The 551,048-nt window shown below is 36.7% G+C and overlaps 2 protein-coding genes, 4 long non-coding RNA genes and 1 pseudogene across 15 annotated transcripts; 5 read left to right on the top strand and 2 right to left on the bottom strand.

Moving 5' to 3' along the window:
- Window positions 1-82,567: 82,567 nt before the first annotated feature.
- LOC140626774 (uncharacterized) lies at window positions 82,568-102,931 on the top strand. Its single transcript, XR_012025787.1, has 6 exons — window positions 82,568-82,653; window positions 83,300-83,486; window positions 90,567-90,756; window positions 100,129-100,204; window positions 101,582-101,665; window positions 102,668-102,931. It is a non-coding gene; the product is annotated as an uncharacterized lncRNA (long non-coding RNA).
- A 1,930-nt stretch (window positions 102,932-104,861) lies between these two features.
- LOC140626861 (uncharacterized) lies at window positions 104,862-119,311 on the top strand. Its single transcript, XR_012025857.1, has 3 exons — window positions 104,862-105,099; window positions 105,563-105,615; window positions 117,575-119,311. It is a non-coding gene; the product is annotated as an uncharacterized lncRNA (long non-coding RNA).
- A 34,351-nt stretch (window positions 119,312-153,662) lies between these two features.
- Window positions 153,663-323,869, bottom strand: GPATCH2 (G-patch domain containing 2). Of its 6 annotated transcripts, XR_012025850.1 has the most exons (11): window positions 323,674-323,869; window positions 312,788-313,504; window positions 307,272-307,333; window positions 304,253-304,435; window positions 303,743-303,822; window positions 220,323-220,390; window positions 204,568-204,607; window positions 197,732-197,802; window positions 178,397-178,488; window positions 170,543-170,631; window positions 160,008-160,145 (listed from the first exon to the last, which is right to left on the bottom strand). XR_012025850.1 is itself a non-coding variant. In XM_072814585.1 (10 exons), the coding sequence occupies exons 1-10, from the start codon at window positions 323,727-323,729 to the stop codon at window positions 153,678-153,680; spliced, it is 1,395 nt and encodes a 464-aa protein (XP_072670686.1). In that variant the 5' UTR covers window positions 323,730-323,869; the 3' UTR covers window positions 153,663-153,677. The 6 variants fall into 6 exon arrangements, 5 of the variants coding, with proteins under 5 accessions (XP_072670686.1, XP_072670685.1, XP_072670687.1 ...); XM_072814585.1 differs by lacking the exons at window positions 160,008-160,145; window positions 178,397-178,488 and adding an exon at window positions 153,663-153,706; XM_072814584.1 differs by lacking the exon at window positions 178,397-178,488 and having other exon boundaries at window positions 156,276-160,145.
- Window positions 213,693-216,029, top strand: LOC140626734 (high mobility group protein B1-like; annotated as a pseudogene).
- LOC140626851 (uncharacterized) lies at window positions 242,736-279,996 on the bottom strand. The gene is made up of 2 exons (XR_012025854.1): window positions 279,417-279,996; window positions 242,736-244,742 (listed from the first exon to the last, which is right to left on the bottom strand). It is a non-coding gene; the product is annotated as an uncharacterized lncRNA (long non-coding RNA).
- LOC140626850 (uncharacterized) lies at window positions 297,503-315,669 on the top strand. Of its 3 annotated transcripts, none has more exons than XR_012025853.1 (5): window positions 297,503-297,566; window positions 306,712-306,785; window positions 313,381-313,489; window positions 313,854-314,008; window positions 315,459-315,669. It is a non-coding gene; the product is annotated as an uncharacterized lncRNA (long non-coding RNA). The 3 variants fall into 3 exon arrangements; XR_012025852.1 differs by lacking the exon at window positions 313,381-313,489 and adding an exon at window positions 304,206-304,318 and having other exon boundaries at window positions 297,523-297,566; XR_012025851.1 differs by lacking the exon at window positions 313,381-313,489.
- A 101-nt stretch (window positions 323,870-323,970) lies between the features above and the next one.
- On the top strand, window positions 323,971-529,265 carry SPATA17 (spermatogenesis associated 17). 3 transcript variants are annotated; one of them, XM_072814590.1, is made up of 11 exons: window positions 323,971-324,209; window positions 337,365-337,454; window positions 338,583-338,664; window positions 351,955-352,005; window positions 363,289-363,392; window positions 397,104-397,227; window positions 420,834-421,037; window positions 427,621-427,769; window positions 450,351-450,486; window positions 493,866-493,948; window positions 529,192-529,265. In XM_072814590.1, the coding sequence occupies exons 1-10, from the start codon at window positions 324,142-324,144 to the stop codon at window positions 493,944-493,946; spliced, it is 1,089 nt and encodes a 362-aa protein (XP_072670691.1). In that variant the 5' UTR covers window positions 323,971-324,141; the 3' UTR covers window positions 493,947-493,948; window positions 529,192-529,265. The 3 variants fall into 3 exon arrangements, with proteins under 3 accessions (XP_072670691.1, XP_072670690.1, XP_072670692.1); XM_072814589.1 differs by lacking the exon at window positions 529,192-529,265 and adding an exon at window positions 510,552-510,898; XM_072814591.1 differs by lacking the exon at window positions 529,192-529,265 and adding an exon at window positions 494,718-495,617.
- Window positions 529,266-551,048: the final 21,783 nt, after the last annotated feature.

Here is a 551,048-nt window from a genome sequence, read left to right as displayed (position 1 = left end):
TTTTCACCATGCCTACAGGGTGAAATACGGGAGAAGGGGAAGGACTGGGAGATCAGAACCAAAACTCACCAGAGTTACTCAGGAGAGCAAAAAGCTTATTTAACAAACAGGGAAGGGATAAGTAACTTATTGGAAAATAAAGTTTGGTGAGTATTTCTCCAAAACATATCAAAACATATGGATATGCAAATCCATACATATTAGCCCACCATTTTCTTTTATACCTCTTCCGCTCTAGCCACTGGATCTTCTTGCTGTTTCTTAGATAAGCCAATCTCATTCTGCCTCAAGAGCCTCATAGATTCTATGCCCAGTCATTCATAGGGCTTTTTATCTCAATTATATCAAGTTGCAGCTCAAAGATGATAATCTTCTCAGAAAGATGGTCTGAAATTGTCCTATCTAGAATATTCCAATTGTCTCTCTTCCCTTACCCAGCTTTATTCCTCTTTATGACCCTTATCACAATTTAACATTATTTTATTTACTTCTTTTTTTTTTTTTTTAAAGATTTTATTTATTTATTTATTCATGAAAGACTGAGAGACAGAGAGAGCCAGAAACAAAGGCAGAGGGAGAAGCAGGCTCCATGCACCGGGAGCCCGATGTGGGATTCGATCCCGGGTCTCCAGGATCGCGCCCTGGGCCAAAGGCAGGCGCCAAACCGCTGCGCCACCCAGGGATCCCTATTTTATTTACTTCTTTTGCTGTTTGTTTTTTTTTGCCTATCTTGCTGACTGGAATATACATCCTATGAGGGCAGAAATGGTATTAGTTTTTAATCTCCAGACTTTTATTAGTGCCAATACATGGTAGATCCTTTGTGAATGTTTGTAGAATAAATGAATATTTGTAGAATAAATGAATATTTGTAGAATAAATGAATAATTGATTCATTAAATTAAATTGTTTGTCATTAAGTAATCATTTTTTTAAGTAGGCTCCACATTCACTGTGGAGCCCAAAGTGGGGCTTGAACTCACAACCCCAAGATCAAGACCTGAACTGATATCAAAATTTGGACACTTAACCAACTGAGCCACCCAGGTGCCCCCAAATAATCAAATTTTAAAAATTAAAAATGATTAATTAATTAATCAAGAACCCTGTGCATGTCTAGTTCTCTGCCAGGTAGGGACACTAATGTTTAAGACTTAACTACAACTTTTGAGCAGCTTGCAGTTTCTTTGAAGTGAGAAGACATGGGCACACACAACACCTAAACAAACATACTATAATTTGGTGATTTATGTCAAGTTGATGATGAGCTTTATATTTGACAAGTGTTATGAGAGGTCAAGGGAGAGAGAACACAGTGCACTGGAACAGCTAGAGATTTTTGGAAAAGGTAGGGTTTAATTACAACCACGAGCACTGGTTTGATATAGGGGTAAAGGATAGAAAGACTATTGTTTTGCTTCCCCTTTCATGACCTTACCAATGCTCAATTTACTGGTATTCAAGCAGTCAACCCATTAAAAACCCCAAATAGCCATTTGTCTGATTACTTTGCCTACATGACACATGCACATACAAAAAAATCATCTAGGAAATGATATAAATTTAAGTTAATACTTACACAGCTCTCTGTTAAATTTTTAACTCTGTTGCATTGAGATGAATAAGTATTGATTGGTTTAAGTGAAATAAGGAACACTCGATTCAAGTGCTGAATAGTAACTGTATACCACTTTAGGAAGGGAAAAACAAGATGGATTCCATTTGTCAGAGACTGACTGATGTCCAGTCCAATGTCCTCAGTTGGTGTCAGCCTCTGATAAAAATGAAGCCAGTTGATTTATTTGAGTATTTTTTCACTGTGACTATTTGACAAAAAACCCATTTAAATTGCCCTCATCAATTGTACTCTTTTATCCTGGTTTCAGCTCTTATTTGTGCTGTCTTATCTTCCGAACGCTAGTATAAATTTTCTTTGCTTTAACTTTAAATTTTTGAATCCCCAAAATTTCAGGCACTCTAAGATTATTTATTTACCCTGGTTTTGAAATATAATAATTCAAAAAAATAAATCTAACTCTCCTCTCCAAAACATCAGCTACCAGCTCCTGAGGGTTCAAGCAGTTATAGATGGAGGTTCATAGATGAGATTCCCACACGCAATCCTTTTTTCCCTTGAGCTCATTCACTGATGCGTCTAAGACCAGGAGCATCCTCTTCCTTGCAGATTCAGTCCTCATCAGAAGCTCCTGAAGGAACACTGTTGTTCTTAGTGACATTAGAATGGAAGCTAGAAAGGTCCTTTATTTCAAAAACTATTTTTTGGGGATCCCTGGATGGCTCAGTGGTTTGGGGCCTGCCTTTGTCCCAGGGTGCGATCCTGGAATCCTGGGATCGAGTCCCACGTCGGGCTTCCTGCATGGAGCTTGCTTCTCCCTCTGCCTGTGTCTCTGTTTCTCTCTCTCTCTCTCTCTCTCTATGTCTATCATGAATAAATAAATCTTAAAAAAAAAACCCTATTTTTTCTTATCCCTTAAACTTCTGATATATTAGTAACTATGTGCAGGACAGTAGGGCAACATCAATTCAGACGTTAAGGGGCCTGTGTTTCTTCTCCCATAGAAAAGGAAGGAGAGTTCAGCTCTTAGTAATAATTTATCAAGGCTGCTGTGGAAATTCTTCAGAAGTGAGACATTCTGAGAGGAATGTTTTCTCTTTTTGGGTTAAGAAAATGCCATAAAGGTATTCAGTGAATGTTCTCCCAAAATTTGATGATGGGAAGAGTCATTCTAAGATCAATAAAGAGCCAACCAAGTAAGACTAAGAAGCCAAATCCTGGTAAACTCAAGTTTCTCGTGAGAGAGAAGCCAATCAGGACATTACTATTAAATATTTCAAGAAACTTGAACTTAGAACTAAAGAAAAAGAGACACTCAGAAGAATAGATAAGTGCTGAGTGTTGATTTAAAAAAAAAAGAACATCAGAAGGAAGGAAGAAAGAAAAGGAAGGAAGGAAACAGTAAACCTTAGAAACACTTTTATTCATTGCTTAAAGTATAAAAATCGGTGCAAACCTAGATTTACAGCAGCAAGGTGTGTAAATCTATATCCCTGAATGATGTAATCCCACTGCTATACTCACTGAAAAAGTATTCCTACTTGAGGCCATAAGGATTAATGTTGCTCTCTTGGTAATACACCAAGAAACAGTTCAATGTCTTTTAAGACAAAGCAATATAACACTCTAAATGTACAAGCAACATTGCTCCAGGAAACACATTTGTCTGCCAGAGCCAAATAGTAATCCTAATTTAATGAACATCCCCCGTTTGTTGAGCCCATCGGGGAATGAAAGAGTCTTTTGGGAAAGCCTGAAAATGAACTGCGCCAATTGATTAGGCAGCTTTTTATTTAGGGGGAAGTGTAAGTGCCTGGAATACTTGACCGAAGGATTTGAGAGTTCTTTCAAAGTGGAGGCTATTATCCAAGATTATCCCCTCAATGTTGAGGGAAGGGGAAATAGTCATCTATATATTAGATACTTGCTTCCAGAAGAGTCACTTGTGTCTTTGTATCTTAAAATCACTGCTAAACACAAGGAACAAAACTCCCAGGCACAATCAAAAAGGGAACAATATTAGATTCATTCATTCTTCATTCATTCATTCATTCATTCATGCCTAGGGTGTTGGAAATGCTTACCAGTCTTTTCAAAGGGCCCTTTTGTAGTGAATTGAATTCCACATGGCAGGACCAAGAGAATTTAAAACAACTGGTACTTCCTGAAATATCTTGATTTTCACGGTAATGGTGGCTGCGGGGCTCACTGAGCAGGCTTCAGTCAGGAGCTATGGCAGGCCGCATATCATTATTCAGACAGTCCTCACCACCTCTGACACCAGCAGGCCACTTTCCTCCTCCTGAAGCCCTTTCTCTGGCAGTTGCTGTTGGTTTTATTTTTTTATTTTTATTTTTTTTTAAATTTTTATTTATTTATGATAGTCACACAGAGAGAGGGAGAGAGAGGCAGAGACATAGGCAGAGGGAGAAGCAGGCTCCATGCACCGGGAGCCCGACGTGGGATTCGATCCCGGGTCTCCAGGATCGCGCCCTGGGCCAAAGGCAGGCGCCAAACCGCTGGGCCACCCAGGGATCCCTGCTGTTGGTTTTAATGAGGGAGACAACATACTCTTCCAGAAAGGTTAAGCTGTCCCGGTCCAGGCTAAGGAGACACATTTTGTAGTCAGACTGCTTTGGACTCTTCTGCACCCTGCTCCCCTTGGATGCTCCCCTCACTCTTCTCTAAGACTTGGTATCTCATTTTCTACAGGACTATCCAGTGGTGGCCGGCATTCCCTTTTGCCTTAGAACTTCTGTGATAAAAGTAGCGCCCTTCCTTTCCCCCTTACGATCTCTGTGTTTATATATTTGTATTATCTGTGGATGAGGCTGGACACTGGGGAGGACACAGAGGTCTCTATGTGCCAGGATGTTGAGAGTGCCCAGATCTATGTGGCAACTTTGTCAGTATTTAGGAGCTAGTACATTTTTCACATGATGCCAAATGCTCACGAGCAATCGTGACAAATGAGATCTCGATTCAGACCCTTCTCTGAATTGGAAGCTAAGATCACAATTGCATGTTTATATCTCCCAAATCTCCTGAGAAATCATCAGTAGCATAGTATGGGATGTGGATTATTACAGTAATTGGGGGTGGGGTGGATTGTTCATATAATACAAACAGGGGCAGAAAGGATATAAATTGTTATGAAAATTTCTTCCTGGAAACTGGACTTGTGATATTTTATTGCCTGCTCCCAAGATGCCAGTAAGCGTCATGAGATCAATAAAATTCCCTAAGATTCAATGAGCCAGACGGGTCTCCATCTTCACTACATTACCCTGGATCCCAGGGAGGCTTTGGTGCCGAGTGGGGGTCCTGGTAGCTCTAACTGCCATTTACTTAAAATAACAAGTGATCTGTGAGCCTCCTGATGCCAAGGGAAGAAGCGGACAACAGAAATAAGGAATAGAAGTCACTTCTTTAATAGCTACTGTAGAAAATTACCATACAGATGGTGGATTAAAGCAATAGGAATTTATTCCCACGTGGATCTGGAGGCCAGAAGTCTGAAATCAAGGTGTCAGCAGGGTCAGCCTCCTTCTGGGGGAATCTAGGAGAGGATTTCTTCCAGCTTCTGGTGCCTACTGACATTTTGTGTGGCTGTACCACTCCGATCTCTCCCTCTGGCCATGCTGCTCTCTACCTCTGCTACCCTGTCTTCTCTGCTTCTGTCTCTTGTAAGGATACTTGTTACCTGTTTCGGGCCCACCCAAGTAGTCCAGGGTGATCTCATCTCCAGATCCTGAGCTTAATTACATCTGCAAAGACCCTTTGTCCAAATGGTAACATTTCCAGGTTTTGAGGATGTGGACATGGACCTATCTTTTGGGTTCCCCATTAAGCTCGCTATGGATCCCATAGGTCAGGGTCTCTTCTAAGGATTTTATATATATTACCTTTGAATTTCAGAAAACAAACTCTATGATAACTCTGCCGGCAGCCGGCTGTGTTGCTGTGAACAAGTCATTCACCTGTCCTGTAGCTTCCTCATTTGTAAAATGAAGAACTTGGATTAGATACTCTCTGTTTCTTCCAGGCCTTACTTAATGATTCCAGAGAGAGGGTAGACCCTTTCTAGAAGGGGGTGCAGAGGAGGCTTTATTGAAAAGTCTACAATGTGGAAGGTGCCTCCTGGAGATAAGCTTCTGACTTGGTGGTCAATGTTAGCAAGAAAGCCTCCTAGCCACTACTCTCCCCAAGTCCCATGTGTACACATGGACATCAAACATCACCTCCCACCACCCAAATACGACCTGACCCACTTCAAACATCCCCCCACCACCTAAATATGACCTGACCCCACTTCAAACATCCCCCCCCACCTAAATATGACCTGGCCCCACTTTAAACATCCCCACCACCACCTAAATATGACCTGACCATAGGCATTTTGATTTAATGCTTTTGTTCTCTTATGTTTCTGGCAACATAGACCCCCCCAGAGCAACACTACCCATCTTGAATTGTATTTCTATTTTTTATTCTATATTGTATTTCTATAACAGCAAAACCACATCTATGAAATTTTCTTCCTATAATGACCAACACAACACCTGAGAAAATGATATCATGATAATAATAATTGGTATCTAACATCCCGTTAAAGGAATCAAAATAATAATAAGTAAGGAATAGAAGTCACTTCTTTAATAGCTACTGTAGAAAATGACCATACACATGGTGGATTAAAGCAATAGGAATTTATTCTCACGTGGATCTGGAGTCCAGAAGTCTTACCAGAATATACAAAGCCTTAATTTGAGAAGACTTAAAATAAATAATAAAATGATTTTGTTCAGTTCTACATAGGTACTGATCACCCACAATCTTCCAGCTGTTATACTAGGACTATAGATGAATATAAGTCCCTGCCCTTCTTCTTACACACTCACCTTCTAAAGGAAGCCAAAACATAATACTTGTGCCCAAGCATTGGACCTCAAGTACGTGAAGCTGAAGGAACTTCTCATGGAAAACAAAATAGCAAACTGAATCAGGGATAAGACTGGGGAAAAGGAGCAAGAGGCAGAGCCAAAGCTTGTTGGCTTCATTGCTAAATCATGAGAAAGTGAATGCCAATCGCACTGCCCCTGAAACCCCAGAGGATACAACTACTCGTGACCATCAAGGGATTAATGGTGCATTCAAATTGTTCTCTCCAGAGGTTATATATGCACTGAGGCAGAGTGGAGGTCAGAGCTGCATGGCACCTAATGGCAAACCTCAAAATGCCCCTGCATTTTTCTGAAAGGAGGATTGATAATATCCAAAGAAGTTGGGGCAAATAGTCAGATGAGACATCTAAACTCCAAGGACTCAGGTTCCATGAGACCAACCACTGGGTTCTAGAAATGTTTCCAGTCCCCTGGCCAGATGTAGGTTCAATGAATATGCACTTTGGTTCAATGAACTCTACCCTGCAAGGAAGGAATTAGTCATCATACAAACAACAAGGGGTTGGGATTCCATGCTACGTGTGCCGAATGTCTCCACTAAATGTCAGGGTGAGCTGTGAACTTGGCAAACTCATCTTCATCCTCAGTTAACAGTTTTCTAAAATTCCCCAACAGACAGTGTGGCCTGGTTGGCAATTTGCTCGTAAGAGACCCGGAAATACATAATCGGTTCAGCTAAGCAAGCCCTTAGCTGAGAAAGGATTCACAAGAGAAACAAGGCTGACCAGGTTCAGCCTTAAGGAGACTGACAACAACTTCCCTTCTGGAAATGCAGGGAAGATCTAGAAGCAGCTTATGTGGAGGAAAGCCAATAAGGCTTGAGTGTGGTTGCACCGGGCCACAATTTTTCTGGTCATCATGAGAAATAGACTGTCTAAGGGAAAGCTCAGCATGGACAGAAGTGCTCACAGCAGCCCCAAAAACATGGCAAATCAAAGAACCACAGGTAAGTAATAAAAGAAATCTATAGTCATGCTGGTTGCCAACCTCAAAAAGTGCCACAGAATGTCAACACATTGAAAAGCCTAAAAATTTGGAAGAACTTTCATGTGACACACAGGAGACGTTTAGGGTCTGGGCCTAGCTCAAAATTCACAGTGCTTTGCTCCTAATGACATTTTTTTTTTTTTTCTCCATGTAAGTGTCAAGGACTGGGAGATAGAAATAATAGTAGTAGTAATAATATTAATTTTAGTCAACTGAGGCTGTGCTAACAAAATACCATAGTCTGAGTGGCTTAAACAACAGACATTTATTTCTTACAGTTCTGGAGACTATAAAGTCCAAGATTAAGGTACAGGTAGATGCAAGACCTGATGAGGACTCTTCTCTGCCTGTAGTCGGGCACCTTCTTGCATCTTCACATGAGGGAGAGAGAGAGAGGGATCAGGTCTCTTCCTCTTCCTATAGGGCCACTAATCCCATCTTCTCTCTGACTTCGTGTTATGTCCACCTCTGCTCCTCCCTACTTCCTGCTCTTTCCCAAACTCCTCATCCACCCCCTTTCTATAGTGCTCGGTGTGCAGATCCCTGAAAACTGATTTTCCATTCTGTGGTGGAGTCTGTGATTGTGTCTCAGTCCTTATTATCTGAATTATACATATCTTAGGACTTTTCTATTTAAATATTTATATTTAAATATTTCTATTTAAAAATTTTCTATTTAAACTGTAATAATCACAGAGATATTATTATAAATTGAACAAATGTTCCATCAGAAGACAAATTACCTCCTTGGAAAAAGAAATTGTTAGTAGATGACATTAATACGTTGGCCATTTTTTGTATTTTACTTTGTGAGAACAGCTTAGAAAGGGCCATAGCTCAATATTCCTGTGGCCAAAATAAGCAATTAGTTCTGTGAAGCATACATACATACTTTAACAAAAGGCTTCTTAAATTGAAGGCAAGGGGTCTTACCAATTGAACTTCTAAAAAAAATTCCATTAGGTAGTTTGTCATATATACACAACCTTATAAAGGATTTTCTGAATGGACACCAGCATGCGAGACACTGAGTGAGATAAAAAAAGTCAAAAAAAGCATAAGACAGAACTTGAGGGCATGCGGTCTAGGCAGAGAAGAAAAATCAAGACTCATTGATTCATAAATATTCTTGAGCACCTATTAAGTGTCAGCAGTGAACTAGAAATATATCATCCCCGCATTTGCAGAGAGGAGAGTCTGGCCAAAGCAACACACTCAGAAAAAGAAAGACAAAAGCTTCCAAACATGACTCCTAGCCAACTTCAACCTTTTTTGTTAACAAAGGAACAAAAAGAGTAGTATCATGACTTTGTCATTCCATAGACAAACTTGCTACATAGATTAAATTTATTTAAAATCAAACTCCTCACAATGTCCTGAAGTCAAACATTTATAGATCGATGCAGACCCAGAATATAACGGTCAGAACATCCAACACAAATGACTCAACAAGTATATATCAATGTTTAGAAAATTCATGAGCTCTACTACGAGGCATCTCCCCATCAACTAATCTGCCTCTTCCTTATGATAATTACATATGAAGACACTGACTGATGAAAGAGAAACATTATTAAAGACCGTGTTCTTCCAAAATTGATATGTTGAAGTTCTTACACTCACTGTGACTATATTTGGAGGTAGGACCTTTACGGAGGAAATTCACCTTAAAATGGGCTCTAAGGTAGAGGCCCTAATCCATAGGACTGGGGTCTTTTAGGAAGAGGAAGAGATGCCAGGCCAGTGCTCTGTGTGTGTGCCAAGCAAAGGCTGTGTGAAGACACAGTGAGAAGGTGGCCATCTGCAAGCCAGGAAGAAAGCTCTCACTGGGAACTGTATTGGCTGACACCTTGATCTCAGACTTTTTGTCCTAAGAACTGTGAGAAAACAAATGGCTGATGCTTAAATCACCAAGCCTGTTGTATTCTATGATGGTAGCCCAAGCATACTCATACCAAAATAAACTAATATTTATTGAGTACCTGTTATGTACCAGAATCTGTGCATCATAATAACAGTCAGTATTTATTGAATACTAACAAGTAAACATATTCTTAGGGCATTACCTTCTTTTGCATAGTTTAGGATAGCTTGCCACCACGTCCACGTTGCAACTACGAGATGAGGAAAGTAAAAGGAACAATCTCTTCCTTTAAGGCTCCACCCAGAAATTGCACATTATATTTGTTTGCATCCTATTAGGAGAACATAATCACATGGCTACCCACAGCTACAAGGGGAGTTGAGAAATGTAGTCTTCATTTTTTTTTCCAAATCAGAAGTTCTGCTACTATCAAAGAAGAAAAGAAGGCATATTGAATGACACCAGTCAATCTTTCCTATACCCACACCTTCAAATAGACATTCCTGAGTAAAATATTTAATGTTTACAACCCTGCTACTATGCTTCACCCTAGATCCTCTGATTAAACCATTGGAGAGTGTTACCACTTAGTTGGGGTTAATATTTTCTATACATCTTAGTTACTGATTCTTACTGCAAAGAAGCCAGCACATCCTTTTGTTGATTAACCCCAGTTGTTTATTGCCCTTATAATGGACGAAACACAATTTTTTTCCATAGTCATAAAAGCAAAGTGATTTGCTTAAGGCTTCACATAGGTAGTAAATAGAATAACTGGGATATGAATCAAGATTTTGGCATTCCAAGTACAGTTTTTCTCCCACTTAACTACCAGATGATTTAGAAGTGCCTCCTAAAACACTGTAAGATTTACAAATGAACTAGTCTCCACATAATACAAGATATCACGTAGGCAAGTTGAATGGGGAAGACCAACCTGAACAAATGGGAAGAAGTTTTTGTGTTTCATCTGTTTCTGTTTTCTTAAATCATTTGATCTTCAATCACTAATATTCCATGATGTGAATGTATCATGTCTTGCTAAATCTCCTGTTACTGTCTATTTAGATTGTTTTCATTCTTTTTCACTGCTGTAATAAACCACACTGCATTAAACCTAACTGTGTATAAATATTTATATGGGGTGGATAGTTCAAAAGTTATACAATTTTTAAAGCCTGTGGACTGGCTTTGGCAATATTGCCAAGCTGCTGTCCAAAAAGACTTACTAATATTTACTTCCATCAACAACCTATGACCATCAGGATTGAGGTCTTAGACTGGCTCCTCTGGAAGCAAACCTGATGTGAAGATCCTTATGCAAGTTATTTATTCAGGAACTACTTCCAGGGGAGGTCATCAGAAAATGATAAACAGGACAGGGAAAGAAAGGAAGCCAGGCAGAGGTATGTTGTCAAGCAAAGTGCTACAGAGCTCAGGCTTCTGAGGTCCCTTGGGAGAACTCTCAAGAATAAAGTAAACCTCAGAATTGTCCCAAATGGAGGCAAGGAAGCTGGGCTTTCACATTCCAATGCCTGATGGTTTTTTGTCAAAGGCCAGCTTGTGGGAGACCTAAATCCCAAACATGTATGTTTTGCAGTAGAGAAGTTCCAGTAGCCTGAGGGCAGTCTTCCAAGTAAAAGCTCCAAGTCCCAGACATTAAAAGCACATGGAAGGGGTGCCTGGGTGACTCAGTTGATTAAGCATCTGCCTTTGGCTCGGGCCATGACCCAGGAATCCTGAGGTCATGATCCAGGGGGCTTGGGATCGAGCCCCAAGTCTGGACTTCCTGCTGGGGGGGGGTTCCACTTCTCCATCTTGTAAAAAATTCTTGAGGCTGCTAATGACTCAAAATTTCTGAGGGAAGATCATAAGTGTGGGAGTTAGTCAACCAAGCTACAATCTCTATGGCTACAGTCAGTTCCAAAGTGGTGACATTTTGTCATCTCCCTCTTCTACCTCCCTTTCTAGATTTTTCTCAGCCACTATTGAAATAAACTATGATGTGACTCACTGATGCCCAGTACATCAGTGAAGGAACTTCCCCCTTGGCTTTATGTGGAATGGTCATGCTTATAGCTGGTCTTTTGATCCTTGTCTCAATACTGTGCCAGGATATTATTTGTTCCAAGCTTCTAGGAGCTATTCCAGTGGCATATTAGGACCTGCTCCAGGTGTCCTTGCCAGAGTGCTAAATACTGAGTCACAGGAAAGAGGCCCTGTATTAATAAACTCTCCCTTATCCACCATCTTGGTTTGGCATCCTCAATATTGACTTCTAGGCATCCTCCTCCTAGAAACCCAAGAATACATATTACTTATGCCTTACAGATCTTTTAGCAAATAATTTCTTCTTCCTTTAATCAGGCCCAAATTTCCCTAGTTTGGTCATATTGAGGCTGGACCCTAGTTATCTATCTACCGGTCAGGAAGAAAGGTCAGGAAGAAAGGTAGGGGGAGATCATGAGGACAGCCGGTATTACTTTTCAATGCATCTGCCTCAGTTGAGCCTTTGGAATCATCTCCAGGCATGAAGGGGAAGATTACCCTCTAGGCAACAAGAGTTGACAATTTTGCAGGCCCAGAGGGTTTGGTAGACTTCCTAGTTTCTCCACTCAGATGTACCTGACTTTCACTGTTCCCCTCTTCCCTTATTAGGGCCCTGATTTTGGTGTAGAGTATTTGCTAGGGTCCTTAAGTTCAGTCTTTTCTGAAGTTTCCTTACTCCAACAATGGAGCCCAGTGCCTGGTCTTTAGCATACTCTTTACTCTGCCTAAAGGATGTGAGGGTCTCTTTAAACATTCTTAAAGTCCAGCTGGCTTTCCTACTGTGTCTTATGTGGTAATTGACTGCCCTCAGCCTGTATTTGTGTCTCTTTGATGTATTGATAGCATTCGACAACCAATTTCACAGTCCTTATAATCATAATTTTTCTCGTTATCTTTTAAATGCAAGTCATGTTGTATGAGTCAAGGCCTCCTTGCCATTTGTATGCCAGCCCAACCTAACACAAGTGAAAATCATAGTAACTTCACCCTAATTCCAGGAAGATATTACTCCACTTAACACTAATAAAAGGGCCTTTGTTTTCAAGTGATCATTGAATAGCTAATTCCAGAATCTGGTCCCCAGAGTCCACCACCTAGGACTACTGTGGGTACTAGCCATCTTAGGGGAGTTTTGCAGAAGCAGTCCCTGAGATGGGGGTTCATATGCAAATAATTTTAAAAAATTCTCCCAGGAAGCCTAGTAAAAGAGCACACAAAACAAGACAAGAAGGGGAGGAAGTCCAGCGTTGGTGTGATCTCAGGAAACAATCCCGCAGAATGTAGATCTCTGAGGGGAACTCTGGTGCATAAGATACCCAGAACTGTCCCAGTCTGAAGCAAAGGGGATAGACTTTGGGACCTCTCTATTCATGAGTCTTTGGACAAGGGCCACCCAACGGTAATGTAAACTCCTAGGTACTTCCAGTTCTCTGCATAGTGTGGGCAACATGTACCCCAAGGGCAGTCCTCCAGGGCAGAGCTGTGAGTGCTGGTCCAGAGAAGAGCAAGCATGGAGAGATGGGTGTGGTGGAGGGAGGAAGGCATATAAAGGATAAACAGGGATCCTCAGGATCTGGACAGGCCACTAACCATGTCTGCTTAGAGCTATATTTGTCTTTTTGTTTGTTTGCTTTCTTTTTGTTTCTTTGTTTGCATGACTTCTTTTTTTTTCCTTTTTGAGACTCAAGGAAATTTACTTGTAGAATGGATAATATTTGGCATAAGCACAAATTTTGACACTTCAAAAAGGTATACAGGGTCAATCTCCTTACTTTGAATCCTTTCAGGGATATCCTATGAGAACAGATTTTGTGTGGTACAAAAATCTCGAAACTTCTTTTGTTTCATCACTTTGTTTCATGTTTTGTTTTATGTAATTCACTTAAAGGGATCATTTCTTTTCTGCAGGGAGCCTAGAAAAAGGATGACATCTCCATAAGCAAAAGGGAAGTAAACTAAGAGTTATTGAGTGCCAAATAATATGCAGAAGAAGAGGACTAACAATGAGGCCTAATTCCCCATATGTGAAATGGCAAATTGCCACTGTTCCAGGAGGCAATAAGGACAATTATAGGTTTATTTTTTAAATTTTGTTAAATATTTATTTATTTAGATGAGAGAGAGAGAGAGAGAGAAACAGCAGACGGAGAGGGAGAAGGAGAGAGAAACCCAAAGCAGACTCTGGACTGAGCGTGGAGCCTGATGTGGGACTAGATTTCATGACCATGAGATCATGACCTGAGCTGAAACCAAGAGTCAGCTGTCCACCTCACGGTGCCACCCAGGCACCCCAGGACAATTATAAGTTTTTTATAATACTTTTTAGCAAAAGTATTTGTCCCAAAATTTTATTCATTTGTTATACAGTGAATTAGAAAGAAATCATCGCATGTGGGCTGGCAAAACACTGGATTACAATAAAAGGCAACGGATGGGTTTTAGAGCCACTAATCTGGCTGAAACCTTTAAAGGACAACAAAGCTTTTACTTATTTGGGAAAAAAGCAGTGTCGAAGTGAAGAGAATGATGAATAAGAATAAGGAAACCAATGTGCTAGCTCGTTTTGCCAGGAACTTGTGTTACTTTGGTCAATTCACTTAAGTTCTCTATGTTTCTATAATCATTTGTAACCTTTGTCCAGGAGTATTGTGAGGATGAAATGAAATGAGTATCCCTAAAGTAAAGCATTTGGATAATTTGATATGCAATAATCTATTTAATAATAATGCTAATGTGGACTAACTAGGCTGGTAGGCAAGTGTTTTTTTTCCCCTTTTGATTTACTTTTAGACTGTCACTGTTCAGCTATCTGAACAAGGTATCTCCTGGGTTAGCTTATTCTCCAAGGCCAAGTCAGCTCACCCTATAGACAGAAATGTACAGTTTCACTGTTAATGTGTTGTTGAGGAAATGCAGCTTATCAAGCAAAAGTACACGAGGCATTCAGCTCCTAGACTTTACTTGTTTGGACTAACAGAACTCATCTTCATGACTCAGTTGGTATGGTGGTAAATAGGGGATGAGGGACTGTTAAAAGTTACACTGTGAATTTAAATTTTGCACACAGACCGAGAAGGCCAAGCCTACAGCTGATGTTTGAATTTGTCAAGTGAATGGAAGAAAGTGTCAGTTGCTTTTATTGATATTGATTATTGAGAGCACAGAGATACTTCCAAATGCCTGATCTTCAAGTCTGTTCATACTTACCAGCTGTTTTCAGTTGTCACCTGTCTGTCAAGGGTGTAGACCCCAGCCTGGGCTACACAGATCTTGAGGACAACAACTATAGACCACCCAGTTCCAAAGTGGATTTTGTTTTTGCCTGAATTATCCCAGTAATTGTTTTCTAGTGTTGCTATAACAAATGGCCACACACATAAGTGGCTTAACACAGCACTAATTTATGATCTCAATTAAGTAGAAGTCCAGGGACAACGGGCTTGGCCCTCTGCTTGGAATAGAGTAATGCAAGTGAGGCCAGGACTGTGTTTCTTTCTGGAGGCTCTAAGCGACTATGTCCAGGCTCCTGGTTTTTGGCAGATTTCAATTCCGTTTGCATGAACAACTGAGGTCCTGTCTTCTTTCTGTCCTCTGGGGGGTCACCCCTAGCTCTTGGGGGCCTCACTTCAATCCTTGCATCCCAGAGCCAGCAACCACACATGGAGCCCTTATCATGCTGCTGCATGTTTTCTGTGTTTCAGCCTTTTTTTTTTTTGATTGTTCTTTTTTTCTTTGTTTCTTAAATTCCACATCTGAGTGAAATCATATGGTAGTTGTCTTTCCCTGACTGGCTTATTTCACTTAGCATAATACACTCTAGTTCCATCTATGTTGTTGCAAAAGAGTAAGATTTCATTCTTTTTTATGGTGAGTAATATTCCATTTTATTTATGAAGACCACATTCTCTCCATTCATATATCAATGAACACTTGGGTTGCTTCCATATCTGGCTATTGTAAATAATGCTGCAAAAACATTGGAATGTATACATCTTTTAAAATTAGTGTTTTCATAGTTTTTCAAATACCCACTAGGGGATTTACTGGATCATATGATAATTCTATTTTTAATTTTTTGAGGAACTGTCATGCTGTTTTTCACAGTGGCTGCATCAATTTGCATTCTCACCAATGGTACATGAGAGTTGCTTTTTCCCACATCCTCTCCAACACCTGTTATTTCTTGTCTTTTTGATTCTAGCCATGATGATGGTGTAAGGATATCCCACTGTGGTTTTGATTTGCCTTTCTCTGATGATTCATGATGATGAACATCTTTTCATGTGCCTGTTGGCCATTTGTGTGTCCTCTTTGGAAAAAAAAAAAACAATTCAGTTTCTTTGCCCACTTTTACACTGGATTATTTGTCTTCTTGGTGTGGAGTTGTGTAAGTTCTTTATGCATGTTGGGTATTAACCCCTTATCGGATATATCACTTACAAATATCTTCTCTTATTCAGTAGGTTGCCATGTAATTTTGGTGATTGCTTCTTTTGCTGTGCAAAAGCTTTTTATTTTGGTGTAGCCCCAATAGTTTATTTCAGCTTTTGTTTACCCAGCCTGAGCACACATCCTGAGAAAAACGTTTCTATGGCAAATGTCAAATAAATTATAACCTATGCTATGATCTGTAACTTTAATCACAACTGCAAAGACCCTTTTGCCATAACACTCTCACCAATTCTGGGGATTAAGGCATGGCATGGAAATCTTCAGGGGCCATTATTCTGACTATCATAAACCCAAATACTAAAAAAGTGAGTAATTGTGAGTTAAAAATGTCCTCATGTAATTACCTTCCCTCTAAAGTTATTTATTGTGATTTGTTATTAGTTACTGCCTGGTTTACCTAATAAGTATTACAGGTACTATATGAAGACAGTGAGGGTGCTTGAGAGGCTCAGTCAGTTAAACACCTGCCTTCGGTTCAGTTAAACACCTTCCTGGGATCAAATCCCACATCAGGCTCCTTGCTCAGTGGGGAGCCTCCCTCTCCCTCTCCCTCTGCCTGCCACTTCCCTGCTTGTGCTCTCTCTCTCTCTCTCTCTGTATCAAATAAAGAAATAAAATCTTTAAAGTATATATATACCTGAAAAAGGTGAGATACTATGATAGGATAGTGATTGGGGAAGGGGGTGGAGACACATCCACTTTTCCTGATGTTTCCTTCTATGTGTAGAGAGATTCGTTAACATAAAACTCCTAATCCCTCTTACACAGTTCCTCATCCCTTCCCATTATGACTAATGACTTTGGGAAGACAGTCCTGTTTGGGGGTCACATTTAAGATTTGCCCAACTGCAGGGAGCAGGAGCACTGTTCTACTCTTGGTTACATGATAAGCTCATGGGTAAATGCTCTGCCTTTGTAGAGGAAGGTCTCTGTAAGAGTATATATACTCAGAGGGATGAAATCACTCTTCCAGACCAGTTCTACCATGGACAGGTCAAGCTCAATATTTTATATATATTGATGTAATTACAACATGCAGAATAATGTTCCTGGTACTAAAGAGTAGACAAAGATAAATTGGGCCTTCCAATTATTTTTTTAAAAATTTTTTAACGATTTATTTTTGTTTATTTATGATAGACATAGAGAGAGAGAGAGAGAGAGAGAGAGAGAGGCAGAGACACAGGCAGAGAGAGAAGCAGGCCCCATGCAAGAAGCCCGAGCGGGACTCGATCCCGGGACTCTAAGATCACGCCCTGGGCCAAAGGCAGGCGTGAAACCGCTGAGCCACCCAGGGATCCCCAGGGCCTTCCGATTATAATATAGTAGAGTAAAGGTGTTTTTTTCTCTCTTCTTGACTCTGCAATCACTCTAGTAAGAACAACATAATATAATAAATAATGGTGAGGTAGGTGGGAAAGTGAGGAGAAGTAGGAAGACAAATACGTGGCTTAATTACCTCATCTTTTATAGTGGGGGAATGGAAAAGGTGGGTGTCAAAAGATATCAATCTAAAAAATATGTATACATTTAAATATATTTACAGAAACAGGAAAATTCTAGAAAACCTAAAGACAGCAATATGATTAGTAAAATCAAGTGAAGAAAGATGAGAGGTAGGAAGAAGTATAAATATATAAATTTTGCCATTGCTTGAGGTAGGGAGACAGTAAATACTACCTAAAGATGTAGGATTTATTTTATTTTATATATTTTAGTTGTAAATTATATCATTAGAAGATTAAAAATGGAATATAGACATGCAGGGGGAAATGTATTTAAAGGGGGCAAAGAAAACATAGAAATAAAATGAAAGATTGGAAAAGGCATAAAAATAACAGGTAACATAAAACCAAAAAGTATATTTCATATCAATAAATATAAATGGTATATGCTTTCCTATCAAAAGATAAAGGCTCTCAAATTGTATCAAATGCAAAATACAACCATAGGACTTATGTATTAAGCCCTCACTTAAAGCACACTGACAAAGAAACACTGAAAATTAAATAATTTAGGGGTGCCTGGATGGCTCAGTCAGCTAAGTGACTGACTCTTGATTTAGGCTCGGGTCATGATCTCAGGGTCCTGGAAAAGAGCTCGGTGTTGGGCTCCATGCTCAGCAAGGATTCTGCTGGAAGAGTCTCTCTCTCCTTCTGCTCCTCCCCCTGCTCATGTGCCTTCTGTCTCTGTCTCTTAAAAAAATAATTTTTTTAAAAGAAAAAGGAAACTAAAAAATTTACAGAGATCTAGCATACAAATAAAAAGTTCACTGGAAAGGACAAAAATCAGTTTTCAGTCATATGAAAAAATCCTACTCTCATAAATAAGAACAATTCAAAATAAAACAATTTTAGAGGGAGCTGTTCACCTATCACATCAGTAGAAATCAAAAGTCAGATGACACACTGGTTGTTGAAGGTGAGAGCAAACAGGCACTCCCATACGTGGCTGGAGCAACTGTAAATCAACCCAGCATTTATGGAGTTGTAACTTAATAGTACCCATTGAAATTACAAATGTATTTGCTCAATGGTACAGCAATCCCAGTTTGACAAATTTATCCTAAAGCAATCATCACGCATATGTATAAAGATCTTCAATGTGGTATTATCTGTAAGAGCAAATATTTGAAAGTAATCCAACATGTCCATTAACCAAATCTATGAAGCCATTAAAAATAAAAATGTAGCCCTCTGTGTATGTGTATGAAAGGAGTTCCAAGAGTAAGGGGTGAGGAAAGTGCCCCCCTCCAAGGTCTATGCTAGCCTACATGTTACTTTTGTGCAAATCAGAAAAATATGCCACATTCTTCTGTAAGCGCACTGCCTTACATTGGCCATTGGCATGGGCCAATGGTCTTTAAGTGGAGAAGAGGATTTTGGCTACACTTGCCCCTCAACCACATACCCTTATGAAGGATAGAGTCATATGTGGCCATATTGTCTCCAAAGCAAAAACCTGCATTACTTTTTGATATGGCATTTAAGAAAAAGGAGCATGACACTGTTATTCATATCCTTTAGTACACTGGCATATATCAAACAATTATCTGAGGAGAAATAATGGATTGAAGATATCTTATGTAACCCACAAGGAAAATAATAACAAGTGGATCATTAAGGTTTAATCATCTCATGGAAGGAGTAGCATTTTATTTACCAGACGATCTTAATTTGTTTTCTGAATTGAACTAATTGATTAGTTAATTTAGTGCTTAACACGACTTGTTACTTTTGAACAACATCACTAAAACTTTAAATTAGTAAAGTTTGTAAACAATGAATTGGAAGACAGACCACAATGTCACAGATTTGCAATGAATAAATGTCATAACATATATTTCTGTTAAGCTAATATAACCATATATGTAAAACATTAAAAAAAGTCAAGTCAATTATCTACAAGTTTGGTACATATCCTGTTCAAATATGGCTAGTATTAAAGCTCTTAAAACAGGGACACCGGTGGCTCAGTCAGTTAAGTGTCTGTCTTCAGCTCAGGTCATGGTCCCAGGGGCCGAGGATGGAGTCCTGAGTCAGGCTCCCTGCTCAGTGGGGAGCCTGTTTCTCCCTCTCCTACTCCCTCTGCTTGTGCACTCTCTCTTTCTCTCTCTTTCTGTCTCTGTCAAATAAATATATAAGATTAAAAAAAATAAAGCTCTTAAAACAGATACCAAAATTACAGTAACATAATATCCAATGCAGTTGTTTCTGGTTGGCTGGTGGCTTTCCCTTTAAGATCTAGATGCACAGACTCTTCATCCTGTGCTCAACAGTGACCTTGGGCTTTGGAATTCTCCACATATACCTGATAGGAAAGGAAAGATAGAGTGGAGAGTCTTGCCTCTTAAAAGCCTCAGACAGGAAGTGACAAATATCACTTCCCTTCCTATTTCATTGGTGAGATCTAGTCTTATGGCCATGCTTAAATACAAGGCCTCTGGAAATGTCTATAGCCCCACATCTGTCAATCAGAAACAAGCCTACGTCATGAAAGGGGGAGCATGAATTTTGAGAAGTTAAATATCTCTGCCATAGATTTGGCCTTTGTAGGACAGTTTCTGACTGAATTAATTACCCTGAATATAAGTGCTTGCCATCACATGAAACCAAGAGTGGCATATACATGGAATGAAAGACCTGAACTGAATAAAATACCTGATGATTCTTAAAAACAAAAACAAAAACAAAAACAAAACAAAACAAAAAAACAAAACTGCTGCCATGTGTAGTCTACTTCTCATTTATTTCAACCCACTTCCTACCTGAAGTTTATTCTCAAAATTTCACCTGACAATAATAGTCAAAAATATATTGAGCACTTCCATAAACTCAACTAGTATTTTTGGTCTTTACAGTGATGGAACTTTACTGTACTAACACTAGGGACTGCTTCCCCTTCACGTATTCTCATTTTTGTCTCTACTTGCCTCTTCTGCTCCTACTTCTTCTGGACATTCACCTCAAACCTCCTCCCATCTCTCCTCTTCTAATGTTCCTTAACTCTTAATGTTCCTGAAAGGTTAATCCTGACTCAACACTTTCTTTTCTAAACCTTCCTTGAATGATCTTATCCTTCCTGTGGTTAGAACCACCACCTGCATGCAGTTAGTGCTCAAATTTGTATCTCTAGACATTATCTGTAACCTGAGCTTTAGACTGTGCTTCCATGCTGTACACTTTTTCTGGACATCACATAAAGACTTTTAATTCATTAAGTCCAAATATACCTTTTTCTTTTTTTTTTAAGATTTATTTATTATTTATTTATTTTTTATTTATTTATTTATTTATTTATTTATTTATTTATTTATTTATGATAGAGAGAGAGAGAGAGAGAGAGGCAGAGACACAGGAGGAGGGAGAATCAGGCTCCATGCTGGGAGCCCGACGTGGGACTCGATCCCGGGACTCCAGGATCACGGCCTGGGCCAAAGGCAGGTGCCAAGCCGCCAAGCCACCCAGGGATCCCCCAAATATACCTTTTTCTAAATTTGCTTTTCCCCCGTTATTTCTGCCTCAACAATGAGACACTATGTACTCAATTATATAAGCTAATAACCTAGAGTTCATGCTTGACCATATTTATTTCAGCGCCATTAAGTTAATCATAAGCATGGCTGGCTTATTTTACTGCCTGCATGTATTTCAAGTCTATTCCTTCCTATTCATCTCTTATTATTATTTTTTTCATCTCCTATTATTATTGTCTTAATTTGGAACTTCAGAATTTCTCCTCTGAGTTACTGAAATCATCTCATTTTGGGTCCTCTACTATAGCTCCCCCCTTTAAGATTTTAAACATTGACTAATAATGATTCCATCCCAGACCTAGTGACTCCAAACATTGGGTCATGATGCCTAATTTGAGATTGTAGAAAAGATCTTAGGTAATTTTGATTGCCAGACCATTTTGAAAATTACTAGCCTAGAACAAGTTCTGTGGGCAAATCTCAAGGAGCTGGTTATATAGCAACCAATCCTTCTATGTTTTTTTGGGTCTTTCTATATCATCAGTTAGTTTTCTAAGCCCTTAAAACAACAAATGAGTGGCATTGAGGTTCTGACATGATCAGTCTTCTTCAAAAGCTTCAGGTTCAATTCAATTATCTTCACTCCAGAGTGAGTGATTGTGAATTGGAGAAACCCTTGGGTCATACCATGTATTTTATATACCCCTATGTTCAGATTATTAGTCAGGTCACAGGCATTTTTTATCAGGTCATGTCAGGCAAACATTAGGGGATGAATCAATGTATTGGCAAACTAGCAAGGGGCTATTGTAAAATCTCAGTTGCTGAGCTATGAAGGCCGTCACTTAATCGAGAGCAGAATAGGAACAAAATGAATGTTGGATCACAGTTTCTTAGATTCTTAGATTGGCTGCATTCTGATAAAGTGCATTTGTTGGAAGGATATTGGGGAACTCATTAAGGTGGCTGGAGGTGGAAAAAAGGGCTGATCAATGAGCAGAAACCAGGGAAGCCAAGGAATCTAGAAAGCATGAAACTGAGTGATCATCTCATTAGCAGGAGCAGGCTGGGCAGGACAGTGCCACCACCACTGCTGGATGGAAGACCTCCAGGAGCTCATTTTGGCCTCATCTACCTTGTTTCACATGCAAAGATCTCAGAAGGATTATCTAATGGTCAGATGTAGGTCATTGCCAGCACCCTGGATGTTCCCAGTGCTAGACAGAGGGTAGATACAGGTCCCCAGACTAGGACTGGTCCCATTAAAGAAGAGCTCACTTTCCCAAGGAAGTCCCAAGTGCTGTTAAGAAGAGAGAAAAAAAAAAAAAAAGCTAATGAATATCCCTCTCCGTGCACATAAGGAGAAACGAAGGCGAGAAAGAAAAAGGACCAGGAAAGAAAAGATTGAGGAAGTGAGGAAAGTATTAGGTCCCAGCTCACACAAATAGCCACATTGGAATTTTATTTTTGCTTTGCTTTGTTTTTATTACTTTTTAAATTAATTGAAAGAAAATCTCTTATGGACCTGATAACAATACATCTGGTCCTAATAATCCTAGAAATCTCTATTTATAGACATTGAATGTGTTGTTGAAATTAAACATAATGCATGAACAAAAATTTCAAGATAGGTTTAGGGTTTGCTTTTTCAATAAAGTATACCACAAAGGGAATAAAGAAATTCTTTCCTCAAATTAATGGTGAATTCTTTTGTCATGAGAATAAGAGTTTATATTCATTTCAGTGAAAGCACATAAATTGTTCTAGACAAGAAAAACAAAACTAGCCCAAGGCAGTATTTTCATTATAGAAAAAGGCACATGTCCATGAATATCTAGTTTAATATTAACAAAAGTCATTCAATTAGCTATGCATGTGCCATTGTTATGAATATTTATTCATGTCTCAGCTAAGTAACACTGATATCTTTTATTCACTGGTTCAGAGATTCAGATGTTATAAACATTACCCTTCTTGCCCTGGTGTGACATAAGGGGATTTGAGTCCAAAAAAGACCTGACACTTCCCAGCACTGGAAATGCAAATTTCTTTGGAACTTTCAACTTTATGTTAAGAAAATTGCCTTTGTTGTGTGCTGATTTTATTTCTTCTCTAAAATCATTAAAAGGGAAAAAATACTGATACACGAATATTGCTTCTGTAATAGTAATTTTTAAAGAACTGAAAAAAAAAATGGTTTCCTTTTCCTTGTCTCTTGCAACAGCTCCAGGAGGCCAAAGGTGAATGTGAGCAAGGATATTTTAGAGGGGGGACAGCAAATGCATGACACACAAGCTATCACACCACTATTCCCTTGTCTGCGATAGGCTTTGTTAATCAGTTAGGGTACTCTTTCCTGCTAAGCCCAGATACGTGGTTTCTGTATCCTAAACTCAACTCTGAAGCACATGTTTTTGACCCCTAGGACTTGTCATGTAAAAATAAAACATACTTGCCATACGTAATTTAGGTCAATTCAACTCATTGAGAGAAAAAAAAAAAGACAAAAAACAAGTCTTTGTGTGCTACCCTATTTAGGAGATGTCCAGCAGCACCAATGACTTGATGGTCTCAAGTGTCCGCCATTGGAAAGTCTCACATTGTCCAATCATTAGTGACTTAGAATCTCGTATTTTTCCTTCTCCCCTCAACCTTGACTTTTTCACCTACCACCATGAGGAAAGCATTATCTCTTGCATCCTTTCTTCTCTGGGTTTTTATCTTCCCTCCTGATGGCCAGTCATTTCTTATTTTAGCAGCTTCTGTACTACAAGTGGAACACAAACACACACACACAAGCACGCACACACAAATTATTTGCATGTGCTCCAAAAAATTCTGGTTTTAGGAAAGAAAGTAAAGTGCTTTCTAAAATAAATATATGTATTACCTGCAGATTTCAATCGTCTAACATTTATCTATTCTCTACGCCCTTAAATAAATTCTATTCACTACCTACCACTAAATTATTAAGTTTTATAAAGTTACAAAGTCTTATTTCATGAACACACCAGAAATAATCTATCAAAGATATTTTTATGTTCCAGCAGATGCACCAGATGCTATCAAACAAAAGAGCGGTCTTTGAGACGGCTGCCATCTACTTGAGTTAGGCTCAAGCACGGCCTTCCTTCTTTACCTCATCAATTCCTATTTCAGATCGAGTTCCAGGGTCACTTCCTGGAAGAAACTTCCCTTCCTTGACCTCCTAGCTTAAAGTCCTTTTGTTATTTGTGACTAGAACATAAAGGGACAGTCTTGCCTTTACCTCAGCTAATGCGCACGCATTTATTGTTGCTATTTTTTTCTGTTTATCTCCATTTCTCTGAGACCGTAAACTCTCCATGAGATTAGGAGCCATCTGTTCTTTCGCTTCCCATTATCTTCCCAGTGCCCAGCACAGGGTGTGACCTATACCTGTGGCTCAGTAAATAATGGTTTATGGAATTAATAAATCTTCAACTTCAAGCTATGGTTGATTAATGATAGTTTGATAGGTCGTATGTATGAAGTGCATTTGCGGAGGAGAAAACATCTTAACCCAAAGGAATCTCCAATGGCAAATTTCAACCATCCGCAACAGAAGGGAGAGAAAGCTTCTCCTGGGTAGGAGATGAGATTCTCTCCTGTCACTCTTCACTGAGGTTGGGGCTCCTTGGTTGTCCCCGCAGAGTATCTAGGATACTCTGGGTATCCAAAGTATCAGAGGATAACTGTTTGCTTTCCCAGAGTGCTTCAAATTCCAGCTCCATTTCTGTGACTGTGAATGCCTGTCTTCCTCCAAATGTCCCCTCAAGGACCTCAGCAGGTTGGTGGGTTCACATCAAGCAGCTGGGTTTGAGTTAGGATGTAACAGAAGCGATGGGACGGTAATGTTCTCCTGGCCTAGGGCTCAGAGTGACCTGGATAGCACGAGAGCCATAGTACTGTCAGCCTCCCTTGCAACCTTTTTTTTGTCCTTTTACATTTGGGTCAACATTATAAAAGTGACTGAAATTGCTGTCCTCGGTTGGTATGGAATTAAGCAGAGACTTTGGTCCTTATAACCATTAAAGTCTTAATTAAGTCAAAAGTGGGAACTCATTACCTCCTGTGTAGCTTGAGATCTAGCTTTCAAATTGTATCACTGCCATAGGCGTGGCCCTGCAGAGTCTCTACTTGTCACCAAAAGGCACTTTGCCTTCCAGAGAGGTCAACAGACAGCCAAAAGTAGTAGTAGTCAAATCCTCACCGGACACTGCTTCCCTTCTGATTGTCTGATGGGACAGGAGGGCTACAATATTTGAGCTTCAGGAAAATGGTGGAACTTAAAATATCTTGAAGCACTGTGAGAGGCAAGTTATCAATTCCTTGGAAAAAAGGATCGTATTACCCATTTCTTATGACCTGCTCAGTGCCTAGCAGCTGTTGGTACTAAGTAAAAATTGTTCTCAGTTAACTGGCTGTTTTGTGGATAAATTGAATTGACATCATTAGTCCAGGGATAAATTAGACTTGAGACTAGTGGTTCTTTGAGATGTGGTCCTAGGATTACATCAGAGTCACCCTGCTCGTAGAGAGGGGTTAATAAGAGCAGATTACCAAGCTGTACCACCCAAATATTATGGCTCCAGTGTATTTAGGGTAGGGCTATGAAAGCTGTATTTTATAAAGTTTCTCTACATGAATTGCCACATTTCATCAAATCTAAAAATATCATGTTATGGTGGGAGCATTATTTTACCTATCTTTAAGAAAGAAAAAAAATCAATTAAACTGTGCCAAACTACTTATGATGTCATTGATTGTAAGTGGCATCCCGACTTTTGAGCTGTGAACATGTACAAATGTGAAAACACCACCTTAGAGCATTTGAAGCGAACCTGAGGGAGCAGTGACACTGGAGTTAATCATGAAGGAACAACATGAAGGCCAGAGAAGGAGAAGGATGGCAAACAGCACGTGCATACTATTAATCTGAAGAAAAGCTTGAAGATGGTTCCTATCTATCAATAAATAAGGTTGCAGATTGCTAGTGTGAATCTATTTTTTTCAAAACTCATAACACCAAGTCAAATGGCAAATCTCAACCATCTGCAACAGAAGGGAGAGAAAGCTTCTCCTGGGTAGGAGGTGAGGTTCCCTCCTGTCACTCTTGATTTGACTTAGAAATGTATTTTGTAACAAACATAATGAAAATAAAATAGCTAACTGTATGTCGTTATTTATTCAGATGTCTTTTTTTGTACAAAAAAAATGTACAAAAAGGTGGCAGTCTTATAGCCCATATAAACAGGAAGTGATTTTGATATAAATAGTTAGGTGGATCTAATGACTTGGTTCTGACAACCCATGTTAAGTTGGACAGTTGCTCCTTTATCAGCTCTGTCCCATAGAAATATAATGTGAGCCATAAGTGAGACTTTAAATGTTCTAGCAGCCGTGTTTGAAGAAATTAAAAGAAGCAGGTGAAATTGATTTTAATAACATATTTTATTTAATTCAACAAATCCAAAATATTGTCATTTCAACATCTAGTCAATACAATAATAATGAATGAGGTATTTCACATTTTCCATAGTGTCTTCAAACTTGGGTGTGTATTTTACACTTGAATTGTGTCTCAGTTTTGACTATCCATATTTTGAGTTCTCTGCAGCCACATGTGGCTACCACATTGGACAGTGTAACTTTACATTCTCTCTGGCAGTTTCTATATCTCCAGGGGAAAAGAGTATTCATCCCTTTATAAGTACTTCATGGCAGGGCAGTGGGAAATTTCGTTGGCATGGATATTGAATTCCCTTAGAGGAAAGACTTCTATACCATTTCTTATTATCATAGTTAGTATAAACATAAGTAGAAAATAAGTGTGATAATGTGCTAAAGAAAATGAAGCTTGTATATAAACCTTTGATTCAAAAACATCTTACTTTAACATAGCTTTATGTATTCATATACATATTTACCTGTAAACATAGTGGGTAAATTTGTATGTATATGTTAGTCTCAAATTCAGATTCAGATTTTTTTTTTTTTCAGATGGAGAGAAGGAGGGAGGGGCAGAGGCAGAGGGAGAGAGAGAATCTCTCATAGGATCCACCCCCAGCATGGAGCCCATTACAAGGCTTGATCTTACAACCCTGAGATGTGACCTGAGCCAAAATCAAGAGTTGGGTGGTTAACCCTGATTTAGCTACCCAGATTTGGTTTTTGCTCGTAGAAGACTGAACTGATAGCTGAAATTTAAGGGGCTACAAAAAAGAATAAGACACAGTCTCTACTCTCTGGGGATTTACACTATACTTAGGGAAAAATTTATGAGGCCCAATCAACTCCAAGATACTGTTCAAGTTACTTTTGCACAGTGGAATTCTGTAATGTTAACTATAACATGAGAAAAGCAGGATATTAACTGGGTTTTATATATCCTTTTGGCAGGTAGGAATTTTCATTGTAATGAGTTCATGTAATGGGATACCCCGAATCTTACTGAGTGTCAATTCTGATGCCAGAGAGTTTTGATTCCTTGGAGGATTTCAGAGCAACTCATGGCACAACTAAAACAGCTCTTGCTGGTTATCATATTCATTTTATATTAATTCTTTAAAAAATTTTAAAAAATGTAATTCCATTGTAATCAGACACTGTTTTATTCATTTCTGGTGTACAATATAGTGATTCAACAATTCTATATATTGCTCAGTGCTCATCTTAAGTGTGCTTCCCCCCCCCCTTTTTTTTTCTTGAGTAAGGGAAGGGCAGAGGGAGACAGAGAGAGGGAATCTTAAGCAGCATCCTCCACCCAGCATGGAGCCCAAGTCGGGGCTCGATCTCATAACCCTGAAATCATGACCAGAGCTGAAATTAAGAGTTGGATGCCCAACATACTGAACCACCCAGGCACCCCCATAAATGTACTCTTAATCCTCTTCAAGTTTTTTTTATCCACCCCCTACCCACCTCCCTTTTAGTAACCAGTTTGTTCTCTATATTTGAGTTTTTTGTTTGCCTCTTCTTTTCGCTATGCCTTTGATTTGTTTCTTAAATCCCACATATTAGTGAAATCATATGATATTTGTGTTTCTCTGACTTATTTCACGTAGCATTACGCCCTCTAGATACATCCATGTTGTCACAAATGCTAAGATTTCATTCTTTTTTATGGTTAAGTAATAGTCCATGAGTCTAGTAGTCTTTAGTAATAATAATGTGTGTGTGTGTTTATACACCGTATCTTCTTTATCCATCCATCCATTGATGGACACTCAGGTTGCATGCATAATTTGGCTATTGTAAATAATGATGCAATAAATGTAGGGGTACACATATCTTTTTGAATTAGCATTTTCATATTCTTTGGGTAAATACCCACTAGTGGAATTACTGGATTATATAGTAATTCTATTTTTATTTTACTTTTTTGAGGAACCTCCATGCTGTTTTCCACAGCAGTGCACTATCTTGATTCTTAAGGCATATATGTTTGCCCTCAGAATGACAGACCACAAAAATATGGACTGATTGATTGCCAAACAAAAACAAAATCAAATTTACTGCTATGAACCACAGAAACCACGAAGGTCAAGCTGTAGTCTACATAAACATGTCTTAAATTTAATTTTTCCTTTAGAAGAATTTCCAAGTCAAAGGAGCAGACAGCAGGCCTCAGGGAACCATGTTCTCAGACCCAGCCAGTGGGTAGCCCCGGGGCTGTTGTTCAGCTTCTCTGTCCCTTTGACCACCCAGCCTGGTTACTGCTAGACTTGTAGGTTCACAGTCTTTTGTGAGTTCTACAAAATGGCCTGAACAGGAAAAGGAAAAGAAAATCCCCTGTTTATTTACTTGTTTCGATTTAATGCCAGGTTAAGAAATCCTGCTGGAGAGTGAAACTCTTGTTTTCTGAGCTGATCTTTCAAACAAATGGGAAGATGAGAAGCCACACGCAGAAATGCGCTGATAAAATATCACAGATTAAAAGCCCATTTTATTTTAGTTCTTTTGAATCCACTTGCACTCATTAGTCTTTTAGTTTATATCCTTCTCCAAAATTGCCTGATGTCTGATGGTTCTGAGGAGAAAACAGAAAAGGTTCTTGGCGTCTTATCAGAAGCCAAATTATTGAGTGGATTTACATCCTACCGTAATGTTGGCTCAGAGATATGTATGTCTCCCATCAAGCTCATATAACCTTCCCTCTGACTTAAACTACAGGTAATCAATCCCATGGCAAGAGAGAGAGAGAGACTTACCTATTTCTCGGGAAGGAATAGAACAAACAAATGTTTGGACAACCGCAGCTGTATTAATATACATGAGAAAGCAACAGCTAGTGTTATTCTACAGAAATGAATGAATGAATAAATAAATAGACTCTAAGCACTTTATTCTTCTCACATAATTTCTTCTCAGTGACATTATTGAACAGGCTGTTGAAAACAAACATCGTTAAATGAGAAAAGGAGAGCAGCAGCCTTTCTGATTCCCAGCTGCAACGTTTTCCAATGACGAATGCTCCCTAAATGGGATTGAGCTTTTTGAAAAGAAGTCAGAGAGAAATTTGCTGTGGCCCCCTGACCCCTGGTAAGCACATGTATCTTCACCTGTCACATAACACACTGGCACTTGCTTACTTTTCAGCAAAGACTATTGATTTTGCTTATTGGCTGCAGGCGAGTCCATAAAGAACAAATTACAAAGTCAGAGGTCCACAGTTAGCGATTGCTTGCATGATAACAGGGCCCTCACTCCACCCCCACCGACCCTCACCATTAACATCCTCACAACCCCAGCCAAAGGAGAAAGCTGGATAAGAAACCCAGGATGTGTTTTCAACTGCCATAAAGTCAGTGATATATAAAGGTTTCTGTAAAGTAGGTACAGGAAATGGCCACCAACTGTAGAGTGTGGTGCATGCAGGTGTGTGAGTCCGTGCACACACACACACACACACACACACATTTTAGGTAGTGAATGTGAAACAGAAGTCTTAGAGTAGAGAAGGCATTCTCTTCTGGATGTAGAAAAGGGACCATGGAATAGGCATTGGGTGCAGCTGTGAAATTATCCTTTCTCGGGGCTTAAAATAAAAACACGTAGATTGATATAGATAGGTTTCTGCTTGAAGGCTGTTTCTCAAGGTAACTACCAGGCCAAAGAATCTATGATTTTCTTATAGAGATTTAAGAATGGAAGAAACGAAAAAAAAAAAAAATTAAAAAACTAAAAAAAAAAAAAGAATGGAAGAAACGTGTTCTCCCCTATACCTGAACAAATCCTGTGGGCTGGACTTTTAAATAAATAAACCAAAATAAGATGGAAAGCAATGTGATTCAAATCAACTTGAAGCCACTAACATGGCTATTCTCTCATCAAGCCACTCATTTCCATCCACACCCAAAATAGCTTAATCCACTTGCTAGAGCATGCCGGGAGCTGAAATTGTTTAAATTTCTCAAAACTGCTTCCTCATGTGACAGCTTTCATCAGGGTTAGTATCCAAGATTTGATGGTCACTATAGTCAATAACCTTAAAGAAACTGGGGGAAATTAGTGGGTGCTACTTAAAATAATTAGATAATCTGACATATTTTGGACTCAAATTATAATCTAATTCCAAAGCCTAAGCACCAAGACACTAGTAATGAAAATAAAGAAACATAGGATTTATAAAAAATACATGTCCTCAAATTCACACATCATTCTCCTAAATGAATCCCCTGGCATTTCTAATTCTCCAGAGGGCAGATGTTAGAGAGACAAGTCATGTACTGGAGGTATGAAATTATTGATGGATGTGGAGATGGAAAATGGCTTCACTTGGTATTTTCACAGAGCTTGATCAGGCAATTAAATATTTGAGAAATATATCTGAAAGTTATCACTAGGTCATGTTGACCACGCAGATAACCAAGAATAAAAACCAAGGGAGAGCCCTGAGGTTGAGGTGTGGACTCCATTCCCATCTCGTTGCATAAAAACGAAGATTTGGTTTGACTTTGCCACATATTTGCTGACAGTCACTTACTATATTTGAGGGGCTGCCATGCTAAGGAGACTGATCCATGTGCTTTAAATAGCTACACGGAAAGGAAAACTTCTAAATATACCCTCCCACAAGGCAGGGGCTCTTATGAATATTATTGTGCATTAACATCACTTTGATGGAACTGCTGAGCTAGATCGCAGTTTTAAATGAAAACTAAAATCCTGGTCACTTTATTTCAGATGACACCATAGAGATTCTCAGGTAAACTCACCCCAGAGAGAGTTTGCGAGAAATGTTTGGCTATGCAAATTACCTGCTAAAATGGATCTGGATGCAAAAGCTTGCGGGGAGATTATGTGACTTTGGAATGAAAATGACAAGTCCAGCTTGGGACTCTGGGTCGGAAACATGGTGGAGGGTTATTGGCTGCCCTCTGAGGCCTTATAAAACCTACAGAATGTTGAGCAAGGAAAAGTCTCAGACTTCAAAGCCAAACTTCTTGCACTCCCAGGATGCTCCCCTTAACCACCCTCCTATCCCCCTTAGCCCCCCACAGCCCTCAAGCACATGGCCTTTTTGCACTGTCAGGTGGATGGAGTAAGTTTGTCATCATCTTCAGCTAGGAGTAGCTGTGAGCTGGTTTGGGGATTGAGAGAGGAGTTGGGACATTTATGATCTTCCACAATGATTGCTGTTGCTAATTCTGCTGTGAAATATGTAGAGCATCTGGAGAGGGAATTCAATAAAGTGTGGCCAAAATAGCACTCACTTTATGCCCTAGCTTCTGGCACCGTTTAAGACAGCACTGAGACAGATCATATGACCCCAGCCCTTGCAAGACCTCATCACTTTTCATGGGAGAACTGAAAAGTGCTGATCCTGGAGCGTTTATGCTGATGGAACACAGATAAAAATCTGCAGGTGTAACTTTTTAAAAATTTAGTACATGAAGCATAAAAAATATATCAGTACCACTATACATCATCCAGACTCAACTTCAACACCATGTTGTAGATATAAAAACACTCATCAGACTCTTTCAATGTGCAAGAATTCATATAACAAATAAAAGGTTAAAAATGCACCTCTTGTAATTTTAAAGGATATCAAGTGTGGTATTTGCTCATGATAGCCCCAAGAGAACACATCTTTTCAATATATAGATGTCAAATATTATTGACATGTATTGTCATCATCTAACTTTTCACTGGGTGAGAACTTGTTATCTGGAGTGCTTAAAAGAAGTATCGAGGGAAGAAAAAAGAAAAGAATGAAGTAGATAGATAATTCTCTAAGAACTGGAAAATAGCTAAGCTATAGGTAGGTGAAGAAAGGGGAAATTATGAACCCCAGGCTGGAGGATGATCTGCCGGAGGGGCACTGAGATTCCTCACTTATAAAGTCAACTAAACCAGATTTTGAATCCAATTCAAAACTCTTCCCTAAGAACTCAAGCAAGAGAATAAAGGCTGGACACACAAAGGTAATGTGTATGCTTGGAAGGCACACAAATTCATTTTTTTCCTAACTTAGAAGGGTTTACAGTGAATCACAGATATATAATGAAATTGTTTTGGAAAATAATGGACATATTTACCTGATTCCTGTGTCCTGGACAAATTCAAAGCCCTTTATTAAATGTATGCCTTTCTCTGCTGGATGAAACATGATGGTAATTTCTTCTCTAGAAAAAGAGATAGAAACAATATTGAATCAGAGTGAGAGAGAATATATAGGTAAAAATCCCACGTAGGTGTTCAGCATTATCTGTTACCAAATTTAGATTCTCAAACGGAAATCTTCAGCTCCTTCCACCTCCTCAACTTCAAATGTTCCAAATTCATATCATCTTCAACTCCACCCCGCCATGCCAATATCATTCTCTTCCCTCAGTTCCACTGCTCCATTAATGGGACAACTGCTATTTGAGATAGAAACATGGGAGTCAGCCCATTGGGAGTCAGCCCATAAACCTCCTGTTCCTTCTTTATCCTACATCCTCAGTCAAGGGGTCCCATAAATTTTATTCCTAAATAATCTGTCCTGAATTTTTCCTCCCCACTTCCATTGTCTTAATTTAAGCCTCTTTCTGCCTCTCAGGATTATTGCACCTCCTGACTTCCCAATACCAGAACTCAACAGCCCAGCTTTCAAAAAATTATCCTCACTCCTGCCAGAGAGATCCTGCTAAAAGAAAACCTGCTATATTACTCAGCATTAAATCTCTCAGTGGACCCCTATTATCCTTTGGACTCAAGTCTGAATTCCTTAGGACGGCATGAAGGAGACTTTATCATTTGTTCCCTGCCTCCTTACTTAGCCTCATCTTTTTCTAGAGTCCTTCATTCACCCATATTCCAGTCACTACTTTGAGCTATAGGAAATCACAGACTATTCATCTCCCTCCCTTCCTTCAGCCCATTCACCAAATTTCAACAATGAGTACAGAAGGAACATTGAACTAATAGACCAAAGAGTCTTAGCCTCAACTTTAAAATAACACCCCAGCAAACCATGTTTTTAGATTCCCCTAAAACATGTCTTTCTCATAAATGTGACTCTTACAAACCAGATGTCCTTTGAGTTTTCAGATCACTATCTCTGTGATGGGCACTGAAAAACTCATTCTGAAGTTCAGAACTTGGCTTCCTTGTGAAAGCCTGGCTGTGACTCGTCTTTGGAGCCATGAATGATATTAATTCAGTAAGTGGAAAGTTGTGTGTAGGTCAACTAAGAAACTCCAGGAGCTATCAGAAATTAAAAAGACATTAGGTGGTATTTTAGGATTAGGTTTTCTTCTATAGAATCTTATCAGGAAAACAGTTGGCTCTGGTCTAGGGTATCTGACTCCTTAGGAAACCACTGGACTGTTTCAAAACAGTGAAAAACTATCCCTAAAATTCTCAGTGATTTGGTGTCTGTGAAGGAACTCCTCTAGTAAATACCACCTATACACCCCAAATACATAATGCTTATGATAGATTTAGAATTTTGTGAAAGATAATGCCCAAACTAACACAAAATCAGTAGCATCCACCCATCCACCCCATCTGTTGACACTTAAAAGGATTTAAAAAGTGTAGCACTCAACGTGGCACTTGGTGGAGACTGTTTGGGCCATCTCTGAAGGGAAATACTGCTGAGTACACAGAGGAGAGAACTTCCTCAAGAGCAGTGATGAGGATATGTGCTTCTGTGACTCCAGAAGAAGCTTAATTTTGTTCAGAGGAGCCAGAAAGGGAGAATGAGGGCAGTGGTATTGAAGCAGTCAAAAACAAATAAGACAAAGCAATGTAATGTTTGTGGGTGCCTTTATTAATCTCTTGCAAGACGCCTACTTCAATCTTGAAGAAAAATGAGAAAAACAGAATTTTACAAGTAACAAAATTAGCACCTAAGGGAACCAAGCAATTTGTATTTTAAAAAAAAGTCACTTCAAGAAATAACTCTCTTATCTTCAAATTCAGTTCGAGTTGATTCAAATTCAGTTATTTCTTCACTCATTACCATATATGTATACTCTACTGAGATTTTATTCATGCTTTTCTGTTATTTGATCCCTGATTCAAATTGTGAATAATAGTTTTATCTCTATTATTACAAAATGACATGAAATTCCTAAAGTAGTTGTTTAAGAAGCGAACATTCCATAAACATGTTTTTCTAACTCTCAAGACAGATGTAAAAACAACTTTTTTATTCTGAAGCTTGAAAATTTCCTAATGGATTATTAGTTTTACCTGAGCTTTCAGAAGCAAATCCTATGTGGTAAGTTAATGGTTCAGAAAGTATATGTAAGAAAAAAATGCTTTCTGCCAGAGTCAGTGATGCTGCTTTAACAGGAGAGGACATCCCTTTTCTTTACTTGTGTTGGCTCCTTGGTTGAATCAAAGAAGCAAGCAAAGGATAGCCCTTTCTTTAGGTAATTCCTTTGTTATGGTTCAGCTCATCCCTGGGTCCTAAATTTAAGAAGTCAAATCAGAAGAGCAGAGGACTGCCCTTTACTGCATTTTAATTCATACCGTGCATCCTAAAGAATCTCTGCATGTAATTTATTGCACCAACAGTTCTGAGTACCACAATCTGCCCTTATTCCACCCCTTGCTAATCTATGAATTCTCTCTTTTTTTTTTTTTTTTTTAAATTTTTTTCTTTTTAAATTTATTTATTCATGATAGTCACACAGAGAGAGAGAGAGAGAGAGAGAGAGGCAGAGACACAGGCAGAGGGAGAAGCAGGCTCCATACACCGGGAGCCCGACGTGGGATTCGATCCCAGGTCTCCAGGATCGCGCCCTGGGCCAAAGGCAGGCGCCAAACCACTGCGCCACCCAGGGATCCCTAATCTATGAATTCTCAAAAAAAAAAAAAGAACTGTAGGAACTTATATTCATTAAAAATATTCTTAATTCTAGAGTATACAAAGAATCTTCTCAAGAGACATAATTGCTTTGTATCCTTAGTTTAATATATATCAAAGGAAAAAAAAACCCTACTAAGGTTGAATGTTTACATATATCTTATGTAGATTCCTAGATGTGAGATCATTGGGGAAATTTGACTTCTACAAAGTTCTCAAGTACTCCTCTGTAGCATATTATCATTACTACTAATAATAGCTTACACTGATTACTCATTATGTGCAAAGCTGTATCGTATTTAATCCTTGTAGCAACTTTATAATGTTGATATGCTTATTATCCCTTATTTTGCAGATAAAAGTAGGCTTCCAGAATGCTGCTAATGTATTATCACCAAGACTGTAAGTACCCAATAGCAAGTCACCACATTTCCAATGGTGAAACTGAAGGAGGTCCTCTGGAGCTTCAGGGTTCTATCGTCCACACAACTTTTCAATAGTACCCATCTCCCCTCACAGTTCCTAATCCCATGCAGATCTAATGCTTCAGAAAACACGATCCCTCTCAAAGACAGAGTCTTCTTCCAGAGTCTTCATATCCCTTGGATTCCACTTTCTCTCTGGAATAAGTGCTTTACCTTAAAGAATAAACACTGTCTTTGGTGGACATGCCAGTCATAACACATGTTCAATATTGAATAGTGTTGATGCTTACCAAATAATTATGATTATGGTTGATAGTAATGCTAAAAGAATAGAGCCGACAATCAATAAGAGTCTTGATTTTTAGTATTTCATGTCATTTATATAAAGCCTTTGTGGTAAATATCAATTAGCCATCGTTATAGATAAGTTTAGTTTGTCTATAGAAGAACTTGTCTTCTGTTTACTTTTTTTCTTGAAGATTTATTTATTTTAGAGAGAGACAGAGACAGACACAGGGAGCATGCAAGTGCGGGGAGGGGCAGAAGGAGAGAATCCCAAGCAGAATCTCCAACGTGGGACTCAATCTTACGATCCATAGATCATTACCTCAACCAACATCATGACCTCAGCCCAACTGACTGAGCCACCCAGACATTCCATTTGTCTTCCTTTTCAACGTGCCCATAAGATTCTCTATACTGACAGGAGTCACAATCAGATACGGAACAGTTTTCCTTCTCTTTGACCACTCATTTATACCCTTACTGTGTGCCCAGCCTGTGTGTCCATCTGATAAGTCTTCTTTCTGATTACAGAGACTTTTATCCTATAGGCTTGTTTCACAAACTGGATATCAACCTGCTTATCTTAGTATTTAATGGAGTAACCAGGGACCCAACATCTCCTTGATCTGGTTTTACCTCTCTTGAAAGTTTGAGCCATAAGATTATATGCAAGTTGGAACTGGAAGGAACCTTTGGGATGATTTCCAGTTCTCGCATATTATGGAAAAATGGGAATCCAGACAGATCAGATGACTCATTCATGGACATACATGATTAGTAGTTCTGACTCATACTTTATATCCCGTGCCACTTTTTCACACCATTTCATGATTGATACTCTTAAAAAAGAAAGGAAATGTTGGTTGAATTGAGTAAATATGATGCATAGAGAGAGACATCTTGCTTATATATCTCTGAAAGGCAGGTTAACAAGACACCAGTGGAAAAGTAGCTCCCACTTATTCACGGACTCCACAGATAATGTGCAAGGCATCTCATATCTGTTATCTCTTTTAAAACACACAATCACTCTGCAAAGTTTTACATTAGAATACAGAAGCTGGGAGAACACAGCCAACTTGGCTGAAGTCAGGCGTGGTAAATGGCCGGCCTGGATTTTGAACTCAAATTTTCTTGACTCTGAGTTGGGTTCTTTTATAACATATTGTTTGGCATTCAGGAAAAAAGAAGTGACTTATTGTTTTAGTGTAGAGTGATGTGTTGGGAAAGTGTATTGGAAACGAAAAAGTTGGTGCTCCTTTCCATTCCTGAAAGAGACTGCAAAGTGAAAAGTATGCTGGATGAGGGCTGTTTGCTCACTTACGGTGTGAGCATTCTGTACTTTTTATTATAGCTCTTTGATATTTTAGGCCTATTGATCAGGTGATTTTTCTGACTAGGTACTTTATTTTATGCTTTGTTTCAGTGTCCGGCTGTAACTCATTTCAGCAAAATGACATGCCTCTTCCCTGCCAAAGAATACGTAATGTAACATGACTCATCAGCAAAGTAACATGACACATCAAAAATAAATGCTCATGACTAGTGATTTAGGTAGCTAATAAAGGCAAGAACACTGTATTATTCATGTCTTGGTAATATTCATGGATAATTCAGTATGCCCAAACCCCTAAGGAGGAGGCTTCTAAGGCAAATACACTCTTTCTGTGGACTTTGCTAAATCAAACCAGATGTGCTGCAAGATTCATTTTTATCAAAAGCTTTACTTTATAAATAGGCTCACTAGCCAGACCCATTTTCATCCTGTACACTGTCTTGGGTATTATAAGAAACAATCTATTTCAGAGAACTGAAGTTTCCCATCAGATTTCTCCCTCTGAAGCAGCAAAGTTTTGAAGACCTCACCCTCACTGTTTGCCTCAAAACAAGTGGGAGGGAAGACATGGTTAAAGAATAGACAGGACCCACTGGTCTGACTCTTGCTTCATCGGGCTGGAGAATAAAGGATATTTCAATAGAACAACAAAACGGTTCCCACGAAGATGCACATTAATGGAGGCCCCTGACTTGTGTGTCTTTTACAGTTCTCTACCCTTTAAATCACTTTCAGTGTGCCAGATTACCAACAGAACCTTGTATTTATTTCACTCCCTTTATTGGACTTTTTCCACTCATCCCTCAGGAATGCAGAAAAGATGATGGAAACATCTGTGCAAAATAGGAGACCATCAATCTTGAGATGAAAAGTAAGGTTGGGAACTAAGGAAGGCCTTGGTTCAAATACTTGCTTTGCCATTGACTAGTTGTGAAATCTTGCACAAGTTGCTCAGCTGTTTCAAGCCTTGGGCACCTCATCTGAAAAATCCCACATTTTAGGGTTGCTATGAGACCTAAATAAGATAATACCAACATAGTAGAGGCTTTCGCATAATCATTGCTAAGTACAGGTAAGCTACTTGTGGTAATAGAAAGCCCAAAGATCTCATATACAGGGGCATAAACAAGGTATTTATAAATTGTCAACCATTTTAGGAATCTTTGGGGAGCACAGAACCAAAGAGAAACAGTCCTCCCATTGAGAAGACCCTGTAATACTTGAGAATTAACAGTTTGCAACAATTATGTTTTCTTGACTAGTTTTTTGATTTGTCGTTTTGGTGACTTTTAAAAAATATATTTATTTTTTAAAAAATTCTGGTATAATTAACATACAGTGTTATATTAGTTTCAGGTGTACAGTATGGCAATTCATCATTTCTATACAGTAGTCAGTGCTCATCACAATAAGGGTACTTTTAACCCCCTTTATTGATTTCATCCATTCTCCCACCCACCTCCCACCTCTGGCAACCATCAACATTTCTGGTGATTTTTAAGGCAAAACATACAATGCATTAAATTTACACTGCCACAAGTAACCATATTTATAACACAAATTATGTAAAACTGTTTTTGTGAATTTAGATGTCTGTCTTTCCAAACAGACTGTTAGCCCCCAAGGCAAGAAACCCAATTTTACTTTCTATTTGCGGCACTTTTCATGCAATCTGGCATATAGTAAGTATCACATAAGTGTTGAGGAAAAAAAATGAATGGAGAGATTATTTCCTCCTTTTCTAGAAAAGAGTTCAAAAGTGACAGTGCTTGTTAGATGATGAGTAGTATAGTTTGTTCTTACCAGGTAATTGTACTGTGTTTGAACACAAGCATTTGTGAAAGCTTATATGGTATTTAGAGTCATAAAGGGCCTTTTAATTTTTTTTGTGCAATTATTTTTGAGAGTTGGGCAAAGCAGAGGAGGGAGAAATAGAATCTCCAGCAGGGTCCACACCCCGGCATGGAGCCCTATATATGGGGCCCAGTCTCACAACTTTAAGATTGTGACCTGAGCCCAAACCAAGAGTCGGATGCTTAACTGAATGAGCCACCCAGGTGTCCCCATAAAGGGCCTTTTTAAAAGTGATATTGATAGACCCTTTACCTTGTATTAATAGTTCTTTGTTTCTTACTTTTATTATAATTTATTTTCTTCATAGTTATTCTGTAGTGTGTGTGTGTGTGTGTGTGTGTGTGTAACCAAAAGTGGAAGGATTTGAATTTGCCTGCTGCCTGGTTTCTAAGGTTCATTGTCCAGCTGCATTAGGTCTTTAACTGAGATCTGAAGGTATGTGCACGTTTCTTGTGGGCTTTCATGTAACTCTACTTCACAGAATACAAATCCGATGGGAAATGAAGCACAATCAGTGAAATCTAGATTCTAAGTCATGCTAGCTCCTGCTCGGAATTTAAAAAGCACGGATTTGTAAAAAAAATTTTGTCACTTACTAAAACTTTTAATCCCCAAATGGCTGATCCATGATGTTCCTTGTCATCAGCTGTCTGCCCAGTATGTAATTAGAAATTCTTCAAACAATCAAGCAATATGACAGTTCACTGGAATTTGTATGGCACAGAAGAGAAAAACCCTAAACAGATACAAAGATTTTTATGATCCTAAAAAATCAAATTGATTTGGAAGTAACTGTTTACTGGGTTGATGCCAAAGGGAATGTATATTCGTTTCTTGCCTACCAGGCTATATGACACATAAGAAGCCTTCAATGAATACTGAACTGAATGGTTGAACTAACTGCATATAGCCAAGGTGAGTCAGTTTGGGCATTGGCAATATGGTGGCTGCAGTCATGTGACCCTGCAGAATGGGGTCAATTGTACAATAATCTCATTCAGAACTTGATTTTTACAAATCAACTAGTTGAATCAGTATCTTGTATAAACCATCCATTAGAATCCATGTGTAAAAAAAAAAAATCCATGTATGGTGTTGGCAAATTGCATTAAAATTTTTTAAAAATAATCAATTTATGATAAATAATCAATTTAAGCAACTAACAAACCAAAGGAAGTTGCTTTGCTCTACTCAAATACCGTAACTGCATTAGAGCAGTCCAGGGAAAGAGGTGGAGAGCAAACAAAGCTGAAGGTGGTATCAACTTTCGTATAGAAATAGATTCACAATAATGACGTGATGAGCATCAACACTGGCATTCAGAATAAATTCACAATTTTTAGCCAAAAGAAAAAAATATTTCAATCATTGCCAAGTAGTTCTTTGCTGCCATGAAATGGGACAAGCTATCCTGAGCAGTGAACTAAATGTTCTTGTGGTCTGGTTATGTATAGATCTTTTCCTACATTCATTACTATAAAATCTAATTTTTTCCTCTTCTTTTCTCTAAACCCTGTCTTAAGAGAAAAATAAATTCTGCAAACTATCTCAAATTATGATAACAAAAATGATAAATGCAGCCTTTCTCTAAACATTCTCTCTGGCAATCACTAGAACTGGAAATGCAACAAGAAGAGCTCTTGCTGCAGAGTGAATTTGGAAGACAAACTTAAAGTCTGTCCTGGAGCGAGATAATGCATCAAATATGACACACTAAAGCAACAATGTGGATAATTTGGAGAAATACATAGAAGATGAGCTAAATTAAGAAGTATGTGTTTACTATCCTGCGCAAAGTGTCATCTATGGGAATAGGGCTCTGCCGATGTTGCAAAACTTGAGGACATTTCGTATATAGCACATGACTTCAAGTATTTTACAAATGGCCTTTTGGTTTCTGTTGTCATAAAAGAAGGACAACAAACAAAACTAAACAAAAAGAATGGCAAAGAGACTCATACTGATGAAAGAAAAGGACAATAGTATTCTTGTCCCTATGAATTCTGAGCCAGTTGAGGGATAAGACAAGAGTCAGCAAAGAAAATCAAAGTATCACTTTTATTAGTGACAAAAGGGTAAGTTGGGCAATATAGCATATATAGTATTTTGACCCAAATAGACCCACTAACTCAACAAGAGAATCAGGCAGATTTATCCACCCCATCTTGGGCAGGGGCTGGGTGATGACAGGCCCATCCCCTCCCTACCTGCCTTCCCTGATGAGAAAACCCTCCAGCACTGCTGGGGTTGAGGAGAATGTCTGCTTCCTGTGAGCCTCTTGCTCCCAAGATGGTGGAGGAGGGAGTTGAGATGGGTATCCCAGTTTATTCTTTCCAATTATAGCAGTAGTTACGCCACCTCCCAACATGAGAAAGGTTATGGGGAAGCTAGCAGTTATACTGGTGTATGTCATGGAGTGGGAAGGAGCATTCCCTTCTCGATAGTGTGAACTGGTACAAAATTATTATGTTTCTACCTCTTTAGGGGACAAAACTACTTTGAGGGATACACAAAAAATGATTTCTGTGGAGAGGAATTCTGAGTGATGCCTGTAAAATAATAGTTGGGCTACATTAATTTATGAGGAAAGGGAAACCTATATAATGATTTTACAGTTCATTTGAAAGAATATATTTTTCAAATGATGAGATGGAAGAAATATAAAGATTGTAAAAAAATGCATTGCAGTGCTAATTAATTAACATAGAGACATGACTTGCATAAAGACAAACAGAAATGATACAGAAGAGAAAGTCCAGAAACATTCTCAAATATTGGTGGTTTTTCATTTCAATGGGGAATATATCTGGATTATTCTTTGAAAGATTCTGGGACAATTGATTAATTTCTTGAACAAAAAGAGAGAGAGAGAGAGAAGAATATCCTTACCTCATACTACAAAGCAAAATAAAATAACGATAGGCTGAATAACTAAATATAAAAAAATGAAATAATCTGCTTTGGAGGGCATTTCTAACATAAAAATAAAAAAAGAAACAATAAGGCAAAAACTGATAAACTATACCGTGCCAAATCTTGGAACATATTAAAGGATCCATGAAAATTGAGGGAAACTTTTACAACGTATTCAACAGAATTTATATTATTGATATAAAAAAAGAATTCTTATAAAGTAATGAGAAAAATAGAAAATATCTCAATAAAAATATTCAATAGTTCTTTTTAAAGGCAATTTATAAAAGGAGAAATATAAATGGTCAATAAACATACAATGTCGGCCTGATTTCAATGAAATTAATGAAATGACATTTTTGCACAAGAAATTGACAAGTGTATAGAGACCCTTATAAATTTAAAGATAGGACACGTAGTATGTGAAGGCATGGATTGGGAGTTGGTGTGGAGAAGTGGCATTCTCAAAGACAGTTGGAGTTTAAAGTGATATAATTTTTCTAGAATGTAATTTTCAAATATGAATGAAGAGCTTTAAAAAATAGTTCATTTTCTCTAACCCAGCAATTACATATCTAGGGATTTTTCCTAAGGAAGCATTTAAGGATGTCCAAAATTATTTCAATACAAAGATATTTATCTCAGGATTCTCACAGCAAAAATTACAAACGGCCTAATAAATATTTAACAATAAGAGACTGGCTAAATAAATCACAGTGACTCTTACAAAGGAATTCTAGATAGCCAATAAAAAAGATGTTTGAGAAAAACAGGAAAAAAATTATAATCATATATTCTTGACTTCAAGAGTACGTCTAAAATGTGATCTTCAGGATGGCCCTAATTTTATTTTAAAAACTTGATATGCAATCATCTTAAATCAGATGTTGGCAAACTTTTTCTGCACAAGGCCCAATAGTAAATATTTTAAGCTTTCCATCACAGATATGATTTCCGTTGCACATTCTGTTCGGTTTACTAACAACTCTTCAAAAATGTAAAGACCTTCCTTCTGTCAAGGGTCATACGAAAACAGACCACTGGTGGTAGTTTGCCAAGTCCTGGTCTTCGATAAATGGTCGTAGTAGCCAAAAATTAATAGTGGTTGTCTGTGAGTAATAGAATTTCAGAAAATTTTCATTTTCCGTATGCTTTTCTATATTTTCTAAACTGAATAATAAATCAGGTATCATTTCAAAGATAAATGCAAATAAGTTTTGAAAGTCCTGTAAAAAAACCCTAAAAAATTAAACCTAGCTATTTTCATTTCCACAGTTAACCTCTGAGATTAGATGGTGAGAATTAGGCTGACAATGTTACTGTTGACTCTTAGAGCCAAAAGGAATTCTATTTCCTCATGCCAGAATTTGTGCAAATTTTCACTCCAAGGAAACAAAAGGGTTTTTTTTTTGACATGTCCTCAAATGGTTGTGTGCACACATGTGAGTGTGTGTGTGTGTGTTTTCAATCTCTTGAAACCTCTTTGTTTCAACCTCTTGGGGAGTTTTCAACCTCTTTTCTAGCTACTTCTTCCTGTTGATCTACAGCTGGCATACGAAATAATAATATGATTGTAGTAGACTAGTCATTAAATTGAAGAAGAGCATCATTGTGGAGAGAAAAAAAAGTACAATTGTATTAAAGAATAAAGTGCTGCTTAAGAGAATCACACAGTTTTCAATCATCTAGTTAGCTAGGTATAGAAATCCCTGGGATCCAGGTCTTCTTTCTCTCCTAATAGTAAACATCCCTTTTCTTCCTGTAGAATGGTGCATCATCACAGTAGATCATAATTCTCTGGAGACCGGTGAAAAGCTACTTTTTTAAGAACCTTCTATTCCCACAGGATTGGGAAGGTTCACATTCCATACACATGACTTCATGCCCCCATTCCTATTGTGCCTTCCTACCTAAGATGTTCTTCCCTCCAAAAGAAACAATGCCTTTGTCGTCAATCATCGATTTGAAATCTGGTTTTACCACTGTGATACTGTGATTTATAAGAAATATCTCTTTGGTCATTCCGAGTACCAAAATCTATTTCTCATGTAGATTTGGTCTTTTTACACAGTTTCTGGCTTACAGCTCCCTAAATCCTTGGACTTACCTAAGGGTTGAGAGTGAATGAAGACATCTTATGTTTTATTAGCGAGGGTGATTTTTGGACCCCACCCAAGGGTGAGGGGCTGGTTGCCAGGAGTATCAACCATGTAATTAGAGAGCTGAAACTTTCAGCCCCTCACCCCTACTTCCCCACCCCTCACTCACCACTGGTGAAGGGAGAGAGGCTGGATGTTGAATCAACCAACAGCTGACGACTTAGTCAATCCTTTACTATATAATGAAGTCTCCATAACATCCCAAGAGAACTGGATTCAAAGAGCTTCCGGGTTGGTGAACACAGAGACTGGGGAAAGTGGCATGCCTGGAGAGGGTATGGAAGCTCCACATCCCTTCCCCATACCTCATCCTGTTATTTCTTTATGTCCTTTAATAAACTAGTAAACATAAGTAAGCATTTTCCTGAATTCTGTGAGCCACTCTGGCAAATTAAAAGAACCTAAGGAGGAGGTTGTTGGAAAGTGTAATCTGTAGCCCATAGGTCAGAAGCACAGGTTAATAGCCTAGGGCTTGTGACTGGTATCTGAAGTGAGGGATGGAGGGGTAGGTTTGTAGGACTGAGCTCTTAACCTGTGGAATCCAATGCAATCTCAGGTAGATTGTGTCAGAATTGGGTTGAATTCTCAAACACATTACTGGTGTCTGAGAATTACCTGGTGTTGGGTAGATGGGAAGGAACCCCATTGGAATTTGGTCCAGGAAGCCAAGAATCACTTTCAAATTGTGTGACCTTGAATTTGTCCATTAACTCCTCTGAGCCCTAATCTCTTCCTATGTAAACTGTGGGTAATAGTTCCTCTTTTACATGATTACTAAGACATTTAAATAAGGTAATATATTCTACTGTATGTAAATTGCTTATAATGTATTTAGCATATAGTAGGGACACAGGGATACGTATTAGATGAAATTTAATCCAATACATATTGAATGAGATTTCCTCTACCTTTCCAAATTGTACCCATTCTGCAATGTCTGGCTCAAGTCTCAGTATCTATGATTTACTCTCCTCAAAATTTGAGAACACATTAATCTCACCTCTCTCAATTTCTAGAGTGTTTGTTTCCTGCTCATTAATTTGACACTTAATTGTATAAAATTTGATTTGTTATACAATTTGCTTTACCTGGATTCATATTTACATATATTATCTCCCGTGAGTACATTGTTACCTCCTAGAGGGCAAGGGTGTCTTTTATTTTTTTATTTTTTTAAAGATTTTTAATTTATTTATTCATGAGAGACACAGAGAGAGAGAGAGAGAGAGAGAGAGAGTCAGAGACACAGGCAGAGGGAGACGCAGGGAGCCCGACTTGGGACTCGATCCCAGGACTCCAGGACCATGCCCTGGGCCAAAGGCAGGCACCAAACTGCTGAGCCACCCAGGGATCCCCAAGGGTGTCTTTTATATCTCTTTATCTCTTTCTCATTTAAATGCATTTATTTAGATTAAAAAGAAAAGACATGTTGGTTTTAAAGGAACTCTTAGCAGTAAAGCTGTTAGATTTTTAAAAAATAAAAGCCAAACATCGAAGACTATTCAATACTTATAAGTACAGATGTTACATGATAAGGCAAACATTGATGTTACCAATGAGTGATTAAAATTTGGGGAATGTGACTCATTCCATGCTATCCCCTTCCTTTTGGATTCCCCACTACAACATTTGGTAAGTTGATTCACCACTCTTCCTCTCTTCCTCTGCCCTTCCCCTCCTGCTCTCCCTGTCTCTTTTCTAGCAGCTTGTTTAAAGTATAATCTACATACCATGAAATCCACCCATTATGAGTGTACCATGCAGTAACTGGGTAAATCTACAAAGTTTCTTATAACTCTTTTGACTCCCCTCTAGTTTCAGACACAATGCTGGGCATTAGTAGGCTGCCAAATAAACTCTTAGAACAAATAAATTAATCCTAGGGTTTTTAAAAATTTATTTATTTATTCATGAGAGACCCAGAGAAAGAGGCAGAGACACAGGCAGAGGGAGAAGCAGGCTCCATGCAGGAAGCCTGATGTGAGACTTGATTCCAGGACTCCAGGATCACACCCTGCGTCAAAGGCAGACACTTAATCACTGAGCCACCCAGGTGTCTCTAATCCTAGGTTTTTACTAGGCTTCTCACTGTGGTTGATTCGTTTGACCTATTATTCAAAAATCAAGTGCATCAAGGCATGAGACTCTCCTTGGTGGCCTGGGCATTAGGGTCACCCATCTCTGGCCCTATAAGAGGGTGGAGCATACAGGTATTTTTGCATGGAGAATTCAGAGCCTGCATATTCATTCTGAGAATGAAGAATGGAGAGTTTGAAAGTTGAACCCAAATGAAATTCTGTTCTTGAAAAACCAAATGCTCTTAATTTCCCAGGCAAGAACTTAATTTCTTTAATAAAGCAACTCACTCATGTGGCAATACCTGTGCATCAGACACACGCTTTAATAATGTATGCTAAAGTCCTGTACAAATCCCAAAGCAGTATACACATGAAAGGAATTGAACATTGTGATTTATACTCACTTATTTCTTCTCCACAGATATGTTTTAGTTAGTTACTTAGAGGACAAAGATCATTCATTGATATCAACAACAAGAGACAATATTTGAATATATTTTACTGGATGAAATGTAATTACAATTGAGAGTTTTCTTTGAAAAGTGAATTTTATGTTTTTTTTTAAATGTTGCTAACAAATGACGTTCGTCAACATTAGTTATTTTAATTTTTATTAAACATTTTATGTTCACTATGATATTTGTCATCTGAATAATTTCATGTGAAATTCAATAGGAAATCAAAGGAATTAGATATAAGAGTAACTTCATTGTTTATGAGTGTTGTACCCCATTTTATTCATATTAAAGCATGCTTAAGAATACATAATTTTTCCCATGTGGCTACAAAGTCTTTTATTATGCTTTAAATAGGACATAATATTGCCTTAATTTGATGTGCAAGAATATAATAAGCTCTCTTTTTGTTATTGAACTATAATTTTGTTAGTATGAATAAAAGTGTTTTTACCTTTTAGGGTTATTTCAGGAATGAGATTAATGGGTTAAATGTGACAATATTTCCCCCCAACACCATTACAACACACACACACACACACACACACACACACACACCTTAAATATCTTCAATAAATTCTCACTGGTCTAAGTCCACCGTCCTTAGCATAATGTACAAGACTTTGGTATCTCACCTTGTCTACCTCTAGAGACAATCCTCTGGTCACCAAACTCACTTTATGTCCCTGTAGTGTCAAATAATTCATATCCCAAGACAATCCCTGTTATCCTTGTCTCCTGCTTTTTTGCACATTGAATTCACTTTCCCAGCATCGCTGCTTTTTTCCTCTCTCCACCCTTCCCGAGACTGCCTGTCTGGAAAATTTCCCATTCACCCTGTAAAGTCTGTTAAGATACTTCCTCTGGGAAACTTTCTCTGCTTTTGCATACAAATAAATTCAACATATTCCCTTTTTGTTGCTGCTGTTTTGTTTTATTTTGTTTTTGGTGCTATTTCTGAACCAAGAATAGAGTTCTCCTATTTACATTTCCTACTGTGTCATAATTAGTTACTTACATGTCTGTTTCCCCTGCAAAACTTGGGCTCCTTAATATCAAGAACCTATTTCTTACTTGCCTCTGCCTACCCTCTGCCTGGCACACGCTTAGTAAATGTTTGTAAATCCCTTACATTTGGAAGGCATAAGCAATTAATTTCATATTAAAAAATATATCCTGAAATCACTTTTTACATTATTCGTATTCATTATTATTGCCACCAGATCATCAGAGTGGAAGATCTTCACTATTTGCTTGCCAGCATTGGGCAGTAGCTTCCTGAGACAGTCACATGTGACCATCAGTGGTGGAATTCTGGTGAGGCCAGTGTGGGGGTGGGATTGGGGGCTATATGAGGCATGGAATCTACTGAAAAATATAACACATTAGAAACATAAAAATGACTGTATTTCTCAGGTAGTAAGTTGGGGACAGAGAGTTGGGGTTATTTAATGAATCTGGCACCCTGAGTGCTTCTTGTTAGGTATCTTTAGGAATGGGAAAATCCATGTCATAAAATGTTCATCCCCAGACACATCTGCAAAGTGAAACATTAGCTGTGTTCATGCTTGTTTTGGGCCAAATGAGAGTTTTTTGCTCCTTCATTATTCACAGCTGATTACATGACTGTGGATTTCCAAAATCATACACTTCCTTTTTCACATTCACACATATAAACTGAAGTCAATATTATGTTTAGGTTCACTTCTTGTTTGGAAACAAGGCACATAAAATAAGGATACCATGTGACATTTTTATGCTCAGCCTTTTGGAAAGCTAAATAATTGTCTTTCTTCTCCAGAGTATGTCTATTTTCTAAAGATATTCCCTGCTTCACCAATAGGAATAATCACAGGGGACTTTTCCCCCCTAAGGTGTTATTTTGATTTCAGGAATTAAGCTCTAATTGAGCAGCTGAAAGAGATTCTGCTATAAATGTTAACGATGGAGCAGCTTTTCTAATGAATGCCAGCTGATGAGGGGCAGGAGAAAGGAAAGGGGAAAGCAAGCAGTACTAGGGCATGGGATGGACCACAGGGCAAATAGTGATCTCTCAAATTCATGTCCATCTGGAACTTCAGAATATGACCTTATTTGGAAATAGGGTCTTTTAAAGATGTAGTTAATTAATGATCCGGGTTTCATGTGGGCCTTAAACCCAATAACTGATGCCTCATAAGAAGAGGAGACACAAGAACACAACCATGTGACCACAGAGGCAGAGAGATTGCAGTTATGCAGCCACAAGCCAAGGAATGCCTGGAGTCTCCAGAACGGGGAAGAGGCAAGGAAGTTCTCTTCCTCAGAGAACTTCCATCATGAGAAACAAGTTCCTGCTGCTACCTAGATTTCGGGCTTCAGCCTCTAGAATTGTGAGACAATAAATTTCTATTGTTTTAAGCCACCAAGTTTCTGGCAATTTACTATGGCACCCACAAGAAACTAATACAGGTTGTTTGTTTGTGTGTCTGGCAATTGTTTAGTAGGAGTACCTACTATTTTCCAGGCACTGTGCTAGGCACCAGGTATGCAGTAATAACTGAGAGAGGCATTAAATATACTGCCATGAGAGCATAAAACAGTTGTAGTTTGAGAAATTGGGGAGACTTTTGCCCCAAATAAGGCGAATAGGATTGTTTAGGTAAACAGGGAAGATGATAGAGACCATTGCACTGGAGGAAAGCTAAAAACTCTAACGAAAGTGCCAACGCTCTGAGATAATGTAGGAGCTTGTCAGGAAAGTGTGTCTGGATCACAATGATTGGGAGATCAGGGGTGACATCATTCAGGTCCTTTAGGTTACGTTAAGTGTTAGAGACATTATTCTAAGGGCAATCACCAGTCTTCTGAAGAATTTTTGGAGGAGTGTAATGTAATTAGGGTTGCTTTTAAGAGATCATCCTGGTTTCTTTGTAGAGAAGGAATTGGTGAAAGACAGGAATGGATGTGGGTCACCAGGTAGGAAGCCATTGGTCCCGGAAGGACTCAATGATGGCCTGGACTCAGGTCACAGTAGTGGAAATTGGGACAGATTTAAGATATATTTGGGAGAAAGAGTTCATAAGACCTGATGTATAGAAGAAGGAATGAAATGGACGGATGTCAAGAATATACTATGTGTTAGGTGGAAAAACTAGAAAAGTCCCAATAGTTCATTTTTGCTTTTGTTTCATTTGCCTTCGTGGATGTATCTTGCAAGAAGTTACTGTGGCCGAGTTCAAAAAGGGTGTTGCCTGTGTTCTCCTCTAGGATTTTGATGGAAATGAACTATTGGGACTTCATCAAGATAAGAAGCTTTTGCACAGCAAAGGATACAGTCAACAAAACTAAAAGACAACCTACAGAATGGGAGAAGATATTTGCAAATGACGTATCAGTTAAAGGGCTAGTTTCCAAGATCTATAAAGAACTTATTAAACTCAACACCAAAGAAACAAACAATCCAATCATGAAATGGGCAAAAGACATGAAGAGAAATCTCACAGAGGAAGACATAGACATGGCCAGCATGCACATGAGAAAATGCTCTGCATCACTTGCCATCAGGGAAATACAAATCAAAACCACAATGAGATCCCACCTCACACCAGTGAGAATGGGGAAAATTAACAAGGCAGGAAACCACAAATGTTGGAGAGGATGTGGAGAAAGGGGAACCCTCTTGCACTGTTGGTGGGAATGTGAACTGGTACAGCCACTCTGGAAAACTGTGTGGAGGTTCCTCAAAGAGTTAAAAATAGACCTGCCCTACAACCCAGCAATTGCACTGCTGGGGATTTACCCCAAAGATACAGATGCAGTGAAATGCTGGGACACCTGCACCCCGATGTTTCTAGCAGCAATGTCCACAATAGCCAAACTGTGGAAGGAGCCTCGGTGTCCATCGAAAGATGAATGGATAAAGAAGATGTGGTTTACGTATACAATGGAATATTCCTCAGCCATTAGAAACGACAAATACCCACCATTTGCTTCAACATGGATGGAACTGGAGGATATTATGCTGAGTGAAGTAAGTCAATCGGAGAAGGACAAACATTATATGGTCTCATTCATTTGGGGAATATAAATAATAGTGAAAGGGAATATAAGGGAAGGGAGAAGAAATGTGTGGGAAATATCAGAAAGGGAGACAGAACATGAAGACTCCTAACTCTGGGAAGCGAACTAGGGGTGGTGGAAGGGGAGGAGGGCGGGGGGTGAGGGTGAATGGGTGACGGGCACTCAGGGGGGCACTTGACAGGATGAACACTGGGTGTTATTCTGTATGTTGGTAAATTGAACACCAATAAAAAATAAATTTATTATTAAAAAAAAAGAAAAACTAGAAAAGAAACATGTTTTGTGGAGGCAATGACCATGAGTTTACTTTTGGATTTGTTCTCAGAAGTATCTTTGAGGCATTGGAGTAGAGATGTAATATTGGTCATTGAGTGTACAAGTGTAAAGTTGAAATTTTCTCTCTGGCCCAAAGATAGAAATTCTACGTCATTAGAATAAGGTTGTAATGGAACAATAGGAATAAAAGTCATTATCTCAGGAGAGAATGGAGAGAGAGAAATATGGAGATAGGCTTAAAAAGAAACTGGCAGGAAAGGCAGGAGGAAAAATGGGTGGGGATCAAATATGGAAGCCTAGGGAAAGAAGGGGTTTAAGGAGAAAAGGTCAAAAAAGGTCAAAAGCTGATGGATGTCTTAGTAATATGACAATGAAAAGTATCTTGGGGTTCCTGGGTGGCTCAGTCAGTTAAGCATCCAACCCTTGATTTCAGCTCTGGTCATGATCTCAGGGTGGTAAGGTCCAGCCTCGCACTGGGCTTGCGCTGAGCATGGAGCCTGCTTCAGATTCTCTCTCACTGTTTCCCTCTGCCTCTCCCCACGAACTCATACTCTCTTAAGAAACAAAAAAAGAAAAAGAAAAAGAAAAAGAAGAAAAATATCTTTTGAATTTAGCAATATGGGATGCATTGGTGGCCTTAACCAAAACCAGAGAAGTGGACCATTGTGGGTGGAGGTGAGGGGTCCTATAGACCTCAGGAATGAAGAATGCCAGCAGGATAGATTAACAAGTCAGGATAGCACGCTCATCCTCACTCTGATGTCTTGGTGTCTCAAAAGGCTCCTGAAGTATTCCTGAGTTGCCTGAGATTGGGTCTCCATGCCTTGGTGGAATGGAAGCTTGAAATAGAGATTAAGTTCAATAAAAAAAAAAAAAAAAAGAAAAAAGAAAAGAAAAGAAAAAAGAAAGAAAAAGAAAACAACAACAAAAAGAAAACACAACAAAAACCTGCCTGTCTTCGCAATGTCTGAGCGCTGAGATTCATCTTGCTAACAATGAAATTACAAACTTTTTAGCAGTATTGTAGATTTGGGCTCTCCTATGAATATTTGAATACATATTTTCAAACTACTTGAGGTAGCTGACAGTACAGGGAATAACCAGGAAGGTGTTTTTCTCAAACAGTTTTGGTATTTAAGATGATAAGTTCTTTTTTTTTTTTTTTTAGATTTTTATTTTATTCATGAGAGACACACAGAGAGAGGCAGAGACACAGGCAGAGGGAGAAGCAGGCTCCCTGCAGTGAGCCCGATGTGGGATTCGATCACAGTCCTCGATCACGCCCTGAGCTGAAGGTAGATGCTCAACCACTGAGCCACCCAGGTGCCCCTAAGATGATAAACTCTTAATAGAACCTCTCTTTCTTTACAGGTATGCTTAATCACATAGTTTAGAAATATTCACCAAAGTCACTCTAACAAAATCATTTTTAAAGACCTGTCACATAATGCAACATTATATGTTAAAGAAATCGAGTTGTGGATTAGTTTTCTTTTATTTATTAATAGTGGTTAGGGGTACCCTCCTATCCCCAAGGCTCACATTTCCAAGTGGAGGGACTTTAATATTGTGGGAAATCCATTTGAGCCCCTCTGGCATCTCTCAGCCACCTCACTCATGCCTCCAAGATAGCAGATTGGTGAGCTTGGGAGGACAAGGGGTTGAGTAGCCTAACTTGGTCCTACTACCTGTTTTCTTTCATCTCCGCTCCTCATGCTGCTGTTGTTACCTCAGGAGGCTCTGTCCCTGTGAAGCGACCTGCAGTCTTCTGCTGTGCCAGGGGCTGGGCAAGGATGTCAGGAAGCCCACTGTGGCTGTACAACTGGACCACATTCTCCAGAGCTTCTGGAGACTCTCCAGTGTCTATCTCTCAACTGGTCCTGAATCAAACAGCAATGAAGGGGAGCTGTTTGGGATTCCCCTAAATTTCCAGCAAATATGTCCTCCCCTCTTAATGTTTTGAGGGACAAACAGCACACAAACTAGTTACTGATCGTGTCACCTCACTATCCTGGACCTGTACAGACAAATCAACACATACAAAGATAGGCTTTTTATATATTTTGTGTATATGAATTTATATAGTTTGCTAGTTTTTATATTTTTGCCAGTTTACATATTTTGACAGTTTTGTGGATGCCTAATCAAATGTCAGTACCTCATGAAATGAACAGATATAGGTGCATTATGTGTTTTGCTTTAACGCAGACAAGCCCTAAGATGTATTATATAATTTAATTTACAGCAACTGAGCAGTTTTTCCTTTTAGCCATCCAGTTGCCTGACTGTATAAAATGCATGTGTTAGTAATTAAATTATGTCATGCATGTAAAAGCGTTTTATATATTTCAAAATATTGTGCACATGTGAATGGTAAACTATTATTTTGGTCATAATTATTCCAAACTTAGCACCCTTTCTCTATTCCCACCTGAGCATTGAATACATCAGACACAGGCTTGTTACCTAAGGTATGAGAACAGCCACCTCCTTTCCCAATTCTAGAATAATTATTATCAAGTAAATTTTGTCAAGTAGAAGTTAACATATTATTCTTGCATTCCAACTAGCAGTCTTTAACCGACAGGAAAATCAATACCATTTCCTCAACAGCAAATTATATTCCACTTCTGTACATTATAGCACTTTTGTTGGAGTTGATAAATAAGGGAAAAATACTGATGGTCATTTAACTTAGTAGGATTTACTTAAATGAACTGCCAGAAAGAACTTAACTCTTAAAATAATTGATTTTCTCTACATCAGATGAAAAATGTACAATAGAGTAAATGAAAGTCTTTTAAATAAAAGTAATTTTCTGTTCATTAAAGGAAACATAAAATACACTGTAAGATTGAATTATCCAAATCTTTGAAAAAAATTACTTGCAGGTTATTAACCTATTTTTAAAGCACGAAGCTTTAAAGAGTATTCAGAGCATTTCCCAACCTGGTCTGCCCCAAGATGAAGAAATTTTAAAACAAGTCATTATTATTACCCTGGTGTTACTTTTTTTTTTTTTTTTTTTGCCGCATATAGATGCAGTGAAATAGCTGGAGGTGCATAAGTGATTTGAAAATGACAACTCTCATCACAGGCAATGGCATCAGGGAGACCCAGGGAAAAAATCCATACTGACCTCACTACTGTTCAACTCCTATCGACAGTTGTCACTCAAATGGCGATATCACATAAAAGCTTTCCGATCTGTGGCTTATGTTTCCATAGTAGGGCAAAATCCTATTACCTTCTGACCCACCTCTCAGACACCTATTCTCTTCATGTTTGCAAACCACAGACAGTTTCTCCAGCAAAATGTTTTCTCCTCAGGTTGGTTCTTGTTATCATTCCATCCTCAAACCTTCTTCTGAGAAATAATCAATTGTACAGAATGATATGCAGGTTAATTATGTTTTTCCTAAAGTTAAGTTATGTAGCGCCCAGCTCCATTTCATTGCCGTCCCCTATCTGTACTGGTTTAACTAAATTTTTCCATAGCTGAAGCCTTACTGGAATTCAAATTGTGGGTTTTTGTACATAATTTTAATATACTTTGAACATTTAGCTTGTTTAAATATTCTTAAAATCCAGAAATAGAAGAGATTAGTTGTGGATTCCATAAACATTACTTATCATTTAGGAAATGTGTAGAATTTATAGACAAGAGTCTACAGTTCTCTATTCCAAAGAAAACCAGTTTAAAATACATGTTTTTAAACTTTTTAAAAGTTTAAAAAGAAAAAATTCAATGCAATTTTGCTTATTTATATGATGTGAGATGATTAGCATATCCTTGATATTTCACCAAAATTTATGTCTGTATTTGTAGACACAGAATAGGATGAAAGGAATAACAATAGTGTCTTCCGAAAGCTCATCTGAGGCCAATCCAGTGAGAGAGGTAGAGAGAGAGATATTTATAGGTGTTTTATAACAGAGAGAACTAATAAGATCATATTTTGTGCAGTCTGCCGAAGGACAGTGGTTCCTCATCCAATTTGGTCACATGGTTTGGCATGTCCACAGCTATCTTGGCACATGGCGAAAAGGCTGTTATGACATTTTCAAGTCATTAATTCGTTGAAAAATATTTATTATCTATTAGGTTCTTGAATCATTTCTTTCACCTAGTTGTCCTTTTCTGTTCCTTTCATCAACTTTGCTTTGACTCATCCTCCATTATTTAAGGCAGATATTAGTGCTCCCCCTTCTTTTACCCTGTTTTATTGGTAGAATGAATCCTATTGTCCTGGAACTTCTTTTAAATAACATCTTTATTGGGATGTAATTTATGTATCACAAAGTTCATTATTTTAAAGGCTACAATTCAATAGTATTTCATATATTCACTGGGTTGTACATTGATCCCCACTATCTAATTCCAGGGCATTTTTATCACCTCCAAAATAAACCCCATACCATTATTACTAATTTCTCACTCTCTCCTCCCCCTAGCTCTTGGAAAACATAAATTTACTTGCTATCTCTGTGGATTTGCATATACTGTACATTTCGTATAATGGAGTCACAATATATGACCTTTTTGCCTGGCTCCTTTCACTGAATACAATGTTTTTAAGAGTCATCCATGTCATAGCATGGCATTCCTTTTAACTGCCAAATAATATTCCATTGTATGGATATACCGCGTTTCTTTGCTTATAATCAGTTGGTGGCAATTTGGTGTTGTTTCTGCCTTCTGGCTATTATGAATAATGCTTCTGTGAACACTTCAGTACAAATCTTGTAGGTACATATGCATTCAGTTCTCTCTGGTATAAACCCAGGAGTGGAATTGCTGGGTCATGTGGTAACTCTATGTTTAATATTTTGAGGAACTGAAATTTCTATTGTTCAAAATGGTTGCACCACTTTACAGTCCCACAGCAACTCATGAAGGTTCTAATTTCTGTACATTCTTGGCAACACTTGTTATTGTTTGTCTTTTTTATTATAATCATCCTAGTGAATATAAATGCTGCCTCATTGTGGTTTCGACTTGATTACATTGACTACCGATAGTCATGTTCCTCAACATGACTAATGATGTTGAGCATTTTTTCACCTATAGGGAGATGCTTAAGTATGGGATCAAAATATTTATTTTACTATTTCTAGTACGAAATATGAACTGGCACATAGTAGAAACTCAATAATGTTTACAAAAGGAATGAATATATATTTAATTTTTAATGGTACTGTGCTTTGAATTACTCATAAGAAAGATCTTAAGTACATAATGTCTATTATCAATATTCTTTCCAAATAGCACAAACACATTGATATCATTCTATTGATTGATGGATAGATATGGATATAAATTCACATGCATACACACACATATGGATTCTTTAAACCTATTTCTAAAAACCAGTTTAAAATACATGTTTTTAAATGATGGCTTACTTGTAGTTTTCTTCTTAGAAATCAATTTTAAACAAACAGTATTGTCAGGGTTTTTTATGGGAACAAAGTTTAACTAAGATTGGGTTGTAGCTATGTTTCAGCCAAGTTGATTACAGGGCCAGAAAACTAGGGCTTGGTGTTTGTGGAAGGCAGAGGCAGATATGGATCTTGCATGAGAGCCTGTCCCCTGAAATTAGAGATGGAAGAGAGATACGGATTTATTTTTCAGGATATGTTCCTTCCTGGATGTCAGATGCCATTTGTCACACCACAGATTTTGCTGTCTATCAGGATCTAGGTAAAAAGGTATTTCAGAGCTTAAGGAGTTTCTCTCCATATGGCATTTTATCCAAAGGAGCAGTCTCAATTTCTCTGAGAAGTTTAGAAAGTTTGAGAAAAAGCCAAACTGTGGATGCACTGTGGAATTTGCTGGGTTAGTTGTGCATCTCAGCTATTACCAACTTAAGAATTTACATTAACTTAATTATTTTTCAGAATAATTTCAATGAATCCTGTGCTCATGACCTAGCATGACTCGAATAACTGTAAAAATTTTTTCAAAGCTGGCATATCCACTATCAGTGAGTAGCAATTCAAAAACTAGGAGAATGCACTCATTAAGAGTTGCCTGTGACATAGTTTGACAAAATGCTTCAAAAAACTAAAAAAATGGGTATACCTAGTGATGCTTATTTTTAGGGTTGTAACTCTAGGAAATAATTAGAAAATTATGCAAAGATTAATGAACATAGTTGTTCATGAGAACATCTTGTAAGGTAGAGAAAAACCTATAAATAATCTAGCAATAGGGGGTTGATTTACTAAATTATAGTACATACACATTAGCATCTTGAAGAAGACTATTTAATGACATAGACATTTTCAAGATATACAAAGTTAAAAAATAGAGTATAAAACATACACATGTTGTAATCAATCCTTCTTAAAAATCTATATGTACATGTATATATATATGCGTATTTGCATAATGGAAAATACTGAACTCTGAGCAGTGACATAATAGCAGTCTATACATTCTTATTTATGCTTTTTTTTGGTTCACATATTAGAATTAAGAATTTATTATTAAAAGGCACATTATTTAAAGAAAAGGCAAAATTCCTGGTGACGTACCATATATATAAGAGCCCAGATCTTAGGAGACAGTATTTTATATAGGACTAATTTTGTGAAAGCCTGATATACATGATATGAGAGATGTACAAATACACACACACACACACACACACACACACAAGCAAACAAAAACACACAGGAAATTACTTTTTGAGGCCACGTTCAGCTTTGACTCTCTGTCTCGATATTATTTATTTATTTATTTATTTATTTATTAAGATTTTATTTATTTATTCATGAGAGATACAGAGAGAAAGAGAGGCAGAGACACAGGCAGAGGGAGAAGCAGGCTCCATACAGGGAGTCCGATGCGGGACTCTATCCCCAGTCTCCAGGATCATGCCCTGGGCCAAAGGCAGGCACTAAACTATTGAGCCACCCAGGGATCCCCTATTTATTTATTTTAAAGATTTTATTTACTTATTCCAGAGAGAGAGAGCATGGTGAGAGGAGCCGAGGGAGAGGGACAAGCAGACTCCCTGATGAGCACGGGCCTAATGTGGGGTTTGATCCCAGGACCCTGAGATCATGACCTGAGCTGAAACCAAGAGTCGGATGCTTAATTATCTGAGCCACCCAGGTGCCCCTGTGTCTTGATTTTTATTTTTATTTTAAATTTTTTTGTGTGTCTTGATTTTTAAACTGGAGAGGTTAGTAAGAAATTTTGGAGGGCAGTTCTATGCCAAAGTCTCATATTTCCCTGACCTCCTCAGCACCTGACCTCACTCCTGCCCCTGAGAGGTAGAGTGACTTATTTCATCTTAAGGCTAGCTCTATCGCTCTGGGCTTCTCTCTCTCTTTGTAAAGGGCCCTGTCTTCAGGATTCATTCTCAGCTCCTCTCTTTGGTGATCTCCCTGGGGCAGTCTTTCATATGTCTGTGTCTCTCCAGCTGTGTCTGAGTGGGTAGGTAAGGTGGTCTAATCTCTATACAATGTTGCAGAGCCAGAATTATATTCAAATCCAGCTTCACACAGTAATAAATATGATATTTAAAATATATATTTGATGTACACACATAATTGTTTTCTTATGCCACCAATGAGCAATTTGAACTTGAAATAAAACACTACCTTTTGTATTAGTACCAAAAACAAAAAGAAATACTTATGTGTAAATCTAATAAAATACATTCAAAATCTATGTGGAGAAAACTGTGAAATTCTGATCAAAAGAAATCAAAGAAGATCTAAATAAATGTAGATATTCCATATGTGTGGATAAGAAGACTTGACACCGTCAAAATGTCAGTTCTTCCCAACCTGATCTATAGATTCACTGCAATCCCAATCAAAATCTTAGCCAGTTATTTTGTGGATATTGATAAACTGATTTTAAGGTTTATATGGAAAGGCAAAGGACCCAGAATAGCCAACACAATATTGAAGGAGAAGAACAAAGTCAGAGAACTGACAGTACCTGGCTTCAAGACTTACTATAAAGCTACAGTAATCAAGACAATGTGGTATTGGAGAAAGAATAGACAAATAGATCAATGGAATAGAATAGAGAGCCCAGAAATAGACTACATAAATATACTCAACTGATCTTTGACAAAGGACCAAAGGCAATACAATGGAACAATGATAGTCTTTTCAACAAATGGTGCTGAAACGAGTGGATATTCACGTGCAAAAATGAATCAGATCCAGACCTAACATCTTTCACAAAGAATTAACTCAAAATGGATTATAGGCCTAAATATAAAATGCAAAACTATAAAACTCCTAGAAATAACATAGGAGAAAATCTAAGTGACCTTGGGTTTGGCAACGACATTTTAAATACAACATCAAAAGCATGATTCATGAAAGAAAAAAAAAGATAAATTGGACTTCATTAAAATTAGAAACTTACACCCTGCAAAAGACGCTGTGAAGAAAATCAGAAGACAAGCCACAGGCTGGGAGAAATTATTTGTAAAACACTTGTGCGCTAAATGACTAGTATCCAAAATCAGAGAGCACGCTTAAAACTCAACAATAAAGAGCAAACAATCTGGGGCACCTGAATGGCTCAGTGGGTTGAGTGTCTGCCTTCAGCTCAGGTCATGATCCCAGAGTCCTGTGATTGAGCCCCACATCAGGCTCCCTGCTCAGTGGGGAGTGTGCTTCTCCCTCTCCCTTTGCTCCTCACCCTGTTCATGCTCTCTCTTTCTCTCATAAATAAATAAATAAATAAATAAATAAATAAATAAATAAATAAACAAACAATATTTAAAAAGAACATGAGCAACCCCATAAGATCTACTTGTCTGTCTCCTGTATCCATATGACAATTGGTTTATTAACTTGGAAAAGTAAAAAGCATGTGCTGTTTATACACCTTCCCCTTCAAACAAAGAACCTCAATGGAATAATTTATGAAGATGTTTGGAGAAGGCAGGGTTCTCGGGCAGTTCATAAATAACTGTTAATGAGTTGAACCTACCTGAGATGCTGATTGGAGAGAGATGGGACAGATTGGCACGAATGTACTAATTCATTCCCACGGAGTACCCTGAAGAAGTAGAGATGGAATCTCAAGTGAGAAAATAAAACAAAAAGGTTGAAGTGAGTTTTTTAGGTTCAAGAAGGAGACAAGGTGGACCAAAGTTTACAAACTCAAGCTCAAGAGGCATGGGCCCTGTGTGAGTCTTGGCTCTGTCCCTCATAAGCCGTGGGAGCTTAAACAAGTCACTCAACCTTTGAGACTTCAATTTTTTCATCTATACGATGGGAATAATCATATGAGTAAGCACTTAATAAATATCAGTCATTAAAGCAAAGAGAATATCCAGGAAAGTAGATTGTTCTCTTGTGCTATTTAGCTTATTGTTCAAACTCCAGCCTAGCGCTCTCTGGCTAATTCTTGAGATTAGGGCAATTTATCCTAAATGTTTAAAAAGAGGCCAAAAGGCAACATCCAATTCAACCAGATCAAAGAGTACTAAGTAAATAAAAAGGAGGACCTGGGCAGCCCCGATGGCTCAGCGGTTTAGCACCACCTTCGGCCCAGGGTGGGATCTTGGAGACCCGGGATCAAGTCCAATGTCGGGCTCCCTGCATGGAGCCTGCTTCTCCCTCTGCCAGTGTCTCTGCCAATCTCTCTCTCTTTCTCTGTCTCTCATGAATAAATAAATTTAAAAATCTTAAAAAAAAAATAAAAAGAAAGACCTCACAGAGATACTCTTGACTCACAGGCTGAATATTTGGAAGTGAAACATCCTTCCTGTTTAGGATCATCTGCAAATACATAAGATGCTTCTAGAAAAACAATGATAATGACATCCCTATAAAGAGTAACAAAATGCTTAACTTGGACCACCAGGGACACTCTGATCTTTTATTAAATTCACCAACTTCTGCATGTAATCTCCATAAGGAGAGAGAAATTACTCTAACACTGCGACATAATGTGGCTTTGTGTAGAGGTCATGGGTGTAGCCAGGGTCACTGGACTGGCTTTATGGGTGAACTTTCTCATGCATCAGAAATGGCTGGCAGATGCCCCAACTTTCAGTGGGGCATCTTGAGTAACTTTCAGTTACTCAAACATAGTTGTAGCTCAATAAATACAGTTGACTTTTTTGTATTAGGCTAATTAATAGTTTTGAAGAGATTCAATGTCTGTTCTACAGGTCACACAGTAAGGAAAAGATGAAGTCAGTGTTGGAATGAGGTCTGACATATGAACCTCGATACTTTGAACTGGGATAAACTATAGAGCAAATTCAAATTCTTATTTCTTATTGTAGGGTTGGAGCCAAAAACACTAGTTATGTGGATGACTAATTTGGAATATAGGAATCAGCCCTAGAGAATATTTTTTAAAGAATAAATCAGGTGTATGTCTTTGGAGTTCATGTTACTCAAAGTAAGTCTACCAAGTATTTCCAAGTGAGATCTGCGGACTGCATTTTTGATTAGATAAAAATCATTTTAATTAGCACACTAACAGTTGCTATGTAGAGAGGTCCTGCTAAAATATTAAAAATAATTTTTCCCATTGATAAGTAAATCAGTTCCATGATATTGAGGTTCCTAATACTTGCTTGCTGAGCAAACTTTGCTTGTAAGACAGTGCAAAGTTAAATGTCTGGCCTTTCTAAGTTTTTAATTTAATTAAAGTCTATATTTTAAGGCACTTCAAAAGAAACATAAATATAGGACATGAGTTGAATAATTCCAAAAGTTCCTGTGAAAAACTTCTGATCCCTGGTGGATAAAATATAAATAACCTCATTGTCTACTGCCCACTCCTTCTGCCCAAGCATTGGAACTTCAGCCGGGCAGAGAATGCTTTAATTTGGAGATGAAGAAAGTTTTTTTTTTCTTTTTCCTAAGTAGAAAGCGCACCACTGAGAATATGAATCACTAAGGGTGGCATTAAATCTTGCAAAGAGATAATATATGTCTCTGTGGTGGCTCAAGAGACTAACAATAAATGTTAAATATTAATAAGATTGTGGAAATCCTCATGGATACTGTGATAAAGTAGCGCCAGAAGAGGGGAAAAGAAAGAGAAAAAAAGGCAGGGATCTATGTAGTGGTCTTTACTGCAGTGCAGTGTATGTTTTATATTTGGGGAAAAAGTAAATAAAGAGAAATCAAATATTTTTTCCACTAGGGAGAAGATAGGTTTAGAAGCGTATAAAATTAGAAAATAGATAATATTCTTCAGGGACAAATAGGCAGCAGACCTTCCTCTTATGCTCCAAGACATAGAGGAAAATTAGCAATATTTTGAGGAAGAATCCACTCACGGAACCTTGAGAGTGAATCCATTTGCTTTTGAGTTCATGGTTTTCTTAGCTTTTGCACTTGCTTTGGTCTCTAGAGATGACAGAAACAATAATGCTGACAGAGGACCGTAGTGTCAACCCATCACTCAGAGAGCAACAGCTGGCTAGGCTGAGGCATAGCTTTACCTCATGGCTCCTCTTCAAAGCCGAAGGCCTTCCAAGTCTCTGAGTATATCTGCAGACCAATTATGAGCGAGAGACTTTCTGTCGATAACACTGGCTCACCCTGCACTTAATTCTGAAATGAGCCCTACTTTTAGACTCCCTTTCTTCTATCCTGACTACGTGGAGCCTGATGGATGGGGCCACTTGGACCACTGGTCTCCGACAGAGGAGCAAATGCATTTTCTGACATAGAGAAAGGGGGATGGAGAACAATAAAATAAAAACAAGAAAAGGCAGGAAATCACTAGGCTTACACTTTTGAGGGCTCAGCCCCATGTCTAGGTTGAATTGCTATCTTAAAATCATCATCATCATCATCATCATCATCATCATCATCATCTGGATATCTTGGAGATGATGAGCAGAACAGCAAAGGGAAACAGTGAAACTCAGAGGGCAGCCCTTGGGGAATATTTTGAGAGTCTCAGAGAGGCATATTCCCTCTCCATCGAGATGCAGAGGGAGCTGGGGGATGCCAAGGGTCACAGAAGTGTGTCTGTGTGTCATTGAGGGGCTGCAGGATGAGAGCTGCAGAGCAGAAGAGGAGGGTAGGGAAAAGGAGCTGGAGTGTGAGCAGAAGATGGTTGCGGGGCCTACACATCCCTGAACTTACAATATTCTGTGAGCCTGACTCTGAATGATGAAAATGGAAAAATTCTAATACATCGTTCATTTAGACTTGTTCCATCTTGGACAAGGAGGAAAGATAGGCAAATTAGTAATTATTTGCAATCTCTGGAATATTATTTTGGGAATAAGTAATATTCTTTTTCTTTCTTTCTTTCTTTCTTTCTTTCTTTCTTTCTTTCTTTCTTTCTTTCTTTCTTTCTTTCTTTCTACATTTAATTAAAGACAGGAGGCTCAATGAAGCCAAACGAAGACACACTTGACATAGCCTTGATCAAATTCTGCCAGATATCCCTGTGATTTCTGTCTCCTCAAGGAATTTTTTTAAAGGTAGTCTGATTTTCGTTTTGATTGATTTGAATCAGAGACTGAACCAAATGACTCCCAAGGCTGTTCCCAAATCCACAATTTATAATTTAAAGAAAGAAGTTGTTCTTTTAAGAGAATTCCAGGGGTTGAAAAAAGTTTTTCTTTTCTTTTCTTTTCTTTTTTTTTTTCTTGTGTGAAGTCCCTGCCCTCAGCAGGAGAACTGGAGAAAGGATGGTTGGATTCCCTGGTCTTCCACCAAGTTCATGAACATAGCACAGATTGATGAAGTTGAAGCCGAATGGAAGTCCTCACTGCTCCTCATGCACAGCAAGCAGCAGACCAGGAGAGCTCCACACTCAGATGTTTCTGAATGTCATCCAATTTCTTCTTCCTCCAAAAACTTGACTTTACTTGGTTACACATTGTATCTGGGATTAAGGAGAGAAGGAGATTATAATGATAAAGTGAATGCAAGGTGCGCTCTGATGTTTCACAGAAAGAAAACCTGAGTTTCCTGTACATACACAGTTTCTTTATGGAGCTAGATTTGGTGACAAAATGACAAGACCTTCATCCCCTCACTGTCTGTGAGGTGTAGTATTTTAATAACCAGTAATTCCTCTTTATATTGGGTGTCAAAAGGGGGCATATGTGATCACAGTTCACAGGAACCATGAAGAGAGATCTCAGGATTGAAACAGAGCTTAATATGTGAAAAATCTGCTTGGCTGCAAGTAAAGAAACCCTGAAATTTGAATTGATGGTGGCATATTTTTCCCTTTTTTAAGATTTTATGTATTTATTCATGAGACACACACACACACAGAGGGGGAGAGAGAGAGATAGAGATAGAGATGATAGAGATAGAGATAGAGAGAGAGAGAGAGGCAGAGACACAGGCAGAGGCAGAGACACAGGCACAGGCAGAGGGAGACACAAGCAGGTTCCATGCAGGGAGCCTGACGTGGGACTTGATCCCAGGTCTCCAGGATCAGGCCCTGGGCTGAAGGTGGTGCTAAACCACTGAGCCACCCGGGCTGCCCATATTTTTCCGTTATAAAAAGTAAGTGAGGGGTGCCTGTTGGCTCTGTGAGTTATGCGTCTGACTCTTGATTTTTGTCTCAAGTCATGATCTCAAGATTGTGAGACAGAGCCCCGCATTGGGCTTTGCTCTCAGCATGGAGTCTGCTTGAGATTTGCTCTCTCCTTCTGCCCCTCCCCACCCTATGTGTTCTCTCTCTCTCTCTCTCTCTCAAATAAAAAAGTAAATCAAGGACAAGTACTGTGTGGTATCACTTATGTGTGGCACCTAAAAGAAAGGTGGACTTGTTAAAAAAAAAAAAAAAAAGAGTAGAATAGTAGGGCTGGGGAGATTGGGGAGATGAGGTTTAAGAGCACTAACTTGCAACCAATAGTCATGGAGATCTAACGCACAGCATATGCACATAGACAAAGGTACCGTGTTATAAACTTCAAAGTTGCTATGAGATAAGACCTCAATTGTTCCCACCACAAAAAAAAAAAAAAAAGAAATGACAATCATGTGAGGTGATAGAGGTGTCAGCTACGGAGGTAATTCTATTGGATTATATAAGTGTATCAAGTCAACAAGTTGCACACCTTAAACTTACCCAATGGTACATGTCAATGATACCTCAATAAAAATAAATTTAAAAGAAAAAAGGAAGTCAGGAAATAAGTGGTTTCTGGTGTTGGTTCAGCAGGTCAACCATGTTGGAGGTCAATCTCCTCCAATTCCTTTGGATTTTCCCTCTTTGTTCCAAGCTGGCTTCTTTGGCCCCAGCCATATGTCAGGAACCATTAGGTAAGATAAAGAGGACTAGGGAAAGGTATCCATGCCTGTCATGTTTGTCTCCCTTTTATGGAGGAAACAAAACCTCTTTCACAAATCTTCCACAGTAGACTTCTGGCTATATCACATGAACACCTCTTGCTGCAAGGGAGCCTGGGAAATCCAGGATCCTTTTTATTTTTTTCTGGCTTGGACTCCTTCTGAGCTCTTATAAAGCGGGTCCTAGAGGAGACATCCATATGCCTGTTGTCACTAAAGTAAGTGCATTTTAGTGAGTTTTTTCTCCTTGCTCTTCCAAAAAGACAGAGAGGATCATGCAACTCCTTTGCTTAGAGACTTTTCAGTGGCATCTCTTTGTCAAATCTCGTTCCATCCTGTGCAAGTGTCTGCATGCCATCCTACCTCCCCACACCTGCCTCATCTGCCACTCCTGTGTCCTGTGCTCTAATACCACAATTCTCAAACTTTAGTTACCCCAGAAACACTCAGAACGCTTGTAAGGATTCAGATTTCTGGGCCCTGCAAATAGAGTTTCTGATTCAAGTAGGCAAGACCCAAGAATGTGCACTTGTAACTGATCCATTCAAATTGGCTGCCTTTTACTTTTCTTAAGAAATCATGACTTTAAAAGTAATCTATAATTCATACTTTCCACTAACACAGAATAGTCTTCCCATCCGCCCCCCCACCCCCACCCCGCAACTAGACCACATGCTGCTTGAAGCCTAGAATCTGGCAGATTCATCTTTGTCCACCTAGGGCCTGGCCCATTATCCAGGACATAGTTTCTCGATCATGTCTGGTATTCAAATGATGGAGACTTGGCTGTTCGTAACTCCTGTGTATGTGTTCTGTCCCTTGTGTACATGAATGATCAGCAACAACTTTGCTCAGTTGTGGTGGTGGTCTGCTCACGTTTGACCCTTGACACTTCCTCTGGGATCCTCTGGTGATCAAACTGTCTAAAGTTAGATATGTTGAAGAGAGGCCCAAACAGGAGCTTTTCCTCTCTGAAAGGTAGTACCCTACCCCCACTCTGGGGATACATGTGCAGCCTTGGTCCGCAGACATGTAAGGTGTCAACGTAACATCCCATTCTCTTACATAAGCTCTTTTCTTAAGCATGCATGGAATGCCCATTGATTTCACTTTAATATGATAAATAAAGTTTTTCTTTCATTTTGGCTGACGAGTGTAAAAGGAACAGTGATCACACAGCTGAGAACACAACAGCCTTAATGGACATCTCTGCTACGGAGAACTGCGTCTAACAGCCGAGCCTGAGAGCATACTTGAGCGTACAGAGCATATTGAAATCTCTACTTGAGATGTGGTCTCACTTTTTGATCACTGTTTTTTTTTTTTTTTTATCATATTTAGTTCACGGCTTTACACCAAAAAAAGAATGCATTTTTTTCTCAGATAATGAAAATTTCTGATGGACTTTAAGAGAACCGTGAAATATCAGAAGGCCTCGTCTAACTTGGGTGCAACCAAAATACTTGCATAACAACTGGCACAATTCTCAGCACAGGTAAACAACATTCAGTAAACGACAACTACTTTATATTACTGTTATTAGGGCAGCCCCGGTGGCCCAGCGGTTTGGCGCCGCCTTCAGCCCGGGGTGTGATCCTGGAGACCCGGGATCGAGTCCCACGTCAGGCTCCCTGCATGGAGCCTGCTTCTCCCTCTGCCTGTGTCTCTGCCTCTCTCTCTCTCTCTCTGTGTCTGTCATGAATAAATAAATAAAATCTAAATATATATATATAAATATATATATAACTATCATTAGGGTGAAGATGATGATGATGGTGATGATGAGGTATGGTTGTTATGATGCTAACATCTCTAGATCTAAGAGAAATGGTCAAACAGCATTTGTCTCTATCACCTTCCTTCAAGCATCATTCCATTTTCCTCCTGCCCACATGGCTCTGTTTCTCTTTTATTCTTTTGCTTCCATCATGCTTGCACTGGCACCTGCATGTGGTCGCAGAACTGTTCATTGCCATCTTCTGGTGACATTGTCCTGGTTCCCCCAAGAACACTGAAATGTCTGTTGCATATGTCTTATCCCTGTAGGTTTGCTTTTTATATTCCATACTGTTCCACGTTCATGGGCCACTGCTGGTGGGCAAAAACTGGGCTGCTACGCTCTCTATATATCTACACCTAGGCCTCATGATATTAATATCAGCACCTTCATCGATTTCACTGAAATGAAGTTTTTGCCTTCATTTCTAACTGACACAAGTGCCTGAGTAAAAATAAAGTCCAACACAAACCTCAATCATATACTACTTTCTGAAAAGAGCAACAGAAGGTTAGTGAGTCTGTTCCCCACAGACACAGCAGGTGTATTAAGAATGTATTGTAAGGACAACCGTCACCAATTAACGCAGCTTTGCAAATGAGCCCGATCTGCCCTCATTGCTACCCAGCCCAGCCTTCGCTAAGGATGCCCTGAAATCAGAAACCCTGAAATCAGAGAAAGTGAGTGGAAAAGTGTGAGGAGAGAGTTTCATAAAATACTGTTAACAGCTAAAATGAGAGGCTGACATTTTTAAGAGAAGGGGCTGGGGGGGTGGGGTGCAGGGAGAGGTTACCCCTCCAGAAGGACAGCCACACAGTGGAGCCTATGATTTCAACTTAGATACACAACTTAGTTGCCAAGATAGCTATGTCTGAGTTATCTTGGAAAGAAACGACATCCTGGCTTGATGGATAGACGTGGGGGAGTATGTGGATTTAAAAGCAGCCCATCCATCCAGCCTGTCTGCCCCAGACCTCAGTAAAAGTCTGTCTTGAACTGGGCCACTCAGACAGGAGTTAAAAGAGGCCCACGCTAGAGCAGAAAAGTTCTACTTTGGAAGCTCGAGGCCACCTGAATTCTTACTGAGCGCTTCTGCCCCTTGCCATACCTAACTTTGTATCCAGTTTTGATTTCTTTTTATACCTTTTGTTATTTATAAATTGCTTTGACGACAAAATCATGACTTGCACATTATGAAATCCCTCACCGTGGCTACTAGCGCAGAACTCCGAACATAGCACCACTCCCACTCCATGTTTCTCCAATGCGGCCATAAAATCAGCAATGCTGAGGGACTTAAGAAACCAGGACTCATGACTTGGAGAAGGATAGAACTATTCCATATCATATATAGAGAAGCCATCCAGGTGGTGGCCAAGGCCACGACCTCTGAGTCAGGCTGACCTGGGTCTGAGTCCCGGCCCACCATGTGACCTTGCTGGGATGCTTTTGCCACTTGTGCTCATCTCTGGGCTCATCCCTGAGCTACTTGTCTCCAAGCTTCAGCTTCCTCCCATTTGAGAGGATACTATACTCCCGATAATAGTATCTACTGCATGAAATAATAATACCTACTTCAAAGAATCTACCTCAAAATAAGACTAAGCCCTTTGTAGTCCTGAGGATTAAATAAGTATCAGTTTTCTACTGCTCTTAGCCTGGTTTCCACACGTGTTAGGCAGTCATTAAATGAGTGCTATTAATAATAATATCAGTACCATTGTCATTTTCAATTTCCACTTCTACTTGGGATTTATTTTGACTGACAATTTTCACTGCCATATTGAAAAAAAAAAAAAAAACAAAAAAAACAATGACAACAAGTAAAAGAAATATCCAGAGCATTCCTTGAATACTGGTATGGTTGCTCCTGCCACATCAAGGTGAAATTGTGTTCTGACCACTTGGTTAATTTTTTCTTAAAATATTAAGATAATCCATTTAACATCTATGAAAGAATCTCTGTGACTATACAAAATATTATTACAAAGTAGCTGGTGGAATAATAATATTATTATTAATTTAAAAAAATAGCTCCCTCATCACCTGCCACGTACCTTGCTCTTTGAGGGGCACTCTACATTCATTACCTACTCTAATTCTCACAACCTGATGGGCAAAGATTTTAGTTCCATTTTCCTGAGGAATGAAGCTGAGTGGTTAGCAACTTGCTGAGGTTACTAGTCAGAAAAAGAGCAGGGACATCATTTTAGGTGGGCTCCACCTTCAAAGTGTGTGCTCTCTCCTCGCCAGGACTCCTGACATCTAGAATATTCCAGCTGGCACCTGGACCAGGTGCTTTTCCCAGGGGTTTCGTGGTGCTTATGCACACACTAACCTCATGTTGGTGGCCTGTGCATGATTCTTCAGCTTGTTTCCCAGAATCCCACTGCTGCATTTTAACCCTGTGCCGATAGTCCACTGTAAATTATTCATCCTGAAAGTAGGATAATGCCCACGATGCATCCAATAGTCACAGGGAACAGCAACAACATTTGGAGCATAGGTGCTCCTCGCCAGCAGATAGCCTCGTGTGCCTCCATCCTTCACGCACACATGGCTTTGTTCCTTCCACCTGGCTCCACTCTGTCCCTTGGCACATTGCACATACACGTTGCATGTGCCAAGGGGTTATGGGACGAGTGCTCTTGCAAACATTCCCCATGATTTCAGTTATCCTTAACTACTGTCTGGTGCCCACTGGGTTTGGAAGACCAGGATGTGAAAACACTGTTACTGGCACATGTCTGGAGGAATGCGTACTGTGGACATTCATGGCTGGCAACTGTGCTTCTCCAACCACACGGTGGAGCTCCCCTTATGTGTGGGCACTGTGCTGGGCTGAGAGGGAGGCAGAGGAACATGAGGCCTTTCCTCAAGGAACTTCCTCAAGGAGGAGTGTAGCAGGCAGAAGGAGTCTTATGCCATATGGTAAGTGCTAGAGTAGAAGCATGGACTTTGGGTGACACTGAAGAAAGGTCATATGAAAGCCTGGCAGGGGTGAAGGCAAAGCAAGTCTCAAATGTTGTTTTGGCTACATGTATGATGTCCCAGTAAGTACGAGAAGTTTAGTGTTAATAGACCAGTGGATCTTGAACTGTGATTTCTGGAACCCTTGACACTTGACACTTACCAGGTACCAGGAACTATCTGAGCCTTGGGGACACATAGGGAACAAAACGGAATTGATATGAATGAACTTCCAGGAGCATATACCTCTGCTGCTAATATAACCTTAGGTACCCTTCACCCTCTTAGACTCAATTTCTGGATCTGTAGAAGAGGGAAGTTAAAAAAGATATTCACCCAAGTTCTTTGGTCAGCTTTAACCCCTCGAGATTCTATGTAATAAGGATTTCTGAAGGATTTGGTGTTTTTCACCAAATATTATTCCTGTGAGTCCAACCACGAGCTGTAGACCTTCCTCGGTTCTGGAGCTCAAGGAGGACAAAATATGCCTGGTCTTTACCCTCGTGCAGTCCACCAGCTATGTGGGAGATCATTGTAAACTAACAAAATGCACATATTACCCATGATAAGTGTTTTTGAAGACACATTTTTGGACAGCCATTTCCTTTTCCTAAGTAGTCTGAATGTGTCTGTGGCTCTGTTGATCATCAACGTATGTGGTTAACAAAACTGAGTCTCTTCAGTGGAGCCCACTGAAGGATGTGGATGACATTTGTCTGGGAACCACCAAGGGCCACACGCAGGCACAGGCCCCCCAGAGAATGGGAGGCGTCACTGAGTCACTGAGCACTGTTCGTCCTGCTGCTCCCTAGACCCTCCTCAGAGTCACCTGAGAGCTCAAGACAACTTACTGATAAGGAAGGAGCAGCAAAAAAATAAATAAATAAATAAAGCGTTCACACCAGGCTGGAAAGGAGCAAGAAGCCTGACTCTGTGGCAGTGTCAGATCTGATTTGGACCATGACACCAATAAATAATTGTGAACCAACAGTGTTTGCTGCTCAGGCTACAAGCAGACAGCAGTGAGAAGACTCCTCTGAGCAGCAGACAGCTGTTCCCGAAGAACTTCATCCTGGCCAGTGGGCTTTGGCAATATATGGCTCACCAGGGAGAAATGGGGTTTGCTGTGAACAATTGTTTAAATTCAGGCTTAGGGACACCTGGGTGGCTCAATGGTTGAGGGTCTGCCTTCAGCTCAGGTCGTGATCCTGGGGTCCTGGGATCGAGTCCTGCATTGGGCTCCCCGCAGGGAGCCTGCTTCTCCCTCTGCCTGTGTCTCTGCCTCTCTCTCTGTGTGTCTCTCATGAATAAATAAATAAAATATTAAAAAAAAAAAAGAAAAAAAAACAGGCTTAAAGAAGTTAAGTGCTTGGTTTTCGATCACCTGGCACTTTGATGAGACTGCCATGGTCTGAAAGGGAGGAGGGGGGAGAGAGCATTCATGACTTCAGGGCCCCCGTCTCTATGGTTGTGGATTCCCAAAGTTATTAGCTACTGATCGGATTTAGAAAGGAGAAGAACGCCAGCCAGGCTTTAAAGTGTAAATTTTCCTCAAAAGTTTTCTAGAAAAATTGTCACATGTTTCTCATCACGATCCGAAAACTATCCAATAGGTTATCTGGTTTTTTTTAAAGACACCACCGGCAGAGGTGAACTATTCAAGGTCACCTGGCAAGTGCCTACTGGGGCCAGGAAAAGAACTGAGGGTCCAACTCCTTACTCTTGGTTATGAACCAGGCTATTTCTTCTTTGATTTTTGCATTCTCAGAAACTACAAATTAGCCCGCAGGAACCTTCTATCTTGGGGGGGAAAATATAACTGGTCAACTCGTAACCTGGACAGTTCACAGCAGAAAAAGAAAGTCCCCACGAAGAACAGGAAGAAAAGGTCCTGAATTTAATCCCCAGGGCACATTCCTGACTTCGGCAGGCATTTGCCCTTGCACGCCTGGCTCAGTGCCAAGCACCACCAGTAAGAGATGTCTCTCTCTGGGTTGTCTTCAGGACAAAGAACTTGGAAATGAAACGAGGCAAGAGTGGCTTGTTCTTGGCGTAAGGAGGGAGTCCAGGCAACACAATGCACTGCAGGTAGCTCTCTCTATCATCAGGGAACCCCCAAATCCTCCTGAACCTGGCTTTGCTGTGCTTTTCCAAAAGTCCTTAATGCAAGAGCTCTGTGACCAGAGGTCTCTGATGCACGGTTCTACTGGGCAGTGAGAGTGACATCAAGTGGATGTAGGCGTGAATGAACCAGCCACGTTAACTCAGTGCCATGCTGGAGGATTTTCATTCCGGAAAGCACGCCTCGGGTGTGGAGTCACATGCTGGGCTTGGGTGCTGGGATCTGTGCCATGCATGTGTTCTCTCACCTGCATATTCCTCCTTCCACAGGAATTAGAGTTCTCCCGACACAGGATGTGTCATCTTCTAAGTTTAGTCATCCTGGTGCCTGTGGGGGTTGGGGAATGGAGTGCGTGAAGGGGCTTCATATTATGTGAAATTGGGGTGCCTGGGTGGCTCAGCCAGTTAAGCACTGACTCTTGATTTCCGTTCAGGTCAAGACCTCATGGTCATGAGATCAAGCCCCGAGTCAGGCTCTGTGCTGAGCATGGAATGTCTTCGAGATTCTCTCTTTCCCTCTCCCTCTGTCCGTCCCCTCTCTGTTTCCATGCATATTCTCTCTCAATAAACAAATGAGTCAATATTATGGGAAGCTGAGTTTCACAAATATCATGGAGTATCTACATACCATGTGGCATATGTGCCACATATGGCCTTTAGTATTGAGGATTTAAAGACAGTTCTTATGCTCTGGAAGTTCACTCTTTAGTTTAGGGAGAAAGACAATAAACAGGTGGGCACAGAGAAGAAGTATCTACTCCATCCCCCCAGGAAAAGCATGACACCTGAGTCGAGTCTTGAGGGGATAAGGGAGTCACACAAAGCACTAAGTGGGGAGGGTCTGGGTAACATGTGGAGATGGACAAAGCATCATGAGTGCAGAGTTCAGGGTTACCGGCCAGTGTGCCAAGATCTAGTTGAGGCCTACAGGACAGTGGACCAAGATCTGGATGGATTGCACATGGGTCCCAGATTCCTCCTCTGCAAGATGAGAGGGGAGACTCCACCCTTGGCTTTCTCTGAGCACATTTTCTGTGAAAAGGATGAATTTGAAGAGTAATTTGTTGGAGACATCCATCCAGACCTATATTCCTTCAATGCCATTTGTTGACTTTAAAGAGTGGTATCATGTTTTATATTAGAGGTACCAATAGTGAAATACACTAGAAATTTAAAATTTTGAAACTATCCAAATACATGATGAAATATTTTTTTTAAATCATGGTAAAATAGACCTTACATAAAATTATATCTTAAACATTTTTAAGTGTGCAAATAGTGCCATTAAGGAAATTTACATTGCTGTGCAACCATTACCACTATCCACCTCCAGAACCTTTCAACAGCCCACACTGGATCTCTGAACCCATAACACCCATAAAATGAAAAGAATTCTCACACCCTTTTATCCCTGGTAGCCAGCCCTTTATCTTTTCTTTCTTCCTTTTCTTTTCTTTCTTTCTTTCTTTCTTTCTTTCTTTCTTTCTTTCTTTCTTTCTTTCTTTCTTTCTTTCTTTCTTTCTTTCTTTCTCTTTCTTTCTTTCTTTCTTTCTTTCTCTTTCTTTCTCTTTCTTTCTTTCTTCTTTCTTTCTTTCTTTCTTTCTTTCTTTCTTTCTTTGTCTTTCTTTCTTTCTTTCTTTCTTTCTTTCTTTCTTTCTTTCTTTCTTTCTTCTTTTTTTTTTTAGAGAGCGAGTGAGCAAGCATGTCAGAGAGCATGCACACTGACAGACATGCTAGCATGGGGAGATGGGGAAGGAGGGAGGGGGAAGGGGCAGAGGAAGAGGGGCAGAGAGAATCTTAAGCAGCTTCCACACCCCCATCGATGGATGCAGGGCTGATCTCAGGATTCTGAGATCATGACCAGAGCAGAAACCAAGAATCACATGCTTAACCTGCTGAGCCACCCGGGCACCCCCTGCCCTTTGTTTTTAATCATTGAACTGGTTAGCTTTTCTTTCTTTTTTTTTTTAAATTTCTTTTTTCTTTTTTGTTTTTCTTTTTTGGTTAGCTTTTCTTGTAAGAAGTTCCAGGCTCCTTTGACACAGCTCGCAATAGAGGGAACCATCCAAGAGACTGGACAACTTCTGATGGAAGGACTTCTGACAGAGGGACAGCCATCAGCTTCTTGGTTCTTGTCACAAGGCTCATTAACTGTGCATTTTGAAGCAGGATGAAGAGTTTTCTCCAAGCCTACAGCACAGCACCCACCAAGGGGGCTTGAGCGCCCCCTAGAGTTTTGTGTCTCCATTGCAACAAGCTCTGCAAAAATCCCAGGCATGAATTTGAACTGCTGGTGGATGTGGGAAGGATGGGGAGAGACAAGATTTGAAAGCCACTAAGGAGTTTCTAAGTGCTACCTGTCCGTGCTTCTGAAATACACTTGCTCCCTTCCTCTCTCCTACTCACACACTGGACTGTGTTTCATAATCCTGCCAACACTTAAATCCCTTTGCTTCCTAGACTATACTGAGTAATTGATAATGCTGATGCTTTAGTTAGCAATGCTGTTCTTCAAGTCGGTTGGAAAGGAGGGTTTCAGCGAGGGGCCACTGTGTTCCCGGGGGTGGCAGAAATCAAGTAAAACATAAAACGCAGGCCCTGCCCACCGCAGGCCCCCACAGCTTGCTTGGACCTTCTCACAGGATGGAAGCCTTCCTATTTCTTCCTGTTTGCTGGCCAGGTTCCAACTCAGGTAATTATAGTCTCCCATACCCAAATCCCTGCTGGCAGATTTAGTCTTTTCCTGTGTCTTCTTGCAATTTTTCCTTTTTGTGGTGTTTTGCTCTTGACACAGCATTTTTCCGAAGAGATTTTGCCTTACGGTGAGAGGGCAGAGACGGATGGGCCCGTTGACACTATGTATTATCTACAGAAAAATTGTAGGATGAAGTAAAAGTGGGGCAACGCTGACCAGAGCAGAAACCTAGAGAACCAGAGACATCGGGAGGTAGGTACATAATTAAACTCCTAATGTCATTTACTGACTTTTTGATGTAAAGCCTCCATAACCTTCTAGAGTTAGGGAGCTAGTTTTAGGGCTCTTTCAGCATATGAGTCTAACTTATCCTCAAGTTAAACTCTTATTGCTGGGGTGTTACTAATCTACCCTACGTTTTGTGTGTGTGTGTGTGTTTGACTGGCATATGGCTTATTATTCCATGGCCCAGGGTTATGATTTATCTTTTACTTTGGGATCAGGGGTTGTACACACCTTTGGTTATCTGGATTCAGGAGACACCAAAACTCCCAGCAATTTCTCAATGATTTTATCTTGAATACCAACTGGCCCTCAAGAAGTGATTAATTCTGTGATATATTTCAATTAAGAAAGCATGTATTGAGGGGGTCTCAGTGGCTCTGTGGGTTAAGCATCTGCCCCTCAGCTCAGGTCACAATCTCAGGGTCCTGGGATTGAGCCCCATGTTGGGCTCTCTAACCAGTGAGGAGTCTACTTCTCCCTCTCCCTCTATCCCTCTCCCCCACATGCTTGCTCACTCTCTCTAATAAATAAATAAATAAAATCTAAAAAAAAAAAAAAACCCAAACCAAAACAAAACAACCCAAAGCATGTGTTGAATATTTATGCCACCTTCCACTTATATGACCTTGAGGAAGTTAGCTAGCAATTTCATGCTTTGGTTTTCTTCATTTGTAAATTGAGGAAGATAAGAACAACTACTTCATAAGATTGTTGTGATGATTAAATAAGAATACATGGGGGATGGGCGCCTGGGTGGCTCAGTCAGTTAAGTGCCTTTGGCTCAGGTCATGATCTCAGGATCCTGGGATCGAAAGCCCCTTATCCAGCAACTCAATCAGCGGGGAGTTTATTCGCCTCTCTGCCCCTCTCCCTGCTCATGCTCTCTCTCTGTCTTTCTCGTCTCTCTTTCTCTCTCAAATAAATGAGTGAAATCTTTGAAAAAAAATTTTTAATTAAAAAAAAGAGTACATGGGAAGCCATCACCACCATCCTCATCATCATTACTATCATTAATTGAGCAAATGTATTATGGAGTTAATCTAGAAGATAATGAAACATTCAAAAAAAGTCTTTTAAATAGGCTAAGGATACCAAGATGACTAAGCAGTGGTTCCCGTCCTTGATATAGGTATGGTCCAGGGAAAGATTCATATATTCTCTTTCACTGATGTAATCCTAACACCTAGATCTATTTGTAGAGGGCCTGGCATTTGGAGATAAATACTTGTTGATGGAATGAGCATAGCAAGGACTTAAACACGAACATACAAAAGATAAATTACCAATGGAGGGAATTGAGGATAGTTTCATAGAGAAGTTTGCATTTGTTCTAGGTCTTGAGAAATCGATACGAAGAATAAATGTGTGAAGAAGGGAAAGGCATTCAAATCATCTACTGGGGACACCTGGGTGGCTCACTGGTTGAGTGTCTGCCTTAAGCTCAGGTTGTGATCCTGGTGTCCTGGGATTGAGTCCCACATCAGGCTTCCCACAGGGAGCCTGTTTCTCCCTCTGACTCTGTCTCTGCCTCTTGCTCTGTGTCTCTCATGATAAATAAGTAAAATATTAAAAAAAAAAAAGTATCATTTGCTAGAACAGCATTCCCAGTCTTTTTTGGATTATAGCACATAAATAAAATGGTAATCTTGTACAGGACATTGACCAAAGGCTCTACATTAGAATGTTATCCCTAGAAAACAGAGACATTGTCCATCTTGCTCAACTCTGTCTCCCCAACACTTAGGAGAGTACTTGGCATATATTGGCTGAAATCGAACAGAGTGGAAAGCATGAGCAAACACTTGAAGTTGGCCTGTAAAACCCATGGTAAGGGTCACTAAGGTACTGGATTCATAAGGAAATGTAGAAAGAGTTGAGAGAGACATATTGGAGACAGATTTAAGAAGATGTTGAATTTTGAACTGAATTTGCTTTTATTCAGCAGGGCATGGGATCCATTAAAGGTTTTGGAGCAGGGAGCTCTTAACACAGAAGATAATTCTGAGTAGGAGCTGGATAAAGTATAGAGTGAAAAAACACTGAAAGAAGAAAACCCAAAAGGTGGCTACTTGTGTTGTCTAGATTCAGACAGAGAGAGACTGAGGTAGGCAGAGGGAATAGGAAGAAGGGAGATGAATTCAATACTTGAGTTCAGAATATTCAGTAGGATGTCACTGGGTCAAATAGAAAAAAAAAAAATCAAGACAATCATATTACCACGAATTTGCTGTTTCACCTTAAGCAGTGTGCTCAACTTCCCCATGCCTGTTTCCTCATCTACAAAATGACAAACCTGAACTATTCTTTTAGTCCCATTTATTTTTTGTATTTTATTGTTTTTTAAGATTTTGTTTATTTATATGAGAAAGAGAGAGGGAGATAGAAGAGAGAGAGAGCACAAGCAGGGTGAGCAGAAGGCAGAGGGAGAGGGAGAAGCTGACTCCCCGCTGAGTGAGGAGCCCAGTGCGGGGCTCTATCCCAGGACCCCTGGATTGTGACCTGAGCCGAAGGCAGACTCTTCACCAACTGAACCACCCAGGCACCCCAATTTTTGAAAGTCTCTAATCTTACCCCAAGTGTTGCTTCTCCCCCTCCTATACCTGAATTTGTTGTGGCATATCAGCTTCTTACTTTGGACTCCCTTAGTCCTTTGAAAAATGTCTGGTTAACGTATTTCATTAATGTAAGGTATAAAAATTCTTAGGGTGGAAGGTAGAGTAGTCTTCCCTACTGTATCTGAAAAATATTCTACTGGAAATTTCTTCCCTCCATACAGCTCTTATCCATTTGGTCTTCCATGGAGACTCATGATAGAACACTTTTTCTTATGAGTAAGAATTGTATCTTACTTCCTTTTGTCAGTCCCAACCTGGTGAGTAATAATTGCTGAAAAATATGAAGAATGAATGAATGAATAGGTTGAATGAAAAAATGAGTGAGTGATGTGATGATGGGAAGACATCCCTTGGATTATGTCTCACTGGCCCCTGGGAAGTTATAGTCAGATGCATTATAATAGAGAACTGGTAACATCATCATCTTTGGCTTTTGCTTTCCTCAAGAACCCTTAAGAATATAAATGATTTTCTGAACCTCTGTTCTCCTCCAGCTATTGCTCTTACTTGCTGCTCAGCCTTCTTCATCCACAAGTGGTTACCTGCTGGGGTAGCAAGACTGGGGAATCAACAGTGCCACCCTTCTCAAGACTAGAACACAACAGTTAGGGGCACAGTGGTATCAATCCAGATTTTCTAGGATAGAGACTGAGAATGAGTTAACAAGCACCAACACATTTGCTAAGCTTAAAAGAATACTCTATTATTGTGTGGCAATTGGTAAAGAACTTATTAATTAAGGATATAAGATAGAGAGAAATCTCCCAGGAGGCAAAAAGCCATTACAAAGACATTGTGGAACCAATCTAGCAGTTAATGGAATACTCAGAGGTTCTTTAAAAAAAAAAAAAAAAAAAAAAAGAGGGGTCACTTTTCAAAAGAATAGGTATTACCAAATTAGTGATGTTGCAGAATGGGGACCAGAGTGGGGGCAGGGGAGGGGATTTACCAAAAGAGAGGTAAAATCTAAAAACAAAGCCAAACCTCATAAGCATTTGTTTTAATAGAACCTAATCTTTCTATTGTAATATCCCTAGATCCTAAACACATACCCACACCACCACAAAGCATAAAAGTAAATTGAGATGAAAATCGAAATCAAACTAGTGTTGCAAATGAGAATTAATAGTACATTTGCTTTTGTTCTGAGACAGGAGCATCAGAGGCAAAATAAATAACTCATTTCAAATGCCTGTGAGTTGTTTGTTTAAGAATAACTATCAAATTAACAAGAAATAGCAGGCTCTCTTTTATTTCCCTTCCTAAATTGTAAGTTTTCCCCATACAGATGATCTCATCGTGTGAGAACGGTGTTGTTTCAGAGAAGGATTTGGTTAGATGAGTCAAACACTGAGGATTAGCCAGGAATTGGCTCCTCTGGAGTGATAACGGGGATCTTACTTACCTGTTATATTAAGATATTTATCTCCAGAAGGTCCTGAGAGCTCTGGCCCTGTGAGCAGACACTCATGAGGACTGGCCAAAGCAATCCTCCCAACCATACAGTATCACAAAGCACATGGTCACAGGACCCTAATAACTCAGTGTATTGGACCCATTGAACCTTTCATCTTTGAGGCAAAACCAGACCTGAGATATCTCTTCATCAGAGGAACAGTGTATATGTTAAGAGCATGAGAATGAGGAAAAATCAAAGACAGCTTGGTTACACTGGAATTTAAATGTAACTTAGGCAAATCCTCCATATGTAAATGTACATTCATAAGTTAAGCATGTGAACTATTTATTCCATATTTTTGGGAAGGAGGAGGAAGATACATTTATTTATTTATTTATTTATTTATTTAAGATACATTTAAATTAACGAACATAAGATGTTTAAGTATAGAGAACATGGGACATGGGATGCAAAGATTTGATTTTGACCATATACCAGCAACTTCCTTGCTCTGTTATCATGACATATTGCTCACACTATCTGCGCCTCCTCTTTCCTATCTGTAAAACGGGGTGAGATCAGACTTGCTTTGCCAGCCTCACAGAGAAGATATAAAAATCATATAAGATAAAGCGTGCCAGAGCCCTATACTATCTGCAAAGGTGTTGTCGAAGATGATGATGATAATGAGGATGAAGAATTCATTAGCTCAAGGCAATTACCTTAGTCCGTCGTGCAAGAAAATGACTAAGCTTTGTGATAAATGAGGGTGGAAACTAAAAGACAGTTTTCTGAGAAAGAAGTTCCACGAGGATGTAAATACTTCTAACAGCGACAATTCCATAGTGCCATTGAATACTCTGCTAATCATAAAGTATTTATTTGCCCTCGATTTAGGCAAAACCCAAATTAGAATGATACAAGATGGGGCGTGTGGGTGGCTCAGTTGGTTAAGTGACCAACTCTTAATTTCAGCTCAGGTCATGATCTCAGGGTCATGAGATCAAACCCTGTGTTGGGCTCTCTGATGAAATGAGGAGTCTACTTGAACTTCTCTCCCTCTGCCCTTTCCCCACTTGCACACTCACGTGCTCTCTCTCTCACCCAAATAAATAAATCTTTTGAAGAAATGATTCAAGCCTATAATACAAACCAGAATATAATACTAACAAATAACTGTCCATTTTGATGTCAAACCTTCCTACTGTGGTGTGCACATTTCCACACCTCAGCTTATTCTTTTTTTTTTTATGCCTGCTTTATCTGCACCATTGTCTCCAGCACAGTGGCCTACACTGGTGTTCCATATCTTTTTCAACATTTTTATTCTACTGTTTAACTTATGAGTATCATTTTGCTTGATTAAAAAAGGCCAAATAAGAGTCAAATAACTTGGATTTCTTTTTTGTAACCTGTCTGCTAAATAATACATCAAACATTCCAAAATATGTGTCTCTTAAGTCTTCACCTTCTTGTGTTCAAATAGATTTTTCTTTTATTGTTTTTTCCAGTGTCACAAGCTTTGCCCGCTGTTGGCCTCAATCTTCCCAAGCCTGTCTTTTTGCAGTTTTATATTTGTGTTCATCAGAGAGTTATTTAACCAGTTACAGTGGTTTCTGCAGACTTATCTCCCAACCATTTTTTTTTTTCTTTTTTCCAACCATTTTTTTTTGTGTGTGTGTATACAATTGGCATGGTTGGTGATGAAGGTAGAATTTAATTTCTCAGCATCTTGCAACTACCTGCCTTTTAGAATTCCTTGTTGTCTTTGTTCACAGGACTATTTGGCACCTAAGAGCTTGGCTTATGGAGAATCTCTGTCTATATTTGATGTTCTCCTCTTTGATATTGTGAAATTTCATAGTAGTGCCCTGCATCCCACTCCCACCCCTCATAATTCTCTATTTTCATTATCTGCTCATGACTTTAGGACTTTTAAACTTTCTGTTCCCTCTGCCTGGCACATTCTTTCATATCTGTTCTTTATATGTCAGGCTCCCTCTCATTTTGAGGTTTTAGTTTAAATGTCATCTCCTTAGAGAGGATCTCCATGATTATAATTAAAGTACCCTTGATATATGTGATATACATACACCTACACCCCCCCCCACACACACACACACTTACTCTATCTCATCACTCAATTTATTGTTCTCCTGGTGTTTAACATGATCGGTTACTATTATGTCAACTGATTTGCTTCCTTGTGTGTTATCTCTCCCTCACCCCTACCCCAGCCACCAGTGAGGACTTGGATCTCGTCCATCTTGTTCATTGTTGTTTCCCAATTCCTAGCATTGGACTGTCACCCAATAAATAGGTGTTGGAGGAATGAATGGTCTAGTGCTACATTAGTCTGTAAGCTCTAAGCAGAGAAGGTCAAAATGCATTAACTGAGTGAAAATTCATTAAAGGAAAAATCAATTCTTAGAATGCAAATAGAATTAAAAGATTATTTATTTCATAATTTCCATTTTATAGGTAAGCATTTAAGGAAATGAAATAATTTGTACAAGGTTTTATTTTTCAGTGAGTGGTAGAAGGAGGAAAGCCAGGAGTAGAATCTATGTCTTCAGATTTCCAGAAAAATAAGTATTAATCAAAGGTCCTCTTCCTACTGACACTTATTGACTTGATTTTCAAATTTCCCCATAAATGCCCAACCTGAACTCTCACTCCAGCCAACCAAATCAACAACACATAGCTTATTAACAATAGCAAATCCTGGCTATTTCTTCTGTACGAAGCCGAATCTCTCCAATCCTTCCGTCCTCACAGAAATTCAGCTCAAAAGACCTTCTGTCAGCTCTAGTCTTATCAGGTGCTCTGTAACTTGTATAGCTCTTTACACCTCTGCCTTTCTGCCTAGATAGTAGATCTGGAACTCTCTATTTCATTTACATTTCTTCACTACTGTATATTTAAAAAACTACCCGTGATATTTTGCAGCTCCTCTCATAAAGATATGGAGTCTATTCCTCTGCCGGATTCTGTTTTTTGAATCTAGGCTTAACCATGTGGCTTGCTTTGGCTGATGGAACATTAACAAATACATTGCAAACAGAGGCTCAAAAGATGCTTCTAGTATGAGGGGTTTGCTCTCTCTTGCTGCAGTCGGAATCCTGATCCATCCTATGAAAAAGCACAAGCTAGCTTTCTGGAGAGGTCACAGAAAGGAAAACCTAGCTGCCTTCACTGTCTGCCTGCCAACTGCTAGACATGTGTGTGGGTCCATCCTAGAGCACCCAGCCGCTGGTCTATCTGACAGTTGACAGAAGACATATGAATGAGAACATCAAAAGAATTGCACAAATGAACTCAGCCCAAATTGCCAACCCATAGAACTGTGAGCTAACAATGACTGTGGTTTTAAGTCACTAAGTTCTGGGATAGTTTGTTACATGGCAAAAGCTAACTGATACACATACTATACTTCCTACATGGCTTTCTAGTCATCTTTATTTGCTACTTCTCAGAGGTACCTCGCTAGTTATGATCCATGTATCCCCATTTCACAGAGAGGAAAAATCAATGCCAAGAGGCTTTGCTAGTATTGATACCCTGACATGCTTAATTCTTTAGATCCCGTATATTAGAGATAAATCCTCCGTAGAGACTTTTTAAGGGAGCAGCCACTGAAAATGTTTACAAAGGAATTAGGTAATTGAGGACGTGCAGACAGTTCCTGAAAGCCAGGCTCCAAAACAATAAGCATGAGCTTAAGTTGGGTTTATAAAATTAATAAAGCCAGAATTCAATTTTGTCTGCTTACCTCTTATTTTCTTACTAGCAGCTGTCAAGGGTATAAAACATCTAGGCAGTTCCAAGGTTGGAGTCACTAGAACCCTCATAATAATCATAATAATTATCAATAATATTTATTGATCATATTCTGTTAGGTACTTTCCACATTCATTATCTCTGAAAACAAGCCACAATAACCCTATTAGTTAATAGGCATTACTTCCCTCTTACAGAAGAGGAATTTAAGGGCTGGAGAAGTTTAAGAAACTAGCCCCAAACCACAGAGCTGGCAAGGCAGAGAACTGAAATTCAAACCAGCGTTAGTCTATACAGCTTTTCTCCTTTGGATTCACTGCAGTACGATTTCTGTTTCTTTTCAGATATTAGGATGCAGGTCATGAGCCCCACATCTAAGGGATACCTGCAGGGACCATTCCTCAGCAAGAAAGCGGAGTTTCTGTCATGTATCAAAATCTAAGTGATTTCCCTTTCAAACAGCTTAAGTCTGTTATCCTTGGTATACTTCGAGAAAAGCTTCCTATTTGTCTACAGCATTTACTTCTCACTGTAAGTTTTGAAGAGGCAGAGGGAATACGTTAGTTAAGTCATGAACTAGACACATGTCTTTCTAACTTAGAGCCAAAGAGAATAAGTACTACCTTCCCAAACTTTTGATTTCAATTCCTAAACCCCCCCCCAAGGAGAGACCTCAATATTTAAAAGCTTTGCAGTGACAAACAGTCTTTACAAATATGTTTATGTTCCCGATGATAAAACAATGCACAGCACACTCATGTCCTCCTTTAATGACCTTTTACACCTCTTAAGTAGTAAAAAAAAAATGGATACTGGGCTTTTAATTTAACCTAACTGATCATCTCTTACCTGCTAGTTACATTTTAATGTCTCCTTTTCCCTCAGTTATAGGATCAAAAAACTCATTTTTTTCAAAGTTTTTATTTATTTATTCATGAAAAACACACACACACACAGAAAGAGAGAGAGAGAGGCAGAGACACAGGCAGAGGGAGAAGCAGGCTCCCTGCAGGGAGCCCGATGTGGGACTCGATCCCAGGTCTCTAGGATCACATCCTGGGCTGAAGGGAGCCGCTAAACCGCTAAGCCACCTGGGCTGCCCCAAAAAACTCATTTTATTTTGTGACCTCTAATGGGTGTTTGTCTGTTGTGTGCTCTACACCCAGGTGAGACTTCAGAGTCTCACTTCCAGGATCCCCTCCCCCTTCAAGTCCTTGTGATGACACTTGTATTTAGAGACGTCTGTGTCCCCCCATTGACAGCTGGCCCCCAGCCTTCATCCTCATTGTATCCCAAAGCTTAGGACAGCTCCTGACACACATCAGAGCTTACTAAGTGTACACTGAATTATACCTTTGGGATCCCTACCTCGCACATAGAAGCGATTTTCTGAGTGTTTATGAATTACTCAGGTAATGGAGGAATGATGGCAATCATCAAACTAGGGGAAGTTAATCATGATTGTAGGCAGATCTTAGGGGCAGGAGATTGATGATAATTTCTTTCCTCTATTTTCACTTATCTGAGAGCAAGAGGGTTCCTTTCCTTTATAAGTTCCTTTCCCCATACTCCAAACTAGACATCTAACCCTGCCAACATGAGCCAGCCTCTCTTTCTTGCAAGGCCAGTTTCATAAATATAATTCCACTAACTTCTATACCAGTCGCTTTAGGAATCATAGCAACCCATCTCAAACCTGGAGAGAATTAAGTGACCAACATCGCTTTAAAAAAGCACAGCTTAGCAGTCTTTCAGTTCCCTTAAAAACAGCCGAGTTCTAAAGAAGCCAAATTGCAGAATTGAGTTCAGGAAGTAAATTACCACAAACACACGGAAATAGCAGCAGGAAGTCTCCCTTGGCAGGTTATACCTACCAAGCTAAAATGCATGCATCTGGAAAATAATATAGCATTTTTTTTTAAACGCTGATTTCTCTTGAAATCAGGACCACCTCTGATTTGGTTCCTCCTGCATCTGCTTTGACCACACTCTTGTCAAAATGAAGTTATCTAAACGTCGGTGCTGGGTGAGTGGGCAGCACCAGGACAGCACAAAAGAGATGAGAAAAGAGCAAGGGGAAGGGAAGATGTCACATCCTGACTACAGGGAAACAGTGCAAAACATCTAATCACAGCAGTGCCAGGGAACTTGAACCTGTCCAAAAAGATCCCAAGCTCTCCATGTTTAATTGCCGTTGATGGCTGCTGGCCAGTCATGCATGACAATGCGTGCGTGTCTCATTGCTCCCTGCCTGTGCTCATTGCTGTCAGCTTTCACTCCAGGTGATGAACACAGTCCTCCGACCATGTGAGAGGGGTTGGAGCCAAGGATGGGGGTGGGGTGGGCTGGAGAAGCCCCTCATGGACACAAAGCAGCTTATGCTCAAATAACGCCTAGCTAAGCAGAGTTCTTCAGAAACAGACACGTTAAGGCCAGCTTCAATCCCTCACTTCCCTTCCACAAGTCTGCAGCATATTTGTTTTCCTTGAGAGGAAAACAAAACTAGGACACACCATGCAGATGGGTAGGACATCTGTGACCTGAGGTATGTCAATTGGCAGCAGGCAAATCTCCTGTTTGGTCGATTATATTTGAGCACATGCTTGAGGCGGGCTAGAGAAATTTGAATTACACTTGAACAGCAAGGAACATTTTATTTTGTGGTGACTCGATACTTTTAAACCTCTTCTTTTCTGTCTGGACAAGAGGCAAAATCATGTTTCTGTTGATTCCAGTGACAAGCAAAACTCCCCGGAGCTCGTGGGGGAAAAGATGGTTTATGAAGTCTAGCGTGGTGGTGGGATGATTTGGAAGGAATCCATCAATCCTCTTGCAGCCTAATTGCTCATTTTTAGTGTGGGATCAGTCTAGAACTTCTCTGGAGTTTCAGATGCAAGATAGGCTGCTTCAAGGCACAGATCAGTGAGAAACCTCAATGCACAGCACAGAATAGTGCTGTTGAGTTTCGAAACCACTTTCTGCACAGGGCCTGCCACTTGTCTACACTCTGTGAAGTGTTGAGAAGAGCTTAACTTCTCTCTGAGCTTTAATTGCCTTATCTCTAAAAATAGGCATTTCTACCTCATGAGGATGCTATGAGGATTAAATAGGCTGATGTCTACATATGAGCTTCCTCTGCAGATAAACAAACAAACTGCAGGCACGTAAGGACAGGGACGTGTGGTCTATTTGTTTTCGTAAACTTAGTGATAGAGCACGGTGGCAAGTGGTACAAGCTCTGAAGTTCGTCAGGACTAGATCTGAATCCCGACTCTTACCAACTAGCTGTTGAGTCATGTTAATTTTCTCATTTTAAAAATAGAAAGGGTTATTCTTACCTGAGAAACAGCTGAGCTGATGCACTTAAGAGATCTGACATACAGTAAATGTCCCCAAAAGGGTAAGAAGCTCCTAGCATATAGATGCAGGACAAAAACCCAGAAGTAAGTTTATGATTTTGAAAATTAAATCATCTGTGATGGGAACACAGTTGTTGCTGATTAGCAATTTGAGATAAACGGTATCAGTGTCTTACTATTTTTCTGAGCAAGAACCAAAAAGAAAAAATGAGGACACCAAGTTTCTTTTCATTATACCAACCTTTATCTCCACAACAGAACTGGTTTAACTTTTTTTCTGATTAGGTAAACAACACCTGCTTATTGTGAAAATTAAAAGAAAAAAACCAACCAGTCAATAAAGGTAAAGAGAAGAAAATAAAAATTACATGAAATTTCACTGTCCTGTGATAAGCACCAATATTTAGTAACCATCAGAGTAAAGTAAGCAAGAAGCCCCAGGAGAATGTTCCTTGATCATTTCTCACCCTCAAGAAGAGCATTTAGCATCAGTCCATGGACCAAAGGGCCTCTTTGGGAGCTGTGGGATCCAGGACCATACCCAAGAGACTCAGGAGGAGTCTTGCCAACCTGCATGTTGGGTAATCAGCATACAGATCTCATTATAAGCTGTGGGTCCTGATGTGGACTCTGAACCAGTCTCAGTCCCTCTAGCTGAGGAGTCCTTAGATAACAGTCTTAGACATTTGCCCGTGACAACAGAGCCTTTGGAAAGATCCAGATTTCCAGAGAAGAGAATCTAACACACACCATTAAGGCAACGCCCCCTCAAAAACAAACAAACAAACAAACAAAAAACCCCAAACAATCAGGTTAGATGCATTGGACAGGATAAGAGGAACAGTTTGACTTTTCCTTTTATCTCTTCCAAGGCAGCACAGCTCAGTTCCAAGAGGGACCTTCCTGGCCTGTGATTTCTCCTGCAAGGTAAAGTGAGAGCACGTGAGTGAGCACCTGACTGCCCCAGCTATGCAGGATGCTGCCAGAGAGGCCCATCTCTCTCTCTGTCAGCCCATCCAGAATTCTGAGCCTTGAGCTACACTAGTAGGGGGTAGGAAGCTGTTGGAAGAATGGCAGATAGGACTCTTGGGGGGCATTAAAGGGACATAAATCTTACTAATTAGGTTGTGGGCTCCAACAATAAGCCTTTCTGCAAGCTGCTGGGGATGCCTCACCCATGAATTCCCCAACTGGCCCATGAACATCCCACATGCCACACAGGACCCACACCCCCATGCTGTGGTCAGCCTTGTGTGTGGTCCCAATGGTGATAAGAGTATACAGACAGCTAGTGAGCACTTGCAGAAGAAACCAGAAACTTGAGCTTTAGCAATGCCATTGGGAAAGCAAAAGAGACACTGCCAGCACCTGGACTGATGCATTGCTAGGTCGAGAGAGCATACAAACTTAAGAATCCTGCCACAAGAAGGAGAAAAAAGCATGAAGCAGATGTATCCATAGATGCAAGAAAGCCTACGAGGCCCCGGCAGGGCAGATTGAAGGCATTTCTCCTCTAAAATCCGTCAATAGAACTAGAGGAGATTTGCTATTTCACATATGGAGACAGCAACATGAGACTTTAAGGACACGAAAAATCAAGAAAACCGTGACACCAGCAAAGGTTGAGAATAATTTCCAGCAACCAATCTGAAGATGTGGAGATGCGTGACTTACCAGATAAAGAATTCAAAAGAGCTGTTTTAAGGAAGCTCAGCAAGTTATAAGAAAACTCAGAAGGACCATCCAAAGAAATCGAAGCAACACACAGACAAAATGAAAAGTTTAACAAAGAGAAATAAGAAAAAAGAACAAAACAAATTCAGGAGCTGAAAAATAATGAAATGGAAATGGGAAAAAAAAAAAAAGCAAGACAGAGCATCAATAGCAGAATGAAACAATTACAGTAAAGAATCTGTGAAGTAGAAAACAGGATCTTTGCAATTATCCAGTTGGAGGAAAACAAAGGAAAAAAAGAGGAAAGCCTACTTGATCTATGAGATGCCATCCCAAGAAACAATATGCAAATTATTGGAATCCCAGAAGAAGAGAAGGAGAAGGAAGCAGAAAGCGTATTGAAAGAAATAATGGAGGAACACCTGGGTGGCTCAGTGGCTGATTGTCTGCCTTGGGCTCAGGGCGTGATCCTGGGGTCCCAGGATCAAGTCCCACATCAGGCTCCCAGTGAGGAGCCTACTTCTCCCTTGGCCTATGTCTCTGCCTCTCTCTCGGTATCTCTCACGAATAAACAAAAAAAATCTTAAAAAAAGAAATAATGTATAAGAACCTGTATACCTTAAGCTTATATAATATTACATGTCAATTATATCTCAACAAAGCTGGAAAATAAATTTCAAAATTTGTTACAAATTAAAAGTATTTGGTAATTATCCTTTTATGTATATGATCGTGTGTGTGTGTGTGTGTGTGTGTGTGTGTGTGTGTGTTTTACTTTACAACCCAACACGGTGTTCTTCATTAGAGAATGTAGTCCATTCATCTTCAGTATTACCAACTACCTCTGGTTTTTCTCTTTGATATTTAATTACTTCCTGTTCTTTTTCCCTTTATCTTTCTTTTTTGCTGGTTTGATCAAATTGCTATTCATTAATTTTTTTTAGATTTTTTTTTTAATTTGAGAAAGAGAGCAGAGAGAGAGAGAGTATGAGTGGTGGGGAGGGGCAGAGGGAGATGGAGATGTGGGGCTCCATCCCAGGACCCTGAGATCATGACCTGAGCCGAAGGCAGATGTTTAACCCACTGAGCCACCCAGGTGCCCTGCTATTCATTACTCTTTCCACCATTTTTAATTTAGAAGTTTTCTTATTTTCTTTTTTTACAATTCTACTAGTGGGTACTTTTCCATCCCTAAGAGTCATAATGATACATATTTCTGAACTGCTTTATGGAAATAAGATGCCTATTATTGTATCCTCTATTTTTTCTTCCACTGCTCCTGCCCATCCCAATAAGATGACACTTTCAGAGGAATTTTTCTTCCCTGGCCCACAGCACACATACACATATATAGTACCCCCCCAATGACTACAATATTTGGGATGCTATTATTCTCCAGTCCTACACCCACAGCTCCTATTTTGCTTCAATAGTTCATTTTTTTGTTTGTTTTAGATAATTTTTGGGTTTTCTTCTATAGAATGTCACTTTTATTTTAGAAATCATAATTTAGCATTTATATCACACATTGCTAGTTACTTTATCATTATTTAGTTATCATTGCAAGTATTGCAGTGTTAACTGCTCATCACTTGCTTTTTTTTTTTTTTTTTTAATCTTCTACCTTAAAATCTCTGCTCTGATTCATTTACTGTTTGACTATAGCCATCTTTTGAGTACTCTCTTCAAAAAGACCTTATGGAGGAAAAATTCTTTAAGCCCTTGCATATCTACAAATTTCTTTCCTTCATGCTGATAGGTAAATATTATCTCAGCTGGAAATAATTTTATTGGGTCACAGTTTTTACACCCAGTAGTCCAGAGCTGTAATTCTGAAAATCTAGTTTCCAATGCTACAGCTAAAAAGTCTTTTGCTTCTCTGATTCTTCCTCTTTTCATTCTCTTCCTCCTTCTTTGTAAGTAATTTGTTTTATTCACTCTAAAACATTTAGAAGTTTCTCTTGGAGTTTCAGAAATTTTACCATACACTAAATTAGATGCTTTATCATAAAGCCTGCCTAGAATTTCATGAACACTTTTGATATGCAGACTGAAGCCTCTTTTCCCTTCTACTTTGTGCTTCTTTTTACCTCTTATCCATCTATTCCTTATTTCCTCTCCTGGAACTCCTCTTATTTGTATGTTAGGGCTACTGAACTACTGAAGTTTAAAAATTTGATGGGCATTTTTTTTTCCAGAAAGCATTTTATGCTATAGTTAAATCTTTTTATCTGATTTGTATACACGTACATATATGTATGTATATATTTCTTTTGTATATATTTCCCCAAAATGCTAGTTTATGTTCTGGGTGTTCTGCTTATTTCTCCTCCATCAGGTTATCAAATCCCATAAATGAGTTATATTTCTCTTTGCCTGGTGATGGTTGAATTTATCCTTGAGGTTCAGCTCTTGCTGCTGGGGTAGCTTAAGCATTAGCAATTCTGTATAGATTAAAGAAACAGCAGTTACTGCCCTTTGAGTCAATGATATACCAGCTGGCAAATGGCCAATTCCTTATTGAGAAATGGTTTCCTATTCTTCCAACTTCAAAAGCTTGTTCTCTCCTCTCATTTAGAATGCAGGACTCGGCGTACTTGTTTGGAAACCCTTCTGTGTCTCTTGCAAGAACACAAATACAGCCCAGCTTTTCCTTTCCCACTGGCCCATTGATGTCTACAAGCCAAGTGTGACCCAGGAAAGAAAAGTCTTGCACCAACTTCCAGCACTTTCCAGGCTCTGCCCGTCTATGAGACCCGGAGTACTAGGTCAGAAGTGATATTTGATCAAAGAGGGCTGAGGAGGGTGGACACATTGAGGATATTCTTTATTCCCATAATTAGTCACATAAAATCTTACTGAAATCGAATGAGATTCTCCAGCCATTGTTCATTCTGTAGCCATTGATAATAAACACTGCTTTAAATAATGTTTTATATAGTGTTTTAAAAGTTAGAAGCCTTGGAGCACTTGGGTGGCTCAGTCATTTAGTGTGTTAGACTCTTGAAATTGGTTCAGATCATGACCTCAGGGTCATGGGATTGAGCCCCATGTTGGGCTCCATGCTCAGCAGGGAGTCTGGTTGAGGATTCTCTCTCCCTCTGCCACGCCTCCTGCTCATGCTCTCTATCTAAAATTAAAAAATAAAATATTTTATTAAAAAAAGTTAGAAGCCTTGATCTGAACCCGTGTCTACTTGGGGATTCATTTTCCCTCACTTTTTTACCACTCATTTTTGTGTATCTTTACTACCTATAATTTTCAACTCATATTGTCTTATTTTGAATATATATTACTTTATAAATTGCTGAATTTATTTAATGATATATTTTTTTCTTATTTTTCTTTCACAGGGTTAATCTTTATAAGTCTTTGAAGGTATTTCTTTAGAATATTCACTAATGTAACATTTTTGTTCATTGTAAAAATACAGACTTAGCTGATTGCTTGTCATTTATTAAGGCACCAAGCATTCATATGATTAGACCTCGAGCGTACTTTTACCATCTCCATTGGCCATTTCTGGGGAAGGACATTTAATTGTATTTTAAAATGTGACAACATCATTGTTAAAAGTCTGATAAAACTATGGATGAAGAGTTACCCTCCTTGGGCTTTTGCTGGTACAGTTCCACTTACGTGAACTATTTCTGAGGGTTGATTTAAAGCACTGCCCTCCAGTCTGGAGAGAGGAAAATCAGTTTGTGTGCTCATTTGGTTTGGGGACAAAAATCTGACAGCTCTGTCAAAGGTGCGAATATTTTTCAAGCAAGTAACAAATCCTGACAAGTTGGACTTCATCATCCTCTGCAGCCCTGGGTGAGAGTGAAGCCTGTGGTGAGAATGGAGATGAGTCAGAATTAGACATGGAACTTTCTGGAAGACAGGGGAGTCTGGGCATAACTACAGCATTTATATAAATACATACACATGCATGTGCACACACACACACACACACACAGCTCTCTGGGGCTATGTATAATTCTGAAAGCTGGATTTTTGGTTCTTTTCATGTAGAAATTATCAAAGAAATTCCAATGTCAGATGCTTTTTCAACATAACCAGACTGATGCACTTAATCTTACATGAAATCTACAAGCATGCATTTTCTGAGGAAATATGCTATGTGCAATCCAGGTCAAAACACTGGAAAATACCAAGAAATGTAATACATCCTGTGTTCAGAAGCTGATACTGTTGGGCAACATTTCAAAAGCAGAAACTGGTTAAGCCACAAATGGTGGGAATAGAATATGAATATTACAAGGGTCCAGAATAGGGAGAGATTAGCAATTTCTGGAGTTAACACAGAAAGACTCCATGAGAAGGGTGTAACTGGAGCCAAATCTTAATAATGGATGGGATTTGGATTTAAGGAAAGGAGAAAGAGCATTTACAGAAGCACAGAAACAGAAATAAACATGGTGGCTATAGTGGATGGTGAGGAAATTTTCCTCGTTCTGAGCTGACAGATATGTGCACTAAAGAGTTGTGATATCTTCCAGCTGGAGTCAAATAATCTTGAAATTAAAAAAAATGTATAAGCCCTATGTGGTCATTTTTTGAAGAGAACAGATACTGGGAATCCTGGTGACTCAGAAGAGTGGGCAAATGGAGACACTAAAGCTGGAGGTTGGCTTAAAGCAGATGCTTGGGAGCAGGGTGAGGGTGGGGATGAGGATGGCTGTGAGGCCTGGGATACAGAGAAGTAACAGACATTTGTGTTTTATTGTCCATCTTGAAAAGCCACATTCATGTTAGATGTTTCCCTCAAATGATGTCTTAGCTAATTTTGACACTCTGTGACATTGGATAGGAGTTGAAACTTTTTGTTGCACCAACCTGGAGGAGAAGGAAAGACCATTTTGTAGAGAAAGAATACACTTTTGGCTGGAAGTAGCATGGGTTTAGAGATGAATGCTAAGAAAGCAGATTCCAGCCACTGTGTCCCTGCTATCTGCTACCTGAAGGGTACTTACATCCATTCATTCAATACTGAGCAGTGATTTGAGCACTTGCAATGTCCCAAATGCTGAGGGGAAATGCAACCAGACACTCTGGCATCATAGGTCCTTACAGGTCCTCACAGTGCCTGGTGGCCTCTGGAGTCAGTGAACACAACCCTCTCTTAAAGGGTAAATCTTCCCTCAATATTTAGCCACTGCTTGGACATTTCCAATAATGAGGGACTTACTCCACCCCCCACCTGACCTCCCAGGCACACTGACCTTCAGTTTATGCTTCAGAATAGTAGAAGTTGTTGGAAAATTAGTTCTTATGTCAGAGTGAAATTTGCCTCTTTAGAGTTGTTCTCAAACCAAGGTGAACATCATTCCCCATAAAATATTTTCAAAACCACAGATTACCAAACCACACCTAGAAGCCACTGAATCAGAACCAATAGGAATGCTAGGAATCTTAATCATAAAAGCCCTACAGATGAGGGGTGCCTGGGTGGCTCAGTAGGTTAGGTGTCTGCCTTTGGCTCAGGTCATGATCTCAGGGTCCTAGGATTGGGCACTAAGTCAGGCTCCCTGCTCAGTGGAGAGTCTGCCTCTTCTTCAGCCCTTTCTCCTACTCTCTCTCTCTCTCTCAAATAAATAAATAAAATCTAAAACAAACAAACAAACAAACAAGCAAACAAACAAACAAAAACCTCTACAGATGATCCTGAGGGGCAGCCAATCTTCGAAGGGCTGCTGTTATGTATCTCCTTAGTATTGTTCTTGTTCTGTTCACTAGAATTACATTAAACCTTGAAACAGAAGCTAAGCCATCCTTTACTCATAGTCTTTCAAATACTTGAAGACAAACATCTTCTCTAACTTCCTCAAACCCCTGCCACTTCTGTAATTACTTCTCCACAGGCTGAAGACATCCACTTGCTGCATCTGTTTCTTATATAATGTGACTATCTGCTACTCTTCACTACCTCCTTTATATTTCATGAAATGGATTCTGTTTTGTCAATATTTTGTGGTGTTAATATGCATCTAAAATCCAGATGTGGTCTGGCCAAATGAACACTTACTCTTGTTGGTCCAGACACTGTGCTTCCATTAATGAAGCTTATTTCTTGGCATCATCCAGTTGCTTCCCAATGCTATTAGCTCATTTAAAGCTTGGGCCAATGAATCTGCCCCACCAAATATTTTTTCAGTAAGCAATTATTAAGCCAAGATCCAGTTGTTGCTGCATTTTATGCCTTTGATATTTGAATCTCAATATGAGACTTTATCTTTATACCTATAAGTTTTAATTTCAGTTAGGATTACTTTTAATCTTTCATCTGTCATCAACATATTTGCTTCATATCGATATTTAGGTCAAATATGAAAATACTCCAGAAGCAAATTGGAATTATGGATAGTTGTCAGTTTCTTTTTCTTGAGCTCCCTTTTTAGCAGTAAAACCTAGACTCATTTAAACAATGAAATGGAAAAATGAAGTTCCAGACTAGAATGCTAAGTTGATTACTTGTTTATCACTAATGCTGTTTTACAAACTGTGATGAAGATTTTTAGCACAGAACTCTGGTATGTATTTTTAAGGGTGAATTACAGCGGTTAAACAGTATGAACCCTACAATGCAGTTCACATCTCATAGAAAAGCTAGGTGTTTTGGGTTAAAAAATAAATAAATCCTTTCCACTCAGAAACAACTGTTACAAAAATGTAAATTTAAGATAATAAAACAGTGTTCCTTGAAAAATGAACAAACATAGATGAGTTTAATATTCCTAATGCAGAGAGAGAGAGAGAGAGAGAGAGAGAGAAATATGAAGGAGAGGAAGCCAAAGTAATGAAGCAGAGCTGGTCCTTGAACATTTTAAGAAGCAGGTAAATTTCCACCTGCAGGCCTTACATTATACAAGTGAATGCCAAATCTCTATTTTTCATCAGGCTATTCACACATATGTGCTCAAATGTAGAAGATGTAAGAGAGCAAATCTAATGAGAGTTTCATGGGCAGGCAGTTACATGAATGATAAAAAACTTCTTAAAGTATCTCGACCCAAATTAGAGTGGTGCCCGCTTTATAATAAGGGCAATGATAATCAGGATGATTTAGAGCCACTTTAATCAAAGGCTATATTAGAACGTGGATCCCAGAGGTGAGAAGGCAGTTATTAGTTCACCGAACCACCCCAATCCCTAGGCATTCATAGCTCAACTCACACTGAAGGATTTCAGTGTCTTTGTAAAAGAAAATCCCCTTCTGAAATTATTTGGCTTGTGAGGAGGAGGGATGGTCTAGTAAAAATAAGGGGAGGTAAGGAAAAGAATTTGATGTTTAAATAGAAAAAGTGGGTTGGAAGTTGAATGGGAAATAAATATCTTTACTTCAAAGTTGGGATGGGACAAGGAGAATCCAGGTGCCTGCAAATGATTCATGTTTTTGGTCACCTTTCAGTTCGATTAAGGCACCTAGAATTATACATTAGCAAAACAGTTCAGCAGTAAATATATTTTTAAAAATATGATTTAGGAAGCTTATAAAACATTAAAAAATCACTTATTTGTATGCTGATGAATTCCAGATTTATATTTCCATGCTTGACTTCTTTCATGAGCTCCAGACTTGATTAGTAAGCTCTCTACTTTGCTGTCTAAAAGAAAAATCAGACTTACTATGTCTTAAACTCAATTTTTGATGCCAATTTTGTAGATTTCCCACCTCACAATTGTTCTACTCTCTAGTCTTCTTTTTTAAACCTCGTAAATATTAGTATTTCATTTTCCAGGCAAAAACCTGAGTCATCCTTGACCTCCTCATTTCCCTCTTACCCCCTATCCAGTCTATCAACAAGTCCTGTGTTTCTTCTCCATTCTCCACCACCATCCCATAACCCAAGACAACAGTCTCTACAAAACTACACATGACACCATGTAATTGAGAATTCATTATATTCTGTTAAATCAAATCCTCGTGCTAGGGCAACTTACACATTTAATTAGATGCATTTGTCTTTGGGAAGTTTGCAACTAGTCAAGGTGGATGACTACATACCCCTCCCAACCAGTCCCAATCTTCTAAAGTTGCTCCTTTCAGTTCATTTTCCACATAACGGCCAAGAGCGATCCTTTTAAAATATAAATAAGATCATGCCATTCTTCTGCTCAACAAACTCCAAGTGTGTTTATATACACTCAGAAATAAAATCCAGGCTGCTCACCATGACCTGTAAGGCCTCATGCCATCTGGTGCCGGGGCACCTCTTCAAGCTCATCTGCTACCAGTCTCCCTGAGCTTCTTGCTGTTCTTCATGGTAAGAATGCATCATCTCCTCTCAGGGCCTTTGTATTTGAGGTGCCTCCTGCCCAAACACTCTCCTGGATGCCAGCAAGTTTGCTTCTTCATTTCAATCAAGGTTCTGCCCAAGTACCTCCTCAGAAGTAACACTCTCTCCAATTAATACCGTCTCCAGCAACACCTATTCTCATTCCCGTCTTTAGTTTTCTTCATAGCATTATCATTGCCTGATACGATGTCACCTGGGGGAGAGAGGAAGCGTGGGCTCAGCATCAGGATTCTTTAAAACTGGGCAGCCCCGGTGGCTCAGCGGTTTAGCGCCGCCTTCAGCCCAGGGCATGATCCTGGAGACCTGGGATCGAGTCCCATGTCAGGCTCCCTGCATGGAGCCTGCTTCTCCCTCTGCCTGTATCTCTGCCTCTCTCTCTCTCTCTCTCTCTCTCTCTCTCTCTCTCTTTCCCTCTCTCTGTCTCTCATGAATAAGTAAATAAAATAAAAAGGATTCTTTAAAACTCCCCAGGTGATTGCAGTGTGCAGCCCAGGTTGACAATCTCAGGACTGAAGGGCAAGAGGTAAATACACAGGGCCTCCAGCAGCTAGAATGAGATTGGAATGCTTCTGCAGACCAATTTGGTTTTGTGATACTGAAGGAATGTCTCAGAACTCTCTTCTTCTCCTCTGGATAAATGCTCAAAAACAAAGAAGGTTGAGCTCAGAAGTTGTTTTCTCTCTCATGAAGTCTCTTTCCTATGGGAGAAGAGCCTAGTTAGTAAAACAAGATCCCTGTCGTCAGACAACCTAGCTTTGCATCATGGTGCCACCACCTGGGCAGGTGACTCTTCTCTGTGCCTCAGTTTTCTGTAAAAACAGAATAACAACATTATTTCACTAATGGAGTTGCTGAGGGATTAAATGAAGTCTACATAAAGGGCTAGAGCAGTACCTGACACAAAGTAAGTGCTCTGAAAGCGTTTGCTGTTATCTTTGAGGGAATGGCTCTCCAGCAGAAAATGTATGTGGAAAATTCATTTGGCCAATGATTTTGAAAGTAGCCAGAGGGATTGAGACAGACCATTTCCTTTGACACTCTAACTCCACACAAGAACAGAGTTGGTTAATGATTAGACCCTATAAAATTTTCCATGTCATGTGCTTTTCCCCACCAGGCAATAGAAAGTAATTAAGAATTATGGGAAGCGGATTCAGTGAGAGGGAAGGCATGCCTTTCTAGGGACAAGCTCCAAACCCTAACGAGGTTATTGGCACAGGTGTCTCCTGCAAATAAATTAATGGGGAGGCAGATCCAATCATTAATCTGTCATCCAAACTTGGTGTTTAGAGGCATTTGGGGAGATGGGGTTTCCTTTGCCCAACCTTGGTGGTGTCTGGAGCAAAGAGGAGGAAGCAGAGTGATTTCATTAGGATAACAAGGCTGTTAAAGAACAATCTGGCTCTTTAGATGGTATTTATAAAGCATTTCAAAGAAACTGTGTTCTGACAGCTGCTGTCAGTCTCTTACATCGGAACCGTGGTGATTTATTGATACAGCAGGGGAGCTGTTATTATCCTTATTTGTAAAAGTTTTACACATACTAAGAATCTATCTTGACTGGTTGCAAACTTCCCAAAGACAAATGCATCTAATTGAAAGTGTAAGTTGCCCTAGCAAGAGGATTTGATTGAACAGGATATGATGAATTCTCAATTACATGGTGTCATGTGTAGTTTTGTAAACTGCTTCAAGTCCTTTCGGATAAAAGATAGTAGATAAAATTACATTCTCAATTATCTATATGTGGATTACCTGCCACCATTTCTTGGCTTGTTTCCCCTAGTTGATTTCTTTCCTAGACGCAATGTGAATCATTAGAATATAAAAAATGCATATTTTTTTCAAAAGATGAACATACAATTATGTAGAAATCAGCTCTCCACAAAATGTGCAATAGTGCCAAAACTAAATGAATGAATTTTAATTAATTGTAATCTGTATTTATCCATGCCTTTTTACCCCCAGTGTAACTAATTGAGATTTGACTAGATGTACATCAACTCCTGGAGTTCTTTCTTTTCACTCTGGAGTAGTGTAAGACTGTAGAACCTATAGGACAGCAAGGTGACTAGACAACTGAGTTGCCATTAACAGCAGAGGGCAGGTGGAGCCTTTGTGTCATTGTTAGGAACAGACTTACCTATTCACTACTGTGTGGTTAGAAGAATGGGATTTCCTAAAACATTTTCATCAGCTCTGATGCTGGTAGAATCCCAGGACCATTGACTTTTCCTGGGCTGGAAGGGATCTTAGAAACCATCCAGCCTAGGCTCACTCATTTTACAATTGAGTTAACTGAAGCCCAGGGAGATGAAATGTCACATAGTTACTATTGAGCCAAGACAAGAAAATTAGTAAATGTTAACAACTCTTAAATGTGTGCACTCAATTGATTATGCTGTTACCCCTATTTTTGTAGTAAGGTAGTCAGGGGATTGTCAGGAAAAAATGTCAAAGGCAGGAAAGAAACATTGATGAAAAAGTAGGCAAGATTGATGTTGTCATCAGGGGCATTTAAAAAAAATAGGAAAAAAAATAGGGACTTAACTCTCTCCTTTTGGAACGAGAATGCCAGGATCACTAGGAATAGGTAGGTTATTGGGGGGGGGGCAGAGCCACTACATGGCTTCTTCCTCACAAATTAGCTAGAATGAGCCAAATTTTATTCACCTCAGCTTAGAACACGAGGTAGATCAAAGGAGAGGCTCTTGAAACTTGACGGAGATAAATTTTAGACAACTACAGCAAGTGCTAATTTATATAGTGAGTAATAAATTTTCATAACACCAAGAGATAGTTTGAAGATTGAGTAGCTTCAAAACCTAGCTTCAATAAATTAATGTATACGCAGACCATATAGGTTAGTACTGAAAGCTAAGATGTTTCTGGATAGACTTTTAAGTTTTTCATCAGGGAAATGATCCCTGTCTTAGGAAAACATCTCTTGCCACAGTCAAAGTCTAGTGGATCATAAATCTGGCCATACGTTACCGTTATTCTGTGTAAAACATTGTCTCCACAATTTCCAATATGAAAGGTATTAAATATGGAGAGTTTACGTTCCACTTTTGGTCACCTAGGAAGTGATACACACATTGGCTCTGTGTCTTCTTCTGATTGTCACTTTTTGATTACTTCATCAGACATTATTTTTGTTATGCACCCCTAAAAATTGATAGTAGCTCAATTTTTGAAGTAGATATACCTTGTTGTCACCAACAATATATCCTCAACTTCTCTCTCAAATTAATAGAACCTTGATTTTCAGTCAGACATATTGGCATCTTCACTTAAAACTACATTTCCCAGCTTCTCATGAGATTAATGCTATTCACCTTGACATAAGGGGCAGTGCCATGTGAGACTTCTGGGAAGTTTCTTTAAAATGGCAGTAAAGTTCTGTCTTCCATCCTGCTGCATGAGGGGTGTCTGTGATGGCTGTTGCCCGTAGCCATCTCTGATGGGAGCACAATGGCCACTCCCTATGGATATTGCAATACTGCTTCTAAAAGAAGACAGGGTCCTGATGACTGCAAGTGCCATGTCACTCCTGGACTGGCCATCTCCAGATTGCATATGTCAGAAAAAGTAACAATTTCACTCATAATTTGGGGAGTATACTTTACCATAGCTGAACTTAATTCTAACATAATATTTAATTTTGCTTTTCCTGAGTGTAACTCAGTAAAAATTAAAAGTGATTTTTTGAGAAAAAAAATTTGAAACTACTCATTAAAATTAAAAACTAAGAATTCATTACAGGCCTCGGTTAGGTACACAATTCCTGTCCCCTATTATCTTAGTCAAGAGTTGACTATGTTTTCTTTTTCCTAGCCATGACTGGTTTCAACCCTAAAGAACACCTCATCCTTGAATGCTAATCTTGTGGTTCTAATGGCAGGCAATTTGGGTAAGGAAATTGGCAGAGGATTTGAAATTTAAAATAGAAGTTCCTATTGCTCTCCTGCAAAACAATAAGGCCCTTGAAAGTACTTTCTTGGAATATGAATGAAGAACCAATGTCATCAGAAACATATTTATACTATCTAATTAATAACAAACTTAAAAAAAAAATGTGGCCAAACTTTCTATCCATGTTTGACATAGACCCGAAAAATCTTTTTACTGGAGTCAAAAGATATAAGTTCTAATCTTGACTCTGTGAAATACTATCTATATAACCTTGGGAAAATCGTTTAATCTTCTTAAGCTTATCCTCTGAATTTAAAAAATGATAATAATAATTCATATGGTTGATATGAGTATTCAATAGTAGAAAGGAGAATATTTAGCTCAGTACTTTTCACGTAGTAGTTGTTTTATAAGTGTCAGTTAATCTGATTTAATTTGCATGTGCTCATGCCAGTTTGAAGAAGACATGAGTTAGTACTCAAGTTCCACTTAAAAATGCACAAGGTGTCTTTTGTCCATACCTTTGTGGGGGGCAATAGGGCTGATCACCATTGCTCTTGAAAAATCAATTTAAGGGGCAGCCCAGGTGGCTTAGCAGGTTAGTGTTGCCTTCATCCCAGGGCATGGTCCTGGAGACCCAGGATCGAGTCCCACGTTGGGCTCCCTGCATGGGGCCTGCTTCTCCCTCTGCCTGTGTCTCTGCCTCTTTCTCTCTGTGCGTCTCCCATGAATAAATAAATAAAATATCTTTAAAAAAAAGAAAAGAAAAAGAAAATGAACTTAAGAAAAAAATCAATGATCATAAGGTGTCCAAGGATACATTGCAGCTAATCTCTTAACCCTTTGGGGGTGTAAAAATATCCAATACCAACAATATTCTCATTTTTAGATAAGCTGCAGAACAAAATACATTTTATCAAAAGTTTGGTTGAGATTTTTCTGTTAACAAAATAGCTTCAAGAAATGTTTGTGCATTTGTCTTATAAAAAGTAAATACAAAGAGGAGACATAAATTGCCCTGTATATCAATTCACTTTCATACCTTTTGGTATTTTGTGAGTCTGGCCTTTCAAATGATTTATGACACTGGGGATAGCAAAACTATACCACAAAGAACAGGATTTTATGGATTCAGTCAGGATCAGAAGAACTGAATTCAGGATAAGAGTAGCCTGGGGTAGATATGGGAAAAGTATTATGGGGTATATGGGGTAGATATGGGAAAAGGGAGGGTAGGACATGTGTTTTTCTCTTAACTGCAGTCATATTCAATCCATGGTATTCAACATAGAAATATACAAGGGAGAGAGGGAGACAAAAACAAAACTAAAATTAAGGTTACTTTCCCATCTAAAGCACCTTTCTCCTCTTATAGGCACCAACTTTTTTATATGACCCAGCTGATCTGAGCAGTCTCCAACTCTCTCCTGGCCTGGCATCAGAGCATATGTCTCTCACTGTGAGTATAGGCTTTGGTTAAAGAAAGTTTAAAGTTCTCACCAATGAAGAGTGTAATATATTTAAATATTCAATCATAAGCATAGGCAAGCTATCTAAGTGATTTTGAGAGCTTAAGAAAAGCTCCTTTGCTTAAAGAAAATACTCATATTTCTGTCTGCTGAATTTCCACAATTGGGTGGGGTATGAGGAGAAAAGAAACTAATTGAGCATGAATTATAAATTTGTGAGTGTGTGTGTGTGTGTGTGTGTGTGTGTGTGTGTAGAGAGAGAGAAAGAGAGAGAGAATAGGTTAGGAATCTTTACACATATCTTTTTTGATCCTAAATGAATTCTATGAAATAAGTGATTTTATTCCAGTTTGAGAGTAAGAAAATAAAATGAAGATCACAAATATTAAGACTTGAAATCACAAAGCTAATTAGTAATGATGCCACTAGTTGAACAAAGCCAGTTATGTCAGACCCTGAAGGTTTTTTCAAAACAGAACAAAACAAAATCAACTTTGGTGCTTTGCTTTTGGGAGTAAGTCTTAATTGCCTGAATGTGTTTATTTTACCTTTTCCTGAGACAGTAGAACTTATTTTCTGGCACACCTGAGGGTGAATAATGTGCCCCTAATCTGGAGAGGCAGTACTATGTAGTGATTAAAGTGTGGAAAACAGTAGAATGATCTGAATCAAATCTGTTCTAAAATATTAACTATGTTAATATTTTATGTTAATAGTTACTATGTGTAACTCTGTAAATCTTCGCTGCCTTGTCTCTGAAACACATAAGGCATGTGATACCTATTAGTTTACCCTAATGTAGTAGGCACCATCCATCAAGATGGTCCTGATCTTTACCTCAACAAAAGTTGAATACCCCTTGAGTGTGGGCTGGATCTAGTGACTCACTTTTAATAAAAGTTACTGGATGCCACTTCTGAGACTAAGTTACAAAGACTACGACATCCATCTCAAGCACTGACTCATCCTTTTGCTAACTCACTCATTCTCAGAGAAGCCAGCTGTCGTGTTGTGAGCTGCCCTATGGAGAGGCCCATGTGGAGAACTGAGGTCTCTACCAAAGCCAGGAAGGATCTGAGGTCTGCCAACAGCCATGTGAGTGGACTTGGAAGCCGAGCTGCCCCCAGTTGTCACCTTGAGTACAGCCATGTGAGAGACTCTCTGCCAACATCTTGATTGCAAACTTTTAAGAAATCCTGAGCTAAGGTATGGGGTAAACTTCATCAGGATTACTGACCACAGAAAGTGGTTAAGAATACACGTTTGCTTAAATCTGGTAAACGGGGGATGATTTGTTACACAGCAATAGATAACGAAGTGGGTTTTTTTTGGCTCTGACACCAAAAGCAAAGGCAACAAAAGCAGAAATAAACAAATGGGACTACACCAAACTAAAAACCTCTGCACAGAAAAGAAAATCATCAACAAAATAAAAAGGCAAACCTATGAAATGGGAAAAATATCTGTGAATCATATATCTGATAAGGGGTTCATAATCAAAGTATGTAAGAATTCACAAAACTCGGCAGCATAAAGCCAACTGGATAAAATAAATTGAGCAGAGGATCTGAATAAACATGTTTTCGAAGAAGACATGCAGATGGACAATAGGTACATAAAAAGATGCTCAACATCACTAATGATCAAGGAAATGCAAGTCAAAACCACAACGAGGTAGTACTTCATACCCAGAATACCTATCATCAAAAAGACAAGAGATAACAAGTGTCGGCCAAGATGTGGAGGAGAGGGAGCGCTTGTGCATTGTTGGTGTGAATGTGAGTTGGTGCAGCCACTCTGGAAAGCAGTATAGAGCTTCCTCGAAAAGTTATAAATAGAACTACCATATAATCTAGCAATTCCACGTCTGGGAATTTATCCAAAGAAAATGAAAACACTAATTTGAAAAAATATATTCACCCCCATCCATGTTCATTGCACCAGTATTTACAATAGCCAAGACATGGAAACAACTAAAATGTCCATTGATGAATGAATGGAAAAGAAAATGTAACACACACACACACACACACACACACACACACACACACAGAGGAATATTATTTAGCCATAAAAAAGAATGAAATCTTGCCATTTGCAGCAACATAGACAGACCTACAGGATGTTATGCTAGGTGAAATGTCAGACAGAAAAAGATAAATATTCCGTTTTTTCACTTACATGTGGAAAGTAAAAAAAAAAAAAAAAAAAGAGGGTAGCCTGGGTGGATCAGTTAGTTAAGTGTCCGACTCTTCATTTCAGCTCAGGTCATGATCTCAGATCCTGGAATCGAGCCACACCTTGGGCTCCACACTGGGCATGGAACCTGCTTAAAATTCTCTCTCTTTCCCTATTACCCATCTGTATGTCTTCTTTGAAAAATGTTTATTCAGGGAGTGAAGGTGGGAAAAACGGGTAAAGGGAGATAAAAGGTACAAATTTCCAGCTGTAAAATGAATAAATCCTGAGGCTATAATCCATAGCATTGTGACTATAGTTAATTATACTACATTGCATATTTGAAAGTGGCTAAGAGAGGGAATCTTGAAGTTTCTCATTAAAAGAAAAAAATGTGTAACTATATATAGTGATGGATGTTAACTGGACTAGTGTGAAGATGATTTTGCAATATATACAAATATTGAATCATTATGTTGTACACCTGAATCTAATATAATGTTACATGTCAATTATACCTCAATAAAAAAATAGGTAATGAATACACTCGAGGAAAAAAGAAATGAACCGTATAAAGCATCTGGTACAATGTGAATCCCCTAGGAAAAAGATCATAGTTTTAATCATTTAAAAAAGTTATTCATGGAGGAAATAGTGGAGAAAGCAGCAGATATGGGTGCTGAAAGACAACCTTTTTATTCACCAAAGTATTTCCTACAGCCTGCTATGACATTAGGAAGCCATATCTTTACTTTTGACAGCTCACTACCCTACGCCCCCATAATTGGGGAGAGAAAATTGACTCAACAATAATTATAATAATAAATGGCAAAATTCACTTGAGCTTTTGCCTATCAGTCATATGTCACATTTGTCACTGGGCTTCTAGACATTGATGTGACCAGTGTCTTAGATCAATGGACAGATGACGAGAATATGAATGATCATAACCACAAATGTCAACTTTATCCCTTTAAATGCACTCAGTGTCCTGTAGATAACCTGAAAGGTCACATCGATAGTTGCCACCTGCTATGTCTCTCGTTGCAAACACTATCAAACGACATGGCGTTTCTGGAGCAGGGAAAGCCGTTGAACGCAACAGCAGCCTGACATTTGATAATGGATCAGGGCACATCATTGTCCTGTTAAGCAATGGCATTTCTTCTCTGTCTTTGAAAGACAGACGCGGGCGGTCTTCCAGCTTCTCTCAACTCGGAGGGACAGTCGTGCTCCTCCCAGTCAGGTGAGTCTCTCCATTACAGGTATGAGCTGACCAAGTACATTCCCTCCACCCCCGCCCCCCACTGCCCTGAAGTCAAAGAACTTGTGATACTTGGTATTAGTAGTTCTGAGCAATGCAATCCTCCCCACCCCCAGCTACCAAAGACAAAAGTCTAAGCTCTTTATTTCACACTAGATTGTGATGGGGAAAAGTGTGGATTAGTGAAAAGTCTAAATTTATAGTATGCTTTAAAAGAAATGCAGTTTAGTGCTTTTTAATACATATAGTAACTTCAACTAATTGCCAAAATAAAGTTTGCTCCCTCTGGCTTTAATGAACAGATTAGCAGGACTAGCATTAGCAACACCATTTGCATAAAATTAATTTGCTAAAGCCCTTAAAAATAGTGTTCAAAGTGGCTTAAACATGCTCATTGCCTATTTACACTATTAATTTCCTAAGTAAACCTTTCTTTTTTAAGTAGGGCAAAAGTGAATCATCAGTCCAGCTAAAGTTGAATTGCCACAAAATCCTAAAGTAAGTGAAGTCTAGATTAATATATTTTTCTCATACAAAGGTGGTAAAAAAGTAAGTTTATGAGGTTAACATTCAGTGAACTGATATTGCAAGTATTTCATTCAGCATGGGGACAAGAAAAAGTAGATAGTTTTGAAGCTGATTTGGCCTTCCCTTAGCTAAAAATGCCTATTTTCCTAGACTGATTTCTAATTGAAAACAAAGTTTCATTATGATTGAATCCTACATAGCGGATATTATGGGTAAGAAGCTGTGTAACTGAGTTGGAAAGTTTATTGAAAGGTGGAGCACAAAATGAAAGAATACAAATATAAACCTACTAACACATTTTCTTTAACTAGTATGGAAGTTCTTCACCCATACTCTTAAAAATTATGATTACATGGAATAATTTATTCATTATATCCTGATAGTACTCTCCAAATGATTCCTTAAGTTTAAGGCTATTTCAATTAATATATCAATAGTTTGTAAAATATTTGGTAAGTCAACTCTATAACCCATATGAAAAAATGAAAACGCAAAAGGAAAACAAAGAATAGTTTTTTGAAGCAAAATACTTCAGAAGTAAGGGTAGGAGCCTCTTCTACTGGATCTCAGAATATTTTTTTGTATAAATTTATTTTTTATTGGTGTTCAATTTACCAACATACAGAATAACACCCAGTGCTCATCCTGTCAAGTGCCCACCTCAGTGCCTGCCACCCAGTCACCCCCATCAGAATATATTTTAAAAACTTAGTAATGAAAACACCATGGTATTGGTAGAGTAAAAAACAGATCAATCAAATAGCAGAGCAAACTTAGAAGCAGACTCATGTATGCATGGGAATTTCTTACATGATTATGGTAGATTTTTAGGTCAATGTTGAAAGAATGTCTCAGCAAATTGTGTTGGAAGATTGATTGCCTATTTAAAAAATAAAGAGATCATTATCTCACACGATTCACAAAAATAAATTACATATGGATTAAGGAGCTAAAGGTTAAAAATAAAAATTAGAAGTAAGAAGTAACTATAGGAGGGGAATCTACAGGAGATTTTTTTTTTTTTTTTTTTACAGAAGATATTCTTAAACCAAACAAAAAATAGGAGCATTAAAGGAGGAAAAAAGGGGGTAAACTTGACTAAATCAAGATTTAAAACTTCTGCGTCACAAAAAGCCTGAAGCTGGACAAGCATATTTATAATGTATATAGAATAAAGAGTAATAATATCCAAGATATGTAAATAATTTGCATGAAGCAATAAAAAACAAATAACTCAATAAAACTGAGTCCAACGCTAACCCTAAAAGATAACATACAGAAAAGGAAATTACAAACAACACAACCACAGGAACATATATGTTCAACCTCACCATGAGGCAGGGAAATTAAAATGAAACTAATCATTAAATACCATTTTGTTCACTCATCAAATTGTCTAAAAGTTTACACAGTGGTAAATGTATGGGTAGATCTTTTCACTTTCATTTGGTGGGAGCAATAGAGCTTTCTTGGAGGACAAATTAAAAATATATTTTAAAATTAAATTTTAATACACTTTCGACAATTCCAACTCTATTTTTTTCTAGAGCAATGCTCATACATTTATGCTAAGAACTATGTGGAAAGATGCCTTTTGGAGCACTTATAATAATAATAATAATATCTGGTATCTTATGACAATAAGATACCAGAATTTACTAAATGTCAGTAAAAGCATGGATGCATAAATTGTGGCCCCTCTAGGGGTTTTTATTTATATATGCAACATTGTAATTTCAAGAAGATCCATTGAAATGTTACTTATTATAGGAGACCAGAAACACTATGTATGTCCATTCACTTCCCAGAGTAGAATAAAATTTTATATCCATATGAAACTATAATGTAGTTATATAAAAGAATGAGCTGTATCCCTGTGTGCTAACAAGGAAGCATTTTTCATTAATGAAAGAAACAAAATTCAGGGGGTGTAGTGTTCACTTCCAGTTTTCAAAAATATTTATAATTTTTATACAATAATCTATATTGTATGTTATATTTGATATACCTACATACTACACACCCATATACACATATCTTTAACACAAAAGGAAGTATACCACAAATATAAAACTATATAAAAAGCATATCACATCCATTTATGTGTATATAGGTGTTTATGTGTATGCATATACATTTTTTATTATATATTCATAAAATGCCTTTGAAAGTCTACACAGAGAACTGATATGAAAGCCTATAAAGCAATCAGGAGTTTGCAGCCAGAGGAAGACTTCGTTTCCATCAGACATTTTAGTTCTATCTGAATTTTCATATCATATCTTGTATCATATTCATATACTAGTTTTTCAAATAAAACTAGCCACACAAACTAGAATACTTTCTGCACTATAATAAACTACATACAGTTAAAAAGAATGAGAGAAATCTGTGTAGTGACAGAAATGTGTACACAGTACATTGTTAACAGTAAAAGCGTGTTGAGTAACAATGCACCAGTTCAATACTATTGATGTTAAAAGAAATAAACAGGCTTATGTGTGTGTTTGTACAAATGTATATATTTATGTAAAAAGAAGTTTATTTTTTAAAGATTTTATTTACTTATTCGAGAGAGAGGGAGCATGCAAACAGTGGGAGGGAGAGAGAATCTCAAGCCGGCTCCATCTCCAGCATGGAGCCCAAAGTGGGGCACGATCTTACAACCCTGAGATCGTGACCCAAGCTGAAACCAAGAGTTGGAGCTTGACTGACAGAGCCACTCAGGTGTCCTGTAACAAAGTTTCAAAGTGCAAAAGTGCGTGTATTCTAAATAATAATGCACACATACAAACATTCAAAAATGCATTGGGTAATCTAGAATGATACAGCCTGCAAAAGGGTTTGTGTTGCTAGGGTGAATGCAAGAGAAATAAACTCTATCTCTAGATTTTTTCACAGGGAGAATATGTTCAATATGTCCAGTATTTACATTTTCAAATCAAAAAACAGTTAAAATACTAGTATTATTTATTTGCCTAGGATTAAGATGTATACCTAAAGCTCCTCTGGGCAAAACTAGATTTCTTAATAATTATGGAGTTTTCAACCAGTCTATTAGCAACTCTGTTACTTGTTGCCTTTATGTACTAAGTATTTAACTTATATTCGATATTTAACTGGCTTGAATACCCAACTTTCCAAAGAGCTCAGAAATTCAAAATCTTCTGAGTTATTGACTCCCTGAAAAGATAAGTCTATTAATTTCTTCCTTAAGAAAGAGACCAACACTATATCATGCAGCTTCCTAGATGAAAAGATGCTCATTAGTTACTGGGGAAATGGGGATTAAAACCCCATAAGGCCTACTAAGATGATTACAATTGTTAAAAGACCTGACAATATCAAGTGCTGGTGATCCTGTATACCTACTGGAATTCTCATCCATTGTGGATGGGAATGCAAATGGTAGGGCTGCATCAGAAAATAGTTTGGCAGTTTTATATAAAATTAAACATAAGCTTGTTATAAGATTCAGCAAGTTCACTACTTGATATTTTATCAAAAGAAATAGAAACATAAGTCTACGTGAAAACATGTATGTGAATGTTTGTAGTGGTTCTATATATAGCAGCCAAAAATCAACACAACTGTTCATCTTCTGGTCAGTGGATAAACAAACTGTGGTATATCTATACAATAGAATACTACCCTGTTATAAAAAGGAAAGAATTGCTTTACAAGAATTTCAAATGAATTTCTTTTCATGTGTTTCCAATTTTATTCTTAAATTTAAAAATATTCTCGTACGAGTCTCGAGTCTATGTTTCCCAATCATAGGAATGAGTGAACTAAGCTGCTTCAGTGTGGTCCCAGATGTCAACCCATAATGCTAACTAAATAATATAAGTCTTATCCATCCTTCTACCCCTAGCATCTAGCACTGGGGCTAACCATTCGACAAGCCCACCGCTTCAGTGACCAAATTAATTTGTGTTCCCTATTTCCCTGTCAATATGCTGATTGTTGCCTGCGATAGATACACAGTCATCTAGAAGGTGTGAACTACTCTCTGATATGCTTGAGCATCTGTGACCCTCCCAGCTGAGCAGAATGTTTATAGAGTCAGCTGTGTCTGTTCCTAAAGCTGTGTTATACAAGTTGTACTTGATATTGTATATATAAATTAGTTAAATATTATGAAAGTTGAGTATTAGTGAGAAAAAGCGTTCTTCCTGAGAAAAAGAAATTAATTCTTTGGAAAACTCAGTAAAGAAAAATCACTAAAAAATGCGGTAGAATAAAGAAGAAAGAGAACATTGGATTTTCTGCACTCAGACTGCATCACAAGTGTCTTTAGTTTTTGTAGCAATTTTAATGAAACCCAAGTCTGAGGAATGCATTATGGGTGTTACTTATGCAGGAAAGCCAATGCCAAACAGTGAACTAATACTCTAAGAAAGGTCTTTTTTTTTTTTAATTTTATTTATTTATTCATGAGAGACGCAGAGAGAGGCAGAGACATCGGCAGAGGCAGAAGCAGGCTCCCTGCGAGGAGTGTGATGCAGGACTCGATCCCAGGACCCTGGGATCCTGACCTGAGCTAAAGGCAGATGCTTAACCACTGAGCCACCCAGGTGCCCCAGAAAGGTCTTAAAATGATAATATAAAGTTTACTTATTAGTATCCACTTATAAATGTTAAATATATTTGCAATTGAGTATTTGGAAAATAAATTAATAAGAGTAAATGTACACTAATAGTCTTATCCAAACAGTAAACATTATCACCCAAACATCCAAATGTTAAACCAGAGTTAGCATTTGTTATTATAGTTATGCATATTTATATCATATATACAATATTATTCAGTAATTGTTTACTTAACATTAACATGTGTTGTTCATAATGTTAAAAGTTCACAAAATTATAATTTTAATGTCTTCCTAATATTTTATGATTTAACTCTATTGTAATTTTCTCACTTAACCTAGTGTCAGACCCAGGAAATTTCTATTTTTTGGCATTAGTAATCATTGTAAATACTGATTTTTAGAAATATTTTGGAGTCTATCTTTAAGATAGATTTTCTGAAGTGGAATTAAGAGATCCATGGCAAAGAACTTAAATGAGTTTTTCTGATTATAGAAATAAAGCAGATCCTTATAGAAAACTTGGAAAAATATAGAAAAATATGAATGAAGAACACAGGGATAATACTGTAATTGATATATTTTTAAATAATTTTTCGTCATTTTTTAAGTTTAATTTTATTTAAATTCAATTAACTACCATATAGCATATTATTAGTTTCAGGGATAGGGTTCAGTGATGCATTAGTTGCTTATGACACCTACTGCCCATTATATCACATGCCCTCTTTAACGCTCATCACTGTTACCCTAATTTTTCATCATTTTAAAACAAAATTATAATTATATTGTGTCTTGTAGCCTGTTTTTAATCCAATTTCAACTCATAAGCAGTTTTTCATATTATTAAATTTATTTGACAGTATCTTTTTACTATATGCATTTTAATATTTTTATGAATATATCATTGTTAATTTAAACACTCTCCTATCAATGGACATTTAAGAGGGTATTTCTATTTTTAAAATCATAAATAACAACAAAACGAACATCTTTATCACATGACTTTTATACCTTATCTTCCTAGAGGTAAAATTAACCAGTGAAAGACTATTAGTAATTTTACATATGTTGCCACATTACATTGCAGAAAGAAAGAATTAATATACTCCCACCAATATCCAAGGCATGACTGCACTTCTGTAAAATGCAAATGGTAACCAGACTAATTATGTAGAAAACTACTCACACCTAAAACTACTTATGCAAATGACCTAATTCCTTGGCAATGCACCCCAGGTGTATGGATTTACAACTGGAGCCTCTTAGGAAACCGTTCTTTAATATTTAAAAAGTCAGTTTATATTGCCATTGCATAAAGGGTGCTGTGGAGAATAATGCAAACAATACAAGGTTCCTCCACAGAAGTATTTATCATTTCAGTCAATCTATCATTACAGACTATCTTGGCTAAACCTCCTGGCTGAGGTTTGAAGACCCCAGTGGGTCATTGTCATATACCTGTAGGATTCTCTGACTGCTTCAATATTGATTTATCCATTTTGGAATTCCTTTCCATTGATTTATTAGGCCTATACATCTTCGTGGTGGCTAGTTTCTGTCTATAAAAGGTGACTGAAAGAACTATTTCACTATCATGTATTTTATAGCTCACTGACATTCATTTACCGACTCTCTTATTTATCCAATGTTAATATTAATGCTAATGGGTGTTATAAGACTGGCCTTGGACTTGATGCATTTCTGGCTGTGCTAAGTACAATATATAAACGATAATAAAATATAATTCCTAGATTTGCACCAGAAGTGAGAACATTGTAAGCCAATACAAGTTCTGTGTCACTTAAAGTAAGGGAAGGAAAAAAAAGAAAAAAAGAAGGGAAGAATAGGAATGGAGATAGATTCATACAAGAGAGAAATGGAATATATTTCTCAAAACCACTTACAATACAAAACATTCCAAATTGTCTTTGCTAAGATAACGGGAAATTTGGAGTAAGGAATGGGGGCTAGAGAGGAGGTTATGACAGAGTATCCAAAGATTGTATCACATTTTTATTGCATCCAGATAAATGCTTGGTCCTATCATACATTGTATGAGGCATGAAGAGACAGTACCACTCTTAGATTTAGGTAAAAGGCTCTTGCTCTGTCCACACCCCACACTAGATGAGGAGTCTGTGGGACAAACATGAATTCATGCTCTTCTCTCTAGAACATGCTCCAGGTTTTGAGGACCCTAGAATTGGCCACCCAAATTGTATGGAATCAACCTGCACAGGCTTCTTCCCAGAGTCCAATCTCCTGAGTGTAAATTGTACCACTGATGTACTCACCTCTACCCCTAAGAGATGCTGTTTGTGGAGGAGTTGTGCATGGAGCTCGGGTATAGGGGTGTGCTTTCATGTTCTCCTGAGGTCATTCACTGCAAAATTCTGAGCCATATGGGAGAGAAGGTGGTTAGACCACAGGCTGGGGTCAAGGGCTAAGGCCAGCTTTTTCCATATTTCCAAGATTTGGCTCGAATTTTAAGAAACCTGAGAACGCTACATTTAAAATTTTCCTTCCACGTTGTTATGAAGAGATACTTGTGAAAGAGAATAGAATGTATTATTTTTAATAATTTTAGGCTGATTTATATCTTTTTTACTACTTGATTTTCAAATTTTTAGGCATGCTATGTGAGCTTCTATATTCTTGCTTCTGGCCCAACAAATGTAAGAGAGGGTTACTACAAATCAACAAGTCAAAGCAGTGGTTCTCAGAATTTACTGTGCTTTAAGGTCACCTGAGATACCTGCTAAAAATCTAATTCTAGACCCCAAGCCCCCAGACATTCAGGTTCAACTGGCCTGAGTTGAGACTCAGGAACATGCATTTTTATGAATTTCCCAAATGTTTTTTTTGTAGAGATGGTCCAATGACCACTGCAGAGAGTCAGAGCTCCCTGAGGGAATTAATTATTTCACTGACAAAACCCACCCAAGAGAAACTGCCAAAGAGCAACTTTGAAGCATTATCTGAGAAAAGTAAAAGATCAACTTTTATACAAAACCAGAATTAAAATATCTAAAGTACTGTTGTCCCCTACAAAGTAGTCCCCTTGGAAGTTAGTCACTTATCCTAAGCAGACAGCTATTGCTCAAAACATTTTGACACTGACTTTTTAAAATTGCCTTTGGAGGTGGATTATGAGCCACATCAGAAAGCTAATCTCATTATTTCACATCACAGTTTGCATTTGACAAAAAACAGCATTACCCAGAAGGATGATGCATATTACTTAGCAGATTTAGTTCCTATGTTTTCCAAGTCAAATATGTAATAAAAGAAGATCTATTATATAAGCACACCTGTTTATTTCAGCCTCCTTCTAAAACTATGCTAAAGTGACAATGAAGAAAGAAAAAGGGCATAAATCTCCAAAGACAAAGAAAGCAAGAGAGAAGTTTCAGGAGGAAACAGGAGTTGATACCATTTGGATAGAGCTAATGGATAGAGAAGTGGCCATTTACTTAGTCAGACCCAGGAAGCTGAAACTTGAGTCCATCCCTATGATGGTGGCTAAGAGACAGGCTGATTTTACCTGAGAATCTTGTCTCAGGAATGAGAGGCAAAAAGTATCTCACAGTCAGGAAGGCCAGGTGGGCGTGATGAAAAGAATTTGTCAAAAATTTCCTTTAGGAACAATTAGAACCCCCAATCTCTTTCCCCATCCAGGCAGCAACTCTTCCTCAACTCCAGAAAAGGACATAAGGGCCATTCTCTGGAATACCTACCCAAGAGACTGCATTCTGTGGAACATCAGTCTGCAAGGCAAGGATGGGAGTCCTTACTAAAATTAGACCATTAGGGACCCCTGGGTGGCTCAGCAGTTGAGCGTTGGCCTCTGGCTCAGGGTGTGATCCCAGAGTTCTGGGATTGAGTCCCACTCTAGACTCCTTGCATGGAGCCTGCTTCTCCCTCTGCCTATGTCTTTGCCTCTCTCTCTGTGTCTCTCATGAATAAATAAATAAAATATTTTAAAAAATAAATAAAATAAAATTATACCATTAAATTAAAATGTGCTAAACACATAGGCCCCAGCTCCCTTCTTAATAACCAAAATGCAGACTTAGACCCACCAGGTGGAAGACTGAGGAATATAAATAATTCAAGAGAAAGACAAAAATAAAAGAAAAAAATGATTCTGTAATTGAGGATCCCCCAGTGAAATGGCCTAGTCTCCACTCGGTCACTGTATTGTAAGACCTACCAGTCAACAAGCCCCATGAGGCTTGCAATGAGCTTCCTAATGATTTATTCAGAAATATAAACAGACAGCTAAGGGATCACCAGACATATGGGGAAAGTCTCTACTGGGAAAGGCAGAGACTAATAACAAGGAAAGTGGAGAGAAAAGAGGTAATGCAAAGAATAGAAACTATAAAACAGATGAAAACACTTTAAATTCTGTAGTTCATATCCTCAGAAAGAGAAGATATTGAAACCACACACACACACACACACACACACACGAGTAGGATGTTATCAAAAGAAAAGAAAAACAACTCCTGTAAATATCAGAGAAATTTAAAAATTTGATAGAATAGATATAAGACAAAGTAAAGCAGATCCTTCAGATAGCTTATGTTGGTAGTATGTCCTAAGACAGGAGCATACTTGTTACTTAAGGTCTTTCTGAGCCAAGCAGGCAGAGATATCAAGGAAGCTGTTCAAAGTGTTGATCTGAAGATTATAGGTGGCACACAAACATAGGTGGCATGTAGATAGTCACCAACAGAGTTAATGAAGACAGAAAAGAGCTCTAAAGACTGAGTTCTGGAATATACCAATTTTAGCAGGTCTAGGAAATGGAGAACAAGTAAATGAGTTTTCAAGAAGTAACCAATGAGGTCAGAGGAAGAAACCTGGAAGTGAAGTAAAGAAAGGATAGTGACCAACTATATCACATGCAGCTAATAGGTCAAGTCAGCTGCATTTAGGATCTGAGTATTGAACTTAATTTGAGCTCTGATGGTCCTGCTGATTCATAGTACAATTAGTTTTTGAAATGATATACACCAAGGCATGCCATCATATATTTCAGTACTCTTGGGTAAAGAGATCTTAAAATCTTCCAGAAAAACAAACAAGCTAAAGCATAATACAGATGAAGTACAGAGGATTGAGATTCAGGATGTCACAAGTCTTCTCAATAGCAAATTGGAAACTAGAAAACAGAGAAGGAATGTCTTCAAAATTCTAAGAGGTAATGATTTCCAGACTGGAATTTTGTTCCTAGCTAAACTATCAACCAAGTGTGAGGGCAAATAAAGATACATTAAACATGCAGGGCCTGAAAAAAATGTTTACCTCCCAGGTACCATTTTCTCAAGAAACTATTAAAATATGTGCTCTGTAAAAACTAAACCAAGGAAAAGGAATGCATGGAATCCAGAAGGCAAGGGATCCAAGCCAGCAGAAAAACAAGAGAGACTTTTAGGATGATGGTAAAGGACCATTTGCAGTACCATCTGAGCAGTAGCCTGGAGAGCTAATAGCACAGAGATTGTGGGGGAAAATATATATATAACATAGACCCAATAATGTAAATGCTATAAAATGCCTCAGCCAAAAACAATAGTATAATTATTTTGGTAAGATACAAGGAGAGCTAGTATGTTGATGTGTTAGGTTGGCAAAGAGGTAGAGTTTTTTTTTTTTTAATTTTTTATTTATTTATTCATGAGAGACACACAGAGAGAGGCAGAGACATAGGCAGAGGGAGAAGCAGGCTCCCTGTGGGGAACCCAGTGTGGGACTTGATCCTGGAACTCTGGGATCATGTCCTGAGCCAAAGGCAGATGCTCAACCCCTGAACTACCCAGGAGTCCTGGCAGAGAAGTAGAGTTAAGAGGCAAATGAGGTTTAAGAGAAGTCAGTTTATTCTTTCCATGGCAGGACATAAATACATAAAACTGAAAAACCAAGAAAACCATATTATTTAGAAATATTGAAAAAGAAGAGGTGGGGGGAGAAGAAACACTTAGGAGAATTGAAAATGGTTGCCTCAGAGAGGCAGGCATGGGGAGTGGAGATAAATGTGATAGCAAACATTTATTGAATGTTTTCTGTCTGCCAGATCCTGTCGTTTACTTAACCTTCAACAGGAAGTAGGACATAATTCCTGCCCCCTCAGTTTCCTGTCTAATTAATGTTGCTTTGCTCACTAATCTACTTCATATATAAATACTAAGGTATATTGGATATGAGGAGGACACAAAGATGGTGGAATTTGGTAGGACACAATCTTGGAAGCAGTTATGGGTGGATGGATTGATTGGTTGGTTGGTTGGTTGGTTGTATGGTTGGTTAACTAAGTAATACTTTTGCATGGGCTTAAGAGAAAAAGGAAGTACAAGAACAGGAGAAGACATAAGCAAAATAAGTTGAGATTAAATAATATAGACATGGAAGCAATAAAGAAATGTGGGGAAATGCTGTAGGGTCATGTTGCAGATAAAATAAGAAAGGGGACTTGAGAAATGGTGATGAGCTGTTTGTGTTTAGAAAGAGAGGTCCTTGAGTAGGAAAATCTCCAAACTGAGGCCATATTTGAGGCCAGTAAGTCTAGAGGAGCTGAAGTTGGTTAACATGGGTGTGGAGAGTGGACAGTTCTATTAGGCAGAAAGACCAAATATGTGGCTGACTCCACAATAAGGACCGCATATGTGGCAGGGATCTGGATTAAAGCTGTGTTGGGTAAATTGGGGGAAAGTTAAATTTTATGTTAGTGGACATTAGGTTACTGTCTATTGAGCAACCAACCTTATATGTTCACTCCTTTCTATGAGTATTTTGATCTCCCTTTTGAGTGAATCTTCTATTGTATATAGTTTTGTTGGGTGAGTGTCCATCACTTTATCTCCCACAATGAGCTCTAAAGGGGCCAGGTTCTCTTTCTGGATCCCACTGGATAGTAGGAGTGGGAGGAGGGGGTGTGGCATGCAACTTCAGACTGACAAATGGGACATTGAACTTTGAATAGGTAGTAAAAAAATGTACAATGAGTTGAAGGTGGCCATGGAGTGAAGGTGAACAGACCTAACTCTTCCTTGGCTTATGTCCCAGCCCCCTTGCCTCTTGCTTGCTCTGTAAGGCATCCATCTGTTCTTGATTCCTACATTGAAAGATATTGCCAGATTCCTTTTATGGTGACACGTATGAGGAGGGACCGTGAAGGAAAAATTGGTCAGATTCACTAACTGGGTGGGAGAGAGTAAGGACAACTTGCAGGGGGAATATGAAATGGATGAGCATTATCCTCAGCAGAGATGGAAAAAATAAAGAAGTAGAATTTGTTTGGAGAAAGATAATACTTTGGTATCTTTCAGGCCTAAATTAAACACCCTTCGAGCAGCTGGGGAAGGAGAACTGCAGTGGCAAGATTCAGAGTTGAACAGGTACACTTGGAAGCAATCTCATATGTGACAACATTCAAGAACAGATGTGATCCTGCGGAAGGGATTACGGAGGAAAAGAAGAATCCTAAGATACAAGCCTTCCCAGAGAAATGCAACACATAGAAGGATATATTTATTTTAAGGAGGAAGAAGTAAGGACTCACAGAGAACTGAGTATATAGATGCTTATCTTATTTTAATGCTCTGTTTTTATAAATGCTGAACTTCTTCTGAGGGCCTAGTGTCCTAGGCAATACCATATATCTTGAGGTAAAGAAAGATGACTTAAGATGCAAGTACCAGAAAACGATGGCTCTGATTAGCTTCAACAATAAAGGACTTATTACCCTAGGACAAGAAATCCATAGTTAGGGCAAAATCCCTGAGTGGTATGTCAGGGTTTCAGCTCTGCTTGTCTGGGATTCCACTGGATCAGTCCTCCTCCTGTATGTGTTGGATCAGACCTCCAGTTGGCTCTCTTCAGAGTGACAAGAAGGCCACTTAGCTCTAAATGTGACAAGGAGCTAAGAAGTGCCATTCTTTATCATGTCTGTTAAAAGTAAGGAAGCACTCCCTATGCTACTTTCCCTCATGTCACATTGGCCAGAAATGTGTCACATTCTCATGCCTTCACCATGATTGACTTGGACCATTTAAAAAGCTCCCCTATGGGGCTGGGGCCAGCCTGCCTGCACCACATGGCTAGGCAAAGGAATAATAGTGTAGACCCTTGAACAAAACAGGGGTGAACACAATGAGGCTAATAGAATAAGAGCTGCTATCAGAGGGCAGCAATGAAGAATGAAGTCATGGAATCAACATTGTCTGCTCGGCGGTGTTAGGCTAACGTCGTACATGTAAATTCAACAATTAATTTAGCTTAATGTTTCATTCACAGGCAATTTTTAGGATATATTGTGCATTTTCATGGGATTTAAAAAGATCCATCATGACACAATTCCAGTTTGAACAAGTCCTATGCCATTGCTTTCTTTCAGCCCCTGCTGGTTTCTAAGTTTCTCTTTCTTCTATTTCTCTCCTCACCTACAAACGCGTTTCAAAATTCACGCATAGCGCAGAAGCTAAACCCTGCTGAACTCCTGTTTTGTCCACCACCATCCCACCGCAGCCAGTGATTTGTAGGCGTAGGGACGGAACTGACAATGGCTGCTGGGTCAGGAGTAATTAAAAAATGTCAATGGTCAAGGAGGTGGATGGAAATCAGTTCAAACCCAACTGAAGCATTTAGCTATTTTACTGCTGCATCCTTTTAGGCCTTTTCGGCTTATAAATATTAATTTAAAGACTACCAACAAGGACAGTAAACGGATTTAGGCATAAAACTTCCTGTCAGGGGTGATTTATATCCAATAAAAGGAAAGCAGGATAGAGAAAGCCTGCTTCGCTAAGTTTATGATAGACAGTGAACGAGTACCATCAAAATAAAAAGGCTTTCAGTTTGTCGTGGGTTGTGTGGGTGTCTCCCTTCTTAATAAGCAGCGTGCTAGAATTGTGTTGTTGGCTTTTATCAGTGCCTTGCACTGTTGAGGAAAAGTTCTACTGCGTCGCTAATTGAACTTGTACAGATTTATAGGCTCAAGGCCTGTGCCTGAGAGAGATTATTAGGACTTAAAAGATAATAGCACCAGCAAGAAAATTAAAACTGCTTTCACCACTTATATTTCAATAGTGCATAACTTCTACCCTTTAGACATCTGGCGATGGACTAAGGATTTGTTTGAAAGGAGATCTGTCTTAAGAGCCCATGTAGGAGTGATTCAGTGGCGGAGAGCTCTGTCGCCACCTTACCTTGCATGCAACCCAGCACGTGATGCTTCAGTTAAACTGCTCTCCCTGTAAAAGGTCAACAACTTGACCCTTCTAGATGATCACCGTGAGGAGACATTTCCCACGAGCCTTTCATATGTCTGTCCATCTGCAAGCAGAGGCGCTCGCTGCTTTTGCCCCAGATTGTCTTTTCCTGGTGTGTCTGCACAGCAGACAGCCTTGGGTTAGAGAAATAAGGTCTCTGTCAGGAGCAAAGAGCAGCTTTGAAGGTCAGAATTCTTCTAGAATTCTTCTCCCATGACATAACCCACTATATGCACAGGTACCACTTGTCCCTCTTCATACTGCCTTGTAGGAATTGGGTCTTGGGGAAGGGACACGTGCTGATACTCTCGCTGCTTTTGTCGTAAGTAATAGATCCCTTGTCTCTGACCCCCAAGTCTTTTGTCTTCTGCTAGCAGACATGAGCAGGTTAGCTTCTTAGGTTACAAATAGATAAAATCTCAGACCCTTCGCAGTTTGCAAAAGGCACCAGTAATGTGGATTTAGAAAAGCAATTTGTCTAATTTTTCAAAGAAAAAAGGAACCTAACACTTAACCTTAAACCATAAAGTCACACGTTCCCCAAGTTTCCTCATCTAACATGGTGCTATTTTCCATTGGCCATAAGCAATGTGAGGCTAGGATAATGATGGTTGTTGGGGAGGGGTATTGAGGAAGTCTTCTTTTCTTGAATCTCTGGGAGAAAGTTCTCAGCCTTCTGACAAAAGACAGGATAAACTAAATGATCGCGTGACCGATTAATGTCCCTTCCAGCTCTTAAATTCCCAAGTTTACTTAAATATTAAGAAATATTTATGCTAAATAGAAATGTCAATAGACTACTGTGTATAAAAATTTAGAAAAGCATGTTTATACAGTAGCATATAACTGGAGATTACTCTTAACTTAATTTCCTGATATTTGTTTCTAGCTAGCTAGGGCTAAGATCTTTGGCAATGTCTTCTTCCTCTCTCTTTCTATTATTTCTTTTTAATTTTTCTATTATTGCTTACGATTACAAAGCACTGTTAAAGCACTAGTAGATGGAACAACAAGAAATAAAGTAATCCATGTTCTCAATCTAGCTATCTAGTAACAAGAAAGATGTGCACATATGAGCCAAATGAATGCAGGAGCAAGACGAGGGTAGAAGAGCCATGTGAGGGCTCCCTCTAGGCGTGGCTGGCCTCAGGATGTAAAGCGAGGAGATCCACATTTTAAGATATGGGACATATTACCCCAAAATTTTACTCCAGTGTCTGGTCGATGTGGTGGAGGAAGGTCCAACATCTCTGAAGTTATTTCTTTGTGTCCAGATGACTAGAAAAAAATGGATTTGTATATGGCTAATTTTTTCTCTGGTAGAAGTCACCAAACACTATTAGTTTAACTCATAATTTTCAACATCAGTACAGTTTAAATTTTTAAAAACTATTGTTGACTTGGTTTTTTTTTTTTTTACTTGGTTTGATATAAAAGTCTAACTTTAGTCTTGCTTCTTGCAATCTCACAATCTAACTTTTGCTTTGTTCTGAAATCCACTGGGGCTATTAGTATCTAAAATGTTCAGCCCATCAAGAACTTTTTATTGCCTAATGGCTGATTACCTGGCGTCATTTTAAAAAGCTGGAGGTCACACCAAGGAATATATGAACCATCATGCCCATTCTCCGCTTCTCTCCAGGTAAAAAGAGCGAACCTTTCCCCTCTGATTTACCGACCTTACCCCCGGATTATGCTTAAGGAAAGATAATGCCTTTAGCCAAGTTTTCTCCCATTCACATCTTCAGAGATCACAGGATTGTTCCTTTTAGAGCATTAAGGGAAGAAATAAGCTGAACATTGTCTCTTTTAAATGGACAAGGATGGGATTTATATAAGGAGTGGGAGACGGAGCGAGCCCATGATAAAAAATGTTGAGGTTGCCGAAAGTTCCATATGGAGATCACTCCAAGATTTAAAAATAATGGGGATATATGTATGGAAGCAAATCCTGAATGAAGATATACATTTCCTAAAGAGAACAGTATGGTTGAACAAAGCTTTGATGATGGAATTAACATGAAACAAAGGCCCTCTGAGGAAGATCAGTCTGAAAAGAAATGAAGAATACATAAAACTTTGTTTAATTTATGGAATTTATATGCTGCTGACCAGTAAGTATAAAGTTCCATTCCCTTGGTCCTCACTATCACTCATGTATTACTTGTCAGTAAATGCGATGCACTCAGAACATAACAGCTCCGGTAATATTTCTGTTCCCACTGCAGCTTTACTACACCCATGAAACTCTGTAATCTTTAAATTCCCTCACTGTTAACATCTGCTGAAACATTATTGGTCCCAGCATAGCCAAGCTGCTCTGAAATTACATTTAGCAGAGTAGTTAATGCTAACAGTATAATTCTCGACGCATCCGTGTTTGAAAAGAGCTTTATAACTGGCACGAAGATTGTGCTTCCTTTAGGTTCCATTTCTTTCATCTCTGCTTTGTATCACAATCTCATTGGCTTGGAGCGTGCTGTTTGAAAAAGAGTATATTTCATATGTAGAGTTCAGGAAACCCCATACTGCCTTCTTATTTTTTAAATTCGATCGTCTAAATTCACTTTTCTAGTGCTCTTTTTGCACAAAATGAAATTCTATTGTGAGATATGGTTATAAGCAGTTTCAGGTAGGAAACTAATCAATTTTCTGTAAAATGAAGATATTTTATCACTTCTGTAAGGTGCTTTGAGTGTTTAAAATCCAAATGTCCTACACATAAACAAAATAAGCAAGCTGCTTATGGCTTTTGTTAATGAAGATACTTTCATTATATAATCATAAAGTAGTTACATATTTTTCAAAAAAACCTTTTCCCCGACAGACTCTTCGTTAAAGACCCAATAATATCAACATTTCATGGACATAACTTTAAAATTGATAGTAAAATTTAAAGTAATACTTATTACTTTAAAGTTAATAAGTATTAATATCAATATATTTCATATCAACATATTTTAGTAATATAATTATTTATATTTAGTAGTATAGAACATGATGTTTAAATGTTCTTAAATGTGGGCATTTATCTGCTCTAGCAAATGCTATCCTAAATATTAGATTACAGTAAACATTAAGGGCTTGGTAAATATTACAGATTTCTCTTTGTCAAAGAATATTCTTCCCCAAGATTAAGGTACTAAATTTTCATTGAATTTCAAAGTGTTGAGAGCAGTATTTTTAACAAGTTAGTCAAACATTGAATATATAAAGGAAGAGAGGCTGTGCTCTAGAATGTTCACTTTAATGTTAACTTTAATAAGATTTTACAGTACTTTTCTCAGATGAACAAGATATTTGTTAAGTCAATGCCATAAATATATTACAGCCAAAGATTACGATTATATAAAATGTATTACTAATGTATGTTGCTTCTTGAATATTTCTAGATTTGTGTCATATGTAATAATCTGTTGAGATCAGAAGGCAGATTATGATTTTACCTATCTCTGCAAGACCTATGCCAGGATACAAGTGATATTAAGTTTTTCCTAATAAAACGGTGTTGGATTTATCTCTTCTTCCCTCCCCCACCCCCAAGAATCCTCATCCTCTCTGGATTTCTTTATTCCCCATGCCAAGAGCAGTTACAGCCATTATTCAGAAACCCTCTGGTCAGAAATTCTTTGCTTTGCACTAGTGCCCTCTACTTGCTGGTCAGACTCTTTGCTTGGGTCCCCTAATCCCACTTTATTCAGTCTGTTTGGCCAGATTTCTGGGTGTCTGCTACATAGCTGCCTGTAGTCCAGACCTATAGCTTGTGTGAGATCTGAGAAGGTATTCCATCTTCAAGCAGCAAATGTCTGCCAAGCTCCTGCTTGCCAAGCACTGACCCTTAGACTTGCTACTTGGCCAACTGTGCTCTGTGTCCAGATTCTAGATCCAGATTCCGATTCTGCTCTGATCATTGGCTTTCCACTCTGGGCCTAAAACACTCCCATGACAGCTTTGATTTTGTCATTCTATTTCTTATTTTTAGCTTTCCAAATTCAAACCTCTTTCCTTGCATCAACTTTCCATGATATCAAAATATTATTTCTTTTTTTGGTTGCCTTTCAATGGTATACACAAAAAATTATAATAAAACTCCATCCAGAAAGAAGCAAAACAAAAAATTCTTAAGTTTTAAAACATATTCACAAAGTAATTTACCAGACAATGCAAGGCGTTATATCATCATTGAATGTTTACCTTTATTATACTCATCTCCTAACCTTGTACAAGAATATGCATGTAGGAAATCTTATATTTGAGATCTAAGCGGTACCTGATTAATGAACAGCAGTAAATTCTAACTTGCCAGCTGCTTTTCCAACATTCAACTGTAATAATAATCTGACTTCATATCTCCTTTTTCTCCTTCCCTTTTCTCATTATTACCATAAAACTAGAAGCATATGGAATGATATTTATTAAGGCAAGGTGAAATCTGTGGAAAATAGTTAGAAAAAGGAGACAGAAGGTTATTTTAAAACCATTATCTTGGGGCGGGTGTGTGTGTCTGTGTGTGTGAGAGAGAGAAAGAGAAGGAGAGAGAAATTTCTCCCTGTTGCCTTTTCATCTTCTTCAAGACTTGTCACCCATAATGCATGAAGAAGGAGGTCTACCAAGTGACCTAAAGAGACATAGCAAAAACGATTATCGCTGCCTTCAGCGGCTGCTTCCTACTTTCAAATTCTTTCCTGGCCTCTAGACCCCTTGGCTGGGCTTAGGCAGCCCTGTTTATGTATCCCTCTGGTTTCAGCTGATAGGACTGGAGGGAAATACAGGACTCTGAGATGAACTAATAGCTTAGCTTAGCTTGGCTAGAACCAAGAGGATTTTGTTGTTTTCTTTTTCACTCCCTCCTCCTTCCCTTTCTCCAATTAAGATACACAGAAACTGACAGCAAAATGTCATTTTGAGTTGAGGTTACCACTAGAACAAGCCAGAATATGGTAGGTTAAATAAACAGAAACCAGAGCCCCGTAGGAGAAATTAGTCAGCAGAGAAAATAACAGTACAGATAAATAGAAAGAAGCAGAGATAATGAATCATGTAACTATATCCATGTAAAGATGGATATAGTAGCTCTGGAGCAATTTTTCCAGTCCCATGAAGTGTGGCTATGTCCTCTCCTCGGTTAAATATGCTTCTGTAGGGTTCTCTTCTATCTCCGGAATTACCTCCTCCTATGCTGTGCCCTTGAGCTTCTTTAGGTGAATTTCTGTTCCTTACAGCTAAATGAGCATTGACCAGGAGGATGGAGCATTACATTCTCCCTTCAAGGAGCACACACCCCAAGACAAATACCTACGACCTGAAAAGGCACATCAGCTGTATGAGGTCTGCACAAACCTGATGATCAGTGATTCTGTGAATTGTAGGCTTTTTACTGCTATCATCAGCGCTGTACCCTTCTGACAACTTATTACTTTTTTGTAGTTTCTTTAGAGTTACAGAAAAAATCCATTTGAAAAAGATTATCAGTTGCCTATACACAAATAGAACAATAAATGATTAATACTTAATACTTCATATACATTACTGTTCATAGTATTATGCTAAATAAGGTTAAAAATCAATGGCCAACATCAAATGTTGACATGGAGTAGACACCTGTATGAAGATAGGTAGTCCCAAGCAACAAAATTAAATCTGAAATCTCATTTCACATACTCTTGAAAGCAATTTTCTTGTTATATTCAGTAGACTTCAGAGAGAAGACTTGATTATTTTTGAGGCCACTGTTTTCTGATAAATCATATTTTAATATTATTTCCAAGTGTATTTTTCATGTTTTTTTCTCTGCATTTACTGGGGGTAAAAGTGCTTAGCTAATCCCCTGGGACACCTAACTTAAGTTTTAATTTACATACTTAAAAAATAATATGAAATTATAAAGTAACAAAACATTTTAGTGATATTAACATAATATATAAATTTGTAACACTGAGGAATCAGCATTGAACTAGAAATCATGAGGCCTCGGTTTTAGTCCCTATTCTATCCACTTAATTACTTATGTCATCCTGGGCATATCTCTCTTTCGGAGCTTTTTTCCTCAGGCATATTAAAGTACAAGAATACCTACTCTGAAGGAATCCTATATAAATCAGAAATTTGAATGCTAAAGGGATTTATAAATCACAAGCCTTAGATTATTATAATGTTAGTGGTGACAACAAATAGATATGTAGTGGATCTTTTGGCCAGATTTGAAGTTTCCTTCATGTTAAATATTTTTTGCCCACTAGTGAGTCCCCATTGCCATTCTCCTCAACGATTAGCATTAGCCAAAGCATCTGTTGAATAGAAGGGAGTATTTATAAGTGGGGATGGTGAGAAAAGGCTAGATTCTCAATATAAGGTAGAGTTAATAGGATTTATAAAAGAACAATAAGGTATATGAAAAAAGAAAGGAATCGAGACTTCTCAAAAATAGCTGACAGTCATTTCTTCAATGACCAACTCAACTCAATCTCTAATAAATAAAATGCTGCCACAAATTCTATTTGCTTTATGGAACACCAATTTTGTATTCAGCACTCTGCTAACCCTTGGGTATATATCAGAAAATAAGCCAGAGTCCCAGTAGTCAAATATGTAAGTCTTACTAGATAAGACAATCTTGTACAGTACAGTAAAAGATAACTATATTATTTTTTTTAAAGATTTATGTATTTATTTTAGAGAAAGAGAGATAGATAGCATGAATGGCAGGGACAGAGGGAGAAGAAGGGATATTCCCAAGCAGATTCCATGCTGAGTGCGGAGTCCCACAGGGGCTGATCCCATGACCCTGAGAACATGACCCGGTGACCACGAGCCCAGGGAAAACCAAGAGTTGGATGTTCAACCATCTGCACCACCCAGGCACTCCAAGATAACTGTATTGCACACGGGAGAGGCATCTAGCACAACTGTTTCCCATGGAGAAATGACAGCCAAAGGAGAGAGATGTGGTAGGCAGAGAAAGTGACATGGAAGAGGATTTCAGGGGAAAGGAATCATGTATTCCTTAGGACATGCAATTTGTTCTACATTTTAAAACAATTACAAAAAAAAAAAGATTTTATGTGTCCGTTTATTTGAGAAAGAAAGAGTACACAGGAGGGGGTGGGGAGGCGCAGAGGGAGAGGGGGAAGCAGACTCACTGAGCAGGTAGCCGGATGTGGGCCTCAATCCCAGGACCCCAGGATCATGACCTGAACTGCCCTTAACCAACTGAACCACTCAGGTGCCCCTGTTCTGTTTTTTAATGAAATTTATATGTAACACATAGAAAATAATATAAGTAGCGAAAATGTAGTACGGTGTTGACCTTCTCTAAGTGTTTAAGGAATTCCAAAATAGAGATTATTGTGGGGGTTTTGATAAAATCTTCAGACTTCAGTGTTGAGAAGAATGTTGAAAGATGGGCAGGAATGAATTGGTGGAGAGGAAGGACAGAGGGGCAAACATGTTGCTCCATAATCTTTCCTCCATAGGCTCTCTCTTTCTCTCTTTCTATATATATAAAGAGAGAATATATATATATATATAAATTTATATATATATAATATATATAAATATATAAGATTATAGATATATATAAATATATATATATTTATAAATATATATATAATATATATAAATATATATAATTTATATATATTATATATATATTCCCCCTCTCTTTTCCAGTATACTGTAGGATTTTTGTAGGCAAAAGTCAAATGCTTTTCTTATACATTCTTCATAATTTCTAATCCTTTGCTGTGCACAGAATATTATAAAATATTTCTCCTCAGTGTTTGATTTTTTGTGCATTTTGAGTCTGAGAGTTAGGAATTAGAAATGCTTCACTTCATTGTCTATTCAGCAGAAATCTAAAAATTGAGAAAACTCCAAAAGTACATCTGACTCTTACTCACTTGCCCCCAAAGCAGGTAGCTGTGATAACTTTAAGCAGTGTGTTGGTTGAGTAAATGTATTTGAATATTTTAACTTACTCACTACATTCATTGATAAATTTTTTGGATGTATGTCCTTATCAGACTCTATGAGTGAGTCCTCTTATTCACGATACAGTTTGGAAGTCAAATATTGAATTGCACTCTATCTCAAAGTATTTTTACTTGTAATCCATTCATAATTTATCATACCTTAGAGCAGGTAGTAATGATGGAATTAGTGACCAAAGTATGAAACAAAGTCTGTGATCTTGATAACACATCAAAATTTAGAAATAATAGAATGATTAAAATAAGGCAAAGGAAAAATGAATTCATCCAAGAATTTGATATAGGGTTATCATCATATACATGAATATCTGAATACTGGGCAGCCCTGGTGGCTCAGTGGTTTAGCGCTGCCTTCAGCCCAGGGCGTGATCCTGGAGACCCAGGATCGAGTCCCACGTCAGGCTCCCTGCATAGAGCCTGCTTCTCCCTCTGCCTGTGTCTCTGCCTCTTTCTGTCTGTCTCTCTCTCTCAATCTGTCTCTCTGTGTATCTCATGAATAAATAAATAAAATCTTAAAAAAAAGAATATCTGAATACTATGAATATATTTTATCAAAAAAATTTCAGACGAAGCTACAAATGCGGTAGTTTTATTCATTTGTTTCTATCAATACAATATCATAACTTAGAATGTACCTGACAAAATGTCTACAAAGAATTACTTCACTTATAAATTAATATGCATATGAAGGTAAGCACATTATGAAATCTTGAACTAATACCAACATTTTACCAATAGTTGCTGGTTTATAAAGATACTGCATAGAACTTAATCTATTATGAATACTCTGAATATATAGGCTTCTTAAATTAAAGCAAGATACATAAAATATTCTAGAGTAGCTAGTACAATATATCAAATGATTTTGTAATTCAAAATCCAAACCATTTTTAATTCAACAATTTTAATACATTAAAAGTATCTGGAAGGTATAAGAATTTAAATTCTGAACCTTATTTTGTCATCTATAAAATGAGAACAATAATCCCTACATTGTAGATCTGTGATTAGGATTAAACAAAATAATTTATACAAGATACAATGTTTAAATAATTTATGGGACCCCTGGGTGGCGCAGAGGTTTGGCGCCTGCCTTTGGCCCAGGGCGCGATCCTGGAGACCCGGGATCGAATCCCACATCGGGCTCCCGGTGCATGGAGCCTGCTTCTCCCTCTGCCTGTGTCTCTGCCTGTCTCTCTCTCTCTCTCTATCATAAATAAATAAAAATTAAAAAAAATAATTTATATAAAGTGCCTGCTTCCTATGAGGGTGTAGTAATGATTTATTATTTTTAATGAAAGGGAAATGTTGGGAAAACTGTAGAAATGGTAAAAAGATCAGTGGGTGCCAGAGGTTTGGGCAAGGGAGGGATGAATAGGTGGGGAATAGGAGATTTTTAGGGCAGGGAAACTATTCTGTATGATACTATAGAGGTGAATACATTTGTCAAAACCCATAGAATGTACAACACTAAGAGTGAACCCTGATGTAGGTTATTGATTCTGGTTGATAATGATAATGTTGGTCCATCCATTGTTATAGATGTGCCACCCTGATAGGAACGAGATGTTCATGGTAGGAAAGGCTTGGAGGCAGGGTGTGTATGTGGAAACTCCTTGTATTTTCCACTCAGTTTTGCTGTGAACCTAAACCTGCCCTAAAAAAATAAAGTCCATTAATTTTTTAAAAAGGATCACGTCCTCTAAAGCTAATGTGAGCAGAACATTTACTATTTAACGACTGTATTCAAAGTCTTTTGTAGATATGATTTATTTAATCCTCATATCAACCTTATGAGGAAACTAAAGCCCAGAGTGGATGAATAACTTCACACAGCTCAAACCACTACACGATACTGCTTATGAACTGAAACCACTTTCAGTAAATAATGCATAAAAACATTAAATCACAAAAGCAATGGTGATTAAGAATAACTGTCATGTCCATAGGATAATATCCAAAGGTTCCCACATTTGAAAATTTTCCATAGTCCAGTCTAAATCAAAATCAATTATTTGGGTGGGGCCCAGATGGCTCAGTGGTTGAGTGTCTGCCTTTGGCTCCTGTCATGGTCCTCAGGTCCTGGGATCGAGTCCTATGTTGGGCTCCCCCCAGAGAGCCTACTTCTCCCCCTGCCTGTGTCTCTGCCTCTCTCTCTGTGTGTCTCTTGTGTATGAATAAATCTTAAAAACAAAAACAAAAATCAATTATTGGAATTCTTATGAATAATATATCCTAAATTCATGGATTCATATAGGAAGGGCTATCCTGCCTTCCATTTGAGGGAATCAATGAGAAAACGGTAAGGAAGTTTGAAAATCACTTTTAAAAACAACACTTTTGTCAGGAATTGTTCTTGGGATTTTACCAATGAGGAAATTGGGGCTATCACAGATTCTGTAATTCATCTTGGCTAGAATCTTCTATGGATCTAGACAGAGAATAAGTAAGATAGGTAAATAATCCCTGGAAGGTTACCTAGTTAGTAACTGCAGGGCCTGTGCTTCTGACCAGAGTTCTCCTGGAAAGTTCTCTTTGTTAGACTGATCAGCACGGGCTCTAACCACAGTTTTGTGAATTGAATTGTCCTCCATGGACTGTCCCTCTCCCAGGTATCATCAACTCCAATATGAAATTAAAGGACTGGAAGAAATCATTCTCAGTTCAACATAGTAGTCACACAAGGCATTCATGCACATATCAGACTTGAACAAAATGTGAAGGTATGGAGGGATTTCTGTCATAGTGAAGCAAACAACTAGAACTTGGCTAGAACAAACCCTTCCCATTGACAGCCCCACAGTCACATTGCATGCATGGCTTCACCTGTGCTCCTATTTTCTCATTGTCTCCATCCCTTCTCAGACTCTTCTGCTATTTTTTTATTCACCATATTTACCACTTCTTATGCAAAGTGATTTAGCTCTTTTCAGCCCCCACCTCTGTTCTTCTCAGTGTCTCATGGATAAAGCCTTGGCCAACACTCTGAAATATGTTTTAAGTCATCTCCTCTAACTCAGGTTGAGGCAAAAGTTTCCTCTGGTTTCTTTCCAGTGGTGATTGTTATTTCTCCAGTTACATATTCATTGAGATGTTTTACAAACAATATAGAAAAATGGTCTAATAAATTTGTTCTAATTGTCTTTTATACTCCAGTTGTAAAGTTTTTAAAGAGTGTGTCTTAGGCTGAGAAAAGCACTTTCTAGAAAATATTTGGGGAAAAACGATTTAAAATTAAGTGGAAAGTTAAAGAACCATTCTGTGTGTGTACTAAAACATGTCACTCTGGGGCATGTTTTAGGGGTCCATTAATATATGCAGCAGGTGGTTGAACGCATCAAGTTTTAATTCCAAGGCAAATGTTAATGGAGCACCAAAATATGCCCTGTTGGCTCCTAATACTGAATTTCAGTGTGATGATACCTATAATGACACCTAAATTAAGTGAGAAGCTGAAGTTTACAAAACAATGCAATTTGTTGATTACACATGTTGAATTCCATGATCAAAATCTATTTTTTCACGTGCAGTAATAAAAATGGGCTCAGCTTAAAATAATCTAATGGCACACATCATATACTGCCTTCCTAATAAATACTAACAAAATTGAACATGAAGCCTATGAAGGGAAACTCCCTCTCTCAGTTTTGAAGAAATTATTTTAAAATATTTGACTCTATCTTACCCAAGTGAGCAAAATACAAGACAGAAAAGAACCACATTGAACCGACCATGAAAAGGAAAACTTTAAAAGATGATATCTGATTGGTTTCATTAAAAATCAGCATACTTATTTTTAAAAATAAATTCTTATAACTCATTAAATGGTTATCTTTGCCTTAATAATAAACTAAAATGTGAATATAAAATGTAAATGTAAAATAAGAAAATACCTAAGACACTTTTTACACTTGAAGCTGCATCCATAAGACTGTAGCAGTACATGGTAGGCACTCAAATATTTGTTAAATTCACAAATGATCAGATAAAAGAATATAGAGATTAAATGTCTTATTAATGATAAGTACCTACAGAGTCATTTTTAAATGATCAATAGACATTTATTTTGCATTCCCTATATATAGGCCCTCTGTCTAGTTGAAAACAGAAAGAATTATGGGACCTGGTTTCTCCCCTCAAGGAACTTTCAATCTTATTTGTAAGAAAAAATGTGAAGATTTGATATTTTTAGAATTTCTATGAGTATAGTATGTAATTTGCAGAAAATGATACCTGAAGGAGCATGAATAATGAGTACCCTCTGGATGTGTTCACTTTCATCAATCTGGAAAAATCATGACCATAGACATTTGGCTTTCAACCAGTAGCAAGTTCCACATGTGTGTCAAAGGCAGATGACTTTTGTACTGTGGAAAGACACAGAATGATATCAACCACACTGCTATTGGTCTGCTCAAATCTTGAATGTTAGCACTCTTCAAGGTCCATTTTGGAGATCGTCTCTCCTGCTTCTGAGAAATCTCCTTCACTCCCATGATTTCTACTAGCACCTGTTGATCAAGGACTCCTAGATTTTCATTTTTAATATGAACATCTCTCCAAGCTCCAGATCTAAACATTCTTCTCTTTCTATGTTGTCTCCTCTTCCATGTCTTACTCTAATCTTTCCCTTAGAGAAGGAATTGTATCATGAGGGAAAAGATCAGATGAGACGGTTTCCCCAGTCTAATTGTATTGTTGGAGTATGGAAAGGCAGTTATTTTATTTTATTTTGTTTTGTTTTGTTTTATTTTATTTTATTTTAATTATTTTATTTTATTATTTAATTATTTTATTTTATTATTTTATTTATTTTTATTTATTATTTTATTATTTTATTTATTTTATTATTTTATTTATTTTTAAAAAATATTTTATTTTATTTTAATTATTTTATTTTATTTTATTATTTTATTTATTTTATGCAGGTGGGGGGTGGATGGGCAGTGGCAGAGAGGGGGGACAAGAAGACTCTGCCCTGAGCACGAGCCTGAAAGAAAACTGAATCTCAGGACCCTGAGATCATGACTTGAACCAAAACCAGTAGTTGGCAGCTTAACCAACAGAGCCATCCACGTGTCCTGAAAGACAGTTATTTTAAATTGACAAGTATTTGGGGGTCACTTGTGGATTTGGGTTATTCATGTTATCTCCAAGTGTAAATTATTTTTATCTGAAGTGTACCACACTTTTTATCTCTTCATTTGACGCTTTAAAAATCATTTAATGAAGTTGCCTTGGGACAAAATACAGAATCCAAACATCAATTAATAATCAAATACAAATACAGTCAAGACAAAAATAGCATAGGGATAAAATACTGTGCTTAACTATATGTTCTGTCAGTGAAGATGATATTTGATAAAGAGAGAGAGTTCCTGATATTCAGAGTTATGACAAAAGTAGTCAGAAGTTGGTAGAGCTTCTGTGTGCACCATACAATCCCATTCAATGAGCACTTGACATGAGTTTCTCAGTGTATTTTCCAAATGGGATTTTGAATGGGATGAACAAGAGCATTCAATTTTAAGGCTGTTGTTTCTTTCCTAATTCACTGATTAAATAAAGGTTCTCCAACAGAAGAAAAATGATCAATTATCACTCTCATTTTTCTATTTCATTTTTCCATTATCATACCATTCCAATTATTGACAGAATCCTCAATTGTAGATTCTTTCATTCAAAAGATATTTATTTTGAGTACCTACTAGAAAGAAAGAGAAAAAGAAAGAGGGATGGAGGAATGAAGACATAGAGAGCTGAATAGAATATTTTCCTTGTGTTTAAGAATCCCAATCTAGTTGCTAAATGATCTCTGGTCTTCCTTCAGTGGTTGAGATCATCTTGATCCCTTGTTCCAAAATTGCTATAACCTTCAGAGCAAGGGAAAGTAACTGTTCCTCTTGAGATTTTTGGAAAAATTCTGCCTGTAGTCAGAGATTTAAAAAGACCTATCACTTTGTTCACGGGTAGCATACCCAGTTGGGATGGCTGCTGGTCTTGCCCAGACCTCATACCTCATCGGACCCAAGAATGGAATCTTTGTCTTATTCCCACACAAAGATTTCTGCTTTAACTTTATGTTCGGCAATTCCCACTTCACCCAGAGGTATGGTTCTGACCTGTTCTGCAATCCCTTCAAATGTTGGAGCGTTGCCCAACCCCAGCCCTGACTGCAGGATCACCAGCTCCCATGGCCTGCCCTTCCACGGGCTTTCTGCCTCTGTTGATGGCCTGCTCTTTTTCCTGGTCTTGGCATCAGCAAAGCCAGGCCACCCTCCTAACAAACCTCCTTTGCCCTACTTTCCTGTCCCTGGAACTTACCAGACTGGCACCCTCTCCTGGATCTTTCTAGTCTGAGGGTATGCAGAGCCAGGGAGAAGGCAAACAGTCCTCCAAAGCACTTAAGGGAAACATCAAATCAGAGTAGTTGCTGGGACGCTGTACATCATATGCTGTAGAGAGATGACTGGTTCCCTCCAAGAGCAGGCATCTGATAATACCCAATTTGGTTCATTTTCCAGCACTCTTTGCCTGCCTCGAATTGCAAAGTTCTGATCCTGGTTTCTTGCGGCCACTGCAAGTGTGTGGAAGGGGACTCAAGAGAAAAATGGGTGACAAACAGAAAGAAACCATGTGACAAAACTGAAGACCACTTGCTCCTCCAAAGCAGCTTGAATCTCCCTGCCTGGGCTGCCAAGTGAGGGATGTGATTAATGAAGAGATGTCAGGGAGATAATTCTTCTAGCTGGGAAGAGTGGGGAAGGATTTTTTTTTTTTTAAGAATTATTAGACATGAGTGGAAGGAAAGCAAGAAAAAGGAGCTTGTCATGGTTGTAAAGGTGCCAAAAAGAAATAGTTGTGCCACCACCAACCCAAGCAGCAGCCCCACCCTACCTGCATCTCCCAGCACCTACCCCTTGCTGCTCTTCCGGTGTGGCTGCGAGCTACCTCCCCTGTTATAAATAGCAGCACAGATGTTGACAGAAAAATGCTCCCTTAATTACCATACAAACTGCTTTACTTGAGTGAACCGTTTAAAGCAGCCTCCAAAGGAAGTTCACTCAAGCAATTCCGCAGATTACAGCTAATGAACAATATTTCCTCGCACCTATTTAGTGCTCATTAAAATGTAAAAGCCTTTCATTTTAAACAGACGCACAATAAATAATTCCTCTCTCCCTCTCTGTCTCTGAGCTGCCAGGATAAAAGCAGAGAGGAGAGGGAGCTGAAGGGGCAGGGCTGGCCTGGGAGTGGGGGGCAGGAAGGGAGGCCGGAGGCAGAGAAGGAGTGGGGTGGGGGTGTGGAGAGGAGATGGAAAGGAGAGATCCAGGAAATAGCTGGGGGCTCATTAGTATCCCGGGAAGCCACAGCTTGTCTGGTCGGAGGGATGTCTGTGTTTGGAGTTCAACAGACAGATCCCAGGACCCACTCATCCAGCACAGGCAGCCAGCCATGAACGAGAACAGCAGACAAAAGCTACTGCAGGCAACCCTGGGAGACAGAGGGGCCAACTCAGGCTAGAGCTGGGGGTGGGTACAGCCCTTCCAAAGTGATAAATTAGGAGGGCTGTGCTTCTTTGGACTGTCCCCTGTTGATTTTTTGTCCTTATTTATTTTTAGGCCTGAGGTGAGAAGATGAATATCAGATACACCAGAAGAGGCTACTTGTTGCAAGTGGAAACAGAGAGAGAGGATCAGAATGTGTTCTTGTTCCTGCAGGGTCTCAGGACCACCGTCTTAGTACTTTGATCACATGAGGTATACAGCACAAAAGATGGAGGCATTCTTTGTGTGTCTGAGTCAGTTGGAAGTGGAGATGGTGGCAAATAAGGTAGATTTCTGGAGGACGGTGTCTGTTCCTTTTGAGATAAACAGCAAAGGAAAGTGGACCAGGGACTGGGGGAGATATATATGCCTTGAATGGATTGAAGAAACCTCTGCTTTATACTAAAAAATCTTTTCCCCTTTAACAGAGCTGTTAATCCCAGAGATTGGTGGGGCCAGAGTAATGGAAATGTTAGTGGTGATGCATATATAGTGGGTGGAAAGCCCAAGAGGATCCTCTATCACCAAATCAGCCGACACAAATGAAAGTGACAAAACAAGCATGTCTCAATCTTCCAGGATCAGATGTGTAACATTAAGTTGGCTTAGTGGTCAGGACTGATCGAGATATTTCTTTATTTTTCTTTTTCTCTCCTTTAAAACAAACCGAAAACAATGAACAAGGGATCTTGATTCTGATTGTCTTTCTAGCCAAAATAGATAATAGACTTTTTGACTTTTTTGAGTGGGCATGAAAATGCAGAGAAATCGTCGTCTCATAGGAAAACTAACTGAAAACCACCATCTTTTGTTCTCGACAGCATGCATTTATTACACCAGTATTGAGTGTCAGATATTATGTCATGTGCAGAGGATACAGAAATGAATAAAAGATGTTTCTGTAAGGAGCCCAGACGTATAAAAAGTCATTACGCCGTTATAGTAATATGGACAGAGTGCTGTAGAAGCTGAGACAGGCCAAATATTCTGGACCTCTTCCCTACCCCTGGCGGGAAGAGGTCCAGAATATTACATGAAAACTTGACATTTTATAACTGTAACTGGCAGCACTATTGTACTTTTATCCCAGAGCTCAGCAAATACTTGTTGATTCTTGGTACGGTTTCATTCAAGGAAACTAAATGTTTTTTGGGAGGCAGTTATAGGGAGGCAAGCATAAGGAGAAAGGGATGAAAGGGTACATTTGAACCGGTTCCCATGAGCATGAAGAAGAGAGTAGGAAAGAAAAATTAAATCCGTACTCAGTTTTTCACTAAGGTCATTCGAAAATGGTCTTCAACACCCATCTCATTTGCTTTTTTTATGCCTGCCAATTTAGTGTTGTATTCAAAGTGATTAATTAGTTTGTAGTGAAGGTTTATTAGGTAATCTTTCTGTCAATCAAAAATCACTAGAGTCTCAGGCCAGAATAAAGAGCACCCAGAAATCTTCTAAGGAGGAGGAATACATCATTATTGTATTAAAAAATAGGCACAATCCTAAAACTTGAGAATGTATAGAGGAGTTAATGTGGATATTATTAAAGTTGACATGAGTTATTTGGCCCTCTTGAATATTTATGGTTTATTTTCTATTAGGATAAATTCATTTCCAAAGTATGAACCAATCCTTCACATTTTTCTGCACTACTGATTCAAACAGCATATTTTCACTTTTCTTCTCATTCAGGACCATAAAAATGTGGGAAACATATTGTGACAAAGTAAAATACTTGCTTAAAGCTATGTTATACTTTAAACCAAGGTAAGTCGAGGGAATAATAATATTTCTAGGAATCAAAGATATTTCCCCAGTTAAGAGGACGTTCACATTATGCTACTCTCTAAACAGAAGTTGCATTTCCTAAATAGTAGACCATTACTTGATATATATTTTTCCTCACATGTATATATAATTAATTTTAATTTATTACCTTTAAATAAAAGTTTTACCACAATAATTTGCTCCCTTTGCCATCCTTGAAAGTTCATGTCTTTTAAAGAATTTTAGTGGCAACCCAGGTGGCTCAGCGGTTTAGCGCCGTCTTCAGCCCAGGGTGTGATCCTGGAGACCCGGGATCGAGTCCCACGTCGGGCTCCCTGCATGGAGCCTGCTTCTCCTTCTGCCTGTGTCTCTGCCCCTCTCTCTGCATCTCTCATGAATAAATAAATAAAATCTTAAAAAAAAGAATTTTAGGAAAATCAGTAGTGAATATCATTCCTTAATTTCTGTGTTTATGTGGGAATAATTATGTAGTTGTAATAGGCACTGTAGATAGTGAACAAAAGAAAACTATTCTTTGGGGCTTTTTCATTTGCATTGCTAGATGTTTTCCTTTACTCCTCTACCAATTACAAAATTAATAGATCTCTTTCTCCTAACAAATATTAACACAGCAAAGGAAAATTCTAATAAAGAGTGAGAATTCAGTAACTAGTAAACATGATTATTCTTAACTACTTCTTACTGATAAGACAAAAGTGTACTTAACCTAAATAACTTTTAACATTGAATTGCAAACTGCAGTGGAGTATTGCTGTTAACATTAGGAATATACAATTCTTAAATGCTAGAATGTTAATATGGCATTTCAGTATCATTTGTGCCTTTCACTTGACATGTTGTTCTACCTCTTGGAGTTACTGTACATTTCTGTGGATGTTATGGATCAGATTATCTGAAATATTGCACAAAATACTTTCTCAGAAGAAAGGTCTTAGGCTGACCATGGGAACTAAAAAAACCTGATAAATGAGAAATGTATCTATCTATCTACCCATACATACACACACATTGTTTAACTGATATAGATCAATAATCCATAGCCAGAATTTTGTCTTTAAATTTTCTAGTTAAGGACCAACAAACGGTAAATGGCATCATATCAGAAACTCTGGAATATGGCTTCAATCACTTTTAAATTCCCCCAAATGCCTACATTTTAAAAAGAAAATATATTTCATTGATTTACAAAGCCCATATAAATATAGATATGGTTTGGCCAGGGAATTGTAAATTTAGTCTTAGGTGGGTTTCACATTCAGCCTGAAATGAATCTGCAGAGAGAGTGAGAGTCTAAGTGTTACAAATTCCGTGGCTCTAGGGGAAATATGTTAGAGATCATTCTGAAAGTCAGCACTGCCTAAAAAATAAAAGACAAAAAAAAAAAAAAGAAAAGAAAAGAAAAGAAAAAAGAAAGAAAGAAAAAGAAACACAAAAACAAAAGAACTCATCCCACATTGTGTTCAAATGACTGTTGTCCCCTCAAACAGCAACACTTTAATTTAATATTTGTTATATTTGCCCTTCCTTCTGCCTCGTGGATTTTCACAAAAGCAGTGTGGAGCCATTTAGAATTATGATTTTATGTATGTGACGTGAAGTGGCAATCCAGGCTGTCTTGGTGAGTTGAACGAAGAACGAGAAACAAAAATTGAGCAGGCTATCTTACTTGTCTCATTTGCCAGGCCCCGTCATAAAAAAGCAAATGAGTTGTTTAGTTGAGATCCTTCAGAAAGATGTAATAACAGCGTTTGGTCCATAGGCATGTGGGGGAGAGGCTAGCCCGCATGGCCCGCGCTAGATGGATGATGCTGATGGCCAGCAAACACACACATCCTGCCTGAATATGAACAACAGATTTGTCAGTGTGTGACAGGCTGACAGCCCAGCTCCCAGCTGCTTGTCCACTGTTGTTATATCAGTACCTTGTCTAAGTATTCAGCAAAGAGGCAATCTGCTTCCTCCATTCGTGGGAGGCAGGTTGCCAGTTAAAAAACAAGTATTGGCTTCGGGCTGCAGTGCCAGAACGCATTGAAAAGATGCAATTTAAACCCTTGTGTGCTCCTCCGGCAACATATCACAGGCCTTGGAAGTTCAGTCCTCCAGATTAGAAATGTAAAACAAAGAAGATAACTCAAAATGAGATCCGTACTGGCAAAACATTGTAATTTGGCCACCATAAGTGTCTCAGCGGAACTTGGTTATGAAAGAAATACGTGCTTGACTGGAGCACTCTGTGGGGCCCAAGCGAAAGTTTGCTCCACGGTTCACCATTGCAGTGTTATCTGGGGAGAAGTTGAAAATGTGTCAGTGACGATATAGTCTAGCTCACAAAGCCTCCAGCACTGAAGATGAGCGTTAAAAGTTTTGATTTTTCTGCTAGTTGGGCTGTGTTGATACGGTTGACAACCAATAATGAAATCTTTAACAAGGTAAAAATGGTAGAAATACATTTTTCAAACTTCATTCCAGTCATTGTCAAGACTAAAACTTTTCACTATAGTTCTAAAATCTATAGAAACAGATTAGGAAAATTAGAGGTAAAGTCCCTAAGGAAGTGTCCACGCTATTTTTAAAAGTCTAAGAGAATGAATTAAATATCTTATGTTAAAAGGAGAAAAGTGGAAGAAGCAATGAATTTCGGGGGAAATCACCAATTTGTTCTGGATACTGTGGATGTACCAGAAGTTAGAGCATCACTTGCTACTCCGAGCAGCCTGATTCACGGCACGTGGGGCCATCTCCCCAGGTTGAGTCTAAGGAGTAAGAACTCAAAAGGATTTACACCATGGTCTTTAATGGCTCCTTCAGAGCTGTTAGGCCTGTCAAGCCATTAATAAGCAGTATTTAAGAGTCCCTAAGTACACATTTGCACAACTGTCCCCAAGGACTTGGGGAAAGCTATTATAGTTTGTTGGATCAATAATTATCATCGTCTCATTCAAGTCCACTGCAAAATGAAGAACTAGCTATGGGGTCTTGTGGCATCTTTGGTCCAGGTCACAGTGTAGTGGTGTAGGTCTTGGTATGGTTCAGATCGCTTTGCCCTCTGCTGTCCCTGGAGACCCAGGCCCCACATACCATCTGTATCCATTTGTTTTGCCTGGTGGAGGACTCAGGAGTTGCCAACAGCCTTTTAAGTTCAGGGGGGGACCCTTACCAAATCCAATCTTGAATCTACTAAGAAAATTTACGTCTACCTTAAAAAAATGAAAAAGTAATCACAAGACTATGTTAGGAAGTAGCCATGAAAATTTGGATAGAAGTGTTGTGCATATTTGTTTCTGCTAAAACTTACCAGCCCAAATATCTAGTCCTAGAAAACTCGTTGAATAAGTTATTATACACGTACTCAAAGGGACACTCTGTGGCCAGTAAAAACAGTATTGTAGGAGACACAAGAAAACATTCCTGATATTCTCGAGGGAAGTAAAAAAGCGTCTTACAAAACCATATGTGAGTTTTTTTATTTAAAAAATTAGGTACAATGGATTAAATGATGGGTAGATGGATGGATGACTGGCTGGGTATAGACTACACTGTCAAAAAAATGGATGTAAAAAAGCAGGATACAGGAAATGTTTGTGTTCTTTATGCTTTTCTGTATTTCTGAGCTTTTTCTCCACACTGATGTGGTGCCTTTTCTATTAAGAGAACATACTATTAAAATAAAAAGCTGTCAACAGTAGAGGTGAATATTTAAATGATGAAATTATCCCATTTAGTTAATTGCTGCTCTTTTAAAAAAATTTTTGTGAGATATTTGTGATAGGCACAATGTAAACAATATAATACGGAACAGCACAAATTAGAAGCCTCAGATTGCCTTTTACTTTTTGTTTTTTTATTGTAAAATACGCAAATGTTTTCATGAGGATTCCAGATATATATACCAAAGGTCATTTTTGCTAATTATGTTAGGACGGGTTCTTTGAGCCCATTTCAATCCTCCAAGTTTTTTTCTTTGAGCCATCAATGAATTGTTATTTAAAAACTATGATGGCTTTTCTCTTATCTCTTTTTTAAAAATGTGTTTTAGCTTACAAAAGCTAGGAAGTCATTTATGAAAAAAGCAAACACGTCAATAGTGTCTCATCCTTTTTCTAGTTGCCCACCTGAGACAGTGGAAGAACCAGCCTCCTTTCAAATTTTCCCCTACATTCATTCAAAAATATATATATACAAAGTCTTTCTTCAGAGAACCAAAATAAGCTTCTAATAGGAATACTATTCTGCGTAACGGCCCCATCACTCAATATATCATGCACGCCTTTCGAAACCCAACCACATACACCCTTACATTATGTTCAAGAGATACTTAATATTAAATGACATATGATTTAATTTAATAGTTTGTTGGTGGATACCAACAATGACTACCCAATGGACGGGTATTCAAGTTGAAACCAGTTTATGCTATTACAAACAATTTTGCAATACATCTTTGTACTTATATTAATAGGTACCATTGCTTTTGTATCCCAGATGAGAAATTTGCCCATTTTGAATTTTAGAAGATACTGCCATATTATTTTCAAAAATGTTATAGCTCTTCACCTACAGTGTGGGAGAAAGCTCGTTTCCCCTGATATTTGCCAGCACTGAGCATTACTAGTTCTTCATTTATCTGATGGATAAATAATGGTACCTCCTTGTTTTGATTTGCATTTCCACAACTACCAGTGAGGCTATCTTGATCTCAGGACTCTGTTTATCTTAGGAAGCTCCTATCTTATACGCAATTTAGGATGCACGTGCTTAGTCTTAAGCTGAAAGCCAGCGACAAGGTCTATTCTGCTCACCACAGGTGCTCCAGTGACTGGCCCTGTTCTTGACTTTAATAAACACTCAATAGGCATGTGTTCAGTTATTTAACTGAGTGCTAATGTGTACATGATAGTCTTAGAACTTCTTATATTGGCAGGAGAAGGTATAAAATGGTATGAAAACATTTTTAATTATTTACCCAAAAATATTTGTAAAGGCTTCCTAGATCTATATTCCCATTTGGATGTTCCAAAGTTACCTTCATTTCAACATGTCTGAAATTCTCTGTCTTCTCAAACGAATCTTGCATTGCTACCCAACCAATGGCCCAACTTGGAAAACTCAGATTCCTTCTTGTATTTCCAACAGAGTCTCTGCTTACTTTTCATATGTCACCAAGGCTTGTCTACTCATGGTCCTAAATACCTCTCGATTTGGTTTCCTATTCTTGATCTAACATTATCTCTAACTTAATTTAGACACTTTCCATTTTTAGACTATTCTATAATAGCTCCAGAAAAAGGACATTATTTTGTCTACTGCTGTTATCCCCAGCATTTAAATTCAAGACCCACAGACTGTATGTACTTTATATATTTACTCAATGAATGCATAGTCTCTTAAATGTGCTCATTCTCTTTTGCACTCACTCAATCCTCCAGACTACTGCCGGGTTTATTTTACATATTCATTATTTATTTTTTAAAATATATTACTTATTTATTCATGAGAGACAGAGAGAGGCAGAGACATAGGCAGAAGGAGAAGTAGCTCCCGGCAGGGAGCCCAGTGTGGGACTTGATCCCAGGACCCCAGGATCATGATCTGAGCCAAAGGCTGACACTTAACCACTGAGCCACCCAGGCGGCCTTGCTAGGTTTGTTTTAAAACAGGAGTGTGATGATGCATTATGGTCTAGTGCTGAGGAATGAGGGCAGTAGTCTGTTGGTTTTAAACCCTAGCTCTATGATTTATAGTGACCGTTGGCAATTTATTTCAATTTCCTATGCCTCAGTTTTCCTATCTTTAAACTAGAAATACTGCAGTACTAACCATAGAACATTGTTGTGGGAGTCATCATAAGGATGAATCATATTATAACGCATGGAGCATGGAGCATAAAGCCTTGAATAGAATATATGTTTTCTAAGAGTTACTCATTCTCATAGTCCTGATCATCATCATGATTAGCCTTCACCCTCTGCTTGAGAAACCTTACTGACTCTCACTTCCCTCTATTTACAGAAAAGAGGATAAAATCTAGTCTTCTTAGAATGGAAGCCATAGTTTTTCTCTGCCTGCTGTCCCTTGCTTGACCTCCATCACCATCTTATGCCACTGCTCTCCAAATCTCTCCATTCCACTCTTACCAGACAATTTGTCCTTCCTAAAAATAGAACGTGCTCTGACAATGCTCCGCTATTGAGATAGGGAAACTTGAAGGACCCCATAAAAATCCTTTTACTCACTTTCCTGCTTCTATTCTTGCTAGGACCTGCACCCCACCCCAATGCCACCCCCGCCACTTTACACATGCCTCATAATGCAAATAGTGTATATCCTCCTTATAAGGGACAAGGAGTTAATTTCTTTAGGATAGATAACAACTAAGGAAGGACCAACCTGAGGAAGCTGTTATATGCATATTCCAGAGCACCAGTACTGCCTCAAGTAACGACTATTCTGTCCTCTAGTTAACAACTGTCAATAAAAGATGGAAACCAACCCCCAAGGAACACAGCTCACCTGCAAGGCATGCAGCTCAAGCCCTCTCTCTCCCTCTCCCTCTCCCTCTCTCTCTCTCTCTCTCTCTCTCTCTCTCTCGCCTGCTGTCATCTCTTGAAAGTGTACCTCTTGCTTTAATACACTTTGCTGCTTCTGTTACTTATCTACTGGGCTGCATGTCTATCCTTGAATTCTTTCTCATGACAAGACCAGAACCTCTGGCAACTCCTTCAAGTCTGGCTGAGTCAAGGCCCGAGGGCTTAGGGTCTCCCCAGTTCATCCAACAACAGTGTCAGCATCAAATAAAATAGCAGATACTATCACGAAGGTGACAAAAAGAAACACTGAACATGACATTTTGACTTGTTTGCTGGCCACGGTAATGTCTCTTCTAAAGACAAAATAAGATAGTATTTTGTGTATACTACATTTTCTCTTGAGATGTCATTTTTAATTTAGAATTATCCTATTTGCCATAGCCTCAATGTTAGGAAGCTCCAGCCAACTGTTAGGAATTAACTCTACAATATACACATTAAAAATACAGTTGGAGCTGTCATATAGTATTTCTAACATAAGTATTTCCATTTGGATGAGGGCTTAAAGAACTTGAAAATTCATTCTATTTATTTATTTTTTTAAAAGAGATTTATTTATTTTAGGGAGGGGTGGGGGAGTGCGGAGGGAGAGGAAGAAAGTCTCAAGCCGACTCCCGCTGAACATGGAGTCCAACAACGACCATGTAGGGCTCAATCTCATGACCTTGAAATCATGACCTGAGCCAAAATGAAGTTGGATGTTCAATGGATTGTGACACCCGGGGCACACCGAAAGTTCATTTTAAAAGAGCAACTTCACACTCTCCTGCTTTTATTTTCATGATTCAATTGTCAAGAAAAAAATAAATATTCTCTAGAATTAAGAACAGTGGAAAAATCACAAAGCTTTGTATAAATATAAAAAAAATAATATGAAATGGAAGAGAATTATTTTAATTGCATGGTATTAACTAGGATTTTAGGGAATATTGTGTGTATCACATTTCAAGGCTACCCTGGTACACATGAGCACATTTTATGTTAACCAAGAAAACTAAGCATTAGAAATGATACTGTTTTTAACATCCTAGATTTTAGGGCGATGTTCTGTAAGCAGATATGAAGCCTATTGAAGTATATTTAAGATCTCTCGTTTAGAGTTAAGTGGAAGAAGAAAAAGCAAAATTGTCTTTGCAGATGTTGAGAAGGAATTCATTGCCGGCAATCATCATTTAATATCCAGTGCTGACTTTTTGAACAAGTGCTTTCTCTAAATGATAAATCAAATGAGTTGGCACTAACAATAATCTCTTAGAATATGAATGAGAAAAGCGAGAATATTAAAACAATAGAAACATTAACATAAAAAATCAGCCATTATAGCAAAGAACAGCAAAGGAAATTGGGAAACTATTTTGAATTTTTTATGGTTGATGTTAACAGTTCTACTATGGGAAGTATTGTGTAAAAAAAGCCGAAATACAGATTGAGCTGTAAATATTTACCCATTTAGATGTGACATGTGGTATATGAGTTGTTAGTATCGCTGTAACTAACATTTGAAATGAAAGGATGGAGAATTTTGCCATTTAAAACATAGACACCCAAAACAATAATTTTCTTAATACTATCTGTCCCATGTTCTCCACTGATGAGAGAACCTTCTAAATTTTAATAAGCATGTATCTATTTTCCCACTTCCATTTACACTCTGCGCCCTCCATCTCCAATGTCTACTCCTAGCTCTGCGTACAGAAGGCTTCATTTTCTTTAAAGTTCAGTGGAAGAACTTGATCTGCTCGAATCATCTCTACATTTTGGAACATTGATAGCTTTACATAAAACCTTTGGACATGCGTCATAAACGCTTCTGTGCGGAGTTACACATATCAATTTTCAAATTGTCTTTACGTGATGTTACTACATTTGATGTTTGCTACAACCGTTTTAGGAAGTGCAGGGTGACCCCAGAGGGTGGAGGCCTAGGGGTCAGGAGGTGAAAAAATTCTTGGGGGCAGAGCAAAGGAGATGGACGTTGACTGCACCTGCCAGGGAGCACTGGGCCCCACAGCACTGGGGAGACTGGCTGCCCCAGGCAGTGGTGGGGGTGTAGCGAAGTGGGGGGATGTGAGGAGGCCTGGAAACGTCTGGAATTGGTCTTTTTGGGGGTACCTGTGCCTGGGGGTAAGTAGCCCACTGGTCAGCTAGGGCTTATGGATGTTTTGGGGTGGGTCCCCTGATGGGCCTGTTTATAGTCATCCTGGTGGCTACTATGGGCCCTTCTATCTTACTGGGGTTTCCTCGAGTTGGTTGCCTAAAAGGGGCCTCTACAGAAAGCAAGAGCAGGAAAAGGGGTACATAGGGGCTTCCAAAGATTCATACCGCCCAGGCCCACATAGCGTGCCGAGGCCAGGACTCTGACCGTGAACGGACACTTTTTCTGGAATACCACGTTGCATCTCAAAATCTTACCCTCATCTTTCATGGTTGGGTTGAACATCACACGAGGGCAAAAAGAACACAAAGTTAGCTGACTTCTCTCAAAATTTCCAAATCCTGGCAGGTTTTACACTGCTGGATAACCCTCGATGTTGCCCACACGGTTTTAGAAATATGCCAAATTTTCCCAGTCATTGTTTACATTGCACATGTATTCAGATCTTGTCATGGGTAATCAACGTTTCTCCATAAAAGTGGCCCTAGCTAGCCTCACTAAATAGACGGATTGCTAAATTACCAAGGATTCAGGAACGCGGTTAATAGCAGAGCATTTTCATGAACAAAATTCAGTGAAGACTCAGCTGCCAGGCAGGACTGGCACGGGTGTGCCAACAAGAAGAATGGGGTTTCATCATCATTTTTGTTATATGGTGATTCCTCAAACCAAAGGAGGAAATGGAAATAATCCTAAACATATCCTGGCAGAGTATGTTAACATAGGGATTAAAAAAAAAAATACATTGCTTTCCATTATTCGGGGGAGCATCCGAATGGTTTCTGATGTTGAAGTTTCTTTCTCCTCCTCGACAGGGCTGCGTGATAGAGAAGTGGCTTTGATCCCTTTCTTTACGTTAATTCTTTTTTTTTTTTTTTTTTTTTTCCCAGACAGAAGCCTTTTTTGTTCCCAGCTTTGGTTTTGTTTTTATTCCTATTATTAAAGTGCTGTTTTGCTACCAGCTGCTTCTTTTCAGCATTTATGAGGATTTGGCTGTTATTTATTTATTTTTATTTCAGTGGCGGGGAGGCCAAAGTTCAGTAGCAAGGGGTCCATCAGACTGTATTCTGTGGGTTGATTATGCATAAGGCAGACCCACACCTTGGCTCTGATTCCGGCTTTATGGGCCTCCTCTTGTCTCGGAGCCTGTGGAAAGTTGCATTCTCAGTACCTCCCAGAGTGGGTGTATATAGCAGGAGAGATGAAGGCTTTAGGCTAAATTGCCAAATCCTATATTTGTACACCAGCAGGCAATAAGTGAAGAAGCTTAAGCATTGCATTCCTACCGTCTGAAGCCTGCAGACCCTGCAATCAAACACGGAGACCATATTCCAAAACAATTGTATCCGATGACAGCTTATTATGGAAAGAGTCAGTTCCACTAAGGATGCTTGCCAATAAAACAAAGTGAAAAACAGGATCTCTTCATAATTTCTACTTGATGAGCCACAATTTTGGAGATGATAGCTGAGCTCTTATTCAGATTTCAAAAACCACTTTGTGGACTTATGGACCACTCATTCACACGGGGCCCGAGATGGGGGTGTCCTCGGCAGGCAGCTAGCTGCATCAAGCAGAGAGCAAGCGCAGCCCTGTGTTTGCTAAGCCCATCCCGGAGCCTGCCCAGTGACCTCCACCCCAACCACACTGACATCCTGAAGATTGAGTTAAGCACGAGGTCCAAGCAGCAGCCGGAGCTAATGGTTTACCTCTCATTTTGGTGTTAAAGTTGGGATTTATCATCCTGCAGAATGATTTTATAGACACCTCTGAGTCAATCCTTTATTTCTAAATCAGAACAACACCGTTACCAGCAGGTTTGACACCAGGTAAACTTGTGTAAAATGCCAGCTGGCCTCACTAAAAGATTACACTCACTGGAGGGGATGGGAGTTAATGTTTTCTTGTCACCTCTGGCAGACGTTTTGTTTACAGATTTCTCTGAACTTTCCCTCTTAGTTAAGACACTCGGCCGGAGGCAGCCCTGTGTGGAATATTTACAGTCTTTCCCACCGCATTTGCTTGAAAAGGTATTTTACCTTAAATAAAATTGTGCAAACATCTATTCTGCTTTTGGCATTCTCAAAAATTTGAGGCAATTTAAAGCATCCTTAGCTTTTGCATATGGCCTTTGGGCCTATAGAATTTTTTTCTCATTCATTTATTTATTTGGTCAGTTAAATTTTAATTATGGGTCAATTATCATTGTGTACAGTGTCATGAAAAGTGAATACTTACTTTCTGGGCCTAAAATAAAAATAAGGCAAAAAAATAAAAATAAAAATAAGGCTAGAAGACAGATACAAAGTAAATGATGAGAGAGCTATTAAAAACTAATCCTAATCCCTGCCTCAAAGAAAGTTAAAAATATTATTCTGTGTTAATCAGTGCTTTAAAAAGGTGCATAAAGCTTATAAGGGTAAGACTGGTAGCAAGAGATGAGGTTTAATCTGATTCTAAATGTACAGAGATTCCTGGGAAATCTTTTTAGCCAGACAAGAGGAAGGGCGTAGGAGAGGAAAGGGGATGGGAAAAACCAGTATGTGTACATCTGTAAGAAGGGACAGTCACTTGATGAAGGGTAAACAAGAAATTCCAGAAAAGTATCAAGAAAACTTCACTAAAGGTTTGTATGCTTAAGTGTCTTGACATTACTCTCCTTCTGTGACCAACACTTTTGATGTCAGTAAGGGATTTTGTCACTCGAGTTAACTTCTTTGATTGCCTTTGACTGTCAAGGACTGCACCTGGGTTCATTGTAAGGAGCACATTTACCAATTGGTATTGTCTACTATGGATGGGGAAGGGCAGCATATACACAGTTGATCGTTTTTTCCCCTCCAGCTTAAAAAAAAAATCAGATTTAAGTAGGACTGGTCTTCACCAACACACACACACACACACACACACACACACACACACACACACTTACACCATATCGATTATTTATAGCAGGCATCCATTCAGATGAGATGGGTATCCACTCTCATTGGCCAGTGTCTGTGCCAGTCTCATTATAAAAGATTTAAATATCGTCCCTGAATATATGTGGGATGACTCTAAAAAGATTCTAAGTCTCTTGTGGGCAGTGAGTACACTGTGAAATTCTTATAAATCCTCGCAGTGACCAGCTCAGTGATAAGCATATGGTAGATGCTCCATAAATACTTAGCAAGTGTCATTTAATTAGATGGTAGGAGGTAGACACAGTCTGCGTTGGCCAGAATACGACTATCATTGGTCTCATTTCACTCTGTAATGAGCAGTTTACCTAGCCTAATGACCTGTGAGGTACTTTGGTTATTTTCACAGCTGCAAAAGTCAGATTAAAGAATAGACCCAGAAAGGGTCACAGCAAAACTCTGTGCTACTCATCAGCAAGAGAATGGACACGATGCCTGTGCCCAGTGAGAAGATGCACCAAAAACTTTTCCTGGCTTAACAACCTAACTGCCAAGGTGGTTTGGTAGTGGAGGCAGGAGATTAGATTCTCAGGTATGTTAGAACATTTCCACCTGGCATCCCCGAGCTGGGCTGAATCATTGCATTCCACGGATTCACAAAGGGCTTCAATTAATTCAGAGTGAGATTTCATAATAGTTCTTCCTTTGATTACCTTAATATTTTTCATTAAAATAGACATGTTTCTGTTTCCTTTTACTCAAACATCATTTTTTTTTAAAAAAAAAATTAAGCCAACCAATCACTTTTCTCGTTTTAGAACTAAAGGGTAATTCCTGAAATAATTCTATTCCTTCTGGATGTTTGTGTCTTTAAAATATTCTTGGGATTATTAAACCCTCTCTGTGGCCATTATTTAGCAAACTCTACATTATTCATTGACTATATTTTTCTTAAAGTCAGTCCCTTTAGCCTTTAGTCATTTGTCTTGATTTTTTTCTGAACCTGTTCCAATGCTTCAAACTCTATATGGAGTTAAGGTCATTACCCTGGACCCTAGTTCTTTAAAAGAAAAAAAAAAAAACAAAACTCCATCACTTTCTTCTTCATTGTTCTGGGAAATCATGGGCTATCCTGACCAAGGTCATATTGTCAAGTTAGTGTTATCCTGTATGATCAGAAACCTGGCACATCATGAGATATATATCAAAGGATATTTTCAAATCTTAGTTATATGGACCCCACAAATTTTGAATTTGTGGTCACTGAGACTTGGGTTGGGCTAGTGGATGCCTGTTCACCATAATGATAATTTTATCCATTCAATTAACATCCAAAACACACTACAGGGAAATAAAGTACTTAGGGAAAATACAATTTTCAAAACTTGCCACCATACAAATGCTATTTGCACACAAACACCGATTTGAATATTAACTAAAATTTTATTCGATGTGAATTTCTTAGTAATATACCTATAAACAGTAACATTGTATGTCTTTAAATATTAAGCATTTGGACTTTCTGCCAGCTTAAGAACATTTTTTCCCCCAGTTAGTTTGCATTATGGAAGTTAAGTGTTGTCTAATCTTTATAACTGAGAAGGACCAATGAGAAGTAGCAATATCTTTTTGTGAGGTTCATAGGGAAATTATGTATGAAACCCCCAGTACAGAGTAGGTACTCAGAAATATCAATTCCCTTCACTATCCAATCTATTTATTTTATAAATTTGGATACAGAATCAGAACAGTTTCAGTGAGTGTCTGAACAGGTAAGAGATGTACCTAATTTTAATACAGCTTTGGCAACTTCTGGTCCAGTGGTCCTTCTGCTGTAGCATTGCCCCGGGGTCCCAGACATGAAAGGAAAACAAATCATGGGAGCTGGAGGGTTGCTTTCTATTTTCTGCCCATCTTTCTTTTCTTTCTTTGTCTCTCTTCTCTTTTCTTCTCCTCTCCTCTCCTCTCCTCTCCTCTCCTCTCCTCTCCTCTCCTCTCCTCTCCTCTCCTCTCCTCTCCTCTCCTCTCCTCTCCTCTTCTTTCTCTTTTCTTTTCTTCTTTCTCCCTATAGAGTGGGTCCTGGACCTCCTGTCTGATAGGCTGGAGACAGGTGATGAGCTGGATGGGGAAACAGGGCAGTTGCTGATTTCAAGGGAAACCATCTCAGCAGTGACAGCCATTTCCCCTCACGAACCAGCTGAACTCAGTAGTCTGGGAGTGTGATTACCAGGTAGCTGTAAGATGGGATGGAAAGGCCGCAGAAGTGGCTTCTAATCATATTTTACAGATTCAACATGCTCTCCTTACTCTGTGACACATAAAAATTGTAGAACAGCTCAGAGAAAAATGTTATATGTTCAATATCTATTAACATATTTAAAAAATAAAGTCACTAATATTCAGAATTCTTCTTCAATCTTCTGAAAATCCTTTGCAGTAATGGGTCTCTTCCACAGACAGGAAGGTCCTCTTCCACTCACTGGCTTAGAATTTGATAGAGTTGGACTCAGTTTAAAAAAGAAAAGGAAAATGAGGCCAAGTCATTTAAAATACTCCATTGCTACAAGGTGGAACTTTATTAAAGCATTATAAAGTGTAATAGTTCCTTTAAAACTATAAATTCTTAGATGATTGCACAATCAGAGAAAATTCAGTTGGTCAAGTTATGGTAGTACTTTCTGGTGTTTTATAATACATTTATATATTAGCCAACATCCAGCAGAAAATGAGTACTCTATGGAAATAACAGAAAGCTTAACTTGTACAAAAAAAGGACATTTATTGTAAGATAAAGGGGTGTCTTATGGGACCGAGGCTAAGCCCTCAGAAAAGAATTATAACCACGGAAGAATGCTCAGGAGTCCTGTATTAACCTGGACAGGCTGTTATTTTAGCCTCCTGTCTGCTAACATAAAAATCCCCAAACTGGACAATTAACTGTCATTATGATTTTAGATTTGCTTTATCTGAATCTATGATGGATATTTAATAAATACTGGCTTAAGCACTTTAGCTTTTACTTTTTCCCTCTGTTAAGTATTTAATGATCTGTAAATAAGCACTTGAGAAAATGCTACCTAAAGGGACCCTGTGCTCTTTCACAACATGAAAAATCTTTGTGTAATGTGAACGATTCACCCTCTGACTTATCTGTTTGCTAATAAGATGTCTAGGCCCAGAAAGTAAGTATATTGCCCAAGAATGTAAGAGGCCAGTCCTGTGGAAAGCATGTCATATTCTCCTGTAGAAAAGTGTTGTTTTCCCCACCCTCCCTGTAACGGACTTCCAGTCTTTTCTGAAGAGGACATCTAACAGGCTCAAGGGCTGTGGGAGAGACCTGGTGCTTTTGTTTTCATCTTCATTCATCCTCTGCTCCTCTGTTCCTTGCTTTACCTCATGAACACATTGCCTCCCTCTGCTTCCCTGTTCATTGCTTCTCCATTCAAGAGATCTTTCACACCAAGGGCGGAATTAAATCTCCAAATTTTCAATTCCTTGGCATTGCCTTTGGGAAAGGATGGGAGGGTGGTGGTGTTGAGGAGAGTTCTCAGAAAGTGAGAGGTGGGGCAGATGACCCAGTAGGGTCCATTGTGGGAGACGGGCTTTGATGTAGCAAAGGTTTGGGGATGACCTACTCTGGTTCTTCCAGGACAGTCTTTCTCAACTGCACACCCAGACTCAGATGCCTTTTGGAGAGTGCCATTGGCCAACCTCAATGTTTGAAGTGCTCCCTGGTGATTCTCAGGGACGGCCTAGTGTAGTAGGCCCTGTTCTAGAATGCATTCCCAAAAAGATTCTGTGAAAAGACAGAATTTCAACTAAATATCTTAAGCAAGCAACCTATCTGAGGAACTTGTCAAAGCATTAGCTCTTCTTAGAGTCCTGAGCATGGGTTCTGTGCCTCCCAGGTCTGTAGGACGAGTACCATAAATGAGAGCCATGGTAGATTCCAGAGGCCTTGGTAGGCATGGTCAGCAGTCCCTGAATGATTTTCAGTCAGCTAGTAAGAAATGATTGAGTGCAGGTGATTGAATTCTGTATTTTTATCATTTATAGGTTTTAGTCTAATGGATTTTTATTTTATTTTATTTTATTTTATTTTATTTTATTTTATTTTATTTTATTATTTTTTGAGAGAGAGGGAGAAAGCAGGGTGGGGGAAGGGCAGGGAGGGAATCTCAAACAGACTCCACACCCAGCAAGGAGCCCTATGCGGGGCTCGATCTCATGACCCTCAGATCATGACTGGAGCCCAAATCAAGAGTCTGTTATTTAATTGAGTGAGACACCCAAGTACCCTGAATGGATTTTTAAAAACCTAATACTTGGAGTCATGGCAAACGTTTATTATTAAGGGCATGTTCATCAATGGCTATGAAATTAGGAGGACTGTTGGGTATCATCGTCTTTATTGAGGAATTGCTGTGAAGTCAAAATGTGTTAACACTTCTCTCCAACCTTCCCTCCCCAGCCAGAAGAGTACATAAAAAAAAAAAAAAAAGTCAATTTATCCCTTCATCAGAAACAGAAAAATATACCAAATTTAAAGCACCTTCTGCGTGCCAGACGTGGTACTAGGGTATTTTATGTTCCCCTCAGGCCAAGGTGGTTCAGAGCTGGTGTGCCTCTTCTTTCCCTGTCACAGCATACTTGGAGCCAATGGGTATTAGATACTCATTTAACAGGTTTATTGTAGTATCTACTCATCTGACAAGTGGACCATGAACTCTATTTCTGCTGGGTTCCCACTAAGCAAAGACTCACAATTTTACCCACTACTTAAAGGTGCTGGTCCCCTTGTTCCTTGACATTTCCTTGCTTTGCATTATCTACATGTTCAGCTGGACTTCCACCAGCAACGCTTATTTACAACAGTGGGTCCTGGGAATGGGGGGAGAAATACTCTTAGAAAAGGGACATAAGGAAAGCATTTGATTTCTAGCTTCCAAATGTTTGGCAAGATTGCAGAAGTGAGCAGGAACCGGAGCTTCAAAATGCAAGGCCATTCCTCTGAGCTAGAAATATTTCAGCGGAGGCCCAACTTGCATCTCTGAGTAGCCTTCAGGACTGACTGCCTGATGATCCTCGCGATGAGAGAACTCCCTGGTTTCGCTGAAAGTTCTCTTTCTTTCCAGAATGCAATCCTGAATTCATTTTTTTTGTATTGTCTCCGGAAAATCGTGTTTGCGGGAATGCTTTACGGTCCCTCCTTGAAATTTCCTGGATCTGAAGAAGTAAAGGGAAAGACTATTTGCTTTTATGTAATAAGATTCTCTGGGATTTAATCCTATATCCCATTTATGGCTGAGCCAGCCCTTCAAAATTAAAATGAACCTTTCATCCGTGTGTATCATAAATGGGCATTTATCAGGATTATATGATTTTGCAATCCATCTGAATACGTAACCAGAATTTGTTTTCTTTCCGTTTCACTATGTAATTACCATGCAACAATAACAAAAGTGACATGTTTGAAGAACAGATAAAATGCTGCAAATTGGCCAGTAATGGTGATATTTCCTCATCTTCTGAAAAACCCATTTATTCTCTCTCTCAACAAATCAAGGCATTGTCAGCCCATACTCATCTTGTGGCCAGAGGGGCTCCACCAATTTCTGGATGTGAGCGAGTCTTGGAATGCAGATGAGGGAGACTGGCGAAGGCTTTCAGCACAGGCAGCTGGTCTTTGCTTGCCTCAATTTCTAAATCATCCATAATGGGGCCAAGACCTCCCAAGCACTAAAAAGAGCGAGCTGACATGCTGGACAAACTGTTAATTTTTTCCTGAAGAAGCTGCTATATTGCACATCTGTCACTGCAGCGCAGACAATTACTCACTGAGTGGGGGGAAAAATCTGCTGCTTGTTTCTAGCTGAGTTGTTAAGGGACCTGATGGAGAAATACAATGGCATGGGAGTCAAAGCACGCTGGTTTCCTGTGTGCATGGCGATTGTTCCCTCATTTTGGAAGGCTGTCCTGCAAGATTAAAACACGTGCAGTAGCCTCAGATGCGTGGGAAGGAATCTGAAGTGGTGCCATAACAGGAGAGGCATGGAAAGTTGTGCGAGGATCAAGAACCAAGCCTTACAAATTATGGACCCTGTTATACTGACTGCGGAGAGCCTGGACACTATAGCTGTTGTACTCGAAATACTGTGGTTTTGCAGCACTTCAGATCTCACACCCTGAATGTGTGCTTCCAAGTGCATCACAGCCACGTAAAAAATTATTTGTGAGTTTCATACTTGGTGCATGCACCGTAGATGACCTATTGTTTCCATAATGAATTACAGCCATCCACAGAGAACTTGAGAATGACAGATTCGCCACACAGCCATCTGACAGACCCAATTCCCATCCTCACCCCAAACTCATTTGCTTACCATAATTATGAAATTCTAGCATTTGAAGAAGCCACTTCAATAAGGGATGTAAGAAATCGCTATTGTAGGAGGCATATTTTAAGTACATGTTGAGTTAGCAGACTGATTCTCACCTTCTCTGCCTCTACTAAAGAATGCTGCCTCCAGGAAGAATAAACATTTCTTAGAAATTTAATAAAAAAGATGAAAAATAGGGAGAAAATAGTTGTTGGGGGGCTGTCTTTTTATTTGGGATAAGACTATCATAATGGTCTTATCTCTACCATCTTATACCTGAAAAATCAAGTATCACACACACATTCAAAATTCTAGTGATTTATTTTGAAAACACAAACCACAAAAAACAAAACAAAACAAAACAAAACAAACAAACCAACCCAAGAAACTTAACAAGCACAAAAATTGCTTTCAACTTTTTCCCAACTTCTTCCTTGAAAGATTAAGGGGTAAACACAGGACGTTCTGATAACGAAAAAGGAGTGAGGTCTGTGAATCCGGGAATGATTTAAACTGTCTGACAATTCAAAGACAGAAGACAACTCTAATGTACAGATAAAACTAAAAGTGGCAATAGTAGATCATACTCCTGGCAGTTAATGGCACTGGCTCACTAGAGACAAATCTGGATCTACTTAAAATGTCAGGTGTGTAAAGTAATGAGTCTTTGCTTAGTAGGAACCCAGCAGAAGGAGCCTTCATGGTCCACTTGTCAGTTGAGTATATATTACTGCAAGCCTGTTAAATAAATGAGTATTTAATACCTACTGGATAAAAAAAAAAAAAAAAAAAAAGCTACTCACTCTAACAACTCTAGTCTTTCAGGAGAGAAGATAAAATTTTATCAACATAGTGAGATGCTTCTTATAAGCAAACAAAACTCAACACTTTAGTATCACAGAGTATTTAAAATATCCAAGCACGTTTGTGGAAGGTACAATGTTCCAGGGGGAAATGGAGTGACTGGAATGTATAGGATTCTCAGTGACATTTCGAGTGGCCAGAGAGAGGAATGTGTACTTGATTCTCTTTGAGAAGGAAGAATTCCTGAGAATCAGACAACGTTTGAGTAGGAGGGCCTTGAATCAGTCAGTTTTGCCCAACTTCGGAGATAATAAACACATGACGAAAATGTAGTAGAACAGGTCACAGTCAGCTGGGAATAAATATGTTTTTCATCAGTCCAATATAAATATGTTTTTCATCAAATATGTTTGCCAATTTTTTTCTCTAAATTTTTTTGTAAATACGGAAATTTTCCAGGGCTTAGAAATTAAACAATGAATTTAATTGTTAGATCTTAATTGTCAAAGGGTAGTAATTAAATTTTTTAAAAGTACTTTCAACTCTATCTTTTATTACCTTAAGGTCGAGAGGTAAACATTTAACGCACAAAGACAATGACTGCTTATAAATAACATTTTTAAACATTGTTTTATTTTCTCATTCTTCATTGTACTATTAATATAGCTTTCTACCAAAAGGAAAAAAAAAACACCTAAAAAAAAATCCAAAATACTCTTTGCTAACCAACTTCATTTTACAATACTAATTTAATTTAGATCACTTTTTGTTTTTAGAAAGACAAAATACAGGAAGAAATGGTTTTCTCTTTCATGAAATATTAGCGCAAAATGAAATGTGAAGAGAAGCAACTGTCAGTTCAATTAATTACAAGAATATCAATTCACAATGTTAAAATAAACATTAATAAAATGCAATATTTTGCAATCATGTCTGTTTATTGCATACATATGTGCCCTCTAAACACACCTCTAAGTATACATTATGCATATCTTTAACCCGACTGTCTTAACCTCTGTTTGATAACCACAGAATGAGTTATAAATCTATGTATTTAAATATTGAGACTAATTAATTGGTAAATTTTAGTTAGTTATGCTGTTTTTAAAGGGGTACCTTGTAACTGAAAAATGAAAGCAAACAAATTTGAGGGGAAACTAGCCTTAAAAATTATATTTGGGGGAAGGATGGAGAGAAGGAGGGAAGGCGGGAAGGAAATGACCCGATCACACGGTCTCATCAGTATCAAGTATAATATGTATACAAAGAAAAAAAAAGTGGAACTGCTAAGGTAGTCATGTTCAGCCTCTCTGGGGTACAGCTAAGGTTGGATAATTTATAAAGGAAGAGACCTATGTATTCTCTAAAGCTTTTGGCATGACTGATTCATTTGACTTTGGGCTTTAGATACTGTAGCATAGACAAGTGGCGTCACATATGAGCAGAGAAAAATCTTACCACCTTCTAAGGAGACCTGAATGTGCATTCTAAATCATGAATTCCTTTGGATGCTTTGGGTTCTGTGTGCATAGTAACAGGTAAAAATTAACTATATGTGAAACACATATTAGTGGGCTTAATATCTTAAAAAGAGATTTGATTTACATTAAAAATGGAATATTTTAATTATTTCTCCAGTTACGTTTGGGTACAAACAGAACATCAGGTCTGCACTGATTTTTCTTGAGGACTGAATGGGGAAGGGATGTACATGCTTCTGACGTATGTTTGTGTGTGTGGGATGGGTGGGGGGGGAAGATGTTGTCACTTCTCTACTTTGAGAATTGATTCATATATTTGGTATAGTTAAATACTTCTGTAACATAGAAAATATCTTAAGTCCTCTGAGAGCTGCATAGAGGGACTCTAGACATCAAGAATTAGACCTTTCTTCTGCTTGCTGAAAATGAACTAATTTGGAGGGAGTGTTCGAGAACAACACCCAAGCTAAGTGAGCATCTCAGAGGGGCTGCTTCAGGTGACTACCGCCTTTCCAAAGGGGAAACGATACACCATGCTCATAAAGACTGTGATATTTAATGAAGGAGTTTCCCCATGCCAGTGGGTATATGTTCTGCTCTTCCTATGAGGGTTAGAACATCGCAAAATGAAAAAGAACAGCCAAGTCTTCAGGAGTTTGGGACTAGTCTCATAATAATGTAACTGTGTGTTATCAGTGGCTCCAAATTCTGCTTTTCAAAATTCTAGGGTTTTAGAAGATTTTCGGGCAATGAATTAAAAAAAAATACTTTGAATAGACCCTAGAGCACTATACACTATCATAAATAATTTTTTTACCTGGTATATAGATGATCTCCTCCAGGTTTTACCCATTACATAGTTAGAATGAGTATTTAACAACAAAATTAAAAAAAAATTTTTTAAACAGCTGATTTCAAAGAGACAAACATAAAAGATACAACAGGGTTATTCTATTTAATAAGAATGCCTCAAAAGAGCTATTCACTTGGTAGTCTATAATCCCTTAACTAACCTGTCCTCTTACCACAATATCCCTAGGAAAGAAGGTAATTCTTAAAAGGAACATGTACAATTCGCAAACATAGAGGCTCTCAAATGGCAGGATGACCCTTTCTCCCCAGCTGGCTGCTAGGGGACCACCTAGGAAAGGTCTATACTATCTGCACAAACTTCCTCTCCCCACTTTAAAAAACTCTTGGGGATGTGCAAAATTTTCTAAAACCTACTAGAATGGAGCATCGAGGATTTTCAGGGCAGTGCAACTGCTCTGTGTGATAATATAATGGCAGATCCATGTCATCTTACATTTATCCAAACCTATAGAATGTACAAGACCAGAGTGAATTATAGTGTAAGCTGTGTACTTTGGATGATTAGGATGTGTCAATGTAGTCTTGTCAATTGTAACCAATGTCCCACTCTGGTGGGGGATGCTGATAATACATGTGTGGGGGCAGAGGGTATGTGAGAAATCTCTATACCTTCTTAATTTTTCTGAGAACCTAAAAATGCTCTTATAAAATAAGTTAAAAAACTCCATTAGAAAGGTGATTCTCATGCGTTATTTTGACCTTTACTCAACCAATAAAAGCCATTATAAATATATTATCAGTCCTTAATAATGAAGATCAACATCTTCCAAGCTAAGAGCAATTTAGAATCTCTGGCATTATGAAGCAGATGATTCAAAAATAACAATAGGAGGCACATAATAAAAATGACTTGTTTTGCTTGATTTTAAAGTAACTACTTAGATGTTAGAAAGGGCAAATCATTACCATTCATTCTCTTGTTCACCTTGTAAATGGGCTGGATCATTGCCAGAATTCTGAATTCTTGGGAGAGCCATTTAAATTTTCAAATTAATTGATCTGGTAATCCTAATAGGCTACCCCAATGGTTAAAATTGAAAATTAGCTTACCACCTTTGCACTGATCTTAAAAAAAAATATCAACCTTTGGGAAGAGAGAGGTAGAAGTCAGTCTAGATCAACAGAATTTACAGTTCAGTCATGGTGAATTTAAAAAATACATTTTTCTTTCAATCATTATTTTATGTTCTAGATGAGGTAAAATTTGTAAAATCTGCATTGAAGTCATGTTGTGGGCACTCTGGTGATAACATTGATGAGGTTTATTTTGGTCAAAACGTCAGAGGGAAACATTAATTGCTATTTTTCCACTGTGAACTTTATACTACATTGTCCAAGGATAGATTCATTGGTACCACCCCATTATAGAATCCTCACAAAAAGGCCAAATTTGAGGAATGTGAAATTGGCAAGCCTTTCAAACAAAGACTTGATTAGGACTTCACTGATGTGATGACAAGTCTCTCAAGTTCTTGGGATGATTGGAAACACCATCCTTTCTGGCCTATCCCATTTGAGAAACCTGTGGGTGTGCTCACATTTGCTTGGGCATTGCACACGTGCACACACACACACACACACACACACACACGAATGAATCGAGCTAGAAATGATTGACCTATGAGATCAAAATAAATAGGAGAAATGAGCTCTTCTTTATACCTAGAAATAGCTGAAAATTGCTGCAAAATTTAAAAGGTAAAGGTTTTCACTTTAGCACCAGGAATTGCAAAGGAACCCCATTTCTATCACTGTGGCAGGACTGTATGCAGTTATGACGCTAGAGTGATAAGTTGGAGGCAATGTAGATTTTTGCTTCAAAAACAGAAGCTATGTTGAAATTTTAAAACAATGGAATATATATCGTGAATAAAAATGATGAACCGTTTCTTCTTTGCTTTTCTTCTTAGGTGGATTTTCCTGAATTGGGAGTGGCAGTCGCAGGGGTGCTTTTTGGAAGAGGGAATCCGAGACCTAATCCTTTTGGCCTCTGCAGAGCTTGAATTGGCTCAGCGATCCCCTTGCCACCTCGTCCAAGGCCTGACCCAGGTGTCCAGCCCATATTCTGGAGCATTCGGTTTCCAATGTTGTTTTCTAGGATTGGCTGAGCGTTTTCCCCTACAAATCCTGAAATTAAAAAAATGACAAAAAAACACAACAAGCCCCCAAACCATATTAGTACAGACATAGATGAAGATTCTCTCAAGTTAAGAAAATCATATTCTCCTAAGTTTTTCTTCCAACAAGTTTATTTTATGTGGTGCTTTGTATCTGGCATTCTGGGGGAGAGCAAGTAGACTGCTTCCCATGATTCTGACTTGTAGAAGAAAGAAAGTGCAAAGTGCTAGAAATAAGTTTTAATAATGGACATTCGTTTGCTATCATCAGCTGATTTTCAAAGCCGTGTATTGGACATTGTGAGAGCCTCAGTCTTCAGTACATTGTAGGACTGAGAATGAAATGCACCATTGCCATTTGCTGAATTAGTAACTGGGAATAGATGAGAACCAGGTGACCACATAATGAGGCAGTCTGGGACTTGTCAAATGGGGTCTTAGCTCACTGAAACAAGTATCTTAATGTGTACTGGAAAAAACTTTCAGTTGTAAAAGGCTTGAATGGCAATGATAGGTATAAAAAAATTCATAACTAACATTATTTACTGCTAGACCAGGGCAAAAGATGCATTTCCAAAACAGACCTCCAGGATATCTAGTGTTTTCTGAACAGCCACTGGTCAGGTATGTCAGGTTGAACAGTGCACTAGCAATTCTATCCCATATCCCTGATTTTTAAGTAATTGCCACAAATTAGTTTAATTCCATCTGTAAGGTCAAATCACATCAGAGGTCTAATGGTGCTCTGGGCTACACATCTCTTTAATCATATTTTATCATATTTTGGATTTAAGAGCTTGCTAAAGTTCAGGTGTAAGATTTGTTTAATATTTAAGAAAAAAACATGAGGCCACCTGAATACACCCCTTCAAAAATTGCTAAATTGTGGTCACTTCTCAGTCCTAAAGTGAACAGCAAATGGTGAATGAGTATCACCATGTAAAAATGTTGATAATTTCCAGCACGGGGGTCCCAAGATTGGCCACTGTAATCCTCCCATCCTTGTTGTTCTTAATCTGGGTAGAAAAGAACCCACTCTCTTTTTTAGGTGCTGCTTTCATCTCTCTTCTTAATGAAAATAAAATGAGATAAAGCATTATCTTGTACTTTGAAGTAAAACAATAAAAATGGGAGAACATCTAACTTCTCACATGTTAAATCTTTCCACATGTAACCATGGATTCCTGAAAGAATAATAATAATGATAAAAAAAGCTTTTCTATGCAACCTTAAAGACAAGCTAACAGTTCATTTTTCATGGACAGTGATTCCGGAGTGAGATCTACTGTTGGTCTCTCATCCTTTTTATGAGATTAAGACTTAGGAGGGGAACAACTCAGTCTCCACACAGCCTCCTACAACCATAATTTCCTTTCCTTTTGCTCCTGGCAGTGCTAAATCTTTTCAGTCCTTTCCTGGAAGGCTCTCCTCCTGCTCCGGCAATTTTAGCAATACCTAGCCTGCTCGCCCGCCCGCATGCTCCCCATGCCCAGCCCCCTTGATGTGGGATCTCTCCTTTCTGTGACAGGTGACTCAGTCCTTTCCCCTAAAATCTTCCAGGGAGTATTGTGGATGGTAATTCACTGGCGTAATTGGCTCAAGAGATGAAAATCTTGTATCGGCCTCTCTTAGCTGCTAATCTGTCCAGCTGACTGCAAGCCTAATTGGCAGCTTGTTTAGTAATTTGGCTCCTAAAGTGTTGTATTGATGTTGGATAAACAGCCAATGGAAGGGGAGGTGACACATGCTGCTTCCTACATAACAGCTAGTGCACCCCGCTTCAGTCCCTCCCCTGTATTCAGAACGCGTTTGTGGTATGCGCTCGCTCTTTCTTCCATCCTCTTTTCCCTCTTTACCAGCTAGCTGGGGGGCAGGGCTATTAATAATAATAATAATAATATTATTATTAGTGGTTATTAAAACTACGAGTTATAATATGGCTCTCTGTTCTTATTTTTTTTTCTCTGTTCTTAATAACTAATTTAAGGACATGATTTTTTTGATTACTGTTAAGGAAAGAAACAGCATTTAGCACAGTTTGAGAGGTGAGAAAATGGTAGGTGTTACTACACTTTGTCAGATGTTTTGTTTTATTCTTAATATAGAAAAGCCTGATTCAGGCCATTCTGCATCTTTTCTGCAATACTGTAGACGTTTCTCAAGTGAGTTTTGCTAACTCAAATCAGTTCAAACCCTTACTGGCTTAGAATACAAGGCACATACTTTTTAAATAATAAAAATTTAATGTGGAACTAATTTCCTGTTTTGTTTTGTTTTTGTTTTTTTCAAGGTGAGAAAAACTTTGTTTTTTTTTTTTTTTAAAGATTTTATTTATTTATTCATGATAGTTACACAGAGAGAGACAGAGAGGCAGAGACACAGGCAGAGGGAGAAGCAGGCTCCATGCACCGGGAGCCCGACGTGGGATTCGATCCCAGGCCTCCAGGATCGCGCCCTGGGCCAAAGGCAGGCGCCAAACCGCTGCGCCACCCAGGGATCCCTGAGAAAAACTTTGTAACGAATGAAAGATGTGATCTATATTGACATGTTTGGATATGGAAATATTTTTTTCTAAAGATTTTATTTATTTATTTGAGAGTGAAAGAAAGAGAGTGAGGGAGTGTATGAGCAGGGGGAGGGGTAGGAGGAGAGGGAGAAGCAGACTTCTGGCTGAGCAGGGACCTCAGTGTGGGGCTCAATTCCAGAACCCTGGGGTCATGATCTCAGCTGAAGGCAGACGCTCAACTGACTGAGCCACCAGGTGCCCCAAGAGTGTTTTTATTAATAGATATTTTGATTATACAGAAATATATTTCTTATGGAATCATTACGAATCAAAGAAGAGTGTTTAAAAAAAGCTAAAAAAATCTTAAAATTGTATTGGTTCTGAAGGCACACAGTTATGTCTATTTACAATAATATAATCAGGATCATTTATGGTCTGCCTACTACGTACCACACACATTGTTTACTTGTTAGACATATGGCATTCATTAGATCCATTCCTCATAACAACTGTGCTAGGAAGGAATTCTAGTCGGGCTTGGAGACATGATGTCATTTGACCATGACTACATAGTGAGTAAGCTAAGATTCTAATTTGGTTAAGTTTACTCCAAAAACCTACACACTTTCCATGAGAATTAATGGCAAATAAACAATTCTAGTGATGATGATGCTTCAAACAACTAAAATAAAAATTAACTGGGTTATAAGTGAATTGTAATAATTTCTCTCAATTTGCATATACAGCAAACATACACTGACATAGGTGGATAACAAAATATGATGATAGCTACAGCTCTTCAGGTTACAGATGCTTCCATATTCACCATTTCTTTTGCTCTTCCTTATCAATCTAAAAGATAGGTATTATTGGTTCCATTTTATAGATGACACTGAGGTTTGAAGAGGTAATACAACCTGCCCCAAGTCAACTAGCTAGAAAGTGTCTCAATTAGAATGTGGACTTACATTTGAGTCCAAATCTTATTCATTCACTGACTGAACATCTGACTTAAAATATTATATCACCAATATTTTCTCTTATGTCATTTCTTCTGCCACATTCTCCCAAATGACTTGGATTTTACTGTTCATAAATTTTAAACCCCAGAAATTACTAGTCTAACCTAGCACATAGCAAGTCTGTCTGAAGAGAGAGGTTCAACTCTCTTGTGATACCTAAAGATTCATTTTGCTTGCTATAAATCCAGCTGATCTGGTGGGTATTTAAATTACAATTTAAGTTTTAGTTGTACTTGTAAACACAATTCACGGGGGTTTGTTTTGCTTTTTTTTATCTATTATAATAATCCTTGAATTTAACTGAGGCATCTACTCCATTTACATTTATTGTGATCCTCGGTATATTTGGATCTATTTTTCCTGTATTATTTAATGCTATTTGCCTTGCATTCCTCTACATTTTTGTCTCTTCCTTTCTGGCACTTATTGTTTGCTTACATCAGCTTGAAAATTATATGTTGCATTTTTATTGTTTTAGTGATTACCTTTAAATATCAACATGCATAACTGACTTATTATTTCATCACATGTCCGTATTGTTGTCCAGAGTTTTACTTCCAGCTTATTAAAAAAAAATATTTTATTTATTTATTTATTTATTTATTTATTTATTTATTTATTTATTTATTTATGAGAGAGAGCATGGGGAGGGGGGAGTAGGGGGAGGGAAGGGAGTGAGGGAGAGGGAGAAGCAGACTCTCCACTGAGCAGAGAACCTGACACAGGGCTCCATCCCAGGACCCTGAGATCATGACCTGAGCTGAAGGCAGATGCTTAACAGATGAGACATCCAGGTGCCCCTCCATTTTGATTTTGATTCTCTCTTTATGAATTCCGTTTTCTTCTACATGACATATTAAGTTTAGTAATAATTGGTATTTACCTGAAATTGTCTTTATTTCATCCTCACTCTTAGGAAGTGGTTTAACTGGATATAAAACTCTATGTTGATTATTATTTTATCTCCACACTTTGAAAATATTACTCTTATCTTCTGGACTGTACTGATGTTTTTAAGTCTGCTACCATTGTAATTTCATTCTGATGTAGGTTCCATCTTTTTTCCCTGGCTGCTAAGTCCTTTTCTTTCTCTTTGGTGTTCTTAAGTTTTATTACAATGAGTCTAGATACAACTAAATTTATATTTACTGTTTCTTGATAAGGACTTGTACTTTTTTGAATATGAAGATTCACATTTTCCTTCAGTTGTATAAATTCCATCATTTTCACTGAATTCAGTCAATATGATCCTCAAATAATGGACCTCCCTATTCTTTTTACTCCTCGTGGAAGCCCTATTGGATGTATGTTGAACTTCATCCCCCTCATAATCCTGTAGCCATTCTATCTTCTATATTTTTATCTCAGTGCTTCTTTTAGGCAATCTTTTCAGATTGCTCTTAGAATTCATTAGTTTTGTTGTTGTTGTATGGCTAGCTGTATTGAATGTGTCATCCATCCAGTGAATTTATAATTTTCAAGATTTTTTCATAATAAATAAGAATATCAAATTCTCTTTGGTTCTTTACCATGCTTGTCTTACTTTTTTTCTATAGTTATTTCCTTCTGTTTTTAAATCTGTTTATAATTTCCATTTTTTTTTAAGTTTTGGTTTATGACATCACCTTCAGTAGGTTTTCATTTGTGAAATTAAGATAGTCATTGGGGTTTAAGGCATGTACCACTAAAGTAGCTTTAGAAAAAAGAAACTTTAGAAGCTTTGCTTCAAAGTCCGGTTTTTATGTTAATTTGTTGACTTGGTATAATTTTAAAGTAGAAACTCATGTGAGGATAAGCTCTGGTTATACATCTTCAGAGTCTTCTACTTGGAGCTCAGGTAGAAATGAGATTCTTATTTTCCCATGCCTGTGGGTAAGTTTTGTTTCTAACCTGCCTTCTTCTTAGGATAGAGCTTTCCAGATGTTCTGACTTGATACGATCCTTACATCCAACTTCTCAGCTTAGCTCCCTTCCTACGGGGCACTAACAAACCCACCTCAGGGTTTCCTAGATTGGCAAAACTGGGCATGGGCATGGGGGCTCCATAGGACCATTTCTGGTCTGGAACAATTTCCTTTAGTCTCAGCTATGCATCTAAAAAGATTGCTTTACACTTTGTTAGGTATGTCCAGGTATTCTGTAGTTTGAGAATTTTCTCATTATTTAGTCTTTCATATTGTCAGGAACATGATTATTTTCTATCTAATGTGGATGTTTACCCTCTCCTTAAGTATACCTTGTACCAAATGGTAGTGGAGAGTTAAGACTCTCCTAAAACACCAAACTGAAAGTCAGTTTGGTGATGCATGTATCAAGAGGATGAGGGTGATATGTTTGGTTTCAGTATCAAGAGGATGAGGGTGATATGTTTGGTTTCAAAATTAAAAACAACAACATCTCCAAAAGTCTGCCCATTTTAAAGTCCTGGAAGAGATTAGATAATCTACATTGATCATATAGATCCAGTGGTAAAAGAAAATAAAAATACAATTATTGATAAAATAAATTTTGGACAACTGAAGAGATACAGCAGGAAGGGAGCTTGGTTACACTAACCATTTCCTGATTATGATCAGTAAGACTTTTAATTAAAAGTACATCTTTAAAAAATCTTTACCCATTATTATGGTTTGCAACTTGCCTTTATTGTCTTAAATATTCCAAGATTATTTTATTATTGAAATACCAGTAGAATGCTGAGGAAGAAGTCAAAAAGTCACAGAAGGCTGTAAAGCAACCCCTTGCAAAGATCTTGCATGTCCATGAAAACATAGCCTGGAGCAATATCTATACCAAGATATTAAACTTCACTAGGCATGTCTACGTAATATAAAATGTATAGGAAAAAGGTTGACTCTTTTCGATGAATATTTTCCCTATGCTATCAGTTCAATACAAAGCAAAATAGTAACAGCAAATACTAATTGTGGATAACAATGAATTTAGTAATGCGTAGTGGACTAAACCTTTAAATGAATGTGGTAGCCATAATATTTCCAAAAGCACGCTTATATCTTTTCACTATGAGATCCTTACTAAGCTATGACTTCTACCAAAAACGCAGACCATAACCAACATTGCTGACTGCCTTTTAAAAATGTGTTAATAATATTCTTTCTATTTTGCTCACTGCTTTTCTTCACCTTTACAGGTGACATTTTTCAAACTATAAAATGCATTCTGCTGGCAAACCTTCTTGCTTCAACAGTTCTCAATTTTATAATAGTAAATCTACATCCTTTGCTACTGAGACATCCACTATCTTTTGGTATGTGACTTTGAATGAGGCAGAGAACAAGCCATACATTTAAAAATCAATATCTAACCTTATCAATATTCATTTTACTTTGTCGATACAAAATACAAAGGTGAAAGAGCAGTAAATAAGCTAAAGCACTGAAATAAATTTGGTGTTCCTGTCACAATTAATAAATGTTCAACCGATAACACTGCTGGCTAGACTATAGCTCTATAGCTGTACAAAGTGAATGAAATTATGCTTCAATGCTATTGCTAAAACAGGGTGAGTAAAATTTTCAACACACTAGCAGGTAAAGATCAGATTTTGGGTTATTAATTTCATCGGTGACTTACAAGTATTTATTACATGTATAATACATAACTGTTTATTCTTGGAGTTTTCAATTGTTGTATAAACCCTGTTCAGGATTATAAAGTTAGAGTGCCAAATTATAGTCTTCTGACAATGCTTTGGTAAATATTTTCTAAAAGTGCTGTTTAACTGTACAATATTTCACATATAAATCAGAGGGGATCATTAAATAATATTCAAGCTGTCTGCCTTTTAACTCTTATCCCCTACTTCACATGAGAGACTGTTATCTTTACCTGCATTTTTCCACCTTAGATTGAATGTTGACTAGAGGCAACAGAAAGTGTGAAAATGTATCTCAATTTGATGTGTTTTGGGGGGAGGTCTGAAAGGGCCTATAAAATGGGAAGAATATTCATTTTGAAATAGTTCTACATGCTAACTCAACTCTGGAAGCTGACAAATATAATTGACTATTATGAGACTGAATATACTTCAGAATTTGAAAATTATAATTTTCAGAGACAAGATGATCGAGGATTCATAACCTCATTATCAAAGTGTATTTATGCAAAAGCATTTCTTACTTGAATTTGGATAATAATCTTCACCTTAGAGTTGATTCATTAGTATTAGAAGATATTCTTTTTAAAACTGAGGACTTTTAAATAACCTCATTCTCTTCCTCTTTGAGAGGAACAGTTATGCATGGATTTAAAAGACGCATTTGAAATGAGTAACATAATTCTCTTACTCCACTACTGTGAGTAATTACAAAAATGCATTAAATTTCTATGAATTTTATTCTTTAAGGAAAAAAAAATCTAGTAATATAATCAAAATCCTGAATCTTAAGAGAATCACAACAGTTTTGAAATATAATGTCTGAAATATGCTGGTATAGGCTTATGAATGTTTTAGGCTAAAGTTTAATGTTTAGACCCATACTCCGTATAAATGATTTCCTCTGATGCTACTGAGTTGTAACGTCAAAATCACCTTGTAGAAATAATTATATTATCCTCTCCTCAACCATTATGCATTTTCCTTCTCACTTCACATATGTTCAGAGTGTTAGAACCTGACCCTGATATTCTCTCTTCCTTATTGCTGGCACTAAGGTGCTTTAGTCACATCCCTAAGATTGTTCTTGTACTATTTCTGCCACTAATGTTTGAATCATTGAAAGATAAGAGAATTCAGGGGACCATTCAACTGGAATGGGGATATTAAAGAATTCTACACCTGCCTTATGAAAGATTTGAATTGAGGAACTTATGACATGTATTCGATCTAAAAGTGGCTATCTGTCCCTGCGTAAAGAGATATATTAGAGGTATTCTCACGAATGTTCTGTATCTCTACATAGCAATATTTAGGTAACTCTTCTATGAAACTTAACACATAATAGCAAGTTCAAATAAACATATACAACAGAACAGTCTTTACAAATACATTCTTACAAAAAGGCCATATGTTGTCATGAAAGAATAGGGATTTAGGGGTCATGTGGGTAGACGCAGGCCTGAAACCTCCCTTTGCCATTCAATAATTATGGCTTCTTAGGGAATGAAGAAAAATCTAACACTTCTCTGCATCTTAATGTTATGGTATAAAGTGATGCTCATACCACCTAGCTCACAAAGTTGTTACAAAGATAAAATGAAATAATAAAGTTCCTGTTACAGAGTAGGCACCCAATAAGTGGTAAATATTATTCTACATAAATACACATTCCATACACAGGTGTTTCTTATTTCCAAATTCTGAAAATTCAATACAGCTACAAGATGAAGATCAATATTATATTTACTCATAACTACATACATAATTTCCTAACATAACCCTTTATATAGGGTTCCAATTTTAAGTTATTCAATTTTTAGGTCCCCTAAATGGAGAATTAAAGCTTCACATCTTTTATTTCTTTGAAAATCACCATGTCAAGATTTTTTTCCTCCTTTCTCACAGTTTATTCTCCTGGTTGACATGAATCTTATTTTCACATTCTATAATTCATCATGGAAAAAATAACTTTTCCTATAAAAGGTTTCCCAAGAGAGTTAAGAGAAAGTTTATAAATCTGAATTGGTAAGGATCTCAGGCAATAGGCCAAGGCTAGTATTTCTTGTAACTGACCAAGTATCTAAACTGGAAACATTTCAGCTGCACCACAAATCCATGATGGTTAATAGTACTTCATTTCTAGGTGGATGTCTACCTTATAAGGCCCAGCTGGCTTCCTCCTTTCACTGGTTTTCATCTCTGCCTTTCCTTACCATTGCTCTTGCATGAGATTTTGTTATACATACTAAAATTATTCACATCCTTCACTTCCAAGTTTGAGGCTTTGCCCTGGGAAGGCTTCCTGTCCCCTCTGGTCTAGTGACTTCTCTCTGCTCAGCACTTGTGGTTTCCTCTAATCCACACTCATTAGAATGGCCTGCTATTAGAACGATGTGATTTGTTAGGTGGAAATAATGAGACTTTTTATTCTAATGCAAATTTTCTTTCTTTCTTTCTTTTTTTTTTTTTTTAATAGGCTCCACACCCAACATGGGGCTTGAACTCAGGACCCTCAGATCAAGAGTTGCAAGCTCTACTAACAGAGCCAGCCAGGCAACCCTGTTTAAATAAGGAAAGACAAATCTAGAACTGCTGCAGAGCTGGGACTAGAAACCAGACTGATGCATTCATGGCTAGCCTTGAATCTTCTATAATATGGGACCCTGAGTTTTGAGACTGTTCCTTATACTTTTGAATTTCTTGCTATTAATCTCTTCTGGGGTTATTTTCCTTTTCATCTACTTATGCCTTGTTTTCCCAACCAGTCTATAAATTTCTGGAGGCCAAAGATACAGCCTTTGAAGTTCTGTACCCTTTAATACCTCACACAAAGTCTTGCATTTGGGCAGGTGTGAAGTATTTTATTGATTGGCTGCCTGAAAGATCTACACAAGGAACATGCAACACAACCTGTCACCAAATGCAAATGATTTAATAGTTGCTTGTATCTGTGCCTCTTCTTACATGCAAATGATTTAGAATTATCTGTATTTTCTTCTTGAGGATTTATGAACTTTATTTATTTTCTTATTTTTTAAAGATTTTATTTATTCATTCATGAGAGACAGAGAGAGAGAGAGAGGCAGAGACACAGGCAAAAGGAGAAGCAGGCCCTGTGCAGGGAGCTCGACGTGGGACTTGATTCTCGGTCTCCAGGATCAGGCCCTGGGCTGAAGGCGGCGCTAAACCGCTGAGCCACCCGGGCTGCCCGATTTATGAACTTTATATTTGTGATCTGCCCCAACCCATTTTTGCTTTACCTGTAGTAGTAGGTCCAGGCAAGGGTGCTGCTTTTCTTCTTCGTTTGATATCTCCTGTGCATAAGGATCCTAAATGCATGCTTGTTTGCCTACAAGTAATTATCAGAAAAAACTATTAACAAAGGAGGAAAAAAATGACACATAAATACACAGCTTGTATAATCTGAACCTAAATCAAAACATTCTCAACAAAGATGGAGCAGCATAGTAAAACCACCAATCTTGTTTATATCGAAACATAATTACGTTTGTTGACAAGCGTTCAGCAGCTAAATGCGCCATCATAAATTGTTACTGGAATGAATAATATAAAAGGAATGCTTTTTAATTTTCAAAACTGGCAATCTTTCTAGCTCAACATAAAATCAAGCACTGTTGCTTCTGACAGGAAAATAGCTAAGATTAATTATCTAAAGAGATCACAATATTGTTGCTAGGTTATCAATTGGTTACTAATGCTTTACTGTCAGAGCAACATTTATTACAGGAAAAGTATGATCAATTTCTTTTAGGATATTATGTGGCAGTGAATTCTTTTAAAACATTTTAAACAGATAGAAGGAAATAGTGATGTTCTTTCTTATAATTCATATGATTAGAATTCTCTAGTTAATTGTTTATTAGCTAGGTGAGGAGACATAATTTGAATATGTTAATGCTGTCTACTGCTACCAAATAGGCTAACCTGATATTGGATTATATTTGTAAAGACATAATATATAAGAACTGAGAAGTAGACCTTCTGATAGTCTTGAAACTAGTTAGAATTGGATCCTTTTGCCTAATCATGGATCCTAAATTAAAAAGTTTTGGAGGAATTAGGGATGGCCCATTTGGAAATCAAGAAAAAATACAAAAACGGAAAGGATTTAAAAGTCTTCAAACATTTCAGGCTATAGAAGGTCTCTGTTCATTTCCTGGATCATAATCCCAGATGGAGGGTTAGGATAGTGTCTGGGGATCATGAAGCAGAAATAAATGATGCATGTTTATTATAGCACATGTTCTTTTAGTAATTCATAGAGATATCTGGTAGTATCCTGAAGTTTTATATTTAACCTAGCAAAGCCTGTTGGATCAGGGTCCTCTCTCCATCCCATTGTTTCTGAATGGCCCAACAAACATTGGTTCACCAAACATTTTGACTTGTTTCATCTTATGAACTGTATTCCTCCATTTTAAGTCGCAGACTCCTATTCCCCTTCTCCTTCATTCAGGATGACATAAACACCTCCTTTGCCTCATTGTCTTTGGAATCTCCTGTTTGTGTGGGTTCCCTGTATGTACAAAGTTTAATTTGATTACTCCCTGTTAATCTGTCCCATGTCAGTTTGATTCTTAGCCCAGCTAGAAGAATCTTGAAAGACACAGAAATTTTATTTTCTCCCCGACATACCCAGATTATTAGAGAAAAATTTTAAAGGGAAAAATTAATTCAGGTAAAAGACCAAGATATATATTTATACACATATTCTCAGGTGTTTAAATATAATGGAAAATAGGAACTGGGGAGTAAAATTACTTTACACATAGGTTCTACCTATACAGGACAAAGTACAATAGTTATCTGGGTGATCCACAATCAAATAAATACATCATGAAAATCTATCAACATAGGTAATAGCAAATAGGCATTTGTGTCGTTCTCTTCCTTTTGTATTGAGTGTATAATGTTTCCCTGTTGTAGAATACTTACAACTATTAAAATAATTTTAAAAATTAGTTCATTCAGGGATGCTTGGGTGGCTCAGAGGTTGAGCGTCTGCCTTCGCCTCAGGGCATGATCTGGAATCAACCCCTCATCAGTCTCCCTGCAGGGAGGGAGCCTGCTTCTCCCTCTGCCTGTGTCTCTGCCTCTCTCTCTGTGTCTCTCATGAATGAATAAATAAATCTTAAAAAAAAAAGTTCATTCAGGTAGTGACTAACTGCAGAAATACATGCACACATACCATATGTCAGAATGTTAAGAGACATGCAAAACTAGCATTTTTATTGGCTTCTGAGGTGTGGTCTTGGCTCCAAGGCCAAGAAAAATGAATGGTTATGATCACATTTATTTTTTAAAACTCTTAGAAATTTTAAAAAACGACAGTAATATCAGAGAGGACACATCCTTTTTATACAAAATTAATGAATTCATTTATTCAGCAAGTACTTATTAGTATCTACTACTGATTTAGCATAAGAGCTCACTGAGGTGGTGACAATGTGGAGAGCAGGGAAGAAGAAATGGAAGACACGAAGGACACGGAATGTTCACTTCCTATTATTGGAGGAGTTTACGGCCTGAATGGGGAGATTAAGTCATGAGTACATGAAATAATTAGGGACAGTGGTGGCAGTGGCAGGCAACACCAACTTTATTAGCTGTTAGTAGAGACTACATTATTTAGGTCCTTATAACAATTCTAAACATGTTGTGTTGAATATTTTTTTTTCTTTCATAGGGAAATATTTTTGCATTAGTGGAAAACTATACTTTGAGAGCACACTCTTCTTGTCATCAGACTGATTCTATGGGAGCTAATTTACAACTCTAAGTTATAGATATCTGAAAGCAATGGGAAATAATTCCTGCGTACAGAAATGCAAATGAATTGTCCTGAGGAAGGGCAATCCTCCCTCCTGTGGAAAAGTCTTGCATGCATTTGCGCATTCATGTCTACATTCCTTATTCCTTATAAATTTGTGTTTGACTTCTCCTTTGAACTCCTTTTATGTTGCTACAAATAACATCTGCCTGGTTCCCTCATTAACTCATGAGTTAAATATCTCAAACACATCCTCATTTTTTATTCGTGAAAGAGTCACGATTTTACTTTTTTGTACAAAATTATCCTTTACCATCTGTGAGCCCCCTTGAAATCTCCCCCTAGCTAAAGACTGCAGTAACACTGACCTTTGGCGGAGCATACACCAGACAGGCTCAGGCTCGGATATCAGGAATAGTGGAGGAGGAGGGAAAGGTAACATTCTAAAAATGGGAATAAGGTGGGAATCTGAATTCTGAGGCATAGCTCTTTTGTTATTGAGCTGTAAAAGTCAACCCATGGACTATCTACTTCTGATCCTCTTGTTAAAACATTATAAATATCCTTAATTTAAGCCATGATTCCTTAGGTTTTCTATACTTGTTACTGAAAGTATTTTTTAAAAGATTTTATTTTTAAGTAATCTCTACATCCAACGTGGGCATCAAACTCATGTTCGAGATCAAGAGTCACATGCTCTGACTGAGCTAATCAGGTGTCCTTGTTGCTGAAAGTATCTTCAACAAAAGAGTTTTTGCTCTGGCCAGAGATTTAAGAGTAATTCAAGATGTCTGGGGAGCACTGTTTTGAGAAGAGACTATATAATTTGAAGGAAGAACAACAGTGGGGCTGGATCATGGGCCATAAATGCCACATATGCCCATGAAGGTGTCTGGATCTTATATCTGATGTGGAGTCATTAAACATTATTTGGCAGAAAAGAAGGTTGGACAGATTAGAATCCTCGGATGCTGGTAGAGAGAGGGGTTGTTTTGGTGGAGAATAGCATGAAGCTGCTGCGCTATGGAACTTCTTAGTGCTAGTCTATCTGAGAGAGAAGGTGGGCAGGGGTGGGTAGGCAGTCCATGGAAAGTCCTGATTCTGGATTATTAAGCAAAAAAACAAACAAACAAAACTATGCCAGGTTTTATTACTTCAGATATACTTGAAGCTCAAAATAAGGTAAAAAAAAAAATAGTAGCCAGGAGCATCCTTCTTAAGAAATATATTTCTAATATATATTATATATATCTAATATATATTATATATAAATATATATATATTTCTAGAAATAATTAGAAGAAATACTTAAGGGTCTGACACATGGTGGGTACTCATTGTGACTATTAACACTGCCAGCTTCCACCTCCACTGTTCCTGCACTAATGGCCCATAATCAGAGTCTTCTCATTGCTTGAAAATCATTCTCCAAGTCAATATTGCTGTTAAAACTTTTATCATTTTTTTAACGCTATTCAAACTTATTAGGAAAGGCCTCTTGGCAAACATGGTGAAACAAACCCCAGGAACAACTAACTCCCTCTTTTAAACATCTTTGCTCATCTACTGGACCGAAAATTCTCTTTTGGGTGTCTTTATGGAAGAAATGGAATATAACATTTTCATTCAACTCCCCTCCCCCGCCCCCAGCAGAGCTACATAAAGGAAAAGAGACAAACATTCAACGAGAATAAAGTTCAAGTTAATAAAGTCAGTACATTGAACCCCAAGACCTAAGCCATAAGAAAAACAGCTGGCTGTATTTCAGTAATTCTATCAGGAATTGACTATCTGCTGCAGCACATCCCGCGATCTGGATTATTGACCAGTAAGATTACCCCCTTCAGGCTGGTCCACCCCCCTGTTCCTTCAAATAGGTGCAATGAAGTTGCCACAAATAACACAAGTAAGGTCTACTCTGTTATTTGTTGTCACTCCTAATGTAAAACATAGCAGTTATTTTTTAATTTAAAATCAATGAGTGTCTCAAAGGCAGCCTTGTTGCTTCAGTCTCAATGAGTCATTTGTTTTTGCAAAGCAGAGTACTTGCATTACTATTCAAGGTGATAGGTGGCTTTTTTTTTTTTTTTTTTGCAGTGATGTTTTCAAGAAGGATAATGCAATGTCCTATCAACAGTGTATTTGTTTCCATCAACAGTATTTGCTTGCAGTGGAGAGGAGGGGAGACGAATCAAGACCTGATCACTGTATAACTACTCACACCTTTACTATTGAAGGTAAACATATCTTTAAGTGGAGAGGATCCAGAAACAATGCCGTTTGGTTCTGGATTAGTAAGAGTTGTCACTTAGTTATGATTTGAAACATGGCTTCCCATGTACCAATTCTGAAGATTTTCCTATTCAGCATTAGAAAAGCAGAGCTCAGAAAGAAATCTTTTGCTGTTATTGTTGTTGTTGGTTTTGCTTTTGAAACAGACTTCACTTGGTTTTTATGCCCTCATCCTTTTCAACGGTGTGGTGGTAGGAAACTGGACATTTTATCTGGAGGAAAAAAAACAGGAAAAAAAAAAAAAAAAGCAAAAACAAAACAAAACAAAACATCCTAGCGAAAACCACCTTGCCTGAAAACTTGGTTTTCGACAGGGGCTGACAGGGACAGAAGCAGGCAGTGTCAAACACAATAATATTAAAGGGAAAAGAGTAAGAACTTGTCTCTTCATTGTACGCATTTACAGACAGAGGCTTTTCAGAGAATTAGGCCTAGTTAAAGCTGCCCCTGGATAAAATGTGTTCCCAAGCAGCCGCAGACAAGCTGCGGAGGAGAGACAAACAGATGTGACTATGGGCCCTGGCATTTGGCAAGAACACTCACTGTCAGTTAGAAAAATATAAGCCTGGACAGGGCATCAGCTGCACAGAAATGAAGCAGGTCTGCGGTGTCACTGGAGGAGTTATCTGGTGGCAAAGAGAAGTACCGGGGCTGGAAAATCCAGCTCCCCAACTTCCTCTTCTAGATTCAAATTACCCTCTCCTCCCTTTATTTGATGTCGCTATGTCTCAAGATATTAAACTGAAGGAGTTAACATCAGTATCTCTTTTGCTTTTGTACTAAAACGCACATTAAGTAACAACTACCATTTAGCATAAGGATTTTTTAACTACTAAGATTGCATTGAGTCCATTTTTTTTTCTTTTTTTTTTTAAATGTTTATTTATTTATGATAGTCACAGAGAGAGAAAGAGAGAGAGGCAGAGACGCAGGCAGAGGGAGAAGCAGGCTCCATGCACCGGAAGCCCGATGTGGGATTCGATCCCGGGTCTCCAGGATCGCGCCCTGGGCCAAAGGCAGGCGCCAAACCCCTGTGCCACCCAGGGATCCCGAGTCCATTTTTTTTTAATGGTGTTTTTTTCTAAGCCTCTTTTTGTGCATGAAGCACGCTTTGCATTTAGTGCTGTGGACCGCACCCTCCTCCTTGATTCTGGTGCCTTCTCTCTCTGTGGCTTTGGTCATTTGACTTCCCGTTCTGCCTTGACTTCATTTCCCCTCTTTCACCTGGACTCATCCTGATTTTAGCAGGGAGCACTTGGAAGTTTTAAAGCAGTGCACTGAGTCCCAGGACCTTGAGTACTTAAGTTCTCCCTTGGTACTTGAGTCCCAGGAACTGGGCCCTTGCTTTATTCTGGACTTACCTACTAGTCCTAAACCTCCCAGAATCTTAGTTCTTTTGGATTTGGGTCATGCCTGGATCTTCCCAGATGCTAAAGTCTGGACCCAATGAGCAACCTAGTGACCAAGGTCGTCTCTAGGGCTGTGGGCAGACCCCAGTCCAAGCATCAGTGCTCCTGGCCCCCAACTCTGCTCACTGCCCACTTGCAGGGACCATTCTTGACTCTGTGTCCATTAACCTCCAACCCCTTGTGTCCTGGTGCTTCCCCCCTGACAGTGATCTCGCTTCTGCCAGCCTGTGGTTCCTCTCCATAGCCCATGGATCTGCCCTGTCAATGCCTTTTCCACCCAACAAGAGTTCGGGTCCAGACCTACTTCTTCCTAATCTGCTTTACCCTGCTACAGGACCGGGTGACTGCTGTGGGAGTTGCGGGGAGGCTGTGCTGATAAAGGGATGACTTCCCTTCTGGTAGCGCCCAGTGTTGGTGGCAAGTGGGGAGCTCGGGGACCAGCTGCACTGCCCAGCCAGTCAAGGGCTGTTCTGGCTCCTCAGAGCAGAGTCCTAGGGGATCGGCTATCCTGAAGGAGGCGGAGAGATGGGTGAGGTTGGGGGGGGGGGAACCTGCAGGTGGTTCAGGAACCACCATATTTGTCAATGTTGGAAGAGGATTTTACCAATCTTTGGCATGTTACTTAAAGTCTTTTTGCTTCCATTTTTTTTTTTACCTTCAAGAACTGTGATTAGACTAAGACTTACCTCAGAGATTTATTTGAGGATTTTATTTAGAAATCATTTGTATAGAACATCTGGCACAGTGCCTACATAGAGTAAGCCATCAGTAACTGCTAGCTACTACTGTTTCTGTCATGCCCACTTCACAGATAAGCACAGCCCAGGGCACAGAAAGTTCAATAATTTACCCGGGATCACACAGTTAAGGGGAACTGATGGTAGGCCTTTGTGGTGTAATACAGCCAGAGGAATGCTAGTGTAGTGTCACTAAACAGATACCAGATAAAGACTCATTATATCTAAACACTCTCAATATGCTACAATAGGGATATAATAAGGATCATTTCTAAATAACAAGTAGGTATTTTTGGGTAGTTAATAGAAAAGTTATATTTTTCTCTACTGTTTGGTTGTTTGCTTTAAGTGTGTCACAGCCTGTAGGAATAAGTCCTCATTTATCAAATGGTCTGGCCTCAAGTTGTTTTCAGATTAGAAAGGATTGTCAGCTAAGAACACTGGAACAACTTGAGGCCAAGAACCACGTGTAATTTTGCAGAACCTAGTTTTGCTTCTGTCACGTAATAGAAGCACAATAACAAGTTACTGAACTAAAACAAATCAAGCTACTTTAAAACTGTTGCCTCAACATTTCATTTGGCAACTAATCATGCATTTTTTGGTGATAACACTTCTACTTTCTTGAAGTGTTACTTAAATTTACTCAAAAACATTCATTTAACAATTAACAAAACTTGACTATGAATCAGGTATTCTACTAGATGCTAAAAAAAACAAAACAAAAAAACCAACCCACACAGAGTAAGATGGCTCTTACCATCAAGGGGCTCAGAGCCTAATGCAGGAAACATAGGAACGAGAAATTACTATACAATGTAATAAGTCCATAGGGTTATGGTAGCAGACCACCTCTTTGGGGAAACTGAGGAAAATTCGTTTCACCTGAGTTCAAATTTGGATATTTTGTCTCCAAGCAGAATCTAAGATAATTTGAGGCATCTTGGAGTATCCTTTTATTCTTCTCACCATAGTACCTAGGAAATAGTAGGCACTTAGTAAACTGATATTGATTTAATTTATTCAATTCCTAGCTACAACTACACATTCCTGGAATCTGTTTATCATTGATATTTAGTTCAGAGTTTCAGCAACAAACTTATTCTAATTTCCTTTAAAAATGATATAACAAAACTAGTGTTGACTCTTAGGAGGGATTAAAAATTACTCAAAATAAACATGATCCTTTTGAATATCTCCATTAAATGCAAGAAGATATGTGTCTACATTTAAAAAATTGGAGGTTGATCCTGATGACATCTTGCACCTTATAAAGAGGAACTATCAATTCAGATTAGAGATTCAGATCATGTCATGTCTCTGATCATGACACTATACAGTATTTCTTAAGATATTATGGTTGGCATTTATAATATCCATTAATAAAACTGTGGGGTATTCCTAATAATATTTCTTACTTTTTTGAGTGAAGTCCATGTATTACTCATTTTCATATCCACTTCATCCAGTGTAGCATATAATACTTGAATATCTTTGTTGAATTGACTTCCTACTTTATTCTCCTATTTGCTATTTCTGACCCTAAATCAAGCTTTAACAAGTTAATTTTTTAGGGAATATTTTGGAACAGAAGTGTTGAGTTTCTTTCTTTCATTACCTCCAGGGAATGAAGCAGTTAAAGGGGCAGCGCAGAAAACATGTCACATTTTTTTTTAAATGATTTTGAATACGTATTGGTTTCTTAAGTCTTACAATTTATTACTGAATTACTAGGAACATCCAAACTTATTCAGTGTCAACTACATATGGGGTATTATGCTAAATATTTTAACATACTTAATTCTCACAGAAACCCATTGCTCTGAGGAACCTGAGGTCCAGAGAAACTGTTACTTGTCAAAGATCATATAAACAGAAAATGAGGTTATTGGATTTGAACCAGGGAATGCATGCCTCAAAAGAATCATTTTCCCCCCTATACCATACTACTTCATTCAACTTAGTTTATTATACTCCATTTAATAAATGTCTACTGAAAATGTAATGCGTGCCATGCCCTATGCCATAAAACAGGATTGAGAAATAAAAAAGATATGGCTTTCATTTTCTAGGGGTTAAAGTCTACCGATCATGTAGGAAAATGATTTCAACTCAATATTCAAAGGGAATTCCAAACCAGAGTGCGAAGCACTCTAGGCCTCTAGGTGAAAGAAAACATCTAAAGAGGCACAACTGTCTTGAAATGCATATACCATATGCCATCTTTGGGGCTCTGTAAGTAACTGTGTAAGACAGGAGCTAGAACATATAGAGATGTGGGAGGAGAGGGCACCTCCTTGCACATATCAAATTTCAATAAATTCAATGAATTTTTCCATTCACAATTAATTTAAATTCTTTGGGAAAAAAAGAGTGAAGTGGCCTATTTGGCTGAATTAATCAGCTTATTAACTAAATCGATAGTTGAATTCAGTGGAAAAAAAGCCTGTCCATAATTTTTGGTAGACATAGCCTTGGATTGTTTTGCAGCTATAGTCAAAAAGTTATTGCCCTAAAGCAGAGATGGAGTCACATGTAGATCCATTTCCAAGGCAGCTTTGGAAGTTGAGAGGCATTGCTCATTCAGTAGAGTTGACAATTTACTTGTATGGTCGAGTTGGCAAATACAGGTTCAGAGCTCAGCTTTGATGTTCTGTAAAGTGTCCCATGACGACTTGTTGAGAGGGGAGTTACAGTGATATCATAATTCTACATGCTGTAATGGATTTTTGTAGAGTATGACCACCAAAGAGCAAAGGTTGCCACTTTCACCTCCATATTGAGGAGGTAATAAAGATCAGATATTTTAATAGTAGGCCAGAATGTCTTAAACTTCTGAAACATGTAAGGAACTATTTCTACTATGGAATACGTGGAATGTTTAGCATTACCATTAAATAAAAACTTATCTGAATTTAGGTTAAATCATTGTTTATTGGTGGAATTCAATTGGGAATCTATGACTCAGCTGAAATGTCACCTCCTTTATGCAGCCTTATCCAAGTGCAATTGCCAGAATAATCTCTCACTCCTAGGAGAAAACAATGATTTTTGCTTTAAGCTACAGCTATATATCTACATGAACCAATATTCTACTCAGATTGTATATTCCTTGAACGCAGTGGGGTGCACATTTATTTTTAAAGTAAATTTCCCTCAGCACTTATAAGCCTTGGTAACAACAGGCACTTATTAAATCATTATTGAATAAAATTTAACAAGGCATGCCAGAGTTTTGATAGTAACTTGTTTTTATGATAATCAATATCTTTATTGAGGTTTTGATTTCTGTAATAAATAAAAGCTTACTGATGGGAATAGAAAAATCACAAAACTTATTCAGCCTCTATCTTGGGCTTCAAGATATAAATATGTGCAAAATCAAACTTGTACATGTAAGTCAGCTTTTAAAGTATAGGCAGGCATCTGATGCAAGAATGTCTCCCTTTTTACATAATTTTGCATTTTGCTAAGTTGCTAAGTGTAACTTTATGAAAAGAATGCTTTCGGTTCCTTCTCTTCCACGGTAGTTTTTGGCAGACGAATGAACAAAATGTACATAAAACTTTTACACACTTGTTAGCAAATGTTTACTAGACTGTGAAATATGCTGTAATAGCTATGAAAGGTACCAGAGGGCTTGTGCTGACTATCTGAACACTAATGTTCAATAATCAAGAGAAAGAGTATTCCAGGAATCCTGTAATTCAATTCAATTGTAATATTTACAAAGTTGGAATGCATTAGCTTATATTTAGGATTAGTTATGCCATCAAGATCTCTGACCAGACATTGTTTCTCATTCTGGTAATTCAAGTCTACTACTCTTTATATTTGGAAGGTCCATTGTCTTTAAATGTATATGGAGAAGTATACTAACAAATATTAACTTCAAATAAAAATGAAGTCTTTCCTCTTCTCATTTACATAATGCATTTCTTTAGAAAAACAAGCAGGGCTCTATATTTTTTAAAATTCAGAAACTGAATGTCAAATAGACAATAATCATTTTAGTAATGTTTTCAAATGTTGCCACTTTCTTTCTTAAATAATGTACAAATAATCTAAAATGTCTAAAATTACTATTTTAGAAGAATCAACAGTTTTGCTTAAAAACAAGATAGTAGATTTAAAAACATGGTCAAGTACGTAAATAAGACTCAGGGAAAAAGATTATTACCATGTAAGGTATCCAGCATTTGACCTGGGAAAGTTACTGGACCCCTTTCTCTGTTTCCTCACATGCAAAATGGGAATAATAACAGTATCTACTTCACAGGGTAATCTTGGAAATTAAATGAGATAAAATGCATTGTTAACACTTGGGAGAATCTTAGCTATTTTGGTATTTAACTATAAAAACAATGGGAAATTTTTTCCTTCAATTTTAGGTAGTATACTTTATTTATTTATTTTAAAGATCTTATTTATTTATTTGAGCGAGAAAGAGAGAGAACATGAGCAGGGGGGAGGGGCAGAAGGAGAAGCACACTCCCCACTGAGCAGGGAGCCAGACTTGGGGCTCCATCCCAGGATGCTGGGATCATGACCTGAGCTGAAGGCAGATGCAACCTAGTGAGCCACCCAGGCGCCTCTAATATACTTTAAATTCTGTCTTTGGTCCTTCTTACCGACATATCCATTTATTTTGAGAGGCAATACAGCACAGTGGTTAAGCGTGTGCATCTTGTAGCCAAAAGAGATGAAGTTTTATTGGTGCTTCCCCATTTAACAACCTGGGCAAAAGTGGGCAAGCTACTTAATTTTTACACCTTGCCTTTCCCATCTGAGAAATGGAGATAATAATGGAATCTCAAAGAACCGACGTGAGGGTTGAATGTGTGGCTCGCAGCATGCTCTCAGTAAGTTTTAACTATAATTTCTCACAGACAAAGGGAATTTGTATATGGTAAACTCAATATTGTACTGATTCTGTCACCTCCTCCCTACCCCCCCCCCGCCCCCAGCCAATCATAAGCCCAAAAAAGTAGAGAAACTCTGTGGACCAGAACGTATTTTGTTGTTATGCTGCGAATGGGGAATATAATAGATTCATCATTAGCTAATGAGGTCTAAATATATTCTATAAACAAACATGCAGATGTGTCATTTATGTAATACAACAGAACACAGTATATCAAATCATAGGTTGTCAAGTTGATTTCTCACAGGACTTTATATCCTTTTTATGAATCTTAAATTCGACTACAGAGAGGGCGGAGTTTATTTGAGGAACTAAAACAAGTTCATTGCAGCTGGTATATAGTGTTCAAAGTAGGGAATATTTGGAGATGAGGCTGGAATCATAAAACAGCTAGATCAAGACAGGCCTTGCAAGTCACATTTAGGACTTGATCCTAAAGGCAACGGGAAGCCATTAGGAATTTGTGTGTTTGTCTTTGCATCTATTTGTTTGTATGTGTTTTTTTTTTTTTTTTTTAGTTTTATTGAGAAATAACTGACATATATAACGATATTAGTTTAAGGTGTACAGAATGATGGATTGATTTACATATATTCTGAAGTGATTACAGTAGGTTCAGCTAACATTCATCTTTGCATATAGTTACAATAAAAAGAAAACAAAGAAAAAAGGAAAAACCACTTCCCTATAATCATATAGCTGTGTTAGCTGTGGTCGTGATGTCGTATATTTCCTGGTACTTATTTATCTTACAACTGGAAGTTTGTTATCTTTCCATCACCTTCTTCCAATTCCCCCTCCCTACTCTCTGCCTTTGGTTAACTATGTGATCTCTTTTTCTAGGAGTTTTTTTTTTTTTTTCTTTCTCTTTTTTAATTTCACATTTAAGTAAGACTATGAAGTATTATCTCTCTCTGACTTACTTCAATTAGTATAATGCCTTTAAGGTCCATTCATGTTGCCTCAAATAGTAGCAGGATTTGCTCTTTTCTCCTCACCCTATGGCTAAATAATCCATTGTGTGTGTGTGTATATATATATATATATATATATATATATATATATATACACACAATTTCTTGATCCATTCATCGCTGATGGACACTTAGGATGTTTCCATGTCTTGGCCACTGTAAAAAAAATTCATATATGGGGGGCAGATATCTTTTTGAATTAATGTTTTTGTTTCTTTTGGATATACTCCCAGAAGTGAAATTGCAGGATCATATGGTAGTTCTGTTTTTAATTTTTTGAGGATCTTCCATACTGTTTTCCATGGTCACGGCAATAATTTACAACCATGAACAGTGCACAAGGGGCCATTAAGAATTTTTTAAAATACACAAACAGATTTGGGTTTTCCAAATGTCTTTCTGGCCATGTTATGGAGAATGAATGAAGGGGACCAGAGAGAGAGACTAAAAAGAATAATGGAGGGTGCCCAGGTTTTCCTGACTAGGATATAAGATCCTGGAATGCAAGGACTGTACACAGTATGTGGGTTCCAAATGTATTACCTAGACAAGTGCCTTTTATACACTTGGTGCAAAAAGTCTTTAAAGGTGTGTGGAAGTAGTGCATGGTGCATCACTAAAAAAAACCCCTAAAAACATAGACAATACTATGCCAAAAGACTAGAAAATCATGACACACTAGATGGATCAGTAGAGGAATGGCAGTCCTGACCTCTATTACTCCAGTCACTTTTTTCCCCACTTATAAATAAGGATGTTAAAAAATTGAAGAAGTTCTGGAATCCTGTAATTCTAAGAAAAAAATCATAATCAGAATATTCTGGGAGTATGGTAGCAGTGGCACTGTTGTTTTTGAATCTATATAAGAACATGTAGCATAGCCCAAAACCCCTGACAATAACAACTAGCCAAGAGTGATGACAGCATCCAGGAAATAATTAGGAGTAAAAGTAAAAAAAAAAATCATTTCAGAAATGAACCTAGACTAGAATATAAGAATGAATAAATAGGATAAAAGAGAATAGGAAAAGTTAATGAAAAATAGGATGCAACATATATAACATTAAAAATAAGAGGGAGAAAAAGGATAAGTGATAGCTATGAAAGATAGGCAAAGGAGAGCCAATATATGTGGAAGAGAAACTTCTGAATCAAAACCAAAGGAATGAAACAAAATGAATATGAAGAAGTATAACTGGAGGAATTCTTAAAATTTATTTCAAGAATAATAACAACTACCATACTTCATTCTTGGGAAAAAACACCTAGAATGACTAATACCAAAATATAGTCTAGTCAAACTCTTGGGCTTTAAAAAAAAGGAATATATCATTGAGCACCCAGCCAAAACCTAGTCACTTAAACATGAAAGAAAAGCAGACTCTATCAGACATTGAAAACAATGTTTTATACAGACAATGGGGGAAACTATGTATTAAGGAAAGAAGATATGAACCATGGATTGTAAATCTGGCCAAAGAGACCTTCACATGTACAGGTCATGGAAAAGCCCTTAATAACATGCAGGAACTCAAGGAACACTGTTCCCATGAGCCCTTCCAGAGGAAAACAAGAAGAACTAGAGAAGCACTGACATCAGATCTAATGGGGATCGTTAACACTATATTTATTTGCAGAATTTATACAAAATGAACTGGACTAGAACTGAGATGAAAATTAAAACTAAGAAGACAGCACAGGATTGAATGGTTATATGCTTCAGTCAACGTACACGGAGTAAATCTGCCAAAAAAGGGAAAGAAATGAAAAGTATATAGGAAGGATGCCTGGGTGGCTCCGTGGTTGAGCGTCTGCCTTTGGCCCAAGGTGCAATCCTGGAGTTCCACATCGGGCTCCCTGCATGGAACCTGCTTCTCCCTCTGCCTGTGTCTCTGCCTCTCTCTCTCTCTCTGTGTGTCTCTCATGAATAAATAAATAAAATCTTTTTTTAAAAAAAGAAAAGTATATAGGAAAATAGAATGAGTTTGCTGACTGGCTGATAGCTATTAGCAGAGTATCATTTACTTCATATCCAATACTTTAGGATAAGAATGAGAAGGGCAGAAGAGGTTAGTAGCTAACTTAAGTACAGGTCACTGTAGGGAACCAACACCAAATAGCCTCTACTGTCCACAGTATTCGTGTTAAAGTACTTATTAGAAAAAATAAAAAGTCTTCTGAAATGTCAAATGTTATGCCAGAGTGCAAATGAGAGCAAGAGAAAGGAAAAATAGAAAGACCTATCTGCTTATCCTAAAGATAGAAAAAAAAAAAAAAAAAAGGCCAATGTAAGGATAAACCATAAATAGAACAAAACAGAACAACAGCTACCTACCCCCTGTTGAGGGGACAGTGTAGAGGCTAGACTTGTTTGGTGGATTTTTTGGTGGAGATTTGATTACGAAACATGTAACGATTTTTATGTCATTATATAACAGAATTAAACTTTAAAAAAGCAGCTCCTGAATATTAAAATGAAACTAAAGAACATAATTATACATTGGTATATCTATATTTAGAAATTATTTCAAGTGACTTCATTTTTTTTTTAGATTTTATTTATTTATTTGACAGAGAAATAGTACAAGCAGGGGGAATAGCAGGCAGAGGGAGAGGGAGATGCAGGCTCCCCGCTGAGCATGGAGCCTGATGCTGATAAAGGGCTCCATCCCAGTACCCTGAGATCATGACCTGAGCTGAAGACAGACGCCTAACTGACTGAGCCACCCAGGGAACCCTCTTATGAATTTTAAAAGGATTTTTATTTATTTAAGAGACAGGGAGAGCATGAGCAGGAGGATGGATAGAGGAAGAGGAAGAAGGAGGAGGAAAGAATCTCAAGCAGACTTGGCACTGAGCATGGAACCCTACTTGGGTCTGGATCTCACAACCCCTGAGATCATGACTCTGAGATCATGATCTGAGTCAAAACCAAGAGTCAGACACAACCAACTGAGCCACCCAGGTGCCCCTTCCTTCTGATTTTCTTAATGACATTTTTTTCTTTAGCTTACAGTATTGTAAGAATACGGTATTTAATACATATAGTACACAAAGAATATGTTAATCGACTATGTTATCAGTAAGACTTCTGGTCAACAGTAGGCTATTAGTTGGTTTTAGGGGGTGAAAAGTTATCAAAGAAAATCTGACTGCACAGGGGGTTGGTGCCCCTCACATCCCCATATTGTTCAAGGGTCAACTGTAAATTAGGGTGTCACTGAGAAGTAATATTTTCAATGTTGGAAAAAAAGACTATCATCTATGATGGAAAGTACGAAGACACTGAAGGCTTTTATTTGAGCCAGGACTATCAGTATAAGCCAGTATGTTAAAAAAAAAAAAAAAAAAAAGATCCTAACTCATTTCATTAAAAATAGAAATAATGACATCACTACCATCCAGATTGTACTTTCTAAAACTATTTCCCTTCTTAAAGAAATGGCTGATTCTTGGTCTAGGCCAGGAAAGGTCCAAGGTAGCCTTGAAACTGTAAACATACCAGATGGCTAGGAAGAAAAGCAAAGACTAGTAGAAACAGACTGAGGAACCAATATAAATAATCTTCCATTGCCCAGAAATGGGCCAATTTCAACATCAATTAGGATAATAAATAATAAACTGAAACCCATCAAATGTGTTTAAAATAAATGAGTTAAAAACAAAATAGAATCAAGTTTCACTGGTCACCTTTGGAAAATGTAAGGAACCAATTAATTCTGAAAACTGATAACTGAGGGAAGAGATCAAGTATTTATCTTGTGTTTCCTACATGATCTGTGCCTTCAAAGTAATCAAGCAGTTGAAGAGGGGGAAATTTTTAACAGAAGTAATCCAACCAGTAAGCAAAAGTGAAATGATAGAATTAACATATCACCATTTGGTAACCCTTAATGAATGAATTTGGGATCATCATGGCTAATCAATCATAGAGAGACACAGAAACTAGAGAAGTACAAGATACAGCCTTGGCCAAAACAAAACAAAACGAAACAACCTGAATCTAATCAATTCTCTAGATTTAAATACCAATTACAGGAAACACAAGGGACAGAAGGAATATGGGCAATGACACAATGTAGATAATATCAGCAGCATTCCTCAGAGGTGACAAACTATAGAACAAACAATCTGATTTCTGCCATCGAAAACTTTCAAGGAAAAAAAACAAAGGCTGGCAGGAGGGGATATTTATAAATCAAAGGGAACTTTAAAGAGATGTGTATCAACCAATTGTAAGAGATAGACCTCATTTGGATCCAAATCCAAACAATGTATAAAATAAAACATTACAAAATAATTGGGGAAATGTGACTATCAACTGTATATATTAATATATATTAAGAAGTTTTTGTTTTAATAGATGTGATGATGGTAGTGTGGCTTCTTTTCCTTGAAAAGAGGCTATTATTTGTTAGAGAAACATACTGATGACATTTCATTTGAAGTGATATACTGGATGGGCTTCAGGGCTGGAGGAAGGGATAGGTAGGGATATAGATGAAACTAGGTTGGCCATACACTGATAATTACCCAAGCCACTTGAGAGACACATTAACGTTATATTTTTCTCCATATCTCTGCATATGATAGATTTTCCATAATTAAGTATTGTTAAAAACTGCTTTTACCACCCTGACATTGTAAGTGAAAAGCATCTTTTCAACTCTTAAAACTGCCAGTTTGAAGTCATTCTAGGTTTTCAAATCTTAGTGACACTCTCCATAATTTTTAAGTGATCAAACTTGAAATTAAATTAAGTTATCCATGAAGTCTGATGTCTTCTAGTCTGAGTACGCCTCTGGACTGTAACTTGATATAAAAAGATTACAGAAATCCCTATCTGAGGTTTATTGTCCTTAGAAAGGATAATGCATAGTTTTTATTCCATCTTTCTAATTAGTAATTTAAGCATATGTTCAGCATTTAACTCTAAATGTTTGCCTTTTCCCCAAGCTCAAAGACAGCTGTCCAAGATTTGAATGCCAGAAAACATTTAAATATCAACATCTGTTGAATTATGTTAATTTAGTGTAATATAATTGGGCATGAGTTGGAATTGATCAGAAGTATATGAAATAAACAACGTAAATTCCCAACAATATCTTGGTATACAAACAAATCACTACAGAGTGATGAAAAATATTTCTGAAGAGAAAGGATGAGGAAAAGTACTGATTATAAAGAAGTGGATTCTTTTAAAAACATAGTTCTAACTCTGAGACATTATTTTCTGATTTATTTTTAAAAAATAATTGCCTCCTAATTGAAAGTTAATTAAAGTCAACTACAACAAGGAATAGTTAAGTGTTTAATATTTGAATATTTTTATAAATTATTACATAAAACATTCTAATCACTTATATATGGAGTATCTGTTTTGGACTGCAGGACAATCTCTGCCTATAGTAGTCAAAATTCAAGAGTTGGTGTAATTTCTTTTCTATAGACATAAAATAGTACTTTTAAATTCAAAGTGTTGTCAATGTGGCAGATGAATTTATGAATTTATTCCCCAGGCTGTAAGGTACAAATTATCAAGTAGTAATTGTTGTTTATTATATTCCTGGTTTAAAATATTAACTTGCACGGCACCTCTTTTACTAATAAATTAGGAATGCTTATTGTTTTGGGGAGTGTTCTGGCACATACACACATTGGATGATCAGATCCCCAAACGTACCCATAACGAATTTATAACCTGGGCAGCAGTGGAGATACAGCTGTTGTTAATAGATGGCCCTGCAGGTGGACCACCATCATTTCCTAGGGGAACCATCTCTGGGAGTTAAAGGTTAGTTTTGTGTCCATGCTCATTTAATCACAGGACCAATTTGGAAAGTGCCAACTGTGAAACAGACACCTGTCTGAAGGACATGGACTCCACAAGACACATTTACTGAAAAGGCTTTCACGTGTTACTTTCCATTATTAGAGACTGTGGCCAAATTCAACTGCTGTTCAAGAGGTGAGAGGCTGTGCATACTTTTAGTTATTTGAAAATATTTAATCTATCTACCAGATTTTACAAAAGAGGGGACATTGTCCTGAATATTTCACCAGGAAGTACTTGATTGCTTTTTTAATTTACCACACACTGGAAACATTACCTATTTCCAAATGGCAAATCCCTTTTTTTTGGTCTGTGTGGGTTATTCATAATACAGTGAAAAGCAATCTCTCAAAATTCTAATTGGCTGATTAAGTAATTTTATTTAGTATAGTCATAGTTTAAATAAGTCTCTGTAATCATCAATTTAAAATTTTGGCAAGGAAGGTCAGAATTTCTAGATGCCAAAGGGACAGGAGGCATGAGAACTGGCAATTTGAGAATAGTGCCTTTTTTTAATACAACAATTTGATCATATAGTATAAAACAGATTAATTCCTTAGAAATCACTTTATGCTGTATATGGGATATTTTTCTAATTATTCTACTATAAATATCCACACCTAGAAGCTATTCAAAAATTTTAAGAAATTAGAACACATATTCAATTAAATAGATTCCAATTAAGCAAATATGGAATGCATACATTTTTATTAAAGGGAATATGTAAATATATTCTATGTGTTCATTCATGCATACATATGAATGGATTAAAAAATCTAAAAGACTCTTTCCTATCTGGAGGATTGGGTAAACTTTTTTGAAACAATGAAATTTAATGCTAATTTTAGATTTAGAAAGTAAAAACAAAGCACTAGACCTTTTACTTTTAACATTAGTATTTGAAAGCAGTTTCAAGTCATTATTTTGGACATATAAAGTATATAAAACATGAAATGTTATGTGATCTAGGTTGCTTTAAAATATGGTGTTGGGTTATTAGTTTAATATGACAGAAGAGGATTTGTTTTAAAATCCTAAATTTGTTAACATAGGGTAGGTAACTTCTCATCTTAAAAATTAACATGAAGCATCACTTTGTTAATACGTTTAATTTTGTTGATACATTTCTGTGAAAAGCAACACTGAACAGATCTAGTCCATGTCATTAACCAGTACTCTAATGAACAGTTATTCTGTCCCAATTTATTAACAGCTGCTCAAAAATGTAGTAATTAATAGTTTCATTTATTTTTGGCAAACCTGCAAAATGACAAATAGTTTTGTATCCATTGCAAATTAGATCTCCTTCTCCAATAACAGATGACACTATGGGGAAGACTAAGCAAACCTAATCCTTGAACATCTTTGGATCTTTAGGAGATCAAATAAAGAACAGCTATAATTCTTTGTTACAGTTGCAACACAACATAGTGATCTGTATCATCATATAAAAATGAATATGTTCTATATTCAAGGTTAGAAGACCTGATGGAAAAAAGCTGACTTTGGGGCAGCCCCGGTGGCTCAGCGGTTTAGCGCTGCCTTCAGCCCAGGGCCTGATCCTGGAGACCTGGGATCGAGTCCCGCATTGGGCTCCCTGCATGGAGCCTGCTTCTTCCTCTGCCTGTGTCTCTGCCTCTCTCTCTCTCTCTCTCTGTGTGTGTCTCTCATGAATGAATAAATAACATCTTTTTTTAAAAAAAAAAAGAAAGAAAAAGGCTGACATAAATGTGTGTGTGAATGGTGATGGGATTCTGTTTTGATTCTCTTATGGAATCTATTGTCATTCTTTTTTCTATTGTCATTTTTTCATTTTAGGAGACTCTGCTAATCAGGCAAGATGACAGGAAAATAAAGGTTCATTTCTTCCTCCTCAGTATTAATCACTAAATTAAGAAATAGAACACATAGTATCGAGGGATTATCAAATTATTTGATGCTGAGTAGATGATAAATGTAATGTTACTAAAAACTAAGTAAAAGTGAATTAACACAGTTTTTAAAAGGTATTTTAAGATACTAAGTAAAATTTGATAATATCAACAATAGAAATGTTCTTGCTTAATTTCAAATTATATATCAGTTAGATGATTCAGCCTTTGAATTATCTAATTGGAGTTTTGAATGAGGTGAAGGTAGAGAAAAAGAACTTTCTAACTCTGAGAAGTATACAATTGTATTTGACTACTGAAATAAAAAGGGGAAGGTCTGGATTCAAATACGGAATTTAGGAGAAAGATAAAGGTTGAAGAAATAAATCTAGATGTCACTAGGTTTTCATTTCATTTTGGCTAATAATCTCTTGCATGCAATGGCCACTCAAAAACTATGTCTGTTAATTATTAAATATTGACAGTGATAGGTAACAAGCAGTGGTTTTTAAAAATTACAATTATTTGCACTTTCACACATTTGTTTTTTGAAAGAATTTTGTGTTTCCTTAAGCTTCATTTCCTTAAGCTTCATTTATGTTTTCAAAGGTTTTAAGGTATATAAAATTTGAGAACAGCATGAACAAACTCTGAGACACTCATTCAATATTAGATGAGGAACAATATACAATATTCCTAAGACAAAATGCCATTTAAGAAAATGATAGAAAACTCTGAAGAAATGGAAGAATGACTGGCAAATCGAACCTCAGACTAGTCAAACGGAAGAATCAGATGGGAATAATCAGTACAGGTGAATGCAAGACAGGAGACACGCAACTTCGTGCACTGGCAGTGCAAAATCTTGGGCGAACACATCAAGTAAACATAAGAGGATACGTTTATGATGAAAATTTTTCACTCCACTCAGTCTCTGGCCCATTTACTGTATGATAAAGGGCTCCCCGCCGGCAAATAAAAATGAAGCAACAAACTAAAAGGAAGATGGGTAAGACTATCATTTGAATCAATGGGATAACGTTGTGCCTCTGTTTATAATTAGAGTTTGTTTAAATGAGTTTACATTACATCTATGTTAAGAATCAGTCGGAAGTTTGATTACAGGACCTATTTAGTATCATGTCTGAGAAGAAGGAGAATGCTAATTATGTTTACAACAAACGTAAGAACAAATAAAACACATTTATATTTCATTAACAACTGTCTGGATATGATGGGATGGCGTGTGATGCCGGGCACTGTTGTTGGCTCCTGGAGCACAGGGCGATGTGCAAGGAGTGAGAAGCCAGGTAAGAAATCCAAAGGAACACTGTCCTTTTGGAGGAGGAAGCACAGGATTCTATGAAAACCAGAGTCCGATGTTGATGAGATAGAGCTTCCTGGGAGAACAGGCTGAAATGATCAAAGTAGGCTGTTTGTTTAAAGGAGACTCATAGGTTGTCACCTCTTCCGTACTGTTAGACATAAAACAGTCTCAGAGTTGGAAAAGACACAATTCCCCTGCACCCACCATCGTCCATCAATGGAAAGAGCCTAGATGAATGTGGAAGTGAATGTGGGCAGAAGAGAGAAATGCCCTAAATTGGATATCTAGAAAACCACCCAGCTGGATTATTGTTAGTGGCCTTGGTAAATAATAAACCCATCTATGCAGGTCCTGAAAATCCCTCTGCAGAGCTGAGGGTGAGAGGTACTACCCTTCACGGGCTAGAGCCACGACTGGGCCACCTGTATCCAGGCAGAGCTCCGAGGGGGTGAGGGGTGGGGGATGCCTACCTGAAGAGCACGCTGTGGCCATGCAGGTCGGAGTCTTGACTCTGAGTCATTAATGGCAGACCACTTGTGCATTTATCTTTTCTTACCTGCCTGGTATGGTTTGGGAGTAAATGATCCCAAAATGTATTGATTTAAGGCATTACAGTTCTCTTCTCTAACCTTTATATTTTCCACAAGTTGAGAAAGGGAAGTGCAGTCACTCATCCAAAAGGGGTAAGAAAAGTCAAGGCAATATTACAAATATTAGAAAGAAAATGGCTTTCAAGAAAGCAACATGGAAAAAAAAATACATGTAAATAAGGAGGGTGAAGAATTTTTGTCTTGCACTTAATGAAACTTAAAACAAAAATTAAAGGCGAGTAAGTCTTTCTCTCCTTGTGCTTATTTCTCCTTCACGGATTGCCCCGTGCCTAACACAAATGTTACCCTTCGAGACACAAGAAAATAAACTACATCCACAAAACAAGACACAGAGGATATACGAAAGGAATGTTCAAAGACACAAGGCGAGCTCTTGGAAATGAAAAGTGTAAGAGTATTTTTTGATCGATGAAAGGTTTGGGGCATCACATTGATTACATTGCCCAGAAATCTTTGAAGACAACAATATATAAAAGAGATATTAAGAAAAATTGGAGGATCACTGGAAGGCACTCCAAATATCCCAATCCTAAGAGAGCAGAGGAAATGGACACCACAGAGAACTCCAGGCACGGGAGTAATGCCTTCAAGATCCTGAGGCAAAATGGCTCCCAAACCAGAATTCCATCCTCAGCTGAAGCAATCAGTGTAAGACTAGAATAAACAGATTTTCAGACATGCAAAGTGCAACTGTTCTCTTTCTCAGAAAGCTTAGGAAAAATAATGGTGTGGGATCCAGAGAATAGGAAATCCCATGTAGGAGAGATGAAGGACATCCCCAGGATGAAAATGGAGAGAGAGATCACAGGACATCAGCTGTGTCGCAGGTCCAGACGGCAAACAGTTGAGAATGGATCTGAGGGGCGGACAGCTCCAAGAGGGATGCCACCCAAAGAAAGAATTGAGAGGAACTACACTTCTGCGTAGAGGTGGTTGATGAACGGGGGTGAGGCACACAGAAAACAAAGCAAATGAAAAACAAGACAGTTATCTCCATGACAACGGGAAAGTGATACATCTATGAATAATATTTACATACATAATCACATTAATGCAAACAATGAATATTGATTTGGTCTGACGATTATGATATAGCTACTAGAGAGAAAGAGAGAAATGCAGATATGGGATATGTGTGTGTGTGTGTGTGTGTGTGTAGGACACACAGCAGGAAGTCAATAGTAACACCAAACTAAGAACTTCAAGAAAGAGTGATATAAGCATGTAATTTAGGTTGATACTAGAAGAAATGGATAAAATGGTTGAAAGTGGTTTCCTCTGGCTGGTGAAATTGGAGAATGGGGAAGGACAGGGCTGAGGCCTGCTGTACTTTGTCATAAGTCTTACAGAATGATTTGACATTCTAAACTAGGTACAAGAAAAAATGATAAAAAAAATAAAATTGAAAAATGCTTAGAAAACACACACGTGGGACTAACAATACCATACTTGAAATAACATACTTGATTCAGAATTTGAGCTCCTCCATTTTCAATGCTTTATAGGAATTTATAGGCACTAATTCATCTACATCTGACAACAGTGTTATGAAGTAGGTATGGCCATTTTCCCTATTTCATAGATAAGTAAACTGAGGGACAGAGAAGTTAAGTGTTTTGCCCAAGATCACCCAGCTCTAAGTGGTGAAATGGGGAGTAGAGTCAGAAGAAACCCCCACAAGGACTCAATCAGAGCACTTTACTGACCCAGAAGCAATTTTGAGTGCATTCTACAAATACTTTATGTAATGAATACTTCTTGCCCATGTATCAGGTGTTGTTTTTGGTACTGGGGATATACCAGTGAGTAAAGCAAAGACCCTCCTCTCATGAAGCTTAAAGGGAGGGGTAAGAAGGCGAATCAGGAAGACAGATCAAGTAGAGTCTGATGGTTTGGATGGAGAGTGAGCACTTTTTTACATTGAGCAGAGACTTGAAGGAAATGGGGAGCAAGCCATAAAGATAGTTGCAGGGAGAGGGAACAGCCCGTGCAAAGGCCCTGAGATGTGAGTGGGGTCGGTGTGCTGGGGGAATAGGACAGAGGCCACTGTGCAGGAGTGGGTGAATGAGAAAGTGGGAGAAGATGTCAAGGAGGAAGCAAAAAGGTCCGGGCCAGATCACAGACGGCCTTGCAGGCCAACATAAAGACTTTGGCTTTTACTTGTAATGATATGGAAATCCAAGGAGGATTTTATTTAAAAAATTTTAAGAAGATCTTTATTGAGGTGTAGCTGACATAAGCAAAATGCACAGTTAAAGTGTATAATTTGATAAGTTTTGACATATATACATGTGAAACCATCATCACACTCAAGATAATGAAGGTACCCATTACCCCAATAGTTTCTTTTTGCCCCTTGGGAACCCCTGCCTCCAGCTCTTCCCTGGCCCTCGTCCCATGGCCACACAAAAACTCTTCTGCTTCCTGCCAATTTAACCTGCTATTGTTGTCCACTCTCTTAGATTGTCTCTTGAAAAGTCCTATGAATCACAATTATCATCACTTCATATAAACAATGGTTGTTGACATTTACCTAAATCTTAATCATTTTATTTGCTCTGCATTGATTCTTGAATCTCAGATTTTTCTTGGGAGATCAGTTTTTGGAAACCCATCCTTTAAAAATTGTTCTAGTCAACATCTGTTGATAGTAAATGTTCTTAGTTTTTGAAAATCTGAAAATGTGTTTAGTTCACCTTCATACAGGAAAGATATTTTTCTAGATGCCCAGTTCTAGGTTGTCAGTGTATGTTCACCTAGAAATCTGGAGATGAGTCTACTGTGTTCTGGTTTCCTTGTTGCCATGGAGAAATCTGATATATAGCGATCATGCCTTTGCAGACAGTTTGTCCTTTCTTTCTGTATTCTTTTGAGATCTTCTCTTGTTTTTGGTGTACTACACTATACTACTAGGTGTGGATTTCTTTTTATTTATTCTACTTAGTATTCACTGTGCTTTCTCTATGTGTATCTATGAATTTATAACTTTAGTCAGCTTTGGGAATGCGTAGCCAATACTCATTAAATATACTTTTTTAGCTCTTCTATATTCCTTATCAAAGACTCTGATTAAATATATCTTAGACATTTTTCCATCTCCTTGTATTTTTATGCTATATTCTGGTCTATTTCTTTGGATATATCTCCATTTCATGAATTAGCTCTTAACAATCATATTTCTCATTTTATTTATTTTTTAAAGATTTTATTTATTTATTCATGAGAAAGACAGAGCGAGAGAGAGAAAGAGAGAGAGAGAGAGAGAGAGAGATGCAGAGACACAGGCAGAGGGAAAAGCAGGCTCCATGCAGAGAGCCTGACGTGGGACTCCGGGATCCCGGAGTTTCCAGGATCACGCCCTGGGCCGAAGGCAGGCGCCAAACCACTGGGCCACCAGGGCTGCCCATATTTCTCATTTTAAACAGTTATATGATTTTTATTCAATTTTGCCTGATTAATTCCAATAGCAATCTGTTGCTTGTTCATTTTATTTCTATAAATATTTCATCCATAATTATTTTCAAATATTTTATTTTTATTTTATTCATGAAAGAGAGAGAGATTGAGAGAGAGGCAGAAGCAGAGGGAGAAGCAGGCTCCCTGTGGAACACGGAGCCCGACATGGGACTTGATCCCAGGACCCCGGGATTATGACCTGAGCCAAAGGCAGAAACTTAACTGACTGAGCCACCCAGGTGCCCTTCATCCATATTTATAATCTGTACACATTTTGTACAGATGATTGCTCTAATTTTAGAAGCTGCCATTCTTAGAAGTAAATATATTGGTTTTATGTTGACTATCATTGGGGGTCGACTTATATGTGTGACAGTTTTTGATTGTCTAAACTAGGCTGCATAGATAGGATTTACATTAGGCTCTTCAGGTATCGAGTGGGTTCTCAGTTGAGGTTAAGTTGTCCAACATTGTACCTTAAAGCAATACTGCTTGCTTGGGAAGGTTAAACACAGCGACTGGTACAGTAGCAATGGGAAGCAATGGGATGCAGTGGTCTGAGGGTCTGAGGTCAGTTGTCTTGTTAAAAATTGAGTAAGTATAAATCTCAGGGTGGTCATTCTGATCAATATTGTGATGGCCATTTTCATCTAAATAAAAGTCAAGTCTTCAGAAACACCACATGCAACATTTGAAAATATATGTCTAAAACAACTGAGGCAAATTCTTTCTGTTAAAGGAAAAAAAATAACATTTCTGGCAATATAAAATGAGTAAGAACCTAGAATCACGTCTTAAAAAGAGTATATTTTCTAAAGATTCATTTCTATCTTATTAGAATAAATATTCATGTTGCTCTCTCATAAGGTCTAAGTACCATCTAAGTTTGGGGAGGAAAGATTAATTCTACTTTTTTAAATTAAAAGCTAAAATATTATTATAAATCTTGATCTAGTATTCGTTCTGAGAAACAGAAATTTTCTTTTTAAAATTCATTCTTTATTTTTCACCAGCTTCTTCAAAATAGAAATAAAATGGTATTTCTCATTACTAGTAATCCTGAAACAGATTCTAATCAACGATGTGTAAAATATTTCAAACTGGCTCTTCAGAAGGCAACTTCAAAGGCACCTCAACTCTAACTCATCCATTCATACTGGTATGGGGGAAAGAAGAGGTACATGACTTAATGAGCAGAATTAAAAGTGGTTTTGAATTGCTTACCTGCTGGCTGTTTTCACAGAACAGTTTTTCTTGTGTCCTCTTTCAGCTCGGTTATCTCTCAGAAGCTGATGCTATACAAAGTGTTAAGACAAAGTTGTAGAAACAAAAATATTTTCATTATATTATTTTGTAAGTAGAAGAGTGTGTTCTTCTCACTCAAAGGGACACCATTTGTGCACTTCTGTTCACTTTTTTTTTTCCCCTACTGGTTTGTCTCAAAACAAAGACCATTACTCTTGCTGGAGATGCCACTGCTACTAAAACTGTTTTTAAGGGTTGGCAATCCAGCGCTGTCCTGACAGTGAAACCGCTCTTGTAGTCACTTAAAATACAGCCCAGAGCTGGAAGGTGTAGAACTCACTTATGATCCTAGTTCTCTGGAGTAGTCTTGGGTAAGTAATATAACCTCTCTTGTCAATGGCCTCTACCATTGCATTCAGCTGTGAATTTTCTGAGACTGTCATTTATGCTGACATAAAAGATCTAATATTTTCTCTGTATCTTCTGGCCTAACATGGTAAGGGAACACACTTAAAACATTCGTTTTCAATGAAATTATTGGCTTGGAAATATATAATTAGAAAGTATGTATATATATTTGATCGCTTTCTCAAAATGCCTCACCATCCACTTGCTTTCACACTTGCTTTACCCTAACTAATTGGAAAGAAAAAAACCCCGAGTAGTCAATACTCTATACTATGTGTTCGCTCAAACTGTAGCTTATCTTATTTATGCAGAAATATAATTATACACAAGACTGGGCCAAAAAGAAGTTGCACAGTTTTTAGAAATTAACTTTAAAAAAAGTAGAAATCTTAAAAGTAATAATGCAGGCTAGATCTAGGTTCTAACCCCAGCTGTGCCAGGAACTGACAAGTTACTAGGTTTTTTTTTTTTTTTTTTAAAGATTTTATTCATTTATTCATGAGAGACACACACACACACAGAGAGAGAGAGAGAGAGAGAGAGGGGCAGAGACACAGGCAGAGGGAGAAGCAGGCTCCATGCAGGGAGCCTGATGTGGGACTCGATCCCGGGTCTCCAGGATCACACCCAGGGCTGAAGGCAGCTCTAAACCGCTGCGCCACTAGGGCTGCCCAAGTTACTAGGTTTTAATAACAGATTTGCCATTCACAAACTGGATAGTCTTAGGCAAAGTATTTAACCCACATGTCCATCTGTAAAATAGAGATAATATTATCCACTGGTAGGGTTGTTGTGAGTGTTAAACAAGATAAATCGTAGAAAATGCTTAGCACTAACACCAAAACATAAGAAGTGGAGAGCAAAATGGTTCAAATACTACAATTATGATAATAATTAATGAACCTGGTTGTCAGTGGGTATTGTCTTACCAGTAACAATACCTTTTGATAAAAAAACTGCTTTAAACTATTTAATGACATTATTTGGAATCAATTATTAGTGTCATTTGGCCATCTTTGAGGGAGAATAGAACTTAATTAGATCATCAAGGATGTGGTTAGGTCGTGTATTTTTCCAGGACTGTCTTAATTAAGTAAGTGTACCTTAATTTCTCCTGCATAGCTACTTCATTCTTTCCCCACTACTACAATCCATCCTGGTCCACACCATCATTTGCTCTTACTTGCAATGGCCTCCCTGCCTCCAGACTCACTCCTACCCAGTCTATTCTCCACACTGCCGCCAGTAATTCTAAAATTAGATCTGGTTCCATTACTCTCTGCAGAGAAACCCTCAAATCTTGTACAAGGCTTTCATGGCCCTTCATAATTTGATTACATTTCTAAACTCCTAATTTACTATGCTTCCTCCTATCCCCAACCTAACTAACTTTCCTACTTCCTCTTCTTCTTTTTCAAAAATTTTAATCCCAGTAAAGTTAACATGCAAGCTATATTAGTTTTTGGTGTATAAAATAGTGATTAGGCAATTCTATACATTACTTAGTGCTCATCGTGATAATTCCACTGTTATTCCTCTGCGCCTATTTCACCATCCTTACACCCACCCCTCCCTCTGGTAATGGTCACTAATGCCCTTCTTTCTAAATTACATATCCCCACCATATTGAACTTTTTAGTTTGGGGTGTGTACCACATTCTCGCTCACCTTTGGCCCTTTGCTTCAATTATTCATTCTACTTGCTCCAAGATCCAGCACAATGTACAGCTGGATACAGCTTTAGTGCTCAATAACTATTTGTTGAATGAATGAATGATTGAATAATGTGATAAAGAAATAGGGAGTGAGATTTAGTATCTGATAGGTAGCTGACGCTCTATCTCATTATCACTACATATAGAAAATGGCAACCATTTATCTTAAGTCCATTAATCTGAAAGTGTTTCAATTTAGAAACACTTCGTACCATGAAAACGAAATTGTTTCTGAAAATAAAAATAATTAATTACTTTGGCATTTCTAAGTCTAGTGCCTTTTAAAAAATATATATACAAACCAACATTTGTGACACAGATAGCCAGAGGTGAGACGATAAAATCTCTATGTCCACATGAAATTAATAGTAGTGGTTAACTAACTTTTCTAATTTTAAGATAAAAGACAGATACGTGAACGCTGTTTCTGCAGTTTGTTAAGACAGTTACAGCAAAGAACTCAAAATCCCAAACACAACTTTATGAGATAAGAATTCTATAGTTTAGTTTTGAAAATGCAACTGTAATGACCAAAATAAATATTAGGCTCTACCTACTTAGAGATGTGAATAGTTCTGAGAGGCCACCATTTGGATCAACTTAAATGAGACAGCACCTTCTCTGAACTCTGTTAGAGCTCCTTCTATGAGATTCATATGAGAATTTCTTCTCTTCCTCAAATTTACAGTTTTGATGGACTTTATGTATAAAAGGAGACAAATACCTGAATTATGAAATGCAATGCTTTTATATTAAAAAGCCATCACAAATTTTCTCACCTTATCAATAAAAGTATAAATCTAGGTGCACCTTTGCAAATTTAAAATCAAACCCAGATAAAAAAATACAAACTCAGATCTAAGGTCATGAATCCAGTACGTTAACATGGGAGGCTAGGCCTTGTAAGGGGCAAAGATGAAAAAAAATTAATCCAGAATGTTATTAGAATAGAAAACATATATTGTATTTGAAAGATTCTCAACACATTTCTGCTATGGCCCAAAGAACAAGAAAAAGGACGGCAGGGTCGGGGTGGGGTAGGGGGCCAAATCAGGTCATGAGTTCATGGTCAAAGACACAAGCGTTCTTGAGCTCTGCTCTAAGAAGCAAGAGTAGCTTATCAGGTTTTGAGACATTCCTCACTCTTCTTACTGATAATTCTTCTCATTCCTTGGCCTACTATCCGTGTCACAAGTGAGGTCAACTTTCAGGATTCTGACTCAACCATGTCAACTCTGATTAATAACAGAACTTCTGAATATGGTGCGAAGTGCTTCTTACCTTCCAACTTTCAGATTGCTGGACTTAGGCCAGATGGAGACACAATTCCCTGATTAGTGACCTGCAGATGTATATTAAAAAATGACTCACATAAGAATTACATTAAACTTCATAAACACAAAACCTAGCGCAATGTGAGGTTTACAAATAGTTCACAATTTTTAAATCTACGTAGTTAAATCAGGAAGAGAAGTGTTCCTTGTGGATAATGGTTCTTACTATTGAAAAGGGAGCTGGGAATTTCTACAGCTCTTCATAATATTTTTACAAGATTAGTAAATGTTTCGAATCCATAACACAAGGGAAGAAGCCAAGAGAAGAATTCTTCCACAGTAATCCTGTCTTTACCACCTGATATTCAGAGGTGTTCACTTAGGACTGTTTCTGTTAGTGGCCACTTCTCAGAAATTTCTCAAATGCCTACAAAAGAGTTTCAGGTCTCCTTACACATGGGCTCTCAGTGTCCTCACCCTGAAAGGAAAACTAAGTACTATCTAAACTGTGATCTATGACACCTTAAGATACTTGTAAATTTGGTCAAAATGTCAAACCATTTGATGTTCAAAGAGGAAAAATTAGAATTCAGTAAGACCAGAAAAAAAAAAAATCTTCATATAGCTTTCTTCTTCCTTCCACTTCTGAACTGGCTTTATTTCTCTTTTGAGGCCTTTGTAACTGCCCTCTCTGTGGTTTTCTCAAACATTTCATAACCTACTATCATTATTGCCTTCCTGCCCCAGATAACAACCACCACCATGTAGTTTTTCTAAATACTTTCTTCTGTAAAGCTAGCGAGTACCTTATGGATAGAGGCTGATGGATAACAGTTATTTACTGAATATGTAGTATAAGAGTGAGAAATACCCCTGGTGTCCGTGGATATGGGATTTAGCACTAAAGAACAGAAAGAGGAACTCTAAGACAGGGGAGGTAGAAAGGCATGGGCTTTCCAAAAAAAAAAGTGGGGTTAATGTCATCGTTTCTTTATGTTGCTAGGTGGGTATGGGAAAAATGAAAGGTGATCATGCACGCTAACAGTCATTCATTCAACAACATAGTGAAGGATTTTACACTTCTTCACCATTTTGAATTTCATCACTTGCACTGAGATCTATTCAGCAAGGTTTACTGTGCTAGAGTTAGATTTGAGTGGAATTAAATTTTTCTCCCTCAAAATAGAAGTGGTCTGTATGTGTGGTTTGTACATGTACACAGAGGAACAGACATTCCTCAGTATTCGTTCCATATTTACAAATTTGCCTATCTGCTAAAATTTATTTGTAATGCCAGCATCAATACTTCTGACACTTTTGCAGTCCTTCATCGACATGTGCAGGGTGGTAAAAATTTGGGTCTGCTGTTTCACACGTTCTCAGCTGAGGCCTGGGAAGTCCATGCTTTGCTTGTTTCAGCTCTCACGGTGTAAACAAGTATCTTTTTTTTTTTTTTTTTTTTTTTTTGCAGTCTGTATAGTGCTGCATTTTCCCCATTTTTGTGTTCTTGTTTTTGATTCTATCATTTAAAATGGTCCCCAAGTAATAGCCTGAAGTGCTGTCAAGTGTTCCTAAGTGCAAGGCTGTCAGGGACCTTCCAGAGGAAATATGGGCATTAAGTAAGCTTCCTTCAGGTATTAAGAATCAATGATATATATTAAGGTATCATTAAACATAAACATACATCAAACAAGAATATGTATTGATCGATCAGTAAATGAAAACGTGGTGACCTCTCAAGAACCTAACTTTATATTTCCTGAGGAGCAGTGTCTCAGCATTTGCTACTTTACTGTTCACATGGACTTTAGAGAACGTAGCTACTGCCCACAACAAGAATCAACTGTACTCATCAATTAATGATCTACATTCGAGACAGAAATCTGGAATCACGTATCAAAGTTTAAACAACAGCCAATTCAAAAATTGGTCAAAATGATCTTAAAAATTAAAAAACAAAAAAGAATTGGTCAACTTTCTTCTCTATATGATATTAGCGTTAGTTGATTTTTAACTGCAGGAAGACAGCTTGGCTGGAAGCATCCAGTTATACTGTGATCTAAATCACAACTTTATAACATAACATTACTTTAGCATTTCTAAAGGGTAGAAAAAGAGCTTTAAAAAAATGTATTTTGGGATAATCTATATCCTGATATGACATTACCCAGAAGCAGGATCTTCTTGTAAGCATTATACATAGACATGAACCTTTTGGGAAAGCAGAAAGTCTGATTCTTACATTCTGAATAAGAAGATAAACATACCACAGATGAAACTTAGTCTGGTTACTTTCCAAATCTTTAGAAATAGTGGTTCATATTACATTATTAATGTACGAGTATCTTTAAAGAAGATAATCACTCTTATGGAAAAGGGCAAGTTTGCAAAATACCATTAAAACTGAATTTACATGATATTTTTCTTTGCCTAGGCTCATGTGTGTTAAGAAATTAGTATAGTTTATAATGAAGTATTTAGCACCTTCCTTTTATAAGTAAAAGGAATGATGGTATATACAACCAACTGTGGCTCAGCTTAAGAAATAAAATACCATGAATATATTAATGTTACCAATTATCAAGTACAACCTCTTCTTTCCCTACTTCCCTACCTACCTGCCCTTCTCAGAAAATGATCCCTGTGGATGTGAGGTTTCATTTTCATGTATTTAAAGGTATTTCTGACATATTGTATTTTTGACCCACTTAAAAAATAACTTTTATAGTTCATAATGAAAAAAATCAACAAGGATGCCAAGTCTAAAATGCATATGCTTTAAATCTATCAAAAGTTTAAGCCCTAAATTACCATAGCATGGTGCAGACAGACAACTAATACCTTCAAAGGAAAAAGAAAGGAAGAACTTTTTTTATATGTCAAGTTCACTGAAATGAATGTCCAGTTCTTGTTAAGGCGACTAACCATCGTGCTGCCATGTATACTAGTGAGCAATAAAAAAAAAGAAAAAAAAAAAAACCCAAGCCAAAAACCTCATGGAAAAATATAACATAAACTTGTAAGAAAGTATTACCATCTTCTAAACTTAAAAAATAACAATATTCTCTTGCTGGCTGACCTTCATGTCTAATACAAATGCATTGTTTTTCAGCATATGTACCATGTTGATACTTTAATTTTGTGAAAAACAAAGGTGAATGATGAAGTCCCATGAACAAGTGAATCCCAGAGTCTTTCCGTGGCAGAAAGTGACTGAGGAGGGTGGTGGTAAGGGAGCATTCTGACGGTCACCGAGGATGATTCATTTCATCAGTGTGTGAAGTACTGGGAAATCTTCTTTTTAAATAAGCTGGGATTTATATCTTTTCACATAAAGCTAATCTGCTACCTTGAAGGAAGATAGTTAAATATTTGAAAGAGACTAAGCAACTTCCTTTTGGATTAGAATGTTCCTTACCTGGCCATGCTCTGTCCTAGCGCCAGGGCTAAACCAATGGCTGCAGAGGAAAGAGAAAACGAGTTAGCATGAACCTAACGAAAAGCACACGCTTTCACACGATCTGCCTGCATGTGCTTTAAGAAATGTATTTGCCACCAGCAACACAGCCTTAAATATGCCTTATTTTAATGGATATTTCATGTAATTCTAGACTTACACCAATTTTGACAGAATTGTAAGAGTGCTCATAACCCAGTAATTTTCAATTTAATAAGCAAACTCAGTTAGAATTACATTTCCATTTAATTATGTTAACATAAACTGCTGGGACTGTATTCATTTTATGAATCAATTCTGGTTACAAAATCTTCAAATGCTATCATTTACCACAACTTAATTATAGCATCGTTACAACAAATTATGACCTTTGGATTGCTGGAGTTTTAAAAAACATTAAAAATACCAGAATAGTATATCCTTTGGCTATGCCCCCCGGAACAATCACACAAAGCCCCTGATGTGAATTCTGGAGCATCAGCTGATGGTACCTTGCTTGAACCTGTTCCTTTCATTATGACAACTTGGGGTCTGGCTGAGAACAAGTTTGACAATGTTCAAAATATACAAGTTGCTGCCCAGTTGACACGTTCCCTTTCCCTGCATGGCCCACCCACGTTGCTTCGGCTGCTCCTTGGATCCCCAGTAGGGACCTATCTGCAGATACCTTTTCAACGGGAGTTGTGATTAGCTGTGTGCCCAGCCCTTTGGCAGTCTTCTGGACCCAAACTATTCATAAACATCAAGGAATATGAACTTGAGAGAAACACTGTGGCAAATAAAGCACTAAAAGCCTACAGAGAATGATACCACTATTATTATTAACGCTATTTGTTTCGTCAAGAACAATAATATTGAGTACTTCTATTTACCAAGCACTCTTTTGACATATGACATGTATGATTTTCTATCTTCATGAAAACCTTACAAGGCTATTCTCGTGTTCCAGGTGCAGAAATGAGGTGTAGACATTAGGCTATTTGCCTGCGGTATGCATTCACCCTACCATACTGCAGAAGGACAAGACACTTACATTAAAAGGGCAGATTTCCTAAGACTTCTATGTAATCTCTAGCCTCTGTGTTCTAACACCTGGGAATAAACAGGCTCTACATTAATAGGATTTATCTATGCTCTTACTGGCACACTTTTCAAGTTTATAGACGGTGATGCTCCTTGGCGGGTCACATTCTACCTTGATGTGGAATAGACACTTTTGGTATCTGTTAATGACATCTGGATTAATTACCAACTAGAAACAAATTATTTGCTGCAGTTACCTAGATAATTTGACTACTATATTTCCCCCCTGCAACAGATTGTGCCTTTATGTGACCAATGTATGATGTACTAAATCATGATGTGTAAGTGATCCATTCAGAGCTCAAGATAGAACAAAGGATTTAATAGAACAAAAAAAAATCATTGATATGTTTTCAGATTACACATTTAAATTAACTTTTGAGAAACAACCACTCTGTATTTTAGTGTAGTATCAGAGAATATCCATAATCATCTGAAATGGAAAGGCTATCAAAGTATTTCTTCCTTTTCCAACTACTTATCTGTGTGAGGCTGGATTTTCTTCATATGCTTCAACCAAAATAGCATCTCATCCCCAGGTTGAAAGTGGAAGCAGCAATGAATCTAAGCTGTCATCTATTAGGCCAGACATTAAAGTGATTTGTGCAAACAATGGCACATTCTCACTAATTTTTTGGGCTAAAAAGATCATTAATTTTCATTAAAATATGCTATTTATATTAACATGTCATGGGCTTACTACATATATATATGTATATATATATATATATATATATAATTTCTTTTTTAGAGAGAGAGACAGGGTGTGCATGTGCACACATGCATGTGTACGTGGGAGTGGGGGTTGGGAAGGGCAGATGGACAGGGAGGGAGAGAATCTTAACCAGGCTCCATGCTCAGAGTGAGGCCCAATGTGGGGCTCAATTTCATGACCCTGAGATCATGACCTGAGTTGAGATCCAAAGTTGGACACTTAACTGACTGAGCCACGCAGATGCCCTTGGGCTTACTATATTTTTGAAATAAATATGTAAAAACCTCAAATATTCTTTTTGTTACAAACTAAGTCTTCATCTAGCTAGTGCACTAGCCCAGTAAACGGCAGCACCAATCTTCCAGTGGACAACTAAATTCAGCTTGGACACCTTTTTCTTTCATATTCAAGTCATCAGCAAGTTACAACTTTTCTTGTACCTACTAGCTTTAAACCATTTATCATACTGCAGAGCTAGAGTGATGCTTCAAAGTTAAATTTTTGAGTATTTCGTTATTCACACCCTTGCCTCAAGCAAACAAAAAATAAACAAAAGCAAACTGAAGTCTGAAGTGGCTTTCCACAGCTTTTAGGAGAAAAAAAATCCCTAAATGGCCCACCAGGCAGTCCTTGCCTACCTTGCTCCTATCTCACTGAATACTCCTTCCTTCTCTGCTTGAGATTCTCTCCCTTCCCCTCTGCCCCTTCCACTCATGCTCTCTCTTTCTGTCAAATAAATAAATAAATCTTTATTAAAAAAAGTTCTCTTTTAGAGTACTTTTAGCTCACTGTATAATAATGCATTAGTGTGTATGTAAGTACACATTTACGTGCGTGCTTACTGATGAATGTCTATTTTCCCAGTAGGCTGTGCCATGAGAACAGTGATGCTGTCTGTCTTGTTCATTATTGTAGATCTAGCACCTAGCACACAGTAGGACCTCACAGATATTTTCTGAATGGATGGATAAATGGATGACTTGAGATATATGGCGGAGTTTTAACAACTGGAAGCACCATATTATCCTATGAAATGAGAAGAATAACAGCACTGGCTTAGGTGGTCTTTAAGATTATTTTGGGTTCTCATGACCTGTGGACCAGATGACCAGGATGTAAAGATATTCCTCATTAATTTTTTCTACAAAACAAAAAGTCATTCTAAAACTATGCTCAAATTATGCTCAAGAGAGCCTTCACTTCATGTACTAAACTGCAAATGTAAACCCAGGAAGTAAAGCCTGGTGTGGATGCTAAATCATGGATTTTAGAATCAGAAAGATCTAAGTTTGAATACAGGCTCTGGCACTTACTAGTTAGGTGAACTGAGACATATTACTTTTATTTTCTGAACGCTGGTGCAATACTGCGATTTATTTATAGGAATATTATGTATTTGGTTACTCAGATGATCAAAATGTATCTCATCCTCTTCCATGGTTCCTGGCTCTGGCTCCCAAGGCCCTTGGAATTTCCTAACTGTTGAGTCACAGATTGTTGTGTTATGTTATTGTTTGTTATGTTAATGAAGTGGCTTTTGGACACTACTTAAGGATGTGAGCTAGTTGCCAGGGGCACCAACTTTGTGATTAGGGGGTTGGATTTTTCAGTCCTAATCCTTGACAGCTAGGGAGCGTAGAGGGCTGGAGGCTGAATCAATCCCCAGCGCCAATGATTTAATCAATCAGGCCTTTGTCATAGAGCCTCCATAAAAATTCAAAATGGCGAAGTTCAAAAAGTTTCCAGATAGGGGAACAGATGAAGATGTGGGGACAGTGGCATACCTGGAGAGGACTTGAAAGCCCACAACCCCTTCTCCCATACCTGGTCTTATGCATCTCTTCCACCTGGCTGTTCCTGAGGTATATTCTTTTATAATAAACTGGTAACCTGGTAAGTAAAACATTTCTCTGAATTCTGTGAGCAAATTAAATAAACCCAAGGAGGGTGTTGTGGGGACCACTGACTTATAGCCAGTCAGTCAGAAATACAAGTAACCACGTGGACTTGCAATTGGTGTTGTGAGTTGGAAGCAGCTGTTGGAACCTCCAGTTTGTATCTGGTGGGTCAGAAGCACGAGTAACAGCCTGGGCTTCCCAGGGCATCTGGAGATGTGGAGGGCTAGGGGGCAGGACAGTCTCGCAGGACTCAACTCTTAACTTGTGCAATCTGATGCTATGTCTGGGTACTAGTGTCAAAACTGAGTGGAAGTAGGACAGCCAGCTGGTGTCCTCTCTTGTCATGAGGAAAAGCCAGTGTCAGAAATAAAGTGTTCTGTACGAGTGTTAAAGACACACAGGAGAGGAAAAAGCAGGAGGGACAAATCTGAGTTTTCCCATTACATTTGGCTTCTTCTTCATCTATACAATCTAATTAATCCTACCTCTCTTCTCTTACAGTATTGGGAAGCTTAAACAAAAGTAAGAACCTGGCAAAGAATAGGTGTTTGAAATAAGTAATTTTCTTCTCCTATAGTACATGGTGGAATAGAGTAACATGTGAACTTTTATTCTGTGAATTTTTGTAATAACTACCAATTTATTCCTAAATGTCAGTGGATACAACCGTGTTCATGCATAATATTTACAGGTTCCCCCAACAGTTATAACATTTATCATACACAATAGGTGTTGAGTACATGGTTGTTGTTGTTGTTGTTGTTGTTTTTTAATTAACTTTTGGTTGAGTTAATTTGGGTTTGTGACTTTCCAAAAGTCAAATGTCTATAAAAAGGGATGTTATAACTGTTTCAGAGGGGCAGCAAAAACACTGAAGAGAGTGGTGCATATGAAATTACTCTGAAAAATACATGTTGTCCAAATAAAGCATTATCATCAGGACCATCATCATCCTAAAATGTTTTATACCTAGTTTAATAATTTTTCTGTATTTTGTATAAGTAACTTGTAAAAATGTCTTAACATAAAGAAGAACTATTCTTATCCTCATTCCATAGCTAAAAATTAAGACACATGTAAGCTAAAATGACTTCCCAAGGGAATCACAATAAATCAGAGGAGGAATTGATCTGGTATATTTTATTTATCTCAATCGGAAGTTAAAGCCACTTTTACTATAAAGCAATAGATGCTAAATTTCAAAGTATGAAAGTATTCCCAATGAACGAACCTTTAATCTAGGCAAATCTTGCTTTCAGCAAACTCGATATTTATACAAAAGATAAAATAAAGTGTAAATATTTGCTTTATAAAGGAATTCATCATAGGATTATAGGTAGTTACTCACTTGCATTTAAAATTAGTTTTGATTTACATATAATGGTTCAGGTAAATGTCCTATACTTTAAAATGAAATAAAAGTAAATATAAATATCATTTTAAAAAGTCAGTTAATATATCGTATTGACTCAATTTAAAGAGTTATCTCATAAGGGATTAGGAGAAAGGAAAAAATCCTGGAACCATTTAGGGTTAGTACAGAAAAGGAAGTAGAGTGAATACAAAGTAACTGCAAAAATGAAGCCTTCCATATTTTTAAAGAATACGTAGTTATATGTTAATTTTATTTTCTGCATTTTAATATTTGTATTTTCAGAAAGTCAACAGAGTAATTAAATGTGAATTTCAAAACTTAACATTGTTATTTCTTCTCAGAAATTAGATACAGATTTCTCTGCTTTAGTTGGATTGAGGTTCTTGTCACTTTTTGTGTACCTTCTATAATCATTTTATTTTTTTTATTTATTTTTTCTTCTATAATCATTTTAATGAATATTTCACTTACCTGGGCTAAATATTTTCTATTAAAACAGACCTAGCATATATTAACAACTGGACTATATATGCAACATATATATGATCATATATGATCATACAAAAATAAATATATGACCGGTACAATGTTAAGTATTATTTTATTAAAACAATCATGGTTTCAAAACTGAAATTCCTAAACATTATTGTGTTGGACCCTGTAAAATACTTTTTCCCTCTCTCATTAGAATCTGCTCTGAGGCCTGAAATTCTCTGCGGTAAAATTAAGTACTGTGGTATCAGACTGTTTTTGAGGTGACCTTCTAAAGCAAAACACATATTGATTTAGAAGAATCACAGTTTAACTGAATGAAAGTAGTACTTGTTGCTTACTCCCAATTAGGAGTTGCTTAATGTTGTAATTTAATGACCATTTCTAGCCATTCTTTCAAGTCTGTCAATACAGTTTTGAGGTAAACTGCAGTTGAGATTGCACAAAACCATGGTTAGTCTGTGATCTCCCTGTGTTTTTATGCAAGTGTCAGGAAGGGGATTTGTCTTTCTATCACTAGCCAGTAGTGGAACAGGATAACCTTGACCCCAGAGCCTAGGATCTGATGCATAAAGTATTGTGCTGTGTATTGTAAGAAACTTAAAGAACAAGACAAAGTCTCCAACCTTGGCAAACTCATGATCCATATTAAGGTGAATGAAGCGTGTATATAGTACCAATATTCTAGAGAACAATGTGATAAATAATATAATCAAGTAGAAGTAAAAACCCAAAGGGAGAATATAGAACATACAGGGAATGGCTGGTGGCACTTCTGTGGAAAACACCAAGGATTCCTTAAAGGATGTTGTGGCAGACACTGTACTGCCCTCTCGATGGCCCTGGAACTGCCTATAGTTTCACACTTCTGGTAATGTCAGTAAACCAAACTGCAATTTGTAGAACATTATACCATTTATTTGTAGAGCATTCCATTACTTCTTCCTGAAAGCATTCTATACAGCACTGGTCTTCAATTATTTTTGCGTAAATGTTATCTGATGCAGTTATGAATATATCCTCCTCACATATTTTAGGGAGAAATCTAAAACTTTTCACCATAATTATTTATATATTTACAAAATATCAGTTTTCTATAAGTTGTATATATTAGTATTTTAGAATAAAATCATGACACCACTCTCTTAAATATACACATTGGAATCCAAATATCATCACTGATTTGATATCCACCATCAATACATTTAAAAACAAAACAAAACAAAACACAATGAAGAAAGCATTTCTTTAACAGCTGAAAATTTACCTGGCTTATTTTTCTCTTCGAACTCTTTGAATTTCCAATATCACTGTTTCATAGAAGTTTAACCTAATGTAATATTTTTTTTATGTTTGAAAGCCTTTTATTAGTAACCTTGCCATATTCCTCTGCACAATATGTGTCTTATCTATCTATCTGTCTAATTTTCTTAAGTTTCTATGATCAGAAGACTAGAATTAATAAAGTATTCCGATGAATTTATTGGTCAGTCAACACTGATAACTACTGTTACTTGATAACAGTTTTTAAGGTCTGAAAAATTATCATTAGTATTTAATTAATGAAACTAGCATAAACATATTTTGATAGTTCTAAACATAAAATAGTAACATTTTATTAGGAATGCCATAAACAACCGTTCCCTGAAACTAGTTGATGTAGCCATTGATGCGTATTACCCTTTAGCACCGATTCTATTCATACTTTTTAAATTTTATTTTTTTCAGTGCTTGGAAACCTTGTTCGCATAAATTGGTGTGCGGAAACAAAAAGAAATTTGGTTAGAGCAGCCATTAGATTATCAAACTCCTTCAGAGATTTATGCCAAAAATCACACAATGATTTTTAGATTATGGAGTATTTTTACCAATCTACCAGCTGCTGAAAACAAAGAACTAGAAACTACATAATTTGCAAAGGGCTTTGTGATTTGGTCATAAGATTCAATCTGTTAACATCAATATCAACATAATATCTGGAATGTCCCTCTATTTGGAACCCAAAATGATTTTATAGTGTGAAGCAATGTGCTAAAATAAGAGCAGGACTAGGGGCAGTGGGGAAGGGGGAGCGGGGAGGAGAGACTGTCTTTTTTTACCAAAGTAGAAGAAAGGCAATTGTGAAAAATACGAATCAGCAAAATAACCAGGGCTACTGATTTCGGAAAACATATATGCAACAGAATCTGGAAACTGACTCCCTTAAAACTCTTGGTGACCAAGATTCCCTTGGAAACTATTTGCATTTCCTGAGGGTATGAATACCTTGTTTTTTCTATTATGAGACACTGAATGTGGCAGTAAGAGTCGGTTTTACGTATCTAACTTTATAATAGGAAACAGGTTGAATGAAAGTATGTATTAATTACCTGGGCAAGAAATTTGGGAAAGTATCTACCTAAAACCATGTCTAGACTTACCTTGAACACCGACTATATACCTTCTCCTGTTAAAGGAAATTTTTCATGTTTTCCAAATTTTCCATGTTAGGAAAATTTCAGATATTGGGTTTCCTCCTCAGGACAATGGAAGAGCCAAGCTGAAGCAAAATGTGTTTTTAAACTGTGTGTTTTTAAACTGACTAAAGAGGGGGATCCCTGGGTGGTTCAGCAGTTTAGCGCCTGCCTTTGGCCGAGGGCGTGATCCTGGAGTCCCGGGATTAAGTCCTACGTCAGGCTCCCTGCATGGAGCCTGCTTCTCCCTCTACCTGTGTCTCTGTGTCTCTCATGAATAAATAAATAAAATCTTTAAAAAATAAATAAATAAATAAATAAAAATAAACTGACTAGAGAAAGAGGCTAGTTCCTAGAAGAGAACTAACAGGTAACTCAACTGGGGCTGCATGTGTGTGTATGTGTGCGTAGTGCAAAGCATGCACTTATTTGTGTAAAACAAAATACCCATAATGCTGTTCCTATGGTATCTTCCAAAAAGAAACTTGTAGAATGAGGCCACCAAGGCACCTTCTTCCTTTACTCTACCTAGGTAAGGAGGCAGGCCTAGGGAAAAGGATGAAAACACAGATTGGCAAAAAGAGGCACTTTCGGTCTATAGATTACAATTCAAGTTTAACTTTTTCCACTGCAGGTGGGAAAATCAGGTTTGGAACTCTTATATAGAAGCAGGTAGTGGCATGGAAGCTAGACTGAGCAGGGATATGATTACCATGACCAGGGCTCTGGTCTAGATCGTCCTCAGAGTGCCTCTCTGTAGGATTTCTCTGATGCAGTGAACTCTGACTAGAGGTTTCTTAAAGACCTGTACCTACCCTCTGGAGGTCATTTTTTCACATGGTCTCAGGGAGAAGTCTTTAAGCTAAAAGCTAAGTCAGGATGTAGGAGAAACATCAAGGCCTGTAGCATTTCCAGGCAAGGAATTGCAACCGTAAACACAACAGAAACCTACTACATTTTTGAAGGAACCCTAATGCCTAAGTAAAGAACCTGGCCACTTGTGACATTAGTCTGTGACTTTAAACTCCTGCTGATGTTCACTAATCAGAAAGGGGCTGCTAGGGAGGAAGATGGTGACAGAGGAGGCTATTGAACTTCCTCTTTCCATGGACACACCAATTGCACAACTCCACATGGAACAATTTTCTCTGAGAGAAATCCAGAAACTAGTTGAGTGACTCCTACATGTCAGGCAGATGAGAAAAAACCCACACTGAAGTGGGTATGAAGGCTGAGACATGCTCTTACCCTAAATCCCATCCCTGGCACTAAGCCATACACTCAGGAGGAAACTCCAAATTCCCAACCTCTCCCTGAGGAGCAAAGGGTTTAGAACGCACACCTAGTGTCCCAACTTTTAAGACTCCCACCATGGAATAGGGCCCCAAAACATCTAGTTCTGAGAGCCAATGGGATCTGTGTCCATGAGACCCATAGGACTATAGAGAGCAAAGAAGCAGTTCTTTTTTTTTTAATATATTTTTAAAATTATTTATTTATTTATGATAGTCACAGAGAGAGAGAGAGAGAGGCAGAGACACAGGCAGAGGGAGAAGCAGGCTCCATGCACCGGGAGCCCGATGTGGGATTCGATCCCAGGTCTCCAGGATCGCGCCCTGGGCCAAAGGCAGGTGCCAAAACGCTGCGCCATCCAGGGATCCCAAGAAGCTGTTCTTAATGGGCACACCAGCATCTATCAGAGCAAAAGCAGTTCTAAGAGGAAAGTTTACAGTGATAAAAGCCTATATTGGGGGAAAAAAAGACCCCAAATAAACAACCTTACACCCCCAAGGAACTATAAATAAGAAAAGAAACTAAGCCCGAAGCTGGCAAAAAGAAGGAAATACCAAAGATTAGAGTGGAAATGAATGAAACAGAGAGAAAAGACAATGTAACTGATAAATGAAATTAAAGCTAGATTTTGTAAAGATAGAACAGACAAAGCTTTAGGTAGACAAAAAAGAAAAAAAAAGAAATCTCAAATAAAATTAGAAATGAGAAGTCATTACAACTGATAATACAGAAATACTAAGGATCATAAGAAATGACTGTAAAAAATTACAGGTCATTATATTAGATTATATAGAGATGGATAAATTCCTAGAAATACAGTTTACCAATTTCTAATAGTAAGTAGAAAATCTGAACAGACCAATTTCTATTAAGGAGATTGAAGTAGTAATCAAAAATCTCCCAACAAAGAAAAGTCCAGAACCATATGACCTTACTGGTGAATTCTACCAAACATTTTTTTTTTTAAAGATTTTATTTATTTATTCATGAGAGACAGAGAGGGAGAGAGGCAGAGACACAGGCAGAGGGGGAAGCAGGCTCCATGTAGGGAGCCTGATGCGGCACTCGATCCTGGGACTCCAGGATCGTGCCCTGAGCTGAAGGCAGCGCTAAATCACTGAGCCACCCAGGGATCCCTGAATTCTACCAAACATTTAAAGAAGAATTCATAGACAGTCATTGTAGTACACCGAGCTCCACAAAGACAGGTCAGGGGTGAGTGAGAGAGAGCCAGACAGGCAGTGGGTGACTCTGTGCCTCACTGAAGAAGAATAAGTAAACATGGGGGAAGAAGACCACATGAAGCTAAGGGGCAAAATTTCTTTTTTTTTTTTTGCAAAATTTCATCATATCCATTCCTCCTGCAAACTTTCCAGGAGAAGCACAAGAAGAAGCATCCAGATGCTTCAGTTAACTTCTCAGAGTTCTAAGAAGTGCTCAGAGAGGAAAAGAAAAAAAAAATGGGGCACCCTGGTGACTCAGTTAAGTGTCCTACTCTTGGTTTCAGCTCCGGTCATGATCTCAATGTCAAGAGATTGACTCCCAAATCAGGCTCTGCACTCAGCGTAGAGTCTGCTTGAGATTCTTCCCCCCCCGCATACCTCCCCCTACTTGTACATGCACTCTCTTTCTCTCTCTCTACAGTAAATAAAATCTTTTTTTTAAAAAAAAAGAAGAAAGAAAAGAAAAAAAAAACTGAAGACATGGTAAAGGTGGATAAGGCCCATGAGGAAAGAAAAATGAAAACTGGTATCTCTCCTAAACGGGAAACCAAGAGAAATTCAAGGATCACAAATGCCCCCAAGAGGAGTCTTCTGGCTTTTTTCTTATTTTGCTCTGAGCATCACCCCCAAATCAGCATCCCAGCCTATCCATTGGTGATGTTGTGAAGAAATGGGGAGAGATGTGCAATCACTCTGCAGCGGATGACAAGCAGCTTTATGAAGAAAGCTGCTAAGCTGAAGAAAGGTACAAAAAGGAGACTGCTGCATACCAAGCTACAGGAGAGCCTGATGGGCTAAAAAAGGGAGTCGTCAAGGCTGAAAAATAAACAAGAAAAAGATGAAGAGGAGGAAGATGAAGAGGATGAAGAGGAAAATGATAATGATGAATAAGTTGGTTGTAGCACAGGTTTTTTTCTTTTTTTCTTGTTTATAAAGCATTTAAACCCCATATACACGACTCATTTCTTTTAAAGATAAAAAATGTAAGCCTGTGTAAGTCATGGTTTTAAGTTGTACAGTGTCTTTTTTTTTTTTTTTTTTTGGTATAGTTAACACACTAACAAATGTGTCTTTAGATAGCCTTGTCCTGGTGGTATTTTCAGTAGCCACTAACCTTGCCTAGTACAGTATGGGGATTGTAAATTGGCATGGAAATTTAGAGCAGGTTCTTTTTTTTTTTTTCATTTTATTTATTTATTCATGAGAGACACAGAGGCATAGGCAGAGGGAGAGGCATAGGGAGCCTGGTGCAGAACTCAATCCCAGGACCCTGGGATCAGGACCTGAGGCAAAGGCAGATGTTCAACCTCTGAGCTACCCAGGTTTCCCTAGAGCAGGTTCTCATGGTGCACGCCATGAATTAGTTATATGGTACTGTCAGGAACCATAGGTACATAGTTATACGGTACTTAGGAACTGTTAGGTACAACAGGAATGGTACTGTTCACAACTTCTCTTGTCTCTGAAGCAGCTAATAGAAAATAATTGTTCTTTTAACTCAATACAACTCAGTAGTTGCAAAAAGAAAAAAAAAAAAACCTGCACCTTGTTTTGTTGACATTCTAATGCCTCTAAGCAAATACAATTTTTTAAGTTGAAAATAAAAAAGGACTAATACAATATGCTTCTCAAATCTTCCAAAAAATAAAAAAAGGAGGCAATACTTCCACACAGTAGCATTGTGAGATCAGCATTATATTATATAAAAGCCAAGTAAAGACTCTACAAAAAAAAAATTATAGGCCAATATCCCTGATGAATATAGATGCAAAAATCTTCAACAAAAAATATCAGCAAACCAAAATCATTAAAAGGATCATACATAATGATTAAGTGGAATTTATTCCAGGGGTGCAAGGATGGTTTTTAACATCTACGAATCAGTAAGTGTGACATGTTATATTAACAAAAAGGATAAATACCATATGATTATCTCAATGGATGCAGAAAAAACATCTGACAAAATTCAATATCCTTTCATTAAATCTCTCAACAAATTGGTTATAGAAGGAATGTACCTTAGCATAGCAAAGGCAATATATATGACACATCAGAAAGGAAAAAGTAAAATCATATCTGTTTGATATATAAATAGAAAACCCTAAAAACTCTACCAAAAAGATGTTAGAACTAATAAACAAAATCAGCAAAGTTGCAGAATACAAAATCAAGATTCATACATCATTTTTTTCTACAACAAACTACTAGAAAGAAAAATTATAAGAATAATTCCATATGTAATAGCATCAAAAAGAACAAAATATTTAGAAATAAATTTAATGAAGGTGGTAAAATAAAACATCTACACTGAAAACTATAAAATATTAAAGAAGGAAATGGAAGAAGACACAAATAAATGGAAATATTTTATATGTTCATGGACTGGAAAAATTAATATTGCTACCATGCCCATACTACCCAAATTGATCCACAGGCTCAATGCAATCACAAAAATTCCAATGTCAGTTTTCACATAAACAGAATAATGCTAAAATTTGTATGAGCCACAAAAGACCCCAAATAACCAAAGCAGTCTTGATAGGGAATAAATCTAGAGGCATTACACTTTTGGGTTTCAAACAACATTAAAAAGCCATAGTCATCGAAACAGTATGTAACTGGCTAAAAACAGACACAAAAATCAATGGAACAGAACAGAGAGCCCAGAAATAAACCCATGCATATATAGTCAATTATTCTGACAAAGGTGTCAAGCATATACACTGGGGAAGGACAGTTTGTTCAATAAGTGGTTTGGGAAAACTAAACAGCCAACTTGCAAAAGAATGAAACTGGAGCCCTATCATATACGATACACAAATACCAACCTAAAATGGATTAGAGTTGAACACAAGATTTGAAACCTAAGAGTCCTAGAAGAAAACATAGTAAGTAAGCTCCTTGACATTGATCCTGGCAATGATGTTCTTTTGGATTTGACACCAAAGCACAGGCAACAAAAGCAAAAATAAACAGGTGGGACTACATTTAACTAAAATGTTTCTGCACAGCAAAAGAAACCATTGACAAGATAAAGCAGCACCAGGGGGGCAGCCCAGGTGGCTCAGTGGTTTAGCGCCGCCTTCAGCCAAGGGCCTGATCCTGGGGACCCAGGATCCAGTCCTACGTCGGGCTCCCTGCATGGAGCCTGCTTCTCCCTCTGTTTGTGTCTCTGCGCCTCTCTCTCTCTCTATGTCTCTCATGCATAAATAAATAAAATCTCAAAAAAAAAAAAAGCAACCTATGGAATGTAAGAAAATATTTGCAGACCACATATCTGATAAGGGGCTAATATCCAGAAGATACAGGATACTTGTACAACTCAATAGCAAAGATCTAATAATATAATCAAAAGATGAGCAAAGGACCTGAATAGCAAGAACAAAATCCCAAGCTAATGAGGACAGTGAAGTAGAGATCATATTCAGAGAAAAGAGGCAGACCAGAGAGGTGGACCATAATCTATAAGGGAGAGAGAATGATAAGGTGGAAAGGTAATGGGAGCCAGATTGTGGAGAGTGTTTAATAATATGCTAACAAGGTTTCTCCACTGTTAAGAGGCAGTACTGGGGCTTATAAATAGGGAAATAAAAGAATTGGAACTGAACGTAAGTAGTAGAAGTAAGTAGTATGTACTCAAATAGTGAGAAAACAGAGACAGAAAGATTCACTAGGATCCTATAGCAATGTAACAGGTAACAGAGCTTATTTCAAATAATGGAGCAGGAAGTAGAAAAGATGAGGAAGAGACTGGACTGAACCAGTGGCATGTAGGGTGTAAGGTAGTAAAGTGACTCTATTTTATTGGCGAGTGTGGATAGAATGGTAATCAAACACATTGGGGTAACCTAGGAAACTCTAAAAATAGTGACATCTGAGTTCCCATCCTAGAAAATCTTATTTAATTGACTAACAACCATTGGGGAGATGTATGGAAGGGATGTCAGGAGAATACAATGGGGGTCATACTTGCTAATTTGAGAAGTAATATTCAGTTGACATTATCCAATTTGTTCCATTTTAAATTCACAGTTTCATGTTTTCATTCACTCAATAACTACTCGCTGTCGAGGGGGCCCTCTTAGCATAGGAGGACTACAGATCTGTCTGCCCTCAGAGTGTTTACAATCATTATCAAATGAAATTTTTGGTTTAAAAACGTCTCTACGTCTACTTGCTAGAATTCTTGATTCGTGTCAAAACAAAACATTAAAAAGAAAATACACAAGTCTTTTGGTTGTCAGTCTGAGTAATAAAAGCTTCACTCTTTTTTGCTTTTTGTCTGAGAAACAATAGAGAAAAAGTCTTATAGGATAATAAAAAGGAATGAAATAGACTATTAAAAGGGAATATTATGATATTATAATCTATAAAATAAATAACGTGGAAAATAATCTATGAATAATATTTTATATTATATAAATTCTGTTAATAATCTATATAAAATAAGCTATAGATGAAAAATAATTTGTTCTACATTGGTTAAGGAATGGGTTTACAAGCCAGGATCTAATGGATCCTAATAGGACTGCTCGCCAGAGGAAAATTCATTTATTCATTAATTCATGTCTTTCCACATTTTTACAGCCTTTTTTCAAGTTCAACCAATTTCACAGGAGACATGGTATTGACTCAAAATATATAACTTTTCAAATTCTTCCAGTAAAGACAAATAGAATTAGCACCTAGGAATTCACCCAATAATTCACCAAAATTAAGCTCAGTCGCTTAATTTTTGGAATTACTCCTAGTAAATTAAACTCTCCTTTCCATTGATAAATGAAAATACATCCTGGTCCCTTCACAGCTCATGCTGGGCAGAAGCAGAGAGCAGAGAAATATTGAGTTAAATAGTCACTTCTGCATTTTAGTGCTTTAGAAAGAGTGAGGAGGAAGGGAGAGAGGAAGGATGATGAGGAGGAGAACTTGATGCTACTTAATATAATGAAAATGTAGAAATTCAAATTCTGTCACAAATAAAAAGAATGACCGTATTAAAAAATCTTTATTGACATTCCTGCCACAGGTTGAAATGGGTCCTGCACAACAGTCAATGGGATAAGGTATTTACTTTTTCTCAAGAGAAGTACAAAATGAAACTACTTTACTAGCAATTGCTATCAATTTTCCACAAGAAGGATGGAGACCATCCCAACAAGATTATACAAATCAGTGCATACTCACTCATGGTGATGAGAATCTGGGGAAAAGTGAACCATCCTCTTGTTACTGACAGGGCCAGGGGTGCTCACCTGAAATGAGAGTTGAAACAAAAATATCACAGATGAGTTTCTAAAAACAAAAACAAAAACAAAAATGATTGTGAATAATAGGGTCATTTCCATTCGAGGGCTTCCCATCTAAAATAGAGAATAAAATATTAATTCTCAAAAGCTAAACAACATTGCATGTAAGAACGGCCTCTTGTTTCGCTTTAGTGTGGTTCCTCTGCTGGAATTTTAAGGCTATTTTAAAAGTACCTTCATAATAATAGTAATAATAAAAAAGTTTCTTAAGAACTAGATCACCGACTCTTGTCGGCTCAATTGTGCATATATTTAATCATATGTGAAAAAAAGAGGCTCAATTAGTGTTGAGCAAGCAATATTTCCAAAAACCAATTAACCAAAGTTAATTTCTACATACAAACATGTTTTATAATGTGCACTTCTTAAATGCATACAAAAACTCAAGTTAAGGAAGTAGTCATGAGTCCTTTTCATAGTTTCCCCATGAAGTCAGGAATAATCTGTGTATTTATATAGAACAATATGTAAGAACTAAAAGAAGAATATTTTATTCCTCTGTTTCTAAATAAAATTAAAATCGATAAGGAACTAAAGGCTCAACATGTTTTTCATAATGTGGGTTACTCTCATTAACAAAACACTCAAAACTTTGATTTTATGGAGAGTTCTCAAAAGGGAACATAAGCAGCACCACGCAGGAATGAATCTACAATCCCAGTCAACAAGGCATATCTTACAACAAAGGGTCATAAGTTACATAATAATAATAATAATAATACCCCTCCACAATTATAAAGTGCCACTTAAAGTATACAATCAATAAAAAGGCACGAGGAGGCAGAAAAATGCCTATGTAAAAACACCTAACATCTGCAAAAAATTATTTATTCTTTTATCACTTGGGTAACAAAGATGCCAGCACATGCTCTGAAACTCCAAGAAATGCAAATATTGCAAATGTGCACAGATGATGACATTAATAACCCTATGGTTTGGGCACCACAGGTAAACATGTGGCCCAACTCCAGGACTACATCCTGCATTCATCTCAAAATGAGGTTTTCATGCTATTCCGGTGGGTATCCCAGGAATACAGTAATCCATTTTCTACACTGTGGCTATGAGAAAAGCCGACTGTGCCTATGTCATGCTTTGTTAGAGGTTCATGATCACATTATCTCATGGTGGACCTGACACTTTTATTCAGTTTACAGTATGTTCTATGTACAGGCAACTTATTTCCTTTGCCAGGGCTGCTGACAACCTTTTCCACACTATATTAATCTTGTTTACTGACTTTATCTTGGTACAAATATCAGAAAACTGAACTTTTTATCTCAGAGAAAGAATAAACAACGTGTTGACAGAAGCAGAAGCTATTTTCAGGGCTAAAATTGCTTGTTTACCTGAAGCTATACTTATGGAAAAATGTTTAAGTCTTGCTCTGGCTTGAAATACATAATCTGAAATTTAATAAATGAAGAAATTTCACATACACCCATGTGATAAATTGCCTGATGAAAACAATGCAACTGAATACAATAAAACAGAATTTCTAACTAATTTATCCCACAATACAAATGTAAGCTTTCAATCTAGTCAGAAATAATCATACTACGTATTTCTCAGAAATCATATGTGTATAAACTGTAAGCTCAATTCAATTGCTGCAGATAACTCACAAAAGATTTACAGTATGAAAGGTAGAAATTTAAATAACTTTACAAATTTACATAGTATGTGGCCCTTTTTTTAAAAAAAAGAGGGGTGAATGCCCTTTATTGTTATTTCAAGTCAAATTTTGTTTTACTTTCGAAGGCATGCCAACAGTCATTATTTAGAATTTTTGTAAATGAAATTATGCAACACTGAGGTCCATGCATGATGATCTTCTCAGGGTTCATGTCACTGATCTCTGCCTCAGGAGTAAAATGTTTTTACTCCGGGAACCTTTTGCAACTTTGTGACTAGAAACCCCATACTGAAAATCTGAGAATAAAATCTTAATACAGAATTCAGCCCATGGAAAGCAGTATTATATTGAAGTTACAGTGTGTTTTAAACGTGGAAGCATGGATTATTAGGCGATGATTCAAAGTATTATAAGTATCAAGAAACACTGTTATAAAAATTTATAATTTAGGGTTAGATAATAATCTTCATAAAAATAAATGAAACGATTTTAAACATCACATCAAAGTTATAATTTCTAGTTAACAAGTAGGGTGATTATTTTATTTTCTGAAAAATAGTGGCTTCCAGTTATACCAGAAATGTCTTAGAAAGAAAGAACACATTTAAAAACATCTCTTTAAAATATCCAATAAAATATTCACACAGTAAAGTTTGTTAGAAAAAGCAGATTTTATTCCACAAGGTTAGATAGGGAACAGGTATTCTGTTGTTAAGACTCTGGAGACATTTATGTAATTAGCCAATATTTGCTGATGACAGTCTTAGACATCACACTATATGCCCAGAATTCTTATAATTCATTTTTAAATGTCACTACATCAATAGAGACTACAGTCCTAACTACAGTAGGTATAGTTCTTCTCATTACCTATGTTTGTTACTCAAATTAGTAAATTAAAAAAAGAGATAACGCAACCTAGAAAGGAAGGGATGGTCTCTACATAACAAAGCATTTGCTGACTTCTGGCCTTTGTGGATTGTGAAACAAAATGTAAAGTTAAAAGATCACGTGGGCCTTAGTTTTTGCTATTGTTATTTACAATCAAGTGACCAACCTCAGAAAACAGGAATGTGATAGTGACAGACAAACACTGAGTAAGAGCTGTACAAGTAAGACCACTGTGGAAATTCAGAAGGCCATTAAGAATATATGGGACAGGGCAGCCCTGGTGGTGAAGTGGTTTAGCGCCGCCTGCAGCCTGGGGCGTGATCCTGGAGACCCGGGATCGAGTCCCACGGCAGGCTCCCTGCATGGAGCCTGCTTCTCCCTCTGCCTGTGTCTCTGCCTCTGTCCCTCTCTCTCTGTGTCTCTATGAATAAATAAGTAAAATCTTAAAAAAAAATGAAAGGGCCCAATAAATTTAGCCCACAATTAAAAAAAAAAAAAGAATATATGGGACATTTAGCTAAACGACATCAATGACAACATATCTATTCTCTCCATTTCATTAAATACATTAAAACAATTTCTTATCCTATCACTGATTTATTGATACCAATTTCATAACTTTCCTCAAAAGATAAACAGAACACAACCCATCCCATTCTTCTACAATTACATAACTGAAAAAATTACTTCCCAAATCAGGTAAGCATATGTGAGACACAACGGTCTTATAGGATTAATGCAAAGCTCGATCAGTATGGAGGATATCCTACTCATATTTTCAAGGATTAAGAGTCCTTCTGTAAATGAATGAAGTGCTATGTCCCCACGTAAGCACACGGAGCCATTCCTCCTTCTCTCCCTCTAATATAGTTATTCTCCTTCAACTTTGCTCTTATTTACAAGAACATTTTATTTGCTTTCCAAATGCTATTCTGCTTCAGTGCCCACACTGACAAATACTTAGGGTGGCAGGCTGCCATTCGAAAGAAAGCCTTTCAATTTTGTGAGGACTGGTCAATCAAATCCACCCGGCCTCCAGGCTACAGGGAGACATTGTATGAGCCTCCTCACCAGTGTGTCAACACCCGGAAGTTTTCTGCTTCTCTAAGGACCAGTATTAATTTGACTCAACTTCTCTGAAATAAAAAACAAGCCCTTAAAGTTTAGCAGGCTCTGCATGCAGGCCCCCTGGTACATTCAACAAATGTGTCAGTCAAATATATGTGACAGATATTAAGGAAAACAACTCCATGAAACCAGGCTTAAAAATAGGACTTGAAACCCTTTGGGTAGGAAGTAAGGGAAGGAGAGCAAAGACATGGGAGGGAATTTATTATAGTTGCTCGTCTACACATTTATCTTCATTAAAAAACAATCATAAGAAAATAATACCCTAAAAGTTTTGCAGTAACCGATCCTAATTAATAGCTGTTAAAATGCATGTATAAAATGTTCATCTTTTAACCCCATACAGAAAAATAAACAAAAAGATTCTCCAAAAGTATTTCAAATGAGTTTTATATCGGTGTTCTAAAAAGTTCTCTTACAAGATAGGTGGAGAATGAATAAAATATTTCATTGTGTCATCTATTCTGATATATATTACAGAGTGGTCACAATTCACAAAAGGCACAATCTATTTGGGGAAAGAAAACATTCAAGAAGATAACACTAGAATTACTTTTAAAACAACGTACAAAAAAATAAAAATTACTTTAGAATTACTTTTAAAGCAATACAAAAATGACAATTCAGGTAGCATAAATGGATATCATTTATAAGATTAAAGGGAAACAAAGTAGTTATCTGATTTAAGAGGAATAAGGGGAAAAAAAATCACCTGTGAGAAGGGAGTTGTATGCAATTATCTCTCCCTGCTCCAATCCATCTTACCAACTTGCCAAATTCAACTTTCTAAATCGCTGCTTTTCACATGTCAGTTTTCTCATTTCCAGAGCCATCCATAGCTCTATGCTGAAAGTAAAATTAAAACTAATGAGAAATGCATTCAAAGCCCTCTCTAATCTGATCCTTACTTTCCAGTGTGATCCTTCTCAGGTTGTAACTGACTATTTTCTATGTTTGAAACCCAAAACTGCTCTACTTGATACAGTTCAACAAATATTTACCTACTATGTATGTAAAATTAGGCTTATATTTACTATATTAGTGGTACATAGTTCCCATTCTGTTGGCTTAACTTCGATATACTGTCCCACTGAGTCATCTTTTTGATGTCATGATAAAGTCCTTAGTTTAAGGAGCCTTTCATTCCAAGGTGTTTTGTTTTGTTGTTGTTTTTTTTTAAGAATAGAGAAAAAAATCAGCGAATGATTCATGTGCTAATTCATATTTTACCTTCATTTGTTTAGATTTATATTAAAGTAAAATGTCTATTTATACAGTAGACCAGCCCCAATCCTCTTTACTGGCTACAAGAAACTAAAAAATAGTAGGTACATGAAGAATGCCTGATGTGTGCTTGGGAATGTGTTGGATAGGAGGGAGAGGTCACTATACATCTTTTACCTATCAGGAGTTTTAGCTTCAGACAATGCCCTCCCAGAAGGAAGACTCAGGAGGGAAGATGATCCATTTCTGAGGACAATGGAGTTACCTGAGTTGTACTAAATGACTAAATCAAGTAATTTATACACTATTACTTGATTCTCCAAATAAGAAAATGCCTTTAGAATCTTGCCAAATGTAATAACATTACAGAAAGATGTACTGCTTTTCATTTTAAAATTTACCAACATTCACAAACAATCTTACTCTTAATCAACAGATCTCACACTGGAAGATTATTAAGGGGGAACACCTCTTATTAGGATCAATGTGTCATCTACTATTCATAGCCTTCATGTTAGCTGGATGATATTGTAGTGGATATAACCCCATGCATGAATCTGATGATTTTGCCTGGTTCTCAAGGTATCGTTCCATTATATTTTTAGTGATTTTTAATCCTTCTTGGAAGGATGTAAACATGAATAAATGAGCAAAGAAAGTGTGATAATGACCACTGTGACACATCAAGAGATAATATAGTTGGTAGAAATATTATTGCTATTATTTATGATAATGACTCTCCTAAACTTTATAACTCTTGCCTGCTTGTAAGATGTTTTCACAGGCAAGGTGGATAGAGTGAGTAAGCATCATTATTCTCAAATTTCAGATGAGACACACACACTGGATCACAAAGACTAAAGAGAGCTAGCTCTGAACCTAAATTGTCTTATTCACAACCTACTACTTCTTTCCCTACAGGACTACCAAAGGAGACAATACACCAGAATAAGTGTTTTCTCTATTTGAGGATTTGCTGCAGGAGATGCTTGCCTGAATCTAGAATCTACTCTTGGAAAACCTTCAGCCTGGATGATGCTCTGGTCCTCACACGTAACTTCAGGGAAACCTATGGGGCTATTTTAGATAATAGGCAAGGAAGAGCACAGTGGTCCAAATAGAGCTCTTAGCACATGTTATAATTGATTAACAGGAATAAGAAATAGCCCTACTATACCAGGCATCACAACCAAGGGGGTAAAAAATTTAAAAACTATACCAGAGCCGGGTAAGCATTCCGTGATGACAATATGCGAAAGAACTTGGAAAATTAGAGAACGCAGGTATCTATGTGATCTTGGAAACTTGGAAAAATTAGAGAACGCAGGTATTTTTTCTTTCAAAAGCAGGTATCAATGTAAATGTGAGATTACACCTTCAAACCAAGAGGGTTTTACAAAGAATCAAAAAATCAGGGGAAATAAAGCACAGAGGAGCACAAGGCTTGCCTTTCAATTGCGGATTAGCCTTCCTAGCAGGAATCCGTACATGTCAAAGGGAAGATGCCAACCTTTCAGCTGCCAGGATCACATGAAGTAGTGAATGAAGACAGACTTTGGATAATCTGCAAGTAAGCTCGACACATGTTCAAGGAACAGCAGCAAATACAGTTCTTTAAAAGAATTGTCAAAATGCGAATTATACTAAGCTGATGAAGGATTAGAAATATGTATGCATACATATATGTATATATATGACAACAATGGCAACTGTTAGGTTTTTAATTTAAAACTAAGCAATGTAATTATTTCAAACCTTACTTTAAAGTTTTTCTTTCCCTAGTTAAAATTAAGTCAGCATTAATAATTAAGAATTTAGAATGATTGGCCTATTAGAATAATAATACTTCTAATTATTAAGTGCATAAATTCTCATTTCTGGTATACACTAATAATGAATGATCTAAATGCTTTAATAGAAAAGATTAATCACTACATAATTAAAAAACAAATACAGCAACAACTTTTTTTTCATACTGCTCCATGGTAATAATTTTTTTTTTTTTGAGTAAGAAACTAAAAATTAACCAGCTTGGAATGACGGCCAATAGTGATTAAAGGAGTTTCACTTTGCCGTCCAGTTTAGTAGCAAGCTGTGAGTGGCCTCTGCTGGCTGACCAAAGGCTTCCTAAATCATTCATTTATGATGTTTGCAATGTTATGGGCTTCAGAAAAATAAGGATATGCCCACATATATTTATACGAAATCCACTGTGAATTAAGACCAGCTTTTTATAAAAGTAAAGGGCAAATAATAAACAAAATGTACATAAGATGGTCTAAAAAAACTTTATAATTTCATCCCAGTTCAACACATTTAGATTATACTCATTATCTTTATACATCTTCTAAAATTTTATAATATATGCCTTGATAGTATATGGATTATTTTATTCAATTCATTTTGAGCAATCATATCTACATTTAATAACAATTATTTTCTTGAGTTTCATTACACGCACCTGCATACACAAGTAAACTTTTTCTCAAAATTTAGTGTATGTTTAGGTTTGCTTACTGACTTTGCAGGGAAATACAAAGAAAGACTGAATAAAAAATCCTTTAGAGAATTAGATTTTTTTTAAAAAAAGCATTAACACATTTTATATAATAGTTAATGAAGATACTGTCCTGGAAATGTAGTAAGTGAAGCAATTTTCAAGATTTCTGTATTATTGCACCTATGTTTGGGTACAAGTAATTTTAAATTCAAAACTTAAAATTGCAATCAAGAAGTTGAACCTTCGTAGTATCAAGTAATGTTAATTCAGTGATCATAATAGAAAAGAAAAAAAAAACTGTTTCCAATTTTGCTCAGTAGCTTTCTAGTAATAAAAATCCACTACGACAGAATTTATGATTTTTTATTTATCTATTTAAATTTACAATTATATATGATTCACTTCATACTCTCTACCCTATCTATCCACTTAAAATATACCCCATTAAAAATTATTATCAAATATGCCTAATGATGTCAAAAGGTGACTACATTTATTTTTAAAAAGTTATTGTTCTCACATGTGACAATATTTCAGTGTATTTCAACCCTCATTTCAGAATTCAGTCCCATTATCTTGCCTGCTCAAAATTGTTCACAGGGTTAGCTAGCTGACATATAAGATAACCCTCCATCTCACTAGACACCGCTGGGATATGACACACTGACCCACAGTAAGCCCTTATTATTAGCCTGAAATATATAGCACGTAATGTAGCTCCTGCCAGGGAATTTGTTTATAAAAATCCTTTTATCTCTCTGGACATTCAAAATGCTCTTAAAAGTAATGTTCAACTGTTTAAAGGAATTTCAGACAATAAATAAAAATTCTAATGGGTGCTTTGAAGTCTCCCCTCTTGTCTCCTACTATTCTGCAGAAGTTAAAAAAAAAAAAAGGCATCACATATACAGAAAATAGAAGCTAGATAGTGTTTCCTCTTTGGAGCTTAGCTTATAGAGTCTATTATATGAAGGATAGAACTAAAACAAAAAGAAGACTCAACAGTTCTCATTCCTAGTGAGAATTACAACATATTGAAAAGCTTGGTTCATAAGAAATTAATTTTTTTTGTAGTTAAAGGAAGTCAGGGGGTAACACAGCAGTAAAGATAATTATGATATTCAGCAAACACAACTGGCAACGTAAAAAATTATTAAGATGGCTTTTTGGATGGAAATTCTATCATGTACATTAAAAAATTACTTTAAAATATAAGCAGACTAAGAAAACATTTAGGTGCTTAGTTATAAATTACTTAAACTAGACTTAAAACACTTGATCAACATTTCAGTAGTTAAAATTATTCTGTTTCTGTATTATTGGATAATTTATCACAATATTGATAGCTGTGCATATACCTTTTTGAATTGTGTATTTTTCTTTTTCTAAATGTTTTTATAAACTCATCAATTTCTTTCCACCGTAAGTTGACAGTGATGCTGTATGCAATCTTAATTTACATAGAGAAAAAAATACAGCTGGTTTTGATGTTTAAAAGATTGTTTCTAAGAATCTCAAGGATATACTGATGCTAATTTATGATAAAAATGCTAATAGTCTCCACATTTTAAAACTGATTATCTTAATATGGTTTATATTTGGCAAATAAAACACTTAAGATACTATATTCAATAAGGTGTTCTCCTAAAGCAAACATGCAGGCAAACACTCAATAACCTGTAATGTATTTCAAGACCTGATGATCTTACTATAAACTGCACTAAAATCTTCCTATAACTTCAAAAAAAAAAAACAAAAAACAAAAAACAACAACTTGAGAGGGAAAGAGACAGCAAGTATAATCATATGCAAACTAGCCCCTAGGTATAAATTATGCAAACTATTCCCTAAGGTATAAGTGAGTGAATGAGTTAATTAAAAAGAAATCAAATATTAGTTAATCAATAACTATATAATCTTAGTATAGTACATAATATTATTCTTCTTGATTTGCAACACAAATCTCAAATAGTAACTTTAACTTTTAATATCCTTTGGCCAACATATATTTCAAGTAAAAAAAAAATCACACAGTAAAATTCTCCATATTTTGGGGATGCTTATCAGTAAAATTTATTTGAAATCAAAAGAAGTTAATATCTAACTTGACTCTGGTTGGCGTAATAAAATCATTCAGCCAGTCAGTGGTGGCTATGTGAAGTGAGTTCTGGTCAATAAGAAAGAAGTACATGCAATCACTGGTGGAGGAGCTTCTAAGGAAAGTTCTTTCAGTAGGATTTGCTTAGTTGGCATGAGCCTTGTGCCCTTCTTTGTACTTTAGGTTGCCTGGGATATAGGCAACAGCATCCATCTTTTTTGAGTAGGAGTGAAAGATAACAAGAATCAAAGGTTTCCATTGGCCATCCTTTATCTAGGTAATGAAGCCATCAAATACCTTCTCCTAACACAAGGGGAAAAAAACAAAACAAAATCCCTTCTTGTGCAAGCCTCCATTGTTTGGGCATCTAGTTACATGTACCAAGTTCAATCTCAAATGAACAATAATATTAACGATGATGCCATTAGAGCCATTAAATTCTACTTTTTTTCTTAAAAAACTAAAAATATGCCATTAAGTGGGTCAGGAATCCACTGAAAGGGAAGACATACTGAACATCTAATTTATATGCCCAGCATAGTGCTAGGTGCTACAGAAGATTCTAAAGAACTGTATAATATAAATCCTACTAGGAGGACTGAGGTGGCTCAGGCTGTTGAGCGTCTGTCTTCAGATCATGATATCAGGGTCTTGGGATCGAGCCCCACATTGGGCTCCCCAATGAGGGAGTTTGCTTCTCCCTCTCCCTCTGCCCCTCACTACACTCTGCTCTCTCTCTCTCAAATAAATGAAATCTTAAAAAAGACAGACTCTGCTAGCTAATATGTTGCAAACATAAAAAAAATATGAAACCAATGCAGATTATACAGCTGCTAAAATGTGTGCACTGAGTTCATAACTGCAACAGCAGTTCACAAAAGAGAGATCATTAAGGCCCAACTCAGAAAATAGGATTTGGGGAGGAGATGGGGCTTATTAAGTGCTAGAGACTGGTAGGGTTTAAGCTGAAGGATGGAGGGTAATTATACCCTAAACACAGATATAAGGTATTGATCATAAGAGTATATAGATTGGAAACAAAGAAATAAGCCTGACTAGACTAGAAGTCTGTTGGGGTAAAAAGCTGGGCAGGTAATAAAGCTTCAGAAATCTAGCAATGTGGTTCATTGTGTAAAATAACCTATATGCAAGTCTTCCAAACTTATGCTAGATTATCCACCTAGTTGATACTGTCCAACTCCAGTAGAAAAAAAGAGCCCCAAATAAAAATGAATAAAAACAAACAAAAAAGGAGAAAATATTTTCCTATTTTAAGATCACTGTATATTCGCTTTCACTAAATCCTTATTTGCTGCTTTTGGATTTCTGTATCAAGAGCCTGGGAGATGCAAATACAGTTTCCTTTAACTACTTTCAGCATGGAGAGGTGACCCCTCTTGCCTATGATGGCTGGGCGGTGGCACTTCCTGTCCTCTCACTCCTGTGCAACATGAAAGAAGAGCTGAGGCTGAAGGAAGAGGAGTAAGTTAGAAACCAATGTTCTAACTGCTCCCACTTGTCCGGGGGCAAGGTGAAGTGTGGTGCAAGGTCAGAGAATGTGGGGAAACTGAAGCAAGTCAGCCCCCCCAAGGCACAGCTGATGAGGAGGCAAGTCTCTGGGAGAGGCCACATTTGAGTTGGCACACTGACCAATCTGGCACAGGAATAAAAATGCCGCATCTGTGGAAGGAGGGGGCTAGAGAGATAGCCTGAGAATGCTACTGGTCCCCCCAGGCTAGGTGGCCCAGGAATTTCTGTAACCCAGTGTGGGAACTCAAAGAAGCACAGGGGCTGGGGATCAGGGGCAAATGACTGGAATCCATGGGATACAGTAATGGGTAACAGCATGATACCTCAAAAGACCAAAGAGAACCAGGTTCCGGTAAGTGGATAAGGCACCAGGGTTCAGAACTAGACCAGCCAGCCAGAGATCAGCAAGGACCGAAAAATAATGAACAGATGCTAAGAGGGTGCAAGAATCTAAGGTAATCTCTATCACCTCCATGGCACCTAAGCTCCCCAATGCCATTTTGGAGAGAAGTAGATGGGAGGCGAAGAACTGCAAGACCAAGCATTTGTTAGAAAAAGGATAAGCTGTCCAAAGAAATACTTCATACTGAGATACAGTCATTGGCAGATGTACATCACTTTCCCCAACCCCTGCTCCCCACTCCATGTACTCTTTCCCCTCACTGTCCCTTCACCTAGTAGTAATAAGTGGGACCTCATGAGAAATATCAAATGTCCTAAATTAAGAAGCTACATTTTCTTTTGTCCAGGTATTAAATTTTTGCCCTATGACACTATTATAAACTGACAAAAGACCTTTAAATGATTCATAGATAGAAGAATTATCCTTACATTAGAATAGATGAAAATCTTCCATGTGATCCACAAGTAAGCAGTAAAGTGTACATACTTTACTAGTTTAAGCTTTCTCAGTGTTTTACAGCAAAATTCCACATAATGTGTATCATACTTTTCAATCTATAAAATTATAGATTATAATTATAAATCAATTGTGATTTGTTTATCTATAACTTGTGAAAGTTATAAAATCAATTGTGACCAAAACATATTTTTATAATTAGAAAACAAAGCAATATGAAATCTTAGCAGTAATTCTTGCTGTCCAATGAAGTGATCACAATGAGATATGCAATCTACCAGGTTTAACAAAATGAACTAGAATTTATGGATTTCATCTACTCTTTCTTTTTCTCCAGTCCAGGAACACAGTATAAAGCGATTAAAATGTGGGCTATCAGTCCAGACTGCCTGAGTCCAAATCCTGAGTCTTCCACATTTCAGCTCTAAGATAGTCTCAACTCCCACATCTACAAAATGGGGATGGAAACAGTATCTATTTTATAGAGTTATTAGGAGAAGTAAATGAGACAATCTGAACAGCACATACATCAGAGTCTGCCTATTATTATTGGTATTAATTGTCTCAAAATTTAATGCAAGACACAACTACAATAATAAGATGACACAAATAAGTACTACAGTAGATGTAGCATTGACTGAGGAGCTTCCATAGGATTGGAGGGAGTTGGGAACGAGCAGGGTATGTATGCAGAGTCATGATGCAATTGGAGGTGTTCAATATTGGAAATATCATCATTCTTTTCAGTGAAATACTTAAAACACTCTTGGTTAGGGTTGATAAAAATCAGACAAGCAACTGTTTTTCATGAGCATGTTAGAAATGCAGGTATATGTTGAACATATAAAACACACCCTATTACAAAGAGGAGTTACTTTACAAATTAAGTAACAACTACACAATAGCCAGTCTAAATCACAAAACTTCATTCAGTAATTTCCACAAAGACATTATTCGTGACTCCATAGGCTGGTGCTTTTCTGATGCTTTTCAATTAGTGTAAAGGTCATGAGTTTAAATAAAATAGAGTTAAGTATCTTATCTATAATAATGGTCTCTAAATTGAATGTTTTACAGCTGATTTGCTGTTCTTGGCCAATTCTAAGGGCCTGAAAGAAACCTGAACTCGCAGACCATTTGAAAACATGCTCTTGAAGTAATAAAGGGAATGCACCTCTTCCCGCAACCAACTTCAAACACACACACACACACACACTCTGATTTTACACAAAAAGTGAAAAAACCTTGAAGGCTTCTCTGACCACACAACAGCAGTAGACTCCCTCCCCACTTTAAGTTCATATATTTCCTTGTATTTTATGTCACATAACAAACTGCCTCATGTTAAAACTGCAAATATGTGTCTGTCTCCTTTATAAACATGCACATTTCTCAAGAGCAGTGGCTTTTGTCTAATTTATTGTTGTATCACCCACAGAACCTGGTACACTGGCCTACACAGAACCATGGGTTGAAGTCATCAAAAGCACAAATATAGCTCGCCACTGCTGATTAGCATTTTATGATAGCCATAAGGCAACTCAGCATATATTTCAAATAACTCACAAGCAGACTAAATACTATAGTCTTTAAAAATCTGGATATGTTATCTTACATGCCAGGCTGCTATCTGTAAAGTTAAACCCATTCTAACACCAGTTCCACAAAATTAAATAATGCAAAAGAGAAAACCTACTAGGAAGTATGTAGAGAATAAATGGAGTAAATGAATATAATTTACTAAGTGCTTTGCATAAAGAATAGCCCACGATTTTTAAAGTACAGAAAATGAAAGCGATGCAATAACTCCTTAATGAACTCCTTGAACAGTTTCACATAAGCTGGCCAAATGTAATAAGGAAAAAAAGATTATAAGAAAAAAAAAAAGAAAAAGTTGGTGAATAACCTTTCTGGCGTACCACACTATTAAGAGAATTCCTGGACAGAAAGAAGCCTGTTGAATATCAGCATATACTGAGAAATTGTCAGAATACTACATGTTCTTAAAATCCATTTTAGAAGGAGCTATCCATAAAGCAAGAGTAGCATCTACGCATTGACATAACTAGAGAGATATAACTAAGAGACCACCTATTCTAGAATCATCCCATAGGTGTTAACTATGAGCCCCTTGGACCTTAAGCCCCACTGTGCAATCAGAAACCATAAGATCTTCTGTGAATCACTGACATGATGTCATGATAACCCAACTCTGTGGGAATGAGGGTACAAACAAAAGGCCACGTAGTACACTCCACTGGACCAGGAACCACGCCAAGTGCAGAGATAACTGTTTTATTCTTTCCCTTTGTCCTCTGGGATGAACCCAGGATGTACTAACTAAACAGTATCCATTATTATTGATTTTCCCAAACACTGATTGAGCACTTTCTGGGTGGCACGGGCTCTCAGAAGCTGCACACATGCACAGTATTACTACTGCTTGCAACCCTGCAAGATTTTAATTATTATCTCAATCTCGCAGATGAGGCTCGAAGAGATTAGAACAACCCACCTGAGGCCACCTACTTAACAAATAGTGGAGACAGTACTTTAGTCCAGAAATGTCTGGTTCATTTACTCAACAAGAAAATATTGAGCCTTTACTATGCGTCCTGGGAAAAGGAAGATGAAGAGACACACTGGCGAACAAAGACTGACCAGGATCCTGCATTTATAAGATTTGCATTTCAGTCTAGGGAGACACAATGAATTAAAAACAAACATATATACACAAACACTATAGATTGTGGTAAATTCTATGAAGGAAATAAATCAGGAGAAGGTGATGGGGAAGTGGAACCCCAGCTGAGTCCGGAAGCATGGGATGGAGCAGCCAAGCTAAGGGTAGGAGGAGTGGGACACTCCTAGCCAAGGAAATAGTATAGGAAGGTGTGGAAGCAGGGACAAGTTTACATGTTCCAGGAGTGGCAAGGAGGTCGGGTGGGCAAGGAAAGATTGGCCAGGTGTAAAGTCAGACAGCACGAAGGGACCAGAACACACTGGGTGATCTTAGTTCTAAGAAGTGTGCTTTCTTTGGAGTACTTGGGTGGCTCAGTTGGTTAAGCATTTGCCTTTGGCTCAGGTCATAATCTCAGGGTCCTGGGATCGAGCCCTGCATCCGCTCCCTGCTCAGTGGGGAGTCTACTTCTCCCTCTCCCTCTGGCCCTCCTCCCACTTGTGCTTCTCTGTCTCTTTCTCACAAAAATAAATGAAATCTTAAAAAAAAAATAAAGAAGTTGTGCTCTTTATTCCAGCAGTTCTCAAACTTTATACTCAAAAATAACTGAGGACTCCAAAAAGCTTTTGTTTATATGGTTTATATGTGTTGACATTTGCTGTACTGGAAATTAAAACTGTTAATTTTTCAACTCAAGAGTATCCAATACTCTTCTTGGAAACTGCAAAATACCACCATGTTCTTGTGAAAAATCGAGGTGAAAAAGACAAATATCTTAGTACTACTATGAGAACAGTTTTACCCTGTGGACACCCTGATGAGACTTGGGGATTCTCTGGAGTCCTCAGACCACATTTTGAGAACCACCACCATACACCATGGTTGTCCAACTGTGGTCCCCAGGCCAAGAGCACCAACATCACCTGAGATCATGTTAGAAATGCAAATTTTCAGGCCTCTCCCCAAATCTACTGAATTAGAACCTCTGGGAGTCAAGCCCTACCATCTGTGTTTTAACAACCCTCCATGTGATTCTGATCCTCTCAAAAGTTTGAGGACCACTGTTCTAGATTTTACTGAAGATGGTAAGACAAAGTGGGAAAAATACCAACAGAGAGATCATAAGAAATGCTTTTAAAATATGCAAAAATTGGCTGTCACAGCATAAATACAGAACTTGAAACCAAGTGCAGGAAAAAAAAAATTTAAAAACCCTGTAGCAAGGACAATCAATAGAAGGGTGACTTCTTTTTGAACAAAGGTTTCAGACTGCATGGAAATTGAAGAGGCAAAACTGGAAACACTGACAGATTCTGCAAATATGTATGGCAGCAAATCCAAATGTCAATCTTCATGGGTGAATAATACCAAAAGCGCTGGTGTTAGAGTGTCAGTCTTAGGCATATGGAGTCCCAGAGATAATAAACGATATCAAAGGTGCTAACCAAGATAATAAATCTATGAAGAAAAGAAAAGCTAATTTTTATTGAATCCTATCTCATTTCTCACAAATAATTCTTCTTAAAGGGAATAACTCCACATAACTTGTCTTGTTTAGCAGTACAAAGGAACAAACAAATGAGTTTGTTTGGTGATGCATATTAATATCTTAATTCATTAAAAAACTGTCACTGTGTACACCAAATAATATTTTAGTTCCTTTCACTGATTCTTACCTAAATCCTATAACGTAACTATGTACCTGTATCCAAAATGATATAATAATTATCCTCTGAGCCCTTAGCAACATCTGTATACTCCAATCATTGTACTTATATTATTGATTACATTGCATTTTAGTTAGCTGTTGTGTATCTAACCCTCTTATAGACTATAAGCATCTAGAGACTAGGAACCATGTGTTACTCAACGGTCTCTCCCTACATTGCATAGTGTGTGGCACATGATATGAAATGAACCAATATTCACTTGTTGATTTAAGTATTTATGTTTTATCTTGACATCTACATTGAAATCTCAACAAGGGCCATGGCTGGTATTTTAATTGCTTTGAAATGCAAATAACAGAATCCTAGGTACACCTGTTTTCAATAAGCCCTCGGTTACTGAATATAGATACAGATACATGTCTCTTGTAAATGACAATGGGAAGAACAAATACAATTAGTGGGAAAACTCAACATGCTCATTTAATTATGTATGGAAATATTTCAATGAATATAAAATAAGACCCTACCAAAAAGATTCTTACAGGTCTCACAGTTAATTGCCCTCACCCTATATTAAAAAAAAGAATCATACCACTCACATTTTGAAGATATAGAAGCAACCATAAAAATATTCCAGCAATTCTTATTTATTAATTCTCAAATCAGAACCCTTGACTGTGATTTAAAATTATTAGCTGGGTAAAGTGCTAGCTTCATAACCAAAAAGTGCCCATCTTCTTATTAGTCATCAGGTTGTTGATGGGCCAATATGAAACAGGACCACGTTTCATACTCAAAATGAAATTCTACTTTACGTTGTTTCTTATGTTTATCAAACTATTCATTGTCTGTGCAAAAATATTCAGGATGTCTAAAGATAATAAAAGCTCATGAGTGGTATCCTATGGACCCATGACCACTTGGACTAATAAGCAACAATCAATTGTCCTCTTTAAATCCGGACCCTTTTGGTTCTCTCCCAAATCTCTAGGGTGAGCAGATGTCACATGACCGCACAGCTGGCTAGGGTACATACAATTTTTACTGTAATGACCTGTAAAGTACTATCTGCATTCAGCTTAGCATTTTACAGACACCTGGCTCAGCTACTTGGTTCAACTTAGCATCGATATTTGGAGCTTAGTGTGGATTTTAAAGTCACACTCCTGTTCAAATTCATGTTTTGCCACTTTCTACCTATACAAGTTTTTTTTTTTTTCACTTCTTTTTATTTTTGTAGACTTATGTGTAAAAAGACAATGAGCAATAATACTAATACCTGCCTCCTAGGTCTCTTATGGGAGTTACAATAGTTAGTACGTGTCAAATACTGATAAAATGCCTAGCACATAGGAAGGACTAAAAAATGCTAGCTATTATTAGTAGTAGTACATCTAGATTTCATAGCCCCAAACTGCTTTACCAACAAGCTTGACATTTCAGTTCAGACTAATTGGTAAGGCTATTCATTCTTTTGTTGTTGGTTTTTAGTTCCAATCACTAAATCAATCTGAATGAAAAAATAACTTCTGTATTCGGTTGTTACCTCAATATCACACACCTGCCTACTCAGTTTGAGTGCATGGGTTCTTGTTATTCGGTTTAATAACAAAGAAGTTATTGTTTTCTTTTTAGGTTAATATACAAAATAAAGTCAAAGCCAAAGATGCACCTTTTTGTATCTAAATAGTACCTACAATATTTGCTGAATGAATGGACAACTGACTCAAGTTTTCTGTGGGTGTTCAGTATATTTGGAATTGGAACTAAAAACCAACAAGAAAGGGATGAGCAACCTACCCCAAATTCTAGCAGTAGATTCACAACACCTCTATTGATTTCAGATTTCAAAGATATTTTAGAATCTTTATTTTTTCTTATCACTTTACCCCTCTTCTTTTTTCTTCCCTATCTTGCTTACATGCTCCTTTTTTAAATTCTTTCTTTGCATACATGGTTTAATCAACTCCTACAGAAGCTATTTGTATGCTTACTCACTATGAATCCTTACATAACTAGCAAAACTTTAAACTCACATGTGTATCACCATGTATGAAAAACTTCCTGGACTACAGAGGAAAGTAAGCACAATTAAAATCTACATACAATTTGGTAGTTCTGAACCATGATGCATTCATATAAAACAAAAGACAAAAAAATAAAGAAAATCTTGCCAAAATATATGACAAAACCATCATATCAACACACTTTTTTATCTCTTCTAATTGAAACTATCTCTTCCAGTTTTCCAGGGTGATAGATCCTTTGCCTTTCACTCCTTTATCTAAGTACTTGCTTTTTGGGAAAGTGCATTACTTTCCTACTTTCAATCATTACCTTCTTATTAACGGATCACATACATATAGCTTTTTCTCCTCTGAAGTTCCATACTTCCAGCAACTAGTCACACACTTCCAGGAACCGTTTTGGGTGTTTCTTTCTGGAAATTCTAGAATCACCTCAAGCTCAAGCTCACGATAGCCAAATAAATTTATTAAATTTCCTCTCTAATTAACTTCCCATCATAAAGTTCAATTCTTAATTTTTAAAAATGAGTAAATGAATGAACGAATGTATGTATGAATGCATTTATGGCTACTGGTCAATGGCAGCACTTTGCTAGTTTCACAAAGGAGAAAACGTGAGCGTCATCTGGCTTGGAAAAATTTGGTTTTTATCTTCCATCGTAGAATAGAAAATAGAGTGAGTACTTTGCAGTCAGATGAAGTAATCTTGGCTCTGCCGCATATTAACTATATAACCTAGCCACATAAATTAATTTCTCTTTGCCTCAATTCGTTTCATCTACAATTGGACCTATTGGTGATGCTGCAGGTTTTCTGTAAGGATTAAAAACAGAATATATAGGAAAAGAGGAAGCACATCACTCTGGCACAGAGCAGGCAAACAAACTGAATATTTTATCAAGACTTTTATGTCCAGGATTGTCACTCTTATAATTCAAATTCCTTCCAACCTCTTACTTCACTTTTCTTTTATTTGCACTGTACCTCTTACACTCTCCATCTGTCCAGGCCTCAGCTACCCAGAAGCCCTAACTCGCTGACATCATCTACAGTGCATTCCCCATTTCTATCTATCAGCCTACATTTTCCTATCCTTTCTGTGAATTCATATGGCAGTATGGAGAATAATATACAATTTTGAACTTAACTGATTGCCCTCTAGACATTAGGGAGGTTTTGCCTAAATCGTAAGCTCTAGGAGTATGCTAAATCCTTAATCACTGACAATCTGAAAAAAACCCAACCCAGATGTATGAGCTTTGATAAGTCACTTCATGTCCCTGGACCTCAATTTTCTAATCTGTTAAAGAAAATTCAATATTTTCTCCAAAGTCTTTTACATCAAAACCATTCTGTGATTTTAAATTGAGTGCTTAGATCATTTTCATAAAGATTAGAAATCAAAGGAAAGGAGTCCTTTTTTGACTCCTTACTTCTCTCTGAATTTCCTTAGCCCTTTGTTCATTCCATTAATAAAGCACTTACCTTACTGCATTAGATTAAGTACATGTCTACCCTGCTAGATAGTAAATCCCTTGACAGTAGAGCCTATTTCAATTAATCTTTGTACCTGGGGTTACTTAAGACAACATGTGGCACACAGTAGGCTTTCAATATGTATTTGCTAAATTGAAATTAATTAGCTTAAGAGGTTTGAGATGGGCAAAGAACATATAAATTTTGCTTTGTACTGAACACAAATACTCTCTACAAAGCCCTGTTCACAGGTGTTCCCCCGTCCCCATTTCTGTAATATCTTGACACTATTCAAAATATTAAAATATAAGAAGTGAAAGACTCATCACGACAATAAATAAAACTACTTCAAATAATAAGGATAGTGGAGCAGAAAAGTCAAACCTCTCAAAATATAATCAAACCACTTAAGACTTCAATGCCCATTTAAATTATATAAGAAAAAAGGAAATGCTTCAATTGATTTGGTAAATACAGCTTTCCCACTGATTCAATACTTTGGATAATTACAAGTATTTTAAATTTTGACAATGATAGTAATTTCATCCCTCAAGAATTTGATACTGGAAACTAAGAATCTTTTTAAATTTCAAAAATTAAAAAAAAATAAAGAAACTAAAAAAAAAAAATAAAACCCAATGATCGGATTATAATATCTGAAGGCCTTTTAGATTTATTTATTTTTTTTTTTCAGGTAAAAATTTTAATTACATAGACTTTCTGGTCTTCCTGACCAGGACCTTTTATTTTCAGACTGTATAAAGAGAAATAAGTATAAAACTATCACCTTAGCCTTACCTTTTCATCACAAAATGGATGGATTCTTTTTTTTTTTTTAAAACAGACTCTGCCTTAGATGGATTCATATAGGTATCAATAACTGGGAAGTCTACATCCTTAAAAAAAATGAACTAAAAAAAAAAAGAACTAAAGTTTCACAAAAGAATTTAATTATTTTTAAAGTTTATTATTTTTTTAGTAACCTCTACAATCCAAAGTGGAGCTTTAACTCATGATCCTGAGACCAAGAGTTGCATGCTCTTCCGACTGAGCCAGCCAGGCACCCCCTCACAAAAGAATTGATTCAAGGGCCCCCAAAACGCATCTGATTTTGTGGCACTTCTAAGGAGAACAAATGCTTGGAGCATGACAACAAAGCTGAGCACTCATATCTCAATGTTATCCCTAATGTCATTGCACCAATACTGCTCACGATCTGCAGATTCTGTAAATTTGGGGTTAATATTACTAAAATAATGTTGTCATGTGGCATGGAGTTTATTTTGGCAGCAGAATTTACTTTAATAGCTTTATAAATACTTTGGTCTTGCGCTGATAGAATCATTAATGGCCTGAAGGGTCACTTAATTTTCTTAGTTTTACTTTACTGGATTTTATGGGGAAAATAACATGCTATGTTACATTTTCTTATTTGCAGTACATGAATGTCTCAGGACAAATCTCTTGCAAATGTCAAGGGTCTACTGTAATTGTTTCTAGTCTGCCCACTGAAACTTAGCAAATGGGTAATATCCTGGCCTCTCCATTCTGACAGTGACTTGTGTTGGAGGGTTAATCACCACGAAGAGCAGAAGAGCTGAACTTTAAGCGTTAAGATGGGCATAAATCCTAATGTACAATGTATGCTTTTTTTTTTTTTTTTTTAGCTTTTTTTTTTTTTAGCAGTAGGCTCTTTTGGGTTACTATGGGCCAAGTTATGTCCATCATAACTATACTTAACATTGTTGGGCCATAATATTTCACACTGTTATGAATGCTGCACTATCAAAAAGCTTGGGTATTTAGGGAAAGATTCATGCTGATGCCTTCTGCTGACCGCTATCACCTCTTTCTTTATCAAATCACTTTCTAGAACTCTCTGCCCATCTCAAGGCAGATAAGGTTTATCAATGTGGATGAGATACCCATTTTTTTGGGGGGGGGGTAGATATCGGTATGGTGCATGGATTCAAATTTAGAATTTTTTTGTAGTGAAAACTGAATAGTTCAATAGTTGTTCAAGTTGAACTAACGCTGTAATTCCACACAGGAAGACATTACTACCAACAGGTTTTTCTCAGTAATTCAGGAAACAAAACATTGACCAATGTGAGTTCAAGTATAATATAAAAGCTAATTGCAGAAGGAGAAGCATCTCAATATTCCTCCAAAATATAACTTCAGTGTTGAAGAAATGATTACTTTCCCAGTAAAAGGATCATTAATTTTTAAATCAAAGCATGATTTATATTTTTAAAACAGTATATATTTGCTCAATTTAATATCTGGCAGTTCTATCACCAAGATTGAAACGGACAGACTACTTGAAATTTGAAAAGGGCAATGTCCACATTGTTCCCCTGGCAGTATACAATGGCAGGTCAAACTTTTGTTCCTCTTGTCCTACAAACAATTTTCAAGCCCACGCTCAATAAATAAATTTGGTCTGAGCACTCCCAATCAGGGCTGCACAATCCCCTCAGTAGCAGACCTATGATAAATGGACTTATTTTCCCAAATCAAACACTTGAATTTAAATTCAGATGAGTTAATGCAAAGGTCAACATTGTAATCAGTTCTTTTGATCTTTATAGAATTTCTGGAGTAATACATAATAAATCTGAAACAAGGCAATTTGCAGCTCTGTATGTGTGGCTGGCAATAAAAATCTTAACGATCAGAGCCTTTATGTACTTAGGGAACGTTTTATAGTAATGGCTATGGTGAGAGCTTCAATGCATAGGAAACAATGGCAATAGATAACCCTGAAAGACTTGGTTTCTTGATTGTTTCTACAATTTATTTATATATGTATTTATATAGAAACTTAATGCACACACATCCATGCCAACTGTATTTTTGAAATAGTCACTACTTTTGTTATAATCCCCTAGTTTCGAGTTCATAAGTTAAAGATAAAATTGCTTGGGGCAAAAATTAGTATATCAGATTCAAACTAAAAATTTTCAATACCTAAATGAGGATTACATTTCTTGGGAGTTTTTTTTTTTTTTTTCTTTCTTTTTTTACATTAAAAAGTTGCAGGAGGTTAAACTAATTAAAGTGTATACTTCAATTTCACGACTGATAAGAAAAGCGCAATTGATTATGGTACAATCACAAAGGGGTTGCATGCTCTTTAAATTGAGAGTTAAGGAAGGAAGGAAGGAAAGGCGAAGAGAAGGAGGAACAGAAGGAAGGACAGAAAGAAAAGTGAAGGAAAAACAGACCGACGGGCAGCTGAGGGCCACCCTGCAGCTAGCTGCTGGGTGCTATTGGGTACTACAGTGTCAGGCTGTTCCCTTTCTCTGCATGTCTTAGCACCAGTCCCTGATTTTTCGGGAACACACTAAATTATTATGGGTGGAATAACATGAATTTTTATTTTGACAGCAGTGATGAGTAATAGCCTGTTAATTTTTGAAAAAAACATAGAATCCACCCCACCGCCTTTTTAGAGCAATACAGCAGTGATGACTTCTCTCTAAACTGTAAAACCATTTTGTGAACTTTATTACACTAAAATGCACAGTGCTTGCACAAAGTGCTACTCTTTGATCAATTCTGATTCTAGTTCATGAGAATACTTTGAACCGTTCTGGCGGTAAATGGGTTTCAACAAGGACTTTATTGGACTTAACATTCAAGGTAAGCCTTTGATGAAATTAGTACTATGAAAAAAAAAAATTCTGATTTCTAGCAGCGAGGGATCCAGTGTCTACAGACTTCGAGGTTGTGTGCGAGGGCTGTGTCACTGGAAGTGAAAAGAAAAAACGAAGTCCCTAAGTGTCATCGGATATCTGTGCTTTCACATCTTCTCTCCCCAGACCTATTCCAGGGGTAACCGCCCTAAATCTAGCCTTGGTGTTGGTTCTAGCAATGAGGCTGAAATCGGGCCTCCCACCAAGATTTACTATAATTTGGTTTTCTGGAAACTCAATGAGAATACTAGTATTTAAAAGACAGAAATATCCCGTGTACCTGGGGCTTGGCAGTTATGATTCCAATTGGATCCAAACACTGCACAGGGTTTGGTCACAGAGCCAGACATTTTAGAAGAAATCTGGGATAAATACATCACCTGTGGCTCATACAATGAGTTCTTTCCTTGACAGGCAAGTCTGATTCAGATTCGTTGCAGATTAACTCCTCGCGCAACACTACTATATTGACATAGCTTATATCATTCTAAGGCTTGATCTTTGAAGACAAAGAAGAGAAAAACAGAACTCACGGTGAGAATCCTGTCCATTTCTTCTGAACTGTGACTTAATTTCCCCAATAAGGCTATGCTGCCTTGTAAATCCCTGGCTCCCCTGAACTCAAGAAAATTTAGCAACAATAAATGACGGGGCTCCTGTGCTTTCTAAAGCAAATCAGCAATGCTCTTGTTTTCTTCTCCTGCAGTTTCAAATTTTCGGTGTACAGATGTCCTGTCACAGCAGTTAAAAAGTACAATCTTGTGAGTCACTAGGGGTCTGACAAGTCGAGTCTCTCAAAGCCTGACAATACAAAAAGTCCTTGATCTGAGGAAAGAGATCATTCGATTTTTTTTTCCAGCAAGTTTCTATGATGCAGCCTATATTAAGAAAATGAGAAAACAGAATCATAAAATTTAAGCTTCCACACTTTGTTCAACCTCGTAAGTAGCCTAGAAATTGCAAATAGTTAAACATACACAGAGAAAACATTCTTTTTCTTAATCCATGCAAACACCACTATGCAAGAAAATGGGCTGAGTAGTTCATTGTATCACATAATAATCTGATCTGCAAGTTCACGGCACAAACCTTCCACGTAAACAATGCAGCAGAAGCTGAGAACACTCAAGTTTAATTAGAATAAAGTGTTAAAGCTTCTCTCCTAAGTTATATTTTAGGTATTCCATCTGGGCAGAGGGAGGAGGCATTTCCTCTATGAAGACCAAACCTCCTATTTTCTTAATAGCATGTCCTGTGGTCCAATTCTATCACTGACGCTCAAAAGTGGTAAAAACTCTCATTTTGGTAAAATTATTTCTAAGGTGGGCTATATATCCTGAGGTCAAGAAGGTCTTGATTTTACATTATAAGTTTTAGTTTTTAAGGAGTACTTGCTGGTTTTAGGCTGACTGTGGTGCACACCTATTGGGTGAAATCATCTATCGTTCTTATGATAGCACTCTGATTCACAAATACCCTTTTCTGGAAGGTCTCCAGTTTCCTGGCCCAGGCCTGAGCATTCACAGCATGCCATCCCACGTTCACTGTAGCTGGTTCAGGGATGTGGATGTGGTGTAGTTAAAAGTCATTAAGAACCAACTCTAGGGAATTTCTGGAACTATCGGAAGAGAAGATTCTCCTTTATTTTGGGTGGGGGGAGAGTGGGGGTGAGGATTATAGAGGTAAGATATAAGCTTCAAGAGCTCACAGCCATTTTGCTTCTATAGACTGGAAAGCCTGCCTGAGAACAAAGTTAACCCAAGGGAAAGCAGAGTCAAGAGATAAAAGGAGCAAGATTTAGTCCCATTGCCAACATTTGAGCCTGTGGCTCGGTGCTATAGTTCTCTGAACAAGAAATATCTCTCTTTAAGTTGCATAAGGCAGGCTGAGTTGGATTTTTGTTTCTTGCAACCAGAAAAATTGTAAGGATTAACACGAATGTCCTCAACTGGAAATTTCTAATAGTGCCTGTGGTTGAGCAATCTCCCCCAAATTTGCCAACATGTTTTTTTCCTTCGGCGAGGTCTTGCACTTTCCCTGAACCTGCAAGTTTTTCTTCTACTTCCTCACTGGCAGCACAGGGCAGAACAGCTTTGGGAGGAGAGGCAGCCAGCAATAGTTCACCAATGGTGTGATGCCACTCCTGAGCTTAAAAAAATGCAGGTGGCATTTGGGGCCGGGAAAGGGAACTCAGATTGCAGAGCACCTGCCGAGAGCCAAGCACCGTTCTGCTTGCTGCACAACCATCAGTTCCCTTGACCTTCTTTCCTATCTGCACAGTATCGTGAAGGAGAGGGAGACACCTTACAAACCAAGAAATAGCTGGTCAGAGAAAACTGGTCAGAATTCAGTCCAGAGTGTAGCGAGCTACTGGTGTCAGCCCCGGAGTCAGTTTTAAATTTGTCTCAGAGGCCACGTCATTGAAAAGCATGATCATGTGAAGGTTTTCAAGCCCTTCTCTGCCTCGGCTTCCCCAATTGCAATGGAAATTATCCCTTAACCTGAGTGACAGGGATAGTGTGAGGTTGACTGAGATGTCTTCATCAGGTGTTTCCTCCACTACTTGGCATACTGTGAGCTGTAACAGCAAAGCCTGAAACGCAGACATGCCCAACAGACAGCTCAACATTATCTGTAAGAGTATTAAATAAACCGAAATGAGGAAATGGCCAATCTGGTCCAGTTTCATGAGACAAGAGCAGGACAAAGAAGTAAGGAGAGCTACAATTATAACTACAGAAAAAAAAAAAAACAAAAAACAACAGATCAAGGATGATTCTCTTAGCTTCAGATGGTTAAGATTGTATTGGTTCTGTAACGTAAATGGGCTGGAAGTTCATACCTAGGATGTTACTATATCTTATTTATCTTGTGCATGTATAGTTATACTTGAGTTGCTATCTTTGTAAAATTCTGACGAACTGGACTCTGGGTGTTCTTACATTAGACATCTGGACTGAGATGGGAAACTGCAATCACAACTCTTTTGCCTAGAAAAAGTGGAAGGGCTAGGAGTACCCTGAATGCTTCTGTGACTAGCTTCTCATGGGCTCTAGGTGGGTCTCATTTAATGAAAATGCAATTGTATTTGAAGTCACATGACATCTCACTCTGATGAAAATTCTATCCTGTCCCATTCTTTTGGGAAAAAAAAAAAAAAAATTCAATTCCCTTTGTCGACTCACCTTTCCAGACACTAGCCTAATTAAGCCCTAGTGATGAGCAAACCAAGACTTCGCCACACCCCTGTACATTATCTGCCCTCCTGTACCCAGGTTGTTAACAGCTCTTGTAAGAAAACCATACAACTGCGATGAGTGGAACTCCAAAAATGTACACTCAGGTGGGCTATCCCAACTCTCTTGAATTTGCTCTCTTCCATCCTTCACATGAGATATTTAAAACGTTCTCAAGTTTCCTCAAAGCTTTTGACTGGTTCCTTTACCCCACAGCCCATCTTAGGGAATGAATCTAGCTCGTATGTTGCAAATAAAGCAGAAATCCAAACACGTTCTCACTTCCTGCCCTGAAATTTGTATACTTCACTTTAACCCACCGGCCCACCCCTTCTGATCCTCCTAATACGATGGAAGAAATGTCTTCCCCCCTGCTTAAGGCCAATCTCTCCCTCTATGCTCTGGCTCCTGTCATCTTCCATCGAATGAGGAAACTCATGGTCTATCAGCCCATCTCCTTTGGGTGTTCTCAACCTCTCCCGATCTCCGGGAGCCTTCCCAATCAGCATTTAAACATATCTCAGGCCTCCCATTATTAAAAATAACCCACACTCTAAACAGTGCCAGTTTTCCTTTCCTTCTCTCCCTTCAAAGCCCAAGTTCCTGGAAGAACTGCTGGCTCATGCCATCTCTGCTCTCTCATAGGTGACTGAAAACATTAAATCTGGCTGAGGTGGCCTGGCAGCCAGGGATTCCAGGTGACCCTCCAATTGAGAAATGTGCATGGAGGGCAACAGTGAAGCTTTGTTCCTTCACAGCAGTTCCACCAATGGACCAGAGTGGCAGGGAGGGGCCGGTGGGGGGCTCTGGGAAGAGGACTGGCCGGTGGGTGAGAGCTCATGGCCGTTGCTGTCCTGGTCACAGAAGGCATCTGGCAGCAGCATCGTCTGGGAGCCTAAAGATGCATCATTTCTCTGCTCTTGCTGCAGGAAGGGAAAACCAAGGACAAGAGCTTTCTTAAGAAAGCCAGAATTTCCCCAATCAGAACTGATCTGTCCTTCATTGCATGTCTAAACACTTAACAAACAGTAATTTGACTTAATAGCCAGTTGTCTAAAGACCTCACTACTCTCGATTATAGGCTTCGTGGCAGCAGACTATGCACTAGTTTTCTCCAAGTTGTCCATGGCACTGAGCACGATTAGTTATAAAAACCAGCCGAGAATCATAAGGCCAACTACGAATTTGAGCCATTCTGACCTATAGATAAAGTGGACAAAGTACACAAGATGTATTATAAACTGTGAAAATTATTTCACACACAGCTAGATTGCAGTATATATATGCTGAGCACATGGATAAGTGTTACAGACATTTGTTATTTTACAGAGCCAACAATGGCACTTTAATAATTTCCTCTGGTTGAAGAGTTGGACAAATGGGTGGAATGAATGGTGGGTCTGAATCTATGCCAAATCTTCTGTTCTTACTTGTGCTATAAAAGATTCTCCTACAGGTGAGTTTTTACATCACAAAGAATAGTGAATGATTACATGTGCTGCAAATACTAAGAGACACCTGCTTCTCTATCTATCCAAAAAAAAAAAAAATACAATTGTAAAAAGAATACTTTGAATATTTACAGGCTTCATAAAATGGATTCAAGAACTTACTCGTTTAATACATCTTTTATGGAATTTTTTTTTTTTTTAACCCTGACTGAGAGAGTTCAGCTTGGAGATAATGTTTCATTTTCTTTAAAAACAAACAAACAAACAAAAAATAACTCTAAGAATGATTAACATGTGAGGACGTTTAACTGCTAAGCTCAAATAAGCATCTGCCTTTGCATACAATTGCCTGTTCTTTTTCTCCTTCTATACCTTTGTCTAATAGCATCTAAACACCTTCTTTTCAAAATATTAAAATTTTGGCTTAGTCTCTCCAGGTCTATTTATATAGCCCTGATTGAAGGTGACAAGTCTCTCAGTTCAATTACAGCATCATTTATAAAGCACCTACTATGAGCTAGGCATCATGTGTGATATGTTTTGATTAATCCCAATGAATGACCAACTGATAACTGATAACTCAGATAAATATTTTACAATTTTTGCAATTTAATTATATATTTATATTTCCCTCCAGGGCGTAGGTTTTTCCTCCCATATATCTTGCCTCAATATATGAATATGTATTTCAGGACTGTCAGTTATATCCAACATTTGGGAAATAAAGATGGTAAATGTTGCTTTGGGATGAAAATGTTCCAGAAGCATTTAAGATATTCCTGCTACTGTGCATAGGAAGATTAGTATTTCATGAGAAAAGTTTATTTGATTTGATATCTTCCTTTTCCATCTTTGACCTTACAGTACAAATGAATGGCTCTAGTCCAACTGAATTACAGCTCCTACAAGACCGTTTGGACAGAAATAACAAAATGCTTATGGCCTCTTGTCATTCATTCACCAATTTGTTTATTCATCTTGATTTGCAAGCATGTACTGGTCACTCCTATTCCTTGGCAAGATAAATATACTCAGATAGTGCTCCGCATGAGATAAACCAAGAGACAATTGACATAAATCATTAAGGTAAGGAATATACACAAAAAATAGGAAAATTTCTTAATCAGCAAACGAATCTAAAGCTGACTTGCTCTGTGCAAATGCATGCAAGTTAGAAAAAAACCCCAACAGTTTCATGACTGAAAACTTTCACTTCATCTAGGTTCACGGGTTAGTTGGGTGTAAAAATCATGCTACAATTGCTTTAAGTTATGTGCAAACAAAATCAAACTGCATTCCCTTCCGATGAGTTCTTTAATGGAAGAGCTCCGCAAGGAGCAACTGTCTATTCCCCAGTTTGTTTCCTATCTTCCTAAATGTCAATCTCATAAGTGTTCCATTTGTCTCTCCCTGAACACTATCGACGTTTCTATTCTACCCCCAGAATATGAGACTGAGACAGCACGGCTTGGTGGCAAGAGCCTCAGTTCTACAGCACAGAGACAAGTGTCCACCATTTGTCAACTGTGATATGGGATGGGTTTCTAATTTCTCTAAGCCTCAGGCTCAGCAGTGGTTAATAAGATCTATTTCTGCAGGTTGTGATGAAAATTGAAGACATATGCAAACACTCAGCAAAAGACCTACCAGACTGTAGATGCTCAATGAGGTAACAACACCAACACCAATAATAACTCAGATTATCCACTTATTCACCAAATATTTATTGATACCTGCTCAGTGCTGGGCACTGATTTGACCTGAGGGACATAGTAGTCATCAAAGAAGATACTCGAAGCCCTCAAAGTTGTCATTCTCAAGAAGGAAAACCAACTATAATAATATGAGAAAGGGGACACCTGGGTGGCTCAGCGGTTGAGCATCTGCCTTTGGCTCAGGGCATGATCCTGGAGTCCCAGGATTGGTCCCTCATTGGGCTCCCTGCATGGAGACTTCTCCCTCTGCCTCTCTCTCTCTCTTTCTCTCTCTCTGTGTCTCTCATGAATAAATAAATAAAATCTTTAAAAAATAATGCTAATATGAGAACATACTGAAGAGAGTCTTAAATACAAACTTTTATGTTATCCTCATTCACTGTAGTTATTTTTAGGGATGGATACTTGTCCACAAGGAAAAGTTGTATTTTCTTGTTATCTTCTTGGTTTTAAAAATGAGGTAACAAAAATCTACTGAGGGACGTCTGGCTGGGTCTGTTGCTAAAGCATGGGACTCTTGATCGTTGGGTTGTGAGTTCAGGCCCCACTTTGGATGTAGAGTTTATTTTAAATAAGTAAGTAAGTAAAATCTACTGATAAATAGTGTGTTTAGTAACTTGCTTTAGAAATGGAAATTCAGTAAAATTTACTTCAAAAAACACTGTAGCTTACTTTGTCCTGGAAATACTGTTATTTTTAAAATGTGATTTTAGGAGCACCTGGGTGGCTCAGATGGTTAAGCATCTGCCTTCAGCTCAGGTCATGATACTGGGGCCCTGGGATAGAGCCCCCAGTCGTGCTCTTTGCTCAAATGTGAGTCTGCTTCTCACTTCTTCCTCTCCCTCTGCCTCTCCCCCACAGTCCATGTTCTCTCTCTCGAATGAGTAAATAAAGTCTTTTAAAAAGAAAATAAAATGTGATTATAAAACCATTTTTTACTTCTAATGGACAAAAGGTCTGTCTGTTTTATATAATCTTAACTGAACAAATATTTCAGGATGAGCAAGAAAATGTCTGTGATACTGAACTGTTGCTTTTGCAATTATATATTATATTAAGACAATTATTTAAATACATGTAGAAAGGCAAGTAAGACATGTGATAATTAAGATATGCAATTACATGATTAGTAAGTGTAATTACATAGCATACAATCAGAGATGTTATGGAGAATTTTTGCTTACACGGACAGATACATTTTTCACACACTTTCATGTTATGAATCTGAAAAGATTCATAATTTGAAATTATTTTATTTTAATCAAAATCATTCCAGAACCCCCAACTTCTTAAGAAAATAAAACAAGAATTTTTTTCCTTAACTCCTTAATAAAACAGAGAAAAGCCTGGGCCAGGCAGGAATACAGATCTGGTATGTCAGCAAACAAAGACCGCTCTTTGTAGCCTGTGTGGGCATTCTGCCTGGGTGCCAGCATCGCCAAATAGCAAATGCAGGGCTTATACATTAGTTCATTTCACTCTTATTATCTGTTAAGGAAAGGGTCTCTCTGGATCAGGGTTCCTGGAAGCATTAGCATCACTTGGGAACTTGTTAGAAATGCAATTCTCAGGCCCTAACCCTGATCTACTGACTTGACAAACTCTGGGGGTGGAGCCCAACAACCTCTGGTTCCACAAGCCTGGCAGGTGATTCAGTCAAGTTTGAGTACTGCTGCTCGAGGTTCAAAGAATCAAGACTCCTAATCCTTCCTACTTTAACCTGGAAATGGGGCCAAACAGTTCCCTTGGCCAGCTGGGTTAGCTCTCCGAACCATAATCTGGGAAACAGGAACACAAATGTAATTCTGTGTTGTACTTGAACGATGATGTATATATTTTTTATTAAAAGTGTGGTGCCAGAAATCATGTTAAACAGTAAAATGCAACGAGATAAATACTATTATTAGCCAACCTTACAAGGGGAAATATTAAATTTTGCTAGAGGAGTTACAAAACTTACAGAGACGGCAAAGTGGCTAATAAGTAAAATAGTAGGCTTGAAGATTACAGAACAACTACAAGCATGTAATATCACCCATTTCTGAACTTACTTAGTTTTCAATTACCATAGTCTTAGATCCCACTGGTAATATTTCTCAACACTACCCACCAAAAACAATATAAAGAAATTAAGATAAATTCTTCAATCATAATTAATTCTAACATAACTAGAAATCGTATGTCTAGATGTGAAGTACCTGAAGAAAATACTGACCAACATACCAAGAGCCCAACCTGATGGGTAGGAATAAAACTACACGTACTTTTGTTCTTCCTTCTTCTTCTTCTTTTTTTTTTTTTTTAAGTTACAGAAATAACCTGAACTCAAGTCCAACCTTTACATATTTAGGAGACACTTCAGTAAATTATTATTCTTTAGATTCTTACACAGGGTCACAGGACATATCCATAGCCATACATATACTATTCAAAGTGTATTCATATCATTTAATTTAGTGACTGATCTAGTCGAAGCTGTATGTGGTCGAATACAAAGTCCAGGCTGGTTTACCTGTTCCAGAGGCAGTAAAGACATTGAAAGGAGCCAAAGGAAAGGCAACAGAGAAGAGTCTATGCACAATAGAGAATTTTTGCTAGACAGTGATGAAAAGTCCATATGTTACAGTGCCACCATAAATTATGTGAGAACGAATGGTCAGGCCACAAAGGGGTTCCAAAAATAGGCTGAAACTGCCCACAGACTGAAAACAAATTGCTTAAATTCCAATATGAGAAAACAGTGTTCTTGACATATACTTTCATGTGGCCACTATTGGGTGAAGCCAGGTCTGCGAGATGAAATATAATATGCTTTAGCTTTAAAACTGGAAGTTGTTATTCCGTCAAGAAACTAAAATGCAAAGATATCTGCATGAGTCTGATGCCTCAAGGCTTAAAGATTTATTATGAAGGAAAGACAAAAAATGAATGATGGCTTGTCAGTGGGTCTGAACCCTAAAAGTGACCCTGCGTTTTGGAGAAATGGAAAACTCAGAAGTCTTACTTTTTCATCATCTTAGGAATTAAAAGTAAGTTTGAATTATACAGTTACTGGTTTATCTAAAAATACATACTTAAGTGATAACAGGGATATTATAAATCAAAAGCAAAAATGCTCAAAGGGTTCCACTGTCTATTATTGAGTTCATTTTTCTTAAAGACCAACATTAAATCTAAAATGTTAAGAAACAATTATATGATCTTCTCCCATAAAAGGTGGAAAGTAAACAGGAAAAAAGGTAATAAAAAAACACACTAAGAGGATGCTTATAATCTTTATTAAAGATGGCTGTGGTTAATAGGGAAATCAATCACCTATTGCTTACTAAATTTTCAAATTTTAAATTTAAGAACATCATAATCGTAATACAGACAACATGCAAAACATGTAATCATATAGTCTTCATGAATGAATTCTCAACAAACTAGATGTTTAAAAACTTGATATTCTTCTAAAGGGATAAAAATCAGTCCAAGAATATTATATTGATCAATCTTATCACAGATTTAAAATGTTGAAGGATCAGTGAATATGGTTTTATTTTAAATAAAATGGTAGTCTGTCGTCAGAATACTTGATCTTGACAGAAATGCCACAGCACATCATTATTATTAAGGATGCATATACTGTATGTATCAACAACAGTAGAGTATTTAGGAATATTAATTAATAGTTTACAATAATTTTAAAGCTCCCGTAATTTTGCATGGTCCGCATCACTGTTTTAAAAATTAAAAGTAGTGAGTTATATTATGCTGAAGAAAATATACGTTGCTATTACTGAATACAATAACTTCATATGATTCAGGACACAGATTTCAACTGTGATTCGGGGTGTATTAAAATTAGTTCTCATTTGAGAAGTCATTCATCAATGATGGAAAATATCCTTAGCTCAGTTTTGTGAAATAGAACGGCATTTTTACGTAACTGAAAAGTAACCAAAAGCTTTCATACAGGGTAAAAATGTTATATTGCACTACCAAGAGAGAGCCAAGCAGTGTAAAGCCATATTGTCCCACAGCATGAAGTGATCAGATACCTGCCTAAAATGATGGACAGCTCTGGCCTAGTGAACAGGCAAAAAAAATCCCATTTACTCTCGTCCAGATGGGACCAACTGGACGCTTCAGCGCAAACAACTCATCCTTCTTCGGACCTTCTTGTCCAGCTCTTGAGCTAGCTCCAGCTGATAATGATGAATATCAAGGCTACAGTAAAGTGGGTGACAACAGAAGCCTTGTTATAGCTGCCAGTCTTCCAGTCTTGTCATTATTACACATTGAAGATTTATTTGAGTTTATTGTTGTGCACAGGGTCTAGCCATTTGCAATTCATCACCTACTACAGAAAGTTCAAGATAGTGGCCGAAGCTATAATTGCCACCTCCACCTGCTTCTGGAAATTATGAGGTCACTAGCTAGGGCAGCCCAGTCTTCGATGAGCCCCAAAAGTCACAGAAGCCTCTAGTATAAAATACTCAGGCCCTATTTTCACTTGAGCATCTCTTGAGATCACATTAATAATGCTACATTGCCTGGCAATTGATTATATTGTATCTATAGTACAGTGTGCTCTATGGCAAACACTAAAAGGTTACAGCTACAGGAAGGAAATAATGAAACTATTATAGCTGCCACAATCTGAGCATTATTGTTATTATTGTAAATGCTATAGTTACTATGTGTTTGATTCAGGAATATACAAACCCATTAACAAGGCACATTTCTTTTATTTAATCTGATAGAATCTTCTAATCTTCAGATGTCAAACTAGTCAACTGTAAATCTGGTTTGGAAGCAGGTGGAACATAAATCCTATATATATAAACACACAGTACTTTGGTAGAACTGCTCGCATAGCTAAAATCAAATGTAAAGACGTCGTTTTGTTTCTACTCAAAATTAAAAAAAAAATTTTTTTTCAGACATTTAGGATTTGAATTATTACTATGCCAGTAAGTTAAAGGAGTTGACTCAGAATAAAAAAAGTCAATCATAAAAATAACCATTTAAAAATTTTTTAAACTAAGCCTCTCCTCCACTTACTCATTTTATATTTTAAAAAGGTCTATTTTTATTTTTCTTCCAAAGTCATGGATAAATTTTGGAGAGCTTTCACCTGTACTATTGAGCATTCAAGGTTTTATGGCCAGCTACAAAGAGTAGGAGCTTATCTGATTTCCATTCATCTAAAATGTATGATTCACTCATCAGTGTACTTAGGGTACAGATGGCTTGAAAATTTATGATGCCTCAATCTTCTCCTGCTTTGTATTATGCCTTCGCTTGGTTTCTACATCCTTACCATTAATGACTTTCTAAAACCAAGATTTACTGAGATAGGTATTTTTTTGCTCCAGGTCCTCTTTTTAAAAAATCAGCGTGGTAAGTAATGTGGAAAAAAAGGTAAGCTAGCATCACAATGTAATATAAAATCCCAACTATTTATAAAGATTGCCTATATCTTATTTTATTCCCCAGGGTCTAATGATATTCAATGATTTCATTTTGTAAGGTTAGAGAGGAATCAAAGTTCTAAATGGAAAGTTTCTGTCTGCAAATTCTTTTACAAGTGGCCTCCTCCATACATTACTGTAGTTTTCCACTATGCAGACAGGAGAGCCAGCTAGGCAGGACGTACTTCCCTCTTGGTTCCTGCTTGTACGTGAGGGTATGGAGGTTGGGATATTAGGAGGTATTTTTGCCAACCAAGACTTGGTCCCATTTTGAACCTGACCTGTGCTTTCCTCAGAAGCACCATGAGGTAAGAAATGGAAATATCCCTGATAATCCAATCCAATCCAATCCAATCTTGTCTTCAAAAACATAACAAGAACATAACTAGCATAAATTAACAGCTCAGTGGGTTACCGTTTGCTGGAAGGCTGCAGAGAACTGCATGCTGAAAGCCCTTCTCCTCAGCTCCCCCCCATTTGCTGACCAGTGCAGTAGGGAACCACCAACCAACTACGTGCCAGTGAAGGCTGATGGGGAGAGCGCCTGCCAACTTGGGAGGACAAGTTCACAAACTCAGCTGTCTCTACGAGACTGAGGATTTATGGAAGAACAAATTAAGGAAGTCTATTCCTCTCCCCACTGAGGGACTCTTTAGGGCTCAAAAAAATAGTCACTCACAATTTTCAAATCAGCTCCCACAAACAACACTCCTCTTTGAGTGAGGCGTTGCTAGGGGGACACTCAGCAACAGGAAAGTGTGACTGGAATTCTGACCTCATACATATATGCTTTTTAAAAAATATTTATTTATTTTTGAGAGACAGAGAGAGAGGCAGAGACACAGGCAGAGAGAGAAGCAGGCTCCCTGTGGGGGGCCCAATGTGGGACTCGATCCCCAGGACCCTAGGATCACAACTTGAACCAAAGGTAGATGCTCAACCACTGAGCCACCCAGGTGCCCCTCACACATATATCTTTAACTAACACCTGTACTTCATCTTACAGTTTATACACTTCTTTCACAACTACTATCCTACAGCAATCTGGGTTGTGGAGATTATTATTATTATTTTTTATTTATGATAGTCACAGAGAGAGAGAGAGAGGCAGAGTCACAGGCAGAGGGAGAAGCAGGCTCCATGCAACGGGAGCCCGACGTGGGATTCGAACCCGGGTCTCCAGGATCGCGCCCTGGGCCAAAGGCAGGTGCTAAACCGCTGTGCCACCCAGGGATCCCGAGATTAACATTATATCCATTTTACCAAAGGGGAGACTGAGGTTCAGAGAAGGAAAGGATTTTTTCCAAAGTCACAAAACCAGCCAGGTGATAGAGCTGGGTCTTGGTCACAGTTCTCACTCCAGTTTCTTTACTTTATACTCAACCACAGAACACAAATAATTCAATTTTAAAATCACTAGAACTGCCCCTTCTTTCAGAATACTGAAAAGATTTTTGGGATTATGCAATGATGGATTTACGTGTTTATATTTTCTCTCAGAAAGTTTATCTTTTTTCTAGAACATGGATTTAAACAGTTAATGGTACAGAAACAAAAATATAGAAAAGATAATAACATATAATGTCTTTACAATAAAAACTGAAATATAACTTACAGAGTTAAGAAAGACTGTATGAAAACACATGAACATTAACAAAACACACCCCAGGCCAAGCACTGGAATGTGAACCGATTCTAGATGGCCCATCCACCTTATCATTTATATCTTCCCCCTTCTCCCCCTGAGTCTACCCTGAATCGTGATAAAATCATTCTTCTTTATTCATTACTCTTAGTGCTGGCTTAGTATCCCTACACAATATAGCTTAGATTTTTCCAATCTCAAAATGGAATCATATCATATGTATTACTCTGCAACTTGCTTTTCTCTTCTGAACAATTTGAAATGTATTAATGTTGATGCATGCAGCTGTGTTCATTTATTTTTTACTCTGTTTATTTTTACTATTGATACAGTATTACACTCAATGAGTATGCCACAATTTACACACTCTCCTGCCAATACATCTTTGTGTGTGTGTGTTTTTCTTTTTTTTCCCTTTGGTCCAATCTTTCACTCTTACAAAGATTGCTACTATGAATATTTTTGTACGTGACTCCTAGCACAAAAGTGCAAGTGTCTGTAGGGTATAGAACTCCCAGGAGATTGCAAATTTATATAAGGTATATGCTCTTTATTGGCTTTCACCCTTCCAAAATAGTTATACCAGTGCACATTCAGAAGCAGTCTTTCAGGGATCCCATTAATCCTTACCTTGCTAGCAATTTGGATTGTGTGTTTTTAAGTTTTCCTGATCTGATGAGGAAGAAATCATATTTCATTGTGATTTCAATTACATTTCCCTAATTTCTAGTAAAGTTGAACACACTGCATGTTTAAAAGTCACTGTGGTTCCTCTTTGGTGAAGTGCCTGTTGTTTTCGTTTGTCCATGTTTCTATCAGGTGTTTATTTTTCAATTACTAATTTATATTCTTTATATATTTTAGATTCTAAACTTTGACAGCTAAAAGCTCCTCCCAGTCTGTGGCATAGGGTGTGCAAGTGCATGCACGTGTGTGTGTTTTCACTCTCTTTTACAAATGTCAAGCTGCTAATTTAATGTAAATTTATCAGTGTCTTCCTTTACAGTTTACAGATTTTTGTCTTGTTTAAGAAATTCTTCTGCTTTGAGGCCTTAGAATTGTTTTTTAATAATTGTTCTAAAAGTTGCTCTGCCTTTCCATTTATGTACTTAGTCTACCTGGAATCAATTTTTATATGTGCTGTGAGGTAGGGATTCTAATTCCATCTTCCTCCATATAAATAATTGTCTCTTATTTAAAAATTAAATCACTGGTTAAAAAGTCCATCCTTTTCCCACTGATCTATAACATCACCTTTGTCATATGTCAAACAATACTAATTGTGTGGGGGGGTGTTTTTGAACCCCTTGTTCTGTTTCATTTGTTTACTCCTGTATCAGCTACCACCTGTCCATTAATGCACCATTCATAAGATATTATTTTGAATTCCTAAACATTTTCAGTACATGATATTCATACAGTAAAATAAGCAGGAGCCAAACTTTATTATCATTTAACAAGTTAATAAGCTGCAGATACAAGTTAATATGTAAAATGCCTCTGAATCACAATCTGCATGTTATGATTCTCAAACTAATGATTTTCTAACCCACTGACTTTTTCAGAACATTTTCATGCTATCTCATCAATCTCAAACATAAAACGATACTAATGATATATAATAGCTTTATGTTGTGGAAAACATAGGCTTTGGAATCACACACACGAAAATGATTAGAAACAGGATTATATTAAGACTATGTATAGAACCTTGAGCAAGTCATCTACCTTCTGAGGCTACAGTCATTTGTATAGTATTGATGACCACTATCTTAAAAGGGTTTCTGTATACAGGAAGTAACATATTTATTTTTAATTTTTTTTGGAATTAACATATTTAAATACTTAGCCATGTTTGACATACAGTAAGTACTAAATAAATTATATATATTTTTAACATTGAATACTAGTAAAGTCAGGTATCTTTACTAATAGGGTTTAGTCTATGATAACATTATAATGGAATCAAACATCAAATGTGCAAATTTTATTATCTTCTGTTGTACTTAAATGCACTCTGGAGCCCAAATGCCAACTAAATGTATCCAACTGACTTAAAATGTATCTAAGGACCAACCTAACAAGTTCACCAGCCATCTTGCCACCCAATTACCCTTGAGCATCTATTTTTTTAAAATTCAACTCTGATATCTTCCCTGTTTAGAGATTCCATGTTCCACCTCACTAAAACTCAAAGAAGTTGTGGATTGTTATTAAAAGAAAACAAAACAAAAGACTATAGTCAATTGACACCCAGGCAAAAGTCCAGAAGTCACCCTGACTCCTCCTTCCTTTCACTTCATCCAACTATACTTTGAGGGAATCAAGTCCTGTTCACCAAATCCACTAAATCTCTCTCAAGCCAATGTCTCCCTCTGTACCATCAACTGGCCATACTACTCTACACTGTAACAGTAATGTACCCAATCATATTACTTTACACAAGCAATTGAGCAATTAGTTAAAAACTGGACCTAATCTTCTTAAAAGGTACAATATTGTACCTTCTTAAAAAGGTACAATAAAATTCTATGAAATGATGTGATCATTTTGAGCTGAGAACACTGAGGCACGAAGAGGTTAAGTAACATGTCTAGAGTACTTATCCTTATACCCTTATAATGACCCAGCAATTAGAATTCATACTAGATCAGCTAATGCTAAAGTACACCTCTCAAATACTGCGCCATGCCACAGGCCATGAGTTATCATTCTACATTGTAAACATATCACCTCCTTGATAAAAATCCCTTGCAAGGTGTTGAGAAATGATATGATTCTGGAAGTATTTTGACTATAGATCCTTCTGTCTAGGGCCTCTGTACCTAGGACGTGAAAAATCAAACTCCTTTTTCTAATAGTCCATTGAGAGCTGGCCAGTGCCTCCCTGAGTCCTATTTCTCACTCTTAACCACTTTATGCTCTCTCTCTGTCCTTAGCTTTGTCTTATCTGTCACATTACAAATATAGAGAATGGATGAAAGGAATAGGAAAAAAAAAAAAAAAAAAAGGTAAAAAAAACGGACAGCAAGAGGGGAAGTGGATGCAGGAGAGCCCAAGCCTGAGTGTGAGTGAAAGTGGGAGGGAGCCCAACAGAGTGAGTGAGCAAGTACAACCTAGTAGTTCAGGGAGACATGGAGACTTGGTTTGGCAGAAGAGAGAAACCAGTCAGCCAGCAAGAGCCCAAATGTGAGCGGGTGCCATGCAAAAGAGACTCAGTAAGCCGGAGACACAAATTCCAGGAATGGGGGAGAGGTCTACACCCCATCCTGTCCCTTGTCTGGGTATTCTGTGCCTGGTAAACCTTTTTCTCTTCCTCCCAACCTCATGTTCCTGGTTACCTTACTTGTCTTTCAAGGCTTAGCTCAGGGACCTTCTACTGCAAAGTTTGCCCTGAACCCACATGGTGAGTGTACATCATGCATCCTTTCCCACACCCCACAGGAGCCTGTCTTTACCACTAGCAGAACACTCAGCAAATAGTACTGAACTTTTCTCCATAACCTGCTTCATCTTTTAACAGCAAATTCCTTAGAAGTATTTTTCCCCCTCTTTAATCATCAGTGTCATGCATATAGTGGGGTTTAATAAGTGTTGAATGAAAGCCCCCTATTTTTCAATTTCTCCAAAATTTTCCAAGCATAATGAAGGAATGTGCTATCTTAATCTCATCTCTCACACGCACACATACATTCTCTCTTTCTTTCTTTCTTTCTTTTTTTTTTTTTTTTAAGATTTACTTATTTTGGGGAGGGGAGTGGAAAGGGAGAGGCAGAGGGAGAGAGAGAGAATTCCAAGCAGACTGCCTGCTCAGTGGCAGAGCTTGGGCTCCATCTCATCATCCTCGAGAACATGACTTGAGCCAAAATCAAGAGTTGGATGTTTAACCAATTGAGCCACCCAGGAGCCCTTCACGTGCACATATCCTTAAACTGATTTTCTTTAATCAAGATGGGATGATTTATTTGATAAAAATAAAACATTAAATGAAGAAATGAAACTCAGGATGCCTGGGTGGCTCAGCAGTTGAGTGTCTGTCTTTGGCTCAGGGCATGATCCCGATTGGGATCGAGTCCCACATCAGGCTTCCTGCATGGAGACTGCTTCTCCCTCTGCCTATGTCTGTCTGTCTGTCTCTCTCTGTGTCTCCCATGAATAAACAAATAAAATCTTTAAAAAAGTGAAATAAAACTCAAATATCTTGACTATAATGACCCAGCAATTATGACTGTGGCTTTTATATTACCTTCCTTAGGGAAGAGTTTCTCAATCTTCTCACTATTGTCATTTGGGGATGGATGATTCTTTGGTTGGAGAGAATATTGTGTGCTATAAGATGGTTAGCTTTCACTCTAGCTTCTTCCCACCAAAGGCCAGTCACATCCCACCCAGTTCTGACAACCATGACTGTCTGGTTTCCTATGAGGGGAGGGGCAGTTAAAGTTTCATGTTACGCTTTCTTCCCATATATGGCAGCTCCCTTTTAAGACCTTACACTTGACATAGAGTGTGGTATGGGTTATTTGACAGATAGGAGGACAAAAAGCTCAGTCAAAACTTCATTTCAAAAGACAGGGAATACCAGAAGTTTGAAAAGAAAGTTTTAGATGTGCAGCTATGTGTGGTGATGAAGTTAACTACTGTGGCGATCACTTTGCAATATATGCATACAGCGAATCATTGCATTGTCCATCTAAAACTAATACAACATAACAGGTCAATTATATCTCAATAAAAAACACAAAAAGAAAAGAAAATTTTGGGGCTTCTGGGTGGCTCAGTTGGTTAAGTATCTGCTTTTGGCTCAGGTCATGATCTCAGGGTCCAGGGGTCAAGCCCCATGTCAGGCTCTCTGCTCAGTGGGGAGCCTGCTTCTCCCTCTCTCTCTACCCCTCCCCCTGCTCATGCTCTCTTTCTTTCTCTGTGTCAAATAAATAAATAAAATCTTAAAAAAAAAGAAAAGAAAGTTTTGGTAATGCAATTCAATTCACTTTTGAAAAAAAAAAGATACCATTTGTGCATTATTTACACCTTTTTGGAATGCTCCAGTTTTCAAAGTCATTTCTGTGATACACTTGATTTTTTTCCCTTGTAGGCAGAATCAAAGCAGACATCTAAAATTACAACCCAACATGGGAGTAAATAACTGCATCTGCTACAAAACTTAATAAAATAATCACAAACACCAATGCTTTGCTGACAGGAGGAGCTCTGATGTCATTAGAACCGAAGAAAAGGTTTATCTGAAAACATATGCACAGCAGTCACTGGAATAAAATTAAATTTGGAGAGCAAAAACCTGAAAAATATGTGGCACTTCAAGCAGCGAGAAGATTTATGATGACATTTGTCAAAATGGTATGTGTGTGTCTACTTCATGCATTTCATGCAAGCCCACCATATTTGGCTGAAGTGCCTGTTTTTCTTTCTTTTTTTTTTTTTACGTGCATAAAAGAATCCCATTCCTCTTTTCAAAATCTGTGGCAAGTTCACCTTCCAAATTTGATCTTCACACATTGGTATATTTATTTCCTCTTCTGCTAGAGGAGTTCTTCTGAGATAACTGGTTATCTAGAAGCTTCCTGAAAGTCTGAGTGGCACACCTATGGACTATGTACCCATTGGCTGGATCGTCCCCTAGTTCCTACACCCTGACCAGTGCAGGAGATCAAACAGAGCTGAACAAGGTACACAGGTCAAAGACTCCGTTCCTCTGCAGGGGATGGCTAGCTTTTGGCTTTCTTCTGATGGACTCAGAGGACCTTTCCTGGGTAATGCCCGTCTTTAGAGACAGAAAATTCCCTTCCCTAAGGACTGGTTCTGGTTTGTGTTTCTCAAAGCACTTGTATGGGGACTTCAAGGAAGAACATACCTCTCTGATCAGGCATGCTGAGTTCTGGCCCTCACTCTCCTGTTTATCACCAGGTGACATGGGCACAGGAGAACAGCAGCCAGACTTGTGCCCCTCGAGTCAGGCTCAAGTCCCATCGATCCCAAATGACCTGAGAAGTGCCCTAATGTTTAGGAAGGAGACAAATTGTTTGGAAATACCACCAAAAAGTGGCACTCAAGGATGCTCCTCTCTGTCTCTCTCTTTCTGTCTCTCTCGTTTAATTACATGGAGTAGAACATTTTTTTTTAAGATTTTATTTATCTATTCATGAGACACACAGAGAGAGAGGCAGAGACATAGGCAGAGGGAGAAGCGGGCTCCCCACAAGGAGCCCAACGTGGGACTCGATACCAGGTCCCTGTGATTACGACCCAAACCAAAGACAGATGCTCAACCAATGAGACACCCAGTCGTCCCTAGAACGTATTATTTTATGACTTTCTAGGTAGTGGAAATTTTCCTAATAAACTCTTGCTCAGAACTCTAAGGGTCAATGAGTTACTATGACTGAAGGCAGGCTGAATTCTTATCCTCTTAACCACTTCCTGGAATCTTCCCAGAGCAATCAAGGGCTCCACAGAACAGGCTGGAAAACTACTGGGACAGAAAACACTGATCAAGAAGACATGAAGGCCTGAATATCAAACACAGCAGAATAGCCACAAACTCAGAGTTGGAAAATTGCTATGTGAATCACAGTTGTGCATTTACTGTCTCATCTGAAACAAGCCGATCAACTCGCCGAGTTTCCATTTGCTCATTAATGAACCAGAGACAGACGTGCACGTCCCAACCACACAGTCTCACACAAGTCACTTATTAGCAGTGTGACTCTGAATATGCCACTTCACTTTTCTGTACTTCACTTTCTTCACCTGCTAAAAATGGGTGATACTGTCTATCTCATATGGTTACTGCAGAGATCAACTGAGATACTTAGCACATAAGGAAACAGTGAAGGTCAGCTAGTCTTCCTATTATTTTCTAGTAGTAAAATTTTAAAACTCTAAAAGCAATATAAAATATCTGGCAATGTACAGCTTCTGGTATATTATTAGCTTTGGTTGTTGCTGCTATTGACAGTGACCCTGGTCAAGCTGCTAAGTTGCCACAGGGTTTCTGTTGAGCTCCAGTCTGCTCTGGAGATTCCAAAAAGTCCCCACTCGTCCGATCTTTATTTTCGAACTGAAGCTACCCCACAAGGAAGGAAAACCCCCCTTCCTGCTGCACTTGTTTGCTAATCTCAGCTTGAATTCCTTTTCAGAATATTACATTAAGCGAGGAGATTCCCCAGCAGAGCAACAATTTGTCCATTTACTTGAACTACAGTTCTACAGCCACTGTTGGGTTTTTCCTTGAGATAACAAATTCCGTTTAGTACATTCAGGAACATCAACCATCGTAAAAACGAGCCACCCTGTTCAACACTTCAGATTTTTCAAAAATAGAAATTTTTACTGTACAGGATGCTGCCTCCTCGTGGACTGAGTCACAATTAAGGAGATTAGTCCTAATAAACATCTTCCTTTCTACGAAGAGCTACCAAGATAGAAGAAAAGACTTGCAGGCTAATGAGTAGAGTCCTAGAAATCCAAAAGAAAGAAATATGATATTTTAATTCAGTTGACTTTGCTAAACAAAGCACTCCCCCCCACCCCATCATTTGAACTCCTGCCATTTTATTTCCCATACCTAAAAAATCCTACAGTTCCAGAAATGAAAGGAATAGGAGACAAATACATTTTGACTGAACCTAACTATAATGTTCTGCAAAATAAACAGGAAACTATTGCTCTCGCCTTCAACTACAGTGTAAAAGCACCTCAGAAACATGGAGAGAAAGTTTGAGAGAAGTAGACGTAAAAAGGATAATTTGTTCCAGAATAATTTACAGATCGAAAAGAATGTTGCAAATTACTCAAACAGTTCCAAAAGTTTCTTTAATACCTTACTTGAAGTCTGATAAAAATCCTCACTTAAAAAAAGGGTAACATTATTTGCAAATTGAGCAAGAGGACCCGATGATAGCCATATATAATCAGTTGTCACCTTGCAGCTCAATTAGCCCTCATGTAAAAACGAGGCATGTAAGGAGAAATGAGGTTTTGACATTATCTCTGCCAGCAAGATAATTACACAGCCTTCATTTAACAGTAGGGCAACACTACTGTAGCAACAAATTAACTCAGCTCCATTTGCAATTCATGGTGTGTTTTCTCATTTAATACCATTTGTCTTACCCCAAGTGAATGTTTCCATTAGTTTTCTCTAGCACAGCAAATACTCAGTTTGACTCCACATATTACATCACTGAGTCAATGCTCACCTTCCAGCAACTCTTTGAAAGCATATTCAAAATGTGATAGAATGTCCTGTTTTTCCATTTCAGCTACAACTTTCTCTGGTTTATGGCCAAATCATACAGTCAGTGTATCTGTGTTGAACAGTCAAGGGCATGAAATTCCCTAAGCCTACAATTGATTTCAGAGCAGTTTTCTCTTTTTCACAAAGAAAAATCAAGAAAGAAAGAAATGTTAGTGAAGTCCTAATGTGGGTACAATCATGTATTAGGTTATTAATATATTTCCAAAAAGACATTTTAGGAGAGACATATTTTTAAAAACGTGCTGGCTATACACGTTAGGTTTTTAAGTATGTACTCACCTAACCAGATGACTCTGTGATCTCATTTATTTTCCTTTCCACATTTTGCATTACAAGTTTTCCTTGGTTTGAATTTAAAAGCCACTATATGTCCTTAAAAGTAAGCATGACTGAGGAGAGTTTAAAAGCAGCAGCAGAATGTTAAAGGGTCATGGGTACAGAAAGCAGAACCGAGTGGGATCCTGTATCGTCCTGAATAGACTCAGGACGCAATTTCATGTTCAACTCCAAAAGGTCATGCTAATTTGGCTACCGATTTATCATTTGAGATTTTATGCCCTGAATTACCTGCTACTGACAATACAAGAAGCCCTAAATAAAAGTCCTAAGAACCCCAAGTTCCTAGAATCGCTTTAGTCAATAAAACTTAAACCTACACAGTATGGTGTTGAGCTTCAAACATTCAAATTATAAAGGCAAATGCATTTATTTATAGCTAGTGTATGTTAGTAGGGAAAAAAAAAATGAAGATTTAACTTTATAAGTGAATAATATACAAAGATTCCAAAGAAGGGGATTTCAATTTTCAAAAACAAATTTGCATGAAATTATGGAAACTTGTGAGAAGAAAAACACTTTCCAGGAGTTTTATTTTGTTTATCACAACAATAGCCATTGGCAAAAACATCTACTGAAAACTGTATTATATTCTCAAAGAATGAGGAACAAAAAATACATATGCATGCACTTCAAGCAAAGTTTCACCATAAAATGGTTACTTTAACATTGTGAGCTAGCAAGGAAGTACCCACAATATGTTAGTTTTCTGTTTTTTTCTTTAACCACAAGATAATTCAATATGTCTACAGTCTCAGGGAACTAACTGTCCTAAGGAATAGACTGAAGTCTTGAAATTTAACTTATAAACAAGATGTATCAAAAATAAGGTCCATGCTCTTCTCTGTGGTTTAACTGGTTTTAATTCTCAGGTCCAAGTGATGCTAAGTGAAACAGAAGATGAAAGAAGCAATGCTTTATGCCTGTTCTTAGAAATGCATTCTTTAGTGGTTTACTTCTCCATACAGGAACTTATTTTAGTCATTTGACTAGCAGTCATCCAACCTTGGCTCAAGCAATTCAGGTACAGAGAAAAGATACAAAATAAAAGTAATATAAAGTTAGAATTTCTTTCTGTGTTCCCTTGCCCCTGCCAAGTACACATTTATCCAACTGCTATGAAGAGGGTAACCTGTTTAATGTCTTGTATCAGGAATTCTGAAACTGACTATGTGTTACCACTACAGGCCTCTATTTCATGTACTGAAGTAGTAAATTATGCACAAATATGATAGAGAAGAAATTACCATATTTGTTATATACAGTGAACACAAATCAATACTGGGCAAAGGATATGAATGGATATCACATTCAGCATATGGAAAATTAACCCATCAATACAATTATTAATAAAATATATGGGAAAATATTCGTTCTTTTGTTTGCATTCTTTCATTACTCATTTAATCAGATTGATCACTTTGGAAAAGATCAAGAAAGGCATGAATCCAAAAGTGGTATTTAAATTAGTACCTAAAGGCTGAGTATGAATTATTTTAAAGTATTCAATTAAAGTAGGCAAGTAAAATGCTGCTATGCCATATTTTCATTTAAGGTAAAGCACACAGTTAAAATATGAAATAGGCTGTTTTATTATTGTAGGAGTTTTACTGCTAAGAAACTTCCCAATTTTTAATGTAATTAAAACAATTGTTTCAATGGGAAATGTGGTTGGAGGATTACTTTTAGACTCACAATAACATAGTTATTTTTAGGGAGATGGTTAAATATTACAAGGTTTGTCACTGACTGTAGAGCTATAAAATCTAAACATCACTCAGTAAATATGGCTCTTAACTATATCTAGCTTTTGTGTAAGAGTACGGGCCTCTCTTTTCCAATTTATAATCAGCATTATCATTAACACAGAACATTATAACTTTTTTTTTAAATCATCTATTATAAAGCATAAGCCACTAAAACAATGCAATTGTGATTTATGGGGGAAAAGCACCTTACCTTAGTTGCTTCGGTTCAAATGATATTCTCTTATATCCAATTCACTTTATTTATGATCATGCATACATAGGGTCCATGTATAATGTTGAGAAGTAACTGATAAAACATTTATTTAGACACTACTGATAAGCTGATAAAAGTTTTTTGACTCTGAATATTTAAGAATATCTACAGTCATCAACAAAGTAATTTTATTGAAGTAACTTCTGAGGAAGTAATTGTGTGTGTGCCTGTGTGTGTTCTTAGAAGGGTGAAACTTTCATTTACAAAGATGTTCACCAAAGCATTATTTATAACAATTTAAAATGAAAACCTAAAAAAAAAAACTTTACAGCAACATGATAGAATATTATGCAACCATTATAATCTATTAATAAAAACATACATCAGATTAAAATGCATGACTCAAAACTGCATTATAGTTTGCATTCATTCATTCATTCATTCATTCATTCAAACATTGAGTATCTGCTATATGTCAGGCACTGTTCTAGGCCATGGGCACATAGCTATGAACAAAACAAACACAAATCTCTGCCTTTATGAAGCCTATATTCTAGTTAGAGGAGACATACAATCAGGATATACTGAGGACAGTTTGGATAAGTTACGATGGAAAAAATACAGCAAGGAAGTGAGATAGAGCTGGGATGGGAGGCTAGTGGCTTTTTAGAGTCAGAGAATGCCTCAAACAGGTGAGCAAGTGAGCCAGGCGTTTACCCAATGGAAGAACATCTGGGGCAGAGGAACAGACAGCTCTCAGTGGAGGGCACCGCAGGCCAGGAAGCCCATGTTGCTGGAGAAGTGAGCAGAGAGACAAGCAGTAAGAGGAAGGAGGTTGGGGTGGTGGTGGGGTGGATGTAAGTTGCTGACTGGTGAGCAACTGTAGAACATCTGCCTCTACTCTAGTGAGAAAGGAAGCCACTAGAGGGTTTTGAGTAGAGGAATGATGCAGTGGAGCTAACATTAAATTGATCACTTGCTGTGGTTTGAAAACAGACTTGAGGAGAGTGAATGCAAAAGCCAGCAGCTTCTGTTATCAGGACAGAGATGAAGCAATGTTAGAACAAGGAAGTGATGTCGAAGGTGATTCGAGGAGGCCTGATTCTAAAGACATGTGAAGACAGACCCAGCTAGATTTGCTAATGGAGTAAGAATATTACAGGAACAGAGGAATCAAGGATGACACCAAGGTTTATGGTAGGAACACCTGAAAAGAGAGTAAGTACTGCCATTTCCTGTCTTGAGGAAAAATAATAGGAAGAAAATCGGTCAAAATTTAAGACTTGTCACAAGTTTTGGAAAACAGATTTCCAATTAGTTAAGTAACAAGTTTGATTTGGATAAAAACACTAGAAGAAACTGTATCTGAAGAAAACAAATACGTTACTATAATCTAAGTTCCAGATAAAAAATGATGAATTGTTTCAGGAAGTGAGCAAGTGGGCGGGGGTGGGTGGGTGGAGGTGGGCAATTTTATGGAGTCAATACTTAAGATAATAGATAAATGAGCCCAGATGTTAAAAGAATATGTATACTATCCAGAATGAAACCAAGGATGAACATAAAACACTAATTTAAACTCATCATAATGCCTGGAGGACTGAAAGAGACCAATTGAATCCACTGAAAAACATAAAGGTCTCACTGTCATCAGTAAACAAAAGGATAACAATCGTTACTTTGAAAGGTATTTTGGACAATACATGAGATAACAAACACAACTCAGAACAGGTACTTGAAAGCCATGTTCTTGATCCTTCCTTGGCTCAAACGCCACTCCACTCTGAATCCTTCTACAAATACTGTAGCCCAAGACAGGGAAGAGAGAATATTTACTGTTTTTAAATGAACTTAAATCTCTAGGTTCATACACATATTCTAAGATATTATTAGCATAATCCTGGAATTGCATTTTTATATCAGTAAAAATGTCCAAGGATCTATAAACTATTAAAACCAGCAGAGTGATGACAAGTGAAGGTCAAAGTCTGCATCATGGCATCAAACGAAGAGTTTATGAGGGCTTAGAAGAGGAGACAATAATCAGTAGGAGCCAGCAGAGGTTCACTAAGAATAAATTCTGCCAAGGGAATGACATTTGATTTTATAGGCAGGGAGGGACAGTATTATGAAAGGAAGATGGCAGGAATGTGGCATATTAGAACTTCAAAAGGGTATCTAAGAAGTCTTTAATAGTAATATTTGCAATAATGAGAGTCAACTGTGGCTGGCTAAGAGTTCAGTCAGGTGGAATTACAGAGAGGAAAGCAGCTTGACATAAAGAGAATGGATTAATAGATTGGAATAACCTGCAAAGAAGCCTCCAGTGGCAGGCATTCTCGGCCCCTTCAGTTATTCAACATCATTATTACCAAAGTACTGGAATGCAAAAAGAAAAAGTATGCTTCTCAAACTTCACATTGCAAGACCACATTAAGTGATAGAATCAGATTTGGAAGAAAACCTTGACAATTTGAAATTTGGCCTTTAACTAAAAACAAGAGAAGTAATAGAGACATTAGGCTGTGTAATTACCTAACAGAGTAAGAGAGACAGATGAACAGACTGCTTTAGAGAAAATGGAAGACTTGTACCTCAACAGAAGTTTGTATAAATTAGGGGTTTTAGTTCAAATCATGAGACGTGCTCAGTGAAATGCTAGCCCAAATGTGATGTGACAAATCTCATCTCCACCTCTACCCCTAAATGAAGCATTCTTTTCCTTTTTTTTTTTTAAAAAAAAAGATTTTATTAATTTACTTGAGAGAGAGAGAAGGAGAGAGGGAACCCATAAGTGGGGCGGGGAGAGGCAGAGGGAGAGGGAGAAGCAGACTCTCCACTAAGCAAGGAGACTGATGCGGGGTTTGATTCCAGGACCTGGGGATCACAATCTGAGCCAAAGGCAGACACGTAACAGACTGAGCCACCCAGGTGCCCTCAAATGAAGCATTCATGAAGTAACTCATGTGTCCGGAGTAAAAGTAACCATGAATCCAGTGGTATTTTACTTCCAGGTACCATATTTGAAAGATATTAACAAATAAGCACATTTAAAAATAGAAAAATCAGAAGGGTGGGTGGGTTTGGGAAAATGTGAAAAATAACTGGAAAGAAATGAAGTGATCCAGTATGAAATGGAGAAGATACAAAACTGCCCCAAGTATTTGTGAGAGCATCCCATGGAACTCTTAATTCCTTTCCTAATATCTTTCTATTTTACAAGTGAAAAAAAAAAACAAAAACAAAACAAAAAAAAACTGAGGCCTGGAGACATAACACAGACAGCTACTAGAGCCACATACACTTAAATTTACATCTTTTGAAAATGAGGAATCCAATTTATTCTGCATAATTCCAGAGGGAGAACTAGAACCAACTACACTGTGAAGCCGGATTTCAGGTCACTATGAGGAAGAAATGGAAACAAAACAAAAACTTAAAACCTTATATGATCATGCACAGTTTCCACAAAATCTGGACAGAAAGGCAAATACGTATATATGATGTTATCAACAGCTTCAATCTTCAAAAATATGTTATCTGGGTTTCCAGACTTCATGGGCATCTACACTATGCTGAGTAACCATTACACCAAGTGTCCCATATCTCTTCGCCTGTACAACTCTCCCAGTGAAAAAACAGAACCTTAATAAGCACTATAATAACTTGCCCACAGATCCAAAGCAAATAATCACAGGACTTCCTGATTCCTCCTTCTGTAGTTCTTGCCCGCTTGCTACACATTAAGATCATTCAATGCTTCTTAAAAATACTAATGCCTGGGTTCCACTCCCAAGAGGTTCCAATTTAACTCATCTGAGATGGGGCCAGTTGTTGAAACCTGTACAGGACTTCCTAAACTAGTGGGTGCAGACAGGACAACACATACAGGAGAGAAAAGCTACTTTTCTTAGGGATCGAAAGGGTAACGGTGAAAGGTAAAAAAGAAATCTTGGCAAATGGAACATTTAAGTATCTTTATAAAAATAAATTTCAAAGGCAATTTTGTAATTATTTAAGATATAATAAAACAAAATTCAGATATCCTGAGGCCCAAAACATCAGAAGTTCAAGAAGAAAGGCAGTTTGACACTAAAGTTCATAACCCACTCAACTAAAATATGCTTTTTAAACAAATAAAATGACACTTTTTAAAGTCAAATACTGTAAAAGATTACTTGTCTTTTGCACAAGTGGCAGATCTGTTATCATTCTCATCATATTGAAAGCTTATCCAACAGATGCCCTCTCTGTACCCTCCAATAGCTCTTTGTGCACTTAAAATTAACCCCACTATCACAGTGTTTCTTGGACTAACCAATGTAAGATATTTGAAGAGAGTCTTTGTTGTCATAAAATGAGAAAAGTTGCATTAAAAGCATTAAAATAATTGTGGTTACTTGGAAAAAAAAAATCAGCAAAATACCATGCCAGCATTTTATGTAAGCCATTCCTTGCCAACAACTAATACAGTTTTCAGCTCTTTAATTAAAGAGATATTCTTTAAAATTGGGAAGAAATGTTAAGTTGAATGTCATCCCCTTCCTCCTAGAATGAATGACCTTTGATAAGTATCTGAACCATTTAGACACAAACACACATAAAATGTGATTTTTTTTTTTATTCAACAAACATGAACTTTGGAGTGGTCGAAGAAAATCAAGTACTATTTTCTCAATTTAATTACACAGAAAAAGACAGAGCTGACAAGCAGATGAGTTGTCTAAACAAACTTTACAAGCTAGGTATTAAGAGGAGTGTCATTTTTGTTAGAAGAGCCCAAGGTGACTGCTTATGTTTTGAACTGCTAGTTAATTCTGGCCAGAGCACAAATCTGTCTTCTCTCTTATAATTAATTCTCAGTGTCAAAACTGTAGATGTCCTTTTCAGAATCAACCTATCTTGCCTGTTAATTATATTACAGAAATATGTTCAAATAATGTTAACGGTCTGATTCTAAAATGCTCACAGAACAAGTTATAGGTAAAGCCCAATTAATGACTTAGCTAAATATGTTTACTTAATTATTTTGCAGAGAACATGAGAATGATTTGCTTTTTGCAAAGATGATATGAGGATATCATTTTTAAAAAGAAAAGAAACATGCAGTCTTATGATGGATACAGGATAAGAACCACTGCTTGGATATTAAGACAAATACCGATTATGTTTAGAAGTACGTAACACTGAAATATTATTTCTTAGATTAGAGGGTTTCTTATATGCTGAGGAAATGGACAAATAAGACAGAGTGGCCAAGGAAAAGTCTTTTGAAGGGTAGTAGAACAAAGTATGCTTCTTAAACATTTTTCTATATTCAAGTTAAAATAGTCTTATTTTCTCAATGGTTCACATTTGTGAAAGCCGAACTCAGATGAATTGCCTCTGCAGCTGCCATGGGAATTTAGATGGATACCAGGAAACCCATAACTGCCCCAGAGAGGGCTTGGAGCTGACATACATGACTGGGAGTCCCGCAGAGCTCCAAGACAAGTGTAGGTCCAGGAAGTGCCCACCTATTGATGCCTGTGAGGCAGAATGACAGTCTGGGACTGCAATTAGTTTCTGGATGTTTTATCTGCTTGTGGATAGCTGCCCTGTAATTTATCAAAGCGAGATAGAATGATAAGTGGAGTAATCATTGGCCTCAAGAGAGAGAAGGGGGGAAACAGTTCTGAGCACCTGTAAGGGGCAGGTCTTGGTGCAAGGTACATCCGTAATATTCATTCAACCTCTCTTCTCTCATACACCTTTTCAGGTAAACGCTACAACTCCCATTTGGAAAAGTAGAAACTGAGGTATAGAGAGGGTAAGTAAATTGTCCAAAATCACTCGGTCAATAATGGCCGACCCAAGCAGGATTTGGGTCTGAGTCTTTCTGGCTGCAAAGAGCATGTTTATCTAGAAAACTACAAAGTAAAGCAAAATTCAAGATCAGATTCAGTGATAAAGAAAATATAACATTGAAACTCATATGCTCATACTTGAAATGTTTCTCCCCTTTAATTCTTGATAAATCCACACATGGGTTTGGGAGTTTGATACTTAAATGTTTTTTTTTCTAGGTCTGGGGAGTGATTTGGGTCTACGGTGACATTTGCACTCAAGAGTCATACCATTTGCAGGTTAAAAAAAAATCATAAAAGAAGCCTTGAGGCTTCTTGGTTCCTACAAATGAGGAAACAAAGACATAAAGCGCTTTAAATCTTGCCTGAAGTCACGGTGGTAGATTTTTGTAAAACTGCGATTAGACCTCCAATCTAACCCAGGGTCTACTGTTCTTTCCATCACAAAGTGCTAGGTTTTTTGTTTGTTTTTCCCAGCTCTGGAAAAGGTTTTAACTGTTAATTATCTTAACAACATGGTTCAACCATGAGACTATCATTAAAGTCCTACAATAAATTAGCACATTCAATCATTACCTTAAAAGGAAACCAATCATCTTGCTCTGTATCAACTTTGTTTTAAAAAATAATCAAATACCAGCAAGAAAAACTAGGTAAGCTACTTAACCAAAATAAAATTTGGATTTATTGGTCAAAATTCCAGGTGGCTTAGATTTAAAATATAACTGATATAAAAGATCAATGCATCATGACATGAGAAAACGGTTACTGATTCTTTATGTGCTTCCAATTTGATTGCTTTGGCCTTCTAAACAAATAAATGGAAGTACCAGAAACCTATTAGTATGATTGATAATAAAGCCTCGCTCCTGAATGTGTACAATCTCTAAGCTCGGAGGATAACAAACAAACAAACAAACAAAAATCAGTCTAAAGATCTGCTCTAAATTGTAATAAAATAATATTTGAATTAGTCATAAATGTAAAATTTTAAAGACTTTTTGAATAATCAGATTGTCTTCACTTTAAGTCTCTAAAGAAATCCATTTTTATGTCTTAAAAACTAACAGCTTCTATCTTTTAACTCAGCATTCCTATTTTTAGTTCATGTCTTTTTGAAGTTCCAATTTTTAAAAATCCAAACCTAATAAGCTTCAGATTATCATTTATTACTATTCAAAACTCAGTGACAGTGGGTCTTTTTATATACAGAAAATAGTATGGTTGACAGGAATATGTTTATTAATGTTATGAGAAAATGGAAATATTTATAAGGCATATATCTATACACAGATAAATATATACACACAAAGATATCATACTTTTTACATTATACTTCATATTCGGAATGCTTTAGCTTGGATTACATATTTCCTATCCCCCCAAATCAAAATAGTTTAGTAATTTAACAATGCATTTTCTTATTATGAATACTATTGTTCCAGTTACATATAATGAAATAAACTTGGAACAGTGAGGACAAACTGGCTGGTAGTAATTCAATAATCTATTTAAAGAGAAAGTATACTTTTCTAGAACTTAATATTGCTAAATCATACTTCATTACCACAATTTATACACTATAAAATGTTGCTTACAAAAAAAAAAAATGGGTAAGAGTTTTCCTATTTTTGTTCAACCTATGTAACTTTAAAAAAGAAACACATGTATATACCCATGCAAATGAGGTTCCCAGATGTTTATATATTCTATTTACTCAATTGCAGCCAGCTACATAATTCACATGCAGGGCTATCCCCCTTTGAACTAAATGAATTCTGTTATAATGGAGAGTGGAGAGTTGAAAAAATTGCTTACAATTGCACATACAAGTGAAAAAGATAGCTAAGTCTAAATTAAGATGTTGGCTATGAGGTTTCCAATAGGACCTTGACATGACTGTTGACCTACTCATGACATGATCACACCAGTACGGATTTGGAATTCTATTAGTATTACCAGAGGAAAAAAAGTCAAGGAGTCATCAAGAAAACAAATCTATATCTTCTACTCCATCAGCCAATTACTGTTGTTAAAGTGGAATTAGATGGGTATTGACAATGCGAAGGGGATGAGGATTAAGCAGATGACTGAATATATCGCAAGCAGTGGTGATCATAGTTTAGTTTTTTTGCACTGTTTTGTTTCTACTGCACAAAGTATTTTACAATTCTAAAACAGGAATGTGGAAAATATTTGCTAACCAGATAATAAAAAATATTCTCATATAAGGTACTATTTTATACAAGGATATTCTCAGCAGAAAAGATCATAAAATCTGTACCTGTCTATGAATAAAGGACCCCTGGAGAGATTAAATAAAGGGTTTTTAAAAATTCGTTAATATTTCAAAGCAGAAAATTCTCCAACTGCATTCTGAAAACTGTATCTTTTCTTAAAATGTAAGGATGATACAAGTCAAGTGAGTATAACACAACAATAGTTCTATTGCATGAGGAGGCAGGATAGTGTAATATTTAAGAGCACGATCCTCGGACTTTATAAAGACCTAGTCTCAGGTCTGGACTCTGTCATTTGCTATAGCTCTGTGACCTTGAGGAAATTACTTACCCTATGTCTTAATTTCCCAATCTGTAAAACTGAGAGAGAACACCCGTGACATATGGTTATTGGGAGAATTAAATGAGTGTGCTTAGCATAGTATTCTGTTATTGTTAGCTTTTGCTATCATAAAATGTTAGTGCTATATTTCTACTGAAATCAGCCAGTTATTTTGTCTACAGATAAAATCCAGTTTTGTTACACATGGTCATTTGGAATTCCTGACGTGCTAAGTGGTCAAAGTCAAGGAACCCATAAAAGTATCAGTTTTCAATGCCAAAGTATTATATAAAACCTGGTTTTACTTTACATTACAACCTCCATTCTGCCTTGGGGGAAAAATTACAAAGCATCCAGCAGATTTGATATAATGGTGGGAGAAGGATTATAAACCTAAACTGCAAATTAATACCATTATGACACAAAGAATAGTTTTGGTGTTTTAAATAGAAACATTTTCTCCAGTTTGATTAGTTCACTCAATCCTGGCTAAAGTTCCTGGTACCATTTTTTTGCCATTTTCTTCCTACATCAAAGTTTTTACCCATTTACACACTGTATTTTACTACTGACTACATAAGACTAGCACCTTCCCCTTGTCATACAATTCACAGATTTTGATATTAAGTATATTCATTACAGCCTTTGTCTTTTAAAGTGAACTTTAGATGGAATAAGAGATAAGAAATAAGATTTATGCCAGACTGAAATCTTTAAGTAAATTTATAATGTTAATAAATATATCAATGAACTTAGAGTAATATTTAAGTAAAATTATAATCTAATGAAGATGTTACTTGATACTACTGGGGTCTATTTTCTTAAATGTGTCAGTGAGTGATCCTCTCCTTTATTCTAAGTATGAAAGAACTGATATTTTGAATTAGCCAAAAGATATAAACAATGCTTTCACTTACAATAGAAAAAAATAAATGCTTTATTCATATGTACGCTTAGAAACTATGGTGAATTATGCCTCAAATTTTTAAATCCTCCTGAGACATTTCTTATTTCCAATGAACTGAGGTAGCTTTGCCTCATAGTCTGATTTTAACTTTAATTTTAAACTTAAAATTTACAAAAAAAAAGTACATAAAGGAAAAGTGCTTAATTTTGTGATTCAACTAAAATTCAAACAGTAATATATTTTTCAATAATATAAGAAGGCTAAAAACACATTGTTTTAAAAAAGCAGTAGCAAAGAATGCCAGGAATGCAATAAGGAATGTCATGGCTTCCAGTGGCAATTCATTCAAGATAATAAAATTCCCTAAAAGTACTAAGAGGCAGGACAGCATGTTATTAAAATTTTAGTACTATCTTAAAAACAAAATTATAATCGAGAATAGAAAAAGCAGAAAGCTACCTAAACACAGACAAGAAAAAAAAAAAAAAACCCTCTAGCAAATCTAATAAATTTAACTTGCCCTGCCAGATCTTTTCAACTTATTGGAAAATTCGCTTGACTTAATATTGACACAGAGATGTGTAAATCAATACATTCAGAATGAAAGATATATTTTAATTTAAAAATGTTCAGACTGCAGCAGTAAATCTATGCACTTAGCACATAAAAATCATCAAGAGTTTGAATGTTGAGACATAGTAGTTGGGCTCACCAACATCTAAAGGTGAATGCCAAACACTAAATTTTTACCATTAAAATTTCTACTTTTTATGACACAAGTAAGGCAATCTTTACAAAATTTACTGAAATATATTTATAAGAACCCAGATAAGCTGAATTTCATTGAGAATCCATCAAAGTCTGCAACCAGGGCACCACCTATCTGCTGTTTATATAAAGTCCTATTTTTATGCACAACTGACAAGCTATTGCAATCTTCCCAAATGAAATGAGAAAAATAAGAGAAATGAAGGTACTTCCTAATCTCGGTGGTTTTCTATATAGTGGAAAGCTTTAACTGTGCTATCCAATATGGTAGCCATCACTTATATGTCTATTAAATTAAGATGTATTAAATGTATGTGATACACTGTAGACTTTAAGTGCAAAATATTTCATTATCATTTTTGCTAAAATAATTTTACTATTACATACGTGCATTTTCAAGGTCGAAACCAGAAATAATTGTGTTCCACCTAGGAATGTATTAGATAAGAAAGCAAGACTTCTACAGACAAGCATAAGAATACAGTTTAACTTTATCTCCTTAAATAAACTAATGTGCACAAATTTAATTTGGTAAATCACAACATAAATTAAAATGATCTTGCATTTAAACAAATCAGGAATATTCCCACTTCTCTGTCTCCCATATACTGTCTACTAGGTATTATAAAAAGATGAAAAACCAATACTCGTAACTCTAATCACTAGTAAATTAACGTTTCAAATGACAAATTTGAAAGCTAAGAGGGAAATGTTATACTTCTAAAAAAATCTATATCACATAAAAAAGGTTAGGAGGTGCATATATTTACTAAAGTATATACATCACAGCCAACTTTTCCCAATTATCCAAGATCACAGCAGAGATCTGCTTCTCACATTCTGCCTATAACCTCTCTTTATAATTACTGCGTAACTTTGCCTTCAGCAATCTCTCTCCTTGAACTCTCACCATCCTTCTTCTTGAAAGTCTTTCTCTTTCCCCACCACTTTCTCAAGCTTTACTAGTTAAGAGCGGTCTGCTAAGACCAGCAACAGCATTACCCAGGAGTTGGTCAGAAATGCAAAATCTCAAGCCCCATGTAAGACTTACAGAATCACAATTTACCTTTTAACAAGACCCACCCCCACCATTTTCTAAGACTGGTCTGGAGGCTAACTTTAAAATCCCTGCTCTAGGCTTGCAGAAAAGGGTTTGTACCCTCCCAGTCTGTTTCTCTTGTCCTTACCTTTTACTGGGCTTTACTGGTCTGCAGGTCAAACAAGGTTAGAGAGCATCCTAGAAACCCCTAATCTCAAAATTTGCATTTCACAGATAAGCAAACTAGAAATAACTATTAATCTCTAAAAGGCCCTCAGTAAATGAATGACAAGTTGTAAAACAAAAGGCAAGAGGGGAAGCTGAAGGTAAAGGAAGTTAAGGACTTACACAAATTCATGTAGTTAACCAGCTGCAGGATTAAAACATTATATCTGTCTCAAGCTGACTCCTAAATTCAATGCTCCTTCCAATACGTGATGCCACTAGCGAGACAGGGCTTCCAGCTCTCCTCCTTTCTCACTGGGCCGTGGGGGAAGACTATGTCTCTCTCGACTGGGTGTTATCTGCACACAGGTGAGTACATGTGCACATCTAGTTCTGGAATGCTTTGCAGAGGAACGGTTTTAACTGTTAAAAGCATAGTATTTTTTCAGTTTAAGGTCACATTTCCTTTTCCACATTCTTTGATCATTTTCAATTCTATCAGAAAATAGCAGAGGTACTTGAGAGGTGGGAATCAGGAAGTAATGAGTCAAGGTCACATGAGGTAAATTTAAAACACAGACACAAACAAATGGTAACCAGATTGGGTATCATTACTCCAGGTGGTCAGCTGTTCATCATTTGCCCCTACTTCTTTCCTTTTATATTCTGATTCTTCTTTGTTACCCAGTTTCCTGTTCCACTTACCCACTGCTTTTTTTCTTTGAAGGCCACAGAAAAGACAAAATTGAAAGTTACTGGTATAGTGCTTGATACTACCTAATATTACAAATAAGAACTTACAATTCTATAGTATTTTCACTTTTGTACCAAGTATTTTTATAAAGTAGTTCCATAAATATTTTCGTTAAGCCATTATAACACCAAAATGCTAAAATGGCTGACAGTGAATATAAGGAATGATTCCATGTAAGAGCGTTCCCTGGACATGGTAACTCTGTTTACACTTTCTCAATTAATCACATATTATGAAAAGCTCTAAGAGGAGGAAAATATCCAGGCAATAAGCCCCAAAAAACGAAGAATGGAGAAGGCAACACCACAATTTTACTAATACTAAAAACTTTAATACTTAGTATTAAAGGTGGTAAAAAATATATTGTAAAGCTCAAAAATAAATGCTTAATATCAATCAAAATATTGTGACAATCAATATAAGACAATGGATTGAATCGTGTGTTATCAAAGACCACAAGAAGGTGACAGGTATTTAAGCATTCCACAGTATAACTAGCCAATAAGTCAGTAAACAGATAACTAGTTTTATAAATATAATCAACTCAGTTACTTAGTGTCTTATTCTCAACTAACATTTGAGTATAAAATATATACTTAAACGTGACTAATAGGAGCTCCTGACATTGCAGAGTTTATAGAAATAAAAGAACAGAAATAAAAGTACAGAAACACACCATTCTTTGTAAAGATATCAAATATGGTTGAGCATGTTATAAAAGCATTAAAAATTAGAATATCTTGAGTCTATAAACCTCTTGGGTAAAATGCAGTAAAATATGACTGAATTAAAGACTACTAGCATCTCATGAATAATTAGTATTAGATTACACCCATTTAATAGCATAAGGTGAATTAAATAGCAGATTAGGCACAGATAAAAACAGAGCTAGATAACGGCGACAAAGTTGAAGAAATTACCTACAAGGCGGCACAGAAAGACAAAGAAATAGAAACCCCCCCAAAAAGGGTTAAGACACACTGAGAATAAAATGAGAAAGTTGCAACATCTGTCTGTCTGGAATCCTAGAAAAATAGGAGACTCATAATAAACAAAAGACAACATTTAGATAAGGGCTGAAATATTTTTTTTTCTTTTACAGCTGGTTAAAGACAGCTATCAGCAGACAAAGACAACAAAAAAACAGGGTAAATAAATTTACATCAATACATCATGTTGTGAAACTACAGAATATCAAAAACAAACAAACAAAATCAGTGGGGGCGAGTGGGGGGAGGGTGGAGAGGGGGCGGGAGAACTAATCTGACAATAGATTTCTCAACAGCAATGATGAATGCCAGAAGACAGTAACAGGGTATTCACCAAGTGTTGAGAGAAATTGTTGAACCCAGAATTACATATGCAGAAAAAGTATTTTTCACAACCAAGCATGAAAGGAATCCGGTTTCAGATAAAAAAGAACAAATTATCAGTTTTAGAACTTCACTAAAATACCTTCTAAGAACGTATTCAAAGAAAAGTGATAAACAACAACAACAACAAAACAAAGAACAGGGATCTTATAAGGAAAAATATGAAATGTTAGGTGAAATAGTAAGAAAGAATCTGGTAAATCTTGTAGATCTAAAATAAACACTGTATATTAATACTAATGTCTAATTCATAGGTTTATAAAACTAGTAAGATTAGAAAGCAAAGGAATGTTTGAAGGATGATCAAAATCAGTGTTCTAAGGTCTCTGTATTGAACGGTCAGAAGTCTGACATTATTACACATGAACTTGAAATTTAACACACCCATGTACTCAACTAGTTGTTAAATTAACCATGCATTTTTACAACTGTTTATCTTCAGTTACACTGAATTTAAGCACGCGAGTTAGAATCAGATAACCTGTTTGTTCACAAAAGTAATACCTACAAACAAACCTATGCTAATCTTCACAAAAATCCATGTTCATTCACTCAATATTCTCACTGAATATTGAGTTCCCCCGATGTGTCAAGCACTCTTCTAGACACTGAGGAGAATGGTGAACAAGAGAAAGAGTGCTTGACCCTGGAAGCTTACATTCTAGTAGTTGGAGACACCAGACAAGGAAAAAAAAAAAAAGGATAATTTCAGATTATGGTGAATGCTATAAAGAAAAGAGAGGTCATATGAGGGCAAGTAATTAAGAGATGGGGGAGATAAGAGATCTAAGTAATTTTGCCTAAGACTTTGAAAGGGTGGCAACTCAAATCGAGTCCCTTCTAATTCCAATTGCCTGGTCTTCCTAATGTATTATATTACTTTCTTATTTTGTGGGAAGACTTCGTCAGTCAAAGTCAGAGCTCAGATACTCTTTTTGCATTGCCCCTTAGTAGAAGTGATCACTCTATTTATTCTGTTCTCAATAGTGCAAATGGCTTATATCTCTGTTACAGCACTCACAACTTTTCTTAGCTGGGCGTTGGTCTATACATACCAATAACTGTAGACTCACTAAGATTAGAGATGTGTATCATTTGTTATTTTGGGCTTCCAGACCTTACCAGAGTATCTGGTACATAGTAAATCTCAATACTTTCTTGTTCTGAACCTCAATGATGATTTTCATTTAAAATGTGATCAACATAAGTACTACTTATATAAACTAATCTTCACTTAAAGGTTTGGGCATGCTTTAGAAGAGACAAGAATAAATAATGGCCATCAGGTCAAGTCACCATAGTAATAACCTGATGGAGATGACTATAAAAGAGGTGAAATTTTCGGGGGTAGAAGGGTGATTCTTAAATGCTGGAAGAAAGGCAGAGATCAGGATGAGGAAAAGGGACATGACCACAGGTCATGGGTCATAACTACCTTGATAGGATTTCCAAACTATACATGCTGTTCCCAATATGGAGGTAGGTGGTGGGACTGAATTATGATGCCCACCCATGGTTAAGAACTGCTACCTAGTGAATCATCATAGTGAGGTAATGTGTTATTATCTCTCAAGTAGACTGGAATGGAAAAAAATACCTAGAGCTACCGGGCACATGGCACAATATAAAAAGGCATCATTGCCTTCTGCATAGAGATAAGGATTGAAAGCTGTTAGAATAACAAAAAGCACAGATAGAAAAGATCTGACAAAGAATAAAAACAAACACCAAACAAATATGAGAATGACAATATCCAATATATGGGGAAAAGAGAAGCCAGGAAAACAGGTCAGAGGCAGAGGAGTGGTTGCAAAGGAAGGAGAAAACAGAGATGGTATGATCACGAAAAACCAGGGCAGGAGTGCTAACAGGATGGAGCTAAAATGACAAATAGTAAAGAGTAGCTGAGAAAGAAAAAGATGAGAAAGGCTTGGAAGAATCATTGTCCAGGATGTCAGCAGTGACCTAGGAAGAGGATGATAGGAGTCTTAAAGGAATTTGAAGAGGATGGAAAAGATAAGTCAATGAAGAAGAGAGTTATAGTCTCTGCTTAACTTAGAATCTTCTCAGTAGCCCAGCCAGACACTCAATTGCAAAGAACTACTGAGGGCAGTGACTTAATTCTGATACATGAACTGTGTTGGGTCCAATGACAGTGTCTCAGAATATAACCAAGAGTACTGATCTACCTACTGGGAAGCTATTTCAATGGGAAGGAGTTTTTTTGTTTGTTTTTTTAGTATACAGTTGTGTTTTCAAACATTATTATTATGACCATTAGGATGACTTCATCATTAAAAAGCCTAAAGGTTGTTGTTATTGTTATTATTTTTATAACAATATTTATTGTTTTTATTGTTTTTTAATGAAGCACTTAACCCATTCAAGCTTAACTGAACCATAAGACATCATCCAGTGTGATATTCTCAAAAACAAAGAAAAAACAAAAAACAACAACAAAAAAAACCAAACCAAATAATTAAATGCCCTTCAGAATGAAGAGTAAAAACAAAATGAAACAGATTGCAAATCTTTAACTCAGTAATATCTTCTATGTTGTTCTTTATCTTTATTCAGTACCACCATTCGTACAGAGCACTGTACATAGCAATTAAAATAGATTGTAACTTCCTCAAATAATGGTCTGCAAGACAGGTGACAGTCATAAACTAATGTCAGCTGATGTCAGATGAGGAAACCTACCCCCTCAGGGGGAATAATTCGATGGAGGTAGCAAGTTAAACAAATACTCCATATGAACATAAAACCATTAGTGTATGTTGTGAACACAACTGAAATAAATATAATCAAGTATGTGACTAGCAATAGTTATGCAAAGCCATATTTACATGAGTCAGACTGAGAACAACTCAGTTGTGTCCTTAAGAACAACTTAAAAGGATGTTTTTAAGACACTTCTGAGGAAGGAGGAAAACTTAGGTGACTATGAACAGGGCACTATATCAGGAAGAAGTAAGAAGGAAGGCTTCCAATTATTTCAAAATCTGAGAAGCAAAAGTTGTTTGGTCCTGTATTTTTTTTCTTATGTATGAAAGAATGTGATCCCACATGTCGTTAGAAATCTTCCAGAGGGTCTGACTGCCTTCACTGAATTGTACAATCTCCCAGTGGGCAAGAGCCGCTCTTCCTGCCTCTTCTGTTTATCCCATGCACCTCCCTTTCTACAAGTCCCACTCCTGAAGGCTTGATTGCCTGTGGCTGCTAGCAAATGCCATGCTGCTTCATGCCATGCACCGTTGCTCATGCTTTTCCTTTTGTCTAGAGCATCTGTCCTACTCTATTTGCTAATTAATGTTTAAATAAATATTTCCTAAATGGAAATAAACTGGATGATTGAAAGACATCCACTTGTTCTATACATTCTACAGGTCCCCCAACTTAAAAATATAATGTGTATAATATGGTAAACCAAGTGGTTTTAAATTTGTATAAGCTGGAGAGGTCTATATTTATAAACAGGAAAACTATTTAGGCAAGTGAAAAAAACTAGACCAGAATCGATTAATTACTTTATAAGTGAACAAACACTCTAAAAGAGAGTCTAAGAAAATATGGAAATAACTTTAAGGGAAATTTTTTAAAAATGAATTTGTGCCAGACAGCTTGCTAGGCAATGGTTTTAATGTCTCAATTATTCCTTAGAGAAGCAGCATCCTTTCTTTATTAGACATTCTAGGGCAGTTAAATAATGTCAAAAGATATTACTTCTCTTTCTTGATGTAAGCATTTTAACCACTCAGATCATAAAGGTCAAATTAACAGAGCTTTCATTTATTTGTACTCAACTAACCTAATACAGTAAGTTTCTCTTAATACGTTAATACTACTACAGCTAAACTTATGTCTGATGACTTCGTTTTGCAAAACAGCACAATGATTTCAGTCACCATACTGTAATATAATTTTCCTTTTATCAAGGTCATTCAGCACCAGCTTTCCAGACTTCAACTGCAGAGATGGGTCATTTCATTGGTAAATTTGAGAAAAATAAAAGGGTACAGGCACATTAGAGGGCTTGGGCCTTTGGTTTTTATTTTAGCATTGAACTAAGCTATAATACTTCCTTTGAAAGACATTAAGAATTAATTGTATCTAAATCTAAGTTTTAAAAGTGGCTTCTAACACATTGGATAAGATACATTTAACTTTCTAAAGATGAGAAAATAAACAGCACCTATTTCTCAGATCTCAGGAAAAAAATCATTAAGTCTCAAGTACTAGGCTTTTCTTCAGCCAATGGTCAAGGATCAGAGGGAAAAGCAATTGAATGGAAAAGGCACTAGACTCACACAGCTCTATTCAGTCTGCCAGAGCCCACTCACACAGAGGACAGAGAAAATAACATCCTTACAGTAAAATGTCTGAATTCTCAATTAACTATAATAGTGCTTCTGTGATCAACACTACTTGAAGAAGACTTAAGCACATGCACTGTAAGTTTTCACTAGAGGACCAAAAGAAAAACCATGATTCATATAATGTCTTTATACCTCTTGCTTGATCAGGAAAACAGATTAGAATGCAAATATCTAATTTCCCCCATTTCATGTTGAAACTTCACTTACCCCCTCCATTTAAGTCGTCTACTCGCCCACCAACCCTCCCCGAAAGTTCATTAAGTATCTGCCTCATGAAAGGCTCTGTGGGATGCAATACTGCTTTACTCAGCTGTGGAAAGGGATGTATGTACACAAAGGGGCAGCAGTATTTGGCCAGTAAACTGGTTTTTGTTGTTTTCCTTTATCTTCCTTTTTATTTTCCCCCCTATCAGAGTATCTTAAAATGTTTTGAATTTGAAGAACTTTACCTAGGAATGCCCTTGCTAGTGTGCAGGTACATCCCCAACACAAAGCTACTTCATATTATATGTGTGTGGATGTATGTACATACATATGTATTATCTGCCTGGACCCTGAAGGCATTTGAGCTTTGGACTCCGAAAATAAATGAGTAATAATAGTTTCTTTACAGTTCACAAAGTCCTATTACATACCTTATTTCACCTTATCTTTTATTATCCCTATTTTAGGGATGAGGAAACTAAAGCTTAAAAACTGATTTCTCCAAGGTTATGCAGCCAGTAAATCATGGATCTTGGAGAAGTTACTCCGATTTCTGGCTCCATGCTGTTTTGCTTGCACTCTACCAGAAGTGGCTACCACATGGTCCTGTGAGTAATGAGGTGATGGGAGTGAGGCCCCTGAATGACAAGAGAGATGCCTTTCTGGCAGGGAGGTTTTCAGATAAGGTTTTAACTGAAATGTATTTTGATGAATGGGCAAGATTTCCACAGACTGACATGAAGTGTGATGTTTCAAATGTAAAAATAGTTGGAACAAAGTGACAGAAGCTGGAAGGCCCCAGACACATTCAGGATGCATGAACCAGGGAGAATAGGGACGCAGAGATGGAAAGGGAAGTTGAAGCCCTAATGGCAAAGACCCAGACAGGAAGAAGAGGAATTTACATTCTATCTGGTAAACCAAGGGGTGGCACTGGAAGATTCAGAAGTCAAATGGGTCAGATGGACCACGTTAGGATTTGAGGAAGAGTTGATGACGGTGTGAAAGAAAGCAGAGAATAAAAGACTAAAAAAAAAAGAGTTTGGCTGAGTCAGTGGCCAAGAGACTAAAGGAGAAAATCGGGGGCAAAGTATGTAGGTTACTTGTTGACCTCCTTCAAAACGTTTATTTTGCTTGAAAACAGTAAAAACTTACTTGGCAGTTCCTAAAATGATGGCTGAAAATATTAACAGAATTTCAGCCTATAGGATGGATTCACATTCAAGCAGAAGGACAGAAAGGCAGGTGGGCACATCGGACAGTCTATGGGACCAGGAATCAGCAGGTTGGCCTTGGCTCTGCGTCTTCCTATTCACGTCACTTCCATGTCTTCCTTAACGTTCTCTTTTAAAAGGTGGGCAGAACAAATCTGTTGTCCTTCACAAAACTGAATACCATGCGAAGGAGACAACTGTGATACTACAGCTGTTGTTAAAGTCTTCATAACTGACAGTAACACAGAAACTTCAGCAATAAATTGACTCTGTATCATGAGCCAATGTTTATAAAACCACCGGAGAAGTAACACTCATATCTGTTATTGGAATTTCAAAGGAAGGCCACGGCATTTCCATTTATCATTTTTTATTTAATAGAAGATGATTTAACTTACTTTCATATTTAATGTGATCGGGAAATCAAGTTAGGAAGTCCATGTAAGTTGGAAATTATGTTTAAAGTTTTTACAGCTAGTTAAGATTACGAAAACTTGCCATTTGTTAAAAGAGAAATTAATTTGGTAAATCCAAATGAATATTACATTCTGGATTAAAGAAGCCATATATCAAAAAAGTTATTAAGTTCACAGCTTTAAAAAAAAGCTCTATTTTTAGATAAATAGCAAGACCTCTAATTCATGTCTGATCTTTGCGCCTTAGAAAGCATCTGTTTTCTTCACTGTATAGTTAGCACAATCATTGAATTCTATTTTGGCTATTCTGGCTACAAAAATCACCTTTTTAACTGCTAATTTCATCATATGGCATCTTATATATATATTATATATTAGCAATGACACAAATATGCTACGGAGTTACAGGTTTAATTCAAATTAATGTCACTTTCATTTCTAATAGGATCCATTCCAAAATTCTATTTCAGAATTTTATTTGATAAAATATAAGCATAGACTTAACCACCAAGCCTCAGAACATGTTAATTGCAAACACATTTTTATGTACTTTGTGGGCAAGTAAACAAATTCTTACTTTCAGTTTTAAATTTTTTGTAATAGCACAGTGGAGGTGGAGATGGAAATAAAAAAGGGTACCACTCTGAATTTTACTGTGGAATATGTGTAGGAAGGTATAAAATTAAAATGACAGGAGTCAGTGTTTACCATACAGTATTTCAAGGATTTATTTTAAGTCTAATGATAATCTTAAGTGTATAAAGAATGACAGATACTCCTTTATTATGTATTAAATTAAAAACATAACAATGATTCCATTCCAAACCATAGTGTATGTGAAAAACCAATGTGACTGCATACTTAGGATATATTAATAAAGAATAATCTGAAATGTATACACAGAAATTAAACAGTGTATCTGGAGATTAATAAGGGGAAGACCTCTGTGTAAGGAACAAACTGAACATAGCTGGTTACTGTGCTTCCTTTCAATGTCACTTCTGGGTAACTGCAATCAAAAGGAAATAAAAGCAGACACTCAATATGATCACTATCTGATCCTGATTCAAATGGGCATTTCCTCTTTTTTTGTACTAAATACTTACATGAAATGATGATACAACCCCATGTATTTCTTTCTTCTCTTTTTGATTCCAAAATGGATCTATGGCAACGATCATCTAACAACCGCCTAAGTGCTTGTTTTATGAATCTGGCCCTTACTCAAGAAGTTACATTGAAAAGTCTTTTAATCTCCTTCTGAAAAGAATTTACTGGATTGCATTTAAGTTCAAGTTCAAGGGTATTAAAATGTACAAAGGAGAGTGAAAAAGGTGCTAGGTTATAGATTTTAACTTCTTAACTAGAAAACTGACTCAAAATAGATTTTCTAATTTACAATGAATCAAAAGAGAAAACATTAGACCATAGCAAAAGTGGCACAAATGTATCAAAAACCAAATGAATAAACATTTGAGGAGATTTATTATTAGAAATTGCAATAAATTTTGGAAAGATGAATTGATTTTAGTTAAAAGGTATAACTGACAATTTATTGGGCGGGAAGATGCATTATTTTCCAATTGTTATCCATCTACAGTAAAACTGATTTGTGTCCTATTGTATTTTATGGAAAAGGAGAGTGCAACTTTCAGTGATTTAGATTAAATGTATTAATCATAACCAGGCACTGTGAACTATATATCTACTATTAAAGAAGATTTTTGACATTTAATTCTGTAGCAATATTTTGGCTCTGTACCACTCTTCCTAAATCCAATTCCTGCTACAGTTGGCAGATTTCTCCCTTTTAATTTTATGAGGCTTAAAGTAGCATTTAACCACCCATGCGGTAAATAATGCGGGATTAGAAATATTTAGTGTTTTGTTTCCCTTTCAAGAGTGGTAATCCATCAAGTCCAAAAATGTTCTCTAAAATTTTTCTATATTTTTGGCAATCTCTAATATATGAGATCATAAAAACTATAAAATTAAATAAAATGCATTACATAGCCAGAATAGATCTGCTTTCTAAAGAACTGCCTTAACCTGAAAGAGCAGGGAGAGACATTTTTGAACCAGAAACGTGGAATCCTTATTGAAACACAAAACAAAATAAAATAAAAGATATGAATTAAAACATGATAACTAGATTAGAAGCTTTTGATTTTGTTCCCACAGGTAACAAATCTTAATGTCGGTGTGTAAAATAATTCTGAAACAGCTTGGTCATTTAAGATCTATCTAAAACACACACTCTTACAAGACAAGGTATTCAGATTCTATAGGAAAATGATTACTGAACACGTAAGATGTTCTAGGTATTTGGCTAAGTGCTCATAAGAGTAAAAACGAATTTTAAGTTTAGTACAACTATCACATGATGGACATTTACTCCCCCGAAATAAATGTGGTTAAAAAAAAAAAAGAAAAAAAACAAGTGAGGCACAAAGACAAAAATGAACTGATTAACCTATGGGAGTTAATATTCTAACCACAATTTTGAATAATATTGAACATTTTTGTATTTAACATGTGAGCTTAAAAATAATTAAAAACTTCAATTAAAAGTCTGTTACTAAATCAAAATAATCACCAGAAGTGAACCTGACTTTAAACAAAATCAAATTCCTATTTTAAAACTTTAATTCATATGAAATGTTAATTTTGGCTATTAGGGAATCCAAATTATTACAATAATCACACTATAACTGCATGTGGTACTTTAAGATCTATCAAAGTAATAAAGTAACCTGTCAAACAAGTAATTATCTATATTTAATCTATATATAAAACAAATGGCCCAGAAATGAGTAAAGTCTGTAATTCACTCAAGACATGTTGATGCCATACATTCATGGTGAGAACATCTAATTTCTTCATACATATTCATATCTTCATTCACTTTTAACAAAGTTTATGATTATGACTGTTGGGAAAACAGTGTCTGTCCTTCTAGTGTCTAAATGAAATCTTGGATTACTGACCAGCAGTAAGATATAATCTAAAATATGTGTGTTCATGTTTGTGTAAAAGCCCGTTTTCATACATAGTGTCCGCTGTGCCCTCCATGCCCTTCACAGTGCTACACCGTGGAGCTGGGAGTTAAATGTCGGGAGAAATAGAGAACTGATCCAGTCAGCTAGACAGCCAGAACCTTAAGGATCATTCCAATGGAAATAAAGGCATTTCAATTGCAAACATTAGACACAATACATACAATAATGTGTTGGCAATGTGTTTGTAACATATACAATTACATGCATTAAGTTGCTGAGGAAACAGGATAACTCTAAGATTTTGTTTGATCCAGGAAGAGTTAGATTAATTGATATTTCCTATAAACAGCCAACTCCAAAGGCTGGGCATATCAGTATTTTATGAAGCTAAACGGGGAAGTAGGTTAGGGAAAAGTTGTGACATTAATAAATATGAAAAAGGCAAATGCCAAATTTGCAGCATGAATTAAATTATTTATTTCAATGCAATCAGCAACAATTTAAAAGGGTGAACTAAAGATTCAATGACAAAAATTCTTCAATCTTTCCTTGAAATGAGAACGCTATCATATTTTGAAGATGACAACTTTTACAAGTTGACAAGAAATTTAAGTTTCAAGCCTCATGGTATTTTCAAAAGACAATCACTATAGCTCCAGCTAAAAATACAGAAAAGAGTATAACTTCTGGAAATTTTCATCTCTAAAAGGATTGGAATTCAGACCTAGCTCTGATCCTTCTTAATGAAGCTAATGCTTTGAAAATCTGTGAATCCATAAAATGGGAATTACCATAACATGTCTATCACCAGGCGGATGCTCTTTACAAAAATACCCAATGCTATTTAAATATTTATTGCTGCACTGACCTTTACAGATAGGAAGAAAACCTAACTGACAGGTAACAGAAAATTTACCTTCTAATAGAAATGTTAGTGTTGGCAAAAACCTAATAAGTGAAATCCACATGTTAAATCAGAGGACAGGAGAGAAAACATGTGAGTTGGAAGTAGAAGAGTTGATGGGAGGAATGAACAGCCTATTTATGTGGTGAAAACTCTTACACTGAAAAATAAAACCTCTATCCAATTCAACAGATTTAACTTCATCAACCAAACTCAGAATGATCTGCCCAATATATTCATTAAATTGACCAAACTACCTGACTGAAGTGGATTATTTCTAGGCCATTAGGCCTAGACATTTTTTTGAGACATTAAAAATTTAAGTGTAAATATATTTTTTACCCTTCAAGGAGAGGCTGTATAGCTTGATGGTTATATCCTTGGGAAGCTGGCCATGGGGCTAGAGAGTCTGTATCCTGACACTATCAGTTACAAGTCATGACCCTTAAACAAGTCATTTAAACCATTTGTCCATGTTTCCTGGTTTATAAGATACAGTGGAGAATAATATTTACTTTGGTAGGCTTTTTTTTGAACATTACATGAATGAACATACATAAAGAGATTAGAATACCACCTGGCAGATAATAGGAACTCAAAAAATGGGGAGAGAGGGTGGCAAAAAAAAGCAAGCTGACTAAAGCAGCAGATTCCAGGAAGGTTCAGAAATTGGAGGTGCCAGGTAACTCCGAAACAGGTAATTTATTAAAAAAAGAAAAAGTTGATCCCGATTCCAATCCTCAGTCAGTCTTATCATGTTACCACTGCTACCCTATACCACAGCAGAAGCTCAACATTTATATAAAAATGTTAAACTATAATGAGTACTGGGTGTTATATGCAACTAATGAAAATCACAACTCTACCTCTGAAACTAATAATACATTATATGTTAATTAACTAGATTTAAATAAAATAAAAATTTAAAAACCTAAATAAATAAATAAATAAATAAATAAATAAATAAATAAGTTAAACCAGAAAGGGGCCATACTGATGGGTGACATAATATACCTTTACTAGGTCAGAGGAATTCAGTGGAAGTCAGCACACTGAATGCTCCCTGTCCTCTGCTTTCAAAGTAGAATGTTGGCTAGTGGACTCAACACTGTCCCACTCACCAACCTTGAGGCAGGAGAGTACTTAATAGGAGATTATTTCCAAGGGAAATCCCTATTGAATAGCAACATTTAAGGATTTTCCAACCAAAAGGTACATTAAGCCCTGCATCTGCATACTAGGCATCCAATAAATTTGTTGTTGTTGTTGTTGTTGTTGTTTTTAGTGCTTTGTGAAATGAAATCCTATCTGCCGTTGCATCAGGAAATACATAAAAGGACAAATTAAAAACAATGAAGAATTTTGACACTAATATTGGGAGGAAAGGATGTTACTTAAGGGTGAGCTGGCTATGTAACCAGTGGTGGAAAACGCCCTAAAAAACAAAGGGGTGGGGGAATGCCTGGGTGGCTCAGCGGTTTAGCACCTGCCTTTGGCCCAGGGTGTGATCCTGGAGTCCTGGGATCGAGTCCCACACCGGGCTCCTTGCATGGAGCCTGCTTCTCCCTCTGTGTCTCTGTCTCTGATGAATAAATAAATAAAATAATAAAAAACCCCACAGAGGGGTGATAACCAATAATCGCCAGCAACACTCTCAACATTATAGAGCACATCTGTGCCTGAGCTGGATTCCTGTCACAGGGGTGCTATATGCACCTGTGGATATAATACAAACATAAGCAGAAGAATAAAACAGGGGCAGGAGGGAAAATGCCATTTCAGAAGATGGAACAATCTCTCAAAGGTGAAGAGCTGGAGGAAGTTTTGAAGAAAAGGCAAAGAATTTGATCTGTTCCTTAAGGTGCATGAATCTAAGAGTAAATAGAGGGATGTGCTGCTGTGAGCAAAGGTATAGAATGCATGAATGTGGCTGAACAGGAGAAAGTGGAAGGAGGCGTGGGGGTGTTGAGAATATATAACCGTCTGGGAAGGAGTGAAGTGGGTGAGACTTCCTAGGTGAGCAGTGAATTTAGAAAGGAACAAACCTAGATTTTTATGATGAAGGCAGTGAAAACTATTTATTTTTATTTATTTATTTATTTATTTATTTATTTATTTATTTATTTATTTATCGGGCATCATCATGTTTTAAAAATGTTTACTTGGAGTTACATGGGATATGGATCTGAGGGAGGAAACCGGAAGACAGATCAGGGACATGACTAACGTGTTATCAAAATGTAAGGTTATGAGTAACTACCCTAAGGCACTGATAGATGAAACCGGAAAGAAGGGGTTAACAGATAAAAGGACAGATAAAAAGGTGAAATTCAGACATCTCTAGATGCGGAGAGAGCCAAGGATTAAAGAGAACACATAAACTTAAGTTTAAATTGAAGAATGAAAAACCACTTAGGATCAGTGCTTCCCTTCACAAATGTTAGGTCTCCCTTCTCTCTGTCTCTTTCTCAGTTAATTTTTGTTAACCAAACTGAAAGGTACTGAGGACAAAGGTGTGTCTTACTCATTTTGTATTCCTGGCCCTTCCCACAATAAGGATGTCAGAAGCCTTCATGGTATGTGTGTACAACTGAACCAAGAAATCTGTGGCTGAAAACACATAGGCAAGACACCAAGTTTCTGGGTCAGATCTAACATATACTTATTTACTCATCCAACAAATGGTATAAAATACTCTGATAAAATGTTTTTGTGGATCAAAAAATGAGAGGAGTCTATGAAAAATACATGTAAATGAATCGGAAGGGGAGGAAACCTAAGTAGTAATTGTTTACTTTTTAAAGACTGTAGATTCTAAAGAAGTATTTCCAGACTACATACTTCAAAATCTATACAAATCTGAAAGACCTCAAAAAGACCCAAGTGCATGCTATTAAATATTACTACAATTATACTGCAACCTAAATATAATGTTGTAAGTTCAGACCTGCATTCACCTGGAACACTATAATGGTGAGCTGTCTATAACCAATGATCAGATTTAAATATGAAGTTCTAAGACAAAGATGCTGTATTAGGAATGGCTAACGTCACCACTTCTTTTGTATCCAAAGAGATCATGAAACTTCTACTACTTTTTCCCTCAGAAAGCACTGGTCAATGTTTTAGACAGCTGTCATTTAACAACAAAAGTTTTACAGGTTTAACTGGCTTAAAATACTTATAAAATACCTGTTGGAATACATCTCTGGTTTGTCAGAATCCCGTCGCCTGGATGACAGGCAACAAATATTTGGTTGGCATTTTCTAACTATAGCACAGGGAACCCCTTTTATTTATATGGCTTTTTTGTGAATTCTCAGTTGTTCAAACTGACCTTCAGTTGGAGGATTTGCAGGTGACTTCAATATAGAAAGCGCTTGTTAAATATTATTTGGAAGTGTTCTACCCATCATTGATTTTGAACTTTTCTGATATTAGATATCCGACATATCTGAAGGCAAATTAGAAAACTGAGTTTTATAGACCATCAGAATAATTCTATCAGCAACATAAAAGGCAGAAAACCAAAGTTGAAGCTTTGAAGAAAATGAAATGTTTGCAACATTTCTGTTTCTCTGATTTTGATAAGAAAGAAAGAAAGAAAGAAAGAAAGAAAGAAAGAAAGAAAGAAAGAAAGAAAGAAAGAAAGAAAACTAATGGGGACTCTGGCAATGTCACCACCGTTTTAAAGAGCAATGAGGAAGAGGGGTATTGAGTCTTCATCTGTGGAATCCAATGGTTACCAAACATCAGTCTTAATTTCTAAAAAAGGAACATTTTAGAACATATTTCAAAGGTTTCTCAGGATAAAGGGAGTAATTTTAAAATGATAAACATAATCCTTACATTTTCTAAAAACTTCAAATGTTTTTTAAGGAGACTCAAATCCCCTTTCCAATCTTTAAACAAGCCATTTCTTTTCCAACAGTGTGATAACCTAAGAACTTATGGAGAAATACCAAAATGAAAAAAAAATTTAAATGAAAGCATGGCAGTTCATGTATTTTTGAAAATGTAATAGAGACTATTTGCCCTGCACAATATTTAAGTGGCCACAGAGGCAGAACTACTACACTACAATATTAAATTTCAAAGCAGACATTATGATTAAATCCAAAGAAGAAAACCAAACACTATATAAATGCATGGCACCTGCAAACTTTCTTTTAACGAAAAAATTTTAAAGCACCAATAGTAATTTTGTTCTTTATAAACAAAAATGACATTCTTCTATGTGCAGGCATACCCTACAGTGACATTTAAAAATCATGATCAGCCTGGTCAGAAAACAGGGGGAAAGTCTAGGACCTATGCTTACTTCATGAATAAATGGGTTGGAATGATGCACACCCTTGTTTCTTTTCCCAGGTTGTTATAAGAGTAATGAGAGGAAACCACTAGATTAGCCAAGGCTGAAAATTATTACAGCCAACAAATCATATACCTCTAATCAACTTCATGTTCTGTAATCATGTCACATTACCCTGTTGAATCTTCTCCATGGCCATTCTGTTTACTTACTCACCTCCTCCCCCAACCAAGTTTATTTTTACTCCTTAAAATATAAGCTCCGGAATCCCTGGGTGGCGCAGCGGTTTGGTGCCTGCCTTTGGCCCAGGGCGCGATCCTGGAGACCCGGGATCGAATCCCACGTCGGCCTCCCGGTGCATGGAGCCTGCTTCTCCCTCTGCCTGTGTCTCTGCCCCTCTCTCTCTCTCTATGACTATAAATAGTCATATTTATTTATAAATAAATAAAAAATTAAAAAAAAATATAAGCTCCTGGAACCTTGTCTGCCATGCTCACTACATTAACCCCCAGGTCCTAGAACAGTATCTAGCACACAGTAGAGACTCAGTAAATATTTTTTGAGTAGATACTATTTAAAAGTCAACCAGATTGTTGAGTCCAATAAAATACAGAGGTTCGATTTACTGTGGATCCCATCTACTGGGGGGACAGGGACATAGCTTAGATCCCTGACATAGAACTATAACCACCCAATACAGCACCCTTTATACTGCTGTCCATGTGATCTCTCAAAACAAATCTGATTACCTTAACCATCCTGCACCCCCCAGAGATTACATCAGTTTGTATCCATTCCCATGGACCAAAGAGTCTGAAACGATCTAATTCCTACCTACCTCGCCAACCAAACCCTGTCTACCATATACTTCTCCACACAAATGTATACCTTATATACACTTCAGCAATACTGGATTCAGTTTCCTGATATTCCATGCTGTTTTATATATAAGCCTTGCCCATCCATGCCCTTCTGTCTGCCAATTCCATCCCCAGTGAGTTAGTACCTAACTCACACCTGAAGTCCCAGCTAACCAATCTTCCTCCTGTATGAAGTCTGTCCAAGTTTCATTGAAAAGGAGTAGGAAAAAAAGGAGCAGAGCAAGGGAGATATTGAGAGTATCATCATGGATGAAGCACACATGTGACAGCTCTCCAGTACACTATACAGGCTTGGAGAGATAATGAAGGACCATGAAAAGTAAGCAGAGAAAACAGTAGAAAACAAGGCAAGAAAACAGACCAGAACTGGATGATGTTAAAGATCAAGAACTAGGCACTATATAATACCTGAGAAACAAAGAAAAGGATTGGAATGGAGGACTTGGTTCCAGTGATTATTCCGATGGAAGCAGTAAAACATTTTAATTATAATTTTTATTACGGCACACAACTTGATTGTGCTCATTCTTCAAAATAGCAAAGAATGCTGCAGTTTTCAAAATAACTCACACTTCCAATAGCATTTGGTAACCAGGAATGAAGACTATTTTATAAAGAGAATTTATTTATATTTATTAGCAACATGACAACAGAGTGAAGAAACTTCCAGATTTCATTAATTTTATCATAGCAAAGGAAAAACAAATTTGAAAATGTTTAAGTTGTAAATGTTAATAGGATTAAATGAATTAAAAAATATATATATAACTTAGAAAAGCATCTGGCATATAGTAAGCATCATTGTGAGTCATTACTAACATTCTCCTTGCTAGGTTCCAGATTTCTGAAGCATCACAAACCCAATTGACAATATATGAAACCAGGCCAATTCTAGTGGTAAGTAACCAGAAAAGCAAGGACAAGTATTTTAAATAGATAAAAAGTATAAGCGGTCAAATCTGGTAGTATTAAAATACTAAGATTGAACATGTTTATGCATTTTTTCCTAAAGGATTTTAAAAGCTAAAAATGGAGAACAGAATAAGTATTCAAATACTTGTTGAATGAATAAATGAATACATTATAATATATTCTGTACTGTTAAATATGTATATATTCCACTTTTAATAAAGTGTAATGCAATAAGACTAAATATCAATATTAATACTGATACTACTTTCAGTGGGCCAGAATGAAAAACTATTAGATTCAAATGTTCAAATATCAATTACAGATATTAAATTTATATATAAAGTATAAAGTGAATAATGACATCAAAATAAGAGAATTTTAAATCAAACAAGAGACACTATTAAAATGTCTTTTGTAGATGAAATGTTTATTACAATTCTACTAAGCAGTACTTATGATACAAAATCTACTTTATCTCAAAACAAATTCTAAGAAAAAAGTATTAATTTCCAGCATGAAATCTGGATCTCAAGCTGACTTTGAGATAAAATAAAAACTATATTGTTAACATACATGGTAATAAATTAGAATATATGTGATATAGTATATATTTAAAATATAAGAGGATTCTAAATATCAATTCTTCTTGGATTCTGCAAAGTATCCAAAAATGCGCTAAGGATACAAACAAATACCAGTTCACAAAGATTATAATGAAGCACTTACGTATCAAATTGCACTTAAAAATACTAGATAATTAATTAGCACATGGTCAGATTACAGCTGAGGACACACACCGTGTGTATTTTTCAAAATCATTTTAGATTTGTTTTCTATTACAAAATTTCTTAGACTAGTCTAAGAGAAAAGTTTATGTAGTTCCCTTATTTAAACCAAATCCATTTAGAATGGCCCCTTCTGTTGTAAAAGGTTGTAAATCAGACTACATATTCCCAGTCTAGTATCCTAAGAAACAATAAAACAAAGGTTGAGCAAGACATACAGAGTAAATCATTATAGTATCATTATCGATATGCCACTCAGGAAATCTGGTCTGGTCTTTCATGATATACTTCATAGAAAGAGAAAATATATACAATATCCCCTTCTCTTACACAACGGAATGACTCAGGATTCTAAACAGATATAAATTATTTGGAGGGCTATTTCGTTGTTGGATATAACAGTATGCTTACTTGTACAGCATGACAATTTAAGGGGTTGATGTTCACATTTTTTTTTGGATATTTAACTTGAGAAACATGTATGAATAAACAGTCCCTTAAATCAGATTTGTTTTCTTTGACAGAATAACCATCACCATTACCACTATACTTGTTCTCATTTCATCTATACAAAAAACTGGACTGAAATGATGATACGATTTTTAAACAGAACCCTACAACCTTTTTTTTTTTTTTTTTTTATTTATGATAGTCACAGAGAGAGAGAGAGAGGCAGAGACACAGGCAGAGGGAGAAGCAGGCTCCATGCACCGGGAGCCTGATGTGGGATTCGATCCCGGGTCTCCAGGATCGCGCCCTGGGCCAAAGGCAGGCGCCAAACCGCTGCGCCACCCAGGGATCCCCCTACAACCTTTAAGTACAATTCCTTATGTAATATTTACTTTGGATTTCAGGTACTATATTTTAAATGGAGTCATTTATTTCCTGATCTTTAACAGACCACTCAATTTGAATGCTAGCTTAGAAAAATTAATACCTGTTCTAAGATTATCAGTTTAAAAACTTTTTTTTTTTTTTTTCAAAAATCTCTTGCCTATAGAAAACACTGATTAATTAGGATGCTCAAGGGCAGGCTATCTTGGCTAACTGAAATGCTATGCTTAAGTCAGGGTAATCGGATTCACTTTATTAAGTACTATATGCCAAAACAGATTCTCTGATGGATCATTATTCTGAGGATTATTCACTCTGAATTGTACCTGATGCAAAAATTCTGGAAATACAGGAGGTTCACCCTATATCTCCTGGAAAATGGTCCCAGAATATTCTTCAGAATTAATTATCACTTGCTTAATTCTACTAAAAAAGGTCAGTATTAGGGGCTGGGTCAGCTGGCCTCCAATAAGCCAGTGTTTTATTCTAACAGAAGTACAGCAATAATTAATTCCTTTCAACATTAAATTATCAGAACTGTGACTGCATTCACCACTCATGTATATGGGCAAAATAATTTTAAAAATCAGGTAACTCTGGATCAAAACCTCCTAAACAGTACAGGTCTTTCTGCAAATGAATGGCCTAATGACTCAAGGTTAGGGAGAGGTATTTAAACAGTTTTTTAATCTGCAATCAGGGTTTGAGGTTTAATGCAGTGGCTGTCAATCTAAAATTCATTCAAAATTATTCTTCTCAGGCCAAATTAGAGATAACATCTGGCTCATATATAAATGAAGTATAAAAGAAACATAAAAGGTTACAATAAAAAGCACTTTAAATATGAAATATAAAGGTATATCATATATAAAATATGAAAAGTCTAAAATATTCTGTATTTTGAACAATAATACAAATGTTTTCTAAATCATGAGATTCTGTGTTTGGTATCTATAATAATGGTAACTATTTTTTTAATATATACTGTGTGACCAAAATGGTTCCCAGCCTATGACGTATATATAATCTCATTTAATCCTGATAACACTTCTGCAAATTAAATACTGTATCGATTAAACAGAAAGAGAAGGTAAAGTTCAATTTATAATTTAAAAGTAAAAAAAAAGAACCAGAGCAGGGATTCACCAAGTTCAGACTTCAAAACCTCTAACTTTTCTGTAATACCACTTTTTCCTCAACAAAAATAAAGAGTTGATTCTCATTACTATTTGTGGGTTCCACATCTGCAAATTTGCCTACTCACTAACATTTATTTGTAACCCCCAAATCAATTTTTTTCAATTTTATTTTTAAGTCATCTCTCCACCCAACATGGGGCTTGAACCCTGAGATTAAGAGTTGCAGGCCCCAATGACTGAGCCAGCCAGGCACCACATTGTCAAATCAGTTCTTGTAGCACTTTTATGGTCATTCAGGAGCAGTGAAAAATTTGTCACCTAGTGCACGTGTGCATTCTCAACAGAGGTCACATAAGAAAACAGTATGCATTCCTGTTTCAGCTCTAATACTATAAACAAGTGTCCTTTTTGTGATTTATTCAGTGCCACATTTTTAAGTTTTGTGTTTTTCGTCAGCAATTCATTGTTTTAAATAAACCCCAATACAGTGCTGATGTGTTGACAAGGGTTCCTAAGTATAAAGAAGGCCATGATGTGCCTTATGGAGAAATACTTGTGTTAGAGCAGCCTTGCTTGGGCATGGGATATAGTGATGTTGGTCAAGAGTTTAATGTCAATGAATTAACAATATATATTAAGGTGTTTTTAGACACAAAGATAGCTAAAACAATGAATCATGTATTGATTGGCTGATAAAAATGTTGTGACCAGAGGCTCACAGGAACCTAACCTGGTATTTCCCTTAGGAGCAATGGCTAGGTACTTGCTAATTAGTGTCCAGGGGCAACTTTATAGAACGTAAGTACAGTGAATGATGAGAAATCCAATTGAAAACTTTTCCCCTAAGAATGTATCTATTAATATTTCAGTAAAAGATTCTCCTGTCATTTCCTTCAAAGTCATCATTATATCTGTGTAGTCACTACTCATCTGTATAAGATAAAGAAACCTTTTGTTGCCATTCCATTTTATGGGTTTTAGCTATGTGTTGACTTTTCTCAGAAAACTAATCTCTCTTAAAAGCAATCTAGACTTCTGGTGTGAAAGTCTAAGGAATTAAATTTCATTCTTATGTCATGGGTACTGTTTAAAATGACTGTTTTGTGACATTATAATTTTTAAGACTAGGTTGTTACATACAATATGGACGGTATGAGCAGCAGCAGCAGCAACAACAACAACAACAACAAAACCTAGCAGAGGAATTTAAAAATATCAGCACAAATTGGAACTCTTACCTTTCTTGTCCAAGTCAGATATTTTATTGAAAAAAAAAAAATTACAGTACTTAAAAATCCAAACAAGGACAATTCAGGACTGAAAGAAAGAAAACCTGAAGGAGCCCATTGTCTTCAGTAAAATTTGAATACAAAAAATGTAGACCAGGAAAACAGTTTATGGCCTAATGCACTAGTTCCATGATAAACACACATATATAGTATATCTCCATCAAGTGAAACTTAATCACCTTTTTACAATTTAGAGAGGGAAGGCAGCTTTTACTATGGGTTAAGCCATGTATCATCAATACCATGAAGCTAGCCTATCAGATGTAATAGCTTCTATAAAATACCACAGTGAGATTGCAATAAGCCTAGAAAATGGGCTACAAATCCCAGCTATGCTCAAGCAAGCAGTGAACCAAAAATAAAAATAGGTAAAACTGAACCAAGAACTAGATAGCATTCATCTAGATTCATGATTGATAAGGCAAAGTTCATAGGCCAAGGTTTTAAAGTGACTTATTCAGATCTAAAAGACAGTCATTATACAAAATAAAATAAAAGCATTTATGTAATTCAGGAAAAAAAAGCATGAATTTTTACTCCAAAGGACATAGCACAAATAAGCTTACTTACAATGACCAAATACCACATTATTGTACCTCTAAAATATCACTTTAAATATGCAAAGGTAAAGATACTCAAAGTTGCACTTTATCATATTTAATCTCTCCAGTTTAGACAAGCAATCTAAAAGATGTCATACACTCTCTGCTTAACACATTTTCTGAAATCTTTCAGACTGTAATACCTTTGGGTAAAAGAAATGTCAACTTTAAGTTTCTTTTCCAATCATAATATTTATGTTAGCCATTAAATGCTGAATTAACAATTAATCCATACAACAGTATAAAAATACATGTATTAAATCACAGTTTTCATCAATTATTGGAATTTAATAAAAATATTAGTCATTTTAATATACCATTTTGAAGAATTCAAATGGCCTGAACGTTGTATACTGTCTAAATTATAGCATCAGTAGAAATGTTACATTTTCCCCTCTGTTTATGAAAATGAGCTCATGCAAGTATTTCTGACACTCACGGCGACACATACGGTCTGCCAAAGGTGTGCAAGCAATGCTCACTTTTAAACATGACATAGGATTCAAAGGCATACAGTATTAGTTGAAATACCAGCTTTCACATGATTTCCATAAACTCTAAGCCAAAATGATAATTTTGAGTGGTTTCAGGTATCAAACAAAGCAGATAATTTAAAAAGTAATAGTAAATGATTCTACTAGCACAGACTCGTTACCACTGTGGTTAGCTTAAAACTAGGATGATTTTTTTTTTGTAGTACAATGAACACTATACTATAAAATACAATGGGTTTGTAATACAGAGCAGATTATTCAAGTAGAAAGCAAACTGAACAAAACAGAAATTCTAGTAAAGATTATCAACCTTACCTACTACTCATCTTAGCCCTTGTTAAAATACCCTGAGTAAAATGCAAATACTTTAAATAATGCTGGTTATATAAGACTTCTCTAAAAATGAGCCATAAATGTCAATGCATCATGTTTATTTACAACAGTCAGATATGTAAAAATTAGTTCTTAACCAATCACAATATAAACATTAAGGAATACTTATGTGAGATCTGGAAGTTTTCCATTTTTCTAGCTTTTGTTAGCATTTTGGCAAAGCAAGTAATACATAAATGGATTCAATGTAAAAAAAAATCATAAAAGAGAAAAATATATAAAATTTACAGTAGTTCTACCCACCCTGGGCCAACCTAGATCCCTAGAAAGCCTCCCCAACCAGGTTCACTTCTGACTAAAGGAAGAATACCAGTCCTCCAGCAAAAACAGCCCCATCTTTTCATCAAAGAGGCTCTCACTTCAATGATATTCCTCCAGGGGAAGAGGACAGGAGCCAGGTTCCCTCGAATGTCATTCCCCAGATGTTCAAAACGTAACTAATTTATTAGCATTAGAAGATTTGGTTTATAGGGGAATCTCACTGGTCCAGTTTGTAGCCTACAAAAAAATGGATTATTTTTAAGTATAACATTAGAATATGAATAAAAGATGAGGATGTGGCTTTTTATTCCATAGAAATGGATACATTTCCAAACATGACAATTAAACAAAAAAGCATGCCTACCATTGAAGTTGTGGTCCCTCCTGATTTTTTAATGGTCTTAGAAGGCATTCCATGCAGGCGACTGAGTCTAGCTTGAAAACCTGGAAAATCAAAGTCTTCAATTTAGGAGATTCTATGATCATTGTTCCTTTCGAAACGGAATTCAGAATGAGTAGGAGGTAGGAAACATCTTGAAACTATCTGAAGCAATGCCTAGTAGGGTTCTAATGAGCTTAGTGCACAACTACTGATTATTTAAGAATTAGGATATTATTCAGGGCTTTTCTTTACTCCTGATTTACCTTTCTAACATTTCAACATTGTCATAATGGTCTTAGCAAGAAGGCAAGTCAACTTCTCCAATAATTAGAATGCATGATAAATGTAGTAGCTGAATTACTGTTCAACATGTTTCTTAACAGCATCTTATATTTAGACGCTTTCATTGCCATTTCAGCCTATCCTCTTTAATGATTATTCCTAGAGTCACCATAAGCCCACCATATTCAGCAGTCAGCAGGTGCTACTGACCTCTTCTTCCTGGATGCGACATAAGAGGGAAAGAACCAGTTAAGATACTTTCAAAGACAGGATCTGGTAAATTTTTGTCTAGCTCAGTAGGATCTTCCTTTTCCCACCAGGGCACAACTCCAGTGATGCCACAGGCTCCCCCTGATTCCTTCTCGTAAAACCAGTCACTCTGCTCATCATCACCTGTGTAAATACAAGAAATCCCCCAAAGATTCAGTTTTATTGTCCAAATACACAGAGTTATCAGATTTAGAGTTAAGAAATATAAGAGAACAAATAAATTTGAATTTCAGAGAAACGAATTTTAATATCAATAAATAGTATCCACACAAAATTTTTAGTATGTCTAGATACTACATGGACATACTTATACATGGACATACTTATACTAAAGGAATCATTTGTTATTTAATTAAAAGTCACATTTAACTGGGGATCCTGTATTTTATCTGGTAATCATTTATATAATCTATACAGAAAACTTATTCTACATCATGACTTCACTAAAATGTTTTTTAACACTACAACAAGAACTGTCACCACGACAAAAACACAAGCTTTTCTGTTTTAGAACCAATTAAAAAATGTGAAGAAAAATAAATGTGGCTAATTCTAGGGCAAAAATTGTAGAGAATTCCAGTTAAGTTACTACCCTTTCCAAATTAAAGAAAAACAAGCCTTAATCTCCTATGGAGAATTAAAAGTATAAAACTGTAGAACCTGTTATCTGCAGCTGATAATGGCATATAATTAGCTTAATTTCATGATTTGTATGGAGTGTAAAAGGGGAAACAATCATGAACAGATGTGACTAAATGAAATTAATCTGATTAAGTTCATTAAGAAATAGTTGTGAAAAACTTGATTTTAAATGAAAAGTGACAATACCACAGAATTTACAAAGAAACTACACTGGAATACAACAAGCAAGATGTTTTTAAAACAGAACACAATCCATAGTAAGTCTGACTTTTGGGAACATCCATGAGTGTAACCATGGAGAAATGATCCATTTAAAATTCAGTTCAAAATGTACTGGTGAGTGGACAGTATTTTGTTTTTAAAACCAAAAACATGAATCAACAGATTTTTGTTTTCACAATAGGAATAAGGAGGCAAAAATACAGAAGACAGATGGCTTTTAAAAATAAGTGACAAACGCATTTTGAGTATGATCCTTGATTCATTAAAGTCTCCGTGATTCTTTGAAAAACTACTAATTCTGGTTTTTAAGAGGGTCATCACAACTACCATAAAGTCTTTCCCTTTACCGAAAGAGATTTCTGACTTCTAAAATATCTTACTACAAATATTTTTAAAAGCAAACTAGAAAAAAAACAAAGCTTCAACCAAAAATGACTTTACAGGAAACAGCCATACTTCAAATTATGAGTGAAAAGTTTAAAGCATTTGGAAAACAAAAGCCACCAGTTTATTTCAATTGAGGATTTAATTAAAATTAATTTTTAAAAATGACCACATTTCAAAGCACGTAAGTATTACTTCTTTTACTGAGAATCATATTAAAATTTCCCAGAACAGGTACAGGTACAAGAAAAGAAAAGGAGTCACTTGAAGCTAATTATCCTAGATGTTAATTCCAGTGGAGACAATGTTATTATGGAGAAATGAGGTTATTATTTTTTTATGTGATATACAACTTTGTTCTTAATAGGGAAATCACATAGCTAGCTACAGATTACGAACTTGAGCTCTGAAGTCAGACCAATTAGAATTGCAGTGTTCTGCAACACTGGGGAAGGAATCTCGACTCTCTGAGCCTAGGTTTCACCAAACGCCCCCAAAAAAGACTCTCCTGGAGAAAAGCGTAAAGTAAATTGAATTACAAAAATGCACTTAGAAATGTAAAATATAATAAGCTCATAATAAATGGTAGCATATTATTCTATACCTTTCAGAGCTTTTCAAAGAGGGACAGATTTGTCTAAAAGTTATTTTTCAAAAGTTTTTTTTCATTTCATTTCATTACCAAGTACAACATTTCTAATAACTTTTGAGTAGACACGTGTATTTAAATGAGAATTTCAGTATATTATCAAGGTATCAAAGCTCACTCTGAGCCTCAGGGTTCTAACATATTTCAGCAGTCTCTTAACTTTAAAAAGTCTATGGTCTTTAAAACAGTATGCACCTATTTACCTGGAATATATATGGCTTTATAAGTAAGCAACAATGATAGATCATTTATTTTATTCCTACCACCAGGAGGATAAACAGACTAAGAGAAAAACACATAGGTAGCTACTATTTCCTTCTTTTTTCCTATCATTAGACTATAATTTTTTTAGGCTATTTATAATTTAAAACAAAGTTTTGGTTTCTTTTTTCCCCTTAGAACTTACTGCTTTCTTCTAAATATTCTCAAGAAAGGCAGATAACATTTGCAGGTATGCCTCCTGCCTCCTTCCTCAGGTTTTTCCTATTTTCTTCCCAAATAGGTAGCTTCAAAATAATGCTATGGGAAAGTGTGAAAGGCTTCGGGGAACTTCAAAGATGTAAAAAGATCTAAGAGGTAAGACATGACTGTTTAACAGTTTACAATATTGAACTCATGAAAAGTGTCTAATTACTTACGAACTGGATAGGATGAATAAATGTCACGGCTGAATAAAAATGACAAATGACTTGCAAATCCACCTTTATTAATGCTTACACAGTATTAAACACATGTGGAATCAGGTGGAGACAGAACCGGTGTCTTGTGAACTTGCTGAGACAAAATTGAAAAGACTGATGTACGTAAAGCTTTCTTAAGGAAGATGATCCTTCCTTAATATTATTAGCTCCACATACTAGCTTTTGGAGATAATCAATTACTTTAGGTCATGAAGACAGGGTACCCTGCATAGTATAGAAAATAACCAAACCCCAGTCCACTGAGTAGGTGTATGTAAGGTAAATGGATTGCAGTCCTGAACCTAGGAAATAACTAGTAAAAAGCACAACTTTAAAATGAAGACGTTTTTCCAAAGGAATAAAAGAAATAGCATTTCAGTACCTTGTCTTCCCTCATCATTCGTAAATAAGCCAGCATCAGTGCTGCTGAGACTGCTGGAATCACTGCAATAAAGGAAAAGGAAAAAAAAAAACAAAAACAAAAACAAAAAAAACAGATCAAAAGAACAATTGATCTCTCAGTCGTAAAATTTTAAAGAGACATGGCAGTTCAGAGATGAAACAAGCCTGATAAAGATTGGAAAGAAAATAAGTTGATTTTTTTTTTTTTAATCAAACTGCAAATATTCTGGTTCCATTAACTACAGAGCATATTATTTTTGGCACATAAAACCACAGGAATCTAATGGGACCCTGACAGTAAGCCAGATGTGACTGCGACGAGGTGCTGACACAATTGATGCATTTTATTATCTGCTTTCATTGAATGCTCACTGCTCCTTTCTTATGTCATGCAATTCAGCCTGAGTGCGGAACACCACTCTCAATAAAATGGGCAAAGTCTCAATCAAAGGCAGGCTCAGCCTTTCTTCAGCACATGAAATGCAAGGGCCCAGGATGAAATTACTTCTCATGACCACATTTGCAAATATTCTGGAAAAAGACATTACTTAAGAATTCATAACAACTCTATTACTTGGCAAGGAAGAAAAAAGTTTACAATGGTAACAATCCATTAAATCAACGTTAAAATCTCTCTGAGTAATCACCGAGCAAAATATGGAATACTGCCAATATTAAGGAGGAGGTCTAAAAAATAACAGGTTCTCCATACTTCCAAAGAAGTTCGAGTATGATACAAAGTCAAATTTCATATACAAATTAAACAGTAGATATTCAACTGACATAAACTGTCAGTACTAGTTCTAAGAGAAGCAATACTTAATCTAGTTAGTTAAAAGATGCAAAAACAAGATCATGTAACAAGAGGTTTGGCCTCTAAACAAAATTGATAATGTTCTTTAAAAATTCTCATATACTCTTTTCTTCCTGTAATTCTTAATTTTAACCAATCAGGAAATTGCCCCTGTGAATTTTGTCATACTTTCCCATTAACGTGCACAGCCCTATAACCTGACATACTTAACAAAACTGATCTGTTTTTTTTAAATTAATCTGTTTTAAAAGATTTAAATTGAGAGTTTAGGATTAAAAGTATAGATGAGATCTAAATCCCTGTTATCTGAATATACGATATCATTTCAATTATTTGATTTTTAAAAAATAAAAAGCATAAGGATTTATTAAGTGGTTCATTTTCCCAAAGAACTCTAAGTACCATTTTCTTTAATTTTCTTCATATTAGGAGAATGTATGAAACTCCCTATACTGCACAAGTGTTAATGAAAGAAAGGAATACTTTCTTAGACAATCACACTCATAACTGCTTATTTACAAACATGCACGTTCTCTTAGGCACAGAGATGTCTGAGGATTAAAAAGACTTCGGAAACTTCATTTTTTTTGCTATCTAGCTGGGTAAACTACTATTGACTTTTTTTCTCTTCAGTGACTGATTAGTGCTTTCCTGTCTGCCTGCATCAACACAACCCTAACACAGGGCCTTATCCTACATACCCTGAGTCACAATTCTTTTTCTGAAATCCTTGAGGCAAAATGTATTTGAAATTCACAATTTTTCAAAGTCTGGAAAGATATGTTCTAAAATGCCTAAAAGGGGTCTAGGGTAGTGTGCCAGTATCAAACCTATTAATATGGTTTTTCAAATAAATGAATGAATATCCACATTAAATCCAGGTCAAGCTAGGTCTGGCCACCAATGAATTAGCTTTTCACAGCTTTCAGAATTCAGATTTACAGAAAAAGGATTGTGAAACTGTGAAACTATGTGCTCTTTTTTTTTTTTTTTTTTTTTTGGAGGGGGGCGGGATACAATGGTCTTCTAATTTCTGAGTTCAGATTCACTTCTTTTAATATTCTACATACAGCCAAGCTCATCTTTTATAAATATAATTTGCTGGCCAAAAATATTATGATATCCTGGATGGGATCCTGGAAGAGAAAAAGAACATAAAAAAAAAAACAAAAAAACAAGGAAATTCTAAACAAGTACTGACTTTTGTTAATAACGTGTCAACATTGGCTTGCTTATTCATTCAGACTAGTACATCACAGTAATGTATGATATTAATAATAGGGGAAACTGGGTACAGATATATGGGAACAGGATATACAGAAAATCTCTGTACTATCTTTACAATTTTCTATAAATCCAAAAGTGTTCTAAAAGAAAAAAAGAAAAAGTTTATAAAACATACATGTATATATCTATGCATATATACATATATAAAATAAATAAAATAATAAAGTATTTTCTATTAAAAATCTAAAATTACTTCCCCAAACTTGTTGGATTAAATATAGATTTCAAGGCTCTGTAATGGATGAGACCTACCTAAATTCTTCCCATCTCTATTTCTGGCTTATGTTCTTTCTCCAAGTGGTATCCCAATTTTCTCTTTCCTCTCTCTGCCTGCGTACTTTTTTTTTTCCTTAAGATTTTATTTAAATTTAAATTAGTTAACATATAGCATATTCTTAGTTTTAGGGTTAGAATTTAGTGATTCATCAGTTGCATATAACACCCAGTGCTCATCACATCAAGTGCCCTCCTTAATGTCCATCACCCAATTACCCCAGCCCCCTACCCACTTCACCTCCAGCAACCCTCAGTTTGCAACCCTCCTATATTTAAGAGTCTTAAGGTTTGTTTGCCTCTCTGTCTTTATCTTATTTATTCTTTTTAAAGAGAGAAGGAAATCAAACTTCCCCTTCCAAGAGCAGCTTAGTCCCTAATGATCCTTATCTTCATTTGGCATCTTTTCACGTGTGTTTTAAACAACATGTCTCCTTATTTATATTTCACCTCATTGACATCTAGCTAGTTGCTCCAAGTACATCATGTAGTTGTTAGCATGTTCAATAAATCAGAACAAAAACTTATATATGGAAGCAAGTCGTTTCATTTTTGGCATCTGACAGCCATTATGGCTTATCTCCAAGGACAAGTCTTCCCACATTTTTTTTTTTTTTTAGCATGACTTTTATAGCACAGTATTTGGAGAATATATTCCACAATGGTTGTCAAATTAATGTTTGTACACTAATCCCAATCCTCTGCCCCAATCTGTTCATTTCCTGTATTTTTTATTCTTGACACCAACACACTGAGAGGCCTATTTCTCATTCATCCTCCCAAATACAGTCAACTCTCCATTGATTCCAACTCTTAAAATGGCTCTCCTATTGTTTTCCCTTCTACTATCACTGCCACAATTTGCCCCTCCCTTAAGGATGAACTGGAGGTCGGTCAAAACCAAAAAAAACCCAACATTACTGTGCTATAAAAGTAACTCAAGAAAATGTAAATCTAATTGAGTTTCTTCACTATTAAAAAGTCTTCACTGGCTTCCCTTTATTTATATGATGAAATCCAAACTACCATAGTACACAAGATCTTCAAGACACACTGCCATAGGCTCAACGCCACTTTGTTCTAGTAATAATCAATTATATGCAATTTTCCCAGATATGTTCACTTTGCTTCACAATTCACACCTTTGCATAAGCTGTTCCTCTACCCAGGAATGCCATTTCCCTTCAACATCTGAACAATACTTAAACCTCAGCTCCTTTAGGAAATTCTCCTTTACCAGTACTTTCTGCCCAGCATACTTCATTTTCATCGTTTGCTTATCTGCTATTCTAAACAACCGGGCTGTAGGAAACAGGGTCCGTCTTTAGTAATCATCCCACAGAGGAGGAAACATGCATCTAAGTCTTAGGTAACAATAAAAATAGTTACATAGCTAAGTTTTAAAAGAAAGAAGGGGCACCTAGGTGGTGCGGTCTGTTTAGTGTCTGACTCTTAGTTTCAAAGGTTCAGGTCATGAGCTCAGGGTGGTGAGACTGAGACCTGCTTCGGGCTCCACGCTCAGCATGGGGTTGGCTTGTGATTCTCTCTCTCTCTCTCTCCTTCTGTCATGCACCCCCCCCCCCCCAAAGTGCACTCTCTTTAAAATAAATAAATCTTTAAAAAAAAAGACTAATAAAAGAAAAATATTAAAAAAATATTCTGGAGTGAAAACATCCTCTTTGAAAATTTGTACCTGGGCTGTTGACTGCTGGGTAGCCTGATCATATCTAATAGAGACTCAGATATTTTTTACAATGAAGAGAAATGAGAGTTTCATCTCATTTTTCTTCCAGGGTAGATGTCTGTCAATACAAGGCAGATATCAATAAAAGAAAGGCTTGGAGGATCAATCCAAAAGGCAAGTAATCTGTAAATAATCCAGAAATGAATACTATCTCCATTGCCACATATTCTCCCTCCCAGTGACTGAGAAAAATAATCACTTTCAAGTCAAGCTAGGTGGTCCCCAGTCATATTGGCCCAATTACCATAAAAGTAATTTTCATTCTGGTATAAAAATGCCAACTTTTTTGGAAGAAATGCAGATATCATAAAATTTTCAAAGCTTTCCTGAAACATTTTATTTTGAGCAATTTTTACTTCTTCCAAAAAATTACATAAATAGCAAACCATCACTGATAAAGGGCCCATCCTATAAACTTTTATCAGGTCCTATTCATGTTTCTAATCATATCTATAAGCAAATATATATATATATATATATATAACTGTATATATTATTAAATATATACATATAAAATCCATGGTTCATAACCTACATGATTAAAATAATGCCAATCTTACAAATCAAAATCAAATACTCTTTGTCAGCAAGGATTTTTTTTTTCTGGATCATAGTTCTGTGTTTGGTTTTAAGAACATGCCTATAAGGATGAACAAAGTCAACATTTTCTCATTCCTTGCAGTAGCATTAGTTCTGTGTAAAAGAAAAATGATCACTTACCTCTGACGCTGTTAAAATTGTACTTAATAATTATCATTGTGGTATACCTGCTTTCTAGAATAGATAGATTAGACTAGCTGCCAAAGGATCATTGTTTTTCTCATTTGTCTAATGACAAGATCAAGTGTTTCTAGACTATAAATTAGGTTTTACAATTCATAAATGATCAGATTTCTCAGCAATCTAGAGACTTCTTAAAATACCAAGCCATACATATTGAAATGGTATGAACATTTGATTCTCAGGTATCAATATAAACTGATGAATTGTGACCCTAAAAAGCACCAAAGGCTAAAGCTCTATAATTAAACAAATAAATAATTACAAATCCAATTCCAAGAGTTACAAATGTGCTGTTATTCAAAAGCACATTCTTTCCCACTGAAAAACTATTTCCTTTTCTCTTTATAGCTGAATATTAAGTCTTTATAACACAATCAAAAGATGTTGTGTAAATCAAAGAAGCAATTTTGTTTTGTGCTAAACATTGTAAATTATAAGGAAATATAACCATGGTTAAAACAGTAATATCACTATTGCTATATTTTATTATTATAATTTATAATTATGTTAAAATAGAATTAATTAAAATACAAAACACATTCAAGCACAAACAATGGAGACACATATTTTTATACTTAGAGAATATAAAAGTCACCTTTCACTCATGAGTTCATCTGAGACTTTTTGCTCTTCATAGTCCATTTTGTCCTTACTGGTCTGGCTTACTTCCTCACTTTCTAAAACTACTCCTTCATCTTGGATTTTTGGCCCTTGTCTAATTATTTTCAATTTCCTTTTTTTGACTTTGTTCTTGGTAAACTCTTGATATTGGTAAGCTCTGTCATTGTCCATGTCCTGGTCTCTACAACCTTCAAGGGGCTGGGTCATTGTCCGTTTGTTACAGATGTCCTGTGGGAGGTCCACTGCCATGCGTTTGACCTTTCTCCTTCTGCGCAGAGTTCTGTTCCCAAGGTTGTCCACGGCAAAATCTGATTCGTGCCATAGAGGTCTTTTTCCTCGTACATTATTATTTAAGTTTGATGATGGCCTGCGTTTAGCCACTAACATTTGGTCATCAGAGTCACTATGATCTTTTTTATTATTATTGTGATTCTCTCTATAGTCCTTGCTTGGTTCTTCTAAACTAGAATCAGAGCCTTCACTTAAGCAGTGGCCAGGCTCCCATGGGTGATGAACATTATACGACCTTCGTTTTCTCCCTCTCCTTTTCCTTGCTTGGCGTTTCAGAGGACAAGACATACTTCGAGAATGATCGCCTGTTTCAGCAAATCCACCTCGAGCTTGCTCTGAGCTCTCTTCCAACGCGGAGACAAGATCATGAACCAGTTCTTCCATGGTTCGACTGAAATGCCTACATTTTAAAGAAAGAAAAAAAATTAAAGAAAATAACTGTATTAACCCAGTTTATTACAGCAGATAATTCACGCTAAGTCTAAAATTAAGTTATTATAAAGCATGTTTAAAAGTGATTTTTCTATTCAAGATATTATAGTATCAAATATTTTGACTCATTTTTAAGTTCCTTTTTCTTGTATAAGTTCTTTTATTAAACATAGGAATTACTTCAAGGTACAGTAACTATATTAGCAATGAAATATCCCAGTAATTTCATATTTTTACTGTGTAATTATGGGAAAGTTGTTTCTGCTTAAGTCACTTTTCATTAGTCTACTCCTGCTCTTGCTCTACCGTTCTCCTAGAACAGATAAAGAGAAGACTTTCTCAATCCTTCTTCCAACCATCCCCTCCTCCTAACTGACTTCTAAGTGAAGAAGGAAGCTGTATAATTCTTTACTCACCACATGCTCTACCCAGTCACTACCACAATAGGCAAGAGAGATGGAAAGACTGACAGGTACTTTCAAGATTTGTAATATATGTTTTTTTTTTTTTTTTTAAAGAGCTTAACCAGATACTAGGCATATAGTTAGGCCACACTAATTTCATAACTCAGTCAAGCAGAAACTATGTTCTTATTCACACTGGAGCCTCACAGGTCTAAAATGGCCCTTCATTTTTCTTACAATTCCTTCTGAGACAGTTTCTTGGCTTTTTTTTTTTTTTTTCTTTTAAAAGAAACAAATAAAAACCTCTGAATTATGTTACCAGTGAGAAAATTATCCACTTGTCAGTTAGGATAAACATTAAGCATTCCTTAGGAACTTTTATAAATCATACTGGCCTTTTCCAAACCCAACTCCCAAAGAGTCTAAATCAGTTGGTGATGGAGAATCCAAAATTCTGATTTTAATTTTAAACCTTATAGGTAATTCAAATATGTATCTTCATTATAAAAATTGTGATTCATCATTTCTGAGTTCTAGAAGCACCTAGGGATCAAAATATTCTGAACTACAGAGGCAGGGGTAGGCACACTTTTCTGTAAAGGGCCAGATAGTAAACATTTTAGGCTTTGCAGTCCATTAGGTCTCTGTCATAACCACTCAACTTTAGCCACTGTAAGGTGAAAATAGCCCTAGGCAAGACATAAATGAATGGATATGGCTATGTTCTAATAAAATTTTATTTACAAAACCAAATGATGGCTGGCCATAGTTTGCTGACCCCTGGTTTATATAGTCTCTACAGTCTATAATTTTAGGCATTTGCAAGTTCCCAATAATAACTTTTAACTTTGTCTTTTCATTTTAACAACCTGAAAACAAACATACATTGTAATTCAACCAGATTTACTACTTATTAGATGATGTACACATACAGCTTCTAACACAAGTACTTACTATGTGCTGGGCCCATTTTAAAGTGTTTCATATGCATTAGGTCATTTCATTCTCACATAATAAGCGTATAAGGTAGTATATGAGATACACAGTGACAGAGACACTAAGGGCAATTGGCCCAAAATGACACCCCTAGGAAATGGTAGAAACAGGTTTCAAATTCCAGCAATCTGATTCTAGAGCCTGAAATCTATAGCCGAGAAGAGCATCCTAGTACTACATAATTCCAATAACCAGTTTGCATTTTTGTTGATGAGTGATGTAACAGCAGGTGGTACTATTTTATTTTATTTTTTAAAGATTTTATTTACTTATTCATGAGAAACACACAGAGAGAGAGAGAGGCAGAGACACAGGCAGAGGGAGAAGCAGGCTCCATGCAGGAAGCCCGATGAGGGACTGGATCCCGGGACTCCAAGATCATGCTCTGAGCCAAAGGCAGACGCTCAACTGCTGAGCCACCCAGGTGTCCCAGGCGGTACTATTTTAATTGTTCAGACAGATTTAATATACATCTATGTAAGGCCAAGTGACTCAAGTTTGGCATCATATTCTTTTTAACAGAAAAACGAAAAAAGGGAGACCTGAATCAACACACGACACAGGGCAGAAAAAGTGGTGAAGGTGTGATGAATCCGAAGGACCAATGCTGTAGCCGTCAGTAAAACATACACTGTGAGCAATTCACTAAATGGACATACTCTTTCATTTAATGAGTTTGAATTTTCCAGATCTCCTTCGGCATTCTGAATGAATAAAAGCTTACATGAACACACCTCTTTAAATATGTATGTTTTATATAAACTCTGGAGAACCACTAAAAGGATCCTATATGTTACTAAGGTTTCAGAACACTGCATATGATTATGAGAAATATGTCACATAGAATTGTAGCCAAAAGAAAGGCTATGATCCTGACTAGATGATCCAAATGGGTGTTTTCACCCTTACCTCTGTTATAACTGCCTTTTTGTTTTTCTTTTATTACATCATTTGTTCATTTTGTTCATTTCCTTTAATACTATTTCTTTGGAAGAAATGTAGTCTGAAAGACCTATTATCTCTGAATATAATATAGTAAGATACAATTCATTGGAAGCCAGTTTAACATGTCTTATAATAAAGATCCCTGTCTAAAAGAAGACTCAGTATCACCTGGTTCTCAAGTAACTTACTTTTTGAAGATTCAGTTTTCTTACCAATGGGTAGGTGACTAGGTCTAAATATTAATATAAAATTAACTCAATGCATGAATACAACCTCCAACTAAATCTGCAGATTACTTTGGAAGTCATAATCTAGTGCCTTACTTTAAAAAGAAAATGTGGTGTTCCTAACATTAGGTAAAGGTTAGCAATCAGGTTCAACCAATTGAAATGTGTCTTCAAATAATTTCATTTAAAAAGAACTGCTGTAACAGACATAGAACTGTCTATTCTATTTAAGAAAATAGAACTGATAATATTACTAAGAATGAGTGCAAAACTTCTTTTACCATCATTAAAATTGTCACCATGATTTTATATTTTCTTGAGAGCTTAAAAAATTTTAACCAGAAGAACCCAATTGATGCCATGATGTCACTCAAGTAGGAATCAGATATGAATATCAACGAATACAATTACTTTAAGAGAGTTTTTGGGGTGCCTGGGTGGCTTAGCTGGTTAAGCATCTGACCCTTGATTTTGGCTCAGGTCATGATCTCATGGTTGTGATATTCAGGCCCACGTCTGGCTCCACAGTGGGCACAGAGAGCCTGTTTGAGATTCTCTGTCCTCTTCTTCTACCTCTCCCCTCCCTCTCAAAAAACAAAACAAAACAAAGACTTCCTAAAAACCCAATAATAATGCAGAAAAAAAATACATTTAACATAAGTGCCATTCAGAGTTCATCAATTTTTTCCCCTTCAGTTTCAACTAACCAGACTACTGCAAGCCAAAATCCCTGTTAATAAGCCAGTAATATTAGTCAGTCAAGCTGCTTCACTTGTATCTCTCAGGGAAAACTGCCATCAACTGCCCTCACAGAAATAAAGTTGTTATAAAAGATCACCACATGACCAATAGCTCATTTATTTTCTTGGCGTTTACACTAAAGACCACTGTATGGAGACACTTTATCTTCAAGATAGTTTATTAAATAAGACCTTTCCTATTGAAGAGGAAACCTGGAAATTCCTAACCTTCTTGTACAAAAACCTGTGTTTATTAAGCATTATTGTTGTAAAGTTTAAATTATGGTAAAATTCAGTGAATTACCACTTAGCTAATTAGAACAACAGTCACATTTATAAAACCATTTCTCTTTATTTGGAATTCAATGGAAATGATACCTTTTGAGAACAGTTTGCATTGAGCACAATGTCTCAGATACCCCGTACCTAATAGTTTTCTTAAAATACTCCAAATGAATAGAATAAAATTATAGTCCCACTATCCATATAAAGTTGGATTTCATAAAAAGAAGTGACCTGAGTAGGTAGGCATTTTGGTTTTGTGTAGGTATTACATTGCTTATGATCAACCCAAAACTTGATATGTCAGTTTTGGGTAGGAATTTTTTTTGCCAAATGTTAAGTTTCTTTGTCCTCCTCTGGGCAATATTAAACTTCCAACAAAATGAGTCAATTGCTCTCTCTGGCTTTCTTAACATGGAGCTCTAATTAATTCAGACAAAGGCCTTTCCTAAAGATGCATGTTTGAGAGTGAGGATGGTCAATGAGTGTAGAAAAACTGGCACTGAGTTTAGGGTTTTCTTTCAAATGTTTCTGGTTCAAGAGAGAAGATGCAGGAAGCTGCCTTAGTCCAAACTTACTGTTCCTATGTTCCCAAAGGACTGGGAGTTGACTGATAAACCAAGGACTCTCAAACAGCGGTCAACAAGGTATAGGCAGGCACAGCAGGAGATGAAGCCCAAGGAACCCCACCTCCCAAACTGATCCCCCTAATAACTAACAACTGTCAACAACTATTACTTTTTAAAGACTCTTAGCAATAACCACTATTCGTAGGAGGATAAAATATAGCATAATCTCCTTGCCTAGATACTGATAAAAATAATTACATAGGATGTGTGTCTACTGAATAAACCCAACAAGTTCATTAGTAAACAAACAAAAATCTTTCTGATAAATAAAAGGTAACTGACTATAGCTGTCAAATACCTAGAAAAGGAAAAAGAAATCAAAGACTCCTTATCACTTAGTACACAGTAAAATTCTCATCTTCATCTCTGTAAAACATGAATTCACTCTTCTACAAAGTTAAGGAACTCCAGCAGTGGAGTGCTAAAATGAAGTTAAATGTTGCCAAATACAACTGCTTAATTGGCTCTTAAAAATTTAAGGATATAATCATTTATGTGTTAGTTTTTATATGATTAAAAACTCAAAGTGTACAAAACCAATGTACAAAGAGTACCTAGTCAAGAGCTATGCTGATGAATATATGCTATGACTGATCACAAACTTAAGAAAATAGTCTCAGAATTACGTATCTCAATATTCATGTTAGCTTTTGCTTAAGACAGGAAGCGTTGTTTGGTCATAAAGTAAAATCAAAATTAACACGTAACAGTGTAGACCACGACAATGGGTGATTAAACATGCAAAAAGTAAGCCTGAAAGATGCCCCATCAAAGGCTAAATTTCATGACTAATTAATCAAAATATGGTCTGTAAGGATTAAGTTTGATTAAAATTTCTGCTGCTTATAGGAATTTATAAATTTCCTTCTTTAATGGTAATATATTTGTCAAATAAGTCTTTATCTCAGCCGAGTAACCTATTAAATGATGAATAGAATTATCTCCTTTTATATATCTTAGGGAAGGTAATCTTAGGAAAAACAATAACTCTAACATTAAATGTTAACATTTAAGCTAGTTTAGAAATTCCTTACCTATTTAAACCATTCATCAGAAGTAACATTATCTCTCTTTTTGAAAGAGGTAGCAGGGAGGAACTTATTATGAAACATGTAAAAGCTAATTACAACTTTACGTTAACACTAGGCAATGCATATGGTACAGAATTCTCTAGATGGGGGAAAAGGCTGGGAAAAACCTGTAGAGAACATGAGCTTTAAAGTCAAATCTATGAATCTGGAAGCTAAATTTGACTATATTCATTAGCTAGAGGACCTTATTACTTATCTTCTGATTCTGTTTATTCATCATAAAAAATGGTATACTTTCTACCTTGATGGGATTCTGTGGGATGAGAGTGGTTACTAAAATGTGAGAGCAGTTATTTCATCTTTCAAGAACCTCAATATACAAATAGAGTGGTCAATGAAATATCAAATCATTTTGCTTTTAAGGTAGAACCACATTATGAGTCCTGAGGATATCATAATAAAGGCACAGACCTGATCCTTTCTGTGTTCTTGAACCACTCTGAATCACAAGGAGAGGGGGAATAACAGATATTTGCAAAAATCTTGTATGTGATTTCAAAAAATTCATGTACTCCTTAAAGGTTTTCATAGATCTTAAGGAAAAAAAACCTAAAAAACGCAAAATTAATGCTGTGTATCTTAGTCTACCTTAGTAACACACAAATAAAAGAAAAAATAAACTACAGAAAATCAAGCTTCCAAGTTAAGAGTTCCAAGTTCTCTACCAAACAGAAAAACTCATTTTCCATAATGCTCAACTGACTTGCACTCAACTAGAGGTGCTGATGGTACCTGCTATTTTGTCACTTTTGTTACCACAGGTACACCCAGAAAGCTTTCTTCTTCCTTACTCTAGCACTCTAGCACTTTGGGGGTAAACAAACAAACAAACAAACAAAACAACAAACAAAAAAAACCATACATGGCTTTAGAAAAAAGTCTAATTCTACTTTCGAAAAAGTGATTTAATAAATCAAGCTCATTTATAATTTAAATTTGAAGAACATTCTTCTGATTTTGACTTCATTTAATGACTTCAAGAATCATTCAAAATTTCTTATACTTCAATCACTTTTGAAATGTAAACTATTGAATAGGAGGTGGCCTAAATGAAATAAAGTCAAAGTCTAAAACAAACACAAATAACTTAGAGTCTAAAAAAAAGAATTCCAATTCTTGTCAACACACATATATTAGAGCATCTGTGGGTGTGCTTCTAATATGTACAAGATGAGTTTCATTCATTGCTCACACATGGGATTTATTGAATATGTAATATTCTGAATCCCTAGAATAAGAATGAAGAAAACTAAATATTATTACAAGTATCCAGCATAACACTTGACACAAAACAGATGTAAAAAAGAAAAAAAAAAAAGATCTGTTGGACAAACCAATGAATGAATGAATAGGAAAAATACAACTTCACTAAAAATTTAGACAATCCAGATTTCAAATTTTCTGCCACATTAACAAGCCAGACACACTTCATTTTTTTTTTTAGCTAAGTAAATGTGATGGAAAGGACAAGTTATCAAAGATCATGTAAAGGTTTCCAGCTTGCTGTACAGAAAAATGCTAAGAAGCTCTACTAATATTAATGAGTTATTTGGTCAAAATTACAGTGGCTACTGCTTTGATTCCTCATTGTTGAAACAGAAACTTGATTCAAACATACCTGACAGTATGGAATTGACCTCAAGATAAAAGACAAAAAAAAAAAAAAAAAAAGAAAAGGCAGTAATTTAAATGATGCACTTTTCCACTATGCACTTTTAAGACCTGAAAAAAAATCTAAATACTTAAATAGGAATGAAACTAATGAAACTACAGAAAAAAAAAAAAATTCAGAATCAATATAGTTTATTTTTAAGGGCTTTTTTTTTTTTTTAAAAAAAAAAGTAAACCACATAAATTTAAATAGTTTAGTTCAATATATCAATAATTCAGTATTTTCATTATCAAGGACTTAATTGTAAAATTTGTTTAGTTCCACTTTTAAGATCTTAAAAACAAATCAGAAATTGACTTTAAATATAAATCACTAATAAAGTAAAAATAAGTGTTTCTAAATTATAAATGCTTTATCCAATAAATGGATCAAATTTTAAAAGACAGGTTTACATTCTAAGTACCAAAATACTTATGCTTTTTGGCCCCTAATTTCAAAGTTGTATGTGAATGATGAGGCAGGAAAAAGAGATAGACACTCTCAGCTGTATTTGATAAAAATATAATATGAACCACTTATGAGAACTTGCCCAAAAATAAATTCATTTCCTGAGACACACAAAACCAGAGGATTTTTATTATTTAATTATATAAAACTTGTCTTCAGGAGGAATAAATTACAAAATAAAGTATCAGTTCTACTTTTCAGCAAATTGTTAAAAGAGAGGTAAATCATTTACTATTTACGCATTTCGTGCCTAAAACCATGAAAATTTAACCTCGACATTGGAGAAAAAACTGAAGTCAAGATGAGAGGTAAATATAACAGGAATTCTAGGTCGGTTAACAAATCTGGGCATGTTCTTTCAAGTTTAGATATTCCCATGATATTGAATCATATTCAGACAAATAGGACGTATACCAAGAGGGTTAAGAATTGCTTTTAGATATACTGTAATCATGCTGCAAATAAGGTTTTTGGACTAGTTATTTAAACTATACTTGTTCCTGTTCCACCATTTATAAACGCAAAACCGACAGCACCTGTCTCAAAAGATTTACGTGAGTAATGGGTACATAAAAGCTGGCATGGAGTGATGATTCAGTAGTAGTATCCCTAGTGGCACTGAGATTTCATAACTAGGATAAAACATAACACTCATAGTATGATAAATGTCTGATCAATGAGGGAGAAATAAAATTCCATTGAGAAATAACCCAATAATGCGATGGTTGTGCAGATAAACTAGAAAATCAAGGTTCCACTTTTCTGGAAAGTGTTTATTCTGGCAAATCAGGCATGATTTTAAGACTTTCATTCAGAAACACTGACTAAGCTCTAGGCACTATGTTAGGCTCTGATGCCATAGGAAAGAATGAATTCTATGCGGATAATTGAAAATAGGAGAAGTACTTTACGGTAAGTGAAGGATGGTTTCTCTGTATCACAGAGAGGTACCTAACTAGGCTTTAGGTAGGAGGTGAAAGGGAAAGGAACTGGTACTTTTTAATTAACTAGTCATCTATCCTACAAATCAACATCACTACAGCAAGAGCAGACCAAGAGCACACTTTGACTGGCTCCCTTAACAAGGCATTGATCGAATGGTGAAACATGAAGAAAAGTACCCACTAGATTACTGGAGAGGAAATCCTGGGGTCATGGAAATGTCCCAGATCACGTTTTGTGTGGTGAGTACGCAGTATATACAATCGTCAAAACTAAAAACACTAAACACCTACGAAGGATGTTATGTGATGCTAAGGACATACGACACCATTAAAAAAATATGGCTTGTTCAAAAAAAAAAAAAAAAAAAGAAAAAAGAAAAAACAAAAAAAGATGCTCCCTGCTTTCTCCCTGGAAAATGAGAGAATTTAAAAGTACGACCAAATGTATCCCCATTATAAAGTGAACTACAGAATGATCTAATCTCATTCACAGCATGTGATATTCTTTTAACTTTTTTTTTTTAAATTTTGTCTATTTATTCATGAGAGACACACACACACACACACACAGAGAGGCAGAGACACAGGCAGAGGGAGAAGCAGGTTCCATGCAGGGAGCCCGATGCGGGACGCGATCCCAGGACCTCGGGGTCACGCCCTGGGCAGAAGGCAGGCGCTCAACTGCTGAGCCACCCAGGCGTCCCTCTTTTAACTTTTAGGTGATGCAAAGAAAACCTTTGAGATCCCAGACTACTGGAATCCCTCCTGGTCTCATTCACCGCACAACCTAAGAATGGACATACATCCTCCAGCCACAGGTCACCTGTTTTTTTTTGTTGTTGTTTTGTTTTTTGATGCTTTCGCGTTTGAAACCGTCAGCGGGAAATCTGCCTGCTCGTTTCACTGCCTGTCCCGTGCATGCTCGGGGCGGGGGGCGGGGGGAAAAAACAGGCCTGGCATCACAGAGTTTCCAAACAGAATTCCAAACACCCAGCTTCTGCCTTGGGTATTCTGCAACCCCTGACAGTGTCCTATCCCAGGCCTGTCCTGAAGACAAAGCCGCTCTTTAACCTGTGCAGGCGCTCGGAAAAGTCCAATCAATTATCTCAAAGCGGCACCAGCCCTGGGGTCCTGGAGGCCGTAGCCAAACCCCAAACAGAATCCTGGCATTTATACGTTCTTGGAGGGGGCGGGGGGGGGGGGGAGACTCAAGACACATCTCTTTTGAAACAGAATGGAGCAAACAGACGTTCGAGGGGCAGAAACGGGTAGGCCCACTCCCACTCCAAAAAATAAAAAAATAAAAAAGAAAGAAAAAAAAGAGGGTGGGTGATGAGGCCTCTTCCAGTTAACTTCCAAAACTTTAGATTTCTGGGATCAGATCTTCCAAGACACCTGGCCTAATCTAGTAAACCGAAAAAAAGGGAAGTGAGGCATGAAGGCCCTAGAGTAAGAGAAATTCTTCTGTCCCTCTAGCCTCGTCGCCCAATCAGCGAGGAAGTGAGGGCACAGAGGGCACGGAGACCTTTGCTTCCCCCCCACGCCGTAGGGTGCAGGAGGCAATCAGCAAGCACGAACTCCTTCGCTAGTCGTTAGCACACACCCCAACGCCTTCCATCCCGGACACGAGTGGGAGCAAGGCCCACGTCAGGGAGCTGCGATCCACGCATCACAACCCCTCCCCCTTCCTCCCCAGGTCCAGCGGCCTCGGGCCATCACTCCCTTCCCTCGTCCCCCACCCCCGGGGCCGCCAGCCTCACCAGCTGTTCCCGGCGGCTGGAGCTCCGATCGGCTGGCGCCCGGCGGCCCCGAACATTAACGACACCCAGGAGCCTGGCCTCGAGGCTCAGGCCCGAGAACAGACCCCAACTACCACGGCACCAGCCCCCTCCAGCAGCACTTCAGCATTTTGAGCGGAGCTTCCGGAAGCCGACGGGAGGCGGAAACCGGAAGTCCGGCGCGACCATTACCTGCCCCCCCCCGCCCCGAGCCTGCCTCCCTGGCCCCCCCTCCGCTTTAACTCACAGAAAACTGAGAGCTTTCCGCTACGCAGAAATGTTCTTAGGTTTCGCCCTCGTGTCCTGCACGCTGGAAACGGGGTGGGGAATAAAAGTGGCGAAAGCGAGAAGTGGAACGCCACCCCCCCCCCCGGGACGAGGTTTGTGGTTCAGTCCGGTTGCCGTGGAGACGGAGAGTAACAGCCGGCCCCGCCGCGCGCGCCCGCGGCCATGGCCACGCTGGCTCGGCTGCAAGCTCGGGCGACGTTCTTGGCGCATCAGTACTACTTCAGGAGCAGGTAAGGCGTCCGCGGGGTACAGCGTGGAGGGCTGTCTGCGCCCCAGCCAGGGGTTCCTCAGCGGGAGAACAAAGTTCCGGAATCAGGAAACACCCCCCGCTTCTCCCCTGCGCTTGTGGGACTCCAACATAATTGCAAGTTTAAAAGTAGGGTTACAGGGATCCCCGGGTGGCTCAGCGCTTGAGCACCTGCCTTTGGCCCCGGGGTGTGATCCTGGAGACCTGGGATCGAGTCCCGCACCGGGCTGCCTGCTTGAAGCCTGCATCTGCCTCTGCCTCTGCCTCTGCCTGTGTCTCTCATGAATAAATAAATAAAATCTTAAAAAAAAAAAAAAAAAAGTTTAGTATAACAAAAAGAGGTTGTGTAAAGTATAAACAAACAAGGCTAGAGAAATAAGTAGGGATCCCTGGGGGTGGCTCAGCGATTGGGCACCTGCCTTGGGCCCGGGGCGTGACCCTGGTGTCCTGGGATCGAGTCCCGCATCTGGCTCCCTGCGTGGAGCCTGCATCTCCCTCTACCTCTGCCGTGTCTGTCAGGAATAATGTTAAAAAAAAAAAAAAAAAAAAAGTTTAGTATAACAAAAAGAAGTTGTGTAAAGTATAAGCAAACAAGTAGATAAATAAGTAGGGATCCCTGGGGGTGGCTCAGCGGTTGAGCCCCTGCCTTTGGCTCAGGGCCTGACCCCAGTGTCCCGGGATCGAGGAGCCTGCTTCTCCCTCCCTCTGCCTGTGTCTCTGACTCTCTCTTTGTGTCTCTCATGAATAAATAAATAAAATATTTTTAAAAAGTAGGGTTACCCTAGGTGGGTGGGGAGGAGTCATAGATGAGAGTGTAGGGTGAGGGGGAGACATAGTTATCGGTGGAGATGATTTAAGAAACAGCCCCCCTCTAGATAAAATCGTACATTTTCTTTGACATCATCACTCCAGTTTGAGGGAACCAATGTCTCCCCTGTTGGAAGTTTTAATAGCCTGACTGGGGTTCACCCCCGGGCTCTCTAGGTGGACGAGCTTAGTGTGTGTGTGTGTGTGTGTGTGTGTGTGTGTCTCCCACCTCCCAGGGGACTTGAGCCCCCATTGTTTCACCAATACCATTGAACTCAACTGTTCTATGACTCATTCGTCTGACAAAGTGACAGAATCTTCAACTGTTCGGGCAAGATAATCAGCATCCACATGTTAACCCCTAGAAGAGGAGTAACACAGACTCTAGTCGCCTTATCCACCCCGCTACACCCAAACTTCTCCCTCTGTAAGAGTTTTATTTTGACCATGGCTTTCTGGAAGCAAGGCCTGGGGGGATTTTCCAACAGAAGAGAACCTGCAAAAGAGTGAATTAGACAACGGTGGACTATGGTGAGATGGCCGGCCAAGGGAAGAAATAAGGATTGTGCTGAGCTGTTCTTAGTCTAACATTCATCTTCCCTACTACATTCTTCTAGCATGCGTGCCTCTTACAGTACTTACCACAATTCAGTTTTACATTCTGCTTGGAGATATCGATGGTGCCTCTTAAACTGGAAGTGGGGAGAATCTGTTTTTTTTTTTTTTTTTGCTTGTCATTTAGGTCTCTAGCATCTATCATAGTTCCTCATACATGATAGATGCATAATAATTTTTTGTCTGGTAGCTCCATGAATGAGTCTTTGAATCAATCATTAGCCCTGGTTTAAGTAAATGTACTAAAATTAAAATTGCTAGATATAGAAATTATTATCTGTGTATGTATGACTATAATTACAGATAAATACATTACCCATTTATCGAGCATTTATTGGAAGAACACGTCCTATGTTCAAGACATACCTATATAAAGAAGTAAGCTGCATCCCTCCTTATGTTCACGGCCTAATATGGAATACAGGCATTTAAAAAGTAATTACAATAGAATAAGGATGAACAGGAAGTGAAACAAATAACATTTCTTAAGCAGTGATTATATGCTAGGATTTGTATTAGGAACATAAATACCCCATTTGGTTTTCACAATGTTACAAGTTAATGTTTTAATCTCTATTTTTTAGAGCTCAAGAACACTGTTCTAGAAAAGGCTGGTGAACTGCCATAGAAATGCAAATAGACGTAATTTTTTTTTCCTACAGATTACGGTATCAAATTTTGTTCCCATCTCCTGGCTTTTGACAATGGGTACATTTCCCCAAAATTGGAGGTTACTTGGAGCGAAGACTAGACCTATGAAAAGACCATGATGAGAATAGGCTGGCATTCCTTCCATTTCTTTTACTATTAGTATTAATATTTTCAATATAAAAGGAAGTCTCTAAAGATCATGAAAGAGTCAAAATTACAAAGTTTTCCTAGTTAAAACAATAATAACAAAAACGTATTGATCTTTGGGGACAAAAATCATACAAAATATTAATATGAAACAAGTCAACAGTTTCTTTATGAAATCATTGTCATTTCCTATGTGTTATTGTCTGGATCAGATCTTTGTAAACTATAATGTACATTAGAATCACTTCAAGATGTTGTTATAAATACAGATTCTGTTTCAGTGGGTCTCAGTTATGGCAAGAGAATCTGTATTTCTCATAAGAGTTCCCGTGAAGGCCCATTTTGCAGGAAAAAATGGGAGACTGTAGAAAAGGAACTATGTATGGGTCTATCATTTAACTCTCAAACATCCTTAAAAATTATATATATTTATTCCCTCTTTGCATGAGGGAAGGAAAATGAGATTCCTGTAGAGAAAATTTACAAGCCATTCAAAGTAATGTTAGTTTTATGGAAGGAGATTAAGCCAAGAAACCAGAACAGGTGGCTACTGTCAAGTTAGAATTAATGGTTTACACACGTGCAAACTTTAATAAAAATGTAGTGAGAAGTTTTACAGAAATACGAGGGAAAAGAGTTACTGTAACCAATTTTTAAAAAAATATATTTTATTTATTTTTTCATGAGAGATACATGGAGAGAGGCAGAGACACAGGCAGAGAGAGAAGCAGGCTCCTTGTGAGGAGCCTGATGTGGGACTTGATCCCAGGACCCCGGGACCACGACCTGATCCAAAGGCAGATGCTCAACCACTGACCCACCTAAATGCCCTGTAACCAATTTTTGAAAAATAAATATTTTCAGTTAAAAAATATAATAAATGAATTTAAAAATAGAATAGTCACTACTAAATGTAAATGTTTTAGGAAAGCAACATAGAGGACATATCCAGGGGATTTAATATGTGAACGATAGTCATTGAAGAATTTGGGAATGGGATTGAGAAAATAAATAATAAAGAAATAACTGAAGAAAACATTCCTAAACTGAAGAAAGAATATGGCTTTGAATGGAAAGGACTCTGAGTACCAGACAAGATGTTATTTTAAGCCCTACTTATATATTTTCTGGCAAAATTTCGAGGATACAGAAAAATTTTTCCAAGCTCCTAATCTAAGACAGAAAAGAAAAAAAGTTATTTGCCAAGGTAGAGAGAAGCATTGAATGACTCATATGCAACACAAGGGACCTAGAAGATAAAAGGACAATAATTACTGGTTATTCAAGGCAATATCTGAAAACTTAGACTGAGCGAAGTTCTTACTCATTTTTTTTTTTTTGATGAAAGAATGACATTTCAGTTGTATAAAGACTCAGAGTTATGTCATCATATACTCTATTGAGGAAATGTACTCAAGGAGGCACTCTCTGAAATCAGGTGAGAATTAATTTGGAATGAAAATCTCAAGATAGGGGAAGAGGAGCAAAAGAAATAATAGAAACAATAATGAACAATTATGCTTGTAGTATTTATAGTTAAATCTAGATGCACACTGTTACTGAAATTTATGAGATACCCTAATTCTATGCAATTAAAAGAATCTAATAGGCACTTGCAGTTTACTTCTGAGACATCTCCTTGTACAAGTTCAAAAATTCATTAGTACATTTTCCACCTCCCAAGTGGTTATAGGCAACAGTCTTGCTAATTGTCTCACTAATATATAAGGCAGCTCATTCTTTATCCAACGTGTAATATCACTTCCCTCCCCACTCTTCCAGCCAATGTGATAATACTCTAGAGGCCAGTGTCTTTAATGACCTTAGAATTCCCCACAGTCTCTCCTCTATCACCCAGTCCCAAAGACAATGCCATATATTTAAAGTTTATAGTACTGCTTGCCATAGTAACTTTCAATTTTTAAAGTTTTATGTAGCCAAAGTTGTCTATTTTTTGGCTTTGAGAATTTTACCTCTCGCAGAATGATCTTCCTCAACCCATGGTTATAAGTCTTTTTTTTTAAGTGATGAGGCCTCTTTTTTTTTAAGATTTTATTTATTTATTCATGAGAGACACACACACACAGAGAGAGAGAGAGAGAGACAGAGAGACAGAGAGACAGAGACACAGGGGCAGAGGGAGAAGCGGGCTTCCTGCAGGGAGCCCGACCTGGGACTCCATCCCAGGTCTCCAGGATCACAACCTGGGCTGAAGGCGGTGCTAAGCTGCTGAGCCACCCAGGCTGCCCTATTTTAAAAGTTTTATTACATTTTTCTTCACTCTTGAATTGTGTTTCTGTGCATATATCGTATGAGAGAAAGGCTTACCCCTCAGTGTAGACATTGTCTCAAACCCTTAATTGAACATTCCACACGTTCTTTACTGGCTTTAAATATTGTTAAAGTTTAAGTTGTAAAAAGAAGTAAAATTGGCTTTATTCACCAACAATATGATTGTGTATATAGAAAACTAAGCTACTTACCAAAAAGATCTAGAAATAAGTGAATTTAGCAAAGCTATAGGACACAATACCCAATACACAAAAATCAATTGTCTTTTTATGTAATAGCAATGAGCAATTGTAATTTAAAACTACAAAAACATTTCAGTTTATAATAGCATCAAATGCATGTCACTTTATCTTTTGACCTTGTAGATATCTTGTAGAATATTTTGTATACACAATTGGTGCACAAAAGTATTTTACGTACAGGATTATGTATAAAGGCATTCATTCAAACATTATTTCTAATAGGAAAAAAAACCCCGAAAGTAACTTGTATATATTTGTAACTAATCTATACTTAATAAATTAAGGCATATGTGCATAATGGAATATTAAGTAGCAATTTAAAAATGAAAAATTTTATACATAATGATGTAAAAAATCCCTGAGACAAATTAAGGTTATAAAAAAGGTCAAGGAAAATATATAATACATGAAGTATGAAATTTTTATGTATACATTCAGAGAAAGACAGTATCTGAAATCATATATAACAAACTGTTAACAGAGATTAGATTTTGAGAATTGGAGGATAAAGAAGGTTGAAATAGTATCTTAATTTTTTTCTCTAGAATTTTCTGTGTGGCTTAAAATTATATGTTAAGCATTATTCATTTATTGTTTATAAAATAGTGAATAAATAGGACAAAATGTTCTAGGACAAAAATTTTATTTTGGAAACATAAAATTAAAGATAAAATAAGTGGCCATGAAGATGTAACTGGTACGAAACTTGGCTTGCCTCCATGAGAAATTAGAAAACTGAACAGAGAATGTGTGGAAAATCATTCTCACAACAGACAATGTAGGATTATGATCTCTTAGAGAAAGAAGACAAGTGAGATTATCTAGACAATTACTCTAGCTTTATGACTGGCAGTAATTTCTGAACAAAATTCAAACTCAATAGCATAGCATTCATATTGTTCAGCATCTATTCCTAAATTAGTAGTAAGAGAAAAATGTAGTAAACTGTGACCTATAACCTGGAGGAAAAAAATCAATTAATACAAAAGTTATAGAATTAGCCTATAAGGAGTTTTAAATAGCTTTCAAAACATGTTTAAGGACTTAAAGGAAAATATAAGCATAATGCGGAGTTAAATGGAAATAAAAAGAAGCAGATGAAACTTTTAGAGATAAAAATAACAGATGGTCTGAAACAAACAAACAAAACAATCAGATGGACTTAATATCAGATTAAAATCCTGCAAATAAAACATCAGTGAACTTGAAGACCTTCCAAATACATATTGTTGGGTAGTGATCTATAGAAGTTAATTAGATCAAATTGATAAGTGTTGTTCAGGTTTTCTATATTATTATTGATTTCTTGTACAGTTAGTTGTCCTATCAATTATTCAGAGAGGCATGTTGAAATATCCAACTGTTATGAATTTGTTCTTCTTTTAGTTTTGTCAGGTTTTGCTTTACATATTTTGAAGCACTATTATTAAGTGCATACGCATTTAGGATTATTATATTTTCTTAATAAATCAATTTCTTTATCATTAAAAATGTCCTTATGGATGTTAATTTTCCTATCTTAAGTCTACTTTAAATATCAAAATTATTTTAAACTCTTAAAAGTATTTGAATAAAATAGTTTTGGGATGCCATTCTTTTGTGTGCATATACTGCATACACTTATATATATATACACGTATATATTTAAAAATACTGAAATAAGGATGCCTGGATGGCTCGGCAGTTGAGCGTCTGCCTTTGGCTCAGGTCCTGATTCCAGGATCCGGAATTGAGTTCCGCATTGGGCTCCTTATGGGGAGCCTGCTTCTCCCTCTGCCTATGTCTCTGCCTCTCTCTCTCTCTCTCTCTCTCTCATGAATAAATAAATAAAATCTTAAAAATTAAAATGCCGAAATAATCTGAAACTTACTAACGCTGCAATACAGTACAGAGGGTTTTTCCCCCCTACAAATCATATGAGGATAAGTTTCAACCTGTTGGACTATTGCCCTCCCAAACTATTTTCACTTAAGGACATTGTATAACCACAATTCCACCATCAAAATCAAGAAATTAACATTGATACATTTTTACCATCTAATCTTCAGACTCCATTCAAGCTTTGCCAGTTGCTTCATTAATGTTCTTTATCCTATGTATCTTATCTCTCTAGTTATCTTTAATATGGAACATTTTCTCAGTCTTTCTTTGATTTTCATAACCTTGTTACTTTTGAAGATCACAAATCAGTTATTTTGTAAGATTTCACTTGATTTGGGTTTGATTTTTTTTCTTCTTGATTAAATTCAGGTTATGTATCTTTGCAGCAGTATCACAGAAGTGATCCTCTAATTTTTTTATTGCATCCTACCAGATAATGTATACTTTTGATTTGTCCCATTACCGATGGTATTCATTTAGATCAGTGACTAAGATCATTTCTGCTGGGTTTCTCTACTATAATGTTCTCTTTTTTCCCCCTTTGTAATTAGTATATATTGCTAAAAAGCAAGTGATTTGAAACTGTGTATGTATTCTGTTCCTCGTAAAACTTTGAATTTATGCATACTATTATGGACTCATAGGTTCCTATTCAGTGGGTTAGCATTACTTCTTTTACTTATGTTCATGCTAGCATTGTTCTAGATTTGTCCAATAGAAGCCACTAGAAGATTTTCTTTGTGTCCTGATCATTGTAATATTTTCTTGCTTTCTGACACCCACACAAAATGTTCCAGGCTCATCTCTTTTCTTTTCTCGGCCCAATTCTGAAGTCATCCATTTCTTCAGGGAGTTCCCCCCCCCTTTTTTTTTTTTTTTAAGATTTTATTTATTTATTCATGAGAGACACAGAGAGGCAGAGACACAGGCAGAGGGAGAAACAGGCCCCATGCAAGGAGCCCAATGTGGGACTCGATCCGGGTCTCCAGGATCATGCCCTGGGCTGAAAGTGGCGCTAAACCGCTGAGCCACCCGCGCTGCCCTCTTCAGGGAGTCCGTGCTGCTTTTAGTGGATGGATGCCTATTCCATTGAGTGTTGTTACTCTGAGGCTCTCTCAAGTGGACAGAGCTAGAAAATATATGTATGTATGCATTTGCATGCGGTTTACATCTGTACTTTATCCATCCACCCACCCATGTATATATTGAAATCTGTGAGTTTAGATTGGCAATTCTATTTCAAATCCAGCAACACAGAATTCACTCTACTTTATCTCCCTTTCTTTGCTAACACTGAGAAACCTGGCTCTCATTATCCTTAATATACTCACTTATTGATGTCTCCTTCTGCATGTAACCAGACTCTGTCACCATTTCTGCCCTCTTTTTTATGGTTATCCTTTTCATGCAGTGCGGGCCCTACCTCTCCATGCCAAATTATCACCTGTTCACCAACTTGGATACTCTTTCCATCATTTGTGGGTTCTTATTCCCTGTTTTGCTGCCCGTCCTTGTGGAACCTTTCCTCACCTTTCCTTGACACGCAGAGTTAGGCCTTCTCTTCATGGGAACACTGTCCTTAGATTGTGACAACCTACCCCAGAGCGCCCCTATGTGTGATCCCATCTTGGCCTACACAGGCCTCACTGAGCCACTGTGGCTGCCCATCCCCCAACATCCCCATCCCCTCCAGTACAGGATCCTGGTTTCCTTGCCCACTGCCAATTTCTTTAGGACTTAATTGTTCAGGAAAGGAAGAGAAGGTAGAAGGAAGATGCAGAAAAATAAATTATAAAACATTTTGTAAATACATTGTAAATCTGCATGTTAAGTCCTACTTTGTGACCTAATACATATGTATTTATAACTCATTATTCATTGAGCTGTGAAATAATAATAATAATGAGGACTATTAATGAAAGCAAAACGTGGCTTCTAGATTTGAAAATGTAGTTCTATTTTTCAACAAGTCGTTATTGACCTCTTATTAGGCACATGAGTGATAATTAAAACACAAAGTATAGATTAAACAGTTTCTGCCTTTAAGAAGCATGACATCCTTAAGACCTAATAGTGAAGTGATATGCAAAAATTATTTTATACATTGATATATTTTGTAATACAGGGCAGCTAATATTGTAATTTTATTCCTAGTATCTACAATAGTTAAAAGTTATATGATAATGAGAAAGAGATGACTGGGTTTTTGATCTACTTTTTATTCAATAGCTAGTACACACATAGGTCAGACTAAACACAGTATGTTGATGTGTAAAATGTATTTTTTGCACATTAGTGGAAAGATATTTAACTACACAGTTTTTTCATTTTCTATTTATTGACAATTAATTTCCAGCCACTAATGATACACATGAGTATAGTGTTATCTAGGGTTATAGTACTTATTTCTAGTTGATGATGAAGTGACTGGAAACTTCCAGCTTTTTTGAGTGTTTTATTACATTCCTGGTAATACTTTTGGTCTTTCATCATTATTAATTCATTTAGTATTCATTGTGATAATACTGATCATAATAAATTTATTTCAAATTCATGTAGATGTCATATTTTATTCACTGCTATAGGATTTCATTGTAATTTGGAACTAATTAATATACCATTAAAATAAAGTGTTACCCACATTTTTCATTTTAAACATAAAAAGTCTAGCAGTTCATGACATATTGTATGAGTATTCAGCATCCCAGTGGTAACCCAAGTCTCTGTAAATTTCATTTTTCAGCAGTTAAAAAAAGGGCAACACAGAAATGTGTATGGAAGTGGAATTACAGCATATAAATTAAAACTTAGAAGTAAGTTAACTACTAGTTATTCCAAAAATATTTCCCTTTAATTAAGATGTGTAGTTCTTATTAGTATGATGTATCTGTGTTTATATTTATATACATTGGTGTTCTTAACTCCAATAAAAGATCATTTAATCTTCTTTTTGACTGTATTACATGTTAGTGTTATTATCAGGAGAGATGAGAAAACAAAGTCAAAACAGATAATTTGATTGCTTATTCTGCATTTCTAATGACAATAATAAGTGACATGTAGGTTCAAGCTATACATTAGTTTAAAAGTATTAGGTGTATCTGCATATCTTATTCAAATATTTTTTTCTCCCTTTTTTCTGAGACTTTATTTATTAGAGAGAGAGAGAAAGAGAGAGAAAGAGGGTATGAGCAGGGGGAGGGGTAGAGGGAGAAGCAGACTCCCCACTGAGCAGTGAGCCTAATGCAGGGCTCAATCCCAGGTCCCTGGGATCATGACCTGAGCCCAAGGCAGATGCTTAACCAATTGATCCACCCAGGTGCCCTTCTCCCTGTTTTGAAAGGTAGTCACTTGATTGTTGATGGGGTAGGAAAGACCAGCGTTTTCAGTAATTTAAATAGATTATATTAAAACGAAGGAAAACATATATGATCATATGTTCATGGTAAAAAAAAGGGTTAAATACCCACAAGAAACTGTTTTATCTCATTATTATGGATTTCACTTCATATCAGCCTTATTAAATAAAATTATTCATTCCTTCTTCAAGCACTATCATCTGTGAATTGCCTGCTCTACTGGACATTTTGTTACTGTATCTTTTCTATTTTTGCCATAATGACATTTTATATCTTGCACCATCATATCTTCTTATTGGCTAGGATAAGATTTTAAAAGAAAAATGAAAGAGTCCCTCTAACCCTGCAACTCCTGGAAACATTGACCTTGTCTTCATAACTTCTTTACACCATTTGGAACTACTCCATTCTTCCTGGTACCTTACCATTAACTTCTATCACACTGCAAAATACTATCTTTTATAATTGGGCCTTCTTTTTTCTTTCCTTATTTAAATCCTAAAATCTTGTTACTTTTTTCATTTATATCAATGAAAATTTTCTGTATGTATTTAAAGGCTGAATTATCTCCTACCAGCAATATTATGAGTTTCTATTGCACTACATTCTCACCAATACCTGGTATATCCGAAATTTTTTTTTGTTTTTGCTATCTTTTGATTTTGATATATTTTCACATCGTAGTCTCAGCTTTTCTTACTTAGGAGATTTTCTTATTTAAGGAGATGAGTGCTCTTTTGTGCCACAAGATTTTAATATTATATTTGAAAATGGCTTACATGCACTCTTCTTTTTACCCTTTTCCCCTTTCTTTCTCCTCCTCCTCCTTTTACTTCCCTTTCATCTCCTCTTTTTAATCTTTCTAGTCTTCTCCTTTAGGTGCAGTGATGGGTAAAAATCCAACTTTCGGAGCCAGACTATCTAGAATCAAATTTCAGCTGTGACATTTGTTAAGATGTGACCTTGGACATATCCCTACACCTCTGTCTCCCTTAGTATATTCCTCTGTCAAATGGGGATAAGATTTTAACGTTGTGAGTAGGTGTAGTGAGGGAAGCTTGCGAGTGGCAGTTTTCATAGGGATTACATGTCTGTAATATGCATGCCATTCCCCAAGAGAAAGCAGCTTTGGTAAGACAAAAACTGTTAGGAAAAACAGTTTTTGTTAATGGTTAAAAAAGAAAAAAAAGGGGGGTTACTTCTGGAGCCCCTGGGAATGCATGTGGGACAGAATGGATAATATTACTGATTTGCGGATTTTAAAGTTTAGTAGAAAGACGTCATCAGGGCAGCCCAGGTGGCTCAGCGGTTTAGTGCCACCTTCAGCCCAGGGCCTGATCCTGGAGACCTGGGATCGAGTCCCGCGTCAGACTTACTGTGTGGAGCCTGCTTCTCCTTCTGCCTGTGTATCTGTCTCTGTCTCTCTCTTTCTGTGTGTCTCAAATAAATAAAATCTTAAAAAAAGAAAGAAAGAAAGACGTCATCAAACAATCATTTTGCAGGACTCTGTTAAATATTGTGAAGAGCTATGAGGTTTACAATGGAAAGGCCTAAAGTGGTCTGGGGCGTCAGGGGAGGCTCAGGGTGAAAGACTTCAAGCCGTTCTTTCTACCATGTGGAGCACAATCATTGGAACTGAGAATACAATTTATATATGTCTCTGCTATAATTCTGTACATGTAGTACAAATATACAATAATAATCGAACTTGCTTTTATTCCTGATTGTCTTGAGTTGTCCTCTTAACCTTACTGATTTGTGTGAATTCTCTCCACTATTCTTTTTCACATCTGGGTCACTGACTGATGCATGATTTTTGTTTTTCTTTTTGCTTTTGCAAGTCCTTTAGAGTCAGGCTTTCTAGGTAACTTTCTTTCTTGCTTATTTAGAACTATAAACCATCCACTTGTTTCTCAGCTATTTGCCATCAACAGCTTAACTGCTCATCTTATTTTCTTTCTCTTAGCCAACTCCATAGTATTGTCTAAGAATTTTATTGTTGAAAGGTTTTTTTCCCCCTTCTGTTTTTGTTCTAAATATAAGTGTAATGAAATCTATATGTTTAATCTAGCATATGACAATGAAAAAATAACCTGTTCAAGGAAACACTATTTTGAGAAATTAAAAAAAAAATGAAGAAATAAATGACTAGCCACTCTTTATTCATTCAGCAACCATAAAATGCTAATTAGGTGCCAACCAGCATTCTAGGAAAGAAATTACTTTGTGGTGCACAGTATGCCTTAAACAGTATCACTGTTTCTACTAGGGATGGAGAGGGAGAGTTGTAATGACTGGTAAAATTAAGATAGAGATCTGTCTTGACTAAACCTTTTTTTTGTTTGTTTGTTTGTTTGTTTGTTTGTTTGTTTTTGCTGTCAGTAAAATCTAACAACTGAACTTCTTGTCTTTTTTATAAGCCCTTTGGCCCTGCCCCTGCTTTAACTTAAATTCTGAGAATTAACTTAAATTCTGAGAATTCTATCTAGAATAGGCATTCTGTGATGGATTCATTTTACTTAGAGGCAGTTCATTTAACTGATGCATTGAGGGAAATATGCAAGCATTTTAATCTTGCATGATATGTGTAGTGTCATTCAAATAGGAAATTCAAGTAATCACATTTTTAAAGTAATGAAAAAATACACATTATTTTCTTACAAAAATCACTGGTAAATTAATTAGTTTCAAAATAGGTGATTATAAAAATAAAAAAAAAATGGGATCCCTGGGTGGCGCAGCGGTTTGGCGCCTGCCTTTGGCCCGCGGCGCGATCCTGGAGACCCGGGATCGAATCCCACGTCGCGCTCCCTGCATGGAGCCTGCTTCTCCCTCTACCTGTGTCTCTGCCTCTCTGTCTCTCTCTGTGTGACTATCATGAATAAATAAATAAAATCTTTAAAAAAAGTAAAAAAATAAAAAAAAATAAGCTGTTGAAAGCACATGACCTCTCAGAGAAAGGTTAATTTTAAGAATATACCTTATGATTTCTGAAATGCTTTATTTACTATTTTAATTTTATTTAAAATGACATTTGAAATATATTATCATTTTGGAAGAAATTAAAGGTTAAGTTTAACAGGTTGATTTGCTTTAGAATTACATTAGTCAACTAATGAAATGCTTTAAAAAATTTCTTTTTAGTGTTGTAGATTTATTTAGGAAAAAGGAGTATGATGCAGCAGTTAAGATCCAGAGCTGGTTTCGAGGATGTCAAGTTCGGGCATATATCAGGTATATGATTTTGTCATGGAAACGTCAGATATATCATAAAAATATACTCCTTAGAAAATGTAATTTATTTATGTAGGTGCTCATTGCAAATAATCTTTTATTTTACTTATAATGAAGTTAATAAATTATATGATGTTCTTTTTAAAGAAATAACTCTTCTGGTCTTTTCTTACATATCAAAAAACTAAATTATATCAACCATATCTCCAAGTTTAAAAAAATACTCAATATCATAAATACACTTGATGAGATTCTTTTTTTCAAATTCCGTAGGTTGTGACAAATGACTAGACTTTGTTTAGTGGTGACTTTGTTTAGTGGTGAATTCACTGACTGATAAGAAAGGAAAAAACAAAACAAAACAAAAAGGAAGTTATTGCAATCTTCTACAACATGTTGATAGAGCAGATGATACCAGGATGCTGCCATCTTGGTTATCAAGGGACTAAAACTGATCTCTTTATCTTAATTGTTCTTGCTTTTTCTTCAGTGCTTAAATTTTCCTTCAGTCTCTCACAATTCTGAGCATTGTGCTGGATAAGGTAGAGGAAGAAAATGCCTAGTACATAATCATTCAGATGGTGAACTGGGGATTATACTCTATAGTTCCTTCTGTTAGGTCGTAGGACTTCCAGATTCAAGTGCGAAGATGCGGTTTCTCTGTTGGCCCCTATACAAATGAGGAACATGGTGGCAACATGTCATTAGCTTGGATAGACTGGGAAATATAAGTGGAAAAGGCGGTGTTTCTTGACCTCAGGAAGTATTTCTAAGTACTTACAGTGACTCACATCACTAGTGCCTGGCTTATTTCTCAGTGTGTTCCTTTGACTTGTTTTATAATCTTAACATTCAGAGCTATTTCCAAGAATTAGTATTGAAGAGTATTTGAAATGTAAAGATGTTTAGTCATAAGCCCTGAATGAACACTGAGTATCTCTGCCCCTTTTGCTACTTCTAGAAATGATTAATTCTATTGTAGAATGATAGCTCTGCCCTTTAAAAGTATACAAAAATTTGGATTTGATTTTGAGTTTTTGTATTGTAGAAAGATACAGTCTAAGAAGAAACTTAAGCAATAATCTGATTCAAAGAAAGCATACTAATAAAAAATTTTTTTTCACCCAGGCATTTACACAGAGTAGCAACTACTATTCAAAAATGGTGGAGAAGTTACTTAGGGAGACAACAGTATCAAGTAGTTGTGAAGGTAAATATAAAACTTATGTATGCTAGCATTTGAATTATACAATATGCTATAACTTCCTAAAGTTGTATTTACATGTCTCTGCATAACATGATTCTCTCAAGTTCATATACTTTCTTATACTAATACTATATGTTCCTAATTAATATATGTCACTTGACATATATGTTTTTAAAATCCACCAAAAGGCAAGTTTATTCTTTTAATTCAAGTAGCTAAGTAAGCCCACTGTCATGTCTGCAATAACTTTAAAGTGCTTCTCATTAATCTCATTAGTTGTTAGCATGGATTTCCTGTCTAGAACACTAATCTCTTATATCATTGACATTTCAGGCTACTTAAAAAGTAATATTTAAATTTTGAAATAATTTCAGATGCACAGAAAAGTGGTAAAATATTGTATAAAGAATTCTCATATATTTTTCACTTGAGTGAAGAAATTTGCTTTATCATTTTCTCTCTTTCTTTCTTGGTATATTTTGTTTTTGTTCTTCCTCATATATTGTTATTTACAATCATTTAAGATAAGGTTGCAGAAGTGATGCTCTTTACCTCTAAGTTTTCAGTGGGTGGTTTCTACCATAACCATATTAAAATGATCAGTATCAGTTAAATAGTTTCTGTTTAATACTATAATCTGTAGACTCTATTCACATTTCTATTCACATTGTCCCAATACTGTCACTTATTATAAAAACATCTTTTCCAAGGTACACACCCCGATTTTACATTGTACTTAATTGTTATGTTTCTTTAGTCACCTTAAATATGTTTAGTCTGTGTTTACTTTTTATGACCTTGATATTTTTGAACAGTGTAAACTATTTTTTGAATTATTTCTTAATTTTGGTTTAATTATGTTTCTTTATTGTTAGATTGAGGTTATGCATTTTTTTCAGAAATACATCTTGATACATCATTTAGGAACATGATGTCAGTTTGTCCCATGACAGCGGGTGTTAACTTGGATAATTTAAAATGGTGTCACTCACACTGCAGATTTATTTTATTTTATGAGGGGATACTTTTTTTCAAGATTTTATTTATTTACTCATTAGAGAGAGAGAACATGAGTGGAGGGAAGAAGAGGGAGAGAATCTCTAATAGACTCTGCATTGAGCCCGAAGCCTGACACGGGGCTCAGTTTCATGACCCTGAGATCATGACCTGAGCCAAAACCAAGAGTCAGATGCCTAGCCAACAGAACCTTCAGGTACCCCATGAGGGGATTATTTCAAAACTGTATATATGTATGTATATATGAATATATGTATATATATGTATATACAAGAAGATAAATCTTTCTCATCAAGTTTTGTTATAGTAGGTTTAGCATTCAATGATGGCTTTAGCCAGAATCTATTGTATTTGTCAAATAGCAATTTTCTAACTCTGTCATTTCTTCTACATTTACTTGTTAGCATATCAGTATAATAAAAAGCTTTTTTTGTCCTATTTTTAAACATCATTTACATCAGTATGAACTCATGGATTCCTGTTTTATTCAATAATAAACTAGTATCACTAATTGGTTTGGTGTTCAAATTAATTTGGCCAGCAGAAGCTCCTTCAAACCAACTTTCAATAGAATCAAATTACTTAAATGGAATGATCAAAAAATTAAGTTTTTTTGTTTTGTTTTGTTTTGTTTTATGGAGTACCGAGTTATCTTTGGCCCCATTATCCATTCGTGGTTGGGGATCTATATCACTGTATAGACAAGACAATAAAGTGTGTGTATGCATGTGACATTTCATGAGTATTACTGACTTAACCTCCATTGCTGTAATTTCTACTCACAAGCCACTAGTCAAAGGTTATGAATGATTGAGACTTCTTTTTGATCAAATATGAGAGAGTATAAACATTTCAGTGATTATTGTCAAAGTATTCAAGTTGGGAATCTATATTTACTCTAATGATGCTGAAATTACTGGAAAAAATGTTCTTAAAAATTTATATAATGATCCATTCTAGGAAATTTGTTACTTTCGTGTTCTAACTAAATTTGATCAAAAAGAATATCACTCATCATAATCACTAAGTTATTCTCCAATTTTGGGTCTGATTATTTTTGGAATCATGGGGGAAAAAAGATGGAGATTTTTCTTATTTAGATAGGTGCTTGACAGTTTTTAAGTTTTTGCTATTATGTACACAGGATCTCACATAAGGATCTCAAATAACATAATTGGACCTTAATAAGTAATTATTGAATGAAATTAAAATAGCTGTTACTGATTGACTATTATGATTAAAATATTGTAGTAAACATTTTACATATTTTTTGAAAGGTTTTATTTATTCATGAGAGACACAGAAAGAGAGAGACAGAGACATAGGCAGAGGGAGAAGCAGGCTACCTGCGGGGAGCCTGATGGGAGGCTCAATCCCAGGACCCAGGATCATGCCCTTAGTCAAAGGCTCAACCACTGAGCCACCAGTCGTCCCAACATTTTACATACTTAATGTATATACCAACTGAAGTCTCAAACCAGTCCTTGAATATTTTCATCATTTTATAGATGAAGAATTTTAGTGTCAGCTGTGGTTACTTCCCCAAGGATATACTGTTAGTGATATGTGAAGAAAAGTTCAAACTCAGTTTGATATGGTTCCAAAACCCTTATTTCCTGAGCTGGTAGGCAGTTGAAGTTCAGTTCAGAAGATTTCCCTCCTTTGGGTTATACAGAGGTCTATGAATTCAGCTTAAGTAGTGCTGACATAGCAGAGATCCCCATCTTTGTGGAGCCTTCATTCAGAGAAGGTCCACTGTCCTAGCCCATGTATTTGATCTCTCAAGGTCCATCCTTTGAGAACTCTGTGGCTAGTGGGCCACGTAAAGGGAATTTTTGTTAGAGTCAATATCCCGATATCCCTAATGCTACCCTGTTTCCTCCACAGCTGCCACCAAGTTTATTCCTAGAGTTTAGCCACCTCTTAGAAGCAATAGGAATGCCAAATGTGGTATTTCCTTATTTTAAAATGCTAATGCCCAGCTCTTCCCCAAACATGTGGAATCTTTGCTACTTTATTTCTCTTTCTTTGCCCACAGCTCCCCTCTTAACTTTCCTTTTTCCATTTTAAGATAATTTCTTCAAGCTCAGGTTTTAGAAAAACAAAGCCTAGTAGGGGTGAACAGTCACATGTAAGCCATTTGAAGCAAGAACACATGAAAGGACCTACTACTTTCTTGGATTGAAGGGTGGGACATGAGTTAAAGATATTTTTAAGTCTACATTAATTATCCTGTCACACACAGTAGTACACACTGTCGCACACATAGTCTGTAGTAACTATGTTTAAATCATCATTTCCCAAATTTATTCTGCATAATTTTTTGGCCTGACAGTTCTGTAGAATAATAATAATGCCATATAGTACATGATTAAGTTATAAAATGAGTGATATAAGTTAGCGATTTTAAAAGTTCAGTAGCAGAACTCTTCCTTCACTAAAATTTTAGCAAAGTTTTTAGCCCTATATATGAAACAGGTGTAAGCATTGCAGCTGTTTTGTAAGTTGAAGAAACTCAACTACTTGGACTTTCTCTGCGGCCTCTATTGTCACTTGAGCTGCCACAGCATAATTTGAAAGCCAGTGATTTAATTTGCTCATCTGGGAAAGGATCACAGAAAATGATGATATTAATTGCCTATGGGAGAAGAAAACTAGGTACTTGAGGAATAAGCATAAGAGACTTTTTAGTTCCTTGGTGGCTCAGTCAGTTGGGTGTCTGCCTTCAGCTCAAGTCATGATCTCAGGGTCCTGGATGGAACTCCACATCAGGCTCCCTGCGCAGCAAAGTCTGTTTCTCCTTTTCCGTCTGCACCCCTCCACCCCCCATTAGGCACTCCTCTCAAATAAATAAGTAAAATCTTTTTTAAAAAAGAGACTTTTTTGGGTCACCTGGATGGCTCAGTGGTTGAGCATCTGTCTTTGGCTCAGGTCATGATCCCGGGGTCGTGGGGATCCAGTCCCGCATCAGGCTCCCCTCAGAGAACCTGCTTCTGTCTTTACCTCTCTGTCTCTCTCTCTCTCATGAATAAATAAAATCTTTAAAAAAATTAAAAAATAAAAATAGACTTTTTAATTATAAACTCTTTTATAGCTTTTGAATTTTAAACAGTATGAATGTATTATCTGTTAAATAAATTAATTAAAAAAGTAAAGTCAAATTAGAAGGGACTCTCCCACCAAACACATGGACAGATAATAAGTGCTTAGATGGGGAGTTAATGTTATCTCCAAAGATCAAAAAAAAAAAAAAAAAAAAGAGAGAGAGAGAAGAACTGACACTCAGAGGATCAGTAGGTGAAAGACTGGGGAGAGGGAAGGACATTACAATTAGGAACAGCATGAATGAGGTTTTGAAATTGGGAATGAGCATAGTGTGATGGGAGACAGGACAAATGTTGATCTGACTGGCACAGAGAGTTTGAGGAGTAGCAGATGGTTGGTCAGGAGTTGACTGTGATCTTTATAGTTTCCTACATTTTAAAAGGAATTTCTTGTTTAAAAACTTTTTATATCTATTATTTCATATTTTCTAGCAATAATCTGTCAAGTAGAAAGTGTACATATTATTTTAATTTTGTAGAGAGAGAAATGAGGTCTCAGGAAGATTCAGTGATTCGCCTTAAGTTCTTAGCTCCTAATCCATATAGACCAACATGCTAACTATTTATTAAAAATCTTCTCTGCGTGTCTTTTAGGTACCCCAAACCTGTTCCTTCTTATATATTCCTTTATTCATATACATGGTACAACCATTCAACCAGGAATCCAGTCATCCTAGACTCTCTACTATCTCCTTCTCCCTACCCTTTATCTGCTATCAGCCATCAAACACTTTCCATTTCCCCTCATGAAAGTCTCTTGACTTCAGTCTAAACATCATCATTTTACTCCTATGCCTATGGTACTTGCCATAGCGTGCAATATAAAGTATACACTTTTACATGACATGTCAGGGTTTTTCATAGTGTCTTGATTGCTTCTTATCTAACCTGACTTCTTGCTACACCTGTATAAAATATACTTTGGACACGTGAAATCATTTGCCATTGCCAAAATATGCAGTGTCCTACAGGATTTTTGCAAATGCACTTTACCTTACCTGGAATGCCCTTCCTCCTTCACTGTGACCTGACTCCCATTGGTCCAAATCCTACTTGATATCCCAGACTTAAACATTGACCTTACCTGATCTGAAGCTGAGTGTAGAATGGGGGGAGACTGCAGATGTCAGGTATGCTTCACTAGCTTTGTTCATGTAGGCCTTTGTACCACTGTGATACATTTGTTTATCTACATTTCTTATTTGACTGGGAGCTCCTGAATGGCAGTGACTGTTCAATTTACTATATCTCAAATATATCATATTAAATGTCACATAGAAAGCCTGCAGAAATTTTTGCTAATAAATTACATGATTCACAGGGATATATGTTGGAAGACTTTTGCTATGGTCAACATAACTGGTGATTGTATCAATATGTGCCAAAAATATTCACTATGCCCTTCTTCATAAAAAAATGATTTTTTCTCATCTTATTGATTTGGGATAAGCCATGTGTTGTGAACAGATGGGACATATGTGACACTCAAGATGAAGGTTTAGAAGTTTCTCTTTCCTCCTGGCATAAGAATGGCACACCTTAGTCTTGGGCTGTTGTTCCTTCATCCTTGGGGTTAAGATGAAGAGATGGAGAGCATAGATAGCTACAGGGAACCCTAGCTTACACATGTGAGTGAGAAACTTTTTATTTTGTAAGCTACTAAGATAACTGCATTTTTAGCTCAGCAAACCTGATTAATGGTTATAATGATAACAAAAGCATGCATGTTTATGAGAAATGTTCCGAATGGGGCATTCAGTGAAGCTTACAAAAAAAAAGATGTTTTGAGCTTTTTGAGTTTGTGATGATGTTAGGACACCTCCATGTGGTGGTATCTTGTAAGGCGATTTTGCAGAGTCTCTTCAGAGTGGCTGGCATATAATAATTAACACTCTTATGTTATGAAAAGATGAAAGTGAACTATTGAATGGAAGTTTAGTTTGAGAATCAGCTGGAGACAAAGATTTTAGAAACATCATTGCAAGATGACAGGATTTCCTACCTGATGAAAAAGAAAATATATATATATATATATATATATATATATATATATATATATATCTCAAGAGTAGAGCAGAGGTCCAAGAATTGAAGCTTGTGGAACACAATAGGTAGGATTTAGGCAGAGGAAAGGGAATTTTAGACAGATGATAGCTAGAAAAGCAGATATACAATATCACAGTAACTAGAGGAAAGAACTGCTACCAAATTTGGCATCTTCAACAGTCTCAGATGTGGCAAAGGTCACACAGAAAGTGAACTGTGAAAAGACAGATCCTAGGATCTCCTTAGATAGGTTCAGTAGTTTTAGATAGCCTCACAAAATTCTATTAACTAAATTATTTCTATCCAGGTTTTAAATATTTTAATAGTGAAACTAGCTGGCTTATCCAGTCCTAAAGGATCATGGGTTCTCCACTACAGTGCCTTCATTAACTCACAATAATCAATCATTTCCAGTTTTCTTTTGTGAATTGACTCTTGCTTCCTTGATGACTATTGTTTTTGCTTCTTTTTATTCTCAACCTCCATTTATGGCCTTTCTGCTGACTTCTAGGCTGCTGTGTCTGGCAACATAACCCAAATTTGTCCATCTTATGAATAATTAAATAATTAATTAATTAATGATTGATTTAGAGTTGTTGATTCACAACCTTGAAATTCTTTTCCTGTTACTGAAAATTGTTGGTTATCTGATATGTGTGCTCAGTGCACATGTGTTTCATACCTGCCAAGCTCTTTGCTCTAACTTTACCACAACTTGCTCTTCCTACTGGATACTCAAATGGGCCTACTGTTTTGGGAGATTTCTTGTTGTTGTTTTAAGATTTATTCATTTATTTTAGAGAGGCAGGGGGCTGGGAGAGGAGAATGAGAAGTGGGGAGGGGCAGAAGGTTGAGGGAGAGACAAATTTCAGCAGATTCCACACTCAGTGTGGAGCCCAAAGTGGGGCTTGATTCGATTCCAGAACCCTGAGTTAACAACCTGAGCCAAAACCAAGAGTCAAAAAAAAAAAAAAAAAAAAAAAAAGGCAAAACCAAGAGCCAGACACTCAACCAACTACGCCACCCAGACACCCCTGGACCTTTTTCTTTTCAACTGTATTGTGTTTTATGTGGCTTGTCCATACTGCTCTCTGCTTTATTTTATAAATGGTAAGGTGAAAATAGTCATTCTTAGGTGACAGTACCTGAAAAATACTGAAATATTTTTTTACTCATGTCATTTTGAGCACTAGCATTTTGTTATCTAAGTGAATTCATCACTATAATCTATAACAGGATAGCTGCATGCATCTTGTTATCCTTTTAAATTTCCTTTTCTTTTCTTATATTTTATCATTATGTAATTTACTTTCTGTTTAATATCAAATACACTGCTTTTTTAATCACAAGACTCTGAGAGCAGTAAAGTATAAACACTACCCTAATATACATGATTCATTCTATATGTATTATTATTAAAACATATATGTGTATATACATATAATTATATAATTATACTCCCAAACAGCTCAATGTCTTGTTTTCAAATGGAGATCATTCAGTGAATAACATTTGTATGGCAACCACATTAACAGAATTTAATTAAAGCTTTTTCCTTGAATGTGAATAGTCTATGGTAGAAATATTTCATTTACTAAGACACTTATTTAAAAAAAAAATTATTCTTCAGATTCTGAATAGTCTATATTGCTGAAAATCAAAGCTCACAATATTTATATAATGCTTATCATTTTATTACTTCTTAAGTTTTTGTATTAGATTAATATTTGAAAGAGTAACAATGAAAAGAAATTTTATTCACTTTAAGTGGAACAAAGGATGCCATCTATAAAATTTCTTTATATCTTGTTATGATAAATACCAGCAGGTTTTTTTAACGTACAGTAAAAATATATAAAATATTGGTTACTAACTTTAAAACCTATAAGATTGATATGGTTACTTCTATAGACATTTTTATTACTCTAAATTAGGTAAATAAAATTATCTCTTCGGTAGTTGAGAAAATGCCCAAGTCTTCTTATACATTTCTTTACAGGACTTCTAAATCAGTTATAAGTTAATAAGGCAACATTTATCACCCTTTAGCATCAGAGCAGAAAATTGAAATGTATTTTTTCCCTTTAGAGTCTTACAGTTTAGTTAAATACTAAAGGCTAGATACTAAAGATTCTGACATGCTAGTATTAATTTAAAATTATTAATATATGTTCATAATACATATGAAATGAATTTAGATTTGATTCTCTTGCTTTTAAAGATTACATTATTAATAACTGTAAGAAATAATAAAATTGGCTTTTAATTTTGTGTGTGTGGGGAAAAAAAGGGTCTTTTAAAAATCAGCTGTTGATAATGAACATATTCGTATCAGTTGCCAACAAACAAGGCAAAGCATATGCACAAAATACTCACGATTATTTGATAATAAATCATTTTAATGATTATACTCAAAATTATGAAATGAGGATAGCACTGATGTGGAAAATAACAAAGGCTCATGCTCATCAGATCTGTTATCCATATGTGCATGGCTTCTGAAGGTTCCATTGTCATCACTTTAATGCAAATATTTTCTTTGTACTGCCCAATCTAACAAAGCCAGCTGATTTGGTCGAGTTTATATAGATAGATGTGTTACTCAAAATCATTATGAATATATATTGCTTTAAGTGTTCTGTTTTTTGAGGAGCAAAGGAAGAAAGAGAAAGAGAGAGAGAAAAACCAAACAGCAGACTAAACTATAGAGAACAAACTGATGGTTACCAGAGAGGAGGTGGGTAGTGGGAAATAGGTGATGGGGATTCAAGAGTACCCTTAGTGTGGTGTAGAATTGTTAAATCACTATATTGTACCTTGAAATTGATAGAACACTGTATGTTAAGTATGCCAGAATTAAAATAAAGCATTTATTTATTTATTTTTTTTTTTAAAATAAAGCATTTAATGAAAAGTTTTTTTTTAAAGTGTGCTTTTGAAAATAATTGGCAATTTCCTCCTTGAAACTCATCTTTTTTTTTGTTTTCAACCTAAATAATCAATAATAAAGGAAATATTAAATCATTTATGGTGCATTCATGTAGCAAAATACCATGTAGCCATTGTATATAAAAATATGTGAAGAAGGAACTTAAAAATGGGGAATAAGAAATATCTGTATTAAATCTATCTCAATCAGATAGAAAAACTTTCAAGAGAAGTTAAACCACCAGGGTTTAGGAGAGAAATTTGCATTATGAGTTTAGACAAGAGGAGAAACATTTCTAGTTCATAAGTTCTGGAACATGGCTATGGTAATGGAAGGCTATAGGTCTTTGGGACTGAGAAAAGCAGCAGTTGTGGGATTTAGTGATTAAATATATCATCTACATGAATTTGAAAGGTTGCAGGATAATGGCAGGAGCTGTGATGAAGAGTTAGACCATTAGCTTGATGTCAAAATCTTTATAGCATATGATTGGAGCAAGTCAGGGATCGGACACCTGAAGTATGACAACACCAAAAGAGATAGAGAGTCTTAAATGTGGAAAGCTGGAGTTTCAAGAGTAAGGTTTCTTGTTCTTATGGTTTGTTGTTGTTGTCCTTTTCAAAGGAATACTTCTTACTAGTTTGAAATGGTTTGAAAACATGCTTTGGAACTAGAAGAATGCCAGTTTCTTCTGGTTGATAGTACTTGGAGTAGGAGAGAAAAGATAGTTTCTCCTATAAGTGTTTGCAAGAAAAATAGGAAAGATAAGGTTTGGAGAGACGGAAAAGAATGGTAAAACATTTCCAGGAAGGGGAACAATATGGACATGGAGGTGAAGAATAAAAATAGTAATTTGATCAGATTGAGCTTTAAAGGAATGGAGCGGTGAGAGATAATTGGGGAGAAAATTGGGATCTGATTTTGGTAAGCTTTGAATATCACTTGACCTCTAAGAGAGTGGTTCTCATTTATCCCCAACTATCATCCCATTATAACTCACCTGATAGGAAGAAAAAAGAAAGAAACAAATAAACTCAAAATATGAAACATGCCTCTATCAGTAATCATGGTCAATCCCACTGAATAGCAGCCCTGTCTAAAAGATTCACATGTATACAAACCACCCAGAAAATTATGTTTTTTAAAAAAATACATCCTCCAAGAAACATTTCAGAAGCCTTGTAAAAATCCAGGCAGTTGCTGTGGCAAAAGCCATACAGCTAACAAACGGTTGATTTAGTGTTCAAACGCTGTTTTTCATTTCCTGCCCTATCTATTGTAAGTGTGACATATCAATTCTGTTTATCCTTCTTTCTCTCTTTCTTCTCCCCTCCCTCTCTCTTTCCCTTTCTTTATTTATTCAACAAACATTTGGGGAAACATCTATAATTGACAATCATATTTTCATTACAGTGAAACTCATCATTTATGCTTGAATTTCAGTCCAGATTTTTAGTCTTAGTAAACTTAGTATTTTATGATAAAATGGGAAATGAATAAATAGAAAAATTTTAAGAATTTTGTCTGTTGAGAAATTACAATAGCTTGTCATTGTTGGATATACTATTAGTATTTAGTAGCTAGGATATGCTTTGTTTATCCAACTCCATGGAATAGAAAAAAAAACACATTTTGGGGACAGAATTCTAGCCAATAATATTAAGAACAAGAGCTTTTATATGATTTATATTAACTCCTCATGTAAGCAAAAAGACACATTAATAAAGCATCATTACTTAGAATGGGAATAAAAAGACTTAGCTGAAAGAAATTTTGTAAGATTTTAAAGTGTCTAGATGTGTCTCAAAAATAGCTTATGGAAATGAACAATTCATATTCACAAATGATTTTTTAGTGTTTTTAAAATCATAAAATTGGGATCCCTGGGTGGCGCAGCGGTTTGGCGCCTGCCTTTGGCCCAGGGCGCGATCCTGGAGACCCTGGATCGAATCCCACGTCGGGCTCCTGGTGCATGGAGCCTGCTTCTCCCTCTGCCTGTGTCTCTGCCTCTTTCTCTCTCTCTCTGTGACTATCATAAATAAATGAAAATTAAAAAAATAAAATAAAATCATAAAATGCACATACCGTAAAATATACCATATTAACCATTTTTAATTGTAGGATTATTCAGTGGTGTTAGGTACATTTACATTTTTATGCAACTATCAACACTACCTATCTCCAAAATTTCTCCTCCATCTCAAATGGAAACTCTACCCATTTAACAAAAGTTCCCTCTTTCCTCTAGTCCCTGGTAACTGCTATTCTTTCTATCACTGTGAATTGGACTATTTAAGATACCTCGTATAAGTGGGATCATGCAATATTTTTCACATAAGTATATTTTTGTTACTTTCCAAAACAAATTCAATATCAAATAGTGGTTCACTTGAGAATGATACACTGGAATCAAAGTGCTGTTCTACCTTTTAGCTGTAAAACTCAGAATCCGTTCACTTAAAAGCTAGGTCTCTCTCTTCTCCGTCTTCAGAATGAATTTTAACCTCTTACATTTTGGAATTTTACTGTTAAATTACATACTTTTAGCTACAAAATGTATAACAGTCCTTTTATAATCATCATCAACTGTGTCCCAAGCATCTTAAATATTTTATCTCATTTTAATCTTCACCCAAACTCCATGAAGTATGTACTGTTCCATTTTGTGAGCATGGAAGTCAAGACTGGCAGGTGTTAAGTAATTTGTTCCAAGCCACACAGCTGGTAAAAGCAACATCAGGACCTGTACTCAGATCTGTGGCTTGAAAGCTCACACTTGGTGCTGCTTACTGAATAGCAACATAATAAAGATAAGAAACACTGCCTCTTTCAGATCCCAAACTTTTTAGATAGGTAATTTTTAATATGTTTCTCCTGTATAAAGCCATTTAATTGTTGTATCTGCGTCAATATGACTTGAAGAAGTACGGTATTAAAGTAAATCTTTTAAATTCACCTCAAATGCCAAGAATTATGCCTTGCTTGCTATGACGAAGAAAGAATTTAGAATGAAGTAACGTCATTGTGTTCATTTGTAAATAACATATTGCAGCCAACTGTTTCTTAATTGCTCAGACTGTTGATAAATAATCCAGCCCTGCTGCTCTCTACAGACAATTTGCTTTGGATCAGACCAGGCAATTCAAACAATCCTAATTACAGTGAAGCCCTTTTATATGAATTTCTGCTTGTTGCAGGGAAGAAAACCCCTATGTAAAAGGTTAAGGCACTTACTTCTGATTTTTGCCTGAAACACAGCACCTATTACCTAAACTCAAGTTATATTAGTAGAGCGAATTTCAATTGAGTAAAAATGGATAAAGTAATATTTTGTATTAAAATGTATATTTCATTGCATTTACTCTTTATTGTACTGTCGTGGATTATGTTAATTTTATGTTTTTAATTAAAAGATATAACAGATGTCGAAACTTCATTTAAAGCAATATTTTCCTTGAAATAAGCTATGTTGCTAAGTGATTATGTAGTGTAACAGAGATTTGTATGTTAATAGACAAATGTGTCTATACTAGAAAGAAACTAAGACCTTAGGAAGTCTTCACTATATCAGGGGATTTGCTGTAACATGATATCATTGTATTTATGATTTTATGGTGTTAAAATGAATATTAAATGAAACAAAATTCCCAAGGATTACTCAGGAGGCAGCTAAGTACATAACATTTTGTACAGATGGTTGGAAGGCACAATTTTGCTCCATCACTGCATCCATATCCTTGAACGATTTCGACTGAAGACAGCATTTCTTTGAATTTTTCATTAAACCAGACGTCTTGAAATATGAATTCCTTTTATGTTTCTGTGAGTTTTGGCTAAAAGAACCCCAGTGAATAAATCATGCAATACTACGTGTCACCAGCACTTGTGAATATTTCTGCTTTGTTATTCTATTCTCAGTAGAGCACCATTGATTATCAAACTCAGCGGAGAGCATTTTATGATCATATATCTCCATTAGCTCCTAGTTTGACTACCATAGATTTTTCTGGTTAAGCCTGCATTATGTATTAGGAAGCCTATCTCTTCAATACAAAGTTTGATTTCATTTTTCTAAGCCTAGAACTCTTATTATGTATTATGTATAAAGATTCTTATCTTTTATATGTAAAAATAGGCTGCACTGTCTTTGTGTAACTGAACTATATGCCATCTTTTTTTTTTTTTTCTGATTCACAGTTAGCATCTTGTGCTATGAAGATGAATCTCTACAACGCAATGGCTGTCAGGGTAAATATTTCTTCACTTGTTAAACAAATGAAAAGTCAATTGTGCCCTGAATTCGCTTTTAATAAAATGAGCAAGCCAGAATAATGCAAATTTGATTGATATGCTAATGGTTAGAGAGAAAAGAGTACATAGTTAAAAAGTTAGTTCTACTAAATAATCTTGGCAGTATTAAAAATTAGAGTAAAATGTAAAACATGTAATTATCAGTGCTTATGTTTTAGAATGTTAAATATCTCTGAGCCATAACTAGACAAAAACCGTAAATATTAATGAAGCAATGTATTAGTTTCCATATGTCATATAGAATATTGTGATAAATAGATGAACATGGTTCTGGAATATAAGATGCCAGCCCAATACAAATCAATTAGAAATTATTCATATGATTTAGCAGTAATAAAGGCAGTTTCCACCTTAGAAGTTTTATTTCTATCATCTCTATGTTCATTTTTATGTGTTATTTTCCTAATGGAAAGCTGAGTCTAGTGATTATGGGGCTGGTTGGTTTCTGCACTGATTTTGGGAATGGGCACAATAAGATTATTTATCTTGTCTCAGACAGTATGATAATAGCTTAATTGTAGAGCTATCATAAATGGAGAAATTACTTTGGCGAATTTCATTAATGTTCTTAAAACTTATGTTGCCTTATATTCTCTTTCATTCATCTATTAGTTCTTACTTCCACTAATAATAGATTTCATTTTGGGTGAAGCAAGGTAGTAAAATACCTTCTGAAAGTCCTGTACTGAACTATGGCAGGTAAATCACATTATTTTGATTATTTATATTGCTTTGAGAAGGGTGCTTTTCACAGTTACGGGTGTGCATGGAGTCCCTATCCCAAGGAATGGTCTCCTTTTCTTTTCTTTTTTCTTTTCTTTTCTTTTCTTTTCTTTTCTTTTCTTTTCTTTTCTTTTCTTTTCTTTTCTTTTCTTTCTTTTCTTTTCTTTTCTTTTCTTTTTTCTTTTCTTTTTCTTTTCTTTTCTTTTCTTTTCTTTTTTTCTTTTCTTTTCTTTTCTTTTCTTTTCTTTTCTTTTCTTTTCTTTCCTTTCTTTTCTTTTCTTCTTTTCTTTTCTTTTTTCTTTCAGATTTTATGTATTTATTTGAGAGAGAGGAAGATAGAGCATGAGAGGGACAGAGGGACTGAGAAGCAGACTCCCCAGTGAACAGGGAGCTCTACTGGGGCTCCATCCAGACCCTGGAGAGCATGACCTGAGCCAAGGGCATATGCTTCCCTGACTGAGCCACCCAGGTGCCATTCTGCCCACCTTTCTGCTCTTCTGTGGTTTAGGAAAAATGCAAGAGGGAGAAATAGATCTTCTTACTTCTTTTCCTGAGCCAGAAGCAGATACTATAGCTGCAATGGGCTCTTTATTCTTGTTAAAAATATTGTAGTATAGGAAAACAATTTGGTTTTCTTTTTTTCAATGGGAATGCTTAAATCTGGGAATTTAGGAGATTTTGATTCTCTGTATAGTTCTTACAAAGACTTAACTTCTGAGCCTTCATCACTGTTAGATTCTTTCTTTTCTGCTTACTTTGTGTCAGGTATGTCTGCAAAGTAAAAAGCAGTAGATGACTGAATGTGAAGCACTTGATGTCCTAAGACTTAGATGTCTGCATAGATCACCAGGGGAGATACAGGCACAGAAGACAGGGTTAGAAAAAATGCATTCTATTGTTTGCTAGTTAGCCCCCAATCTCCGTCTTGAGTTCTGACCTGGCTTGAATCATGATTCTGTTTACCTAGATGAGGCATATCTAAGAAACCCACATCAATATAAGCTACTTGGAGGGCAGAGTTTTTGACTTATACCAACATCATACTAACAGCTGCATTTCCTACTAACATCACTGACCATCAACTTGTCTTTGATTAATGTTAGTGAACAATGTTAAACTTTACCTGAGTCCTGTGACCATGGAAAACAACAAATTAAAAAAATCCCCCCCCCCCAAAAAAAAACAATATCTCCCTACCTTTTGGGTTCTGAAAGGGCCTACTGAAAAAAAAAAAAAAATTGTCCTTCACCATAGGACTTGGATTAGAGGCACAGATATGAGATATGTCCCTTCTTTACCTATGTCAGATCAAGGACAGCACCCCCCTTCGCAAATTTCTGTTCTTTACCTCACAAATGATTAGCTCAGCTGCCTGTCCCCATCAAACAATTGGAAAAACATGTTTATTAACCAAACTGTGGTTAAAGTTCTCTCCTTCCCCTGGGTCTTTGAACTTTAGCCAGCATATAATCCTGCCACCCCCTGAGAATAGGCTGGCTTCCTGGTAAAACATTGTTTGGTCTACTATACAATTACGCCATCCTTTCATCCCACTTCCCCATATCAGATTCTTTCTAGCCTTGTTTACATCTTCCTAATAAAATAGATCTTATGGTCAAAGTGCTCTTCCTACTGCCATAGTCCACTTCATCTATTGTGATGGTCATTCACTCCCTCTCCCTTACAATAGTTCTTTCAAGTAAAGTCTCTCTTGCTATATCTGGATTTTCATTTGATACATTCCAGGAGAGAAGAGTAGAGGTGGGGATGCAGTGACCATTAAAGTGAGGCAGAAGAAGTCTTGAACTGATCCATGAAGCCGCACAGGACTTTCTGTGAGGCTATGTGGAGGATGTGAACACTACCATGAGAAATTTGTAATAAAAACACTTCTCTAATGAAGATGATCAGAGTCTGCCTTGAGAGGCTTGGATGAGTTGACTTGGTAATAGACTAGGTACTTAATTCATGTTCCTAACATGAGGAATGAGGCTTACTTGCATGGAGGCCAAAATGATTACCTAACAAAGATTAAATTTTAGCATTGGTTGATCACAGTGACCAGAACTGAATTTGTTTGTGAGGAGTGCATTTTTGCAAGATGGTACTCTGAAGATTTTGCTTTCTGCAGGAGTGAGTGGCTGAAGAGACCAGTATGTGGTCCATTTACCTTCATGTTGTGCACATTTGAAGATTGCTATCCTGGTGAGATACCACTAGCTGAAGTTTTACTTCTAATGTCTACACCTCTGTCTTTTTAGTTCCATCAGTTACCGAGTAACCTCGTTCAAAATAATTATCCCTTAAATACTTTAAATATGGGTGGCTGTGCGTGTCCAGGAGGAAGAATTTCTAAGAATGATAGTAACTACCAGAAATTAATATGGCCAATAATATTCAAACATATATCTGCACTCAAATCTTGAATAAGATTTTCACATACAATAGAAAAGAAAAACTTCTGTCTTAATTTGCCTTATATACTGAGCTGATTACAGATTATGTTTTACTATTGACTCCTAGCACAACAAATTCTCATCAGTTGTTAAAGAGGGTAGTGGAGCATTCCTGAAGAGAGGGATTTAAAAAATATATTTTTAGCCTATCCATTCCTATATAGATGTCACTTTTTTATAATAAAGAATAAATTATACATATATGATTTTTTAATGTAATAGGTATTCATATCCTGATTTGCTGCGTTTATTTTTTAAAGGGTCACCTTTTCTCTAAAGACTTTACGATCCCACTACCTATGTAGAATTGATCACTCTCTCTTTTTATGTCCTATTTTACCATCGACATACTTCTGTTATAGAACCTGTAACATTTTATTATCCTTACTAATTTACATGCCTGTATCTACCCCCCCACACACACACTGTAAGTCCCTTGGGGCCCAGATCCTATCCTCTTAATCTTTGTATCTACAGTTCTTGGCTTATAGTATCTAGTTAAATAAATTTCCCTGAATAAATCAGTGAACGTTGGGCCATTCTTTTCTAAACAAGGAATAAAAAAAAAAGTCATTTGTTTTAAATGCTTTTTAAGTCTCTCAGTGTCTTTGTTAGAAATGATTTAAACCTTTGCTGGGGGACCTTTCAGACTTTTTTGAGAATCTGATGAGGTTAATGTCGTATAGATAAACTGGATGTGGTAAGGTACTATTTGGTTAGTGCAATTCTCATGTGAATGGAAGATCTCATGAACTTTGGGACCTTGCTAAAATATCATAACATGGAAAGGTTTGAAGGAGGTTTGCTATGATATAAGCTGCTGTCAGAAACCACAGTATGCCTTTTCAAAATTCCCGTTACTGATAATGCTGCTAGGCCAGTGACAGTCAATTAATACAGCAATAAATTGCTCAATAAATTTTTATCTTAGCTCCTGGGGCCCTATTCCTCCTGTTTCTGTGTGTGACACTTTATTGCCTTTTTGGTCTTTAATTCAACTTTACTCCAGATTAGGAGTCTGCTTTTCTCCAGCATTTTAACTGTTCCATTGTGGATCTTGTCTAAATTTGGCCCCCAACTTTTTTTTTTAGTTCTCTCTTTTTGAACAGCTGTTAGTATCTTATACAAATGTCATGAACTGATTCAGTTGCTAAACTCATTTCTCTCCACATTCCACTTATACAATTGTCTGTCCTTTTACAGCCTGGCATAGAACTGACCCTCCATTTCTGATGCCAGTGAGCATCTAATTAAGCACTTGGGTGTCACCTCAGGTCCATCAAACACTGGGCTTAGCAACTCAGCTTCCTAATAACAGTACTATAAAGATCAAGGCAAAATTACTGTATGTATAGAAAACCCACTAAAAAAACATCCCCAGGTGGCAAAAAAGTATAGTTTAGTGGTATTGTTCATCTATCCGAGGGTCTATTACTTGTTCCTTTTCACCAGTACCTTGATCCATGATACTCATCATTTAGTATTTTCTCTAGCTTATGACTTTTGGTTACTGGCTGACCCCATCCAAGATGAAGCCTCTTCTGTGGAATAATATATATCATATACTTCTTCCATTTGTTGAAGGGAAGATCCCCCCCCACCCAAGAGACTGAATGTATATCCAGCCTCACCTTTGTCTTGGAAGCTCCTATTTCCCCAATAGAATGTTTCCAGATTTTCATACTTATTACACTAGTATGTGTGTGTGTGTGTGTGTGTGTGTGTGTGTATATATATATATATATATATATATATATTCAGCAATATATATATTGCTGACAGATATCTGAGCATACCTTGGTCAAACTGATGGCCAATGGGAGCTATATGTTTCTGAGGCCAGACAGGAAAAAGATTGCAATACCACATATTCCCAAATCTTAGTAAGTCAGAACCATTAGTAAATAATAGTAAGAGTTAGCAATTGTACAGCAGCTACTACCCTCCAGGCACCAGTCTAAGTATTTTAAATATTTTAACTCCTCTCTGTAATCCTCACAACGAACTCTCAGAGATAGGTATCATTATGATTCCAAATAGAAAGATGAGGAAATAGAATCACAGAAAGGTATCTTGCCCAAGGTCACACAGCTAGTAAGTGATAGTGTTAGAAATTGAATCCTTGTGGGTTGGAACCCACCGTTCCGTTACTTCTGACCACTTGTACTCTTGCTTTGACGGCCAGTCTTTTCCTTCTCTCAGGATCTGGATGAAAACAAATATGTAAACCCTGGACTGAGGGTAAATTTCCAGTGGAAATTTTATTATGCTCTGTTTTTCTTGGTACACTGAATTCCTGGTCCTCAAAATTCATGAGCATCTTGCTGCTAGTACATTTTACTAGGGAATTCCAAACTTAGTGACAGTAGGAGACCAAGTTGAGTGTCACATACTTCCCCTTGCAGGCAGAATTGGATAGCTAAGATGACAAACTCTCCTTGTAAAAGAAGGCTGTGGCCTTTACATGTTGCTTTTGCTAGCATCAAGATTTGACCTCCATCATCGCCTGAGGACTGATTTTCAACTACTAATCTCTCTATACATTAACACTTATAGTATACTGGTCTTCAGTAAACTAAACATAATGAGGATATATAATCTGTTACAGAGTTTGGAAGTTAACAAAAGTAAACTCTCTGCAAATTATATGCTCCTTATAGTCTTTGAAAAGCCTCCATTGGGTTATCTTCTACATCTTGAGGCCTCCTTTGCTTGTCTGTCCTAGGACAACTGGCACAATATCATGTTAATGCAAATTTAAGGAAGTGCTAATGTGTAGTGTCTGAGAGATCTCTTAAAACGTATGTTTCATTAGACTTTTTCATATTTCAAAACCTATGGGAAATGAAAACTGGAAATAATTTAAAGCTTACAAAGTTTTAAAAAAGCTATAGATATAATTGATTATTTCAAGAGAATTTTTTTTTTACCTTGGAAACCTGTACATATTACTGATCAGTCATATATACTTGTGTAATGATATTCTTCTGGAACCTAGAGTATTTTGGGTGATCCCCTATTGTTTCAGTTACTTTAAATGATTTGTCTTGAAATTAGTGTCGCAAAATATTTTAGTTCAGATAGAAATCTTCACTCTAAGAAAAGTAAAGACTATAATAACAAGAGGATCACTAGATTAAAGATCACTTAGAAACAACCAATTTGCAAAGTAACCATAACTTTATTGACTCTTTCTTCTTAGAGGTCTGGATCTATGAATACAAATTTTAATTTATAAACACTAATGTACCTTGAAACATCAAATAACCATTTTCTTGTTTCCCACTTTTGTCTGAAATATAAAAATATAAGAAATGATTATATGGTGGCTTTAATTAAAAAATAGTTGAATATGTGTCAGATATATAAAGATCCATTTCAGTCTTCTATTTATAATCTGGTTTTCATATTTGTAATACTATGAAGTAGGTACACTTAGAATAATGACTCCATGATTAGATGAATAGACTTATTAAATAGGAATTTATCAGGAATAATTCAAGAAATAGTTAAAGAAATAATTGAGGAAATAATATTGAAAGTCTCTTATATACTAGATATGATGCTAGGCTCTAGAAATACAAATTAAGACACAGTCCTATTCACTCAGAGGAAGCTATCCCAAAATGTCAGCCCAAGGAATAAGAGGAAAAGAACCGTATAGACCACCCCAAGCTTTTGCCTAATGATGGATGGATATTTAAATGTTCTATTACCATGCAAAGAATATCTTTTCTCCCCTCCTACCACTTCTCGTACCAATAACATTGTGAAATGATTAAGTAAATATGTAGTGAAAGGGAGTGTCAAGTCAGGTACTGAGTGGGGAAACAATATTGAAGAGAAGAAACTGCCTTTGGAATGATTATCCAGAATCTTCTATTAGTTAAAAATATCTAGCTAAGATTTCCATTCATAAATGTATGTTTTTGACATGATAATGCAGTGACATCTAGTATGAAATTTGAATACTACTGTTTTTTAAACACCTTTGAAAATTTAGTAAACTTACTTTTCTGTGCTTACTGTATAATTTAGAATGTTGAGCATTCTAATGATTAAGAGTATAGTAATGAGTAAGAATTCTACTAGTATGCTCTCAAATACATGCAGAGAATTGATACTATGTAGATTATCGTCAGTAATAGAAATTTTGTTTTCCATGTCTTCATTTAAATTTTAGGTGAGAAGACAATTTTTTTCTCTTCTGATAACATTAATGTTACTATGAATTTTGAGGAATAAAAGTAAATAATGGAGGGAAAATCTTTTCTATGAGCAGATGGCTTTGGTATATATCAAGGTTTTGCCATTTGTTTTAGTGCTTAAAATAAACATTATTTATAAGACCACTTACATTTTGATGTTACTTAATGAGGAATATGCATCATTGATTTGACTAGCTTAAGAGGTCATTTAGAACTTGCCCGTTAACAAGCTGTAATCTGCTGAGCACACAATGACTTTGTTTGAAATTATCTATTCAGAGCTGATCAATGACAATAATTGTTTTATACCAATCACTTCTGAAAGTTGCTAATTACTTTGAAGGACATGAATGCTAGTCGTTTTTTTTTTTTTTTTTTTTTGAAGTCATAACCCATTCACCTTGAAATTAAGAAGAAATGTTATGAAAAGTCATCTTGCCTCTTGAAAGAACTTTTTTTTTTTTTTTTTTTTAAATTAAAAGTTGATCTACTAGTACTGGGATACCAACAGGAAATTTAGGCAAAATTGAAGATGTCATTTGTTCTTGTAAGAGAAAGTATAGTAGACTGTCCACTGTACTCTATCTTAATTAGGGATTGGTTAAGCTGATTTTATAATATTAGAAAATGATATCTTTTAAATGAAAGAACAGATACACATACTTTTTCTTTTTATGTGTTACGTTCATAAGATGTTTTAGTGGAAAGAGTCTGGGCTTTTGAATAAGACAGAGATGAGTTTGTATCCTAATTTTGCCATTTATTCTTTTACTGGTTATGTGAACTTGATGAAATTACTTAATCTCAGTTTCTTCATTTTTAACATGGAGATCATGCCTCATGTACAAGGTTATCCTGAGAATTAAAGCAGTTAACGTAATACCTGGCGAATTCATGAACTCAGTAAATCTTAGATCCTTTACTTCAACTGGATGACAGCATCTTTACCTGGTCAAGCAATCAGTTTCTTTCTACTTTTACCACCCACCTCTATGAAAGCCATTTAAAGATTGATTGAGGGCAGCCCTGGTGGTGCAGCGGTTTAGTGCTGCCTGCAGCCCAGGGCGTGATCCTGGAGCCCCGGGATCAAGTCCCACATCAGACTCCCTGCATGGAGCCTGCTTCTCCCTCTGCCTGTGTCTCTTCCTTTCTTTCTTTCTCTCTCTCTCTCTCTCTCTCAATAAATAAAAACAAATAAAGATTGCTTGATTATCAATCAGGATTATTAATGTGGATAAACTTTAATTTATTACTTTAACTGTCACTTTCTTAGTATATGCTTTAATTCTCAATTCTGAATAAGAGGATTTGTCTTGGAAGGGCATTTCAGCCTGTGTTTGGGTAGATGTCTAGGGAGTTTGGATATTAGAAGATCCCCTGAGAACAGACCAATTGTAGACTCTCTGGAAAAGGTTAGTGCTGTTTTTAGTATTTGCCTGGTTTGAAGTGAGAGGAGACCCATGCCACTGGCTTTTTAAGGTATCCTTCCTCTTGGCATGGATTCAGTTTTACTTTTGTCCTTTCAGTCTTCTTTTCTCAGAATGGGCATACCAACCACCCTAGTGTGACCTAATGTAAATCAACATCTTTCCTTTTACCTTCTAGTACTCCAGCATGGATCTTTTATGTTCTCTGGAACATTTAATTTTATTTTATTTAAAATTTAATGATATTTTCATGTTATAAGTAGTTCCTACCTTAACACTATTTGATATCCTAACATTTTTCCATTCTTCCTGAGTCACTTTTATTGCTGATGATGGATTTTTCTGTCAGTACTTTTGTCTGAAAGTGTTCTTTTCTTTTATTGTATGACCGTCACATGCAGTAAAAGTATGGTGTAATATTTGAAGTCATCCCACCAGCTCTATGACTGAAGGCAAATTATTTAACCTCTCTAAGTATCAATGTGCTCTTCTAAAATGAGGCTAATAATAATCTCTACCTCAAAATGATACTGTAATGATTAAATTCCATGAGCCAGGAAAATATTCATTTATTTGCATGTATGATTTATATACATATACATATTCCAACTGATTATTATTTTTCATTAGGAAAGTGGTTTGTATCAATTCCTCATCTTTCTTTGTCAGCTGTAATACAATTTTGGCCAAATTGGAGGGAAATGGTTTCTAAAATGAGTATATAACTTTAGAAAAATTAACTTTTCTTATTTAATGAATTTCTAAGATAAGATCATGTGTAAAATATTTGGAAAGACATTTTATAACATTGTTATACTAGCTTGCTTTTCTACTTGGTGTTACTTTTTAGAATTATTCTCTCTGATTTAATTGTTCTTACAAGCTATTTTGCATATCTTCAGTTATTTTAGTCATTCTTATACTAGGAGGTTGACCAGAACAGTTCTTCAGGATTTTCACATTCTGTATCTCAGATTGTAAAATACCTTTTAAATGGTCATATTTTGAAACAGAAAAATACACAATATAATTAAAACATTTTTCCTGTTTATTCTTATAGATCAATCATTCAAGTTATAAAAAAATTTAGGCTCAACATATTTAGTTTAAAAAGCATAGGGTTTTGGGATAAAACTCAATAGACAAGCATAGAGTGTCTATATTAATCACCCTTTCCTATTGAAAAAAAGAAAGTTTAGAGTATGTGTGTGTTCCTAGCTTAGCTAACTGTGCAAAACACTGGAGGGACTTCATATCCATAAAGAGAATCAATCATAATATGTGAATAATTCAAAAATAATATAAACTGCCATAAAATTCTAGAGATTGAAGTTAAATCTTTATGTACAGTTAATATTTTCCCATTTTGTTTCTTATACTCCTTTAAAGAAGTTGTGTTTTTTTGTTTTCCACAAAAATAAGATCTAGGCATTATTTTGTTTTTGTTTTGAGTTTTTCTAATAGAGATTATATTAACAAAGATAAAACACAAAGAGATTGATTCTCATGATTACTAGAGCATAATAAAGCAGAAGTAGCCCACTTAGGTTTGTTCTCTGAGGCCTTCCTCCCATACTCCACCCCATTCTAAAAAAAAGTAGGCTCTTTAAACAGAAATGTTTGTTCACTGAAGGTGCCATTTCACTGGTCCCAATTCTATATTTTAATGGTTTAGAGAATGGGTTCTGAAGTCCTAATGTAATTCCTGGATCCATCACCAATGGCTATATAATTATGAGGAAATTTTATAACTTCTCTTTTTAGCAGTTTTTTGTCTATAGATAAGAATACTTCTCATAGAAGCATTCTAAAGATTGAATGCATAAATATAAGTAAAACTCTTCGAATAGTGCCTCACACATAATAAAAACAATAAATGTTACCTATTGTTACTGTTAAAAAAGTATGAAAATGTCATGATGAAGATTTAAGACAACATTTGTTTAAAGATTTTGAAACCACCAAAATTTAAAAGCCCATTTGAAAACTGATTTTAATCAGACCAAATACAATCTTAAAGCCAATGGTTTATGAAAACTAAAAAATCCGTTTGGTCAGGAAGTGAAAGTGGTAGAGATTGATAAAGCAGATTTTTAATTGTTCAGTAGGTAATTTCACATTTAGTGTTTATGAAAAATTATAATTTTTAAAAATATAATAACCTCTAAGTATGTTTTATCTTTATGATTTTTTGTAATAAATCTGAGTATACTCTACATTTATAGCTGTGTGTGTGTGTGTGTATATATATATATATATATATATACACACATATATATATATATAGGTGGGAAAGCTTAAGACTATTTGATGTGAGTTATCATTCATCATTACCTTAATTTTAAAGAACTGTTTATGTTTTCACTAAAAATGCTTACTGGCATATATTTTTATTTGCTTCAATAGATTCAGAGGCGATGGCGAGGCTATAGGATTCGGAAGTACTGCTTCAACTATTTTTATTTGAAGGAGTACCTGAGAGCTGTTTCAGAGACCAATGATGCAATTAGGTGAGTATTTCGCTAGTAACACTTTCAAAAAGGTTACTTAATAGATGTTGATCAATTCCATATTTAGAAATATTTTCAAGGACTCAGTATTACTTTAGGTAGAAATTGATAAGATAGACATATGATTCTATTCACCTTAAAATTATTCTTGTTTTATTTTTAAATATATTGTACTCTTGACTATAAATTAATTATGTGTTCAGTAGGCCTATCTGATTTTATGCAAAATAGTTTCAGTAGAATTATCTCATTTTGAGTTGGATTTATCTGTAAAATGATTCCATAGATAAAGATTTGAGTATGATAAGCCTCAGATGTATTTTGAGAAATACAATCAGTAGTAAGAACTTTCTCTTAAAGGAGAAAATATCATAGAACATAATTAAAATGGACTGTTTACTATCAACTTTTGCTTCTTTGAACACATAGAAAACACCTGGATTTAGATTATAGGATGATGTCTTTTGTAGATTTAGGCAAAGTTATTGTAACACTAATTCAGTCAACTTTACCAAAGAGCTATGTATTAAGTTTTTTTTTTTTTTTTTAATGAGCTCTGAGAACTCTAAGGATTTTTTTTTTAATATTATATTTATTTATTCATGAGAGACACAGAGAGAGAGGCAGAGACATAGAGGGAGAAGCAGGCTCCTCTTGGGAAGCCCAATGCAGGACTTAATCCCTGGACCAGGATCACACCCTGAGCCAAAGGCAGATGCTCAAACGCTGAACCACCCAGGCATCCCTGTATTAAGTTTTCATATAAATTCAAATATAGTTTATTTCCCTCCTGTAGTATGCCCCACTCTAATAAATATAAGTGACCATAGGCTTATAATATGTTTAGATAAAAAGGAAATAGTAACTAATAACAGTTACGACTTATGTAGTTTTAATTTTTCACATATTTTATTCTAAAGTTCTTTAAACTAGAGAGAACAATTGCACAATGAATTGTTAAAATAAGATTTTGCCTGAGACCCTAAAGTTATATATATTATAAGAAATATCTGAAAACAGGGATCCCTGGGTGGCGCAGTGGTTTAGCACCTGCCTTTGGCCCAGGGCGCGATCCTGGAGACCCGGGATCGAATCCCATGTCGGGCTCCTGGTGCATGGAGCCTGCTTCTCCCTCTGCCTATGTCTCTGCCTCTCTCTCTCTCTCTCTCTCTGTGTGACTATCATAAATTAAAAAAAAAAAAAAAAAAAAAATCTTAAAAAAAAAAATAATAAAAAAAAAGAAATATCTGAAAACTGATTTTTCTTTTAAATTTCTCACATATGCTGTGTGCATAAGAGGATCTGGTCTTTGAAGATTAATTTCAGGTATTTGTTGATATTGATTTCTTTGGAAACAGCAATAAAGATCTAGGAGGGTTGCAATAGGATTTGGTCCATTGGAGAAGTTGGATAAATCCCCAGGGGACTGCTATTTAATTTCTTCCTTAAGAAATCCAAAGTCCTAGAGATGGGCTGGCTGTCTACAAATGGCAGATGTGACACTGTCTGGAAGAAAGAGCTAGCAGCATATGCAAGAGAGGGAGTTTGCACAGGGCTAGGACTAATGTAGATAACTGAGGCACAAAAGTTGAAGATGTGCTTACTGGCAGGGCATTGTAGGGGCCAACCCTGCCCTTCTATGACTCCAGGAAGTCATCCTTAACTGGTATGCTGGGGTGGACTCTCTTGCTTCAGCCTAGTCCCATCACCCAATAGGAGAAGGTTCTCGAGATAAATATGTGAAAGGCTGGCTTTGAAAAGGCCTGTATCTTCTGGACAGGTATTTCTATTCATCCTTGTTTTTCTTCTGGTTTTACTGTGTGTATCTCTAGTTACTAGGCAATCCAGAGTAATAATGCTGACAATTTGCTTTAGCCTGATATTCTTTATCAGATAACAGACTAACTCTTTTTTTCTACCTTTCTTAGAGGTTTTTTTAAATAAAATATTTATTTATTTATTTGTTTGTTTGTTTATTTATTTATTTTGTTGAGAGAGAGAGTATGAGGTGGAGGGGCAGAAGAAGAGAGAGAAAAAAATTCAAGCTGACTCTGCACTGATGGAGCCCGATGCTGGTCTCCATCTCATGACCCAGAGATCAGACCTGTGCTGAAACCAAGAGTTGGTTCAACCACAGCGGAATGGACTGTGCACCCAGGCCCCCCTTCTTAGACTTTTTAAGCCAAATTGGAACCTGAATGCAGCAAATCGTTTTCCATTATCTCCTAAAATAATTATATATGATGTTTTTCCTTTTTGACCTATTGACATGTTATAGAACGTATTTTTATTAATAGATATATTAAATAGATATACAGGCACTGTGTACCATACTGATGTAATTTACATGACAAGGTGGGGTTCTCAAAGCCTCTCCCTTTGCAACCTGGTCTTCATTTTAGCCCAGGATGCCCTTGTGGGTGCACTCAGATGCCTCTTTTACCACCTTCTTGATATCTTTGTATTTGTACTCACCAGGCAGCAGGTTAAATCATGACTGACACTTGTAGGGTGGGGATGCAGAAGGCCATGCCAGTGAGTTTCCCATTTAATTCAAGAATTCTCTTACCCACAGGCTTGGTGAAGCTTATAGGGGCAGCTCCTTGGCTATCACACCACAGTTTCCCAGAGGGGCCATCCATGGTCTTCTGAGTGACAGTGATGGTATAGCTATGGTCCTGAGTTTCACAATGCTGTGGTTGACCTTGGCCTGCAATTGGTGGTGCAGGAGGCATTGCTGACAATCATGAGGGAGTTGTCATATTTCTCATGGTTCATATCAATCACAAACATGGGGGCATCAGCAGAAAAGATGAGCCTTTTTGCTCTACCCTTTAAGCCCTAGCCATCTCCATAGTGGTGAAGACATCAGTGGACCCTACAATGTATTCAGCACCAACATCACCCCATTTGATGTTGGCAGGATCTCTCTCCTGGAAGATAGAGAGGGGCATTTTTCCACTGCCAAGAAGTTTCCCATTCTCAGCCTTGACTGTGCCATTGAATTTGCCATGGAACTGGTAGATCGTGTAGTTGATGTCAATAAAGAGATCATTGATGGCAACAATATACACTGTGCCACAGTTAAAAGCAGCCTTGGTGACCAGGCACCCAATATGACCAAATCTGTTTACTCTGACCTTCACCATTGTGTCTCGAGGACATAGCTGGCACTGCACAAGAAGATTGAGCTATCTGTTGAACTTGGAGGAGTAGAAGAAATAGACTAATATTAAAATCATCATTCTGTGTTAGGAATATCTCTAACTGAGCCATTATTATTCTTTTAATTTATTAGTAAATTATATCAGTATTTTATATAGGATATTTACATCCACTTTTATATACATGATTAGTTATAGTTTTCTTTCTTGTGTTGTAATTTACAGGTTGCTATCAATTTTTTGCTGTATTTATTAGATGAACTGAATAGATTATATGGCATGATAATCAGAAAGGAAAAATACTGCTCTGTTTTCTGTCTACTCAATACTTCTGGTCACCAAATGTGTGGGTTTTCCAAGCCAAGAAATCTCAGACATCAACTAGGTGTCCTGCAATTTAACTCAATTCTAAAACTACTTATCTGGTGATAGCATCATTTCCTACAGGTTAAGGGCTCAGTCCCACAAGACTGTCTTCATTCCCACCCCTGTCCAAACTGAAGTTATCAATCCCAAGTGACATGTCACCATTTTACCCACAACTTCTGTTCAACTTGTTTACAAATCAGAGATTCCTACAACCTCCTACCCAGGGTCAGTCGTTTCTGGAACTGCTCAAGAACTCAGAAAGACAGTTTATTTACTAGATTACTGGCTTATTACAAAATGATACAACTCAGAAACAGCCAGGTGGAAGAGATGCATAGTGCAAAAGATGGGGCAGGCAGTCCATCCTCAAGTATCAGCAATCCAGAAAAATTTCTGAATTCTCTAAGTTAAGAGACTTTTACGGAGGCTTCCTTAGGTGGGTATGATTGATTAAATATTTGACCACATTAGTGATTAACTCAATTTCCAGCCCCTCTCCATTCTGGCAGATGTTGGAGGTAGAGGGGTGGAGCTAAAATTTCCAACCTTCTAATCACATGATTGGGTCTCCTGGTAGCCATCCCCCATGCTCATTAGCATGCACAGTCATCTTATTAGCATGCAAAAAGACACCTCTTTGAAGAAATTTCTAGGAGTTTGAAATCAGGTGTTGTAAAAAGATTGTTGAGGAAGGGCAAAAGGTATACTCTGGGGGTGTTAGGAAGTCCCCTTGGCTCTGAGTATAGCCCTACAGATAACGTAATATATCTCTATGTATGTGAACTGGTTTAGCTTTTGTTGTTTGTCTTGATAGTAGTTGGCAGTTCTAGGACTGCTTATTGCTTTACACTCTCCTATTTCTTAGAGATCTATGCAAAGCTAGCATTCCTGTACATTTCTTCATTTTAGTCCTATGTCCCCTGCCATTTGTGGTGTAGTTCAGGAAATCTGCCACAGTTGAGTTTTGCTCTACAATATTATTCTGAGCAAGGAGGACATTGATATTTTTTTTTCCCCAAGTATGCCACCTAATTTTGCACCTGGCAGTCTCTCTCTAAAATCTGCATCTTCAGGTATCTTGTCTCTGTGACATCTCTAATCCTGCTTGAATTTTCACTACTCTTGCTAGCCCTTCTTCATATATATTACTCTTAAGGGTTTCTAATTTTACTGATGACAGAGTTTCCTTTTATTTTCTTATGACCTTTCTTATTTTATGGCAGTTTAAGAGAGGAAGGGGTGGGGATATATTTACTTCACCATCTCAAAATTGGAAAAATAAAATTAACTTCCTAATATAAGTCACCATTTGTTTTCTTTCTGTTACATAAAGTTTTACAAATGTAATGAAAGTATGCTACAGGGTACCATAGAAGAAGCACAGAAGAGGAACATCTTAGGCAAAAGTGATTGGTATTGATCAGAGTAGGAGTGGGAGCCTGGGAGTTAGGGACATTTCTCTGAGGCTGTGAAACTGAGCCCCGAAGATTGTGCAGAAATTAGAACATTAACACAGGAAATCTCACTGAGGTTGATGCATGGAAGATGATAGAAGGTTCCGTTAGAGATAGATCCAGACAGTTTAGCAGGAACCATATCAAAACAGGGCATTTTAGAGCATATTAAAGAGTTTAGATGCTATTCTAAGAACATTGAAGTAGACTTCCTTTTTTTTTTTTTTAAGATATTACTTATTTATTCATGAGAGACACACAGAGAGAGAGAGAGAGAGAGAGAGAGAGAGAGGCAGAGACACAGGCAGAGGGAGAAGCAGGCTCTATGCAGGGAGCCCGATGCAGGACTCGACTCCAGGACTCCAGGATCACTCCCTGAGCTAAGGCAGTCACTAAACTGCTGAGCCACCCAGGGATCCCCAGATTTTCCTTTTAAGAAGAGGAGTGGCATGATTACATTTGTGTTATGGCATGCATGTTTGATTTATTTTTCATATTTAAATAGTCTGGTGAGTATTAAAAGCATCATTGGGGTCATTAATTTTACTGAGATAGTGTTTTCCTTCTCATAGAAGAATATTTGTATAGTTTATTTCTTCACATTTCTTTATTCTATTTTTCATTGAAGATCATTGGAATCAGGATTCTAGTTATCTTTTCTCACATAACAAATTACACTCGAAGCAGCTTAAAACAATACACACTTAATAGCTCATCACTTTGTAAGCCAGGAATCTGGGAGGGATTCCATGCCTAGACTAAGGTCTCTCATGAGGTTGCAGTCAGCCTGTCAGCCAGAGCTGTAGTCTCATATGAAAGCTCAACTGGGGGGAAGATCCTCATTCATGCCAGCCTCCATTATTCTGGCTGTTGCTCTTAAGTCCCTTGGTTTCTTGCCAAATAGGCTTTCCTGTAGGGCAACTCTCTGCTGGAAATTAGCAAGTGAACAAGGGGGACAGAAAAAAAACATGAGGATGGAAGCCACATTCTTTTGATAAACTAATGTCAGAAGTGACATTTCATCACTTTTTGCTGTATTCTGTTCTTTTGAAGCAAGAGACTGAATCCATCCCACACTTAGGGGATTATGCAAAGGATGAATACCATAGTGGGAGTTATTGGAAGCCGTCTTATAGAATGCTTTCCATACTCTATGACTTGCGTATAGAATTTGTTCAATAAACATGTTGATTTTCAGCATTTTGCCTTGGAAAAATGTTACTGTACATTGTACTGTACATTGACTTATGGCAGAATTTTTGGTGATATCTTTTCAAGATTATATTTCAGACTTTAATATTGTATCAAAATAGTTTTGATGTATCCTGACTATTTATACCAGCAAGGATTAAAATGTATAGTTTCTGGATTTCAAAGAGAAAATAAAAGGTCTAGTGCATTCTTCATCTTTGAACGGGGTAAAATAATTTACAGAACAAAAAGTAGTAAGATATATTCTACATCAGAATATATTTGATTTGAATTATGTAGGATACCAGACAACATTAGGCTTAACTTTAATTTATATGCTCTTTTATTAATAGAAATAGTTTATTTATTACATAGTTAATAGTGAAAAAAATATGTATAAGTATACAAGAATATATTTTTGTAACCAAATGTGGACCTATCACAAAGATAAATGGAATTGATTAATTTGAAGCTGAGTTTGCACTTGGTAGACATGTTGCTTTATAATATGTAGCCTGATATGCAAAAACTGCCCCAGGTTATGAATAAGAAAATTACATAATGAAATTAAAAATTAGCTAGAGAGTTACAGATTGCTAGCATTAATAAAACATTATTAGCTTGAAGTGCAGAAAATGGACTTTTTTGACAGAAATTTAAGCTAGAAGTAATATATTCCTTCAAATTTAATGCTTCAGTATAGTTTTTGATTGTTAATACAACATTAGTGCTGTTTTGAATATAAATTTGTCATTCATCAAAGTGAATCCAAGTTTTTCAGCATGTTGATTTTGTATAACATGATTTGACTAGAAAGATTTTTATGGATAATATTCTTTACCTATATTTTCGTATATCACTAGAGTTTTTTTAAAGGATATATTTGTTTTGTTTTTCTTGTAACAGCTTTATTGAGGTATAATTCATATACCATATGGTTCATCCATTTAAAGTTCACTACTCTATTGTGGTTAGTATATTCACAAAGTTGTGTAACCATCACCACAATCAATTTAAAACATTTTTATTATCTTAAAAAGAAATCCTATGTCCTTTAGCAATGACCCACCCTCATTCTTCCCAACCCTGATCAGCCATTGGCAACCACTCATCTATTTTTTATCTCTATAGACTTATCTATTGTGCACATTTCATATAAGATGAATCTTACCAATGTGTTTTTTTGCAACTGATGTTAAGCCTGGTGTTTTCAAGGTTCATTGATGTTGTAGTATATAACAGTACTGCATTCCTTTTTCTTTCTAATTAATATTTCATTCTATGGAAAACCACATATTATTTATCCATTTATCATTTGATATACATTTGAGGGGTTTCTACTTTTGGACTATTATGATTAATGATGGTATGAGCATTTATATACAAGTTTTTGCACGGACATAGGTTTCTATTTCTCTTGAGTACCTCATGAAAGCTTGAAGCTAACAAGTTTAAGACATAAATAGCTAGAAACATTGACTTTGGAATCAGATTGATGTGGACTAGTCATGCTTATGTCACTTTCTAGTTGTGTAAACTTGAACAAGTTACTTAATCTTATAGAAATTAGGTTTTTTTCATCTGCACATTGGAGCAGCAGTATTTATTTTGCAGAATACTTGTGAGGCACGCAGTACATCAAGCACTGGGCATATAATTGAGTCTCAACCAGTAACAGCTATTATTATCAAGGACAAGGAAAAAAAGAGCTAATATTTATAAACATACCTCCCTATGATGTTATAAAAATAACATTCAATTTTATGTGAGGCTGTCTTTAATTCAAAGTAAACAAACATAAAATTTCATGAATTAGCTTGTGTATTTTAAAAGAATTTATAGAAACATTAATTGCTGAGTACAGTCTAAATCATCAGTATTTTTATGACATTAAACCATGGCTAAAAATTTTCTTTCAGAGAACTGGAAGGAAAAGTAAAGAATGGAGCCCAGTAAAAAGTTGGAAAAATATAATAATGAATACATAAATATATTTTTTTTAAAAATTGGAATTATTTTACATCTTTATTTATTTTAATATGCCATATATTTTATATGGCATATATTATATATATAATCATAAGCAGTGGGAGGAGCAGTGGGAGAGGGAGAGAAGGCATCCTAAGCAGACTTTAGGCCCAGCATGAGCCCAATGTGGGGCTCAATCTCATGACCCTGAGATTGAGCCTGGTGTTGGGGTCCACACTCAGCAAAGTCTGCTTGTTCTTCTCCCCCTGTTCTTCCCCTGGGCTCTCTCTCTCTCTTTCATAAATAAAGAAAACATCTTAAAAAATGAAAAGGAACATATGTTGACTAATACGTACATATTATTATATATTACACCTATTACTAAATGTTTATAATAGATGAAAGAATTGCTTTGTCATATCCCTACTATGTTCCTAGTGGTGACCATTTTTTTCTTTCAGCTATTTTTTTACACCAAATGTTTCTAAACTATATGTTTATCTGATACTGTCTGATTTTACATCTTCAATCTTTTAATTACTTTCACATAATATGGTAGATGAGGGTTTAACTTAACAGTTTTCCCATCTCCACTTCCATATATTTTCAGAGAAATTAGTATCAGTGTTTACATTATCGTGATTATAGAAGCAGAGTTCCTTACAAAGACAATTACTAAAGGATGAATATATTTACCATATTCCATTTTTAAAATAAATGTCTATTTTCCTTATTTTTTTCTTCCTGCCCTATATGAAAATTATATCTGTCATTGGTTGTTTTCCAGGTATTCTATATTACCAGGAAACCTAGTAAGCCTCCTTTTCCTCTGGAGCCTGTCCTCTTTGGCCTTTCTATCATCCTGCTCCAAACAGACTACATTTGCTTTAGATATGATGCAGATTTCTTGAGGAGATATCTCTTAACTTGCCTCCTCTTAGGGCGAACTCAGTTTTGTAGATCTGTGTTGTCTTTTTATGATTTATTTTCTCATTTTTCTGGAGCAACTGCTATAATAATGGGCATGGAAGGAAATTTTGGGAGTCTTTACTTCTTTAAATATCTCTTATTCTATCCTTAAGCTTGGTTAGTAGCTTGGCTGGTAAAACATCCTAGGTTGCAGATCATTTGTCCTCAGAGTTTTGAAGATAGCTATTTCTGTTTCCTTTGAAAAAGATATATTTTTTTTTCAGCATGTGTTAGTTCAAGTCCACCAGGAAGCAAATACTAAGATGGAATTAGATGTAAAAGAAGTTTAATGGGGGGGTGGGTAGAAGCAGAAAAATTGGGGAAAACCTTTAGTCCACAATGTAAGCCTGACACCTATGAAAAGAAAAAGAGAAAGAAGGAAGACTGAGAAGAGATTGGGACTGCAGTGCATTTTTAAGAAAGGCTGATGGCTGATCTCAAGCCAGTTATCCTTTGGAGGGGTCTGCTGACTTGCCAGTAATAAGTACCTCCAATCCCCATTCTCAATCACTGGCTCAGGGAGATGTGACATTGATCTGATCATGTTGGTGGATTCAGTGGTACAGTTTTAAATTTTTTTTTTAAATTTTTTTTTTAATTTTTATTTATTTATGATAGTCACAGAGAGAGAGAGGCGCAGAGACACAGGCAGAGGGAGAAGCAGGCTCCATGCACTGGGAACCCGATGTGGGATTCGATCCCGGGTCTCCAGGATCGTGCCCTGGGCCAAAGGCAGGCGCCAAACCGCTGCACCACCCAGGGATCCCAGTGGTACAGTTTTATGGGCATTACAGATTGTTTTGAATTTTTCCCCTGGAACTTTTGAAATTTCTCAGAATTACTACTTTTATGAGTATTTTGTCCTGAAAAATCAATGGATCCTTTAGTTCTAAGATATTTTCTTATATTATTTATGAGATAATTTCTTCACTCCTGTTTTATTCTATTATTTTTTCTTGTGGTTATTAGTTGGATGTTGGACCTCCAGAAGTAATGTGCTAAGTGTCTCAAACCTTTCTGCCCCCGCTCCCTTCACCTTGGGACTTTGTCCTTTCATTCTATATTTTTAAAAGACTTCCTTCCGACCCTACTAAAATTTTGACTTTAGCAATAATTTTTAACTTGCATTAAATATTTAAACTATTTGGATCTTTTCTTCTCTCATATCATCCCATTCTTATTTTATTAATAAAGTATATCGTATTTCTCTAGAAGTACTAGAGCAGTTAGGATCTTGATAGGAAACAATTCATTTCAGGATTTATTTTTCAAATAAAGGGAGTTAAAGGATGATTCAGAGGTATGTGCAGAGTTAAGGGTGCAGCAAAGGATGTTTTGGCATTCAGAGACAGGCAACAGTGAGATGTTGCTACTGCCAGGGTCAAAGAGTTACAGTAAAGAAATTCCATTAATGGTTATAGTAAGAGCCAAGGAGAAGTTTACAACCTCTACCCTGGCCATTGACCTATACTTGTAGAGGAATGCAGCTATTGTCAGAGGTGTGTGACACTAAAAGGGAGAGGGAAATGAGGTAAAAAAATACCTCAAATTTCTTCCTCCTGAACTTCAGTCTTCTGTTAGATTAAGTCTAGCTGAAAACTCACCAAAATGTTACAATTTGTAGGGTTTAGTCTTTTTGGTCTAAAAAGCGCAGGGCACAGAAGTGCATAAAATGAAATGGGGTGTGGCAAATGAAAAATAATCAGCATAGGTAATAGCAGAAATTTAGAGTTTAAGTTTTATTCATTCAGTTCTGAGATTCCTCAAAGATGTTTTTTGTTTTTCTTCAGAGTAACCTTTTTCATTTTCCTCTTTTAAATTTATTTATTTATTTATTTATTTATTTATTTATTTATTTATTTATTTATGACACACATGGAGAGAGAGAGAGAGGCAGACACAGGCAGAGGGAGAAGCAGGCCCCATGCAGGGAGCCTGATGTGAGACTAGAGCCCCGGACTCCAGGATCACACCCTGAGCCGAAGGCAGATGCTCAACCACTGAGCCATCCAGGCATCCCTCATTTCCCTTTTATACTAGAATCTATCCTCACACAACTAGTGTGTGTGTTCATTTATACATGAGTGTGAAAAATCGAAGCACCAAATTCTTTTTTTTTAAGATTTTATTTATTTATTCATGAGGGGGGGGTGGGCAGGCAGAGACAGAGGCAGCGGGAGAAGCAGGCTCCATGCAGGGAGCCTAATGTGGGACTTGATCCTGGGACTCCAGGTGCTTTTAAGGTGATTAATTGGGGTGCTGACTTCTTTTGCTAGAGGATGCCCAAGTGCCAGTATGTAAAGGTCTTTCTTTTAGGCTTTTTAGTTTCTCCAAAGAAACTTCTGTTGCTCTACTGAAGGAGTAGATGCTTTTGCTGCCACTGGGTGAAGGGTAAGAGAAGATTTCTTGTGCCTACACCCACAAGTTACTATAATCTAAGTCCTGTTTCTTCAGAGAGCACAACCTTGATCCCTCACCTAAGAGATTGAAACCTGAATGCTGGCATTCCCTGCAGGTGTGTGCTGAAGAAACAAAAGGGTGTGGCTCTTGTAGATGTATAGCTTTTGGTTAAAGTGCTACATCATAGTAGAACTGAGCTGGGATTCTATATCTTAAATGACATCAAGAGTAGTGCCTTTTCTAGTATCTTACTTTTTGTGTATGCAGAAATAATGAAATAATAGAAAGACCTTAGGAAGTTAAAGTTCCTCAGTTGGATTACATTTGATGCATAAATTCTAGATGTCACTATTTGTGGTGAACATTGACAAAAAAAAAATCCGCATCCAGCAGAAATGCTGGATGTGAAGAAATCATGAAGAGTTGGTCAAGATTGGAAGACAGAAGCCTAAAGCAAGGCATGCCATCTGTCTTCAAATTTCAATGAACCACCATGTACTACATTTATAAAAAGGGAAAAAATTAGGGAAAATGGTAAGTTTTAGTTCAATATGAAAATATATTTCCAGTAATAGGCTGACTTGTGAGATATAAAATGTCTGAAAGAAGGATTCATCTACAATGCCTGGACTTGTGTAGAAAGGATTTCTGAATTTGATGGCAAACTAGATGATTTCCAATTTCCCTTTAAATCTGAGATCATGGGCAGCCCCAGTGGCTCAGCAGTTTAGTGCCGCCTTCAGCCCAGGGCGTGATCCTGGAGACCCGAAATCGAGTCCCATGTCAGGCTCCCTACATGGAGCCTGCTTCTCCCTCTGCCTGTGTCTCTGTCTCTGTCTCTCTCTCTCTGTCTCTCATGAATAAATAAATAAAATCTTTAAAAAAAATACATCTGAGATCACTTTTTTAACATGATAATATGTTTAAAAGACACAAATCTATATATTTATTTACCTCAGAACTCAAAGCACTTTGAATTCCATAAAAGTGCTAGGAGAATTTAAATGAGACTAATCTATGGCATAAGGGATTCATGGTAAAGTATATGGTACAAATTACAAAGTTAAAAATTCTCTATGTCTATTATGAAATTTTAAAAATGTTTTTAATACTAAATATATTATTGAAATATATACTCCTGAAAGATAAAGACTCCCTTACATTCCCATAGATGGAAAAACGTTGTCACAGGTGGCAATACCTCCTTAAATACTATATTAGTCTTTCATAATTTTGGAGAATGACTAATGGATTTATCATTAGTAGGACCATTAGTCTAATTTTAGTATGAGTTTTTAGATTCATCAACATGCTTGCCAAAATACCAAATCAGAGAAGTAACGGCTATTAAAATGCTTGTTTTGACTTTTCATAATCTGAATAGTGCTGATAAAATAACACATGTAGGAGAACAGCCTCCAGTTCTGTCAAGATCCCTGTGCAGCTCTGCCATATTGAACATGGGCTGTGTGCCTGGTTTTGTTGGTTATTCCGGAATCTATTGATCCATACCCACAATTTGGCATATTAAAAACTGACTTTCTCTTTTTTGCCTATTGCTCTTATTTATTTGTGAACAACTTCCAGTTGAACTATGAGAAATTCTTAGTTTCTAAAGTTCACAATTCCTTTCTCTCTTGTATTTCCTGTTAAACTATCAGTGTTTGTTCCCAATGAAGATGGTCACCATCCAGAACTCACAGTTAACAGCTTGCTGTTTCAAAATATTTATATCAATATTTGTGTTAAATGCTGTCTTTGTAGTCTGCTAATTTGCATTTGTTTTCAAGGATAAAGCAAAAAAAAATGTTGAGTGATTTTTATGAATATTCATCTAGTTTCTAGGAAACTCAATTCAAAAGACTTGAACATAATCTCTCATTCTTATAATGGTTATCTGGGGCCCTCAGTATGACCACCACTATAGCCTTTAAGTAATCTTTCTCTGGTATAAAATCATACAGAGTCAACAAAGGCATTAGGCTAATGACAAACTGAAGATCATTGAGATCACTTAACATTGCGTATCAGGGAAACACAGTACTAAATACATTTTTAGTTCTCTGAGTTGAAGACTTAACACATTAAACTATCTAGGAAGCACATTTCCAATTGTGCTTTAATTAACAAAGAAATATAAACATGAAGGAAATTAGCATGTCTTCTCAGACTGGTAAGATATGCAGCCCTCAAAATCAAAGCAGAAACTACTAGAGTGGTGTTGGTTTCACCTTCCTTGTGCTGTCACTGATGGATTCTTCAGAACTCTCACTAACTTCATTCTTAAAGTCAGGGTTAATAAGGGAAAATACTAATATAAACAATAAGATCTGGAATATATCTAGTATATAAGTATTGGGCACATGCTTGATAATAACTTCTTTTGACATATGCACAATGTACACAAAAACATCATAACTGAGTAGTTGCTTAAATCATATAAAACATAAAAGAAATATTTAATTTCAAACTCATCAAAAATTTCAGCCTGTTGGTATAGCATGTCTATGTGTTTTTGGTAAATAATGGTAAGAGAAAGATCAGTCTGGTTTGTCGTAATTGTAAATGTCATAATTATCAAGCTAAAAGTTTAATTTATATGGACAAATTTAGACATTGTAAGCAATGAAGAACTTGATAAATAGACTAATCACAGTAAATTGTATTTACCAAGCATCTGTTGTGGGCATGGTGTTTTCTATGTTATCTATCCACACAAAACTCCTTTGGGGATATATATTATCATATTTTAAAGATGAAAAACTAAATCTGAAGGTTTAAGTAACTTGAGTCACACAACTAAGAAGTAGTAGATCTGGAGATTTGAACTCAGTGATTTTTTTAGAAATCAAAACAGCCTCTTTGTACTTATGAATTATTGCAAATTGTATCAGTCATATTTCTTTTTTAAAAAAGGTTTTATTTATTTATTCATGAGAGACACAGAGAGAGGCAGAGACATGGGCAGAGGGAGAAGCAGGCTTCTCACAGGGAGCCTGATGCGGGACTCGATCCTCGGACTGGAACCATGCCCTGAGCCAAAGGCAGAGGCTCAACCACTGAGCCACCCAGGCATCCCTGTATCAGTCATATTTCAACCATGGCATATACCATCAGTAGGCTCACCATTACAAGCCACTTATAAATGAATTGCCTTCTCAGCTGCTGGGGCTAGAAAACGAAAAACTTACTTTCTTAGACTTCTTTGCAGTGGAGGTACCATATGACTTGGTTATGCCCAATGAAATAAAGTGTTAAAAGTAGTAAAACTGAACAGGAATTTGACTATTGGAGGCAGTTTCATGTCAGATTAAAAAAACATTATTATGTGGTGTTAGGTATTTTTTCAGATCCCATCTGTTTTACCACATGATATAAATTGTTAACAATTGAGGCTTTACTGAGCATTAATTGAAATTGTATGTAGATTTCACAATATTGGTGTATGCTGCTTCCTCCTTGCCTTTTTTTTTTTTTTTTTAAGATTTTATGTGTTTATTCATGAGAGACACAGAGAGAGGCAGAGACATAGGCAGAGGAAGAATCAGGCTTCCCTCAGGGAGTCCAATGTGGGACTCAGTCCCGCAACTCCAGGATCACACCCTGAGCAGAAAGCAGATGCTCAACCACCGAGCCACCCAGGCATCCCCTCCTTGCCACTTCCAGCCAGTTTCTGTGCAGAATAGATGAACGTCGACTGGACATAGCTAATCTGCAAGCAGAGATGGAAGGTAGTACTGCTTTGCTAAGGGAACGGCTCTCTGTGTATAGTGTGTGTTTTTTGAGAGTCTTACAATTAGGAACTTTATGGTATTGTAAAACCCAACTGGTTCTGTACCTCAAAGTGATGTGTTTATTAGCAGTGACTATGAAGTTTAGGGCCTTAGCTGGAGATAACCACGAGGCCTTGGTAGGTATGTAAGCCCAAGACAAATTTCAGAATCAAGATACTTTCTTGTCTGATAATGACTAAGTTAGTTCAGAACCACCATCCTCAGAGTGACATCTAAGCATCAAAGAACTATCAACATACTAAATAATTTACTAGCCAAAATAAAAAGAAGATGAGAATCCAGAGACATAAGTCTACAATCAAAGCTGCTTTTGCTTTGAGGGCATCAATAATTTCTTTTTTTTTTATTTCTTCTTTGCATGACTTTAAAAATAGTCACCCATATTTCTTTTGATATTGTAGGGTTTCTTTTGTAATTTTTGGTATTGAATCCAATGGAATCTATTTAATATAAGGAATAAATTTAAAATTCATTTTAAGATTTTTTTAAATGGGTAACAAGTTATTGCAATAGTATTTATTAAATAATTCAGTTATCTCTAACACAGGAAGATATCATCATCACATACTAAGTTCTCACACATGCTCAGATATATCTCTTGACTATCGATGCCGTCTGATTTCTCTCTCTTTCTTTATAATCCTGGATAGTATTACATGGCTCAAGTACCTATAAATTACTTTTGTTTTTCAGAAGATGCTATGGCTACTTTTGCTTAATTTTCATCCACCTAAATTATCAAGCATTTTGGTATGTTTCAAAAAATATCAAATTGTAAATTTAAATCAATTTAAATTAGAATTGGCAAAAATTGGCCAAAAAAAAATTGGCAAAAATTATACATTCGTAATTCAAGTCATTCCGTCAAGGAATTCAGTATATATCTCTTAATTTATGTGGCTGTTTTTTAAATGTTCATTAGTAAAATTTTATTATTTTCTTAATAGAAGGTCTGCTTTTTTGGTTTATCTGTCTTTTTCCCCCTTTGTTCCTTTGTTTTATTTCTTAAATTCTACATCTGAGTGAAATCATACGGTAATTTGTCTTTCTCTGACTGGCTTACTTCACTTAGTGTAATGGTCTCTAACTCTATCCATGTCATTGCAAATGGCAAGATTTCATTCTTTTCTGTGGCTGAATAATATTTCAGTGTGTGTGTGTGTGTGTGTGTTTGTGTGTGTGTGTGTGTGTGTGACATCTTTTTTATTCACTTATCTGTTGATGGACGCTTAGACTGCTTCCATAATTTGGCTATTGTAAATAATGCTGCTTTAAACATAGGATTCATATATCCTTTAAAATTAGTGTTTTTGTATTCTTTGGGTAAATACCTAGTACTGCAATTACTGGATCATAAGGTAGTTCCATTTTTAATTTTGGGGGGAACCTCCTTACCATCTCCCACAGTGGCTGTGCCAGTTTGCATTCCCACCAGCAGTGCAAAAGAGTTCCTTTTTCTCCACATCCTTGTCAACACTTGTTATTTATTGCGTTTTTTATTTTAGCTATTCTGACATGTGTAAGGTGATATATCATTGGGGTTTTGATTTGCATTTTTCTGATGATGAGTGATGTTGAGCATCTTCTCATGTGCCTGTTGGCCATCTGAATATCTTTATTGGAGAAATGGCTGTTCATGTCCTCTGCCCTTTTTAATCAGGTTATTATTGTTGTTTGTTTTGCTTTTTTCTTGGTATTTTATAAGTTTTATATATTTTAGATACTAACCCTGTATCAGATATTTGTAATATCTTCTCCCATTCTGTAGGTTGCTTCTTAGTTTTTGTTGGTTGTTTTCTTTATTGTGCAGAAGCTTTTTATTTTGATGTAGTCCCAATAATTTATTTTTATTTCCCTTGCCTCAGGAAACGTATCTAGAAATATGTTGCTATGGCCAATGTCAGAGAAATTACTGCCTGTGCTCCCTTGTAGGATTTTTATGGTTTCAGGTCTCATGTTTAGGTCTTGAATCCATTTTGAGGTTTTTTATGTATAAGGTTAGTTTGCTTATTTGAGATTTTTCACTTCTTGAAGTAGACCTCTATTGTTATAAACTTCCCTCTTAGAACTGCTTTTGCTGCATCCTCTGTATTTTAGACCATTGTGTTTTCATTTTTTCTCCATGTAATTTTTTATTCTTTGATTTCTTGGATGACCCACTCATTGATTAGTAGCATGTTATTTAAGCTCCATATCTGTTTGCTCTTTCCAGACTTTTTCTGATGGTCGATTTCTAGTTTTACAGTGTTTTAATCAGAAATGATGCATGGTATGACTTCAATGTTTTTGAATTTGTTGAAATTTGTTTTGTGGCCTGATATGTGACTGTTCTAAAGAATGTTCTGTGTGCACTTGAAAAGAACCTGTATTCTGCTGTATTGGGATGGAAAGTTCTGAATATATCTGTTAAATCCACCTGGCACAGTGTATCATTTGATGCAGCTCTTTCCTTGTTGATTTTCTGTTTGGATAATCTGTCCATCAATGTAAGTGGAGTGTTAAAGTCCCCTACTATTGTTGTATTACTATGGATTAGTTCCTTTATGTTTGTCATTAACTGTTTTAAGTATTTGGGTGTGCATATGTTCAGTGCCTAAATATTTATAACTATTATATCATTTTGATAGAACGTCCACTTTGTTATTATATAGTGTCATTCTTTATGTCTTACTATAGTCTTTATTTTAAAGTCTATTTTGTCCAATATAAATATTGCTACCCAGGCTTTCCTTCAACATCCATTTGCATGGTAAGTTTTTCTCTATCTCCTCACTTTTGATCTGCATGTGTCATTAGGTCTGAAATGAGTGTCTTTTATGCAGCATACAGATGCATCTTTTTTTTTTTTTTTTTAATGCATTCCATTACCCATGTCTTTTGATTTGAGTTTTTGGTCCATTTACATTCAGCATAATTATGATAGGTATGTGTTTTAATCTATTTTATTTCTTATTTTGTGCTTATTCTTGTAGTTCCTCTCTGATCCTTTCTTTTCTTGCTCTTCTTTCATGGTTTTCTGGCTTTAGTGATATACTTGGTTTTCTTTTTGTTGTTTGCATATCTATTATTGATTTTTGATTACCATTAAGTTTGTATATAACATATTCTGCATATTGCTGTCTATAGTAAATTGATGGTTGCTTAAGTTTGAACCCATCCTTTTCTCATCTTCCCAACATTTTGTAGGTATATGGTATCATACTTAACCTCCCTTTATTTTTTAGTTTCTCGACTTATTTTTATAAATATACATACTTTTTCTGCTTTTAAACTTCCTACTCTTCTTACTCTTTCTTATGGCAATTCCTTTCCACTCAGAATCCTTTGACATCTGTATAGGGCTGGTTTAGTGGCCATGAGCTCCTTTATCTTTTGTTTGTTTGGGAAACTCTTTATTTCTCTTTTTAATCTGAATGATAGCCTTGATGGACATAGTATTCTTGGCTATAGATTTTTTTTTTTCTTTTCAGCACTTTGAATAGGTCATGCAACTCTCTTCTGGCCTGCAAAGTTTCTGCTGAAAAACCTCTGATAGCCTTATGGGGTTTCCCTTGTATATAACTGTCTTCTTTTCTCTTAATGCTTTTAAATTTATTTCTATATCACTTTTTTTTTTTTTATTTTAGTAATTATGTGTCTTGCTGTGGACCTTCTTAGGCTGATTTTGTTGGGAGATCTCAGTGACTCCTGGATCTGGATATCTGTTTCCTTCCCTAATTTAGGGATGTTTTCAGCTATTATTTCTTCAAATAAATTTTTTGCCCCCTTTTCCTTCTTCTGAGAGCTCTATAATGCAAATATTATTATGCTTAATAGAGTCACTGAGTTCCCAAAGTCTATTCTCATTTTGCATAATTTGTTTCTCTCTCACCTCAGCTTGATTACTTTCCATAATGCTGACCTCCAGGTCACTAATTCATTCTCTGCTTCTCTAGCCTGCTATTTATTCCATCTACTGCATTTTAATTTCATTTATTGTGTTCTACATCTCTGATTGGTTCTTTATTTACCTTTTGTTAAGGGTCTCACTTATGTCGTCCCTTCTTTTTCCAAGTCCAGTGACTGTCTTTCTGACCATTACTTAAAATCTATCAGGCAAATTACTTATATCTGTTTCAGTTAGGTCTCTTCCTGTGATTTTGTCCTGTTATTTCATTTGGGACATATTCCTCTATCTTCTCATTTTGTCTGACTCTCTGTCTACTTAGAAAGTCAGCTATATCTCCTACTCTTGAAAGTAATAGCCTGAATAAGAGGTCCTCTAGTGTCCTGCAGTGCAGTATCTCATGTTCACCAAAATCTGGTACTTTGAGGTGTCTCCTATGTATGTTGTGTGTGTCCTGTGTCCTGCTGCTGTGTCCTGTCTGCTTTTCCTTCAGTTCAGTAGTCTGCAGTGGTGCTGTCTGCCTGTAGTAGACAGTGTTTGATTCCCAGCCTGGGTAGGATGTGCAGCTTTAACAAGGTGCCCACTGGTCCACTTGCAAAGTGAGACCTGCCACTGCAGCTGCCACCTGACTGGGCCACTTGGATGGCTCTGCAAAGTGCACATGGGTAGAATTCACAATTTTAACAAGGTGCATAAGTCTGTGGGGCCTGCTGCTGGACTCACCAGGACCAAAGTCCTGCAAAGCATATGGATCAGGAGATATGGTGTTGGCAAAGTCTGTGGTGGTCTTCTGGGAGAGGAGACCTCCAGCACTGGGACAGAGGAAGGCCTTTCTGGAAGGGATGGGTTCCTGAAGCCCAGGGTTGTGGAACTTGGTATAAGCAAGTTAGATAGTGAATATATTTGCTGTGCTTGTTCAGTCAGGTGGCCTTGTGTTTATGGTGGGTGATGGGGGAGAGAAATGGTTCCTGCAAGCTCCTTTGTTCATGGTGGAATTCCCCTGGGAGCCTTGCCTTTGCCCAGATAGGCTTTAGTAAATAACTCCCCTTCCTGTATGCCCCAGGTGTTTTTCAAACTGCTGATTCTAGGCTGAACCAGGGGGCTGTGTGTTGTGCTATCTCATTAAGGCTGGAGACTAAGCTCCCAACGGCATCCAGCTCTCCCAGAACCCAGCCTGCTGATTTTTAATATTCCAGGCTTTAAGTCCCAATAATTATAAGAACTCACAAAATTTGACCCCTCTTGCTTTCAAAGCCAATTTTTATGGGAATTGTCTTCTTCATGTAGGCTACCCATCATGATAGGGTGTTTCTCTCCCCTTTCTAGGCTCGTGGCTTCCTCCTTCCCACAGTGACTTGGTTCAGCTTCCCACTACATCTCTGTTCTTTCTACCCTCTTTGATATGGCCTCTTCTCTATCTTTAGTTATAGAATTTGTTTTGCCAGCCTTCAGGTCATCTTCTGGGTTATTTACTCTGATATGAGTGTTACCTATCCATATCTGTGGGACAATGTGAGCTTATGGTCCTCGTATTTATTTTTTTTAAGATTTTATTTATTTATTCATGAGAGATACACACAGAGAGAGGCAGAGACACATGCAGAGGGAGAAGGAGGCTCCATGCAGGGAGTCTTACATGGGACTCAATCCCGGATCTCCAGGATTGAGTCATGCCCTGGACTGAAGGCAGCACTAAACCACTGAGCCACCCAGGCTGCCCTATGGTCCTCTTATTCCACTATCTTTCCAGCCTATTATTATTTTTACATATAGGAAAGCAATTATGTTTTGAACAGAGTAATTCTATACTTTACTGAAATTCCTACTTAGGTCTCAGAATTCTTATACTTTTTTTAATGCCTCAGCTAAGTATTGATGATTTGTTTTCCCATTCAGTCATTCAACAATCTGATGAAAGGTAGAGAGTAAGCTGGAGCAATGGGAAGCTGTGTTCTTGACACTTCTTCCCAAGTTCTGATTGGCCTCCTGTCATTGTGGATATTGAGTTCATGAAACAAGATCAATGTGAAGTTCTATTGCTCATAGACTCTTTTCTTCTCTGAGTTTATTTTATTCAGCAGCTCTCAGGCTACTTTTCCTCATTCTCCTCCAGCCCAGATTTGCCATCTGGTCTCAACTCAGTCAGAAGCTCTGATTAACAAAAAAAGAAATGACTTGGCTGCAATTTCTTTCCTTTAGTCCTGCATCTGGTTATTCCTATCTTTATCCCTCTTGGTTGGAGCTCTTACTAGATTCTTTAAACTTGTTCAGTTATTTCCCACATACCATCCTGACTTTGTGATTAAGGAAAATGCCCTGTATTTGTGGTTTAAATTTGATTGAATATGAATTTAAGTAAATATTCTTCATTCATTCCATTCCTACTTACTTTCTTGAGTTTATGATGGTGTTTGTGACTGTTCCTTGTTTTTGCCTATATTTTTGTTTCCTCTTATTCATTTAGTTGATTTTGGGAACAGATTGTAGGCAAAAGAACATATGCACTCTCCTCCTAGAAGTCCATACATAATTATTTTAATAAGCACTATTATTTTATGCTTTCCCTAAATGAAGTATCATTTCTTAACTTTTTAAAATCTTACCCTCTCTTCAAGGTGTGGAACCTAAGTTGTTTTACACTTATAAGACTTTTTTTTTTTGAGATTATTTATAAATATGGCTCTTTTCTTATTTAAAGCAGTTTTATTTTGACCCTTGATTATAGTATTTTTTCATTAAGATATGGAAGTTTTATCTTGATAATACAAATGAAAATTTTCCTATCTCTTATTGTTGTTCTTGACAAAGGGTACTCACTAAAAAATATTTGTCTATAAGTAAATGTATGAATGCATAAATTGTTTGAAGATGGGGTCACATTTTCTTAGTACATAAATGTTTGTTAATTAAGTTAAATATTATAAATTTAGCGGAGCCAAATTAGATTTTTCAATAGTGGTAAAATCTGATTCTTTTAAAATATATAATATATAATACCTCCTTTATATATTTGTTTCGTGTTTTACAATAAGTGTATAATTAAACAAACATTTACAGTAGGATTGTGATACTATGTAAAAGGTCAGTTCACACATTTTATAATCTTTGAATCTGTATGATGTAGATGAAAGAGGAAGTGTAAAGTCTTAGCAGACCTCAATGTGAACTTACCATTGAAAACCCGAGGCATCAATTTTTTTATTCAGATGGAGATATTGCCACTCAAACACATTATCAATCACTAACATGTATTGAGCACTTATTGTATACCAAGTATTGTGCTAAGCCCTTTATTCTCATTATCTCCTTCAATTTACACAACAAACCTATGAGGTCAGGATTATTAGTCTACAATTCAAATAGAAACATTTTAGTTTTGTTTCATTATGTCTAGGACCTCCCTCTCAGTGGTATTTTTCATAGGATCCTTATCTGGCGTGGAAATATTTGTATAGTTGTTTGATAAAGAATGAATAGTGACCTTAAAATAAAGCTAAGCATAGAATATAGATGAGGAACTACTGCATCATTAGTTATTTGGTAAAATTAAATGAAACTCATTCAGAGTCATATTAAGAGTAATTTCTGTATTGTATTCACTTTCTTTAATAAAGCCCATCCATTTACTTTTTGAAAGATACTTTATTGTAAAGCTAGTCAATAAAACCATTTATTTTTACTAAACATACTATTTTAAGTCAATGAAAAGAGTGGTAAATTTTTCTATTTTTATTATATGAGAGATATTTGAATCATAAAAACTGGCTGTTTGGTAGATTCATTTGGTAGGTAAACTGTCAGGTAGCCTCCATAAATGGCTTGTCATGTTATTTCACTTATTTTTATTATTTGAATTCAAATTAACTTCACAGTTTCACAATTTATCTATTGTGAATCTGAACTAAGTAGGACAGAAGAAAAGGTGCAGTTCCATTAAGCTCTAACATATCATTGGCTGTCAGGTAAGCCTTGTTATGCTGTCCATCCTCATTTAACTATCCCACAAGATCTCTTAATGAAGTTAAGCCCCAAGTTCACTCCAATAATTCTGTGGCAAGAGTTTGTGCAATGTAACAATTCATCACTTGTCAGGAAGGCACTTTTAGTTTATACATTTAATAAGGGCATCCTCTAGCTTGGTTAATTAGAAGTGAACAGTTTGCATATTTACTAAATGCAGAGTGTCATTGCCACCACGGCCTATTGCCTACATGAATTATTTCTCTATCTGCAATAAACAGCTGGGTAATTATTACTGCCATAATCAGATAAATTCCCTCTGTAAGGCTTTTCTTACATGGCAATTCTTTGAACTCATCCAAAGCTGAACAAAATTTATGAACTCCAGCAGCTAGGCCACTTTTTCATACTATGGTGTCCCTGTTCACTATTTCAAGGACATAAGTAGAGAACCATTTATATTGTATAAATAAGGAGAATAAATATGATTACCTAAAGATAACATTTCAATAAACCTCATTTTAAAAGTATGATATTCTGATCTCAGCCAACTAAATGATAGTGGTTTGGCTTTATCTAATTGTATCTAGATTACGGGCTCTTTTAGTAAAGAATAACCTGTGATGTAAAGAAAACAACATTTTCCTTTTCAAGAACCAAATTAATCTGAAATGTTAGCTGTACATATGACTTTTTCTCTGTAGAATCATTTTATATGTAAAACTGCAGAAGGTATAGCAATTAACTTGGTAGAATTTGGATAATAACACACTAGAGTATATAAAATACAATGCATATTCTTTGCTTTAGAAACAGTCTGTTACTTATTCATAATTAGTAATTAATGACATAATCCATACAATCACTTTACAGTATGGAATGATATCTACTGTTTGAACACAATCTTTCCACGTATTTTTAACGGGAATGTGTTACTTTTAACATATTGCTATTGCAAAAAATTTTCAAAGCCAAGTGTATAAAAAAAATCCTCATTCCTGAAATAGAATTAATAAAAGGAAAAAGCTTATCGCATTGGACATAATTTTTATATGTATGTATTTAAATTTTTTTCAAATTTAATTCTTTACACAATGAATTTTAGGCAGTTTACAAAAAGTTACGTAAAAGAAAGAAGGACCACAATAAAGGAAAATACAGAATGATAACTATATTGGTGTGACTGATCAAGAAATGTGGTTAATTAAGTATGTTCCATTGTGAAAATGTAAAAATTACTGCATATGCCAAGAAACACCTTTTTCTAGCCCCGATCTAAATTAATTTTGCATACGAATTTTCAGTAGGATATAACTAGTAATGTAATAGACAGTGACAGTGACTTTAGTAACTTTTAATTTTAAACAGGAAAAAAAAAAGCTATCTGAATTTCAAGTCTCTCTTTTTTATGGTGATAGTAAAAAAAAAAAAAAAAAAAAAAAAGCCAGAGTATAGCATTAAGTTGTTACTCATTTGAAAGCAAGGAACTAAAATATGTTAGTTTGTGAATTTAGTCGTGTGGCTGTCCAACTTTAAGGAATGGTTGAATTGAAAGTTCTTATGTCTCACTTAGCTGATCTTTTGATATAAGATGGATGGAAGAAAGTTCCTTTTTTCTCCTTTTTAATTCGGGGATAAAGACTGGTAAAGTTATTGTTAATATTGTTGGTTGAGAATGAAGGTATAGAGTGGAAATCAGATTCAGATACTTGATATATTTGTGTACAAAATTTTTCAGTCAATACTTGAGGATATGTTTAAATTATTGTGAAAATGTATTGAGAAAATGTAGTTGTTGCTAAAAAATTATTTATAATTCTATCCAGTAGGCTATTGGGCCTTCATATTATCGGGTTATTTAAAGCATAAGGCAACTGATGATCATTCTTTTTCTCTAATCTCTCTCACAACTTAGATTTTGTCACACCACTTTCTCCTGGTTTCCTTTCTACTTTTCTAATGGTTTCTTCTTTGTTTATTTGTGTACTCATCTTTATTTGCCTGATCTTAAATATTAATGTTTTCTCTTTAATGCATTTGCTTTTTCACTGTCTGTGCCCTGGACAGTCTTTTCCACTTCTGGGACTTTAGCTAACACTTGTATTGTGATGATCCATAAATCTGGATACTCTCCTGCCCAGCATTTTCTTCTGACTTCTTAGACTGATTATAAGACAATTGGCCAATAAATAGTATTCTAAAACCCATTAGATAATTTTCTGAAATGATATGTGATATACTACTACATGTGGTACTAATTTAAAATATATTGACATCATCCTATTGTATATTATTGTTTTACAATAGCATCCTGATTTATTTAGAGATGTGCCTGGATTGAATGTTAAATGGATTGTATGCAAAAGCAGCAGCAATTATTTTTGTTTTAAAATGAAGTTAACACATTTTAAATGAGTGGCAATGTGTGATTTTTGAGTGAACACAAAGTAAATAAGAGCTTGCAACTTTTTATATGAAATAGAAATTTAGCTACCTCAACTCTAAACTCTATCGCAAATAAAGTGTCGCTAGCTTGATCCTCATCCTCTACAGCTGAATCACTGTGAAGATATACAATGGAGAGAAAATATGATGTGCCTTGATCTACCTTTATGCAGGAAGCCCCCATGCTGTGTCTCAAAGTCACCATCTGTAAAGTCATTTCATTTCACAATGAAGAACAGGAACCTTGTTAATAATACCTGCCCCTTACCAACCTCAGTGGAATGTTGTGAAGTTGAATTAATGTCTGTGAAGCACTTAGAGCTCCTGAAAATAATACACTATGTAAATATATTTTATCATTATACCCACTGTTGTACTTAGCACAATGTCACTCTCAATTATTTGGCATAGTATATATTATATGAAATTTTACTTCCTTTTACAGAAACTATCCAGAATAGTGAAAAGAAAATAATTTTACAGTGAAATATGTGCATATTTTTAGGAAGAATAGTACACAAAAAAGTTCTATTCAACTAAGTGTATTCAAAGGAACCAGAAGAAGAAAAAAATTGATTTTCATGAATGATCTTTGAATGGAGTCTTATTGCTTTTTAAAATCATGCAAAGTAGGCAAATGAAATAATGGAGCAATTGGATGATCCCTTTTTATGATCAGAGTGAAGTCATGGAATTGTAATTTTATAACATTGACCATTATCTTCTTTTTAACTTTTTTCATTCGCAAAATATCTAGTCTATAGAGTACAAATTTGCTAGCATTACCCTTAGGGAGCCCATTTACCCTAGGTCAGGAAACCCTTTTTCTAGTCTCAAGTGCATTTCCTTCATTTTGCTGTTGATGGAACACGTCCACCAAAGATAGCTGAAGTTTCCTGTGAATACTCCAGGCTCATTTCCTTACCGTACTCCTCTATCCCAGCTTTTTGGTTCAGCAACCAGTGCTGCCACCTATAACAAGCCTCTTCTAATGTCTCTGAATTTAAGCACTGCTTCTATATTTCTTCATATTCTGTCTGTAGTCTAGTTGGTTATCTGTTGTTTTATTATGAAAGCTGCTTGAAGGCAGGGATTGGCTTTTACACATCTTTATTTCTTTTCATATCTTAAACATATTTGGGCCTGCCTGACTGAATAAACAGGTGAATGTTCATGTTCTTCATGATACGAATTTTTAAAGTAGCTTAGGCATTTTGAAGAGAAGTTAATCTATGCCGCAACAAAGGATTTTCAAGAGTAGCTAAAAATATTTTTTGAGAGGACTCTTCTGAATGTTTTCAGACTGTTAAAGCCTCACCTGCAGTTTTCAGAGTAAGGCATGAGGCTCAGGAGCAACCTGAGTGCTTGAATATTGACGACGGTGTGCTACACAGTCCTTAATTTTAAACTGTATTTTTCCGTCATAAACTGCTGCCCTAATGAAATTTGCAAGGCCTGTCCAACAATTCCAGGCCCTGGGTAACCAGGTAGACAAAATAACCGGTTTAAATGGTTTGAGTGACTTAAAGGGAAGCTTTTGTTTCTAATGCAAATGTCTTGGATATTTTTCTGGCTTCCAGATAATCTATTCGAAGGTTTTATCAGTCCCCGAATTGTTAAAGTCCAAACACATCATTGGCTTTATCTGTGGTTAATAGTTTTTCTTATCACATACAATAAATTTAACTAAAATACTTTTAGGTCATAATATACCATAGCAGGAAGTAAAGCTTTTCAGCTTTTTTTTTTTTTCTTTTTTTTTTTAAAGGCTTCTTGCACATCACTGGCTTCATTTCCCATCAAACCAGAGTGAAGCCTCTGGAGAATTGTTTGAATCCATTTCCTTAGAATTATTTTTTCTTAAAGACAGCACAGATGATGGCATTGTGTTTTTATTTGAGAGATTATATAATATTATTACCAGTTCCTCTGAAAATTTGGGCACTTGTGCTTTTAAAACAATCTCCATATTTTTTTAACTTTCCTGTCACAATTATGATTTCTATGAAAATACTGTAATGTACATATCATATCTCCTTTGTAGTACTTCTCAGTGCTTTAACTTATATAGTGATGCTCATATTAAAATTATTAACTGAATATGATGCGTCTCTTTAGGATGTTGTACTAGTGAGTTGGAGTGAATCATCTTAATTCCTCAACAGAGTTGATAATTTTCATTGCTGCAGGCTAGCACTTCTCAAACTTGAGCAGGCAAGAAATTGCCTCAGGGTCCCTCCCCCTAGGATTTCCGAATTGGTCTGGGGTGGAGCCTGACATTGTGCATTTCCAACACTTCCCAAGTGAAACTGATGCTGTTTTCTAGATACCACACTCCAAAAACCACTTTATAGGCCAAGAGCCAGAATCCTGGTTCTTCCACACTTCCCAAGAGAGGCTTTCTCAAGGTAGCTTCTTCCTTCTTCTAATTAAACTATCAAAAATGATAAAATGTACTACTAGTCAGCTGAGAAATAGTTCAAAATGATGGTAGCACCTAATTTATACCAGATATTAGACCAAATACTTTGGGAGGGACACATCAATGAATAAACTTTAATTCTGACCTTCAGGACCTCAGCACTTGGTTGGGAAGTACAGGAAAGTCATGTATGCATGCAGCTATAATATTGTAGAATGTAACAAATATATGAAAGAGAGGATTATGAGAGTGAGAACAGCTAGAGAATAATCATGGTTGAAGTTATGAAACCTTTTTTAGAGAAAAGGATGGACATTTTTATTTTGGGGTTCTGGACTTACAAAGACAAGAAGATAAAAACTATAAAGATTTTTTGTTTAAGTACTGTATTTTGAACTGAGTAAGAAAATCAAACGGAATGGCAAAATATACTTGACTCTTGAATAATGTGGGAGTTAGGGACACTGACCCCCTGTGCAGTTGAAAATACACATATAAGTTTTGACTCCCCCTAAACTTAACTACCAATACCCAGCTGTTGACTGGAAGCCTTACCAATAAGCATATTTGCATGGTATGTGTATATATTCTGTATTCTTATAATGAAGTAAGGTAGGGAAAAGAAAATGTTACTTTTTTAAAGATTTATTTCAGAGAGAGTATGAGGGGAGGGACAGAAGAAAAGGGAGAGAGAAAGGGAGCGAGAAACCCAAGCAGACTCCCCACTGAGCTCGGAGCTGAATGTGGAATCAATCCCACGATCCCTGAGATCAGATGTGAGCCAAAATCGAGAATCTAACACTCAGCTGATTGTGCCACCATGCACCCCGAAAAGAAAATGTTATTAAAATTGTAAGGAGGGAAAAGTATTTATTAAAAACAATCTGCATACAAGTGGACCTATGTTGTTCAAGAATCAGCTGTATGGGATTTGGGCAAAATGTGTGATAGGAGTATAGTATTGTGCATAAAGCCATAAATTTTGGTGTGAAACCTATATTCAGGTTCTAACTCTCACCTTCTAGTTTGGGGGTTTGGTCAGAAATTTAACCTCTGTGATTCTTCATTTCTTAATCTATAAAATGGGAGTGATAATATTTACCTCACTGGATTGTGAAAGGATTAAAAGTGGTAATGTGTATGTTTTAACCAGGAACTTCTTGGAAATGAAATGTAAGTGTAGGATTAAACTGATAATACTGTATTTATTAAGCTGATGATACTTTATTAAACTGATAATATTTCATCCTCACTGCCCTGAGTATTAGTATAAAGAAAAAAAAAGGGAGTGAAGCATCAAAGATTGAAGCAGACTCTGAATGCAATGATTTGGTGCAGGACTGTATTGGGGAGCATGTGAAGAATAACACCTGTAAAGTGGCGGAGAAATTGAACCACATCAGAAGTCTCAGCCCGTCTCAGGAAGCTTAGGATTTGGATGGGTCTTTTTTTTTTTTTTTTAATATTTTATTTATTTATTCATGAGAGACACAGAGAGAGGCAGAGACACAGGCAGAGGGAGAAGCAGGCTTTCTGTGGAGAGCCCAGTGCAGGACTCAATCCCAGGAACCTGGGATCACGGCCTGAACCAAAGGCAGACGCTCAACCACTGAGCCACCCCGGTACCCCTGGATAGGTCTTTAGAGTGGACCCAAAGTGAGGAAGGCTCTGGGTCTGTACATTCCCTCAGTCACCAGCCACTGGATGCAGGCTGGAGAGAGAGAGTGACAAAACCTGAGACCGGGCAGCTGATTTTCTCCGGTGGCATACAGCTATAAACTGTCTACTGCCAGTACTCATGCATTGATCCTGTAAGGAGGAATGTGATACCATGAGCTCCTGCAGCCCTGGCCACCACTTCGTCTAGGGTCCCATAGTGACTCAACAAGGTATAGCAGGTACACGCTGCATTATCCATTAACCAATGCACAGGTTTGCTAGGAGAACTCTCAGCAGTGCACAGAAGACAGAAAAAAGGGAAATTTATTTGCATAGCTCTCTTCCATGTCCTGTTTCCCACCAGTCAAGGTTTACCCCATGCCTCTGTGCCTCTTAGAAAAACCAAATTCCATGGTTTGCTTCATGATTTCACCTAAAAATTGCACACTGATCAGGAGAGAGAAAAGAAGAGATCACTGAGGGAATCTGAGACAGTATAAAAGATTGGTATCCAGTTGAGTTGATAAAGCAAGTAGCCTAGAACATAGCTTAGAGTGAAAATTCAATATATGGTAAACACCCATGTAGTGCCTTCCTGTGTGCCAGCCCCCCTCTGAATACTTTACGTAGATTAATATATTTGTTCCTCACAATAGCTTGACGAAGAAAACTCTATACTATTTACATTTTATAGATGAGGATGTTGAGACTTAGATATCAAACAGTAGTGCAGAGCACAGCAGAGAGTTTATAATCAGGTGTCATTTCATAGTTTATGCTGTGAACCCATTCACTGTATTGCTTCCATGTGGCTATTATTATTTTTATTATTCCTATCATAATTAAAATATGTAAATATTTTATCATTGTAAATATATTCAAATATTTAAGACTTTATAAAAGTTTCAGTAATTTTTACCTTTATTTTTAAACTAATCTCACCAAATACATTTTATATATATGAAACTTGATACAGGAAGTCCTAGGACCTACCCAAGTTTCGTTAGGTATACAATAGAAAACAGGACCATAAAATAAAAGAAAATGTATGTGGTTAATTCAATAAAAAATATCTTCTGCATAGTATTTCTTATATCAGGATGACTACAGCCTGCAATTAGAGAATCTGTAAATCTAAGGATTCTAATTCCATTTCTACTATTAACTGATTTGTTATTCAGAGTACGTCATTTCATCTCATTATGTGTTACCATATTTGTAAAATAGTGTAATTAGTAGCATCCCTTCCATATATGTCATAGGATTGTTTTTTAAGGATAGAAATAAGACAATATATCTGCCTGAAATGAAAAAAAATTTATGAAAACAACCTGGAATTATTTGAGAAAAAGTTTAAGTGTTTTAAAAGCACTGCATTAGAAAAAAAATCCCTGGATAAAAAAAATCAATAATTTTTATAATTTTATAAAAAAAACCTAGTTAGAATAGTTTTCACCCTTTAATCCTTAATGGGATCATAATTTTTTATTACATCCTTTACACTGAGACATATCTTCATTGCTATTGATGTAACAAAAACTTGTATATCAGGATAACAATTTATTCAGCTCTTCCTACTTGGTCATTAAACAAAGACTATTTGACATGAGTATAACTGTGGTGTTCAATATATCTGTACAGTCTCAAGTATGGCAATAAATCAGGAACATAAGATTGATTTTTTTCAAAAATTGTATAAATTTATTAAATTAATTACTTTTATGTTTTGAGATTCGTTTTTCTAATGTTTTGTCAAATTTCTTGGATTTATTTTTAGGGCTTCTCAGTTCCTTCTGGGTTTATAGTGCACTTTATTCATATACTGGAAGCTGACATTCTTTTACATATCTCTCAGTTTTAGCTTTCCTTGTCAAGCTCCCTAGGTACACACTGTTTTTATTTTACATTTCCATATCCAGAAGATGGACTGTTTTTATGACATCAAATAATTTACACTTCTGATTTTTGCATCCAAGTCCTATTACTTCTTTGCACCTTACCTGTGCATGTGTGTGTTTAATTATATTGGGTACTTTTTTCTTATGTAAGATCTCTTCTTATTCATTAAATCATTTATAGATACAAACTTCTTTGTAGATTTTTTTTTTTATTTTTGTGATTGCTTGGAAAATTACTGTGCTTATCTTTAGAATGACATAAAATTGCATACATGCATATCTGAGTAATTATCCTTGTAGAGGCAGTTCATCGGTTCTTTTAAATTATCTTAAAGACTTATAAGAGGAATTATCGAAGAAATATTTGTACATAAGATTAAAAGGGAAGATGAAAATTAATAGTATATTTAGTTTTTTAATATAACCTGTGATTGTTATTTTTCCTGGTAAAAATTCTCATTTATTCATATGTAACTGCCTTGAAATTTGTACCTTAAGGACAAAGAAAGGTCACCAGTCCTTCTAACTCCTGGTTCTTTGTCAAAAATGGACACAGTTAATGAGGTTTGTTTGGTACAGAACAAATTCTCAGACACAGATAGAGATCCTTTCAATGGAAACAAATTTGTTTGGCTTTACCAGGTTACTTAGCGATTAATAATAGCCTTGAGATGCAGGTCAGAAAGGTCATTGTACCAGCTTGCCAACACAATCTAAACGTGCAGCTAGCCCAGCTCTGTGGGCGCAGAAGCCCCCAAAATACTATGCATAAAGTAAAACAGGCTATTTTCTGACTCCTTTTTTCATATTAATAAGCAATTTTCAAGAGAAGGGTGGCAAAATGAGGGCCATGCCACTCCAAGTAATTCATTTATTTTGCAATTTAATCTTATGTTGAAAAAAATTGCTCTGCTGCAATAGCATAGCATGGTGATTTTTAAACGTCAGTGTGTTTCATAAGTAACCTTGTATGAAGTATTGTATTAGTAGCCTTTAACAGAAAATCACAACAAAAATATTTCTAGACATGAAAGTAGAAATGAGAATCTCTTTTTTTTTTTTTTTTTTTTTGAATCTTTCCATCTCCTTTTCCTTGATATCTTTATGGTAAATGCTCAGATGACTTAAAATTTTACTTAAAGAACTGGACACTAGGTTACATATATATCATTAAAGAAGAATAACAATAATTTCAAAACATTATTTTAACATGAATAGTAAATGTGTTCTGTGAAAAATAAAAGATTTTTTTCTATATTTGATAATTTCTTCTATTTATCAGGCATTTTTCACATAGTGTATTTTAAAAATTTATTTTTTGTTTAAATGTCTTAGATACACACTCATAAATGATGCAATTTTCATGACTTCAGTGAAATTTATTCACACCTAGAAAGCCAGGAACTTATTCACCTAGTTTAGCTTTCTTTAAAATTATCTATATAATTGAATAAAATCTTGCAAGTGCAAGATAATATATGTAATCATGTTGGTATTTTTTAAAGTGTTAACTGAAATAAACTTACATTAAGTATATATATATACTTATATATATACTTCATTAAGTGTATATATATATACTTATATATACTTCATTAAGTATACTTATATATACTTCATTAAGTATACATATATATACTTCTTTGATTATATATATATATATATATATATATATATATACCCATCCCACTTTCAAAATTAGCCCATTAGTTAGTATACAGAATAAATGATCAGAGATTTGTTAATACAAAATCAAAATTTAAAGGAAATTAGTAGCTCAGCCGTTTTCTTGGGACATTTAGGTATGTCCAAAATAGCTCATCTTCAACCAAAGAAAATGGTAATGGAGTTGTTCACTTACTTTGCACTTGATATATTTCCTCAGCTGTTGAATTAATTAGAATAGGTAGATATTTGATTTAAAATCTTTAGCCACCGAAAAATCACTTAAATGCTTTTTAAAGATTGCAAAGATTCAGTGGAATGTGCAGGTAAGATCGATTACACCGCTGATTTTGATGGATGTGGATGATGGTAGCCCCTCAAAAACTTACTTGATTATCATCAGTGGAAGAGTGAAAATGTTAGCAGATTTTTAGTATCATAAATAACGGCTGATTGTTTTGATGCAGGGAGGCACTCGAGGAGTTTGCAGAGATGAAAGAAAGAGAAGAGAAGAAGGCCGACCTCGAAAGGGAGGAGAAGAAAAGAGATTACCAAGCCCGAAAGATGCATTACCTCCTCAGCACGAAGCAGGTTGGTCTACCTGCCCCTGACAGCTCCCGTAAACCACTTGGGCCCCCAGCCTGACAAAGATAAAGTAGCAGGCTGAATGGGACATGACTTGTTGAAAAGATATCACAAAGACACTACTTCGAGTTCAATTCCGTGCTTGTGTGTAGGTGCATGCAGACACCATGACTCGTCTGTGACAGCAGCTTCATAGAGGCAGGCGCCTTGACGCTGGCAGAAAGGTGCAAGTCAGCAGGGTGATCTGCCTCTGTGATAACACAACACGAAGGCCGCAACCTCGCTTTTCAAACCCGTTCTGAGTGGCTTACTGCTTTGCGAATTGATCAAGAACTCAGAAGTTACTAAACTGAGGTCACTTTCCTGTTTTATTTGAGATTAAAACCTTTCCTGCACCCTTTCTAAATTTCGATGCCCGTTTTCCAGTAAAGCTTTGAACAAAACTGCTTCAGTGATTACATCCTCATATTGAGATACAAATGTGGAATTTGGAGTCTTTAGAATTCTTTTCTTCTAAAAGGTAAAATTTTAGGGCCTCGGATCTTGTCATAGTTGCTAAAAAAAAAAAAAAAAAAAAAAAGTACATCGTTGTTTAGAATATTCTGCTCCCAGAGAAATATGGTTATTTCTTGGGCCCAGGTTTGGTACAGAACAGGCCCAGGGCGTGATCCTGGAGACCCGGGATCAAGTCCGACGTCCGGCTCCCTGTATGGAGTTGCTTCTCCCTCTCCCTGTGTTTCTGCCTCTCTCTCTCTATCTCTCTCTGTGTCTCTCATGAATAAATAAATAAAATCTTAAAAAAAAAAAACGAACAAACAAAAAAAATATGACTTTGGGGGTCGAGGTAGTTTTGTTAATTGCGCTTCAGGCAGGAAACTAGCAATTTGTGAGTTTCTGTTCTTTTTCATCCACTTTCAAATCCAGTCTTCTAGTTCCAGCCAGAGCCACTAGTTCAAATGTCTCAGACATAGGCAAGTCCAGTCCATTGTGGAGGGTGGTGGAGGGTGTTAGCTGAGACTGAATGTCATGCTTAAAGGCATCCAGATTCAAAAAAATTAAATACTGGACTGGCCTTGTACATTTGGAACAGAAGCCTATACTTCTAGCTTTTATTTGGTTGTATAATTAACAATACTCTTGATAATGATGACTATCTTAATATTTACTTAGATTTGTAGAGCTATTTGTTATCTCCATTTAACAGGTAAGAAAACTGAAACTCAGAGAAAATTAGGGGAGTAATATATATAGACACAAAACTAGTAGTAATAGGTCTGGTACTCAAACTGAGATTTTTAGATTCTAAATACTTAGGGAGTAAAGATAATAATAATAAAAAAGTCGAGGTATTTTAAGCCTTGATTGTAAATCCATAGCAATGTGAAAATTTTATCTGTATAGTTGGTGGGCTACATTTTTTTAAAGGTAAAAATCACAAATTAAGAATTTTTTTAACTTCAGTTATTAGTAATTTCAATTTAGATGAAATAAGGGAGGCATAAATGTATCCTTTATGCCTTTATGCCTGATATATCCTTTATCACATTTAGAGAATTCTAATTACTGGGTAGAGTTGTTTATTTTGATAACTCTGAACCCCTTTTTTGCTTTGAATCTTTCTTAATCTGAGGTCAACTTCTGCTGCTTATACTTAACGATAGGTAGTGTATATCAAAAATCATTTTTTAAATGGCGAAATCAGACTTAATGAAAACATTTGTTCATTCTCTTTTTTTCCACATTAGAAAGTCTATAAAGAGTTGTTATACTAATAAAAACAATGCAATAGCAAATATCCATGGAATACTCACCATGTGCCACAGAGTATCATAGATACTTTATATGCATTATTTCTTTATTTTGATTTCATTTCAGTTTTAAATTTAAACGCCTGGTTTAACAAATTTCCAAAAACTTGACCATGTGACTTGACTCCTGGACCTTAACGAATTTATAATAATACCAGTGTTTTAGTTATGTTTGTGCTAACAAATACAAACTGTTAATGCCCTAGCCCATTTTCCTTCTTGTTTATACCTTGCAGACTGCTGTTAATATCCATGCATATAAACATTAGTTTAGTGATCCCTTGTCTCTGGAAATCCTTGGTATCCAATAGAACGGTTGTTTTTGCGGCAGTGTGGTACAACAGAAAGAGTATGGTCATTGACATCAGACCGAGCTAAGTTGGCATCCAAGCTCTCTGGACCACTTAGGGTAAAATATCAGGAGATTACCTGGAATTGTCTGTTTCACTCTACAATTTGAAAGAATGTTCTAAGGATTGGATGTAATACATTTAAAATACTACCTGGCCCTTAGAGAGCATTCAGTAAATGATAACAATTGTATTATTAGAATTTAACCTGTCACGGATAGACAAAGATTCTACAATTTCATTTTCTTCTGTTTTTCTTAGTCGTTGGAAGCATTTATTTTCTCATTTCTTTTCTTTGCTTTCCTTTAATTATTAATCAAAATTAGTTAGAAATATTTATAATTATCTTTTCCCAATATTCCCCTCCCCCATTTTACATCAGGTCTCACAGACCTGAGGGCAACAGAGGGGAAATGATGTTTTTAAATCCTCTTCCTTGGACAGGAATATTATTAAAATATTAGAGATTTTCATTTGGATCTGGCAAGTCGGTATGTTTTGTCATAGTTATCTTCATATTTGACCACAAGTAACTGGAGATAAAATGGCAACCCTTTGAACTTATGCAGACACTTTTATTCCCAAAGCAAACTTTTTTTTTTTTTGGTAACGAAATAGAATAGTGGTATCATCTTAGTCTCATCTGTTGACTTTTGTCAGGGGATTAGTTGTACTAATGGGATGATACTAGAAATTTCAAATGTCTTATAACTACCAGATTTTCTTCACTTAGCTTTAAATCAGTATTTTTCATTATGATATAAAAAGTGGCGAATATTAAACTGATATTACAAGTAGCGATTATAAACCATTTTCCCCATGTGAAAGTATGTAATATTCACCTTAACCTAAACAAAGATATGCAATAACATTAATAAATAACTTGAATATAAATCTTAACTTTAAAAAAATAAAATAAAATAAAATAAAATTCATCAATTATTCCAATAACATATTTTTGAGTACTGACAATCTATCTGATACTGAAACAGGACTAGGACATATAAATGAATATATAAGGTCCTTAACCACCAGAACCATTCACTCTGATTTCAGTCTATGCCAATCAAATATTTTTACTAGAGAGAAATTTGACACCTTTCAATTACAATTCATATAGGTAGTTTGATTGAAATTAACAGCCATTTATTTTTATGATTTAGCTGATTCCATTTATCATTTTATTTTCACAAAAACCTTTACTTTCCCTAACCTAAGGAAGACTCAGAAAATGAAAAACACATGTTTCAATTTGATTATTATTACCGATTTTCTCAGCATGACTTGGCTATTGGGGAGAAATTAAGTTGCAGATTTTAAAACATTCCTGAGATGTTTACAGATTAATTTCATTGCTTGTTTTAAGAGTTTTGATTTCAAATGATAGTAAATATACATTTAAGAACAAAATAAAAGCCAGATATGAATTGTTTTTAAAGGCTTGTGTCAATTTTAACTCTCAAATTGTTCAGTTGTTTGAAAATTTACTGAGTAAATATTCAAGTGTAAATAATTGTTATAAGAAGTACATCAGGATAGGAAAAGTTTTGCTGACATATGTAAAGAGAATAATGCTAATAGCCTTTTTAGAGCTATTTTATTGGTGATTTCAATAATTTAGGAGTGATTTATAGTGATATATAATGATAGTTTGTAGAATACTAATTTTCATATTAAATTTTCATAGATCTAATATAGCTTCACTTATATGAGTAGAAATAAAACATTAATTCAGACAAAGAATACTTTTAAAAAGGTAAGGAATTTTCTAAGCCACAATTATATTGTGAATTCCTATATAGATAATAAACTAAGGTATGTGTCACTTAATGTATTAATAATTTTAGCACTATTATGCTGATATACTGACATACTGATAACCTAATTTCAAAGTCAGTGTTAGTACAAATCTAATATATATCTTAAAATAGTTCTAAAATCTATTCCTGATTTTTACTGATGTTAAGTATCTCATCTTTATGCAAGCAAATATGTTAGCATTAATAGATATTACACAAGTAAATAACTAATGTTGCAATGAGTGAATTAATAGACCCCTCAGGGTTTTATTAATTAAAAAGTTCAAGTCATATTAAAGCACCTTTTGTATATGTTTATTTCAATCAGAAAGCTGAACATGGTAACTTATTTGCATAAATAATCAATCACCATTTACTAGTAGTAATAAGGTTAATTTGTTGCTACAGACATAATAGGATTAGTCAATTATATTTCCCAGAAAATACTATTTGTTATGCACCCCATCACCTGTAAAACAGGATTGGGTTTAGCACCCTTATTAAATGAACACATCAAAAAATCTTTGTCCCTGTAAAAGTTTTATGAAAAGAAAGCTAATTTTAGTTGATTTGAATAAGTAAAATGCAAACATTGCTTCCATTTGTAAATTTAATTTATCTTTCTGCAAAGATTGATTATTTAATAAAGTTATTTATTTTGATTCAGTAACCAGTCAAACTAAATCTAACACATATAGGACATATTTCCTTTGAAGAAAATCTCATTTGCAGATTTGTTTTATTTCAAATAAACTGACTTTCATTCCCGTCCTTGTTCTTGGGTAATAAATTATGTTGTCTGCTCCACCTACTGGTAGATACATGCAAAAGGCCTATTGTTGGACTCATTAGAAGACATTGCCTCTAAAATGTTGCCAGAATTTTTACAGATCCTCCTAGAGAACAGCAGAGTTACAGGTACAAATGTAAGATTCAAAATCCACATCATAAATAATGTTTAGAAATATAGCTTATTATATAGAATTATATACATTGTTTCCTGATCAGTGAAAATTATAACCCTGTTTTTTATTTCAATGTATTAATAAAAAAGGGTAGATACAAAATATATTCATAACCAAGTATATTACAAGTATGTGTATTTTATTTAATAACAATGGCTTTTGATAATTCATACATATTCAAGTTAAAAACTAAAATGAAAAATTATAAATTTAATTAAAATTTGTACACATTTTTTGGAAATAATTTTCATGTCATTATTTATATAATAAGTTTTTGATGTTTTTTTCTTTAATGGATAGTTTTTATATGGACACTGAGGTAATGCTTTTCAGCTATTTAAGATTCTTTAAAAAGACCCCATACTCCAATTAATATTAATAAAATGTTATCTTTAATTATTGTATTTTTTGAGAGAAATAAATGGTTTCAGCAACTTTCTTTTCAAGGTTATAGCAAAACATGTATATGCAGAAGGAAAGTAGCTTAATTTAAAAAGAAAGTAACATAATAAAAATAACTGATACCCTTGATACAGATACCATAGCGATGTGAATAGCATGTTTATAAGACAAATTTCAGGTAAGGTGAAAAAATTGTAAATTAATAAATATAGTAAGTCTTCTGAAGATTCTCTGTTGTTCATGGGATAAAATCCAAAGTTTTCAGCTTACACATTTGAAGTCCTCCAGACTAACTCTACCTTGCCTATCTAGCCTTATCTTCCTTATCTCAGGGTGAGCATCCAGATACAGTCTGATTTTATACCCTAGAAACATTCATCACAAGGGTCTCTTTATATGAGATTGGTGACTTTAATATAGCTTTGTGAAAATTAATAACTGTGAATAGGTTATTATAGGAGGAGAGGAGAGAGCCCTGAGGCAATGCCTGGAGTATGAAGACCAAAATGGGCATAAGATTGGTAATGAAGGGAGCCAGAGATGCTAAGGTATATTATGACTCTATGGAATATCTGGGAAGAAAGTAGATCTTATAAGGCACTATAAAGAAAATTAGAAGGCCATATAAGAAAAACTTGGCAATTTTGTCAATTTGCTTAGCATCCCTGCTATTAGGTATTCCTAGTTAACTATGTCACTCTAGATTCCTCTTATTTCTTTCCTACGTCTCACGGCATTCTCAACAATGAATTCTTTTTTTTTTTTTTCAACAATGAATTCTTAATTCTTACATTATCTGCTCCCTGGTTATGGCACATTTCTTTAGGTTGGAAAGGTCTGGCAGTAAAACAGAATTATAGAAGTAGGGAGTGGGAGTAGATCATAAGTCTTACATGAAGGATGTTATATTTGTTTGATGTTATATTTGTTTTTGCCAACTTCCCAGTAGTTTGTGTGTTGCCATGGAGAAAAATATAAAAATAGGAACTCACACTAACAGAGGACAGGACCCCTCATAGGAATATACTACAGAGGCATGGGATCTTTAGAGATTACCTTTCTAGCTCTTTCTGTTAACAGATTAAAGAAAGCAGGTATGGAAGTTGAAGCAACTTGCTCAAGGTTATATAACTAGTTGATTTAAACTCTGTGCTGTTGGGCATCCTCAGTACAATGCAGGCACAGTGAAAATTTGAGTCAGTGGTCTACACTGGTGGGCTACACATGATTCACCTAAATAAACTCTGAAAGGGACTTTATCCTAGTTTATGGGTATCCTTGAAAACACTAACATTCCGAGTAAGTACTGCTCCTTGAGTAACCTTCAATTCATTGAGTTACCTTTCTCTGAAATGTTTTAGTACTTAAAAGGAACATTGATTTGAATAAGTTTGTGGAGGAATAGAAAAACTAGGGCCTGCGTATAAAAGAGTGAATGAAGCAAGAGAGAACGAACAAAATGTAGATTTCTGTGGTGCCTTTCTGTGAATAGCTCAAAGCACTTTTATTACATTTATCCCCACAATATTCTTTAAAGTAGCAATTATCTTTCTGGTGATCGAAATGCTATTGTTTGGTACTCATTTTTCCTCTGGACACTTGGCAGATTTATTCTTTCCAGAAGGCTATGTAGTGAATAAAGATCTGACCTACGATCTTTGGATCCATAGTTTAAGAGGCAGGTCCTCAAGTTTGGTCATTGGCTATTGGTCCCAAGTGAACTGTCCACATCACAAAACCATCACATAATTTGTTACTATTGGCATTCTCTGTTCAGAAAAGGCCAAGGACTAAACTAGTGTGGCGAATGAATTAGCTATTAACTTTTACATTTTATTTCCTCCCTCTTTAACATTATAGTTTTTATTATCCTGTAATATATGAAAGAGATAAAATTATTGTCCATTGTCAGTACTCTTTGAAGAGATAAAGTGAAGTGGTTAAAAAAGAAGTCTTGTGTTCCCAAATAAGTCCCTTCCCTACCCTTCTTCTTGCCATCATTTATCCACCGTGCATCTAAGAAATGGAGGCAAAAATACTGATGGAAGCAAAAATAAAATAAAAATTAATTTACAGAGAGACCACTCAGGTAGAAAAGTGCCTTAGCTACTTTTCTTATATATATTTTCTTATTCAGCATACTACATTTTAAATGTTATTTTAAAAATTGTTCTTTAGCTAAACACACTGTAAACCTCTCCTGTGCATGTGACCAGGGCAGATTCATGTGTTTTGGGGCCTGACACTTATACAATATGAGGATCTACCTTCATGAAGAAACTGTACAAAGTTGAAAATACAGGAAGATGAATATGTTTTTCTAATGAACAAAAAACTTTAAGCACGTTTCAAATGTTAACATTTGAGAACACCACAACTCAAAATCTAAATATAACAGTAGTTTTATTGACTGCTTGATACCTCTATAGTATTTGTTCATCATATTTTGGTTTCATACTCTTTGATCACCTCTTTCTTCAACAATAATTTTGTTATATTTTCTAGAGTGAAAAGAGAAAGTCCTTTTTGTAGGAACATTGATCTAAATTTTTCATTAATATAAGAAAGTTAAATGATGCATTTCTTTTTGCTTATGCTGCATTATTGAGTATGTTTTTGAAAGGAAATATATTCTGTTTTGTATAGGAAATGAGAAAGTATCAAATTCTCCATTTGAGAAAACCCCACTTCTCTTCCACTAGCCATATACTTCTGGGCCAGTTTAGGATGTTTGTATTACAAGACAGCCTCTTGTCCTGCACCTTTATTTGTGATGCCTGGTGGGTCTACCCACTGGGTTCAGGAATATTACTGAAAGTTATTCCTACATTGTGATTACTAAACAATTTTAAGTATACTTGGAAGTAACTGGAAAAAAGGTCTATAAATATATCCAATCAAACCTAAATCAAATATATACTCACCTTAGCTTTTTCCTAGCTTGGTCTCCAAAATGCCCATAGCCACTCTTGTGCCAACCAACCCAAGTATGATAGAGGGTAAGTCAGAGTTTGAGAGGCAGTGGAATTAACTCATGTCTTACTTTCACAAGTTTTACAGAAAAACATAATCATGTGAACACATTGTCAGGGTCCCTCCTTGTGTTATGAAAAGAGCCTGTGAAATTTAGGGCCCCGGAGATTAAGTTGAATCAATTTCACTGTTACTTCACCTCTTGTTATACTATATTTTTACATTGTGTTAACATTGCTCAAAGAAGTTTTAACTTTTATTAACTTTTAATTTATTTTAAATTAATTCAATTTTATATGAATAGTCATCTGCATATCAGATATGAAATCTAACATTCAGACCTTTGACACTTAGTCCTATCTATAAAATTGAGGCACCTGATTTTCTTTTTTCTTTTTTTTTTTTTTAATTTTATTTATTCATGAGAGACACACAGAGAGAGAGAGAGAGAGAGAGAGAGAGAGGCAGAGACCCGGCAGAGGGAGAAGCAGACTCCATGCAGGGAGCCCGATGTGGGACTTCATCCCGGGTCTCCAGGATCACACCCTGGGCCGAAAGCAGGCGCCAAACCACTGAGCCACCCAGGCTGCCCCAGGCACCTGATTTTCTTTAGTTTTCTATTCTGTTTTATTTTTGGACATCAAAATCAGGGTCTATTATTTCCATCCAGTAAAATTTTAATTGGTTAGGTATGGGATGGAGAGAGTTCTTATTAGGTATCACAGGTATTAAACAATAACCTATATATATAACCTATGTATGTTTTATCTGTGCATATGTGTATATACATATATACAAATACACAAATATAGCCTTGTATGAAATTTCAAATACAGCTTTAATAGAAAATTCAAAAGTCGGAAAACAATTAGAAAAAATATAACGAAAATAGTTTCCATTTTCTACCTTAAAGTTCCATGTGTCTTGACTTACCTCTAGCATGCCATATTTTAAATTGTATTGTATGTGGACACTTAATACAAGGTAATTGACGGTTAACTGGTATATTCTATTTCTATTGGTATTTATAAAATTAATGTTATTGGTATGTTAATTGTAATCATTTTTTTCAACTTCTTCATTGATTAGAGAAGACTGAGTTTCTGGTGGTTCTTTTTCTATCCCTAATTATAATACAATGAAATCTAAAACTTAGAAATTCAAGGAAGTTATACCATTGCTCTAAATAGATCTGATGAAATAGTTGGGACTATCATAGTTTCATAGATTTGAAGATCTATTCCTACTATTATTATGACTACTTTTCTAATTTTAAGACACTTCCGAAATATTTTAGGATGAGACCAGTTAGACATTAGATACTGTTATAAATGGATAAATAATGAAGAGGTAGAGATGGTCAGTCAGCTCATGGTTTATCTTAGCTCTTCAGCAAGTCCAGAAGAATAACTTTATGTAGATAAGCTCTGCTCACTCCATGTTCTTGATATTTAATTCACTCTTTTGTATTGGAAAATGTTAGAATTACTTCAACTGAATAGCTAGTAGCCAAATTTTAAAATCTCAATCTTTGGATTAATCTATCTTCTTTCTTTATTTCTTCTTCTTCCTTTAATCTTCTTTATATCTCCTTCCCCAGCCCTTGTGCCCTACAGTCAAAAACATTATTCCTTCTTATTAAAACTAGGGACACAGGGAGAGAGTTTATACTTTCAAATGTTATCTTAGAATGATCTCTTAACTAAGTCAGTGATCAAGGTACTCAAACATTGACTAACATAGCTTATTTGATCGTTTAGGTCACTACTAAGGACATGAGTATTTCTTTTTTTTTTTTTTTTAAGATTTTTATTTATTTATTCATGAGAGACACAAAGAGAAAGAGAGACAGAGACACAGGCAGAGGGAGAAGCAGGCTCCATGCAGGGAGCCCCACATGGGACTCGATCCTGGGTCTCCAGGATCACACCCTGGACCGAAGGCGGCGCTAAACTGCTGAGCCACCTGGGCTGCCCAAGCCATGAGTATTTCTTAACTTTTGAGTGTAAATTATGATATAGTCCAACACTATAGAAATTGTCTATGACCTTGAGATTTTATGCAGTATAAGGTAGGCAAATATTTTAAAAGACATAGAAGGTTTGTACAATATTTTATATGTGTATTACAGTCACAAAAGAAACATAAGCAAAGAAGAAGTGCAATTGTTTATTTAAAAATAAATATTAAAAATTAGTTTCAGAGCACCTGGGGTCACTCAGTTGGTTAATCGTCTCACTCTTGATCTCAGCTCAGGTCTTGATCTCAGGATTGTAAGTTTGGCCCCGCATTCGGAGCCATGCTAGGCGTGGAGCCTACTTAGAAAAAAAAAAAGTTTCATTTTGGTGTGAGAAACAGGACTTTAAATATTTTAGTATAAAGTGGCAGGTTTTCTGCTAAATAGTCTTGTCAGTTGATATTTCTATTTCTAGCTATATATCTTTTGACAATTGGAGGTATTTTACCCAAGAAATTTTTTTTATTTTACCTATAAATATCACAGAAGACAGTAAAATAAAAGATGAGAAAATGGAAGGAAGGTATGAACAAAGGAGAATAGAGACAGAATTTGTCTTTAATGTTAATCTCTTAATATCTCTTGGGCCTAAAATAAATTGCAGGGCTCAGTAGCTGTTGCTAATAGTAAAAGGAAAGTCTTGTCAAAAGGATATGATTGTTCTTAGTTTAGACAAAAGTTACATTTTCAAAGTGCTTATATAGTGTAAAATGTTCCGGTATAGTTTTTTAGTCCTTTTAATGAGTTGAATTTACAAGTTTTTCTCTTAAGTTTATTCAGCTTTATTTTCCATCTCCTTTTAAATTAATACATGTATATATCTGTATATAATTTCAGTATTAATATATCTTTGAAATTGTGAATCATTAAGATAATTTTGTTTCACTCTTATTTATTGTTTATGCTTATGCTGTATATGCATGCATTAAATTATGGTCATTTGAATTAGTCTTAAATTCACATCATTATGATTGTTTATTTTACCTGGTTTATCCATAGCAAAATATATGATATATATATTATCCATGGTAAAATATATAAATATTTATGGGAAGCTTGGGTGGCTCAGCAGTTTAGCACCGCCTTCAGCCTAGGGTATAATCCTGGAGACCCGGGATCGAGTCCTGCATTGGGCTTCCTGCATGGAGTCTGCTTCTTCCTCTGCCTGTGTCTCTGCCTCTCTCTCTCTTTCTCTCTCTCTCTCTCTCTCTCTCTCTGTCTCTCATGAATAAATAAATAAAATCTTTAAAAAATAAATATTTATATACCCATGCCAAAATCAACTTGTCTGTTGACAATTATCTGAATGCTAAAATTGTGGTTCAGCCTTCCCTGATCTTGCTAGGCATGGTTGTTGCTTTTTTTTTCCTCCATGTCTTTTTTTTTTAAGATTTTATTTATTTATTCATGAAAGACACAGAGTAAGAAGCAGAGACACAGGCAGAGGGAGAAGCAGGCTCCCTGCAGGTAACCGAATTCAAGACTCAATCCCAGGACCTCAGGATCACACTCTGAGCCAAAGGTAGACACTCAACCACTGAGCCACCCAGACATCCCTCCTCCATTTCTTTATACAATTTTTACCATTGGTATTATGATTATATCTACTTCTCTTTAACATAGGTGAGTTCATAAAGGAGAGCAACCATGTCACTTTAATATCCCCAATTTCTAATATCAAAGTCATATTTCTAATGCATGTCCTACTTAGGATTTATACTACTTTCATATTCAGAACAAGAAAAGCAGCTTTTATTTCAGCCCCAATTATTCACTATTTCTTCTCTGAATTAAATATAAAATATAAATAAAACAATCATTTTGACAGATGTAATAATTTTTAGTAACTGACACCTGTATTTGGTGAAATATATTCTGTATGATTTTTAAAGGGGCAAATCTTATATTCAAAGAAAAGGCAAAGGGGAAGCTAACATGTTTTTTTAATCCTTTAATGTCCCAGATTAAAACAAATTACATAACTAGATAGTTTGAATATGAAATTCAAACTAAGATCTGGCTATCTTCAAAACCATGCTTTGGTTTCTTTAAGGTATGGCTTAAAGAGGGCTGAGAAAGGTCCTAGCTCCACATTATTTTCCTGGAGAATGGTTGAAATCATATCTTTAAATTTCTATTTATTTAAAGATAATTACTAGATAATATATTCAGCATTATTAGCTTTTGATGTTTTCTGTGTGAATTAGCTTATCAGTTCCTTTAAGCATCAGGGGGTGGGAGGCATAAGTCTAAGATGCAGGGCCCTCTCACAGGAAGGCAAGCAAGCCCTCATGGGCACTTCTGGATAGCTTTCGGGCAATGTGTTTGTCTTCTTGGAAAAAGCCATGAACAGAGGAAGAAGGGTGAGTACTTATATTATCTATTAAGTATTTTCATCTTGAGGCACATGGGTGGCTCAGTCATTTGAATGTCTTATCTTGATTTCGTCTCAGGTCAAGATCTTGGGATCATGAGATTGGGCCCTGAGTGGGACTCCATGCTCAGGGAGGAGTCTGCTTGAGATTGTCTCTCTCTCTCTCCCTCTCCCCCCTCCCCCCACCCCACCCCAAATAAATCAATCAATCTTTTAAAAAGCATTTTCATTTTTGAGGTATCAGCTGAAAATCTGAAACCCACAGACATCCTATTCAACACATTGGATACACATTGTTTTGTAATTCTGTGATTTGAGATGAAGAAATATCTATAAGAATATAATGTTTTTGTCATTCTCTCTTGCTCTAACTAGTAATGTGTAAAGGTGAGGGTCAGTGAAGTTAAAGGAGTTAAAGAACTATGAGGCTAAACTGTAGAGATGGGCTACCTACCTATACATGAAATCGCCCAGATGTTATCCTAGAGCACATAGTAGAAAGGAAGACTGAACTAAGTGCCAAAGGGTATCATGAATATGGGTAAATGACCAGCGAGTCTGTGTATGATAATCACAAGGAGCGACAAAGGTTGCATATTTAGATTGCAAGAAGATGGAGGAGTACTGGTTTGAGAATGACATTCAGTAACTAAGAAAATGCTAATCTCTCTTTAGTCACTGTGATACAGGGAGTACTAAAATGCTTTGTTCAGTAGATCTGCAAGGGAAGTGGTTCTAGAGGTGAAGGAAGCTTCAGTTATATAAAATAAATAAATAAGCAAATAAATAAGTAGAGAATATATTTATTGAAAAGTTTTGGGGCAAAGAAAAGTTGTTTAGCTTAGATGGTAGGGGCGTTCCACAGGGCAAGGTTGAAAGGATTATAGGCCAGGGATCAGAAGTATTGAGGAAAGGAGCAGTGTAGTTGAGGACAGGTGTACTAGACAATATAAAAGAGAGCTGGGATTAATTTGGCAGACAATTATTTGGGCATGAGCAATTTGACAAAAAAAGCAAATAGATAAATAGTTCTTTAATCCAATCATCTCTTATTGGTAGAGAAATTTAAGTTGCTGTGTCTATTCTTTATTTTCATTTGCATAATATATATACTGAAAGTCAATTAATGGATTAAAAAGTACAAGAGAGGGATTATTTTCTCATATTTTTGAAATGAGGAATGAAATGAAAAAAAAAAAAAAAAAAAAAAAGCTCACATAAAAACTTGTGAAATAGCCAGACCGGGTGGTTCAGCGGTTTGGCGCCGCCTTCGATCCCGGGCATGATTCTGGCGACCCTGGATCGAGTCCGAGTCCCACATCAGGCTCCCTGCATGGAGCCTGCTTCTCCCTCTGTGTGTGTCTCTGTCTCTGTCTCTGTCTCTGTCTCTCTCTCTCTCTGTCTCTCATGAGTAAATAAATAAAGTCTTTTTAAAAAAAAATCTTTAAAACTTGTGAAATACGTAGTAGTATACTGAAAAAGCCAGAGACAAGACTATTATTCATTTTAGGTCAGATCAGTTTTTTTCTGATCAAAATATTATGTTGGCCAACTTTCTTCAATTAAATTACATTCCTTCTAATTATGTTTGTGGCCAAATTGTGTTACCACTAGAGTGACTTACATTTGAGTTGAGATAAAAGATAATAGGGTTGTGAAACATAGTGGCATTTTCTGGGCTTCCTACCACCAAGGAGGTTAAAACAAAATTAAGAAAGCAAAAGATAACCTAAATAAGATAAAATAAAACTTTATTGAAGGATAACACCAAAAAGTACAAAAATACTAAAGACTCTGCTCAATTATCACCAAGTGGCAGGTATAATCTGTACCTAATAGGTACTAATTAATAATTTTCATACAGGAAGCCACAGGTCTACAGAACAAGACTGTGTGAAAGCACAGTAGTCTAAAAACGAGGTGGTCTTTGAGATCTGGTCACAAGATTGCAGCCAACCAGATTAAAGCAGCAGAGCATTTCCCCATGAGGCAGTCAATCCTATACTTTGATAAAACATAAAATGGCTTCCTCCTGTTTGCTTAAGAAATCTTTCTTCAAAGACTCTTGGGAAATCAGTTTCTTGCAGGGCCCCGGATAACATTGGGAATAAAGTTTGACAAGTGCTCCATTCTGTTGGTACATTTTCTTTAACAAAAGAAAATTTTCAATTCTGTTGCCTGTTTCTGAGATGCTAAGTGTTTTTCTTTGAACAATTAATTGTCTTGAGAGTCATCTTTGAACCCCAAACCATGAAATCATTTTCAAATTAAATCATCTGTGGAAGAACTGAGCAAGAGAAAATAGTAGGTTTCCAGTGGGGGAGAGGGGTGGTATATAATGGAAGATTTGGGGTGGGTGATGGTCATAAAAACATGCCTTACTATTTTCTTAGATCATTCAGACTTCATTAGTATGTATAATAAGCCAGCACAGAATGTGTAGAAATTGTGTGTTAGAGGCATCGCAATAGGGAGTTGTTAGATCAATGTGAAACTAACTGGGTGTCCAATCTCACTGCTCTATTCAGAATAACTCTTGCTAAGGTCACCCAGGAATCTCCTAACTATAAATCCACAGGATTCCGGGAGATTTGCACATTGCTCATCAAACTTGTGGTGTTGGAACTTCCTTTGGCCTTGGTGACACAATGGTCAGCCTTTTCTTCTATTATTTGGTCATTTCTTCTCAGTCTTCTTCAATATTTATTCAATAGTGCTCAGTGTGTGTCTTTACTGTGATATTATATAGGACTATTTATAGTTCTTTAATATCAAAGTTCTTTAAGGTTTCTGTTCCTTTGAACATCTTCCTGTTTTCTGGGAACACCCTCACTCACCATACACACCAGATAACATCCCTTCTCTTCTTTCATATTGTCCAACTACCAGCCATCCTAACCCCACAGAATGGTCTGTTCTCAGTATGGGTATATATACCAATGCTCATTTATAAAGAAATAATTACTTATAAGCTGTCAACAATATAACTCAAATGGAAAATCAGGAATCCAGGCCAAATCTGGAGAGAGTGCCAAGGTAGCAGATAGAGGAGGGGGGTAGGTAAATCAAGCTGTATTGGGGGGAGTGGTAGGGGGGTTGCTAAGTGTTAGGGAAAGGAACAGGCCTAGAAAGATTTCCTAAGAACATAAGCAACTTTCATCCAGTCCTTGTAGGGATCAGAAGAATAGTGACTTGACATTTACAGAGAAAAAGATACAGGAAAGGTTTAGTGGGGAAGATTTCCCAAAGTCTTTTACGTGGAATCTTCTCTCAGATACTCTTTCAAAATACAATATAGTTAAAGGGAAACCTTGACTGAGGGGGAGAAATGTTCTCTGGGTCCCAAGATTCTCTGACTCATCATAATATTGCTATATTTTAGAAGACTCGAATCAGTCTCCACTTCTTTTTCTTTCCTCACATTCAGTGAATTATGATGTGATTTGTGCCACAAGAACACAATTTGCTTCTGTGGAGGTCACCTGTCACCTTCTAATTACCATGCCAGTTGTGCATTCTTTGTCCTCATGCTGTTCCACCTTTCCTGAGCTTCTGACACTGCTGACCTCTTTCATGAAACCATCTTCTCCCTTGTGTGCTGCCTCTCCTCCCTCACTGTTTGCTCTTTTGAGTGTCCTTCATGGGCTTCTCTTCTCCCACTTATTTTTTTATATGTACACACTCCTAAGACTGTTCCCCTGAATTCCCTACATGCTATCCTTCCGTGACCCCATCCATTTTCAGACCTTCTGCTATTTTTATTCAGAAAACACTCCAGTCGTTAACTGTGACCGCTTTCCCAAGTTCCAGACCTACTATATTACAACTATACACTGGACCTTTCAACCTGGAATTTTGGGAAGCTCAATTCTAACTCCAAAACAGGTAGTAATATTCCTGCATAACTGCTCCTCTTTTTACCTTCTCTGCTGGGGTTCTAAGCCCAAGGTTTTTTTTTGTTTTGTTTTGTTTGTTTGTTTTTTTGTTTTTTTAAGCCCAAGTTTTTCTGTAAGTCCACATTCTCTATGTTCTTCAGATTCTGTTTCTATAGAATGCTCCCTGTCCATGTCATTCTTCTTTTTCCACTGTTCTTTCTTCTTACCTTTCAGTAAGCAGTCTTCACCTCCTTTACAGACTTTGGGTTTATATCACTTATTCACATAAGCATAGATTGATTGTCTATTCTGAGCCAGGTATTGAGATATGCACTGTTCCATGTTTTTTCACCTCTCTGGTATAGATTCCCAGGAATGGAATTGTTGTGTTATATACTAAGCAAGTGCTTAACTATTTTTATAGGCTTTTAAAAATTTGAGCAATTTTGGGTTCATAACAAATTTGGCAAGGGTGTTGCCATATATTTTTTACATCCATATATCATTATTACGCAAAGTTTGTAGTTTACATTAGGGTTCACTCTGAGCGTCTTGTCTTGCTTGCATGGTTTTTGAGGAAGAGTTAGACGAAATTCTTATCTTCGCTCCTCTAAAGGTAAGGTGTTTGTCACCTCAGCCTCTCACAGGATATTCTTATCTTTGATTCTTTGACGTTTGAATATGATATGCCTCTGTATATGCTTGTGTGTTTTTTGTTATTTATTTTACCTGGTGTTCTCTGGGCTTCCTGGATATATGGTTTGGTTTGGTGTCCAATATTAATTTGGGAGAAATCTTCAGTCATTATTACTTCAAAAATGTCTTCTGTTCCTTTCTCTCTTCCTTCTTCTGGGTGTTCCCATTATGAGTATATATACCTTTTGTAGTTGTCCTGCCTTTCTTGGGTATTCTGTTATATATTTTTAACATTTATGTATTTTTATTTGAGAAAGAGAGATAGAGCGCAGCCCGGGTGGCTCAGCAGTTTAGCGCCTGCCTTCAGCCCAGGGCTTGATCCCGGGGTCCTGGGATCAAGTCGCACGTCAGGCTTCCTGCATGGAGCCTGCTTCTTCCTCTGCCTGTGTCTCTGCCTCTCTCTCTCTGCCTCTCATGAATAAAGAAATGAAATCTTAGAAAAAAAAAAAAAAGAGATAGAGAACTAGAATGGAAGGGGCAAAGGGAGAGGAAGACAGAATTTCAAGCAGACTACATGCTGAGTGCAGAGCCTAACTTGGGGCTCGATCCCACACTGTAAGATCAAGACCTGAGCCAAAAACCTAGATTTGGGTGTTTAACCGACTGTACCACCCAGGCACCCCTATTCTATTTTTATCAGATGTTTTTTTCTTTGCCTTTCCATTTTGGAAGTTTCTATTCTCTGAAGAACATTCAGAGGTTCTTTAATCAGCCACGTCCTGTCTACAAATAAATCCATCAAAAGCAATCTTTATTTCTATTATCATGTTTTTGATTCCCTCACATTTCTTTTTATTTCTTAGAAATTCCATGTCTCTGTTTTCATTGCCTACCTGTTCTTGCCTGCTGTCTACTTTATCCACTAGATCCCTTAACATATTAGTCATAGTTGTTTTAAATTTCTGTTTTGATAATTGCAATGTGCCTGCCATATCTGAGTCTGGTTCTGACGTTTGTTCTGTCTCTTTGAATTGTGGTTTTCACCTGTGTTTTCATGGAGTTGTTTCTGTAGGCTTTGTGCCCGAGTAGGGCCTGCTTCAGACTTCTTCCTGAGTTTACCTTCTAAAGCAGAATATGAAAATCAATAGATTCCTATTTTATGCAGATTAAAGTATAATTTGCAGCCTTCTAGAGTTTGGCCCCAATTTATCTTTATAAGCTCATCTCTGACAATAGCCTCATGTTTAAACTGACCAATGTAATATTCACTGAACAACTGTGTTTTCCTACAAATATATTTGTCTTTATCTTTACCCTTCTCCTAGCCTGGAATGCCTTTCTTCTCTTTTTATTGCCAAAATTCTATAGCTACCTTCAGAAGAAAGTCGGATACCTTTTCCACAGAGTTTTTAAAAGATGTATATACCTTTACTGCAGCCTCTGTTGTAAACCTCCTTTATAATAATAATTAGTGGTTATTTCCTGCAGGCTGGTTATGTTATTGTCAGTCACAAAATCACTCTCCTAACTTCCCCTCCCCAACCACTGAGAATGGCTTGGTAGAAGTGATCACTTTTTATTCGTCTGTACCCACCTTAGATCCAGTAAAGTGTTTCTAAGTTAGTAGATGCTTGAGTTGAATTACTATGATTGATTGAATTGAATTACTATATAGATGATAGTATTTTATTTAAATTTCATTGTTTTAAATCATATTTAATGAAATGTTTTAAACCATATTTAATGAAAATATTTTAAGATATGATAATAATGACTGGGATATCAAAATGATTTGTAAAAATCATTTGTTAAACTAAAGAACCCAGCTGCCTCTGAGATCTCCATTTAACATGACCCCACTATATACTTTGACTCAAAACGTTTAAAAAATTCAATTTCTTAACTGAGGTAACAGAAAAGCATGTGTAGTTGGTAATAGTTTTTTTTTTTTTCCTTTTTAAGTCTTGCTTTATATAGATAAGTTTTATACCAAATAGTTTCCTTGTGAATCCCAAATGTTTGCATGAAATTCTTATTCCTTCTGGGGTACTATATCTGAGGGTTAACATGACTGTTGTCTGAAATGCATGTGGAAGCATAACTGCTGTAGTGAGAAATGACCATGTTTCCTTTTAGTTCTCAGCAAGAGTAATTGAATGTAGAATATCTTACTAAACACTGGACTGTGACAGTGTGTTAACACTCTGACTATCTCCTAACAGCAGGGCAATTATTTGCTGAGTGGGATTTTTATAAATCCCCTGGCACTAGTATGTCCTGATAATTATGATGAAGTGTGTTGGTCAGTGTTGATTCAGCAGAACCTACCCTCACAAATACTTCATTCACAGTTCTCTGGCCCACTTTGACTTTCCTCGTTAGTAGAGTTCTTTACTGCTCTTCTGTGCTGACTTAGTGTCTAATTTTAAAAATAATTTTGATTAGAGCTTAGATCCTGAACATACTTTAATCAGCACTCCCCATTCCTTAAAACTGTGTATCTCTCCCAGTATTCACAAATTCTGAATCCTGGTGCAAGAAAATACTTTCTGATTTTGTTCCTTTGTGTGGCAATCAGCAACTCCTGTTTGCTGTGTTATTGTCATTTGCAAAGGTAAAACTTGAACTCTCCCACCTATCCCATGTACTTTCTAGTTCTTCATTCCTGAGTGAGCCATTACTTTCAAATTATGAGAGATTATTTTTTCTCATATGGTAAAATATGAAATTCAAAGACTAACCATTGTCCTTTGGGAATTACAGGTGTACAAAATCATGTTTTAAATTCTTTCTATTTTATGGCAACTTGTTTTAAAAGTAAGCCTCAATAACAAAGAGAAGAGGGGAGAATTAGAATATAGCTTCCCCCAGGCAGTTACAAAATGAAGGTCTGTGTCTGAGTGGAAAATTCACCCTGAAAAACAATCATAAAAACATTCTCCCTGAAATAAAACAGTAGATGCTCCAGATCCACCATCCATTTGTTTTGAAACCAATTGCGTTTGTAAAATACTTTCCCGTACAATACTTATAAGTCTAAAGAATAAAACCTGAGAAGAAAAGAGCAACTGATAGATTGTTAGAAATATGGAATGGTTCAAAATATTAATGTAATGCTAAGGGTGACTGGGTAACAAATGGTACATTTGCTCGTTGCTCAACCTGACATAATTAATATTCCAGGTCATGCTTAAGTTCCCATGATGGAAAGTCTGAAGGGGGGAATTCAAGAAAAATATATATCTATTATATAACTCATTGCCTTTTTTTTTTTTTTCTCCTTTTGACGAGTCAGAATCATAGCCTTTAAAAAAAATCAGTGCTTTCACACCTCATTTGCCGTATTCACCACTGGGCCACCAGTCAGCAGCCCAGCCTGATGCAAGGAGGTCAGTAAGAAGCTATTAGCAGAGTCCTCTCCCGAGATTTCTTGGGTCTTATTGAGTTGAATGTTAGCATGACAGTACTGCAAATAACTCAGTTGTAGGCTTTTTTTTTTTTTTAAACAGTTAGCACAGATTTCCCCATAGTGTTGGTCACTCTAGAAAATTATTGCAGAAAATGAAGTCCCAAAAGCTAGCTTGGCAGTAGCCCTTCTAAGTTGTGAAAAATGTGAAAACTGAAAAATATGTCATGGTCCCTTAGGATTAACTTTGTCTTTTGTGACTCATAGTAATATTTTTAAAAATCGACAACAAACCATTATTCACAAGTGGCTTACAAATTATGAAATGTAGCAATTGAGACAATAGTAAGTTAAGGTGGTTTTATTTACTTAAAGAAGCAATAGTAAATGCATTCTATATCAATATAAATAAGTAGGGTATTTGCTTGCAGTAGGGATGAAGGGAGGGCTGGACTGTTTTCATTGACGCTAAGTTAGCAAATGTATTAAATTAATTTCTAAAATAACTGACACCTTGAAGATTTTAAATGATACATTTTAAATTCAATTAAAATATATTTTCTACCTATATTTGATTTAAATTGCAAAGAGAATACACATGAGGAGGTCTCCATATAGGTTGCAAAATATAATTTAAGAAAGCTATCATGTCTACTGATCTATTTGCATTTCCCATCTAGCCTATGTATACATGTGCATGCAAATGTGGAAGGAGACCAAAGAAGATTTCTAATGGGGTAAAGTTAATGGCTGGTAGCACTTATTCAAGTAGATAGATATTTTTAACTGATAAATTATAATCTAGTTAAATTATATGTATTTTACTATTTTAATCTGCAAGATTGTGGAAATGATTAACAGACTTAAGTCAGCTAGATCATCACTAAATAGAATGGCATTCTCTTATCTTTTTCATAGACTATGGAGATTTTGTTTTATTTATGTCAAAATAGTCTTTTGATGTAATACTTATTGGTTTTCTTCTCATTACAGTTGATAGATTTTCATTAGAGAAATTTGCCCTAAAAATTGTCTTAAAAATTATCACCCACTTAAAAATTATACTAGAAACTATTTTAAATATATGCGTCCATACTGTCTTTTATTAACATCATTTAAACTGTTTATAAATCTACCTTGTTTGATATTTAGTATAATAGTAAAAGAGTGTTAGCATGACATTAAATATGGCTTATACAATTGCCTGTAATGTTTCAGCACCTTTTTTTTTTGTATAAATTATATAGGGAAAAATAACCCAAAGAAAACCTAGTTCACAATTTTTTTTTAAGATATCTAAGTATATTTACATTGGCTTTGTTTAATCTAGTAAAATTCAGCTTTAACACAGGAACAGTTGAGTTGGAGGTGAGTCAAATGGGTCTTTGATAATTTAGTTCTAGATCACAGTGTGTTTGAAAGCACAGCAAAACTGATACATTAAGAAAGATAAGAAGAAAGATAAGAAGGGTATAATCTATAATTCTTTGAAAGAAGTTGGTAAGATTTTGAAATAAACCTCCAACATTTTACTGAGATCTTGATGTGGCTTTGGAAAACAAGAGTAAAATAGAGGCTTCACAGGCCCTTCTGCTGAGTACATTGTTTTTGAGTATCTATTTTGTGCTGAGTTCTCACAAGGCCAAGCAGATACAAAATACCTAAAACAGAGGCCCTGTACTTCAGCTGCTTGTGACAGAGTTGTTCCCAGGCTATTACTGTAGCATTAGGGATAGGACACTGAATCTACCTCCATTGGTATTAGATAAAGGTTAATACTTAGTTGAAAAATTAGGCTGGAAATATAAAATATTCTAAGGTAGTTTTTCAAAGACAACAATCTTAAGTAATCATAATACTTTGGAACTACTGATTCTATCAATAAATATAGTGACCAGAAAAATTTATGCATATAATAAGAGAATCACATTTTAGAAAAAATATGTGGGTTTAATGGATACATTCTTTACATTAGTACAGAGTTTCTAAACAGAAACCAAATAAGTCATACTATCCTTTAAAATATAACTTCTCTGGGGCTCTGGGTATTCAGTCAGTGAATGGTCAGCTATTAACTCAGGTCATGATCCTACGGTCCTGGGATGGAGCCCCACTTAGGCTCCCTGCTCAGTGGGAAGTCTGCTACTCCTTCTCCTTCTCCCCCTCACAAATAAATACATTTTAAAATCTTTTTAAAAAGCAAAAAATAAAAATTTTTCCTTATAACTAACGGATTTGTAAATATCAAGAGTCTCAAAATATGGTTCTATGCCATTTGTGTCTAAATACCATTGAATTTTCAGAAAATGAGTATCTGCTAAACTTGAATTTAACATTTGTTATACATACATCTGTTGAACCTCTGTTGCATAACAGGTGCTGTGCTAACAGAGTTGACCTTTGATACAGTGTGTGACAAGATCAATGACAGAACACTAAGGGTAATATGACGCTACAGAAATACAGCACCTAATATAAAATACCAGTTTGATTATTATTTTAAAGTAAAGAACTTGAAATAGCTGCTATTAAATGCATAATCATTAAAACAATCAAGTATTTATTGAGTGCATATTTTGTGCCTGAAACTGGTTCAAGCATCACATATTTGAGTTTGTGTGAGTGAATGTGTGAGTTACAGGTGTGATTAAATATACATATACATAGTTAATGGGTAGAAGACAGAAAGAATGACTTAAGGCCCTTCTGTTATTTTTTCTTAAATACAGATATATACAATATGCCATATATGCCAGGTAGAAGCTATAGCTCAGTGGGTTTTTAACATCTTTAGTCTTTAACTATGAATAATTCTGTAATTGTTGGTCTGGAGTGTAGACAAAGTGAGTATTTTATAATCTTAGATGAATCTAGCCAGCCTCCAGGTAAGAACTAGAGTTCTACTTAAAAATACTCCTTAAACATATGAAAATTTTTATGATACAACTTCATCTTCCTTTTATTTCATATGAAAGCTAAGGATAAAAATTATGTTCTTTTTCTTTAGATTCCAGGTATATACAATTCGCCGTTCAGAAAAGATCCTGATCCATGGGAGCTGAGGTTACAAAAAGCAAAGCCTTTAACATGCCACAGGCCCAAAGTTAAGCAGAAGCGCTACATCAGCCTTAGCAGTTGGCTGGCTTGTACGAGTGCCCGTTCCTTTCCTCGTTCGGAAATTCTCCCACCCATTGATAGGAAACGATGTCAGGTACTCATTGATTATATTCTCGCTTTTTTTAAAGAAAAGGTTATTGTTGTTTCATCTTTGTGACAAGAAAAGAGTAATTTTTTATGGAATTGAATTGTAAATAATAAATACAAAGTGTTTTAAAATATATATGGGGGAAGTAATCAAATAATTCTATGGTACTGAATTTTATTTCAAATAACACATAAGATTTTTGGCTAGGATCTAGCCTTTTTCTTTAAAAACATTGTTATAATGGTACTTGTTACAATGTGTTGCTAGAAAAATAGGACATATTATCAACTTTAACTTCTCATCTGATGATTCATATATTTATATATAATTGTAAGTGTAATTTAAAAGTATAAGTTGAGAGAATTATAGAGGATCCAAAACAATGCAAAACTCAGGCAGAGACAAAACGAAAAAACAAAAAACAAAAAACCCTCTTCCCTGTAGATTGCTTTAGAGCTAGATTGACAAATGGCTTCCTAAGGTGGAGTGGGATGTGTTTGTTGGGTGATGATGGTCACTGTCCTGAAAGCCCCAGAGAGGAACAGTCCTATCATCCCCATCCATACTTAATCTGGAATAGACAACTGCCACCAGGGCTCATGAACCTACATTTGGGTTGATTTTGGTTCACATAGCCAGATTCTCAGAACTCCCACCTAGTAGTTCCCTAGGCTTTCCTCTGTATATCTTTGGTTATGTAATAAATGACTTCAAAACTTGATGGCTTAAACCAACACATGTTTCTTATCTCACAGTTTCTGTGGGTCAGTGCTGTAGTTACAGCTTAGGTAAGTGCCTCTAACTCAAGATCTGGCATGAAGTTGCAGTCAAGGTGCCAGGCAAGGCTGTGATTTCATGTTAAAATTGAGCTGTAGCGAAGAGCAAGAGGAAGAGAAGATCCTCTCCTGAGGTCATTCATATGGTTGCTTATTTTTATACCTCAGCCTCTCCTCTCATTGGCCTCTCTATAGAGCTGCCCCACTGGCTGCTGGCTTCCCTCAGGGGAGAGATCTACCAGAGAGAGAGTTCTCAAAACAGAAGCCGTAGCCTTTTTATGACCTTATGTCACAAGTGACCTCCCATTACTTCTACCATATTTTATTTTTTAGAAGTGAATAAGTCCAGTCCACACAAGGACTTGAATCCCAGAAAGTGGAATCATTGGAGGCCATCCTAGAGATGGCTTCTCACACCCCCAGCTATTTCATCAACTTGCAAGAAGACAACCTCTCTATGCCATAAAGTAATTTCCCACCTTGCTGTAATTATTTGTAATGTTATAAAGTCACTTTCTCTAAGTGGGTCTTTTATTCCCTTTATTTGTGCATTTTTTTGCTCTCTTAAAGCTACTAACTTTATAACTGATACTATTTTTTTTAAATACTATTAACTGATGTCTTATACTCTTATTATAGATAGATGTGTAAAAAAAAGAAAATCTATCCAAAAAAACATAGAAGCTGAAAGTGCTCCCTCTTTCTGAAATAAAGTGTCAGGGAGGGGAGAGTTGAGCAAGGGGACAAAAAAGAGATAATTGGAAAAATTTCAGTTTATTTTGGGACATATCTACAGAGTGTTTTCACTATTCTTTTCAAAATGTAGGTTATGCCAATATTCTAATAAAGGCACTTAAATAGTAACTAAATTTTTACCATTTGAATTATGCATATTACTATTTCAGTTGATGCAAGAAATGATTTTACATGATACCATCAGAATAAGCAATTCAATTTACTATTCTATAAAGAAGATAATTCTAGTATCTCCATTGCTTGTGTATTAAGTGTCCAATGATTGCTAATCATTGTATATTTGAATATTTAATAATCCATATTTTATGCTAGGGTCAATGAGATGGCTCTTTGTAATACATAGAATTCATAGAGTAATTCTGAATGCAACTTCTTAGGAAATGGGAAAAATGATATGGTATTGATAAGATACAGGCATATAAATATTTCTGAGTTGGAAACACTCTAGAAGTCATCCGAACCAAACTGCTACACTGTATAATCTCAGTGTTAACTGTATACATTTAATATGATTTTATGTGTTTTATAATACTGATATTTCATATTAACTTTACTGCTTTGCTTTTTTATACTTTTATAATATGGCTTATTTTATACTAGTTTGTATTCACTCTTCATCTCTATTAATGTATTTTTCTCAATACAGCTCTTTTAGTACTTTACCTATCTTCCCTCCCATAGCATTCTATTTATACATGTATGTATTCAGTATTTACAGAATGCATGTGAAAGATATAATATACTCCTATAACTATATATAAGATATATGTGAATAATATATGTGGAAATTTTTATATTTATATAATATATATGTAAAAATGGCTATATATTTACATGGAAGATGTATGCATAAGTATTTATATAATAAATATAGTAATTAAATAAATATATAAATACATGTGGGGAAAAAAGATATATGTGAGGTGTTTTCCAACACCAACAACTAATTCTCTGATTCTCTGAATACCATTTGGTGTCCAACAATTCAAGCCAGTTCTAACACCAACTACTAGGAGTTTATGCAGACTCTGTAGCTTAAGGGCTCAACCCCACAAAACTGTTTTTCACTTCACACATCAGTAGCAATTTCTGGGTCTCCTGTACTTCTTACCGAACTGGCTATAAATTGAGGAGTCCCATGACCCCATCCTAAGGTTTGATAATTTGCTAGAACAGTTCACAGAAGTAGGGAAGACATTTTATTTACATTTACTGCGTCATTACAAGGGATGCAAATAAACATCCCAGGTGAAGAAGAACACAGAGTGCAGTCTGAAAGGTCCAAGGTGCACAGGCTTCTCTTCCTGTGGAGTTAGGCTGCGCCACTCTCCCAGCATATAGATGTGTGCACTAGTTGAGAAGCTCATCAAATCTCCTTGTGTAAGAGTTTTATAAAGCTCAGTCTTGAACTCCATTACCTTTCCCTGGAGATCAGAAGTGGGACTGGAAATGTCAACCTTCTAATTCTTTGGTCTTTCTGGTGACCAGTTTCATCAAGAGGTTACTAGGGGCCCAACCTAAATTACCTCATTAGCATAATTTCAGGTGTAACCTTGTTATCAATAACAAAGGCATCCCATCACTCAGGAAATTCCAAGCATTTTAGGAGCTCTCTATGCCAGAAATCAGTGACAAAAGCCATAAGATATGTATTTCTTATTATACCACAATAGTATATATATGAAGACACAAAGAAAACATATATATATATTCATATAACGATATATATGTTTATATATAGAATATACATGTATATGGAAATTTATATATGTATATGTGTATACATATGCACATATTTGCATATATATACATACATGTGTGTATACATACACATACACACTCATAAATGGCCTTTGTCTAGCCTACCACAAAGTAATGATCCTTGCTAATTTTCTTTTCCTTTTCTACTCCCTTCTTTCTTCCTTTTTCTCTCTTCCCTTTATTCATTTTCTCTTTCCTGATTTCCCTGTCTCCTTCATTCCTATCCCTGGTCTTCCTCTCTCCACTCCATACCATTTTCTCTTCTCTTTCTTTCTTTCCTTCTTTTTCTTCCCTTCCTTCCCATTCTTCCTCAGCCCGTCATTTCATCCCACCTTGTCTCTCAGCTTCCTTTGGTTTCTTGCCTCACTTCCTTTCCGTCTTTCTTTTCTTCTTTCCATTCTTTTTTTCACAGAATGGGATTTTTAATGTTGTGGTTTTATTGAACTGAACCATATTTCCTCTATATTACTTGATAATATTAAAGGTACATACATCATTAGGGAGATTTAAGGTTATATATGCTATACTCCAGATGGTAATATTTATACTCTGATGGTCTGTCTGTACTTGGGAGGTATATTTCTTAAATGTATGAGAAAATCCTGGGAATTTAAAACATAATTTCATTATTATTTAAGCTTTGAGAAAAATTTTAAAATGCAAGATGACTATAAAGTAACATGGTTATTAAAAATATAGAATAACATATGAGGTACTTGGGTGTCTCAGCAGTTGAGCATCTGCTTTTGGCTCAGGTTGTGATCGCGGGGTCCTGGGATCGAGTCTCTCATTGGGCTCCCCTCAGGGAGCCTGCTTCTCCCACTGCCTATGTCTCTGCCTCTCTCTCTGTGTCTCTCATGAATAAATAAATAAAATCTTTGAAAAAATATAGAACATAAATATATTTGACTCTCGTAATTGGGATTTGGTTGGACAAAGTCAAACTTTGGAAAACGATAAGTGTCAAAGAAGACTTATAGATTCAAGTTGAGTCTGGGCACTATAGGGATTAATATCTGGAAATGAGTACACTTAGTGGATAATGAAGTTTGAAACTGTGTCCAAAATCACAAAAGCCCCATGTCACTACAGGTATGATCAGTATAAGTGATCACTTGAGATCTAAAAGGCAGTCCTATCAACAGAAATGCAAATTTACAGAAATTTTGGCATAGATGAAGCTTGACAGGAAATGTCATTTGCTAATTAGGGAGAAGTTCTGTTGAGCTCAGAGGCAAGACACTTGTCTAAGTGCCTAAGATATAAATGTATGGACCGGACACTGAGAGATATAGAGAGATGGATGTGATTATAAGAGAATTAGGGTCACAAAGATTATACTGAATCCACCAAGAGGACTGGGTCTATTTTTATTCTAAATTTTTCTGCTTGAATAGGGCTTCACCTTTTCATTTCCTGGTCTCTTCAGAAATAGTAAGTTCCAGAACAAGTAATGGGGTAAGTCTACAAATGGATATGTGTTATTTTGATACACCAACAAAGAAGGTAGGGCTTGGGCACTTAGAAGACCAAGTGAGTGGTCTTGTGAATGCTGGTCCCTTCGGAGTCCTAGCCTTGTGGATTTTCTCATGTATTTGATGCTGCTATTGTTCAAAACCTTTTCCAAACTTCTCTTGAAACCAATAATGAAAATAAAGCCAGGGGTATCATTTGTGAATGTTTAGTATGTTCTCAGTACAAAGCTAAAAGTGTTATTACATTGTCTTATGTATCTTAAGAGCACTTTTGTGAGATAGTTATTATTCTATCTTATGTATAAGGAAAAAAGGTCTAAAGAAGTAATTTCCCCCTGATAACACAACTATGCATTAATTTTAAACCATAGAATTTCTCAAAGTAAAACATTAAAAATCTGTAAAAAAAAAAAAATATCCCCATTCGATTTCTTAATAGTGAACCTGGAATCATGTTACTGTATCTTTAAAAAGTAAAGTTCCAATAAAAATCCATTAACTACTTTCAAATATAGCAATCCTCCTGTCCAGCTGTGAAAAGTACTAGATGATACTTATTTGCCATTTGTGTTATTTACGGTCCATGACTTTTATGGTAACTGGTTCCTATTATTGGTTTCTATTAATGTAAAACATAAGTGAACATAAATGAGGCGTGAATCATTTCTTTTTATTAGCCCCACAGTCTTCACTCAGTGCTTGCAGTAACTCCAGCTGTGTCTTGTTAGTGATAACCTATTTAAAGAAGAGATCTTAAAGGATAAGGAATATGATTAGGAATCTTTGTCCATCTTATATCACTTCTGTCCTGTACAACAGTAGTGGTGAAAAAAGAAAGCAGTATGTAATTAATGACATAGCAAAATCTGGAGCCACCTTTGATTTGTATTGTGTTTAATATGATACTAATTACACAACCAGTGGATTCTAGTAATTAGTATAAGTAACTACTAATTTAAAGGTATGATATGTTATAAAGCACTTTTCACTGTTGCAGTTTATGGACTTTGTATTTGTGTCATTAGATGGTTGCTATTGTATCAGAGTTATTATGTAATAGAACTTAGAATTTTAAGTAAAGAACACTTAAATTAATTAAAATTATGGTCCTCTGTTTTGGAGGGTCACCAGTTATATATGAGGTGCGGCATTCACTTAAAAGCTTTATTTTAATGAAAAAAACACTTGCTATCCTATTTCAATTGATAGGAAGTCTTTTTGAAAGCAAGGCTCAGAATCTTTTCTAATATTTTTATTTTTATTTTTTTAAGATTTTATTTATTTATTCATAGAGACACAGAGAGAGAGAGAGAGAGAGAGAGAGAGAGGCAGAGACACAGGCAGAGGTAGAAGCAGGCTCCATGCAGGGAGCCCAATGTGGGACTCGATCCAGGATCTCCAGGATCACGCCCTGGGCTGCAGGCGGCGCTAAACCGCTGCGCCACCGGGGCTGCCCTCTAATATTTTTATTTACTAAAAAAGGGAGAAAAATTTTTTTCAGTTATCAGAAGAAACATGTTTCTTTTTTAATTAGAAAACAAAGCAACACAACTATAAATTTAACAGTTTTAGCATGAAAAGTCTTTTGATGTAAGTAGGCAAAATTCTGGCTAATTTAAAATATTTTAATATAATCACTTCACTGTGGCAACATTTCTTGAAGACGATATTTGATGTAATTTCTAATTCAGAGAACAGCTTGTTCTTTAAAAGCAATTTGGTAAACGAGGTATACTTTGTAGATGTTTAGCACTCTTAGTCATCAATAATATGACAAAAAAATCTTCCACAATTAAAGATTTCCTCATTCTTTCTTGTCAGGGGCCATTCCGTGACATCACTGAAGTATTGGAACAGCGCTACAAGCCTTTGGAGCCAACGTTGCGAGTGGCAGAACCAATCGATGAGTTAAAGGTGGCCAGAGAGGAGCTCCGAAGACAGGAATGGATGCGCAATGTAAATGACAATATGTGAGTTCTTAGCATAAAAAAATTAGCTGTAGCCTGTTTGGTGCCATAATGACTTAATATTTTGTTTTTCCTGATGTTGTAGAGAATCTTCTATTCGTGAGAAAAGGTAGTGCCACCCTTGACCTATTCAAAAGCAACCATTTTTCAATATGCAAATATGCCATTTACTTATGTATATATTTTTATATATATTATGCACATATATAAATATATATACATATATATGCACATTTATATGTATAAATAGATGTACATTTATCTTATATATACATTCATATGTAATATATATTATATTTAACATTTAGTTTCAAATTAATTAAATGGTAATATTCACTTAATTTAATATTAATACTAAATTTAACATTAATATTTAATTTAAAATTAATATTGAATAAATATTGTATTAATATATAAGCTATGATATTATGTAATATGTAAATGTAGTATGTCCATATTATATAAAGGCATATATAAACATTTATAAATCTGTATATATATGTGTGTGTGTTAAATATATAACTACTCAAAGAAAAAGAAAAGAATGAATGGCATTTTGAGGGCATAAGTGACTATATCTATGCATCTGTGAAAATAATTACCTTAATTATCTGGTAAAAGCCTGTGATACTTCTAAAATAAGATCCAACAGAACAAAACCATTTCCCTTAATGTGGACTAAATTTAATTTGGAAACATTGATATACATTTAATAAATCAGGTGCAGTGAAAGAGGTTAGCGTCTTTACTACTGAGGAAGATGACTGAAAAAGGAAGATCTAATAGCATATGCAATTTAAAATTATTTTATTAGCCTCACTAATTTGGGTCTCAATTCATACATCTTTCTCCAAATTACTTCCTTTCTCTTAAGTCATTTGTCATCAATATAGTCGTATGTAATTTATAAATAGACCATTTAAAATCTAGAATGGCTTTTTAAAAATTTTTATTATTGTCCTATCATATCCTGTAATTATCTTTGTATTGTGCCAATAATAATTCTTTAATATTATGTATATTCTAAATAATAAGATAATTATATTATTCTAATATAAATTATAATTATGTGAGAATTATAATATAAAATATAAATTATTGTATAAGCCAACATATAAACTATTTTTACATAATATAATATATACTAGCCATCATAGTATAAGTGTTACATAATATAATTCAAAAATACATTGCAAAGTATGTTTTATTATGTAAAGAAACTAGAATTACCTCTCATCCAACACAGTGTATTTTGGATCATTTTATCAATCAGGAAGGATATATAATGTGCCTTATTTTAATAATCCATTTATTTTTTTTAAAGATTTCATTTATTTATTCATGAGAGACACAGAAAAAGAGAGAAGCAGAGACACATGCAGGGAGCCTCATGTGGGACTCCATCCTGGGACTCCAGGATCACGCCCTGGGCCAAAGGCAGGCGCTAAACCACTGAGCCACCCAGGGATCCCCCTAATCATCCATTTTTGAAGAGTCTTTTCAAAACTAAAAATTTTCACACAAACTCAGATGACAGATAAAATTGGCATGCATCTCAAGTAATTTTTATAAATTTTTTACATTATACCAATTACTTGATGTGAAATAATTAGCTACAGAGTATTCCATTGCTTCTTTCAGTACATGACAGTAACCCAACGTATGATGAATAAGAAAACAAATAGTGTTTATTTCCAGTTGGTTTAGGGGAGCTAAATTTGTTTTATGAAAGAGATTATAGATTAATGCTGCTCAGATTTAGCAAAATATGCAATTTAGTGATGAATATCTGAAGAGTTTTCAATGATGCAAAGGTTTATGAAATAATAAGGCTAATTCCTCAAATAATTGGCCACATTGATATTTCTACAGAAATCGCTATGTATCAAAGATACTGAAGTATCCTTTCTCAGTATTTTCCTTGATAAGCCTAGAAGGATGAATTATCAATATTGTCCCTAAAGAAAGATGTTCCATTTGTACTTTCCATGGAATACTTGTAAATATATTCAATCTATGTGGGTACCACGCTGATAACCCTTTACCCTGAAGCTTTCAGATTGAAAAGTGCTTCCAGGATTATCAACCAATCAGGAACAAATCCAGTTGGAATACTCAAATTACTTAAAGGTTTGAATCAACCTTTTTTTTTTTTTTTTTTTTAGCAAAGGGTCTTAGCAACTAGCCTATAGATAATTACTTTTTTTTTTTTTTTGAGAATTGAAACAGTGATATATTGTAGATTCTTCTAAAACCATTTTAGTTTTCTTTTTTTTTTTTTTTTAAAGATTTTATTTATTTATTCATGAGAGACACACAGAGAGAAAGAGGCAAAGACACAGGCAGAGGGAGAAGCAGGCTCCATGCAAGGAGCCCGACATGGGACTCCATCCCGGGTCTCCAGGATCATGCCCTGGGCTGGAGGCAGCACTAAACCGCTGAGCCACCGGGCTGTCCCCATTTTAGCTTTCATATACTGTATGGAATAATTGTATCTTGTGAGGCAAAAGAAGTGTTAGAAATTTAGGTTCTATAACTTTACTGATAATAATTCTGTATAGAAATTATGAAAAACAATATTCCTTTACCATAGAGATGCATAATTTTTGAATGCAGACAGTCCTATCTATTATGTTGAAGCCCAATCTTACTTCAGTATGGCCTCATCTTACTACATCTGCAACGGTCCTCTTGCCAAATAAAGTCACATTCTTTATGTTCTTTAAAATAAGCAAGAGAGTGGGATCATATTTTATACATTGAGTATTGATTACTAGAGCTTTGTTCTTTTTCTTAAAGAAACTCATTCCAGTTTCCACTTTTTCTTAAAGAAAATTATTTTCCTTATTCATCTATCTTTATGAAACCAGGAAATTAAATAAGCAATTAGTAAATAATTGCTGAGTAACCTTTATGTGAGAAATCACTCTCAACTAGATATTGTGAAAAATATAGAGAGGCACTTATTGATTCAACAAATGCTTGCATGTCTGGAATAGTTCTGGGCTCTTGAAATGTAGCAGTGAATAGAAGAGACAAACTCTCTGCTCTCATGAACTTCTATGCTTCTAGCTTTAAACCAAACCAGAAAACCTAATGAAGTTCTGAGTAAGAATTGGCATAGATAAGCACTTGAAAATCATCAAGTGTATATTAAAGACAGTAAGTGTCATGATTTATTTATTTATTTATTTATTTATTTATTTATTTATTTATTTTTTATGTAGCATTTGCTGTGATCTCTGTTGTTCTGGGAAGGTGGTTCTTCAAAGAAAAGGAACTGAATTGGTTCTGTGAAAGGTGGTTTAGATTTGATAAAGAAAAGAGAGAAGCAGATTGACAGTATAGAAAAAAAAAAAAAAATGGGATCCCTGGGTGGTGCAGCGGTTTGGCGCCTGCCTTTGGCCCAGGGCGCGATCCTGGAGACCCAGGATCGAGTCCCACGTCGGGCTCCCTGCATGGAGCCTGCTTCTCCCTCTGCCTGTGTCTCTGCCTCTCTCTCTCTCTCTCTCTCTCTGTGACTATCATAAATAAATAAAAATTAAAAAAGAAAAAGAAAAAAAAACGACAGTGAAAAAAGTTCACAAAACCATAAAAGTTCACAGAAACAATGAAAAAGACCACACTAATTTTCATGTGGGAAGCAATAGAAAGAAAAAGCGGATAAGGCTTCAAGGCCGAGGATAGAAGGGTTTATCTGTAAATAATGAAGAATTATTTAAGGTTTTTTTTTTTTTTTTTTTAAACAAAAAATGTGGGACGCCTGGGGGCCTCAGCGGTTGAGCGTCTGCCTTTGGCTCAGAGCATGATCCCGGGGTCCTGGGATCGAGTCCTCATGGGGCTCCCTGCATGGAGCTTGCCTCTCCCTCTGCCTGTATCTCTGCCTCTCTCTGTCTCTCTGTCTCTCTCTCTCTCTCTCTCTCTCTGTCTCTCATGCAATAAATAAATAAAATCTTTAAAAAATATATAAACATTCTAAATACAGAGAATATAATTATGCAGACTAGAACTGGATTCAAAATAAAATGGATTTAAGATCTTGCAGTAGAAGTCAGTGCCGGTCTATGTTCTGGGAGGCAAAATAACGTGCTCCTCCCCCACCCCAGAGTCTACAACCTAATATCAGGAACCTGTGAATATATTGTTACCTTCTATGATGAAGAGGACTTTGCTGATACGATTAAGAATATAAAAATGGAGGAAATTCTCCTAGATGATTTGGATGGGCTCAATGTAATCATTGAGGGTCCTTAAAAGTGGAGGAGGGAGGCAGAAAGAGATTGAAGACATGGAAGGTGGGAGTGATGTGACCTTGGGAAAGACAATTAAGGTTGGCTGTCTTTGAGGACAGAGTAGGGGCCACAACTGAGGAATACTATCAGCTTTCAGAAGCTGGGAGATGTAAAGAAATGAATTCTCCCATAGAATCTCCAGAAGCAATGCAGCCCTGCTAACACCCTAATTTTAGCCCAGTGAGACCCATTTCAGACTTCTGACCTCCAGAACCTTAAGATAATAAATTTGTATTCTTTAAGCCACTAAGTTTATGGCGGTATTATTAGAAGCAATAGAAAACTGATACAACTCATTCTTCAAATTGAGATACTACCTTGCTAGATCAGACTTTGGTGTTTAATTATAAATTTGAGCTAAACTTGAGGGAAATTTTTGGATTCCAAAGAATTTCAGATTCTTCTATAGGTTTAAGGTATTGACACTCAGAGTATTAAAAAAATATATGAATGTGGCTTGAGCCTCCCTATGAAGAGAAGTTCGTGATTGGATCATAGTATAGGATATTATATCTTAAACTTGTATAGGCATTCATAAGAACCTAGGAGTGGCTCTCATAAGAACTCAGGTCTTAGGAACCTCAATAGCTGTTTCTACATCTTTTTGAAAAATAAAAGGTGTTAATTTTCTGATAGTTGTTGTAGGGGAGACACAACTTTCCCTCTACCTTCTTAGGGTCTTCAGCTGGGCCTAAGAAGTAAATTGACATAAGACAGATTAACAATTAATTAACAGATTAATTACAGATTAATAAATGTAAGTTATTATGTGACACAGGAGCCCCATAAAGCAGTGAACACCCACTAAGTGGCAAGTCTTAAGTGTGTATACATTAGCTTGAACAATGAGAAACGACTATAGAAAAATAAAATGTGTGAGGAGTCCAAAGGAAGATAAAAGCTATTTAACAAGGTCTTTTTGTACAAAATTCTCTTAGTCTCGACTCCTCATCTCTGATGATAAGAATGTTTCTTTCCTCCTGGTATAGGAAAGTCAGCTGTCATATGGGTGTGTTATTGCCTGATTTTAGGGGAAAAAAAGGGGGGAGTTCAGATCACTTTTCTTGTACTTATTCTTTTTAAGTGCCTTTAGCTCAAAATAATCCTTTGCCAAAGTAGCATTATTTGAGATGGCATGTTCTGTCTCCTTCTGTTATTCAGATCAGGTGAAATGAGAGATGTCGGATACAGATTTAGTCACAAAGCAGAACAAGGGACCCCATTTCTTGAGCTTTGCCATTTGCTGGCACTTAGTGAAAAACTTTTAGTAACAATGAATATTATGTATCTGCCTTCATTCCCTCAAATTTGCAACCTAGGTTAGATGGAAAGCTTGGTAAGTAGATTAGTCATTTTTAAACCTTTTAAATATTGTTTCTAATGAAGTATCAATATCATTGTATAGTCAGTTACCGTTGGAAAAATGTTAAGGGAAAGGTTAAGAAACTAGATCTTAATAGTTTTTAAACAGGGCATTTTAAAAATGTATGTAGAGATGAGATCCTATTATATATATATCACGAAAGAATAGTGATAGAGAAATTTAACACATCTCAAAACTTTTTTGACTTTTGGGATTTTCACACACTTTAGACCTTTATAATTTGCATATTTTCTGAACTGTTATTGTATTATGATAAATAGGGATTATCATATATTTTCAGATAATGTTTTCTTAACAATTCAACTTTTATTTGTAACTCTTCCATTTATTTTAATTACTAGCACAGTGTGTAACATTTATTAATCAGCAGAGCCTTTTTAAGTTAAAATACTAAATTAGCTAACCCCATTAACACAGAATACTCCAAACAAGCAGTAATAGGAGAGGTAGTTACTGTGCAAATCGTATTAAACATGCGGGTGCTCTAGGGCACAGTTAAGCATGATTACCCTCTTTTGATCCAGTATTCCTCTGCCTCTCCCAGCTAATTTCCAGTGGAAATTTACAAAGTGCTGCCTTCATTTTTCCAGCTTAATTTTTCTAATGAAGTTCTGGTACTTTATAACACTGGAGATATAGATAATAAGCCTGTTTATAATTAAGAAGTTCTAGAATTTGTCTACAAAAGAGTCCTTTATTACTTTGGCTGTGCAGTGAGGACTGTGCTCTTGTTTTGCTCACTGTTTCCCTGAAAAAAATATATATATATTTTTAAATAAATGACCACAGAATACTAGATTCTGTTTCTACAGACATCTAAGGCTGAAGAAGTTTAAGATTTATAACATCAACATAATGGTGATAATTTGGAATACTTTTGGTGATATCCTGAGAATACTACATACACTTTTGGTGTATGTAATTGAACAAGTCACAGAAAGACACTTGCAATCTTTTTAGTTAGATATTATCATATTCTATACACTCTTCCTACTACAATGCCTTAACATATGCTAGGTAAAAGTTTGCCAATTGACTTTAGGTCAATTTATGAAGTATATGGAATTTATTTTTTGAAAGAAGTATACTCATTTTGTGCTATACTCAACATTCTTATATTGGTATATATGGTATTAGTTTATACATCCCAGATTTTCCTGTTTCAATTTAGAGTTTAAAAGTGTGTTGAGGTCAGAAGAAACTTGAAGCCTGAACAGAAGTTTGCCAGACAGAACAAGTAGAGTGGCCAGAGGAGGTTACCTGGATAAAGCCATCTCTTGTTAAAAAACGCATAACTTATGAGAGTTTCAGCTTACCTTCTGCGGTATCTGGTGAAGCTCAGCTCATGGCTTTGCTACCCAAGGAAATGTGGAAAGTATAGGGGGAGCGAGAGTGTAAAGGGCCATGTGAACCATGATAAGGTATTTGGACTTTGTCATATAAAAGGCAGTACAAAACAAGCACTGTGTTTTAATCACTGGAGTAAAGGAGTCAGATAGATTAAAAATATCACTCTACTTGCTCTGGCCATGGTTAAGATCTAGGACTCCGTGGTGATGAAGAATGTGTAGGGAACTATTACCATAATCCAAATCAGAGATAAAGAGGATTTGCAGTAGAACAAGTATGTTGGTAGTAGAGGGGAAGAAAAATGTTGATAGACAGCTTTGTAGGTAGAATCCTATAAACCCTAAAAAACCTAGTAAAAACTCAATTTAGGGAACAGTCTGATAGGGTGTGGATGGTGTGGACAAGAGCACAGATATATTTAAAATCACTGTCTTAGAGCTTTTCTTAGCTGCAAAGGACAAAGATCCTTTCAAGATAACTGAAAAAGTTAAGGATGTGTTTGAAAAGATATAGCAAGGAATCTTGCTATATCTAAAAGAAACTGACTAAAGACCTTGGAGGCTCCAGGGGCATGGTTTCTGTCTCTAGTAGCATGTCTACTTTTCTTTGCATTTCTGCCTTTTATCTTCTTTCTGCTGACTAGCTTTATCTGCTGGTAGTTTTTTTTTTTTTTTCTTTTCATAAATGTTCAGCTTGCACTTATTGTGACCATTCCAGGCCTGATTCCAGCTCTAGAACCCACAGCTAATTCTATTTTTCAATTAAAATTACTGAAAAGGAATCTGTTTTGTTCAATTTATATAGTCAGACTAGCCCACATAAGTTGTAGGATTAGAACACAGTAAATAATAAATATGTGTTAAAATAATGGATATGTTAAACTAGCATGTTAATAAAACATAAATAAAGCTAACTTAGAAACATAAAATATAACATATATAATATATAAATAAACCACAGTTGTGATCTAGGGGAGGATGTGTTACATTATATCAAATACAGTGTTTTAGGAATAGGGCCATGAACAAATAAATATTTCTTCAGATTGAGGAGTGCCAAGCAGGGAGTCCTTTAGTGCCTTGACCTGATGGCTTCTGGCAGAGTTGACTGGCTAGATGGTGATGACCTTACTTGATTAAGAAAAAAATACAGACATACCTCAGAAGTATTACAAGCAATAACGTAAATATTGCAATAATGTGCAAGTCAGATGAATTTTTGGTTACCCATTGCATACGAAAGTTATGTTGATACTGTAAGTAGTCTATTGCAACAGCAGTATGTCTAAAAATGTGCATACTTTAATTTAAAAATACTTTATTATTATATGTAAGTGATGAATCCCTAAATTCTACTCCTAAAGCCAATATTACACTATATTTTAACTAAGTAGGATTTAGAAAAAAAAATTGAGACAAACAAATAAAAACTCTAAGGGTTCTAAAAATATAAACAGATAAGGATATTTAATAAAGCATTCTTTTCTAACAAAAACTATAAAAAAATAAAAATACTTTATTAGTAAAAAATGCCAGCTATCATCTGAGTTTTCAGCAAGATGTAATCTTTTTTGCTGGCTACACAGGGTTTTGCCTCAGTGTTAGTGGCTGCTGACTCATCCAGGCAGGTACCGAAGGTTGGGGTGGCTCTGGCAGTTTCTTAAGATGAATGAAATTCGCCATATCAATTACCTCTGCCTTTTGGGAACGATTTCTCTGTAGCATATGATGCTGTTTGATAGAACTTTACCTGCAGTAGAACTTCTTGCAAGATTGAAGTTAATCCTCTCAAACTCTGCTACTGCTTTATCAACTAAGTTTCTAAATCCTTTGTTGTCATTTCAACAGTCTTCACAGCATCTTTACCAGGAGTAAAGTATCCCTGTATTATCAAGAAACCACTTTCTTTTGCTCATCTGTAGGAAGCAACTCCTCAAGTTTGATCACAAGATTGCACAGTTCAGTCACACCTTCAGATTCCACTTGTAATTCTAGCTTTCTTGCTATTTCTACTACATCGGTAGGTACTTTTGAAATCTCTGTTGAAATCTTGAGTCCCTCAAAGTCATCCATGAAGTTTGGAATCAGCTTCTTCCAAACTCCTATTAATGTTGATATTTTGACCTCTTCCCATGAATCATGAATGTTCTTAATGGCATCTAGAATGTGAATCCTTTCCAGAAGCTTTTCAGTTTATTTTGCCCACATCTGTTAGAGGACTCACTATCTATGGCAGCTATAGCCTTACAAAATATATTTCTTAAATAATAACACTTAAAAGTCAAAATTACTCATTGATCCATGGGCTGCAGAATGGATGTTGTGTTAGCAGGCATGAAAACAACATTAGTCTTGTACATCTCCATTAGAACTCTTGGGTGACCAGGTATATTGTCAGGGAGTGGTCATTTTTTGAAAGGAATCTTTTTTTCTGAACAGTAGGTCATAACGTTGGCCTTAATGTTGTGAACAGATGTGCTGTTCAGGTTTTGTTCTTTCATTTACAGAATATAGACAGAGTAGATTTAGCATAATTCTTAAGGGCCCTGGGATTTTTGGAATGGTAAATGAGCACGGTTTCAATTTAAAGTCACCAGTTGCATCAGCCCTGAACAAAAAAAGTAAGCCTGTCCTTTGAAGCTTTGAAGCCAGGCATCAATTTCTCTCTACTGTAAGTCTTAAATGGCATCTTCTTTCATTAGAAGGCTATTTCATTTACATTTAAAACCTGTTTTTTAGGGATCCCTGGGTGGCGCAGCGGTTTGGCGCCTGCCTTTGGCCCAGGGCGCGATCCTGGAGACCCGGGATCGAATCCCACGTCGGGCTCCCGGTGCATGGAGCCTGCTTCTCCCTCTGCCTATGTCTCTGCCTCTCTCTCTCTCTCTGTATGACTATCATAAATTAAAAAAAAAAAAAATTAAAAAAAAAAAAAACCTGTTTTTTAGTGTAGCCATCTTCATTAATTATCATATCTAGATCTTTTGGATAACTTGCTGTAGCTTCCATGTTAGCACTTGCTTCTTCATCTTATACCTTTATATTGTGGAAATGGCTTCTTTCCATAACCTGACTAACCAGCCTCTGTTAGATTGTTAGATTCAGACTCTTTTTCTGCAGCTTCCTCACCTCACTTTGCCTTCACAGAATTAAATAGAGTTAGGACCTTGCTCTGGATCAGGCTTTGGGTTGAGGGAGTGCAGTGGCTGGTTTGATATTCTATCCAGACCATCCAAATTTTCTTCCTATCAGCAATAAGACTGTTTCATTTCTTTATCATTTGTGTGTTCACTGGAGTAGCACTTTTAATTTCCTTCAAGGACTTTTCCTTTGCCTTCAGAACTTAACTGTCTGTTTGGAGCAAGAGGCCTAGCTTTTGACACACCTTTTTTCTTTTTTCTTTTTTTTTTCTTTTTTTTGACACACCTTCCTCATTAAGCATTATCATTTCTAGCTTGTGATTTAAAGTAAGAGACGTGTAACTCTCTTTCACTTGAATACTTAGATGCCATTGTAGGGTCATTAATTGGTCTAATTGCAATAATTTTGTGTCTTAGGGAAGGGGAGGCCTGAGGAGAGGGAGAGAGGAAGGAACACCAGCTTGGCAGAGCAGTCATAATGCATGGAACATTTATTGAGTTTCCTGTCTTATATGGGCATAGTTCATGGTGCCCCAAAGCAATTACAATAGTTATATCAAAGACCACTGATCACAGATCACTGTAACAAATATAATAATGAAAAACTTTGCAGTATTATGATAATTAAGTGTTACAGAGATATAAAATGAGCAAATGCTGTTAGAAAAATGGCGCTTGTTAGACTTGCTCAAAACAAGGTTGCCACAAACCTTTAATTTGTAAAAAGCACAATATCTGAAAAGATCAATAAAGCAAAGCTTAATAAAATGAAGGATGTCTGTATAAGATGAATTACAGGTTTGATAGGATGGAGGTTTTGGATATAGGTTTAATTTGGGGGCAGCTCTGTTTCAGATGCCTATTGTGCACCTAGATAGATATTTCTAGTAAGCATTTGAAAATATGGTCTTGAGTTAAAGAAAAATGTTGTATATAGCCATAAGATTTAGAAATCATCACTCTAAAGGAAATAGTTAAAAGTTGAAAGTTTCTTCCAAGTCAAGAAATTGAGAAAGCAAGGAAGAGAACCAGGAGACACTGTGCAGATGTAAAGAAAAGAGAATTCACTGCAAGGACTGGATAAAGAGCATGATGCAGCAGTCAAGTAAAGTAAGAACTAAATGTATTGGATTTGGCCATTGGGAAGTCATTCATTGATACCTTTGCTCTCTTCTAACATCAGCCTGTTCTTATTTCTCCCATATTCTTCAGGATATTAAACTTGTCAAATTCTTTGCCAAACTTCAGGCGTATGTCTAAAATTTTACTCTTACTCATGGTGATATATGCCTATATGTATATACATCTCTTTCTATATTTATATATGTGTGTATATATGCATATAGTGTACACGTTAAAATATCCAGATATTTAAATTTAGATAATATTTACTAAATCTCTACTGTAAGTAGAGAAATTTTAATATGAAATTAAAATTTTAAAATTAATTTTGAAATTTGAAAATAGACATTTAAAGTATTAAAATGATGCCAATATCATATATGTGTCCCTGCCATATATATGTGTCACTACTTTTCTAGAATTTTATTTTAATATTCCACTTTAGAATTATGCTGAAAATTAGCATCAAATTAAGACACTATATATTGTAGAATCTGTATTCTTTTGCTTTTAAATACATTTTGGAACATCTTTGGTATAGTCACAATTTCTTAAGGATAACTGATAGTGATTTGTATTTCATCCATAAGTCTGCTCAGTAACTTGAGATACAATATATTTTGTTTAGAGACCTTGCATTGAAAGTGCTAGATTCGGGAATCCTTTGGTGGCTTGGTGGTTTAGTGCCTGCCTTTGGCCCAAGGTGTGATCCTGGAGTCCTGGGATCAAGTTCCACATCAGGCTCCCTGCATGGAGCCTGCTTCTCCCTCTGCCTATGTCTCTGCCTGTCTCTCTCTTCTGTGTCATTCATGAATAAATAAATAAATAAATAAAATCTTAAAAAAAAAAAAGAAAATGCTAGATGCTCACATGTAGATTTTAAATCAGAGGTTGCAAAAGAGTAGCTTCTGAGTTGCATACAGTCTCCAAGTGATTATATTTGGATCCTACAATTTTGTAAAAATTAAATTAGTTGAAAAGTAATATAAAAATGGTAATTAAATCTTTTGAAAATCCATATTTTCCAGCTTATATTCAAAACCAGATGATATAGAAAACAGTGGGTCCACACTCTGAGATGGTAGTAATTAAAGTTTACATTCTTAGTTCTTACATCTGACTCATTAGTGTTACCTGTGTGGCCCTTCTAGTTATAAATACTGGAGACCCTTGTTCTAGAATGGTAAGCTCCTCAAGAACAGAGCCCATGACTTATGCAGTACACTGGGCACAATGCTCGACAAATGGTAGGTGTTAATTTTTTTTTAACATATCTAGATTGAGCTTGAGCTAAGACTCATTTGTTTTGTCCTAATCTATCTGATCACCAAAATTATTCTCAATGAAAGAAAAATCAAGCAAAAGAAAATGAGTTCAATTATGATTTCTCTTTGATATTTATTAATATTACCTTATTAATCCCAGGAATAGGTGAGCCTACACTTCTCTCTTTCTTTCTTTTTTTCTTTTTTAAGATTTTATTTATTTATTCATGAGAGACACACAGAGAGGGGAGACATACCCAGAGGGAGAAACAAGCTTCCCACAGGAAACCTGATGTGGGACTTGATCCCAGGATCCCAGGATCACGACCTGAGCCAAAGGCAGATGCTCAGCCACTGAGCCACCCAGATGCCCCCCTTTGTCTGACTTTCAAAAGCATTTCCCAAACTGTGTCTTTTAAAACACTGTTCTGGGGATCCCTGGGTGGTGCAGCGGTTTGGCGCCTGCCTTTGGCCCAGGGCGCGATCCTGGAGCCCCGGGATCGAATCCCACGTCGGGCTCCCGGTGCATGGAGCCTGCTTCTCCCTCTGCCTGTGTCTCTGCCTCTCTCTCTCTCTGTGTGTGACTATCATAAATAAATAAAGAAAAAAAATATTAAAACACTGTTCTGGAAAATGTTAATGAGTTTTTTGTCAAATAAATTTGGGAAAAGTTATATTTAAAACAGTTAAACTGGTTTTTGTGTATGTGTGTGTGGCATTTACAGGCCTTCTCAGTCTTAAATATACTTTTATTTAGTGCGAACTTCAAAGAAGGAATGTATGATATACAGTGTTTTGCAAACTTATTCTCTAATTCATTCAACAAATATTATTGCATGCCTAATATGTGCCAGGCACTATATTAGGCACTGGAGACAGAGCAATAAACAAGATAGACAGAGATCTCCCAGCTTTGTAGATCTAATAATGTAGTTGGTCGTGAAATTTCCTCATCCATAGACCATAATTTGGAATATGCTACTCTGGATTATTACTCAGCAAAGAATATTTGATTTTCCTTAATGATTTTTTTAAGTTTCAGCTTATTTTTTTCCTAGACCTTCTTAACAATAATTTGTACAACTGTTTTCCACAGCCTTATTTTCCTTCTTAATTATATGTTCTTTTTTAATTAAGTTTTTCATTTTAATTCCAGTATAGTTAACATGCATAATTATATGTTCTTTATATCAATTATACAAGTCCTTAAAATATCTTGAGTTCATCCTTTTTAGCTATTTTGGCATCTTTGTTAGTTTAAAGCATCTGATATAAATGGCCCAAAAGAAGAGCCTGTGTGAATGTTACTTAGCTAGAACATTTAAATTTAGTATCTTTTAGCAGAGATACTAAATTTTTTCAAGGTTTTCACAATTAACTAGAGAAAAGTTAAGTCTACAAAACATATGTCAGAAAGTTGTTGCATGGCTGTAATGAAATTACTGAGTCAGCATGCCTTGACGATGATGATGATGGTGATGATGATGATGATAATAATAATAATAATAATAATAATAATAATAATAAATCCAGGAATTCTATTTTTCTTAACCTAAGAAAAATGTAAGTATACAGGCAAAATATGTCTTCCCATTTAAATTTAGAAGCTCGCAATATAAGCTTACTGTCTAGTTGAACAGATAGTCTTGCCATTTGCGTTCCTTAAATATTTCATTTCTGTCTCCACCCTGGGGGAGAGACCTGTGCTATTGTTATTACTGCTTAAATAGTTTAGGAGTTTTAAATTTCTGCTACGAATTCCAGTCTAAGTATAAAATACTTTGTGTGTTAAACACTTAGAGCTTTGGTTACATTAAAATCTCAACGAAAGCTGTCTTCATAAATGAAGTCCATCTAATTCCTATCCCAGTCTGTTGCTCATTTCATTAACATCTTTTCAGCCAAAATTCTAGTAGACTAAAACATCCTAATAGTCCTAAAACAAACATAGTCTATGTTTTAAGGTCTTTCTATTGATATTAATAAGTTACACATTAGGTTTATCTGGAAACTTGTATTTTCCATACCAACAGTGAAAATACTTTATTTCTCATTTTGAACATAGTAAAAAAGAGACATACTTGCTAAAGTTATTCTAAAATTTAGATTATTCTGTGTTTAAAGGAAAAATATTCAGCTTTTTATGGCCTTTTTATGAATCAGACCTTAGTCAATTAACCTGATTAGTGTTTTAGTAGAACTAAAATTATTCAATATTGAGACATAATCGACAAATAGCACTGGGTAAGTTTAAAATGTACAGCATAATGATTTCACTTACAAATATTGCAAAATTATATGCATTCATTTGTTCATTATATTAATTCAATATTCATTATTAAGTATACACACTACAAATCTAAAACATATCTCAAAATATAATTGACAAAAATAATTTGCATATTTCCAATTACGTGGTTTTTCAAAGGCTTTATCTTTTTTTTTTAATTGCTCTGATTGGTTAAGGAGAACTGAGTCATCTGATAGTGAGACCAGAAATGAACTGGTTATAACTCAGCCCTCAAAACATTAAATTTACTGTTTTCTATGTTATAATAATGATTATAATATTAAAGTCTAACAGAATCATTTTCAAGCAGGTGTACTTTTAAGATAACATGAAAATTTTTTTTTGATTGGTTTATTAGATTAAATCAATTTGCTTGATTCATGTTTAATCTTTCAATTCTTTCATCATCTCTTTCCAAACTTTTACACTGAGGTGTCTTTGCTTGTCAAATTAAGTTTTGTAGACTAGAGACAATTCCCTCTGGAATTAAAGGAAATGTCTTCCCTTAATTAGCCCATAGTGGATTTTTTTTCTCTCCTATTTTACTTCCTTTGCCAGCAACTAAATAATTTAATATTTTGAACATTACAAAGCTCCATATCCTTGCTCCTTTTTGGGGGAAGTATCTTAGATACAAGACTTTTAAGCAAAGATCCTGGGATGAATTCTATCTAGCACTCACTCTTGTGTCCCCATCACGGAGTGTCTGTCTTTCCAGTGTTGTTAATGATTGGGAGGGGCTGCTCATAAACTAAGATCTGTGTAATGCGGCTTATGGTCTTTTGAGCATATTCTGTACTTCTGCTACAAAAAACAAACCCACACAAAACAAACAAATAAACAAAAAACTTTATAGCAACCATTATTGCTATAAGAAAAAAATAATTGCCATGATTCCCACTCTGAGTTGTATATAAGATAAAACTGATTATTGATTTTCTGAGAGATTCTTTTTTAAAAAGATTTTATTTATTTATTCATGAGAGACAGAGAGCAAGAGACAGGCAGAGACATAGGCAGAGGGAGAAGCAGGCTCCATGCAGGGAGCCCGATGTGGGACCCGATCCCAGGACCTCAGGATCACACCCTGAGCCACAGGCAGACGCTCAACCGCTGAGCCACCCAGGCATCCCTCTGAAAATTCTTTGGTCATTTGTATTCTCTCAGTAGTGCCTGGTCAAGAAACAGTATTATCTTAGAGACACTCTTAATAAAGTTAGAGGTAAACTACTGCTTGCACATATGAAGTTCAGTTTCTCAAATATTAAGACAGTAAAACTCATAATACCTTATTTTTTATGCCGTTGTCTCATTACTTTACATTTTCTCATCTATAAAGTATAGGAGGTTTTAAAAATTTTTGAAGACTAAATTATAACCAATCAGACGATGGGAAAGTCTTTTTGTTTCCTTTTCCTACATAAAAGAAGTGGATGTATTGATAGTCACTTATTATATAAGAGTCCTGTGTTAGTTTTATAATTCATAAGAAAAAATTTTTTTAGTAAAAGGTAGAAATGTCAGACATGTCTTGGTAGCAAAGGATCACAAGGCATCCAATTTAGCAACATAGTTTAGAGAGAGCTATGCAGTAATCGGCCACCTTTCCTTGATCCCCAGCATTTATTAGCATTTGTAATGACATAGTCAGGTCTGCCTCTCAGGGAGAGGATCAGCTTAGAGCCCAAATGATGAGTCTACTTTTGGTGGTAGTATTTGTGAGGAAAGGATGAAGTAACTGGGACAGTATTTCCTACAGATGTGAAGTATGATAAAACTGTTGAAGCTTAGCCTGTTCCAATAGGAGCCAAAATGCACCCTGTGAAAAGCATTCTTTCCATTTTCCAACCAAATTACCTCACACTTATAAGACACCCCCCCCCCAATGTGTGTTCCAGGTTCTTACTTCTGAGTATCTACTCATACGAGCCCCTGACTTGCATGCTCTTCTTCATTTCCATGTATGTCCAATGACATCTGACCCATTTTTGTTAAAGCTCAGGTTAGATATTGTCTTGCTCTGGTTTACTATTTCTCTTGCCTCTGGCCTAAGCAAAAAACTTATTTGCATTCTTTTGCGTAGCCCCCTGGAAAATTTATTATGGTCTAGAACCAAATTCCTAACTTGGAATAGTGTTCTTTTATCCTGAATAAAGCGTCCTTTTATCCAGCCTTGGGGTTAATGCATATATTTTACTAGGAGCTGTTTAACAGAGAGAGGGCTGATCTAGGGCATGTTTGGTGTTTGAGACCTGTAGGCATGTATCTTGGTATCTATAAATGTTATCACTGTGTCCATTTTAGATGATATACCTAGCTAGAATCCATTGTAACTTGCATAACTACCCTCCTGAGCAGTCAAAATTTATGTAAATGTAAATATAAAGACAAATGTTTTATAATGTATAAAGATCTATAATATGTAACTATACATATTCTCCTTATTTACCGCAGATTCATCTGCACCATAGGACTCTACACGATCTACTTTGTTTCCTTTATAAAGAACCCAATTTCTAGCTGTGTTGAAACCCTACCAGTTCCTTCAGCATTCTTTTTTTTATGCTCTAACTCACCTCTATATCTTTGTATATATTATTTCTTTTGTCTAAAGTAGGCTTTACCAGCTCTTACCTTGACTACTTGTTTTTCAGCTCTACCTACACAGTCTGAAAAGATAACTTTTCTATGTCCCATCTCCCAGCTCCTTGCCAATAACTCCCTAAAATATATGCATATTAAGAACACATACATGTATCTAAACATGAACCTTCCTCTGTGTCTTAGTAGCCTCTTGTGCAAACATCTATCACAAAATTTAACCCTTTGTACTGTGTTGTCTCATCCCCCCCCCCCGCACTAGAAGGTGAATTCTCTGTAGGTATAATTAATAATAATTAGGATAATTCCTAATTAGGATAATTCCATCATCCTATCTCAGTATTTTTTAAAAGGCTCAGTATAGAAAGGCATTTCATTATTTTTTTAATGAATGAATATTATTAAGACAGTACAGAAATCACTGTGGACTGGAGTGGGATAATGAGGCTGTCTAGGAAAACTGGGTTTTTACCTGGATTTTGAAAGATGAGTCATGTATGGATCAGCATATCAGTAAGAAAGGAGTACAAACAAAGGCAGAGGAATGATGGAAAGATGGAGAGAAAGAAAGACAGGACTATAGCATCAGTAGAATGGCAGATAGGGGGTGCTTGCAGAGTGAACAGATCACGTACATTCTAAGAAGCCTGACAGCTGGGCTTGGATCAGTAGGCAAGAGGATAATTTGTAGATTTCAATTAATTGGTAGTGAAATAAATGGGTTGGAGGAAAACCTAAAATAGTGGCAATAGTTGGACTATAAGAAAAGGGGAAATTGGGGCACCTGGGTAGCTCAGTCAGGTAAGCGTTTGCTTTCAGCTCAGGTCAGGATCCCAGGGTCCTAAAACCAAGTACTGCATTGGGCTCCTTGCTCAGCAGGGAGTCTGTTTCTCCCACTGCCCTTCTCCTCTGCTCGTACTCTCTCTCTCTCAAATAAATAAATAAATAAATAAATAAATAAATAAATAAATAAATAAAATCTTTAAAAAGAGGGAGGGATATAAAGGAGTTATAAGAGAAAAAAGTATAATTCATTAGTCCTTTTATTTGGAAAATAAAATTAAGTATATTAATACTCAAAGTAGAAAGACTGTATTTGCAGTGGACCCATTTTCCCTGAAGCTAATTGAATTTAATTTTTCTTTCTGAGACCTCTAGCAGTTCTTCCCTAACTGCCCACACATTCAGGTAATGATGTGATCACTATATCTCTACATTATATTTTAGAATTTCTTTCAGATCTGAATCTTTGATGAGATCATAAAATAATAGGCTAACCCATATCTTCATTAATGTGGCATCAGGCTAATTGAAAATAAATCACTACAAGTATGAGGTAAATCTGAATATGTATTTAAAACTGGTAAAAGAAACCATTTTAGAAAGTAGTTGGTATTTATCTAAAAGTTTGATTACAAACTAAATTGATTTTTTAGGGTGTTCATCTATTTATATTTTTATAGAGCATACCCTGTTTGAGAATTAAGTAATTTCTTCCTAACTTGAAATTAGTATTTGAAAATTAGTTATAAGACATCTAATTATTTTAAATATATATTCCTATATATGTACATATGTGCATATACTTAAGAATACACATACATGTTACTTCAGTGAAAGATTATGGCTGAATGAAAGTAAAATTAACTCATGGACAGGAAAATACTTAGTCTTTCAGCCTTGTCTTCTCAGCCATCCATTCCCTTGAGAAAGCAAATTTTGTTCAGACACAAAAGAAAAATGTACTATTAAAATGCAATTCAGAAGTGATAAAAACTGTAAGTGTAGCAGCCGGCTCACAGTACCCTCTTTGTATACTCAGGGACATTGGGGCCACATTAATTTTTGTGTGTGTGATGTCCATCCCATGTGCAAATTAGCACTGGAAGGGCCATAATCTGTCTTATATGAGAGCTCTTTTCCCAAGAGCATGTATAATAATACATGCTTGTGTAATTTTGTGTAATTCAAAGCTCTCTGTACTGTTTATTTGATTTTATATTTTAAATAGTATTAGAGAATGTTTTCTTAGGAAAAATATTAAGGGATTTATTAATAAACATTGAAAGGAAAAAACATGAAAAGGAATCATGAAGTATAAAATTAAAATAATGCTACTTTCCTTTATTATTTTTTAAACAAATTTATGAGTATAATGGAAAAGAATCAAATTTTCAGCTGAAGTGAGATATAAAAAAAAACCTTCCTTGTCTTAATTAGGTGAGATAATATCTGAGAAAATACTGACATATGCTTATAGATCAATATATCTTTTGAACCTCAACTTTGTTTTTTCAGAGCCTGAATTTCAGAATATTATTCTCAGCAGAATATTTCATTTCACTACATATTATATATATTTTTTTTTTCATTTCCCAGATCTTTTTCACTAGTTTCTTTTATTTAAAATGCATCTAGCTCCAACATCATTGGTGCCATAGCCTCTTTGATTATATTAATTAAGATTTTTTGATATTTACTCCTATTTCCTTCATTAAATCTCTTTCCTCCAGATTATCTTCTATTTTGGGATATGTGTCTTTCTCTCATGTTGGTACTTTTCCCAACTGATAATCCATTTTTAGATTTATATTAAAGGAGAACTCTAGAAATCAGACTGGAATGTATTTGTATGCGAGAGTGGCTTTGTGACTGATCAACTTTTAATTAAGAATTCTTCAAATGTTGATATTCAAAGTTGTTTTCTGGGCATTCCTAGTATCTTTTGAGAAGATTCATTCATCTGAACTAAGTATTTAAGCTCACATAGATAAGAGCAAAAGAAAAGTTCAGTGAATAAACATTGATTTAAAAATCCATATATCTCAGGACACCTGTGTGGCTCAGTGGTTAAGCACCTGCCTTGGGCCTAGGCGTGATCCTTGAGTCCCAGGATCAAGTCCCACATCGGCTTCTTGCATGGGCCTTGCTTCTCCCTCTGCCTATGTCTCTGTCTCTCCCTCTCTGTGTGTCTCATGAATGAATGAATGAATGAATGAATAAATAAATAAATAAACTTTATTCACACAAAAATTGTATTACAATCTTAGATGTTCCATGGGTTTCAAAATTTTGATCCTTTATGTTGATCAGGATAACACATTAAAATAATAATGCTGATGCAAATGATAATGATGAACATGACAACAAGCTACTTTTACATTTACTTCTACTTTTAGCTCCCCCATTATTTATTGGACACTTGCTCTTTTAGCCTCCATGTTAAGCTTTACATATACTAAATTATCCATTCCTTACAACCATCCCATATGGAAGTAAAATCTCATAGAGGTCAAGTAACTTCCGTGAGGGAACAGTGGTAGCAAGAGCAAAGCTAAGATGAGAATATTGGTCTGGTTAGCTCAAAAGCCCCGTTATTTATAACCCCTACCAAAAATGCCTTCACTATTTGGATTAGTTAAAGAATGAAACTGAACCACTATCTTAACACATACACAAAAATTAACTCAAAATGGATTAAAGACTTGAAACCATAAAGCTCTTAGAAGAAAATCATAGGCAGTAAGCTCCTTGTCATTAACTTAGTGATTATTTTTTTTGGATTTGACACCAGAAGCAAAAGCAAGAAAAGCAAAAATAAACAAGTGGGACCACATCAAAATGAAAAGCTGCACAGCAAGAGGAACCATCAACAAAATGAAAAATCAACCTACTGAATGGGAGACAATATTTGCAAATCATATATTTGATAAGGGGTTAATATTTAAAGTATGTAAAGCACTCATACAATTCAATAACAAAAAAAAGTTTAATTTTAAAATGAACAGAGGAATTAAATAGACATTAAAAAAAAAGACATACAGATGGCCAACAGGTATATGAATAGATGTTTCAACATCACTAATCATCAGGGAAATGCAAATTAAAACCACAATGAGGCATCACCTTACACCTGTCAGAATAGCTGGTATCAGAAAGAAATAACAAGTGTTGGCAAGGATATGGACAAAAGGAGACCCTTGTGCACTGTTGGTGGGAATGTAGATTGGTGCAGCCACTGTGGAAAACATTATGGAGGTTCCTCAAAAAATTAAAACTAGAACTACCATATGATTCAGCAGTTCCTCTTATATATATTTATTTGAAGAAACAAAAACACTAACTTAGAAAAATATATGCACCCCCGTGTTCATTGCAACATTATTTACAACAGCCAAGATATGGAAGCAAACTGCATGTCCATCAGTAGATGAATAGATAAAGGAAATGTGTTATATACAGTGGAATATAATTCAGCCATAAACAAAAATGAGATCTTGTCATTTGCAACAGCATGGATTGACCTTGGAGGTATTATGCTAAATGAAATAAAGTCAGACAAAGACAAATACCATAAGATCTGACTTATATGTGGAATCTTTAAAACAAAATGTTGGTAAATACAGAGAACAGATTGGTGGTTGCCAGAGATGTGGAGTAGTGGGTGGGTGAAATGGGTGAAGGGAGTCAAAAGGTACAAAATTCCAGTTATAAAATAAGTGAGTTATGTGGACTAATATGGAGACTATAATTTATAATACTGTATTGCATATTTCAAAGTTGCTAAGAGAATAAATCTTAAAAACTCCTCATCACAAGAAAACAAGGTAGCTATGTATGGGATGGATGTGAAATAGACTTGCAATGATCATTTCATAATATATACAAATACTAAATTATGTTGTACACCTGAAACTAGCATAACTAATATAATCTTGTATGTCCATAATACCTTAATAAAAAAAAGAAAAAAATATTTGAAGAAAGCCCATTTCAATGAAAATTTCCTACACGGGCCTCCTTTTCATTTTTGGGTACCATTTTAAAATTAAGAACATTTTTATTTACACAAATTTTGCATTATTTTGCTTCATTAATTAATGAATTTATTCTTTAAAATTTTCCATATTTCCAAAATATTTGAAACTTATAAATATTCTATGTAAAAGGTATCTCCATTTGCTGAATAAGAAATGAAGATTCATAAAAGTAACAGAGATAGTGTCAGGTTGAACTGGAATCCAGGTCTTGTGACTCCAAGCTATGTTTTATTTTTCACTATGCTTTACTATTTCTCTAAATTCTAATGTTTTTAATGAAATGTCTGCATAAATAAAATTAACATCACTTAAATGTTCCTTTAGGTTTTTGCCATTTTCGTCCCATCATAAAAATAAAAAGTACATCCCATTAATGCATTCATCAAGCAAGTATGGCCCCAACTCTTATGGAAGTCAACATTTTAGAGATGAAAATCCTAGGAAGTGGATCTGTGACAAGGTAAGATAATGCAACATTAAAAAGATGATGTTCCTTTTTAAAGGCTAAAAATATGCACGATTACAATAAATATGAATATTCTCATTACAGTTAATACCATCATGGTTATAAAATTATTTATAGCTATTTTATGTAAAGATGGCACTGCTGATCTGTGGCAGTAAGAGATTTATATTTTTGTTTTTTAGTGTTACATGTTTTTGTATGTAATGGCTCAGCTGCTCTATGTTCTGTGGCATGCATCATGGCTTTGCCAAAGCCAATCAGGATCAAAACTTGAATCTATGGTCACAGAATAGTCAGCCTTTCAGACATAGAAATCAGTGCTTGATTACTTTCTCTCAATCTGTGTGTATGTGGATGGATAGATAAGTAAATAAGTAGGTAGGTAGATAGGAATACATAGAGATATATGTGATATGTATATATTTGATATAGAAAAGAAAAAACAAATATTTATTAACTGATTCTAGAGTTGTATTTGTTAGTATTTAGATAAAATTTTCTGATTAGGGAAAACACCAAGATGTCTTACACAATAGGAGGTAAAAGGAAAGTTCTTACCATGTGTGTAGCCTATTATCTAACAGAAACTGTAACTTATTTATAAAAATAATTACATAGAGGGATGCCTGGGTGTCTCAGGGGTTGTGTCTGCTTTCGGCTCAGGTTGTGGTCCTGGGGTCCTGGGATCTACTGCCTCATCGGGCTCTGGGCATGGAAGCCTGCTTCTCCCTCTGCCTATGTCTCTCCCTCTCTCTTTCTCTCTGTGTCTCATGAATGAATAAATAAAATCCTAAAAAAAAAAAAAGAAAAAGAATTACATAGATAAAATGAAGTTGTAAGTGGCTTTCTAAAAGGTAATTAAAGCCACTGAGTTTCATAGAGTATATCAGACACATTGGTTCTATTAATAATCTGTCAGTGAGGATTTACTCATTTATACACAGCCTCCTTCCAGAAGAATTTAAGACACTTTACTAAAATCAAATACAATAAAGGTTATATTTTAGAAATAAAAATAGATGAAATGATCTTAGATGAGAACAGTGTCTATGCTCACAAAATAAAGGAAACCATTACTGCAGTGGGAAGGGACAGGAATTTCAGCTTGTGTATGGCAAAGATGAAGAGGAAACACAAGTTGCAGACATATCCTCATTACTCAAGAGGAAGACACATGTTAGACCCTTAAGAAAAAATGAGTTCTTTCTTTATTTTACCAAACTCTAAGATAAAGTCTTTTTTTTAGGACATTGTAAATATGGGATTACCAAGGATAAGTCACTGGGGAGTAACAAGGATACTTTAGAAAGTGCCTAATTTTCTTTTCCACCTGCAAGGTCCTCTTTCTTAAAAAACTATCTAAAATACTAAATAATAATTCCACATCATAAGGAATATGTGCAGTGAGTGTACTGATTGGCAAACCAAAATACTGGTGATGATGTTATTCTTGTCATTTGTTTTTACCTAATATGCAACAATTCAGAAGATAGGCTAAATACATTTTCCAACTATTTAATTTCATATTTTGAATGTGCATAACATGATCCACATCTCATTTGCTATTTGACATAAAAATTTTTTTGCCCTCTCACTATTTTATTTAATTCAAGGAAGTATTCATTTCTTTAAATATAAATGACTTACATGACATTAAGGACATTAAGCTACTTCAGAGTAAATAAGATCCTTGTGCAAATGTTTCTTTCCTAAAATAATACAGTACCTTCTGGTTTTATATGACATATTCACCTCATATACTGACATATTTTGGCATATACATCTATCTTAGAGAAGTAAGCAACTTCATGGAAATATAGAGACTTTGGGATACTCACTAAAGAGAAAAATTGTTTATTTCATTCTTTTGAGAAATCATCATGTGCCTCCACATACTTTTAGAAAGTATACATATTTAAAGTTAACCATAAATAGTTGTTCTTGTAGACCCTGAAAAATAAGAGAGAAGAGTATAGGGATTCTTTAAATCCTAATAAATCATTAATCCACTAAACCCTACATAAAAGCATGTAGAAAAATACTAAATGCAAATGGAAATTCCTTTTTCCCTGCTTCTCTCCATTCATTATTTCTTCATACTTTCTGATCTCTTCAAATAACCATATTAAGTCAACAAATCATCCTTCTGTGTGGCTAATGTAATCTGCACAATGTAGAGGTAGCCATTTTATTGTTTATATTTTAAATCTTACAACTATTAGACATAATTTATATTTTGATTTGATGTGAAGTGATTTGGGTGAGAATTGGGTTCAATAAATTGCTAAAAGCAGGCTTCTTTTTCTTTATATTTATAAGACTTAGTTTCTTGATTACAAGGTTGGAGGCCACAATTTATTCATTATTAGTTGAGTAAGAACAGTTTTAGGGAGGCTAGAGTTATTAAGGTCAAAATATTGAAGAAGGAAAGGCTGACCTGGTTTTATGCCTCCTCTGGGGCAAGATGGGCTGTTTACAAACATTTAAATATACATAACATTTACTGAAAGCAATAAATTGATTTCAGCCAAGAAATAGCTCAATTAAATATAGTTGGCTCCTGTTTTCCACCTTTCCCGTCATGTTTTAAGATTATCTACGTGGAGAATTTTCTTTTCTTCTGTCATCTATAAACACAGAGGTTATAATTTTCAGGTCATTTGTTATACAGTGTTAAAGGGTATCAGTTGAGAGAAAATCAAATGTTAGATAATCTTTCTCTAACCACATTCACATTAAATTAAATATCAAATATTATTTAATATTTTTGTTTTATTTTTAATGCTATTGATCCAAAGAACACTATACAAAGACATCAGAAAGTCAACAAAGGGAGAGCAAACAGTAATTTTTTCTTCATGCTATGAAAATTAATAATGAAAAACAACATATCATTTTTCTTAAAAGCATAGAAATCAGTAATAAAAAGTGTAATAAAACATATATAACTTACATTTCTTTTTTATGTAATTAGTGATGATAACTTAAGTTGAATATTTTTTTTAAAAACTTTATTTAAATTCAATTTAGGTAACATAATCTGTACTATTATTAGTTTCTGGTGTAGAATTTAGTGATTTATCAGTGCTCATTACATCAAGTGCCCTCCTTAATGCCCATCACCCAGTTACCCCGTGCCCCCACCCACCTCCTCTCCAGCAACCCTCAGTTTGTTTCCTAGAGTTAAGAGTCTCTTATGGTTTTCCTCCCTGTCCATTTTCATCTTATTTCTCCTTCCCTTCCTTACTCACATTTCTTTAATCTGTTTGTAAAATGCCCCAAGTTTTTAGATTCTGGGCCTGTGCCTTAACTGGTAAAACTTTATCAGTTCAGGTAGATAATGTGTATTTATAAATTCTTTATTGTGCTGATATCAATATTTAAAATAGAAGTGAATTTCAATAAGGAGTATACACCAGTCAGTCACTATTAATTTAATCTATTTGGGTAGATTTAAACAAGTTGGACAATACAAAAACTCAGTATACTAAAAACATTCTTTTGGTTGTCAAAACATTCACATATGTTCATATTTACTGAAGCAGAAATAATAGTCTAAGGCCTTTATCTGAATTGGAATGAGTTCTCATATGCATTTTAGATGACTGATTTTAATGGAACTATTTCATGTTTTCCCACGTTAGCAGAATTCAGGAAGAGACTTTTAAGATGGTTCATGTTGATAGAGCCTTTCTTCATATGTCTTATTGTAAGTGAATTACAACAGTAGGGCAGCCCTTTTTTGTTATTTTCACATGCATTTTAGTCCTAAACAGGATTTCATAAGCTACAAAGCATAAAAATATCTAGTACTCCAAAGAATTAATTTAGAGAACCTAAGCATATTGCACAGAACATAAAGTTGACCTTTACCGTCTACGGCTTTTGGAATGGAGTGGGATGTGGAACACATCATAGATTTAATGTGGCACATCGCTGTCTGCAGAAGCTTGGGTGGGACTGGGACTGCTTGCCCATGGCACCCGGTGATTGAATCTGCTGTCACCAGCATCCTGATAATAATGAACATTCAGCTTAACGACCGTGATTATGATTATCATAATTGATGTGCAAGTGCAGTGTGTGGGGATCATTACAGCTGAACTGTACAGCAGAGAAACATGCCTCAGTTATGGATAATTTTACTTTTATGCATTGATTGGGATAAAATATGCCTTTCTATTTAAACAGACCGGCTTCATATAATTTTAAGAATCTTTCTGTACATGTTGATTGATGATTATGCACTTGCTGAAAAACAGCCCCTTACAGTTGTTTGTTTTGTGTTGTTTCGTTTCATTAGTAAATGTAAACAATTAAATAATTAGGTGTAATTGAGGGAAAATATTTTGCTTATGAGGATGGCCTTCAATAATCAAGTATTCAGTTTAAGTGTTGGGGTTTTTTTTCTCTTTCTCTCTCACAATACACCGGGGACTGAAATTCTTCAATTTTTTTTTTTTCTATGATTACCCTTGTATCAATCTTCTTGAGGTCACTGGGCTTCAGGAAAAATAATAAGTTTAAATAATTTTTATTATAGATCTATAGATGCATTTGCATATGCATGTATTTATACTCTGTTATGCATTTTAGAAAAATGAAACCCAATATTATTGGAACCAAATATTATTTATCAAAGTAATAGTTACCCTATAGAATAATGTTAAGATATATATATTTACACGACCTCTGCTTTTTAACCACTACCTTCTTTCTTATAGATTTATTATATCATAATTTTCAGTTATACTTTTACAAAAGATTCTTGATTTGAATTAACTTGTGAATGAAAATAATATGCACAATGATATATCCAAGATTTTCAGTAGATTAGATCTGACCATATTAGTCTATGATTATTAACCTAAGGGCTTCATTTGCATTTGAGTCTAAAATATCACATTTGAGTGATGAACAAACATAATGGAACACATTTTCATAAAGCCTGGTAAGCCTTTTTTTAAAAAAAAACTTTTATTTTGTAACTGCAATAAGGCTGAGATTGAGAGATCTCTCCATCAGATTATTAATAACTGTAGAGCTCTAAAGAGACTATGGCAAACATTTCCTTCTGAGATTTGTTTAAGATTTACATTACCCCAGGTAAGGTGCATGCCCTAGATGTGCAGCTGTACAGTGTAGTAAAGGACAGAATCTTTGTTTGAGAGCCAGGGGTTTTATAGCTTGTCTATAAAATTCTCCTATTGAAAGTTTTTGGCTCTAGTGCGATTCTTGAACTTTATTAAGAGTTCCTCTTTTAGTTTGTCTATAACAATTCAACATATGCCGATCTTTTCTGCATAATTACTAATCTAGTATAACAAGAATTAAATTCTTCATCTGAAGAAATCTTGGAATATGTTATCTGTACTTCCCTGCAATTAAACTCTTTAATTAAAAAAAAAAAAACTTTAAATGTCTCAATTAGTTTTGTTATTGTTGTTGTTGGAAACTGGGTTAACATAATATTGAAAATTGTAGTCTTCTAGACCTTTTACCCTCATCTCTAGGTATAGGATCATAGTTTTAATTTCTTTCTGTGACTTCCTGGTGATGTCTTTATGTAACCTGGCAAAAGAGAAGGTTAACAAGAATCAAGAGCCCCAAAATGACTAGAATTAAAGCTAGTGAATGTTTTCAATACCTTAGAAAGAGGCTGACTTTGATCTTAGGGAATCATGGACATGTCTGAAGCATTATATGAACATGAGAGTTAGCATTAACAGTGTTTATTCAAGTGTCATTCTGGCTATGTCTGCAGGTTTGGCATGGAGAAATCAGAGGAATATTTGTAAGTCCTTCTAGGTGGGTCCCTATCAAACCACATTAAACAATAATATTTGAGCATTTGTACCACAGAACATTCTTACACCTACATCTTTGCCCTAATGAATTCCCAAAAGTGAAAATTATTTTAAGATTTATTTATTTATTTTGGAGAGAGAGAGAGTCCACATGTGGAGCAGAAGGAGAAGGAGAGAATCTTAAGCAGACTCCTCACTGAGCATGGAGCCCTACATGGGCCAGGACCCTGAGATCATGACCTGAGCCAGAATCAAGAGTCAGACGCTCAACTGGTTGAGCCACCCCAGGCATCCCAAAGATGAAATTTCTGCGTCAAGGCTGTGATGATTGATTTTATATGTCAGTTTGATTAGACAATAGTACCATTATTTAATCAAACAGTAATCTAGGTGATGCTGTGGTTAACATCTACAATAAAGTTGACTGTAAGCAAAGGAGATTACCCTCAATAATGTAGGCTTCAGTCAGTTGAAAGCTTTATGAGCAAAAATTGAGGTTTCCTGAAAAATAAATCCTCCTTTAAGACTGTATTAACTCCTGCCTAAATATTTAGTCTGCCAGGTTACCCTGCAGATTTTGGACTTGCCTGTCTCTATAATTGCATAGGCCAATTCTTTAAAAAAAAAAAAAAAAAAAAACTCTATCATTCATCTATCTATCTATCTATCTATCTATCTATCTATCTATCTATCATCTATCATTAGTTCTCTCTCTGGAGAAGAGTGACTGATATAGAGGGCTAGCACATTTGTTTTCTAATATTTTGAGTTTTTCCAGGTTTATAGAGATATAATTGATCTATAATATTGTTTTAGTTTGAGGTGTACAACATAATGATTTGATATACATATACTTTATTAAATGATTACCAAATACATCTGTCTGCTTATAATTACCTATCTGTGTGTATGTGTGTGGTGAGAACATTTAAAATACACTCTCTTGGAATGCATGGGTGGCTCAGTAGTTGAGCACCTGCCCCTGGTTCAGGATCGAGTCCCACATCAGGCTTCCTGCCTGGAGCCTGCTTTTCCCTCTGCCTACATCTCTGCCTTTCTCTCTCTGTGTCTTTCATGAAGAAGTAAATTATATATATATATATATATATATATATATATATATATATATATATATTATATATAAATACACTCTCTTACTGTTAGTTCTCTGGGAATTTTTCATCTTATAACTGAAAAATTTTTCCCTTTGACCAATATCTCTTCATCCCCCACCTCTAGTCCCTGTTCACTAATCTACTGTTTCTGTGAATTCAACTAGTTTATATTTCATATATAAGTGAAGTCGTATAATATTTGTTTTTGCTTATTTCACTTAGTATATTGCCCTCAGAGTTCATTCCTATTGTCTCAAATAGCAGAATTTCCTTTCTTATTTCTGAATAACATTTTATGAGTGTCTGTGTGTATCACATTATCACATTTTCTTTATCCATTCATCCATCAGTGGACACTTTGATTATTTCTTAGTCTTTTTTTTTTTTAAATTTTATTTATTCATGAGAGACACAGAGAGAAAGAGAGGCAGAGACACAGTCAGAGGGAGGAGCAGTCTCCATGCAGGGAGCCTGACGCGGGACTCGATCACAGGCAAATGATGCTGTGAAGTTAAAGAAGATAAGGACTGAGAAAGCCCCCTAGATTTACCAGAATCAGTCATTGGTTACTTAGCAAGAGCTGATTCAATGACAATATGGGGAACTAAGCCTGGATGGAGTAGCTTGAAGAGGGAATAAAAAAAATGGGGGGGGGGGCGGTGGAAGTGAGGGGAAGGGAAAGATCGATCAAGTGTAGATAGTAATTTGAATAAATTTAGCTAGAAAGGGAGAAGAGAGATTGATAGGGCAATGGCTATAGGGAGATATATAGTGAAGTATCTTTTTTTAAAAAAATGGGAGAGGGATCCCTGGGTGGCGCAGCGGTTTGGCGCCTGCCTTTGGCCCAGGGCGCGATCCTGGAGACCCGGGATCGAATCCCACATCGGGCTCCTGGTGCATGGAGCCTGCTTCTCCCTCTGCCTGTGTCTCTGCCTCTCTCTCTCTCTCTCTCTCTCTGTGTGTGTGTGTGACTATCATAAATAATAAATAAAAATTTTAAAAAAATGGAAGAAGTCTAGCATGAATAAATTTTACTGTGCTATATGGATATTATTATTTAACCAATTTCCTATGATTTAATATTAATTTGTCTTCTAAATTAGTCTTTTTGTATTTTCATATTTGGAAGCAATGTTGAGGACCAGCGCTCCTGTAGCCCAGCCTTTGCCTACAAATATGTTTAAAGCAGTTGTTCTCTACCAGAGGTGATTTTGCAATTTGGGCAGTGTATAAACACGTTTTCATCTACCACAAGTGGGTAGAAGTGGGTGGAGGTGGGTGCGACAGGCATCTAGAGGCACCCACCTCGAGGCTATGGATTGCTAAATTTCCTATAATGCACAAAACAGCTCCCCACAAAGAATTATTTACCTAAAATGTCAGTAGTGCCTCTTGGGTTTAAAAAGTATGCATGTTTTTAAGACTTTTGATTCATCTTCCTAAATGTCTAACAGAAAGAGTAAACTAATTTACATGTCCAACTGGCAATTTATGTGAATTTCTACTTCCCTATAAAGATTTATTTATTTGATATAGAGAAAGCACAGATGTTTGCATGCATGGAGGTGGAGGAGGGGGCAGAGGGAAAGGGAGAGAAAGAACCTCAAGTAGGTGGCCTACTGAGCGAGAAGCCAGTTTTATCAAAACTATTTTTTATGTCTCTTTTCAGTAGTATGTGCCCTGTTAATCCATGGGATTTCTATTCTCATTTTTTTATATATATATAAAAAGAGGTTCTACTTGATTCTTTTTCAAGTAAGCCTGGTCAGTTCTGATACTGTCTTGTTCATTTTTCATTCTTTTAATTCTCTTTTAAAAAATAATTCTTTGGTATCTATCAATCAGCCCAAAGGTTTTTTCCATTATCTAATTCTGAAGTTTGATATTCAGTCAACTCTAATTCATGATGGATTTTTTTTATTTACAGATTTCTTTTTCACTATATTTAAATTTTTGTTTAACATTGTTTATTATTTTAAGTCTTTAGCTTGTGAGTTTTTGTTCTCTGGAACTTTATGTAGGGGAATTCTTTGATCCCTGATTTAAGGTGCATTTCTTCAGAAAAGGTTTTGTTTATTTCTGCCAAGAGCTTAATGGACAAACTAAATTTTGGTTTGCTATACAAACCTCTATGAGGACAAGTTCATTGTTAGGCACTCTCAGGAAAGACTTTTTGTTTTTTGCTCCACTCAACCCAGAGCCAAGGATGAGACAGCAACATGTGTCAAAGTCTCCCTTATAAGGTCTTTTTCTAGTTCGCCTACTAAGAATGTTATTTTTCAGGAGTGCTAGTTTCATACAGAGGTCTCCAGTATAACTCCCACACTCTGCTGTAGCCCAGTTACCAATTTTTTGACTATTATGCCCAGACACTAAGACTATAAATAATACATATCTTGGGACAAACACTGACTGTAGTCCTCAGTGAATTTACTTTTTTTTTTTTTTTTTTTGTGGTCAATTCTGTCCTCTTCCAAAGAATCCCCTTATTTTTTTCCAGGTCATCTGTGCATTGAAAAGATCTCAAAATCTTTTATCCAGAAATTTTAAGTGAGAGAAAGCTTCTTGAATTTCTAGTTTGCTGTATTGCCAGAAATTAAAGTACTGACTCTTTCTTATTTCAAATGTTGGAATAATTTTTGCTAGGTAACAGATTGTCTATTAATTTTGTGCAGTTATTTTAGAGGGAAATGTTTATTCCCTAAGATATGCTTGTAAAGTTTTTCTAAATATTATATGATCACTTATTTCTTTTGCTATCATTAATATACTATAAAATGATTTGAAATTTATTCTTGTGTAAGGATGATTCAGTTTTACATTTTTTTTTTACAAATAACTCTTGAGATTCCTTAATACCACTTATTTTGTTGTTTCTTATGGTTAGTGATTCTATTTTTATTCTTAACTTCATTTAGTCTCTATTTTATTTACTTTGATATTTTTATAGATTTTTTTATCATCTTATATTAACTCTTTTATTGTATGCACCACACTTACAGATTTATATATTGTATATTTTAAAAAATTTATCTTAAGTATGTGTCAAGGATATACAGAATATCAGAATATCATTTATAAATATAACAGTACAATGAACTCTCCACCTAACTTAGAGAAAAAATATTCCTATTATTTTGAAGTCTTATGTAGCACTCTCAATGATTCTATCCTTTCTGTTGCTAACTAGAGTTATCTACTATCCTGAATTTTTAATAATGTCTTTGCTTTTATCTATACTTTTATTACATATATTTATATTCCTAAGCAATAGTTAGTTTCACATAATTAGGCACTTTACATAAATGTCTTTTTATAAGTGTGTAAATTATACTGTGTGTTTTTTTTAACAACTTGCTATGCAAGATACCGTGTGTAGCTGCATTTTATTTTCACTGATATAAAGTATTTCACACATGAATTTGCCACAATTTATCCATTTTACTGGAGATGAATGTGGGATTTTTTTCACTATTTTGCTCTAATAAACTATGCTGATCTGAATGGTACCTTGGTTCTTTTACATATCTCCTGATTCCTATATGAGAGAAAGGAATTACTGATTGTAGGATATGTGCATACTTAAAGTTGTTCATAAAAACATACTTTTCCAAATGTTTTACAGATTTAATGTACAGCAGGGTTATTCAGTATTCCTGCCAAAATGTATTATCGTTAACTGTAACATTTTTTTGCCAGTATCAGATAGGTGTAACATTGCAGTTTTAATTCACATTTTCTTGATTTTAATGAAGTTGTGCTTTCTTCTCTAAGAGCATGCTATGTCTCTCAATAAAAATTATAGTTCTTTTCACATAGATTCTTCACATTAGTTACTAGGTTTATTCCTAAACAAATTATGTTTTGTTGTTATTGTGAAGAAATTCTTTTCTCATTCATTTTCTAGCTTGTTCTTGTTGTATAGACATTTTTGTTGTCCATATGTGTTTTTGTTACTGTATTAGTTTATTCAGGTTGCCATAAAGTACCACAAATGGGGTGGCTTAAACAGCAGATACTTTTTCTCACAGTTCTGGAAGCTGGAAGAACCAAGATCAAGGTATTATCTGGGCTGGTTTCTGGTGAGGAGTCTAGCTTATAGACAACTGCCTTCTTGCTGCCATGTCCTCACGTAACCTCTTCTCTGGACATGCATAGAAAAAGAGAGCGAGATTGAGAGAAAGAGAAATATATCTCTTCCTCTTCTGTGATACCAATCCTATTGATTACTTCCTGGACTCAGAATCTCTTGTTTCAAATTACTACTTTAGTGCATAATTTTAAGCAAGTTATTTGAATTCTTTGTGTCTCAGTTTCCTCATCTGTGGAAAGGGAAAATATTTTACCTTACAGTTTGCTTTTATGACAGAATTAGTGAATTGTATAAGTGATTTGGACTCCCCAGCATGGTAAACACCATACCTTTTAGTTATTGTTGTGTATATATACACATTTTGTTATCTTTTCCTATTCTATTTTTGTTTCTTTTCCTATTCTATTTTTCTATTAGTATCTTTTGATCACTAATGCTCTAATGATATCCTAAGTCTCTAATGCTCTCTATGTCATTTAAAAATTCTCCATCATTAGCCCCATTTTCATGTGTTAACATTATAAAAGCTATTTAGAAAGTAATAATAAAATAACATTAATCCATTGAGTCCTAGATGATTAAAAGATTAATTTGCCTGTATTAACATAAGTTTATTTTCCTACTATATGTATTTCATATTTTACTATTACAAAAACTAAGTACTGCAATGTAAATATATTAGACATCTAACTTGTGCTACTCCTAAGACAAGTATGTGAAAGCTTGCTATCAAGCTGAATTTTAATTTGTAGATAACATTTCCTATCCTTATGTATCTTCAGTTGGTTTTTATATCAGAATATAAAAAGAACTTTAAAAATCATTTTTGGGGGATCCCTGGGTGGCGCAGCGGTTTAGCGCCTGCCTTTGGCCCAGGGCGCGATCCTGGAGACCCGGGATCGAATCCCACGTCAGGCTCCCGGTGCATGGAGCCTGCTTCTCCCTCTGCCTGTGTCTCTGCCTCTGTCTCTCTCTCTCTCTCTCTCTCTGTGACTATCATAAGTAAAAAAAAAATCATTTTTGGTAAATTTCCAAGTTGATACTTAATATCATTTTTAACTCTTACAAAAAAGAAAAGGAACCAGCAGTAATACAGACCATAAAAATAAAGGACAAGTCAAACACTTATTTCGATTTTATGTTACCTTATTGTTTCATATCACTTTATGTAATGTACAGACAAGCTCAGAACTCCACCTATGTGTTTCATAAACTGGGCTTCCTACTTGAGAATTCATTTAAAGAAATTGTGAAAATTATTGTCAATTTTTTAACATACTTAACTCAGTATTTTCCAGATTATGCCTAAATCGGATATATTTTCTCCCAAAAATATTATTGAGTTATTTAACTAAATATTCGTATTTTAAATGATACTGGAAGCCTTACTATCCGACTGATTTTGAGAATTCTACAGTTAGTAACTTTATACTAGTGGGATTATACTAGTGGCTTATTGAAAATAGGGTCATTAACTCTAGGTTAATCTACAAGCTATTTTTTAGGTGGCTGTTATAAGGTTATCAACTCTTAGGGAAAACAATCTGCTAGCATGCTCAAAGGTTAACAAAAGTGAAAGATCAGATAACTAAAAAGTGATAACTTGATAGTCTGGATAGCAACTAACTTTAAGGGTATTGATTAAATAATATTCAGGTACAAAAACAGTGAAAATATTTCACGCTGTTGGCTAGAAAGATACAAATGTTGACCTTACTTTCTTATTAAATCTATTCCAAGAGCTATTTACAAAGGTTTTGCTCACAATTGGAATATTTAGTAAAATCTAATTTTCTTCCTTTGTAATTCCTCAGTTGGAAAATGTGGTCCCTTGATGATGATCTAAGGCTTTGAAGAATAAATGGATTTCAAAGAGAAAATTAGATGGTACTTATTCTGCTGTCTAACTAGCAATGCATTGTCATTTGTCTGTTGTATTATAAATGTCTCGCTTTCCCTACCTTCTTCATTTAATCATGTAACTTGCCTGTAAGCAGCATTAGAGAAAAAGTTGCTGTGTTACTCCTTCAACTGTTGTCTTTTGTCTTTGCTTATCGCAGAGACAGCTCACACGTATGCCCAAGCAGAATACTCCATGTACTCCCTGACCTCTGGTGTCTTCTGAATCTCTTCCACCCACACCTTCAGTTGTGCCAAATCCTAGGGAAATATACTAGTGTCCTCCATCTACTTCCTTCAGAAGGTTTTTCCTAACTGCACCCCTCTCCCAAATTAAGTAATGTAGTAGTGTAGTAGTTTAAAAATTAAACCTAATGTAAAAACCACATTCTAGTCCAAAATTAAATCTTCTCATCATAAATAAGATATCATTTCTGTGCATTTATCCTGTATTTTATTATACATTTTTTCAGAGTATTTTTTTGTTAATGCATCTAATTATTTGTCATTAGAAGGCTGGCATGTCTGTCCAACATTCTTTGCAGGTTACCAGCCTGGTGCCATATATCAGGATGATATTTATTGTAACAATAATGAAGAGCAAATAGCATTTGCCATATACTTTTTTCCTTCACTTTTATGTCATACTTACATTAAGAAAATTACTTCCACTTTATTTGTCAACATTTTCAGTAGAAATTCTTATATTGCTAGCACCTATAAACCATTAAAAAAAAAGCTAAAGTATTTTCTTCAAAATACTATTTTTAAAAGAAATACATGGAATTTAAAACCATCCTGTTTAATCTGAAGCTTTGCTTATTTTATCTCTATGACTTTTGAAACATGCATATTGTTTTTCTAATTGAATTCAGAAATCATCTGTCATTTTAGTTTTGACATGTAATATACATAAATAATGTCCAAAGGATGGAAGCAATCTAATTTGCAAGTATTAATATACTTTCTAATTCTAATAGCATTAATTGGGGAGTTATAAAATACTATATATAAAGTGTGTATTTTGTTTTTTAAGTATTTCTTCATATTTATGACTAGCATTACCTAAATATCAAGGTACAGTGAAAATTCTAAAAATATATCAGAAAAAAAGATGACAGAATAGCATATTAGATATACTCACAGGTAACATATATACTTTTTCTTTTTACCCCAAAATATTACTGATAAAATTTCCTTGCTTTAACTTTTAACTCTCATCTTACTTATCTATAATAGACATAAATGCTTACAATAAAAAAGGATCTCAAGTTGCATGAATCTGTCAGATTGGGAGATTTTCAGGTATCAAATGTTAAGTATTGGTATTCTATGAAGAAATTCAACTCAGAATGTAGTTGCCATATTAGTATAAAGTTATGGCTTAGTAGCATTAAAATACTCAATGGTAGCTTTAAGGTTGATTTTTGATAACATGGTCACATAAAAATAAAGTTCACTTTCAAGAAAATTTCTTTCCCCTGTGAAGTACAATATGACTTATAGTACAACCTCAGTAAATTCTACTATTCTAAAGCCACAAAGGGTATTTTTTAATGTTATAAAATTTTAGTATAAATAATCATTATTATTGTTGTTATACGTCATGACCTCATAGTCAATAACAGTGTACTTAGTTTTATTTTTTTAATTTTTTTTAAGATTTTATTTATTTATTCATTGGGACGCCTGGGTGGCTCAGCGGTTTGGCACCTGCCTTCAGCCCAGGATGTGATCCTGGAGACCTGGGATCAAGTCCTGCGTTGGGCTCCCTGCATGGAGCCTCCTTCTCTCTCTGCCTCTGTCTCTGCCTCTCTCTGTGTGTCTCTCATGAATACATGAATAAAATCTTAAAAAAAAAAAGATTTTAATAAAAGATTAAAATCTTAAAAAAAAAAGATTTTATTCATGTATTCATGAGAGACACAGAGAGGGAGGGAGAGAGAGGAAGAGACACAGACAGAGAGAGAAGCAGGCTTCATGCTGGGAGCCAGATGTGGGACTCCATCCTGGGACTCCAGGATCATGCCCTGGGCCAAAGGCAGGCGCCAAACCGCTGAGGCACCCAGTGATCCCCCTTAGTTTTATTTTTAATTGATTTTTTATTGAAGTATAGTTAGCACATAGTGTTACATTAGTTTCAGGTGTACAATATAATGACTCAACAGTTCTGCACATTGCTCATTGCACATCAGAATAAGTGTACTCTTAATCCCCTTTATCTATTTCACCCATCCCCTCAGCCCCTCCCCCTCTGGCAACCAGCAGTTTATTCTCTGTATTTAAGCAGTCCGTTTTTGATTTGTATCCTTTTCCTCTTTGTTCATTTGTTTTGCTTCTTAAATTCCACCTATAAAATGATATGGTATTTGTCTCTGTCTAATTTATTTCACTTACTGTTATACCCTCCAGGTCCATCCATGTTGTTACAAGTGGCAAGATCTCTTTTCCTTTCTCATGACTAATATTCCATTGTGTATATGTGCAGGGACACATGGGTTGCTTCCATATCTTGATTATTGTAAATACTGCTACAATGAACATAGAGTTGCATATCTTCTTGAATTAGTGTTATGTTTTCTTTAGGTAAATACCCAGTAGTGGAATTATTACTGGATCGTATGGTAATTCTGTTTTTAATTTTTTGAGTAGTCTCCATACTATTTTCCACAGGTGACTGCACCAATTTGTATTCCCATCAACAGTGCATGAGGGTCCCTTTTTCTCCACAACCTCGCCAACACTTGTTATTTCTTTCTTTTTTTTTAATTTTTTATTTATTTATGATAGTCACAGAGAGAGAGAGAGAGAGAGAGAGAGGCAGAGATATAGGAGAGGGAGAAGCAGGCTCCATGCACCGTTAGCCCGACGTGGGATTCGATCCCGGGTCTCCAGGATCGCGCCCTGGGCCAAAGGCAGGCGCTAAACCGCTGCGCCACCCAGGGATCCCTGTTATCTCTTATCTTTTTGTTTCTAGCTATTCTGACAAGTATAAGGTGATGTATCTCATAGTGGTTTGGGTTTGCATTTCCCTGATGATGAGTGATGTTGAGCATCTTTTCCTGTGTCTGTTGGCCATTTGTATGTCTTCTTGGTTTTCTTTTTAAATATCATAGTCAAAAAGCTTATTATCTCCAGAGCATGTTGCCTGAAGTATGTTGCTCCATATACTCAGAGTTCGTCTGTCTTTGCCCCACTAAGCTCACAAATCCTTTCCTGTACAGCCATGAACACACATCCATGTACGGGAAAGGCATCACTGGGTGTAGAGGAAAGGAGAAGAAACTGGACAACCAACTTTCTCATATTGAAACATATATAAAAGTGATATTCTATGCTATGATTATTTTCTCATTGGAAGTGTAATTGTTAAGTATACTTCCATTACAAGCATGTGTTACCTGGTGGTGGATTTGGACTTCAGTACATGAGAGCTGTCCAATTACGTAGACTCACTAGATCACTAATATAGCTCAAGTCACTAGCTTCCTTCCACTTAACCATATTTCTCTTTGTAGGATATCATTTTACCTACCTCATTTCTTCTACTTATTTTAAGTAGGAAGTTTGATTTAAAAGCAGGCAAAGTGGGTTTTCAGTTTAAATCAGGAGATGGCTATTTTCTTCAGAAATAATGTTAATAATTTGATTTTTTTTTTGATATCTGACTCTTTAGATACATGATTGAAGCTGTGGGCCTTCTGTCTAAAACCAAAGTATGAATATACAAAAGCGTACAAAATTTGTATGCTGTCAATTTAATGTTATTGGAAACTAATTTCCTTCACCAAATAAATAAAAAAAAAGTAGTTTTTTTTTAGTATTTGTTTACAATTATTACTCTCAAATGTCTCTTTATAAACGTGTGGAAATGAATCCAAATTTTGCAAGTAAAGAAATGAAATTGTATAGAAGTAAATTTTAATGAAAACACTACCATGGTTTCACTTGAATAAAAAGTTGAGGGGGCACCTGAGTGGCTCAGTGGTTGAGCATCTGCCTTCGGCTCAGGTCGTGATCCCAGGTCCTGGGATCAGGTTCTGCATTAGGCTCCTTGCAGGGAGCCTGCTTCTCCCTCTGCCTATGTCTCTGCCTCTCTCTCTGTGTCTCTCATGAATAAATAAATAAAACCTTTAAAAGAATTAAAATAAAGTTGAAAGGTTGAGGTAGCCTTTTAATATGGCAGCGCACTTCTCTTTGGCATTAATTTGATTTTAATGTTCTAATGACAACGAATGCTAAAAATAATAACTTAACTAGGTATGTAGTGTCAAATGGAATCAGAACTCCAATAACTCCCTTTAAGGTTGAGTAAAGGGATAAAATAATTTTTCAAGAAATCTCGAGATGGAACTATCATTTCATTTCTTTTGTCCACAAAGCTTTGAGGTTATGTGTTTGGGAGTTGGTATTATTATGGAGTCTTGACAACTGAAAGTTATGAATCCATGTATCTATGTTAGGGACATTGAAGCAAAAGCGAATTCAAACAGACATTTGTGATATTCCTAGGTGTTCAGAGATTTCTGCCTACAGAAATAAACAAATTATCATTTTCCACTTCAGCTTGCAAAAGCATTTCCTCCAGAATTAGAGAGTTGGCATAATTATCTTCCTCTAGTCTTATTTTACAGAGTGAAAACTTTCTCCAAAGAATTCATGACTTTTCAGCCCCATGTATAATATGGCTATAGTGCATTGAAGAAGAAGAATAAAATTATCTAAATGATCCAATTCCTTATCATATGTTCTGACCATGACTTCCTATTTCTTACAAGTCTTTTTAAACCTCTACTTAAAGTTGAATCCTTATCTTCAAGACTTTCATCTCATATTCTGCTATCTTCTTATAAAAATTCCCTGTAAAGTCTGTGGCTCTAAAGTTGACTACAGAAATATATATTCTGGATTCAGAATATTCAGGATTCAGAATTTGGGAGCAGTATCTTTGGCAGTAATTCATGCTGATGTAGAAAGAGTTGATCAAGATGGTATGTGGAACTGGTTTTTCATCAGACCGTAAAACCAGATGGTTTCACAAAGATTGCAGATACTGTACCTAGTCATTAAATTTGAAGAGTTTCCTTCCAACCACAGTTATGCTCAACAATAGAACTATTAGTCGTTTTGAAGACAGTAAGAATCTATGTAGTTTCCAAGAGGGACTCACAAAATAGCATTTTTTTTCGATCACGATGTTAGTAGGAATATACCAGACCAAATCCATAAGTTGGTTACTCTCAGATACTGAAGCAAAGTGTTGGTTCTATCATTTACCCTATGACCTGTTAGAACATATCAACTATTTGGAAGAAAATAAAGTAGTTCTTCTATAGTATTCGTTTGTTCTAAGTTACAAATCAACTTCAACATTTATTTCTTATGCCTCATGATTTCTTCCCTGTGATATGTGTCTTCTTCCATTCGCATTATGAGAGGTTTTCAGACACAAAGTCTTTGGAATAGGGCAAATCATAGTTTGGTTTATTTCTAACCCTTTCAAATCAACCCACTTATTATGACAAAAAAGCCACATTCTATGAAGTATTTTCATAAAGGGCAAAAGTGCTCTAGCTCTATTTACTTCATCTTTTTAATTGCAAATCTTCACTACTGAAGAAGTTTTTCAACTTGTGTGTTATTTTATAATCTATGTCTCAAGATGCACTTTGTGTGTAACATTAAGATGAATGATTCAACACAACTTTGAATATTATGTATGAACTATAAAAGTTACTTTGGGTATATCCCCCACTGCTTAAAAATTAAATCAAGGATAAATAGTAGAGATATATAATTGTGGAAGTAAAATCTTCCCCATACTGCACTACCCAAACAGAAATGATCTATATAATGTCTTTTGAATAGCAAATGGCTTAGCATTCTCCATTGAGATTAGTTTCTATATGCCTTTGTATGGCTGCTTAGAGCTTCTAAATTTAGATATCTTGATTCTGAACATGTTTCCTGAGATTTTAGGAAAAAGCAATTTGATGAAAAGATTAAAAAAAAACCAACAATGTGGCTAATTTAGCCACACATTTACCAGATAACTGTGGTAATATGGCCAGCTAATTATGTATATACTATAGGCATGATAATATTATTTACTAACCATGCTTCACAAATACTAAACAATCAGAATGGACAATAATCCCAGAGCTCCTTGCTGGGATATATGGTAACTGTTTAACTGCTGGATTGTGAGGAATGATGGAAATGATGCTTGGGTTTGCAGCTATTTATTGATAGTAATGGTAAATGTGTTAATGACAGATAGGACTATACCAAAGCATACTAGCTCTGAATACAATGTGGATTTCCCTGTAACCATTCATTCCTGCCCAAGGAACGGGCACTATCTTTCTGGCCTTGTGTGTAGCTATATCCAGTGTCAGTGGTATGCATGGCCTGTTGATTTCTCGTCTTACATGATCTTAACTGATTGTTATGATTCTCATAATCTATTTGGATTTCATCAGTGTCCATTTATTAAGACAGAGGATTTTTACTCATCATTGTAAAAAGGTGATTTAACTGCTATTGCATATGTTTGTGTATGTAACTCCATAGAACCCCAGAATTGTTCTGTTTACTAAGTATCAGAAAAACTAGTTTTTGGGAAAGAAGTTCTACATTCTCTAAATTTGTGTTGTTTGGTGTGATACCTCTGTAGCTATTGAGCTCTTCTAATGTGGATAGTCTGAACTGAGATGTACTATTACGTGCAGAATATGCACTGGATTTCAAAGGTGTAGTATAAAAAACAGATAAGTAACATATTCATGTTTTCAGGTTAATGACATGCTACGTTGACAATGTTTTTAGACATATTGGGTAAAAACATCTTATTACCATACGATTAATTTGACCTATTCCTTGTTACCATTTCTAATATGGCTACTAAAAAATTTGCATTACTTATTTGGTCCACATTATATTTCTGTTAGTACTGCTCCATACTACATATTTGCCCAACTGTTTGGGATAACAAAGACTTGATCTTAATTGAACCTATGGAAAATTTCCCTCTGGATTTTCAGATAACCGTTTTTCTCTGACGTTGTTGCGTTTTTTATTTTAAAACTTTCTCACTACAATGTAGTGGATTTGAAAATACCACTGGTTTCTTTGATTATGTTTGCTGCTTCCCTAATACCTCATTAAACTATTCCTTTCCATTTATTGTTGGTCATAGAAATAAGTTTTTTTTAAAAAAGGTATGTAAAGTGGACATTTTTGGTTTAAAAATAACTCTCCTAACTCAAATAATTAAATAACAGCAACTCCAGGGGAATTAAAAATTAAAGCTTTGGTGAAATTTTTAGTAACACTATCTATAAGTATTATACCATCAATTTTGGATCAGCCCTGGTAGTGGCCAAAGGACTAAAAGAAATCCCTTTTGTTCTAAGGAAACTACAGAGGATTTTCCTTCCTACCGTCCCTTTTGATTAGACTTCATGAATTTACATTGTGGGAAATCAGAGTATATTCCCTTAATCTAGGGATAAGATTATAGTGCTATCTTTGTAAACATAGTTAAATAGCTTTATAGGTTGGCTTAAACTTTTATATCATAGAACATTTATAAACATACTTGAAAGTTGCTACTGTACAATCATAGAAATATATGAAATCACTCATTTGCTGATCTTTAAAGGGGAAGCTATAACTTGAGGCAAAATGCATTAAGCAAACTTCTCAATATGTTAGAGACCGTTTTAAAATTCTGATATAAATAAATAGGTGTGAGGCTTGGTCCCAGAAAACAGGAAGAAAAATCAATCAAAAATAGCCTGGATATTAAAACCGACTTTGTGCACTAATGTGAAGCTGCTTGATTGAGTAGTGCAGTGTCAACCATGTCTTTCTTCTAATGCTAAAAGTAATGCACATAGACAGAGTGACAATCACAGCACAGGCTCCCATCAGCAATAATTAATCTTTTAGTTAACAGAGACTAGAAAAGCCTCTCATCAGCCTCTTCTGAAGTCTGAGGGACCCTGTTTTTTGATGTTTGCATTCTGAGGAAAATTGTCCCCACCAGTTCTAACAAATTGAAACACCAGGCTAATTATGGCAGCTAATGAAGTGTGTGGAATGGTCACAGCTTGTCGTGAAACTGTTCCTTCAGCTTGGATTAGAGTTTCATCAATCACTTTTTTAAACTGATCCAGAATTGCTTCTGCCCGGTGCTTGGCATTTTTAATGCTGTTTCTGTAATTGGTTTTTTCCCTAAAGCTTAGACTGTTTTTTGAAATATTACAGTCTCGGGACAGGACTTGCAAACTCTAGTTTATAAAAAAAAATTTATTATTAGTGATATCAGCTGATCAAGTGGTAGAAAGCTAATAAAAGACCACCAAAATAAAATTTGATATACTGTTTCAATCCTGCTAAAGGTAGCAATAAAGCATATCCATGTATTTCATTTTTTTTCAAATGTATGTATAATATATAGGAGAATCATAGTTGGTAGTTAGGTGACTAAAATCCCGGGAAGAGTTTCTGTGAAATTAATACATAGATGGTAGCTTATTGTTAAGGAAGGATAGCTCTCCCTTTATCATACAATGCCATTTTATAAAATGTCTACATTTTGCTTTGAGCCAAACATTTTAAAGCATTAAGACCGAAGATCTATATATTCCCACTTAAATCACTGCATAAACCTGGAGTTCAACTACTTAAAGGTTTTTATCTTCTCTACAAAAGGGAGAGTGAGTCATTTTACAGGCATGTCTACAATTTCTACTAACAATTAAATCTCATTTTTAATGTTGATTCATCACTAGCAACTATTTAGTGCCCACTAGGTGTGAGGTACTGCCTTGATTGGTAGGACAATTCAATAAAATACATATGAAATTCTACTTGCAAGGGTTATGTCCTTTAAAATGGAAAACAAGAAGAAAGAAAGAAAAGAAACCACTTTTGGATGTTGTCTCTAATTGCTCTTTCCTTTGAAGCTTGGCTATATGAGCAGCAAAGGTTCTCCATGTTTCAATTCTTCCCTTTTTATTGATAAAATTGCCGTAGTATATAGACATGCATTAAGGAAGAGCTTTGGGTGTATTATCACTTTTAATCTCTGGAACTAACCTAGATATTTCTATCACTATCATTTCTTCTCAGTAGATTACAAATTAAGAATAAGTAACGCTAACGATTGCCAAAGTCTGAGCTATTAACCATGACACTATACTCTGAGAAGAGCTTTGACTACATTTGATATATTTTGATATTTATTTTCTCACAAAGGATCATACAAAATTCTTAGTTATGAAAAATTTTACATGTATCTATATATATACATACAGTACATAGGTACATAAAATACAGCAAAATATATTGGTTAAAGCTCAATGGTGGGTACATGATATAATTTATAGTTAAAATATACGTAAAAGATATCATACTTTACATTGTTTTTTGTTTTGTTCTGTTTTTACTTTTAAACAATAGACATTTATTTCTCACAGTTCTGGATGCTACAAGTCTAAAATCAAGGCTCCAGTATGGTTGCCTTCTGGTGAGGGCCATCTGCCTGGTTCATAGCTGGTGCCTTCTTGCTGTACACTCATGTTTTGGAAGGGGCTGGGGACCTCTGTGGAGTCTTTTTTTTCTTTATATATTCTTTTCAAGCTATTTTTCCCAATTCTGACTTTATATTCAATGATTTTGCTAAGTTCATGAATAGTAATAACTTATCTGTAGATTTTTTCCACATGTAAACATGTTTCTTGTAAAATAAAATTTTATTTCTTCTTAATCATTTCTGATGTCAAGTGAATACTTGTACTATTTTTTCAATAATCATGATGCTTGGGGATCCCTGGGTGGCGCAGCGGTTTGGCGCCTGCCTTTGGCCCAGGGCGCGATCCTGGAGACCCGGGATCGAATCCCATGTCAGGATCCCGGTGCATGGAGCCTGCTTCTCTCTCTGCCTGTGTCTCTGCCTCTCTCTCTCTCTCTCTCTGTGACTATCATAAATAAATAAAAATTAAAAAAAAATAATCATGATGCTTTATCATACTTTATCATATTAAAAGACCTTTTGTTTCTAAGAGGTGACTATCTTTAAAATCGTAATAGATATTAAACTTTATCATAGGTGTCTTCTACATCTATAAGATGATCATGTGATTTCTTTATTCTATTATTGCAGTCATTTACATTGTTTGATTTTTTTTTTTTAATGTTAACCCGATCTTTTATTCCTGGCATAAACTCAACTTGATCTTGAGATGTTATCATTTTTATGTGTTACTGCATTCAATTTGCTAATACTTAAGTTTGTGAAATAGATTTGTCTCTACTTCTTCTTATAAAGACTTTGTCAGGTTTCAGTGTCAGAATTATGCTGGCCTCAAAAACATATTTGGGTAGCGTTCCCTCTATATCTATTCCTTAAAGAATTTGTGTAAAATTGTGTTATTTCTTCCTTAAATATTTGGGAGAATTTACTAGTGAACCCACTGGATTTGGGGGTGTTCTTTCTGGGTAGGTTTTTATTTATTCAATGCTTATAATTTATATAGGACAATTCGCATTTGTATTTCTTATCATGTCTAATGGGTTGTGTTTTTTCAGTTTGACCTGTTAATCTAAATTTTCATGTTTCCTGACAAAGGCTGTTCATGATCTCCTTTATTGTATACTTAATGCCTGTGGCATATATAGTGATGTCCCCTGTTTCATTCATGATATTGATAAATGTTTTATTATCTTGCTAAGGACTCAATATCATCAGTCTATTCATACAATTCTCAGTTGAGTGGTTATTTTCTATTTATTAATACATGCTCTTTACTTTTTTCTTCCTTCACCTTTTTTGGGTTTAATTTGCTTTTCTTTTTTGTTACTTCTTGAGATAGATAATTAAATAATTCATTTTCAGTCTTTCTGTCTACTATGTGCTTATAAGGCTATAAATTTCAAAACATGGGTTTAGTGACATTTCACAAGGCTTCACCATAAATCTTAAAATGTTTTCTATTTTAAATCATGTTTTGGTTAGAAGTATATTATTGGATTTTCTATTGTTTAGAGATTTCCAAGTTCTATTTTTATTAATTTACTAGTTTAATTCTTCTGTGGTCTAAGAACAAACTCTGTGATTTTAATCTCCTGAAATTTATTCAGAGTTGATTTATGGCCCAGGATCTGGTCATTTTGGTAAATATTCCAAATACATTAAAAATGAATATATTTTCTGCAGTTTTGGGGTACAAAATTTACCGATCTCTTGAAATTTGTTAAAAATGTTCCAATCTTCTACATTTATGTTTTTTGTTTGAGATCATGTTAATATTACTGATCCTTCTCCTGAGATACTAAAATGAATCACTTCTTTGATGTATGACTTAAAAAAATAAGGCTTTATTTAAAGGAGGGCATGGACAGTATATTTTCTGAAGCCTTAAATATCTATAACAAAGAGTTTGTTGTCCCTTCATATAAGGCTTCCCCTTCTATACCATGGGTCAGCAAACTCTCTCTTAAAGGGCCAGATAGTAAATATTTTAGGCTTTGAGTGTGACATGGCCTATATTACCCTACTCAAGTCAGCCATTATAGCACCAAAGCAATCATAGACAAAACATAAAAGGATCAGCATGACTGTGTTCCAGTGAAACGTTATTTAAAAATTAGGCAGTCAGATGGCTTGGACCTGTGGGCCACAGTTTACTAATCCTTGTTCTATACTAACAAAACCTCTGATTTCTGTACTAGTGGAACCTGGGTACCGGGCTGCCTGAAATAAAAACTGAATTTATCAGCCACCTTTTAAAGCTAGTATAATCCTTTATGCTGTAAAGTGGAATGTAAGCAAAACTGTGGGTTCAACTCCCAAGAATTATTTATCAGAATTTTTCCCTACATAAATAATTCTTATGGTGTATAACACGGTTAAAAGCAGTACTCTCACTAAAAGAACTGTACAAGCTAGTAACAGTCTGACACAGTGCCATAGATGCTGGTAAGAGTCATAAGCTTCCTATGTCAGAGACTATTCCTCAGAGTAAAAACAGTAGGAGTTTAGTTGTACTAAGTTCCCTAAGCAATGTCAAATGTCATAAGGGGATACAGAGAGCCAGGTATTCCCTGGCCTGCGTATGCAAATGTACCTTAAGAGGATAACCCCAAATATAGGAAATCCATTACTTTTATAGGAAGAAATAAGAAAGCCGGCTCTGTCCAGTGGGAAACCAGGTGCTTTGTAGGACTTTGTTGCTAGTTGCATAAACAGTACCAAGAAGTGACCCTTATTCCAACTGAAAGAATGATCAAAACTTTGTGACTTTGACACATTCAGCAAGATGCATGGGAACTCAAGAGCCCCATAGTAGGCAGGCTCCCATCATCTTCTTAAAGAAAAATAAATGTCATTCTCCTCATTTCTTCCTTCTGGATGTCTAGAACAGGGGATTTGATAGCTAGAGATTGATTGACATCTTCAATCATTGTAATCCTTGAATCAGTACAGGCCACAAAAAAGTAGAGCAATAATATGAAAAATCCTGGGTCCCTTATCCTGTACAGTATCACACCAACCATGGACTTTTGTGTAAAAGAGAAATAGACACTTTTCTCTTAAATTGCCATTAATTTGGGCTTTCTATCAGTTGGGGTTGATTCTAATCCCAATTAATACAATGTCTAAGAGTACTTTTCTGCTGCTCTCATATGTAACTGATAACTGGAATATGTATAAAGTACTGGGCTCAAAACGTTTTCCTCTTAACTTTATAGCTACCACTTTGTGACTTTCTATCAGTTGCTATTCTGAAAGAAATATTTCAGCTGACTTGATTTTGTATGTTTGTTGGGGGGTTGCTGATTTTTTAAATTATTTTCTTTATCCTAAAATATAACCCTTACCATCCATTCAACTTTGAAATTCACTCCATAGTGAATTTTAGTTCTGCTATTATGATCTTTGCTTATTTCACTGAATATCTCTGAACTTGTTTTTATGGGCTCCGTTTTATAGAATCCATAGTTTTAGAAGCTGATTGAAGTTGGCAAATATTCTCAAACACTTAAATTTTCTTCAGGTTCCCGGAAATGATGACTTTCAGATGTCTGCTTTCATCCAAGTCTTTAACATGTGAATTGATTTTTCTTCCATGGGCCCTTATCATTTTTTTCCTCTTATCCTTTTCCTATCTGAAGACCACTAGACACATTCACTGGTTTACTAACACAGAGAGCCCATGGATTTGGGTCTTTTATCTCTTTAGATCAAGACCTCGTTCCAGCCTCCAGTTGGAAGGCAACCCAATTCACTCGCCCTTATTTCATAGTCTTCCAGCACTAATAATTGGTGGAAGAGATGAAAATTTATACTTCTAACCTGGTCCTGCCTCTTATATGCAACTCTTCTGTACATGGCTCAGGGGCCTTATATATAGTCAGTCTCTGTAGAACCTGTGTAAAGCCCAGCCCACACATGGTTTCTACAGTGCTGTAAGTTTATGTTTTCCACTCGTTATCCTAAAAATATCTTGGAGAGATAGAAAAATTTTTTTGAAAAAAAAAAATGCCCCTAAAGAAACCCAACTTTAAAACTTGTGATGAGGACATAAGTAAGGAGAAGACCCAGAACAATTTACTTATACTGAGAATTAGATCTGTTACTTGAAAGTGTCAAAAAACTTACTGGTATAACTGTCTGAGAACCATATTGTTTGTTGGAGATAATTCTTTGATGACTTTTTCAGCTCCACTTGTGGAGACATAGACATTACTAGTTGTTTGATATTTTCCCCCCACATCCTGAGCCAATTCTTTTATGTGTTATTGATGACAGAGATGGACAACATTTTTCCTAGGACTCTAAATATAATATTTCATGCAGAGGAAATTCCTCCTGTAGACCAATTAACTAACCCCCATGGTAGATAACTTTATGGGACATCATGAAGTTAATATCCATTATATCACATTAACTGTTCTGAAAATTTGGATAGTCTCTAACCATAGTTGTAGAGCAGACAAAACCAATTGAAATACTCTGCCATTAATTTCCAGGCTCTTGGAAACTAATGGGTTTCTAGAAATATCATTAATGATGACTAAGACCTATATCATGATCTATATTAGCTAAACATCTGTCCACATAAGAAATATATACAAGTGTTATGCATTAATATCCTCAACTACATTGCTAAATAATGTTTGCATAAAATCTAAATTCATAATTATTTCAGTCTACCATATTTATATTATGTTCATGTTAGAGCTTTAATGTAGCTTTTCAACATGAAACAATTCTTATACTTTTCCTTTCTTTTCTTCAGTAAAGTGAATATATACCTGTCAAAATGTTACTTAATAAAGTGTAGAATATTCTGGTTCTTATTTGTTAAAAAGACCCTATGAATTATCTCTGAAAGATTTTGATTTGTTTGGGACACTTTTAACCTATCAAGTTTACTTGAGAGGTGTTTTCTACGAATAATTCACATTTTTTTTTCGAATAATTCACATTATCCTTCAAGTTGCTTGTGGCTACAAGATATCATAATACCCCAGTAAACTATTTGGCCTGTTCACATCAGTGCCAAATCTGGACTACTTAGAACTTAATGTTATGTATGCTTGCTACTTGTTTTATTTTTTCTTATATTGAATCTGCTTTATGCTTCTTATAAAAAGGGTCTTATTAAGTAGAATAATAATTTAAGCAAATTATATGAGTGGTTAACCTACCTAACAGTTCAGAATTTCTTGTTTGTAAATATCAACTTCATATAATTTATTTACTAAGAATATAACTTCTATTAGTGGTTTATTTTCAAAACAATTTTTAAAAAGCTGTCAACTAATTAGCATGTTATTGTATATTGGCCACAGTGAGACATAACTTATTTTTTACTTTCTTTCTGATAAGTTCTTATTTGCAGAACCAAAGAGATATGTCAATACAGTACATACATAGTTGTATTCAACTTTATCCAAAAGAATTTTTCTATGTTGTGTGACTATGCCAACCAGAGTTTCAAGAAGCTATAATTATTTAAATTTTTCCTTTTTATATCCTCTCCATATTTAAATAATTTTTGTATTGTTCAAAAATAATAATGAAATAATATATTGAATATTAAGATTAACTTTTTATATGTATCATAAGTTCTTAATTTTGACAGTCTTTTATTTATAAAGCTTAAATACATTACAAGTTATATATAAATGTTCTGCAATGAATTGTGCTTTGAATGGCAACAGCAAATAAATATTCCTTAGTATTTTGAATATCAAAGTATTTTACCTACACATGTTTTTAGTTCAGACTCAGTAAAGTTCAAGGGCATCCAAGTATGAAATAGCTTATGAGGAAATTCACATTGCTTTCTTAATTTGATTTAGTTGGAGAAAAGGACACTAGTTCAGAAAATAGAACATCTTTAATAATTTTGGTTTAAATATAGACATTAATTGTTGTACATAGACTAGTAAATGTGTATATAATTTTCCAAAAGTTTATAAATGGAGTTGGCATTATAAAATACATTAATTCCTTTTGACTGTCTTATCTGTATCTTAATATTATATAGACTTGCTTATGGGAAGCATTGTTAAAATGGTCAGAAAGGAAAATATGGCCTTAAAAAATAGCATATGGAAAACCATACATTTAGGTAGTTAGCATAAATGTATCTTATATAAATGATTTAAAAAGTAGGACATCAATTACTGAGAAGAATGTAGTTGGTAAGTAATTATCCAAATAGAGAAAGGAAATTTAATTCTAAGAATAGTAAACTCTTTGGTGCACTAAAATTATTTACTTTGTTTACATCAAATAAAACATAAAAATAGTAAAAGTAAAGTAAATATGTTCAAGACTTAGCATGTGAAGAGGCATACTCCTGACCCATTCCTCCTCCACCCTTCATGTCCAGTCTTCCTTCCCAGAAACCATCACTTTCAATTATTTTATCTTCTACCTAAAACAATGTACTGTCTCTTAGTTTATCAGTTTTAGATGTTAGCTATTAACTTTCAGCTATGAAAGATATGAATTTATCTCTTTTATACCATCCTCTCCATGTTTTCTTGAAATAACTCTGAGTAAAAAATACTGACTTTCTGTATTTTTTTAAACTATGGAAATATTGTTTCTTACTAAGCCAAGAAGTGCCCAATGATGATTTTTCGTTCTTGTATAGCTTTCTATATTCCCTGGAATTAATAATTGCATTATCCTCATTTGCTTGATTTTCTTCACACTTCTCGTCAAGTTTCCCTGTACTCTATAACAGACTTTCAGTATAATTGTTATTTCTGAAAATTCCATCCCACATGTAATTGACACTGATTAGATATAGAATTTTAAGTTGAAAGTTCTCTCTACTCTTTTTTAAACCACTGGTACATGTCACTTTGTTCAGGGTAATTTTCTTGCATTCTTTCCTAATTCTTTCCTACTTGCTTTCTGAGATTCTTTTTACTAGAGTTCCTATAGTAAGAGATCAAATTCTCTACGTTGATCATCAAGTTGTTGTTGTTTTTAAAAAATCTTCTTTCTCCTATTTCCATTTCATTGTCCCTTTGTTTTACTTCCTGGGAACATTTGTTGGTGTTAAATTCCAGTTTTTCTATCAGACTTTTTTTCTGCTTCTGTATTATTAATTCAGTAAATCTCTTTCTTTTATTTTTTTAATAGGAGCCTATACTTGCTTAATGGATGCAATATATATTTTAATGTCTCTTAGAATATTTTAGATTTTAATAATACTTTGTTCTGCTTCTTGCATTGTTTCAAAGTCATCTATTTTTTTTTTTTTTTTTTTTTTTTTTGCTTATTTATAGCTATCTCTGCCTTTTAGGTTGGATGTTTCTCAAACATTTGTTAATCTTTGGCTGTTCATTATATGTAAAAATGAGATACTGAAATGCCAGTTGAATTCTATATGTGCCTGAGTAAGGCTTATTTGTTTTATTTCCCCTCAGAAAACAGACCTTCTAAACCTGGGGAAGAAAAGGAGGGACATTCCTGGGGAACATTTGGGGAGGGAGCTTAGAAGTGTTCCTTACAGAGACTTTCAGCCAAACCCTGTGCCTTACTTTTGTCTTCTGAGATAGCTGAAGATTCCCATGCCTCAGAGTTGTGGGTTTGGAAGGAAGAATAGGATGGAATTTCATTGGTATTCCCATTTCCAGACACAAAGGTATCTCTGTTGTCTGTTCCCTTTAGGGCTGGTACCACTCTTCATCTGTTTCTCAATATAAATTATAACTTGAGGTCACTGCCATCTCCCAGTTTCATTAAAGATTTAGTTTTGTAGATGTTTATAAATTCTCCAGGTTTGAGGTCAGATTTCTAAGAGGAATAAGACAGGGCAAGAAATTTATTGCTCTGCCATCTTGAAACTGGAAGTCTTCTAAATGAGTAATTTTGAAGTACAGGTATATACAAAGTTTTATAGAAAGGCTTTTGTAATGATAGTGTTATTTCCCAAAATATAACACCCAGAACATTTTATTCATACCAGTAGGTTTCATTTAAAGTATATTTGAATGTAACCGATGGAGGATATGAAGATAAAAAGTCTGGATCCTACCCCCAGGAACCTTATCATCTAGTGTGGGACATGAAACACGTGTGGGAATTATTGTGATACCAACCAGAAAACATAACCAGGGCAGTGAGAGTGAGAAGGGTATAATTATACACCACAGGCATGCAGGGAGATCTAACTTACATCTGGAGAGAGAAGGATTTCCAGGAGGAGGTAGCCTTTTTGCATGGGACTTCATGTTTGGGTAGGATATGCACCTAGTGAGAGCTTAATAAATATTTTCTGAATATAATTAATGCTCTTCAACTTTGGTGATTTGACATTTTCCTTTCTACTTCTGTTAATGGTAAATATTCTTTTCTTCAGTGCAGTATATCAACTGCAATCAGCTTCACTTATTCTTGTCTTAGTTTCCCTGAGAGGAATTAACAAAAATGTTTTTATAGAGAAAATGCACTATTCAATGACAGTTATTGATATAGCCTATAATTACAAAAAAAAAAACCTTCCTGTGAGAATTCCATTATATTAATGATGCGTGTATATTATTAAGAATTATAAACATTGAGTAATAAAGCTTCAAGTTCACATGTTCCCAGATGTTATTTTGGGGCTTCTAGATTAGCAATTTTTCAAAAACATAAGCAGTAATTAGAAATCTTTCATAATTTCTTTCAGAAGCAGCACTTGATTTTAATTCTTTCATTTAAAAAAAAAACTTGTAAGAAAAAAATGATGTCAGAACTATTGACATTTTTATAACTTGACAAAAATTAAGCATAATTAAAATGAAATATTTGTTGCACAAATTAAACTGCAATTAATATGTTTTCTGCCACTGCTTGAAGGGTAAGATTAAAATGGTGTTGTTAGCAGACTCCCTGCTGTGAGACTAATTTCTTGATTTTTATACCACACATTATCACAGACATTCTCACAGTAAAAGAGTAAACCAACAAGTAAAAAACATTGTTTGATGAAAGTGGTATACAGAAGGAGATAGATTGCCTTTTATGAAGACAAGACAATATTACTTTTATTTTAAAATCCAATGACTAGTTGATTCCAAGGGTAAGATTTGTACTTTTAAAGCCATTAAAATAAGTAGGAAATTGCCCTTCATTTTAGTTAGCTATGCCTTTTAAATTAGCCAGTTTATTGTTTCAGGGGTGTTTGCATTTTCAGGAGGTAATTAGAAAATGAACAAGATATGTTATGCAGAGGCCTCCCCTCCAGCTAACCAAGAAATAATAATAAACCCCATCACACAAACTCAGATGTGAACAATTTCAAGGAAAGTGGAAGAAAAATGCATCTATTACTTCTGTAGGAGGATCACTTTTTCTCATTGGAGCCCACAGTGGAAAAGAAAAACAAAAGAAAACAAAACCTAACATTGACCAAAATCAGTTATTGTTATAAAAAAAAAAAAATCTCCAGCTGCCACTTACCCAGATAATGCATCAAGTATTATTTCTATGTGAATATTTTTCTGGCTAATTACTTTTTGACATTAGACACCATTTGTGGTTGAATGAAAGGAAGAGAAGTAACTATTATTAATAGTCCCCTTTATTTCTCCGAATGTCTCTCTTGGGCAGTGCTGCTTAAGGGATGTAAATGCACCAGTGGGAATTGGAAGTTATGGGCTAGGGTCCATTCACTGGCTGAACTGTTGCACTGCTCTTCCTGAAGAGCCGGAAAAATATCAACGTGTGTTGCGTGAGGATAGCATTAAGCCATGGCAGTGCCCATTGAAGAAGTGATGAATGGAGCTCTGCTCATATACACAAGGCCACGGTACCCCTTTCTCACTGCATATAGAGAAAAGGCAATGAAAAAGATATGTTAGCAAGGCGTCCATTCTAGCTAGGCAAGAAATAGTAATAAATCGCATCACAAAAATTTGCTTGATGCTTACATACATTCCGCACTGCTAAAGCCAAATATACAAATGGGTTTCAGATGTCAGAAAATTTTGCCCTCCAAAATCTAGCAGCAGATAAATCAATCATTTTAGTAGCTTAGTGGATTTTTGTTACTTGAAATGACACTAATGTTGTCACGACCACATGATATGAAGTTGCAAGGCCTTTCATTCCATCGGCCCTTCTCGCTGCCCTGTTTCATTTTCCTTCATACCACTTATTATCTGACTGATTTATTTGCTTACAGTCTCTCTGTAGTTACTAAAAATTTAAGTTTCATGAAGACAGGCATTTTTGCCTTCTTCATTGCTGTATCCTCACAGTCTAGAGCCGTGCTTGGCCTAAGTAGTCATATAACTTTTTTTTTTTTTTAAAGAATGAGGGAATAAATGAATGAAACCAATTATTTAAAAAAGAGCAGAAAAATTAAAGATGATAACTCTTGATGATCATATGAAGATCTAGGTTTAGTAGAAAGTTATGAGAATTCTGCTCATTAGAAGCTTCATTTGTACTTTATTTTTTTTTTAAGATTTTATTTATTTATTAATGAGAGACACACACACACACAGAGAGAGAGAGAGAGAGAGAGGCAGAGACACAGGCAGAGGGAAAAGCAGGCTCCATGTAGGGAGCCCGACGTGGGACTCGATCCCAGGTCTCCAGGATCACACCCTGGGCTGAAGGCAGCGCTAAACCGCTGGGCCACCTGGGCTGCCCTTGTACTTTATTTTTAATCTCAGAGAAATTATACTGAAATGAAAACCTTCTCATAAAACTAGAATGTCAGGATATAACTGATATGTAGTTAGTGTTCATAGAAAGTTATTTACAACCCACTCTGTAAAGAATAGTAAGCAATACTATGAATCCCTTAGCTCATAGTTTTGTGTTCTCATTCATTCATTTGTTCGTTCAACATAACTTGTGCCCTAGGAGGCATGGCATCTCTCGTATTCTGAAGAATGTATAAGTCCACACAACAGTGAGTGCATCATGATATAGCATGACTGTGCAACAGGCATACAGCGGATTCTTTTATTTGAGGTGGTCATGATCTATAAGGTCAGTGTGAACAGAGTCAGTGAATACCGAACCATTGCTCCTAAGGAGAATACAGGGTTAGATTACTGAGAGCCTGTGGTCAACATTTTTGTCAACTAATGACATTGTTTTTATGTGTGTTTCTGTTTAAACTTATTATTTATTTATTTTAAAAATTTTATTTATTTGAGAGAGAGAGAGAGTGAGAGCATGAGAGGGGAGAACTTCAGAGGGAATGGGGAGCCTGATGTGGAGCTCAATCCTGGGCCTCTGGAATCATGACCTGAGGTTAAGGCAGCCCCTTAACGGACTGAGCCACTCAGCAAACCCTGTTTAAACTTATTTAATATATATTGTTTCATTAACATCTGACTCCTGGCTAATAGCACTATAATTCCTGTCCAAATGCAGATTATCTGACAAACATCTTTTGCCCACAAGGAATAGAGTGGCCTTTTTGCACTTAGGAACACTTAGACAGCAGTGCAGCACTGGGCATTTTAAACAGTAAAGTCACCAACAGCAAGCAAAGAAAGATAAAAGAGGTGGCAGTAAAATTAGAACACAGGGGATACTTGTTTATAGTGTGAGAGCTGAAATGAGAAAGCAGACCTCAGCTGGGATGTGTGCATCCAGGGACTCAACTCTGCCACTCTGCTTAGATCTGTGAATGAGTGTGAAAGCACCATGAGTATTGATTTGGGGATTACAGATGAATTTTAGTAAATTTACAACTAAGGAATCTGAATGGTGAGGATCAATGGTTAGTGTTCTTATAAAGCTGTCATCCTTGAACACATTGCTATAGGGTATTTACTAGTGAATCTGGGCAGTATCACCTTTGCAAAACAGTATCACAATGAGAAGTCCTATATTTCCGTTTAACCACAATTTATTGAGTCCTGCTGGGTCAGGCACTGTAATGGTGTTGGCAGTGGTAATACAAGACAAATACACGCTCCTGTTCATTTAAAGTTTGTTTGTTTGTTTGTTTGTTTGTTTGTTTATTCATGAGAGTCACAGAGAGAGGCAGAGACATAGGCAGAGGGAGAAGCAGGCTCCCTGTGGGGAGCCCAATGTGGGACTCGATCCCAGGACCCCAGGATCATGACCTGAGCCAAAGGCAGACACTCAAACACTCAGCCACTCAGGTGCCCCCCTCCTGTTCATTTACCATAGAGCTCATAGATGAATGTCTACTACTCACTTTTTCTCTGCTTTATTTTCCCTTCTTTTCTTCTCTCCTCTCTCTCTCTCTTTCTCATTTTCTCTCCTTCTCTTTGCCTTCCTGTTTCTCTGTCTCTTCTCCAAATATGTTTAGACCCAGATTACTGAAGATACTGAGAGGCCTGGGTATAGCATCTACTATCTGGAAGAAGGAACATTCCAGAGTGTGGAGTGGACTTTAGGAGGACCCTCTTGATGATGGAGAACAGGATACACACAGTTTCCATCTCTTCTTGGCTTTTAGATTCACAAGGTTGAATGAGAGGATAAGGAAGTGCTATTTCAGAAGGCTCAAACTTTAAGCAGTTTTGTGGTTTACCCAAGGCCATGTCTGTTTATTATCATTCAGTCACTCTTTCAGCCAAATATCATTTACCACACCCCTACCATACACTGTGCTCAACCTTGGGAACACAACTTGAACACAGTGTGACCAGTCTTAGCAGTTATTTCCCCTCTTAAGAATTGTCTTTACCAGACTGTGTAAGGGCATTCAGTTACTTTCGTACTAAGAAACATGCAGTATTTAGGAATGTCACAATCCTGGTTTCAGTTGTTATTCCCCACTCTTTTTTTTTTTTAAGTTCATTTATTTATTAGAGAGAGACTGTGCAGTAGGGAAGGCAGAGGGAAAGAAAAGAGAATCCCAGACACATTCCATGCAGAGCACAGAGCCTACACAGGGCTCAATCTCACAACCATGAGATGACCACCTGAACTGGAACCAAGAGTTGGACCCTCAGCCAGCTGCATCCCCCAGGTGCCCCTGTAAGTGGTTTTCCTAAAGCCATTCCAATAGCATCTCTGAACACTTTGGCAGCACATTTTCCAGTATACTAACCCGGTGCAAGCCCCAACTTTCCCTTTAGTGCTAGTTTCATATAGCATTCCCTTTATTTAAAATGGACTGTCTTTGTATATGAAAATAATGTTCCTGGAACCTCATCCTGGTATCATTAGCTTTGTTACCAAACCAACTAAAAGGCTATAGATCATTCTAATTACAGCACTGTATCTAGTTGGATGTTCCATTTCAGTGGCTTTTATATAGATGACATTTTTACTGTTTTTATTTGAAATTAAACAGATAATATGTACACATTACTATACGTACACATATAATAATATGTGTACATTTTATATGTACACATATATTTCTATATCTAGATCTATTCTGTCTGATAAATCTTTGTACCCTGTATCTCTTTTATTATGGCCATAATACATATATACCATAATACAGTGAACTGGTCAAACAAGAAATTCCATTATTTATCCTTCACTTTACATGTCTGACCTGCCATTTCCCACCTGTGCATTTATAACCAAGGCTATAAAGATGGAGGAGGACCATGAACTAAATAAAAGAAAACAGATAAAACTATTAAAACTACGGCAGATAAACCTGTTAAGAAGAAGAAAGATCTATGAAAATGGGAAAAGAGTCAATAGAAACTCAAATATATAATATTAGATTTCAAATGTACCCTCACTGAAATAAAAGCAATGTGTACACCAAAGTCAAATATAAATGACCTTTGAATAAGCAACTATTTAGGATTATTCATCCACAACTATTCCCTCCACCCATCCCCTCCTCCCATCTCAATAAAAATATCTAAGAATTTCTTAGTTTGAAAATAGCTAACACTTAGGAAGTCCTTGCTATATGCAAGGACTGTCTTAAGTGCTTTATACATATGGACTCTTGCAATCATTGTAATGACTGTATGAGTAGAGTGTTATTATTTTTGTTATTTCATCTCTTTCAAATGAGGAAACAAGAATTGCAGAGGTTAAATCAGTTGTCCAGGATCACAGAGCTCTTAAGAATACAGCTGGATTTCAAATCCAGGCAGCTTGGCTCCAAAGCAGTACTGCCTCAGAACAGAAGTCATAAGTAAATTTTCAAACCACTGTTGTGAACACCATCAGTGACACGCTAAGCATAATGTACTATACATATGAACTTGGTTTCCTTTCCACGTTCAGACTGACGATGCACCGTGAACTCAGGATCAGCTAAAAATGGTTTCTTTGGGAACGTAGACAAATGGTTTCATTGAAGGAGTAACATGATAAATCCTAAAGCTGTGGGATTCAGAACACATAATAGAGAACGCTTTAGGATATTTTCCTGAAAACACAGAGTAACCAGGGAGAAGACAGTAACTCCCACAACCTATAACCATATTCTTTTTTTGTCAAAACTGTAGAAATGCTCATGCCATCACAACATCTTCCACATGTAGGAGAACAGAGTTTGGATGTGCAGGAATAATGCCAGGCTATCTTTTAAACCTGCCTATGAACTCTTGTTTGAAGACTATAGAAAATCCCAAGTGCAAACTAGACTTAACTGTGGTCTCTTTCGGGAAGTATTTTCAGTTAAAATAGTATTTAGTATTCAGCTAAAAGTTATCATCATCCTCTTTTTTTTTTTTTTTTTTTTAGCTCTAAGAGAAAAATCTTCACAATGCTTCAGAGCTGAATATTTTTTAAAAATATGTTAAGCTGAACAGTATATGCATCACCTTTGATTTCTGTCTGTCCTTCCAGTCTCCGAGGTTGTGTTTGCTGTGGTGTATCGGCACTGTCCTGCTTACCAAAACTGAAACCGGTTGTTGAAGTACTCAGTTGTGGGTATCTGGTGAAAAACCTTAAATAACTAGATAAATAGCCCAGCTGCCAACCTAAAGTAATCTTACACTTAGGGGTGAGTGGCCCAGGAAATTTGCTCTTTGTCATTTTGACTTGGTTTGAAAATGGACCTGGGCTGCATTCCAGCTCAAAGAACCGTTCACTTCCAAAGACTCCTAAATTGTCCCAAGGAGCTCATTTTAGCAGTGGATTATTTGTGTTTGGCTGGGCATCCTAATAGCAAAAGCTGTCTGCTTTGGCAAGCAGAGGCTATGGCAGGATTTAGAATTACTGTCCCCAGTGTTTTTCTTGATGAGGTTATTTTTCAGAAAAGCAATCCCCCACCCTCTATCTAAAAAGTGACACTGTGTGAGTGTTGTACAGGTGGTTTTCTTGAACTCATAAAGAGCTTCCCATGAAAGGGTGGCCTGTTTTATGTATCAACGGCAAATTTTAAACCAATGAGAACCAGTGCCGGATTTTGTCCAAAACCAAAGCTGTCTTAGTGGCATATTCCTCTTTTCCTATACCAGAGATAACAGTTACTGGTTAAGAAGAATTTGAGGCCAACTAAGAATTTGGAGTTTTAAATTAATAAGAGTGATAAAGAGTTTTTAAAAAAAATTTCTTTTAGGGGATAGAGAGACCCGAAGAGTCAATGCCTATTTATCTACATAACTGTAAATGCCTGTTGTCTGACTCTCCTAGTAGCCTGTGAGGTCTCCTGGGAAGACACACTGAGATTTGGTTCCCATTAGTTGGAAGCTGACTAGCATAGTAATTGTACACTCTAGATGCTCAAATGTTAGTGGAAGGCACAGGTGAGACTAACACAGGATCAAGTCACGCTTCATTGTATTAGCGGAGTCCAAAATTAAGTACACAAGAAGATCCACAGGAATGAGGGAAGAACATGTTAGAAATTTATATCTTATAAATATAAATATTTTATATAAATATTTTAATAACCATATATTAATAAATATATAGCATATTTTATAGATTAATTTTATGTATTTATATATGAATTATATGCATGATTTAATATATTGATAATATATAAATATAAATATAAACTCTATTTATATTTAGTTTTACCTCATTTGTTTACCTGTTTAACATGACGTTTTACCATCACAATATTATCCATGTGCTCAAAATATTTTTACTGTTCGGGGATAGGATCAAAATCCTTTGAGTCCCACTTCACTGCATTATTGCTCCATATTAGTCTCTCATAGGTGCCAATGGAATTTATTTAATTTGATTTTTAAAGAATATGATAGGTAGAATATGAATAGACTTTTGCCACTGAAGAAAAAGGGAAGAAAAATATTAGTGCTAAGTGCCAGATGTTTTATCTGGGTAATCCTCACAACGACCCTGCGAGGCCAGTATCTCCATTTTATAGATGATGAAGCAGAATGAATTAGGAAGTGCTTCATGTGCTATTATTTTCTGGAATAATTTAAACAGAATTGGTATCATTTCTTCTTTATCTGGTGGAATTCATCAGTGAAATCATCTGGGCCTGTTTCGGAAGATTATCAATTATTGGTTCAATTTTTTAAATAGATAGGCCTATTCAGATTTTCTGTTTCTCCTTGTGTGAGTTTTAGTAGATTGTGTCTTTCAAGGAATTGGTCCATTTCACCTAAGTTATCAAATTTGTGATTACGGAGTTCTTCATCATGTTCCTTTATCATCCTTTTAATGTCTTTCAACTCTGATATTAGTAATTTGTATCTTCTTTCTTTTTTCTTAACCTTGTTAGTTATTTATCAATTTTACTGATCTTTAAAAAAAAAACTGGCTTTTGGTTTTGCTGATTTATCTCTATCCATTTCTTGTATTCAATTTCACTGATTTCTGCTCTGATTTTATTTTCTTCTCACTTGATTTAATTTCTTCTTTCTCCAGTTTCCTAAAGTGGAAACTTATATTAGTGGTTTTAGATATTTCTTCATTTCTGCCCTATGCATTCAATGCTATCAGTTTCCCTCTCTGCACTCCTTTTGTTGCATCCCACAATTTGGTAAGTTGTATTTTAATTTTCATCTAGTTTGAAGTACTTTTTTATTTATCTTGATGCTTCTTCTTTGACCCTACCTGTGTTTAGAGGTATGTGTTTAGCCTCCAAATATTTGGGGATTTTTCAGCTATCTTTATGTTACTGATTTCTAATTTAATTACATTGTGATATAAGAGTATATGTTTGTATGACATTTGTTCTTTTGACTTTATTGAGGTATATTTTATGGCCCTGAATGTGGTCTGTCTTGGTGAATGTTTCGTGTGAGCTTGAGAAGAATGTGTGGGCTATTGTGGTCTATAAATGTCAGTTAGGGTTAATTGACAGCTGTTCTTTTCATTTGTGTACTTACTGATTTCCTGCCTGCCGGATCTGTCAGTTACTTAGAAAGGGGTGTTGAGATCTCTAACTCCTACAGCCACTGTTTCTCATTGCAGTTCTATTAGTTTGGCTTCATGTATTTTGCTGCTCTGGAGCTACACACATACACATTAAGGATGGTTATGTCTTCTTTGAGAACTGACCCCTTTATTGTGCAACACCCATCTTTATCCCTGATGATTTCTTTTCTCTGAAGTCTGTTTTGTCTGACATTAATATAGTTACTCCAACCTTATTTTAATTAATGTTAGCGTGGTATATCTTCTCCCTCCCTTTACTTTTATTTGTTTTTAATTTTTAAAATTTCTTTATTTTTTTTAAATTTTTAAATTCAATTTGCCAACATATAGTATAACACCCAGTGTTCATCTCATCATGTGCCTCCTTTACGCCCATCATGCACTTACTGCCCCCTCCCAGCTTCTGCAACTGTTTGTTTCCCGGAGTTTGGAGTCTTTCATGGTTTGTCATCCTCTCTAATTTTTCCCCACTTACTTTCCCCCCCTTCCCTTATGGTCTCTTTCACTATTTCTTACATTCCACATGTGAGTGAAACCATATGATAATTGTCTTTCTCCGGTTGACTTATTTCACTTAGCATAATACCCTCCAGCTCCATCCATGTTGAAGTAAATGATAGATATTTATCCTTTCTGATGGCTGAGTAATATTCCATTGTATATATAGACCACATCGTCTTTATCCATTCATCTGTTGAAGGACAGATTGGCTCCTTCCACAATTTGGCTATTATGGACATTACTGCTATGAACATTGGGGTGCAGGTGTCCCAGTGTTTCACTAGATCTGTATCTTGCAGTAGTGCAATTGCTACATCATAGGGTAGCTCAATTTTTAACTTCTTGAGGAACCTCCACACTGTTTGCCATTTCCATTTTCGTCAGTTTGATCAAATGCTTCTGGACAGCTCTTCAGAATATGAGAGTGTTTTACAAGAAAGATGTAAAGATGATTTGGAAAGGTTGGAAAGTGAGGCCTTTGGAAGAAAAGCACTCTGTGTCTAAAGAAGAACCTAGGGGGTCAGTTGAATATGTCTCCAAGCACATGAAGAGCAGGTCCACCTCTAACAGTTATAGAGCACAAGGTCAGAGCAATGGAAGCCACATGTCATATGATGGATTGAAAAGTTACAAATCAGAGCACCTGAGTGGCTCAGTGGTTGAGTGTCTGCCTTTGGCTCAGGGCATGATCCCGGAGTCCTGGAATTGAGTCCCACATCAAACTCCCCACAGGGAGCCTGCTTCTCCCTCTGCCTATGTCTCTGCCTCTCTCTGTGTGCCTCTCATAAATAAATAAATAAAATCTTAAAAAAAAAAAAGTTGCAAATCAACTTAACTGTTAAATATGTCCTGTCACCCTACCATAATAAAAATACTTTTATTATAACAATATCAAGAACTATGAAATGAAGACTGAAAGTTGGCAAGGTATTAGAGACAACATAATTTAATAATTGTTCCCATGACCAAGTTATCTGTTGGTGAGTCTATGATATTTGGGTGAGTAATAAAATAAAGACACGCATAAGTAATGCATAATTATATATTCCATATAATTTACTTTCTTGCATTTATTTCAGCAGGATCATGAATTATATTTTTCTTTTTTAAGTTTTTATTTAATTATATTTTTAGAATCAAGATTTTTTATTTAATTATTATTACATTACCAGTAACAATATAAACTGAATTTTGAAGGAAAATATAAATCAATTTAAAACATATGCAGTTTGAATACATTTTTAGCAAGTGCACGTTAAAGTAAATGTAAAAAACAAAATTTAAACTTATTTACATGTTTTAAAAATGAGTTATTTTAAATACTCAGAATTATCTACTATATCAAAATGAGGAATAAGTATAAATATCAAAAGTTTAAACTAAGATAGTTTAAATAAAATTCACCTTTTAATTTACTTTTCCAAAAATTAAATTGTTGTTTGTATTTATAAAACAAACTATTCACAGTTCTAAATTCTGACTTTATCAAGTGCCTACATAAAAAATCACTGCTATGTTTCACACGTATGCCTAAATTTCATATTCAAATTTGAGTAATTTGAATTATTAACTATTGCAAAGTGCCCCTGCCATGTCAAGGTCAACTCTCATAAATACTATATCAATTCCTGAGTACCTCCAGAATCACAATTTGAACTAAAATAAGGCAAGAGTATGGATGTTCAGCATCACAGAAAAATAATACCTCATTATAGGAAGTTCTATTGCATTTATGGTATCCAAGAGGAAGAATTTTATTCAAATTAATTAATTTTTTATCGAAGCATTTTTGCCACTTACATTCTTTCCCTACTTGAAAGCAGCATCTGTTACAGGGTAACTGTCCTTCATGTCACTTGGGCTTAGCCACTTTTGTTTCACTAACACTGAGCAACAGATGTGGAGTTCTCCCTGGGGCATTCGTCTTAAAAGCAGATATTTATAAGAGCTCTGCTGTATCAGAGTAAAGAGCCAGATCCCTGGTAACAGACATACTTGCATGTTCTTCAGTACATTTATGTTTTGTGTGTTTGTAATGTATGAACTTCTCTAATGAGGTGGGCTGATTGGTGGAGATCCTTCTTTCCAAGGTTTTCTTAAGTGAACAAACAAAACAACAAACAAAAACTGTCACAAATCATCTCCGTTAAGGATTGGCCTCCTTTACAAGGAAAGACATGCTTTTATATGGTCTGGCCATTTATTAACAATATTCACTGCTTATTTAATGCTTTACATCATTAATTTATTTGCCTTTGTAACATGCATGAAGAGCATTCATTTCTATCCTCAATCAAATGTTGCTTCTCTGGTTACTGAGTAAAAGAATGATTGTTTCTCTCTAAACTCCTATAGCCTTCTTTTGTATCAGTGCTGTGGTACTTACCACAGTCTGCCCTCTATTTACAAGTATTTGGATACATCACCTTTCCAGTTTCATTCATTCAGTCAAGAAATATTTATTTTTTACAAAACAAAGTATCTACTCCCATGAAACTTATAATCCCATGTGGGACACAAAATAAATAAATATGTGATATCAAGGAGCGGTAATTAAGAAATAGAGGTCAGTTGAGGTGATAGAAAGTTTCAGGAGTGCTATTTTATATATGCAGGTAGTCTGAAAGGGCCTCTTTGAACAGAGATGGGATAAAAGGAGGGAATGAGTCAAGGAAATAACTGGAGATAAAGCTAAGTGGAGGCATCTGTAAGTATAAGGACTATGAGAAAATGTGTTCAGTAAACAGAAGTGTTGCTAAGAAAGATTAAATGAAGGGAAATGTAGAGGAAAATAGGTCACATCAGAAAAGGACCCAAAAGCACAACTATAGGATTATAGGTCAAGGTAAAAAATTTAGATTGTGAGTTCCTTTATGACAGGTGACTGCATCTGGCTTTTGCATTGCTCAAAGGTTTTTAATAGTACCACCCATAGCTATGGCAAGCTATGTTTAAAGAAAGCTCGGTACTTCTGGCTTTCAACTGATAAAAATTAACTGCTAATTTTGTCTTATTTGAGGATATAATGGGAAACTTGAAGTACAGTTAAATATCTATCTAGAATTTAATATAATATAAATTATAATAAAATAATAGTAATAATACAAAGTCATTAAGATCTCTGTGGTAATCTTTGATTGTTTTCTTCCCAGGATTTCCAAACTGTACTACCATCATTTGATCTCTTCTCAAAATATGGAAAATCATATTCAAAAGCTGGACAAATTATATAAAGGTATGCATTTTGCTAAGAAGCACTTCAGAAAGTATATTAAAAACATTTAAAAAATCAAGTGAGATTGACTTTAACTTTCAAGCATTTTTAAAACCATGATATAATATTTATATATAATAAAACTCCCATTTTTTCATTCTAATTTAATGGTTTTTTAACATTCAAAAATCATGGATTTTATTTTTCAAATCTCTTCTCCAAAACAGACTCAAAATACATTAAGAAATAGAGGGGTACCTGGTGACTTAGTGGTTGAGTATCTGCCTTTGGCTCAGGTTGTGATCCGGGTCCCTGGGGTGGAGTCCTGCATCTGGTTCCCCGCAGGGATCCTGTTTCTCCCTCTGCCTATGTCTCTGCTGCTCTCTCTGTGTCTCTCATGAATAAATAAATAAAATCTTTTTTAAAAAAATGCATTAAGAAATAGAATTGACAAAAATCTGAAGTCGTCTTTAAATTAACTAATACAATAAATAAATAGTTTTACACAATGCAATGAAAAAATATTGATAGTGTCCAAAAGCTAAAATAGTTTAAATATTTTAGTATGTATGTTACTTGAAGTACAAGTTGTCTCTAGGAGATTCCAAATAAATAGTGTCTAGGATCTCTGATTATCGAAGTTTACAGTATAGAGAAGGACAGAGATACCCACATAAACTTCAAGATCACAAAATAAGCTCTCAGTGAAAACCATTTAATTGCTGAGGAGCTTTAGAATAGGAACTGATTAAAATCAAATTAAGACTAATAGGTCTTCTGGCACTTTCAGCCAAATGTGAAGGAGATTCCAGATGAAGACAGCAAAGCTCACTCTAGTTGAAGGAATGAGGCAGGAATGAGAAATCATGCTGAGTGGAATTCCCCAGGTAACGTGTCAACCTCAAGAAGCAAAGGAAAGCACCTATCTGTTGGAAGGAGCACAGCATAGATACAGGCAACTTCTGTTCTGTAGATTTAGTGTTAGTGTCACTTCTCCCCCACTTACAGCTTTAGATGCTTCAACTCAGAAATTAGTATGTTGGGATCCCTGGGTGGCGCAGCAGTTTGGCGCCTGCCTTTGGCCCAGGGCGTGATCCTGGAGACCCGGGATCGAATCCCATATCAGGCTCCCGATGCATGGAGCCTGCTTCTCCCTCTGCCTGTGTCTCTGCCTCTCTCTCTCTCTCTCTCTGACTATCATAAGTAAATAAATAAAAATTAAAAAAAAAGAAAAAAAAAAAACCTTTAAAAAAAAAAGAAATTAGTATGTTAAATATAAATAGTAGTATCTACCTCTTAACTACTCCAAAGGAATATAGGAAGGGAAATATGAAATACTTCGAGTGAATAGAAAAACATAGTGTCAAGTAGAATTGCTATTTCAAAGGTTTATAAAGTACCATTACATATCGGGGCATTTCCCTAGTATTTGTGACTCACAATAGAGGAAATAACATCTTTCATATTTGTGTCTGACTTCAGATGTTAGTTCAAAGATACAGCCTATTCATAATGGTGAGAGCTTGAAAACAACATGGATACTCAGCATATGCTGAGTTAAATAAATAAGACGTAAATACAACACCATGAAGACATTAAAAGTGTTAACATAGATCTTTACCCTAAATTTGAAAAAAAAAAAAAATGCCTGTATTTCTAAGAAAAGGTAAGATTCAAAAGAACTGGTGTAGTCTGATTCCTTAAAAAAAAAAAAAAAAAAAAAAGTGTGTGTGTATGGAGGGGGTGTCTGGGTGGCTCAGATGGTTAAGCATCTGCCTTTGGCTGAGGTCATGATCCCAGGGTCCTGGGATCCAGCCCCACATTGCATCGGGGCTCTCTGCTCAGCAGGAAGCCTGCTTCTCCCTCTGCCTCTCCCCTCCACTTGTACGTTCTTTCTCTCTCAAATGAATAAATTAAATCTTTTGTAAAAAAGTGTGTGAATGTGCGTGTGTACACACACATATATAATATATATGTATGCATAAAAACACACTTGCATGCATTTATTTGTATATTGCAGGTATATATATACATTCTTCAGGCAAAATGTTAATGATGGTTATCTCTAGATAGTGAGATGATTGCCTTTTTGAGTGATACTTCTTTTATAGTCTCATTTTATAAAATTTTTATCTAATCAGACAAAAGCAAAGTGTTAAAACACTCCAGTAGGGACTAGTTGCTCTTCTCTGCCAATTACAAAAACATCTTGACTTTATTTTATTCAATCATAATAATTTAGAGACAATTATCTCTTTTTTCTGAAGACAAAATAATTACTTGCTAAATTATTTATAAAGAAGACAAGGATGAGTAACAAATGTTTCACATTACTTTTAATTAAAAAGAGTGCACAATGCACAGATATGTGACAGAAATATGTGATAGAAATTTATAAAAAATTTTGCGAACGCTTCTCTTGGAGTTTTAACTATTTTGTAAATTGAAAATATTCTCAAAATGTCCTCTCCTCTTCTTGGAAAGGAAATTAATGTCTAGTGTTTAATTTTGGTAAGTGAAGGGTAGCCGCCTTAGCTGAGGCTCTCCTATTAAGATTTAATTTCACCAAATACAACAGAGTGCTTCTATTCTTTGTAAAGAAGGCCAAGACGGGGACACTTACACCAAAGTGTTGAATAAAGATGCCATAGTAATTTTTTGAGCTATCTATTTGATTGCTTCAGCTTCAAGATAGTTCATCACTTCACTCTAATTCACCCTACATTGCCTCTTACACTCACACTGCGTTTTCCCATCAGTCCGATTAGCATAGCGATGCCTTCACCAGATTAATCTTTCTTTCCTTAGAGTGTCTGCATTTCGGATAAACAGAGCCTACACTACCCATTTTGATTAATATACTAAGATTTCCGCCACTGAAACTGCTGAGAGTGAATTAGATTTTAAACACACACATATTTTAAAATCTACTCTCTGTCTAGAATGTGACTCCTTTTCATTTCCTTAATTTTTCTTTGTAACTGGTCATTTTTGTGACCTTTGATAGTTTCCTAAAGCAGGTTGGTTGAAATCAGATTATACTATATTGCATCAAGAGTATGGATTGCTTGGCCGTCTTTTTAGCTACATTCATGTTTCCAGGCAGAAGACTCTCTTTAAGGATTTAAGTGAAGAAATCATAACAAAATGAGGTGAAATCATTGGTCTGGCATCAATGTGAGTTTTCTTGCTTTATGTGCTCCTCAAGCTTTTCACATTCCTCTTTGTAATGGGCCTTGGTCTAGGCTCTTTCCGCTAAAATGTGATTCAATTTTGAAACCAGATGAGTTACGTTTTAATTAAATTATGCATGAAAACCAATGTATTTCCCCCCCCCCTTATAGGAATTTGGCATATAAATGACTTACATAGCTGAGAAAAAAAGTTAAAATGGAAAATAAGTTTGGTTATCACCTGAATTAAGGAACAGCCAAAAAATTCTATTGTTTTTTTCCAGAAGAAATAAGATTTTAGCAACTGTGTAAGGAAAATGAAGGTGTATGAGGAGAAAGTAATAATCAGGCATATAAGCTATATATATGCCTGTTGGAGGGTAATTTTTTAATTTGACAAGAGGAATGATTAAGTCTTGTCATTCAGCTTGACACCATGTGAATTTATAACCCTTTCCAATTTAGTCATAATGAATTGGCAAAAAAAAACAAAATGAAACGAAACCCAATATTCCTTTAGTATCTTTTTTTTGGCCTGATGGTCCTTTGAATAAAGATGATAGAACAACCCACTTGCCTCTAGGAAAACATTCTGCTGTGTTTCTCCATGACTGAGGCAAGTGGGCTGAGCATTCTGTATTTAGATAGATTGGTATGCACAGTCAGCATTGGCTGCCAGTATCTGCAGCAGTGTAGACAGAGATTAGAGAATCGGATGATTCCAGCAGAGCTAGACATGAGTCAAATCACGGCATAGCCTCCCCAGACTTTTAACTGAGCTAACTCTAAGGGAGGAAGATTTAAATAGAGATTTTGAGAACTCGTGTTACTGGGTTCTTTTCTTCTTTCATTGTACTCTTTGTTTTTAGAAAATAAGACCAAATGTAAAAATGAGTTTAAAGTGTGAGTGTGGAATAGAAGACCCCCACTGCCTGAAATCCTGGATTCTACTTCTGTAGCACAAGTCTCTTAACCTCTGAAGTGTGTGTGTGTGTGTGTGTGTCTTTCTCTCTCTCTTCCTCCCATCCCTTCTTTCTCTCTCATTTGTCCATAGGAGAAATAGGAAGCATCTTTGGTTCATTCAAAAATTCTATAGTCTAAAAGTAAAATTTAAATGAGTACCCTACAGAAAATACACTTAAACCATACTTCTTACAGTGATTCAATAAACTGTAATATTTTGCATCCAACCACTCATAAACTAATTACAGTGTGGATCTATGTGCACATAGTATGTGGATAGTGAGTCTTTTACTTCTAAGAATGTCTGTCACGACCACAGCCCCTGGTGACCAAAAGTGCCATAAATGGTTCCACTGAAGTGGCCATATTCTGACCCCATCTACCTAGTCACAACCAATGAGACCAGTGTTGGGTACTCAAGTTAAGGGCAGCCAACAGGTAAGTGTGAATGATGAATGGTTGGAAGTATGAATGGCATGAAGTGGTTTGGTGGGAGAACTCTTGCCTAAGGAAAATAGGGACCAATTAGAACCCCCTCAGGACATGAACTTGCAACATACAGACATACACACCTGTGAGTGTGGTACCAGAAACATAGGCTCCCTCAAATAGAGAAGACATTTGCAGGTCTTGCTGCAAAGAGAGTGAAAAGGTAATCTGGCCATTAGGGTTGTACCTAGTACATTGTGTTCACTTAGTAAGTAATTTCTGAATGAAAAGCAAGTGTCTGACCAATTAAATTGTGGAATTTTAGAGTATGTCTTCTAACCCATTGAATCTTTCATAGCAATTAGCAGTCTATGAGGTATTTTGTAGGTGCTGGAGAATATTTGTTGACTTCAACACAAACTCTAAAGATGGTAGGCTGGTGTTGGAAAGAGTCTGAACATTACCCACTTCAAAGCTACTGTGGCAAGTCTTATGATTCCGTCCATAACTTTGCCTTTGTCCATATGATAGTTTAAGCTAGGATTTTAAAACTTTAATGTAATAAGGCATTATGCAAGGAATTATGATTTGTGAAGTTTTATAGGAAATAGGTTCACTTTTTTTTTCTTTTGGTTCACTTTTAAAACATCTTCAGTGTTACTTTTTAAAAAACAGTTAACATTCATTTAGTGCCAAATTTGGTGAATATGGTGGGAGTTATAGTAAGTCTGAGTTTGCAGAACATTCAAATAAGTAATAAAAGCAAATGCTTTTCTTAATAAGATAGCATTCATTGCAAGGAGAAATTTGCTGACATTTGAGGATGGGGAATAGAAATAGAATAGGAAAATATGTTATCAGGTATTATACAAAATAATGGAAAATGATAAAGAATTATTCTATGTTGTAAAGTGTAAAAAGTTGAATAGTAGTAGCTAGATTCAGAACAGAGCAGAGTTCTTTGAAACATGCATGAAGTCTATCCCAGATAACAGAATGGATAATTCAACTATCAAACTCCATTTACCCTGGAAACAATTAATGAAAATAAAAATAAAAATGACATTACTGGGAGGGGGAGTGTATAACCTGGTCTCTTGTTATGATGGTTCCTAACTCCACGAAGCTTCTTTCTCTCTTCCTTGATTATTATTATCTTTTTTAAATAGGATATATTACTTTATAGTAATGGAATCGATGATTCCTGGTTTTCTATAATAATCTTAGGAGACTAGAATCTTATTCTAATGCTGCTGCCAATGCTCACAATGTTTTGGAACTCATTCCTTTCAAATAGCCTTCATCATTGGTTTATAAGGTATTACAAAGTCTCAGTGCTCCAAAGTTACTGTTCCTGGAAATTCGGAAACAAAAGTAATTGTAAGGGCATCTGACTTCTCTCTCTTTCCTCCTCCTTCCCATTCCTCTTCATCCCCTCCCTCCTCCTCTTCCTCTTTTTCCTATTCATCTTCAAAGTTATATCAGTACACCCAAGAAAAATAATTCTAGCTCTCAACAGATGTTTGGGAACTGCTAAGTATTTCATTGTTCAAAATGTTGGTTTTATCTTCTTCACTGATACCCAAGCTCTTGAATGCTTCAGGAGCCCTTAGCCAATCTTTGTAATGTTGATTCTTCACTACCACCTCTCAGCAAACACACACACTCAAGCTCCTGATAACTACAGAGGTTTCCAGAGGAGTCCAGAAATGCCTTTGTGTTGAGTAGAGATTAAGACTGAGTTATGGAATCTTACTAGAGAATATAACTGAGGAAAGCAATCTGTTTCATCTAGAAAACTGCTTAGCTCCATCAACTTCTATAAAATCTCCTTCCTACATTCCCAATATGAGCCAACTCAAGAAAGTTAGTGAGACATAGTGTCTGACCAAAACTAAGTGATAACTTGATCACCTATCATATTTACCGAACTCCGTTCTGAATGAATGTTCATTCACCTCCATTAAAAACGTTAAGAGCACTGTGGATGTTTGAAGGAATATATCTAGAGAACATTCAGAGTTGGATCTCCAGTTCTTCTGAAATCAAAATACTAATCAACTTTCTTATAGTTAATCAGGTAGATGTCTTTCTCTCCTCCCCCCACCCATCTCTAATTTCTCTGAGGGCTAATAACTGTCTCTCATGATAAATGCCCTCTAACATCTCGTAGAGCACCTGGCACAGAGTAAAATATCTGTTGGATAGATGTTGTTAAGGAAGTTCCAAAAATCTTTCAAGGAATAGCTGTAAAATAGCAAAGAGCTTCCTAAAATAATGCCTATAATGATACACCATTGCTCATTTGAATGCATACTTTGTGGAATGTTATTTTTAAACTGTCTCATTTGTAGTTACATTGTATATGATTTTGCATACACATTTGGATATACACTAAGTTGGTTGATCCTAGGTCAAGTTATGATTGCTGCTTGGGTAAAGTGTTCCTTCTGGGAAATAATCATTCATATCTGTAAATTAGTAATTATCCTTAATTATACAATATAGTATTATAGTTGTAAAGTCAAGATTGCACTTTTATCTGAGAGAAATCGTGAATCTTTCTTACTGATTGTATGTATCCCCTTTTTATTCTGGTCCCTCACATTTATAGCCTATTTCTCACATCCACACAGTATCCATTTAGGCACTAATTTTAGCTTCAATCACAATTTGTTTCTCTTTGCCCTCATGTTCTCTTCCAGTTTACTTTTTTCCCCATCATCAAATAGCTCAAAACGTTTTAGGAACAAAGTGAGATATTAATAAAATCACCAAATTATAGGTGGAACTTGTCTAAGATCATAGTGATACCTAAAAGCAGCCGAATTGCTAAGCCAGTAGAGCTCATTTGGTCCAAGTTCTGGTTTATAAAAAACTATAGCATAAGGGCACCTGCTGGCCTCAGAAGAGCATGTGGCTCTTGACCTCCAGGTGGTGAGTTCGAGCCCCACGTTGGTAAAGAGAATACTTAAATAATATTTTTTAAAAGGCATCAGAATAAAATTTTGTTTAAAAATGAATGAGCGAATGAACATCGTTTGAGTTGGTCTGTATTCCATGAATTAAATTCTAATTAGCATCTCTCTTTAAGCTCCTCTAAAACCACAACTCATCACATCTGTGTTACAGCTTTAATGATAAACTTTCTAACTCTTCTGCAGTAAATGAACTCTTCTTTCATTTACCACTGCTGATGAAAGATTCTAATGAGAGAAATGGCATTAATTTAGACTGATAATGTAACTGATTATTTGTTGTAGCCTACAAAAAGTGCACAATGCCAAAACACTTATCTGGTCTCTCATTTTATAATTCAAAATGTTTTCCTGCAAGAATGGAATGAAATCCCAACTTGGCCTGTGGCTTATGCTTGGATTACTCCTTTTGGAACTCAGCTGTCCCCAGCAGGCTCCTTCACAGGGCATAGTAGGGTGTTGCTAAGTACTCTTCCATGTCTTAACACTTCAACTCATTGATGAGGAAATCACCTTGCTGCTGGTGCCAGCAGATACAGTCATTTATCAGTACATTGAGTTTAGTGTATAGTTCTCAGACTCATATTTATGATTGTGAAATGCAGCTCATTAGCACACTGTGGCATTAAGCAGTCCTTGCCTCAAAGTCAGGTGTCTGTACATTAAGGAATCTTGATATTAAGAAATGACAAGGGGCACTTGGATGGCTCAGTGGTTGAGCATCTGCCTTTGGCTCAGGTCATGATCACTGGGGTCCTGGGATGGAGCCCTGCATCAGGCTCCCTGAAGGGAGCCTGCTTCTCCCTCTACCTATGTCTCTGCCTCTCCCTGTGTGTCTCTCAGAAATAAATAAATTAAAAATCTTAAAAAAAAAAAAAGAAAGAAAGAAATGATGAAACTGTGTACACTGTTTGGAATTAATCGCTGAGGCAAATAGAAGGGAAACATACAGTGTGTGTTTAATGTTGAGAAGTTAATTTGCTGCCTTATATGGAGATCGTCAGACCTTACAAACAACAAGTGAAACCCAGGCTCTTATTATGAAATGTAATAATGATTATTTCCTAGGCTCTCATTGTTCCATAGTTAGCCTATTTTCCAGCTTGAACATAGTCTGTGCTACTTAATATATCTAAAGCATTTATATTTAATTCCAAACTACAACTACCTGACAAAAATTAATTTTCACGCCTCTCAATGTGAAAATAAACCAATTGTATGAAAGATAGATAAAAATAATTTTTAAAAATATAATCCTTCCTACATACTTCCTATTATAAACCACTGACATCACCAACAGGGAGAAGGGAATACATAGGACAAGATCATTTTTAGACCCTAAACAGTTTACTCATTCATTTGAAACCTGGGTATTTATGCAATAAACATAAAGGTTCTACTATAGCACCTTTTATTTTTGAGTGTTACTTTATTACAAGTCATATGAGTACAGAAATGTTTTAGTGTACAGAGGGTGAAACTGCTTCCCTCAAAAGAGTTACATTCAGTTGACGTGAAGAATCTGAGGAGTGACTAAAAGTAAAAAAAAGAAAAAATTATTTAGTATATATTTTTTTTTAATTTGCTACATGCCTAAAATGTGAGAAAGTATGATTAACATGGGGCAGGAATAATTAAGAATAATTTCTTGGAGGAGACAAGAGTTAAGACATATAATAGCAAGGACTTTGGGTGATTATGATGTGTCAAAGTAGTTCATCAATTGTAACAAATGTGCCACACTCCTGAGGGATGCTGATAATGGGGGAGGCTGCGCTTGTACGAAGGCAAGGGATATAGGGGATATTTATGTACCTTCCTCTCAATTTTGCTGTGAACCTAAAACTACTCTTTAAAACAAAGGCTTTTATCTTTTAAAAAAATGGCAATACCAAAATTTTGTGTAACTAAAATCATCCAATAAATTGGTAGGAATATAAGTTTATAGAATCTTCATTAAACTGTTTGTATATAGCCATTAGAACTTCACATATACATATTCTGTGACCTAGAAGTTCCCTTCCTAGATATATACCTAAAAGAAATGTGTACATATGTTCACCAACAAAAATGTATGAAATATCCATAGCCCTCTTTCTCACAGCAATAAAGCAGAAATAACCGAAGTGCCTATCTGCTGATGAGTGGATAAACAAAATGTGATACATCCATACAATGGAATATAATTGGCAATGAAAAGGAATGATGCACTGATACATGCCACCACATGGCTAAAACTCAAAAACATTATGCTTAGTTAAATAAGCCAGTCACAAAGGCCACATATGGTATTGGTTCTATTTTTATGAAAGGTCCAGAATGGGCAAGTGATGGAATTTTCTATAGTTAGGTTATGTTGATGGATGAACAGCTCGGTAAATATACCTAAATCACTGAATTGTACTGTTTAAAAAAAAAATGCAGTGAGATACTTGTACATTCTCATTATGATAGGTAAAATTTTTAAAAGAGTGGCAACAAGATATGGCACTACTGTAACTCTCATCCAGTAAATTGGTAGAAGCATAAATTGTTATGTTATGGTGGAAAAACTTTCTGGCTATAGACACAAAAACTTAACATGTATATGTCCTGTAACCCAGTTGTTCTTCTCCTATGTCTAATAGATGTGTGTATATGCTCATTAAATAAAAAAAATACAAGAACGTTAATGGGAGCACCATTTTTAACAGCCGTGAAAAATTGGAAACAACCCAAATGGCTGCCAGTAGAAGAAATGATAATAAATTGTGGCATAATCGATTCATGGTGCATAGACTACAACGAAAATTAACTCTCCTCCTCCTCTCAATAACATAGAAGAGCTTCATAAATATGTTGTTTACAAGCCATCAGACATACAACATACATTGAAATATATCAGTGCATTCCTTTAAAGTGGGAAAAATAGACAATCTCTGGTGTTTGGGGATGAAGCCATACTGACAGTAAGGAACTCAAGGAGCCTTCTGTGCATGTAGGTGCTGGTCGTGTTCTACTTCTTGATTTAGGTTATAGATAGACTTGTTTTATTTGTGAGAATTCAGTGAGCTGTGTTTTTTTTTTTTTAATGAATTGTGAACCTTCCTGTATGTAGATTTTACTTCATTTCAAGTCAGACCAGTAAGAGTATAAGGGGATAGAGGACAAACAAAAACAAAAGCCCTGGAGGGTACCCATTCTCTGAGGATGACAGCCACTGCTCAGCTCCATCTGGTTTTGCCTAAGAGAAGGCAGGCCTAGTGACTTCAAACTAGGTACTTTTAAGAGAAGCTGGAAATATTTACATAAAATTCTCCATTTTTAGGTGTTGGCAAAGATTTCAATTATAGAAATATTGTGAAAACTATGCAAAGCACAACCAGAGCTGGACTTTGCCCTTGGTTGGTAGTCTTGGCAACTGAAGTGGCCAGTTCAGGTGGTTCTGTCTCTTACTGTGTGCACGGGCCTGGCAACATTTCTTAAACCTTCCTGAGCCTCAATTTTCTCATCTATAAGAATTAGAATGATAATACTTTCCTCTGAGGGTTATTAAGAGGATTGACTGCATGTTAACATCACTGACGACTGTGCCTTTAATTTAGCAGGCTCTCAATAAGTGATCATTGTTATTATTTTTATTGCCAGAGTGCTCTCAGGATAACGGAAAAAAAAGGAGGTGACAGCTTGAAACAAAGACATACAGCCACAGCTTTCCACACCTATATTTTCTTGTCATCCCTATCTTCCTCCTCTCTCACTAACTGCCTTCTATCTTAAATCTCCTCTTGCCATAGCCCAACTAAAGGCCATCGTGGCCACCACCCCCTGTTTAGAATGAAAATGGAAGTAGGGCAGCTGGGAGATCAGTTTCTATTTCTCCATATTGAGTCTCCAAACTCATGTTTTTAGAAATACCATGATATGTGGTAATTTATTTCTAAAATTTTATGCCTATTCTAGAAAAAGTAGGATATGATTTGGATAGGTTTTACTGGACTGCTCTGGACACTTGACCATGATAAATAACATTATTTTCAGAGATTCATTCAAAATTTTAATTTCCCCAAAAAGAAAATGGTACATACCAGTTTCTTGACATGAAACTTCTTATACCACAATATTAAGACTCTTAAATTTCATACACACACAAAATGCTAAAAGTAATTTCATGATGCAAAACCCCATAGATAATTAAATTTTTATTTCAGCGTTTGTAAGTCAAATTTTACAAACACATGTAACAAATAAGAACATTATGTTCCAAAATCCCTGATCCTGTATTTTTATAACATTCTATTGCATAAATAGGGAAAATAGAAGACAAGTCTTGACAGAGAGATATAAACCTTAAGGGTAAGTCAGAAAGTGAATAACAACCACCTATATAATCAAGAATCTGCTCTACTAAACTTTGACCATCTACAATTGATTTTAGGCATTCAGAAAGCATTTGGATATACTTATCCATCTGGCCCCTTTACCCAATATTTACATTGAAGTTCAGTAAGTTCAATAATTAAACACTGTGTGGGTGGTGTAGTTCATCATTATTCTGATTAATATTTCCAAAGCCATGTGAGGTTAAGACTTATTATAACCCATATTCAGATGAAAAAATTAAGACAGGATGAATAACTAAACTGATGATATAAAGAGAAAAATTAGTATTGGATTCAAGTCTAGTAGGACTCTTCAACTCAGGTGGTTAGTTGTTGCATTAGAATGATGCCCTGGTGATAGTTGTTAACAGACCTCCAAAGGCCATGTCTTTGTCTCCTTGATAGGAAACAGCATTCTAGAAACCAAGACTATTATCAATTTACTCCTTCCTTTTCATGAATATTTCTATTCTTTGGCACAAATTAGGGGGGTGGTGGTGATTTCTTCTGCTGTATTTATAAGGTCCAGCAAAGTCGGTCCATTTTCTTGTGCCATTGTTATGAAGGAAGAAAGTGATTTTTTTTGTTATAGTGAATTATTTCATTCTTGTGAGGCAGAGCAAAAAGAAAGATAGCGAGGAAGGGAACATGAAATCTCATTTGGGGATAAAGAAAACAACTATTTCAAATAGTATGTAATTGTGTATAAGTAAATGTGTGTGGAATAAAAATGTAGAATGTAATTAAAACATTTGAAATATCTCAGCAAAAATAACACATAGAGATCCTGTGTTCCCACATCTTTACCACCCTCCTCTCTCAAGCCGCTGGCTTAGTACACCAAAACATCCCTCCTTTAAAGAAAAATAAGTGGAAATAAAGAGAGCAACCCAGCATCAAGAAGAGAAAAAAGTGAGAATAACATATTGGGAACAGAAACTGCAGTCTAACTAGTGCCTCCCCACCTTCATTACCATCCTTCCAAATAAATCTCCCTGCTCCTCTTGAGCTGGCAAATAAAAAAATCAACCCACAAGATATATGTGTGTGCTTCTCCTGATGAGCATCACCATCCATCTACAGTACGTCCCACATGCCAGTTTGAAGATGGGCTAGAGGGAGAATTAAAGACTTCAGAAAGTCCACAGCATAATCAAGAAGGCTTTTTTCTTCTGACTACACAGCTTTCATCTCTGTCTTGTGTGATTTTCTCTCCATCTCCTTCAGTCTACGGCAAAGATGCTGATTGCTGACGGGACAATAACGAATCATATACCTAACCTTCCAGGGCAACCAATTGGTTTCCAATATATGGCACGAACGCTTTTGATAGGTTTCATTTTGGCAAGGACTGTTAGTTCAGGTGTAGCCACAACTGACACATTAGAATCCTGAATTCTGAGGTTTTAAAAGATGATGTCCAATTTCAAATGCATTTTTTAAATTTCAAATATAAAATAGCTTTCAAAGTACTATGGCAAGGTACAGACATTGCTTCAGATTAGGACGAAATTCAGTGGCCGTACTAAATATTTTGTCTGAATTAGATGGACATTTTCCTTTGTTTGTTTTTATCTCAGTACAGGTAACCCTCCTCTAAAAAGTTGAGACTTGATGGCGTGTGGTAAGATCCCTAAGAAATAATTAATTCTAATTCTCCATACTTGCTGGGATCCTTTCTATGATATCCTAGTATGGGTTCCATTTTGGACTTCTCTAATTATTTAAAAGTTCTTTGTTACATGGAGTTTGTGATTTTGCTTACCAATACTAATTCCATGTTAGAAAAAGTTGATTCTGTCTTTCGTATAGCTGCCCTTCAAGCATTTGAGGAAAATACCATGGCTCACCTGAGATTTCTTTTCTCTGCGTTAAACACCTTTAGGTTCCAGAATTTTGTTTTCTAGCTGTTTCTACTACTACTACCTCTCCATGGCAGACAATGCTAATCACAATCCTCATGTCTACTGACCTGAGCCCAAGATCCCTTTCCACATAGCTCTCCAAGCAGTCACTATTCCATTTGAATAGTAAGTTGAAACCTATTTACTAACCTTGGTATTTTGGTTTCAATATGATAAAGTTCAGGGAAGATGGACATGGAAAATGGATTAAAGCTCTTTAATAATTTGAACATGCTGTAGTTTGGGTACTGGTCCAAGGTTGATGTCACTCTATTTCAAATTGAATTAAGGAATTATATAGAATGTCAACTGTGCCCTTGATAATGCAGCTTCCATTAAAAAGAACTGTTTCTGAACAGATCGTTGGGGTCAAAATACCCATATTTGGCAAGATTCTCAGTGCTAAGTTATTAAAAGAACCAGACAATGAAAGTGAATGACTGAGTGATATCTGTAAACATTATATCAGAACTTTGGTTTGACTTAGTTTAAGCAATGATTAATTAGCTTTTATCCATTGTTATTCAAGTTCACAGATTTCAAAGCTGTGTCAAACACTTAGAATCTAGAATATCCTTCTTTGATAGCAATCTATACCTTAACTTCATGGCAGGTTTCATTTAGGAGTTCTACTTCTTTATAAAATACTTATAGAAGATTTTTAGAAGAAAATATTGCTTAGAAACTTAATCTTCTTTTATACTCCTCATCATCTTCTGCCAAAAGAACTGGAGAATGTTCTATCTTTGTTGCATGAGATCATGCATATCTACTGCCAAACTTCAGAGAGGCCACCTAGAGTACATATTTCTCCATCTGTCAGGACCAGGAAACCATCGAAATTTGTGGATGAATGATCATTAATACAATTTTGTGGCTCTTTCTCTGGGTGCAAGTTTTTGTGAAAAAGTTAGGCATTCAAAGAGAGTGACTATCTGAGGTAAGTATACTCATTAGGTTTGATTACTTTTTTAACAGTCAAATTTCCTTCAAAAAGTAGCAGAACACTTAATATCTCCCCACTTGACCTATATATTCTATACATGCTGGTGGCACAGACTGGATACAAATCAAATATCTCTGCTTGTGGCTGGAGTTCTATGTAATACCAGTTTGTTTACTTAGAGTGATGGCCCAAATGTCTTTGCTTTAAAAAAAAAATGGAAAAGCTATTACTTAAATGAATCCTTTGGTGAAAGTATCTTTAAAATGGCTCCAGAGATGGGTGGCCTGGGTGGCTCAGTTGGCTAAGTGTCTGTCTTTGGCCTTGTGGTACCAGGATTCTGGGATCCAGCCTCCTGGTGGGATCCCTGCTCAGTGGGGAGTTTGCTGCTCCCTCTTTCTCTACCCCTCCCCCTACTTGTGCGCTCTCTCTCTCTCTCTCTCTCTCGTAAATAAATAAAATCTAAAATAAAATAAAATAATAAAATAAAATAAAATAAAATAAAATAAAATAAAATAAAATAGACTAGGGAGATGGTTGGATGGAAAAAAGTAGGCCTTGGTGATGAAATGGGTAAGTCCTCCGATGATGAAGCATCCTGTTGACTTAGAGAATGTTGACACCATGTAAATCTTAGAAAAGGGCCTGGTTTAGGAGGGAAGATGATTCAGTCTGAGATATATTTACTTTGAAGTGATTGTATGATATTTAAGTGAAAATGAAATGTGATGTTGTGGTTCTGGTGAGAAATCAGGACCAAAAATATAAATTGAGGCATCAATCAGGATATAGGTTATTTCTGAGTCAATGACAGGGGATTAGGTCACTGAAGTGGTCAAAAGTGAACAAATCCTGGGAGTTCAGCATAGGAGAAAATAATGAAAAGAAAAAAAAAAAAAAAGAATTGGAGTAAGAGTAGAAATCTTTGTGACTGTCACAGAAGCTTGTGGAAAAGAGAGTTAAGAGAGGCAGTGGTGGGGATCCCTGGGTGGCTCAGCTGTTTGGCGCCTGCCTTCGGCCCAGGGCATGATCCTGGAGTCCCAGGATCAAGTCTCACATCAGACTCCCTACATGGAGCCTGCTTCTACCTCTCTCTCTCTCTCTCTCTCTCTCTCTCTCTCTCTCTTTCTCATGAATAAATAAATCTTTAAAAAATAAAATTTCAAAAAAAAGAGAGGCAGTGGTCCTGAGCTGCTAATGCTGCCTAGAAAGATCATGTCAAATGGAAAATTTGAACTGATTTTTCCTTATCACTGATTCCTTCAATTGCTCCCAATTTTATACAAAAAACAAACCATTCTCATTTGTTTTTGTAACATGCTGCTCTTCATGGTCACAATTCAACCAGGTCACCATCACTAGGACATGAACTTAGAAGTACTTTTGTTGAATAAATGTGATGGATTGCATCATCTCTATCTCTTGATGGCCTCTTTCAGCTACTTAGCCAAGGATAAAGATGGAGTTCTGGTTATAGAATAAGGTCTGTTCCTGCATAAAACTAACTTGACTATATAAAAGTAAAGTTTAGGATTTAGGGATCATTGATAAAATTCCATGGTCAACTAGGCTAATCAGCCTAGACATTTGACTCAAGTTGCCTGCTTGATTCAACACTAATAAATAAACAGGTTACTTCATTTGAAGAAATATATGTTTAGGCAGAAAGAATACAGTTCCTTTTCACAACTGGTTCCTACCAAAGGGGAAGGACAAAGGACAAATACATGGACATGATTTCTTCCAAGTAAATAGCTGAATAACATAAATCTTGTGCTCATTGGTTTTAACGTTGATCCATCTTGTGAAAATTGTGCTCATCGAATGAAACAAAGGCCCAACAAACTCTTCACTTTTCTCTTCTCCATCTCAGCTCTTCAGTCTTGCAGTTGACTTCCTGCTCCTCATGCAGAGATCAACTAAATTCTCAGAAACAGATGGTGTTCCCTCTACCACCAACTTACCCTTCTGCAGTTCGGCAGTTGGCAAGGCCAGATGGATTAACATCCTGGAATTAAACTTTTCACCAAATTCTTTTAAGTAAGCAGACGTTTTATTAATATGGACTTCTGGACATGGAACAATACCCAGAGATGATTGATTGGAAAATCTAATTAAAGGCAACAATGTGGAAGAACCGAAGCAGTGAGTTCATTCTGAAAATAAGCAACATACTTGTATCTCATACTCTTTGAATAATAAAACTGAACCGAGAATATATTTTACAGTGGTTGGATGGATAGGCCTTGCTTGCCGATGACTTGCATTCATCCTCAGACACCTAGAACTGACTACAGATAAGTCCAACAAAAATAATAACATATTAGTCTCAGGCCAATTTTTATATGGGGAGAGAAAGTTGGGCTATTACTCAAATTCCTAACTTCTACCATTCTACTGTCCAAAATTCATTAAAATCAAAAATTAATGATGTGCTTAGTGTTACAAATTTAGCGGGGTGCTCCCTACAAGAATCGGAAAGGAAATACATTGTCCCTACACATAAAGCTGCAAAACCAATGCAGAACAGGACATAAATAAACAAAGCTAAGGCTGGCTCCGTCTTCATTATTCATGTCACACTTTAAATACTGTTTTATCAGAGAGACCTCCCTTCCCCAATCAACATAACATCTCTACGTCTCTGATCACTAGTACTTCAGCCTTGTTTTATTTTCTTCATAGCCCCTATTACTAGCTGGTGTGCATTTGTTCACTTGAATATCTGTCCCCCACCCTGCACCCACCCCCAAGAGTGTGCTTCCTAAAACCTGGGATCTGTCTGTATTGTCACTAATTGAATCTCGGTACCCCAGACAATATCTGACACCTAGGAGGCACTCATAAGTATTTGTTGAATAAATAAATGAGTGAGTGAATGAATATGGAGGAGGTGGGTGATTCCTACTCCAGGAACTCTGCTCTACTATGAGATTGCAGGTATTAAGTATCTGCAGAAAGGTCAGTTAGAACATGGGGGCAAGAGGCAAAAGCTTGGGGTGTCCATGCAGGAACTACCAGGAGGAGAGGGCACTTGGTCATCATGTCACTAACTTTTTTGCTATGAATAATAGGAAAAAGGTAGGCTTTGCTTTTGCCCTTAGACCTCTGTTCCTCCAGCTTTGTCTTTGCAATTCTCCCGTCCTGCTTTCCTCCTTCCCTTCCTTAAACATAAAGATATACTAGGCACTGGAGCCTAATTTCCCTGGGTTCACTCTTGACTCTGCCATTTATAAGGTGATGTTGGACAAGTTAACCTCTCTCTGCTTCACTGTCCACAAACACAAAATAAGAATGATAATAGTCTCCAAGTATGTTTTGAATATTGAGTGAAGAAATATGAATGGTGGACACTATTCACTTAGAATAGTGTCCAGATGCTCTAGCACTAATATTAAGTGCTAGATAATATTAAGTGCTAATATTAATAATTAAGTGCTAATATTGTTATCTTAATCTATCTTAACTAATGTCTTAACATATTAACTATCGTTGTTACTCCATCTTCTGTTGGCTTTCACTTCTGACATCTAGTAGGAACTCAAATGTTTTATTTACTTAAATTGATCCTTTTGTTTCCAATGTCTATCACCTTTTGCTTTAATGAATTTTCCATTTTTCTTTTCTTTATATAAATGTATTGTATACTTTTTTTCTTCTTTTCTGTTCCAGGGTGTACCGTCTGGTTTTATTCTAGCACTTTGTTAACAATCCTGATCTACTACATCTAGGCCTTTACTTATTTTTAATTCACTTGTATCTCTCCACTGACTTTTTTTTAACTTCATTTCATACAGGGGCAACTCTAAATCATTAACTTTGTCTAATTCTTTTCTGTCTGAGATGTGTGGCGGGCATAATTTCGAGGTAGCCCCCCACATTTACTGCTCCCCTGGTATCCACACCTTGCACGATTCCCAGGAGTGTGAATTGGGTGGTTTTATGAATGAATGGTTTATGAGTGTTAATGTTACATGGTATGGTAGGGAGATTCTCCTGGTTGGCCTGACCAAATCATATGAACCTTTTAAAACAGAGCTTTCTCTGCCCAAAAAAGAACTAAATCAGATTTTTTAAAAATAAATTTATTTTTTATTGGTGTTCAATTTGCCAACATATAGAATAACACCCAGTGCTCATCCCGTCAAGTGCCCACCTCAGATTTGAAACATGAGAAGAATTAGATGCACTGTCTCTGGCTTGAAGATGAAGGGAATCATGCGGCGAGGAATGTGGGTGGCTTCTGGGATCTGAGAGAGGCCCAAGATTAGAGCCAGCAAGGAACGTAAGGCCCCTTTCCTATAACGTCAAAGAACAAAGCCCTGCCAACAATACGAATGAGCTCGGAAACAGATTCTTCCTCCAGAGACTCCAGAAGAAAAAGCCCAGCTAACACCTGATTTCAACTTTGTGATTCCCTGAGCGAACCCAGGCATTCTACTCCAGACTTCTACCTACAGAACCTCAAGTTAATAAGTAGGTGTTGTTTTAAGCCCCTACATTTGTGATAATTTGTTACACAGCAATAGGGACTAATATCATGTGTTTCCCTCAAGGTATGCTGACTAAGTCTGTATTGATTATTACAGATGCAGTCAAATCACGGTTATGTACCAGGAATACTACCAGCCTAAACTGGCATTGATCCAGATTATTGAGAGAGAGGAAGCAAGCTATTCTATTGGTCTCTCCAACAGTAAAGAAATTGACTTCAAAAATTCATTCTCATGTCTTACATGGCAATATACCTATATTTTAACTTATTTCTGGAATTTTAAACATTTAAATATGTAATACTCTATGATTTCTTAAATAGCACAATTATTACATAACCATTAACCATTATTACATAACCATGTGAAAAGAATATTTAGAGTAGTAAATTAATGAAATATGTCCAAAAACTGACATTAGTTTTCCTCACAGATCACTAAAAAGGGCTTTGGATAGTTAAACTAATATCTGACTGAATGAGATATCTATTCACATAGCAGTTCGTAAATTAACAAAGTATAAACCCATTTAGGATTCCAAATTAACCCAGGGTCTAGAAGAAACCGTTGATTTCTCCCTTCTGGGGTTATAAATGCATTTAAACCTGTTTTGTAAGTCTTGAAGGTATGAGGTCTTGTAAACCCATGAATAGGATGCTTTCAGGGATGTGACCATATTACATCTGCCATTCCTGCTTCTTCATATCTTTATTACTGATGTCAAGGAAATTTGAAGATTTTTCAGATGTCTTAATCTCTCTGTCATGTTTAGCCTTACAGAAGTTAAATTTGGACATCTATATTTTACTCTATATTTGCTGAGAAAAGCCCAGGACAGCATCCCCACAGAAGCAGAAGATGGAAAAGGACAATGGAACGTTCCTTTAGACTTTTTTTAGTGAGATGAGTGATTAAAAGGAGAAGGGAGGAGGAAATGAGATCACTTTCCCAGAGAGCTCTATATGCTGTCTGATATAATGCTCTCCAAAGAGGCTTGAACAGTGAAGTCATTCTGGCTTCGGTGTTGTGTTTTGTGAAAGCGATGGATCTGAAGGAGCTTTCTGAATAGAGCTCTATAGTAATATGTCAATAAATCGGACCTATTATTGAGAGCAGCATTTTTAATAGCAGGTTTAGAAAGGGAAAATAAATTACAGATTACATGGCTGCTTTGTTTTATAGGGGAAAAAAAGCAATTATGCAAACGCTAATCCCACAGATATAAATTACTTTGTAATGACTCACAGAAACCAGAACATACCAGGCAGGGTCCAATCGCGATACAAAACCACACAGTAATTTGAACAAGAAAAGTTTAATATAAAAAATTAGTAATTCTAGCATAAGGTTGGAGTGCCAAGGGATTGGCTGATAAGTATAGAGAACCCTAAAAAATATAGGAGTAGCAAGGAGTAGCAGGGGTGCCTACGTGGCTGAGTCAGTTGAGTGACTCTTGATTTGGGCTCAGGTCATGATCTTAGGATCATGGGATCAAGCTCCGTTTTGAGCCCCAAATCGGGCTCAGCTCAGTGTGGAGTCTGCTTGTTCCTCTTCTTCTGCTCCTCTTCCTTCTCTCTCTCTCTCTCTCAAATAAATAAAATATATATTTTAAAAATTGAAGCAGCAGAAAGGAGAAGCCACCAGCCTTCATGCTGATATAGAAGATCTGAGGAAGAGCTTCTGTGTGCTGAGACTGGTAGAGGGCTTGGCTCTGCTTCAGTGAGTGGGAGAGAGATCACTCTGGTGTTGCACTAGTAGAACTTGCTATAAATCTACCCTTGCTGGTGCTAGGAAAAACTCTTCAGAAGAGGTGTCTCTCTGGAGCCACTGTACTACACAACTGCCCAGGGGGGGCTTCCTGGTGGAAGTGGCTGGCTGAGAGTGCTACTACTGGCTTCCAGACACTGCAAGAGTCATGCACTGGAGAAGCTGTATTGCAAGAGCTGGGCACTCAAAAAGCTGCACACATTGCAGGACATGGGTACTGGAGAAGCTGCCCATCCTGCAGGAACCAGATGCTGGAGAAGCAGGCCACACTGTAGGAGCCTGGCACTGAAGAAGTCACATGTGCTGTGGAAGCCTGGTGCTAGAGGGTCACAGGAGTCTGGTGCTGGAGAAGCCAAGCCATGCTGGAAAGGCAGCACAGTCTGCAGAAGCCTGCCAGTTGAGCACTCTAGAACCAGGAGGGATGGCCAGTCATCCTGATGTCTCTCTAGTGCCCTCTACTGACAATTTCTAACATGCCAGTTGACGGGGAAAATTCATATTCACAGGCAATGAAGATGGAGTTGGAGCTGAGAGGCAATGAATTAATATCATCCTTTAATGCAACCCCTATACTTGGCCTGGTGTCTTTTATCTGTTAAGGAATTCTCCTTGATATTTGTACTAGGCCGACTGCTTGGCAATTTCTATCTCTACCATCAACCCCAATCATTTGAGAATGTTTACATTTTTATGGCCAATAGATAAAACTTTTTTTATTTGTAACATGCCGCTAAATCCACCCAGCTCTTCACATTCCTGTCTCTTAACACAGACGTGCTCCTCCCCCTTCTCCTTGTTGAAATTGTCCCTGAATGAGCCTTTATCTTTACCATTCTGAGCTTTCTTCTCCTGGCTAAATATAACCAACGCTTCTGGTGCTAGACAAAGTAGGCCAGACAGTATGATATTGTTCTTGTCCTGACTGATTTTCTGGAGTGATCATGAGTCTCAGAAATCAGTCTCTGCTCTCTTTAACTTTTCTTGCCTACAGAGGTGGATGTGGATTGAGATAGGTTTACAGAGAGCTTCAGTGGAGCTGAGGACTTTTCAGGTACTTTCATTTTGGAAGGTACAGATTATAGGGTTTTTTTTAAACCTGTTCCGTTAATTGTATTTGGGGAAGTACAATGTGTGAAAATATATTTCATTAATGAAAATGTTTTGCATGTTTAGGTGTTTGCTATCTTCATTGTTAAATCCCTGGAGACCTTTGTTTTATTCATTGAGTTTATCCCCTGTGTTCAGTCCACAGAGACTTTGGAGACCATTTGAACTTGATGGCACTTTTCTGTGCTACCAAACATTCATCCATTCATCAGCTACTTATTCATACATTAATTTATTATACAAATGTATATGGAGCATAGTTTTCCATGAGTCCTTGCGGGGAAATAGGTGATTGCAAACATGCATGACAGATTTTCCCATCTGTACAGCACTTAAAATCAGCCAGTACAACTGTTATAATACAGAAGAAACTGGGGCACTTGGGTGGCTCAGTGGGCTAAGCATCTGCCTTCTGCTCAGGTCGTGATCCCATGGTCCTGGGATTGTCTTGCGGTGGGTTTCCTGCTCAGTGGGGAGTCTGCTTTGCCCTCTCCCTCTGCCCCTCCTCCTCCTCTCCCAGCTCATGTGCTCTCTGTCTCTCTCTCTCTGCTCTTTCTCTTTCTCTCTCAAATAATTAAATAAAATCTTTTAAAAAATAATACAAGAAAAGTATGATAGATTTTTTTAAAGAGATTCCCAATGGCAAACCAAGGAAGAGACACAACAAATTCTTGAAGAACTAACTAAAACTGGTATTTCAGGATCAAAATCATGTGAGAATATGAAGATCACAGTAGACTTGGTAACTCCTTATGGAAGAAAGCTCATCAGGGTTGCCATTGTTTTCATAGCTCCTGGTCATGATAGACTCCCTTTAAGTATTTCATGGTTGCCCACAGGGACAAATGCATTAATGAGTAACTAATTGGTTGGGTGGAGTTGTAACAACGAGTGAGAACGGTTGGTTGGTTCTAGTTCTGCCACAAATAACTATGAACTTGGAAAAATCACTTGTGTTCAGGGATCCCCGAGACCACCCTTGGGTTCAGTGACTTGCTAGAAGGATTCACAGAACTCAGCAAAGCTGTTAAACTCATGATTATCATTACTACAGCAAAAGGAAGCAGATTCAAGTTAGCCACAGGAAAGGAACATAGGTCAGGGTCCAAGAAAGCGGGTATAAGCTTCTCGATGTCTTCTCCTAGTGCAGTCAGCGCTTCTTTTTCCCAGCAACAATGTGTGACAACACTCATGGAGTATTACCAACCAAGGAAGCTCACTGAGTCTTGGAGTTCAAGGTCTTTCCTGGGGGGTTAATCTCACAGACGTGGCTGACCACCTTTGTGGCTGAAGTTAGTGTCCAGCCCCTTCAGGGGTAACCTGAGAGCACATGGGCCAAATGCCCCACCATGAATCACACTGTTAACAAAGGTTCTGCTATGGCCCAGGTTTATTGGGAAGGATAGTCCAAGGACTTACATGTTACCCCTCAGGAGTCTGGCAAGGCCCCCACATTTCTGAGATGCGCAGAGTGTGGACAATGCTGAGGTAATCTACTTCATTGTTGATCATTTGACCTCTGTCTGTGCCTAGTTGTTTTCATCTATAGACTACAAAGATGATTCCTAGCTCTCAAATGCTACACTGATTTAAATTTCTAGTTAAGCAGCACAGAAGTAGAGTAAGATTTAAGGACCATTCTAATTCAACAGTTTAAAAAGCATCAGTGTACAAAGCAAGGACAATTTTTATATATTTCTTACAATTAGACAATAGTTCTCTTTATCTTTACATTCAGCTGGTAAAGACAAATGGTGGTGTTCTTGCCACCCTCCCTTATGGCCCTTCCACCCTGCTTAGAATCTCCACCCAAATCTCTGGAAAATGAGTGCCTCTCAAGAGACTTTGAAGATTAGTTCAGGCTAATTGCTGTTGGATAAGTAGTGGTTAGCAGCTGTTTAATTTTTTTTTTTTTAAGGAAGATGGGTTTATTTTGCAGCAAGAAGAATTTAGGTTCAATTTAAGGACAATTTGCTAACTGAGAACATGAGAAACTAAAATGTTACTAAGGTTTAGGGAGTCTCCAAGCCTAGAAAAAAACAGAAAGTGTACTCCTTTATTTTTCTGGATAGTTCGAGTTTAGATATGAACTCACAAAGATGCTGGGTTTTTGTTGTAATACTCCTAAAATCAGAAGATAAGCCACAACCAAAATAAACTCAGCAGATTAGGCTGCAAAAGCAAACTAGAATGTTTTAGTAGACAGAACATTTTAATTGCACACTTCAGTTAAGTTTCAGATTGAGGGTGGATTTTGGAGTGTTATACTAAGGTTATTTGGGATGAATGCTAGGACATAGTCATGTTTTGAGCTGGTATTCCAGCTCTCTGCAGGAGCAAGCTTCTGCTCACAGGAAGCCAAAATGAGTTTGAAAGCCATCACTGCCATGCCCTTAGAGAAAGATTTTCTACTCAAAGAGCAAGACAGTCAGTCCCTAGTTGAGCAGCTAAATTTGACTCAGCATTAGGCAAGGCCAATTAGCATCTACTACCTGCCATCTGCTTCCAGCCAATTGGTATTTCTTTCACTGGTTTTATAGAATGGCATCTTTACAAATGGTATAGGAGGCCATCATAGGAAGTCATTACTCCATAGTAGACTGGGAGAGTATATCATTAAACATCACCAAGGAAAGTGAGATGTAATGGCCAGTTTGTGTAATTCTAGACCAATCCCAATCAGTTAAGAGCTCATTTATTATAAAAATGAGAGAATGACACAGACTCTAACCAGGGAAGAATTGCTCATAGTTTAAGTAAAATTAGCATTAAAACTCACTAAAACTTAAAAAATAAAAAAACAAAACAACTTACTAAAACTGAAGTTCAAGACTCAAATCAGTACAGATCATCAAGGATGCATGGAGTTAGAAATGGTAAAGGTATATTAATATGAGCTAGTTGAAGATTTTGAGAAGTTGACAACTGCTACAGACAATGTTTGTGTCCCCCCAAATTCATATTTGAAACATATTCCCTATGGGATGGTATTTGGATGTAGTGCCTTTGGAGGATTAATACCCTTCTAGAAGGAATCCCAGAGTGCTCCTTCATTCCTTCAGCCACATGAGGACACAGCCAGAGATAGTTTTCTATGAACCAGGACCAAGGCCCTCATCAGGCACTTAATTTCCCACTGCCTTGTTCATGGACTTCCCAGCCTCCAGAACCATAAGAAAGTAACGTTTTTGTTATTTAAACCACCCAGTATATGGTATTTTTGTTACAGCAGTCCAAAAGGACTTAGCACCCTACCTAAGTAGATAAATGAAATAAATATAATGGTCTGATGATCATAAAAATTTCCTAAGTTACCTTTACCTTATGTGTTCTCTGTATTGTACCTGGAAGCCAGTTAGAGATGCAAAATCAGGCCCCGGTGTACACCTACAGGATAGAATCTGCATTTTCACAAGATCCCTAGGTGACTCATGCCCATTCAAGTTTGAGAAGTGCTGCTTGCCAACCTGGCAAGCTGCCTATTTTTGTAAATTAGGTTTTATGAGTCAAGCTTTTTCAGTTATGTATTGTCTAAAGCTGCTTTTGCAGGACAGTTGCAGAGACCAGTACTTATGACAGAGACTGTATTTTCCACAAAGCCTAAATATTTACTATCCAGCCCTTTACAGAAAAGACTTGCTTGTTTCCTGGATTTGTTGAGATAAGGAAACTGCCCTTTATTATCTACAATAGCATAGGCTTTTAGACGTATGCTTTTTGTACCTTTTACTTTCAATTTTCATAATAATCACTTTTGCAGATAAAAGTAAACAGTTTGTTCAAGATGCTATACCTAATTAGAAATAGAACCAGAACTCAAATCTAGGTAGATCTGACTCCAAGGACCATGATCTTTTCACAATGCACCATGACTTGCCCTCTAGGAAGTTGGGACACTTGGTGCTTTGCTTATCCAGGAGTTAATTAGCTTTGGAAAAGAGAATTAATGTTTCCCAGACTCATACATGATAGAATTGTTGCAAAAAGTCAAGTTCCTAACCTATACAGAGAAATCTCCCTGCCGTGCAGATGAATAGATGGCATATATACTTGAGAAACCACATCAAGGACAGAAAGACACTTGGAGAGTTTCTAGAATCAGAGCTCAAGTGGTCCCTGCAGTAATAGACTTCCCTGGTCCACTGCAGTGGCCAGGGCCCCACTTTTCCAGTTTCTAATGAAGATTAGAGTCTGTTTCACCTTGAGAAGTTCCCTATTTTCATATTCCAGTGACATATTTTAATATCAACTTTGTATTTAAGAGAAGGTCTCCAGTTGTGAGAAGAGTCACACTTATTCATCATACTAGAAATAAGTTAGTCTATTAGGGTCCCTGCCTTCCAGAAACTAACAATACAATCAGTTGAAAAATAAGGAAAAGGGTTAAAACTAAGAGCTAGTTCTTTGAAAAAGATGAACAAAAATCAGAATAGAAGGAACTAGTAAGGAGGTTGAATCAGTAATAAAAAATCTCCTAATAAGCAAAAGTTCAGAACTAGATGGCTCCACTGAATTCTATCAAATATTAAAAGATTTAATACCTGTCCTTCTCAAACTCTTCCAAAAAAATTGAATAGGAGGGTACACTAACAAACTTACTCTACAAGACCAGGATTACCCAGATACTAAAACCAGACATAGGTAACACATACACACACACACACACAGAATGGGGGAGGGGAGAAGAGAGAAGAAGGAAGGAAGGAAGGAAGGAAGGAAGGAAGGAAGGAAGGAAGGAAGGAAGGAAGGAAGGAAGGAAAAGGAGAAAGAAAGAAAGAAAAAAGAAAGAAAAGAAAGAAAGAAAGAGAGAGAGAGAGAGAGAGAGAAAGAAAGAAAGAAAGAAAGAAAGAAAGAAAGAAAGAAAGAAGAAAGAAAATTACAGACCAATATCCCTGATAAATATAGATTAAAAAATCCTCAACAAAACCAAATTCAACAATACATTAAAAGGGTCTTATACCATGATAAAGTAAGATTTATTCTAGGATGCAAGGATGGTTCACCATCTGCAAATCAATCAATATGATATGCCACATTAACAAAATGAAAGATAAAAATCATGCAATCATCTGGATAAATGCAGAAAAAGCATTTGACAAGATATAACAGGTATTTATGATTTTTTAAAAATTCCACCAAAGTAGATATTGGGGAACATACCTCAACATAATAAAGGCCATGTATTATATACCATACTCAATGGTGAAAAGCTGAAATTTTTCTTCTAAGATTAGGAACAAGACAAGGATGTCCACACTCACCATTTTTATTCAAAATAGTATTGGAAATCCTAGCCATAGAAGTTAGACAAGGACAAAAATTAAATAAAAAGCATCCAAATTAGGACGAAGTAAAACTGTCATTATTTGAAGATGACTTGATCTATATATGGGAAACCTTAAACCAAAAACACTGTTAGAACTAATAAATGAATTCAATGAAGTTGTAAGATGCAAAATAAATATGCAGAAACATGTAGCATTTCTATACACTAATAACAAACTATCAGAAAGAGAAATCAAGAAAAAAAGACCATTTACAATTGCATCAAAAAGAATAAAATACCAACCAAGAGGGTGTAACCAAGGGTTTAACCAAGAGGGTTTAACCAAGACCTGTATACTGAAAACTATGAGACACTGACAAAAGAAATCGAAGAAGACACAAATAAATGGAAAGATATCTGGTGCTCATGGATTGGAAGAATTAATATTGTTAAAATGGGGGCAGCCCGGTGGCTCAGCGGTTTAGCGCCACCTTCAGTCCAGGGCGTGGTCCTGGAGTCCCAGGATCAAGTCCCATGTCAGGCTCCCTGATTGGAGCCTGCTTCTCCCTCTGCCTGTGTCTCTGCCTCTCTCTCTCCCTGTGTCTCTCATGAGTAAATAAAAATCTTTTAAATATATATATATATACATTGTTAAAATGGGGATACTACCCAAATTAATTTACAGATTCAGTGCATTCCCTATCAAAATCCCAGTTGCATTTTCCACAGAACTAGAACAAACAATTCTAAGGAACTACAAAAACCCTAAATAGCCTAGGCAATCTTGAGAACAAAACCAGAGATGCCAGGATATGATTTCAAACTATACTACAAATTATAGTAATTAAAACAGTATGGTATGGGGTTAAAAGCAGATATATATATCAATGGAACAGAATAGAAAGCCCAGAAATGAGCCCATGCATATAAGTTCAAATAACCTACAACAGGGCAGCCCCGGTGGTGCAGCAGTTTAGCACCACCTGCAGCCCGGGGCGTGATCCTGGAGACCCAGGATGCATCCTCCATCCTCCATCTATTCCTCCAGGATGGAGGCTCCTCCCTGCATGGAGCCTGCTTCTCCCTCTGCCTATGTCTCTGCCTCTCTCTCTCTCTCTCTCTCTCTCTCTCTCTCTCTCTGTCACTCATGAATAAATAAATAAAATCAACAAAGGAAGCAAGAATATACAATGGAGACGGGACAGTCTCTTCGATAAAAGGTGTTAAGAAAACTGGGCAGCTCCATGCGAAATAATGAAACTGGAGCACCGTCTTTTACCATATACAAAAATTAACTCAAAATGGATTAAAGACTTGAATGTAAAACCTGAAACCATAAAATTCCTAGAAGAAAACAAGGCAGTAACTCCTTGACATCAGTCTTAGGCAATATTTTTTGGATTTGACTCCAAAGGCAAAGACATCACAAGTAAAAATAGACAAATGGGGCCACCTCAAACCAAAAAGCTTCTGCACAGCAAAGGAAACTCAACAAAATGATAAGACACCCCCCTGAATGGAAGATGATGTTGGCAAATCCTGTATCCGATAAGGGTGATAGCCAAAATATATAAAGGACTCGTATAACTCAGTAACCAAAAACAAAACAAAATAAACCCCGAAACAAAAGAATCTGGATAAAAAACAGGAAGAGAATGTTTACAGACATTTTTCTAAAGATGTCCAGATGGCCAACAGACACATGAAAAGATACTTGACCTCATTAATCATCAGGGAAATGCATGTCAAAACCACAACGAAATATGACCTCCCACCTGTCAAAATGGCTATCATCAAAACTACTGGAAATGACAGGTATTGGTGAGGATGTGGAGAAAAGGAAGCACACACTATCGGTAGGAATGTAAATTGGTGCAACTACTATGGAAAATCATATGGAGGTTCCTCAAAAAATTAAAAATAGAACTACCTGCCTTTCTACTTCTGGGTGCCTGAAGAAAGCAAAAACACTAATTTGAAAAAGATATATGCACCCCTATGTTCTTTGCAGTCTAGATACTACTCAGCCATAAAAAAGAATAAAATCTTGCTACTTGCAACAACATGGATGGTCCTCAGGGTATTATGCTAATGTAATAAGTCAGACAGAGAAAGACAAATGCTGTATCATTTCACTTAAAAGCAGAATCTAAAAAACAAAGGAAACAAATGAACAAAGCAAAATAAAACCCAGACTCATAGATACAGAGAGAACAGAGTGGTGATTGTCAGAGGTTTGGGGGGTAAAGAAGGGCAGTGGGTAAAATGGGTGAAGGGGATCAAGAGGTACAAACTTCTAGTTATAAAATAAGTAAATCATGGGGATGTGATGTACAGCATGAAAAATGCCATAAATAATACCGTATCAGCTTTTTATGATGACAGTAACAGGACTTATTGGGGTGATCAATATGTAACGTATACAAATGTCAAGTCACTATGCTGCTGTACACCTGAAACTAATATGATCCTGTACGTCAATCACACTTCAATAATAATGAAGAAAAAATAAAAAGGTTAAAATGAAAAGCAGTGAACACTACCTATGAACCTAGAGCCTGAGTTGGCCTGAGTAACTAGAAGTGCATGCACACAGCTAATAGAAATTTTGTTTTAACATTTTGGTCCTGGTATCTTTCCTCCATCCTTGTTTATTTTCTAGCTCTCTTTACTTGGCCTCAGTACCTCATTTACTCTAGATATATTGACCTTCCATGTTTAGAAGTAGTACTCATTATTTTCCCTTTCCTTTCTTCTCTCTCTTCTTTTAAGAAGTTCAAGTTAAGTGTGAGAAAATGGGTTAAAAGTAGCTTGAGAATTGTAATAAGGTTCCCCTTTGTTCCCCATTGTTTCCTGTCGTGCTGATTTTAGTCATTCTGACTGGTGCAAGGTGATATCTCATTGTAGTTTTGATTTGTATTTCCCTGATCGGGACTGATGTTGAACATCATTTCATGTGTCTGTTGGCCATCTGTATGTCTTCTTTGGAAAAATGTCTATTCATGTCTTCTGTTCATCGCATTACAGAGCAAATTATGCAAAAAATCATTTGGCTATTTAGGTCATCTTATTTTTTAGAGTATAAAGTAGTAAATACCCATAGACCATATTTTATATTTTTTGAAATCTCCTGAAGTGCCCTGCATGCAGAGTGCTTCTCCAAATCCTGAACTTCAAATAGTAGCCCTCCCAACTACAGCAATTTGTATTGTTCTTGTTGTTTTCTCACTCTAAATGTGACTCTAAGCCTCCTACCAAAACTACAAGTCCCTCAAAGCTAAGTATTTTACTAATGTAAGTATCCCCCTTTAATATTTGCCCGGCCTCAAATAAAATTCAAGACTTGATTTTTGGTCGAGAGGGTGGGATCATATGTGACTCGGCTTCTGGCCACTAACATAGTGCCCTCTATATAATAAACACCGAAGAAACATTTGTTGTATAATCCCTTTGCAAAAAAATTAATAATAAAAGTATAGTCCAACAAAAATCAGAAATATCGGAAACTTCACTAGAGGTGCACTAAAAGAAATGTGACTTTTGAAAAGAAAATGGCCTATAAACAGGACTTCTAGCCCCAATGGAGATAGATATCACATTTATGGCTAGCCATCATTCTTCAACCCACACATGTCCTGCTGCTCTTTGGAGGTCATGTCAGATCAGATCTACCATCGCATCAGGGTTTATGAATATATATTATTTGTTAACCACCGATATACAGGGGGAAAAAAGAACAGAAAGGTGAAGGAGAGAGAGAAGGAGAAGAAGGAAGGAAGGAAGGAAGGAAGGAAGGAAGGAAGGAAGGAAGGAAGGAAGGAAGGAAGGGAGGGAGGGAGGGAGGGAGGGAGGGAGGGGAGGGAGGGGAGGGAGGAAAGGAAGGAAGGAAAAGAGAGAAGGAAGGAGGGAAAGCGAGCTTTATTCCAATGTTGACATTAACTTGGGCTCATGACTTCTTCCAGAAACCAACCATTTTGAGCTTTGAGCAGTCAGATGGTAGCCTGAACTTTAGATTGGGATAAAAAATTGATGGGCTTTGATTCTCTTGTACCTTTTTACCTGAGAGTCAGAAGAGGACTTTGCACAAGATTTCACTGTGAAGAAAGGATCTGGATGGAAAAAACACCAAAAAAATCTGTTCTTCCTGACATGATCAGTACCAGCAAGTCTATTGCTCTAAATATTTGGCAACCACCACAAATGAAAGTCAAATCCTCCTGTTTATCATTGGAGACATTTACTAAAGGACCATTTATTATGAGAGCTTGTATAGTGTGAAACTACCCATATCCTCTGCCCTCGAAAAATTACTTTAGGAAAGATTTTTTTTTTTTTTTTTAACATTCAAGAGGTATTTATTGAGTCTACTATGCTGGGCATTGTTCTTCAAGCTGGGGATATGGTACAGATGAAAGTAAACCCAAATTCCTGATTTCACAGAACTCACATTTTAGTGGGAGAGAGACCACAAGGAATAGGTAAAATGAACAGTGTGGGAGGGGGTGCTCAATAGTAAGAGGTACAGGGGAAGGGCTAGACTGTGAACAGTAGGGCAGTCAAGGAAGGTCTGCCTGAGAATTTGGCTACGCAGAGCCTACCATCTAAGTCCTTCCAATGGAGGTGACAATTCCAGAATGGCACTGAGCTTCTCTGCTCCACAAATACAACAGAAAAAGTACGAACAGCTAGGGATGGAGGGCAGCACACCAGCCATTAGCACTGTGTGTTAGTGTCAGCCAGGGTGTTAGCCAAAGGAACGAGTGTCCCTGTCAGGCAGGCACTTAATTACGATGGTGTCATAGAGGAAGCGAGGTTGAAGGAGCTCCTTGAAGAAGAGAAGGCTGATGTAATCTGACCACATTGTAGAGTTTCTCTGGAATAACAATTGTCTTGGGACAAACAGAATGTTCTTTCCATGGAATATATTAGTTGAAACTCTTCAAAAGGCAGCAAAGTAAGTGCATACTCATCGGCTCACCCTTTCCCTGGCCACCCAGGCCCTCACTCTCCGTGCGCAGCTCACTCCCTCCGTGCGGCCCCACTCAAGGGCCTTGGGGAAGCTAAGCAGAACTCCTTTTGTGGCCAGCCCCAGGCTTTCTGGTCCAGTCCCATGCTTTCTGGTCGGGGAAGGCAGAAGTAAGGCACAAATACCAGAGAAGCTAAGCAAGAGGTTAAGAAATAATGCAAACACCTTGTTATGTCAGGTCCTCTCCATTTTCATTCTGCAAAGCCAAGAGGGGGCACAAAGATTTTCCCCCTTTATTTATTTTACAACAAAATATAACCTCCATTATAAGCTGGTACTAGCTGGGTGCCACTCCTGTTTCCTACTGCTGTGAGGCACATATGGCTGTGTGGCCAGGACCCCACAAATCATCCAGTAAGTTCATTTTTATTAGTAGCTTCTGCTTAATTAAGGGATGCACCATGCTCCATCAATCAGCTTCTGTGCATTCCAGTCATCCCCAGTCACCCCACCACTAATAGATGTACTTCTGCTGTAGGAAAAAGAAAAGACGCGGGGCATCCTGGCTCCAGAAGCCAGGGGGGTAACGTCTGACAGCTGGAGCAGTTCTTTAACATGAGACCGTGACTACAGAGGCAGGTAGTGGGTGACACCCTGAGTGTCTTTACCCTTCAAATATGTGAACTTTGAGGCGTTGAACCACATGCTTGTGAGATATACAGTGCTTTAACATATTAGATCCTCAATTGCATGGAATAGAGTGAACTATAGTTTTCATTATTTAGAAAAAAAATTTTTTAATGCAAAGTATGTGGAATCCCAGGAGGCAGAGTAGATGGACAAGAATGGGATTGGCAGAGATATTTTTTTAACGCTTTTGCCCTTATGTACACACCTTATTCAAGATAAGGCTCTACATCAAAACTACTTTATAGCATCTTTTGCCTGAGTTGGTTTCCAGAAACTTCCCAAGTAGAGTCCATCTTCATTATTCATGGATTCTGTATTTGTGAATTCACCTACTGCTAAAATCTATCTGTAACCCCCAAATCAGTGCTTCCAGCTCTCTCAGTCTCATTTGTGGACATGCTTGGAGTGGTGAAACATGCGGGTTGCCCTTCCCAGCCAAGGTAGAGCAAGGTGAAGCTCCCCCTTGGCTCAGCTCCCATGCAGAGTTGAGAGAGGCAGGTCTGACTGGAGAGGGTGGTGCGGTGCAAGGAGGCCCCACTCTGTGGCCAGTTGGCCCAGAGAGTTGGAAGTGCAGCTCTGGTACTTGTCAGTGCAACCCTTCCATCAAATACTTAAGGTTTGGGAACTTCCTTTTTTCTTGTGTAAAATAAAATAAAATCTAGCAGAATGAGTTGTTTTTAGTATTTAAGATTATAAGCTATGTGAGGTATGTATGTATATGTACACATTGCCCCTGGGAGCAGTGGTTCAGTATTTGCTCATTCAGCATCTGTGATGACTTTTTGGAACATAACTACCATAAACAATGAGAATTGACTGGAATATCTTCCCCACTGGTAAAAAAGATTTGCAAAAAAAAAAAAATTATTTATATAAAAAGTCATATTGATGAAGAAATGTTTTTTTAAAGAGTTTATTTATATATTCATTTACTTCAGAGAGAGAGAGAGAGAGGGAGAGGGAGAGAGAGCACCAACAGGGGGAGGGGCATCAGGAGAAGCAGACTCCCCAATGAGCAGGGAGCCGGACACAGGGCTCCATCCCAAGACCCCGAGACCGTGACCCAAACCAAAGGCAGACGCTTAACCAACTGAGCCACCCTGGTGTCCCAATAGGGAAATATTTATTGAAATTAATTTTATAAGAAAACAATATAACTTAAACATTGGCAAAACCCAGACACTGCCCCAAAGAAGATACAGTGATGGCAAGTGAAAATAATAAAGCTGGAAAATGAAATGATGCTCAACATCATTTGTCATTAGATAAATGCAAACTAAAACCACAGTAGAATACTACCACATACCTCTTAGAAACATTAGGATCATAAAAAGTGACAATACCAAATGCTGACAAGAATGAAGATCAACAGAAACTCTCATTCCTTGCTTCTGGGAATGCAAAATGGTACTGCTGCTCTGGAAGTCAGTTTGGCAACTTCTTATATAAACATATACTTAACATATGACCCAACGATCCCATTCCCAAGTGAATTGAATTTATCTCCAAGTAAGTATATCTACCCAAGTGAGTGGAAAACGTGTTTACACCAAAACCTGTATGTGAATGCTTCCTGTAATTTGATTCCTAATCACCAAAATTGGAAAATAACCAAGATGTCTTGTAACGAGTGAATGGATAGCACATCCGTATAACGGAGTACTACTCAACAATAAAAAAGATGAGTTACCTAATTCATGCGACAATGTGGAAGACTCTTAAATGTATTTTGCTGAGTGAAAGAAGGTAGAACCAAAATGGTATAGAGTGGGCAATTGGTTCTATTTATGTGACATTAGAGAAAAGGGAAAATTGTAGGGATGGGAGCAAATCAGTGGTTTCTGGGAAATGGAGGAAGAAGAGAGATTAAATATAAAGCAGTCACACAGGGGAATCTTATGGTGATAGAACTCTTTTGTGCCCTCTTGTGCTGTGTAGGTGGTTACATAACTATGAATTTATTAAAACCTGCAGAACTGTATGTAAAAAAGAGTAACCTGTGTACTCTTAAAAAAAATCAACTAAAATGTTGGAGATCCCACAACAGAATGAAGATTGTACTTGATTTCATTATAATAATATGGCACAATAAAAGGATTGGGGAAAAGGAGTCAATATAATTAACTTTGGAAAAATGGTGTTTTGACTGCACACTGTAAACATAAAGAAGGAAAACTGTGAATAAACAAAGTGACTCTGGGTGATAATTTTTTTTTTCTCATAGGGGCATGCTTTTATCAATCTGGAATTAATCTACATGTATACTCAAGCTGTTTAAATAAATTGGAAATGATGGAAGCCAGCTTTCTCAATGTTAAAGAAACAAGTTACAAATAAGCAGGCACAAGTGGGGGAAAGCTTAGAATAACACCTGTGTGGTGGCTTAGAGATGGAGATACAGGTATGATTTATGTTAACATATATATATATACATAGATAAATACAGAAATTGAGCTAGGTGTTTATACATGGACCATTTTAGCCCTTCTCCTGAGATGGCCTAGAAGCAATGATACGTTGGTAGCCCTGAGCACTCCCAGTGCCCAGGGCTTGGTTTTTAAACATTCTCGAACAACAGGAACGAGGTATCCTTGGAAAAAATAGATGGTTCTATGCTTGAGCCAAAGAAATACAAGAGCATCCTGTAGAACTGTAGTGTTGTAGTGACAAAAGCAAAGGGAGTGCTGGAAAAAAACCAAGGGGAGATCATGGCAAAAGAATATAGGGATCAACCTCTGAAAGAATCCCAAGGTGCCCAAACTAGGATGATTGGAGGGACCAAGTAATAATGACAGTAATGGACTATAATCCAAAGAATAATACATAGATATGACATAAATATGTAAATGGAGAAGAACAAACAAATCTTTGTTATAGAAGAATCTGGAATAATATAGGAAATAGATATTTCCTCCTCTAGGAGATGAAGCTTAATGCCCTTCCCCTGTGTCAGCCAGACTTAATGACTCACTTCCAAAGGATAGAATATGCAAAGAGAAACTAGTAACTTTATAGTGGAGAAAGCTGGCAGGTACCACTATAACCAGATAATCAAGATTAACATCACTTGGAATAAATTATATTGATTTCGTGCGCTCTCTGATACGATGTGTACTTTACATCTCTATTATTTTCCCCCAAAACTTATGAGCCCATTATAAAATAAAATGGAGAGGTGTTCCGTAAAGCTTCCGACCAGCAGCCTTCTAAGATGTCAAAGGGATGGAAAAGGGCGAAGAAACAATCACAGATTAGAGGAAAACAACGGAGACATGATGCAGTGTGGGATCCTGAATTGGATCTTGGCGTAGAAAAAGGACCTTCATGGAAAAACTGGGGAATTCCGAATGGTCTGTAGCTTAGTGGCATTGTGTCAGTGTTAATGTCTTAGTTTTAGCAGGTGCAGTGCAATTATGTCAAATATTACATTAGACAAAGCTGGGTGATCCAGGAATTTTCTGCACTATCTTGATAACTGTTCTGACAATCTGAAAAGTGTTCCAAGATAATAAAAAAATGAAAACATACATACATAGTAAACAAATTGTATAAGATGTTACTAAAAATAATTCACTGAGAATGGGAAGAAATGACATATGAGAATGTAAATATAATTAAAACTTTCATGACTGTACAAGCCACAGGTAATTCTTCCCAGCCTCTTGAGCATCGGTATGGTTCCAAAAACTAGAAATAATGAAGGTCAGCAAAACCAAGGGTGCTTCAGAAGCTGGAAACGAACTCTGAAACTCAAAATTCAGCAGTCCTGCTTTGGCTTGGCTGTCTTTGACCTGCCTGCCTCCCAAGTACTGTTTATACGCAGAATAATTACCGTGCTTATCTTATGGAGTTCGAGGTACCTTAGATCTCAGTGGCTGCATTTGTTTTGCTTTGCTGCTATTTAATTACAAACCATAATGTTTAGATCTTTTCAGGGCAGAACAATTCAGTGACAACACCACTTATAGAAACAGCAAAAAAAAAAAAGAGTAATGTCCAGGGTTAAATTTTGGCTTTGACACGTTGGGCACCAGCACCAATGACCACATACATGACCACTTAGTCCAATCTTCATCCATGCTGAGTGGTGAGAAGCCCTCTTTGAGGAATAGCCATGCTAAAAGCCTCTTAGGAAGACTGTTTTGTGGGTTCCAATGCACAGTTCACTTGGGAGGAAAATCAAATTCTCTTCAGTCCTTGAGCAGTGAAAAGGTGGCACACTAACCCCCTGCATTCTGTGAATAATGAGAAAAGTAAATCTAAGTCAGGCCTTCCAATGAGTGAAGCTCTATCGTCAAAACTACATAGGTCAACATTTCTCCCTGATGCTTTTTCACAGTCCTTTTATCCCCTCTGCATTTTATGATGATGATGGTTATTAAAGATCTCATGCGCTGTGGAAAGTGTGAAAAATGGCATTCAAACATTGACTATGTGTTTTTATGATATAAATAAAAGCATGTTATGTTATTTGATGTATATTATTATATACATTCATTATTGCAGTAAATAGATGAAGGAAGTTTTATACCAGCAGGGTGTATCTCAGGCCATTTCCCCCTCATTTATCCTGAGAGAGATAAATCTTTCTCCCCCAGGGACTGTATTATAAGAAGTTTTGTGACTTTTGGGGGAGAATATATAGGTGGCATGATGTAGCCTTAAGCTTCCTCCACTTGCCACTCTTTGTGAATTGAGTTGGATTATGTCATTTCCTCTGATGCCCTATAATGCAGCCTTAAGAATAATGACCCTGCAATGTGGCTCTGCTGAAAATAGCTTTTCCAGTGCCAGAAAAAGATGATTCATACTTGGCATAGGAGCCATTTCTGGAAACTGCCAGAACAAAGGACAGAGGTAATTCACTAAGGGGCTCCATCATCATCTAACTCAATTTGGATGGTACATTTAATGATGGTACATCACTAAATACAGACATTTCAAATGACATATTTACATATATCCATATGTCCTATGCCATGTCCCCATCTGTTTTGTGTGTATATATTTATATACAGATGTGTTTATGCATATACCTATGTATGTATTTACTGAAGGGCAGAGATATATCAGGTTGTGGCTAAAGTTATTTATCATTCCTTAATTTTAATCATGTGGTCTGAGATCAGTTGAACGACAACAACCTGAAAATAAGAGCTCGGTTGAACGTATAACTCTGGCACCATGTGTATTCTTGTTCCCAGAAGAGTTACTAAAACCTTGGGGCACCTGGGTGGCTCAGTTGGTTGAGTGTCTGGCTCTTGATTTCAGCTCAGGTCATGATCTTGGAGTTGTGGGATCGAGCCTCACTTTGCGCTCCCACTCAGCAGAGTCTTCTTGTTTCTTTCCCTCTACTCCTCTGTCTCTCTCAAGTAAATAAATAAAATAAAACAAAATAAGAAATTACTAAGCCACAATGGTGAAGAAAAAAGACATGCATGGTCATCTTTTCTACTTCTATACCCCGCCACCAAATTTCAGAGACTGTAGGAACTTTATCTCCACATTCCTAGAGAATGTCTTCTTGGCAGTGTCTTGTACACCTCATTGACCACCCAGTTATCATATTCCTCCTTGGCTATGTGTCAAATTGCACATTTATTTTTTCTTAATCTTTTCTCAAAAATCAATTCTCTGAGTCCCTTAATCATTTTTATTGATCTCTGTTGAATTTCCTCTAATATGATGGCAACTATCTGCTCCTGAACTACTTACTTTACTCATCTTTACCATTCAACATTCAACTTCGGCTGGGTACCACATAGTACCTAGCATGGAGGATGCCAGGTGATATTTGTCTCAGAAAACATCCCCTTCCTACAAATTTGTGAACCTCAAAAATACATTATATAAACTTGAAACCTAACAACTTGCTGTCTGGCCATGTATGGTATCTTTTGTGGTTTTTTTCTAAATCAGATTCCACTACGAACATGGTCTCCCATCACTAAGTAGTTAGTGCATTTTCCAGCTCACGATTCTCCAGATGTGTAAAGCCCCATGTCTAACTTTCCATCTGTAATTCTACTTCCCATCTCTTTACTAAACTGCACTGCACATCAGCTGAAAATTTTAAAACCTGCATTAGAAGAGGAATAAAATGCACTTATTTTCCAATGAAAACTTCCCTGTTTTGCAAAGATGATAAGTTAGTTGTACATGAAAAGAATCCATCTGGTGAGTAGCAAAGAACTCCTGGGAAGTAACACAAGAATCCCAGATTCATGGTTAGGTCACTGGGTTCCAAGATCTGGGAAAGTGGCAGCTCAAAGGGGTGGAGTTGCTAACTGGCTGCATGTGATGATAATTGCTGCCATTTTGTGAGTGTTTATGAGGTGATAGCTGCCATTCTAAGACTTTTTTCCAGACATCTCATTTAAACTTAAAACAGGTATTTGTGAGAGACGCAGTCATCATGGCCATTTTTATAGATACAGGACACTAAAGTACAGAAACACTGAGAATGTGCCGAAGGCCAGTCTGGTTGGCTACTAAACTGGCAGAGTGTGGAACTCAAATCCAGGCAGTCTGCTAAAGGACCTGCAGATCCATTCACTTAGCATCACAAATAAGCCCCCAGCTAAAAAGTGGAAGTGGAGCCAGGTAAAGGGTGTGTGTGTGTGTGTGTGTGTGAGATTATCAAAACTTCTTGTGAGAAACTTTGAGAGTCAAGTTGCCAACAGTGTTACATCAACTAAGGATTGTTCAGGGAAGTAGACAATTCTGACTATAAAGCTCTACTAATTGCGTGTGGTACATTTTTTTAAAAGGCTTTCTTCAATTAATTTGTTTTTATTAGTCAGCAATAGCAACCAAGTTTAGTACTTTATCGAGGCTTCTAAAAATTCTTTGCCTGGATATTGACAGATTGACTCTCTTTCAAAGGAATATTCTTTTTTTTTAATAAAATAACTTTTATTGGTGTTCAATTTACCAACATACAGAATAACACCCAGTGCTCATCCCGTCAAGTGTCCCCCTCAGTGCCCGTCACCCACTCACCCCCACCCCCCGCCCTCCTCCCCTTCCACCACCCCTAGTTCGTTTCCCAGAGTTAGGAGTCTCTCATGTTCTGTCTCCCTTTCTGATATTTCCTACCCATTTCTTCTCTCAAAGGAATATTCTTAAAACGACCCCTAGATTGTAAAATCTTTCTTTGTGAACTTTGCTTCATATATGTACATCAAGGTTCTTCACCACTTATTTGTACAAATCAACCAAAAAGGAAGGATAGAGATTTTGCTGGAAAGGATTACTTCAGCTGGAGAGGCACTCGATCATTGGTTCTTCTCAATCTACAGGACCCCTTTGGCCTTCACTGGGAAAGCAAGAGCAAGCCTCCTTCCCCAGATTCAGCTAAGCTAAAATGAAATCCATATTCATCAAAATCTCTCTGTTTGGATCACTTATTATGTTAAAATGAAAAGTAGTATTTCAAGGAGATTCAATTTATGTTCCAAGGGACATAAGAACCATTCTTAAAATATGAACGATTCTTGCAGTGAATTATTAGTGGCAACCTCTGGTCAAGTCTCTTAGAACTGTTCCAAGGAACTAAAGATGAATTTCCCATTTCTCATTCCCAGAGTTTAGAGGCCTACAAGAATGAGGTTTTTTTTTAAATCTATGACTTACTGCCTGTTACTAAGTGATTCTGGCTGTGTCAATAAATTTGTTCACAGCTCTAATTGTGTTAATGAATTGAACATAATTAAACTTACAACATGTCATGAGTTTCTTCTGGCAGAACTCAGTAGATTTTTCAAAAAAAGATCTCTGTGGGAAAACAAATAAATGTACTGCACGACTCCTGCCATCTTCATCTACTAATTTCAGAGAAAAGATTGAAATAAGGGATTCTGAAATTGATTTTTTAAAGAATTTTCCTCTTTGAAGTTTTATTCAATTTGCAATGAGTGTGACCTGTCCTTTGATTAAATTCACTAGATTTCCAGCTCCTTTAGGACAGAAAGTATATATTATTTTATCTTTTCCTCCAATATTTAGTAGCATGTTACGTAAAATGTATGGGGAGTGAATATGACCATGTGAACAAAGCCACCCTGAAGAGTTCCGTGTGTGGACTCACAGGTGGGCAGGGAACCTACCATATATTCAGTCATCTGTGTGCTAGTCACCATGCTTGGCGGTCTCACTTACAAAATTGTATTTAATCCTCACAAAACCCACTGAGGGAAGGGGCACCTGGGTGGCTCAGTGGTTGAGCATCTGTCTTCGGCTCAGTGTGATCCGGGGGTCCCAGGATCGAGTCCCACATCGAGCTCCCCGCAGGGAGCCTGCTTCTCCCTCTGCCTGTGTCTCTGCCTCTCTCTGTGTGTCTCTCATGAATAAATAAATAAACTCTTGAAAAGAAAAGAAAATTAGCTGGCAATTAAGAAGTGCTTGCAAGCTTTCTCAAGATACTTTATTTACATGTTGTCATCAAAGTTAAAGGTCATATTTCCTCTCTATCTGCTGCAGTGCAAGGCCTGGCTCTTGCACACTGTGAGAGGTTCATACGTGCTTATTGGTGACAAATGTTTCATTTGAATTATTGTTTTATGATGCTGCTGCCAAAAGAGCACTGCTTTTAACTTATGAGACCTTAGAACTTGTTTGACAAATAAGAGAAAAGAGTCAAGACCTAGATAATATTTGTTATTTATGGGTGTGATAAAAGGGAAAAATCCCCAAACCTCTGGCTTAGTCAGAAGGTTTATATTCACTTCAGTTTTGCAAAAACCATTCACACACACACACACACACACACACACACACACACACATGTCCTGAGGTTGAGTTTTGGCTGTTTTCTTAAGGGTGAAAAGCTTCAGAGACAGAGAGAAGAAGAAGAAAAAGAAAAGGAAGCAAAGGACCCAAAGAAATTATAATCATCCTAATATTTATGTACAGTTTCTAGATTCCTCCAACACACTATCTTATTCCAGCCTAGTAAGAGAAGCCCCATGAAGAGGGCAGGCAGTTACCATTGTCCCCATTTCCTAGATGCAGAAAAAGAATAATAGAATGTCCTACTTAAAAAGCACAAACCAAGATAGGCTAAGGGTATTCGCTCCCCCTCTGTACCTGTCACCCTCTGGAAGTGAGTTTGCCTTGGCTCATCTGCTGAGAAAGTTCTGTGAGTTCGAGGCAGGCCAGGATCATGGGGCCTGGAGGCACGAGGCCCACAGTGGATCCGAGGTTCCCCAGCAGATCCATCCACGGCAAGGCGGGGCGCATTGGAAAGAGCTTGGGGACCTCTGTGCATTGGGAGAGGCTAAAAGACTGAGAAGGTAAGATGCATAATTGAGGGTAGATCAGATGGCCAATCAGCTTAATTTGTCTAAGGAGCCAAGAGAAATGATACAACTTAGGCCAGCAATCAATAGCCTTCAGATATCCCAGTGAGTACTGGGGGACCCAAATCTCTAGCATATCTCCTTGCCTCAGAAGGTTAGCTCTTTCATAAACACAAATGATACTTTTTGGAAGGCCTGTAAACAACGTTGCCTCTTAATTGATTTTTCAGGCATGATTTTCTTATATGAAGTACAGTCAACTCTCATTATAGGTGGATTCTGTATCTGCGAATTTACCGACTTGCTAAAATTTATCTGTAACCCTCAATTCTTGTGCTTGTGTGATCATCTGAGGACGTGCGCAGAGTGGTGAAAAACTTGAGTCACTTGGGGTTGGACAAAGTGATGCTCTGCTTTCTTGTTTCAGCTCCACATACTGTAAACAAGTGTGCTTTTCATGGACTATTTAATGGCACCTTTTTCACAATCTTGCGCTTTTTGCTGGTGATTTTCCCCCTTGAAGTGGATCCCAAGTGTCATGCTGTACTGCTGTCTGGCGTTCCTAAGGCCCAGAAGGCTGTGCTGTGCCTTACAGGAAAAACTACATGTGTTAGATCAACTCCGTTGAGGCATGAGTTACAGTGCCATTGGCCATGAGTTCAATGCTAATGAATCAACAATATTAAATAAGGTGGCTTTAAACAGAACACACATAAAACAAGATTAGTGCTAATCAGTTGATGAAAATGTGACCAGAGGCTTACAGGAACCTCGCTGTGTGTTTCCCCTAGAAGCAGAGGCTCCGATTCACTACTTCGGGGTTCTCGGCCACTTTATAGAACACGACTTCTGCAAATAATAAGAATCGACTGTGTGTTTTAAGGGCTAGACCAATGAGGATCTGGCTGGTTGACCTCAACAGGTCAACGTCAACAGGTGACCGTTGACGATGAATGGTAGCGTCAGACCTAACAGACTCTCAATAAATGTAGTGAGCGCATAACTGAAGCCAAAGGACTTGCACTGTGTAGTTTGGTAAAGAAAAGATGTTAACTAGAACCTACGTCAACTGGTTACTTCTATGAACTACCCGGGGTAGGAGGGAGGGTGGAGAGGGGCCCAGGATAGCAAAATATGGTCTGAAACGGACTCCCAGAGAAAAGACTGGAGGATAAGAACCCATTTGGCACTACAGCCTAGGAGAGACTTGGAGGTTCAGAGACCATGGAGGATCGGGAAAGATCCTCAAAATTGAAACAAATACAGACCTATGACTCTTGGGGTGGAAAACCAGCCAAGCTCCTCTCCCTTTAGCTGGCCCATGAGAGAGGGGGCTGGAATTGCAGCCGCCCAACAGGAACTAGCAGTAGCTTCTAATATCTTGTAGAAGCAGTGCCAGCCCGTAACACCAGGCAGATGGCCAAGCAGTCCTTTACAGGGGGTGAGTGGTGATCGGCTGTCGGAGCCATTGCAGTGGCCGCAATGGCCCTTGAAAGCTGTCCATGTCCTGGTCCCCAAACCCGTGCCTATATTACATTACATGGCAAAGGGAAATTAAAGTTGCCAATGGGACTGAGGTTTCTAACCAACTAACCTTAAAAGTCAGAGATAGCCCTAGCTTATCTGGATTCTCTGGGGTGGGAAGGGAGCCTCGGGGAATGTTGGCACCAGGGTCCTTACAAATGGCAGCTGGAGAGAGAGGAGTCAGTGTCAGAGCAATGTGATGTGAGCAATGAGACCCTACCTTTCACTTGTGCTTGGGCAAAGGAAGGGAGTCGTGGCTAAGGGATGAGGACACCTTAAGGCTCGAGGAAACAGATTCTCCCCTGGAGCCTCCAGAAAAGGATGCAGCCCTGCTAACCCCTTGGTTTTAGCCCAGTGAGACCTATTTTGGGCTTCTGACTTTGAGAACCGTGAGATAGGGTGAAACCACCAAGTCTGTAGTCCCATGTTACGGCAGCAATAGGAAATGATTCCTCTATTCATGTGGTGCTTCTAGCTTTTTCAGACACTTTTGCCTAGGTGACCATGTATGATCTCTAGAATTGCCAAACTCAGACGCTTGTGGTGACTTAGAAGTTGAACTGGACCCAAGTCCAGACCTTATCTGCCTCTGTGAGAGCATCCGTTTAGTTCACACTTAGGAAATCCTAGAATCTTCTGGGATCACACCTAGATCTTTGGTGACCTTTGAAGTCCCTTCATAATCTGAGTGATCTTTCCCAGGACAGCCAAATTAGGCAGGGAATCAAAGCCTGGCCACTGCAGTTCACCATTAACTTGGAGCTAGCACCATCGCGGGGGGCTGCTCAATCGGGTGATAGATGGAATTTTGGTCCCTGTGACCTTCACCCCCTGGTGTTATGCCCATGAATATATTGTGTTGCGTGAGAAAAGGAACTGGGCAGTTGCCACTGGTGTTACTATCAGGGACCTTAAGAGAGGGAGATGATCCTGGATTATCCTGGCCAGGTGTCGTTCTGCGAGCCCCTAAGACTGGGCTTTTCCCATCCTAGATGAGGGACACACGGAGACTGAGAAGGACATGAGTGCTACCAGTACCCAGTGAGCTTGGAAGAGGATCTGAGCCCCAGGTGGCACTGCAGCGCTAGCAGACACCTCAGCTTTCACCCAGTGAGACCATAAGCAAAGAATCCAAATGAGCCACACTGTGTGCAGGCATCCGACCTACAGAACTGTGACATCATGATAAATGTGTGTTGTTTTAAGCCATTAAAAATGTGATCATTTGTTATGACGGAAACAGCGAGCTGATCCAATAGGAAATGCACCATAATAGAGACAGAAATAAAGGGACATTATTCAAGAAGGGTTACACTTAAATTTGTAACCAAGGGACCAGGAAAGAATCTGGATATGAGATAGGATGAAAGAAGAGCCTCCACGAGCAGATTGCAATGATAAAATGGAGCAAGTGGAAATTTCCAGAGAAGGGAGTGGCTGGGGTAAAGGTACAGGGAGGAGGAGCCCAGGATCTATCTGGGGGCCAGAAAATGCTCTAAGCATGCACAGAGCCGTAGTCTCCTCATCTGCATTCTGGAGGATAATTCTGGCACAGGCTGACCCCAGGATGAGGATCCAGAATGAGAATGAGAATTCCAGCCTGGATGTCAATCCAGTCTCAAGACCCCCAGCTCAGACAAAGATCAATTCCAGGTTGGGCTTAATCCCAGATGAAGCCCTCTCTCCCTGCATGTGACGGTCCCAGGACTGGAAAGTGAGCCCTTGCGCTGGGGCCACTATCTCACGCTGAGCCCACAGGCAGAGGACAACTGGGTGAGAAGCTGGGGCTGGAGGGCAGGTAGAAGGGGGTGGGGGGGGCAGCACCAGGGGATGCCGGGGCTCTGACTGCCAACCTTTGGTCTTAGTCAATAATATCCGGCCCACCCATTCGTTCCTAACTGTTCTGTTGTCCTGCCAAGTACACAGGGGAGCACGATTAATAGAGTGAGCACGTTCTACTCGTGCTGTATCAGTTAGGGGCCTTGGGATCACCCTGGGCCATGGGTGGGTGGCAATCCGTGGGCCTCCATCGAAGCTCCATCAGCTTTGATGATTCAGGTCAATGCTAAGCACTGGAGATGGTGACTCGATGGGTGTTCTGATGCTCAGTCATCCGTGTCCTTGGTGAGGTGACAAATGCGTCACTGATGCTAGTTGACCGATGGCTAACTTCCCACACAAGCCTGGTTGGTCATGACAGTGCCAGTGAGCCCGCAGGGCCAGAGAGGGTGCCCCTGAGAACTCTCCGCCACCCCCGTCATCTACAGTCACAGAGGTGCCTGAAGAGTGTTTTCTGCAGGTGGGGAGGATAAGACAAGGACTGTGTCTGCTTGGAAGTCACACCCAGTAAGCTGCCCCCCCCCCGCCCCCGTCACCTGCCTGCACTCAACCAACATGTGTCTGCAGGACAGAGAACGCACTTTTAGCATCTTCTCATTTGTGCAAAAGACAATTCAGTGGGAGTCTCCAACAGTAGGGTGGTTTTTTTTTAAAGATTTATTTATTTGTTTGTTTATTTATTTATTTATTTATCATAGACAGAGAGAGAGAGAGGCAGACACAGGAGGAGGGAGAAGCAGTCTCCATGCCGGGAGCCTGACGTGGGACTCGATCCCGTGACTCCAGGATCGCACCCTGGGCCAAAGGCAGGTGCTAAACCGCTGAGCTCCCAGGGATCCCCCCAACAGTAGGTTTTCAAAATAAAGGTTTGGTGAGGGGGTGGGAATGGAAAGACGTTTCCAGCCGAGGCAAGAAAAGGGAAGCTCTGTGTGTGTTTGGGGGGGACCAGGAGTCCTCAGAGACACCTGTCCCATTGGAAAGGGACAACAGTTTTCAGGATGACATTCTGTGATGCTATTGTCCCGAGTGTCTCTGGCTTAAACCCCGGAAGGCGGAGTGAAGCCAGCGCTGGCTGTGGAGTCAGGGGGCCGTGAGCTTGAGTGGTGGCTCCACTGTCCCCGAGCCGCATCCCTGCGTCACCCAGGGTGTCGTGAGGCTTCGGGGAGAGCATGTGCGGGTGTGCTGGCGGGGTGCTCTCCAAGCCCGCCCGGCGATCGTGTCTCTGCATCCTGCAGTTCCTCCTCTGCTGTCTTCGCGAGCCTTGGGGGACAACTGGGACAGGTGTCCTGTCATGGTAAATGCTGGAGGCTTTCTGTGCTCCTGGGGGGAGGAGGTTGGAGCAGGGAAAACTCTGCCAAGCGGCCAGCAGCCTGAAAATGTGCCCAATTTGTGGACATTATTTCACTTGTGTCTACTCCGAGGGAAGTTTCTTTCTGTGCAAATGAGAGCCAGTCTGTCACCTTCGCTCAGGCATCCTGTGCGCACCGTCATGTCCGTCACGCATATGGTGCCTGGCAGGGTGCTCCTCCACTCCAAGGCCCTTTCTGGAGAGCATCTGCTAACCCTGCCAGCCTGATGCCTTCCAACCTCAGCATGACCTTTTCCCAGGTTTCTTGCTGAATCCACCAATTAGCTCGAATCGTGTCTGACTGTTTTGAACTATGTCTTGTTAAAACATGGGTGGATGGGGACCTGGTGAAGTCCAAGAGTCACTCCAAGAGAACCAAGCCTCCTAATACAGCCCTGATGCCACGAGCGCTCTCCTCCACCGAATGTACTCAGAGGTCTTTGCACTCGAGTCGTCAGTTTGACTTTGGATGAGTCTGGGTAGGGATTTGGAGCTTCTCGAAGCATTCCTCATGACACTTCCTCCAGGAGCTTTCGGCAGCTGAAAAGCTAAATTGCATGATTTTTTTGGAAAAAAAAAAATCAGTAACTGACTCTGTGCTCAAGTAATCAATGATATATCACAGATTATCCTTTCCTGAGCAGCTGCACTTCAGCTCATAGGATCCCTGTGACCGCCCCAAAACCTGCGCCTTAAAGAGTCAAAAAAAAAAAAAAAAATCAGGGATCCCTGGGTGGCGCAGCGGTTTGGCACCTGCCTTTGGCCCAGGGCGCGATCCTGGAGACCCGGGATCGAATCCCACGTCGGGCTCCCAGTGCATGGAGCCTGCTTCTCCCTCTGCCTGTTTCTCTGCCTCTGCCTCTCTCTCTCTCTCTCTCTCTCTCTCTGTGACTATCATAAATAAATTTAAAAAATTAAAAAAAATCACACTAAAGTTTCAATAGCTCTGTGTCTGGTGGCCAGTTGGACTGAGCTCTCTGAGACGACATAGGGTTCCTTCCACTTTCCCAAGGAAGGTGGCCCTTGGGGTACCTTGTACTTTTGCAAGTCAGGTGGGGAGGTGGGGAGCAGTGATGTCCTCTCGTTATTGGGAAATCTATCTAGTGACCTGGCTTTTTGCCTTCTCCAGAGTTGTTGTCCTGCCCCGACTCCAGATATTTACTTCCTAAGATTCTATGGAGGGAAGTGCAAAAGCTAAGTGGGGAAACTTCATATCCAGGAAGCCAATAAAAACATGCTTTATCTAATACATGAAAGACTCTCATAACCTCCAAAATGGCTCTCTGGAGGTTCTTTATTTTTTTATAAGGCAAGTATTTCCATTCATAGATCACCTTTCACTACTTCTGATGTTTATTCTTGTATTTGAGAACTATTCTGGTTTGTTACACGTGGGAAGTGCAGGCAGGACGTGCCAAGCAAATCTACCCGCCAATTCCCCACGCAGACTCCCGAAACTTCCACCAATGAAAACTTCCACCAACACAGCACAAACAAAACCTACATTTTTTAAGGTGATGTCTGCTTGAATGATTTGCAAATTGCTTGGATATCATAGGTGACATCAGTAAGGGGATGAAATATATATATATTTATGAATATGAAATATATATATATATATATATATCAAGGTTTTCTGTATATTTAAACAATTTCTTCTGACCAAATGGATTATTTTAGGTTTCCACACTCAGAGTAATTAGTGCATATGGTCCAGCTGTGAAGAAATAGCCGAGGATTCCTAACTTATTATTAATTAGGCTCATTAAAATGCAAGTAAGAGAACGTTGCCTAGGTAAACAATACCTTATGTCAAAAAGTCATTCCTTGACAAGAGCTAGTCTTCCTAACTAAAGTCATTACTGATATTTTGTGAAGGGTTTTTTTTTTTTTTTTTTTTTTTAAGGCACCATGGGTGCCAGTTAACTACTTCTGACTGACATCAAGGACAGACACGCAGAGCTGGAAGGAGCCAGTGGTACAGCACAGCAATTCTTTTCACATCATTTCAAAATACGTCTGGGGCAGGTTAAAGGTTGACAGCCCAATGACAGGCCTTCTTCAACTGCCGGGGTGTCACAGCAGGAGCGTGTCAGGAAAATTTTCTCGGCCCCTCTGAATTTCTTACATGTTCACATTTCTTTTCCTGTCTCATAAGTAGGGAGGGATTGGCAGCTTTGTGACAAACACCTGGGCAAGTGAAATGTGCATTATCCCTGTTAGGAACCAGGGGGGTGGCGAGGGGAAAAGACACCTGAGCTCAAGCAGGAAGGCTCCCCTGGTGTTTTGCCAAATCAAGGGGAGATCAGGATAGACAAGTCCAGAGGGACACTGAGCATGGGTCCCATGTCCTGTATTTCGGGACACTTATCCAAGGGGAGTATATAGGCTAGTTCAGGCCTCTGCCTCCCCCCCGCCCCCCCCCGGAAATGCGGCTCCACTGTGTGGTGGCTCAGGAATTAACTCAACTAACTTGGTGGAAAAACTTCCCGGTCTGATGAGGGTGAGAACACAGGCTCCAGGGGATTTGAAGAATCAACGCTGGGCTTCCATCCTCAGGTCCAGGAGAGTGCCCAGCTTCAGGGTCTCGAGCTATAGTCAGGATATTTGAAGGTCTTGGGTATTATTATTCCCCAGGTATAATCTTCTCTCCGGGGTTCTTTGTTTGAAAGCAAAGAACAGAGCTGCAATCCCCGTGCCAGCTGACTTCTAGAGTTCTAGAAATGTTTCCCTGTCTTTAAAAGTCCATGCACGCGTCAGTATAAATCACTACAGGGATGCAGGCTCTGGTCTAAATGGATCAAAAGAGGCTATTGACAGATGCTGAAATGAGTGTCTACCTTTAACACCGGGTCAATTGATAAGTGTCTGACCTAGACTTTTGACTGACATGAAGAGCTGTCAAGAAGAAATCGTCTATTCCGGTGATGACAATGAGGCAGGAGCAGAGGAGAGAGAGGCAAGGAAGCCCAGGGAAGGGCCTCACTCCCCGGTGGACGCATTTGTGTCCTCCCAGGTACATCCCGGGCAACTACATGTTTGATGATGACATCTAGCACTTGTGCTGGATAAAGGATTGGACGAGTCCAGTTAAATATGGGAGTTCTAGGAAGGAAACTTGGAAGCAATTAGTTTGTTTCAATCGAATAGAACATTATCAGTAACATTATTTTTAATTCTTATTTCAAAATGATTAGAAGAAAAACATTGAATCTAAAGCAAAATTTTCCCATGCTGTCACATGGAAAAATGTGCAACTTTGAACAGAAATCTACATTAGCATGTTAGAAAGGTCCAGAAGCACCCAAATCTGTGCTACTCCTAGTTCAGCATTTGGGCTCATGAATTCCCCAAAGCAGGTGCTGTTGAGTGTATCGTATTTTTGTGATATCATTTATTTTATATTTTTATCTAAATAATATCTGCCAAGTTATTTCCTTTAGGGGACTTCATATGCCCAGAAGCTATAATTTTAAAGGTCAGGTTTTCACTGTTGAGTTGTGCTGCTGTGTCCTACAGACAGGAGGATTCAGTTGTTAAATCATGATGTCACCCAAACCCAGACTGTCCTTCGCTTGGGGGCTGTCTCCACTGCTCCACAGAGATGCCTCTTCCCCAACCAGACAGGTCAGTATCATCACCGCTACTTTACAGATGGAGTGGGGAGACCGTGGCTCAGAGAGGTTGAGGAACTGACCCAAGGGCACTCACGTACTTGCTTTTTCATATAATTGAAATTAAGAGGATGATGAAAAAGAGGACTATTTTATAAAGAAAGTTACCTTTTGAAGCTAGTTATTAAGACTCTACTCAAGAAGATTCTGAAAGGCTCTATCATACTGTGGTTTTCACCTAAAAGACAGGATCAAACAAGGTTGCATATTTACACGCTTAATTTTGATAATAATAATGACAAAGATTGTGATGGTGGAACTAGTCTCAACGTTGTATTTAGCTGAGGTACCACAGCAGTGAAATATTTACTTTCCCTCTATGATACTACCAGATGATTGACAGCGCCTTACAGATATCCTATATAATACACATCCTGTATGATCCATATATTCAATATCTTCAGGATATTGAGAGAATAAAGGCATCATATGGATGAATGATTTTTTTTTTATATATAAATGAAGTATTTCCATTAGTAGGTTACCATCCACTACTACTTGTGCTTTTTCTTAAACCTGGGGACTCTGCTTCTAAAGAATACCTAAAACAGTGAGCTGGTGCCATCTTCCTATGTATCCCATACTTCAATCTGTTTATTCACTGTCAATGAACATCTACTAATCATTTTCAGGCATGATTAAGTGCAAGAAATACAAAGATGAGGAGGTTATGATTCCTAAACTCCAAACCCTTGGAGTCTAGATGAAGTTTAATGACCTGTATAGCCCTAACACGATGAGGTACTACTGCTATTGTGGCTGACTTATATGCATAATGGGAAATGGGTCATAGGTTATTCAAAAGAGAAAGTCCTATCAGGGACAACAAGTTGGGGAAAATGGTGGAGATGGGTTTTAAAAGTGAATCTGAAAACAGGAAAGATGTTGAACGAATGGACAAGGAGGAAGTTAAGGAGGATGGAAGGGTACACGGAACTCATGAGTATGAAACAGGCAGGTTTGTTTGGAGCACTACAGGCAGTGTGGTTTGGCTATAGTGCTAACAGGTCGTGAGGAAGGACAAAGCACGAGTTGCAGACAGAGAGTTGGGAATGTGGACATTGGTTTCTTTTTGGTCATCTTGCATTTACTCACCATTTTGGGAATCATAGCCCTTGATTTTCATGTGGGGATCCATTTGTACCATTTTCCTCTCAATCTACGTGGTTCCGGAGAAACTGCTTCCACCACCAGCTCCAAGATTGCATAGGACTCAAGTCCTAGACAAATCAGAGCACTTGGCCACCATGTGATTGGCTCAGGGATGGGCACGTGCCCCATCAGAACCAATAAGGTGTCACAGGATACCAAGAGACAGAGGTTGTTATTCTTTCCTTGCTCTTGAAGTGGCAATAGCATGAGGCAGGTGCTGCCATTTGCCTTCTTACTACCAGGACAGGAGAACCCAGCTCCAAGAGCAGCCAGCCCAGAGAAATGGGAGCTGAAATATGGGTGGGGAGAAACTAATTCCTGGTGCCACTATTTGAGCCCTCAATCACGTTCTCCCAGAAAACTGCCAAGGGCTTTTCAACTTTTGTTTTGCTTCTGTTTTGAATCAGGAAGAGTTCTAACTGGTTGAGGGAGTTAAGGGTCAGTGTGTTTCCTGAGGAGGGTGGTAGGTGAGGGGACTTCGGGCAAAGAGTTTGGATTCTGCTGTATGGCAATGAGGGGGACCATTAAAATATTTAAATCCGGTCACATGATTTAAATGACATGGTCACATTTTTATTTCGGAGAGATTGGTCTGGTGGCGGTATAGAGGCTGCCAGAAGACAGGCCCAGAAGAAGAAAGACTATTTAGAACCTTAAGTGATGGAAGTGAAGCCTGGGGTTAGACAGGAAGGTTCCAGAGCCTGGTATCAGCGAGACAGATTCTATTTGCCCCACCATGTTTTATTTCTTGAGTGTGTTCTCACTCAGACCCATACCTTGCTCTTCACCCCGTCCCCATTTGAAGAGACCAAGAGTATGAAGTGAATACAACTATCAAGACACTCAGATTCTGAGGACGCACGGGGGCAGATTATGATGAAAGTCAACCCAGAAGTGACAGAAGCAGAGTCCACCCAGGATTCAGTGTATGTGTGAGTGAGCAGGGTGGGGGGCGGGGGGGGTCATGGAGCAGAGGGGCGTGAAGGAGGGACTCTTTCCACTTTTCGGTTCATACCCCCCTCATCTCAAGCCGTTGGTGATACGTGCACATTTGGGAAATTATTTGTAAAACCTATCAAAAGGAAAACTTTCAAGAAAAGTAACGTGAAAGAACAAAGCTGGCACTGCCCCCAGGAGGCCTTCACACTGTGAGCGGCAGCACAGACCAGTCTGGAGACAGACGGGGCTGGGGTGGGGGCAACCTGCTTCTGCAGGAACAAATGCTCAGTCCTTTCCTCTCCTTTTCGAAAGTTAATATTCTCGGAAAGAAATGCCCAGGTCACACTTTGCAGGAGCACAAAGACTAGACCAGACAATTCCCAGGCTTGAAGGGCAGAGGGGGACTCGGGAGCCCCAGAAGGCTGGGTTAAGGGTGACAAGCAGAGCCTGTGTTGGTGGCCCCCATGTCCACCCTGCTTCCTGTCCCCCAACTCTGACCTCTAAGGACTGCGGCCAGGGCTCCAGGGCCCTCCTGCGTTTGGTTGATTTATCTCAACGCAGTGTCCCAGCACAGAGTGAGGGAAGGAGCAGAATGGGGCCATGGTATGAATTTTCCTGACCACCTTGAGTGGCCTCTATAAAAGGAACTGCTCTTCTCAAAGAGGCCAAGTCTATACAACCCTTCTAGTAATCTCTTCCTCTCCTCGTTCCTTTGTGCCTAGAGGTGCTGACAGTTGTGCTACAGCTAACCCCTGATTCTAGGTATCTCCAGGGTTTCCCCAAACCCACCACACATTTGTGATTAGTGATTGGCCTCTTCATAAATATCCTTACTTGGGCATGCCGTCTGTTAGGACCTCCCCTATGCAGGGCTCCTGTGTATTCGTCTCCTCTCTGTCTTCCCAAGCCATTTATTCTATTTTCGCTTGGAAATCAAGACAGGTGCACGATACAGGATGAGTTCTAGGAAAACTGTCCAGATACTTCCCTGTAATAGTTATAGGGGTCTGCAAAAGCCCACATTTCCCTCCTGTCCCAAAGTGTAATCCCCTTTTATTTGCTGCCCACAAGCACTTTACATATATTATTGTATCTAATATAAATCTTATAACCCTCTTCTCAGGTAGGTATGATTTTCATCCCATTTTATGGATGAGAACACTGAGTCTAAGGCGAATAACTTGGCTGAAGTTGCAAGTGAATGGCAGAAAATGAAAGTGGCCAGGGACAAAGGACCTGAGGTTCTCAGGAAAACTTGCCTGCTTGTAAAAATGGCAGAGGCTGGCCTGACTCATAGGGCACTCTCGAGACCCCTCTTACTTTTGGTTTTCCAAATTATAAAGAACTTTAAAACGTGCTATTCCACATAAAAATGGTAAGTCTGTGATGACATCAAGACTTGCACATCCACTTGCCGACCTGACACCTCTACTTGGATGTCTAAGCGCATCTCAAGCTCAAGGTGACCCAGGTGAAACTCTGTGCGCAGCCTCCATGGCTCCTCCCACAATCATTCCCTCCCAGTAAAGGCCAACTCTCCTCTTCTAGTCCTTTCTGCTGAAACCTGGAAACCTCTTTGCTCTCTCTCTCTCATGCCTCTCACCCATCCTGTGTGGAGCCCTGTTGTTCTATATGTGGCAGGTTGAATTGTGCCCCCCTAAGTTCGTGTCCACCCAGAACCTCAGGATGTGACCTTATTTGGAGGTAGGGTCTTTGTAGGTGTATAGTGAAGGGTGGAGATGAGATCGTGCAGCATCAGGTGAGGCCCTAAATCCAATGACCAGTGGCCTCAGGACAGGAGAGAAGGACACAGAGAAACAATGTGTAGATGGAAGCCAAGGCTGGAGTAATGTCCTCAGCGTCCTCACGTGCCCCGACGTGCACAGCACACCGCACCCTACGACGCTGGCCCCCACAGCCTCTTGGCTTTCATTTCCTCCTATGTCTCCCCTTTCTCTGTCTGCTCTGGCCTCACTGGCCTCCACCCACCTCAGGCCCGGTGCTGCTTCCGGCCTCTTGCACTGGCTGCTTCCTTCGCCTGGACCACTCTTCCTTCTGCTGTCCCCACGGCTCCCTCCTTCTAGGCTTTGCTCAGAAGTTGCCTTCTTGCAAAATAAAATAAGATGAAAACAGAGAGGGAGGCAAACCATAAGAGACTCTTAACTCTAGGAAACAAACTGACCGTTGCCGGTTGGGAGGTGGGTAGGGGGATGGGGTCACTGGGTGATGGGCACTTGATGGAATGAGCACCGGGTGTTATATGCAACTGATGAATCACTAAACTCTACCTCTGAAGCTAATAATACACCATATGTTAACTAACTTGGATTCAATAAAATTTTTTTTAAGAAGTTGCCTCCTCAAATATTTCGGATAACACCCCCCACACACCCATACAAGCCACACTTCCTCTCTCGCTTACTCTGCTCACTTCCATCCATAGCAATCATCATCTTCTAACATTCTATGAAATTGAATTTCTTATTGTGCATAATGACTCTTGTCTGGTCCCTCCCTGTGCACTGGAATGTAAGCACCGTTAGTGTGGAAATCTTTATCTTGTTCATCGATGCATCCTGTGTACCTAGGATGGTGCCCAAAAACATAGACGGCCCTCAAAAATAACTGTTGGATGAAAATGAATGAATGAATGAACAAATAAGAAATGGTGGAGGAGGACATCAGAGAGGTATCAGGGGCCGGATGTAGAGACTTTTAGATTTGGGGAAAGATTGAAATTTCATTCCACGTGAAAGGAGTAACAGCATCTAACCTGGGCGAGGTATTGCATCCTTTCTCTACCTGTCAGAGGAGTTCATATGGTCCAATTTCCTCTGCCTCTGAACAGGGTCATTTGAAGAACTCTGGAAACTTACTGATAGTGTCTTAAAAGGTCCTCACAGGAGAACTTGCCTCAGATTACACGTGGATGTGTAACCACGACTTTGTGTATGTGCCTCAGGATCTTAACCAATTAATTTAAAATATGGAACAGGGATGACAAACGTAGGAAATTTTCAGAGGAGCGGTAACCAAACCTTCATGACAAATGAGGCCTGATTTGTCATCAGAAGGGTTCAAATGATGGTATAGGTTTAAAAAAAAGAGAGAGAGAGAGAGAGAGCGTGGGTTTCTGCACCTCCCTGGTATCTGGCAGCAAGATCTGGCTTCCTGGCCTGGGCGCCTCTGCAAATGTTATCATCCTAAGACAATCCTGTACGTGGCCATGGAAATGTCCAGTAATTGAGAATTGCCTCATTCTCAGCTGGCATCTTTTTCTGTTTGCCCATCAAATGTTCGTGACTGTACCCTGGGGTAGGGGTGGGGGGAGACATTACCTTTTAGAGGCCTCATCTAACTTTCCTCTGAGCTCAAAAGGTACATTTTCCTCGGAGCCCAAAGACACATCCCTGGTAGAATTTGTCATCACTTTTTCCTTCCATTTCGGTGCAGCAAATTTGTTATCACAATGCTTCCCTGACCTTCTCCTTCCCTCTCCATCACGCACTGACACATCTAGCCTAAATTTGTGTCTTGCATCACCTCAGGAAACTCATGGCTAATTTCATTATTTGGGAGAGAAAAATGCAAATGAAGCCAGACAGCTGGTGCTTTCCTCGGGCAGAGAGTGATGGAGGGGCCGAGGCCCACCTCATCAGAGGCGCCCCCACCCTCCTGCTCGCAGGGCCCGGCGGGGCGAGCGCAGAGGCCGTGAGCCGCAGGAACAGATGGCTGGGGCGGGGGGAGGCCGGCCGGCTGGCCGCGAGCTGGGACAAGGTGGGGTGTCAGCTGCCTGGGCAGGTAGATGGGGCACACGGGGCGCCCAGGAGCCTTCAACAGCGCCCCTTCCTTAGGGGCTAAGGGAGCCCTGGATGCAGCCGGAGGGGCTCTGGCCCATCCAGCCCGCCTACGGCTCATCTCCCGTGTCTATGCACTCAACATCTGTTGTGCCCCTAAAGGGGATACACATCGAGACAGAAAGGGGGGGAGTGCGAGAACTCATTTCCTTCTCCCGGAGTGAGTCTCCGTCTGCAAACCCAAGCGTGCAAGACGTCCGACTTGATCCTGCTATAACTGAAGGTGATTTTGCTTTCTGATCCTATCCTGCTCCAGAGATAGAAACCATCGCATTCAGCATCCCGCCTCCCTCTAGAGTTCCCTGCAATGCACGGGGACTTAGAAAGTTCCGGGGGGGGGGGGGCAGGACGTCTGTGTGTCATCTGTCCAAGTTGCTCTCTGCTAAGATACCCATTGGCCCCCTCAGCCCTGGAACATCGGCCCATGCAGATTGCTACCGAGGAGGCCT

Source organism: Canis lupus, chromosome 38 (genome assembly GCF_048164855.1).
Source record: "Canis lupus baileyi chromosome 38, mCanLup2.hap1, whole genome shotgun sequence".
NCBI lineage: Eukaryota > Metazoa > Chordata > Mammalia > Carnivora > Canidae > Canis > Canis lupus.
The sequence above is the reverse complement of the archived record's forward strand: the minus strand, read 5'-3'. Positions and strand labels throughout refer to the sequence as shown.

Bases quoted from the DNA above. Each gene is read 5' to 3' on its own strand.
- GPATCH2 (XM_072814584.1), bottom strand. From the start codon at position 323,729: ATGTTCGGGGCCGCCGGGCGCCAGCCGATCGGAGCTCCAGCCGCCGGG. The intron at 170,632-197,731 runs GTAAGCAATTCA...AATTACTTGTAG, and splicing joins TCTGTGAAAACAGCCAGCAG to GCAAACAAGCATGCATTTAG. The intron at 160,146-170,542 runs GTAAAGCAAAAA...TTTTAATTTCAG, and splicing joins GCCTGGACCTACTACTACAG to GATTTGTAGGGGAAAACGCT.
- SPATA17 (XM_072814590.1), top strand. From the start codon at position 324,142: ATGGCCACGCTGGCTCGGCTGCAAGCTCGGGCGACGTTCTTGGCGCAT. The intron at 324,210-337,364 runs GTAAGGCGTCCG...ATTTCTTTTTAG, and splicing joins CAGTACTACTTCAGGAGCAG to TGTTGTAGATTTATTTAGGA. The intron at 427,770-450,350 runs GTGAGTTCTTAG...ATGTTCCTTTAG, and splicing joins CGCAATGTAAATGACAATAT to GTTTTTGCCATTTTCGTCCC.